At 45.2% G+C, this 576,716-nt stretch overlaps 5 protein-coding genes and 1 long non-coding RNA gene across 19 annotated transcripts in view; 2 read left to right on the forward strand and 4 right to left on the reverse strand.

Moving 5' to 3' along the window:
* OCIAD2 (OCIA domain containing 2) overlaps positions 1-18,508 on the forward strand; it is an 18,904-nt gene extending 396 nt beyond the window's left edge. The window contains exons 2-7 of the mRNA XM_077279786.1: positions 11,779-11,866; positions 14,082-14,135; positions 14,594-14,641; positions 14,740-14,890; positions 15,571-15,668; positions 18,414-18,508. Of these exons, the coding sequence (XP_077135901.1) occupies positions 11,779-11,866; positions 14,082-14,135; positions 14,594-14,641; positions 14,740-14,890; positions 15,571-15,664 (435 nt within the window). The 3' untranslated portion in view covers positions 15,665-15,668; positions 18,414-18,508. The remainder of the gene's footprint in view (positions 1-11,778; positions 11,867-14,081; positions 14,136-14,593; positions 14,642-14,739; positions 14,891-15,570; positions 15,669-18,413) is intronic.
* Positions 18,509-21,635: 3,127 nt separating this feature from the next.
* On the reverse strand, positions 21,636-51,111 carry OCIAD1 (OCIA domain containing 1). Its single transcript, XM_077279787.1, has 8 exons — positions 50,865-51,111; positions 45,148-45,220; positions 36,984-37,037; positions 32,056-32,103; positions 31,768-31,894; positions 30,341-30,540; positions 25,495-25,638; positions 21,636-21,875 (listed from the first exon to the last, which is right to left on the reverse strand). The coding sequence occupies exons 1-8, from the start codon at positions 50,919-50,921 to the stop codon at positions 21,838-21,840; spliced, it is 741 nt and encodes a 246-aa protein (XP_077135902.1). The 5' UTR covers positions 50,922-51,111; the 3' UTR covers positions 21,636-21,837.
* A 48,941-nt stretch (positions 51,112-100,052) lies between these two features.
* On the forward strand, positions 100,053-432,572 carry FRYL (FRY like transcription coactivator). Of its 14 annotated transcripts, XM_077279795.1 has the most exons (65): positions 100,053-100,287; positions 163,827-163,895; positions 180,254-180,381; positions 252,831-253,030; positions 288,811-288,864; positions 298,904-299,043; positions 299,781-299,877; positions 299,994-300,073; positions 301,748-301,828; positions 302,021-302,189; positions 310,720-310,812; positions 320,769-320,867; positions 323,830-323,931; positions 326,398-326,442; positions 330,479-330,582; positions 331,287-331,395; positions 333,299-333,385; positions 335,052-335,223; positions 342,091-342,223; positions 345,299-345,406; positions 348,227-348,464; positions 349,505-349,690; positions 349,838-349,924; positions 352,089-352,357; positions 352,487-352,682; positions 354,847-354,971; positions 355,483-355,540; positions 356,109-356,200; positions 358,816-358,988; positions 360,045-360,205; positions 366,523-366,633; positions 368,801-368,955; positions 371,336-371,435; positions 372,368-372,536; positions 373,316-373,572; positions 375,697-375,837; positions 378,230-378,398; positions 378,649-378,733; positions 379,559-379,671; positions 379,955-380,105; positions 380,925-381,028; positions 382,463-382,648; positions 382,769-382,970; positions 383,632-383,753; positions 385,361-385,548; positions 387,667-387,761; positions 387,871-388,478; positions 390,689-390,786; positions 391,851-392,021; positions 393,102-393,242; positions 396,676-396,870; positions 397,573-397,734; positions 407,239-407,313; positions 407,488-407,664; positions 409,169-409,369; positions 411,056-411,226; positions 414,784-415,037; positions 416,883-417,090; positions 419,845-419,994; positions 420,641-420,739; positions 425,146-425,214; positions 426,668-426,685; positions 428,668-428,778; positions 429,563-429,759; positions 430,479-432,572. In XM_077279795.1, exons 4-65 carry the CDS (start codon positions 252,911-252,913, stop codon positions 430,735-430,737), a joined length of 9,090 nt encoding a protein of 3,029 aa, XP_077135910.1. In that variant the 5' UTR covers positions 100,053-100,287; positions 163,827-163,895; positions 180,254-180,381; positions 252,831-252,910; the 3' UTR covers positions 430,738-432,572. The 14 variants fall into 14 exon arrangements, with proteins under 14 accessions (XP_077135910.1, XP_077135913.1, XP_077135909.1 ...); XM_077279798.1 differs by lacking the exon at positions 326,398-326,442; XM_077279794.1 differs by lacking the exon at positions 180,254-180,381.
* Positions 153,009-155,198, reverse strand: LOC143785715 (uncharacterized). Its single transcript, XR_013218071.1, has 3 exons — positions 155,137-155,198; positions 153,584-153,685; positions 153,009-153,172 (listed from the first exon to the last, which is right to left on the reverse strand). It is a non-coding gene; the product is annotated as an uncharacterized LOC143785715 (long non-coding RNA).
* Positions 432,573-436,148: 3,576 nt separating the features above from the next.
* ZAR1 (zygote arrest 1) lies at positions 436,149-440,258 on the reverse strand. The gene is made up of 4 exons (XM_077274919.1): positions 439,614-440,258; positions 438,611-438,703; positions 438,438-438,512; positions 436,149-436,447 (listed from the first exon to the last, which is right to left on the reverse strand). Exons 1-4 carry the CDS (start codon positions 440,244-440,246, stop codon positions 436,304-436,306), a joined length of 945 nt encoding a protein of 314 aa, XP_077131034.1. The 5' UTR covers positions 440,247-440,258; the 3' UTR covers positions 436,149-436,303.
* Positions 440,259-456,614: 16,356 nt separating this feature from the next.
* On the reverse strand, positions 456,615-481,868 carry SLC10A4 (solute carrier family 10 member 4). Its single transcript, XM_077275006.1, has 3 exons — positions 481,269-481,868; positions 461,727-461,937; positions 456,615-457,817 (listed from the first exon to the last, which is right to left on the reverse strand). Exons 1-3 carry the CDS (start codon positions 481,757-481,759, stop codon positions 457,299-457,301), a joined length of 1,221 nt encoding a protein of 406 aa, XP_077131121.1. The 5' UTR covers positions 481,760-481,868; the 3' UTR covers positions 456,615-457,298.
* Between the last annotated feature and the right edge of the window lie 94,848 nt (positions 481,869-576,716).

Genomic DNA, 576,716 nt, shown 5'->3' on the forward strand with positions numbered 1-576,716 from the left:
GTGCAATAACTGGAAATCACTGATTTAAATCTGTGGTTAGATATAAATGGAGAATATGAATGTTTGTATATACGAGTGATTTTTATATATCGTACTATATATGTAGAGATGCAGATGAACGTATTCCTATTATCTTCATATTCACACCCATCATCCGTAAGACGTGCAGATGCGTGCGATGGCGCACGGTGGAGACATGTTTATATGTCCTCAATTGTTCACTAACATCGAGCGCTTTCTACTTTAGTAATGCACGAAGTTAACGATGTTAGTATACAGCTCCCAGCACTCAGGGCATCGAAAGATATACAGCCAAAAAGGAAACAAACGAAAAAAGAAAAATAAATAAAAATAATATATATATATATATATATATAAGTGATGGCCTTATATACGTACGACATGTCTGTACTCATTGGCTTTGCTAGACAGAAAGAACTGACTGTTTTGTGCTGTATATCAGATAAGTAATACTAATCCTTCTATATTATTTCAAACCACTCTTTTTCGGTGATTACTTGTATCTCTGTTCATACTGCACCCACACACACAAATTATACACCATTTGAAAGGTAAACTTGCCCCTTTCAGCAAGAAAGTAGCCAAACAAACCACACATCCATGATTTGATCACAAAATACATTTTAAACATTAATTTTCATAAAACTGCAGTAAGGAAAAATGACCTGCAGGTGGCATCAAACTACCTCAAAGCACACTACCACAAGGCTGAAACAAATCCTAACATTTGCCTTGGGGGCTTTCCAGCTTGCCCAACTCCTCGCCCAGCCGATTTCAGGCAGGTACATATAAAATATTTGCTACATATGTGGAAGTAGAATAAAAGTAAGATTTTACCTGTCTTAAGACTTCTGCTTTAAAACTGAAGATATAAATGAATGCAGCCTAAAAGGGACCGGACAGGTTCTGAACCATCAGATTTTCTGTATTATTGGACAGTCATAGGAAAGTCTATCTTCCTTCTATGGTTGCAGCTTATTGGTGACCTGGAGTCACCTCTGGTTCCAAGTAAAAAACTGCAGAGTTGACATAACTCAGACTGTACATTGTTTCCCGATGGGAGAGATTGGTGGAAACAACCTTGCAAAAATTGAGAAAAAAAAAATCCAACCATAGGGGGGAAAAAAAGTAAAATAATTTTCAGATATCACTTTTTTTTTTTTTTTTTAAAGAGATATTCCCAATTATTATACAATAGTGTAAATACGCTCAGTTATGGGGTCAATTCTCCTTTATCATTTTTACTGTCAGAGTGGCACTGCTGTACAGGGAGCTGCTCCGTTCACATACATAGGGCTGTGTTGCACTTCCCTACACTGCAGATAGATGGCAGTGCTACTGTGGAGGGGAAAAAAATGCAGCTGCCCCTGTTCTTTTGCAAGGTCCTGACAAGCAGACCCCTTCTGATCAGTAAGTAAAATACCATTATGTTTAATGGGGGATCTCCTTTAGGCTGGAGTCACACACATCGTATAAAAAATCGCTGAAATGTTCCCTGAACAGTGATCCGTGTGCAGTGCGAGGATGCGATTTTCTCGCACATAAGCATCCGTGTGACATCCGTATGGCGAGATTTTCTTGCCGCCTTGCAAAATGGACATATAATGGATCCTTGGGCTCAAATAGTCGTGAAAACATATATGTATTCAGTGACACACATACCTCTCTGTGTTCATCGTCTCATTAAATACATTTACATTTGACCTGCTTGATTTTACTGATATTGTCTGCGCCCCCGACAACCGATGTGCCAACTAGTACCAAATATTCTGAATTATCGGACTTGGGCTAGGGTTTGTTTTTTGTTTTGTTTTTTTATACCACCATTAGAGTACATTTACATGAGACTTTTTTTTTTTTTTTAATATTGCAATGGACCAGACAATTTTGTTTTAAGGAGAAGCATGTTGAAATAAGGGCGTGTTCACACACTGAGTATTTGCAGCAGACTTTGCAGCAGAGTGTTGGCAATAAAAAAAATTCTTAGGGTATGTTTCCACGTTCAGGAAACGCTGCGTTTTTGACGCTGCGTTTTTCCGCAGCGTCAAAAACGCAGCGTCCAGATGTTACAGCATAGTGGATGGGATTTCATGAAATCCAGACTCCACTATGCGTTAAAAAACGCATGCGTTTTTGCCGCGAAAACGCATGCGTGGTGCGTTTTTTCAAAACGCAGCATGTTGCTACTATGAGCAAAACACGCAAGTGACCTGCCAGTGACCTCAGGTGCAGTTTTGGTCAGGATTTTACCTGCATAAAATCCTGACCAAAGCCTGAAGCAAAACTGAACGTGGAAACATACCCTTAAAGAATGACATACTGAAGATTTGCAAAAACGATTTGAAGATTCAAATCGTCAAAGAAAAAGTGCAGTAATCTGCATGTGCCCGAGTCTTCAGAAATCTCACGCACTTTGCTGGAACTGTGAAACGCTGCATTTTTTTTTTTCATGGGAAAAAAACGAGGCAAAAACGCTTCACCTATAAAAGCCATATTTTCCGAAAACAATATTGGAAAATTGCGTGTATTTTTGGTGCGCATACTAACATTGTTTGATCATGTAGTCAAAAATGTCTCATGTACGAGAAAAGTGGGTCAAATGTCTGTGTTTTTTCACAGATACAACATATTCCCATCATAGACTATGGGGCTATTCACATATCCGTGTTTTTTTTTTTTTTTTCTCAAGCCGTGTATCCATGCGAAACTCAGGGAGACGTCTGTTTGTTTTTTTTTTTTGTTTTTTTTTTTCTGGCAGCTCGGATGAAAAGTGCCAATAGAAGTCTATGGGTTCAATCCATGTTCCATCCTTGTGCTGTGGATGCTTAAAATTGCAAAGGATAGGAGAAGATTTACAATGTATCTATCCATATGGGGAAAAATACTGATGACACCAATACCATTTATTTTTTTTCTGTAGGTGAAAAATACTAACGTCTGAATGAGGCCACAGCATAAAGCTGCACAATCTTGGTGTAACAACATACATGTTTAGTTGGACTTCATACAGTATCTACTGATTGATATATTTGTAATAAAAAATGTAATGGGGTTGTCACTACTTGGTCAACCTATTCTCGATCCCTATGTTTCCCCCTTATACAGTAATAATGCACACACTCCCCTGATGCTGGCGCTATTCCAGCGATTTATGTCACGCTCTCCCTGCAGCCAATCACTGCTGGCTTCTCTCTCTTCTCCTTCGAACATCATTGACATCCTGAGGACATGAGAGGCCAGCAGCCGCTCTCACTTAGGCCGGGGTCACACTTCCTATGCAATGTGAGAAACTCGCCTCAATACCTGGCACTGCCGCCGGCACTCAGGACCGGAGTGTGCGGTTCCATGTATTTCAATGCTCCCAAGTGCCGGCGGCAGTGCCGGGTATTGAGGCGAGAGTTTCTCGCATTGCATAGGAAGTGTGACCCCGGCCTTACTCTAAGTGTTTCTGATCTGTCCAAAGGCGCCAAGAGTGAAGCCAGCACTGATTGGCCGCAGGGATAGCGTGACATAAAAGTATGACGTGATCCCCAGGAGAGCCAGTGACAACACTGCCGGAACGGAGCCAGCATCGGAGGTGAGTATGTGGGTCAATATATTGCAAGGGGGACCCATAGGGATTGAGAAGAGGTTGTCCAAGTAGTGGACAACCCCTTTAACATATGCTTGCAGCAATCCTTATTCATACCTCTGTACATGCAGAGACTTATGCAACATGGTGGAATTTGTATTTTCTGATGTATTTATGCAGATTAGAGAAGTAGGAGCCCATGTGTGCAGTACAAGCCTTATACCACTGTATTGCCGCCCTATTGTGAGTACATACTTAGCGGAGCTATAATGTAGCCACGTGCACAAGCAGCAGTCCTCTAGGGCCTCACTCACATGGCAGGTTATCACAAGGGTTCCATCCGTGTTTTTCACAGAGCAAACACCTACTCTATATATTCTAAGGAGCTGTGCACATGTCCGTACTTTGTTTCAGACCAAGTGTCCGTAAAAAAACCAAAGCAGAGACACATCCATTTTTAATCTGAGTCACGCGTCAAACTCACCAATCAAAGTTAGTTACTTGCTTCTTTGTGGGCCCCCCCACAGACTGCATTTTTATATATATACAGAAAATTCACTGCTTTTAACACTTCAAAGAAGGTGGATGTGATTTCATGAGGGGAGTTTGTGATTTTATTTTTTTTTTTCTTAAAGGACATGAAGTTGTAATTTGCATTTTTTTTTTAAGTGCAGAATTGCAACATTTCTACATAAGAAAATATGCCGAAACAAATATACATTCAAAATGTAGGGAGAATGTTTCGAAAAGAAACATCAAGATAAACACAGTAAAGTGCAGTTGTGTATTTCAGTGCAGGCACTTGTGGAAAACATCCAGGAAAAAGCAGCATCTCCATTATATAGCTACTAGGAGAAACTTAGAATTTATTTTTTCATATGGGAAATATGGAAACGTGGAACAAATATGGTTGAAAATCAGATCCAACATACTGAATTAATATGGTTTTATTTTTATTTTTTTCCCCTTGAAGCAAAAAGGGAAAAAAACAAACCTTAATGAGGCCTTATGCTGAGCAGCTCATAAGGCTGGGGTCACACATGCGTGTTTTACGGACGTAAGAGCGCAAAAACTACGTACGTAAAACTCGCATTACATACGGCACAATGCTTCTCAATGGGGCTGCTCCTATTAGCCGTATATTACGGTTCAGTATTATACGGCGTTCTACGGCCGTACAAAATTGCAGCATGCTGCGTTTGTCAGCGTATTGCGCAAATAATACGCCAATGAAAGTCTATGGGGGCGAGAAAAATACGGATTCCACACGGACCAGCAGTGTGACTTGCGAGAAATACGCAGCGGTGTTAGTGAAAAGTCGGTAATTCAATTGCCGGCTTTTCATTTCTCCTGCACAAACCCGACAGGATATGAGACATGGTTTACATACAGTAAACCATCTCATATCCCCCTTTTTTTTGCATATTCCACACTACTAATGTTAGTAGTGTGTATGTGCAAAATTTCAGCGCTGTAGCTGCTGAAATAAAGGGTTAAATGGCGGAAAAAATTGGCGTGGGCTCCCGCGCAATTTTCTCCGCCAGAATGGTAAAGCCAGTGACTGAGGGCAGATATTAATAGCCTAGAGAGGGTCCATGGTTATTGCCCCCCCCCCCTGGCTACAAACATCTGCCCCCAGCCACCCCAGAAAAGGCACATCTGGAAGATGCGCCTATTCTGGCACTTGGCCACTCTCTTCCCACTCCCTGTAGCGGTGGGATATGGGGTAATAAAGGGTTAATGCCACCTTGCTATTGGAAGGTGACATTAAGCCAGATTAATAATGGAGAGGCGTCAATTATGACACCTATCCATTATTAATCCAATTGTATGAAAGGGTTAAAAAACACACACACACATGATTTAAAAGTAGTTTAATGAAATAAACACAGCGGTTGTTGTAATAATTTATTGTTCTCGCAATCCATCAGGAACACCCTCGCTTTGAAAAATAATAAACGCACAAGATACATACCTTCTGGTGAACCGTCTCGTCCCACGAAGTAATCCATCTGAAGGGGTTAACTAATATTACAGGCACGAGCCCTGCTAAATGCAGCTGTGCTCCGTGCCTGTAATCCCCGGCGAATGAATGAAATGTAGGTCATTGACCTACATTTCCTTCAGTCGCGGTGATGCGCCCCCTGGTGGATGTCCTCATATGACCTGGAGCGTGGGAAGAAGTTCCCAGGCTGCAGTTCATGAGAACATCCAGCAGGGGCGCATCACCGCGACTCAATGTAAGTATAGATCACTGCTTTCCTTTCAGCACCCGGGGATTACAGGCACGAGCGAGTGGTTTATCGCAGCTCTGCCTGTAATATTAGTTAACCCCTTCAGATGGATTACTTCGTGGGACGTGATCTGACATCAGAAGGTATGTATCTTGTGCGTTTATTATTTTGCCAAGCGAGGGCCTGGAAATGGATTGCGAGAACAATAAATTATTACAACAACCGCTGTGTTTATTTCATTAAAATCCTTTATAATAATGTGTGTGTGTTTTTTAACCCTTTCCTACAATTGGCTTAATAATGGATAGGTGTCATAATTGACGCCTCTCCATTATTAATCTGGCTTAATGTCACCTTCCAATAGCAAGGTGGCATTAACCCTTCATTACCCCATATCCCACCGCTACAGGGAGTGGGAAGAGAGTGGCCAAGTGCCAGAATAGGCGCATCTTCCAGATGTGCCTTTTCTGGGGTGGCTGGGGGCAGATGTTTTTAGCCACGGGGGGGCCAATAACCATGGACCCTCTCCTGGCTATTAATATCTGCCCTCAGTCACTGGCTTTACCACTCTGGCGGAGAAAATTGCGCGGGAGCCCACGCCAATTTTTCCCGCCATTTAACCCTTTATTTCAGCAGCTACAGCGCTGAAATTTTGCACATACACAGTACTAACATTAGTAGTGTGGAATATGCAAAAAAAAAGGGGATATGAGATGGTTTACTGTATGTAAACCATGTCTCATATCCTGTCGGGTTTGTGCAGGAGAAATGAAAAGCCGGCAATTGAATTACCGGCTGTTCACAGATATCGCGCTGAATGAAATCTAAATACAGAATATATATATATGTGTCTCAATGACATATATATATATATATATATATACTGTATATATGTTTTCCCTAACATTTGAGCACATAAATCCATTAGATGTCGGTTTTGCAAGCCTGCGCGAAAATCTCGCAGTACGGATGCCATACGGATTACATACGGAGAATGCCATGCGCAAAATACGCTGACACACCCTGCCTACGGATCACTATTTTGGGAACATTTCTCCGTATTACGGCCGTAGTACGGACGTATAATACGTGGCGTATTGTCTTACGCCATGTGTCATTGTCTTACGCCAGCCTAAGACATATTCCAGATGCTGAGATTTCTGCAAGCTCCATTTAGGTGAATGGAACAAAAACGCTGTAATTGAATGATTGCTTCTATGGCTGTAGACTTGTGATTCTAGGTTACCTTTCACTTATTTCCTCCCCCATTATAGCAAGGCGTGTACTTTACCCGACAGGCTCTCCGCACACATTCGCCCGTGTAGTGCTCTTCTTTGTCCTTCTCATTCCTCTTTGTCCTTCTCATTTCCCTGCACAGAAATGAGAATCTATTCCCTGTAACCCTACATAACATGATAATGACTTATTTCACTACGCCATAGCTATCCATACAACCAGGCTCACACATGCAGAAACACTGACTTTTTTTTTCTTCCACCCCTAAACTAAGCACTAACAATTTTCTTTGTTTATTGTAGGTTGTTGTTGTTTTTTTGCTTTGTTTGACACAACGGTTTTGTAATGTAGAAAAACCAGAATTACGCGCTTAAAAATCAATTCTGATTTTACATGAGCTTTTTCAGGACCCAGTAGAAGTCTGTAGGGAAAAATGTCCCAGAAACACAAAGTTCCCTGGCGTCTATATAAATGCAGCGGGCACAAGGTTTCATGAAATGACATCCACTTAAGGGCTGTCCCACACGTCCAGATAATTCCGGTACCGGAATAAATCGGTACCGGAGTTATCCGTGTCCGCGTGCCTGGGAACTCACGGAGGCCATACGTGCGGCACACGTATGGCGAGTGGGTACCACACGGAGCGTGTGGTACCCACTCTGCATGGTGCTGAAGCTGCGATTCATATCTTCCCTTCAGCAGCGTTTGCTGCAGAGAAAATATGAAGAATAGTGTTTAAAATAAAGATCCATGTGTCCGCCGCCCCCCCACCCCCTGTGCGCCCCCCCGCTGGTCAGAAAATACTTACCCGCTCCCTCGCTGCTTCCTGGTCTGGCCGCGGCTTCTCCTGCATGTGGTCACGTGGGGCCGATCATTTACAGTCATGAATATGTGGCTCCACCTCCCATAGGGGCGGAGCCAACTATTCATGATTGTAAATGATCGGCCCCACGTGACCGCATACAGTAGGAGGCGCGGCCAGACCAGGAAGGAGCGAGGGAGCGGGTATTTTCTGACCAGCGGGGGGGCGCACAGGGGGTGGGGGGGCGGCGGACACCTAAATCTTTATTTTTAACACTATTCTTCATATTTTCTCTACAGCAAACGCTGCTGCAGGGAAGATATGAATACCGGCTTCAGCACCATGTGGGGGGGACAGCGCTTACTGTAGCGCTGTCTCCTGCACGCACACGGACCCCAGACGGAGAATGTCCGTGTGAGGTCCGTGTTTTACGCGGACCCATTGACTCTATTGGGTCCGTGTAAAACGTGCGCTCCCACGAACACTGACATGTCTCCGTGTTTGGCACACGGAGACACGGTCCGCAAAAAATCAATGACATCTGAACAGATGCATTGATTTTTATGGGCCTACGTGTGTCAGTGTCTCCGGTACGTGAGGAAATTGTCACCTCACGTACCGGAATCACTGACGTGTGAAACCGGCCTAAAACTGATAAATGCTGCAGATCTTCCACATAAACGAGATGCAGCACAAAAAGTGCAGCCTCTATGCTACATGGGAACATGCACTAAGGGCGTAGTCAGATGACCGTTTTTCAGGTTCTCGCTCTCTCCATGTATTTCATGCATAGACCTTGTATCCATGATGGTTTATTGGACTATTCTTATGTCGGTGGATTTTTATGGACTGTGATCAAACTTACCAGTCCAAGTCTATGACCTTGAAAAAAAACAGAACCGTACACTGATGGGGGGAAAAATGGACGTACGGACCGTACACTGATGGGGGGAAAAATGGACGCACGGACCGTACACTAATGGGGGGAAAAATGGACGCACGGACCGTACACTGATGGGGGAAAAATGGACGTACAGACCGTACACTGATGGGGGAAAAATGGACGCACGGACCGTACACTGATGGGGGAAAAATGGACGCACGGACCGTACACTGATGGGGGAAAAATGGACGCACGGACCGTACACTGATGGGGGAAAAATGGACGCACGGACCGTACACTGATGGGGGAAAAATGGACGTACGGACCGTACACTGTTGGGGGAAAAATGGACGTACAGACCGTACACTGATGGGGAAAAATGGACGCACGGACCGTACACTGATGGGGGAAAAATGGACGTACGGACCGTACACTGTTGGGGGAAAAATGGACGTACAGACCGTACACTGATGGGGAAAAATGGAGGCACGGACCGTACACTGATGGGGGAAAAATGGACGCACGGACCGTACACTGTTGTGAAACACTGATGACATGTTTAGCAGTTTTTCACATACATGTGAAGGAGGCCTAACATGGTTACTGTCACATGCAGCAGATTTCACAGAAATTTCTGCAACTGAATATCTATTTTTTTTTGCCATTTTAATGTTTCTGTAGCATGAGATTTTCTACAAGCTCTAACCCAAAGATTGGGAGGGTCGCAGAGGTCCTGTAACACCTTTTTCTATGAATAAACATAACCTATAATATCTGCTTCTTAGACCTCACACAGAAATCAGTGTGTTTTTTTCCTGTACACTAAAAAAAGTTTTGAGTGTCATCAGTGTTTGGTTTGTGGTGTGTTTTATTTTTTTTAACCATCAGTATTTTTCACTTATGGATAAATACGGTAAATTAATAGCTTCTCCTATCCAGTAGTGTTAATCACAGACTGCAAACTGATGCCATCTGTGTGCTGCCCCTGAAAAAAATGTACGTGAACATTCCCATAGATTTATAACGGGTACTTGTTCAATCCGTGAAAAAACGTTGAACACAGAGGTCTGAATGAGGCCAGGCCAGTGTTTGGGCTCCTCAGTGTAGTGTTGCTGTAGCTGTACATGAGTGCCTATTCACCGTCAGCTGTTACCTACACGACCCGTAGAATCAGGTATTTATATCTCACGATGGATGGTGTCAAATAGTAAGTCATTGCTTTTTTTTTTTTCCTCCCTACCCCAATAAAAAAAAAATTAGTTTATTTTCTGCACCTATGTGTCATTGATAATGTAACCACTTCCAAGACAAATTAAGTGACTGCATGTATGTACAAATAAAATTACTATGTTAGCTTACAATACAGGAAAGATATATATCTTGGTACCGTGTTAGCCAGTAGATAGAAAAATATTTAGAATTGAGAGTCCTCAGTGGTTGATACCATCTTTTCAGTTAGCCATTAAAAGATAACAAATTGCAAGCTTTCGAGACTACTCAGGTCTCTTCATCAGGCAAAGACTAAGGCTACTTTCACACTGGCGTTAACTGCAATACGTCGCAAATGCGTCGTTTTGCTGAAAAAACGCATCCTGCAAAAGTGCTTGCAGGATGCGTTTTTTCAGCATTGACTAACATTAGTGACGCATTTGCGACGCATTGACACACGTCGCAACCGTCGTGCGACGGTTGCGCTGTGCTGTGGCGGACCGTCGGGAGCAAAAAACATTACATGTAACGTTTTTTGCTCCCGACGGTCCGCTTTTTCCGACCGCGCATGCGCGGCCGGAACTCCGCCCCCACCTCCCCGCACTTCCCCGCACCTCACAATGGGGCAGCGGATGCACTGGAAAAATGCATCCGCTGCCCCCGTTGTGCGGCGGAGACAACGCTAGCGTCGGGGACCTCGGCCCGACGCACGGCGACGGGCCGAGCCCGACGCTAGTGTGAAAGTAGCCTAATAGAAATTCTGGAGAATCACATATTTATTTATTTATGTTAGTTTATGTTCACATGTGTTTTGCTGCAGCTTTTTCTGCAGGCAAAACCTGCTTTCTTGGCAGTAAAGAAGCTGCTTACAAATAGCGGGTTTTGCTCCATTTTTCATGTGTTTTTCAGGATCCCAAAGTTCAGCTTTGCTTCCACCACAGAATCATGAACACAGGCCAACAATTGCAAGACATTTTTGAAAAAAAGGCATTTTGATCAAATTATTTAGTGGAAAAATATTTTTATGTCTGAATAAAATAGTGACTATTCTGATAGAAAAAGTTACAAATGTAACAGTGGGGCAGGTGAGTTGGTCAGGAATAGTTTACCTAAGAGATTGGCAGAGCATTGCTCTTGTAGGATACCATTTACTTTCACACTGTGGTCAGCCCTTGAGTTGGTCAGGTATTGTTCAATGTCACACCTTGGTCGGCCAATGTTTACTTTGCACACATCCCTAACTTAATTAAACTGCACTAATCCCAACTGCCATTCTCAGGGGAGGAGACCAAGACATTATGGTTTAAACTTGGGAAAATCACAAAAATAAATGGGTTTCATATACTGCTTTTTTCACAGAAAACTCGGCAAACCCTAATATCTGTGTCTTTGCACTCACTCATTACTTTCTATGGCTGAAAAAATTGACATGCTGCAGCTTTCAAGAAATGCAGCAGTTTTCCAATTCAGTCAGGGAAAAAAAAACGTGTGTACATAAGATTTCTGAAATCTCATCGCTTTTCCTGGTACCGTAAAATGCAGCTTAAAATTTGCATTAAAAAGGTAGCAAAAACGCAACATGTGAACATAGCCTTTTGTCAGTCATAAGAAATCTGATGTAGGAGCCATATGCAAAGCAAACGAAGTGCACTGGGGGGGGGTGACCATGCACTTCGACAAAGCAGTAAATTTGCACTGGCGCGCCCCCCCGGTGCACTGGCGCTCCCCCCCGGTGCATTGGCACACCCCCAGTTTACTTCCACCCTGCACGTCTATAGAGTCGAGAAGAATCTTTATTAAATGTGTATTTATTTATTTACAGATGCATTGTCCTATTACTTCCCATGGACACCATGAAGAATTTGGTAAAATCATAAAGGAATGTAAAGAGGAGAGTTTTTGGTACAGAGGTAATCAATTTAATCGCTATTATAGGTTGTCAGGATATAACCATACTGTTTGGACTTGGACTCATTATTCAGTATACACTTTCCGTGCTGGAAATAGACTGTGTATTAGAGTGTGGGATGAGCAGGTTTGGGAATGCTGGGGGGATACAGGCATCACCCACAATGCAGGACATTCCCATAACTGGGACAATTGGGAGGCCGACCCCTGTACATTCTCAGTTCCATCCTTGGGGCTCATGCACATTGGCACAGAGCCTGTATGGCTCCTTTAGTACAGAGCCTGTATGGCTCCTTTAGTACAGAGCAGTATGGCTCTGTGCACTGTCATCCAAGCTCCTAACGACTGTGTGTATGGAAATATTCATTCCAGAGAGAATTTCTCTTAATATACACAATCCACTGATTTTTTTTTATTTTTTTTTCACTGCAGGGATGGTGCTACTAATGTCTTTCCTTCCGCTAAAACTATACTTGCCACCCGCTGTCTTTTGCTCTTCTCTGCGCTTCTCTGGTCCTGCGCCACCATCTTGTGACTGCAACATCTGACTGATGGGAAGTCAGAGGTAACAGTCACAAGCTCTCAGTGTAAGGCCTCTTTCACACTAGCGTCGTACGACACACGTCGCAATGCGTCGTTTTGGAAAAAAAACGCATCCTGCAAAATTGCCTGCATGATGCGTTTTTTCTCCATAGACTTACACTAACGACGCATTGCCACACGTTGCATCCGTCGTGCGTCGGACCGTCGGCACAAAAAAAGTTACATGTACCGTTTTTCGGTGCTTTGTGTCCGCCTTTTCTGACCGCGCATGCGCGGCCGGAACTCCGCCCCCTCCTCCCCGGACATCACAATGGGGCAGCGGATGCGTTGTAAAACTGCATCCTCTGCCCCCTTTGTGTTTTCTAATCACAGTTTGCGTCGGTACGTCACTAGTGTGAAAGTAGCCTAAGTCTATGAGAGCCGCCTTTTGGCCTTGCTCTGGCTCTCAGACTTACATTGAGAAGTGGCTTTTGCCTTGACCAGCAAACACTGGAGCGATCCAGCAGGTCACATCCTGCAGAAGACAGTGTCTGGTAAGAATGATACTACAGGCAGGGAACTTGCATTAGTGATATCACTCCAGCAGTGAAATAAAACAGAAAACACAAATTCTGGAGTGGCCGTTTAAGGACTTTTTAGATGGTTTAAAGTCTCTCCATAGATAAGGGCCAAATGACTACATACAAGACGTCCAGCACATGGACCAACGAATCTGTATAACACAATAGTTCTGTCACCATACAATATGCATGTTGTCAGCCGCACATCCTCTGTATACATGGGCAATGTGCTGCTGATAACAATTATTGAATTGGTGCCGTAAAAAATTCAATCAGACGATGAACGAGCCCCTTGCCATTATCAGCCCTCGTAATTGCATGTAAGGCTTGAGGCTCCACTCCTGGTTTTAACTTAAAGCACCACTCCAGAGGGTTTTTCTTTTGCCGCTGGAGATGTCAGGAATGTAAGTTCCCTGCCCCCAATATTACTCACCAGCCGCCGCCTTCTGTTATCAGCGCCGCTTCAGTCTTCTGCAGTTTGTGGCCTGCCGGATCGCTCCAGTGTCACTTTTCTATGTATCTTACATTAGAATAGACTTAGGCTCTGTGCACACATTGCGGATTTCTGTGCAGATATTTCCGCTCAGCTTTTGAAAAATCCGCAGGTATTCCGCATTGCGTTTTGCCTGCGTATTACCCACAGATTTCACCTGCGTTTTACCACCTGCGGATTCCTATAAAGGAACAGGTGTAATACTCTGCGGAATCCACACAAAGAATTGACATGCTGCGGAGAATTCAACGCAGCGTTTCCGCACGGTATTTTCCGCATCATGTGCACTGCGGATTTTGTTTTCCATAGGTTTACATGGTACTGTAAACCTGATGGAAAATTGCTGCGAATCCGCAGCGTCCAATCCGCAACTGGTGACTGTCAGAAGCTGGGAGCGGGAGCGGGATCGGGACAGCAACGGGAAGAGCAGAATACTAGGGGGAGGGGGCAGACATTCGCGACACCACTCCAGCGATAAAATAACATCTTGCTGGAATGGTGCTTTAAAAAACAAACTCCGAAACAATAAAAAATAAATAAAACAAATCTGAGTGCCCCTTCTGCTTGTCTGCAGCCGTATCTGAGTACGTGAATACTTACTTCTGGTTTTGGTTCTTGCAGCTCTGCCTCTGTCCCTTACCAGCATGCTAGCCACACAAGTCCTCATCCACCAAGGTAAGTGACCACGTGTATACAGTTGTATTAACTCAAGATCCGTCTGAATGTATTATTACTGCGTTGTCAGCATCAGTGCGCATGGGCAGTTTATACAAAATGTTTCATGAGAAAGAAGGATTGAAAAATTAGTACAGCCCCTCTGGCTGTTATGACCTGCCGCATACGGGATGCATTGGCAGACAGCAGCTTCTGGCAGTGGTTCTTGATGAATCTTGGCACATTCCTCATGGACAATTGCCTCCAGTTCACTATTATTTGGCTGTCAATCATCGACTTACATAAAGAAGGAAAAAGATACAGAGGCATTGTCTTCACATCACATATATACCTTTTTAGGTTTGACTCGAGTTGTGCTTTAAGAATGAATGGATACATTATAATTGGGTTGAATTCCCCCTACATCTAAATGTTAGAAATAAGTTGTGGCTCATTAGATTTTTTTTCTTCCCCCACAGGATATCTCTCTGCAAACAAACGGTTTGGTTCCTTGCCAAAGCTTGCATGTAAGTATGAGGATTATCATGGTGCACATGTTGTGTGTTGTACCAATACCAGGGAACAAAAAGTAAAGTATCAACTAATGTTCTTTTGTGTGACTCAGTGGCCGGGTTCCTGGGGTTCACCATTGGAAATATTTCCTATTTTGGAACATGCCAGAAAAAGTTTGAGAAACTAGGAGTGCAGAATCCATTTGAAGCTGGATTTACTCCTGGTATTGCTGGTCCGTTTGGTCCCGGATTTTTCAATCGCAAGTATGTGCCATAAATTGTAACATACCCAAATGTCATATTCTTTTTACTATTCCGTTCACACATAGTATTCTCTTACAGAGAAGATATCTTTGGATACGTGCACATTATATAGGGGGGGAATTCCCTGCTTCCAACCCACCCCCACCTTCCCTCTCCTACGTCTTAAAGGGAATCTGTCAGCAGGTTTTTGCTATGAAATCTGAGAACACCAGGATATAGGGGCAGAGAGCCTGATTCCAGTAATGTATCAATTACTGGACTGATTGGTGCTGTGTTGATGGAATCGCTGTTTTCGCTTCTGTAGATGTAGCAGTGGTCAGAAAACTAAGCCCTGTATAAGCCCGCACACACCCCTGATTGGTCGCTTCCTGTGCACACTGTAAGCAAGCTGCCAATCAGTGGTGGGGGCGGGGTTACACAGATTGGCCTGGCTGGTTTGCTGGTGAGACCTAGTCCTGCTGTGATAATCTCCTGCTCATAAAACACTGATTGTACTGGCCACAAACTGCTTTGCCAAATGGGAGTTTAATTTTGATGATAGTCTTGGCACAAATTACATTTTCTGGTAAATCACCAAAGGGAAGAGGAGTCTTGTTAAAGTGTAAAAATATCAATGTGTATTTTTGTAGAATTCAGTGTCTGCTGAATTGTGAAGTAATAATGATATTTCTGTACATCAGGCACTGTCATAAAACCTGTGAGGAATGTAAGAAGAAATGTGAGAAGGACAAGGACAAAGAGCAGAGCGCCCAGCCCCCCACTGACTCCTCCTGAGCCTGTAAGTATCATCTCTTCTACCAGGGAAAGAACTGAAGATATGCAGAGTCTCATAAATGTGGAAGTGTCAGGCAGCTAAAAATGGACATCTCTCTAAATTTAAAATGTGTGTGTGTCTACTATATAATTGTCTAAGGGTCACTTCCGTCTGTCTGTCACGAAAATCCCAAGTCGCTGATTGGTTGTGGTCAAACGGCCACGACCAGTCAGCGACGGGCACAGTGCGGCCGCGAAATGGCCGCTCCCTACTCCCCTGCCGTCAGTGCCCGCTCCATACTCCCCTCCAGTCAGCTGCTGCCTATGCAGCATCAATAGCAAAAAGATCTAATGTTAAAAATAATAATAAAAAAATAAAAATAAAAATCATTATATACTAACCTTCTGTCGGCCCCCGGATCCAGCCCAGGCCTTTCTCGCTCCTCGCGACGGTCCGGTCCATGCTACATCATCATCTCGCGAGACCGCAATGCACTCTTGGGACCGGAGCGTCGCGAGGAGCATCAGTAAACGCCTGGGCTGGATCCGGGGGCCGACGGAAGGTGAGTATATGACTATTTTTTTTTAAATTCTTTATTTTTAACAGGGATATGGTGCCCACGTTGCTATATACTGCGTGGGCTGTGTTAGATACTGCGTGGGCTGTGTTATATACTACATCTCTTTGCTATATACTATGTGGGCTGTGGTATATACTACGTGGCTATGGTATATATTTCGTGGCTGGGCAGTGCTATATATTACGTGGCTGTGCTATATCTTATTTGGCTGTGCAATATATTACGTGGCTGTACAATATAATACGTGGCTGTGCATTTATAGTACGTGTCTGTGCAATATACTACGTGTCTGTGCAATATACTACGTGTCTGTGCAATATACTACGTGTCTGTGCTATATACTACGTGTCTGTGCTATATACTACGTGTCTGTGCTATATACTACGTGTCTGTGCTATATACTACGTGTCTGTGCTATATACTACGTGTCTGTGCTATATACTACGTGTCTGTGCTATATACTACGTGTCTGTGCTATATACTACGTGTCTGTGCTATATACTACGTGTCTGTGCTATATACTACGTGTCTGTGCTATATACTACGTGTCTGTGCTATATACTACGTGTCTGTGCTATATACTACGTGTCTGTGCTATATACTACGTGTCTGTGCTATATACTACGTGTCTGTGCTATATACTACGTGTCTGTGCTATATACTATGTGGCTGAGTTATATACTACGTGGGCTGTTATACGCTACATGGCTGTGCTATAGTTGTCTGCTGTATCTGTGCATCATGAGTCGTGCTATGTGTTAAAGAGGGGGGCCCTGAAAAACCTGGAGCAGGCCGTGGCTTCACTGATTGGTCACGGCCGGGCGTGACCAATCAGCGACAGTCGCAGTCCGCCCGTGAATTGGCGCGGAATTTGAACCACGCTTCGCTAATTGGTCGCGGCTGGCCGAATCCTTTGTATAAATTGCATTAGTGTGTGTGTGTGTGTGTGTGTATATATATATAATATATATATCTATCTATATCTCCTAAGCTGTGTGAAGCTGGAGGCCAGTGCCTATACATCTCTGTGGGGTCCTTCTGTACCTCTCTATGCTTATAGCGTCATAATGGGGATTTTCTGGCTGCGTAAATTGCCAATTGCCCCATGTTTTGTTAGACACCATATTAGAAATCCATGACCCCCTAGAAGCCCTGCTGTTATGGAAGAGTATCTACATACTATAGTGCTCTACGGCAGGATGCTGTGTGCCTTCATGCATCCTCTGCACACATGTTGGATATCTTTTCTGCTGTAACTAATACATCTTACCACACCATTACTAACTTTTTGTGACATTAGAAAGTGGCAGCACTTCAAGGTAGCAAAAATAAGTTCCGTATATTAAAGAGGTTATCTCAAGATGCAGTTTCAAGCGCTTCCCGCTCCCAGCCACGGTTTCCTGCTTTGTCAAGGGCAATGCTCTCCTGAAGATGGACACTTTGGACTACCGGCATGGTCACGGCTCAATATTTCCCAGACTGCTAGCAGAGGCATTTTCGTCTTTGTAGAATGGCAATACATAAGCACTGAGGATGGTGTGATCCAGTGATCCGGCCACCTCTGTAGTGGCGCCAGCAAGCTGTAAAGCATTAAGCCCGCTTGTGCCGCGTGCTAAGTAACTGGCCAGGCTGGGACTGCAGGGTGACCAATAATCTAGGTAAAGAGCTGTACACTTGAGAATTAGGGGAATTTTTTTTAGGTTTTTACAAGCAATTTTATGAACTTGAGAAAACCCCTTTGTAGAAACGTGCACAAAATACAAATAAAGCCAGTTACTACCTAAGGACCCTGATGAAACTCTCAATGTACTACAAAATTGTCATGCACCCTCCCTTACACAGCGTGGCTTATGTTGGCACAGGTAAAGAGCAGGACAGAACGTGTAATACTGTACTTTGTTTAGTAGTGCCTCGGTAATCAGTGCCAGCACTTCACTAATACGGTTGTGTAACACCATGTAGATTGGCTGAATCCTCAATGTCGCAGATCAGCAAATATTCGTAATGGCTGGGCGAAGTGGGCAGTGTAACTGGAGGGCATTGAAGCATTGCATTCTTTTCTAACCTCCCTACTATGATCTGCCAATAATGAAAATATACAAGTTTTTTTTTTAGGCGTTATTAAACATGTTGTGATGTGTTGGAGAGCTGCATTGTGCTCACAATCTTCATTTTTATTGTTTCCTTAGGTTACCGCCATGAGTGTGAAAGCAGCGCTTGGACTTCATATGTAATTTTTACTTTGTTGCATATAATAAAACTTATTTTTATTTTATCAAATACAGTATCTTGTCCCAAGTGGTTTGAATAATGTACATTTCTGTAATGAACATGGCCATTTGTTACACACGTGACTCGGATGTGACGGTAAAGGAGCAGTGCGGTTCTCACACTCAGATCTCCTTAATGAGATAGGGCACAACCAGTTCACACACCACCACGCTTTTTTTTCTGCCATAACCAATTTTGTTAGTCTAGCGAGACACCTGCCCTAAATAATACACTAACACAACCAGGCTATACTTGTTACATCTTCAGGGTTGTGGGTACGTTTAGAGCAGTAAGGCACAAACTTAATATATTTTAGACTTAATAAACAAATAAAGTACATTGCTTAAATATTACAAAAAGATGGGATGGCAAAAAGACAATCTAAAATAAAAAGGGAATTATACAAAAATGTCTTATGGATTGGGTCTGTGAACCCTTCTAGGGGAGAGGACTGCAAACAAAAGCGCACAGATCTGGGTGTTTCTCCTTGGGTCTGACCATAAGTTTCTCTTGATGAAGTGTTTTATAGGATCTTATCCAGACAGGAACCTCCTAGTGGAATAATATTGCCACCTTGCTTCCCAAGAATATTTTTACCTTCTTAGTCCCATTAGCTGCCCCATTGTGAGGTGCGGGGAGGTGGGGGCGGAGTTCCGGCCGCGCATGCGCGGTCGGAAAAAGCGGACCGTCGGGAGCAAAAAACGTTACATGTAACGTTTTTTTCTCCCGACGGTCCGCTACCACACTCCCAAGCGTCGCAAAACGGACGCGACGTTTGGCAATGCGTCGCAAATGCGTCGCTAATGTTAGTCTATGACGAAAAAACGTATCCAGCAAGAACTTTTGCTGGATGCGTATTTTCGGCAAAACGACGCATTTGCGACGTATTGCAGTTAACGCTAGTGTGAAAGTAGCCTTAGGCTACTTTCACACTAGCGTTAACTGCATTACGTCTCAAAACGTCTTTTTTCAGAAAAAACGCATCCAGCAAAAGTTTTTGCTGGATGCGTTTTTTCCCCATAGACTTGTATTGGCGACGTATTGCGACGGATTGGCATACGTCGTGTCCGTTTTACGACGGATGCGTCGAAATTTGGCCGCATGCTCAGAAGCTGGATTTTGTTGCCAATTGGCCAGACACCCCCAAATCTATATAAACCTGTCCTGGGCCTTCAACCCCACATATGCCAGCAAGACCCAGAGAGAAGACTGCCAGCCACAAGACCCCAGCCAGCCACGTATATAAGTGCCACGTATTTCAGTGCCACGTACTATAAATACTATAACTACGTGGTTATACGTGGCACTTATATACATGGCACTGAAATACGTGGCACTGAAATACGTGGCACTTAAATACGTGGCACTATGACTGTCAGAAAATGTTCATTAAACGGTTAGGTGTGAGGTTAGGGGTAGGGTTAGGGTTTGGATCCCTTTATCATCATCCGTAGTTCATTAATCGGATGTATCCAGAGTCGCCTCCGTCTCCGTTGCTGCAGAAGCATCCTCCGTTTTTCCGCTGCCGCCTCCTTCTCCCGCACTATGATATCCAGGCGATTCGTCTCAAAGATAATGTCGGTAACCAAACTAGCAATGCTCACAAGAACACCTTCCATCGCTGCCACAAAACTAAAACCCTCAAAGATGGGCTGTAAAAACAGTAACTATATAGTTTTCCATATTTTCCAATAGCCAATCAAATTTGGGAGCCTCCCTTTTAAAAACGGATCAGTCGTAAAAACGGATGCAACGGATGGTAAAAACGGATGCAACGTATGCAACGCATCCAGTATTTGACGGAAACGTTTAACGGATTTGCGACGGATCCGTCGAAATGCTGTATGCGTTGCATACGTTTTTCACTTTTTTGACGCATCCGTTTTTTCGGCAAAAAAACGGATTTGCGACGTAATGCAGTTAACGCTACTGTGAAAGTAGCCTTAGTCGTCAGTGTATTGAAACAATTTGTTTCAATTTTAACCCTATGACTTAAAAAAAAAAAGCACAAGGACAGCATCCGTGTGCGGTACGTGTTTACACACACCCACTGACTTTAATGGGTCTGTGTGATCCGTGCGCTCCCACGAACACTGACATGTCTCCGTGTTTTGCACACAGACAGTGAAAACACGCTGACATCTGCAGAGACAGATTTACTTTAATGTGTCTACGTGAGTCAGTGTCTCCAGTACGTGAGGAAACTGTCACCACACGTACCGGAGCCACTGACGTGTGAAACCGGCCTTAACCTGATGAATTTGTCTGGCATAAACCTTCTACATCATGCCTTTATATCACATAAGTCCAATCAAAGTAATGTAACGTCATGTACATGAGCTCAACAATAATCCCCAGTAAGTTAAATAGCTTAGTGGGATAGAGGCATAAACATACTATAAAATATTAGAAATTGTTTATTTTTATTAAATTTTAACACAGGTTTTTTTTAAAGCGGTAGCAAGGTGTATACCATCAAAAGCTGTGACTCGGCAGCACAGCGAGGGACAAAATAGATGCTATTATACGGAATAGGTGTTTATAAAGGTATATGTCTTAGGAACAAACTGCTAGTAAAAGTGCAAAGTGCTTTTAAATATATAGCTTGAAGTCCATCTGCCTGCATGGGACAAAGGTCAAGTGACCATGGACCAAACAGTAATAAAAGGCAATCGTGTGAATTGCCACAGCTAGAGATGTACTGGCGCTACAACCCCATACACGAGTTTATTTAAAAAAAATAAATTACATTTTGACACTTAAATTCAATTTGCATAATAATTAGGATGTGGTGTTCTGTAGGGGTAAATTATTTTAGAGGCTTTGAAGTGTTTTTCACCATTCAAATAGACAAAAAAAAAAGTAGACATGCCTGTATTTTATGCAGCCTTTGTCCTGCCGACGCTTTGAGTATTTGCAGCAAATTTTGCTGCAGCAAAAACCAAAGTGTGCACATAGCCAAATAAACGTCAGCCTACGATTTCTGCTTAGGAATATGTATTAAATCTGCCTACACCAAACCTGACACCATCTTCCTGGTGAGAAAGCATCTTATGTGGTCAAGCAAGGTGCACCAATTCACCATACATTGGACATTCGTGTGACTGATCCAGTGTTTAAAAACCGACAACAGGAAACACTTACAAAAAATGTAAATTTAATGTGCTAAAATATAACGCCATTCTTTCCAACAGAAATAGCAATTTTATAGATTCAGCAATATAATGCAATAATATATTATACACCATAAATCTGAGTTCTGTTATCCATTTTGTTTTCATTTATTGAGTGCCAACGTAAGGAACAGTTATTACAGATGACATTTGGTGTGTTGCAGGAGCTTCATTCTTCCCACACGTCGCCATATTTGTTCTTCTTCACTAAAACACAATTTTTTTTTTTATTAAGGATAATAACTCACCAATGTGTTGTGCACACCATTTATTTTGCAAATTTAACTTAAAAAAAAAAAAAAAAAAATACAAAACCACAGGTGTCAGATTCCAGGTTATTTGCAGTAGGCTCCTGCCAAATCAGTATACACACATATATATACACACATATATACACACACACACACACACACTCTGGCAAAAATTAAGAGACCACTGCAAAATGTTCAGTTTGTCTGATTTCTCTTTATAGCTGTATTTGAGTAAAATGTAAATTGTTCTTTTATTGTATAAACTTCTGATAACATATTATGTATTTTTCTGACAAAGAAAAATGGTTAAAAAAAAAAATCAAAAACCCAGTGCTTTCAGCCCTCAAATAATGCAAAGAAAACAAGTTAATAATCAGTTAGAAACAACAATACTAATGTATGTTTTAACTCAGGAAGAGTTCAGAAATCAATATTTTGTGGAATAACCATGATTTTTAAATCACAGCTTTCATGCATCTTAGCATGCTTTCCACCAGTCTTTCCACACTGCTTCTGGGTGACCTTATGCCACACCTGGTACAAAAATTTAAGCAGTTCTTCTTTCTTTGATGGCTTGTGACTATCCATGTTCCTCCTGCTTACATTCCAGAGGCTCAATGGGATTCAGGTCTGGAGATTGGGCTGGCCATGACAGGGATTTGATGTGGTGGTCCTTCATCCACACCTTGATTGACCTAGCTGTGTGGAGCATTGTTCTGCTGAAAAAACAGTCCTCAGAGTTGGGGAACATTGCCTGAGCAGAAGGAATCAACTACCGTATATACCCGAGTATAAGCCGACCCCCCCCTAATTTTGCAACAAAAAACTGGGAAAACTTATTGACTCGAGTATAAGCCTAGGGTGGAAAATGCAGCAGCTACCGGTAGAATGTTAAAAATAGATACCAATAGAAGTAAAATTAATTGAGACATCAGTAGGTTGTGTTTTTGAATATTCATACTGAATCAGGAGCCCCATAAAATGCTCCATACAGTTCATGATGGGCCCAATAAGATGCTCCATAAAAAATACGCCCTATATAATGCTCCATAAAATTTAAGATGGACCCCATAAGATGCTTGCTCCATATTAAAATATGCCCCATATAATGCTGCACAAATGCTGATTATGGCACTAGAAGATGCTCCATATAAAAATGTGCCACATGTAATGCTCCATGCAGTTCATTATGGCCCCACAGATGCTCCATATAACAACGTGCCACATATAATGCTGCTGCAATAAAAAAAAATAAATTACATACTCACCTCTTGTCGCTGCTCCTCAGCGTCCCGTCTCTCTGCACTGACTGTTCAGGCAGAGGGCGGCGTGCACACTAATAGGTCATCGCGCCCTCTGACCTGAACAGTCACTGCAGAGCACGCGGAAGATGGAGCGGCAGTGGAACGAGGAAAGGTGAATATGAAATACTCATCTGCTCCCGACGCGGTCCCTGGCAGCTTCTCCCAGACAGATGGTCTCCGGCGTCCGCAGCTTCTTCCTCTGTTCAGCGGTCACTGGTACCGCTCATGACATTAATGAATATGTGGCTCCACCCCTATGGGAGTGGAGTCCATATTCGTTACTTTAATGAGCGGTACCACATGACCGCTGAACAGGGGAAGAAGCTGCCGGCGCCGGAGACCATGGGACATGCAGGGACCGCGCCAGGAGCAGGTGAGTATGTGACAGTCGTCACTCCCCCTCACCCACCGACCATGACTCGAGTATAAGCCAAGAGGGGCACTTTCAGCCCATTTTTTGGGGCTGAAAATCTCAGCTTATACTTGAGTATATACGGTATTTTCCAGTTTAACCTTGTATGCGGCTTGATTCATACATCCTTCGCAAAAAACAACCTGCCCAATTCCAGCCTTGCCGAAGCATCCCCAGATCATCACTGATCCTCCACCAAATTTCACAGTGGGAGCAAGACACTGTGGCTTGTACGCCTCTCCAGGTCTCCGTCTAACCATTAGATGACCAGGTGTTGGGCAAAGCTGAAAATTTGACTCATCAGAGAAGATTACCTTACTCCAGTCCTCTATGGTCCAAATCTTATGGTCTTTGGCAAAACTTCAGCCTGGCTGTCCTTTGCATCTCATTGATGAAAAGCTTTTTTCTAGCTTTACATGACTTGAGCCCTGCCTCTAGGAGCCTGTTACAAACTGTTCTTGCCGTGCACTTCACCCCAGCTGCCATTCCTTTTGTAGGTCACTTGATGTTATCCTGCGGTTGCTGAGTGAAATTCGAATAAGATGACGGTCATCCCGGTCAGTGAAAAGTCGTTTTCACCCTCTGCTGGTCTGTAGCTTTGTTGTTCCCAATGTCTGCTGCTCGACCTCGTTCTAATGGACTGCCATCTTAGAAATTTTAAGAAGGAAGGCATCATAACGCTCACGGTGTCCCTCTGCTAGTAAAGCCAGAATTGAGCCCTTTTCCCTCACTCAAGATTTTTCTTTTCAATTCCTTTGTCATGGTTAAAAGTGATTTTTTAATTCTTATTACTTTCGGGCTATTACTAGCACTTGTTTTGTCATCCAGCTTGTCCTATTGCAAGAGGATTGTGCACACCAAAACAGGGTTTTATTATACTTTCCTTCGTTAAATAAGATTTGGTTCAGGTGATCAACTAATTAGAAGCACATTAAGTAGAATGAGGTGCACTCTGGTTGGAATTCAACTGACACTGCAATGGAATGTCTGTCAGACATGTAGAGAAGCTAATTTTTATAAAACTCTGCAGTGGTCTCTTAATTTTTGCCAGAGCTGTATATATACTCACACAGATGTCGTGGGTATATACGCCACTTTTTCCTTGCAACAGTTCTAAATCCGCTTATTGTGCTCAAATTCTCAATCTCTGCATCATCCAAGTAATAAACCACATTGTCAGGTCATTTTCCTGAGTGACATTTACAGACCCAGTACGGCAAACAATGTCTGGTCTGTCCACGGGTCTCCGTAAACAACCCAAACTCTGCACCCTCATAGGAATATATATATGGGGAGGGGGCGGGGGGGCGAGTTTAGGTAATTAGATCTGTGGATAAGGTAGGATATTGTGAAACTGGCCTGAAGATACATTCCCACCTACAATGATTTGTAGACAATCGGACATGATTTACTAGACAATCAGATGGAAACGTCTAAAGGCTCATTCAGACGTGTGTGTACATCAGCCCGAGATCGGACCGCTAATGCACAGATTGGCTGAGGGTCTCATCACCCAAGCAGGACAGCTTCTTATGTTTCTATGAGGCTATCCCGCTTGGGTCAGTAGAGCTGTGGTGAGGCCGTGCATTAGTGGTCCGTGCTCGGACATTTTAATGAACCCTAACGTAGACTCTTGCTTTCTCATAGTGGGATATTTTCTGGAATTTCTGACATTGAAGTCCCATTGAAATCAATGGGTGAGAGTGAAGAGCTATATAGTGTAACTGGGGTTTTTTCTTCATGTAAGGGAAGTTTAAATCTCCTCTGTACAAGCATTATTCCTAATAGAATAACAAACCATATTCATATCCTTGTGTTTTTAAGATACAAAAATAAAATAAAAATATATATTTTGATACCTTCCTTCCAGGGCTGCTTCTCCTGTATAGGCACTCTAGGGGATGTCGGGCCAGCCTTGTGGTAGTGCTCTCTGTTCTGGTCCCTCAGCTCATCATAAGTGATTGGTTTCGGTTTACCAGGCTCTACTAGAATTGGATCAGGCTCTGGATAATAAAACAGAAATTATAATACACATCTTCAAACTACTTATTAAAAAAATAAATCTCTAAACATTTCAAGTTTTTATGTGTCTTCCAAGTAAACTGTAATAAAAGGTTATTATATTATTATTGAATCTTGAAAAGTGAAGTTCACTCCCCTAAAATTATTAAAAGACAGAAATGTAGTGTTCAATAGCACCACTATAACAAACTAGTTTTAACTTAAAAGTGAAGCGATCAGCAGGATTTCACCCTTAACTTTATACACGCATGTAGCTCTTTATTATTATTATACATTTTTATAGCGCCATTTATTCCATGGCGCTTTACATGTGAAAAGGGGGCAAATATAAACAAAAATAATTAAACATGAGCAAAAAAACAAGGCACACAGGTACATAAGGAGGGAGGACCCTGCCCGCGAGGGCTCACAGTCTGCAGATGATGGGTGAGGATACACTAGGAGAGGGTAGAGCTGGTTGAGCAGCGGTTCAGTAGGTTGAGGATCACTGCAGGCTTGTCGGAAGAGGCGAGTCTTCAGGTTCTTTTTGAAGGTTTCTATGGTAGGCGAGAGTCTGATGTGTTGTGGTAGAGAGTTCCAGAGTATGGGGGAAGCATGGGAGAAGTCTTGGATGTGGTTGTGGGAAGAAGAGATGAGAGGGGAGTAGAGAAGGCGATTGTGTAGGTAAGTACAGGGAGACCATGTCACAGATGTATGGAGGAGACAGGTTGTGGATGGCTTTGTATGTCATTGTAAGGGTTTTGAACTGGAGTCTCTGGACGATAGGAAGCCAGTGAAGGGCTTGGAATAGGGGAGAGGCTGGGGAATAGCGGGGAGACAGGTAGATTAGTCGGGCAGCAGAGTGTAGGATGGATTGGAGTGGTGCCAGAGAGTAGGAGGTTGCAGTAGTCAAGGCGGGAGATGATAAGGGCATGCACTATTGTTTTTGTGGTGTCACGGTCAAGGAATGTGCGGATCCAGGAGATATTTTTGAGTTTGAGATGGCAGGAGGAGGCAAGGGCTTGGGTATGTGGCTTGAAAGAGAGGGCAGAGTCGAGGATCACCCCGAGGCACCGGGCGTGTGGGACTGGGGAAACTGAGCAGCCATTGACATTGATAGATAGGACTGGTGGAGGGGTAGAGTGAGATGGGGAAAGATGATGAATTCTGTTTTGTCCATGTTCAGTTTTAGAAAGCGAGCAGAAAAGGAGGCCGAGATAGACAGACAGTGTGGGATTTTGGTAAATAAGGTGGTGAGGTCAGGTCCGGATAAGTAGATCAGCATGTCATCGGCGTAGAGATGATACTGCATACTGTGGGATTCTATGAGCTGTCCCAGGCCGAAGGTGTAGATGGAGAAGAGTAGGGGGTCCTAGAACAGAGCCTTGAGGAACACCAACAGACAAGGGGCAGGTGTGGGAGAAGGAGACACTGAATGTTCGGTCTGTTAGATATGACGAGATCCAGGATAGGGCAAAGTCTGTGATGCCAAGAGATGAGAGGATCTGCGGCAGAAGGAAGTGGTCCACAGTGTCAAAGGCAGAAGACAGTTCCAGAAGGAGGAGGACAGTAGTGTCGCTTTCTCTTGGCGGTTAGTAGGTCATTGGTGACTTTAGTTAGGGCAGTTTCAGTTGAGTGATGGGGTCAGAAGCCAGATTGTAAATGGTCAAAGAGGGAGCAGGAGGAGAGGTGGGAGGACAGTTCAAGATGGACATGTTGTTCCAGTAATTATGAGGCATAAGGGAGAAGAGACATCGGGCGATAGCTGGACACAGAGGATGTGTCGAGGGAGGGCTTTTTGAGGATGGGTGTGATAGATGCATGTTTGAAGGACGAGGGGAAGACACCTGTTGTGAATGAGAGGTTGAAGAGGTGTGTTAGGGTTGGGATGAAGACCGTGGCAAGGTTAGGGATGAGGTGGGACTGGAGCGGGTCAAGCGTGCAAGTGGTGAGGTGTGATCTTGATAGGAGGGTGGAGAGCTGATCTTCTGCCATGGTGAAGCTGGTTTTGGAGGAACAGGGTTGAGCAGCTAAGTGGGGCATTGGGCGCTGTGGGCCAAAGCTTTCTCTGATTGTATCGATCTTCTGTTTAAAAGAAAGAGGCAAAGTCTTCAGCAGAAATGAGAAGGGGGTGCGCGGGGGACGGGGTAGAGAATTGAAAGTGTTGAAAAGCTGTTTAGGGTTGTGAGATAGGGAGGATTTGAGAGATGAGAAGTTTGTTTTGCAACAGTGAGCGTGGACTTGAAGCTGGCGAGGGACTTCCATCTCTGCTCAGAGACCTTGGAAGCCTGTCTCAGTTCTTTGGTCAGGCTGGTCAGCCAGGGCTTCCTGTTGAGTGTTGCTATGCATGAGCGGGGTGGACAAATCGAATGTTGCTGTTATTGTAGTGTTATAAAAAGTGGCAGCAGCATCTGTGTCATGAAGGGAGGCTATGTCTGTAAGAGGGAGAAGTGACTTAGAGAGTGATTGTAAATTGAGGTGTTTGAGATTTCTGCGAGGGTGGGGGGTTTGTGGAGTGGGGGTTGCACACTAGGAGAGGAGAGGGAAGAGAATGTCAGTAGGTTGTGGTCAGACAGGGGGATGGATGAGTTAGTGAGATTAGTAAGGGAGCAGAGGTGGGTGAAGGTGAGGTTTAGCGTGTGGTCATCTTTGTGAGTGGCCTCAGAGGACCATTGAGTGAGGTCAAAGTAGGCAGTCAGTGATAAAAGTTTAGAGGCAGCTGAGGTGGAAGTGTCAATGGGGATATTGAAGTCACCATGATGATAGTGGGAAAGTCAGCAGAGAGGAATTGAAGTAGCCAGGTGGTGAGGTGGTCGAGAAAGGTGGAGATGGCTAGTTCTGGGGGGCGGTAGATGACAGCCAGCAAGAGGTTGGAGGGGGAATAGATGCGAACGGAGTGCACCTCAAACGAGGGAAGAGTAGCAGAGGGTGGTAACAGGATTGGAGTAAAGGAGCAGGTGTCAGACAGGAGCAAGCCAACCCCTCCACCACGTTTGTTGCTCAGGTGAGGGGTGTGAGAGGTGGAAACTGCCATAGGAAAGCGCAGCTGGAGAGGCTGAGTCAGAGGGGGTGAGCCAGGTTTCAGTGATGCCGAGGAAGGAGAGTTTGTTGGTGATGAAGAGGCCATGGATAAAAATGGCAGTTTGTTGCAGACAGAGCGTGCGTTCCATAGTGCTCCAGGTAAGGGGACCGGGGGAGTGGGTATGAGGTATCATGGTTGGGAAAACGTGCTGAGGATCGTGGCAGGGGGTTAGAAATGAGTGTGAGGATGTGTTGAGGAGGGCCAGGATTTGGGGATACGTTACCAGAGGAGTAGCAGACAGAGCGTTAGAAGGTGGGAGCAGGATAGGACATGATGCGGCCGTGTGTCTCTGGAGAAAAAGGATTGTATGTGGAGGAACAGTGCTGAGGAGAAGGTGAGATGGCTGGAGAGTATTGAGGGAGAAATGACTAGTTCTTTACTAGGTGGAGGGATTGCAGGAAAGTAGTATGAGGTGAAAGAGAAAAGAAACTGAAACATTGCAGTGGTTTGGTATTCTGTTACCTTCCAGTCAATTCCAGTCCAATTCAGTCTAATTCAAAGTAATTAAAAATATGTAATTTGAAAAATGGAAATTGAAAGATGCTTGCATCAGACCACGTCTGGATCAGACTCCTGGATCTGAATATACTGTATGTGCTAGTAAGAGGATTCAGCTGTAAGTGGATGTGAGGGTGTGTGGCCAGAACACATGTTCAGAGTTAAACAAAAGCTCATAAAAGGGGGGTGGGGTTAGACTGACCGCTCAGGGGTATGCATGGAAGACACCAGAGAAGTGAAATACATTATGGATCCAAAGTGAAGGGTGAGCAGTGCATACCAGAGAAAAAAAAATGCAGTTCAGATAGACATTCAGGGTCTAGGCAAAGCCGGAGACATTCAGTGCATACCAGAGAAGAAAAATGCAGTTCAGATAGACATTCAGGGTCTAGGCAAAGCCGGAGACATTCAGTGCATACCAGAGAAGAAAAATGCAGTTCAGATAGACATTCAGGGTCTAGGCAAAGCCGGAGACATTCAGTGCATACCAGAGAAGAAAAATGCAGTTCAGATAGACATTCAGGGTCTAGGCAAAGCCGGAGACATTCAGTGCATACCAGAGAAGAAAAATGCAGTTCAGATAGACATTCAGGGTCTTTCAAAGACAAATTCAGCAATACCTTTACATAGCCAGTCAGCTCCTCTGTTATTAAGACATCAGTGAACTCCTACGCCAATGAGGCTGAAAAGTCATTTGTAAATCTGAATCCTCTGTCATTCCAAGCTCTATTCCTTGCCCTGCTCCAACTCCTCTGGCTTGACTGAAAGCCTTTATGCTGTGCTACTTCAGGGAAAGGAGCCATCAGTCAAGCAGGAGGAGGCGACGCATGAAGAATAGAGCTAGAGTGACCGAGGCTTCAGATCGACAATAGCTCTTCAGCCTCATCAATTCAAACATCGATTTCTCATTAATGGAGGAATGGACCAGCCATGTAAAGGTATTGCTGGACTTGTCTTTGAAAGAGCTACATGCTTATATAAATAATTTGGGGTCATGATATCCTGTTTCTCCCGCTTTACATGTCCACACAGAAAGCGCAAGTTCTGGTGCTGTCTTCACAATCTGTTCAACCGACAGCCAGAGCCTGACGCAGCAGCTATAATTATAAAATATCAGCACTTACCTGCTAACACGTTGTCTCCAATTCCAGTGGGTGAAGACTCACTCATGGATGCACTGAACGGCACTTCAGCAACACTGGACTCATACTTGCTGGAGTACACACTGGATGGCGGCTCAGCTGCTACTGGGGCAAAAGCCTGAGGTGGGGCTGTGACGTCAGCGGGAGAAAATTCAGAAGGATGGTCTGTACGCGGGGGAAGTCTGAAAAGTTATTTACAAAACACTAAAAGAAATGTGAAAAGATCCCAAAATGGTGAGAAAGTGATCACATTTTCAGTTCTATAAACAAAGCAGAACTTAAAAGGGGATACTCTGCACCGCTCATTGATGAATAGGACGGATGCACCACACTGGGCACTCGCACATGCTGAACACAGGATCTCACTGGCAAACAAGGGATGAGCGAACGTGCTGGGATAAGGTATTAATGGAGCAAGATCAGGTGCTATAAGTGTCTTAAGCGTGCTCGAAAAATATTCTTGATAAGCAATGCCCACGCGTTGTGGCTGTCGAACAGCTGTGAGAGATGCAGCCGCGGGGACTCAAACATTATTGGAGCACGGCGAAGACACTGTTAGCACCCGAGCATGACGCCTTAACACCTTATCAGAGCACGTTCAATCATCACTACTGGTAACATCTCCCAATGTGGAAAAGAGCGGTGCAGAATTGACCTTTTAAAAGAAAAAACAAGAAAATTGAATAGGTTGCTTGCTAATATGCCTGGAGGAGAGAATCGATTCGACTGAAAGACAATCTAGTTTAGCTTTAGCTTCAGCCTGTGTGTGGGGCTCTCCATGCAGGTGCTTTGACTGTCACACAGCTGCGACACATGCAGATGCGGAGCCGGACAGCTGCCATAAAATCCATAGTAGCTGTGGGTCCCTGTCTGGGACCTGCATCTATCTTGAGAACAAGGCCCCAATGTTTGCTGTGGTCAGTGGAGAGGTGATCAGAATACCCCTTCATCAGTACGGCAATTCCAAGCACCTCATCTCACAGCCGTCTGCAGCGAGACCCGATTCTTCAGATATATGTAGATCCCAGTGGTAGGGCTAGTATCTGCTATTCAATTTTGACATATCCAATGGACGTGCCAAAAATGTAAATGGAAATAGTTACTTAAGCCATTGTACAGGGGCCCCAAGATGTGGACCCCACATGGATTTATGAAGGGCAGGAGAACTAAGCATGGCTTACTAGAATCAAGGGCAGGTTGAGTGTTTGTTCATGACACATGCCTAAATGCTGCCATATTACCGCCGTGTGGACCCGGCCTTATACAGCCCCCATTATATGGGATCTACAAAGGGTTCATATAAACTGACTAATGGACGATTCAGGGGTAAACATTATCTTTACCGTTTTTTTAATTTACCTTTGATAGCAATTTGTTTTCACTAGTAAAATGATGAGAAAATATCTTACATGGTTTGAGCCCTTGGTCCTTGTCGAATGATTTCAGCCATCGGAGAATTGTCTAATTTCAGAAATTTCTCTCTGCATGGTTTAATGTAAGAAACTTTTCCAGCGATGTATCCAAGGAAACCAGCAACTTGCAGAAAAGTAAAAAAAGAATAAAATTCACTATACAAACAGACACGGTACACTTAGTCGGCAGCAGCAGCATTTCTCTGCAAATATCAGCAATGAAAACAGCAAATCTAGCAAAAGATCTGCTGAACAGAGGACAAAGCGAAAATGAATTGCACTTACAAGCTACTTTTGGGAAAGGCCCGAATCTGGTTGATGTTGTAAGAATCCCTGTAATTATTGAAATAAAATCAATGTTACATGCAACATATATATCGTTGATATCAGTTCACTAACAATCAACATATTATAATACATATTATATAGACATACATACACCCACAGTCTGGCACAACCGACAATCTTCAGCTGCTACATGCTCACATGGCAGGAAAAAAACATCAAGATATATACAAATTATGTAGAGTGATACTAGTAGGACCATTGAGCCCTACACAAAGCTCAAACTGGTTCACCACGAGTGGCCAGAATTATCCCCCTACCCCCTATAAGCAAGGTTCCCTGCCCAGGACAAAAAAGTGCCCTGGCAACACATGTGTGAAATCTATAGACCCCTCTCCCCTAACCCACCTAAGGTCTCTAACTCTTGCACTAGTACACTTATGTCCTGGTATGCCACCAGCTGTATTATACGCATATTTTGGCACACTACATACCCATAACATAAAGTGCAGTTATGTGCACACGTTGCAGATCTGCCTCTGGAATTTTCTGTGCAGATTCTGCATCTCTTCGCAGAAAACGCAGGTGCAGATTTGATGTGTTTTTCTTGCGGATTTCATGCGTTTTTACCCCTGCGGATTTCTATAATGGAAAGGGTGCAGAAAAGCTGCAGATCTGCACAAAAGAAGTGACATGGTCCTCTTTTGAATCTGCTGCGTTTTTTCCATTAATTTACATTGTACTGTAAATCACTTGCAGATCTGCAGCGTTTCTGCACGGAAAAAAACGCTGCAGTTCTGCAGGAAGTCTGCAATGTGTGCACATAGCCTTAGTGTTCTTATTTTTGGACAGTATGTAGACCCTTGAGGTATGGGGTATTCTGGCCACTGATCAAGGCATGCAGGATTGAGCTTTGTTTATGGTACCTTGGCTCTTTGGGTTTTAAACTTTGTGTTTCTTTCTCTTTGAGCCTTAAAAAAAAATAAATTGTATTCTGTAGGATACCCACTAGTGAGCATTATGCCATTATCACTACAGCTTTTCTTCGTTTACTGGTGTAATTTTTTTTTTAATGTAAAAAGTTTTTAAAAGGGGTTTCTCCAATACAGCAACTTCTTACCTATCCAAAGGGTAGGTGATAAAGTTGCTTATCGCTGAGAATCTGACCATTGGGACTCCCTTTTTTCAGAGCCAAAGTACTGTGTTCAATCACCCAAAAGTGCGCTTTAAAAAGTGACAAAGTAAACAAAAACAATAAAGTGCACTAGAATGGGGTCCATCTGGGCCAAAAGACCACAGTGAGGATAAGTGACTAATGGCCTCCCATAGCTGGAGCTTAGGGAGACTCAAATCTTACTGCCAACATCTACCCAGGCTGCCACCCAGGCAGAAATAGGAGCCAGTCTAAATTGTGACCGCTCCCGAAGAAAGAGCCTGGGGTTTGCATGAGGGAACAGAACCTGATGGCCAAAACATAACACCCACCCCCAGACTGATCAGGAGGGGACTCATAAGGGAACTGTACCCTGAACAAGTCCTAGTTGCTAAAGAGAAGACTGAGAGGAGACTTAACAGCCGTCTACAAATATCTGAAGGGATGTCACAGTGTAGAGCAGACCTGGACAAAGTGCAGCCCGCGGGCCACATCTCGCCCTCTGGATGTCTCAGTCTGGACAGAGAAAGCTGAGGGGGTGGAAAACAGAGGCCCGCGGGCCGCACCGTGCCCGCTCGCTGTCTCCAGCCACTTCCTCTAATCAGCGCGTGAAACAGCGGACATGATGACATCATTAAATCGCATCAGCTGTGTTCTGCGGAGAGTCAGCGCACTGGAGACACCAAGACAGAAGCAGGGTATCGGGACCGAGGTGGGTATGTGGTGTTGTTTTCCATGTGTATAGGATGTTTGTGCGGGCACGGGGAGGCTGTGGGGTCGACATGCTGCATATGGGGCCCATGCCGTATATGGGGGGGGCTGTGGGATTTTACAGTATATAAGGGGCTGTGGTGGGGCTCTTACGGTATATAAGGGGATGTCAGAATACCCAATTCTGCTCAATATTATGTGATACAATATTATTATCAATATAATAATTATAATATATTGATATTAATATTGAATAGAATTTCAGCCTATTGGTTCGGCCCTCCACAACAGTCATGGTCTCTCATGAGGCCCCTCAGGAAACTTACTTGCCCACCCCTGGTGTAGAGGGATCATTATTATTCTCATTTCCACATGGAAACATGAGACGCAATGGGATGAAACTGAAAGGGAGAAGATAGATTACATAGTAGAAAAAAACTTTTTGACAGTGAGGGTGATGAATGAGCGGAAGAGGCTGCCACGAGAGGTGGCGAGTTCTTCTTCAATGGAAGTCTTCAAACAGACTGGACAGACATCTGTCTGAGATGATTTAGTGAATCTTGCATTGAGCAGGGGGTTGGACATGACGACCCTGGAGGTCCCTTCCAACTCTAACATTCTATGGTTAGTGAGATGGCCACACAGTAAAAGAGTGACAAGTGAGAAACACTCAAAATAAATAGTGAAGGTTACTCACTTTAATACTGTCCAGACCTTTGACTGGGAATTTAAAAAATGTCCCATTCTAGCCAAAAGGCCCGGAAAAGGGCGTATGCTTTACAAAGGTTGTTGGGTCTAAAATGAAAAGTCCACAGTCACTATGTGACTGCAGATGTATGAATTCCCCCAGTGCACACACTGTGCACTGCAATGATTCGAAGGTGTCCAAGCCAGGAACGGCAGTGATATAGTCCCAGGCAGAAACTGTCTAGTGGGTACAGCATTGCTCCATACAAGTGTACTGAGCAAGGCCACGCTCACTAAACGGTCACGCCAACACCCCATAGACCTGTATAGAGCGAGAGCACTGGGCGGATTCCACCCGGGAATATGCATAGCACATATATCACTGCTGTCCCTGACTTAGAAACCAGGAATCATAAGTCTGCAGTCCCACAGAGTGACAGCAGACTACTCATTTTAGACAGGACGACCCCTTTAAAAGAATGAAACTGAAGTGCAGAGTGAATGTGCCAAAACTCAAGTGATCATTGGGACTTACACTGATCCCAAGAACAGGGATTTCACGTACCAGTTTGGCTGAGGCGGTGGTCGAGCACATAAACTGCAACTTCATTCAACATTTGTGTGGCTGTATTCAGCAATTCCGTGAATCCTATTGACTCCAATCAAACAGGGAACTCACCCCAGTATTTGCTGCAACTGGATTCCCAGCAATCACCGTCACATGGAGTAACACTCAGTACACCCTTTATCTATTAGCTTTGAATTGTTTCACATTGGTCTATTGCCTTATTGTGCACACAGCAAATAAAGCTCAGTAACTAACAATCCAGACATGGACCTTTGTGATCTATTCTTACAATATTTTTTGTAAATTGTTGCAAGACATGCATGCACTAGCATAAAATTACACTGGATTATAAGGTATTTTCAGGGCAGTCAAGTCATGGTTTACTGCCACAAGCAGCACTATTGGAGCGCCCCCAAGGGCAGCGGGGTAATCCGTACCGGGTCCTTCAGTTCTCAAGGGGGATGTCACGGTGGCTGACCCTGTCCGTGGCCCTAGGGACGTCCGTTGTAAAAGGGGGAAAGGTCTTTAAAGGGATAATGCTCGTGACGCCACCTGTGGTATTCAGTCAGGGTGACCGACGCTGCTTAGGGGGTCCGCTGGGGTGAGGTCATGGCAGCTAGATGGTAAACCTTCCCACAGGTGAAGTGTATCCCCAGGGCTTCCCAGAGTGTAGATGGTGGATGGTGTGAGGCCCAGTGAAGAACGAGGACACAAGGTTGCAGTCTCTTTACCTTTTTACTGTAGACTTCAGCATCCACAGTCCAGAGCACTGGACCACAGGACAGGCAGAGCCGGCCGGTCTTAAGGCAAATCCAGAGTCCCCTTATCCAGGTGGAAATCAGTAGCCTTCCTCTAGCGCCTGGGTGTTGTAGTACCTTACTGCTGAGCCTCTCATAAGGTCCTCACAACTGTTGTAGATGTTCTAGATGTTAGGTCTCTTTCTCTGTCCCCCTGATGGATAGGATAGGACAAACCCGTATGACTGGTGGCCTGAGGCTTTTTACAGGGACTCTAGCACGCCCCGGCCCCCACAAATTGCCACCGTGCCTCCTGGGTATAGGGCGGATCAGTTACTTGAAATTAGCTGTCCTGCCGGTCTCTGGAGCAAGGCATAAAGGACTGTTGCTCCCTCGGTGTTCCGGCTACCGGGATCCTGCGCCTCAGAAGGAGGCAGCCTGTGCAGGGCAGAGCTCCTTCTGGTTTCCTCTCCTTTTGCTATGACTTCTCCTCACGCTTTACAATACAGTTCTCTGTTCGTGTCTCTTTCTTAGGGGCTGCCGCACGTGGGGCAGGCGCAGCTCCGTGGCCTTCTGTCTAGGCCTCTGACAGGATCCCACCCCTGTCAGGGACCCACTAACTGAGCGGAGCTCAGCTAGCAGCTGCCTGAGTCAAGCTCAGTCAGCTTATGCCTTACTTTCTATCCAGACCACCAGTTTTACCTAATTGTGAAGAGTGCCCTAATAAATAGGAGCATAGCTCCCCATAGTGGACTGAAGTGTGAAGTGTGTTGCATGGTTTGTGATACCTGGTAAAGAGAACTCCTTTATTGCCTTCAAACGTAACATCACTCCCCCCTAGAGGAGAATGAAATTACTGCAACGACCAGGACCCTGGGGCGCTGCACTTTTGTTTGAGAAGCCACAGCAAATATTGCATCTTTCCCCCCCCCCATTTTCATGTTCATTGTGGCAAAAAAGTGACAAGACTACTAAATCTTAACATACTTGTTAGTGTAGTTATTGGGTCAATAAGAAAACATACAAATACAGCCAAATAATCAGTCTCTGCCATCAAGAAGGGAGCACTTACCTCTGTGGATGAGGGTCTGTGTGGCTAGCATGCTTATGACCGAGAAGGGGACCGCTAAAATGATAGATGTACATAAGTTACACAGATCGACATCAAGCAGACACTTTATATATAAAGTCAGGTCTAAGCAATTGTTCATCCTGGCCCTTCCCTCATCAGTAAGATCTGCTGAAGCAGTCCCTGAGGCGGACATGACTTCGGACTGACACTTCCCGTGAAAGTGTGCCCGTATTGCTGTATGTAGCAATCTACATGTTCTGTCTAGGTGCTACATGCTGACATAGCAAAATAGGGATTTTTGTGTACTCGCCGTAAAATCCTTTTCTCCGAGACACTCATTGGGGGACACAGGACCGTGGGTGTATGCTGCTGTCACTAGGAGGCTGACACTAAGGAAATACAAAAAAGGGTTAGCTGCTCCTCTGCAGTATACACCGCCCACTGGCACCGGATAATACCAGTTCGTACCAAAGCAGTAGATTAACAAAAAAACTCTTAACCTTAGAAACAACATGTCAGAGACTAGAACACTTATTATAGGCAAAACAACAACAAGCCAAACAAGGGTGGGTGCTGTGTCCCCCAATGAGTGGCTCGGAGAAAAGGATTTTACGGTGAGTACACAAAAATCCCTATTTCTCCATCGCCACATTGGGGGACACAGGACCGTGGGACGTCCAAAAGTAGTCCCTGGGTGGGAAATAACCCAACAGTGTAAACTTATGGCACCTGTTAACTACAGGTGCACTACCGCTGCCTGCAGAATACGCCTACCCAGGCTTGCATCTGAAGATGCCCGAGTATGGACATTGTAATGCTTCGAAAAGGTGTGCAGGCTAGACCAGGTCGCAGCTTTGCAAACCTGTTCTGCAGACGCTTGATTCCGAAAGGCCCAGGAAGCACCCACCGACCGAGTGGAGTGTGCTCTGAGGCCCGCAGGGATAGGCTTGCCTCTGATGCAGTAAGCCTCTTGAATAGTCGACCGAATCCTTCTGGCGATTTTCGACTTAGAAGCGGCCAGTCCCTTTCGGTGTCCTGCCGGGAGTACGAACAGAGCATCCGTCTGTCGAAAAGATGCCGTCCTGGACACGTACTTCCTGAGAGCTCTAACAAGATCCAAGGAGTGAAGAGCCTTCTCCACACGGTGCGTTGGAGCAGGGCAAAGGGACGGAAGTACGATGTCCTCATTGAGGTGGAAGGAAAACACCACCTTTGGGAGGAAAGTAGGGGACGGTCTGAGGACCACCTTGTCCCGGTGGAACGTAAGGAACGGAGACCGGCAGGAAAGAGCAGCCAACTCAGACTCGTCTGATCGAGGTAATAGCAACGAGAAAGGCCACTTTCCATGAAAGGAGAGGTAGAGAGATGTCCTGCAACGGCTCAAAGGGAGAATCCTGCAGGACACCTAGGACCCGATTAAGGTCCCAAGCCTCTAGAGGCGCCTTGTAGGGAGGCACCATGTGAGAGACTCCCTGAAAACGTTCTGACCTGAGGTTTTAAAGCGATTTTGCATTGAAAAAGGACTGACAAGGCCGAGACCTGTCCTTTAAAGGGAACTCGGCGAAAGCCCCAAGTCCAGACCGGATTGGAGGAAATCCAGGATGGTAGGGATGTTGAAGACCATCAGAGGGCGACCTCTGCTTCTGCAATCATCAAAGAAGATCTTCCAAGTCCGATGGTAGATGCGCAATGACACCGGCTTTCGGGCACTGATCAAGGTGGAAACTACCTCGTGGGAAAAACCCGATTGGGTCAGAACCCAGGATTCAACGGCCAAGCCGTCAAACACAGGGCTCCTGAGTTCTGGTGGTAGATCGGGCCTTGAGAAAGTAAATCTGGGCGATCTGGTAGGCGCCAGGGAACGTCTGCAATGAGCTGGACCAGCTCTGCATACCACGCCCGGCGAGGCCAATCAGGGCCGATGAGAATTACCTGGACACCCTCTGCCCTGATCTTCCTGATTACTCTGGGAAGCAGGGGCACGGGGGGGGGGGGGGGGAAAGAGGTAAGGAAGATGAAACTGACTCCAGGGAAGGACTAGAGCGTCCGCTCCGATTGCTCTGGGATCCCGGGACCGGGCCACAAACTGAGGTACCTTGGCGTTGAACCAGGAAGCCATCAGGTCTACGTTCGGAGTACCCCAACAAAAACAGATTTGTTGGAATACGTCCTGATGGAGAGACCACTCTCCTGAAGCAAGGCCCTGCTGGCTGAGGAAGTCCGCGGCCCAGTTTTCCACTCCAGGAATATGAACGGCCGATATGACCGAGTGGTTGTGTTCGGCCCAGCGAAGGATGTGTTCTACCTCGCGCATTGCAGCTCTGCTGCGGGTGCCCCCCTGATGATTTATATAAGCCACAGCTGTGGCATTGTTCGACTGGATACGGATGGGGCGACCTGCGAGGGGATGATGGAAATTGCTTTAGGGACAGTCGGATCACCCGTATCTCCAGGATGTTGATTGGAAGACGAGACTCGAGACGAGTCCAGGTTCCCTGCGCAGTGTGATGGCGAAAGACTGCTCCCCAGCCTAGGAGGCTGGCGTCGGTGGTGACTACCAGCCAAGGGGAGAGGGGGCACCGTTGGTCGAGGGAAAACGGACTCCCGTCCCACGCATCCAGAAGAGCGTGCTGGAGGGGGCGGAGGTGTAGTTGCGCAAAAGGAAACGCTTCCATTGCGGCCACCATTTTTCCGAGAATCCTCATACCGAAACAGATGGAGCAGGGGGACGGCCGGAGAAGCTTCCGGACCCCCTGTTGAAGGGCCAGGGCCTTGTCCCGAGGAAGGAGCACCAACCCTAGGGACGTGTCCAGGGTCATGCCCAGGAAGGAAATCCATTGAGCTGGGAGAAGGGATGACTTCTTTAAATTGATCAACCATCCCAGCCGAGAAAGAGTATCCAAGGAAATGCGGACGCACTCCTCGCAGGCTTGGAAGGATGGGCCTTTGACCAGTAAGTCGTCTAGATAGGGAAGAACGACTAAGCCCCGAGAATGCAGAATGGCCATGACATCCGCCATGACCTTTGTGAAAACTCTGGGGGTGGTGGCGAGGCCAAAAGGCAAGGCCGTGAACTGTAAGTGTTCCTCTCCGACGGCAAAGCGGAGAAACCTTTGATGAGGCGGGAAGATTGGGATGTGGAGGTATGCATCCCGGATGTCGATGGATGCTAAGAATTCGCCATGTTCCATGGAGGCAATAACGTAACGGAGGGATTCCATCCTGAAATGACGGACTTTGACAAATCCGTTCAAGAGCTTTAGGTCCAGGATGGGCCTTACAGTTCCATCCTTTTTGGGGACCAAAAACAGGTTTGAATAAAAACCGCGGAATCTTTCGTCCTCTGGGACGGAGACAATCACCCCGTCTTGTCGGAGCGACTGGATGGCCTGGGAAAAGGCTCGGGCGCGCTGTCCCGCGTCGGGAGGGCGGGAAGCGAAGAACCGGTTTGGAGGGGTGGAGGTTAAAAAAAAATAAAATAAAATAAAAAAAAAAAAAAAAAAAAAAAAAAAAAAAAAAAAATCGATCTTGTAACTGGAGGACACCAGATCCCTGACCCACTCGTCGTGAACAACGGCGAGCCAGGCATGACGGAATGAGAGAAGGCGTCCGCCAACTTTGCTGGTGTCGTCCGGACGGGATTAAGAGTCATTTGGAAGAAGATGATTGGGGTCTGGACCCCCTGGACCTAGATTGTGTTGAGCGGCCCCTCCAGGAATGGTTGGGCCTGTATAAAGCCTGAGGGCTTTTGTATCTGGCGGCACGGCGCCCCGAACCAGGGAAACTGGCCGAGAAATGCCATGAGTAGGCTCCATGAAAGGGCCGAAACCGGGCCTGTGGCTGTCGTCGTAACGGTTGTCTGAATCTCTGCTGGGGAAGGGAAGTACTTTTACCCCCCGTAGCGTCGGAAATCAGCTTGTCTAGTTTTTCACCAAAAAGACGGCCACTGAGATATGGCAGAGACGTGAGCGACTTTTTAGATCTGGAGTCTGCTTGCCAGTTCCTCAGGCATAGCGCTCTCCTTTTCGCCACAGCGTTAGCGGCTGTAAGTGCAGAGCAGTTAGCCGCGTCCAGGGAAGCGTTTACTAAGTAATCGTCAGCCAAGGAGATCTGATTTGCAAGCTCTGCTATGTCAGGAGAAAGGTCGCTGTTCTGTAAGGTCTTATGCAGAGAGTCTGCCCAAAAGGCCACGGCTTTGGCTACCCAGGTAGCAGCGAAGGAGGGGGAAGAGTGCCGAGCCTGAAGCCTCAAAGACTGAACAGGCGAGGCCGTCAACTAGGCGGTCTGTGGGATCTTTGATAGAAGATCCGTCTGTCACGGAAAGGATAGTTTTAGAGGACAAACGTGAGACAGGAGGATCCACAGGAGGGGATTCTGTCCATTGTTTACGGAGATCAGGAGAAAAGGGATATTTGGACTCAAGAGATCTCTGGCCTTGAAAACGTTTGTCTGGACGCTCTCTATGTCGCTGGACTATGGCCTGGAACTCCGGGTGATTTGCAAACACCCTGTGAGTACGTTTGCTCCTTTTGAAGGACACCGAAGTATCCGTACTGGTGGTCGCCAGTTCCTCGCTGACCTGAAGGGACTGGTTGACGGCCTCAATGAGACTATCTATAGTGCTCTGATAACCTGGCGACTCCAGATCTAGAGGCCCATCGGACTCAGAATCAGAGTCCTGGTCGGAAGAGGTGCCTGGGGAGCGAGAGCGGGAAGCGGAGCTACCAGACGCCGAGGCACCAGAGGGCATGGGGACGAACTATGGACGCGCTTCCTAGATGGCCGCTTGTGCGTAGAATGAGAGCGGCCCCTGCAGGCTGAAGATTCCGCAGCTGTAGGGGAATCCTCCTGAATAGGCGGATTAGTGGTCCTGCTCCTGGTTGGATCCTGGAGGGACTCAATAGCCTTAGTCAAGGAAGCCATAGACTGCGAAAGTGACAAAGCCCACTCAGGTTGACAGGTCACCACGGGCTCGTTTGCGGTGGGGGGCTCCTGAGCTCTTTTAAGGTCACAAGCATTACAGAGCGGGGCAGTATGCCCGCTCGGTAGCGCAGCCTGACAGGAGGTGCAAGAAGTAAAAAACACTATGCGTTTTTGCAGACTTTTTGTGTTTAGGCAGAGACATGCTCTCTGTTAATCTCCGTGCAGGCTGTGCAGCTAGTAAAGCGGAGCACTGTGCTGCCTAGAAAAAAACAGAGCACTGAGTAAAACGGAGCCTGCGGAAGGATGGGAGCTGTGTCAGCGTGCAGCGCACATACCCAGGTCCTGTGTCCAGATCACTGAGGCCGGTGATGGAGAAGTGAAGTGGCGTTGAGGTCCCCCTGTTGTAGGGCAAGATGGCCACCGAGAGCTTGAAGGGTGCTTATCGCAGTGTGCGAGAAGCGCTGAAGCGGTGGGCGGGGCCTCACGCGTGACTCGCGCTGTGGGCGGACCGCGGCCTAGCAGACTCAGAAGCTGGGGACTAAATTAGCAGTGCCTGTCCGCAAGATGCAGCCAAGCCCGCGGTGCGCTCGGGAGCCCCCCCAACCCCAAAAGACTCACCGCTTGGGATCCTCTTCAGGCGAGGTATGAGGGGCGATGCAGTATACCTCGATCCAGCGCCCTCTTGATGAGGGGCTGGAGAGGGACTGGGAAGCTCCTTGCAGCACCGCTGTTCTTTTAGTGGTGGAGCAGAGGGAGGGCGGCCGGACAGTACTTTGGGAAGATGGCCTCTGTGTATCCTAAGGGTTCGCTCCCCTAGGATTTGACAGGGCATGTCCACGGCTGAGCATCCCACGTCGCAGGAAACGGTACGGGGAGTAAACTCGCCGTGCTCACCTGTTGGTGTTTCGGGGGAAATCGGACACCTTAAAAGGGTCTGTCGCCCCCTTCATCCTCTTGCGCAAAGTGAAAAAATAAAAATAAAAATAAAAGTAAAACGTCTGGAAAAAAACAGACGCAGTGTGCCTCCTACGGACACTAAGCAAGAACTGGTATTATCCGATACCAGTGGGCGGTGTATACTGCAGAGGAGGAGCTAACCCTTTTTTGTATTTTAGTGTCAGCCTCCTAGTGACAGCAGCATAAACCCACGGTCCTGTGTCCCCCAATGTGGTGATGGAGAAACAAGTACAAAAAGAAAAGACTTGAGTCATAAAAATAATAGAAGTGCACACTGGTGGATAACATGAAAAACTAAATATTGTTAAAGTTCTGATGTAAAGCTCCAAGAAATGCACCACTGTGCTACACACAAATCAAGACGTCTAACATTAAGTGGCCACAATTACCCCTTACCTCCTGTAATCAAAAGGTCCCTGCCAACACAAAAAAAAATCTGTAAAACAAAGTTTAAAGTGCAAGTTTATAGTGTTACAAAACATATGTATATATTAACAAGGAGCCTGCCACCATATTTTCTCCCGATATAACCTTCGGCCACCACCCTTCAGCCCCATGTGACAGCATTCTAGAATGCTGCACCTATAACTCCAATTTGACCTGCATGGCAATAATTTATAAAAAAAAATAAAAAATGATGTTTTATTATACTCACGTATGAGGCGATCCAGTCGAATGGGCATCGCTGGTCTTAGTCCTGGCGCCTCCTCTCTTCTTGTGATGAAGTCCTCCTTATGTGCTTCATGTGTAAGACAAGCAAAGTGTTGTGGTGCGAATGCGCCAGCGTTCTTCTGACCTTTCCCGGCGCATGCGCACTGCAGTAGTTTGCTCTGCTCTCGGCAGGGCAGAGAGAAGTGTGACTGCGCTGAAGCACAAAGGGGAGCACTGTGTGTATGATGTTGGACGCATCACCCTCACGAAGAACAGAAAGAGGACGGCATCACAAGAGAGGAGGCACCGGACCAAGAGCAGTGACACTCATCAGACCAGACTGTAGGTGAGAATAAAAGGGGTTTTTTTTGTTTTTGTTTTTTTACTTGCCATACAAGGAGAATTGGACTCATAGGTGCAGCATTATAGAATGCGGTCACATGGGGCTGAAAGATATATATCGGGACAAAATTGGTGACTGGTTCCCTTTAAAAGGTGATTAACCAAAACCAGGAATAAAATAACAGGAAATAAAGGGGAGGAAGCCACAGGTGATACAGCAATACACGAGGACACATACAGACCTCCTACATCCCCCTAAGGTTTCTGTAGCCTTACATAGCATTTATATCATGCCACTAATACATTATAGCCTGATGGTGGAGTTTATATTATTCCTTATTTAGGTACACCAGCTTTACTGTATACACACACTACATAGTTGCATTTTATGCTGTTTGATAACTTTTTATTTGCATTCTTCAGAGCCCTTTTATTTACAGGAGGAAGAGGGGATAAATCGGCCATATATAATGCGGATTCCATTTTATTTCTGTGTGTAGCACAATTGAGATTTTTTTTGTGTGTGCTTTGCACTGAAGATTTAATAGAATTGTATTCTTTATTATACCCACCAGTGTGACCTCATTTATTTGTATAGCTCTTGTTCCTGTGAAAGCGCTGCCACACAATCAGATGTCAGTGGTCTTTCCCACGGAGTAGGGGGGCGCACACTTTTCGTCATCAGCATTTATCCACTCTATGTACAACAGGAACCACATGGGAAAATAAAAAATCAGATGCTGAGTGAATATGAATACGAATATTATAATATATATATATATATTTATATGGGGTAGAAAGAATGTCAGGACTGTCCAGTGTGGGCCTGAAAGGTCACTTTAAAAAGTTAATGCATATACATACATCAGTCACAGTAGATAGAAAGACGCCGATTATAAAATGGTCTGTCGATATGAGATCATATGGCGAGAAAACATTGAATCCATCAGCAAAGGGATTATTCTTTTTTTATAAACTTGCCTGGCAGCAGGAAATATGGAATAATACAAGAACAATTTCTTGCCTTATCAATCCACTGCCAGCATGGTTATAGATCCCTGTATCCATGATATCATATTCATTGGACACTGCAGCCAATCACTAGCCCCAGGTAAAGCTAGTGATTGGTTACAGCGGCCCAGTGATCAATGAACATGTCATTACTGTGGGATGGTCACTGGGGGGCTGAGTAGGTAATACTTATTTTATGACAATTCACGTTGTTGGGAAACTTTTTGAAACTTCCGGATAACCAGTGTAGGAAAATAAAATGTGCTGACACACGACTTACATCTGTACCAGAAGCTCTCAGAGTTACATTCTGTCAGGACCCTCTTCTCCTCCTCGGTGGGAGTGTAACTGCTCTGTGGAAACATAATGGCCAGATTACAGTAGGTCAAGAAAACAATCTGCAGGAACATACAGTGCATCTCATCAGTGGAGCCAACAAGAGTCAGGGGCAAGTTGCCTAAATGAGCAGGCATATTTTGTTTCTTGTTACCTATACACTGTGCGCACTAAATTATTAGGCACGTGAGCATTTTTGATCATATCTTCATTTTTATGCAGATTTTCCACCTTCGCTCTGTATAGACGTGAATGCCGACAGGTCAGGTGACGTGTATTGGTGTAATGAGGGGGGTGAGGCCTAAGGATACCACGTCCTTTATCACGGTGAGCAGAATTATTAGGCAGCTTGTTTTCCTCAGGCAAAATGGGCCAAAAAAAAAAAAAAAAGACATTTAATTAACACTGAAAAGTAAAAAATATTTTATGGAGGGATGAGGCATTCCCAGAAGCACCAAAAGTGTTACTGCAAATAGTCACCAGCATGACAAAAGCAGTGTTGAGAAAAAAAAAAAAAAAAAAGACGCACATTAAAAAGACTTGAGAAGAATCAAAGGTGACCAAGAAGCCATTATCCTCCAGTGCTCAGAGACATGGCCGAGGTAAGGAGGCTGAAACCGACCACCACTGAGCAAGACGCAGAAGGGGAAACGTCAAGACTGGGCCAAGATACGGCGAGCCGAGCACTGGAGACTTCGACGCATTGTCTTGCAGAAAAAGAATAGTTTTCTTGAAAGATGCAGATATGTTTTCCTGCCCAACTGCTTGAAGAAAGAGCCTTCTAAAAACTGTCAGTATGTTTAAGGCTCTGTGCACACGTTCAGGATTTCTTGCAGAAAATTCCTGAGAAAAACCTGAAATTTTCTGCAAGAAATCTGCATGCGTTTTTGCCGCGTTTTTTTCCGGACATTTCCCAATGCATTTTATAGTGGGAAATTCGCAAAAAAACCCGCAAAATTAATGAACATGCTGCGTTTTTTACCACGATGCGTTTTTTTCGCGGAAAAAAAACGCATCATGTGCTAAAAAATCGCGGAATTCATTCTAAATGATGGGATGCATATTGTATGCTTTTTTGCGTTTTTATAGCGAAAAAAAAAGCGTAAAATCAGCAACGTGTGCACACAGCCTTAGAGTTGATTTTGAGTCCATCTGCAACCCAAAAAAGTCCAATCAGCTCATCTTTAGATGAAATCTGTCGGCAGGTTTTTGCCAACTAATCTGAGGACAGCAAGAGGCAGGGGTTAAAATATAGAAATCATCTGTGTCACTTAGGTTGCGTGCTGTTTAGTTACAGTGAAGGTTTTATCACTAGGAGATTATCATTGCCAGACCTGATGTAAACTAGTTCAACTCCATTCCCTTCTGTGATAAGCGGCTCACTGTTCATAGACCATGTACATTACGAGCCTGGTGTGGTAAGGACGGAACGTTCTCAGTTCTGTTACATGCTAACTCTACAAACTGTCAGAAGGGCTGCACCAAATAAACTAAGTGAAACATTGTTGGATTCAGGATCTCTACCCCTATATTATGCTGCTCTCAGATGAGTTCGCAAACGCCAGATTCTCTTTAACCCCTCCAAGACCCTTCCCATTTTTTCGTTTGTTTTGCTCCCCTTCTCAGAGCCATAACTTTTTTATTTTTACTTCAATATGGCTGTGTGAGGGATTGTTTTTTGTGGGACAAGTTGCACTTTTGAATGACACCATTGGTTTTATCATATCGTGTATTGAAAAATGGGAAAAAAATTCTAAGTGCAGTGAAATTGCAAAAGAAGTGCAATTTCGCAACGGTTTATTGGATTTTTTTTTTTTTTTACCATGTTCACCAAGTGCTAAAATTTAACTAGCAAATAGATAATGGCTGCACTCAATTTTACTGTGCTAAAGCAAGGAAATGTGCGATACATGAAATGTGAATAGCATAATGGCTTGTGAAATCTATGAAAAAACACATGAGATGCTTAGCACAAAATTTGGCCAAAAATTGTGAGCCCATCCACCAAACGTCAAGGTAATCTCAGAATGGATGGGTACCTGAGCTGACTGCCTAGTGTGGACACTTACCTCTGGCTAATAACATGGTAAAGCCTGCATTTTATAGGAAGGTCAGAACCAACTGTGTTTGGATGTAATTAAAATCACAGCATGGTGAAGGGCGGGGCGTTCAAGTCAGAAAAAATAGTACATAGTAAATATGTTATTAGCCATAGGTAAGTGTTCACACTAGGCAGTCAGGTCAGTTACCCATCCGATTTGAGATTACCTTGACGTTTGGTGGATGGGGGTCACAATTTTTGGCCAAATCTTGTGCTAAGCATCTCATGTGTTTTTTCATAGATTTCACAAGCCATTATGCTATTCACATTTCATGTATCGCACATTTCCTTGCTTTAGTACAGTAAAATTGAGTGCAGCCATTGATCTATTTGCTATATAAGTCTTTTTTGGTTATGCACCAGTTCAGACTAGATTGCTGTTCAGTCAGTTTTCCTATATTTACTAAAACTGACCTGCCATTATGATTCTCCAGCTCATTACGAGTTCATAGACACCAAACATGTCTAGGTTCTTTTTTAAGTGGTGAAAAAAAAATATAAAATTTGTTAAAAAAACAAACAAAAAAGCACCAACTTCCGAGACCCGTGGCGTCTCCATTTTTCGTGATCAGGTGAAGGCTTATTTTTTGCATGCCGTGAGAACATTTTTAATGATACCATTTTAATGCAATGTCGTGGTGACCAAAAAATACCATAATTCTGGCGTTCTAAAGGTACCTTCACACTGAACGACTTTAGAACGATAACGATCCGTGACGTTGCAGCATCCTGGATAGCGATATCGTTGTGTTTGAAACGCAGCAGCGATCAGGATCCTGCTGTGATATCGCTGGTCGGAGCTAGAAGGCCAGAACTTTATTTGGTCGTCAGATCGGCGTGTATCGTTGTGTTTGACAGCAAAAGCAACGATGCCAGCAATGTTTTACAATGGTAACCAGGGTAAATATTGGGTTACTAAGCGCAGGGCCGCGCTTAGTAACCCGATGTTTACCCTGGTTACCATTGTAAATGTAAAAAAACCAAAAAACACTACATACTCACATTCCGGTGCCTGTCACGTCCCCCGGCGTCCGCTTCCCTACGCTCCTCCTGCATCCTATGTCAGCGCCGGCCGGCCGTAAAGCAGGGCACAGCGGTGACGTCACCGCTCTGCTTTCCGGTGGTGCTTACACAGGATGCAGGAGGAGTGCAGGGAAGCGGACGCCGGGGGACGTGACAGGCACCGGAATGTGATTATGTATTTTTTTTTTTTTTTACATTTACAATGGTAACCAGGGTAAACATAGGGTTACTAAGTGCGGCCCTGCGCTTAGTAACCCGATGTTTACCCTGGTTACCCGGGGACTTCGGCATCGTTGGTCGCTGGAGAGCTGTCTGTGTGACAGCTCTCCAGCGACCACACAGCGACGCTGCAGCGATCAGCATCGTTGTCTATATCGCTGCAGCGTCGCTTAATGTGACGGTACCTTTACTTTTTTTCTTACTACGCCACTTAGCGATCAGGTCAATCCTTTTTTTTTTTATTGTTAAATCGGATTCTCAACGCAGCGATACCAAATATGTGTAGGTTTGATTTCATTTTACTGTTTTACTTTGAATGGGGCAAAAGGGGGGTGTTTTAAACTTTTATATTTTTTTTTAAATGTTTTTTAAAAATTTCTTACTTTTGCCATGCTTAAATAGTCTCCATGGGAGACTAGAAGCTGCCATAGCCTGATCGGCTCTGCTACATAGAGGCGATGCTCAGATCATCTCTATATAGCAGAATACCTCACTTGCTATGAGCGAAACCACAGGGTGGCGCTCACAGCAATCCGGCCCTGACAACCATAGAGGTCTCCAGGAGACCTCGGGTTGTCATGCCAACACACCGGTGACCCCTGACCACGTAACGCAGGTCACCGATGTGCGCATTTCCAGCCGAATGGCTGGAAGCAAGCGTTAAATGCCACTGTCAGAGTTTGACAGTTATGGCTCTGTGAAGAAGGGGAGCAAAAACAAAAATACAAAACCTGAAGATTACAAGGTGGTGAAGGGGTTAAATATATATATTTTTTTTAAAGAAGCACCACTAATTCCAGGGTGCTGTACATGTGAAAAGGGGTTACATCCATGTATAAAATACAGTAACACAACCTGTGACAGACCGTGGTGGGGGGAGGGGACCCTGCCTTCATGGGCTTACAATCTACAAGGTAACCCGAAATTAGTGATGAGCAAATGTGCTCTATAAGGTGTTATCTGAGCATGCTGCAGTGCTAATTAATGTCTTGGGTGTACTCAAATAATATGTTGGAGTCTCCGCTGCTGGCGGCTGTTAGACAATCCCTGCAAGACACTCTTAGCACACGAGCCTGAAGGATAACACCTTATCTGAGCACCTCCGCTCATCACTGCTCCAAACATCAGAATCGCTCTTTATTCACAGGAAGCCTCCTAAAAAAATGTAATAAAATGGAGTAAAAATGTGTTGGAAAGTTGTATGGAGCTTAGTGAAGCTGAGAGGGGAAGGGGGTAAACGGCATAAAGCAGGAGCCGGCCCATGCAGGGCTTACAGGGGGGGGTACAGGGTCCTCCATGGTACAGTGCCCCCCAATCATGGGCAGAGCATGCCCCTCCATGCACAGGTCACACTCCGCTGGCTGTAGCTGCAGGCACTGGCTGCCGGCCATCCGTAGGCTCGGGGTAGGCGGCTGCCGGCCATCCGTAGGCTCGGGGTAGGCGGCTGCCGGCCATCCGTAGGCTCGGGGTAGGCCGCTGCCGGCCATCCGTAGGCTCGGGGTAGGCCGCTGCCGGCCATCCGTAGGCTCGGGGTAGGCCGCTGCCGGCCATCCGTAGGCTCGGGGTAGGCCGCTGCCGGCCATCCGTAGGCTCGGGGTAGGCCGCTGCCGGCCATCCGTAGGCTCGGGGTAGGCCGCTGCCGGCCATCCGTAGGCTCGGGGTAGGCCGCTGCCGGCCATCCGTAGGCTCGGGGTAGGCCGCTGCCGGCCTTCCGTAGGCTCGGGGTAGGCCGCTGCCGGCCATCCGTAGGCTCGGGGTAGGCGGCTGCCGGCCATCCGTAGGCTCGGGGTAGGCGGCTGCCGGCCATCCGTAGGCTCGGGGTAGGCCGCTGCCGGCCATCCGTAGGCTCGGGGTAGGCCGCTGCCGGCCATCCGTAGGCTCGGGGTAGGCCGCTGCCGGCCATCCGTAGGCTCGGGGTAGGCCGCTGCCGGCCATCCGTAGGCTCGGGGTAGGCCGCTGCCGGCCATCCGTAGGCTCGGGGTAGGCCGCTGCCGGCCTTCCGTAGGCTCGGGGTATCCGGCTGCCGGCCATCTGTAGGCTCGGGGTAGGCGGCTGGTGGCCATCTGTAGGCTCGGGGTAGGCGGCTGCAGGGACTTCTCCGGGGAAAGCCATAGGACCAGATGGGGTAAATTACACCGTGTAACGTCAGCGGAGGGTCTGCACTGACATGGGGGGCTTCTGATACTTAGTGTGTTATGCATCATTACATATGTCCCCAAAACACTAGCGGACCCCCTGCACCCCAGAGCCGGCGTGTGGCTCCATACAAGCCTCCGCAGTGTCTCCCTGCAGCACGTGTGCACCAGCGCCGGCCGTACCTGCATCCTCCCGTGAGGCGGCGGCTGCTCGCTGACATTGGCCCCAGGAGAGTCCATGACGGCGGCCGGGTGTAACCACCATCAGCCCGAGGTGACTGCACAGCGCCGTGACCTCCGCTCTCCTACAGCACAGCCGCCGGAAATCCGCCCGACACCGGAAGCGATAATGTGGCCGCCGCCCTCTAGTGGAGACACGGGGCACAGTCAGTGTCAGGGCACAAGCCAGGCCGAACTGCTGCTCTGGGACCCTTGGCCATGGTGGTCATCCTGCTTATCCCACCAGTCACCTCACTGCTTATCCCACCAGTCACCTCACTCCTTATCCCACCAGTCACCTCACTGCCTATCCCACCAGTCACCTCACTGCTTATCCCACCAGTCACCTCACTCCTTATCCCACCAGTCACCTCACTGCTTATCCCACCAGTCACCTCACTGCCTATCCCACCAGTCACCTCACTGCTTATCCCACCAGTCACCTCACTCCTTATCCCACCAGTCACCTCACTGCTTATCCCACCAGTCACCTCACTGCCTATCCCACCAGTCACCTCACTGCTTATCCCACCAGTCACCTCACTGCTTATCCCACCAGTCACCTCACTCCTTATCCCACCAGTCACCTCACTCCTTATCCCACCAGTCACCTCACTGCTTATCCCACCAGTCACCTCACTCCTTATCCCAGCAGTCACCTCACTCCTTATCCCACCAGTCACCTCACTGCTTATCCCACCAGTCACCTCACTGCCTATCCCACCAGTCACCTCACTGCTTATCCCACCAGTCACCTCACTGCTTATCCCACCAGTCACCTCACTCCTTATCCCACCAGTCACCTCACTGCTTATCCCACCAGTCACCTCACTGCCTATCCCACCAGTCACCTCACTGCTTATCCCACCAGTCACCTCACTGCTTATCCCACCAGTCACCTCACTCCTTATCCCACCAGTCACCTCACTGCTTATCCCACCAGTCACCTCACTCCTTATCCCACCAGTCACCTCACTCCTTATCCTACCAGTCACCTTACGCCTTATCCCACCAGTCATCTCACTGCTTATCCCACCAGTCACCTCACTGCCTATCCCACCAGTCACCTCACTCCTTATCCCACCAGTCACCTCACTCCTTATCCCACCAGTCACCTCACTGCCTATCCCACCAGTCATCTCACTGCTTATCCCACCAGTCACCTCACTGCCTATCCCACCAGTCATCTCACTGCTTATCCTACCAGTCACCTTACTCCTTATCCCACCAGTCACCTCACTCCTTATCCCACCAGTCACCTCACTGCTTAATCCCACCAGTCACCTCACTCTTAATCCCACCAGTCACCTCACTGCTTATCCCACCAGTCACCTCACTCCTTATCCCACCAGTCACCTCACTCATCCCACCAGTCACCTCACTGCTTATCCCACCAGTCACCTCACTGCCTAATCCACCAGTCAACTCGCTGCTTATCCCACCAGTCACCTCACTCCTTATCCCACCAGTCACCTCACTCCTTATCCCACCAGTCACCTCACTCCTTATCCCACCAGTCACCTCACTCCTTATCCCACCAGTCACCTCACTGCCTATCCCACCAGTCAAATCACTCCTTATCCCACCAGTCACCTCACTGCCTATCCCACCAGTCACCTCACTGCCTATCCCACCAGTCACCTCACTCCTTATCCCACCAGTCACCTCACTCCTTATCCCACCAGTCACCTCACTCCTTATCCCACCAGTCACCTCACTCCTTATCCCACCAGTCACCTCACTCCTTATCCCACCAGTCACCTCACTGCCTATCCCACCAGTCACCTCACTCCTTATCCCACCAGTCACCTCACTGCCTATCCCAGCAGTCACCTCACTCCTTATCCCACCAGTCACCTCACTGCTTATCCCACCAGTCACCTCACTGCCTATCCCACCAGTCACCTCACTGCTTATCCCACCAGTCACCTCACTCCTTATCCCACCAGTCACCTCACTGCCTATCCCACCAGTCACCTCACTGCCTATCCCACCAGTCACCTCACTGCCTATCCCACCAGTCACCTTACTCCTTATCCCACCAGTCACCTCATTCCTTATCCCACCAGTCACCTCACTGCTTATCCCACCAGTCACCTCACTGCCTATCCCACCAGTCACCTCACTGCCTATCCCATCAGTCACCTCACTCCTTATCCCACCAGTCACCTCACTGCCTATCCCACCAGTCACCTCACTGCCTATCCCACCAGTCACCTCACTCCTTATCCCACCAGTCACCTCACTGCCTATCCCACCAGTCACCTCTCTCCTTATCCCACCAGTCACCTCACTGCCTATCCCACCAGTCATCTCACTGCTTATCCTACCAGTCACCTTACTCCTTATCCCACCAGTCACCTCACTCCTTATCCCACCAGTCACCTCACTGCTTAATCCCACCAGTCACCTCACTCTTAATCCCACCAGTCACCTCACTGCTTATCCCACCAGTCACCTCACTCCTTATCCCACCAGTCACCTCACTCCTTATCCCACCAGTCACCTCACTGCTTATCCCACCAGTCACCTCACTGCCTAATCCACCAGTCAACTCGCTGCTTATCCCACCAGTCACCTCACTCCTTATCCCACCAGTCATCTCACTCCTTATCCCACCAGTCACCTCACTCCTTATCCCACCAGTCACCTCACATCTTATCCCACCAGTCACCTCACTGCCTATCCCACCAGTCAAATCACTCCTTATCCCACCAGTCACCTCACTGCCTATCCCACCAGTCACCTCACTGCCTATCCCACCAGTCACCTCACTCCTTATCCCACCAGTCACCTCACTCCTTATCCCACCAGTCACCTCACTCCTTATCCCACCAGTCACCTCACTGCCTATCCCACCAGTCACCTCACTGCCTATCCCACCAGTCACCTCACTGCCTATCCCACCAGTCACCTTACTCCTTATCCCACCAGTCACCTCATTCCTTATCCCACCAGTCACCTCACTGCTTATCCCACCAGTCACCTCACTGCCTATCCCACCAGTCACCTCACTGCCTATCCCATCAGTCACCTCACTCCTTATCCCACCAGTCACCTCACTGCCTATCCCACCAGTCACCTCACTGCCTATCCCACCAGTCATCTCACTCCTTATCCCACCAGTCACCTCACTGCCTATCCCACCAGTCACCTCTCTCCTTATCCCACCAGTCACCTGACTGCCTATCCTACCAGTTACCTCACTCCTTATCCCACCAGTCACCTCACTGCTTATCCCACCAGTCACCTCACTGCCTATCCCACCAGTCACCTCACTCCTTATCCCACCAGTCACCTCACTGCTTATGCCACCAGTCACCTCACTGCCTATCCCACCAGTCACCTCACTCCTTATCCCACCAGTCACCTCACTGCCTATCCCACCAGTCACCTCACTGCCTATCCCACCAGTCACCTCACTGCCTATCCCACCAGTCACCTCACTCCTTATCCCACCAGTCACCTCACTGCCTATCCCACCAGTCACCTCACTGCCTATCCCACCAGTCACCTCACTCCTTATCCCACCAGTCACCTCACTGCCTATCCCACCAGTCACCTCACTGTCTATCCCACCAGTCACCTCACTCCTTATCCCACCAGTCACCTCACTCCTTATCCCACCAGTCACCTCACTCCTTATCCCACCAGTCACCTCACTCCTTATCCCACCAGTCACCTCACTCCTCATCCCACCAGTCACCTCACTCCTTATCCCACCAGTCACCTCACTGCCTATCCCACCAGTCACCTCACTGCCTATCCCACCAGTCACCTCACTCCTTATCCCACCAGTCACCTCACAGCTTATCCCACCAGTCACCTTACTCCTTATCCCACCTTACTCCTTATCCCACCAGTCACTTTACTCCTTATCCCACCATTCACCTTACTCCTTATCCCACCAGTCACCTTACTCCTTATCCCACCATTCACCATGCAGCTTATCCCACCATTCACCTTGCAGCTTATCCCACCAGTCACCTTGCAGATTATCACATCATGTTACCTTTTTTTTGCCCATTACCTGTTTTCTCCTTTTATTTTTGCAACATTTTAAATCACATTGTCCCCAATCCCACCATTTGTATTTCTCATGTTTTTGCCTCGTCTTTCTACACACTCCACTCCAGTGGGTTTTGAGGACTAGTTCTCATGGAGTGTGCATAGTGTTTTTCCCACTGAGCATTTTACACATCCAGCAATGTGTTTGGGATTTCTATCAGTCTCATGGCCTCTGTGCTTCTCATTTTACACTACAGAAGTTGCCCTGCGGTGTGATTATGTAGTGGGCAGCGTGGGGATTCCCACTATGGTAAATATGGCTTTTATGTGGGAACATTCCCTAAACATTTACATGAGCTGAGAGGAACATTCATATAGAAAAAATACATGTCTTTTTAGTGCGTTTCTGCGGCGGAAAGCAGTGAGCACTGTCTGAGTAGGTACATGACAGGATCAATAAAGATGTGTCAGACGTAGATAATTGAGCAGACAGGAAGATGACTTAAAGGGAACCTGTCACCTGAATTTGGCGGGACCTTTTTTCGGTCCGATGGGTGGTGTTTTCGGGTGTTTTATTCACCCCTTCCTTTCCCGCTGGCTGCACGATGGCCGCAATATTGGCTTGAAGTTGATTCGCTGTTCTCTGTAGAACACACCTGCGCAAGGCAATCTTGCCTTGCGCACGCGCAGTATGCTTTGCCCAACTGCGGGCAAAGCCGAAAAGCATTAGTGCGCATGCGCCGGCGCACTATGTCCCGGAACACAGCGAAATACTTCCGGGACATAGTGCGCCGGCGCATGCGCACTAATGCTTTTCGGCTTTGCCCGCAGTTGGGCAAAGCATACTGCGCGTGCGCAAGGCAAGATTGCCTTGGGCAGGCGTGTTCTACGGAGGACAGCGAATCAACTTCAAGCCAATATTACGGCCAGCGTGCAGCCAGCGGGAAAGGAAGGGGTGAATAAAACACTCGAAAACACCGCCCATCGGACCGAAAAAAGGTCCCGCCAAATTCAGGTGACAGGATCCCTTTAAAGGGGTTTTCTTAAGATTAAAAGGTAACCCCTATCCATGGAACAGGGAATAACTTTCTGATCACTTGGGGGACAGTGACCCCTACCGATCCCGAGAACCAATGGAGAGGAGGTGACTCGTGCACTGCCGCTTCTTCCTAATAGGAACGCTGAAGATCAGCTGAGCGCTGTGCTTGGCAATCTGCTGCCCTCGCATTAAGGGCACATTCAGATGTCTGCACAGATCGGACCACAATGCATGGACAGGCTGTCGGTCTGAACGTGACAGCTTCATAGAAATATACAATAGGAGGCTGTCACGCTTGGGTCATGGGACCCGCGGCCAGTCCGAGCATTGCGATCCAATCTCCGACCAATTTGTATTGACATCTGAATGTGCCCTTAGAATGAATGGAGCAACAGTGCACATAATCGACCTCCACTCCATTCAGCCTCGGGATCGAAGGGGGCCACAGCAGTCTGATCCACTGCGATAGAAAAGTTGGAAGAATGGGAAAAAAAATCACTGAAAAATGCATGTGATTAAAAAAAACACATGATGAATCAGGGCCATGGAATATAACACACCTCCTATTATACCATCTATTTATATAATTGCCTTGTAATGTTTTAATTTCCTGTTCTGTCCAGATGTCACTGTATCCCAGAATTCCATGCAGAGGAAGTTCACCGACCACCATATTGAGACACCCAAGTGATGGGTGTCTCAATATGGAAACTGCTGCTGGTACCAACCTATTGCGCGGTATCACCAGCGGAACACGTCACACCATATACACACACTCTATACGCCGTACGCACCACACAGATTCACACACTCATACAGCCCCTTGCGTGGTACCACCAGTGGAACACCGTCGCGAACACGCCGCTGCCGGGATCAGCCAAATGATTCACTGACTGCCGCCATCTTTGTACAGGAGGAGCACATATGCAGTTTTAATGTGACCTCTGCTATCTCTCTGCACAAAGATGGCGGCGGTCTGATTTACTGCGCCTGTGTTAATTCCGCGCAGGTGCAGTGAATCATTCTCCTGATCCTGGCGGCAGATGCGCGACGTGTCTACAGGCAGAGTAAGCCGGTCACATTAAAGGGGTTTTCCCACGAACGAGAGTTCATTTTACAAATTTACTGTGTCTGACCGTGTACGGAGCATACCACAACTCCTGGGCAGGGGAGGAAGCAAAAGACAATACTGACATTATAGCAGGGGATCACAGAGGATTTATTTTGTGAGGTAAAATATTTCACTGTTTTTAAAAAATATTTTACCTAACAAAATGTATCCTCTGCGATCTCCTGCTGTAGTGTCAGGATAAGATCTGGAAGACCAAGCAAAATTTCAGTAAGAGCTGCTCATAAGATTGCTAGAGAGGCAAGTCAGAATCCCCGCTTGACTGCAACAGATCTTCAGATAGATTTAGCAGACTCTGGAGTTGTGGTACATTGTTCTACTGTTCAGAGACACCTGCACAAATATGGCATGCATGGAAGAGTCATCATAAGAAAACCTCTCCTGCGCCCTCACTATAAAATTCAGGGTCAGAAGTATGCAAAAGAACATCTAAACAAGCCTGACACACTTTGGAAACAAGTCCTCCGGACCGATGAGGTTAAATAGAAGTCTTTGTCCACAATGATCAAATGTGTGGAGAAAAAGGGCACAGAATTTTAGGAATAGAACATCTCACCAATCATTAAGCATGGGGGTGGATCAAACATGCTTTGGGGGTGTTGCAGCCAATGGCACAAGGAACATTTCATGGATAGAGGGAAGAATGGATTCAATGACATTTCACAAATGCAATTTAACTGAAAGTCTAGTTTTAGAAATCTAGCCTCGTTCCATACACTTGGATAGGGCAAGGCCGAGCTCATCTAGTTGGCGCTTCACCGCATATAAGGAAATCACACGCATTGTGTAATGCACTCGCCGCAGCATTGTCAGAGGGCAGTGTGCACGTTGTCTGCAATCTCTCTATGTGACTTGTAACTTAAGACTGAAGAACTCCTTTAACACAGAAGGAAGCAGTGGTCCATGCTAATAGAGAGGCGGCACCATACAACATCCCATTGGCCACATCAACACTCTATGAGCACTGTAGTTTTCATGTCAAATTATATGTTTTTTTTAGTTGCAACAAAGGCAATGTTTACAACAACAAAGGTATGGTTTTTATAGGGGCCAAGTTCCCTATATGATTATGAGCTGAGGTATTGATTTTGAGGTAACATTATGCCATTAACAATCTGTTTAAACAAAAGCTCATTTTCTGATGACACATTCTCTTTATTGTCTGGGTGCATCATTTTAGTATCTTTGTCATGACCCCAGTGTAGCCCATTGATTATAATGGGATCTGCAGGGTTATAAAAGGCACAATGTGGAGTTATGAGAAAAGAACTGTTTATTAATGAAGAATACAAGTACGACTACAAACCCAGACGTCCGGCAAGGTGGCAGGTCCTGTGTAATCAGTGTACTGCATGTCATGTAATAGTTCTCTGTGTTTCATATGTGCATCATAAATAGCTGCAGCGGCTTCTGTCTTCAGACGCATTATCAGAAGCGCGCACCTTCCTGTATGGTTTTACCCAATTCCAGATTCTGATCCGAGTTTATGACTGTTCGAGTCTTTATGTGAAATCAATTTGTGTAAGCCGCTGTTCTGTGGTTGTTTTATCACAATATTTAGTACATTTCTCATAGTGATGAGTTATACAGAACATTACCTTTATATGGACGGAATCGAAAGGAAACGCGCTGGGGAGGTAGAAGCTGAAGGTCGCATCGATCTAACGTTCTTGTTCTATTTAATAGAGATGTTTTTTCACCTCCTGACATTGAAGTTCTAATGTCAAAAGCAAATCACACTAATACAATGGATATTTTTTGTGCAACGTATCCTACAGATCATGCACAAGTGTAGGCTCAGGTCTTCCTAGCATATACAAATCATGCAGACGATTTAAAGGGTTTTTCCTATTTTGCAAAACCACTAATTCCCTAACTACAGTTTGTTTTAGAAAATCCAACTATGCCTTACTCATCCTCCTTGGGTCCATGGCAGAGTCTGTGCTGCTGCTCCCAGTCTGTAGTTCCCTGCAGTGCTCGTGTCACATCGACCTCGCTGCAGCCAATAACTGAGCTGTGAAGCTCTGCCCAAGTTCACGGAACAAGCCGCGCAGAGCCACTGGACTCAATGATTGGCGACAGCGCTGTCAGCATGGCTTCACTGCTATAAATAATAGCAGATACTGGGAGCAGTGAGGGAGACTCAGTGATGGACCTGGGAATGGTAAGTAAAACCCTGTTTGTTTTTTAAGAAACTGCAGCCAAATGGACAGGGGTGTTCTTAAAATGAAAAATACCTTTAACAAATGTCATTAACACATTGAAGATATTATCTGCACATGAATTGACTTGCACTGCAGATTTTCCAATCCACATACGTCGATTATTTTTGCAGAAATTCTACAAACATCAAGCCTCTAAGTGCACTTCCAGCCTGTTTGCTAGATTAGAGTTCACGACTGCAACAAAGGATTTCCAAACAAAATGTATCATCTCAATTTGGATACTTCACCAGAACCACCATCAGTACAGAAATACAGCATCACAACCACCATCAGTAAAGAAATACAGCATCACAACCACCATCAGTACAGAAATACAGCATCACACCAATCATCAGTGCAGGAATATATTGAATCATAGAATGTTACAGTTAGAAGGGACCTCCAGGGTCATCGTGTCCAACCCCCTGCTCAATTCACTAAACCATCTCAGACAGATGTCTGTCCAGCCTCTGAAGACTTCCATTGAAGGAGAACTCACCACCTCTCATGGTAGCCTGTTCCACTCATTGATCACCCTCACTGTCAATACGTTTTTTCTAATATCTAATCTGTATCTTCTCACTTTGTTTGATTCCATTGCTTCTCGTGTTTCCATGTGCAAATTACAATATGGATGGTCCCTCTACACTGTGATATCCCTTCAGATAGTTGTAGACAGCTATAAAGTCTTTTCTTAGCCTCCTTTTTTGCAAGCTAAACATTCCCAGATCCTGATGAGGTCTGACCAATGAGGAGTAGAGGGGGATAATTGCTTCACATGATCTAAACTCTATGCTTCTCTTAATACATCCTACAACTGTGTTTGCCTTTTTGCTACTGCATCACACTGTTGACTCATGTGCAGTCTGTGATCTATTAGTATACCCAATTCTTTTTCACGCATGCTGTTTTTTAGTTCTATTCCTCCCATTCTGTAGATGTAATTTTCATTTTTCTTACCCAGATGTATAATTTTGCATTTCTCCCTGTAAAATACCATTCAATTAGTTGCTGTCCATTGTTCAAGCTTATCTACATCCATCTGAAACCTTTGTCTTCTCTAGTGTTAGCTACCTTCAGTTCCCTTATCTTGTAAAAATGTTCAACAACACTAGGGCCAGGACACAGCCTTGTGGTACCCCATTTTAAACACTCTTTCAATTGGATGACCACCATTTATTACCACTCTGAGTATGATCACTGAGCCAGTTATGAATCCACCTAACAATAGCCTTGTCAATCCCATACTTGGCCATTTTTTTCAATAAGGAATAGGATAGTATGAGATACTTTGGTGAAGTTGAGATACACTATACCGCATTTCCCTGATCCACCCAGTCAGTGATTCTATCATAGAAGGAAATTAGATTAGTCTGGCATGACTTGTATGTTTCAAACCCATGCTAGCTCTGGTTAATGACTGTATTCGTATCCAAATACTTACATATATGCTGTTTAATAATTTGTTCAAAAATCTCTCATGATGTAGAAGGTTCACTGGTCTGTAATTTTCTGGCTCTATCTTCTTTCCTTTTTTGAAGATAGGGACAATATTTGCCCTTATCCAATCTTCTGGTACTTGTCCTGTTCTCCATGATGTAATTCATCTGGACCAGGAGATTTAAATTAAATTAGCTGTGTTCCCTTACCATCTCTCTGTTTAGATATAGATTCCTATAGATTTAATTTATATATTCCTATTATTATTATTATTATTTATTGTTATAGCGCCATTTATTCCATGGCGCTTTACATGTGAGGCGGGGTATACATAATAAAAACAAGTACAATAATCTTAAACAATACAAGTCACAACTGGTACTGGAGGAGAGAGGACCGTGCCCGCGAAGGCTCACAATCTACAAGGGATGGGTGAGAATACAGTAGGTGAGGATAGAGCTGGTCATGCAGCGGTTTGGTCGATCGGTGGTTACTGCAGGTTGTAGGCTTGTCGGAAGAGGTGGGTCTTCAGGCTCTTTTTGAAGGTTTCGATGGTAGGCGAGAGTCTGATGTGTTGTGGTAGAGGGTTCCAGAGTAGGGGTGATATAGGTTTATATTGCTTTTTCCTTTTGTGTAGAGGCATACCATTAGTCTACACTAGAAAGTTTTCAGCATGAGAAGATACCAATTTTTTGGACCCATTACTTTTGTGTGAGGGAGATTCCCAACAAATATCTGGATAGTTAAAATCTCCCATGATCACTATGTCGCAGAGCTGTAGGAGAGATCAGTGCAACATAGTGTCTTTTCCGAGACGCATGGCAGGCAATAAAATCAAAATTACACTCACCTTTTATGAGTATCTATGTATCTATAAAGAATCTAATAAAGCACATCAGTTGCAGCAGATCCATGGGTCAGTAAATGACCAAACGATACCCAGGAAAGAAAGGACAAGTTTGTGAATGATTTCTGCACTTGCTGATCAATGATGAGACATATATCCCAGATTGTCAAATGGATAGTGGTTTATTCTATGCGTTTCAAATAACAAAAGTCTTCTTCATCAGGAAAGACCACAAGTATCAAAGGATGAAGAAATCATCCACAAACCTTTCCTTTCTTTCCTAATGATCATTATGTTGTACTTTTTGAGAACAAAGACATCTGATGTAAAAAGTGTTCATCCATATCTTCAGTCTGTCCAGGTGGCCTTTAGTAAACACCTACAATAGTGTCCTTTCTGGTCTTCTCGTCTTGTATTCTTACCCAAATAGTTCTCGTAACCTTGGATCTCTGTGGAAATATACGCTTCCTAACATACAATGCAACAGCTCCACATCTTGTTAAGCCTGTTTTTTATAAATAAGATGTAGCCTTCAAGGTTGGTAGTCGACTCCGGTCTCTGACTCCACGACTCTGACTCCCACAAAACTGCCCCACTACTGAGCATGTGCAGCACAGATTCAGCTCACCTAAAACCCAAGATCCTTAGATCAGGAACAGAACAGACATTTATAGGACATTTTATAACTTTACCAAATTATGAAAAAAATGACAGCACATCCTGCATTGAACTACTGAACCCAATTTGTTATATATTTTAGGAGTCGGAGTTGGTCTATTTTCTGCCAACTCCAACTTCACCAAAATGGATACCGACTCCGACTCCACAACCCTGCCTGTGACATCATAACCCTCAACTTGTGGTAGCTGCTCCAATTCTCCTTGTTTTCCATCCTCTGTGCATTTGTATAGTCATTTTCTCTTGCTTCTCTGTTTTCATTCAGAATTTGTTCTTTTTGTTTTTTATTTCCACTTCTAATTGCAGAGCTCTCAATTAATTTCATTAGCTGCATACTTTTTCCTGGCTGTATATTTCCCATCCCATATTGCTCTAGTTTAAAGATCTCCTGATGAGTATAGCAAGGCATCTACTAAATATGTGTTTTTGTAAGATGCAACCCATCTCTAGCAAGCAGAAGATCATATAGGTAATTCACTCCATGGTAAAGAAATCCAAAACATTGTTGACGGCACCATCAACGTAACCAGTTGTTCATCTGTAGAATCTTGTTCAATCTCCTTTGTCCATATCCATCCACTGGGAGGGTGGATGAGAAGATGACCTGCGCTCCAAGTTCCTTCACTTTCCAGCGTAGGTCTTCAATGTTTCTGCATATAGTTTCCAGGTCCTTTTTTATTGTGTAATTTGTTCCTACGTGTATTAGTGAATGTGGGTGGACGTCTATAGTACTGAAGGGTCTTGATACCCTATCAGACACATCTTTGAATGGGATATAACTAAAGACCCCCCAAGATATTATATAGGCCACAAAATGTTTAGTTCAAACATATAAAGTTTATTTATCATCCATAAAATTATTACATTTCTTTAACATCCATAAATACATAATGTGTCAGCGAACCAATACCTCAGTCCAGCCTGGTAACAGGTTGGATGAGGTATATAGACGACATTTGGTTCATTTGGGAAGGCTCCAGGGACAAATTGGACATTTTTATGATTGGCCTTAATAACAACAATGTCAATGTGAAACTTACTTTTACAGCGGGCAGAAAGGTTGAATTTTTGGATCTTAGTGTTGGGGTAGATCAAGATGGATATCTCTATACTAATTTGTATAGAAAACCGACCGCCACAAATTCCTTTCTGTAAGCAACATCGTCCCACCCGCAGGCAACCATAAGGGGCATTCCGGTGGGTCAGTTTTTGAGAGCCAAAAATATATGTTCCAGACCAGAAGATTTCCTGGATCAATCTAGGGATCTTGCTGAGCGATTTCAGGAGAGAGGGTATAGTAAGAGGAACATCAGGAATGGATATATGAGGGCAACCCAATGCGCTAGATCAGACCTACTATATGGGAGAACTAAGCAAAATACCACCAAAAAGAGTGACGCGGATGAGATTAGGACGATCACCACTTACCATAATAAATGGCATAAATTCAGGGAAATTATCAATGAACATTGGAGTGTACTTCTTACTGATCCAATCCTAAAAAAAGTGTTACCGAAAAAAACCCAAATAACAGCAAGAAGGTCTAAGAATTTGGCGGATACATTGGTGCATAGTTTTTACAATCCAAATACCAAGTCCACCGACGTCAGCAATGCTGGCTTCTATCCTTGTGGCTTGTGTAAAGCATGTGCCAATACAGTTAAAACTAAAACCTTTGTAAACTTTGATGGCACCAAAAAATATAGCATCAGGAAGTTCATCACATGTTCAACCCGAGGAGTGATATATCATGCCACTTGTCCTTGTGGCAAAGTCTATATCGGCCGAACCACCCGTGAATTGAAAATACGCATAAGGGAACATTGCAGAGATATCGAAAAAGCTAAAACTACGGAAGATGAAACAGTCCTCAAAACCCTACCCAGACATTTTAAAAAAATATCATGCTTGCAGTACTCTAGGGTTGAAGGTGAGGGGAATAGACTCTGTCACAATGGGAATACGGGATGGTGATTTGAAACAAATTTTGTCTCAAATTGAGAGCCGATGGATATATAGACTAGGCACTATGGCTCCTCAAGGGCTAAATGAAAGCTTTGGCTTTGGGGCTTTCTTGTAATAATATTAGGAAAGTATACTGTCTTGGATTTGCTTTTATTCTGGTACAGTTTTATGGGTTGTGTGGGTATGTTGTTTTTAATGTTTTGTTTTTAACCTTATTCATTTATTTATATCCATATATCAGTCAGCATCTCGCAACTAGATTTACCATCCATTGCCGCAATAAACTTCGTCATGGGAATAGAAGTCTTGGCCGTTATCCTGGAACATGTTTTTGAGAATAAGTGGCCATCAAGTTTATTGAAGATCAGGACTCATGAACATTGGCTCAATGATCTAGTAATCATCTATATGGCTTTTTGTTTCGTATTCATGTCACTTTAGCACGTTAGCACTTTTCATTCAGCACATTATCTTAAAAAGGAATTGTATATGATTATGCTTTGCACTATAATCATATTAATTGCACAATTGTTTGTATTTGATTATATAATGCATATTGGTCTAAGCATGTCAGTATGTGGAGTAATGGTACATGTTTTTTTATGTGAGTTGAATATGTTTCTAATTGGTATGCATTATCACTTGGTCAAATTTGACCATATATATTATACACACGGCAATTTGGTCACCAACTATGGTTGGCAGCGGCAGTGCGCATGCGTGGTGGCATCTAGGCCGGACCCTCTCGCCGGCGGCATGGGTTGGGCTCTCGTCCTCCCAATTTTTTTGGGCCAGGGCGCGGGTCATGCCATCGCCGCGGGTGCGTGGATCTAGTGGCCTGGGTCCCATGGGCGCATGCGCCACTTTAAGTCTGTCTGCCTATAACCTGGTTTTTAATCCAGATATTGTTTTTTCGGGTTGTATTATATTTAATATTATTATTAGTCGTTATGCCATAAATGATTGCGGAATTCTATATGTACATATAGGTGTTTTGTCAATGTTTTGATCCTGTGATTTATTAATTTAAATGTCTATTATCAGGTGATGTGCCTTAATATCTAATAGAATTCACGTTACCTTGGGTGATGTGTATTCAGTATGACATATTGGTCTTCTGGTACCGCATATGGTTTGGTTCGTTTCAAAATGGATATAGATTTTTTTGCAGTCATGTATATATTTTTTGTATTATGTTGCCAGGTAGCGTGTTCTTGTATTGATATAGGGCCAATTTGGTTTTTTGATTATACAATCATATATGGCCCTTTACTCCGACTTAGATTTGGATACGAGTGTAGTCACATTGGAATCCCTCTTACTAAGTATTGCTCAGTTTATTACTGAGACTGCGCGCTGCATGTGTTATTTGGCCGTCTTAGTTACCATGGAAACGTGCTCCTAAAAATCAGCATGGAGTCTTCTTTATTTCCGGAGTTACGCATTTGTATGCATGTGTCATGCGGCCCTTCGGCCACCATAGAAACGCGCTTTTAAAATCAATATGGAATCTTCCTATTTCCGTAGCTGCGCACTTGCGTGTAACAGGTTGCTAAGTAACGTATCTCTGTATAAAAATAAAGCTATTTAATTGAAAGAACTATATAATTATATAGCGCTTTTTACCTTACATTAGGTTGGAAAGGTGCGCGCGATGCTGGGCTGTAAATTTGGCAATATCCACTGCACGTTGCATGTGATTTTGTGACCATGGCAACGTATCCTTAAGTTTTGGAGGTATGCACGATATTGAGACGCGGTCTTAACTATATGTGGAAGCGAGTCTTTAATACACCAACGGCAATTGGATAATGGTAGTGTAGCAGTGATTTGCTGGCGGCAAGCTTAAATAGACCCATCTTCCTCTCTTGAATACATGCCCCCGGACAAAGAATATATCGAAACGCGCGTAGGGGTCCCTGGTTTTATATGTGCTTGAAAGGTAAATATGTTTAGATAGTTCCATATCATATTCATCACTTCTTTTTCTAATGGTGTATGGGTTAAATCATGTATAGGTTCTACCCTCAAGTTTGAAGGGATTAGTAACTAGTAAAAAAAACGCTAAAAGTATATTATATTTTCTACCTCATTTTGCTGACATATATATACTGTATATTGACAGCATATAGGTATTATTGTAGCTAGCTTTTTATAACTTTTGCACATCGGCACCTATTTACGCATATTGGCACTTTAGAAACTGAAGTGTATTTATTTACCTGAAGATATAGCAATCCTCATAAGATGATCTGACATGAAATAAATTATGTAATATACGGAATAGGTGGTCAGAATGTTAGGATTATTTATTAAGCTCATATGACCAGTTCTTTTTTGGATTGGAGGTACTTTGCACATTATGTATTTATGGATGTTAAAGAAATGTCATAATTTTATGGATGATAAATAAACTTTATATGTTTGAACTAAACATTCTGTGGCCTATATAATATCTTGGGGGGTCTTTAGTTATATTTAGATTTTTGAATGTGTTCTTTTTGGATTTATATGGACTAATATGTATAAACATCTTTGAATGGGGCACCTGGAAGACAGCACACTTCTAGTGAGAAGATGTCCCGTCGGCACATAGCAGCTTCTGTTCCCCTCAGGAGGGAATACCCCACAATCACCACTGTGCTTTTCGTCTTCACCACAGAGCTTTTTATTTCTCCTTCAAGAGGCTTCTGATTTCTTCCTGGAGTGTTCTTTATGGGCAAAGGCACTTGTTTGCTGTACATGTTCATAGTTGTCCTACATGAGAGCATGGTAACGGTTTTTCAGCTATATGGGTGCTAACTGCCTCCTCATCCTCCTGCTTCTTTAGGTCACATGCTTCCATTTCTCTTCTTCTGCAGGTACATTGAAAGGCGGCTTCTCTTGGAACATTCTGAACAGTTATTTCTATTCTGTCATTATCTTCTGCAGGAACACTGAAAAGTTCTTCTCCTGCAACATTCTGAAGAGATTCTTCTGCTTTGTCAAGGAAATCGTTATCTTCCTTGAGCTTCAGTGTAGCTAATCTCTCCTGAAGGCTTTGCACCTTTTCCTCTAACAGAATCACAAGCTTGCATTTCTGGCACTTAACCCCTTAACGACCGCCGATACGCCTTTTAACGGCGGCCGCTAAGGGTACTTAATCCACAGCGCCGTTAATTAACGGCGCTGTGGAAAAAGTGAATAGCGCCCCCCAGAGTCGGATTTTCTCTGGGGTCTCGGTTGCCGAGGGTAGCCGAGACCCCAGAGAACATGATTCGGGGGGTTTTTACCGACCCCCGAGTTGCGATCGCCGGTAATTAACCGTTTACCGGCGGTCGCAACAAAAAAAAACAAACGCGATTTGCCGTTTAATTTCTCTGTCCTCCGATGTGATCGCACATCGGAGGACAGAGAAATGTTGTCCCCGATGGCCCCCAATAGCCCCCCAATACTTACCTACCTCCCCCGGTGCTCCTCGTGTCTCCCCATGGGCGCCGCCATCTTTTTTCCGGGAAAAAATGGCGGGCGCACGCGCAGTGCGCCCGCCGCCCGGCACCCGGATGTTCTTTGGGGTCTCGGCTGCCGGGGGTAGCCGAGACCCCAAAGAACATGATCGGGGTCGGTTTGCACCGACCCCTGCTTTGCGATCGCCGGTAATTAACAGTTTACCGGCGACCGCAAAAAAAAAAAAAAAAAAAAAAAAGCGATCAGTTATTTCTCTGTCCTCTGATGTGATCGCACATCAGAGGACAGAGAAATAGGGGGATTCGGGGACCCTATCATACTCACCCGGGGTCCCTGGGTCCTCTTCTGTCTTCTCCTGCCAGCCGGCTTTTTCATCATGGCGGGCGCATGCGCAGTGCGCCCGCCATCTGCTGCCATCTGCCGGCCGGCAGGAGAAGACAAGTTGGGGCTAAAATTAGGGTTAGGGTTAGGGTTAGGGTTAGAGTTAGGGTTAGAGTTAGGGTTAGGGTTAGGGTTAGAGTTAGGGTTAGGGTTAGAGTTAGGGTTAGGGTTAGGGTTAGGGTTAGGGTTAGGGTTAGAGTTAGGGTTAGAGTTAGGGTTAGGGTTAGAGTTAGGGTTAGGGTTGGGGCTAAATTTAGGGTTAGGGTTAGGGCTAGGGTTAGAGTTAGGCTACTTTCACACTAGCGTTTTTTGGCTTCCGTCGCAATGCGTCGTTGGAGAAAAAACGCATCCTGCAAAAGTGCTTGCAGGATGCGTTTTTTCTCCATTGGCTTGCATTAGCGACGCATTGCGACGGATTGCCACATGTCGCATCCGTCGACACAAAAAAAACTGCATGTAACTTTTTTGTGCGACGTGTCCGCCATTTCCGACCGCGCATGCGTGGCCGGAACTCCGCCCCCGCCTCCCCGCACCTCACAATGGGGCAGCGGATGCGTTGAAAAAACAGCATCCGCTGCACCCGTTGTGCGGTGCTTACAACGCTAGCGTCGGTACGTCGGCCCGACACACTGCGATGGGCCGAGTACGACGCTAGTGTGAAAGTAGCCTTAGGCTTCTTTCACACTTGCGTCGGTACGGGGCGGTCGCAATGCGTCGGCCCGATGTACCGACGCACGTTGTGAAAATTGTGCACAACGTGGGCAGCGGATGCAGTTTTTCAACGCATCCGCTGCCCAGTCTATGTCCTGGGGAGGAGGGGGCAGAGTTACGGCCACGCATCCACGGAAATGGCGGACGCGACGTACAAAAAAAAGGTTACATTGAACTTTTTTTGTGACGACGGGGGCTAAAGTTATGGTTAGGGTTGGGGCTAAAGTTAGGGTTAGAGTTGGGATTAGGGTTAGCGTTTGGATTAGGGTTGGGATTAGTGTTACGTTTGGGATTAGGGTTGGGATTAGGGTTAGGGTTGGGATTAGGGTTAGGGGTGTGTTGGATTTAGGGTTTTGATTAGGGTTATGGTTAGGGTTGAGATTAGGGCTGTTTTGGGGTTAGGGTTGTGATTATCGTTAGGGTTGTGATTAGGATTATGGATCGGGTTGAGATTAGGGTTAGGGCTGTGTTGGGGTTAGGGTTGGAGTTAGAATTGGGGGGTTTCCACTGTTTAGGTACATCAGGGGGTCTCCAAACACGACAGCCAATTTTGCGCTAAAAAAGTCAAATGGTACTCCCTCCCTTCTGAGCTCTGCCGTGCGCCCAAACAGTGGTTTACCCCCACATATGGGGCATCAGCGTACTCGGGATAAATTGGACAACAACTTTTGGGGTCCAATTTCTCCTGTTACCCTTGTGAAAATAAAAACTTGGGGGCTAAAAATCTTTTTTGTTGGAAAAAAATATATTTTTTTATTTTCACTACTCTGCATTATAAATTTCTGTGAAGCACTTGAGCTTTCAAAGTTCTCACCACATATCTAGATAAGTTCCTTAGGGGGTCTAGTTTCCAAAATTTGGTCACTTGTGGGGGTTTCTACTGTTTAGGTACATTAGGGGTCTGCAAACGCAACATAACGCCCGCAGACAATTCTATCAAAGTCTGCATTCCAAAATGGCGCTCCTTCCCTTCTGTGCTCTGCCGTGCGCCCAAACAGTGGTTTACCCCCACATATGGGGTACAAGCATACTCAGGACAAATTGGACAACAACTTTTGGGGTCCAATTTCTCTTGTTACCCTTGTGAAAATAAAAATTTGGGGGCTAAAAAAATCTTTTTTGTGGGAAAAAAAATATTTTTTATTTTCACTACTCTGCATTATAAACTTCTGTGAAGCACTTGGGCATTCAAAGTTCTCACCACATATCTAGATAAGTTCCTTGGGGGGTCTATTTTCCAAAATGGGGTCACTTGTTGGGGGTTTCTACTGTTTAGGTACATTAGGGGTCTGCAAACGCAACATAACGCCCGCAGACAATTCTATCAAAGTCTGCATTCCAAAATGGCACTCCTTCCCTTCCGAGCTCTGCCGTGCGCCCAAACAGTGGTTTACCCCCACATATGGGGTACCAGCATACTCAGGACAAATTGGACAACAACTTTTGGGGTCCAATTTCTCTTGTTACCCTTGTGAAAATAAAAACTTGGGGGCTAAAAAATCTTTATTGTTAAAAAATATATATTTTTTATTTTCACGACTCTGCATTATAAACTTCTGTGATGCACTTGGGCATTCAAAGTTCTCACTACACATCTAGATAAGTTCCATGGGGGGTCTAGTTTCCAAAATGGGGTCACTTTTGGGGGGTTTCTGCTGTTTAGGCACATCAGGGGCTCTCCAAACGCGACATGGCGTCCGATCTCAATTCCAGTCAATTTTGCATTGAAAAGTCAAATGGCGCTCCTTTGCTTCCGAGCTCAGCCATGCGCCCAAACAGTGGTTTACCCCCACATATAGGGTGTCGGCGTACTCAAGACAAATTGTACAACAGCTTCTGGGGTCCATTTTCTCCTGTTACCCTTGGTAAAATAAAAATTTGGAGGCAAAAAGATCATTTTTGTAGAAAAAATGCGATTTTTTTATTTTCACGGCTCTACGTTATAAACTTCTGTGAAGCACCTGGGGGTTTAAAGTGCTCACCACACATCTAGATAAGTTCCTTAAGGGGTCTAGTTTCCAAAATGGTGTCATATGTGGGGGGTCTCTACTGTTTAGGCACATCAGCGGCTCTCCAAACATGACATGGCGTCCGATCTCAATTCCAGCCAATTCTACATTGAAAAAGTAAAACGACACTCCTTCTCTTCCAAGCTCTGCGGTGCGCCCAAACAGTGGTTTACCCCCATATATGGGGTATCGACGTACTCAGGAGAAATTGCACAACAACTTTTGTGGTCTAATTTCTCCTGTTACCCTTGTGAAAATAAAAATTTGGGGGCAAAAAGATCATTTTTGTAGAAAAAATGAGATTTTTTATTTTCACGGCTCTACGTTATAAACTTCTGTGAAGCACTTGGGGGTTCAAAGTGCTCACCACACATCTAGATAAGTTCCTTAAGGGGTCTAGTTTCCAAAATGGTATCACTTGTGGGGGGTTTCCACTGTTTAGGCACATCAGGGACTCTCCAAACGCGACATGGCATCCGATCTCAATTCCAGCCAATTCTGCATTGAAAAAGTCAAACGGTGCTCCTTCACTTCCAAGCTCTGCGGTGCGCCCAAACAGTGGTTTACCTCCACATATGGGGTATCGACGTACTCAGGAGAAATTGCACAACAACTTTTGTGGTCTAATTTCTCCTGTTACCCTTGTGAAAATAAGAATTTGTGGGCGAAAAAATCATTTTTGTGAAAACAAATGCGATTTTTTATTTTCAAGGCTCTACGTTATAAACTTCTGTGAAGCACTTGGGGGTTCAAAGTGCTCACCACACATCTAGATAAGTTCCTTAAGGGGTCTAGTTTCCAAAATGGTATCACTTGTGGGGGGTTTCCACTGTTTAGGCACATCAGGGACTCTCCAAACGCGACATGGCATCCGATCTCAATTCCAGCCAATTCTGCATTGAAAAAGTCAAACGGTGCTCCTTCACTTCCAAGCTCTGCGGTGCGCCCAAACAGTGGTTTACCTCCACATATGGGGTATCGACGTACTCAGGAGAAATTGCACAACAACTTTTGTGGTCTAATTTCTCCTGTTACCCTTGTGAAAATAAGAATTTGTGGGCGAAAAAATCATTTTTGTGAAAACAAATGCGATTTTTTATTTTCACGGCTCTACGTTATAAACTTCTGTGAAGCACTTGGGGGTTCAAAGTGCTCACCACACATCTAGATAAGTTCCTTGGGGGGTCTAGTTTCCAAAATGGTGTCACTTGTGGGGGGTTTCCACTGTTTAGGCACATTAGGGGCTCTCCAAACGCGACATGGCGTCCGATCTCAATTCCAGCCAATTCTGCATTGAAACAGTCAAACGGTGCTCCTTCACTTCCAAGCTCTGCGGTGCGCCCAAACAGTGGTTTACCTCCACATATGGGGTATCTGCGTACTCAGGAAAAATTGCACAACAAAATTTGTGGTTAAATTTCTGTTTTTACACTTGTGAAAATTAACAAAAATGGTTCTGAAGTAAAATGTTTGCAAAAAAAAGTAAAATGTTAATTTTTTTCTTCCACATTGTTTTAGTTCCTGTGAAGTACGTAAAGGGTTAATAAACTTCTTGAATGTGGTTTTGAGCAGCTTGAGGGGTGCAGTTTTTAGAATGGTGTCACACTTGGTTATTTTCTATCATATAGACCCCTCAAAATCACTTCAAAGGTGATGTGGTCCCTAAAAAAAACATGGTGTTGTAAAAATGAGAAATTGCTGGTCAACTTTTAACCCTTATAACTCCCTAACAAAAAAAAAAATTGTTTCCAAAATTGTGCTGATGTAAAGTAGACATGTGAGAAATGTTATTTATTAACTATTTTTTGTGACATATCTCTCTGATTTAAGGGCATAAAAATACAAAGTTTGAAAATTGCAAAATTTTAAAAATTTTCGCCATATTTCCATTTTTTTCATAAATAATCGCAAGTAATATCGAAGAAATGTTACCACTAACTTGAAGTACAACATGTCACGAAAAAACAATCTCAGAATCAGCGGGATCCGATAAAGCGTTCCAGAGTTATAACCTCATAAAGTGACACTGGTCAGAATTGTAAAAATTGGCTCGGTCATTAAGTACCAAATTGGCTCTGTCACTAAGGGGTTAAAGTTTGTCTTTTCCTCTGACAAGTCTGTAAACATTATCAATACACTATGTCATATTTCAAGTGTTAATCCCATTATATTAGGTGCCCACTCCCAATTTCAATATTAAATTTAACACAGCATCCTAGGTAAATCAAACACCACTGGATGAAGGAGTGTAGCTTATATAAATTAAATAAATTATCACATTTTTATTCAATCAATCACATGATACAATACAGAATAAAAATATTAATATTAAGAAATGTGCAGAAAAGGGAAAGGAGGAACTTGGGACTCAAATTAGTGGAATATGCTGCCTGGTAGATAGCATGACCAAAACTAAAACCTCATAGTAATGGAAATCCAATCACTGAGACCATAGTGGATTTTATGGTATAAATAATGAAAAATAATTTACACACCTTTAATAAATAGTATATAAACTAGATCATACAAGTAATTGTCTTGCAAAGACAAAGATGCACCACAGAATTACTGCCAAATTCGTATCTCAGGTTTATAGTAAGTGCATATTAGTCTATGCAAGGCAATACCAACCACCCAGCCTCTCTCCTATTAGAACCAAATACACAAATATGGAGATGTAGGATCACCAACAAAGATACTTAGGTATAATCACACACAGTGGCATAATATTCAAGGAAGGTCAAGACATCATTACCTGGATCCTGGCAGCGTAACAGAGTTTTTCTGTCCCTCTGCACCGACGCGCACGTTTCGCCCTGCTTCTTCGGGTACGTCCAATGGCAGTAACCCTCTTTGATGTGGGCTCCGGCGGTGAACCCACATGAAAGCCAGGATATGTCAGCTGTTTTGAACAGCTGACATGTGCCCGCAATAGGCGCGGGTGGAATCGCGATCCACCCGCGCCTATTAACTAATTAAATGCTCTGACAGCGGCATTTAACGCTCTCCTCTGGCCATCGGACTGGAAATGCGCGCACCGCTGACCCCCATCACGTGATCGGGGGTCATCGGTTGGTCGGCATAACAACAAGAGGTTTCCTTGAGACCTCTATGGTTGTTGATGCCGGATTGCTGTGAGTGCCACCCTGTGGCCGGCGCTCATAGCAATGCAGTAATTCTGCTATATAGAGGCAATCTGAGCATCGCCTCTATGTAGCAGAGCCGATCAAGTTGTGGCAGCTTCTAGCCTCCCATGGAGACTATTGAAGCATGCCAAAACTTAAAGAAAAATAGTTTTAAAAATATATATAAAAAAAGAATAGTTTAAATCCCCCCCCTTTTGCCCCGTTCAAAATAAAACAATAAAAAAAAAAATCAAACATACACATATTTGGTATCGCCGCGTTCAGAATCGCCAGATCTATCAATAAAAAAAAGGATTAACCTAATCGCTAAACAGCGTAGCGAGAAAAAAAATCGAAATACCAGAATTATGTTTTTTTTTTGTTGCTTCTATGTAGCAGAACTACAGACTTGCTATGAGCACCAACCACAGGGTGGCGCTCATAGCAATTCAGCATCAACAACCATAGAGGTCTCAAGGAGACCTCTGGTTGTCATGCTGATGCACCGATGACCCCCGATCATGTGATAGGGGCCACCAGTGCTTGTGTTTACGGCCGGATGGCCGGAAGCACTTGTTAAACTCTGACAGCGGCATTTAACTAGTTAATAGGCGCAGGTGGATCGCGATTCCACCCGCGCCTATTGCGGGCACATGTCAGCTGTTCAAAGCAGCTGACATGTCCCAGCCTTGATGCAGGCCCACCGCCAGAGCCCACATCAAAGCGGGGGATACTGCCATTGGATGTACTATTCCGTCCAATGGCAATAAGGGGTTAATGTGTCAAAAGGATAAGGCGTCATGCACTGGGTTGTACGGAGAGGTTATAGAGCCACCACAGAGGTGCAAAGGGCCTTACATCACGCCACTGTATGCTTCCTATTTATGTTTATTTTACTCATTTATATATAGCACCATTAATTCCACATCGATTTACAGATATCATCATCACTGTCCTCGATGGGGCTCACAATCTAAACTCCCTATCAGTATGTCTTTGGAAAGTGAGTGGAAACCGGAGTGCCTGGAGGAAACCCACGCAAACACCGGAAGAACATACTAAATCCTTGCAGATGTTGTCCTTAATTAACAAAATTATAATGGCAATCACTGATTATTTCCTATTAAATGTGTTGCTGTTGATCACACCATGCATTCAGTGTTTAATGTTATATAAATATATTTTTGGACTTTTAAGAAGGTGGAATCTTTCATTTTTTTCTAGATTATCCGCGAGGTCACGCGTTTTCCCTGCTTCTGCATGTCCTGAGCCATTTCGGTAAGCTGCTTACACCCCCTTCTTTCACTAATATTTCTGATACAGATGTCAAATTCTGCATAAATCAAACATACCGTAATATGTTTGGCACATTTTTTTTACGCTATGCAACACCAATAACTCTGACCAAGTCCTTTTTACACACCCACACAGATAATAATGCACCTATTAAAGCCCCTTAGTTTCCCACACACTACAATACACCTTTTATGTCCCTCAGAGTGTGATGCCCTAAAAATACTTCCAAACGCACACAGTATGATGTCCCCAAAAAGTATTCTCCCATGCAGTATGACACCCCCATACCGTAAGTTGCCCTTGCAATGCCCCCGCAAACACACATACAGTGCCCCCCCTCAGAGGCATAGCTAGGGTTTTGGTCCGGGGGGGGCGAAGCTTCTGAGTGGGCCCCTAACCAGGTAACCTTGATTACAGCTGGGTGACGTGCCCTAATACTGGAGGAGAACCTCAGCAGATGACCGGGCTGTTACTGAAGATAAACTCTATATAAAGACCAATATGGATATTACCGCCATATGGTCAGTGGTAGACACCAGTGCTACAGAACATGTAACAGATCACAGCACAGTTACAGATAATGTCTTACCGCTGGCGTACTTTCTGATGGAATCGTTCATTTTTCCCGTCTTTTCCATCTGGCCCAGACCGACATGACAACTTCTTCCAGCTAGGACTCGTCTGCAGAGAAAACAACAAAGACACATTTCACTTCTCATATTCCAGCCCCATCACCATCTATTCCCAACCTGCACAAACTCCTCATCCTGCTGATACCCCAATACTGAGCCTCTGCTACCCTATGTGTCCCTATTACTGCACCTGATACCCCAATACTGAGCCGCTGCTGCCGTATGTGTTCCTATTACTGCCCCTGATACCCCAATACTGAGCCGCTGCTGCCGTATGTGTCCCTATTACTGCACCTGCTGTGTAGTTCTCTGTGCCCTCTAAATTCTAAAGCAACTCTCTACAATATAGTAATGCCAGGTGCAAGTGCCCTAGAAAACAGTGCCCATATTTTGCCCCTAGAAAGTAATAATGCCCTGTGTGCCCCTTTGATAACCACAGTAACTTGAGTTCCCCTATAACAATAAGTGCCCACTTTACATTTAATAAAGTCCCAAGTCTCCCCCTGTACAGCTCCCCTTTACACAGCATGATGCTCTCTTATACACAGTAGAATGCACCATCACAGTATACTGACCCCTTAGTAGCCCCCAAACTGTTTGATGTCTCCGACAATGTATAATGACCCCCACACTGTAATCTCCATACTGTATGATAGCCCCCTAGATAGCCTCCATATACAGTAGCATAATGCACCAAATAGTCCACAATATAGTATAATGCACTCCCCATAGGCAGACTCTATAGCATACGGCAGCCCCCATAGCAGACACTGTAATAAGGCAGCACCCCCATATAGTTAAATATAAAAAAACTCAAGGCACAGTGCACACAGGTACTTCCCAGGGACATATATCCTACATAGCAGGTAATTACCAGGTGGCTTTTTCCTTATTTACATTTGACCTTTTGGCACATATACTTGTTTTTTGGCCCGCACATCGCTCATTATTATATGGGCTGTTATATTATGGTGCACATCATATATTGAGTTGTTGCATATATATTTTTTCTTTTTTTGTGTCTATCTGGTTGTAGCCACTTTATTGACTGTGCACATGCACTATATACTATATCTGGTATTACCCCCACTTATGACCGTATGGCATATATATATATATATATACAGTTAGGTCCATATATATTTGGACAGAGACAACATTTTTCTAGTTTTGGTTATAGACAATACCACAATGAATTTTAAACAAAACAATTCCGATGCAGTTGAAGTTCAGACTTTCAGCTTTCATTTGAGGGTATCCACATTAAAATCGGATGAAGTGTTTAAGAGTTTCAGCTCCTTAACATGTGCCACCCTGTTTTTAAAAGGACCAAAAGTAATTGGACAGATTCAATAATTTTAAATAAAATGTTCATTTTTAGTACTTGGTTGAAAACCCTTGGCTGGCAATGACTGCCTGAAGTCTTGAACTCATGGACATCACCAGACGCTGTGTTTCCTCCTTTTTGATGCTCTGCCAGGCCTTCACTGCAGTGGTTTTCAGTTGCTGTTTGTTTGTGGGCCTTTCTGTCTGAAGTTTAGTCTTTAACAAGTGAAATGCATGCTCAATTGGGTTGAGATCAGGTGACTGACTTGGCCATTCAAGAATATTCCACTTCTTTGCTTTAATAAACTCCTGGGTTGCTTTGGCTTCATGTTTTGGGTCATTGTCCATCTGTAGGATGAAACGACGACCAATCAGTTTGGCTGCATTTGGCTGGATCTGAGCACACAGTATGTCTCGGAATACCTCAGAATTCATTCGGCTGCTTCTGTCCTGTGTCACATCATCAATAAACACTAGTGACCCAGTGTCACTGGCAGCCATGCATGCCCAAGCCATCACACTGCCTCCGCCGTGTTTTACAGATGATGTGGTATGCTTTGGGTCATGAGCTGTACCATGCCTTCGCCATACATTTCTCTTGCCATCATTCTGGTAGAGGTTGATCATGGTTTCATCTGTCCAAAGAATGTTCTTCCAGAACTGTGCGGCTTTTTTAGATGTTTTATAGCAAAGTCCAGTCTAGCCTTTTTATTCTTGATGCTTATGAGTGGCTTGCACCGTGCAGTGAACCCTCTGTATTTACTTTCATGCAGTCTTCTCTTTATGGTAGATTTGGATATTGATACGCCGACCTCCTGGAGAGTGTTGTTCACTTGGTTGGCTGTTGTGAATGGATTTCTCTTCACCATGGAGATTATTCTTCTATCCTCCACCACTGTTGTCTTCCGTGGGCGCCCAGGTCTTTTTGCATTGATGAGTTCACCAGTGCTTTCTTTCTTTCTCCGGATGTACCAAACTGTAGATTTTGCCACTCCTAATATTGTAGCAATTTCTCGGCTTGTTTTTTTCTGTTTTCGCAGCTTAAGGATGGCTTGTTTCACTTGCATGGAGAGCTCCTTTGACCGCATGTTTACTTCACAGCAAAACCTTCCAAATGCAAGCACCACACCTCAAATCAACTCCAGGCCTTTTATCTGCTTAATTGAGAATGACATAACGAAGGGATTGCCCACACCTGTTCATGAAATAGCCTTGGAGTCAATTGTCCAATTACTTTTGGTCCCTTTAAAAACAGGGTCGCACATGTTAAGGAGCTGAAACTCCTAAACCCTTCATCCAATTTTATTGTGGATACCCTCAAATGAAAGCTGAAAGTCTGAACTTCAACTGCATCTGAATTGTTTTGGTTAAAATTCATTGTGGTAATGTCTATAACCAAAATTAGAAAAATGTTGTCTCTGTCCAAATATATATGGACCTAACTGTATATAACTATGCACGTATATGAAAAAATTCCCATTGTGGTGTTATTGTGAATCGTTTTATTGCCATATTTATGTCCCTGGTGTAGTGCCCTGTTTTATGGTATTCTTCTCACCGTACCACTCTTTATTTGATATATATTTTAATAAATATTGTTATATTATATCCTATTTTGGACTTTGTGTCGGGTTTCTTTCTTTGTTCTTATAGCACCCCCATATAGGCAGACCCTGTAATAAGGCAGCCCCCATAGGCAGGCCCTGTAATAAGGCAGTACCCCCATAGGCAGACTCCACAGTATAAGGCAGCACCCCCATAGGCAGACCCTGTAATAAGGCAGTACCCCCATAGGCAGACTCTGCAGTATAAGGCAGCACCCCCATAGGCAGACCCTGTAATAAGGCAGTACCCCCATAGGCAGACTCTGTAGTATAAGGCAGCACCCCATAGGCAGACGCTGTAATAAGGCAGCACCCCTATAGGCAGACCCTGTAATAAGGCAGCACCCCCATAGTCAGACTCTGTAATAAGGCAGCCCCCATAGTAAGACCCTGTAATAAGGCAGCACCCCCATAGTCAGACCCTGTAATAAGGCAGCCCCCAGTCAGACCCTGTAATAAGGCAGCACTCCCATAGTCAGACCCTGTAAAAAGGCAGCACCCCCATAGTCAGACCCTGTAATAAGGTTGCCCCCATAGTCAGACCTTGTAATAAGGCAGCACCCATAGTCAGACCCTGTAATAAGCAGCACCCCCATAGGCAGACTTTGTAATAAGGCAACACCCCCATAGTCAGACCCTGTAATAAGGCAGCACCCCTATAGGCAGACCCTGCAATAAGGCAGCACCCCCATAGTCAGACCCTGTAATAAGGCAGCACCCCCATAGTCAGACCCTGTAATGAGGCAGCACCCCCATAGTCAGACCCTGTAATAAGACAGCCCCCATAGTCAGACCCTGTAATAAGGCAGCCCCCATAGTCAGACCCTGTAATAAGGCAGCACCCCCATAGTCAGACCCTGTAATAAGGCAGTACCCCCATAGGCAGACTCTGTAGTATAAGGCAGCACCCCCATAGACAGACCCTGTAATAATGTGGCAGACCCTGTAATAAGGCAGCACCCCCATAGTCAGACCCTGTAATAAGGCAGCCCTCATAGTCAGACCCTGTAATAAGGCAGCACCCCCATAGTCAGACCCTGTAATAAGGCAGCCCCCATAGTCAGACCCTGTAATAAGGCAGCACTCCCATATTCAGACCCTGTAATAAGGCAGCACCCCCATAGTCAGACCCTGTAATAAGGTTGCCCCCATAGTCAGACCCTGTAATAAGGCAGCACCCATAGTCAGACCCTGTAATAAGGCAGCACCCCCATAGGCAGACTTTGTAATAAGGCAACACCCCCATAGTCAGACCCTGTAATAAGGCAGCACCCCTATAGGCAGACCCTGCAAAAAGGCAGCACCCCCATAGTCAGACCCTGTAATAAGGCAGCACCCCCCATAGTCAGACCCTGTAATGAGGCAGCACCCCCATAGTCAGACCCTGTAATAAGGCAGCCCCCATAGTCAGACCCTGTAATAAGGCAGCCCCCATAGTCAGACCCTGTAATAAGGCAGCACCCCTATAGGCAGACCCTGCAAAAAGGCAGCACCCCCATAGTCAGACCCTGTAATAAGGCAGCACCCCCCATAGTCAGACCCTGTAATGAGGCAGCACCCCCATAGTCAGACCCTGTAATAAGGCAGCCCCCATAGTCAGACCCTGTAATAAGGCAGCCCCCATAGTCAGACCCTGTAATAAGGCAGTACCCCCATAGGCAGACTCTGTAGTATAAGGCAGCACCCCCATAGACAGACCCTGTAATAAGGTGGCAGACCCTGTAATAAGGCAGCACCCCCATAGTCAGACCCTGTAATAAGGCAGCACCCCCATATTCAGACCCTGTAATAAGACAGCCCACATAGTCAGACCCTGTAATAAGGCAGCACCCCTATAGGCAGACCCTGTAATAAGGCAGCCCCCGTAGTCAGACCCTGTAATAAGGCAGCACCCCTATAGTCAGACCCTGTAATAAGGCAGCACCCCTATAGGCAGACCCTGTAATAAGGCAGCGCCCCCATAGTCAGACCCTGAAATAAGGCAGCACCCCCATAGTCAGACCCTGTAATAAGGCAGCCCCCATAGTCAGACCCTGTAATGAGGCAGTCCCCCTATAGTCAGACCCTGTAATAAGGCAGCACCCCCATAGTCAGACCCTGTAATAAGGCAGCCCCCATAGTCAGACCCTGTAATGAGGCAGCCCCCCTATAGTCAGACCCTGTAATAAGGCAGCACCCCCACAGTCAGACCCTGTAATAAGGCAACCCCTCATAGGCAGACCCTGTAATAAGGCAGCACCCCTATAGGCAGACCCTGTAATAAGGCAGCACCCCTATAGACAGACCCTGTAATAAGGCAGCCCCTGTAATAAGGCAGCACCCCCATAGTCAGACCCTGGAATAAGGCAGCCCCCATAGTCAGATCCTGTAATGAGGCAGCACCCCCATAGTCAGACCCTGTAATGAGGCAGTCCCCCATAGTCAGACCCTGTAATAAGGCAGCCCCCTATAGTCAGACCCTGTAATAAGGCAGCCCCCCATAGTCAGACCCTGTAATAAGGCAGCCCCCATAGTCAGACCCTGTAATAAGGCAGCCCCCTATAGTCAGACCCTGTAATAAGGCAGCCCCCCTATAGGCAGACCCTGTAATAAGGCAGCCCCTGTAATAAGGCAGCCCCCATAGTCAGACCCTCTAATGAGGCAGCACCCCCATAGTCAGACCCTGTAATGAGGCAGCACCCCTATAGTCAGACCTTGTAATAAGGCAGCCCCCTCATAGTCAGACCCTGTAATAAGGCAGCCCCCCCATAGTCAGACCCTGTAATAAGGCAGCCCCCCATAGTCAGACCCTGTAATAAGGCAGCCCATATAGTCAGACCCTGTAATGAGGCAGCCCCCTATAGTCAGACCCTGTAATGAGGCAGCCCCCCATAGTCAGACCCTGTAATAAGGCAGCAGCACCCATTAAAAAATAAATACTCACCTCTTCTTCCTGGTTCCTGCGCTGCTCCTGCTGATCTCCTGACAGCGGGCGCCGGGCAGTGACGTCATCGAGCCTGCTGTCAGTGTCGGTGACGTCAGACGCCGACACTGACAGGGGGATGATGGGAGAAGGAGCGCAGTTCTCCTTCTCCCATCATTGTGATCAGCTGTATCGGCTAAATGCCGGTACAGCTGATCTTCCGATGACTGCGGGGGGCCCACTGCTGGCACCGGGCCCCCCGCCTGCTCAGGGGCCCCATAGCGGCAGAGCAAGGAGATTGATTCTCCCTGCTCTGCCGCAGAATGTAACAGTATACAGTTACAGTAGCGTAGCTCCGGGTGGGCCCCCTCAGAGCACTGGGCCCGGGGCGCCTGCACCCTCTGCCCTCCGGTAGCTCGCTACTGCCCCCCTACATTGTGTTTCCCCCACAAAGTATGTAGCCCCACAGGGATTCCACACATTATGCTGCCCCCAACTGTACGCCCACACACTATGATGTCCACTCAGTTGATGCCTTCCATTATATGATATCCCAAAGTGCCCCCCCATAGTACAATGCCTCTACTCTGCCCTCCGTAGCCCCATCCCACAATGAACTTCTCCGGACTGTGCTAGGTATGATTTGGCACATCAGTCACGATCTGACACTGAGGCTCCACCATTGTATTCAACTTACTGGTTAGCACTGCAGCCACCAAGGACAACATCTGCAAGGAGTTTGTATGTTCTCCCCGTGTTTGCGTGGGTTTCCGCCAGGTTCTCCGGTTTCCGCCCACACTCCAAAGACATACTGATAGGGAATGTAGATTGTGAGCCCCAATGGGGACAATGATGATGATATCTGTAAAGCGCTGAGGAATTAATGCGGTACATGAGTTAAAAAAACAAAAACAAAACTGTATCTGCATCTAGGAAACAAAACCTGTATGGCTATGCATGAAATCTATGCAAGTTTCCACTGCGGACCTATAGGCACTCTGTGTGCAGGCATATACTAGTGTGTCAATGAGGCAATGTAATACCTATCGCCCTAGAGATAATTTCACTGCTTTTATTAAAGGATACCTGTGTATTAATGTCATTGAAAATGCCATAAAAAGTGGAAAAAAAAAGACAAAGCGAGGAGCAGCATGGGGCCAAAACTGTTTTTGATTTTTGTAAAGCAATAACATTTTCATTTAAAAAAAAAAAAAAATACTGCAGTATCATGAACATCCACTAGGTGGTGAATTCGTCCGTCCTGTAGACACTGAGCAGCCATAGTCCTTTTATCATATACTCACGGCCTCTGTAACATAAAGCAGGTTATCAATCATTAACATATTTTATTGATAAACGTTGGTTGCATGAGCAATATTTTGTCATAATAATAAATTTCAATCCTGCAATATAAAAAAAAATTAAAAGGTGTGTAAGGCCGCCAATATATCATGTCTGACCCTGTTGTTGTGCAAATCTTTTGAAATTTGAATTAATCGAATTTGCCAAATTTTCCCAAAATTGATTTGCAGAGAATAAATTTGTGTAAGTTTCAGTACCGCAAAGCTTGTAATTGCTCATGGGGGAGAGGAGAGAAAGGACCCTAAAATCTTACACTCATTGTGTCGGAAAGGTTTTTTTTCTTGTAAATTGAATCTCAAAATTGTTGAATTCGCATAAACCCTCGAATTTCAGGAAATTCAACTTGAACTCGATCCTTCTGATCTGCTCATCTCTTTCGAATAGGACGATAGCCAAAGCCCCTGCGCCTTATTCAGCTGATGGGTGGTAACAAATGTCACACTTTTACTTATTGATGGAGAGAACACCAACCACTTCAATACTTGTTAATTCTAACAATTACAATGAATCCCTGGGACCCTGCCATTACTGAGAATAAGAAGCCTCAAGTCTCCATTACTGAGAATAAGAAGCCTCAAGTCTCCATTTCTAGCTGAGGGTCGGTTGTGGCTCCCAATAGAAATAAATGGGATTCTTGGAAATCGTTGAGTAATAGCATTCACTTCTATCTGTAGTAGAGAATGAGAAATCAGGGTCCCTCGTTCCAAGCAACTGTGCCTGTCCTAGAGGTAGAATTCACACCAATAATATTTTAATATCTAACTAACATGCCAAAAAGAGCCTAAAAGGGGTTGTCTTGGCGAAACCCTGTGTAGGACCATTCATTTAGCTGTAAATGTGTCATATTCCTTCCAACATCAGGTTCTTAGTCACCCAAAAAGTGCCGGTGGTGTAGGGTGTGAGGCAGTGTAGGTGGAGGCTGAGCTACCTGGAGGTGGCGCTATTCGTAAGCTTCCTATTTGTAGGTCTGCTCATGAAAATGAAGCCTGTGGCTATGCAACTATAGACCGGCAAGGTATTACCTGTGCTCCTAACTACCAAGGGCAGGTTCTGTCCATGTCAATGGTCCCTTAGTAATAAATAAAACTGACATTTTATAAAACTTCCAGTTGTGAAAAGGTAATGTTCTGTAAGGAACTTAGTGTTGGAGGCTGTGGGCAATTGCTCCTATTCCATTCCTGTATCTGGTCCTCAAAAGTACACCCTGCTGAAAAAAATGTCTACCTCTGCAGAACAAGAGCAGCAAGTTTGCTTGTTACAGTGCTACTGTGACTGGTTCCACCCCAGCTCCAGCGCCTGACTTCTGAGAGATTACCTGGGAAATGGTCACATTAGGGACCATGCAACTTATTCTTTTATCCCCTCTCCGCCTATTCAGTACCCGGCTAAAACCTTCCTCATTAGTTTTGGTCCATTTTAAGCAGCGCTGTGTAGATGGACATCACCTGGTGAATAAGATGCAAACCTTCACTGGCTCCTATTAATTCTCTAGTATTCCTGACTTTGCCATTGTCCTCCTGCTTAACCCCTTCATGACCGTGGGATTTTTCGTTTTTCCGTTTTCGTTTTTCACTCCCCTCCTTCCCAGAGCCATAACTTTTTTATTTTTCCGTCAATTTGGCCATGTGAGGGCTTATTTTTTGCGGGACGAGTTGTAATTTTGAATGACACCATTGGTTTTACCATGGCGTGTACTAGAAAACGGGAAAAAAATTCCAAGTGCGGTGAAATTGCAAAAAAAGTGCAATCCCACACTTGTTTTTTGTTTGTTTTTTTTGCTAGGTTCACTAAATGATAAAACTGACCTGCCATTATGATTCTCCAGGTCAGTACGAGTTCATAGACACCAAACATGTCTAGGTTATTTTTCACCTAAGTGGTGAAAAAAAATTCCAAACTTTGCAAAAAAATAAATAAATAAAATTGCGCCATTTTCCGATACCCGTAACGTCTCCATTTTTCGTGATCTGGGGTCGGATGAGGGCTTATTTTTTGCGTGCCGAGCTGGCGTTTTTAATAATAGCATTTCGGTGCAGATACGTTCTTTTGATCGCCCATTATTGCATTTTAATGCAATGTCGTGGCAACCAAAAAAACGTAATTCTGGCGTTTCGATTTTTTTTCTCATTACGCCGTTTTGCGATCAGGTTAATGCTTTTTTTTTATTGATAGATCGGGCGATTCTGAACGCAGCGATACCAAATATGTGTAGATTTGATATTTTTTTATTGATTTATTTTGATTGGGGCGAAAGGGGGGTGATTTAAACTTTTATATTTTTTTTATTTTTTTCACATTTTTTTTAACTTTTTTTTTTAACTTATGCCATGCTTCTATAGCCTCCATGGGAGGCTAGAAGCAGGCTCAGCCCGATCGGCTCTGCTACATAACAGCGATCATCAGATCGCTGCTATATAGCAGAATTGCAGGTGTGCTGTGAGCGCCGACCACAGGGGGGCGCTCACAGCCACCGGCGATCAGTAACCATAGAGGTCTCAAGGACCTCTATGGCTACAATATACAAGCATCGCCGACCCCCGATCATGTGACGGGGGTCGGCGATGCGCTCATTTCCGGCAGCCCGGCCGGATGCGGTAGTTAAATGCCGCTGTCTGCGTTTGACAGCGGCATTTAACTAGTTAATAGCGGCGGGTGATCGCGATTTCACCCGCCGCTATTGCGCGCACATGTCAGCTGTAAAAAACAGCTGACATGTCGCGACTTTGATGTGCGCTCACCGCCGGAGCGCACATCAAAGCAGGGGACCCGACATCGGACGGTATAGTACGTCCGATGTCGGGAAGGGGTTAAACCCCTCATACAGATTATATAGTTGTACCCTGAACTATATTTTAGCCAACAGTTATTTCTCCAGAGCCCTTCATATTCAGGAGTGGTCTGCTCAGAGAACTGCTGCCTGACTTCTCTGACAGCCGGTTATCTCCTGGAAAATAAAAGGTAGTGCAAAATCCAATGTGCTTTATCCTTCTCTCCCCTCATCTGGAGGCCCCATGCACCTTAGATTGTTAGCCGATCCCACCAATATCAGCAGGTTCGACGACTTTACTGTATGTGCATGGGGCCTTTTAAAAAAAAAATAAAGGGAACACTTAAATAACACAATGAAACTTCAAGTCAATCGCACTTTTGTAAAATCAACTTGTCCAGTTATGTAGCAACAGCAGTTGTGAATCAATTTCTCCTGCTGTTGTGCAAATGGAACACACAACAGGTAGAAATGATAAGCAGTTAGCAAAGAGTGGTTCTGCGAGTGGTGACCACAGACCATTTTTCTGTACTCATCCTTTTGGGCTGTTTTGGTCACTTTTGCATTTTGTCATTGCTCTCACCCCTAAAGGTACAGTAGCATGAGGCGGTGTCTACAACCCACAGAAGTTGTTCAGGTAGTGCAGCTCATCCAGGATGTTACATCAAAGCAAGCCTTGGCAAGAAGGTAGCTGTGTTTGTCAGAAGTGTGTCCAGAGCACGGAGCAGATACCAGGAGAGAAGACAGTAACCTAGGAGATGTGAAGGCAGCCGTAGAAGGGCAACAACCCAGCAGCAGGACCGCTACCTTCTCCTTTCTGCAAGGAGGAACAGCAGGTGCACTGCCAGAGCCCTGCAAAATGACCTCCAGGAGGCCACTAACATCTAGGTGTCTGCTCAAACTGTCAAGAAACAGACTCTTGAGGGTGGTATGAGAATCTGACGTCCACAAGTGGGTGTTGTGCTTACAGCCCAATACCGTGCACAGCGATTGGTATTTGCCAGAGAACACCATGGTTGACAGATTCGCATTGATGCCCTGTGCTCTTCACGGATGAGAGCAGGTTCACAATGAGCACGTGACAGAGTCTAGAGACACCGTGGAGAATGTTCTGCTGCCTGCAACATCTTACATCACCAGTTTGGCAGTGGGTCAGTAATGGTGTGGGGTGGCATTTCTTTGGAGAGCCACACAGCCCTCCATGTGCTAGAAAGAGGTACCCTGACTCCCACTAGATACCGGGATGAGATCCTCAGACCCATTGTGAGACCATACGGAGGTGCACTGGGCCCTGAGTTCCTTCTGATGCATGACAATACTAGGCCTCATAAGGCTGAAGTGTGTCAGCAGTTCCTGCATGATTAAGGCATCGATGCTATGGACTGGCCCGCCCATTCCCCTGACCTGAATCTAATCAAGCACATCTGGGACATCATCATCTCGCACCATCCACCAACATCACGTTGCACCACAGACTGTCCAGGAGTTGTGTGATGCTTTAATCCAGGTCTGGGAGGAGATCCCTCAGGAGACCATCCGCTGCCTCATCAGGAGTATGCCCAGGCATTGTAGGGAATTCATACAGGCATGTGGAGGCCACACACACTACTGAGCATCATTTTTTTTGTCTTCAGGCATTTCCACTGAAGTTGGATTAGCCTGTAATTTGATCTTGAGAATCATTCCAAATCCAGACCTCCGTGGGATATTCATTTTGATTTACATTGATCATTTTTATGTTTTCTTGTTCTCAACACATTCTACTATAAAATGAATAAAGATTTACAACTGGAATATTTCATTGAGTGATATCTAGGATGTGGCATTTTAGTGTTCCTTTTATTTTTTTGAGCAGTGTATATAAATATACACACTGGGTGATTATAAAAAATTTATTGGGTTTTGCATTCATAATACTGCAAAGATATAAATTTCACCAGTTTGTAATAATAACGTATCAAATGGTCACATCTCAGAGTTTGTAACTCGAGCGTGCAGGCTTGCCTGTGACTCACCAGGTGGCAGGGTGGCATCAGATCAGATGTAAATGAATTGTTACCTTGCAGCGAGCGTTCCGGAGACAGTATGAAAATCACCCACCTGGATAAGGACACTGGATGCTCGTGTAAACGTAAAAGCCCCTGACGACCAAGCGTTACAGGCGAAACAGTCGAAAGGGTACGAGAGATGACCATCGACGGGGACATGCTGCAGTGTGTTTGGGTTGAACTGGATTACGTCGTGTGACAAAAGGAGGAAACATAGAACATTCGTAAACATTATGTGCTGAACTTGGAGAGTTTATATTTGAGCCATTCACTATTGTGCAGGTAATACATTTTGAAATATACCTCTTCGAAACCCGATGAATCTTTTCAATATATATATATATATAAAGGTTCACATTCTTGGATAGAAACGTCACTGTCATGAGCTAAATAAAAGTAGCTCTTTTTTCACTAACCACAGTGTGCTGCTCCTGTTCTTTGGATATTTTTTTCTTTTTTCTTTTTAATTTATTTTTTTCTTTTTCTGGAGGCCGTCTGACTGCGCCTCTATGGATACTCATAGACCTGCATGGTCAAATCTGGTCAGCAAAAATGGGTCCAAATAGAACATGAACTGCGTTTAATGAACGGACACACCGATCTGTTGACAATACGAAGTGTGAATAATTTCTTTAAAATTATATGGGTCTGTGTGCTGTTTTTACAATGGAAAACCAACAGAGGAGACATACTATAGTGTGAATGTGCCTTAAGAGTTAAATGAGGAAAACTAGGAATGGCTCCCCAAGATTATACATCCTGATCTCTGTGACAATTGGATCGCAGCTTTGGTGGAGTCAGTATCTCACCTCCAGTAACTGATTTGGCTTTTATCCTAAGTCATATTGCACGACTCGTTAAAGGGTTGATTGTGACTTGTAGGATCGCTACTACCAACAGGTAGCGCTATAGAGTTTAAGTCCTCTTTTTCTCTCAAGAGGCAATTTACATACTCTAGTAACTAAATAATTGGTTCAAAATGTGTTAGGCTCCATTCCCACAATGAGGTTTTGATATTGCAGATTTTCTGCACCCATTAAGTATAATAGGTTACTTGCCTTTTTTCAAAAATATGCAGTGTAAAAAAAAAATCAACAAAAATTAATTGTGGGAACAAACTCTTATTGCAATAGAAAACTCCTAAGAACTTATTAATAAGTCTGCAATATTCTCACAGAGGACTACAGCATCCCAAAATCTTCCTTGCCTTGTCACTAATGTTTCAGTGCCTTTTAAATATTAGAGCATATGTTATCACGGATTATCGGGTTATCTTTAGGGAGGTGTCTGTGAAATGCAGGAAGAACAACAAAATGTAGCTGCCAATATGAAATTCCTCTGTGACAAACTGCATGAAAGAATGTGTCCATCCTGAGAGGTGAAGGTCGTTCGAAGGGACAGAATATCACGCAGGGACGAGGATTATTTTAGCCTCTCCGTGAATATAAGCTTCATCATTATGGTAGAAGAGGTCTGGGGCTTGGGACACCTGATAATTGCAGAGTTCACCTGCCACAGTTCACACACAGCTATGGAGGTGTTACTGGCGCAGTAGAGAGGTTTCCTGAGAAAAGGAAACCCACAGTGTGAGAAATACAGAAGCATTCAGATAAAAGCTAGTTATTTCTGCCACCAGCAGGGGGCGCTCACTGAATGTGAATAGTGAGCTCAGTATAAATGCCTTTGTAGTGCGCTCCCCCTAGTGGCTGCAGCAAGCAAACAGCATCCTATCATTCATACCCCATCCATAACATTTTGAAAGTCGAATAATAGAAAACTAAACCCCAACTCCAGGAACTCTCCAACCCAATCATTTTTAATGTTTTTGCTAAACTCTGCCTCTTTTGTGGTCTAGTTTGCAGGATTTTTGTGTTAAAGAAGCACTCCCAATAAGTTTTTTTTCATTAAATGTGTGTATGCGTATGTAATGTAGTGTGAGTGTATTAATATATTCCCCTACCGCCACTTTCTCCAGGGTCCAGGGTGGTCTTCTCAGATTCTCAGTGACGTCACCGCTCTGCAGACTGTCCAGGTCACGCTGTCAGCATAGCACATAGTGAGCAGGAAAGTCACATTCGCAGTGATGTACAACCCCTGGCAAAAATTAAGGAATCACCGGCCTTGGAGGATGTTCATTCAGTTGTTTAATTTTGTAGAAAAAAAAGCAGATCACAGACATGGCACAAAGCTACAGTCATTTCAAATGGCAACTTTCTGGCTTTAAGAAACACTGAAAGAAATCAAGAACAAAAATGTGGTAGTCAGTAATGGTTACTTTTTTTAACCAAGCGGAGGGGAAAAATTATGGAATCACTCAATTCTGAGGAAAAAAATATGGAATCATGAAACACAAACAAATAAAAAAAAAAAACACTCTAAAACATCACTAGTATTTTGTTGCACCACCTCTGGCTTTTATCACAGCTTGCAGTCTCTGAGGCCTGGACTTAGGCCGGAGACACACTGGTGCGAGATACGGCCGAGTCTCGCTGGTTAAAAGCAAGCTGTGGCACCGGCACTCCGGAGCGGAGCGTGCAGCTGCATAGCAATACATGGAGCTGCACGCTCCGCTCCGAAGTGCTGGTGCCACAGCTTGCTTTTAACCAGCGAGACTCGGCCGTATCTCGCACCACTGTGTCTCCGGCCTTATTGAGTGTCACACAGGACTCTTCATCAATCTGGCTCCAACTTTCTCTGATTGCTGCTGCCAGATCAGCTTTGCAGGTTGGAGCCTTGTCATGGACCATTTTCTTCAACTTCCACCAAAGATTTTCAATTGGATTGAGATCCGGACTATTTGCTGGCCATGACATTGACCTTATGTGTCTTTATTCAAGGAATGTTTTCACAGTTTTTGCTCTATGGCAGGATGCATTATCATCTTGAAAAATGATTTCATCATCCCCAAACATCCTTTCAATTGATGCGATAAGAAAAGTGTCCAAAATATCAACATAAACTTGTGCATTTATTGAAGATGTAATGACAGCCATCTCCCCAGTGCCTTTACCTGACATGCAGCCCTATATCATCAATGACTGTGGAAATTTACATGTTCTCTTCACGCAGTCATCTTTATAAATCTCATTGGAACAGCACTAAACAAAAGTTCCTGCATCATCACCTTGCCCAATGCAGATTCGCGATTCATCACTGAATATGACTTTCATCCAGTCATCCACAGTCCATGACTGCTTTTCCTTAGCCCATTGTAACCTTGTTTTTTTCTGTTTAGGTGTTAATGATGGCTTTCGTTTTCTGTATGTAAATCCCATTTCCTTTCGGCGGTTTCTTACAGTTCAGTCACAGACGTTGACTCCAGTTTCCACCCATTCGTTCCTCATTTGTTTTGTTGTGCTTTTCCTGTTTTGGAGACATATTGCTTTAAGTTTCCGGTCTTGACACTTTGATGTATTCCTTGGTCTACCAGTATGTTTGCCTTTAACAACCTTCCCATGTTGTTTGTATTTGGTCCAGATTTTAGCCACAGCTGACTGTGAACAACCAACATCTTTTGCAACATTGCGTGATAATTTACCCTCTTTTAAGAGTTTGATAATCCTTTCCTTTGTTTCAATTGACATCTCTGGTGTTGGAGCCATGATTCATGTCAGTCCGCTTGGTGCAACAGCTCTTCAAGGTGTGATCACTCCTTTTTAGATGGAAACTAGAGAGCAGATCTAATTTGATGCAGGTGTTATTTTGGATATGAAAATTTACAGGGTGATTCCATAATTTTTTCCTCAGAATTGAGTGGTTCCATAATTTTTCCCCTATGCTTGGTTAAAAAAAGTAACCATTACTGACTACCACATTTTTTGTTCTTGATTTCTTTTAGTGTATATTAAAGCCAGAAAGTTGCCATTTGAAATTACTTTAGTTTTGTGCCATGTCTGTGCTCTGCTTTTTTTCTACAAAATTAAACAACTGAATGAACATCCTCCAAGGCCGGTGATTCCATAATTTTTGCCAGGGGTTGTACAGCCCAGAGTAAATGATAAAAGTATCAAGTACACTCCTAAGATCCCTCTGATGGTAGAGGCTGGAAGAAGGAAGACAAAACGTTACTATTTCCCGATGCCGGTGATATCCTGTCAAATGTAAAAAAACAAGACAAAAAAAAAACAGTTGACAAACAATAGGAGACATACTCGTCTAGTCCTATTCCTGCACCATCTTAGTCTAGGTTTGGGTGGGGACGCTAATGGCAAGGCCAGGCAGTGCGCTCACCGCCACGCTCATCAGTAATGTTTTCTGTGCATTTGTCCTACCACGTCCTATTATCTCCTTCTACTGGGCAGGATGACCTGTATCCAGCCTGCACTACTAGTGAAGTACAGGTCCTTCTCAAAAAATTAGCATATAGTGTTAAATTTCATTATTTACCATAATGTAATTATTACAATTAAACTTTCATATATTATAGATTCATTATCCACCAACTGAAATTTGTCAGGTCTTTTATTGTTTTAATACTGATGATTTTGGCCTACAACTCCTGATAACCCAAAAAACCTGTCTCAATAAATTAGCATATTTCAACCGTCCAATCAAATAAAAGTGTTTTTTAATAACAAACAAAAAAAACATCAAATAATAATGTTCAGTTATGTACTCAATACTTGGTCGGGAATCCTTTGGCAGAAAAGACTGCTTCAATGCGGCGTGGCATGGAGGCAATCAGCCTGTGACACTGCTGAGATGTTATGGAGGCCCAGGATGCTTCAATAGCGGCCTTAAGCTCATCCAGAGTGTTGGGTCTTGCGTCTCTCAACTTTCTCTTCACAATATCCCACAGATTCTCTATGGGGTTCAGGTCAGGAGAGTTGGCAGGCCAATTGAGCACAGTAATACCATGGTAAGTAAACCATTTACCAGTGGTTTTGGCACTGTGAGCAGGTGCCAGGAAGCATGAAGTGCTCCAAAATCTCCTGATAGCTAGCTGCATTGACCCTGCCCTTGATGAAACACAGTGGACCAACACCAGCAGCTGACATGGCACCCCACACCATCACTGACTGGGTACTTGACACTGGACTTCAGGCATTTTGGCATTTCCTTCTCCCCAGTCTTCCTCCAGACTCTGGCACCTTGATTTCCGAATGACATGCAAAATTTGCTTTAATCAGAAAAAAGTACTTGGGACCACTTAGCAACAGTCCAGTGCTGCTTCTCTGTAGCCCAGGTCAGGCGCTTCTGCCGCTGTTTATGGTTCAAAAGTGGCTTTACCTGGGGAATGCGGCACCTGTAGCCCATTTCCTGCACACGCCTGTGCACGGTGGCTCTGGATGTTTCCACACCAGACTCAGTCCACTGCTTCCTCAGGTTCCCCAAGGTCTGGAATCGGTCCTTCTCCACAATCTTCCTCAGGGTCCGGTCACCTCTTCTCGTTGTACAGCGTTTTCTGCCACATTGTTTCCTTCCAACAGACTTACCATTGAGGTGCCTTGATACAGCACTCTGGGAACAGCCTATTTGTTGAGAAATTTCTTTCTGGGTCTTACCCTCTTGCTTGAGGGTGTCAATGATGGCCTTCTTGACATCTGTCAGGTCGCTAGTCTTACCCATGATGGGGGTTTTGAGTAATGAACCAGGCAGGGAGTTTTTAAAAGCCTCAGGTATCTTTTGCATGTGTTTAGAGTTAATTAGTTGATTCAGAAGATTAGGGTAATAGGTCGTTTAGAGAACCTTTTCTTGATATGCTAATTTATTGAGACAGGTTTTTTGGGTTATCAGGAGTTGTAGGCCAAAATCATCAGTATTAAAACAATAAAAGACCTGACAAATTTCAGTTGGTGGATAATGAATCTATAATATATGAAAGTTTAATTGTAATCATTACATTATGGTAAATAATGAAATTTAACACTATATGCTAATTTTTTGAGAAGGACCTGTATGTGTTCATTTCTTCTGGCCGGGCAGTACAATAACTTACAAGGCTAGTTTTGCGGCCAATGCTTGGCACCTGGTTTCAATCTTGGACATTTAAACAGTGTTATATTCCTTAACAAACCTGAGAACCTGTGCCCTGACCCTTGGATTGTTTTCTGGACTTGACTTTGAATGGTTTAACTCTTTTTATACCTGCCGATTTTGTCTCTCACCCTGATGTCCAGGTTTGACTTCAGCTATTTTCAATACTCTCTAGATACATGGCTCAAATCAAAAGGGGAGTTACCAGTGTGAGACATGTAATGACTGACAGTCTGCTCTCCTGATCTATATGTCTCACACTGGTAACGCCCTCATTTCATTTATACTTATCTCTGGAGGCAGATTCTCAAGGGGATCTATGTTCCATCCATAGATGTCAATAGCTCATTTGCATAGAAGAAAAATGTGGATTTCATATTGGCCGCAGATATCGAGTTATCATTGTATTCAGCTTCCTATGACCTACATGCCCATATAGACAGCTTAGGAGGTTGATCCTACTGACAGATTTGCTTTAAGTTCTTTTATAACTAGAAGGATTGCCGTTGCTGCGTTAGAGATCTTTTTTTAGCACACATCATTATGGGTTAGTGCGGTTTACCCGGCAGGCTCGCTCTTTAGTTCCTGCCCAGCCCGGCAGAGGTGTGGCACATATGAACTATAATAATATCGAAAATGTGGCTTTTTTTTAGTTGTTTTAGGCAAGATCTGTGCGCGATGATGGCTGGCAATTATAGACGTACTAGGGGCAATTTTGACAAATGATACAGTGCACATCTTGCTGACCCCTCCATATTAGTACATGTAGCACCAAGTATCCAAATACTGTGATACACGGATCTAATGTCACCAGGATGATGAGAAACATGAAAATGGATGAACACATATGTAGATTTTTATTTTTAGGAGTATCCTGTCACACTGAACATACAATTGGCTCTGTCAGTATTATGTTACATGCCAGGAATGGGGGAACAGACCGGTATATACTGTAATGTTAAGGAAAAAAATTCAGTATAATGTATAACTTACTAACTCCTTAACCCCTTCACCCCCGGAGCTTTTTCCGTTTTTCCATTTTCGTTTTTCGCTACCCTCCTTCCCAGAGCCATAACTTTTTTATTTTTCCGTCAATTTGGCCATGTGAGGGCTTATTTTTTGCGGGACGAGTTGTACTTTTGAACGACATCATTGGTTTTAGCATGTCGTGTACTAGAAAACGGGAAAAAAATTCCAAGTGCTGTGAAATTGCAAAAAAAGTGCAATCCCACACTTGTTTTTTGCTTGCCTATTTTGCTAGGTTCACTAAATGCTAAAACTGACCTGCCATTATGATTCTCCAGGTCACTACGAGTTTATAGACACCTAACATGACTAGGTTATTTTTCACCTAAGTGGTGAAAAAAAATTCCAAACTTTGCAAAAAACAAAACAAAACAAAATTGCGCCATTTTCCGATACTCGTAGCGTCTCCATTTTTCGTGATCTGGGGTCAGGTGAGGGCTTATTTTTTGCGTGCCGAGCTGGCGTTTTTAATGATAGCATTTTGGTGTAGATACGTTCTTTTGATCGCCCGTTATTGCATTTTAATGCAATGTCGTGGCGACCAAAAAAACGTAAATCTGGCGTTTCGAATTTTTTTCTCATTACGCCATATAGCGATCAGGTTAATGCTTTTTTTTTATTGATAGATCGGGCGATTCTGAACGCGGCGATACCAAATATGTGTAGGTTGGTTTTTTTTTTAATTGATTTATTTTGATTGGGGCGAAAGGGGGGTGATTTAAACTTTTATATTTTTTTTATTTTTTTCACATTTTTAAAAACTTTTTTTTTTTACTTTTGCCATGCTTCTATAGCCTCCATGGGAGGCTAGAAGCAGGCACAGCCCGATCGGCTCTGCTATGCAGCACCGATCATAAGATCGCTGCTACACAGCAGAATTGCAGGTGTGCTGTGAGCGCCGACCACAGGGGGGCGCTCACAGCCACCGGCAATCAGTAACCATAGAGGTCTCAAGGACCTCTATGGTTACCTTCCTGACACATCGCCGACCCCCGATCATGTGACGGGGGTCGGCGATGCGCTCATATCCGGCCGCACGGCCGGATGCGGTAGTTAAATGCCGCTGTCTGAGTTTGACAGCGGCATTTAACTAGTTAATAGCGGCGGGTGATCGCGATTTCACCCGCCGCTATTGCGCGCACATGTCAGCTGTAAAAAACAGCTGACATGTCGCGACTTTGATGTGCGCTCACCGCCGGAGCGCACATCAAAGCGGGGGTCCCGACATGTGACGTACTATTCCGTCACATGTCGGGAAGGGGTTAAAGGGCCACTGTCACCCCCCCCAGCCGTTATAAACTAAAAGAGCCACCTTGTGCAGCAGTAATGCTGCAGTCTAATAAAGGTGGCTCTTTTAGTTTTTGATTCATTTATTACCTCAAAAAAGCGTTTTAAAAATAGGCCACAAATACCAGATATTGTATCTGCCGTCACTCTTCTCTTCAGGGGCGATGGTACCCGCCCCCTGAGCGCTGTTATCTTCTGAAATCCGGCGCCTGCGCTGTGCGTGCCTGCCTGGGGCCTGCGCAGGAAGGCGGGGGAGCTGGGGAGCGTCGGAGCTGGGGAGCGTCTAAACAGCGCAGTGCGCATGCCCAGGAACCCCAGCCCCGCACTGTGCATAATGAATAACAGTGCGGGGCAGGGGATTCAGCAACAGTGTGGCCGCACTGACAATGAACACTGCGCAGGCCCCAGGCAGGCACGCACAGCGCAGGCGCCGGATTTCAGAAGATAACAGCGCTCAGGGGGCGGGTACCATCGCCCCTGAAGAGAAGAGTGATGGCAGTTGGGAGCTTCATAGAGGACGATTCGGACCGCCTCCTGGTACAATATCTGGTATGTGTGGCCTATTTTTAAAATGCTTTTTTGAGGTAATAAATGGATCAAAAACTAAAAGAGCCACCTTGTTAGACTGCAGCATTACTGCTGCACAAGGTGGCTCTTTTGATTTATAACGGCTGGGGGGGGGGGGTGACAGTGGCCCTTTAACGATCTATGACGTACATGTTTGTCATTTGTCGCTAAGCAATGTATGGTCGGCTCAGGAGCTGATCCTGCTTCATGCTAGACAGATACCGGCTGTGTCACATAGCCGACATCTGCAGTGACTGGAACTTTCTCTGATCGCTGCAGTTTAACGATTTAAATACTACTGTTCTCCTCTGACAGCGGCATTTAAATGACGTCATTACTGGCACATGTGCACCCTAGCTCCCATCAGCCCCTCCGTGACATGATCCGAGGGAACCGAAGGGTCACCATAGCATTCAGGGGCCTGCTGAAGGATCCCGTAACAGCCATATTAGTCGTCCTATGAAATTCAGCCACAGGCTGGACTGAATAGAACTGTAATAGGAAACGCTGCAGACCATCTGTGGCAGCAGCAGTAGCCAATACACATGACATCAGACTAATGTGCTCAGCCTTCATCTTTATCAGTCAATGAATTGACAAATGTTAAAAGACCAAGACATGCAGTCTACAGAACATATCCATCATCAAACTATAGCAGGGGTGGGGAACCTCAGGCTCATGGGACGTAAATGGCCTTTTCTGCGGGCCCCGGGCAGATTTCCAGTGACTGCAGTTCTTGTCCCGGTAGATGTGTTTTGACGGCCACCAGCCCTTTAATTTCTTCTTGCCCTGTGAGCAGACACATGCAGTGTTCACTACTGAAAGCTGAGGCACATGCAATAAAAGATCACATTCTAATATCAGTTACAGCATCACAATGTACTTTTTGGGTGGAGGTAACTGTACACACATCACATAAGATACAATGGGACTGCGGTATACATCACATAAGATACAATGGGACTGCGGTATACATCACATAAGATACAATGGGACTGCGGTATACATCACATAAGATACAATGGGACTGCTGTATACATCACATAAGATACAATGGGACTGCGGTATACATCACATAAGATACAATGGGACTGCTGTATGCATCACATAAGATGCAATAGGACAGCTGTATGCATCACATAGGAAACAATGGGACTGCTGTATACATCACATAGGCAGTGGCGTAACTACAAAGTTATGGGCCCCGGTGCGAACTTCCAAATGGCCCCCCCCCCCTGCAGCCCTGCCATACAACTCAATGTAACCCTCATAGAATACAACGCAGCCCCCCCATACAGGGGCAGTGAGAAAGACATGAGCAAATGGTGACGAGGGGGCAGGGGAGAGGGCACAAGGGGGCTAGGGGAGACAGGCACAAGGGTAACATAGGGGGGATAACATAGATGGATAACATAGGGGGGTAACATAGATGCTCCATAGAAAGCTGTGCCACATATAATGCTCCATACCGTTCATTATGGCCCCATAGATGCTCCATAGAAAGCTGTGCCATATATAATGCTCTGCACCGTTCATTACTGCCCCATAGATACTCCATATAAAGCTGTGCAATATATAATGCTGTTGCTGCTGCAATAAAAAAAAAAAATCACATACTCACCTCTCTTCGCTCAGGACGCCGGTGCTTTACCTGCTCCTCGTGCGGCTCCGTCTCCAGCACTGACGCTCAGCAGAGGGCGCGCACTGACTACGTCACCGTGCCCTCTGACCTGAGCGTCACAGCCAGAGGACGCTGATGACGGAGCTGCACCGGAACGAGGAGCGGTAAATATCGCGCAGCGCTGTATACTCACCTACTGCTGGCGCGGTCCCTGCGCGTCCCTGCTTCTTCCAGCGCTGCATCTTTTTCCTGTATTGAGCGGTCACCGTTACCTCCCATAGAGGTGGAGCCGCATATTCATTTCGGTAATGAGCGGGACCATGTGACCGCTCAGTACAGGAAGAATATGCAGCGCTGGAAGAAGCAGGGACCGCGCCAGCAGTAGGTGAGTATAATTAGATAGCAAATCTCCTGCACTGCAACATGGTGTTGGGTGCCTCTGACCTGCCGGGCCCCTGACCTGCCGGGCCCGGTCGCACTGGCGACCGCTGCGACCGCGGTAGTTACGCCCCTGCACATAGGATACAATGGGACAGCTGTATGCATCACATAGCATACAATGGGACTGCTGTAGACATCAAATGGGATACAATGGGACTGCTGTATGCATAACAAGATACAATGGGACTGCGGTATACATCACATAGGATACAATGGAACTGCTGTATGCATCACATGGGATACAATGGGACTGCTATATACAAGCTGGCCTGCCATATACGCTTACACAAGTCTACTGAACTGATTGCTCACCAATTCTGGTGGCCCTCACGGAGCCCCGGCACATGCGCTCTGCATTACTTTGCTCTGCCCGTGTCTGGGCAGAGAAATACGCCTGTGTGGGAGCGTGGTACTGCGCATGCGCCGGCGCACTAATGGTTTTCGGCTTTCCCGCAGTTGGGCAAAGTATACTGCGCGTGCGCAAGACAAGATTGCTTTGCGCACGCGCAGTATACTTTGCCCAAGGGAGGAAAGCGAATCAACGTCAAGTCAATTTCACGACTAGCGTGCGGCCAGCAGGAAAAAAAGGGGTTAATAAAAGACCCAAAAACACCGCCCATATGACCCAAAAAAGACCTGCCAAATTCAGGTGACAGGTTCCCTTTTAAAAAAAAAAAGAAAGACAAATGAAAAAGTAGCGCAAAACATCTACAGAACAAGAAGCAAATTCTAAAGCCACTAAAAAGGAGCAAATGTCTCCTGATGACTCGGGACAGACACCGTCCAGAGGGGCTCGCAATGGCAGCCCCCCATCACATACACCTCCAGCAATATCCCCCGGACCCTGTACGGCTGTCTGTAGTGCGCAGACTCCGGTCTGGTGACCGCCTGCAGCGCTCCGAGGCACAGGCACTGCAGCAACATGTGTAGAACATGTCTGAAGTCTGCGTTATACCGACACCGCGCTCAGCCAATCAATAAAAAGGAGTGGCAAGTAAACTAATATTCTGACCCAATCACATTAATGCAATACCCTGTGGGCGGGGTCATGTTTTCAGCAGTAAGCCAATCAGATCATTGCATCTCTCCTTTGGAGAGGCATTACCTCTCTACCTCTTCAGCCAATCCCACGCGTTATTGGAGACATCGCTTTGTGATTGACAGGCTGATGTCTGTCGACATGCTGAGCTTTAGACATGAAGGAGGCGGTGACTCTCTCCTAGTAATATTGACACCTCCGCCATCCAATAAGCTTTCCGGTTTTTATTTCCACGCCCACCTTCCGCATCCTGCGAGCCAATGAGCGTTTAGCGTGTAACTAACGTCGGGGAATCGAGGGGGAAGAGAAAAGAATAGAGAGGCTGAGAGTGGGAAAGAAAGAATCTGGACATTTTGCGGGAGCGGGTGGGAATTGGACTCGGATGGAAATATCACCGATAGCGACGCAGGGTGTGAACCGGAGGCGACAGCGGTTAAAAGTCAGCGGACGTACTGATAAGAGGAGAACGGAGGAGATCGGATCCGGAGCCCCGCGTTGTTCTCCGGCCCGGTGAGTGCACACAGCGGGGGGCAGCACAGCCTGCACGGAACAGCAGTCACCGGTCCCAGGAGCTCGCACACTAATGCTGCAGGCAGTGGTCACTGATAACTACCTGTATGTGACCTGCCACCAGCACAGGGGGCAGCACTGAGCACACAGTACAGCAGTCACCGGTCCCAGGAGCTCGCACACTAATGCTGCAGGCGGGGGTCACTGATAACTACCTGTATGTGACCTGCCACCAGCACAGGGGGCAGCACTGAGCACACGGTACAGCGGTCACCGGTCCCAGGAGCTCGCACACTAATGCTGCAGGCGGTGGTCACTGATAACTACCTGTATGTGACCTGCCACCAGCACAGGGGGCAGCACTGAGCACACGGTACAGCAGTCACCGGTCCCAGGAGCTCGCACACTAATGCTGCAGGCGGGGGTCACTGATAACTACCTGTGTGTGACCTGCCACCAGCACAGGGGGCAGCACTGAGCACACGGTACAGCAGTCACCGGTCCCAGGAGCTCGCACACTAATGCTGCAGGCGGGGGTCACTGATAACTACCTGTGTGTGACCTGCCACCAGCACAGGGGGCAGCACTGAGCACACGGTACAGCAGTCACCGGTCCCAGGAGCTCGCACACTAATGCTGCAGGCGGGGGTCACTGATAACTACCTGTATGTGACCTGCCACCAGCACAGGGGGCAGCACTGAGCACACGGTACAGCGGTCACCGGTCCCAGGAGCTCGCACACTAATGCTGCAGGCGGGGGTCACTGATAACTACCTGTGTGTGACCTGCCACCAGCACAGGGGGCAGCACTGAGCACACGGTACAGCAGTCACCGGTCCCAGGAGCTCGCACACTAATGCTGCAGGCGGGGGTCACTGATAACTACCTGTATGTGACCTGCCACCAGCACAGGGGGCAGCACTGAGCACACAGTACAGCAGTCACCGGTCCCAGGAGCTCGCACACTAATGCTGCAGGCGGTGGTCACTGATAACTACCTGTATGTGACCTGCCACCAGCACAGGGGGCAGCACTGAGCACACAGTACAGCGGTCACCGGTCCCAGGAGCTCGCACACTAATGCTGCAGGCGGGGGTCACTGATAACTACCTGTGTGTGACCTGCCACCAGCACAGGGGGCAGCACTGAGCACACGGTACAGCGGTCACCGGTCCCAGGAGCTCGCACACTAATGCTGCAGGCGGGGGTCACTGATAACTACCTGTATGTGACCTGCCACCAGCACAGGGGGCAGCACTGAGCACACGGTACAGCAGTCACCGGTCCCAGGAGCTCGCACACTAATGCCATAGGCGGGGGTCACTGATAACTACCTGTATGTGACCTGCCACCAGCACAGGGGGCAGCACTGAGCACACGGAACAGCAGTCACCGGTCCCAGGAGCTCGCACACTAATGCTGCAGGCAGTGGTCACTGATAACTACCTGTATGTGACCTGCCACCAGCACAGGGGGCAGCACTGAGCACACGGTACAGCGGTCACCGGTCCCAGGAGCTCGCACACTAATGCTGCAGGCGGGGGTCACTGATAACTACCTGTATGTGACCTGCCATCAGCACAGGGGGCAGCACTGAGCACACGGTACAGCAGTCACCGGTCCCAGGAGCTCGCACACTAATGCTGCAGGCGGTGGTCACTGATAACTACCTGTATGTGACCTGCCACCAGCACAGGGGGCAGCACTGAGCACACGGTACAGCAGTCACCGGTCCCAGGAGCTCGCACACTAATGCTGCAGGCGGTGGTCACTGATAACTACCTGTATGTGACCTGCCACCAGCACAGGGGGCAGCACTGAGCACACGGTACAGCGGTCACCGGTCCCAGGAGCTCGCACACTAATGCTGCAGGCGGGGGTCACTGATAACTACCTGTATGTGACCTGCCACCAGCACAGGGGGCAGCACTGAGCACACGGTACAGCAGTCACCGGTCCCAGGAGCTCGCACACTAATGCTGCAGGCGGGGGTCACTGATAACTACCTGTATGTGACCTGCCATCAGCACAGGGGGCAGCACTGAGCACACGGTACAGCGGTCACCGGTCCCAGGAGCTCGCACACTAATGCTGCAGGCGGGGGTCACTGATAACTACCTGTATGTGACCTGCCACCAGCACAGGGGGCAGCACTGAGCACACAGTACAGCGGTCACCGGTCCCAGGAGCTCGCACACTAATGCTGCAGGCGGGGGTCACTGATAACTACCTGTATGTGACCTGCCACCAGCACAGGGGGGGCACACCTGCGCTAATTCTGCACATACTGCCCCATAGTGACTGGACGGAGATCCTGGACCATGATCATAGCCGGCTGCATCGCTGATCTGCCAGAGACCCCCGCCACCTCCTCCTCCACCCTGGTCTGCAGGATCAGACATCTATGGGGGAGTTCTCCCTCCCAGTGGAGTAAGGTTCTGTCGGACCCCCTTTTGCAGCAGCTTTTCTCTCACATGCTGGTCTTTCCGTGCTCCAGTAGCCGGAGTAGGGTGGGCTTCCCCTATACACATAAGGTGATCTCCCATCTCCTGGTGGTCTTCTTCCACTAGCGCTTCTAGGTGTTTTGGCTGCTCCCTTTTGCATCTGCCTCCCTGATCCGCCGCGCTCTACACTTTTAAATTTTTAACATAGTAAATTAGAAATGTCCGTTGTGATTTAGGAAGTCCGGCTGAATTGTGCTGCTCGGTTCCTAAATATTGCGGCGGGCCCACTATAGTGTGACCGCTAACAATGCCAGCAAAAGTGCCGCCTGTTAGCGCCTGCTACACGGCCCCATGCAGTGCTGTCACTACACTCGGCCTCCATTGTGGGGTCTGACAAGTCTTATGATCCACCAGCTGATGACATCGCCTTAACCCTGTGACCCTACCCCTATTTATTATGGGGTGGTCTGAGGTGTCGTGGATGCCCACACATCCTGTAGCTAGGCTTGGGCTTGCCTGGTTCAGGTACAATGGAGCATATGCATGGTGCCTCACACGTGGTCCACCGCTGGTCGTCTGGACACGTACAATATCAATCCACAGATTTAGTAGCAGGAAACTGACGGAGTGCTCTAACTCCTCCAATGTTCTTGTCGCTTCTCCTGCTGGGTCCATCTGAAGTGGACGGTGAGCCCATATTATGTTTGTGTGAGTTAGCTGTCTGGCGGAGTAACGCTTTCACCGGGCGGCAGTGATGGGCATTGGCCTGTAGTCTGATGGTGATGTCAGTAGAATTGTTGGGGGTCCAGGTTTAGAGCTATTTCTTGGCGAGAGGAGCCCATGGTGGAGACCATCAATGATGCCTTGCGGCCTGGAGCGGGGCTGAGCAGACTTTCCTGAGCGTTCTTCAGACTCTGATCATGTCCCGGTATCTGCTCCCTATAATCATTATCTGGCTTGTGCTCCTCACACTGTGATCACATTGTCCTCCTGGTTTCCGGTTATTGACTTGTTGGTAATGACTTGTTGCCTCCGGGGGCCTGTCTGACTGCGGTGGTGGCTGAACCTTTCTTATTTGGACTGTGACTTCCGTGACTAATGTTTAGTACTCAGTAACCGTAATGATGTGGAGCTTTCCTCTCAGGTCTCATTCACAGTGCAGGTAATCTCTATGACTGACGGCAGCTGCATAACGTGCAACTCGTGGGCCCCAAATCTACAACAGAGCCCCAACATCAAGGGTCTTTAAAAGTCCTGGTCTTCTCATGTGGGGCAGCGGGACCTTTGTTGCTTCTCTGGGCTCCAGGACCCGGCTCCAAATACTTTTGGACTGTGTTTGCCTCATTAGACTCAATGACTTCTCAGGTGCCACAATCTGGAGATCAGGGGTCCTCTTCTCCTACAGTTAGCATTGCCAGCAATGAGGAGCCCATCCAGGCATGAGGGTCTCCACCGAAGACCATGGGTGTTCTCACAATTCATATAAGCCACATTGGACAGTGCAGAATTCATATATGGCTACCAAAGCTAATCACATTAGATGTTAGTCTGCCGAGCCCCCCGTCTAGTGTGAATGGGGGCTCTCCCCTGAGGAGATGAGAATCGGGGTATGCCTCATTTCATCTGGCCGATCCTTTTGTTCTCAGGGATTATCAGATCTCTGCAGCAGTAGGAGCTTCTCCCCTCTACCTACTAAGAACACATTCATGCTCCTCTAGTTTCATCATGTCTGTGTGCGATGGAGGTTGATAGACCGTGTTATTAGCCGACAGTTATCTAATGTTTATGACCCACTTGAAGGGAATCTGTAAGCAGGTTTCTACTACTTAATCTGAGAGTAGCATAAAGTAGGGGCAGAGAGCCTGATTCCATGAATATGTCGCCTATCGGGCTGTGTGCTGTAGTTTCAACAATCAGTTTTATCAGCAGGAAATTATCAACACAGGGCCACGAGTTTTATGCCAGGTAGTCCGGCTAATCAGCGTAACCCCACTCTCGCCACTGATTAGCAGCAAGCTGACAGTGTCCAGTGTACACAGGTAGCTGCCAATCAATGGCGTAGGTGGGGTTATACACATCTCAGCATTAGAGCACTGCCACATCAGAGAAAACAGGGATTCTATCAATACTGCACCAAGCAGTCAATTAAAGGTACCTTCACACTGAACAACTTAACAACGATATCGCTAGCGATCCGTGACGCTGCAGCGTCCTGGCTAGCGATATCGTTGTGTTTGACACGCAGCAACGATCAGGATCCTGCTGTGACATCGTTGGTCGGAGCTAGAAGGCCAGCACCTTATTTCGTCGCTGGATCACCCGCTGACATCGCTGAGTCGGCGTGTGTGACGCTGATTCAGCGATGTCTTCACTGGTAACCAGGGTAAACATCGGGTTACTAAGCGCAGGGCCGCGCTTAGTAACCCGATATTTACCCTGGTTACCAGTGTAAATGTAAAAAAAACAAACACTACATACTTACATTCCGGTGTCTGTCAGGTCCCCTGGCGTTCTGCTTCCCTGCACTGTGTCAGCGCCGGCTGGCCGTAAAGCAGTGACGTCACCGCTCTGCTTTAGGGCCGGCGCTTACAGTGCAGGGAAGCAGAATGCCGGGGGACCCGACAGACACCGGAATGTAAGTATGTAGTGTTTGTTTTTTTTACATTTACACTGGTAACCAGGGTAAACATCGGGTTACTAAGCGCGGCCCTGCGCTTAGTAACCCGATGGTTACCCGGGGACTTCGGCATCGTTGGTCGCTGGAGAGCTGTCTGTGTGACAGCTCTCCAGTGACCACACAACGACAAAACAGCGACGCTGCAGCGATCGGCATCGTTGTCTAGATCGCTGCAGTGTCGCTAAATGTGACCGTACCTTAAGAGATACAGTGCCTTGTGAAAGTATTCGGCCCCCTGGAACTTTTCAACCTTTTGCCACATATCATGCTTCAAACATAAAGATACCAAATGTAACATTTTGGTGAAGAATCAACAAGTGGAACACAATTGTGAAGTTGAACGAAATTTATTGGTTATTTTACATTTTCAAGGAAATTAAAAAACTGAAAAGTCGGGCGTGCAATATTATTCGGCCCCGCTAACTTAATACTTTGTTGCACCTTTTGCTGCGATTACAGCTGCAAGTCGCTTGGGGTATGTCTCTATCAGTTTTGTACATTGAGAGACTGACATTCTTGCCCATTCTTCCTTGGCAAACAGCTCGAGCTCAGTGAGGTTTGATGGAGATCGTTTGTGAACAGCAGTTTTCAGCTCTTTTCACAGATTCTCAATTGGATTGAGGTCTGGACTTTGACTTGGCCATTCTAACACCTGGATATGTTTATTTGTGAACCATTCCATTGTAGATTTTGCTTTATGTTTGGGATCATTGTCTTGTTGGAAGACAAATCTCCGTCCCAGTCTCAGGTCTTTTGCAGACTCCCACAGGTTTTCTTCAAGAATGGTCCTGTATTTGGCTCCTTCCATCTTCCCTGTCCCTGCTGAAGAAAAGCAGGCCCAAACCATGATGCTGCCACCACCATGTTTGACAGTGGGGATGGGGTGTTCAGGGTTATGAGCTGTGTTGCCTTTACGCCAAACATATCTTTTGGCATTGTTGCCAAAAAGTTTGATTTTGGTTTCATCTGACCAGAGCACCTTCTTCCACATGTTTGGTGTGTCTCCCAGGTGGCTTGTTGCAAACTTTAAACAACACTTTTTGTGGATATCTTTGAGAAATGGCTTTCTTCTTGCCACTCTTCCATAAAGGCCAGATTTGTGCAGTGTACGACTGATTGTTGTCCTATGGACAGACTGTCCCATCTCAGCTGTAGATCTCTGCAGTTCATCCAGAGTGATCACGGGCCTCTTGGCTGCATCTCTGATCAGTCTTCTGCTTGTTTGAGATGAAAGTTTAGAGGGATGGCCAGGTCTTGGTAGATTTGCAGTGGTATGATACTCCTTCCATTTCAATATGATCGCTTGCACAATGCTCCTTGGGATGTTTAAAGTTTTGGAAATCATTTTGTATCCAAATCCAGCTTTAAACTTCTCCACGACAGTATCACGGACCTGCCTGTTGTGTTCCTTGGTCTTCATGATGCTCTCTGTGCTTCAAACAGAACCCTGAGACTATCACAGAGCAGGTGCATTTATACGGAGACTTGATTACACACAGGTGGATTATATTTATCATCATTAGGCATTTAGGACAACATTGGATCATTCAGAGATCCACAATGAACTTCTGGAGTAAGGGCTGTCCCACACGTCCAGATAATTCCGGTACCGGAATAAATCGGTACCGGAGTTATCCGTGTCCGTGTGCCTGGGAACTCACGGAGGCCATACCTGCGGCACACGTGTGCCGCCCGTATGGCGAGTGGGTACCACACGGAGCGTGTGGTACCCACTCTGCATGGTGCTGAAGCTGCGATTCATATCATCCCTGCAGCAACGTTTGCTGCAGGGAAAATATGAAGAATAGTGTTTAAAATAAAGATCCATGTGTCCGCCGCCCCCCCACCCCCTGTGCGCCCCCCCCGCTGGTCAGAAAATACTCACCCGGATCCCCCGTCGGCAGTCGCTCCTTCCTGGTCTGGCCGCGGCTTACTGTATGCGGTCACGTGGGGCCGCTCATTTACACTCATGAATAGGCGGCTCCGCCCCTATTGGAGGTGGAGCCACATATTCATGAGTGTAATCGGCCGCATACAGTAGGAGGCGCGGCCAGACCAGGAAGGAGCGACAGCCGACGGGGGACCCGGATAAGTATTTTCTGACCAGCGGGGGGGGCGCACAGGGGGTGGGGGGGCGGCGGACACATGGATCTTTAGTTTAAACACTATCATTCATATTTTCTCTGTAGCAAACGGTGCTACAGGGAACATATGAATGGCGGCTTCAGCACCATGTGGGGGGGACAGCGCTTACTGTAGCGCTGTCTCCGGCACGCCACACGGACCCCAGACGGAGAATGTCCGTGTGAGGTGCGTGTTTTACACGGACCCATTGACTCTATTGGGTCCGTGTAATCCGTGCGCTCCCACGAACACTGACATGTCTCCGTGTTTGGCACACGGAGACACGGTCCGCACACGGTCCGCACAAAATCAATGACATCTGAACAGATGCATTGATTTTTATGGGTCTACGTGTGTCAGTGTCTCCGGTACGGGAGGAAACTGTCACCTCACGTACCGGAGCCACTGACGTGTGAAACCGGCCTTAGTTGGCTGCACTGAAAGTAAAGGGGCCGAATAATATTGCACGCCCCACTTTTCAGTTTTTGACTTTCCACAAAAATTTAAAATAACCAATACATTTCGCTCAACTTCATAATTGTGTTCCACTTGTTGTTGATTCTTCAACAAAAATTTACATTTGGTATCTTTATGTGTGAAGCATGATATGCGGGAAAAGGTTGAATAGTTCCAGGGAGCCGAATACTTTCGCAAGGCACTGTATGTGGCTTAAATCCAGTTCTCTGTCCCTACACCAGACTGCTCACAAATTACATAGTAAAACCTGCTGACGGATTCCTTTTAACTCATGTACACTCCTTTCCTGAGTTTCAAACTGGGATTAAGGGATCCTGTTCCCCCGATTGTATAGTTGCCCAAGAGATGGCCACATAGTGCAACACGTGTCCTCGCCCCCGAGCTGAGCGCCATTTATCTATGTGTCTGAGCAGCCACATACAGACAAGCGATTGTGTCCAGATGTTTGGGGGGCCGCATGTATAAAAAGTGGAAATCTGACACATTGGGTAGCCTACAAATGTAAATATTCACAACATGGCCTTAAATTCCACGGACGTTTTCCATATTGTTACAATCCTTATTTACTTCCACTGGGTGGAACAGTCAGAATATATTGATTTAGATATCAGATCACCAATATCTGCGCGTTCTGCAGCACTCGGCAGCAGCCACTACACAGAATGGAGTTGTGCAGTTTGTTCCATGTGTTTGTATCCGTCCTCTGCCGGTGCTTGTAATCAGGGCCGGACTGGGACTAAAATTCAGCCATGGCATTTGAACTTACACAGGCCCACTTGTCACATGGTGACTGTATAACATCTTTGTACACTTGTAGGTTACAAGAAGTGAGGGGAGTGTAACACGACTATATAACATATAATTACAGCTGTATCCAGCATTACAACTCAGTCCCCATAGAATGTAATGCAGCACAGCCCCCATAGAATGTAATGCAGCCAGCCCCCATAGAATGTAATGCAGCACAGCCCCCATAGAATGTAATGCAGCACAGCCCCCATAGAATGTAATGCAGCACAGCCCCCATAGAATGTAATGCAGCACAGCCCCCATAGAATGTAATGCAGCACAGCCCCCATAGAATGTAATGCAGCACAGCCCCCATAGAATGTAATGCAGCACAGCCCCCATAGAATGTAATGCAGCACAGCCCCCATAGAATGTAATGCAGCACAGCCCCCATAGAATGTAGTGCAGCACAGCCCCCATAGAATGTAGTGCAGCACAGCCCCCATAGAATGTAGTGCAGCACAGCCCCCATAGAATGTAGTGCAGCACAGCCCCCATAGAATGTAGTGCAGCACAGCCCCCATAGAATGTAGTGCAGCACAGCCCCCATAGAATGTAGTGCAGCACAGCCCCCATAGAATGTAGTGCAGCACAGCCCCCATAGAATGTAGTGCAGCACAGCCCCCATAGAATGTAGTGCAGCACAGCCCCCATAGAATGTAGTGCAGCACAGCCCCCATAGAATGTAATGCAGCACAGCCCCAATAGCCCCACAATCCAGTTATCACTCATTGATATATAATAATAATAAAAAACAAAAAACACTCTACTCACCTCTCCTCGTGCCCCGCGCTGCTCCTGGCTCCAGACTCAGCAGCTGCAGTCTGCCCGGTCACACAGCAGGTGCGCGATGATATGACGTCATCGCGCACCCGCAGTGTCAGCGGCAGGCAGAGCGGGGAATGATGGGAGAGGGATCATCAGCAGACGCTCTCTCCTCCATCATTGCATTCAACTGTACCGGCGTCTATGACGCCGGTATAGTTGAATGCGGGGCTGGGAGTGCTCTGACAGCGGGGGGAGTGCAGCGACAGCGGCACACTCGAGCGGCCCACTATAGCCACCGGCCCTTCTGGCATTTGCCAGAACTGCCCGATGGCCAGTCCGGCCCTGCTTGTAATGGGTGATCTATCGGGCCGCAGGGTATCGGGCTGCCTCCAATGTGATACATCGATGACTTCTCCAGTTAATAGGTCATCAATGCTTTGAGTGGACAACCGCTGTCATTTATATTTTGGGAGAATCTTTTACCACCCTCGGCAGACATTGCAGTCATGTTGCTGCGCTGTATGCAATATATCCTGAGTCTGATTTACTGAGCAGAATTCTGGCTTACTTTTAGGGTATGTGCACACACGTCAGGATTTCTTCAGGAATTTTTGCATTTTTTTTTGCAGATTTCCCCAATAAAAACTCTATAATACCGCATAAAAAACGCATACATTATGCATCCGATCATTTAGAATGCATTCCGCATTTTTTGTGCAAATGTTGCGTTTTTTTCCGCAAAAAAAACGCATTCCGGAAAAAGAAGCAACATGTTCATTATTTTTGCGGTTTTTTTTTGCAGATTTCCCATGAAATTGGAGTGTCAGGAAAAAAACGCATAAAATCCACAAAAAAAACCACGCAAAAAACCGCATACAGATTTCTGGCAGAAATGTCCGGATTTTGTCAGGAAAATTTCTGCAAGAAATCCTGACGTGTGCACATACCCTAAGTGTGTGACGGGTTTGGACACTTTGTGCCCCACTTCTATGATACTTCTATGAATTGTGTGTTTAAATGTAAAATCACCACATTTGACATTGATCTGCTCCATTGTTCAAAATGTTCCTGCTTTTCAAGATGATTTTAAAAGTGAACCTACTAATAGGTGGTGTATGTTTAGATTAGACAATTTAAGGATACACAAGATATCATCCGCAATCAGCAACTGCGATGAATGTAGCGCATCTTAGGCTACTTTCACACAAGCGTCGTGCACTGCACGTCGCAATGCGTCATTGTGGAGAAAAACGCATCCTGCAAAGTTGCCCGCAGGATGCGTTTTTTCTCCATAGACTTTTATTAGTGACGCATTTCGACGCAGTGCCACACGTGTTGTGTTTTGGCGGACCGCCTCCACAAAAAAAGTTACATGTAACTTTTTTTGTGCGTCGAGTCTGCCATTTTCGACCGCGCATGCGCGGCCGAAACTCCGCCCCCTCCTCCCCGGACCCTACAATGGGGCAGCGGAAGCGTCGTAAGACTGCTTCCGCTGCCTACGTCGGGCATTTTTTTTTCACAGCATGCGTCGGGCCGACGCAGCGCGACGGCCCCGTACCGACGCTAGTGTGAAAGCAGCCTTAAAGGGCTCGTCCAAAACTTATTACTGATGGGTCAACGATTGGTGGGGCTGCAGTTGTCAGACACCCACTAATTAGATGATGGCAGGTTTTGTAGTGCCGGAAGTTACCTGTCTATAGAGCCAGAACACCCCCATGTGGTGGCTGTTTTCGGCTGCTCCAGAACAACCCCATCTCAAGGAAATTGTCAGCTTAAAAGGTTTTTCCCCAGGTCCAGCACTGAGTCTCCAGTGCCTGCTATTGTCTGTAGGGTTCACGCCTTGTCGGCGGCTCTGCGGCCGGTGACTGACGTCTGCGACCGGTGACTGACGTCGGCAGCTCTGCCTGAGTTAACGGTACAAGCTGCAGAACTGTTACCGGCAGTAGACAATAACAGACACTGGGTTCAGCGGTGCAGACTCTGCACTGGACCCGGTGAGGGTGATTAATGCCCTTTTTTTTCTAAAAACAAACAAACAAACAAAAAAAACTGCTGCTGGGGAAGGGGTTATCCAAATTTGGAAAACTTTTTTAAGTTTTAAACATCTGTAAATTTTTATTCTTGTTTATTTTTCGTCTGTGCAGATTCCCAGTGGGTAATCCACCGTAATCCACCTCGAAAATCCGCAGCAAATCTCTTTGCGTATGACATGATGTTAGGGATGTGCCTGATGGGGGTTTGTGTCTCTTTTCCCGCATTTACGCTCTGCTGTGTGTACACTTGTGGAGATTACAGACATTGTAAACTCCATTTCCCCATGTATCAGAATGGATGCGGTGTTAACGCCTCCGTGACAGTAACCGGCACACTGTACGCTCACCTCCGTACACACCTGTCACATAGTGCATCAACTTAATCTCAAAGACTAAAAAACTTTTTTTGTGTATATTTGCACAATTTTTTTATTTTTATTTTTGCTTGTATTGAAATTAGCAGCATTTTTTTTCTTTTAGTGGTTGTCATCTTATTTTTTTTCCAATGGAACAGATGTTATTGTATCATCCTACACATTTATTTTATTTATATCTGATTTCCTTTTTTTTTTTTTTTTTTTTTTTTCAACCACCTAGCCGGACCTGTTGCTTTATAATAGGCAAGTGCAAGAAAAATGTAGTACTCGCTTACCCAACAAGATCGGTTGCCTAATAGCCCGTTTAGAGAAGTAGTCGCCCATGAGACGCGCAGAGCCATCAGTAGATCCTTCTGCGCACAGACTCGCTGTTCTCAGCAGCACAGGTCCTATTTCCACAGGACGATGTGCTGCCGAGAAGGATGATTTGTATGAGAGCTAAAAACCCTTTCCCCTGACAGAACGAAAACATCGTTCGTCAACTGATCATCAGCCTGTTTGCACTGCACCATTAGTAAAAAATAGGCGTTCTTAGGAAATCTCCAATGATAGTGTAATGTACCTCCCAGATAGAAATCTGCTGATTGACTGTAGCACATCGGCCACTTTTAAGGAGGGGGGAGTGTGCTGTGACATGTAGGGTGAGAAGCTGCATCACATACTGTCACTGGTGATAAGATGACGGCTGAAATGTGCACTCTACACAACAGGAAGCGCTGTCCACTGTGACAGCTACATTAGTGGCCATTTAAACCAGCCCTCCATGGCCATTACATGACATAATGGCTTGTTTAGATGGGTGAACCTGAATTCTATGAGCAGAGAATGTTTGTCAGTACCGGTGTGTGTGTACATAGAATATCATGTTACAGCTCATCACCTGTTTAGAGGACTATTAGTTGTGGATAATTCAATGATCACTATCCTGCTTAGATGAGCAATGAACAAGCCTTCCTAGTGCCCCTTCTGTTAGCGATGTGTGTGCATAAAAAATACATACCCATCACTCTCTGCCGCCGTTTCCAGCACTGCTCTGGTCCTGCATTTTTTGACCACAGCTTTTTCTTGGCTGTTCACACCCTGCCTTAATTCTTAATGTAAGCCTATGAGAGCCTTGTAAGGAGTCTTCTAGACCTATATTGAAAAAGTGATTTAGATTTCACACTGAAGATGCTGCGTGAGCCGTCTGGTCACAGCCACAGTTACATGATGCAGTAGTGGACCCGGGCACCGCTGGAAACTGTAGAAGACGGCAGTGTGTAAGTATTATAGTGTACACACTTTAATAATAATAATGGCTAATGGATGGGGCAATAAGAAAAAAAAAAAGTAGCTTGGAGTGCTCCTTTAAAGTGGACATCTGCGACTGTAAGTGATAGCGTGAGACTGCTCTGACTCACCCTTTAACAATCGTGTATCATTTTACCAGGGCTATCCCTTTTTCTCTGTTTTTGCATTGGATTCGATGTTGTCATGTGTCGCTCTATACTTCTGCTTGTGTCATCCCCTGTTTTTAGCATAGAAAAACAGAATTGGATCCTGTTATGCAAATGGAAAAACCCCTTAGGCTGTGTGCCCACGATCAGGATATAGCTGCGTTTTGGGGAAGTGTCTATAAACGCTGCTGCATCCTGATCGTGGAAATAACTTTTTCAAGGGAACTGATCTTCATGTAGAGTTGCATATTCGGGTTCCCGCTTATGTGCCCATCTGAACTGGCCCTTGCTGCCGCTCCCCGGATTACAAGCTTGATTGAGGAGTAATTATTGAGTGTTGTAATGAGGCACACAACAAAAAGACTGCAGGACAGGGCAGCACATGTCCTCCAGGCCCGAGCATGTCCATGCCAGCCTCAAAATCTGTCCTTTATTTTGCTGCTTCAGCACTGAATGCATGTGACAATAAGCCCATGCTCACACGGTGAGTATTTAGTGAGTTTTTTACCTCAGTATTTGTAAGCCAAAGCCAGGAGTGGGTGATAATACAGAAGTGGTGACATGTTTCTATTATACTTTTCCTCTGATTGTCCCACTCTTGGTTTTAGCTTATAAATACTGAGGTAAAATACTGATCAAATACTGAATGTGTGAATGTCGCCTAATCGGTGCCCTAACGCCATTGTGCGCGCTCCCTGGCACTTCAGCAACATTCGGCCGGACTTCGAGGGCTACAACTTGCCTAAAATATGTAACCCCCCCCCCAAAAAAAAAAAACAGTTCCTGATCTAATGCAGTCATTGTCTGAATCTGGTATTTTTCTTTTGATCCTGCGACTTTGAGATACATGGCCGCCTGCTCCCTTTTTATTATGTCTGTTAATAATAGAGGGTTTTGGATACATAATAAATGGAGGGAATAAAACATCAACAAAATCACGTCTTGTCATTTAAAGTCAACTTCTATTGAATTGTTCTTTAAAGGGTCACTGTATAACTTACTCCTGACATGGCAGCTTCCTAAACTGCACTGTCCTACACAAACTCATTGCCCATAACTCCCTGGCCAGCCATTGTGGTCTATATTACACTAAAAATGAAGCATGTCATTGATCAATGTTTGCGTAATAGTTTTGTCTTTTTTTGTTGTTAATCGGAACAGCGCCACCCTTGCCTGTATCTGGCATTGCATCTTAGCCTCATTCAATTCAATTAAATCTTTCACCAGGCTTTTGCTATTAAGAGCATCGTAATGTTGGGGGAGAGACCCTGATTCTAATGCTGTATCACTTACTGGGCTGCTTGCTGTCATTTTCATAAGATCAGTGTTTTCTCTGCTGCAGATCTAGCAGTGCTATGAATGCTGGGTTCTGTACAATCAGTGGTGGAGGCAGTTATACAGAGCTCATGAGTATGGATGACTACAAGCAGCAGGTTTGCTAGTCTTGTAGCGATAGTCACTGTTTTATCAGCAGGAAATGATCAAAAGTACACTAAGCAGCCCAGTAAGTGATACATCGCTGGGATCAGGGTCTCTGTCTCTATATTATACTGCTGTCAGATTACGTGGCAAAAACTTGATGCAGATTCCCTTTAAGTGCAGTAGGTCGTACTACTACTGAAGAATGTGCTTCAGCCTCGTGCTGCTTCAGACCCCATGTTTGCTCCCATTCACTTTTTCTTGGCCTCCTAAATATAAGGTACTGGTCTTACTTTGCCCATAATCTTCATTTTAGAAAAGTTGACCTGAATGGATTTGGCAGCACAACTTTTTTTTTTTTTTTTCTTTTTTTAGCATTCGGACCCTCACGGATCACAACTTCTGACATTTGCAACAAAGATAAAGAACAGGGTGTCCTTTTATTTTCGCAGTCCCCCATGAATTTTGCATGGAGCCAGGTGTGGGACTATACCTTACAACTACTGATACTTAATTTTTCTGTCATCTGTCAGAAGTTGGATACCACTAAGTGCTCAAGTGCAGATCTCCAACACCGAAGCTTGCAGGCGTGGTGGTCTGTAGCAGCCGATCTGTGAGCACAAGTCTTCATGGACATAATCCGGCCATAGCGCTGCCGTCATGAGCCCCTCTTACACAGTGGTCTGGTGGTCTCGGAGGCTGAAGCTTTCTATGTGCTCTGTTATGTGAGCCCTGTGTCCTATACACCAGTCAGACAGAAGAGCTTTTCCACCAGAGACTGAAATATGCCGTTGTCTGATAGATCTGCACGGCAATTCAGAGGGACAGAATAAAGGATTGCGTATTTTATCATTGGGTCCCCCTGAAATTAATATTGTATTTATTTTTTAGGTATTGTTATTTAAGCAACTATCTGATTTACTAAGACTGGATAAACCTGTATGTTCAGTTCATAAGTACGATAAACTTGCAAAAAATGGCAACTACTGGCGTCTTCTCCATAGATGCCACACAGAGAGCAACCCTGAAATATTTGTATAGTAGAAGTCTGCGGCTTCCTGCGGAGCTGCGCTCAGTGACATCTGTACTCTGGCAGAGCACAGTCGGTACATAAGAAGGTAGCGAGATATAAGTCACGCTGACATTTAACACTTGCGTTGAAGCCTCGCTGACAACCGGAGGATAGCGATCAATATAATCACAAACTGTGACAAATGCTGTGAAGATCCGGAATCCAGCACTGCAGACAAATTCCCAGATATTTGTAGATATTCAAGTTAAAAAAGAGAATATTCAATAAGGGCACTCACCCCCCCTCCCTCCCTCCCTCCCTCCAATTGTGAAGACTATTCCTAAATACGTTCTCATCAGAGTTTATTAGATGTGAGATTGAATGGAATAAAACCATGCAGGCCTGCGAGGAATTACGCAGCCTCAGAAGCTTCTCTGCAGGAGTCAGGAGCGGAGTACAGGCTGCCATATCCCAATGCCTGGATTCTGTCTCCTGTACACACAGGCTGTCACACCGTGCAGATATCATATAGCCTGTGTGTATGTAATGCTAACGATATAAGCTGACGATTCCTGGAGGGAAAGTGCAGGATTACTGGGAAATTGCATTATTTTTTTTTTTTTTACTGCTACAAACTATTGAAGTTTTAAAAAGTGAATGATCTTGGCAGTTTCATGAAGATCTCCAGTGTAATGTCTGCTGGGCACCTCCAGGCAGATCCTGCAGTTACAGGCTGTGTATACACCGCGTTCAAGGTGTACGCTCATGATGTATTAATCTTGTGAAAAAATGTATCCTAAACAGTATTCTACTTTGTGATTACCCCCTTTCTATAGTTTTTTTTTAAATCTCAGAAAAAAGGTATACTGACATCTATCAGCATGGCATCGGCCTAACAACACTCTACTGGCCTCCTTTAGGTGAAGGGTACATGTAATGTATCAGCCGGCAACATTTCTAATTTATCTGGCAGGGTTATTCCCAAAAAGCAATACATAATATTGGAGATAGGGTTGATCACTGGGGGTCTGACCATTGAGAAGCCTCAGCGATCCTGAGATTGGGTCTTTGGGACCCCTCCCCGTACGGGCATCTGCAGCCCCATCCTGACAGAGCAAAGGTGCAAATGCCCGACCTCTGCTTCATTCGTTGTCTATGGCAAAAACTAAAATACTGAGCTAGACTATAAGTTGGTATACATGCAGAGTGTAAGAAGTTGTTGTGGCCATTTCACAAACAAACCCTACAAATAAACGAGCATATACCCTACAGCAAGTAAATACTAATAGTACATGTAAATAACGTAGAATACTTAGTTAACGCTATTTTTATAAGAAAGTCATAAAAGCCATCCTACCTTGACAAGGTGACCCATCGGGATGGTCCTAACCTGTCTCTAGTCTTAAAACCTTATCTTGTGTCAAACAACATAAGTATACTAGAGACAGGTTAGGGCCATCCCAGTGGGTCACCCTGTCATGGTAGGATGGCTTTTATGCTTTTACTAGATGGTGGCTCGATTCTAACGCATCAGGTATTCTAGAATATGTATGTATGTATGTATATAGCAGCCACATAGTATATAGCACAGGCCACGTAGTATATAGGAGCCATGTAGTATATAGCAGACAAATACTACGTGGCACCGGAACCTGCCGCTTGCACTGCCGAGGACAGCCGCGACGGAAGGTGAGAATAACTTTTTTTTTTAATTCTTATTTGTAACATTAGATCTTTTTACTATTGATGCTGCATACGCAGCATCAATAGTAAAGATTTGGTCACACAGGGTTAATAGCTGCGTAACCGGAATGCGTTACACCGCGTTATGGTAACGCTGGCATTAACCCTGTGTGAGGGCTGACTGGAGGGGAGTATGGAGCGGGCACTGACTGCGAGGAGGAAAGAACGGCCATTTTGCCGCCGGACTGTGCCCGTCGCTGATTGGTCGTGGGCGTTTTGCAACGACCAATCAGCGACTTGGATTCCATGACAGACAGAGGCCGCGACCAATGAATATCCATGACAGACAGAAAGACAGACAGACGGAAGTGACCCTTAGACAATTATATAGTAGATGATCAAAATAGTATTAATTAAGTACCCTATGTTATTTACTTGCCACATGGTATATGATCTTATTTATTTATTTTTTCCCTTCTTGGATTCATTGTTTATGGGACTGACTGAGAAAGCAGAGCGTAGTACTTGGCTATTTCCAACGCTCCCATTGATAGTGAATGGAGTAGATGTCACAGGTGTGTCAGGCTGCAGACGGTCGCACTGCATCTATCTGCGAAAGGTCTCTGCGTTTGGCCTTGCAGACAACTTCTTTAACCCTTCTGACTCTTTGACCCGGTGGCAACCATTCTCCAGCTCTAATTGACACACCTGGACCTGGGTGTTTATAGACTCCTAGCCTGCTGCTGGGAATCGTCTGTGATATTTCCATTTTCCCCTGTTGAAGGTTGGAGCTATAGAGGTTGGCTATCTTCCTCTTTGGTTTTGCTGGAGTACGTCTGTGCTACATCTGAGTTTACTCAAGATAAGTGTTCCCCTTGTTCATTTATCCCAGCTGTCTTTAGTGGTAGTGAGGATCGACTAGTTTCACCTTGTCATTGCCTAAGTAGGGCTTATCACCAGGGTCAAGCGGGATTAGGTGCAGAACCTATATAGGGACGTTTAGGGCAGACAGGGTGACTTTAGATCTGCCTAGGGGTCTCCACTCTCCCCTTCCATAGTCTTGTGCTCCCTTCCCCTCATCCCTTCATTTTGCACTTAGTCTTTTCTACACTGTGCGTGACAGTGGAGCTCCAGCATGTGCGCCTTTACTCCATTCAGGACCTGGCACTGAAGAGCCAATTTTTAGGTTCCTAGTATCACAATTGGGAGGGTCCCAGAGGGCGAACTGCTACTGATTAGGAGCATGTTATCTCCAATCCTGTGTAAGGGGGAGAACGTGTTATTTTAGGAATAACCCTTTAAGCATATGGTTGAGTAACAGGGAGCATAGAGCCTTAGGGTACCGTCACACAGTGCCATTTTCATCGCTACGACGGCACGATTCGTGACATTGCAGCGTCGTATAATTATCGCTCCAGCGTCGTAGACTGCGGTCACACGTTGCAATACACTGCGCTGGAGCGATAATTTCATGACGTATTTGCGATGTAGAAGCCGTTGGTTACTGTGCGCACATCGTATACAACCTGTGTCACACAATGCAATCATGCCGCCACAGCGGGACACTAGACGACGAAAGAAAGTTTCAAACGATCTGCTACGACGTACGATTCTCAGCGGGGATCCGGATCGCTGCTGCGTGTCAGACACAACGATATCGTAAATGCATCGCTGGAACGTCACGAATCGTGCCGTCGTAGCGATGAAAATGGCACTGTGTGACGGTACCCTTACTCTCGCATGTCCCGTGGTAACTTGATATTGGCATTAAGGTAAGAGAGTGTGACTGCAGTATTGGGTTGTGTTCACACATAACATCACTTAATTTTGCAGAAAAGCGGTTTCACCTGTAAAATCGTGTGGACTCATAACTAGTGATGAGCGAGTGTACTCGTTGCTCGGGTTTTTTCGGACTTGCTCGGGTGGTCTCCCGAGTATTTGTAACTACTCGGAGATTAAGTTTTCATTGCCTCAGCAGCATGATTTGCGGCTACTAGACAAGCTGAGCACATGTGGGGATTCCCTAGTACCGGGCAACCCCCACATGTACTCAGCCTGGGTAGTAGCTGTAAATCATTCAGCTGAGGTGATGAAAACTAAATCTCCGAACACTAACACATACTCGGAGACCACCTGAGCAATGAGTACACGCGCTCATCACTACTCATAACATCTATTGAGCAGATTTGGGAACAAAACATCTGTTTCCCTGCAATATTAAGTGATCCTTCAATGAGGAGTTAAGGTACCTTCACACGAAGCGACGCTGCAGCGATAGCGACAACGATGTCGATCGCTGCAGCGTCGCTGTTTGGTCGCTGGAGAGCTGTCACACAGACCGCTCTCCAGCGATCAACTATGCCGAGGTCCCCTGGTAACCAGGGTAAACATCGGGTAACTAAGCGCAGGGCCGCGCTTAGTAACCCGATGTTTACCCTGGTTACCAGCGTAAAATCTAAAAAAAACAAACAGCACATACTTACATTCACGTCCCCCTGCGTCCACTTCCTGACTGACTGAGCGCCGTACAGTGAGAGCAGAGCGGTGACGTCACCGCTGTGCTGCTTTCACTTTCACTTTGCGGCGCTGAGTCAGAGGAGGAAGCAGACTGCAGGGGACGCAATGTGAGTATGTGCTGTTTGTTTTTTTTACATTTTACGCTAGTAACCAGGGTAAACATCGGGTAACTAAGCGCGGCCCTGCGCTTAGTAACCCGATGTTTACCCTGGTTACCAGTGTAAAATATCGCTGGTATCGTTGCTTTTGCTTTCAAACACAACGATACACAGCGATCGGACGACCAAATAAAGTTCTGGACTTTATTCAGCGACCAGCGACATCACAGCAGGATCCTGATCGCTGCTGCGTGTCAAACGAAACGATATCGCTAGCGAGGACGCTGCAACGTCACGGATTGCTAGCGATATCGTTATAATGTCGTTTCGTGTGAAGGTACCTTTAGTGGTTGAGGCTGCTGCGATTTTAGGACATGAGCATGTGTGAACGCAGCCTTAAAGGGAATCTGTCACCCCGCCTATAAGCTGCGGCCACCGCCTTCAGCATTAAGTAATGCTGTAGATAAGCCCCCGATGTATCCTGAAAGATAAGAAAAACAGGTTATATTATACTCACCCAGCTGCGGTCCCGGTTCTGTTCCGGTCCGATGGGCGTTGCGGGCTCCGGGTCCAGCGCCTCCCATCTTCATACGATGACGTCCTCTTTCTTCCTGTCATGGCTCCTGCGCAGGCGTACTTTATCTGCCCTGTTGAGGGCAGAGCAAAGTACTGCAGGCTATATTCACACGTTATGTTTTTGCTGCCTTTTTTTTTTTTTTTTTTTTTTTACAAAGAACAGGTTTTTCTTAGTTTTTGCTGCGTTTTTTGCACGCTGAAAGTGACAAGCTGCATTTTGCAAAAACGTTTGTTTGCATGAGATTTCTGAAATCTCAAAGATTTTGCTGGTAGTGTGAAAAGCAGTAGAAACTGGCATAAAAACCCCCCGCACAAATGCAACGTGTGAACATGGCCTGTATCTGTTTACTCGTCAGTACGTTTCAAAGTTTTACAACTGATTCATCAGGACAAACCAGGATAAAGTCACAATCGGCATCAGCAAAAATGAATAGACAAGGCATTCAAATAAATGCGTGTAAAGCGGGGTCAGAAAGGATCCTATGACCACTCAGTAACATGTAACCATTGCCAGTTGTAAGTAGAATAATAAAATTGTGAAAATACAAACAATATGGAAATCAAGAAAAAGACTCATTACATTTGGTTGAAAGTAAAATAAACAATAAAGAATAAACATTCAACCAAATGTAAGACACGATTTTTCGTGATTTCCATATTGCTTGTATTCTTCTAGTTCCACGGCCACTGTGCTTTGTTCTTTTATTACTGTTTATCCCAGATAAGGCCCTATTTACACTTTTTAGCCTTTCCTGCATTTGTCTCTTCCATGATTGTTACCTTGGTGACATATAGGTGTGCAGAAGAGCTGTATACCCAAAATAGTAGATTTTCAGTCACCTTTTGTTCCTCTTATATTTTCGATACTTTGGGAAATAATTTCAGTGGTACAAATTACCCTTTAGCTGTAATTATATCCCGGACTGCAGATCTTTGGAGATGCTTCTTTAGGCAGGGCTATAGTATGATGGTATATGAACACAATAGCTGCTTGTAAAACAAAGTGACGTGTGTACTTAAGACTACTCTGCTTGAAAACGCCCAAAATTTGACTACTGAATCATCTCAAGTAGAAAAACGTGCCAAAGTGCTCCCAAAAAAGGGGTTTTTAGGCTATGTGCACACGTTCCGGATTATTCGCGGATTTTTCGTGTTTTTTGCGCGTTTTTTCGGTGGTATTCCGCTGCAAAAACGCATACATTATGCATCCCATCATTTCCAATGAATTCCGCAACTTTTGTGCACATGTTGCGGATTTTTCCGCAAAAAAACGCATGCGGAAAAATACGCAGCATGTTCATTAATTTTGCGGATTTCTCACGGTTATTGAATTGGGAAGCTCCGGAAAAAAAAAAAGAAAAATCCACGCAAAAAACGCGACAAAAACGCATGCGGATTTTATGCGGAAAATCTCCGGTTTTGCTCATGAAATTTCCACTTAAAATCCTGACGTGTGCACATAGCCTTATTCAGCTTTTGGAGGAGAATTTTTCAGCCAATTGTGTGAACATGCCCTCATTGAAAGACCCACAGTAAAGGACTGATTGAAACGTTATACAGAAGCACTACAGGTCACATAGTTGTCAGAATATAAGATTACGGATGAAGAACCTTTCCACTAATCGCCGGAGCCTTTTCCCTTCATTCCAGCTCCGCTCCCACCAGTGATTATAATTAGTGCGCTCCCGGAGGCTGCGAGCACAGAATCGGCGCTCTTCTAAGGCCGCGCTTCGTTACAAGCCGTGTGACTTTATTACTAGGATTGTACATGGAGCATTCACATGTTTTTTGACTAATACTTAGTGCAGACTGACAGCAGAGACCAGGCCCGGCCTCACGGATGACTGGCTTCCTATTTGCATTCAGTCATCGTGACATTTTGGCTTTGCCAAATGTGAAATATTATGGCAGCAGTTACTGTGAAATGGGAATGAGCACTTCAGGCCATTTATCCAGTGTTCGTCTTGGTGGAGCATTTTGTTTCTCCTCAGGCATGTGCCCCCTGGACTCCATACATGGGGTCTTATTGCGGATGGGCTGACCTCTTCTTACCCACAGGTAGGGGCACTATGATGGCCTCAAGCACCACTAATTGCATCGTAAAAGCAATACTTCAGGGTTCAAGTGAATTTTTGGTGAAGATGGCAGTGTGTTTTACGTGCATTTTCTTGAGTAGTATGTCGATGGTAAAGACACATGACATTGGCAGTGTTTTACTTGGTAACCATACGTATTGCATATCGAAGTGTTCTCCTTTATTGTCTCCTGAACAAGTTACTTTCTACTAGTGATGAGTGAATGTGCTCAGATAAGGTGTTATCTCAGCATGCTCGGGTGCTAATGAGTGTCTTCAGCGTGCTCGAATACTATGTCCGAGTCCCCGAGGCTGCATGTCTCATGGCTGTACACAAGCCGAGATTGTCTGTTGGTTAGCCTGCTCTGATAGCACCTTATCCAAGCACGTTCGCTCATCACTACTTTCCATCGATTTAACAGCCCTGCAGCCGGTAGACCACAAATTATCTTTGCTTCCATGCTTGTCTATGTACGGCGCACGATATAACCGGAGCCAGGGATGGTTCAGACATGTTCTTTGCACCGCTTGGCATATGGTGCGGGAGACGCTCAAAGGTTATTTTGTGAGTTATGCCCGGCATCGTAATCAGCAGAACTGATTAGAGGTTTTGGAGCATGGTGGTGACCGTTAGATAAAATCTGATGACGTTCCCTTTATAGGTGTTCTTCTTTTTCATATTACCACTGATCCAAATAAGCAAAACTGATAATGTTTACTACCTGATTATATTAACGACTTGTATGACCTCTTGGTTCAGGTATGAAGTAGGCCGTTTTTTCTGTTATTTTATTTCCTCTTTTTCCTTTTTAATCTGCCATCTAGAGCCTGACCATGGGCCTTTATAATTATGGCATGGAAGAGTTGCTCACTGAATTGGTAAGACACATCCTCTCAGTAAAGACCATAAAAAGTAGCACTAAGGGTACCGTCACACATTGAAATTTCCATCGCTACGACGTTACGATTCGTGACGTTCTAGCGATATCGTTACGATATCGCAGTGTCTGACACGCAGCAGCGATCAGGGATCCTGCTGAGAATCGTACGTCGTAGCAGATCGTATGGAACTTTCTTTCGTCGCTTGATCACCCGCTGACATCGCTGGATCGTTGTGTGTGACAGCGATCCAGCGATGTCTTCGCTTGTAACCAGGGTAAACATCGGGTAACTAAGCGCAGGGCCGCGCTTAGTAACCCGATGTTTACCCTGGTTACAAGCGTAAACGTAAAAAAACAAACCGTACATGCTCACCCGTCGGTGTCCTTCAGGTCCCTTGCCGTCTGCTTCCTGCTCTGACTAGTGCCGGCCGGAAAGTGAGAGCAGATCACAGCGGTGCTGCGCTCTGCGCCTCTCACTGTACGGCTGCACTCAGAGCAGGAAGCAGACGGCAAGGGACCTGAAGGACACCGACGGGTGAGTATGTACTGTTTGTTTTTTTACGTTTACGCTGGTAACCAGGGTAAACATCGGGTTACTAAGCGCGGCCCTGCGCTTAGTTACCCGATGTTTACCCTGGTTACCCGGGGACTTCGGCATCGCTCCAGCGCCGTGATTGCAACGTGTGACCGCAGTCTACGACGCTGGAGCGATATTCATACGATCGCTGCGACGTCACGGATCGTGCCGTCGAAGCGATGAAAATTTCAATGTGTGACGGTACCCTAAGTAGAAAGACCCATATATCTGGAACGGTATAGTGTTTTTTAAATAAAAGAACAAAAAATCAAATAGGAGAGCTGTAGGAATTTAAATAAGAGCAGAAACTGGCCACTTTTTACCTGGTGGCAGGTCTTCTTTCAAAGGGAGTTTCACACGAACAAAGCTTACTTTAATCACTAGATCTTGGAATAATAATAATTTCTACAATTGGATGCACTTAAATAAATGTTCCTGTGCTGAGATAATCTTATAAATGTTTCCCTGCTGTGTAATGGCCGTGTCTGACCGTACAGGAACATGGACTGATCATTCCACAGCTCCTGGGCAGGGGAGGAACAAAAAGAAAGGATACAGATTCTTTATTTGATGTAAAACGTTGCTTAAAAACAGGCGGAGAAACATTTTACCTCAGTCAGCTGTGATCCCCTGCTGTCCTGTCTGTATACTCTTGTTTCCTCCCCTGGACAGTTCCATGCTCCTGCACGGTCAGACACGGCCATTACGCAGTACACAGCAGGGGCACATTTATAAGATTATCTCAGCACAGGAACATTGTATTTAAACACATCTAACTGTTGAAGTTATTATTATTCCAAGATCTAGTGATTAAAATGCCCTCACTTTGTTTGTGGGTCAGCCCCTTTAGGGGATGTAATTTCCAGGGTTCTCTCTGGACCCACCATACTTGTATCATCCTGGCCAGACCCAGCAGAGAAACCCTTGTTCTACAGCTTCTTCCGCTCCTCTTCTGTAAGGTTTTGTTTGCGGCCCAGGACTTCCTGTGTGCGTGCTTAACCCCTGGTGTTACAGCGCTATGTGACATGTCTGCTGCTATTTCTGTCCTGTGGCCTGGAAAAGGTTTCGGGAGGTTACGTGTGGAGGTGACCGTGTTTGTACTGATGTCTGACAAGCATATGTGACATTTGGTGTTGGATTGTAGGTACAGACACAACAACCTTTTCTTTCTGGGGTCTGCCACACATGTCTGTCGGCTCGGTGGGACATTGGCTGTGGGCATGCTGCTGTTTTTCTGTGATATGTGCTTTCTAGTAGTTGTCAGGTTCCTGGAGCAGATTGCAGCCGCAGGAGGTACGTGACAGGATAACGACTCACGAGGTGGAATTCATTGCTAAGTTACTGGATTATGTCTACATTCTTCTGTTTCTGCTCAGTGAATTTCTCTAAGGCCTCGTTCACGTGATGGCAATATATTCCCACCTTGCTTATTTATATCGAGTTTTTAGTGGGCATGTGTAACCAGTAGTGATGAGCAAACGTGCTGGGATAAGGTGTTATCCGGCATACTCGGGTGCTAACCAGGTGTCTTCAGCGTTCTCGACAAATATGTTTGAGTCCCCGCGTCTCCATGTCTCCCGGCTGTTAGACAGCTGCAACACATGGGGATTGCCTAACGAACAAGCAATACCTGCATGAGTTATGGCTGTCTAACAGCCGCGAGACATGCAGACGCGGGGACTCAAACATATTTGTCGAGCACGCCAAAGACACTTGGTTAGCACCCGAGTATGCAGGATAACGCCTTATCCCAGCGCGTTCGCTCATCACTAGTGGTCACTACATTCACTACTGTGGGTGTATTGGACACCCGTGACCACTGGTACAGTTGTGGCCAAAAGTATTGACACCCCTGCAATTCTGTCAGATAATACTCAGTTTCTTCCTGACAATGATTGCAAACACAAATTCTTTGGTATTATCTTCATTTAATTTGTCTTAAATGAAAAAAACACAAAAAGAATTGTCCTAAAGCCAAATTGGATATAATTCCACACCAAACATAAAAAGGGGGTGGACAAAAGTATTTGCACTGTTCAAAAAATCATGTGATGCTTCTCTAATTTGTGTAATTAACAGCACCTGTAACTTACCTGTGGCACCTAACAGGTGTTGGCAATAAGTAAATCCCACTTGCAGCCAGTTGACATGGATTAAAGTTGACTCAACCTCTGTCCTGTGTTCTTGTGTGTACCGCATTGAGCATGGAGAAAAGAAAGAAGACCAAAGAACTGTCTGAGGACTTGAGAAACCAAATTGTGAGGAAGCATGAGCAATCTCAAGGCTACAAGTCCATCTCCAAAGACCTGAATGTTCCTGTGTCTACCGTGCGCAGTGTCATCAAGAAGTTTAAAGCCCATGGCACTGTGGCTAACCTCCCTAGATGTGGACAGAAAAGAAAAATTGACAAGAGATTTCAACGCAAGATTGTGCGGATGTCAGATAAAGAACCTCGACTAACATCCAAACAAGTTCAAGCTGCCCTGCAGTCCGAGGGTACAACAGTGTCAACCTGTACTATCCGTCGGCGTCTGAATGAAAAGTGACTGTATGGTAGGAGACCGAGGAAGACCCCACTTCTTACCCCGAGACATAAAAAAAGCCAGGCTGGAGTTTGCCAAAACTTACCTGAAAAAGCCTAAAACGTTTTGGAAGAATGTTCTCTGGTCAGATGAGACAAAAGTAGAGCTTTTTGGGCAAAGGCATCAACATAGAGTTTACAGGAGAAAAAAAGAGGCATTCAAAGAAAAGAACACGGTCCCGACTGTCAAACATGGCGGAGGTTCCCTGATGTTTTGGGGTTGCTTTGCTGCCTCTGGCACTGGACTGCTTGACCGTGTGCATGGCATTATGAAGTCTGAAGACTACCAACAAATTTTGCAGCATAATGTAGGGCCCAGTGTGAGAAAGCTGGGTCTCCCTCAGAGGTCATGGGTCTTCCAGCAGGACAATGACCCAAAACACACTTCAAAAAGCACTAGAAAATGGTTTGAGAGAAAGCACTGGAGACTTCTAAGGTGGCCAGCAATGAGTCCAGACCTGAATCCCATTGAACACCTGTGGAGAGATCTAAAAATGGCAGTTTGGAGAAGGCACCCTTCAAATATCAGGGACCTGGAGCAGTTTGGCCAAAGAAGAATGGTCTAAAATTCCAGCAGAGCATTGTAAGAAACTCATTGATGGTTACCGGAAGCGGTTGGTCGCAGTTATTTTGGCTAAAGGTTGTGCAACCAAGTACTAGGCTGAGGGTGCCAATACTTTTGTCTGGCCCATTTTTGGAGTTTTGTGTGAAATGATCAATATTTTGCTTTTTGCTTCATTCTCTTTTGTGTTTTTTCATTTAAGATAAATTAAATGAAGATGATAATACCAAAGAATTTGTGTTTGCAATCATTTTCAGGAAGAAACTGAGTATTATCTGACAGAATTGCAGGGGTGTGAATACTTTTGGCCAATATATTCTCTACTGTGGGTGTATTGGACACACGTAACCACTGGTATATTCTCTACTGTGGGTGTATTGGACACGCGTGACCACTGGTATATTCTCTACTGTGGGTATTGGACAAGCGTGACCACTCTACTGTGGGTGTATTGGACACGCGTGACCACTGGTATATTCTCTACTGTGAGTGTATTGGGTACGCGTGACCACTGGTATATTCTCTACTGTGGGTGTATTGGGCACGCGTGGTCACTGGTATAATCACTTCTGTGGGTGTACTGGGCATGTGTGACGGTCAGTCCCATTGATAGTGATTGGAGCAGTGGTCTGGCTTGCCGAACACTGCTCCATTTACCTCAAGCACACCGGACCACAATTCTCACCTTTCGTGTCCCCCCTTTTCCTCATAGATTGTAAGCTTGCAAGCAGGGCCCTTATTCCTCTTGGTATCTGTTGTTCTATGTGTTTATTGCTATGCTGCTATGTCTATTGTCTGTACAAGGCCCCTCTAAAATGTAAAGTGCTGCAGAATATGTCGGCACTATAGAAATAAAATTAATTATTATTATTATTATGAATGACTGGAGTCCTAGAAGTCATACTGCCCCAGATCATCATCCTCAGGATAGGCGATATGAATTGTTTGTGGAATTACCCCCATTAACAAAATATACCTTTGAGGATAACTTCCTCTTTTCTAAGGCTGGTTTCACATTTGCAGTTGTGTCCGCAGCGTTTGACGCATACATCCGCATGCGTCTTGATTTCCTATCTTTAATATTGTAGACGCAGGTGCATGCGTTCGCCCGCGCTTGCTTACGTATGCTTTTTTTCAGTGTGCGGTGGGGCGCGGCTAACGCACCATGCGGCAAATTTCCGTCAAATATGCGCAGGCATGCGGATGAGTTCTTAAAAAACCCTCATTACTGTCTATGGGAACACATGCATTCGATGCGCTTGTGTACTTCGGACTGCACATGTCCAAGAACTGATTTAGACTTGCCCTCCTGGAAATATCAAACGCATGCGCATAAAAAGCGCAAACGCATGCAAAAACGCGTGCAAATGCTGCATTTTTTTGCCGTCATGCGTAAGCTGGTGCAGATAAACGCTGCGCTATCATGCGTTTGCAGGCGTTTGTGGTTGCGGACGATATGATGTGAAACCAGCCTTAAGGCTGTGTGCACACGTTGCAGATTTTTCGTTTTTTTTTCGCTATAAAAATGCATAAAAAACGCATACATTATGCATCCCATCATTTAGAATGCATTCCGCAATTTTTATGCACATGATGCTTTTTTTTTTCCGTGAAAAAAAAACGAATCGCGGTAAACGCAGCATGTTCATTAATTTTGCGGATTTTTTGCGTTTTTCCCGCTATTTAATGCATTGGGAAGCTCCGGAAAAAAACCATGTCAAAAACGCACGAAAAAAACACATGCTTATTTCTTGCAGAAAATGTCCGGTTTTGCTCAGGAAATTTCTGCAAGAAATCCTGAATGTGTGCACATAGCCTTAAAGAGAGAAGTTGCAAATGTTCCTGTCGTCATTTGGGATACTAGGCTTGCGCTGCTTAAAGGGGTATTCCAGTAGGTAGAAGTTATCGTCTATCAATAGGCCAGGCAATAACCTATAAACCAGTGGGGTTTGATTGCTGTGACCACATGGATCCCCAAAATGCGGCACATTTATCCCAATTAGAATAGGGCGGCAGCGTACATGCTCCATCGTCACTTCATTCATTTTCTGTCGGGCTGCCGGAGAAAGCAGGGTACGGCGCTCCTGCGGGCCCATAGAGAATGAATTGAGCGGCGGTGCAGTGTGCTCACTGCCGTTGAGATAGAGATAAATATGATTTGTGGAGGTCTCAGTGGTTGGCCCCCACCAGTCACCTATTCTGAGGAGAACCTCTACCTAGCAGATAGCTCCTTAGAGTGGCTTTCCCATCCAGTCCCATGATATTGTGGTATATGGCTGGCATTGGGGCCATGCTGGCTAGTCAGGGCGCCATTGTACAGGGGACACAGATGTAGTGTTACATCACATTCAGCCAGCCCTGAGGCCCTTCATTCTCAGGATTAGTGGGGGTCCCAGAGGTTGATCCTAGTGAAGGGCCATCATTTCATGAGCTAGTGATAAATGTAGGCCATATTGGTCTCCTTTGTCAGTACTGAATTGTTGGCCTTGTGCTTTGGTCGTCGTCCGGTGCTGCTTCTGTGTTTTTATACCACGGTGATGGCCGGTGATAACGCCAGCCGCCTCCTTGCCAGCAGTGAGGATTTCTTACACGTAATGCCGGCTTTTCGGTCTTAATGAAAGCAGTTGTTCAGCATTCTCTTGATTAAAGGCTTGCTCTATGATTTAGGCCGGATTTACCAGAGTGAGAGCGTGCACGGCCGGTGTATGAGACGCTCGTACTGCCGGGTCTTATCTGTAAGTCTGTCAGGGTAGGACTGGCAGACGTGTCCCTATTTTCTATGGCGGTTTGTAGGAAGCTCATGGACGCTGCTTTATAGAAGCTTATGGCGATGCAGCATTAATCTGCCATCCTGCATCTGGCTTCCCCCAGGATGAGGGGTCTGCGCGATCTCTGAGAGGGGATCAGTGCTTTTAGTGAGTGACTAATCTCCCTAAAACAATGAAATGGGTTCTTGTTTATTCGCTGTGTTTTAGGTGGTGGAGAGGGGGCGCAGCACGTAACCGCCATTAGTCTCCCGCTGTGAGAAGAGTCCAGGCCTGTAATAAAAGCCACTTTTCAGCTCCTGTACATTGACTTTGCACACACGTATATCTGCAGCTGCCTGCCATGGGGACTTGTGAAAGAGTGGGACCTGTTACCATGACTGCTGTGCACACAGACACTTGTATCTGAGCAAGCAATGCAGGCAGCGGCTTCACAGGCTACCAGCATGCAAACACCTTCATGCTTTTCTGGGCCTGATCTTTAAACACAATCTATTGTTCTCTGTTATCAGCCATATAAAGCCGACAGGTCAGACTGTTGTGTTCTTCAATGGCATTACTGTCAGGAAGTACAACAAATGTTTTCCCCATCACTGCTTCGTCTCACATGTCCATGTCTGAGCACATTCAGAGGCATGTACAGCCTGGGACTATAATAAAGCCCTTAAAGAAGCTCCTACTCCTCCTCCTCCCATCAAAATTGTTATCCTATTCTATTGCACTCATCATATTATACAGCACTGTGTACTTACAATTCCTCATTTTGCCTTTATACCCAGCTAATTCTTCTGTTTTCCATTAGGTCTATGACATCATGTGACTAATAACTGACTAGCTGAATCCTTCTAAGCTCTGTGTAGAAAGAGGGAGTCTCTTTTTTCCTGCGTGAGTCATCACTGCAAATGTCCCTGGCAGGGGGAGGAGGGAGCAGCTGGGTCAGGAGTTAAGGTACCGTCACACTAGGCGATATCGCCAGCGATCCGTGACGTTGCAGCGACCTGGATAGCGATATCGCTGTATTTGACACGCAGCAGCGATCTGGATCCCGCTGTGAAATTGCTGGTCGCTGCTAGAAGGTCTGCACTTTATTTGGTCGCTAGGTCGCCGTGTATCGCCGTGTTTGACAGCAAAAGCAAGGATACCAGCGATATTTTACACTGGTAACCAGGGTAAACATCGGGTTACTAAGCGCAGGGCCGCGCTTAGTAACCCGATGTTTACCCTGGTTACAAGCGTAAAAGTTAAAAAAACAAACAGTACATGCTCACCTGCGCGTCCCCCAGCCTCTGCTTCCTGACACTGACTGAGCGCCGGCCCTAAAGTGAAAGTGAAAGCACAGCGGTGACGTCACCGCTGTGCTGTTAGGGCCGGAGCTCAGTCAGTGTCAGGAAGCAGAGGCTGGGGGACGCGCTGGTGAGTATGTGCTGTTTGTTTTTTTAACTTTTACGCTGGTAACCAGGGTAAACATCGGGTTACTAAGTGCGGCCCTGCGCTTAGCAACCCGATGCTTACCCTGGTTACCCGGGGACCTCGGCATCGTTGGTCGCTGGAGAGCGGTCTGTGTGACAGCTCTCCAGCGACCAAACAGCGACGCTGCAGCGATCGGCATCGCTGTCGCTATCGCTGCAGCGTCGCTTAATGTGACGGTACCTTTAAAGAGGGGAATGATAAATGTAGGGGCAAGTGACTTCCTGTTTCTACATGGAGCAGAGAAGAGAAGAATTAGCTGGGTAGAAAGGAAAAATGAGCAATTGTAAGTACATAGTGCTATATCATATGATGACTGCAATATACGGTACTAAGAGGATAGATAATCTGATGAGCGCTTTTATTAATCTTTGTTTAAAGGGAATCTGTCAGTAAGGTTAAACCCATATTCCCAACCTCATATATTGGCAGGTCTTAGAAGATCTAAAGATGTTGCTGGCTTTACACTTCAATCTGTGGTTGCATTCCTGAGAAGTTAGCATTTTTATTGTATATGCACATGAGGGAATTAAGTGCTCTGGGCATGATCAGAGCACTTAAAGGGGTTGTCCACTCTAAAGCTGCAAAACACTGTAAAAGTCTAACCGCATTGTGGTATACTCCCAGCGACAATCCGAACAGACCATGCGTGGGCAATTAATGTTAACAAAGGGCCACATGAGACCGTGACTGTTGTGAAGAGCCAACTAATGGGCTGAAATTATGCTCAATATTAATATTAGCATATTAATTATAACTATTTTATATATATTAATGTTGTATCTTAATGTTGGACAGAATTATCTATGCTGACATACCCCTATATACTGTATTACTCTGCCTGCACACAGCCCTCTATATACCGTAAGGCTACCTTCACACTTCCGTCTTATGGCGTACGTCGCAATGCGTCGTTTTGGAGAAAAAACGCATCCTGCAAAGTTGCCCGCAGGATGCGTTTTTCTCCAAAGACTTGCATTAGCGACGGATTGCCACACGTCGCATCCGTCGTGCGACGGATGCGTCGTGTTTTGGTGGACCGTCGGCACAAAAATACGTTCCATGTAACTTTTTTTTGTGCGTCTCGTCCGCCATGTTCGACCGCGCATGTGCGCCCCCGCCTCCCCGGACTGCAGAATGGGCAGCGGATGCGTTGTAAAACTGCATCTGCTGCCCACGTCTTGCAGTTATTTCACACGACGCATTGCTACGGGCCCGTACCGACGGAAGTGTGAAAGTAGCCTAAGACACCACATAGCCTCCTATATACAGTATGAACCCCTATGTATAATATAAGCCCCACATAGCCTCCCGTATGCAGCGTGAGCCCCCACATAGCCTTTTGTATACAGGATGAGCCCTTTATATCTGGGTGCAACATGGACGTCAGAATGAGACCTCATACTCAGGAAATTTTATAAAGAAAAAAAAAATCTTTGTTGCCCTCAATCAATCACTATGCGGCTTTCATTTTTCACGAGCACTATAGTGAGTGAAAGCTGGTCTCTGATTGGTTGCTATGTGCAGTGTATGTTGGTAGCTTGATCTGCTCAGTCGCTGGAGGGGCTCGGACTCATCTCGGGGTAACTTACAGGCTCTCCTGCTCCCTAGTCCTGAAATGCCAGGTTATGATATGGGCGTGTTTGGAACATAAATATATACTGGTGGTTTAATGGCCCAAATGAAAGTACACTGGTCGTCTACCAGACTCCGTTGCTCTAGCAATGATGCGTAATGACACCCGACTGCTGATGTCGGTATTAAAATCTCATTTACACGTCTGCTACTATACACATAAAATGTGCACCCAGTGTAAACTGTGATCTGGGAAAGCTTACTACCTTCCATTCATGTGATGATGACGTCCTTTCCTGACACATGGGTTTGAACTCATTGGATTTTTGCTGTATATTCGCTTGTGGAAAATCTTTTGGGTTTTCCAGTAAAAGCAGAATACATATTCCCAGTCATAAAGGGTTACTAGCGTTGCAATGCTCCCTGGCTGCTGTACTGAAAGCACGGAAACACCGAGAAAATGAAATTTATTCCTCGCAGGAGCCGCCGGCGTTCGATTATAGAGGTGTACACGGAGCTGCTTCACTTATCACTCCCATTTTGAGCGGCGGCTATGAATCCGCACCGGTGCTTTGATTGACATCTTGCTATGCACAGATGTGCTGCCGAGTGACCTGTCACGGTGTCCGGCGTCCTTTGTGATGGACAGCTCCATTTCTCCAGTATCAAGGAGGCCGGACAGCATTGTGATGCTATCCATCTGCAGACTAACCCTACATCTACAGGTTAATAGAGTTTGGGGCCATGACCACTTCCCTTAAGAAGTCTCATACACATGGTGCAAAATTTTATCACTAGCGTATATGAACTGGAAGTACCGTTTGATATCCACAGCATGTCAGTTTGTGCTGTTGATGTAGGTGCTAACTTCACCCACTGTCATGGCCAAGTGGTTCAGTTCACCGCCCCACTTACTTGTACATGGGAACTTTACATGAGTCCACGCTGTCAATCAGGAACCAGTGGGGCTGAGATGCAGGTATTACAAGTAGTTGGGCAGGGCCACTGAACTACTCCGCCATGCCAAGGGTGCACCGAGCTCCTCATTAGCATATTTGAATCAGGAAATATTTTAGATAACGGAGTAGACCACTGAAGGGTTACTTTTTGTTAGGGCTATGTCCCCTATAAGGTGCAGTAGTTAGTTTGGACACTTAATTGGGTCAGACACACTCCTTTCGGATTTCACGTGAAAATTTGCTGCTTTTCCATTTTTGCTGCATATTTGCCTCAATTTTCGCCAAGATATTTGCACAGATATTTATTTCTTAGTTTCTCATCCATGTTGCTGCTACGGAAATGTGCTGTGGATTTCCCAAAGTCAAGCCCAGATGGAAAATCCTCAGCATTTACAGAACGTGTGAACGTACTCGTAGACTAGTTCCATGATTCCCTGCCAGACTCCCGATGGCATCTTTTTTTTTTTTTTTTTTTTTAATTTAAATATATACCCTGCTCCGATATTTGTATCCATCAGTTCCATCAATCGAGCTGTCAGGTAGAACATGGAGCAGCACACCTTATTATCATGTGCCAGATGTCAGAGAAGAAAGCAAGCATTTGAGCGCGGAGCGGCGGTCTAGACTATATTAGTGCTCTTAATTGCACTGATGACTGGATGGAGACCACAGTCTAGACATGTCAAGTGCTTCATCTGACGCCGCCATCTTCTTATCTCCTCCCAAATGTTGTGTATGCAGAATACAGCAGTAAAGACGACGAGACCTCCAGATCTGGAATCGTTTGATTTATTGTGGATATGACATTTTGATGATGTCTTACTACAGTTTTGTTACTGAGTGGGATGCTGCATGTTCTCACCACTTTAAGGGTCCTCTTGTACACTGCATTATTGCTTCCAGCTGTTATCCTGCCTACAGCTCATCGTCTGTACACGGAAGCAAACATTGTAAGTCTGACGGAGTTTTACGAGTTGCTCCCCAGTTCCTGCCAGTGAGTTACAGACTTCTGAAATGGTTACAGAGGTTATGCATTCTTTTAAAAAAATTAATCTTCGATCAGTATGTGTCTGATTGACATCCACATCGTTCCCCATCAACTGTTTTGAAGCAAATTTTTTTTTTTTTTTTTACTTTCTGCATCTAAGGGGGTGCCGATAGTTAGATCCCCACGGATTTAGTGGTGATGGCTTATCCTGATGATCCATTAGCTTTAAAAGACAGAAAACCTTTTCAAAGCACACCCCCAACGCCCCCTTTCACAAACTATTGTCTGCTGAATAGTAGTTGCCTCTGGCGAGTTCCCCCTGACACAGGAGCACTCCGCTGGGCCGAGCACTCGTGTCCTTTAGGAGACAGTCGCTATTGGATTCCTCTGGCAGCGGCTTATTTCCCGGAGAACAAAAGGATCGGCTCTTGTAATCTCTTCCCCGACATCACCTGTTGGGAGACAATGGACATCACTCGACTGTTGGCCAGTCATACCAATATTAGTTTGAAGGTGTCTGGGTGGCCTTGCAGCTGCACGACACATCTGCCATAAAGCAGGTGCACTCTCACCTGGAGGATGGGGTTTCTGAAAAGTGGGATGCCATCACACCGGTGAGAGTACTCTTCATAAGCCCAAGGTCCTACCAAGCCAAAATCTACATCTAGGTGTCGTGCCTACAGGTCAAGTCTGCCTTTCACCAAGCTTGTATGTACTGTAGCCATATTTACAAGATATATATATACTAAAGGTAAGGTTCATGGAAACACAAGGGTGTAGTTATTAGGATTGTAGATGAAGCAGTCACACCCAGGCCTGGAGCCTGAGGGGTCTCAAATGACCTTCTACTACATAAGACACAGTGGCTTGCGAAAATATTCACCCCCTTTGGCATTTCTTGTGTTTTGCTAACTCACAGCCTGGAATTTAACTTTTTTTTTTGTTTTGTTTTTGAAGTTTTGCATCAGTTGATGATGTAAAGAATATGCCTACAACTGTGAACATTTGGATACTTGTTATTGTAAACAAAGAACAAACAATATAAAGTAACTGAAAACTTCAGTGTGCATAACTATTCACCCCCCTAAAGTTAGTACTTTGTAGAGCCTCCTTTTGTGGCAATTACAGCTGGAAGTCGCTTTGGATAAGTCTCTATGAGCTTCCACATCTTACCACTGGGACTTTTGCCCATTCCTCAAGGCAAAACTGCTCCTTCAGGTTAGGCTACGTTCACATTTGCGTTGCTGGGCGCAGCGTCGTTGACGCATACCTACGCATGTGTCATGCGCCCCTATCTTTAACATGGGGGGCGCATGGACATGCGCCGGTATGCGTTGTACTGCGTTTTACGACGCATTCGTCATATAGACGCACAAGACAGGGCGCAGGGGACGCTACTTGTAGCGTTTTCCCTGCGCCGAAAGTCCCGATCTGTAGGATCTTATGACAACGCATGCGTCGCAAAACGCTGCATTGTGTACATGCGTTGTTGGTTGCGTCGCGTCGCCGACGCTGTGCCCAGCAACGCAAATGTGAACGTAGCCTTAGATGGTTTCATCTAGTGAACAGCAATCTTCAAGTCTGACCACAGATTCTCAATTGGATTAAGGTCTCAGATTTGAGTAACAATGCTAAAACATTTCAACGTTCTCCTTAAACCACTGAAATGTTGCTTTAGCCGTATGCTTTGGGGCATTGTCTTGTTGGAAGGTGAACCTCTGCCCCAGCCTCCAATCACTGACAGATTGAAACAGGTTTTGCTAAAGAATATCCCTGTATTTCACACCATCCATCTTCCCCTCAACTTGGACCAATTTCCCTGACCCTGCTGCCGAAAAACATCCCCCCACAGTATGATGCTTTCTTTTGCATGTTTGTCACACTTGAATGTTTCAGATGACCAAACAAATATGCCGTGTTTTTCGGACTACAAGAGTACAAGACGCCTACTCAGATTGGGATCTTTGCCCAGCATTGATGCACTCAGCTCTGCTCACCGCCGACACCGGTCCCCGTAGCATCTCCACACTTCTGATGCCGCCGGCATTAGGAAGGGCCCCTGCTCCACCACTGCTGCAACCCCCCACCCCCCGGTAATACTGCATTTGGACTAGAAGATGCACCCCCCATTTACCTCCCAAATTTTGGGGCAAAAACTGCATCTTGTACTCTGAAAATCACTGTAAATATTAGACAAATAACAAAATTAAACACAAAATGCAGTTTTTAAATGAAAGTTTTTATTAAGGGAAAAAGAAATCCAAACCTCCAGGGCCCTGTGTGAAAGTGATCCCTTCCCCTCCCCTCTCTTAAAATCTAAATTAACTGTAGTTTATCACATCTTTGGGAAGCTGAGTTCAAATTCCCTAGTCACACCAAGGCCTGATTACTGCAACACCTGTTCTCATTTAAGAAATTACTTAAATAGCACCTGCCTGAAAAAGTGAAGTAGACCAAAAGATCCTCAAAAGCTAGACATCATGCCGCGATCCAATGAAATTCTGAAACAAATGAGAAACAAAGTAATTGAGATCTATCAGTCTGGAAAAGGTTATAAAGCCATTTCTAAAGCTTTGGGACTCAAGCAAACCACAGTGAGAGCCACAAATGGCAAAAACATGGACCAGTAATAAACATCCCCAGGAGTGGCCGGCCCACCAAAACTACCCCAAGAGCGCAGCAATGACTCATCCATGAGGTCACAAAAGACCCACAACAACATCAGAGGAACTTTAGGCCTCCGTTAAGGTCAGTGCTCATGACTCCACCATAAGAAAGGGTCTGGCCAAAAATGGCCTGCATGGCAGAGTTCCAAAACGTAAACCAGTGCTGAGCAATAAGGACATAAAGCTCTTCTGACCTTTCCTGGTGCATGTGAGCTGCAGTAGTTTGCTCTGCCCTCATCAGCACAGAGAAGTGCGCCTGTGCAGAAGAGCGAAGAGGACCACTGTGTGGATGATGTAGGACGCGTCATACACATGAAGCACCGAAGGAGGACGGCATCACAAGACGAGAAAAGGCATCTCACCATGACCAGTGCCACCCAACACACCCGACTGCCCCGTAGGGGAGTATAAGAAAGGGTCTTTTTATTGCCTCGCAGGGCGAATTGGAGTCATAGGTGCAGCGCTATCGAATGCTGTCACATGGGGCTGAAAGGTATAGTGGGACAAAACTAGTCACCGGTTCCCTTTTTTCCCTTTGTATAACCTTGAGGGAAAAAAAGGTGTTATGTATTTTTATTTTTTACCAAACATGCATATCGGTGTTTTTTTGTTGTTTTTTGTTTTGTTTTATCCCCTTTAGTATTCCTCCTCCTGTTTTCCCTGATCTCGAGGCATACATGGACAGCTGGAACTTCTAGTTCTCAGACAGATGGGGCTCCCCAGGTAGCGTCAGCCTTCTTTGGATCTGATGATTGACTTGCACTGTCCCTGCTCATTATTTACCGCATTCCAATCAGCTTTCTGATTTGCATCTATAACCGGGCGCATTTCACTGCCGTTCAAAGACATTTTTTGAGTCTTTGATGTAAAATTAGAAATGCAAGAAAAAAAAATAAAGCGCAATTCCTACATTCTCACTCTTGCTTCATTGCCTCTTGCAGTAGGGAAGAAACAAGATTATCTCATAATTACCGATTGTGCACATTGCAGATATATTTTTGGATCACAATGTGAATTGATTATTGAGAGCTGGCTTATTTAATGGTGCGTTGCAGCCCAGCTCCATGTTCTTCTTGAAATGGGAATGTTTCCTGGAAAAGTACAAGTAATTATCTATGGTAAAGTATTGGAATTCCAATAGTAAAATAGTTCTCTGGCTTTATTAAAACGTTTTCTGGTGTCGGGGAAAACCGGTTTCCCTCAGCTGTGGTTTATGCCTTACTCACTCTCCCCAGGTCCATTGCTGACTCTCCTCTGCATCGGCTCTGCCTCAATTGACTGCATGAGCCACTGAGCACAATGATTAGCTGCAGCGCTGTTGATGTGACATCAGCGCTGCAGACAATAACAGACACCAGGGTCAGCAGCAGAGACACAGTACTTGACCCAGGTAAGGGGGATACCTGCAGCTCAGAGACAGGGGTTGTATAAAACTGGTAAAATGGCCCCCCACAGTCGTATGGGCGAGCGATTCCATATGCCGTTTCTCCCGTACGGCGACAGATATGTCTCCTTGATTATATTTGCAGACATTTGGTGATCAGATCATAGGCTGTAATGGGTCCTTGTTCTATTGGTAAAGAACCCTGATAGTACATGTATGTGAAAAATACGTCTGATTGAGGACTTGGGATACGTCCAGATGAGCACTGAACCTTATGGACCAGTCTCGATGTGACTGGATCTGAGTGTAGTGGCGCGTGTCTGCCTAAATGGTGGGAGGTGCTGGGGGGTCCTGTTATTTCAATGCACTGGTTTGGTCCTTACACCAGACTAGGACATGCTGCCATATCTGAGGGAAATGACACCCATAGACTTGTATAGTGCTTCTGGTCCATTCACACATCTGTGATCCGGGAGTGAGATAAGACTCGGAGGGTCTCCTATCCGGATCCGATGAGATGTTCAGTGGGTCTGATAAAAATCAGGCAGCACCCCCTCATTCACTCGGACGTGTGCATGCTCCCTGGGTCTGATAAACACTGATGACCTCATGTAAGTGGGAATAAAAGGATGTCTGAACAAGGCCCAGTGTCTCCTTTATCCCACCATGGTGAATAGCAGGGTCCAGGTTGGGCTCCCCTGTGGGGCCTCTGCAGGGAACAAGCGTCAGGATTTCCAGTCTCCGCACGTCCCGTCATCCAGTGACAGAAATGTGGTATTATACAACGATGACATGTTTATGTTCCACCAACCAGAGCCCCCCGTCACCCTCTCACAATATATGCTATTCTTGTCATAAACTCTCCATGTCTGTCGTGTCTGGATCTGAGTCCGATCGGCCGCTCCTGGTTTAGAGTAGATGTTAATGGTCAGTATATGGTCATGTTCTCATTTACATCCTGAGGTCTACATTCATGGCAGGACTGATAACAGAAGTCGGTGTGCTTGGACTTATAAGGTGATTCTGAGACTCGTTAGACGTCTATGGTGCCTTGTTGGCTCAAGTTCTCAAAGCGACCATATCGGCAAGTTTTTACATGTGGAAGTAGTGATATGGAGTATAGGAGCTTTTTGCCCTTATAAAAAATTACCTCAAATCTCCGTCATGAGAAATCTAGCATGGAAGATGTGGGAAGTAGGCTGGAAGTGCACAAAGGCGTGTCTATGCACTTGTAGTGCTTCTTCCAAGGCAGTGACATGCCCCCATTGCACTTCCAGTCTCTTTCCATATGTCTTCACTAGATTTGTCACAACAGCAAATTGAACCTCTACAAAATGGGTATTTTTTTATTGTGGGTTTTGGGGTTAGAGGTGCCTACACAATCTTCTGTCCCCAGGCGGGTAATAAGAGTGTGATTCTGCCAGTATGTATGGCACTTGGCCTCGTGAGACCTCTCCTGAGGGGCACCCTCATCTCTATATACTCTTCCTTTTTTTTTTATTGCTACATTGAACAACCTCAGCTCTGCTTCATCTGCAGGTGTAGTTGCAAAGATAAGTGGTTACACCAAGACTGAGTGCAGTTTCTTCCTTTTTCTTGCCATTCCAGGAGCACCCCGGCATCACAGACACATTACTCCTCCTTCTCCTATTCTATGACCTAATAAAAAAAAAAAAATTCTAGCAAAAAGTCTGGTCATAGAAGAGATTACCTCCCTCCCCATTGAGCTGCGTTACACTACAATGGTAGCTCTGACACTGGATGCTTATTAGGAGGACTGTACATGCCTGCATCCATGTCAGTGTATGAGGCAGGGAGCGGCCATGGTTGTTGCAGGTAGTCAGACAGCTGATGTCTGTGTCCCTGAGGAGTCTTGGCTGAGGCTGCAAGCAGATAAGTGTCTCCGAGGATAAAAAAAAAAACGAAACCTCTTTATGCAGGGGGCACACTACAGACGGTCATATTGACATTCATTTCATGGATGTGTCTGTGTTTTGGGTCTCGGTTCCGACAATGCCCCTTCTTTCATATAGAGGTTTTATCATACCCTAGTGCTGTTCACATAACCATGTCCTGTGTGGGAGGTTTCTTTTTTTTTTTCTCTGCAAAAAAAAGTTAATAAATGTCAGTTTTTGATCCTAAGTCGTTGGGTCCATGAAAATCCTGGACCGTGCATGGACACCAGCTGTCCTTTTTACAGTTGAAACAGTTGTTTTTTTGCCTGAAGTTACACACAATAGAGGCCATCAGACAAGCAGGAGGAGGAAGAGCAGGTGGTGCTGGGCGAGGAATAGAGCTGGAGTGACAGAGGCTTCAGATCTACCATAGCCCTTCCGTCTCATTTTATATCAAATCTAACCCTGATTTCTCAGTAATGGCGGATTTCTGTGACCATATAAAGGTGTTGCTAAACTTGTCCTTGAAAGAAGTACACACACATATATAAAATGTCTAGAGGGTAATTCCTGCTGACAGATTCCCCTGTACATTGGTCAAACGATCATTCCCACAACATAGTCAGTGAGTGCCCAGCAATAATTTATTCTTTATCATAGTAATGTGCTGCTAATATGGATAATCGGAAGTGAATGTGTTAATGTGTTTGAACAGAGTAAACGTGCACTGATAGTCTTCCTGAGTCATCAATCCAATGCCAAAATAATGTACCGATTGATGATGTAGGATGTTGGTTGGCGCGTGCTCTGTTGCCCATGTAGAGGAACCTTTATCATGCAATCTGTATTTTCAACTAAATCTGGAAGCATTAAAAGGCTGTGGGGTAATACAATAATAATCCCACCGTGAGCATGTGCCTTGGATTTCTTGCCCTGTGATCTGCGATGGCGGTAGATGAAGGCACTGTGTGCGATCATATTATACAAGGTTCTTCCACCTTATCACCCTGTGCCTTGTTCTTTTGTATATTAAGAAGCTCAGCGGGGTCTGAGATCAGGAAGAAGGAATCTGATTGTGCCATGTAACATATATCCGTAATTAAATAATTTTTTTTTTCTGCTTCAGTCTATGAACGTAATCATCATAATCCTGGAGAGTCCCTGTTTAAGGGAATGTATCACCTATGTTTTTTTTTACCTAAAAACCAGATGATACTTTTTTTATTCTTCTTCTAATATACTTTTATTTTAACTTTTTATTCTGCTCCGGAGTGTGTGGACAGCCATCTTTTCTGAGCTGCAATTTGAAAGCATTTAGAAAATAACATGTAAATGTTGTGATCGTCTCCTCACAATATAGGACTGGTCCCAGCTCGCTTTCTCCCTCTTCCTGCACAATGTCCTCGGCATAAGTCATACAACATGGCAGGCAATGAACGTTTGCAGACTGTTATGTCTGTCATTGATGGAGCTGCTGTAAACCATTGTCATGGTAGTCCCCCGTATGTTTAGATGACTGCTGACATGTGATCTCTACAGAACCGGAATGGTCAGCCTATTATTGGGCTCGGTGAAAATGGCAGGATTTCAGGATCTACTTTTCCAATACAGAAAATGACAAAGTACAAAAAAAAACCCACACTGCAAATTAGTCTTAAAAATGTTCAATGTGAACACTGCACAATTTAGCCACGGGAAGCCGTAAATGATTAATAGCTGCTGCTGTAAAAAAAACAAACAAAAAAAAAAAACGGATCGTGTACAGACAGCACAGAGATGACAAGTGAGAAGAAAATCAACCCACATTTCTGGATGAAGCTTTGAACAGCTCTGGCAAAAATCGAGACCACTGCAAAATGTTCAGTTTGTCTGATTTTTCACTTTATAGGTATATTTTTGAGTAAAATGTAAATTTTTCTTTTCCTATTGCCACGACAGCACCCACCGAGAGAGGGGATCCGCCCACCATCAGGACAGGAACCTGCAGATTAAAAAGGGGGCGATCCCCTCGTCTCCTCAGTTGGGTTCCTGTCCTGGTAGGAACCAGCAGAAGCTTACCCAGGGTCCAGCCAGCCTCTGTGCAGCTGCCGTAGAGAGCGGCAGAGCCTGGGGTGCCGGAAGCAGCGTCGGGGGTGTAATGCACGCAGACCCCTCCTCGTCTGAGCTGAATGTCGCAAACCCAGGGTCCAGGTAAGGCCGCCCTGGGTCGCAGGGGTGCAGCTCAGGTGGGGATGAGGCTCCCTGCGTTCATCTGAGAGTGCCGACCGGCGCCGCACGGGTTCCGGCGGTGGCATGTGAAGAAGTAAAGCGCCTGTGACCCGGAAGTGATGGATTACAGCTTCCGGGTGGGACCGGGGAGGTGTGTTACAAGCGGCGGGGCTGAACCTTCTTATGGCTGGCAGTGTGCAGCAGACAGCGTGCGCAAAGTATGTCTTCTGTAGACATGGAGGAGCACTTACCGCCGATGGTGGTATCGCTGGACCAGCGGAAGAAAGGCAAGGGCAGCGGTCGCTCCAGGGGGAGCGGGACCACTGACAACCGAAGTGGATGGGGGCATCAACCTTCTATGACCCCTACGTCTATTGCGGGATCTCCGCCTCTGGAACCGGTACCCTGCTGAGACACATTAAATGGTGAGTGCATGTATGGTCACATGATAGCAGAATCACCCCTTTTTGTGCTCTGTGTGCCCAGGTTAAAAAAGTAGCAAAAACTAAGCACAGGCAGTGTGCTTTATGCACAGTACCCCTTCCCGGCAGTTATGCTAAAAGGCTATGTCAATCATGCGTATGCCAGACCCTGGAGGAAGAGGCCACTGTACGTGCATTGGATCTAAGATCATTAATCAGGGAAGAAGTTAGGAGCTCCCTCAAGGGGAAGGGCCGGAGAAGAAAGGCTAACATTATCGAGTCCAGCCCAGAATCTAGTACGTCAATAAGGAAACGGCAGAGTGAGTTCTCAGAATCCTCCTCGCCATCATCTTTGGACAAGGAGGAAAGGCCGTGCTTCCCAGTTGAGAATGTGGACGCTTTAGTTGGGTCAATGCGAGCCACCATGGGAGTCCAGATAGTAAGGAGCCCAAGTCTGTTCAGGACTAGTGATGAGCGAATATACTCGTTACTCGAGATTTCCCGAGCACGCTCGGGTGACCTCCGATTTTTTTTTTTTTTTTTTGTGCTCTGGGATTTAGTTTTCCTCACCTCAGCTGAATGATTTACATCTGTTAGCCAGCTTGATTACATGTGGGGATTCCCTAGCAACCAGGCCACCCCCACATGTACTTATGCTGGCTAACAGATGTAAATCATTCTGCTGTTGGGATGAAAACTAAATCTCCGAGCTCTAAAAAAATACTCTGAGGACACCCTAGCGTGCTCGGGAAATCTCGAGTAACGAGTATATTCGCTCATCACTATTCAGGACCTAATGTTTGCGGGATTGTCAGAGGAATCGTAAGTCCTTCCCAGTGAATAACTCAGTGAATGACCTGGTATAAAGGGAATGGTTTAGGCAGGATAACCGTTCATTCCTACCATCCGCCTCAAAACGGATATACCCATTTGAAGACTAAGTGCCTGCGGAGTGGGTTAAAATCCCCAAGGTTGATGCGGTTATGGCCTACTCATCTAAGAGGTCAACATTGCCCCTAGAGGAAGGAGGTCATCTAAAAGATCCGTCTGATAGAAAAGCAGACATGCTCCTCAAGAGTATGGGAGTCGGCGGCTGGGTCATTTTAAACCAGCAATTGCAAGTACCTGTACTGCCAGGTCTATGTTAGTCTGGCTGGACCAGCTGGAGGATCAGATACAAGCTGGTATACCTAGAGACAGATTGCTGGACTCCTTCTCACAAATCTGTGAAGGGGCAGCTTACCTAGCAGATGCATCAGTTGATTCCTTAAGGCTAGCTGCCAGGTCTGCTGGCCTGTCAAATACCGCCCGCCGAGCACTCTGGCTAAAAGATTGGAAGGAGGACACCCAGGATAAGGCGAAATTATGTGCCATGCCATGCTGGGGTGAGTACTGGTTTGGCCCCATGCTTGATGAAATCCTCACTAAGGCATGTGACAGGAAGAAGGGGTTTCCTAAACTGTTTACTGCTACTTTTAGGAATACCATTAGTAAAAGATAGTCCTTCCAGAAGAGGTTTAGAAACCGGGACTGGGAACCAACGGAGCCGAAGCAGAACGGTGCCTACTTCGGTGCAGCCTCGCCCTCTAAACGAAGGTGCGACTATCGCCCTGATCTTCAGGTGGGTGGTAGATTGTCCTATTTCTATAATAAATGGCTCCGTATAACATCCGGCTCCTGGGTCCTCAGTATAATTTCCTCGGGGCTGAGATTAGAGTTTCGGAGAATTGCCCCAGACGCCTTCCAGTTAATAACTTTAAGGAACTCCACTGACCAGCAGCGGGCCCTGGAAATAGAGATCCTACAGTTAAGGGAAGGATGCCTATTACCATCTTCCAATACACCAAGACCACCAGCAATACCTCAGATTGGTGGTATGACTGGGCAATCAGGTTAGACACTTTGTTTACCACCGTGCCATTTGGTCTCTCCGTGGCACCTCGGGTGATCGCGGAGGTGATGGCCCATTTAAGAGAACAGGATACCTTGGTTATACCATACCTAGATGATTTCCTGATAGTGGGAGGGTCAGCCGCACAGTGTAGTACTTGGCTGAACCATATAATATCATTTCTACAGAATCTGGGTTGGCTAGTCAATCTGAAGAAATCGAGAGTAGTCCAGAAGGGTAATGGACGGCCTAGATCTATCCTTGAGAAATGCAATGTCCCTGCTTGGTTCTCTGACAGCTTACATGCCTACTGTGCAGTGGGCTCGGTTTCACACCAGAACACTGCAGAGCGAAGTGCTCAAGGCAGAAAGGAAGCTGCGAGGCCAGTTTGGAGGGAGATTGCGGTTGTCTGTCACCACGGTCAGCAGCCTATCCTGGTGGCTGGACCCAGTACATCTATCCAAGGGGGTGCTGTTGGGGATAGTACCCGACAATATAGTCACCACCGACGCCAGTCCCTTGGGGTGGGGAGCTCACATGGGAGACAGACTAGCCTAAGGGAGGTGGACATCCCGGGAGGAAGAGTGTTCCTCAAACTTGAAAGAGCTCAAGGTGGTGAAGTATGCGCAGCTAGAGTTGCTACAGGCTCTCGAAATTCACACGTGCGGATACAGACCGACAACACTACGGTGGTAGCCTATTTAAACCATCAAGGGGGGACTAGATCAGTCACCGATGTCGACCGCACGCGACATACTAGCGTTAGCCGAAGATAACCTCCTCTCCCTGTTGGCACTTCACATCAGGGGGAGCACAATATTCAGGCGAACTATCTCAGTCGTCATTCCTTGCATCAAGAAGAATGGTCCCTGGACCATCAGGTTTTCAGGCAGATCATACCCTTATGTGGCCTCCCGGAAATAGACCTTTTTGCCACTAGAGAGAACAGGCAATTCAGGAGGTTGTCACCACTATGGGCATCAAACCTGCCAGATATAGTAGACTCACTCCAGGTCCGGTGGGACTATACCCTGGCCTATGCGTTTCCCCCGATGTGTCTGATTCCATTAGTCCTCAGGAAGGTCAGGGAAGAGAGCGAGAGTGATACTGATTGCCCCCTTCTGGCCCAAGAGGCCTTGGTTTTCCTGGTTGAGGGAAATGTCCTTAACTGACCCTTGGGTGCTACCAACGAGGCCGGGGCTTCTCTCTCAAGACCCATTCCGTCATCCACAGACAGAGTCTGCACTTGACGGTGTGGAGTTTTGAGAGGGGGCTGCTGAGGCTTAGAGGGTTTTCATAAGCCCTAATCGCTACTTTACTAACAAGTAGGAAGGAGATTACCATGAAAATTTATTGTAAAACTTTGAAATTTTTTTTGTCATTTTACTCAGCTCCCCTGTCAGACCCGGTTCCGATTCCAGCAGTTCTGGAGTTCTTGCAGAAGGGCCGAGAATTGGGATTATCTGTCAATACCCTTAGGGTACAAGTATCGGCACTGGGGGCATTATATAACCATAATGTAGCGGGGGACAGGTGGGTGTCTAGATTCATAAAATCCTGTGAATGCAGTAACCCGGTGCGTATTGCTAGATTGCCTCCATGAGATTTAAACTTTGTACTGTGGACGCTTTGACGGGTCCCCCCTTCGAATTCTTAGACTCGGCCTCGGCTATAATTCTGTCCTTTAAGACAGTCTTGTTGGTAGCCCTAACTTCTGCAAGGCGGGTCGGTGATATTCAGGCATTGTCAGTGGATGCTCCCTTGAGGGTTTATCAGGACAAGATGGTTTTAAGACCTGACCCAGCGTATTTGCCTAAAGTCGCTTCAAAATTTCATAGGAGCCAGGAGATCTATTTACAGTCCTTTTATGATAGTCCTGCTACACTAGAAGAACGAAAATTCCATACTTTGGACATTAAAAGAGCGGTACTAGAGTACTTGGAAAGGACTCAAGCTTGGAGGCAGAGTAGGGCGCTATTTGTCTCCTTTCAGAGTCAAAGAATGGTGTTGAGCGTCACAAAGAACACTATCGCTCGGTGGATAAGGGATGCGATCAGCATGGCATATTCGACCAAAGGGGAGTCTCCACCAGAAGCAATAAAGGTACACTCAGCGCAAGCCATTTTTTGTGGAATAACCATGATTTTTAATCACAGCTTTCATGCGTCTTGGCATGCTTTCCACCAGTCTTTCACACTGCTTCTGGCGCCAAAATGTAAGCTGTTCTTCTTCCTTTGATGGCTTGTGACTATCCATCATCCTCTTGATTACATTCCAGAGGTTTTCAATGGAGGTCTGGAGATTGGGCTGCCCATGACAGGGTTTTGATGTGGGTTGACTCTTAATTTTTGCCAGAGCTGTATAATTTGGTGTGAATCTACCCTTGTGGTGATCACTATTTTCTAGTTAGGTTTTTCATAGTGTCATTGCCCCCCATTAATCCCATTTGTATCTGCTGATGTTCTGGCCTTAAAAGAACTGGAATAAGCTGCAGGCATTTTCCTTCAAGTGTGACTGCATTCTGCCCAATGTCTTCTCTCTGGGGTGGGGGAATTAACAGGGATCAGTTAAGTGCCTTTCATCTTGTTCCATGCATGTTTTCAGAAGCCTGAATGTTCTATCAGCAACTTAGTTTTTTTTTGTTTCTTTTCTTTTCTTTTCTTCATCTGAACAAAGACACATAAACAACATTAAATAGAAAACCGCAACTGCCTGAAACGGAAAAAAAAAACATAAATTGAGGAACTTTGGATTATGCAAAAGTGAACATGACTGTAATAAACAAGTCATTGTGCCCTTAAGGGCGTGCGCGTGTGTTTTAGAATTAATAGCCGACAGTAAAACTTATCCTTTTTATTTTCTGATAGTAACTTATTTTTCTATTCTATTTTCTGCTCTTAATGATAAATCAACCATCTTGCCTGAGCTTGTTAATAGCATTTGGGTTATGTGCACACGGTGCATTTTTTTTTTAATGCGTTTTCTCTGCGCGGAAATGGGCCAAAAAGGCTATGGAATCCGTATGCAAGCTAATTCAATGACAATCCCGACGTGTTGTGCACATGATCAGTAAATTTCTTAAGAGTATTGCGTCGGTGGATTACGCGTTCGGTGAGTATGGTTTAATTTACACTCAATAAAGGAGTCTGTGTCATTATTTCAAATAAAGGACTTTATTCTTGGTGTCTGTGTGTTCATAAAATGTGACTATGGGGTTAGTAATGGTGGTGTCTTATTGACGCCTCTCCATTACTAACCTGTGGGCTTGATGTCACCTGATAATACAAAGGTGACATCAACCCCCCCCAACCATCACCCGACTTGCCACCGCTACAGGGCAAGTGGGAAGAGTGAGTCTAAGTGACAGATTTGGCTCATCTTATAGATGCACCTTTTCTGGGGTGACTGAGAGCTGATGTTTTTTAGCCTGGATTGCACCAATATCCATGGCCCCTTCCTAGGCTAGTATTATCAGCCCGCAGCTGTCTGCCTAGCCTTTGCTGGTTAGATTTTATAGGGGGACCCTATGTCAATTTTTTTTTCTGGGGTCCCTCTGTAAACTAAGCAAACTCCTATATAGAAAAGAAATACCAGAAATAATAACCTTGTATAGTCAATGAATATAACTACAAAATATAACCCTCAAAAAATATTCATCAGACCAACTTTTTTCCCCAAAAAATATTAATTTTATTTTAACAGAATCACAATAATATCACCACAAAAAATTAATATACTTGAAAACTTTATTGATATTGACAAATTGATTAAAATAATAAAAAAATACTTTTATAATTTTTTTAAAATATATATAACATATACCGTAAAAAATATACATGTGTATATATCCTGTATATACTGTTTATAGGGATCAGAATTTAATTGAAAACTATGTATGCGCAGGGCATACTAAAACTGATTGGCATAAATAATATAATAATTATATAAATATGTGATACTAAAATTAATTGGCAGCAATAAATAATAATTCATATGAAAATGGGATAATATATAAAAATAAAACAAATCCAGTGATAAGACAATATATGTGTGTATATATTTTAACCTAATTCATTTAATAATCATAGTGCAAAATACTAAATATATAGAAAACCAAACTCAATTGTGTAACTCTAGTAACAAAATGTGCATAATTCAAAAAATATCACCAAAATATATCCATACCAAAGATCACAATCGTTACCAAAATGATGTGCCAAATAAAATTAGTGCAATATACCAACCAGTACTAGGACGCCGCAGCCCCGCACACACCACGCCAACGTACGTTTCGCTTGCCGCTTCGTCAGTTATACCCTCTGTAAACTAGCCAGTAAAGGCTAAGCAAACAGCTCTTAGCTGATATTAATAGCCTGGAAATATTCATGGCTATTGGCTCCTTCCCAGAATATTAACATATTCTGAAAATTACGCAGGAGCCCACACAATTTTATTTTATTTTTTTCATATTTTTTTTCTTTAAATTAAGAGTTACTGTTTTGTAATTGATGCAAAAGGAGCCCCGACCAAGTATTGAGTGCATTTACTGAACATACATTTCCGTAAGCAAACATTTCGGATTTTAAAATCATTTTTCAAGCTGGTGTTATAAAGTATTCTAATTTACTGAGATAATGACTTTTGGGTTTTCATTGGCTGTAAGCCATAATCAACATTAACAGAAGTAAAAACTTGAAATAGATCACTCTGTAATGACTATAATATGAGTTTAACTTTGTGTTGAAAAACTGAAATTAACTTTTTGATGATATTCTAATTTTGTGAGAAGCACCTGGCTGTAAGCCCATACCCGGGAAGTCTGGCAGCAGCTCTCTCATGGAGAACATAGGAGCACTGAGCACAGAGATAAGCCCATACCGGGGAGTCTGGCAGCGACTCTCTCATTGAGAACATAGGAGCACTGAGCACAGAGATAAGCCCATACCAGGGGAGTCTGGCAGCGGCTCTCTCATAGAGAATATAGGAGCACTGAGATAAGCCCATACCAGGGGAGTCTGGCAGCGGCTCTCTCATAGAGAATATAGGAGCACAGAGATAAGCTCATACCAGGGGAGTCTGGCAGCGGCTCTCTCATAGAGAACATAGGAGCACTGAGATAAGCCCATACCAGGGGACTCTGGCAGCGGCTCTCTCAGAGAACATAGGAGCACAGAGATAAGCCCATACCAGGGGAGTCTGGCAGCGGCTCTCTTAGAGAACATAGGAGCACAGAGATAAGCCCATACCAGGGGAGTCTGGCAGCGGCTCTCTCATAGAGAATATAGGAGCACAGAGATAAGCCCATACCAGGGGAGTCTGGCAGCGGCTCTCTCTCATAGAGAACATAGGAGCACTGAGATAAGCCCATACCAGGGGAGTCTGGCAGCGACTGTCCCATAGAGAACATAGGAGCACTGAGCACAGAGATAAGCCCATACCAGGGGAGTCTGGCAGCTGCTCTCCCGTGGAGAACATAGAAGCACTGAGCACAGAGATAAGCCCATACCAGGGGAGTCTGGCAGCTGCTCTCTCATAGAGAATATAGGAGCACTGAGATAAGTCCATACCAGGGGAGTCTGGCAGCGGCTGTCTCGTGGAGAACATAGGAGCACAGAGATAAGCCCATACCAGGGGAGTCTGGCAACGACTGTCCCGTAGAGAACATAGGAGCACTGAGCACAGAGATTAGCCAATGCTGGGGGAGTCTGGCCGCTGCTCTCTCGTGGAGAACATAGAAGCACTGAGCACAGAGATAAGCCCATACCAGGGGAGTCTGGCAGCGGCTCTCTCATAGAGAATATAGGAGCACAGAGATAAGCCCATACCAGGGGAGTCTGGCAGCTGCTCTCTCATAGAGAATATAGGAGCACAGAGATAAGCCCATACCAGGGGAGTCTGGCAGCGGCTCTCTCAGAGAACATAGGAGCACAGAGATAAGCCCATACCAGGGGAGTCTGGCAGCGGCTCTCTCATAGAGAACATAGGAGCACTGAGATAAGCCCATACCAGGGGAGTCTGGCAGCGGCTCTCTCGTGGAGAACATAGGAGCACAGAGATAAGCCCATACCAGGGGAGTCTGGCAGCGGCTCTCTCATAGGGAACATAGGAGCACTGAGCACAGAGATAATCCCATACCAGGGGAGTCTGGCAGCGGCTCTCTCATAGGGAACATAGGAGCACTGAGCACAGAGATAAGCCCATACCAGGGGAGTCTGGCAGCGGCTCTCTCATAGAGCACATAGGAGCACAGAGATAAGCCCATACCAGGGGAGTCTGGCAGCGACTGTCCCATAGAGAACATAGGAGCACTGAGCACAGAGATAAGCCCATACCAGGGGAGTATAGCAGCGGCTCTCTCATAGGGAACATAGGAGCACTGAGCACAGAGATAAGCCAATACTGGTGGAGTCTGGCAGCTGCTCTCTCATAGAGAACATATGAGCACTGAGCACAGAGATAAGCCCATACCAGGGGAGTCTGGCAGCGACTGTCCCATAGAGAACATAGGAGCACTGAGCACAGAGATTAGCCAATACTGGTGGAGTCTGGCAGCTGCTCTCTCATAGAGAACATAGGAGCACTGAGCACAGAGATAAGCCCATACCAGGGGAGTCTGGCAGCGACTGTCCCATAGAGAACATAGGAGCACTGAGCACAGAGATAAGCCCATACCGGGGAGTCTGGCAGCTGCTCTCTCATAGAGAACATATGAGCACTGAGCACAGAGATAAGCCTATACCAGGGGAGTCTGGCAGCTGCTCTCTCATAGAGAATATAGGAGCACAGAGATAAGCCTATACCAGGGGAGTCTGGCAGGGCTCTCTCAGAGAACATAGGAGCACAGAGATAAGCCCATACCAGGGAAGTCTGGCAGCGGCTCTCTCATAGAGAACATAGGAGCACTGAGATAAGCCCATACCAGGGGAGTCTGGCAGCGGCTCTCTCGTGGAGAACATAGGAGCACAGAGATAAGCCCATACCAGGGGAGTCTGGCAGCGGCTCTCTCATAGAGAACATAGGAGCACTGAGATAAGCCCATACCAGGGGAGTCTGGCAGCGGCTCTCTCGTGGATAACATAGGAGCACAGAGATAAGCCCATACCAGGGGAGTCTGGCAGCAGCTCTCTCATGAAGAACATAGGAGCACTGAGCACAGAGATAAGCCCATACCAGGGGAGTTTGGCAGCGACTCTCTCATTGAGAACATATGAGCACAGAGCACAGAGATAAGCCCATACCAGGGGAGTCTGGCAGCTGCTCTCTCAGAGAACATAGGAGCACTCAACTGAACTGTGACCCGGTTTTAGGGGGAGTCTGGAGACCTGTTCTGGTAATTTAAAATTGGGTTTTCCAATATTTTGGGGGTGATGTCTGCTAGTTCTTAGAATGGCAGAGTTATTCACACTTTTATTCAGAATATAAAGAGTCTGGACACTTCGTACTTACGGTATATTCAGCTTATTCAATTATCCAAAATAATTTACAGATGGGATGTGCGATGCTGGATACCATGGAAAGTGCTGCAGTCATAATGACGCCCTATGGGCGATGCATCTGGTCTGTGGAAATATTAAATAATTTTGTATTTCATAAGTATTCCCTAATTGTCTATTAAACCATATATCCTGTTTTCTTCCCCGTTTTACAAGGGTCTTGTTTGGCAGACTGACTGCCCTAACGGCTCATCAGCAATGATTTAGCACCAACGTACGAGGCATGTAGGGATGATGGAAAAGCATGTGAAACAATTTAAGTGTTTTTGTCCTTGTGAGCGCTCTGCCCTGCAACACTGGGTGTGGGCAGAGAATCTGGAGTATGCAGAGTATTGGATGCTGCACAGACATGGCATTATCCCGGCTTTTTGTCCATTGTGTGAATAATTGACTGTTTTACCCAGCGGATTCTAGTTAAGGTATAAGCTACAGTTTTCTGCTCGTATCACGTGTCTGAATTTGGGGGCACTGCCATACCTGTGTGTATGATGATCCCGATGCTCCAGATTCGAACAATATGTGTGCAGAAGAGGGTAAGTCACGGTGTGCTTGTCCTGTATCCCTGCTGGTGGCATTACACTATAATATAAAGGTATTATAAGCTATTACTACATGCTATTGTAATCAATGTTATATAGTAGTAGTGTTATGTATTAGTGCCTATTAGTGAATTAATCTACTGTACTAACTTGTGGTTCTGACATTTGGTTTTGACCCTTCCTCCATGTTGCTCCTGCTACTTATGACTCTCCTACATGTGCCCATTGCCGTAGCTTGGATTCCTCCTATAGTGAGATTGTGATCAGCTGATCGTGACTTGTAAACCTTCTCATCCTTACAATTAAGATTGTACACATGTGATCTCTTCCTCCTCATCTCAAGGAGCAGTCCAGCAGCGATCAAGAATTTGTGAAGTCTTGGAAGTTTGCTGACTTTTTATCCTATTGTGATTAGTTATAGATAAATGGACACACCACGGGAAAAAAATGTGACGGGACTGATTAGGGAAAATGGCGCCATGCGCTAATCTAAGTTCACAATTCTATTTTTGACAATGAAACAGAACAGACAAATGGAATCTCCAAACAGATCTGTCACAAAGCTGAAGCCAGTGGATGCTGAGGGGCTCTATTGACTATTATGGGGCCCATCTGTGCCTGTGTTAGAATGGAGGTCCAAAAAGTTTGGCATGATACTTTATTTTCCTATTCTAAAATCAGACCCATAACAGAAGCCGGGAGGAGCTCATTATAATGGGGTCCCCCTCTGCTCCCACTTACATCAGTTATGCAGCCAAAACACTGGACATTACGGGGGTTGTCTCATGCATGATTGATAATGGTTACATTTAAACAAACAACTTTGCAATCTATTTCCCATTAAAGATCCTCGCTGTTCTCAACTACAGCAGGATGTTAAATTTCCTATTCGTAGTAGTTTAGCGGCACTGGCCGTTTTCCTAGGTAAGAAATTTACGCTAGCAAACGGTTTCTTTGCAGCTTGCAAGTGCTGCTTTAAAGCTGGTTAGATCCCTGGAGCTGCCATCTTCAGAGCCGCTTGGCTGGTGCCTATGTTAGCAGCATTGGAAATTGCGTGCAATTTGTGCTAACTGCTCAGTCGCCGTCCCAAAGTGTGAATATTCCCTTTATTTCTAATTATGTGTTCTTCAAGACTGAACAGACAAACCATGTCCTAGCAGAAGGGTGATCGAAGCCTGAGGCTGTGTGCACACGTTGCGGAATTGCTGCGGAAATTTCTGCTGCAACTCCCTGCCACGGGAAATACGCATGTGGAATTGGCATGCTTATTCCCGCTAAACACTAGCGTTTTGCTTGCAGAATGTTAGCGTTTTCCAAGCGATCTGTAGCATTGCTTGGAAAAATGATTGACAGCTTGGTCACACTTGTCAAACATAGTGTTTGACAAGTGTGACCAACTTTTTACTATTGATGCTGCTTATGCAGCATCAATAGTAAAAAAATAGAATGTTTAAAAATAATTTAAAAAATAAAACATCGTGATATTCTCACCTTCCGGCGGCCCCCGCAGCCTTCCCGATCCTTGCTATGCTCCCGGCAACTTCCGTTCCCAGCGATGCCTTGCGACAATGACCCCAGATGACGTAGCATCACGAGAGACCTCTATGTCATCACAGGTCATTGCCGCAAAGCATCCCTTGGAACGGGAGCATCGCTAAGGCCTGGGCTGGATCCAGGGGCTGTCAGAAGGTGAGTATATAACTATGTTATATTTTAATCTTTTTTTAAGGGCCTGGAGGAGAGTCTCCTCCACCCTGGGTACCATCCGCACATGATCCGCTTACTTTGCACATGGTGGGCATAGCCCCATGTGGAAAGTAAGCGGATTAAAGCACTCCTATGTTTGCAGAATCGCTGCGATTCTGCACAAAGAATGAGCATGCTGCGTATTTTTCCGCGATGTGATTCGGCCGCGGAAAAATATGCAGCATTAGCACAGCATTGCGGAATCCCATTGAATTCGATGGATTGTGTTGTGCATGCGATTTCGCAGCGTTTTCACGGCGAAGAAACGTGGCAAAAAGGCATACAATCTGCAACGTGTGCACATAGCCTGACATTTCATACAACATAAATGACCTATGATTTCTGCTGGGATTAGGATATAGTAAGAAAGTCACCTTTGGAAAAAATTAAACCTTCATCTCTAATATCCACCTGATGTGCTGGAGGAGTTCATGTGTACATTTTTGTAATCCAGCTATACAGCCATCCACATGCTTGTCATGCAGAATACTCATGGTTTGCCCTACCACTGCTACCATTCTGATGCTGCCTAAATTCCCTTCCAACCTCTACTTCTGGACATCCTGACACAGCAACGTGTGGCTGCTGCCATCAGTTTTTGGCTGTTGTGTCACCAATCTGATCAATTTATAGGAGGCGGTAGTCACATGTTGGTTTGTCAGGATATCCTTACTACAGGAGGAAGCAGAGACTGGCATTATAGGTGAATTCAGTATGGCTTCTATTATCAGCTCATTCTGGGCATAGGTGAGCTCAGTATGGCTTCTATTATTAATTAATAATGGGCATAGGTGAGCTCAGTATGGCTTCTATTATCAGCTCATTCCGGGCATAGGTGAGCTCAGTATGGCTTCTATTATCAACTCATTCCGGGCATAGGTGAGCTCAGTATGGCTTCTATTATCAGCTCATTCCGGGCATAGGTGAGCTCAGTATGGCTTCTATTATCAGCTCATTCCGGGCATAGGTGAGCTCAGTATGGCTTCTACTATCCGCTAATTCCAGGCATAGATGAGCTCAGTATGGCTTCTATTATCAGCTCATTCTAGGCATAGGTGAATTCAGTATGGCTTCTACTATCAGCTCATTCCGGGCATAGGTGAGCTCAGTATGGCTTCTATTATCAGCTCATTCCGGGCATAGATGAGCTCAGTATGGCTTCTATTATCAGCTCATTCCGGGCATAGGTGAGCTCAGTATGGCTTCTATTATCAGCTCATTCCGGGCATAGGTGAGCTCAGTATGGCTTCTATTATCAGCTCATTCCGGGCATAGGTGAGCTCAGTATGGCTTCTACTATCCGCTAATTCCGAGCATAGATGAGCTCAGTATGGCTTCTATTATCAGCTCATTCTAGGCATAGGTGAATTCAGTATGGCTTCTACTATCAGCTCATTCCGGGCATAGGTGAGCTCAGTATGGCTTCTATTATCAGCTCATTCCGGGCATAGATGAGCTCAGTATGGCTTCTATTATCAGCTCATTCCGGGCATAGGTGAGCTCAGTATGGCTTCTATTATCAGCTCATTCCGGGCATAGGTGAGCTCAGTATGGCTTCTATTATCAGCTCATTCCGGGCATAGGTGAGCTCAGTATGGCTTCTACTATCAGCTCATTCCGGGCATAGGTGAGCTCAGTATGGCTTCTATTATCAGCTCATTCCGGGCATAGATGAGCTCAGTATGGCTTCTATTATCAGCTCATTCCGGGCATATGTGAGCTCAGTATGGCTTCTATTATCAGCTCATTCCGGGCATAGATGAGCTGAGTATGGCTTCTATTATCAGCTCATTCCGGGCATAGGTGAGCTCAGTATGGCTTCTATTATCAGCTCATTCCGGGCATAGGTGAGCTCAGTATGGCTTCTACTATCAGCTAATTCCGGGCATAGGTGAGCTCAGTATGGCTTCTATTATCAGCTCATTCCGGTTATACAGTACAGACCAAAAGTTTGGACACACCTTCACATTTAAAGATTTTTCTGTATTTTCATGACTATGAAAATTGTACATTCACACTGAAGGCATCAAAACTATGAATTAACACATGTGGAATTATATACTTAACAAAAAAGTGTGAAACAACTGAAATTATGTCTTATATTCTAGGTTCTTCAAAGTAGCCACCTTTTGCTTTGACGACTTGCTTTGCACACTCTTGGCATTCTCTTGATAAGCTTCAAGAGGTAGTCACTGGGAATGGTCTTCCAACAATCTTGAAGGAGTTCCCAGAGATGCTTAGCACTTGTTGGCCCTCTTGCCTTCACTCTGCGGTCCAGCTCACCCCAAACCATCTTGCTTGGGTTCAGGTCTGGTGAGTGTGGAGGCCAGGTCATCTGGCGTAGCACCCCATCACTCTCTCTCCTTCTTGGTCAAATAGCCCTTACACAGCTTGGAGGTGTGTTTGGGGTCATTATCCTGTTGAAAAATAAATGATGGTCCAACTAAACGCAAACCGGATGGAATAGCATGCCGCTGCAAGATGTTGTGGTAACCATGCTGGTTCACTATGCCTTCAATTTTGAATTAAATGGCTAACAGTGTCACCAGCAAAGCACCATCACACCTCCTCCTCCATGCTTCACAGTGGGAACCAGGCATGTAGAGTCCATACGTTCACCTTTTCTGCATCGCACAAAGACATGGTGGTTGGAACCAAAGATCTCAAATTTGGACTCATCAGACCAAAGCACAGATTTACATTGGCCTAATGTCCATTCCTTGTGTTCTTTAGCCCAAACAAGTCTCTTCTGCTTGTTGCCTGTCCTTAGCAGTAGTTTCCTAGCAGCTATTTTACCATGAAGGCCTATTGCACAAAGTCTCCTCTTAACAGTTGTTGTAGAGATATGTCTGCTTCTAGAACTCTGTGTGGCATTGACCTGGTCTCTAATCTGAGCTGCAGTTAACCTGCGATTTCTGAGGCTGGTGACTCGGATAAACTTATCCTCAGAAGCAGAAGTGACTCTTGGTCTTCCTTTCCTGGGGCGGTCCTTATGTGAGCCAGTTTCTTTGTAGCGCTTGATGGTTTTTGCCACTGCACTTGGGGACTCTTTCAAAGTTTTCCCAAGTTTTTGGACTGACTGACCTTCATTTCTTAAAGTAATGATAGCCACTCGTTTTTCTTTACTTAGCTCATTTTTTCTTGCCATAATACAAATTCTAACAGTCTATTCAGTAAGACTATCAGCTGTGGATCCACCAGACTTCTGCACATCACAACTGATGGTCCCAACACCATTTATAAGGCAAGAAATCCCACTTATTAAACCATTCCCGGTGACTACCTCTTGAAGCTCATCAAGAGAATGCCAAGAATGTGCAAAGCAGTCATCAAAGCAAAATGTGGCTAATTTGAAGAACCTAGAATATAAGACATCATTTCAGTTGTTTAACACTTTTTTGTTAAGTATACAGGTCCTTCTCAAAAAATTAGCATATAGTGTTAAATTTCATTATTTACCATAATGTAATGATTACAATTAAACTTTCATATACTATAGATTCATTATCCACCAACTGAAATTTGTCAGGTCTTTTATTGTTTTAATACTGATGATTTTGGCATACAACTCCTGATAACCCAAAAAACCTGTCTCAATAAATTAGCATATTTCACCCGACCAATCAAATAAAAGTGTTTTTTAATACCAAACAAAAAAACCATCAAATAATAATGTTCAGTTATGCACTCAATACTTGGTCGGGAATCCTTTGGCAGAAATGACTGCTTCAATGCGGCGTGGCATGGAGGCAATCAGCCTGTGACACTGCTGAGATGTTATGGAGGCCCAGGATGCTTCAATAGCGGCCTTAAGCTCATCCAGATTGTTGGGTCTTGCGTCTCTCAACTTTCTCTTCACAATATCCCACAGATTCTCTATGGGGTTCAGGTCAGGAGAGTTGGCAGGCCAATTGAGCACAGTAATACCATGGTCAGTAAACCATTTACCAGTGGTTTTGGCACTGTGAGCAGGTGCCAGGTCGTGCTGAAAAATGAAATCTTCATCTCCATAAAGCATTTCAGCCGATGGAAGCATGAAGTGCTCCAAAATCTCCTGATAGCTAGCTGCATTGACCCTGCCCTTGATGAAACACAGTGGACCAACACCAGCAGCTGACATGGCACCCCACACCATCACTGACTGTGGGTACTTGACACTGGACTTTAGGCATTTTGGCATTTCCTTCTCCCCAGTCTTCCTCCAGACTCTGGCACCTTGATTTCCGAATGACATGCAAAATTTGCTTTCATCAGAAAAAAGTACTTGGGACCACTTAGCAACAGTCCAGTGCTGCTTCCCTGTAGCCCAGGTCAGGCGCTTCTGCCGCTGTTTATGGTTCAAAAGTGGCTTTACCTGGGGAATGCGGCACCTGTAGCCCATTTCCTGCACACGCCTGTGCACGGTGGCTCTGGATGTTTCCACACCAGACTCAGTCCACTGCTTCCTCAGGTTCCGGTCACCTCTTCTCGTTGTACAGCGTTTTCTGCCACATTGTTTCCTTCCAACAGACTTACCATTGAGGTGCCTTGATACAGCACTCTGGGAACAGCCTATTTGTTGAGAAATTTCTTTCTGGGTCTTACCCTCTTGCTTGAGGGTGTCAATGATGGCCTTCTTGACATCTGTCAGGTCGCTAGTCTTACCCATGATGGGGGTTTTGAGTAATGAACCAGGCAGGGAGTTTTTAAAAGCCTCAGGTATCTTTTGCATGTTTTTAGAGTTAATTAGTTGATTCAGAAGATTAGGGTAATAGGTCATTTAGAGAACCTTTTCTTGATATGCTAATTTATTGAGACAGGTTTTTTGAGTTATCAGGAGTTGTAGGCCAAAATCATCAGTATTAAAACAATAAAAGACCTGACAAATTTCAGTTGGTGGATAATGAATCTATAGTATATGAAAGTTTAATTGTAATCATTACATTATGGTAAATAATGAAATTTAACACTATATGCTAATTTTTTGAGAAGGACCTGTATAATTCCACATGTGTTAATTCGTAGTTTTGATGTCTTCAGTGTGAATGTACAGTTGTCATAGTCATGAAAATACAGAAAAATCTGTAAATGAGAAGGTGTGTCCAAACTTTTGGTCTGTACTGTAGGTGAACTCAGTATGGCTTCAATTATTCACTCATTCTGGGCATAGGTGAGCTCAGTATGGCTTCTTTTATTATAACTCAATCTCATCCTTTGGTTAAAAAACTTTCAGGCACCCCTTTTTATTTGTATATTGAAAGGTTTTATTTTGAAGACCCTAATCCAACTGCACCTTATTTGCCCCACAGTTCGATCTAACTGCTAATCTTCATATTGAAATGGAAGTTTCCATTTCTGAATTTTCTTTTCTCCTTTCTGCTGATATCTTAGTAATGATTTGTTATTTTGTTTTCTGGGAACAGTGACTTTCTAATTTTGATTGTGTTATGGTAGATTTTTATCATCCCCCTCTCAGCCGGGCTGCGATAATTAGGAAGCCAGATCAATTGTGTATTAATTTGGTAACTTGTTTGTACAGGGAGTGTGTTTCCCATACATGACTGGCTTCCCATTGTTCGCCAGTGAGAGGAAGCCTGTTACTTCTTGTAAGAACAGACTAGAGATAAAGAGCGTCTTGGAGGGAGCTGTATGGGGTTTGTATGGCCATCCAGGAATGTCTGTGGGAAGAGGAGTGGGCAGATGCCGGCTGCTGGGGCTACATGTCTGGGCATGAGGCTGTGACTGAGTTCTCTCCATCTCCTCTTCCTTACAATGTCCCCTTTCCGGCTGCATTGTGCTTCAGACAAGTCACCGCGCAGATCTGAGCAGCTGACTTCCCCTATTCTGTCGTTACATAAGACGTCTGGGGAGGCCTGAGCATGTTCTTGTGCAGGAATGAGACATGTGATCGCTCAGAAAAGCTCTTACTGCAGTTTTTACCAATTAAACTAATAAGGATTTCATAGAAAATGTATGCTGTGCAATGTAACAACAAGGTTACGGTGTACATGCCCAGGCTGATGTTACTTTCTTGTTACTACTTCTTGTCAACTCTTCAAGTGGCTTCCTCTAAGACGCTGCTCACTGCTATAGTGGAAAGTAAAGATGTTGGTGGTAGTGCCACCACAAAAATGACGGCAAAGTTGCCAGTTTACGTCCTTGAGGAAAAATCTGTTTTCCTATAGCGGCTTCACCTAGAAAAATGTATCGGCTCTGCTGCCAGAAAAGACATTGTGGGCATACGCCCTTGGGATTTGCTGGTTTCGAAAATCCCTTGAGTCTGTACCGCTGCTCCCAATGTCTGTCATGGCCGGCAGCACCACCAATACGTCAACAGCGTTGCAGACAATACGTGCGGTCAACAGCTCTGCCGTGGTTCACACAAGCCAATCAGAGCTGCGATTGGCTGCAGTGCTGTCGATGTGATTGCAGATAATAGCAATCATCAGTGGAGACTCCGCGCTGGACTCGGGAAGGGGGAGTAAAGCACATTTTGTTTGTATTTTTTTCAATTCAAACTGCACGTGGGTTTTTGTCAATTAAAAAAACCCTGTTGGGTGTGGTGGTTTTTTTTTTTTTTTTAATTAAATTTATTTGCGGAACAAAACTACATGCATTGTACTTACAAGTACAATGTGTAATCACCATAGAGCCCTGTTCTGATCATCCAAGTCTGGTTCAGGAGAACCTTGTAAGATCCCCGGAATGGTGGATGCAAGAATGATTCTAAGGCCGGGGTCACACTTGCATGTGCAATGCGAGAAACTCTCACAAGTCTCTCGCCTCCATACCCAGCACTGCCGCCGGCACTCGGACCAGCATAGAAATACATACAGCCGCACGCTCCGCTCCCGAGTGCTGGCGGCAGTGCCGGATATTGAGGCGAGAGACTTGAGCGAGTTTCTTGCATTACACTCGCAAGTGTGACCCCGGCCTAAGATGAGATTCCATTACAACTGGACGAAAGACGCCTTTATGGCCCATTTTGAGCAACTTACTACAGGCCAGTGACCATCGCTGGTCATCTACAAACCACTCGTTTGATGCTCGTTTTTGGGGCTTATTTCCACTGGCTGATGAACAGTAATGGGGACAGAAGGATTCTCTCCCGAACCGCAGATCCTTTATTATACGAGGTGATGTGCGGGCTATAACCAGGCTTTTTAGGCTGTCATCATTCAACGGGTGATTGCTGGCACGTTTACAAGGGCCGATAATCTTGAATATTTGATTTTCTGTTCATATAAAAAGGCCTTGGGCTCTTCTGGTGGCTACTACTGCAAGGACACGGCTAGGTCTGAACCATCGTATTGGCACTGCTGGGGAACCTGTATGGGGACAGTTCTGATGTGCCCCATCCAGGCCTTTCATCAGTATCTAGCTTTGTATGCCAACGGAATTTTCTTACACAGAATGTTGGTCTCCATTAGATGTAGCTGATACGCAATAAACATTAGTAAAGCCTCAATGTATCTTCTTAGGGCAGCTTGAACCTATGCCGTTTTTTCCTCCAGCCATTTCTAAGACATTGGCAGGTTTCATTAAGGTTTTGGCTTCCTTGTGCAAATGTCTTGAAATATCAGAATAGTCTTTATATGCAGATTAATAACCTACTGAACCTGAATGTCCATATTGATTCCTCTTGATCACTTTGCCAGTAGATACTCTTAGACTTCTGAGACCAGGGCCAAGAAGGAATCTACTGACCTGACAATCTCTTGAACACGACTTGTTATAGAGTTACACATCACACACAGGACCATCATCTCTACCAGTCATGGATGATAAAAACTAGTTTTGAGGCGAGTGATGCACTAGACGTTTCAGCACAGCTTCTTATTTTGTCTCATTTCTGATCTATAGAATACTTTTTTTTTTTTTTTTTTGTCCTGTGAAGTCTCTTGTAGCCCACTCCATTGCCAAAAAATATGCTTACATGGCCATCAGAGGAGAAAACCCAAACACTTCCAGATTGCCTTGATATCAGATATGGACTATTAATTATTTGGCGTTGTCTCTTATTTCTAGTGTTGAGCATTAGAAATGTCCTTATTTTTTTTTTTTAAATATTAAAGAGGTCTTCCATTTCATTTTTTTTTCAGCTTGTGGGCTTGCACTAGCTAAAATGAATTGTCTCTCTTACTCACCTTCCCCCTACTCCAGCGCCAGCTCTCAGCTGGTCTTGGTGATTGGTTACAAGCTACAGCTCAGCTGACTGCTGTAGCCAATCAGTAGGCTTAGTGGCTTGTATGGCCTATGACTGCAAACAAAGAGTGTGTGTGTGTGTGTATGTATGTGTATATATAATTTTTTTTTTTTTTTGCAAATACTGTCTCACAATCCAAAAGTGTGACACTGGCCCTTATGTGAAAGTGCTGTAGTCTTCTAGTTAATAGAGTTTCTCTCATATGCAAGAACTAGATGTGTTTTCTGATTGTTTTTCTTTTCTTTACCAGCTCGAGACAAGCCTGATAAATGTTGGATATTAAGCATTAAAGCAGACCAGCTCCAATCAATGCCTCAGGGTAAGTTTTCTACTAAATTTAGAGTAAGTTCATGTAAATCCTTCACTTCAATCACTGGAAAATCTCAGCTCAGATCACGAAATTGGGCAGAGTTTGCTGTGGATTTTGAAGAATAGCTGATGGTTAGTAAACAAGAAAAATAAATCCTTAGTGATCCCCTGTATCCACGGCTCCAGCCATCACATGGAAGTTCTTGGTCTACACCGACATCTAAGCTCCTCGTTATTGTCCCCGTATATTATTATTGTATTATTTGGTATTTTGTCAGCTACAGAAATGATTGTCGGGCTTGTAAGTTTCTGTGAAGGAGCAATGGCTGTTGGCTGAATGATTGTGAAGGGGCTGGAGATGGCAATGTAGAGGAACAAGCCACAACCTGCAAGTGACTGGCCATCATGGAGGGTGAGCATGAATGAGTATGGAAAGACACATCCGCAATGAGAGCGTGAATGTGTATCGTTCTGCTTCCAGCGGGTCAGTTCCCCTTCTATTGTCCTAGATGGAAGAGCGCAGTGCGCGCCTGTAATTTTCCATGGTGTGAAGTCCTGTATTACTGATTATGCATATTCTTCTGAAGTAAAAATCAGCCTTTGTGACTTCGTCCTCGTCCTTTCCAACATATTCAGCATTTTCCCTCTGAGAAGATTTTGCTGGTTCAGCTCTGGTACCATTGAATAGGCTCATCAGCTACCAGGCCACAGCTTCCGAAATGGACCCGCAGCCGCTGAGGCCAACTGATGATATTGCACCTTCAGGAGAGCGAGGTGGCCGGTTACATCTATAGTGACGCAGGCTTTTGTTTGTGTTTATCCCCAAAAGTTATCTGATTACAATCTGTAATTGCCTTAAAGGGCTATTCCCATTTCCAAGGTCCTATCCCAATATGTAGTAGGTGTAATAATATTAGCAGATGCCTCCAATTAAAAATGTAATGTAGTTCTTCTGATTCGTTATGTCACTTACCCCATGTGCAGGGCATTGCAGTAGCTTAAGTATCCATGGTTACGGCTACTAACAACTGTCAGTATGAGTGGTCATAGCCATGGATACCTAAGCAATGCCCTGCACATGGGGTAAGCGACATAGCAGGAGAACTAGACTACATTTCTAATTGGAGGTATCTGCTAATATAATTACACCTACTACATATTGGATGGGAATACCCCTTTCAAGGAGTTGTCTGTTATGAAAGCTCCTTTGATATGGAATCTGCCTAACATTCTCCATGGCCTGCTCTGCTTGCAGGGGCCACTACACTGCACAGAAAAAATATATATGTATGTATGGTTACATACGCTGAATGGCCACCCCAAGGCGCATGATTGGAGCTTTCCTGTAGGAAAATTAGGCAACTTTCCATGGACCAATTTCTGTGCAACTCCTCCCTAGAATGCAAAAATCGAGCGATCTCGGGGACTGTGAATGAAGCACGGTCATTGGTGTTAGACAGTCGGTGACTTTATTACATAAATCTTATGGGATTTTTCATGCAATGGTGTTCAACAAGAAGGGTGTGACTGGGAAGAAATGTGTGACAAAATGGCTCCTGTGAACATGCACAACAAATCCGTAATGGAAGTCGGAGGAGCCCCCACACGGCCTCCCTGTACCCAGCATGAGCCCCCACACGGCCTCCCTGTACCCAGCATGAGCCCCCACACGGCCTCCCTGTACCCAGCATGAGCCCCCACACGGCCTCCCTGTACCCAGCATGAGCCCCCACACGGCCTCCCTGTACCCAGCATGAGCCCCCACACGGCCTCCCTGTACCCAGCATGAGCCCCCACACGGCCTCCCTGTACCCAGCATGAGCCCCCACACGGCCTCCCTGTACCCAGCATGAGCCCCCACACGGCCTCCCTGTACCCAGCATGAGCCCCCACACGGCCTCCCTGTACCCAGCATGAGCCCCCACACGGCCTCCCTGTACCCAGCATGAGCCCCCACACGGCCTCCCTGTACCCAGCATGAGCCCCCACACGGCCTCCCTGTACCCAGCATGAGCCCCCACACGGCCTCCCTGTACCCAGCATGAGCCCCCACACGGCCTCCCTGTACCCAGCATGAGCCCCCACACGGCCTCCCTGTACACAGCATGAGCCCCCACACGGCCTCCCTGTACACAGCATGAGCCCCCACACGGCCTCCCTGTACACAGCATGAGCCCCCACACGGCCTCCCTGTACACAGCATGAGCCCCCACACGGCCTCCCTGTACACAGCATGAGCCCCCACACGGCCTCCCTGTACACAGCATGAGCCCCCACACGGCCTCCCTGTACACAGCATGAGCCCCCACACGGCCTCCCTGTACACAGCATGAGCCCCCACACGGCCTCCCTGTACACAGCATGAGCCCCCACACGGCCTCCCTGTACACAGCATGAGCCCCCACACGGCCTCCCTGTACACAGCATGAGCCCCCACACGGCCTCCCTGTACACAGCATGAGCCCCCACACGGCCTCCCTGTACACAGCATGAGCCCCCACACGGCCTCCCTGTACACAGCATGAGCCCCCACACGGCCTCCCTGTACACAGCATGAGCCCCCACACGGCCTCCCTGTACACAGCATGAGCCCCCACACGGCCTCCCTGTACACAGCATGAGCCCCCACACGGCCTCCCTGTACACAGCATGAGCCCCCACACGGCCTCCCTGTACACAGCATGAGCCCCCACACGGCCTCCCTGTACACAGCATGAGCCCCCACACGGCCTCCCTGTACACAGCATGAGCCCCCACACGGCCTCCCTGTACACAGCATGAGCCCCCACACGGCCTCCCTGTACACAGCATGAGCCCCCACACGGCCTCCCTGTACACAGCATGAGCCCCCACACGGCCTCCCTGTACACAGCATGAGCCCCCACACGGCCTCCCTGTACACAGCATGAGCCCCCACACGGCCTCCCTGTACACAGCATGAGCCCCCACACGGCCTCCCTGTACACAGCATGAGCCCCCACTGGGCCTCTCTGTACACAGCATGAGCCCCCACACGGCCTCCCTCTACACAGCATGAGCCCCCACACGGCCTCCCTCTACACAGCATGAGCCCCCACACGGCCTCCCTCTACACAGCATGAGGCCCCACACGGCCTCCCTGTACACGACATGATCCCCCACATGGCCTCCCTGTACACAGCATGAGCCCCCACACTCACTGCCGCAAAACAAACTTCTCATCTCTCATTTCCTCCCTGTCTCACAACCCTAAACAGCTTTTCAACACATTCAATTCTCTACTCCGTCCCCCAGCACCTCCCCCCTCTCGTCTCATTTCTGCTGAAGACTTTGCCTCTTTCTTTAAGCAGAAGATTGATACGATCAGAGAAAGCTTTGGCCCGCAGCCCCCAATGCCCCTCTTAGCTGCTCAGCCCTGTTCCTCCAAAACCAACTTCTCCACCATGACAGAAGATCAGCTCTCCACCCTCCTGTCAAGATCAAATCTCACCACTTGCACGCTTGGCCCGCTCCCGTCCTAACTCATCCTTAACCTCGCCGCAGTCTTCATCCCAACCCTAACGCACCTCTTCAACCTCTCACTCGCAACTGGTGTCTTTCCCTCATCCTTCAAGCATGCTAAGATCACACCCATCCTCAAAAAGCCCTCCCTCGAACCATACTCTGTGTCTAGCTATCGCCCAATATCTCTTCTCCTTTATGCCTCAAAACTACTGGAACAGCATGTCCATCTTGAATTGTCCTACCTCTCCTCCTGCTCCCTCTTTGACCGGTTACAATCTGGCTTCCGACAGCATCACTCAACTGAAACTGCTCTAACTAAAGTCACCAATGACCTACTAACTGCCAAGACCACTCCCTCCTGCTATAGATTCTCTCATCTCTTGGCATCACAGACTTGGCCCTATCCTGAATCTCTTCATATCTAACAGACCGAACATTCAGTGTCTCCCTCTCACACACCACCTCCTCACCTCGCCCCCAGTCTGTTGGTATTCCCCAAGGCTCAGTCCTAGGGCCCCTTCTCTTCTCCATCTACACCAGGGGTGTCAAACTGCATTCCTCGAGGGCCTAAAACCATGCTTGTTTTCAAGATTTCCTTCTCATTGCACAAGGTGCGGGAATCATTCTGTGCAGGTGATTAAATGATCACCTGTGCAATACAAGGAAATCCTGAAAACATGACCTGTTTGCAGCCCTTGAGGAATGCAGTTTGACACCCCTGATCTACACCTTCTGCCTGGGACAGCTCATAGAATCCCATGGTTTGCAGTATCTTCTTTACACCGATGACATTCAGATCTACCTATCTGGACTCGACTTCACCTCCTTACTCGCCAAAATCCCACAATGTCTGTCTGCTATTTCAGCTTTCTTTTCTGCTCGCTTTCTAAAACTGAACATGGACAAAACAGAATTCATCATCTTTCCCCCTTCTCAATCTACCCCTTCACCAAACCTATCCATCAATGGCTGCTCACTTTCCCTAGTCCCGCATGCTCGGTGCCTCGAGATGATCCTCGACTCTGCCCTCTTTCAAGCCTCATATCCAAGCCCTTGCCTTCTCCTTCTGACTCAAACTCAAAATTATTTCCCGGATCCGTGCATTCCGTGACCATGAAACCACAAAAACGCTAGTGCACGCCCTTATCTCCCGCCTCGATTACTGCAACCTTCTACTCTCTGGCCTCCCCTCTAGCACTCTGGTACCACTCCAATCCCTCCTAAACTCTGCTGCCCAACTAATCCACCTGTCTCCCCATTATTCCCCAATCCCTTCACTGGCTTCCTATTGTCCAGAGGCTCCAGTTCAAAACCCTTACTATGACATACAAAGCCATCCACAACCTGTCTTCCTGCATACATCTGTGACATGGTCTCCCGGTTTTTACCCACACGCAACCTTCGATCCTCTCAAGATCTCCTTCTCTACTCCCCTCTTATCTCTTCTTCCCACAACAGCTACAAGACTTCTCCCACGCTTCCCCCATACTCTGGAACTCTCTACCCCAACAGATCAGACTCTCGCCTACCACGGAAACCTCAAAAAGAACGTGAAGACTCACCTCTTCCGACAATCCTACAATCTGCAGTGATCCTTACTCTGCTGAACCGCCGCACGACTAGCTCTACCCTCTCCTAGTGTATCCTCACCCATCCCCTGCAGACTGTGAGCCCTCGCGGGCAGGGTCCTCTTTCCTTCTATACTTTTGTGTGCCTTGTGTTGCTCGTGTTTATTGTGCTTGTCTATATTTGCCCCTTCTCACATGTAAAGCACCATGGAATAAATGGCGCTATATAAATGTATAATAATAAATGGCCTCCCTGTACACAGCATGAGCCCCCACATGGCCTCCCTGTAGACAGCATGAGCCCCCACATGGCCTCCCTGTAGACAGCATGAGCCCCCACACGGCCTCCCTGTAGACAGCATGAGCCCCCACACGGCCTCCCTGTAGACAGCATGAGCCCCCACACGGCCTCCCTGTAGACAGCATGAGCCCCCACACGGCCTCCCTGTAGACAGCATGAGCCCCCACACGGCCTCCCTGTAGACAGCATGAGCCCCCACACGGCCTCCCTGTAGACTGCATGAGCCCCCACACGGCCTCCCTGTAGACTGCATGAGCCCCCACATGGCCTCCCTGTACACAGCACGAGCCCCCACACGGCCTCCCTGTACAAAGCATGAGCCCCCACACAGCCTGCCTATATACAATATGAGCCCCTTGCCCAGCCCCCTATATATAGCATGAGCCCCCACATTGCCTCCTTATATACGTGTAAACCTTCCATACACATATGAAGAATATAAAACATACACCTCGCTCCTGTTCCCCGGAGCTCTACTCCTGCCTCCTGTGCACGGACTCTCAGCCGCGGGATGTAGTGATGTCATCATGTCTGCTGCCACACGCTGATTGGTGGAAGAAGAGGCCGGTGCCCCGCCCTCCACCAATATATTCACCCCGTCTGCATCCTGAGAATGCAGATAGCAGGAAGCAGCGGATGAGCGGCAGAGGACTTGGTGCACGTGGGCCGGACTGGAATAGCCAGGGGCCTAATGTGGCCCCTGGGCCCCACTTTGTCCATCCCAGCTATAGAGTATCTCAAAGTCGAGTTAGAACAGACTGTTCGGAGCATGACAGTACCTTCCAGCTAATTCATGGAAACTGAGTTGCTGTCAGGTCCACATGGGCCACCATTTCTACAGAAATCTGTGCTATGCGAATTGTTTGGTTCTGAAGGCCAAAAAAAGTTGCCGGCAGTTACTTTTTTGTTGTTGTTTTTTTCATTCAGTCATTTTGAGCTGAACAGCCCTGTTGAAAAACTGACAGAACTAGGACCCTGGCCGTGTGAGGTGTGGCCGTGTGAGGTGTGGCCGTGTGAGGTGTGGCCGTGTGAGGTGTGGCCGTGTGAGGTGTGGCCGTGTGAGGCGTGGCCGTGTGAGCGTGAGCGTGGCCGTGTGAGCGTGGCCGTGTGAGCGTGGCCGTGTGAGCGTGAGGGTGGCCGTGTGAGCGTGAGCGTGGCCGTGTGAGCGTGGCCGTGTGAGCGTGGCCGTGTGAGGGTGGCCGTGTGAGGTGTGGCCGTGTGAGGTGTGGCCGTGTGAGGTGTGGCCGTGTGAGGTGTGGCCGTGTGAGGTGTGGCCGTGTGAGGTGTGGCCGTGTGAGCATGGCCGTGTGAGCGTGGCCGTGTGGCGGCCCTTCCTGTATATTCTCCCTGCTTTGGATTTTCGCCCTCGGGCAGTGGAGCCTATGAAGTCGTTAGTTTAGTGATTTGTATGTGGCATATTGTTGTGCATTGTTTTGGAAGCTGAGCGTTAATGATTTGACCATACAAGGTTGTGTTTTGGGTCTGGATTTTCCAGGAAGTCGCTCACATCGGTGACGCTATGGAGCACACTTGTTTGGGATAATTGCTGTTTACAGCTGAACCTAAAGTGACAAATGTGTTGTTTCCACATTATTGTCACACGTGTTCTCCGAGTGGGGAGGAAAGTTCCCAGGGCGGACACTTCTGCCTATTGCACTATACCTAAGTAGGATGGGACTTTTTTTCTTTAATCTTTTGTTGTCTTTGTTTCCATAAACCTAAAATAATCGGGAGATATAATACTGGAAAAAAAGTATTAAATCTCTAACAATTCTAATCCGTGCATTGTGGTGGTGTGATAGATCTGTATCTTCTATAAAGATATTTGATATCAATCATTTATAACGTGTATTAGCTCTGTTCACACTGGATTTTTGGTAGTTTATCATAATTTCTCTGTTACTTCTGAATAAGAGAGTGCAGACATTCTGATAAAACCCAAGTAGATCCCACCATCCAACCTGATGGAACTGGAGAGGATCTGCAAGGAAGAATGGCAGCGGATCCCCAAATCCAGGTGTGAAATACTTGTTGCACCAAGATGACTCCTGGCTGTACTGGCTCAAAAGGTGCATCTACTCTATACTGAGCAAAGCGTCTGAATACTTATGACCATGTGATATTTCAGTTTTTCTTTAATAAATTTGCAAAAATGTCTACATTTCTGTTTTTTTTTTTTTTTCAGTTAAGCTGGGGTGCAGAGTGTACATTAATGAGAGAAAAATGAACTTTTTGAATTTACCAAATGGCTGCAATGAAACCGAGTGAAGAATTTAGAGGGGTCTGAATACTTTCTGTACCCACTGTACATGGATGTATTATGTAACGGCTTCAGCACTGTACAGTGCCTTTTGTTAATGTGAACAATGCCATACTAAAATTGAATGGGTTTTCCCAAAATAACAAATTATCCCCACAGGATAGAGGATACCTTACTGGTCACTGGGGGAACCAACCACTGGGATTGCCAGCAATGGGCTCCGAAACCCTCAGAACAGGACATTGTAGACCTCCGGCTTGAATGAAGGAGGGTGCACGTGCTCTGCCTCCGCCACTTTTGCTGAATTTAATGGGTGGATGTAGCCACGCATTGTCTCTGCCTATTTTCCTGAGCGGTTTCAAACTGGTGTGAAAATGCCAAAAGTCGCACATTTTTTGGACTGTTGGGGTATGTGCACACGGTCTGTAAATGCTGCGGGTTAGACACTGCATGCCTGCGTACTAGTTAAAGTTAGTCTTAAAAATAAAAATAACCCTGGTTGGTTAGTGTGAAAATTACAAGATTTCTAAATTTTTATTTTTAAATCCTCGAATGGTGTTCCTGGACTTTTTTTTTTTATTGCTGACCTAGTTACAGTGCATGGTTGAGAACTTCAGGGCCACCACATAATGTACAGAGTTGTCAGATTCAGGGGGCTGCTGCACCTTCAGTCAGCTGATCGATGGAGTCCACACTGAACGGATTGTCCCAGGGATAGGCCATTAGTGCTAAAGTCCTGGGAAAACCCTCGAGTGCACTTCTGCTGACTGCATTTGCTATTTGACAGTGGCCACTGATGCAAACTCACATACTGGGTACCAGTTTGAAGAGAAGCTGTCATCAGGATTCCGGATTATCCATGTTAATCAGAAGGTATGGGCTATAATGGCGCAGTCATACTCATTTAATAGATGCCTTCAGTGTAGAAATCTGCTGCCTAACAATCATTAGAAGTTTGGGATTCCTGAACTCTTCATGCATTGGGGCGGGACTGTGGTATCTTTATCTCCTTCCACATTTAAATTTTGCGCTGTTGCTGTCCTAGCTACTGGCGGCACTTACCCATATTAATCTGGTGCCAGGCTTCATAAAAATGGCACCTGAGACGTCTGATGGTTCAATGATGAGTCGTGATCTCATTCTGCACATGCTCCACCGCCGACACCATTTTACTGAAGCTGTTAGAGTAAAAGGGGAATTACTTGGCGAAGTCTAAGGTTTCACACTTTTATTTTTGTATTCCTTGTTTCCATGTGTATGCCTCATGGTTTTGCTGCCTTCCGTCTGATTCCATATTGTGCACATATGCGAACAAGGAAAACATTGCATCTCTATCATGGGAATTTATATCTTAACCCCTTAATGACCGCCGATACGCCTTTTAACGGCAGCAGTTAAGGGTACTTATTGCTCAGCGCCACTTTTTAACGGCACTGAGAAAAAAAGGGTATAGTGCCCCCCAGCTTTGGAAAATCTCTGGGGTCTCGGCTACCGGGGGTAGCTGAAACCCTGAAGAACATGATTAGGGTTGGTTTTTACCATCCCCAGTGTTGCGATCACTGTTATTCACCGAATGACGGCGACCACAAAAAGTCAGATTTCCCATTTATTTCTCTCTCCTCTGATATGATCTAGCATACCAGAGTTGAGAGAAATGGGGTCCCCTGAGCCCCCCAGTACCACCGGTGTCCCTGCACCCTCCGGTTTTGTCCCCTGGCCCTCAGCGTCTTCTTCCAGGAAGAACATGGCGGACACATGCGCAGTGCGCCTGCCAAGAACTGCCATCCGGCAACAATAGATTTTTCCTATTGGTTCACTTTGATCACTGTGATAGGGTTTTTTTTTTCATCACCCCCTTAGTTAGGTAAAAATAAAAGTTTTTTTTCCCATTTGGGTTGGGGTAAGGGTTTGGGGGTAAGGTTGGGGTTAGAGCTAGGGTTAGGGTTGGGCTAGGGTTAAGGTTGGGGCTAGGGTTAGAGCTAGGGTTGGGGTTAAGATTGGGGCTAGGGTTAGAGCTAGGGTTAGGGTTGTGTTGGGGATAGGGTAGTGTAGTTAGGGTTGGGATTAGGGTTAGGGTGTGTTGGGGTCTGGGCTGTGCTAGGGCTGGAGTTTGAATTGGGGGGGGGGGGGTTTCCACTGTTTAGGTACATCAGGGGGTCTTGAAACGCGCCGTGGTTCCCGCCATTGATTCCAGCCAATTTTGCGTTCAAAACATCAAACGGTGCTCCCTCCCTTCTGAGCCCTGCCATGCGCCCATACAGTGGCTTTCCCCCACAGACTGGGTATCAGTTTACTCAGGAGAAATTGCATAAAACAATTTTGTGGTCCATTTTCTTGTGTTACCCTTGTGAAAATAAAAAAAAGTTTGGGTCTAAAGTAAATTTTTTGAGGGGGAAAAAAGTAAAACGTTCCTTTTTTTTCTTCCACATTTGCTTTAGTTCTCTTGAAGGGTTAATAAACTTCTTGAATGTGGTTTTGAGCACCTTGAGGGGTGCAGTTTTCAGAATGGTGTCACTTTTGGGTATTTTCTGCCATATTGACCCCCCAAACTCGCTTCAAATGTGAGGTGGTCTCTAAAAAACAAACAAACAGTTTTTGTATATTTTGTTGAAAAAATGAGAAATCGCTGGTCAATTTTTAACCCCTATAACTTCCTAACAAAAAAAAAAAATGTTTCAAAAAAAAAAAATGCTGACGTAAAGTAGACATGTGGGAAATGTTATTTATCAACTATATTGTGTGACACCACTCTGATTCAAGGGCACAAAAATTAAAAGTTTGAAAATTGCAAAATTTTTCAAAACTTTTGCCAAATTTCCGTTTTTGTTTTTTTTTTCTCATGAACGCAAGTCATATCGAAGAAGTTTTTTTACAAATAACATGAAGTACAATATGTCACAAAAAAACAATCTCAGAATCAGCGGGATCCGTTGAAGCGTTCCAGAGCTATAACCTCATAAAGGGACAGTGGTCAGAAATGTAAAAATCGGCTTGGCCATGTTAAGGGGTTCAGTCCCTGCAAAATGCACATATGCTACCAACTATGTTGCGGATTTTGTGGCTGCCCCTCTCTGCTGTGTACCCCAGTAATGCTTAGTTGTGCGTGTTTGATACTATGTGTGGTATGTAAGCCTATATATTTGAGTGTCTTATATCGGCTTTAAAAAAATAAATACAACATTTGGAGTAAAGCCATAGCTGAGCGGTAGGGTTTATTGTAGCCTGTTGCAAATGCAGCAATTATTATAAATTGCACAACAATTTGGTCTTCAGTGATAGTCTGCTGCCAATATACTTATCAATAGTCCAGCCATGGAATAGAACTGTGAGAACTGGCATCTGATGACATTATTTTTTCTATAGGGGCATTTTAGGGTAAAAGCAAACCCTATATCATATGTGTCGGTGTGTATATCCGCAGATGTTCCCGGGATAAGTGCAGTGATGAATGTATGAGCACGTACCCTGCGGCTCGCACTCCTCTCCCCTGCACAGACGCACAGGACCTGCAGGTGGAGTTGTTGTCAGTCTTATATCATTCTTGACTTTCTGAGACTGAACTAGTCAGACAATATCCCATTGTAATGCTGTTTGTCAGATCTCTTCAATAGGGGGAACAGCCCATAGAAAATAAAATCTGCCCGATTCATTATTCTTTTTGCCACACTTTTTTGAGAGGTAAGTTTGAATTTTTGATTTTTTGTTTTATGGCTCTTGCACCACTCTTGGGGTAAGTTCACACAGGGCATTTTTGTTGCTTTTTTTTTTTCTGCAGCAAAACCTGATCTTCTTGGCAGGAAAGAAGCTGTGTCAAAAACGCAGGTTTTGGTGCTTTTTTTTTTCCTATTTGTCCATGATAATGTCCTTGGATTTTCAACAGCAAAAACGCAGCAAATAATGATACCTGCGTTTTTGCTGCGTTTTTTTTTCAATACCCATTCAAGTCAATGGGTGAAAAAACGCAGCACAAACGCTGAAAGAAGTGACATGCTCTATGTCCAAAAAACACAGCAAAGCACAAAATACTTATCACACAAAAAACAACGTGTGTGAATGAGATTTCTGAAATCTCATAGGCTTTGCTGGTACTGTAAAAAGCAGCTGAAAATTAGCATAAAAAAAAAGCAAAAAAAACGCCCAGCGTGAACTTACCCTTACACTAGATTTTGTACTATTTATATTTTTTTATTATTTGCACAGTAATACTTCGTTACTTTCCTAGAATGCCCTTTTTTTTCTTCCCTTGGAGCAGTTGTAGACTAACGTGCAACATTTCAAACCCTATTGAAAGGATTCCGCAATCAAAAGAAAAAGCCAATTTTAATTTGTATCAAATCCATTAAACATTGATAAATGTGGCGCAGAGTCCACTAATAAATACAGGAGGCTGAAAAATGACTTAAAGGGGTTGTCTACTACTGGACCACCCTTAGTAATGGGTACAGAAAAGTAAAATGATTCTCTCCTCCCAAATCGGCCCTGCTCCTCTGTAGTCAGCACGGCATCCTCTGCCTGTCTGCAGCTATGAACATCTAGCATTGGCATCGCCTGATTTCTGCAGCCGCTGATTGGCAGCAGTGGTCACAGTTTGTCCGAACCAAGCAGGGACGGTAGAATGTGCTGATTCCGGAAGGTGAATACAATTTTTTGTTTACCTTCCTGGGCCCATGAATGAGTGGGTTGTCCAGTAGTAGACAATCCTTTTTATAGGTTGAATATATCATAAATTGACACTTAATGGATTTGTCACCAGATTGCACAATACAGAACTTGTTAAATATTAAATATTCTTAGACCTGATGATTGTTATGTACTTACTTTGAAAATCCATGCCATAAGGGATGTATAATCCTTTATGTAAACGTCCATGACTAATTCTAACCTTAGTATTTTGAGTCTACCTCCTGGTAAAATGCTCATCTCAATATCCATATTATACCGCAATTCTGACCTAAATTTTCAAAGGCAGTACAGCAGCCTCATCAGGTCTAACAGATCTTTTGTTCTATAATGTATACAGTTTATATTGTGAAATCTGGTGACAGATTTATTTTATTTTTTTTTTTATTATAAAGAAACCTGATTGTTTCTTTCTGGCAGAACTTGCCTTGTTAATCTTGCACTTTCTTACCAGGCTGATGTTTAATTAACTCATCACTACGTTTATAGTTTTAGTTGTGTGTGTATATAATGTACGTAGTAGGATTGGGAAATTTCAGTCCATTAATAAATGAAAGCGGTTACTTACAAACGACAAATGCAGGTACGTGCCCTGACAAATACGGTACATTACACATTACAGCCCTTAGGGCAGCTCTTTGGTTCTGTACGTTTCTGACACTGGTGTAATGGTTTGTGTAATTTCAACACTTCCAAGGAGTGCGACATATGCAGTGCGCCAAACACTGTATGCCGAACATCTGGATTTCTGATTTCTACACATTTGATTAAAAAATAAATATATTTCTCAAATTCACTGTCGTTGAATATATAGTTTGTTGGAATCGCTGTAGCCACTTTAGATGTAAATATCGGTCAGATTCTTCCAGACTCAAGGGACTCTGTTGGGGTTAATGCCACCATGGTTTGGGCAGCATGAGACTGATGAATGGTTCCATAAAAGCTTTTAGGCTCCCTCTGAGGGTGGAATCCTGCAGGAAATTTGGAGTCCTATGTGAGCAAACCGGTGTCTGACAACTATATATGCAAATTGCCTCTTCAGAGAAAAAGAGGACTTGAACTCTACAGCGCCACCTGTTGGAAGTAGCGATCCTACAAGTCACAATAGACATGAGTGAAGCAAGTTCAATTGCCCTGAATTAACTATTGAACAATTTAAAGGGAACCTGTCAGTCGAATCATGCTGCTAAAATCACAGGTGTTCCAGAGAAAACAGTCTGAAGATCCGCCCTGGTCGGCTTTTCCCTCCGCAGCTCCAGGTGATTGACATATATCTTCCTATTTGCATAAATGGGAAGTACCTGTTAATCAAATAGAGTGGGCTAGTCTCTGGGATAGTCTCATCTCTTCTTTTGGTTTCTGTCCGGATCTTCAGACTGTATTTTCTCTATATACAGTGGGTATGGAAAGTATTCAGACCCCTTTACATTTTCACTCTATTTTGAATTTACCGAATGCCTGCAATGAAACAAAGTTCTTTTTTTTACTCATTAATGTACACTCTGCACCCCATCTTGACTGAAAAAAATCAGAAATGTAGAAATTATTGCAAATTTATTAAAGAAGAAAAACTGAAATATCACATGGTCATAAGTATTCAGACCCTTTGCTCAGTATTGAGTAGAAGCACCTTTTTGAGCTAGTACAGCCATGAGTCGTCTTGGGAATGATGCAACAAGTTTTTCACACCTGGATTTGGGGATCCTCCACCATTCTTCCTTGCAGATCCTCTCCAGTTCCGTCAGGTTGGATGGTGAACGTTGGTGGACATTTTCAGGTCTCTCCAGAGATGCTCAATTGGGTTTAGGTCAGGGCTCTGACTGGGCCAGTCAAGAATGGTCACAGAGTTGTTCTGAAGCCACTCCTTTGTTATTTTAGCTAGTGTGTTTAGGGTCATTGTCTTGTTGGAAGGTGAACCTTCAGCCAAGTCTGAGGTCCAGAGCACTATGGAAGAGGTTTTCATCCAGGATATCTCTGTACTTGGCCACATTCATGTTTCCTTCAATGGCAACCAGTCGTCCTGTCCCTGCAGCTGAAAAACACCCCCATAGCCTGATGCCTCCACCACCATGTTTCACTGTTGGGATTGTATTGAGCAGGTGATGAGCAGTGCCTGGTTTTCTCCACACATACAGCTTAGAATCATCACCAGAAAGGTTTATCTTCGTTTCATCAGACCAGAGAATCTTATTTCTCATAGTCTGGGAGTCCTTCATGTGTTTTTTACCAAACTCTATGCGGGCTTTCATATGTCTTGCACTGAGGAGAGGCTTCCGTTGGGTCACTCTGCCATAAAGGCCCGACTGGTGGAGGTCTGCAGTGATAGTTGACTTTGTGGAACTTTCTCCCATCTCCATACTGCATCTCTGGAGCCCAGCCACGGTGATCTTGGGGTTCTTCTTTACCTCTCTCACCAAGGCTCTTCTCCCACAATTGCTCAGTTTGGCTAGATGGCCAGGTCTAGGAAGACTTCTGGTGGTCCCAAACTTCTTCCATTTAAGGATTATGGAGACCACTGTGCTATTAGGAACCTTGAGTACTGCAGAAATTCTGTTGTAACCTTGGCCAGATCTATGCCTTGCCACAATTATGTCTCTGAGCTCCTTGGCCAGTTCCTTTGACCTCATGATTCTCATTTGGTCTGACATGCACTGTGAGCTGTGAGGTCTTATATAGACAGGTGTGTGCCTTTCCAAATCAAGTCCTATCAGTTTAATTAAACACAGCTGGACACCAATGAAGGAGTAGAACCATCTCAAGGAGGATCACAAGGAAATGGACAGCATGTGACTTTAAATATGAGTGTCTGAGCAAAGGGTCTGAATACTTATGATCATGTGATACTTAAATTTTTCATTTTTAATAAATTTGCAAACATTTCGACATTTGGTTTTTTTCAGTCAAGATGGGGTGCAAGTGTGTACATTAATGAGAAAAAAATGAACTTTTTTGAATTTTCGGAATACTTTCCTTACCCACTGTACATGGTTTCGTGAATCGGCTGATGGTTTCTTTTTTAAAATAGAAAATAAAATAGTCGTAAAAGTGTATTTGTATTTGGGACAGAGCTTTAGATGTCATCAGCGTATGGGGTGTATCTTCTATAAATCACCCTGTCATATGATACTAATATGTCATGCTCCGCTTTAATAGTTAGAATTTCCAATCATTCCCATTGTCACCTTTCCTGATGTGTCTGTTATAGTAAATAACGTCTTTACCCATAATAGAATTATTCTGGAGCATCTTCTCTCTGCCTTGTTTCTTGGTTATCCTTCCTGTAATTGTATGAATAATGTGACAGGTGACTGATACAAGCTGGGGTGTGACATTGGCTCAACCAGGCCCATCACGCCTCTTGGGTAAGGGCAAATGGTAACGCCGTCTTAATGTATTAATACATTTCTAGGAGGAATAACAGCGGAGCAACCACAACACAAAACTGTTATTGAATAAGGAGTGGCGCCCGGCCCCTCATTAAGGTGTGACATCACTTTAAACAGGATGTGTGGCTTGTAGATGGGAACTAGAGAGCTTTGTTGAGTAACTTTGCACATACTTTCCTGTACTTGTGGTACAGATCTTGAGTTGCATCATGTCTCCTACTCCAGACACATGCAGTGACTCCTCCAGGAGCGCGCTGCCTGCCCACATCACGTGTATCCCACCCAGATTAGTGCTCTCGTTCTGCGGATTTGTGATGTGTATCGCAGCACTGTACAGGAGTGTAGAGAAGTCACTACATGTTAGGACTTTAGATACACTTTTAGGGTGAATTGTGTGTACCCCCATAATGCTGATGGATTATGTTCTACTGCCGGCAGCTCTGAATGCACCATTTAATGTACATAGGCTGTAAGACATAATGAAACAGAACATCACTACAAGAAAAAGTAGAGCAAAGTATCTGCAAAGCTGCGCAGCAGCAGGTGCGGCTCATGTAGATGCGGAGCTTTGCCTGTAGAGTAGACATCTATAGATTGTGGCATATCGTACTGTGGCTTCCCCCTGGACCTGACTCCCTGAATACGGTCCGTGTCCCAAATAATTGATGTATGTGTTCCTCTCCTTTCCAGCTGCTGCAGCTCGCTGAGCTCTGATGCTTCCTCGCCTGGCTGCCTACTCAGCTCTACTGCTCAGGCTTCCCGATATTAAGATCGATGCACTGAGCTCCAGCACATCGCCGCCTCCTGACTGCAAGCATGTAAGCAGACTCTTCTCCATCACCTTCACATTAGAAAAATAAAGATGGACCTTGTTATTTGTCCATTTGTGCAAAATGTTCAGATTCCGTAACTTGCTTTTCTGTTGTGTTAATGATCTATTGTGAGTGAATGAAATCCTTCTATCCTGAGGCTGAAAGCTTGTACAAGCTAAATAGTTACCTCTGTATCACATCTAGGTCATTGAGTACAGAGGTAACCGCAGGGATCCCTCTTCTCCTGAGTGTTGCCACGTTGTGTCAGTGTTGGTTGAATGTAGTGCTTCGTTTCCTTGTTTCCCTCACTGGTTTGCCTAGGTTGTGCTCACCTTTTTTCCCCCCCAAGAACAGGATTAGGCCATTGGATTTTTCAGGATTTTCTCTTCTAAAAGCAAACAAGAATCCCAATCACAGACAGTAAATGGCAAACTAGACAATGCTTAGGAATGGAAACAAAAAGTATATGGGTAGTAAGGGTTTTTCTGTGATATACAGATTGATGTACTAGCTATAGAATGGGCTATCCGTGGGGGGTTAGTGGGGGTCCGAATCGGCAGATTTGGAGGCTCTCTTCTTATGCAGGCGTGGCGGCGGCTCTCTTCTTATGCAGGTGTGGCGGCAGCTCTCTTCTTATGCAGGCGTGGCGGAGGCTCTCTTCTTATGCAGGCGTGGCGGAGGCTCTCTTCTTATGCAGGCGTGGCGGAGGCTCTCTTCTTATGCAGGCGTGGCGGAGGCTCTCTTCTTATGCAGGCGTGGCGGAGGCTCTCTTCTTATGCAGGCGTGGCGGAGGCTCTCTTCATATGCAGGCGTGGCGGAGGCTCTCTTCTTATGCAGGCGTGGCGGAGGCTCTCTTCTTATGCAGGCGTGGCGGAGGCTCTCTTCTTATGCAGGCGTGGCGGAGGCTCTCTTCTTATGCAGGCGTGGCGGAGGCTCTCTTCTTATGCAGGCGTGGCGGAGGCTCTCTTCTTATGCAGGCGTGGCGGAGGCTCTCTTCTTATGCAGGCGTGGCGGAGGCTCTCTTCTTATGCAGGCGTGGCGGAGGCTCTCTTCTTATGCAGGCGTGGCGGAGGCTCTCTTCTTATGCAGGCGTGGCGGAGGCTCTCTTCTTATGCAGGCGTGGCGGAGGCTCTCTTCTTATGCAGGCGTGGCGGAGGCTCTCTTCTTATGCAGGCGTGGCGGAGGCTCTCTTAGGCTAGTTTCACATTAGCGTTTAAATCCGCAGCGTTTAAAACGCATCCGCAAGTGGTGGAAAAAACGCATATAAACGCGTACAAACGCGTTGATTTTTAGATGCATGCGGTGTCGCATGCGGTTAAAAAAACGCGTTTATATGCGTTTTGTACGCGTTTATATGCGTTTTTTCCTGCGTTTGCGTTTTTGGTGCGCATGATAAATTTCACAAGAGAAAAATCAAGATAACCAGACACCGCCAATGGGACTACAGAGGGCGTGTATTATGGGATCTCTATATATAGACCCCTGAACAGCTGGAATCTTCAGATTTTGCTCCTTTTTCCTGTGTCATGATGGATCTTCGCATGGAGAGCTTTTATTTCAACCTGGATTTAAGCATCAAGCTGTTTCTTGCCTGTGCTTTTGCTTGGGAGCAAGACAGAAATCGTGAAAGATGGAGAAGGAGACAACGTAGGCATTTTTGGAGACACCCCATTATTGAACTACGTGAGAGCCGTGGAGCCTATCACACGCTGTATGCCGAGCTTAATGCCAACCCGGAGAAATTCCCGGAATACACAAGGATGTCGCAAGACTCGTTCCGGGATTTGCTAGCTCGTGTCCAAGGAGCCATACGGAGACAGGACACCCAGCTCCGTAGAGCGATTCCACCCGAGGAACGTCTGGTTACATTAAGGTACGTTCCAAATATAAACCAATGACAGTCCAAATTTTGTGTTTTCTGACATATATTTTTGGGGTATTTTCCTTTTTTTCTTTAGCGTAACCACACCATAAAAAGAATAGATTGTAATGTTTTTTTGTGTTTGTTTTTATTACAGATTTCTGGCAACCGGAGAGAGTTTATCATCCCTCCACTTCCAATACCGGCTTGGAATATCCACCCTGTCCGGAATAGTTGCGTACACTTGTCGGGCTTTGTGGAATGTACTCCGGGATGAGTTTATACCTCTACCCACCGACGACATGTGGCTTGAAATTGCGGAAAAATTCTGGAGTGTGTGTGATTTCCCCAACTGTTTAGGAGCGGTGGGTGGAAAGCACATTCGCATTATCAAACCAGCCAGAACAGGATCGGAGTACTTCAATTACAAAAAATATTTCTGTTGTACTCATGGCAATAGCCAATGCGAACTGTCGCTTCATCGCCGTGGACATTGGAGCTTTTGGCCGTGGCAACGATTCCCAGACTTTCAAGAACTCGGATATGGGCCGCCGTGTGTATGGCAACAATTTAAATTTTCCCCCACCACAACCTCTCCCCAACACTCAAGGCCCACCGATGCCATTTGTTATGGTTGGGGATGAGGCCTTGCAGATGTGTGAAAACCTACTGAAGCCCTATTCCAGTCGGGACTTGAACCACACTAGAAGGATCTTTAACTACAGACTGACCAGGGCCCGAAGAACAGTAGAGTGTACCTTTGGCATTCTGGTCGCTAAATGGCGCATTCTTGCATCAGCCATAAATCTAAAAGTGGAAACAGTCGACGAGGTGGTCAAAGCCTGTGTGGTTCTGCATAATTATATAATGGCTAAGGAGCGGCCCAACATTGAACTGGATGAACCAGTTGCACACCCACTGCCCGATTTCCAGCATCACCCTCTGCGGTCAACTGCAGCCGTTGGTCACATGCGGGACCAATTTGCTGCCTTTTTTTATTCAGATATTGGACGTGTGTCATGGCAGGACAACGTTGTGTAAATGTCCTGTTGTAATTCGATCTGTACCAGTTATTTTCTACAATGATAATATTTCTCATTAATAAAGTTTACTTTTGGTTGTGTTGACCGTGTCTCCTATCTTTTTCCTCTACAAACCAAGGCTATCCTAAAACTGGCAGTATTTGATCTGTATGTAATATCAGTTTTTGTAATCCAAAACCAGGAGTGGGTGATAAAGGCAGAGGTGCTAGTTATTATGTTAATATCATAATTTACCTCTAATTGTTCCACTCCTTGTTTTGGCTTACAAATACTGATATAAAATACTGGCCACATACTGCTAGTGTTATGGCAGCCATGTTGCTTTACTGGTAAGCTTGTTGACGTCATTGCGTCCTGATTCTGTTCTGCTGTATCCATTGGACACAGACTGAAGAGACAATGACTGTCACACTATCTATACTCATCAAGTCAGGTGTCAGAAATAATGAATTCAATATGCACATATAACAGCCTCATGAATTCACTGTTTCTGACACCTGTGCAGGTGAGCATAGATATGCAGTGTGTGAACACCATTGTCCCTCAATTTGTGTGTAATAGATTATGTACAAAGAAGAGAAAATGGAGGTTATACAAGGCAGTTCTCTACTCAACAGGTCAGGTGTCATAACTAATGAGTTTTTTGACACCTGACCTGTTCAGTAGAGGACTGCACTGTATTTCCACCATTTTCTCTTCAGACTGCCACACTAGGCACAGACAAAAAGATTATGGAGATACATGTAATATTTTTTGGCCCACCTCATATCTGTATACTAAAGACACACAAAGCTGCATATTTTTTTTTTTTTTAACTACTGGAGATATGATGTGGCCCAAAAAGTAAGTGTGTGGCGAAGTTTCTTGGCGCACGTTGTGTGTTGCCGGCGGCGGAAGACACAATAAACCAAACATAATTGTGGCAAATCAAATTGTTTTTATTTTGTAACAACCAAAAAATGTATTTACTGCGCCGGCTTGGGGTAGAGTGATGTAAACGGGGGGTGTGAAGCACTGAGCCCTGGCTAACCGTGGACAACGCAGAGGTGGCACGAGAAGGGGCAATGAAACTAGAAGGGTCTGGAAGTTCTGGGATGAGGCTTGACACCTGAGAGGCTTGAGACGCACTGGAAGGGTGAGACAAACCTGACATTACAGACACATTGGGAGGTGAAGGTGGAGGAATGCTAAGAGTCCTCTGTTTTGTTTTCTTTTGTTTTTTTTCTTGGTTTGCCTGGTTGTGGGAGGTCTTGGTGGGCTCATATGTGGTGGCGGGTGACCTGTCAGGGTCCGGCTGCACTGTGCCAGTCCATAGTGCTCGTAGAGCGTGCAGCCATACCAGAGTCCATAGTGCTCGTAGAGCATGCAGCCATGCCAGAGTCCATAGTGCTCGTAGAGCATGCAGCCATGCCAGAGTCCATAGTGCTCGTAGAGCGGAAGGCCATGCCAGGGTCCTGCTGCATCGTGGTGGTGGCGGTACGGAAGGCCATGCCAGGGTCCTGCTGCATCGTGGTGGTTGGCGGTACGGAAGACCATGCCAGGGTCCTGCTGCATCGTGGTGGTGGCGGTACGGAAGGCCATGCCAGGGTCCTGCTGCATCGTGGTGTCAGTGGAGGAGGTCCAAGCAGGAGCAGCGGATGTCATGGTGGTGGCGGTGGGATGTCCAGCTGCACTCGGCATGGTGGTGGTGCTGTAGTGGTGTCCGGCTGTGGAAGGAATTGAGGTGGCCGTGCAGTGGGATGCAGCAGAGGTCGGCATTGAGGTCAATCGTGACAGTGACGGCACAGGTGGATATGCCGCCACTGTCTGCTGGAAATACCGACTCTGCTGCATAGCCTGCACGTAAGCAGCATTGCAGGCCTGCATGACACTCAGCTGGAGATCAGGAGTAAGGTGTTCCGACATGCCCTGCTCAATTTGGTTAAAAAAATGATGTGCTGGCCTCTGGAGGTCGGCTTTCACTTGATCAAGGCTTTTGCTGACCTCCTGGATACGTGTATTCATGTGGCTAAGGGAAATATCCATTCGGTCACCCAAAGCCTTGATTGCTTTGTGTAAAACCGAGCTCAAGTGCAAAACCTCGGGCATGAGTGACCTGTCCGAAGCCCGCTGCCGGGAGGAGCCCAAAAAAAAAAAGGGGCAGTGGAAGAGGACTGCGAAAGGGGAAGACCTGATGGACCAGCTCCCTGGTCTCCAGTTAGTGTGGCAGGCCCACTTGCTGTAGCACTGCTGGATGGCTGGGACGAGTCCATGGCTGTCGGATGAAGGACCGCTCCAGAACCTGGGCCAACAGTAGTGCTGTATGTGCTGTGAAAAAAGGAAAAAGACAATTAATACCAAAAATTAACCAGACGCAAAATCCTGTGGAATATAAAATGCACGTGATAAATACTTACGTTCTCTGGGCAAGGACCGGTCTTAAAAATGCCAGAACGCGATGGTATTTGTATTTTCGGATCCTTGCTCCTGAACCACTGGGAACACGGCTCTCTTGACTCAGGCCCTTGTTGAAGCAGTCCTTCATCGAACGCCAACGTGTTTTGACTTTGGACACTGTTAAAAAAAAAATATTATGGTCAGAAAAAGGACTTTTGGCCGTGCTCACACAACTGTGTGTGATGAGAGAAACTCCTGAGAGTTTCATCACACACAGTCGAGTGAGCACGGCCAAGGTCTCTGCTACTTCACACTGCAGTGCAATACTTACCAAATGCAGTTCGGACCCGTGTCGGGCCGTTGTTCCAGCCATCCCACATCGCTTGGTCACCTCAATCCATAAGCGCCGGATCGTGACGTTGTTTGAGTGCAGTGGATCCCGGGTGTCCCACAACGGGACTCGCTCTTGGACCAGGGAGATGAGGAGGTCGTTCTCGATAAGATCATCCTCCCGTTGTGAAACCTAAAAATTAAAGAAAGTCATTACAGTTTGCTCAATTAACATAAGGAAAAGAAAGAAAAAAGATGCTGAGAAATGGCATGAATAGTAAAGTCAACATACAAAAGGATTCCAGAAGAAAAAAGTAAAGTGGAAAGAAAGGAAGATTCAAGAATATTACACTGAGGACAGTCAGCCTTGTATACGTACCCGCTGCCGTCTTTCCACCGGACCTTGACTCCACTGCTCCTGCCCTGTCTCAGCCGCAGTAGAAGAGCTCTAAAAAAAAGAAAAAATCAAATTGTCACATGTCGATGTGACAGTGAATACTTACCAATCTGACGAGGCAAGTACTCACCTCACTGACATGTTCCACTTCCGACTGTCGTGGACGAAACTCCTCACCAGAAGAAGAATCCGAAGAAGACATTCTGATGCATGTAGAAAGAAAGAAATGCAAGAAATTAGGACATGTAGAGACAGAAAGTAGAAAATAAAGACATTGGCTAGGATATACTCACATTGTTCTGAGGCTTGTTTGCTCCAAGGTGCTGGGGTCTGTCTGCTCGGCTGTCCGCTGTGGGCCGTCTGCTCTGCTTGGCTGTCTGCTGAGAAGTGACCTGCAACTGTCCACACCCTCCCTTTATCACCTTGATGGTGGGGGGTGGCTTATCAGTGTCTAGACATGTTTTTCTCAATTGAAACGCATGCGTTCAAGAACGCAACCAAACGCATGTGCTTGTAAATGCATGCGTTCATATAGACAGCAATGCTTTTTTTGTCGCAAACCTTGCGCAATCGACCGCATGCGTTTCCAGGCGGCAAATAGACGCCTCTAAAAATTACTACATGTTGCATTTCCGCGCCAAGCCGCAAACGACGAGACGACGCATGCGTCGTCAAACGCGGCAAAACGCGAACAAACAAAAACGCATGCGTCGATAATATTAAATATAGGAATACACAACGCATGCGGTTATATGCGGTACAAACGCTGCGGCCACAACCACAAATGTGAAACCAGCCTTATGCAGGCGTGGCGGAGGTTCTCTTATGGTGGCGTGGCGGAGGCTCTCTTCTTATGCAGGCGTGGCGGAGGTTCCCTTATGCAGGCATGGCGGAGGCTCTCTTATGCAGGCGTGACGGAGGTTCTCTTATGCAGGCTTGGCGGAGGCTCTCTTCTTATGCAGGCGTGGCGGAGGCTCTCTTCTTATGCAGGCGTGGCGGAGGTTCTTATGCAGGCGTGGCGGAGGCTCTCTTCTTATGCAGGCGTGGTGGAGGTTCTCTTATGCAGGCGTGGCGGAGGCTCTCTTCTTATGCAGGCGTGGCGGAGGTTCTCTTATGCAGGCTTGGCGGAGGCTCTCTTCTTATGCAGGCATGGCAGAGGCTCTCTTCTTATGCAGGCGTGGCGGAGGTTCTCTTATGCAGGCGTGGCGGAGGCTCTCTTCTTATGCAGGCGTGGCGGAGGTTCTCTTATGCAGGCGTGGCGGAGGCTCTCTTCTTATGCAGGCGTGGCGGAGGTTCTCTTATGCAGGCGTGGCGGAGGTTCTCTTCTTATGCAGGCGTGACGGAGGCTCTCTTCTTATGCAGGCGTGGCGGAGGTTCTCTTATGCAGGCGTGGCGGAGGTTCTCTTCTTATGCAGGCGTGACGGAGGCTCTCTTCTTATGCAAGCATGACTGCCTTTCTGTATGTGTAGCTGCGCTTTGGCCCTAATCAAGAAAACAGGGCTATCAGCAGTACTAGGCACAACAGCAACCATGTATGATCAGCAATCCATGATAATCGGTGAGGGGGCCTCTGTTACCCCTGCTGTGCTGCTCATGGTCAATGGATGTCGTATCTGACTTAGTCAGACAGGAATTGGCTGCTTCTGGGGTAGACATCAATTTATTTTGTCTTTAGAAACAAAAAAAAACTTTTTATCCTCATTTATACATTTATATAGATATGGTTTTATCCTAAGGGGATATTCAAAAACTTCTACAGACACTCTCTAGATTTTATCTGGAAATGTCTTTCAACACTATGAAAATCTGGGTAATAACCAAGGCATACTTCAAAAGTTTCAAGCAACGATTAGGCTGGAGTTGCAGAACGGGTCGTGAGAAAGTAATTCTCTGACAGAAGCATTAGTGTCACATTTCTGTGAAAATGCCTAATTGCAGACGGGTCACTTGTGGCCAAAAATCCAACTGGGTAGATGTTTTTTTTTTTTCTTGACTGTTTGGGTTTCAATGCTGCACCATTGTCATTCATTACCTTTGATGGCACTACCAAAGCCATACAAGTTATGTAGGTGGAGAGAAAGATCTGGCAAGTCCAATTTCAGACTTCAGAACCAGAAACCTCTACCAGAATGCCAAAGAAGTCTGGTAGAAGCTTTCTCATAGAGCATACAAGAAACTGGCCGAGTGCCCTGTGTATGGGGGAGTTTGGGTGAGATGTCTGCTGTCTGAACAATCATTGTGACCCATATCTATTGTTTTATTTGGAGGCTTTTAGTTATTGACACTGTTATGAGGCTCTCATAGACTTACATTGAGAAAGTCACTACTGGTCCATACAGAAGATTCTGTGAGTCGCCTAGCCACTTGGTGCAGAAGAGCACTGGTACTGCGCTGGGAACGGGAGACGACAGCGATCGTGACATATTTCAATACATGTAGCGTATACATAATACCCAATTCTGAGGAAGTGCTACTTTAACAAATAACTATTTGGAAGCAACCAGCAGATTGGTTTAGCTGCACATCTTGCTGTACTGTAAAACAGCTTGTTATGTCTGAATTACCGTCTGCCGCACAGATTATGGTGTCCCAGCTTCCAGTCTGTTTGTGGGAGTCAGTCGGTGATTGCAATTAATAACATCAACTTATCCATTGTTCTCATCATCTTCTCTTTTGGCTTTAAAAATGTAAATTCAGATCTGCCTGGAATTGCTTGCTAATACTGCGCTAATTACAATCGGACAAAAGGGAAGACTTTGCTTTGATTGTTCCGAGGCGTCCTCCTTAGTGAGGATTTAGATACAGCTTTTCATCAATGAGAATAGAGTTAATGACTTGACGGGATAAGTGGAAGCTTCTGATGACACCAGGCCTCATGTATGTTTCATTAGTTGCAGGAATGTAAATGAAAAATTGCCATATTGTCTGGTCCTTTTTATCACACCCGCGCCCCCCCTTGTTATTTTCCAACTGAACCCTCATAATTAGCTCGGCTAATGTCGGACTAGTCTGTTGCTTCCTGGTCTGCTGAATACGTAATTGAGGATGTGTTTCGTCTGTTACACCATACCGAAGTCTGGAGCATACAGTAGAGCACGTGCACTGCATAAACTCCCACATGTTATGAGTCAGCCCCTGAGTCTGATCTTAGGGGCCTATTGCTGTATTTCTGTGTCTGGTGTTTTAGCATAGAGAAAAAAAAAAATCATCCCAGTTCAGTTATCATTGCCAATTCTCTTGTCCCTTCCGGCTTTAATTTCTTACTAGTTGGCCTGTGCGAAATGTTTGCACATTGGTCGTCGGGGCGCAGGCAATTTCAGGAAAATCAAGCTGGTCAAATGTTAATATATTTAATGAGATGATGAACACAGAGAGGTATTTATATGTTAAGTAGAGACTAAAAAAATGTCTTGAGGTTGTGGTGCCACCTGCAGGTTATTGGTTTTTTTCTGCAGGTTTTTGAAAATGAATGTTTAAACTGTATTTATTGATCAAATCGTAAATGTGTGGTTTGTTTGTGTCTTTTCTTGCTGAAGGGGGCAAGTTTACCTTTCAAATGGTGTATTATTTGTGTATGTTGGGTGAAGTAATCACTGAAAAAGCAGTGCATGTTTACAAATGTTTGCATATGTGACTCACCATTTCTGTGTAGGGGGGTGAAGTAATCACTGAAAAAGCAGTGCATGTTTACAAATGTGTTTGCATATGTGACTCGCCTGCAGTGAAGTGTGCAATCCTCAAATTTGCTTGAAATAGGCTGGGCAAGCACTTCGGCAAGCTGGAAAGACCCCAAGGCAAATGCCACCTGCAGGTAATTTGACCTTTGAAATGGTGTATAATTTGTGTGTCCGTGGAGTATAAATGGAGCAAGTGTGCAATTGAATAGGCAGTGCATTTTTACAAATGTGTTTGCATATGTGACTCACCTGCAGTGAAGTGTGCAATCCTCCAATGTGCCTGAAATCGGCTGGGCAAGGAATTCGGCAAGCCCTCAAGGCAAATGTTAGGATTTGTTTGCGATGTCTGTAAGCGGCTTTGTGGTAGTGTGGTGCCACATGCATATCATTTTTCCTTACTGCAGGTTTATGAAAATTAATGTTTAAACTGTATTTTGTGATCACATCATGGATGTGTGGTTTGTTCGGCTATTTTCTTGCTGAAGGGGGCAAGTTTGCCTTTCAAATGGTGTATCATTTGTGGGTGGGTCCAGTATGAAGGGAGATACAAAGTAATCACCGAAAAATAGTGTTTAGAAATAATATATAAGGATGACATCACCTTCATCCACATGACCCCTGCAGCCAATCTTTGGCCTCCAGTGGTGATGCTAACATAAGCTTGCTCAGGGCAGAGATTGTCTGCAGCCATCATGTGAATGTAGTTGATGGCAGTAGATAAAGTCTAAGAATTGATGAAGCATCAGCATCGTTTTTTGTTGTTTCTTCCCAAATTTTCCAAAATCCTGGACAGATTATTGCTGAGTTCTCGGGGCATGTGCATATGGCGTCTTTTAGACCACGGCGGCGTACCTTGCTGAGTTTCTTAGACAGAAGACGCCACAGGAAAACGCCGGCTTGTGTTTCTCCTGAAATATGTTTTTGCTCGTGCTTGCATCATCTTTGTCACCGGCGTCTTGTGTTTTTTTTTTTTTTTTTTGTTTACATAAACTAGTTTGTGGTTTGGAGAATGGGTCATGTCAGTTCTTTTAGCTGCCTCATGGCTTTTTCGAAGCCTGAAGCTGTGCTTATGTCTTTCTGAGCTTCATTTAATCGCAAGTCATTGTGACATTGCACTGCAGATGGTCATTCTTCTCTGCATTTTGTTAAGGGCTTTTTAGGCAAAATCCCCCTGAAAATGAAGTTGTGTGCGCGCACCCGAATAGGCTTCACCCATGTGTTACTGTATTGGATATATTCGGAGAAGATGGTGAATAAATCGGCGATGACGTACATGCTGATATTACTTTTTTTTTCTCCCTACATATTATTAATGGATGCGATCAGCCTAGTGTATTGTTTCTCCTGATTCTTCCTGCAACATCCAGTCGCAGTTGTAATAATTTAATAATTTCGCCGACCATTACATATTGATAACTTAAATGGAGAACTTTTACTTTTATGTGTAGTCCATGCGGCTGAGACCCTGAAGGAGCTGTGAATTATGAAGACGGGACATTGAGGGGAGCACTGGTGACCTACAGATGGCGGTTTCCAGGACATAACATTTTTTGGACTCGGCCATGCACCTTTAGTTGTCTTTCGTAGTTTTTGTCCTACACGAAATTCTAATGAAGCCAGTTTCCACACCAGCGTTCACTTTCTTGTTCCAAGCCATTCTTCTGGGGCCGCTCCTTGCAGGGCAAAGGCTTTTACTAAATAAACATGTTTTCATTGATGCTAGATTTCTGTGCTTAAGAAATTTCATTAGTGGGGAGGATGATGATGGATGACAGCGGCACAATGTGTTTGTTCAGCCCTGCTGAATTCGTTTTATGGTGAATATTGTTACGGTAGCCGTTCACAATAGACAGAAGGAGATTGGTGGTTGGACAATCCATCTTCTGGTGAACGGCCATTGCACCTTTTGGTCTCTGGTCACATATGCTTTTTTATTACAGTATTTCTGCTCTGTTGTAGGAAATTGAATACACATATAACGCATGTGCCGGACCCCCTCCATGTCGTACACCACTGCCACCTGACAGACCCTATTAACTGATGGCCTTTGGTTTCCAGTATGGGGTCTGGCACTTTGTTGCAGAGTCAGAAACTAAGGCGAACATTTTCCAACCCTTGGAGCCTTGGTTTGATATGAGATATTAATGGGAACCTGTCGCCAATTTTTTCATGTCTGAACTAGGACTAGCACCTTTACTCAGCGTGTATGCTGCTTTCCATAAAGGGGTATATAACCCCCTGTATACCCCCAAAAAATCTTCTGAAACTTCAGCGCTCTATGTAAATCCTGCCTGTCCGGTCCAATAGGTGTCCTTGCTGAGACTTCTATCCCTCCTCCTGGCTTCTGATCGCCGTCCTCCTGCTTCGATTGTCATGGATGATGTCTCCTGCGTCATTCACGTAGCCGAGCAAAATGTCACGCCTGCGCACTTTGAGCTGCCCTACTGCTGGCAGAGCCTATAACACAAGTGCCCATGCGCCTGTATTTTTCCTGCCTCTCCCCACAGTAGGGCAAAGTGTTGGAGATATTAAAGACCCCTTACTGGGGTACATTTCTTGCTGTAAGATGCGCCACATTTATTACTCCGGCACCCTGGAGGAGCTGTTGGGTTTAGAGCTGGTGAATGTTTTAATATAACTTTCCAGGGGTATTCCCATCTCAAGATCCTATCCCAATAATAGGTGTAGTAATAATAATAATATTAGCAAATACCTCCAATTAGAAATGGAGCATAATTTTTCTGATTCTCTATTTCTCTTTCCTCATGTGCAGGTATTGCCGTAGCTCAGGTATCCATAGTTACGACCACTGATGTAGTGACAGCTAGTTGCTAGTGGCCGTAACCATGGATACCTAAGGTCCTGCAATGCCTGCACATTGCCTTCCTGCCACAATATGTTTTCTTTTTGCTACTAATATTGTATTGCTTTTTCCATGAGTGATTATTATCATGCCGCACTCTTTGCTGCCATTGAGTGTTTTTGGTTTGGATGTGATTTATCTGGGTGGATTATTGGGGTACGTTGTCCCCTGGGTGTTGTGGTGCTCCCCCATCCTCTGAGGCCTTAGGGGGAGCTCTATACCTATGTCCTAGGAGCTCTTAGCCCTGTGTGGTAGTGTGGAGGTGATAAGACTTATCTCCTGCTGCAGACCATTACTCCTCCCTGCCTTCAGGCCTTATCTAGCTCCAGCTAACAAGAAGTTCTCCTGGCACTTTGCCCTATCTGCGTGGCTAATTTTGGGTATTTTGTGCAGCATGGAGGCAACAGGCAGCTATGGAGTTGCGGTGTTTTATGAAGCACATTGCAGTTATTTTATGAGTGTGTTATCTGCGGCTTTTATCAGTTTGTACAGTAAATACTGTGGAGGATCTGCTCCATAACAGCTGGCTTGTTGACCTGTTCACGTCTGGCACCACCCAGGTTCACATGACATCACTATGTAAAGTAAGCCTGGTTAGTCCACCTTCATGTTATTTCAAGGAAGCTGTGCATACACCTAACCGTGCCCTGGCTGCCGGAGCGTTGTACTTTAGCTGTCAGTGATGTGATGGGACATGGAGTTCCTAAAAAGGGTAGTAGTACCCTCCTCCTTTTCGGGTGAAGTGGTCTTGGATGTAGGAAGCACCTTGCGTGAGAGTGCTCCCAGGCTCCTGAGGATGAGAAGGGTGAGCCTGCTTTCTCTAGGACAGACCATTGACGAGGACTTCGAGACACATTTCCAGGTGCAGAACATGAACAGGCTAAAGAGGAGGCCTCTAGGTACGTTTTACTTGTCCACTTTGGAGACCATGACAGAATTATTGGATTTGTGCGGGAGAACCATACTTTGTTCAGATTGCATTGAAAATTCATGATTTTGAGGATTCGTTTGAGTCCAGATGGGAAGTAAAGCGCAACATGCGACATTCTCAGAGGGACTACAAAACCTGACCGTGTGTCATAGGTTGGCCTGGTCTGTCTTCAACCATTGGGGTCTGTAATGTGGCATGCCGTCATTTTCTTTCTTTTTTTTCTTCTCTTATGACAGTGCATCTGTCCTATTGTAATATGATAGGTACACAGTACATGCATTCTCCTAGGTATCGGTAGATGTAACATTGCTATGTCCACTCGTCTCCTGATACAGAAGTGAGAGGATCCGGAATAACCCTATAAAGAACTTGTGCACATTAAAGTTTTATTCCCAGAATGACAAGTTAGGGCTCACGCACATGTCCGTGGATCTCTGTTTAATCATGGACTGGCCATGGGCCTCCAGAGCATGGCCACTTGATATGTTTCTATGTAGCTGTCAAGCACCGGTTGGGAGACCCATGGCCAGTCCATACATTGCAGTCTGTGTTCAGACCAAGATCCCCAGATCTGCATGAGCCCTTACACTCTATAAATTAACTTGCTGATTGCTGGGGATCCGACCACCAGGCCTCCACGTGATCCTGATCATTGAGGTTCTGGAAACCCTGCTGCAGCCCCGTCTGGAATAGAACAAAGATGTGGTTATGTAGCCTCCGTGCCATCACGGCTGGAATTAGTGGAGTACAGTATTTGATTTTCTATGGCAGTCTCGTACTCCATGAATGAAGCAGAGGCCACACATGTGCAACTCCACTTCATTCAAGACTGAGCCCTGTTGTCCTGATCTCTGGATTCCTGGGGGTCCCAGCTGTCAGAACCCCTGCAATTAACAACTTATACCCTTATTTTAATGGATAGGGGATAACTATTGATTTTCAAAATATAACTTTAAAAGAAAAGTCATCCAAATTTACTGATAATATCCAATGTGTATGACCGTCTCGGGCTGGTTTATGACAGGTGGGGGGGAGAATGTTTGCGTTTGACACTTTTGCTCTCTTGGGAGATATGTCGCTGCTCCAGAGGTCCGGCAGCTGCTTAATCCCCTCTCTACTTTTGAATACATATACAAGCACGCCAAACAAAGCGAGTGTGTATGGAAGGGGGTGTAGGGTGATGGCGAGGGTGTATGGAAGGGGGTGTAGGGTGATGGCGAGGATGTATGGAAGGGGGTGTAGGGTGATGGCGAGTGTGTATGGAAGGGGGTGTAGGGTGATGGCGAGGGTGTATGGAAGGGGGTGTAGGGTGATGGCGAGGATGTATGGAAGGGGGTGTAGGGTGATGGCGAGTGTGTATGGAAGGGGGTGTAGGGTGATGGCGAGGGTGTATGGAAGGGGGTGTATGGTGATGGTGATGGTGTATGGAAGGGGGTGTAGGGTGATGGCGAGGGTGTATGGAAGGGGGTGTAGGGTGATGGCGAGTGTGTATGAAAGGGGGTGTAGGGTGATGGTGAGGGTGTATGGAAGGGGGTGTAGGGTGATGGCGAGTGTGTAAGGAAGGGGGTGTAGGGTGATGGGGAAGGTGTGTGGCTCCTTATAATCTGATAGGAACTTTACTTTCCTCTTTCACCTCTGTTTTATTTTGTGTGGTTTTGCATGCTTTGTATCCAGCCATAGATTTTCTTCTAAATCATTTGCGTGCAGAAAACTGAGCCCAGGTTGGACTGAGATGTTCTCCTGCTAAGCAAGTGAGGAAAAATACACCTTTTGTAAGCTCATCAATCAGCTGTATGTACACAGAGCTCTGGGAGGGAAGTGTTTGCTATAGGTGGATTTTAAGATTGAGATATAAATGAACATTTAACACCCTTGTTATCTTTTTATAAAATTGCAAATAATGACGGGCTGATCACTTATGTCACCTCCTTTCTAAAATTACAAATTCTAAAAAAAGAAAGGGCTGTGCCAGTTTATAGTATGTGCTGCTGCCGGTGGACATAATCCGGAAAGCTGGCAAAAGAAAGAAAAATCATTTTACTTATTTTGTTAAGCTCATGCTTCAAAACCTAAGTAAAGAGGCATTAACCGTCTTCCACATGGTCAGGCGGAAAGAACAAAAGGAGGGAGCCATGCGCTCTTCCTTTACCCCTGTAGCAATATGGTGACTCTTTTTGTTGGATCCGTAGATGAAGTTGATCACTAAGAACCATGCGGTTATGTCTTGTAGTCTCAAGCAAAGAGAGCAATGATTTTAAGTTTTCGTTTGTTTTGTGATCTAAAAGAAAGATTTATTTTTTTTATTTTTTTTTTGCTGAATTTTTAGTAACTGTTTTTTCAAGTTATATTGGTTTTTCTTTTTTTACATTTATATTGTTTCACTTTCACCCACATTGTTAAAAAAAAAATTGTTTGTTCATGATCAATTCCTGTTTACATTAAACTGCCCAAAATGAATGCAGTGATGTTTGACTATAAGGAGTGGCTGTGTCACTGTTGGTGCCAGTAAAAGGGATGGATTAGCTAAAAATACAATTATCATTGATTCAGCCAGTGTGGAATTATAAGAATTCAGTTCAATGGAGAAATAAGTGTGCTATTAATTTGTTGGGTGACAAGTGAATTAGTGATGAACCGCAGTACCAGTCACAGCCCATACACAAAGTGGCGCTATTTCTGGAAGAGACCCTTGCTTCACACAAGTGTATTAATAAATGTTCTGTATACAGATCTGTAGTGCTGACATATTGCAGAGTAAGCTTCATCAGTATACGATCGGTATGGCATGTGTACCAGGGTGCATTTACCCACCGTGTTTTGCAGGCCGTATTTGGGCCACAATGCGAGACATAGCCCAAGTGTGGAGACCAGCGATTAACATCCCTGCACCTGCGTCAGGACACCCCACAATAAGACGGATTGCAGCCTGAACACGGACTGTAAAATCCCATCTCATGAATGTACCCTTACCCATCTTACCCATGAGTAATACAGATGGTTTGTCTTCTAGGCATGAAAGTGAACTATGCAAGACTACTGCTATGAAAGGTTAAAGGGGTACTCCCATCTCCAAGATCCTACCCCAATATGTAGTAGTAGTAATAAAATTAGCAAATATTTTCAATTAGAAATGTGGTATAGTTCTTCTGATAACTTATGTCTCTTACCCCATGTGCAAGGCATTGATGTAGCTTACATATACATGGTTACGACCACCTAACAACTAACGGTCACTATATAAGTGGTTGTAACCATGGATATCTACGCTACTTTAATGCCCTGCACATGGGGTAAGTAACGTTGGGAATCAGAAGAACTATACTACATTTCTAATTGGAGGCATTTGCTAATATTAGTGCACCTACTACATATTGGGATGCAATATGAAACACTTACAGGTCACATTTGTATTTGAAATGAGCATGTCAGCAGGTTTTTACATCAGAAAGTAGTGGTACTTTTGTTTGTAGAAATCAGATGTGCCAATCATGAGAAATGTAGTGTAGAAGCCACATGCAAATCAGGCTGGCAGTGCACTGGGGGCGTGTCCATGCACTTGGAAGAGGTGATCCATGTGCACAGGTGATTTTTATGGCGGTACTGTCCCCAACACAGCTATACCACTACATCCATGTGCAGAAGGAGGTTGCCCTTTAGTAACTCCTGCTACGACATTTGTCATTTTCCATCCACATAACAGATGAAAGTAGTTTGTCCTGTTTCTTTTATTTTGCCCATGTGAATAGACTCGTAGATTAATATTTGCTCTATAAAACGGGCAATAAGAAGATAGTGTGACGGCTGCCTGTCACTTTATGCCTGTATTATGGCTCTGTACACACGCGATTACCACGGTACCATCAGGAGCCTTGTACCAATTGGATCCCATCCTGTCCTTGGCTTGGATGCAGCCTAAGGCCTCATTCAGACCTCTGTGTGGCACTGGTAAAAACTGACCCCACTGACCAAACTGATGGTAAAAGCGGACCCCCTGACCAAACACTGGTAAAAACGGACCCCCTGACCAAACACTGATGGTAAAAACTGACTCTCTGACCAAACACTGATGGTAAAAACGGACCCCCTGACCAAACGCTGATGGTAAAAACTGACCCTCTGACCAAACACTGATGGTAAAAACTGACCCCCTGACCAAACACTGGTAAAAACGGACCCCCTGACCAAACACTGATGGTAAAAACTGACTCTCTGACCAAACACTGATGGTAAAAACGGACCCCCTGACCAAACGCTGATGGTAATAACTGACCCTCTGACCAAACACTGATGGTAAAAACTGACCCTCTGACCAAACACTGATGGTAAAAACGGACCCACTGACCAAACACTGATGGTAAAAACTGACCCTCTGACCAAACACTGATGGTAAAAACGGACCCCCTGACCAAACGCTGATGGTAAAAACGGACCCCCTGACCAAACGCTGATGGTAAAAACTGACTCCCTGACCAAACACTGATGGTAAAAACTGACCCTCTGACCAAACACTGATGGTAAAAATGGACGCCCTGACCAAACGCTGATGGTAAAAACGGACGCCCTGACCAAACGCTGATGGTAAAAACGGACCCCCTGACCAAATGCTGATGGTAAAAACGGACCCCCTGACCAAACGCTGATGGTAAAAACGGACGCCCTGACCAAACACTGATGGTAAAAACGGACCCTCTGACCAAACACTGATGACATGCTTACCTTACTTTAATATGGCTGGCTCAGGCCTTCCTTTCAGAGGCTAGGTTCATACTACGTTACCATCTAGTGAGCAGATCTGTTATTTAATGGACCCCGTTCACTATAATGGGGTCTGCTGGATTTCCGTTTTCTGTCTGTATTGTGTATCAGCAGCTAGACTGTCATCTTGGCCCTAAAACCAGTGGGGTCCATCATAGACGGTCCTCGCTCTGAGTCCTGCTGGCTTCCATCTGGTTAGCTTACATAGAAAGTGATCAGTGAAGATGGCTGATGAAGTGAGGAACTTTTGAAAGCAATACATGGGTTTTATATTGGTAAAAAAATAGAAGCATTTTCATATATTCTCTATTTTCTCCCACTGCTAATATGATCTGGCGTTGTACAGTATCAGCAGCTGGCTGAAATAAATCGACAGATCAGCGTGATGTGTATCGTCTAATGTATTCGGATGTGACCATTTTTCCCACCGCATAGACTTCTTCACTAAGTGCGTTGCTTCCTGTCTATCACCTTGATTGGTCTTGGCGACCCACATTTCCACCTGCAATGTCAGAAATATCTGCTGCTTCCTGCGTTACAAAAGCGGCTCAAAAATGGAAAATAAATGTATTTGCTGAAAAGCTGCATCCACAAAACGCTTGTTTACACTGTAGAAATCCATAGACGTAACGTCCTAATCCCATGCAATTTAGGAATGTGATGTGCACGTGAAAACTGGAAATGCAGCTGAGCAAAGCGAGCGAATCTAGCAAGAAATGAACCGGCTGATTACATAGATTCAGTTCTGGACCCGCAGATTTGTATCAGTGGCCATTCATTGCAGTGTGCGCATATCTGTCCTTCTGTCTGCCCATGGACTTCATGACCAGAAGTTTGAGGACACGACAAAAAACCCTTCTTGTGAGCATGTAGAAATCCCTCTGTAGTTACTAATGTTACCCAGTAAAGCCACTACCAGCCAGGCATGTCCTTTTCAGGGGCCACTTCAGATAAAACGTGGTATAACGTGGCGCTCACTTACATCACTGACTAATCTGGTTATACAAAGATGGGTCAAGTCCATTAGATGCTCTGTTCTGGCTCATGCAGATGGATCCTGACTAGGGGACCCCTCTGTGACTTCTGGTAGGGCATATAGACAGGGCTTGTCTTCATGAGACCTCCCCTTTATTATAAAATTGGTCCCAAATTGCTGTTTTAGAAGGATATGATATTTTGGAGCATTGCTGCTAGAATTGTTCAGTCCTGAGAGGGTCAGGTAGCCACGTATATGAGAGAGGCTGGTTCACACTAGCCTTTATGGTTATTCTCCAAACAAAAGGAGTTTGTTGGCAGGGCTGACGAGCAGCTGAGCCAAAGTTACAACTCCACTATTTTTCCACACTTCGACTCCTTCGTGATTAGTTATCACTGTATAATGACCAATGTTATTCCCAGACATTTGTAAGTTAAGGGTCTTGGTGCATCATGAAGATCTCTAGTATAAGGGACAAGAGAGCCAACAACTAGTTCTCTGTCACAACTAGAACACCTTGGTTATGTTTTTAAAGCACCACTCCAGCGTTTTTTTTTTATTTTACCACTGGAGTGGTGCCACTAATCTAATTTCCCTGCCCCTAGTATAATACTCACCAGCTGCCATCTTCATATGTTATTGGCACCACTCCGGTCTGACCTGCCGGATCACTTGAGTGTTTGCTGGGCCATCCAGAAGTTACTACTCAGTGTAAGTCTATGTGAGCCAGAACAAGGCCAGAACAAGGCTCTCATAGACTTACACTGAGAGCTTGTGACTGTTACCTCTGGTTTCCCGTCAATCAGAAGCTGCAGTCACAAGATGGCGGATCGGAACCAGAGTGGCATTGGGAACAGCTGAAGACAGTGGCTGGTGACTATAATACTAGGGCAGGGAACTTATATTAATGACACCACTCCAGCCAGTGATGGCGTCACCACCCGAGTCATGTCGGGGACACCGGCACTCTATGGAACCTGTGAGTCGGGGACACCTCCCACCCCTCATCGTGCTTTAAACTGTTTGAAATACTTGCCTCTCCCCAGAGGCGTAGCTAGGGTTTTGGTTCAGGGGGAGTGAATCTTCTGAGTGGTCCCCTAACCAGGTAACCTTGATTACAACTCGGTGACGCACCCGAATAGTGGAGGAGAACCTCAGCAGATGACAGCGATGTTACTGAAAATAATCTCTATATAAAGACCAACACTGATATTACCGCCATATGGTCAGTGGTAGATACCAGCCCTACAGAACATATAAGAGATCACAGTACAGTTACAGATAATGTCTTACCGCTGACGTCCTTTCTGATGGAATCGTTCACTTTTCCCATCTTGTCCATCTGGCCCAGACCGACATGACAGCTTCTTCCAGCAACGACTCACCTGCAGAGAATACAACAAAGACACGTTTCACGCCTCATATTCCAGCCCCATCACCATCTATTCCCAACCTGCACAAACTCCTCATCCTGCTGATATCCCAATACTGAGCCACTGCTGCCGTATGTGTCTCCATTACTGCACCTGCTACCCCAATACTGAGCTGCTGCTGCCGTATGTGTCCCTATTAGGCTAAGTTCACATTAGCGTTGTGCGACGCAGCGTCGGGCGCCGCTGCGTCGCCGCATGCGTCATGCGCCCCTATATTTAACATGGGGGCGCATGGACATGCGTTGTGATGCGTTTTTTGACACATGCGTTTTTTGCGGCGCACGCGTCAGGGCGCACAGGACGCAGCAAGTTGCATTTTTTTTGCGTCCAATTTCGGCCAAAAAGGACGCATGCGTCGCAAAACGCAGCGTTTTAGCGTGCGTTTTGCTGCGTTTTTGTTTGCGTTGTGCGTTGCGTCGCCGACGCTGCGGCGCACAACGCAAATGTGAACGTAACCTTACTGCCCCTGATACCTCAATACTGAGCCGCTGGCGTTGTATGTGTCCCTATTACTGCCCCTGATACCCCTATACTGAGCCACTGCTGCCGTATGTGTCCATATTACTCCACCTGATACCCCAATACTGAGCCGCTGCTGCCGTATGTGTCCCTATTACTGCACCTGCTGTGCGATTCTCTGTGCCCTCTGAATCCTAAAGCACCTCTCTATAATATAGTAATGCTGGCTGAAAGTGCCCTAGAAAACAGAGCCCACATTTTGCCCCCTAGAAAGTAATATTGCCCTGTGTGCACCTTTAATAGTCACAGTAATCAGAGTTCCCCTATAACAATAAGTGCCCACTTTACACATTTAATAATGTCCCAAGTCTCCCCCCGTACAGCTCCCCTATGCACAGTATGATGTTCTCTTATACACAGTATAATGCCCCCTCACTGTATAGTACCACCCACACAGTATACTGACCCCTTAGTAGCCTCCAAACTGTTTGATGGCTCCAGTACTGTATGATGGCCCCCTCACTGTAATCCCCACACTGTACGATGGCCCACTAGATGGCCTCCGTATAGTATAATGCACCAGATAGTCCTCAATATAGTATAATGCACTCCCCATAGGCAAACTATAGCATATGGCAGCACCCCATAGGCAGACCCTGTAGTATAAGGCAGCACCCCATAGGCAGACCCTGAAGTAAAAGGCAGCACCCCATAGGCAGACCCTGTAGTAAAAGGCAGCACCCCATAGGCAGACCCTGTAGTAAAAGGCAGCATCCCAAAGGCAGACCCTGTAGTAAAAGGCAGCATCCCAAAGGCAGACCCTGTAGTAAAAGGCAGCATCCCAAAGGCAGACCCTGTAGTAAAAGGCAGCATCCCAAAGGCAGACCCTGTAGTAAAAGGCAGCATCCCAAAGGCAGACCCTGTAGTAAAAGGCAGCACCCCATAGGCAGACCCTGTAGTAAAAGGCAGCACCCCATAGGCAGACCCTGTAGTAAAAGGCAGCACCCCATAGGCAGACCCTGTAGTAAAAGGCAGCACCCCATAGGCAGACCCTGTAGTATAAGGCAGCCCCCATAAAAAAAACAATAAATACCTCTCTTCCTCCTTGTTCCAGGGGTGCTCCGAGCTCCCGCTCATCTACTGACAGCGGGTGCCGGGTGGTGACGTCACCGCGCCCACTGTCAGTGTCAGTGTCGGGGACGTCCCGGGCGCTCGCACCCTGTGCCCCCCCCGGTAGCTACGCTACTGCCTCTCCCTGTTCCTCCCAGATCCTCTCTCTTCCGCATCTTCTGACTCTGACGTCTCAAGGCATTTTAGGCCATGATGACGTCACTACAGTGCTCCCTCTGCGCTGAGCAGTGCCTAATCAGAAGACCGTGAAGAGACCAGGGCTGCAGCCACCAAGGAACGTGGAGAGGTGAGCGTTTATTTTTTTTATGTATGAAGCAATATATGGGGCCCATTCTGTATGGAGGAATATGAAGTGTCCATAATACTACATGGAGCAATATATGGGGCCTGTAATACTGTATTGAGGACTGTGTGGTGCCCATAATACTGTATGGAGGACTGTACTTTTCGATCTAAAATGATAAGTGTATTGTGCGCTGTGAGGATTTGCCAGATTCTGAGCTATTGTAGAATTTACAATAGATATCACTCATGTAATAAGTGAAATCTTTAGCATTGTACTATACCTATATTTCTCTACCGTATCGTAGCATCATGAATCTTATGGAGTGATGGGAGCGTCTTCTCTTTAAATATAGAGCAGTACATCTGTGAACTCGTGATACCATCTAAGAAATGTAGCTCCTAACACCAGCAGCACTCATGCAGCACCACATAAGGACACTGTCACCACCATGTTTCACTGTAGGCACCATGCATTTAGAAAAATTGGATTTAGAAAAATGCCTGGTGCCTTCAGTGAATCATGGTGGTTGGTGTGTCCTTATGTGGGGCTGCATGAGTGCTGCTCATGTTGGAAGCTTAATTTTATTGATGATATCATGAATTGAAAGAGTAGGCTACCATCAGTTTGTGCCTTTTGGTAGTCGTGCAGTTTTCCAACACAACAGTAATCCAAATCACATCTGTTGCATTCCTGAAGAGAAGGGTGAAAGTGATTTTGGCCTCGAAGTCTTGATGCAGAGTTTACAGCTCACGAGTTGCTGACATAGGATGATCCGATTGCAGAATGCATGGGATAAAAGAAGATTTTCTTTATGATGTTTACATGTACGCGTTTCAGGGTCAATATGACTCCTTCATCAGGGCTTATTATGTAGTTTTCCTGTAGTTTTATAGACACTGACCTTGTATAGATGTGTGCAGGCTCTGAATGGTAGAGCGCAGTAATAAGACTTATAGCAGTATATAGGGCCCGCCGTCCTGTAAGCTTTCTGTATAGTGACCTTGGATGATGGCATGCTCCATAGGACTCCTTATTATACATGTATCGCTGCTTGTAGGTTTGCTTCAGAGGCCTATTACATGGCTTATATTAGTGAATTGATGAATTATCTGCTGGTTACATATGGCCCATTATGGGCAGCTGTCTATGATGAGTTTGGCGCTGGGACTGGTGAAAATGTTTTACGACATAATTTTTATAATTGTCATTCCTTTTTTTGTAGTGTTACATAAAGTTAATTTTTTACACATGGGGACATAGTTGCGCCCTTGTAAAACTTTTTACAAGAGCAGTGTGGCCTTGGTGGTCATATTTATTTGCTGCCTTTTTTTTAAAATAACTTACCATCATAGTAAAAGACTGAAAAATAAAAATTCCGTACAAAAGTGGAATAGGATTTTTTGCTTATTCCTGTATAGTTTTCTTGATTACAAAAAGTTACATTATTACTTCAAAATATGTTGTTCTTGTATAAGTGGATATTCCTACACTGTAGTGGGTGTAACTAGTATACCCCAAAAATGACTTAGGACAGCAAGCTTTGGTCCGTGGCAGGGTTTGTTAGTCGTCCAGTCTTCAGGGACACTTTGGAATATAGCAGAAGGATGAAGGATGCAGAATCAGATGTCATCATACAACTTACGCAGATATTTTCCATTTTTTTTCCATTTTCCAGTAAACTGAATAGACTTAAATTGCAGTCTGCGAGAATTACAGGAACCGTTCCTAATAAACTGTGACCTAATTATTCCGCCGTTAACAAGCATTTACCATGGTCTTTGATTGAGTACCAGTGATTACAAAGGTAATTTTCCATCCTCCAGGAATCTTTAGCCCCTGGGTATACTGGATTATATGCTGAACACCTGGTTTATTCCTTACTTTAATTTAGGTTGTATAACACTGAGGAGTTCTTTCTTGTTTCCTGGACTTGTACCAACTTACATCCTAAATTCGTTTTTTTGTTTACTTGTCATGACCTGTAATGAAGAAGTCGTCCCGTTTTGATATTTGAAGTGACTTCTTACAGCCTGTGACATCATAAGGTGGTGTTAAATAGAGAAGAAAATATCGCCTGTCTTAGAAGACCTGACATTTTTCCTTAGATGCCTGTTGTAGTAAATTATAGTATTTCCCATGAAATATTAATTGCAGAACATCTTTTTGTACAATTCTGCCTTGTGCTGTTCCTCCTAGAAATGTATGAATATATTGGACGATGTCATTTGGGGGGACCCAACGCAGTATTAGAGTGCAGAGACGGCGCCCCCAGAGATGGTAACAAAAGATGATCCACAATTGTCATTAAGAATAGATTTAAAAAAATCATTCATATTTTAGGCGAACAATAAATCTGAGATGCTGAGTGTAGCCTGCACCCTTGGTCCTTTGCTCTTCTGTGCACTCTACCCCTGTGCAGAGCAGGCAGTGTCTCTGTACTGTGACGCCAGAGCTTAGATGTGTGAAATGTCCATTCAGCTGCTCTCCCTCCCCTCTCACAGCATGCACAGCACACATTCCTATGAGGGAAGAGGCCATAATCCACGACCTCACTTTCCTTCCAATTTCTTGCCAATTTCTTTCAAATCTGATTTTGTCGCTTTGCGTTAATAACTCTGGAATGTTTCTACATATCCCAGTTATTCTGACTCTATAAATGAATTAAAACAAAATACTCTGGCTACTTTCACACATCAGGTTTTTACCGTCAGGCACAATCCGGCGAGTTTTGAAAAAAACGGATCCCTTTTTTTTTTTTTTTTTTTCCTCTGGATCCCTTTTTTTCTCATAGAGTTGTATTAGCGCCATCCCCAGGTTATAAAAAAAAAGTGGATCCGTTGCATCAGGTTTTCCACTATTTGCAACGGATCCGTTTTTTCAACAATTAGCCGGATCCTGCCTTAGGCCGGGATCACACATACGTGAGATACGGCCGAGTCTCGCAGGTGAAATCCCTCCTCTGGTGCCGGCACTCCAGAGCGGAGCGTGTAGCTCCATGTGTTGCTGTGCGGCTGCACGCTCCGCTCCGGAGTGCCGGCGCCAGAGGAGGGATTTCACCTGCGAGACTCGGCCGTATCTCGCGTATGTGTGATCCTGGCTTTATGGTGAAAAACTGATGCGTGAAAGTAGCCTTAGAGAACTAAAATAGGAGCAAAAACTGGTCACTTTTGACTAGATGAGAGGTCCTCTTTAAGGGGTAAACCTGAAACACAAGGAGGATGATTCTTCAATGCTGGTGTAAGGGAAAAGTGGAGTCGTTGCCTGCAGCAAGCATTTAGGTTACATCCCAACAGTTTCTCCAAGGCCCTTGAAATCCTTCGACTAATTCATTGCTACTTCTCCTATGCACTTGGTTTATTGAATCTCCTTAGTGTTATCAATATGTTTTTGTTACTTTTGGCTTTTATTCGGATTCAGAAATTCTGAGTTTCTGGTCCCCTAGGGATGGCACATCGTAGTTAGCTGGAATACTTTTTTTTCTCCATACGGTATGTTCTTGCTCTCGAGACTCCCTGTGTTCTGCTGGCTCTCTGGGAACAAGACCTTGGCTGAATCATCCTGTCTGCCAGCGTTTTTTATATTACTTTTTAAGTAACGCAATGGAAAAGAACAGATGGAGGCAAGCACCAACATAGGAAGTGTGAGAATTAAGGTACAAAGGCAGTCGCCGGGGAGATGTATAGACGGATACCAGCTTAACATATGCCAAGCAGCGGGCTTATTAGGAGGTGATTACTTACCCTATAGTGGCAGCACAGTTGTGCACTGCATTAAATAATGCATGTATTGTACAAGAAATGGCTGTGTGCCTCGTTTACTGAGGATCATCTCAGATTTGCACAAATAAATCATTAAGGGCATCTGTCAGTAGGATCAACCCTCCTAATTCATCTATATGGGTAATCAGGTTGTAGAAATTTGACTAAAATGGGTTATTTTTGATCCTGTGTGGTATTCTAGAGAAATCCCCATTTTCTTAATATGTAAATGAGCTGTTAAGACCTATGGGCAGAACATAGATCTCCCTGAGAATCTGCCTCCAGAGCTTGTTTTAAATGATAGGAGGTCCAGTTGGATGAATACGTGGGTGGGCTGCGCTGCTGGAGCAAATCAGTTCTTCAGAAATGATGATGAGGAAAGGCTTGTTATTCACAATGTGCGTTTCAACGCCGCGTCGGTGTCTTTTTCAAGTGAAAAACACAAATGTCATTTGGCTTTTTCCTCTTGAAAAAGACGCTGGTATGGCGTTGAAATGCGGTGTGGATAAAAAGCCTTTTCCTTGTCAGTTCTGTAGAATTGATTTATTCCAGCAGCACAGCCCACCTGCACGTTCATCCAACTGGATCCAATATCCCCTGGAGGATTAGCAGCAGCTATCTTGTCTTCAGGCCTCCAGAGGAGTTGTGCCTGTCACAACTCAATCAGGTGAGAAAAAACAGCAGTCTCCTACTCTCCCTCTATAGAGTATCAACCTAAAAAGTTTCCAACTTTTAGATTTGCACATGTGGATGAGAAGAGCAGACTGTCAGTCATTACATGTCTCACACTGGTAACTCTCCTTTTCATTTATAATACTCTCTGGAGGCAGATTCTCAGGGGATCTATGTCCAGCTTATAGATCTTAACAGCTCATTCACATATTAAGAAAAATTGTTTTATCTGGAATAAAACATCAGCTCACAGATATCTAGGTATTTTATAAAGCTTTCTATGACCTGCATGTTGATATAGACAGCTTTGGAGGGTTGATCCTACTAACAGTTTCCCTTTTTAGCTTCTTTTCTATTGTAAGTAAATAAGCTGTGCTGTTTTTTTTTTTTTTTTGCAAATCATCAATCGGAAACTTTTTCGGTTCTCATGAACCTTTCTGCTTCCAATATCCGATATTTTGTCAGTGTTTTTTAATTTTTTTAAAAAAATTATGTAATATATATGATCACATAAATCCTTACAGAACCCAGAATCCCATATTTAAGCCTCAGCTTTTGGTTTGCCTCTTTTTCCCCAATGGCAAGAATAGCCTTGCAGACAATAATAATAATAATGATAATACGGTAATAATAATGTTTATATAGAGCCAATATATTCTGCAGCATAATGATATTCTTGCCATCAAAAAATGTGAACAGCACCTTGGATAACTCCATTTTATATGACCTATGGGACATATGAACAAGAATACCATGATCATGGGTATCTCTTGAAGGACGCGTATTGATATAAATTGTCATGTTCAACCGGATTTACCAATACCAGAATCCATAATGAATATTCCTTTAAATATTAGCTGGGATTTCCAGCATCAAGGATGGGTTTGGCTCTTCTAACGTGTCAGTGTGATTTGTGATGATCTGAAGGAGACAATCCTCAAAAGTTCCTTCAAATTAGTTTTGACTGCTAGAGACCACATGAATATCTTGTGTTCTGTTTCAATCTTCTGTATCGTCAGTGGTGAGTTCTCGGTTCCTGTGGTTGTATCAGTCCATCTGGTCTCTGATCTTCTTCTTTCATGTCCACAACAATATAGCTTCTGTCAAGTCTTTGACGTAATTTAAGGAGGCTTGGTTTAGTCAAGGATCTACTAGTCCTGTACCATCCCCCGGTATTCTCCCAAAATTTTTTTGACATTTGCCTGGTGACCTTGCTCTGTAGACAGCTTATTACATGGCCTATATTGTGAATGTGTCTTTGATCTTTGCTAAGCATGGAAATGTTTTACCCGTGACACGTACTGTGTGATGGGGTCTGAATTCTTTGGCTCCTGCTGCCTGGCACTGGGAGCTTTGTTGAGTACATAGGAACGCATACCCTGTCCCATTGCCGTACTAATGTCTGACTCAGCCAGAACAATCTGTTTTCCCAGCATACCCCCAGGGTTTCCTCAGGTTACCTCTGAACATCTAGGATCTCCTCAATAAGCCATCATGACAGCCGAGCTCCTTCTTGGCCGGTACTGATGGTCAGCAGCAGTGTGCCCATGTTCCTAAAAATGCATTGCTCATCCTTTGTTTGTGGAGAACATCAGTGTCTCCTTCAAGTCATTAATCTGTTTAATTAAAAAGTTTGGTTTTTTTCCACGTTTCCGGTTTATTAAGGCTTCATGTATAAGTTTACTACTATTACAGAGCCTGAATTTATAAAGTTGAACAGGTTTTTTTTTTGTGAAGTCTAAAAGCTTTTCTTATTTTTTCTTTTATATGCCAAAACCTAGAGGATTAGGTGTTAAAAGTAGGAGAAGCCATTTGTCCTCCATAGGAGATGGTGCCAAGTATACTATTACTGTTTGCTAATACCTATTCTAAACTAATCCTCTGTCTAATTTTATACAAAAGCCTATCACATTAAATAAATACACATATTCTGGCATACAAGCCGTAGTCTAAGTGGCTGCGTATCTACACTGGACTATGCTTGTGGGCCAAAGGAAGTGCTTGAGGGATGGTGGAGGCTGCACCAATGCCCCTGCCAATATGGCCAGTCCCTGACTATGGAGTATTTGGCATGGGGTGGTGTTGGCAGAAGCGTCGCCTCAGTGATTAAGGATTGTTGGGTACACAGACGACATTACAAAAAAAAAGTAAACTCTTTTGGTCCCACTATTTTTTTTTTTGTGTGGCCTTGTTTCTAACTTGAATAATGGTGGATATACACATAAATGACAGCTGATGGTCAAGCCCTCAGTCTGCCATCAGCTAACTCTCTTGCCTCTTCCATGCACATGACCGTTCCTCTGTTTTAAAAAAGAGCAGAGAAAGCCCGTGCCAAATGATTCTGGCAGCAACCTTTCTCATGGACAACAAAGGGGATCGGTGTTAAAATTCAATGTGCCGAACCCTCATCTCCACCCGACCTCATCTGTCAGGATGCCCCCTCCATACATTAGACTGGTGTCTGACCCTGTAATATTTGTAGAAAAGCCGTGGAGACACCATCACGTGTTTCTCAACGCAAGCAATGAATAGCCAGGTCTTTCACCGGGAAGGAACAACCACGAGAAGGGCTGCATCCAATAAGGAAAACCACCTATACCAAAACATGGTATAGGTATCATGGGGGCAGTGTTCTGGATCACTGCATTGAGAAACACGTGATGGTGTCTCCGCGGTGTTGGATGTTTTGATCTCCCCAAGGTCATTCATCCTTATGTTTATAGTCTTTTCACTAGGCACTGCTCCTAATAGCCAGTTTCCTACTCCACACTGATGAGGGGCAAATACCCCGAAACAGCTGTCTGTGGATGGATACCATGTTTTGGTATAGGTGGTTTTCTTTATTGGATGCTGCCCTTCCCGTAGTTGTTCCTTCCCGGTGACAGGCCTGGCTATTCATTGCTTGCGTTGAGAAACACGTGATGGTGTCTCCACGGCTTTTCTACATGCATTTGCATATTTCCCTTTAGGGATGGGGGCAGTGTTCTGGATCACTGCGTTGAGAAACACGTGATGGTGTCTCCGCGGTGTTGGATGTTTTGATCTCGAGGTCATTCATCCTTATGTTTATTGACCCTGTAATATTAGCAGGATCTGCCTTCTACCCTCTGCGTATGGCGGTCTTTAAGCAATCCTAAGATCAGATCTGTTTTAATTTTGATTGTGGTAATGATTAGTGGCCATTGACACTTGACTGTGTTTGATAGCCAGTGACTACATGCTAGCCTTCCTTGGCTGTGAACTTTCAAAATCTCTTGAACCTTGTTATTGACCTGTGAGACATAGTTTTTCTCAGTGAGTTGACGTTTTGAGTGTAATACTCCCTGCTTTAGTCAAGTCATTGGAGGTTTTGGTTCTCCCTGATTGTGACATGTTTCAGAGGTCATGAACCCCAATGTGAAATCTGCAAAACAGCTACCAGCCATCATGGGTCTTTAATATTGGCCTTATCATATGAGCCAATGGGAGCTTTTGTGCCCCCCTAGGCTCCAGGGTCTGAGTACCACACACACCATTTGCTTCCACTGGAAATGTTTGAGCAATAGTCTGAGAACCTGTTGACACATGATTGAGGTCTTCCAATTCTAATCTTTCTGCAAATTTCAACACTTTTTTTTTTTATTAACGAAAAAACCCCAGAACCCTGAAAACATCGAAGTTACTGCAGGTCTAAAAGTGGCCATTTGCATCTATTAGATAGTGGATGTCATGGCGCAGAAAAGGATCCGCTATCAATGAAAGCCATAACTTCAGCCTCAACAAAACCATATTGGACATTAAATAGCTTTGACCTTCTGAAACTAGATTGCCCCTTTTTTTTGTAGTGTGACGAACGGTAATAAACAGATTATTTACATCCGCATGTAAGGGCCAAGTGGAGAGCGGGTTTTAGGAAGATCCCAATATTGTCAGTGCGCCCACTCTATACTGTCCGTGCCTCCCAATCTTTAAATAGCGTTTTCTGGCTGCTGTTATTCTTTCATACACTTGACAATGTGAGGAATTTTGTTCTTGGCAGAGGCTTTCAGGCATGAAATCGTGCTTCTTACCACGTGGTATTATCCTCAGTAACATTATGTTACAGACCAGGTTGGCAGATGATACGAAATGTCAGCTGCGAGGGAGCCGGCCGTGGGATGACGCTCTGCTGTCTGCGTTACACCAGCAAAATATTTGCCTTTTTCTAGGGGCAGAGGCTGCAGTTTAGTCTTCAGGGTCTTTTCAGGAAATGGCCTATATCAATAAAGAGGCGCTCAGGGATTAATGCGTCTGGGGCCTGGGAGCTGAAAGCAACTTCATAAAGTGCTCAGTTTCCTATTTGTCTAAAAATGTGACCAAATGTCATCTCCGGACATGCATGAAGCAATGTGAAATTCTGGATTCAAAGAGGAGGTTTAACGCATATTAAATAATGCTGGGCACCCAATCAGAAATTTGATGTATGCTTTTTAGACTAAGATTCGACCAATCACAACTTTGTCCCTGCTGTAAATTTTTTATCTGTGCTGTCTTGGGAGGGCTGGACTGGCCATCTGGCTATTCTGGCAAATTCCAGATGGGCTGGTCCAGTCGTGGGCTGCATTGTCTGCTATGCTGTTAACCATATCAGTGTCATCAGGGTACAGTTGAAACAGAGAATCAGTTGGAGAAACAACATGGCCCCATGTGCTTACAAATGCCAGGGCTGAATTTCACTCCCAGTCCGCCCCTGCATCTTGCTATAAAGCATAATCTGAACATGTGCATATACTGGAGGTAGGGCCAATCTATCGCACATCCTACTCCATCGGCCATGACCCTAGTCTGTGGCCTCTTCTCAGAAGAGGGTATACCGCATCTTACCTGCCAACGTCATATCTGCGTCACCCCACAAGGATGATGTCACACCAAGCCGGCTAATCACAAGAAAGTCCTAGATGCCAGCAGATGAGGGCAGTACTCCTTCTCGCATGCAGCGACCACAGACCACTGATGGATAGGGACGTGTGAACTGATTGACACCAGCTCTAGCATATTCCCTCATGGGTTAATGGCCCCAGTCGGGTTTTTGTGAAATTAAAATTGACTGATTGTTATTTCTAACTTCACTTTGTGGATGGAATTGAACATTTTTGTTACCCTTTTTGTAAATGGCGTGTTCCCTTTTTGAGAAGAGCACTGTATGAACTGTTCTGCTCCCGCTAATAATGCTTTGTAAGATAATCAGAGCGTTACGTGCTTGTCCGCTGGTATTGCATTAACCATCATTCACGGTTAAGTGGTAATTATACTCATTTGTATAGTGTGCTATGGAACATATTGGACGCTGGTATGAAAACGTTCAGAATGGATGTTCTTGGATGAGACGTACATTATTCAAGGCTACCGGAGACCTATATGAATACCCCCAGTATGCAGTGCACTTTCCGGGCACTGACGTCTTCTACGTATTGCTGAGTGTTTCTCATTTACAGCATTTCTGAGGTTTTAAAAGATTTGCAGCCTCCATTAGGGTCTCGTCGATTCCCTGTGGATGATGAGGACATGGCTTCTCTCTTGATGGAGCCTCTCCGTGTCGGATGTTGGAGATCTTAAGGGATTTTAGATTGGATTTTTCAGCCACGTTGATGTTGATCCGTCTTGTGTGTTCAACTGGATTAACAGAGCAGAACGGTCACAAGACCCAAAGATCTACATGGTTTACATATAAATTGTATTAGACATTTGTAACATCAATCAAACAATGCTCTACAGGAGGCCTCCGTGGCACCCAAGGTCTTACGTTTTATTAGCAAACTTATTATTTTTACATTTGCCCTTTGGCGTTTATTTGACGTCTGTTAAGTTTTCTACCACCTCGCCCAATTCATAAATGACTTAATTATCATTCCAGCAGTGTGCTTCGTAAGGCACACCTTTCCTGCCTGTATAGGAAACGTCAAAATGGCAAAAATCCTCATCTGCACCATAAAATTACTTGTGTTTATCACATTTCATTAAAATAGATATTTCGATATGTTTTTATGCCGTTGTTGACATTGGTGGAGGACATTTTAGCTGATAGGCTGCTTACAGGAGGGTTTTCACGTTGTTAAAGTGCAATTTGGGAAATTGTCATTGTGGACAGTTGTAAGTGGGGAGTGACGCAAAGCCTAGCATGTAATAGGGTGGGAATCGGAAGTACAGCTGCAGCTCACAAAATTAGAATATCATCAAAAAGTTAATTTATTTCAGTTCTTCAATACAAAAAGTGAAACTCTTATATTATATAGAGTCATTACAGGGTGATCTATTTCAAGTGTTTATTTCTGTTAATGTTGATGATTATGGCTCACAGCCAATGAAAACCCAAAAGTCATTATCTCAGTAAATTAGAATACTTGATAACACCAGCTTGAAAAATGATTGTAATATCCGAAATGTTGTCCTACTTAAATGTATGTTCAGTAAATGCACACAATACTTGGTCAGGGCTCTTTTTGCATCAATTACTGCATCAATGCGGCATGGCTTGGAGGCGATCAGCCTGTGGCACTGCTGAGGTGTTATGGAAGCCCAGGTTGCTTTGATAGCAGCCTTCAGCTCGTCTGCATTGTTGGGCCTGCTGTTTCTCATCTCCCTCTTGACAGTACCCCATAAATAATAATAAATCTTTGTTTATATAGCGCTAACATATTCCGCAGCGCTTTACAGTTTGCACACATTATCATCGCTGTCCCCGTTGGGGCTCACAATCTAGGTTCCCTATCAGTTTGTCTTTGGAATGTGGGAGGAAACCGGAGTACCCAGAGGAAACCCACGCAAACACGGAGAGAACATACAAACTCTTTGCAGATGTTGTCCTTGGTGGGGTTTGAACCCAGGACTCCCGCGCTGCAAGGCTGCTGTGCTAACCACTGCGCCACCGTGCTGCCCCTTAGATTCTCTATGGGGGTCACGGTCAGGAGAGTTTTCTGCCAATCAAGCCGAGTGATACTGTTGTTTGTAAACCAGGTATTGGTACTTTTGGCAGAGTGGACAGGTGCCAAGTCCTGCCGGAGAATGAAATGTCCATCTCCAATAAGCTTGTCAGCAGAGGGAAGCATGAAGTGCTCTAAAATTTCCTAGTAGATGGTTGTGCTGACTTTGCTATTGATAAAACACAGTGGACCTACACTAGCAGATGACATGGCTCCCCAAACCATCACTGACTGTGGAAACTTCACACAAGACCTTGGAAATCAAGGTCCCAGAGTCTGGAGGAAGAGTGGAGAGGCCACAATCCAAGCTGCTTGAGGTCTAGTGCATTTACTGAACATACATTTCCATAGGCCAACATTTCGGATTTTAGAATCACTTTTTTCAAGGTGGTGTTATAAAATATTCTAATTCACTGAGATAATAACTTTTGGGTTTTTATTGGCTGTAAGGCATAATCATCAACATTAACAGAAATAAACACTTGAAATAGATCACCCTGTAATGACTCTATATAATGAGTTTCACTTTTTGTATTGAGGAACTAAAATAAATTAACTTTTTGATGATATTCTAATTTTTTGAGATGCACCTGTATATAAAGTAGTAAAATAAGAAACTTTTGTTGCCCTGAGTTACATTTCCCACGAATGTGTCATAAGAGCTCAGGAGTGAGGCATTTCCTTTCTGTAGCCCCCAGTTGTTATACATAATGTGTCTGCGGCTTCCTGGCTACTTCTCAGGACGGCTGCGCCTGACAGTAACTGGAGAGAAAAGTTTATTGTTCCTTTCTGCCCTTCAGCATGGTGTATGGTCATAGGAGAACACGGATCCATGTAGCACAGGACGGTTGGCGCACAGCAGCTGCTAATGAAGCGGCAGCATCATGGTGTTCTGCTCGACCCCCTGAAATCATCCGAACACGTCTGAGCATTCATCCAATCGCTGCTCTAATGGTTAAGAATGTGCGATTCGTGCTGTGCGTGCAGAAGACGCGCCGGATGGCTTGTAATAAGTGAGAGATACGCGTTTACTATTCATATCAAGGCTCGTATTCAGTATTGTGTAATGAGAGAAGATTCCAGATCCGGTCCGTCTATTCATGCTGGCCAAGTGGTCCAGCATATCAGAGAGAACCTGGTTCTGGCCAGGGACCATAGGGGATAGGCGTGATTAGTCTGGTGCCGCCCGCAGCGGCTTCTCCCAACATGGCTCTAGTTGTTGGGTCTCTCCCATGTGTGTACATGGGGACAGACCTGTCAATCAGGTAGCGTGGTGCAGGGAGAGGCTGGCCGGGCCAGTCTCATCTCTTTATTCTCAGATCTTTAAGCTATGCATTGCAGAGAATAACATACCTGGCTGTAGTCGTATGGTAAAGGCTGTAGTCGTATGGTAAAGACTATACAATATTTCGTGACTGAGGCCGGCCAAATGTCAAGGATTTTTTGTGACTGTTTTCAGACCGACAATACTATAAATGAAAACTATAATTCAGATCTAGCTCTGCCATGATCAGTGACCTGCTCTGGACTTCCAGAAATTGATGGAATGACTATCTTTCACCCGCCATGAACAACTTTTCAATTGCAGCATGTGACTACAACCAGAAAATAAATTCAACACACCAGATCAACGTTTACAGACAGATACATGCCATTGTTCGTGGCACAAAATTGGTACACCTTTGTTCTCTATGAGAAAGCCACCGACTGACATGTTGACTGGTGGTTTATCTTTGGGAGAACACTGCTATCCGCAATCGGACATGTGCGATCGACATGTCCCCAACCATGAGTTGACCGGCGTCCCATAATACCTATATTGTGACGAGGGAGGAAACCATGCAGCACATTATCCCTCCTATAAATCATGGGCTGTAGGATTCTAGCGGCTGGCATAGGATTACTGCATTTATTTTTGTTGTGCTGACGATGTTTGAAGATTCGCATCTCAGTGTAACTTGTAGATATTGATGTAAGATGTTTTGAGAGTATGAATGCAATGGAAAATTAAATAAGTTGTCCCTTAATAATCAATTTCATATTTTATAATGAGCACATGTAAGACATGATGGGTTGCTCATGGTGACCGCTCCAGGTTTGCTTCGCACAGCTTTCGTTCACTCCTCGGTTTGTTCCTCCTTTGTGTGGTCTTTGCTGTTGGATCTGAAGGCTCAGCGCCTGCACCTTATGTAATGGGCTCCGGACAATATCTCTTCTGAATGACAAGCCGCCTTATATAAGGAAATGGTTATATTCTTAAATACGATGCGTTTGCAAGGGTTGCAGAGAGCGACTGTTATCACACGTCTCCATTTGCTGATTTTGGCATAAATGTCATTTTCCCTAGTCAGGGATGGTGACATAACCGGTCAATTACTTCCTGTCACATGGACGCCAGTACATGATGTATTGTTAGATTCCAGGCATTGTCACTGTTCACTATGGAGGACGATAGAAGGGCAAATACCAGCGCTAAGATTTACCCAGCTCGTATGGCTGTAGTTGGACATGGTGACTATCTGTGGTTTCCGTAGGGTAACGTCTATTCTGTTGTCGCAGGTTGGATAGAGCGGATCTGGATCCAGTGTCTGATTCATCCTGCCAGTGGTTCGGCTCAGGTGTCAGGGGTCAGGCTCCTGCTAGGCTGAGACTAGATGGGGGGCAAGATTTGTCACATTAGGACTTCACATCTCATGATCTCCGGCAGTGCCGCATTACCACCTGCCATAGTCACAAATGTTTCCAAATAAACTGGATTTTCTGTAGCTAGAGACTCCTTTCTCATGGACTATTGTAGCAGTTTGACTATTTTATAGCAAAATCCGAGCTCGATTGCACGACACCAAGCCACAGACAGGTTGCACAGATATTTTTGTTGCTGCATGACTTTTCTTAGAATTGCTGTTGTGCAACAAATATTGTCATGTAGCCTTAAAGGGAATCTGTCAGAATGATCAGTAGCCCTCCTAACCAGTCTATATGGGCATGCGGGTCATAGGAAGCTGAATAATGTGGTACCTGAATATCTGAGAGGTCTTATTCCAGAGAAATCCATGTTAATGAGCTATTAGGATCTATAGGCCGGACATAGATCCCCCCGAGAATCTGCCTCCAGAGACTATTGTGAATGAAAGGCGGCGTTACCAGTGTGAGACATGTAATGACTGACACTTATGATCACACTCATAACTGATCTTTGTCTCTTTACAGACCAATCTACAGCTGCAGTTGTGTTATAATGTTGTCAGCTCAGCTGTACTGCCCCTCACCCCACACTGGCTGTGTGAGATGATCGCTAAAGAAGTGTAAGTTGTGGTCAGAAGACAACAGAAGAGGAGAGCTGCAGCTTCAGATGTGTTTGTAATGAGACAACGCTCAGCTCTGCTGTACTGTCACTTGTAATCACACACCGCTCTGCAGTGAGATCAGACTGTCAGTCATTATATGTCTCACACTGGTAACGCTGGAGATCTATGTCCGACTCATATAGATCTTAACAGCTCATTTACATATTAAGACAAACCTGGATTTCTCTGGAATAAGACATTAGATTGCAGTTACCCCGGTTTCATTTTATTCAACTTCCTATGACCTACATGCCCATTATGAAGGCTTAGGAAGATTGATCCTACTGAGAGGTCCCCTCTTAAAAAGGTTGTCATTTAATTACATTTTTTGTTCATTATTTTTTAATCTGTTGTTTTCCACCGCTGCCTCTGGTTTTTGTACTTGCATCACGTGAGCGATGCAGCCAAACATTGGGCTTGGCAGTAAAGGTGATGTAGACTTCTGAGCCCACAGATAGGCCGCTGCTGTCACGTCTTGGCAAAGTGACTTCAACATTGCAGCCAAATCCGGCATCAGCAGAGTGCTGGAGATGGGGGTGTACAGGTGTACATGGTATTTTTGTGCACAGGAAACAGACATTTTTTTATTTTTTTTTAATAAAGGCGGACAACACCTTTAAGGATACTTTGAGAGTGCAGTCTATTGTTCCCTGAAAGCAGCCATTGCTGCTTGGAGGAAAGTTGAATGTGGTGATCTTCAGTAGTATTGGTCAGAAGTGTCTGTCCCTATGATCACTCCTTCCGTATATTAGGACCTCATACACGTGTTCTGATGACCTCTGCGGCCCATAAATCGCTCACATCCTCTGTCTCTGGGCTTGCAGCTTTATAATGTATTGCTCTACATATATTGTGGAACTACAAGTATCTGCATAGACTTCTCATCATTAACCATATCAAACCGGTTTGTTTTTTTCAAATAGCAAAGCGAACAGAACAAATGAAGAAAAGACCAAGTAAGTTACGTGTGACAATTTCTGGTGCTTCATTCATCGCCAAGGTGGTCTCCATCAGACTCTGTGCACTGATCTGCAGTGATCTCACAGACATCCCTATGACCGCTGCAGCCAATCACTAATCTGAGATTCAAGCTGTCACAAACCTGCCAAGCCCAGTGATTGGCTGATGTGGTCACATGGACGTGCGTGATGTTAATGCTGGAAGGAGGTAAACAAGGACCAACGGAGACCACTGACGTGACAGCAGTGCAGCCACCGACATATTTATCACCTTCCATATTGTTGCCTTTTTTATGCTGGACAATCATTTAAGCGAGACCTTCCACTTAATTTTTTTTTTTTTAAATATATTTAAAGGTATATTTCCATCTCCAAGATCCTATCCCAATAGATAGCAGCTATAATAATAATATTAGCAAATCGCTCCAATTAGAAATGTATAATATTAGCAAATAGCTCCAATTAGAAATGTAGTCTAGTTCTTCTGATTCGCTATGTTGATTACCCCATGTGCATTGCATTGCAGTAGTTTAGGTATCCATAGTTACGACAAATGTCACTCTTTGAACGGTTGTAACCATGGATACCTAAGCTACTATAATGCCTTGTACATGGGGGTAAGCAACATAGTTAATCAGAAGAACTATACCACATTTCAAATTGGAGCGATTTGCTAATATTATTACCCCTACTACATGTTGGGATAGGCTGTTGGAGATGGGAATACCTATTTAAACTGAATACCTTCTCCAATGGCTGCTGCTCTACTAATTGTGAAAGTTTTTTGTTTTTTCTTTTCCCCTCCATTCCAGAGGTAAAGATACAAACTTTCTCTTCTGCCATGTGGGCGTATACCACAGAACGTCTCTGTGGGTGTTGTTGTGTGTTGTCTTGTCAGCATCACACAGAATAGGAGTCCAGTGGGTGGTTCTACTTAGTGATTGACAGCTTTCTCTGTATGCACAGTCCTACAGGAACCGCCCCCTGGACTCATACATATTTAACACCAGGGATTTCAGTGAGTAAAATGCAACTTTTACTGACATTTTTCCCACGCTCCTCTGCTCTACAACATCCGACTGCAGATAGATAACATTTACCACATGACCGGTTCCCTTTGTGAGTAGATCAACTGTAGAGATAAGAAAAGTATTTCCTGACAGAGCAGTGGTGGGTTTGGGGGTCCTCTGTCCTGGGGGGCTCCCTGTTTTGTCGGGTGAGGGCCCCCTGTCCTGAGGGGCAGCAGTGGGGGGTTCAGCTTTCTGTCCTGTGGGGCAACCTTTGGTCAATGGTGGGGGCTCTCTGTTCAGTGGAGCAGCGGTTGGGATCTGTCTTGTGAGGTAACGGTCGATTTGGGGGAGGGCTCTCTGCCCTGTGGGGCAGCGGTGGGGGCTCTGTCTTATGGGTCAGCGGTTGGGGGAGGACTCTGTCCTGTGAGGCAGCGGTCGGTCGAGGGGGGCTCTCTGTCCTGTGAGCCAGCGGCTGGGGGGGGGACTCTGTCCTGTGAGGCAGCAGTAGGGGGGACTCTGTCCTGTGAGGCAGCGGCTGGGGGGGATCTCTGTCCTGTGAGGCAGCGGCTGGGGGGGATCTCTGTCCTGTGAGGCAGCGGCTGGGGGGGATCTCTGTCCTGTGAGGCAGCGGCTGGGGGGGATCTCTGTCCTGTGAGGCAGCAGTTGGGGGGGACTCTGTCCTGTGAGGCAGCGGTTGGGGGGGACTCTGTCCTGTGAGGCAGCGGCTGGGGGGGGGCTCTCTGTCCTGTGAGGCAGCAGTAGGGGGGTACTCTGTCTTGTGAGGCAGCGGCTGGGGGGGGACTCTGTCCTGTGGGGCAGCGGCTGGGGGGGGGCTCTCTGTCCTGTGAGGCAGCAGTAGGGGGGACTCTGTCCTGTGAGGCAGCGGCTGGGGGGGACTCTGTCCTGTGGGGCAGCAGCTGGGGGGGGGGACTCTGTCCTGTGAGGCAGCGGTAGGGGGGACTCTGTCCTGTGAGGCAGCGGCTGGGGGGGGGACTCTGTCCTGTGGGGCAGCGGCTGGGGGGGGGGACTCTGTCCTGTGAGGCAGCGGTAGGGGGGTCTGTCCTGTGGGGCAGTGGTCCAGAAGGAGGTGAGGGCTCTGTTCGGTGGGGCAGTGGTCGGTCGAGGGCTCTATCCTTTTGGAGGGCGGTGGGGGCTCTCTGTCCTGTGAGGCAGCAGTAGGGGGGACTCTGTCCTGTGAGGCAGCGGCTGGGGGGGACTCTGTCCTGTGGGGCAGCGGCTGGGGGGGGGGACTCTGTCCTGTGAGGCAGCGGTAGGGGGGACTCTGTCCTGTGAGGCAGCGGCTGGGGGGGGACTCTGTCCTGTGGGGCAGCGGCTGGGGGGGGGGGACTCTGTCCTGTGAGGCAGCGGTAGGGGGGTCTGTCCTGTGGGGCAGTGGTCCAGAAGGAGGTGAGGGCTCTGTTCGGTGGGGCAGTGGTCGGTCGAGGGCTCTATCCTTTTGGAGGGCGGTGGGGGCTCTCTGTCCTGTCGGGGGGGGTTCTCTGTCCTGTATGGGGGCTCTTTCTCCTGTCGGGGGGCGGTGGGGGGCTCTCTGTCCTGTCGGGGAGAGGGCGGTGGGGGCGGGGCTCTGTCCTGTCGGGGGGCGGTGGGGGGCTTTGTCCTGTCGGGGGGCGGCGCTGTCCTGTCGTGGGGCAGTGGGGGGCTCTGTCGGGGGGGGGGCTCTCTTTCCTGTCGTGGGGCTGGTGGGTGGCTCTTTCTCCTGTCGGGGGGCGGTGGGGGGCTCTCTGTCCTGTCGGGGGGGCTCTCTGTCCTGTCGGGGGGCGTCTTCCTTGTGCCCTCACATTAGTCTGTGGCGGAGCAGCTGATCGCTAGTGCAGCCCCGCGTCCGTGACGTCCCCCTCCCTGGAGGACACAGGCCTCGGTCAGTGGCGGGTGTGGAGGGAGCACGAGTGTGAGGCGGCAGTTGGGGGGAGACACATGAGCTCCTCACATTCTGCAGGAGCCGCGGACGGTGCCGGGACAGCGGCTGTTCTCTCCCCGCCTGCAGGGCCATGCCGGCCGCCGGGTGACATCACGTCCTTGACATCATCCCGGCACAAAACTTGAGTGTTCCCCCGACCTGCCGCCTCGTCGGTCCCTGCCCTGCACCGCTTCTCCCGTCTCCGTGCGTCACTGACACTGCGTGTAATGAAGCCGCAGCACCGGAGCTGACAGGCGGCGGACCACCACCCCCAGCTGCGGCGGAGAGCGGACCCCCGGAGACATGATGCTGAGCCTCCAGGACTCCGTGTTCTTCGAGATCAGTATAAAGTCTCTGCTGAAGTCATGGAGCAGCAGCTGTGAGTACAGGTCACCTTCTCCGCCATCAGCCCGGGGGCAAAGCTGCCTGAGTGCTGTGCAGGAGGCGAGGGGTTAATGCTCCGTGCTGGCAGCGTTCTACCGGGCGCTCTGCCTACTGTAGTCATGCGGGAGCCGCACTGGTGACGGAAGGGTTAATGGCGGGTATTGTGTGCGGTATTCCTGGCTGTGTCGGATACGTGCCTGTATGAGAGATCTGCCATTAGTAATTACCGGCCCTATCAGTATGGCACCTGCATGCTCTGTAGCGATGGTCACACTGCCATGACGCCATGTCATCTCTGAGAAGCGGACCCTGATGGAGCCCCCCAGCTGTATGGGAAGGTGGGTGCACGCTCAGTCTTTTTGCTGCTCTCAAAAACTTGGAGTTTCCACTCCAAACCCCCAGCAGAAAGACAGTGTGACATCATACCACAAAATAACAAAAAAAAACCCAAAAACTCTACAAAAAGCATGTTCTGAAGTAATTTTTGCTTGCCCAATTTTTTTTTTGACAGTCTTAAGGTACCTTCACACGAAACGACATCGCTAGCGATCCGTGACGTTGCAGCGTCCTCGCTAGCGATATCGTTTCGTTTGACACGCAGCAGCGATCAGAATCCTGCTGTGATGTCGCTGGTCGCTGAATAAAGTCCAGAACTTTATTTGGTCGTCCGATTGCCATGTATCGTTGTGTTTGAAAGCAAAAGCAACGATACCAGCGATGTTTTACACTGGTAACCAGGGTAAACATCGGGTAACTAAGCGCAGGGCCGCGCTTAGTAACCCGATGTTTACCCTGGTTACCAGCGTAAAAGTAAAAAAAACAAACAGTACATACTCACATGCGTCCTCCAGCGTCTGCTTCATCACACTGACTGAGCTCCGGTCCCTAAAGTGAAAGTGAAAGCACAGCGGTGACGTCACCGCTGTGCTGTTAGGGCCGGAGCTCAGTCAGTGCAGGAAGCAGAGGCTGGGAGACGCGCAGGTGAGTATGTACTGTTTGTTTTTTTTTACTTTTACGCTGGTAACCAGGGTAAACATCGGGTCACTAAGCGCGGCCCTGCGCTTAGTAACCCGATGTTTACCCTGGTTACCCGGGGACCTCGGCATCGTTGGTCGCTGGAGAGCGGTCTGTGTGACAGCTCTCCAGCGACCAAACAGCGACGCTGCAGCGATCGGCATCGTTGTCGCTATCGCTGCAGCGTCGCTTCGTGTGAAGGTACCTTTAGAAATCGTCCGGCGAACCTATCGTAATCCCCCCACAATAACAGGAGAGCAGGGGGTCCATGATGGGGTTGCCCCCCAGTCAGAGTCCGATGTCATGGCCACAATATTGTATGGCAGCGGTGCCCACCCAACAGTTTTCCAAAGTACCGTACATGACTTGTCAAAATGACGATGTGTGTGCAGGAGATTTCTGAAGCCTCATAGGCTTTGCTGGCGCTGTCAAACACAGCTGAAAACTGGCATAAAATGCAGCAAAAAACGATGTGTGAACTGTGAGACTTTCCTCTGATTGTTCCTCTCCTGGTTGTGGCTTCCACATACTGAGGTAGATACTGACCGTGTGACCGTGGCCTGACTATGAGGTCCGGAGAGGCTCCTGTGATGGAGCGCAGTGAGCGCGGACATTGCCTTGGGATGATATTTTGGTCTTCTAGAAGAAGGTGATGAAGGACGCAGGGGATGGTGATGGTCTGGCTATGTAGGGGCTGATGTGGTCGCAGGGATCCCTGTGGGGTAACGCGCCCCCTTTCCTACAATCCCTATGACCATGTACAAGTTGGCCAGGACAGTCCGTTTTGACCATTTGAGCCAACCATCAGATTCCAGATAAATAATCGATCGCTGTAGAGGTGGCCTGATAGCCGTAGCGGCTTGTGTATGGCCTAGTCGGGGTCTGTTCTGTATCCCCTTAGAATATTGGGATGTATGAGGTGCGATGTATAAAGGGTAAAGCCCCTCCGTTTGCATCTGATAAGTGATGAAGTGCTGCACGATGTATGAATGTGATCTGTATTGTGATTATCGCCGCAGATCCGGGGGGAAACTTGAAGTCAGCTGAATTTCATGGCAGCGAGTCCGCCTCCACAACACAAAAAGTGATGTCTGCCAGCTTTACCGGCGTGCTTAGCCAACAATATGGGTGCTGTGCTGGGCAGCGCGAGATTGCAGTGCAGCGCTTTGTCTTTCACAAATAACAATGAGGTGACATTCACGTGTCCTGTACACAGGATGCGGCACCAGTACTTTTTAGTTTTGGAAGGTTGTTTACCTCATTATGAGATCACTAATGCAGATACATAGACTCAATGACCGTCATACTAGTCCCCCATACCTCAGTACCAATAATCACCCATCAGTTATCGATAAAGTCCCTGATCTTGGATGCCGTTATCAGGTATGATTGGGGATTCGCAGTTGGATGTCCTTTACTGCCTAAGGGTATGTGCACACGTTGCGGATTCTGTTGCGGATTTTTCCGCAGCTGATTTGGAAAATCCGCAGTGCAAAACCACTGCGGATTTCATCGCGGTTTCTGCTGCGGATTCCTCTGCGGGTTTTCAACTGCACTTTCCCATTGGTGCATGTTGGAAACCGCTGCGGAATCTGCAGAAAGAATTGGCATGCTGCGGAAAATAATCCGCTGCGTTTCCGCGCGGATTTTTCCGCAGCATGTGCACAGCGTTTTTTTTTCCCCATAGGTTTACATGGTACTGTAAACTTTGGGAAAATTGCTGCGGATCTGCAGCATCAAATCCGCTGTGGATCCGCAGCAAAATCCTCAGTGTGTGCACATACCCTCATAGTGCAGCGCTTCAGAATATGTTGGCGCTATATAAATAAAATTATTACTCAGACATTCTATTTCGGTTCCTTTTGTGATATATTTGCTGTCAGTAAATGGATACATTTCTGTTTACATTCAGATGATGAAAACCCAGAGAGCCGAAGTATTTCTCACAAGGTTTGCTACAATGTATCTAGTCAACACGTTACTGTAGTGAAACTTCCCAGACTCCAGATTTATAGCTTTTACTTCTATTTGGCTCATGTAAAGTTGCTTAGACTGGATACATTGTAGCAGACAGTCAGCTGTGAGAAGCATCACGTTACAATGTTGTGTTCTCCTTGTAGAGATGTGTGTAATTAATGACCCTAAAAATTTGTACTAAAAAAAAATTTTTTTTGTTTTTTAAATATGGGCATATGTGACTACTTCAGCCTTTTACTGTTTTCAGTGGTCTCTCACCACATAGGCCAGGGATTGTCTGCAGCGGTTACTTGCCTGTACGATGTGTCAGTGTTTCAGCCCAACCAGGTAGGTTTATTGTGCTCCTGTATTGGAGCTCAAAACCCTTCACGACCTATGACGTATATATACTGTACGTTGTCGTGTCTCCCCAGCACTGAGCCCGCATCTTCTCCAGCAGATGACAGCTGAACTGATCAACTGTCATGTGCCCCTAACAGCCGCGGGTGGAATTGCCATCCACCTGCGGCTGTTAACATGTTAAATGCCACTGCCAATCTTTGACAGCGGCATTTAACATGATTGCATCAGAAGTGCGTGACTAACCTCGCACACCGGCACCGATGCGTTGGCTTGACAACCGGAGGGCAGCAGGAAACCCCCACGCTTGTCATTGCAGATCTGCTATGAGCGCCACCCCGTGGCCTGTGTTCATAGTAGATGAGCATTTCTGTTACACAGAACAGGGCTACATCTCCGCTATGTGTAGCACGAGAGATCAGAAGATCGCAGCTTCAAGTTTCCATAGGTCATAGCGTCACGTCTGCCCCATTCTAAATAAAACAAATTAAAAAAAACACGTGGTATCGCCGTGTTCAGAAACATCCAATCTATCAAAATCTAAAAAAAAATAATCCAGTCAGTAAATGACCAGTGTTAAAAAAGAAAAAAAAAAGAAAGAAAAATCTAAACGCCTGAATTACAATTTTTTTGGTCGCTGCAACATTACAACAAAATCCAATGTTTTGATCACCTGTAATTGTATCAACCTCAATATGGTACCGATAAAACGACAACTCGCCGTACAAAAAATAAGCCCTCACCCAGCCCCAGATCATAAAAAAATGGAGATGCTACTGGTCTCAGAAAATGGCGCCATTTTTTTTTTTTAAACAAACTTTGGCTTATTTTTCACCACTTAAATAAATAAAAAAAGAACCTAGACAAGTTTGGTGTCTACAAACTCGTAATGACCTGGAGAATCATAGTCTTAGCTCAGTTTTAGCATTTAGGGTATGTGCAGAAGATCAGTAAACGCTGCGGGTTGGATGCTGCGTCCAACCTTCAGTGTCCAGATATTACAGCATGACGGGATTTCTAGAAATCGCATGTGCATTATGCGTCCAGAGGGGCTTCAGCTCACTCGCTGAGACGGATATGCGGCGTGTCTCTCCAGACTGCAGCGTGTAAATTTCTCTTGCCCACATGTGGATTCACCTGTGTTAAATAGACTGTAGCGCTTTGGACGCAGCGAACATGTTCTGCACCCAATGCGCTGGTAGTTCCGGATCGTGTGCACATATCATTAGTAAACATGGCTAAAATATCACTCTTTTTGCAATTTCACCGCACTTGGATTTTTCTTTGATTTTTTTTCCCATTTTCCAGTACATTATATGGTAGTCAATGGTGTCATTCCAAAGTACAACTCGTCCTGCAAATAAAAACAAACACTCACACGGCCATATTGATAGAAAAATTAAAAAAGGTATGCCCCCAGGAAGAAAATGGTTGTGTGGGTGGGGTGATGAGTATCTACAGTATTAGCTATTTGGCAAACACGTGCGTGTTGGACTCTTGTTCCTGCTTATCTGTCACTGTATAGATGGCGGCAATCACCCGACGAATGAGCACAATGCTCGCTCTTCTGGTTATCAGATCATTTATGCCAGCCAAAAAAACAAACAAACATTATTATTGGCAGCACATGGTCCTGTTTAAAAGGAACCTGACGTGTATAATAACACAGTATTAACCTGCAGATGTAGGTTAATCTGCTGGTTAGTAGCGTCTGACACCGTGTGGAGCTCCGCTGCTGGGAGCAAATTAACTTTATTTGTGAACCTGTCTCTTGCTATATAATCTGACAGCACCATGTTGTAGAGGAAGAGTCTGATTACAGGGATGTGTCACTTACTGGGCCGTGTTTTGCTGTTTCAGTACAATCAGTGTTTTATCAGCAGGAGATTATTACTACGTGCCACCTGTCCACCTCTCCACCAGTGATTAGCAGCTCTCTGTCACTATACGATGTGGACAAGAAGCTCTGGTGTGGCCCGGGGTTATACACAGCTCAACAACTGAGATCTGCTATGAGAAAACTGTGACTCTATCGCAACTGCTGCACCCAGTAATCTAAGTGACACATCACTGGAATCAGGGTCTCTGGCTAACATCGTGCTGCTGTCAGATTACTTATCAGAAAGCTGCTGACAGATTACCTTTAACAACAGACGACTTATTGTCAGTCACCGCTGCTGGGGAATTTAGGAGTCCCATAAGTAATATAGTAATTTAATTATATTTGAAATTAATATCCCAAATTACTGTGAAGTGGTCGGCACAGCGTGGGGTCTTCACAATGAGGTGGTCTATTGGGGAGGTGTCACTATATTTCTGTTGAGAACCCCCCACAAGTTGCCATCTCGTCACTGAGCCCCCCATATTTTCGTTGGATACATCTGATCACACTTCTATGACTTGCCTGATTCACGTGTCCTACAAGATTCCCTGCATGCTACATCTGTTTCTTGGAAAGCGATCCCCAATATGAGATTATTACTATTGGGCTCATTCTTATTGCTCCATTTTCCCTCAACAGTAAATCTTCCGACTGAAACAGAAACATGTGAAGGGAATATTATTTTACAGTATATTTTGGACATTTAATGGGCTTGTCCATACACTGCGGTTTTCTTGCTGCAGTTTTAATGCGTGTTTGTGAAGGGTGAAAAAATGCATTGTTTTTCCAGTACCAGCAAAGTGAGATTTCTGAATTCTCAGCACATGCTGCTTCATTTTTCCTTTTATACTTGAACCATGAAAGCGTTTTTTTGTTTTGTTTTTGTTTTCCAGTTCTGCAGCAGGTAATGTCTTTTATCTTTTTGCAGCGTTTTTCACCCATTGAAATGAATAGGAAAAAAAAACACATGTTAAAACTGGTGAAATCAGCACCTCTTTTGTGCGTTTTTGATGTGTCTCTTCTCCATTCAATTGCATGGGTGAAAAATGCTGAAAGGATTGCCGTGCCGCAGATGTGAAGAATAAGAGCAGTGTGTGCAGGAGACCCTGGGAATCAGTCACTTTGCTGGTACTATAAAACGCTGGGGATGTGTTTTTTCCCCCCAGTAAGAAACCCTTCAAAAATTCAACATGTGCCCATACCCTAAGAATGATTTCTTTTTTTTCCCCTGGTGCATGTGACCAGGACACAGTCCTACTCCGGAGATCTGTAGCAGCACATGGACTGGGTAAGGGGCGAGCAGGGGAATGCTTGTTACACCAGGGAAGCCCCTGCTGAAATAGAAGCGTGGCGGTGGTGAGGCCTCTGTGCACAGCCGCTGTCCCAGTGCCTCTGACCCCACTGTATTGGGAACCAGCAGAGCAGGGGTCAGAGACCCTGCAAGACACTTTCAGCTCAGGTTTTGCATACAAATGTGCCTGCCTTTGTGTCCTAGGGGGATACTACTGATGGGGAGGAAAAGGCGACCCGGAGGCTGAAAATGGCTCATAACAGAAGCTCCCTCATTCATACATTTACCAATTATTTGGAAACACCTGTTTTCTATATTCTCGGGGTATAATGCACATAGTTGTTTTTTTTTTTTTTGTGTGTGTGTTTGTTGCAAAAAAGAACGCTTGAAAACACTATTCCGATTTAATTTTCATCGTAAAACTACTTTGCTGTTCATTTTCTGCTTTTAACTTTTCCAATTCAAATATTGAAAAACACTTGGTGGGAAATAAATTTATTTTGCTTGCTTGAAGCGGCCCCCAATGAACTCCGCTCCTGACCAGACACTGTCCAATCAAAAGGCTGCAAAAAAACCAAAAACAAACCCTCTTTAACCCCTTGATAACCACCAACACATCTTTTTACTGAACTGAGATATAAGCGAATAGCATCCTGTGACAGGTGGCAATCCAGCAGCTGTCGGCTGTACATGATAGCTGACAACTTGCCGCATCAGCCACGATCAGTGCTTGGCACCGACCATGGCCGTTTAACCCCTTAGATACTACTGTCAATAGTGAATACATCATATAAATGGTTAACAGACTGTGGGGGCTCCCTCTTCAACTCCACGGCACCCTGAGATCTTGATCGTGTGGTCCTGATGCTTGCCATGGCAGTTCATGGCCGTGTTTCCTATGTCCAGTCTGTACCCATTGCTTTACACTGCAGCGTTTCCTGGCAGGTTTGCCTGATCACTGTGCAGCCTGGCCGGCCTTCTCCTGCTATCTGAGCTTATTATTCTCCTAGAGAGCTCATGCAGTTTGTACACCGCCCCGTCCATGGCTGCTCTGTGCCCACTGTCTTGACCATGGTATTTGGAGCAGTGACTTATCTTTTGCATGGTCTGCCAACTACTGACTTTGCCAGTTCCTGCGGCGGGATGCCAGCCCTGATTACCGTGCTGCAGGAGCAGCATTTCACCACGTCCTGTAACATTCAGTCCAGGGCAGAAGTCGCTCCTTACAATGGCTAATGAAAGCAGTCACTTGTCCCCCTACCTCCAAACACCCTGAGAATGCTCTATGTCCAGCTCACGTCCCCCTCGTCCAGCGTCATGAATGTGAATTCTTTGCTGTTACACTTCTGTTGCCTGTAAACATCCCGGCAGGTTTGCACTGTTGCCTCTACAGTCGCTGCGCCCGTCATAGTGCTGGCATGTGGGTAAATATACAGGAGGCGCGAGCAGCCACATAGCTCCTGACTACCCCTCCTGTGAGACGAGAAGCCGTGTGTACAAAGCCTGCGCTGTGCTGCAATAAGGCTACACCTACAGCTCTGCTATGCCCCACACTTCCTAGATTGACACAGACTTAAAGGGAACCTGTCACCAGAAATATCACTGTTAACCTGCAGACAGGGTTGGTGTTAGACAAACTGGGGCCCTGGGCAAAAGTTTAAAGTGGGGCCCCAAATGCTCACACATTGCGCCATCTTACAAACATGTCGGTTGTATTTAGATGTGCTGAATTCAGACCGTTATACGAGTGTGATCGACAATATTGAAATTGTACGACACTCGTTTCCCGGCCTCTTTACACCAACTGAGGAAGAATGATGGGGACAGAATGATCACTAGTAGATCAATCTATCCCCATACAGTATCATGTTATCAGCAGCATATCTGCAGTTTTCTCTGGGTGATGTGCTGCTGAGAACAATGATTTTGTTCCGGCATAAACAATCCAATCACTCTATGAATAGGCAGCATTTTGCTCATTTAGTACAATGCACACCCCATAGTCCTCCATATAGTACAATGCACCCCATAGTCCTCCCTATAGTAAAATGCACCCTCATAGTCCTCCCTATAGTAAAATGCACCCTCATAGTCCTCCCTATAGTACAGTGCACCCCATAATCCTCCATACAGTACAATGCACCCCCCATAGTCCTCCCTATAGTACAATGCACCCTCATAGTCCTCCCTATAGTACAGTGCACCCCATAATCCTCCATATAGTACAGTGCACCCCATAATCCTCCATACAGTACAATGCACCCCCCATAGTCCTCCCTATAGTACAATGCACCCTCATAGTCCTCCCTATAGTACAGTGCACCCCATAATCCTCCATACAGTACAATGCACCCCCCATAGTCCTCCCTATAGTACAATGCACCCTCATAGTCCTCCCTATAGTACAGTGCACCCCATAATCCTCCATACAGTACAATGCACCCCCCATAGTCCTCCCTATAGTACAATGCACCCTCATAGTTCTCCCTATAGTACAGTGCACCCCATAATCCTCCATACAGTACAATGCACCCCCCATAGTCCTCCCTATAGTACAATGCACCCTCATAGTCCTCCCTATAGTACAGTGCACCCCATAATCCTCCATATAGTACAATGCACCCCCCATAGTCCTCCCTATAGTATAATTCAGCAGCACATAGGAGTATAATGCACCCAACCAATGATGCCTATATAGCTGAAATGCAATTTTTCTTTTTTAAAGAAAGTTTTCACTGTTTTGCCTTTTTCAGGCTGTTTCCCTGCACATTCACAGTCTTTGGTGGTGAATCAGTGGCGAGCAGATAAATGAAAAGACCGCTACAAGTGGGAAACTGTCACATTACACTGTCAGGATGAGCTCACTAAGGAAAACTCAGAAATCAAAGTGCTACACAGAGTCTATACAGGGAAAACTGTGCAACATTTTTTATAAAACTCCATTACAAAAATGTTTAGCTAAAAATAAATGTGTTAAAATAAAAAAGCAATGAAACATATTGTCACCAAAGGTGGGCGGCTCCTTTAACGCCAAACAGAATTTAATCCACTAAAATGCGCGTGCGTACATGCCAAAAAAATATTGCGCTAGATTGGGCGAAACACGTGACAGAAGAGCTGCTTTTTATTTTGCTCCTTTGTTTAGAAGTAAGAGATTGAAACTTGGCAGGAAGCTGGTTAATCCTTAGATGATTTCCCCATTCGGTCTGCTGTGCGCGGTTCCACCATACAATAGTGTTGTCCTCGCTGCACACATCTTGGCTGGGGTGGATTAAATGGGCACAAGCATTGCAAATGTAGATTATGTAAAATACCGTATAGTGTAATGGATGAGGGGCCATCTGGAATCTTGCTGTTTTTAAAGGAATTTTCCAACTGATTTGATAGAGGTAAAAAAAGCTAATGGAGAGAGTACTCACACTCCCTCGGTTTAATGCCAACTCCCCACCGCTGCTGTTGTCTGTATTTTGGCAAGTAAATCACAACCACATAACTGCTGCAGACAATCGCTGAGCTCAGCAATTTGACTGATGTTGACTGAAGCACCTGCTAAGCCTTGCGATTGGCTGCAGCAGTGATACTTTGTGTAGTCAAAACAGACACGAGAGCAGCGGCAGGGAGTTGACACTGGACTAAGGCTACGTTCACATTTGCGTTTGGCGCAGCGTCGGCGCCGCAATGCAAAACGCATGCACAACGCAGCTTTTTGTGACGCATGAGTCCAATTTTGGCATGATTTTCAGCGCAAAAAAACTGCATCATGCAGCGTCCTCTGCACCCTGACGCTTGCGCCAAAAATGACGCATGCGTCACAAAACGCTAGACAAAGCATGTCCATGCGCCCTTATGTTAAATATAGGGGCGCATGACGCATGCGTCGCCGAACCTGCGCCCGACTCAACGCAAATGTGAACGTAGCCTAAGAGGGCGCTGACTTTCTCTGTTTGATACTTCTATCTGACCGGATAGGGTCCACATTTCTAAAAGTGGAAAACCCCATTAGTGTTAGGTATTTCTGATATTAGAACTATGTGTGTAATTGTTCCTGTTGTTTTCTCTGCATTTATTTGCCATTATTAGATTGGTTCTGTAACAGTTTTATGCACCTTTTTTCCATATTCAGACACACGTGATCTGTGAACTTTACAGATAGAACATGTGCCCATGAAAATCAGTGGTGCTATTCAGTTTTTTATTTTATTTTTTCCGCAATAAAAAAAAAAAAAAAAAGTCTTGTTTTTCTGGCCTGAGTCCTGAATCATAATGACCCATACTGGTCCAGGAAAATCATGGATACATGACGGACACCGGAATGTGAGTATGTACGGTTTTTTTTTTACATTTACGATGGTAACCAGGGTAAACATCGGGTTACTAAGCGCGGCCCTGCGCTTAGTAACCCGATGTTTACCCTGGTTACAAGCGAACGCATCGCTGGATCGGTGTCACACACACTGATCCAGCGATGACAGCGGGAGATCCAGCGATGAAATAAAGTTCCAAACGATCTGCTACGACGTACGATTCTCAGCGGGGTCCCTGATCGCTGCTGCGTGTCAGACACAGCGATATCATATGGATATCGCTGGAACGTCATGGATCGTACCGTCGTAGCGACCAAAGTGCCACTGTGAGACGGTACCCTTAGGGTCTTTTGCCTCCTGGTCCAACCAGTTCCCCAGCACTGATAGCTGCTTTCTGTTCATATACTATGTACACAGATAGCTACCAGTCAGTGGTGTGAGCTGAGTTCTACACAGCTCAGCCAAGCAGTACATTGATGGAATCGGGGTCTCTGTCCCTACATCGTGCTGCTGTCAGATTGCATATCAGAAACTTGCTGTTCAAACCAAGTACAGCCGCTTGGTGCTTCATGGTGGGGCCAATCATGTATGTACACCTTCACACCTGCTTGGTTTCCCTATACAGTGGGTACGGAATGTATTCAGATATGTTTTTCACTCTTATTCATTGCAGTCATTTGGTAAATTCAAAAAAGTTAATTTTTTTCTCATTAATGGGTTTTACTGAGCCAATATGTTGCCACTGTTCACATGGTGTTATGGAGTGCTGCCTGCTTCTGTTGGAGAGGCATAAATAATGGTGGGCTAGATTGGGGTCTGTGCAGTCAGACAGTGATACAGATGATTGGATCAGAGTAGGGCTCCTCCTGTTCTCATTAGTATACAAACATTAATGTGCAGCCTTTGTATGGAGGCGCAAAGCACTAACTAGACATCAGCCTTCCTGCTTATATAGGTAGCCACTAAGGTTGATCGAATAGCTTCAGATAAGGGCTTATCCGAATAGCTGCAGGGGGAACCCGGATACCTGGAGCGCTCCCGATAATCAGCTGTTCTGTGACAGTCCTAGGCTCTCCATGCATGTATTATTTGTTGTGTCTCGCACAGCCGCGACACAGAATAGCTGATCATCAGGAGCTCCAGGTTACCGAGGCAGCTATTCGGGATGCGCTGTAGCCGAAGCTATTCCATCAACCCTAGTGGCCACTACTAACCACCTAAAAAGTAAGAAAAATGCCGTGTGTTACCCCATACCAATCTCCCCAACTGTAGGCAAGCAATGCTCCATATCAGGTCCCTGCTGCCCCTTCACGCCTCATCTGGCAGTTTTGTTCTGCCAGCTCCGCAGGGATGGTTATTGGTAGAGTGTAGTTTCCTAGAAGTGGGGTATAATGGTAACTAGTCTATTCCAAACCACGGGCAGCATGAAGTAGAGCCTGGCCGCATGATTGTAGCTAGGTGTGTTTTACCCTGAAATGCTGCTGCCGTGTTTCAGCCTCCCCCCTCGCACCGCTCTACTGATTGACAGTTGTCTTCCTATATGCACTCATAAGAGACACTGGTCAATCACCTGGGCAGGGAGAAACCACCAAGCGATGCCGCCAGAATAATCTGGCCTTTGCCTATAGTGCCGGCTGGATCAAGGCCAGAGAAAAACATACCCTCGTTCAGCTAGGCTCTGATTCATGCTGCCTGTGGTTTGGGCATTGGTGATGTGGGCCACCTCACCAATGCAAGTGAATTGCCTGAGCCGAGCTTGTCCGTATGCATGGGAATCACCAACTTTCAATCACGTGACCGCCCACTATCAGCTGCAACACCAAAGAATCCTGACAGCGTGCGGTGCGCCCAGTGTAGGCCTTCATAAGTCACATAGAGACTGCAGACGGTCATCAGAAGACCAGACCACCCCTTTAAGGACACAGCCGGGCTGCTGTTGGGCACCTTATGCAGTTTTGCTACATGTACTACATAGGACTACAGGCACTGGTGTCCTAATAACGTCCACACAAGCCCATGCTCAGTTCTGCGGCTCCGCACGGCACTGTAGACCTTTTTATATATAGACCAGGAATTGTTTGCTTTGCTGACATTTGTAGTTACTGTATGATTGTTTGGTTGCTTGGCAACTGTATCCGGAATCTTTGGTTCTTGCATGTATTTCTGTGCACAGGTGGGGATACTTTTCTTTCCTGTGCTGGTAACACTGTCAAGGTTATATTAGGGATAAGTCTATCTATAACATACGATGAATAATCTGTAGTCTATTGGCAAATCTAGATTATTTTAGCAATTTCTGGGATTGTCACCAACCAATCTATGGTTTTGCAGATAAATACCTTGTGTATTGCTAGCTTAAAAAGAGACCTTGCAATGGATTTTTCTATGCCCATCCATTCAAAAGTTACGTCTCCTGTAATAGTTCCCAATGTACACATTTTCCCTTCAACCAACGGGGCGTATACCACAGAATTTTTAGGTGGATGTTTGTTTTTTTCCCTCTATGACTCTGGCCAATAAAAATATGACCACATCGTAGCAGGGAAAAAAGCCACATAGGTCACAGCTGCAGCCTGGACTGCGCTCCTTCCTGATATTGGACAGCTAGCGCCCAGGAGAAAACCAATACAGTCAAAGAGAAGCTGACAGATGATACACGCTGCCTCATCCACCATCAGCATATATCCGACACTGGCTTTGTGATGTCAGCCAGGTATGCGGGACTCTGAAATGCTGCAGTGTTTCAGGAAAAAATATACTTTACAAGCCATGGGGGACCGAGCCACGCTGGATGCTAGTCAGGCAGGCAGGTCCCCGGCTGCATCTCCCCACCCGCCTCCTTGCTTTGACAGACCTCTGTAAACATGCACATATAGGTAGCTTTTAAAGCATGTTTCGCTCTGAAATACTGCAAAGTCAAACATACCTGGCTGAGATCATAGTCAGTGTAACGGTGTGATCCCTTACCCTGGCTCTGCAGCGCTGCTGTTCTCCTGTGCTCTGGTTCTCCAGCGCTGCTGTTCTCCTGTGCTCTGGCTCACCAGCGCTGCTGTTCTCCTGGGCTCCGGCTCACCAGCGCTGCTGTTCTCCTGGGCTCTGGCTCACCAGCGCTGCTGTTCTCCTGGGCTCTGGCTCACCAGCGCTGCTGTTCTCCTGGGCTCCGGCTCACCAGCGCTGCTGTTCTCCTGGGCTCCGGCTCACCAGCGCTGCTGTTCTCCTGGGCTCCGGCTCACCAGCGCTGCTGTTCTCCTGTGCTCTGGCTCTCCAGCGCTGCTGTTCTCCTGGGCTCCGGCTCACCAGCGCTGCTGTTCTCCTGTTCTCTGGCTCTCCAGCGCTGCTATTCTCCTGTGCTCTGCCTCTCCCGCGCTGCTGTTCTCCTGTGCTCTGCCTCTCCCGCGCTGCTGTTCTCCTGGGCTCCGGCTCACCAGCGCTGCTGTTCTCCTGTTCTCTGGCTCTCCAGCGCTGCTATTCTCCTGTGCTCTGCCTCTCCCGCGCTGCTGTTCTCCTGTGCTCTGCCTCTCCCGCGCTGCTGTTCTCCTGGGCTTTGGCTCACCAGCGCTGCTGTTCTGTTCTTGCTATTGGAGGGCTAGAGCACAGGAAAAGGGACATGGCAACTGCAGAGTGAATACATGGTTAGCCAGAGTGCAGCAGTGTTTTACTCTTAAGTTTATTTGAAATGGCTGTTTTGATTGGTGTGCTTTGTAGAGGAGAAAAAGCAAACGCTCAGAGAGACGTTCTCTGGTATTCGCACAGTTTGTTAAAAGAAAATGTTCTTATTGAGCACTCTTTATACCAGCAGGTATAGCTTTGCAATAGGGGTCACAGGAAAAAAAAACTGTTCCAGAATCAGTGGAGCAGTGACAATTGGAAGAGGTACTATGTTTTGATGAAAAAAAATCTAGGGATAGGTCCTCTTAAAGGGCACCTGTCACCCCGTTTTTTGAAGATGAGCTAAAAAAAAACGTTAAATAGGGGCAGAGCTGGGCGTTACATTAGTGTCTTTGTGTGCCTTTATAACCTACCTAAGCTGCCGAAATACCTTTGTAAAGTGGCCGTTTTCTGCGGTCACTCACGCTGGTCTGGTCATATGGGCGTGGTGACAGCGCTGTTTCTCCCCCAGAAACCTGCTCATCATTACGTTGGTGGCGTAGTGGTGTGCGCATGTCCAAAGCGAAGATCCACTGCCCAGGAGATTCAAAACAGCGCGGTCTTCGCTATTCGCCGTTTACCGGTGGGCGCGGCCATCTTTCCTGTGGTCGCGCGTGCGCAGATGGAGCGCTCTGCTGCCCGGGGCTTCAGGAAAATGGCCGCCGCGATCTCCATCTGCGCACGCGCGGAATCCCGCGGCCATTTTCCTGAAGCCCCGGGCAGCAGAGCGCTCCATCTGCGCACGCGCGGCCACAGGAAAGATGGCCGCGCCCACCGGTAAACGGCGAATAGCGAAAACCGCGCTGTTTTGAATCTCCTGGGCAGTGGATCTTCGCTTTGGACATGCGCACACCACTACGCCACCAACGTAATGATGAGCAGGTTTCTGGGGGAGAAACAGCGCTGTCACCACGCCCATATGACCAGACCAGCGTGAGTGACCGCAGAAAACGGCCACTTTACAAAGGTATTTCGGCAGCTTAGGTAGGTTATAAAGGCACACAAAAGACACTAATGTAACGCCCAGCTCTGCCCCTACTTAACGCTATTTTTAGCTCATCTTCAAAAAACGGGGTGACAGGTGCCCTTTAAAGTGTGTTCTTGTTTCAGAGCAGATTGCTTAAATGGGAACTGTGGACAGGTAAGGCACTTCTTTGGAGAATGGAGCCATGTTTTTCTAATCTTAGACAATGCTTCAAAAGGACAGAACATTTGATAATACCCTGACTTGTGAGTTTTAAGTGTTCTTGAGCTGTTCAGAAACTAGTTTAAAATGGGTAGGAGTGCAAATGTGTATCTGCTGTCAGACCCTATGGCTCTGTAATGCAAGGGCATATGGGAAGGGACCATAGACTTAAGCCCATTTTGCACAAACATATCAGGTCGTCAGTGACCGCTGATCAGCTACACTGAAGCAAGTTAGCGGTCAGTTACAGATCAAGGAACGTTGGACACACACCGAACGATCATTGTTTGTTATGCGTAGAACATCATGTTCTCGGCAGCACAACTCCTGTTTGTTCAGTGTGATATGCTGCCAAGAACAAAGATTTTTCAGCCTGCTACTGATGAACAATTATTTTACTTGCGTGTTGGGAGATTGCTGGCCTGGATAGATGGGTGGATAGTAAGGAAAGAGCAGTTATTGGCCATTATTGCCCCGCTTACTACTCAATACAAATTGCATAATACTACAGGACTATGGGTAAGGGCAAGACAATATGGAGAGGGAGCCTAATAAAGCTGTCCGTGCACCGCTGATGGCCGAACATCACTCCTCCAACCTGCCTCAGTGCACAAGTGCATTTGGCCGAGCATACGCATATTTTCATTGGGGAGAGGGGAATAAGCTGCTGCCAGACTCCATGAGAACAAAGCATTACACTTGCAGACTTGGGCTCTGATTGGGGCATGTACAGCATGTGGCTGCAGCTGTGTCACATGATTAGCACGTGGCTGCAGCTGTGTCACATGATTAGCACGTGGCTGCAGCTGTGTCACATGATTAGCACGTGGCTGCAGCTGTGTCACATGATCAGCACGTGGCTGCAGCTGTGTCGCATGACCAGCACGTGGCTGCAGCTCTGTCACATGATCAGCACAATATTTGCCTGAGGGGACACGTTTCCTTGCCTGAGTGGACACATCAACCAGTGTTTCTGCTTAATCTCCAGCCCTCTCGGCTCAGGCAGAAACACTCACTCCTGTGATAAAACAGGCAGGGAAATCTCAGAATGTAGCAGCTTTGAGACCCTGCTGTGTCACTTGTATAATCACTCATTATAAGTGAGTTTTGCAACCCCTCTTGACCAGAAATTGTGGTATATGTCGACCATGAACTGGAGCAGCTCTGCATGGTTAGACACAGTCATTACACAGTACATACCCAAGAAGACATTTATAAAATTATTTTAACACCGGAGCAATTTTTTCAACACCTCCGATTTTGGAACTTATTATTATTCCAAGATCTATTCATTTAAATGTACCGTACTCTGTTTTTGGAAAACACCTTTAAGTCTTACACAAATTGTGTCTTATTGTGAAGCTCCTCTGTTAGACATACGCATTTGCTGATATTCAGATGTACACACGAAAACAATAAAGCAAGAATTTTCCTGTAAAAGCCTTCATTGGCCCTGTACACGTAAGGCATGACAATGTAGACGACAGGATCATGGCCTAAGGGTACATAGGAGGCGATAGATGAGCTTGTGTGCTGCAGTCAGTGGAAGATGGGATCTACCGTAACCTTTAATAAATAATGGAGCTGTCAGGTAGTGATCTCTGTGCCCCACCTAATCCACATGGTCATCATACCTTCAACTTGACTCATTTCTATGTGTTCCTGGTAAATCACAGGTGTGTAAGTATCTCCGCTCTGATAGACACTGTGTAAAGAGCTGTTTCTTGTGGGAACCAGTTAGACTTGTGTGAGCTTTGGTTGAAGTTTGAGGTTATTTCTGTTTGCTTCTTTGTGCTTGCTCTTGTGGATGAGCGCAGATTTAGATTGAGCGTTCCAGTTTCTTACTTGTAGCCGTCCTGGAATACCGCCATATAGTGCAGGTTATCTGCCGCTCAGCACCTCATTCTGCTTGTGTCATCTAGTGTCCTCCTGCAGTAGAAAACTTCCCAATCTTCCATTTGAAGGTGTTCTCTGGCACTGCGGCGACACATTTGTGGATCACAGACCTCAAGATGTGTTCAGTGAGAATGATAATAAAGTGACAGCGTGCTCTTATGACATGCAGTCACTATTTCACATGGGAGTACTCCTTTAATGCCTTATACACAGCTGTTAAGCAGCTCAGCGCAGACACTGTTCCCTCTGTATTCCCCCCACATCTGTCATGTTTTCTTTTCCTTAGATCCAAGCAGAATATAAGATAAAATAATGATCTCTGTGTCATTGAACGTTGAATTTTGGACATATTCTCTCCTTAAACCTGGGGCGCTCGATCTTTTCTGGCTCAAGGTCTACATTGTCATATTAAACTACTTCCAAGGGACACTTGTAACAAAACCTTTTTGAGAGGTTTATGAGTTGTCAAAAGTACATTATATGGCATAAATGTCTAAGTGATAAAGGTTCCCCTATCAGGACTCTCGCGTATCTGGAGAATGGGAGGCTGTATAGCGGAGGACACCCTGCACACTCTTGCCATGGAATACACTGGCTGCACTTCATTATTCACTGGAAGATGCACTCCTTCTCCCATGAAAGTACTTATCCTCTTGGTACTTACAATTGCTCATTTTGCCTTTCTACCCATTAGATTCTTCTCTTTTCTCTGCTCTATGAAGAAACAGGAAGTCTCTTGTCCCATTTCCCCCTTCAGCTCCTGACCCTGCTGCTCCTCATCCTCCTGCCGGGGACTTTTGCAGTTACGTATGACTCTCATTCATGAGCTGTTTCATCCTTATGCAGACTTCGACCAAGGCATCTGGCATGGTGCATGGAGGCGAATGCCACTGGTCAGACTCTTCGGATTCAGAGAGGCGTGCACCGCACCTCTTACTGATCCAGGATCCTCCGGCCTTACCATGCCTTCTCATCTAGATCGGCAAGAAATTTAGAATTTGTGCTTGCAGACTCGGTCTAGCTTTACACCGGACTGGCACGTCCGTCATTCATGGTCAGTTATGTCCTAACCAGCTGCCGGCCTCATACAGGGATTGTGTTCTGATGATCTTTTCTAATCACTCAGCTATTGTTCTCTGGTGTCAGCCTGCTCCTATAAGCTTCATGTGTCCTGGTAATGGCAGCAGCCATGTCTCCTGTCCGTTACCGTACACATTTTCTTGTGTATGTGACTTATGGCTGGGAATGCCCACAGCTTGTGTTATAGGATTGTGTTTACCCCTGGTACAATAGTGAGTGGCACATCTCCATCATGGTGCGGGCACAGTCATTTCTTTCCATGCAGACTGCACTCGGCATATTTTCTATGGCCAAAAATGACTTCTGCTTCTTTACATACCTGGACAAAAGGAATAGGTTCATAATAAGATTACAGATAGGACAGATCTTCAATATTTGGCCACTGAAATGTCAGTCCACGCTGGCCAACCTGCCGGTGTGTAACACAGATAAGATGGTTCACAATCAGCCTTTTGTTATAGGATTTGGTCTAATCCGTAATCATTGTGTTCCTAATTGCAGAATATTGACGACCTCCAAAATCCTTCAGATTCCGCTCTTCCAGTGGCTTTTAGGTTGCCAGTGTCTGCTCTTCATGTTTCTGCACACATGGCCGTGTGATCCAGGCCCAGGCTTCCAGCATTTGGGGCCGATGGCAGTGGTACGTCCAGTGTCATGGTTGGGATGAGAAGAAGGTTACACATTGCTGTGGCTGTATGGCTATAGCTGTATGTTATAATCTCTGTGTGAAGACACACCTATGGACCTGCACATTACTATCACATTACTGTGCATTTATTGCAGTTACCTTCTCTGTGACAGCATAGATTTTTGGGAGGCGTTCAGTAATGTTCTACAGCATGGTATATACCAGTCATCCACAGACTTGTAGTGCTCCAGCTGTTGGGAGGTGATATAGACCAGGACGATGCATTGTGGGCATAGCTAGACAGAAAAGACTGCCCCTGTGCAATATTAATAGTGGGTTCTGTGCTATCCAAGTGCTAATGTGATGAACCAAGGCCTTGTTCACAAAAACGCCCAAAAAATAAATCTGCAGCATTTTAATTTTTATAGCATTTTTGCAGCGTTTTCATCCAATCAAATGATTGGGTAAAAATGCAGGTTTAAAACATGATTATCTTACACAGCATTTTTCCTGCCAACACTCTGGTTTTTGCAGCAGAAGAATGTGCGGCAAATATTAAACATGTGCTCATACCCTGCTAGCGGGTCTTCAGAGAACGCTCTAAAATTGTAACCATTAGCACAGTGCCGTATATGTAAGACCGCATTCCCATATCCGTATTTTAAACATGTCCATGAAAAAATGTTGTGTCTTGCATCGTTGTCATCTGCACGTCTGCTTTTCCCTCGGTCGCGCCTGCTTTCGTCTGCTTTTCCCACGCACTCGTCTGCTTTTCCCATCCGTGTGTAATTGGGTGTTTTCATGTATTGAGAAAGAAAGTGACAATTAGCTTCTCCTATATTTTGCTAAGTGAAGCACGGATGTCACATAGATGCCATCCTTGTGCTGTAGGTGCTTTTCACCTTTAGACTTGCATTGTCCTTTTTCATATGTGTTGCCGGATAAAACAACCATGTTTCCCTGTGTTACCTAATGGGTTTGTGTTGTTTCTGTGAATGCATATCACGTACTGGAAACATGAACATCTGAAAGAGGCCTCGTATGCAGCATAGGTCAGTCGTTTTGCTTTTCAGGTGTGATTGGTGCCCTTACCACTTTTTTACGTCACTTCTTCATCTGCCCTTACTACTTTTTTACGTCACTTCTTCATCTGCCCTTACCACTTTTTTACGTCACTTCTTCATCTGCCCTTACCACTTTTTTACGTCACTTCTTCATCTGCCCTTACCACTTTTTTACGTCCCTTCTTCATCTGCCCTTTACCACTTTTTTACGTCCCTTCTTCATCTGCTTGGCATGCTGCCTTCTCCTGCTATATAGCATATCTTATACGCTCCGATACTGACAGTTTCCCGATGGCTGTAACATTATTGTTTGCAGACAACCGGTACCGCGGGTCTATCCAATACGTGTTTATGAATCATTTGGAAAGTCATTTCTTATAACCCCATTTTCCGGCTGACGCTTCACCCCTTTGGTCTGTATTACGTACAGTCTGCATCAGATTTATTTTCAGCACAGAACGCTGATTTTTCCGGGGCGGCTTTGGGGTGATGACATTTATCCCGTTATTTCTTCATGCTGTTTACAAGTTCCCACCCATTCTAAAGCTATAAAGTTGGCCGTGCACTTCTTCATGGGGATGTGATGTGGGTGGCAGCCCGTTTTCTACATTAAATGATGCACAGGACATTTTTAGTGGGTGACAAATTACGATTTCCATGTTGTTTTTTTTTTGTTTGTTTTTTTTTTCAGGCCCAAAAAGCCTCTTCTTACAAGTCATTTATTTTAATATTGAATTTACTTCACAACATTTAGGAAATTGGCAGCGCGACCAGGTAGTTATGGGAACACAACAAATAGTCTCACACAACGGTGTAGTCTTCATAATTGAAGACAGGTGCGAGCCGTCTGCAGAAGTATTAGCGCGCGCTGAGCTTTTACATTTCTTTGTTTATACCCTACATTATTTGTATCAGGAAGCCATTAAGAATCAAGAGGAACATGCCATCCGCACTTGCACTATGTCGTCCAAGTAAAAGATTTTTAAGAGGGGAAAGGGAGTCGAACTATTGTTGACTGTGGAAAATGTATGGCAGCCTTACAAGGGTGATCCAAGAATTGTATTTTTTACTGTATAGGCTTACCATGGAGAAGACAAATGTTGCTTACCCCGTCATTCCTGCGCCGCCTCTCCACCGCTGCTCTCATCTGACATGCTGCAGCGGTGATGTCACAACTACAGCACACATAACTGCTGCAGCCGATCGCTGGGTTTAGCAATGTTACTAATGTCAGTGCAAGAGCGCTGCTCTTCGCTGTGTTTTTTGTAATGGAGAGCTGATCATTTTAGTTCAATGTCACTTCAAAGTGATAGATGGTGCACGAAATAAGCTAATGAAAACGGACTTCCTGCTTTGAGTACTGTCCAATCCTATGTGCAGAAGTCTGTAGCTACAGCTTGGAGACTGGTATAACCCCCTAAATATAGGATCATGCAAAAAGGTAGGTTTGTAGCAAGTAGGGTGGTGGTGAGAAGTACGTGCCATGATGCTCAGCTGGCTTATTTGTATTCTAGATTTATGGTGGATATCAGTAATATTTAGCCTTTGCCCTAAAGATAAGGGAGTTTTCACATTTACCTATGTGTGTATGTATATAAATACAATCTATATATCCTGTATCCAAACCACCGACTCTTGACTTCCAAATCCTCAATTTCCCTGACTTCCAACTACAACTCCCCAGCACTTGTCACTACTGAGCATGTACATAAAGTGCAGCACAGATTCATCTCATCTACAACTCCACAGCACTGGTCACTACTGAGCATGTACATAAAGTGCAGCACAGATTCATCTCATCTACAACTCCACAGCACTGGTCACTACTGAGCATGTACATAAAGTGCAGCACAGATTCTTCTCCACTACGACTCCACAGCACTGGTCACTACTGAACATGTACATAAAGTGCAGCACAGATTCATCTCATCTACAACTCCACAGCACTGGTCACTACTGAGCATGTACATAAAGTGCAGCCCAGATTCATCTCATCTACAACTCCACAGCACTGGTCACTACTGAGCATGTACATAAAGTGCAGCACAGATTCATCTCATCTACAACTCCACAGCACTGGTCACTACTGAGCATGTACATAAAGTGCAGCACAGATTCTTCTCCACTACGACTCCACAGCACTGGTCACTACTGAACATGTACATAAAGTGCAGCACAGATTCTTCTCCACTACGACTCCACAGCACTGGTCACTACTGAACATGTACATAAAGTGCAGCACAGATTCTTCTCCACTAAAAGCAGAGATCCTCAAATCAGGAACAGAACAGACATTTATAGGACATTTCATAACTTTCCCAATTTAGTATGAAACCATTTACATCGCATTCTGCATTGTACTACTGAACCCAATGTATTATACATTTTAGGAGTCAGTCTGTCCTTTTATTCCGACTCCACCAAAATGGACACCGACTCCATAGCCCTGCTTTGTCAAAAGTGGGCATTTTTTGTACTCCTTTTCGTCCCGCTACCCCAAAGAATTTTATTTTTGGTTATTTAAATCCACTAATCAATTCTAGAAATAGGGGTCTTATTATTTTATGCTAATTTTTATGGTCTTTACAAAGGGGGTGTTGCTCACAGGTTAAGAATGCAGTATAGCCACTTTTGACCTGGTGACTGGTCCTCTTTCAATGACTCCAGGCATGCCCTCAGTCACTGGTAGGTCACTTTTGTAGACTGTGCTTTATGAGGATGGTTCTTGGTTCCTGCTTGCAGTTCTTCCCATTAGACATTCATGGTCGTGCCTATGTTATCCTAGGCTCAGGGCAGGGACTAGATCAAGGGCATATCTGAAAATAACACTCAAACACAAACTATGGTACATTATGATTACCTTACTCATAATGACTGCCACTAGGAGCACGGGTCCTGGTTTATCGTTTTCACCCACATGGCCATAAATGATCAGTAGTATGGGAATAGAGACCTGGCGCAAGTCTCAAGAGTTAAAAATACAACATTTCTGGTGAATGAGATCTTGCCCTAACAATGAGTAGAGACAATAACAAATCAAACAGAATAGCACATTCACAGTGCCATGAACACACGGCACATTATTCCCAGAACACAATGCTATGTTTGTTTGTCCTCCATCCGTGGCTCCGCTATGTGGGAAATCTGTGATGGAGAGCCCCTGTGGTGTGAAAGGAAACTTCTCCAGCTCTACATTGTTTTCTAGCTGTCAGAGACCAAGCACATTATGTAGGTAATTACTGTGATCGGATTAACAATGGAATTCTTCTTTTATTTTATTTATTTTTCCTTCTTTGTGTAGCGTATAATTGGAGGTGTATATATATGTAATAAAATATAATTTGCGGTAATAATTTTTACACCTTTGCATACACAATATCTGCAGGGTCAATCATGTAGGCCAGGGGAGTGACATAAATGGCCAAACCAGGCTCTGCCACCTATCCCTTTTTAGCAGGAGGACCAGACTACACAAGGAATGTTTGTAGTCTGTCACCATGGACACACACAGGTCTGCAGAGAAACTGTAGTTGCCAAATAGTAGAATGTTTTGTAAGATGATAACCAGTTACAAATATTAATTTTTCAGTTTGGAGATGCTTGTGTAATGGTCTCTGTACATTATTTATAGGGATATTCTGGTTAAGTAATCGCCTATCCACCGCACAGTGAGAACTTGTATATTGGTGAGGGTCTGACTGCTGGCACTCCTCCATATTGACTGCGACCATTGTGTGGAGCAGCAGCCTATGTACTGTCTATGGGACAGACGGAGATAGCGGAGCACAGTTCTGTAGAGATCGTTGGAGACACAACACACAGGGACAGTCCCCTTGTTTGGACCCCCACAGCTCTGTGCTGTGTATTGATGATCACTTATAGTAACTGGGATACTCCATTTAAAGTGTATCTGTCACTAGGTTAGAAGAGGCCAGATTTTGCTCATATTTTAATCCCATCGTTCCAATGAGTATTGTTGTTTTTTTTCCCCCTGGGAATATGGACCATTTTATTTTGTGCTAATGGTTGTGGCCTTTATTAAGGGAGCATGGCTCACAGAGTAATTATACAGAGCCCCCTAAAGCCCCCAGAGTTCTGACACCCCTTGGTAAAGACATAAAGAAATTGGCACTGAGAAAAATTCCACATTTCTAGAGCCTTAGAACAGATTAAAAATATACATATATATAAAATTGATATAACAGCAAAATCTGCCCACTTTTTACCTGCGAAGTCCACTTTAACTATGCATTTAATTTATTCTTCCATCATAAATAATTTTCTTACTGATTTAAACTTGTGCCTACTGAACTATACTTTTTATGACTATTGTTTCTTTAAAACAAATGTAATGGCTTTTTTAATTAGACTTTTGCAATTATGTGCTCTTCTGCACCTCAAATTAGTCTAATGGTTTCCTAAAGACGAGCTCGGTGAGGATTGTGCTTTGATAAAGATCTAAACTGAAGGCCGTTTTTTCCTTGTGAAAATGTTATTTTTGGAAAGAGTTGGAAGGACTCATTCCAAGCAGTTCCCGTGGTCTTACGGAGCTGTATCTCGCAGAGGGCCGGTATTTGTGCCTTCATGTGAGCCGCTGTCCTCATTGTCCTAGATAAGTGGCAATCATTGTAAGGTTCAGCATCAAAGTTCATGTGTCACCTCCAGGGTTAGCAGCCCAGCGGAGCGTCGGTCTTTAGGTATTACGTTCTTGTATACAGTGGAAACTCTTACTAGTTCTTTACTTTCTCCTTTTCTGTGGAAATTTTAGTAATTTCTGCATAGAATGATGTAAACACAAATATATGGGAAATAATGTTTGGGTTCTGAAATCACGTGTAAACTGGCCACCTTCTCTGTGCCGTCCAGCATGTTGGCCGACAGGAGGAGCTGAGCAGATCTATGTTAGTGCTAGAGAAAAGTTTGTCATTATTTTATTACATCACTAAAATTCCTGCAATTTCTGGGATTAGGAATGCGCTCTATGGGGTTACCCCGGACTTTGGGGTTGGTTTGGCTCTGAGGGTAAGGACTCGTTGGTAGGTGACCTTCCTATTCTGCCCTGCACCGATCTCAGCAGGCTCACAGCGGGCACAGACAGATCCTGCCAGCGATTCTCCTGACTAGGGTTAGCCGTCTTCTCATTCAGCATGATGTTGGCAGTGACGCCCTGTCGACAGAACAGACCAAAAGTGAAATGTTTCTCTGTTCACATGAGGGCAAATGAAGCAGTAGAATCGCTGCCTGAGCTGGACTCGTCATCACAGCGCAGAACAGGCAGGTAGTTAGCAGCTACCTGCTGGTTAATTCTTATAAAAGGGAAAGAAGAAAAACAAAACAAAGCCCTGGATAACCCTAATTACACAGGGAAGACTTCAATCACTGATCAGACCACCCAATGGACTCTTAAAGAGAATCTGTCAGCAGGTTTTTGCTATGTTATCTAAGGACAGTATGAGGTAGGGAATCAGACTGTATGCTGTTGTTTACTTACAATGAAGGTTTTATCACCTGGTGATTATCATTGCCTGGACTACAGCAGCCATGCTAGTCCGACTCCACCCCCTCCTCTGATAAGGACTTCACTGAAGACCAATTTTACCCAGGAATTTATGTGATCTAATGAGTAACGTTTCTTGTGGAGAGTGACCAGCCAGGCTTGGCCTGTCAGTTAGGCGACTTTTACACCATACATACAGATTTTAGTCAGTGTTTTTGCTGCCAAGAGATGCAGAAACCTTGCCGAAATCTCTGCAGGCAAATACTTGCAATACATAGCCTTACTGTGTGTGTAATGAACAGGACACCTGTACAGTGCCCGGAGGGTCCCTGCTATGGCCGTGTCACGACCTGTCAGTATGTCACATGAGCGTAGTGGATGGTTGCCCAAAAGAGTGAAAGGGGGAGGTTGATGTATGGATCCAAGCTCTGCTGCATTGTTTTCATGCGGCCCTTCTCCGTCACCGGAGATCTCGCTGAGGACATGCCTATCTTGTGAATCATTTAATGTATAGCTCTCTTACACAAGATATAGAAAATACTTGGAAACCCCCATTTGAGGGAGTTCCTGGAGGTTTCTGGTGTGTTTGGGTGCCGGACTATCAGAAATGTCAGTTCTTACGTTGACATACTTTAGGTCACAAAATTTTGACGTGGGGCAGGGTGGTTTCTAACCTCTATTTATGTGTTTTGGGTTTTTTTGCCAAGTATATGGAAACAGGGCACCATCCATGACATTGTGCTGTCATGGTTGTGCCACCTGTCGTTGTGCATGGCCGAAAGTTGACCTTTAAAAGTGCCTCTAGCTTTATGGCTTCCTGCTGTTTGGGCATTTGCCTCTTCCGAAATGTAAGCTTTTCACACACACCTGTTCGGCCCTGGAGTAACTAGTTATCTGGTCATATATTGCTGCAGAATGAAGGGCATGGTCGGTCTGGAAGGTCACTAGCCAGTAGATCCTCATGGCCACCTTCCGACTATGGTGGTTGGTTTGCCAGGTCTTTCTGTACAGACCTGAAGGTATGTGGCTTTATGGGGACTTCACTGACCTCATGTAATCCTCATAATCTAGAGATTTACTATTTTGTCATTTCCATATTACAAATGAAATCCTAGAAATCGATAATATTAGATTTGTCATCCGTAAGCAAGATGGGCATGCTGGCATCTTCTTATCTTGGTCCTCATGACCTTTTCCGAGAACACCTTGCAGCTGTCGTTCCCCTCACAACTGCTGTGTGAATGTGAAAGATTGTTAGCGTCATGGGAAATTTATCTAGGACTTTGTCTACATTCAGACTTTACTTCTATTTCTTCATATGACCATATTAATTGTCGGTTATAAGGGCTCATTTACACATGTTTTTCGCATGCGAGTGTGATCTGTGCTTGACTGATACAGCTTGTACCCAGTATAGTCTGTGGGGTTGTTCACATGTCCGACTTTTTTTTTTCTCGCGGAAACATATGCTATCAAAATCAGCAATGCAAGTCTATGGATCCGTGATAAAATCGGACTGCACTGAGATGCCACTTGAGTGCTGTCCGTCTTCGAAAAAAGTGATGAAACTCCGTTGAAACTGATCAAACTTGGGACCGGTTTTTTGCGGACGTTATGAACAAGACCGAGGGTTTGTCACTGCTTCTGCTGTTATGGGGTGTCCAGCTCCACATGCATGAACATGGCTTTGCCCTGGAGCTCCCAGACTAGGAATGTAAAGGGCGCAGAGTAAAACCTGGGTGCCAGCGCTGATTCTCTAGATAGTAGCCTTTTTTTCTGTGTTTTCTTCCTTACCCTGTTGTGGGTTATTTCAGTAATAACATTAACTATCTTTAGGTTTCTGTTATTAGGTAATAGTGGACACATAAAAGCGCTTGTGTAGAAATGTCATATTGATGTTTTCTGATTTAAAATATGGAGAAGATTCGTCCTATTTATTTATTTATTTTTTTACATAGTGACAAACCAATGACAGGGTTTGCCAACTTGCCTTTTTATTATTTCTGGGTGGCTTATAAAATAAAAAAAAAATCGGACAGACAATATTTATAAGAACCGATTGTAAAACCATAATAAATCATTCTAGTTCTAAGTGATCCATGTCTACAGCCCATAATTCTGATATGAGACATCAACTGCTTAATCTGTAACATGATGATGCTTACAATCAAAGTAATCTGTAAGTTTCTTCAAGCTTAAAATAAATAAATATATAAATAACAGACAGCTTACATCATTTTTTACAGACAAGGTAATAAGTGACCTCTTTTTGTGGACTGACCTGGAATTTCTGCATGGTTGACAGCCATGGTTCCATCATCTCTGGCCCCTTGTAGATAAGGATCTTCAATTTCGGTGTCTTTTTCTGACATCTTCCTTTTGTCGTCAGTCCAGACTCTTTAGTGTAAACAAGATTGAACGATTTGATGAGCCTCATTCCAGTTGATTAGTAGAGACCCAAATACCTTTATAGATGGCAGAATGCTGTTTTGTCAGGGGATATAACTTTTGGATCACTTCTTGCACATGGCTGACCTTGGTGTAGGTAGCCAGAGGCGTTGTTATGGGGGCAGTAAAGGTAGCGGTCACATCTAGGCCATAGCGCCAGAAGGAGCACGATGGCTCCCGTGCCGCACAAGACACTAGTAGAATATATAAGGTATAAACGTGGGCACTACTAGTGGGAGGTGGTGCTCAAGTAGGGACCCAAGCCGTAGTATATATAATAGTTGACTCGGCACACACCAAAGCGTAAATGTAGTGAAAGGGGGTTTATTAATGAGGTAAAGTACATACAGTGACGTTTCGGTCTAATCACTAGACCTTCATCAATGTACTGCAAAATACAACAAAATATAATATAAACATAACTGAAATATTTACAAAGGTGGGTCATTATACAATCATTTGCATGGAAATATTAGCAATGTACATATGCAGTGAAACATCAGACTTATAGCAATGCTCAGTACGAGGAACAAGGCCATGAGGATCCATAGCGAACAATAAATCCCAGATAAAGATCATTCGGCTGTTAAATATGTGGATTTATAAATAGAGATGTATACCAAATATACAAAGGGCACACCTACCCTCACATAAACAGTGAAGCGGGTACCCCCGGGTCACAGAATAGACAGTCAGTCCTAAAAGGGGGGGGGGGTGGGGAAAAGACCATTTGTTACTAAGTGTAACGGAGTGGGGCTGAAAGAAAAGTGAGTGCTCACATACCCTGTTGCTGTGAATGGCTCCAGTAAGGTAAGAGGGAGCAGACCGCTAGGAGCAAAGAGAAGCGGTATAATTAATTAGCTGTCTGGAGTGGTGAGGTGCCGGTGTGGCAGCGCAAAGATATAAAGAGGCTTACCGCAGTGAAGGTGGGCTGGTATATACGGACCATGGACGTGGTTCCACCGCTTGTCCAGTGTGTCCGTGTGCCCTGCTCATGTGTCTTTTTATGCCTGATGGCAGTGCGCAGCCGGAAGTTGTATTACCGGAAGTGGCGTCAGCGGTGCCGTAAAAGTGTGTGCGTTCCACTGTGGATACAGGAGGTGGGACTAAGTCCGGGTGTGCGTACCACCTAGTGGTCATGCGCACTGGGAGGTTGTGTTGGTGCATATCCTCAGAGCGCCAGTGCAAACTTAAATCTAGCGGTGGAGAAGTGGTCCTATGGACAGATGGTGCACTTGTTTAGTAGAGGCGGTTCTGTGAAAGAAGACATACACATATTAGTAATTATGCAGGCATCTCTATATTATAGTAATATACAGTACATTAAATGTATGGATAGACCCGGTTCTTCTTAGTGCAGGTCAGAAAATGTTCCTGATTATGGTAAAAACGACTGGATATCGTATTCCTTGTTTAAGCCTTGTGGGGCTAAAGTCTGGAATTCGTGAATCCAGTAGGCTTCTCGCCTCTTCAAAAGGCGAATCCTATCTCCACCCCTACGTGGTTGTGCCACTGAGTCGATCACTTGAAATTTAAGTTGTGCTATAGTGTGGCCATGACTAATGAAGTGGTTGGGAATAGGTAGCAGAAGATTTTTGCATCTAATGGTAGATTTATGTTTTGATATGCGGTCCCGTACCGACTGTGTGGTTTCACCCACATAGCCGAGTTATACCGCTTCTCTTTGCTCCTAGCGGTCTGCTCCCTCTTACCTTACTGGAGCCATTCACAGCAACAGGGTATGTGAGCACTCACTTTTCTTTCAGCCCCACTCCGTTACACTTAGTAACAAATGGTCTTTTCCCCACCCCCCCCTTTTAGGACTGACTGTCTATTCTGTGACCCGGGGGTACCCGCTTCACTGTTTATGTGAGGGTAGGTGTGCCCTTTGTATATTTGGTATACATCTCTATTTATAAATCCACATATTTAACAGCCGAATGATCTTTATCTGGGATTTATTGTTCGCTATGGATCCTCATGGCCTTGTTCCTCGTACTGAGCATTGCTATAAGTCTGATGTTTCACTGCATATGTACATTGCTAATATTTCCATGCAAATGATTGTATAATGACCCACCTTTGTAAATATTTCAGTTATGTTTATATTATATTTTGTTGTATTTTGCAGTACATTGATGAAGGTCTAGTGATTAGACCGAAACGTCACTGTATGTACTTTACCTCATTAATAAACCCCCTTTCACTACATTTACGCTTTGGTGTGTGCCGAGTCAACTATTATATATACTAGTAGAATATATGGCACATAGACGGTGGGGTCGGCTTCTTACAGATTTTGCATCGGATCCCAGGAGCTTACAATTTATTGGTGGTGGTCTTTCAGACTGAATTGTTAATGAGCTCCAAATTTATACTTACAATATGGAAGTAATAACTATTGCTCTTGTTCTGCCGACTATAGTGTCCTTTTCATTCATCTCATGAAGGTTGTACTTGACTGCTGAGCAATGAAATATCTCTAGATACATACTTTCCGGCAGATCAATATGGCCGCTCTCGTCAGCCACAGGAAGCCGCGCTATCACTGCCGTTACCTTGGCAGCTGTCAATATTTTCTTTGGCTGAAGTTTTGGCTGCTTTTTTTTCTCCCCTTCCGGATATGTGTGCTGACCGGCTAATGTATGGTCTGTAGGTGATAGAGGGGGCTTTAATATGTGTTTTCTCTCTCCGCAGCCTCTGCTCCGGCCAGCACTGTAAACAAGAAACGGGTCTCCCCCATCAACCACTGCACTTTGGAAAAGAGAAGTGTCACAATGTCAAACATCACTATTGATCCAGATGTCAAGCCTGGAGAGTATGTCATCAAAAGCCTCTTTGCGGAGTTCGCTGTTCAAGCAGAGAAAAAAATTGAAGTCGTAATGGCTGAACCCTTGGTAAGTGATCACCGTGTCGTCCTGTCTGCTGAATTTGTGTGATGAGAGGATTTCTGGCAATTGTTAAAGGGAATCTGTCAGCAGGTTTTTGTTTCGTAATCTGAAGACAGCAGGAGATGGAGTCTGAAGCATAGAATTCAGAGATGTGTCACTTGTCAAAGTGCTGCTGTTTACTAACTATGAAGGATTTATCACTAGAAGATTATTATTGCCGACTAGTCACGCCCCCTCCTGTGATAGGCAGCTCACTGTCTATGGACATTGTATATACAAACCCTGGTGTCTACAGGAGCATATGTGAATCAGCAGATATCTGTAGATGTTATGTCATCCATCCAAGACACTACCAGTCGTGCAGGCAAGCGAGCCACATTAACCCCTTTAAGTCATCATTATATTTCCACGACTCCCTACTTTCAATTGTTCTCCCCTTTCCTGCACTTGTGTGTAGCAATGCACCAAGGTGCTGGCACAGCCTGCACCATCACCACCTTTCAGCATCTACATGATTAGAGAGAGGGCTCCTTTTGCCTCTTCATTGTTCAGGTATAAGGGGGGTTTATTTTGCAAAAGTGCTTAAAAATGTTATTGTGCTTAGAATGGTGGAGTTAATTTTTCTTTGTACTTTAAAGTGGGAAAAAAAAATATGTTTATTATTAGTGATGAGCGAGTGTACTCGTTGCTTGGGTTTTCCTGAGCACGCTCGGGTGACCTCCGAGTATTTGTTAGTGGTCGGAGATTTAGTTTTCATCTCGGCAGCTGAATGATTTACAGCTACTAGCCAGGCTGAGTACATGTGGGGGTTGCCTGGTTGCGAGGGAACCCCCACATGTATTCAGCCTGTCTACCAGCTGTAAATCATTCAGCTGAGGCGATGAAAACTTAATCTCCAAACACTCATAAATACTCGGAGATCACCCGAGCGTGCTCAGGAAAACCCGAGCAACGGGTATACTCGCTCATCACTATTTATTATGTGTGTGCGCCTCCCAAAATATTTTTTTATTGTACTGAAAAAAATTTAAAAGTTATGGCTCCTCTAACGCGGCACTTGAAACGGTCCTTTTGTTTTTTTTGGGGGGGAGGGCATCATGCCATTAATGTGGGAAGGTAGAGAACAAAAACAATTTGACAAATTTGATATTGTTGTAATCTAACCTACCCATAAAATAAAGGAAGCCTTTTTTTGTACAGTGCGCTGTAAATATAAAAAAAACATTTAAAAGTGAAAGTTTAATTATATGGTTAATTCCAAAAGGGAATTTTTGCTCTATGCAGAGGATAAGGGATCACTTGATGATCATTTGGGGTCCGAATCAGATGTATACTCTGGAACCCAGAAAACAGGACTGTGTCGCCCCGTCCTGAATAGAGTGGAGGGGGGCCTGTTTGATCTCCACTCCAGTCATTATCAGATGAGACTGCTGGAAATAGCCGAGCACAGCGCTTGGCTTTCAGTCAGTCCCATAAACAGTCAATGGAGAGGAATTTGGGTATGTGCCTGCAGATCCCCCCATCATATCTCATTATTAAGCTCCGAATTTCCAAGCGACAGCCTCAAATTCGTAAGGATTTAGAGATGATCTGCAAAGTGGAGTGGACCAAAATTTCTCCTGACATGTGAGCAAACCTCATCATCAACTACAAAAAACATCTGACTGTTGTGCTTGCCAACAAGGGTTTTACCACCAAGTATTAAGTCTTGTTTGCCAGAGGGCTCAAATACTTATGTCTCACTGCAAAATGCATATATATTTATATAATTTATACAATGTGATTTTCTGGATTTTATTTTTGATATTCTTTCTCTCAATGTTAAAATTACCCTACCCTTAAAATTATAGACTGTTCATGTCTTTGTTAGTGGGCAAACTTACAAAATCAGCAAAGGATCAAATACTTATTTCCCCCACTGTAGTTGTTCCCCTTTTATTATTGTGAGACATTTATGAGTATTATGATTATTTGGTGTTGCCATTTCCCTGTAGTCTCCATTTGAAGAACTGACACGTAATGAAAACCAGTCAGACCTTGTAATATTGCAGTCAGTGAGGTGCATCTGCTTCTGTTTGCATCGGTAATGCAATAAAACGTAGATGTTTAACTAATGCATAGTGCGTGTGTGTGCGTGTCGTATATGTATTTTCTTGTGAAGGATCTCTATAAGTTTGGACCTATTGCAGGAGGACCCCATTGACTATTAGGGCACACGTTGCGGATTTCCTGCTGATCCGCAGTGTTATTTGTGGTGCAGAAATGCTGCAGATCTGCAATTGATTTACAGTACAATGTAAATCAATGAGAAAAAAAATGCTGTGCTAATGGTGCGGAAACGCTGCGGATTAAAAGTAGCATGTCACTTCTTTCTTGCGGATCTGCAGCGTTTTTGTACCCATTCCATTATAGAAATCCGCAGGGGTAAAAAACGCTGAAAATCCGCAGCAAAACCGTACCAAAAACGCTGCGGATCCCCACAAAAAAACGTGACAAATCCGCAGCTGCATTTTCTGCCAAGAGGCAGAATCCGCACCAGAAATTCCTAAGGCTAATCCGCAGCGTGTGCAAATACCCTAAGGCTAATCCGCAACGTGTGCACATAGCCTTATAAGGTTTGTCTGGTTTTCGTTATGTGTCCTTTTTTTACATGGAGCCGCGTGCAGAACTTTTCCTTCTTTTCCGCTATTGCTGCCCCAGAATAGTTATTCCTGGTGACCTAATCATTGCATGACTCTCTCTCCTGACATATAACACACATATGTGCTTGATCACACACATTTTTGGGGTCACTATTTTCCATTCTGTGCACAGCTCAGTGTGCTGGCTCTCTGCTGCCTGAAAAGTCACCTCTTGAGAATAATTCTATAATATAACATTGAAGTGAAATAATCTGTAATTAATTAAAATTAAATACATACAATTAATTGCTCTATGACATTAATGCCTTCATTTGCAAGGATTTTAATTCCCACTCAGTTGGATGGTTTAGTTTGTGCCTCTGAGGGTCTGCTGCGCTGCTGCTTCCCAATAGTTCCTTCTGACTTCTGGACATCCATCATTTGCTCCTGTCTTGGCCTTTTCCTGTCGGTTTCCTTCGTCACTATAATTGTGCTGGATGATGGACGTCTTCATGCCTGACATTCAGTAGTAAGACATTAAGTCTCTTTTTAATATCCCCATAAAGAGGTCGGTTGTGGAGACCTGAGCGTCGGCTTCATGACCTTTCCACAGACTGGTAGTTGAGGTGATTTGTATGAAGCACCTGTCTGGCGTTATCGGGCACAGACTCCGCTTGTATAAAGGCCGCTAGTCTGTGATCTGCGTTATAAAGAGCTTGTTATCTGACATGCAGGTGGTTTGGGAAAGGCAGGTGTCTGGTCCTGTGCACGGAAACCTCCATTGTTTGCTCAGCATAATGACTCCATAAAATGATTAGTGCTGTGGATGAAAGCCGGCTGAGCTGGCTGCGGGGGCAGATACGTGCAGGGTGCTGTGCCAGGCACGTCATAAAGGGTGCATGTGTTATATGGCCGCCAGTGTGCGCCAGTTGGTTGAACATCTAGATTTCAAATGACCCAGTAAAAGTTTTGGCATGTGCCCCCAATAAGAGGAGCTGCAGTAATGCAGAGGGCCGCATAATGTTCTGCACTGCGAGGGTCAATTCAGATGTAGAAGTGGGGCCACGGTTCCTGCAGTTCTGCTGCCAATTGCAGGGTCGATAGTGCTGCCACATTGCATAATCCACTTTGTGGTGCTTGATTGCTGAAGACAACCACTTCTGAGCCAGGACTCGGAGCAGCCGGGCAGCAGGAGTGCGGTGACCATGTAAATGGCAAGTGACACCTCCACTTCTCCTCAATATTCTGGAGATCTGACGTCGTCTCATGCTCAGTGCAGCGTATGTTACTAAGAAAATATTACCGCCCACCACCCCCTCCAACTTTGTCCATTGTTTTATTACATTTAATAAGACACACAAAACCTGTGCAAAATGAATTGACAAATTTAGTTGAATTATGAAATATTCCCATCTACTCTTCATGTACTTGGAAATTCAGTAAAACAAAGATAACCTTTTTTTTTGCTTTTTTTTTTTTTTTTTAAGAACAAAAACATTTTTGATCCATAGTCTATAGCTGAAATTGTACCAAAGGTGACAAGATAATGCACTGCTCTATAAATTAAAGGGAGCACTAAAATACCACATTCTAGAGAACTCTGAATAATAATAAGAACTCTGAATTTGTCAATCTTGGTGTTTTCTGGCAAATGCAATCGCCCTGCACGGTGCTGGGCTGTAAGCTCAATACCCACTTGTGGACGTTGGGAACTCGTACCACCTTCATGGAGTCTTTCTGGCAGTTTGAGCAGGCACATGGATGTTAGTGGCCTGCTGGAGGTCATTTTGCATGGCGCTGCTCCTTCTATTCTTCCTTGTAAAAAGAACAAGGTAGCGGTCCTGCTGATGGTTTGTTGCTTTCCTACGGCCCCCTCCACAACTCATGGTGTACTGGCCTGTTTCCTGGTATCTCCTCCATGCCATTGCCACAGCTCGCATTGATGTGCCAACCTGGATGAGCTTCTCTATTTTAACAACCTCTGTGGGTTGTAGACACCACCTCATGCTACTGTACCTCTAAGGGTGAAATCAATGTAAAAAAGGATGAGAACAGAGAAATGGTCTGTGGTCACCCCCTGCAGAACCACTCCTTTATCAGCAATTAGCAAGACAACCCCTAACATTTCTACCTGTTGTCTGTTCCACTTGAACATCAGCAGAAGAAATTGATTGCTGATGTGTTGAGTGTTGCTTTATAACTGGACAGGTTGATTTCACAGAAGTGTGATTGACTTTGAGTTACATTGTGTTGTTTGTGTTCCCTTTAATTTTTTGAGCAGTGTATACACTTACACACCCATACACATATATACACACACACCAGTATATAATATAGTATACACGTTTACACCAGGAAACTGATATAAGCATACTGATCAGTTTCTGGTAGTCTGCTCATGTGCTGTAGACAAGAGTGACATTTATCTGAATGTTTCAGTGTACCATGTAGGATATATTTGATTAGACTATTTCTTCTGCTGTGAATTTGATCTATTTTTTTTCCACTTCACGTTTTAGTTTTTGAACAAATGCAAACGGGACGAAGCTGGTTATATACACTCACCGGCCACTTTATTAGGTACACCTGTCCAACTTCTTGTTAACACTTAATTTCTAATCAGCCAATCACATGGCGGCAACTCAGTGCATTTAGGCATGTAGACATGGTCAAGACAATCTCCTGCAGTTCAAACCGAGCATCAGTATGGGGAAGAAAGGTGATTTGAGTGCCTTTGAACGTGGCATGGTTGTTGGTGCCAGAAGGGCTGGTCTGAGTATTTCAGAAACTGCTGATCTACTGGGATTTTCACGCACAACCATCTCTAGGGTTTACAGAGAATGGCCCGAAAAAGAAAAAAAATCCAGTGAGCGGCAGTTCTGTGGGCGGAAATGCCTTGTTGATGCCAGAGGTCAGAGGAGAATGGGCAGACTGGTTCGAGCTGATAGAAAGGCAACAGTGACTCAAATCGCCACCCGTTACAACCAAGGTAGGCCTAAGAGCATCTCTGAACGCACAGTGCGTCGAACTTTGAGGCAGATGGGCTACAGCAGCAGAAGACCACACCGGGTACCACTCCTTTCAGCTAAGAACAGGAAACTGAGGCTACAATTTGTACAAGCTCATCGAAATTGGACAGTAGAAGATTGGAAAAACGTTGCTTGGTCTGATGAGTCTCGATTTCTGCTGCGACATTCGGATGGTAGGGTCAGAATTTGGCGTAAACAACATGAAAGCATGGATCCATCCTGCCTTGTATGGAGCATCTTTGGGATGTGCAGCCGACAAATCTGCGGCAACTGTGTGATGCCATCATGTCAATATAGACCAAAATCTATGAGGAATGCTTCCAGCACCTTGTTGAATCTATGCCACGAAGAATTGAGGCAGTTCTGAAGGCAAAAGGGGGTCCAACCCGTTACTAGCATGGTGTACCTAATAAAGTGGCCGGTGAGTGTATATACAAGGTTAAGGAATACTATACACATCATTGTTAATGAAGGATGACCTATATGTGCTGGGGAACTGAATGGCAGACCATTCAGGATAGTGTGAAGAACCAAGAATAGAACACCGAACATTAGTCAAAAAAATTTGTGTGATACATTGCTTAGGAAATAAAACACCTTTATTAGCAAATGAGTGGCAATAGGTGGCACTACATGTAATGAAGGACTTGTTCCAAAACGCACGTCGGGGTGTGCGCTGCACTTGGACCATGGGCCACCCACCAGGTAACCTCCGCTGCCTGGATATTTACATAGTCTGATTGCACACACTAAGGCTAAGTATATACCCTTGCTGTATATGCATTCTCACTCTTGTTTTTACAGGTATATACTAACCTTCTGAGTGCATGTCTTTTTTTTTTTTAGCATCATTTTTACCCTCTCCTTGTGACACCTATCCTCCACATATGACTCCAATGTCGGTTTGTATGTGATCAGATTGTCGGCACCAATTGCACCAGTTTGTCTATGCAAGCTTCCAGGCAACATGCAGCGGCAGACATATTATTCTGGTTTAATATGTTTCTCATTCCATTGATTTTCCACTAGGATATTGATTATACATTGATTGCTATTTGAGATTATACTTGACCAGTTTTGTGACATTGTTCAGTTACCTCATCACCCCCCTGTGGTCCCCCTCGATTATTATTTTTCATTTATTTTACTCTAACATCATTTTCATCTGCATCTATTTATTGTTTTTATACAAGTGCGGGCACTCTGCTACATGTAGTGCCACCTATTGCCACCCGTTGTCTAATAAAGGTGTTTTATTTCTTAAGCAATGTCCCACACTGATTTTTTTGACCAATGTTCGGTGTTCCCTTCTGGATTTTAGTTTTTGAGTATGAAATATTAGTGGCCTATAATATAGGGTAAAATATAATCCTGCAAAATTAGTATCTGGTGATTTGATGAGGCTGAAAATGTTATTAGCGCAGCCTACAAAATATTACCATTTTAATTTTTTTATATAAATAAGTTACATCCATGTAAGACAAGGACAAGCTGAGCGATGGAAGGTGAATGGCTTTCCATCCAGACGTTGGTGATATTTCATATACAGCTCTGGCAAAAATGAAGAAACGACCACACCAAATCCCTGTCATGGGCAGCCCAATCTCCAGACCTGAACCCCACCTCTGGAATGTAATCAAGAGGATGATGGATAGTCACAAGCCATCAAACAAAGAAGAACTGCTTACATTTTGGCGCCAGAAGCAGTGTGAAAGACTGGTGGAAAGCATGCCAAGACGCATGAAAGCTGTGATTAAAAATCATGGTTATTCCACAAAATATTGATTTCTGAACTCTTCCTGAGGTAAAACGTTAGTATTGTTGTTTCTAAATGGTTATGAACTACAGGGACGAGGTTGCTATAATTTTTCTGAAGCGGCTGTGTATAGACAGAACGTGGTAAAAAGATGTTGTTCACATACCCTAAGGTTAAAGAGGTCATCCACTACTAGGACAACACCTTCTTATTTTAAATGTTTGGCCCTCATAGAATAAAAAGGCTTATCCTCCCCTCCGTTGCCGGCGCTGTTCCCGTGGTGTCTGCACTCGCGTTCCCGTGGCTCTCGTGTGGTTGTTGTGACACATGAGTCCGACGTCCAATCAGCGCTGGCGTCACTGTCCCCGCCTTCTAGTCCGCGCTGTGGCTGCTCTCTCACTTCTTGTTCAGTTCGTACAAAGGCGGAGACAGTGACGCCAGCGCTGATTGGGCACCACGTGTCCTAACAACTGTGTGAGAGCCCCAGGCCTGCAAGCGCCTACAACGGCAGGAACGGCATTGGCACGGGAGGGGAGTATAAGCTTTTTTCATTTTATCGTTGCCAAGCGTGTGGTATGAGAAGAGGTTGTCCAACTGCTCAGAAAATGTCTTACAGTTCCATCAAAGTTGATGAATTTGTAGATATCCAAAATGCACTGTGATTTTTTATTTTTTTTTTTTAATTTAAGTATTTTTTTTTTACACAGAATAATCTAACCTGTTTTATGTGCGGATTTTTCTGATAGAATTGCAATAAATGCGAAAAATGTTCAGTTTAAAAAACAAAAACAAAACAAAAACCACACACACATGATGCCGAAACTCACTAAAAAGGCATGTAATGTGCACAGGACTATATCAATAGTGTTATCAAAGTCAAATAACAGGAAGTATCAAACAAAGCTGAAATTAAAGGCAGTCAAACCACTGGTACATACCGCTCGTGGATCGAACAATGTATCAGGAACTGGCTGTAGGGTCTGTTATATACAGTCATGGCTGAAAGTGTTGGCACCAAATTGTTATAGAAAATGAAGTATTTATTCCAGAAAGTTATTGAAATTACACATGTTTTGTTATACACACGTTTATTTCCTTTCTGTGTATTGGAACAACATTCAAAAAAACAAACAAACGAAAAAAATAAGGTAAATTGGAGATAATTTCACTCAAAACCCCCAAAATGGGCCAGACAAAATTGTTGGTACCTTTCCAAAATTGAGGGTAAACAACTTTGTTTCAAACAAGTGATGCTCGTTCAAACGCGCCTGTGGCAAATAACAGGAGTGTGCAATATAAAAATCACCCCTGAAATCCAATAAAAAGGGGAGAAGTTGACAACCTGTGCTCTGTGTGGTGTCCTGATAGTTCAGCGTGTCGTCTTAGTGGCACAAGGGTTTCTAGCGTACATCACAAGTTGCGTTTGCCCCGATGCAGTGGGGTATTGCTGACATCTGCGATCGTGGAAAGGATAGACATCTGCTTGGGCAAGTTGGGAGTTTTAGTCTCAGATACTTGCTGGGTTTCACCCTTATCATTTTGCTATTTTTTTCTATATCTGTAAGGCGGCTATCGGACCCCCTTATCTTCCCAGTGCACTTTTCATCTACATCCACCAATGTTCTTGTTAAATTATACAACCCGTCTTTTTATGGCTGCAATCATATTACTGGATCCAAAGTCCTCTTTCTGACGAGGTGGTAACCCTAGCATTTACTCCGTCGTTAGGGTTTCAGTTTTGGCAATATTACCCAACATACAGATATCTGTGGTTAGATAGTTTTAGTGTTTATTATGCATGATCATATTGTTTTCGTGAAGAGGCTAAAAAATGGGCAGAAGTTGTTGAAATTGGGGAGTTATCATTAACGAGGGCTAGAAATATTACTTGCTCCGATCTCGGTGGGTGATAACATTTCTCTACTGAAGAACAAGTAACAAAATGGGAAAAAATCTAAGAGAATAATATCTGAAAGCTCGTGAGGAAGTTTATACAGATTTATATGATGTAGTTTCCCCACAGTGAACTTTAATATTGGAGGTGTACTACGGAGCAGACTTCTAGCATAGTATGAGCACCCATCCATAATTATTGAGTACCAAGTAGAATGAAAGGCCAACATTTGTAGTTGTTCTTATGTAAGTTATGTAAATTTTGGAATTTCAGTTCCAGGACGTTTAGGGTCTTCCTACATCCAGTACCATGCACTGTAAGTGATATTACTGTAATGGAGCTTTGTCAGGTACTGAAGCCACGGAACCTCTTTTCATGCTGTACCACTTTATAACTGTTCTCAGTGAATTGTAAAACGCTGTTTGTTGGGTATTTTAGTAGAATTCTTAAAATGCCTATCCCATCTCCAACCGCACTCCTCCTTTCTCCTCAAGCTCCTTCCACCAAGGTCATAGCTAAACCACTGTGAACGAACGGACCATTAAAGAACTGTATAAATACTAAAGGCCGTCACTAACCTTCATGATGTGTCTGCTGCTCCTTACAGCTACATGCTTGGTTTGGCTATAAGTTCATGTGTTCTCAGTTGCAACTTGGGATCTTTAAAAATAAAAGCTCGGGCATGTTGCAATTGGACATGCTTGATCCATTTTTCTTCTGATCAGCATCGGCCAAGCAACTTGAAACCAGCAGGTTACGCTCACGTTGGTCTAATGTGTTTGGGGGCTTTAGTGATTTGCAACATTGCTTATACAACTCCACACAGTTGGTCACGTACTGTAATATCTGCAAAAATTAATTTTAGAATACAAGGGTCTGTCACTTTCTTACAGGAGCCATTCAGGTTCATACATTCTCAACACACACCTCATGCCCTACAATGTCACACAACACATGTACTGCACATTGTGACATGCCATAATCCCCCCTTTTTAAGGGAGCATGTCAGCATAAAAAATCTGTTTACTTTAGCTGGATCCTGTTACAGAGCAAGAGGAGCTGTATAGACTGATGTATTGTTTGTGGGAGATGAATTGTTAGAACTTGTGACCTAGTGATTGATATCACTGCTGATTAGTAAGGTTAGGAGTCAATTGGGTGGTCTCCATAAATAATGGATGCAAAAATGGTTGTCGGTCACTGAGCAAGGCCGCCCACTGGACTCCTAAGCCCAGAGTGAGCGGAGACTTGGATGAATAGGAGCAAGTTATACTGAATCTTATCCCACAACTTTATACATCAACATGTTCAGCTTTCTGCTGTGTATCATCAGCGCTATATGTTCCCTGTAAGGGTCTTATGGCCAGATCGCGGTGTGCCTTTACAGTGAGAGGTTATTCCCTCCGTTTTACATTCCTGTTAGTGGATGATTTTCTTATACCTTCAATGTATTTTTAATTTTATAAAACGTGATCCCTTAAAGTTTTAAAGATGAGTCTTTGGGTTGTAAAGAAGTAATAGCCCTTATAGATTGGTATTATTAATATAATATAATTTTATAATATAATTTTATTAATTGTAATGAGTCATTTAAAGGGATTGTTTCACTATAATTGGCTGCTTTCATGCAAGAGTTTTTCTATTTTTCTTTTTCCTCAGACTTAGCAATAGCTGATGTTTTGTAAGGAAACTTGCAGCCGTACCGATTTCTCAGCATTGGTTTCTGCAGGGTAAAATATTACATGGCAGCCATTCAGAATCTCTGGACATGCCTCCATGACATCTATTCACCCCAATAAGGGCATATGGACAGAGGTGTAAATTTGGCAAATGAGGCAAAACCCTTTTGAAAAGTAATGTTTTACCGCAGATAACCATATGCATTGCAGTTTCCACAAAGTTTCTAGTTTTTCATCCATCTGTGAGGGTGATCTCTTAAAGTGAGATCTATATGATTGCTTGTACCTGATCAAATATAAGCTGAGTGCGCGCTTAGAGGCTAAGAATGTATCAGATACACAGACAGATACACACTTCCTCTCTCAGCAAAGGCTTAGAGAGCTGTCACACAGACAGCTCTCCAGCGACCAACGATGCCGAAGGCCCCGGGTAACCAGGGTAAACATCGGGTTACTAAGCGCAGGGCCGCGCTTAGTAACCCGATGTTTACCCTGGTTACCATCGTAAAAGTTAAAAAAAACAAACCGTACATACTCACATTCCGGTGTCCGTGAGGTCCCTCGCAGTCTGCTTCCCACACTGACTGAGTGCCGCCGTAAAGTGAAAGCAGATCACAGCGGTGACGTCACCGCTCTGCTCTTACATTCCGACTGGCAGTCAGTCAGAGCGGGAAGCAGACTGCGAGGGACCCTGACGGACACCGGAATGTGAGTATGTACGTTTTTTTTTTTTACTTTTACGATGGTAACCAGGGTAAACATTGGGTTACTAAGCGCGGCCCTGCGCTTAGTAACCCGATGTTTACCCTGGTTACAAGCGAACGCATCGTTGGATCGGTGTCACACACACCGATCCAGCGATGACAGCGGGAGATCCAGCGACGAAAGAAAGTTCCAAACGATCTGCTACGACGTACGATTCTCAGCAGGGTCCCTGATCGCTGCTGCGTGTCAGACACAGCGAGATCGTATGGATATCGCTGGAACGTCGCGTATCGTACCGTCGTAGCGACCAAAGTGCCACTGTGTGACAGTACCCTTACACACAACTACTTTATTCTGAACAAAGGAAGATACTAGAAACAGGAAACGGGGGAGGTCGCACAACTTCTGAATAGTTAGTGTCACTCTGATTGGTTCATTCCAACTTTGTTTCCAACTTCACTTCCATATATGGTATTCAGTCCATTCCAGTGTCCAGTGTCTTCACTCCTGCATTCTAGATTCCTTCCAGTGCGCTGCTGATCAGGAAATAGACTCCATCTTGCTACACCATATCTGAACTGACTTATATAAGGTTTAATAATTGATTTCATTAGCCATTTTCTCCTTCACACATCTGTATTGCTTTGTCCATCAGATCTAGTTGGGTGTGCTCGCGGGCAGGAGACCAGGACTAGTCCATCTGCTGCACCTCCCAAATGGCTGAAGTTTGAAGCCATTTTTCTTATACTACTTGGCCCAGGGGCATTTTGTGACCTGCAGTATAGCAACATGCCCCTGGTTTTGCTTGGTCGATCAGATTAACAGGTTCTCTTTAAAGCTCCTCCAACCATTCATTCAGTTTCGGCCAATTCTTGGGATGAGCTAAGCCTAAAAGGGAATTGACACATTTCTTGTTCTGATAAGTGTGACAAAACGTGAACGTGGCTATGGAAAACTGGCAAAACCTACAACTTTAGATATATTAGCAGCTAGAAAAAGGCAGAAATTTGGGGGCAAATCTATGGCAGCTCCTAGGAGGCTTAGATGACACCGCCTTACTTTTTGGCAGTGTCTGATGTCATTTTATTACTCAGTTATGCATTTATTCAGGCTTGTAATGCCAGCGTCTGCCGCTTCAGATAAAAGGTGTGTTCTCATGAGATGAGGTTTGTGTCTGATTTTCAAGGGGAACTGAATTGTTGCACATTTTAATTAAGAATATTTTTTACATGTCCCTAATAAGATTTGGAATGAGCTTCTACCGGAGTTAATTTATTCATGTTGTAGGGATATTTTTTCCTTGTACGTTTTTAGGCAGAAAAATACAGAGATGTTGAATTATGAGACTGTAAAATTACAGTATTGGGGAATTATTAATAAAACTGGTTCACAGAACCAGTCTATTCAGCTTTCAGTTTTTCAGAGCAGCGTGTGAGATGAGAACTGAGCGCTTGGTGCTGTTAACAAGAAGGCCTGCATTTATGACCGACAGTTCTTAAAGATAAGGCCTCTTATAGAGAGTAATGATAGAAAAGAATGAAAAGTATTAAAAGTTGGAAAAGGCAAAATTAGGGGAGTTGTTGTATGTCTAGTAAATGCAATAATGACTTTAAAAAGTCACTTTTCTGGGGTGTTTTGTGAAGGGTGAACATTGTCTAAAAAGTTCCCTAATAATGATCTGGCGCTTGGCAATTATTGATGGGTTGTAGAGGTCATTTGTGATACACTTTATCAGTTTGCGGAGACCCCTGTACAGGCGACCCACCCAATTCTTTTAAAACCTATTTGCAACCAAAGCTGACTAAGGCTCTGTTCACATGTCCAGTAATCATCAGCAATCTGTTAACAAAAAAGTTATACAGACACTGAGATAGATATATATATATATATATATATATATATATATATATATATATATATATATATATATATATATATATATATATATATATATATATATATACATTCTTTATTTTTTATGTAGCGCTAACATATTCCACAGCGCTTTACACACATTATCGTCGCTGTCCCCAATGGGGCTCACAATCTAAATTCCTTATCAGTATGTCTTTGGAGTGTGGGAGGAAACCGGAGAACCCGGAGGAAACCCACGCAAACATGGGGAGAACATACAAACTCCTTGCAGATGTTGTCCTTGGTGGGATTGAGCCGCCGTGATATATAATTTACAATGACGGACCCTCTGTACCGGTCTGTCATTGTACATTTGATTACTGTAAACGATATCTATAACCCTGTACGTTACTCCTTTTCTCATGAGCAGCACCATGGAATTAATGGTGATACAGTATGTATGTGTATATATATACATATAAATAAATATATATATATATATATATATATATATATATATATATATATATATATATATATATATATATATATATATATATAATATACACATACAGTACAGACCAAAAGTTTGGACACACCTTCTCATTTAAAGATTTTTCTGTATTTTCATGACTATGAAAATTGTAAAATCACACTGAAGGCATCAAAACTATGAATTAACATGTGGAATTATATACTTAGCAAAAAAGTGTGAAGTAGAAAATATGTCTTATACTCTAGATTCTTCAAAGTAGCCACCTTTTGCTTTGATGACTGCTTTGCACACTCTTGGCATTCTGTTGATGAGCTTCAATAGGTAGTCACCGGGAATGGTTTTCACGTCACAGGTGTGCCCTGTCAGGTTTATTAAGTGGGATTTCTTGCCTTATAAATGGGGTTGGGACCATCAGTTGTGTTGAGCAGAAGTCTGGTGGATACACAGCTGATAGTCCTACTGAATAGACTGTTAGAATTTGTATTATGGCAAGAAAAAAGCAGCTAAGTAAAGAAAAACAAGTGTCCATCATTACTTTAAGAAATGAAGGTTAGTCAGTCCAAAAAATTGGGAAAACTTTGAAAGTGTCCCCAAGTGCATTTGCAAAAACCATCAAGCGCTACAAAGAAACTGGCTCACATGAGGACCGGCCAAGGAAAGGAAGACCAAGAGTCACCTCTGCTTCTGAGGATAAGTTTATCCGAGTCACCAGCCTCAGAAATCGCAGGTTAACAGCAGCTCAGATTAGAGACCAGGTCAATTCCACACAGAGTTCTAGCAGCAGACACATCTCTACAACAACTGTTAAGAGGAGACTTTGTGCAGCAGACCTTCATTACGGGTCAGATCAGTGAGGGGCTTGGCTATGCTGCTGTAATTGGGAACGAATTTCCTGTAATACCCCGCTGTCCCTAGAAACGCCATGACCTGGGTTTTAGTGCGTGGGGTGGGCCATTTGGCTATGGCCTCAATCTTGGCTGGTTCTGGTCTCTGTTTACCACTTCCCTCCCAATGCCCTAAATACTGAACCTCTGCTTTGCCCACGTGACACTTGTTTGGGTTCAGGGTGATTCCGGCCTTGTGGATCCTGTCTAATACTGTCTCTAGGTGATTTAGATGCTCTTCCCATGTCGCGCTGTAGATGGCGATGTCATCCAGGTAGGCACAAGCATAGTCCTGGAGACCATCCAGAAGCCGGTCAGCCAGCCTCTGGAAGGTCGCCGGGGCATTCTTCATCCCGAATGGCATAACTCGAAACTGGAATAAGCCGAACGGGGTGACAAATGCCGACTTAGGAATAGCGTCAGGACTATGGGGAATCTGCCAGTAGCCTTTGCATAGATCGATGGTGGTCAAATACTTTGCCCCTGCCAGCTGGTCTAACAACTCATCCACACGCGGCATGGGATACGCATCCGTCACTGTTTTCTCATTGAGCTTACGATAGTCTACACAAAACCATGTAGTCCCATCCTTCTTGGGCACTAACACTACGGGGCATGCCCAGGGACTATCTGACTCTTCAGTGACCCCTAAACGCAACATCTCTTGTCGCATCCCTTCTCGTACAGACTCAGGGACGCGGAAGGGGGGTTGTCGCAGGGGGGTCTGATCCTGGGTCTCAACCTTGTGTTGTGCCAGGCGAGTGTACCCTGGTCTCCCTGAAAACATCCTGTGTCGCTGCCTCAACAACGCCTCCGCCTGCTGTCTCTCCCGGGGACCTAGGTCTTCACCCAAGTGTACCTATTGTACCCTATGTGCTGGAATTCCGGGACCGCCTACAGGAGCTGACCCAGGCTGTACATGGAAACATGCAGGAGGCTCAGCGGCGCCAGCGCGTAAAAATTGTTTCATGCTTTATTCAAAATTCATTAAAAACATGGAATCCAAAAATTGTCTATAAAATCTGACTCATTTCTGGCTTCTAAGCGCCCTTAGTCATAGTCCTCAGAACTTTGGCTGAACTTCACCATCAGGACCAGCATCCGACATACAGCTCTCAACCCTCAACATTGGATGACGTGGCGTGGTGAGCTCACAATAACCCCTCTATCAAACTATTTCATAGATCCGTCTTCCATAGAGTTCGATGTTATAAAAACTGGTTCCTCTTTTTTTTTTTTTTTACTGGAAAAATATAAATGCCTCATACTCGCCCCTCGTACGTACACCATTCATCAATATCTGTGTCTGGTGTTCCCAATACTCATGCAAAATTGTTATGCCATGGAGCCCTGCAAATAATCAGCCATCACAATTGAGATGTTCTGTAGTGATGAGCGAGTGTACTCGTTGCTCGGGTGGTCTCCGAGTATTTGTTAGTGCTCAGAGATTTAGTTTTCTTTGACACAGCTGCATGATTTATGGCTGCTAGACAGGCTGAATTCATGTGGGGATTCCCTAGCAACCAGGCAACCCCCACATGTACTCAGGCTGTCCAGCAGCTGTAAATTATGCAGCTGCGTCAACAAAAACTAAATCTCTGAGCACTAACAAATACTCGGAGACCACCCGAGCAATGAGTATACACGCTCATCACTAATGTTCTGCTCTCAGTTCCTTTGGACAAATTGGTGGATAATATTGGACTGCTGTGCTGTCGCTACGTCCACCGTTCATCAGAAGGAAGTGAGAGCGCAGCAGTTCACTAGCAACGGCTGATGTCCTGCAGGGCTCCTGCAACATTACGCGATCTTTGGGGAGACAAGGTGCCAACATTCTGGAACAGCGCCAGTATTTACTAGAGTTATCCAAGTAGTGAACGAAGCCTTTTTATTTACCACTTTATTTCTAAAGCTCCTATCCAGACAACTCCTGGTGTCATGCTCCTTTCTATTCGTCTTTTACTTGGTGACCTATTAATCGTGTGCAGGCATAGACACTTGGAAGAAATTATCACTTCTGTGTTAGATTACATAGGGTAGTGGTCGGTAACCATGGAGATGTATTGAAAACTGTTGGATTTCTTTAAGACAGGTTGCATCCATTTTTTCATTATTTTAAAGTAATTGAGACTACATACTGTAAACTGATTATGAATGTGTACATAGCCTATATGTAGTTATATACATGCGAATGAGCTGTTTGGGGAGCTCTGGGTACTCCATTATCACAGTTGGCCAATCACTGGTTGTACTGGTGGTGCCTATGGTTGCACTCCGGACTATTGCAGTACTGCAAGGACCCTGATGAAGGTCAAGTCACATCCATGCTAGAGGGAGCCCATGTCCCATAGATGTTCGTATTTTCAGTAGAAGTGAGTTGACTATATTTTGCTTGGTAATTGAAAGGCCGAGTTGATTTTCTAAACTATTTTTCCCCATTTTATTTGATTGAATTAAAATGCGTTGTGCAATTCCTGCGGAGATTTGGCCCTGAGCAGGGAGAGAGACATACGATTTCATGTTCTTAATAGGATGCATCTTTGTTCCTGGATTATAAACCATCATGCGGTGAAGCGCACTCAAGTATTTTCCAAACTCTGCTAACTGTTATCCTGCACGCTCGCTGGGCTGGGGCTTGTTATGTGTTCACTGTGTCAGGATCTGCAGGGGATTGATTGATCCTCAGACAATTCTTGCTGTTCTGCGGTTATGTTTATGTTCTGGTATTGCTAATCCTACAAGGTTTTTCCTTGGAACATTTACTTTAATTTACGCTGTAGTTTTATAGCCGGTTGCTTTATTATGTTTTCTGCTTTACTTGGAAGCATGTGACTTGCTTCTGGGTTTATGTATCCTTATCTGTCCTGTAAAGCCTGTATTTACACCGTACAAGTGCTAAAGCTACTATTACACTGGACTATGCAATTGCCACATTGGACTTTTTTCTATTTTTAACCATCATAACACTTAAAGGCCACTTGTTCTACTACTTTTCTTCTGATTGCCTAGCCTTAGTATAGGTCATGATTATTTAACCGATGAGGGTCCAACACTGGGCACCACCACCCATCGGCTGTTCTCCTAGTCCACCACCCATAGGCTGTTCTCCTTGTCCACAACACATCGGCGGTTCTCCTTGTCCACCACACATCGGCTGTTCTCCTTGTCCACCACACATCGGCTGTTCTCCTTGTCCACCACACATCGGCGGTTCTCCTTGTCCACCACACATCGGCTGTTCTCCTTGTCCACCACACATCGGCTGTTCTCCTTGTCCACCACACATCGGCTGTTCTCCTTGTCCACCACACATCGGCGGTTCTCCTTGTCCACCACACATCGGCTGTTCTCCTTGTCCACCACACATCGGCTGTTCTCCTTGTCCTCCACACATCGGCTGTTTTCCTTGTCCACCACACATCGGCTGTTCTCCTTGTCCACCACACATCGGCTGTTCTGGTTGACTCCACTTTGTATTGCAGATCCGCACTTGTCTGAATAGGAGCGGATCAGCAGTATCCGGCAGTGGCAACAGCTAACATCCATCCATCCATCCAGCTTCTGCTGGCACTGGGTAGAGCTTGGTTGAATGAGATCCTGGGTGTAGTACATCCACCAATTTCATATTGATAGTTGTTCTGCTCTCTCCATATAAGAGTTAAACTAGACTGCACATTGTATTGTCATTTATTTAATTAATTCCTAATGTATGAAGCCTTCATAGAAAGCTACAGTTTTCTCTGTAGGAAAACAACTCTTTAAAGAGGTTGACCCACAATTAAATGTTTTTGTAAGATCACCCAGAAGCTTGTGCTCATTACTCATTCTGTTTTTAAATGCCCAAGTATTGTTATAGCGCCTCTTGCTGTTTATTCTGGGGGGGGGGGGGTAATTGAACATATTTGGTGGACGTTCTGAGCTGAAATAACTTGTTGGACAAAGTACAGCTGTTAAAGATGCTGCAGGACAAGTCTCTTGATAACCATGCTATAGAGGAAAGGACGGATGTAATGAAACCCCTAGGACTTGTCTTAGGCTACGTGCACACGTTGCGGAAAGTCCTGCGGATTTTTCCGCACTGATTTTTTGTAAATCCGCAGGTAAACCACACTGCTGATTACCTGCGGAATTACCGTGGATTTACTGCAGTTTTTTTTGCTGATTTTGTGCGGATTTCACGTGTGGTTTTACACCTGCGGATTTCTGTTATGGAGCAGGTGTAAACCACTGTGGAATCCACACAAAGAATTGACATGCTGTGGAATAAACAACGCGACGTTTCCGCACAGTTTTTTCCACAGCATGTGCACTGCGGATTTGGTTTTCCATAGGTTTACATGGTACTGTAAACTCAGGGAAAACCGCTGCGGATTCCGCATCAAAATCTGCAACGTGTGCACATACCCTTACTCTGGCTCATTTCGGTGTCTACTTTTAGGAACTACCATGGGGTATAAGTTAGCTTGGTCACTCGTAGCAGATTAGCCCATCGTCCCGAGACTTGCAATTCTTTAGGCTTCTCCTCACCGGCATTGATCACATTAGGTGGGCGTGGGTAGCAGAAATAAATATATTTTATATTTATTGTCCACCTACTGTTATCAATGCTGGTGAGAAGCCACTCCAAGTCTACTAATTCCTGCTAGCTAGCCTAAAGAATTGCAAGAGTCTCTGGACGATGGGCTGAGCTGCTACTAGTGACCGGGCTAACTCATTCCCCATGGTAGACCTTAAAAGTAGACCGATAAGTGCACCAAAATGAGCCATGAGAATAAGACGAGTCCTGTAGGTCTCATTACATCCTTCCTTCCTTCTTTACCCTGGTTATGAAGAGACTTGACACCTTTACTTTGTCCAACAAGTTAGTTTCTGCAGTAGTGTACAGTACTAATAACCAACATAGCGGTCTGATTACACAGAAACAGAGCCTCCAAGTCATTGTTTGGCTTTGTTCACTTACATCAGGCTTGCCTTAGGTGGTGCAGTAGATCTGGAAGTGGCGCTCTGAGTACCTTTCTTTTAGTCTTTTCCATGCAATGTTTTTGGTTAATCTAGGGTAAGTAGACCTGATGATGTCCTATAGTTTGCCGTTCAGTTGGAGGGCCACACTTTTATCATGGTATATAGCAAAAACACGGCACTCAACTTAACGTAAGACAAGTGATTTAATGGTCTCCACAAAATAACAGAAACGTTTCGGTCCTACATCCGAACCTTCATCAGTCACTACCGGGTCAAAAAATAAAAAAATAAACAAAGTGCATGAAATAACAAAAGTATATACAATGGAAAACAATGGTCAAATGAAATAACCTAAAGTATAATCGAAAATAGCTGACTATGACAAGAATTCTAGACCACAGCATAAGTAAGGAAAGTATGGAGCCTAGGAAAGTGGCAGTGGACGTACCAGTTGATAAATGTGAGGGAGCGCGTGGACCCACAGAATTGCTGATTGTGGAATGAAATCTATCGGTAAAAATAGAGAAATGGAGCAATAGTGGCATTGGAGGTTGTGAAAAAAAAGGGAAAAAAAGGAAAGTGTGATGGACAGGGCTAGAGATAAGGAAGGGGAGAGAATGGGAACGGCCGAGAGCCAATGAGTGGCAGGGGCAAGTAACTGGAAGTGATCTAGCCAGAAGAGGATGGCCGTTGTTGTCAGCATAGCATAGTGCGTTCCAGGAGAAAAGATGTGTCTTGTGAATTGGCTATAAGTGCTATGGCGTGTCTCCAGGTAACGTGGATGAAGTGCTTCCACAATTAATATAAGCGACTCTGGAAGAAAAAGAGAACATCGTTACCATCATAATAAAATGTTATTACATACATGGATGTGTTTTGTAAAAGTTGCTAGTTACAATTTCATTAAGTACCCCAGTTTAAATTGGCAAAAGATACAGTCAGTGGGGTAGCAAAGGGCTCATATACAGGTCCTTCTCAAAAAATTAGCATATAGTGTTAAATTTCATTATTTACCATAATGTAATGATTACAATTAAACTTTCATATACTATAGATTCATTATCCACCAACTGAAATTTGTCAGGTCTTTTATTGTTTTAATACTGATGATTTTGGCATACAACTCCTGATAACCCAAAAAACCTGTCTCAATAAATTAGCATATTTCACCCGACCAATCAAATAAAAGTGTTTTTTAATACCAAACAAAAAAACCATCAAATAATAATGTTCAGTTATGCACTCAATACTTGGTCGGGAATCCTTTGGCAGAAATGACTGCTTCAATGCGGCGTGGCATGGAGGCAATCAGCCTGTGACACTGCTGAGATGTTATGGAGGCCCAGGATGCTTCAATAGCGGCCTTAAGCTCATCCAGAGTGTTGGGTCTTGCGTCTTTCAACTTTCTCTTCACAATATCCCACAGATTCTCTATGGGGTTCAGGTCAGGAGAGTTGGCAGGCCAATTGAGCACAGTAATACCATGGTCAGTAAACCATTTACCAGTGGTTTTGGCACTGTGAGCAGGTGCCAGGTCGTGCTGAAAAATGAAATCTTCATCTCCATAAAGCATTTCAGCCGATGGAAGCATGAAGTGCTCCAAAATCTCCTGATAGCTAGCTGCATTGACCCTGCCCTTGATGAAACACAGTGGACCAACACCAGCAGCTGACATGGCACCCCACACCATCACTGACTGTGGGTACTTGACACTGGACTTCAGGCATTTTGGCATTTCCTTCTCCCCAGTCTTCCTCCAGACTCTGGCACCTTGATTTCCGAATGACATGCAAAATTTGCTTTCATCAGAAAAAAGTACTTGGGACCACTTAGCAACAGTCCAGTGCTGCTTCTCTGTAGCCCAGGTCAGGCGCTTCTGCCGCTGTTTATGGTTCAAAAGTGGCTTTACCTGGGGAATGCGGCACCTGTAGCCCATTTCCTGCACACGCCTGTGCACGGTGGCTCTGGATGTTTCCACACCAGACTCAGTCCACTGCTTCCTCAGGTTCCCCAAGGTCTGGAATCGGTCCTTCTCCACAATCTTCCTCAGGGTCCGGTCACCTCTTCTCGTTGTACAGCGTTTTCTGCCACATTGTTTCCTTCCAACAGACTTACCATTGAGGTGCCTTGATACAGCACTCTGGGAACAGCCTATTTGTTGAGAAATTTCTTTCTGGGTCTTACCCTCTTGCTTGAGGGTGTCAATGATGGCCTTCTTGACATCTGTCAGGTTGCTAGTCTTACCCATGATGGGGGTTTTGAGTAATGAACCAGGCAGGGAGTTTTTAAAAGCCTCAGGTATCTTTTGCATGTGTTTAGAGTTAATTAGTTGATTCAGAAGATTAGGGTAATAGGTCATTTAGAGAACCTTTTCTTGATATGCTAATTTATTGAGACAGGTTTTTTGGGTTATCAGGAGTTGTATGCCAAAATCATCAGTATTAAAACAATAAAAGACCTGACAAATTTCAGTTGGTGGATAATGAATCTATAGTATATGAAAGTTTAATTGTAATCATTACATTATGGTAAATAATGAAATGTAACACTATATGCTAATTTTTTGAGAAGGACCTGTATATGTGATGGTAAGATGCAAATGCATAGGCATGAGGCCACAAATAATTGTCACATAGAAGATAGGAGATCATAGTCCCGATTCAGACCCTTAGGTGATAGGGTGGCCAAGGTGTGAAGCCAGAAAGCCTTTTATCATGGACACCATAACAATTTGCCGTGTGCATTTCTGTGACATCATAGTAAAACACTGATGCCTTTTACAGTAGCACACGATGGTGATGGATGCGTTTGCCAATTATCCAGGTTGAAGGTTACGCTGTGCAGAGGCCATTAATGGTTCATTATATAGGCGAGCAGTATTTTTCGTCAGCTGAGCTCCGCACGCTTGATCTTGCTGTATAAACAATACCTAATAGATCCCTTGAGCTGCGGGTTGTGTTCAGCGCACAGCACATTAGGCAAGTAATGCAGCCTTTTGTTTCCTCTGATGCAAGCACATTATCTTAACCCTTCCTTAAAGACAACTCTAGGGAATTGTCAGCCTTCCTGTGTTATATTTCTCATCAGTCCATCTCAAGTTGGAGTTGGTGGTTTTTCTTTGTTCTCATTGATGGCCTTCAGAAGCTTAGAAGCGAGTAATGTGTGTAATGGCAAGGAATAACACGATCCTGGAAAAATGCCGCAATACCTGGTCACAATACTCATGCACTCAGTGCTGGACTGGAGTGCCATGGGCCCACCAGTAGCACTGACTCTGGGGACCCACCAGTAGCACTGACTCTGGGGGCCCACCAGTAGCACTGACTCTGGGGGCCCACCAGTAGCACTGACTCTGGGGGCCCACCAGTAGCACTGACTCTGGGGGCCCACCAGTAGCACTGACTCTGGGGGCCCACCAGTAGCACCGACTCTGGGGGCCCACCAGTAGCACTGACTCTGGGGGGCCCACCAGTAGCACTGACTCTGGGGGCCCACCAGTAGCACCGACTCTGGGGGCCCACCAGTAGCACCGACTCTGGGGGCCCACCAGTAGCACTGACTCTGGGGACCCACCAGTAGCACTGACTCTGGGGACCCACCAGTAGCACTGACTCTGGGGGGCCCACCAGTAGCACTGACTCTGGGGTGCCCACCAGTAGCACTGACTCTGGGGTGCCCACCAGTAGCACTGACTCTGGGGGGCCCACCAGTAGCACTGACTCTGGGGCCCACCAGTAGCACTGACTCTGGGGGCCCACTGCTTTTCAATCTAATAATCAGCGGGCTTGTTTGTTAAATGAATGATGAGATGCTGCCCTAGTCTGTACATTGTGAAACAAATGTATTGTGCCAACTCAACTGTTTCTCGTGTAGGTGGAGTGTGGCCCACCGGGGATTGTCCTGTTCTCCTGTGGGCCAGTCCGGGCCTGCATGCACTGCAGGATGTTGCGGACCCCATGATAAAGGCAGCAGCAGCACAGGTGCACAATGCTACCGATCAGCCACTCGCACACCTAGTATCCATGGGGGAGGTGGAGTCGTGTATAACTATAGATGCACATGGATAAAGCTTGTAAATACTGATGTGTATCTTGGACCTCACCCAATTACAGCCAAGGAATAACACTGCGGTATGGGAACGTTCAGGAATACTGTAGCTTGTTTTTGTTGAGTTTATTTTTTGCAGAAAGAAATGACTGTGAATGAGGCGTTAATTACACGTATTTTTGGTGTTTTTTTTTTTGTTTAGCCATATTGATCTCAATGGGGAAACCTGCAAAAGAAATACAGAAAAATTGACCTGCTGTTTGTTTTAAATAACGCACCACAGGTTAAAAAAATGCATCGTTTTGATTTATACATTGTCATTAAATGAGTCTCACAAGGATGAGCAGACATTCTATGCTGTCAATCTGCCGATTTTGGTTGTCTAATGTGTATGGGGGTCTTTCCACCATTCCCCAACAGATGATGCTGGGGACATAAGAATATGGCAGTGTGAATTCTTTTGTTCTCCAGGCCGTTACGCCAATGTTAGAGGAGTATGACAGCGATTTACTCTCCCAATCGAGCATTTTAAGCTGGCTGAGTATTGTCATTTTCTTAATTTTTCTTTTCTTACATGTATTTCAGTCTAAAAGTAATTTTTCCAATTTGGTTCCATTGGAAACGTTGCCCCCTTTGCCTTCTGTAGCCTCAGTGTTGCACTGTGTATTGCTGGCTGCAGAATGAGTTATTTGAGAATCTGTCAGTGAGCTTATTCTGGTGGGAGAGGTTCTAACTCTAGATCAGCCTTTTTTGTGCTCCTCTCAGCTGAATAATGACCACAGACCACGTCAAAGTTGAATGTGAAGGACACCTAAAACCCAACCAGAGCAAATTTGCAAAAAGTATTTGTATTTTATGTTTGTGTGTAGTTACATAACTTTTTTATTGAAACGCTTGTTGGCTGTTCATACCGGGATTAGTGAGTCTGGACCAAGGCTATGATTCCAAGGCCGGCCATATACATTAGATGGCTGCTGGCCGAAAGATGCTTTGGTCGATCACTCGGCTAACAGCCCCCTCAGCCGACTCTCCCACACACAGGAGCGCCCGTTTGGATGAATGCTCTCTATGAGAAAGCCACTGATTGACACGCTGGCCTGTGACCGGGGAGAACAATGTGGTCGACTGTCCGAAATTGGACCTGAGTGATCGACAATTGGTTGGCCCCGTACACATTAGACCGACAGTCAAACCCACGAATTTCAGCGGGTTCAGCCGACATTCATCTATAGTATAGGGATACTCCTTCCTTGATCTCCTAGAGGAGGAGCAGGATCGTCATGGCTATGGAGCAAGGGTCTCTTATTACCAAGCCGTGCCCCTTTTATAAGATGTGCAATAGCAGCGCCCTCTCCTTATGGATAATGTCTGCCCCACCGTTCCTTGTTAGATCATTTAGCTTATGATGGCTTCCACTCCATATAAATGCGGTAAGTTTGGTCCTTTTTCTCATTGGTGAATGTTATGCCAAGCACAATCTTGACATTAGTTCTATTTTATAAATCCAGTCGATTTGCCACATACAAGTAGGTACACCTACGCACACCTAGCATTGGTGTATGTGGGGGGGGCATGGCGGTACGCACATAGTGTCCTCCCTTTGTGTTACGGCAGTGTGAGGCTGGGCGATCAGTGGGGACTCATCACAGTGATATATTACGTCTGAAGCTCTCGCTTGTCTCCTGCAGAACATAGAGTATTCTCCTGCCCTCTGGTACTGGGATTGCTTGCGTATTTCCATTGTTTTCTGTCCTTCTGGAAATGTTGAAATGTTAATAACCATTTGCATTTGCTCTCAAGGGCTAGGAAATATTTCAACCTTCAGGCTATGCAGACTTTGCACGAATGCACGTCACAAGGTATAAGCAGAAAAATCCAATATCTGTTTATTTTTAGTCCTGTTTGCATTGCAGCTATAGTGCTGGCACGGTGCAATGATCTGGTTACTGTGCAGCAGTGCGGAGCCAGCAGAATGTACCGCAGGCTGTGCAGCGGTGACCTCCACCCTCCTGTGCCGACTGTCCGCCACTGCCCTGTATACAGCCCGCTCGCTATACAGCCCGCTCGCTTACTGATGTGACATCGTCTACAGCAGCAGTACAGTGTCACCTCTGTATCAGCCATCACTTTAATAGAATTGTCCGATTCATGAAGAACTTCATCTCTCAGCGCCTGCCCATGTCCTATATGTCTGGATGGGGGGACTCCGCACATGGCCCTCCTACACATGGACACTCTCATTATGTGATCTAGCCAGCCTGTAATGGCACGTTAGATTATAATATTTAAGAGTGGTACAAAACCGCCAAAAAATGGACCCCTAAAATATAACTTAATTATACAAAGCTGAAATCATGGTTCAAAATATAGATAAGTAAAAACAATTCTGGAAGTAATGTGGCAGGAATTCCCACCAACCTTATCCTGCTGTGGCCTTCTGATCCCCTCATGAACCCCTAAGAATTTATTTATTTTTTTGGGGGAGGGGAGATGTCTGGTATTAATTTGGGATGCTGCTACATGCTACCTCACTATAAGTTGTGCCTGACTACAGCTTGAATCTGATGATGGGAATTCCTGCCAGTGAGCTGACGACCCCATTAAGACAACCGGGGTGCAAGCTCCACTGCCAGGCAGGGCACAGCACAGTAACTGGTTAGGGCTCACTAGGATACATCTTATTGGAATTTTTCCCCTGATTAAGACTCACTCCCTAATTGTTTTTACTTACCGTATTGATATTTTTAAACATGATTTCAGCTTTGTATAAATAAGTTATATTTTAGGGGTCCCTTTTTTGGCTTTCTTTCTTGATATTAGGGACTCTCACCTATTTGATTGTTGGTTTGTCTACAGATATTTTATAGTGCCAACATCAGGGGAGAGAGATATACACTGTTACAGGCCGTCTGTCACCAGGTTTTTGCTTCCACATCTGAGAGCAGCATGATGTAGGGGCAGAGACCTTGATTCCAATGATATATCACTTACTGTTACTCACTGCTTGCTGTCATTTTGATAAAATCACTAGCTTCTCTGCTGCAGATCTATCAGTTCTCTGAATGCTGAGCTCTGTATAACCCCGCCCACACTATTGATTGGCAGCTTTCGGTGTACACTGTGCATAGGCAGAAAGCTGCCAATCATTGATGGGGGGTGTGATTACACAGCTCATCAATATGGAGGACTACATGGCAGCAATTTTACTAGTCCTTTAGTGATAATCTCCTGCTGATAAAACTGATTTTTATGAAAACTTCAGCAAGCAGCTCTGTGTGCATTGGTCTTAGAAGAACTTTTGCTTGGCAGGGATGCTTTTCGTCCTAAGGCTTGTTTTGATACAGATGTCCAAGGTTGTGTAATTATGTAAGCAGGACTAGCATTAGATATAAAGATTAGTATAGATCGAGCAGTGAAGTGCGCAACTGCTCGGTACTCGAATTGCGCACATTGGACGTAGCGAGCATTATGGAAGTGAACGTGAAACTCGAGCATTTTTCTGGAGGACTCTGTGTCTCTCTCTGTCTCCATCTGTCTCTCTGTGTCTGTGTTTTGCGCGCGCTCTCTCTCTCTCTCTCTCTCTCTCTCTCTCTCTCTCTCTCTCTCTCTCTCTCTCTCTCTCTCTCTCTCTCTCTCTCTCTCAAATTCAAATACAAATGAACTTTATTGGCAGGACTAAGTACATGTTGGCATTGCCAAAGCATATGGTGAAAATAGGGGGGTGGGATTTGGAGGCATATAGAGGTCCAGGATATATCAGGCTCTTTAGTCGGGGGATAGGGATGTTTCCAGGACATATCCATGACATATCAGGCTCTTTAAAAACAAACAAAAAAAAAAAACAGTTAAACCGCACCCCACAATAAAGCCATACTCTTTAAGGACAAAAAGCGCACGTCAAAACCAGGGAGTCCATCCCAGAGCGTATTCCATGTAAAAAAAAAAAAAAAAGATCAAAAAGACAGCACCTCACAAAATGGTGAAAGATAATTCTTACATTTTATTCTGCTCCTTGTGGCAATGTTTTGGTCAGGAGAAAAGGTCTCCTGACTGAAACGTCGCCACAAGGGGCAGAATAAAATGTAAGATTTATCTTTCACCATTTTGTGAGGTGCTGTCTTTTTGATCCTTTTTTGACATATCAGGCTCTTTAGTCGGAGGATAGGGACATGTCCAGGGTGGGGTACAGGAGTCCATGACATATCAGGCTCTTTAGTCGGAGGATAGGGACATGTCCAGGGTGGGGTATAGGAGTCCATGACATATCAGGCTCTTTAGTTGGATGATGGGGACGTTTCCAGGGTGGAGTACAGGAGTCCATGACATATCAGGCTCCTCTTAGTCTGTGGCAGGCACTGACAAATTTTGCTGCTATGTCCACTGCACTTTCCTCTTCCCCCAGTATTATTGGTAGTTTCTCTTCCTCCTCCATGGAGGCGAAGTCTGGGAATAGATCAGACAGTCTCTTGAGGTGAGTGTCCCTCACTGCGGAGTATTTGGGGCACCTCAGCAGGAAGTGGGCCTCATCCTCCACGGCCTCCTGGGGGCGCTGCTGTCAGTCTGCTCTCTCGGGGCTTGTAGTTCTGTCGGTGCCGCCCGGATTCGATGAGTAGGCTGTGGGCGCTCAGTCTGTACCGGCTCAGGATCTGTCGCTCTTTGGGGTTTGCTAGTTTCTCTAGATATGGGGCCAGTTTGTACTCCCTCTGTAGGTTCTGGTATAGCGTCAGTTTCTGGGATTTGTTTGTCGTTCCTCCAGACGCTGAGATATTCCTCTTTGACTTTGTGTACCATGTTCTGGATTTCACCTTTGGTCAGGCCATGTAGGTTGATGGCTTGGTCAGACTGGCTTTGGGTACTTTTTGTTGGCAGGCTGCCTGGTGTAGGAAGGCTTTGTGATAGTAGGAGCTAGAACTGCTACTTTGTAGATGAGCCTTGAATGACAGCTCCTTCTTCTTTATTGCGATGTGTAGAGGGAATCTGCCCAGCTCTGCTCGGCAGGCGCTGTTTGATGTGCTCCGATGGACTTGTAGAAGATGCTTGCACAACTCTAGGTGGAATATTTGTCTGCCCAGCGTCCCACTTTGACCAGTTTGGGTATGAGACTGAGCCCCAGACCTCACTGCCGTACAGAAGGATTGGTGCAATGATGAAGTCAAATATTTCAGTTAGTACTTGAAAAAAACAAACAAACAAAAAAAGCACAAGTTATTAAAATTTGCAGCTGTTATTGAGAAATATACACAATTTTTCCTGGGAGGTCGCCAGTTTGTAAGCGCTGAGCTGGAGCTCGCTGGGATTAGGAGGTAACATGCGCGCTCCAGCGATTCTGACGAGCTTTAAAAATGGTGCTTACAATCTCAATAGAAAAGAGCTTGTAAGCACTGCCCATGTTCTCCTGTCTAGCAGTGGTAGACTGTCAGCTGTGACCGCAAAAAAATATTATTACTATGTCACGAATGGTGGAAAATGTTATCAAGCGGTGAGCTATAAAAATGCTGGTATTTACAAGCACTATCCAACAATACTCATGTATGAAGATGGGAAAATCCCTTTAATTCACGTACACTTACGCTATACTTGTGCACCGAAGGAGGATGGTGAAGTGTCTCAAACACTACACATAGCATTCTGCTAACTAGTAATTTGATAAATATTACCCCCAAAAATATTCGGACCTGAAGACACAGCGAGGTAAGAGAGGGAGATGAGGCAAGCACACACCCTACGCGCGTTTCGCTGTCCTCCATTACAGAGGTATCCTGTTCATGATGAGATTTTAGGTGCTCCTTTCTGTATGGTCTTGTGTGTCTTCATGATACATTTCTTTCTGCACGTTTCTGTATTTCAGTATGGAGCATCTGTATACTGTCGCAGTGGGTGTACTATATGTTTGGGCTGGTTTGTGGCTTGTAGTAGCTGAATACATTACTGGCTCGCTTGTCTTTAGTGGATTGTCCATAATATTCCTCTACGTTTCCAGCCTGCCAGATTATGAACGGAATAAGCACTATTTCATGTTGATTTTCATTCTGGGACATATATTCACATTCTTTTCAATTTCAGTCAATGCTTGTAAATCTGTTACATCCCAATAAACCCAGTCGATGTCCTCAGCAGAGAGCAGGAGCGGCGGCTCTACCACATCTAGCACAATAGAAGGGACATGCATGGATAGGTATTGAGTTATCCTGCCTAATTTATGGGCCAGTAAAATCCTTATCGCATGAAGCTGCTCCCGCTCATCAGGATTGATGATCCGTTATACAACTTTCCAGAATATCAGTCGCCATTCTTACGTTACTAACTCACGCCGTTCTCGAGGTTTCCCTTCTGCTTGCCTTCCATGCTTCTCTGACCGATATTTCCTTTCCTTTAATGCCTCCAGTATCTGGACTAGTCCCTTGTCCTTAGCGTTACTCTGCAGTTTGTTTTTAGGGAGGCCATGTCATGTGGTGGCAGAAGGATATGGTTATCCCGTATGTTCACACTGAGATAAGTGTGTGGTCTTCGAGGGTTTGCTACTTACATTTATAGGGGAAAAATAAGGATCAACTTTGTTTCTTGCTTTACAGAAATGACGTGCAGAAATTATTCCATTAAAGTCATCCGCCTTTGTGATGTATAGAAATGTTATAGTGCATTCTCTGGCTTGGTATTATGGGAAATAAGGCAGCAAAATGGACCATGGGGGGTATTAATACACATACTCTCCTTCTGCAAATCTGCCATTACTTAATGCGGCTGCCCATGTAGCACCCCGGAGGACCTGTGTCAAGTGCAGCAGCAGTCATGTGCCTACCAAGCCAGATAAGAGTGCTTGAGTGGCACATAACTGCTGCAGCCAATCAGTTGCTGCTAATTGGTTGCAGTGGTCAGTTATTGTCACCTGTCAGCAGAGGAAGCAGGTAGCCCTGTGGCTTTTTTTTTAATGTCACTATTGGCCTATTTGTTTCTTTTTAACAATATTCAAACAACCCCATAATAGCCCGTATTACAAATCGAGAGTTTTTCAGAATTTATTGTAAAATGGAACTTGCAGAGTTATTATGGCTCCATTATAAATAGAGCCTGAAACAAAGATTTCCTTACATAGAAATTATAGCTATATTCTGGTTACAGTATTATTACAGGCGACTCGTTTGCTTCACTTCTAACCTAGAAATATAACCATTCACATTAATTAAAGGAATTGTCCCATAAATTAATATACAAATACTTCATTGGATCATGCAGAACATCAGTTGTTTTTTTTATTGTGCTCTTCTCTAACAAATGTCCCCATGTGTAGGTTCTGCTGCCGTGTTCACACCTTGTCATGTGAAAGTGCTCCAATGCATAAGGCAAATGCCGCCATAAACCCTCATTCACCCGGTGAAGTGATGTGCATCAGTAATAACAATAATAATCTTTATATAGCACCAACATATTCCGCAGCGCTTTACAGTTTAGCAGTTCAAACACAACAGTCTTAAGTAACAACATTCAAAATACAATAATTAACCCCTTCACGACCTTGCCCTTTTCTGTTTTTGCGTTCTCGTTTTTCGTTCCCCTCCTTCCCAGAGCCATAACTTTTTTTTTTTATTTTTCCGTCAATATGGCCATGTGAGGGCTTGTTTTTTGCGGGACAAGTTGCAGTTTTCAACGACATAATTGGTTTTAGCATGTCGTGTACTAGAAAACGGGAAAAAAATTCCAAGTGCGGTGAAATTGTTTTTTGTTTGGCTTTTTTGCTAGGTTCACTAAATGCTAAAACTGACCTGATGATATGATTCTCCAGGTCATTACGAGTTCATAGATAGACACCAAACATGTCTAGGTTACGTTTTAAGTGGTAAAAAAAAATTTCCAAACTTTGCTTAAAAAAAAAAAATAAATTGCGCAATTTTCCAATACCCGTACCATCTCCATTTTTCATGATCTGGGGTCGGTTGAGGGCATATTTTTTGCGTGCCGAGCTGGCGTTTTTAATGATGCCATTTTAGTGCAGATGCGTTTTTTTGATCACCCGTTATTACATTTTAATGCAATGTCGCGGTGACCAAAAAAAGTAATTCTGGCGTTCCGTATTTTTTTCTTACTAGGCTGTTTAGCCATCAGGTCAATCCTTTTTTTTTATTGATAGATCGGGGGATCCTGAACGCGGCGATACTAAATATGTGTAGGTTTAATTTTTTTATTTTTTTTTTTGAATGGGGCGAAAGGGGATGATTTAAACGTTTATATTTTTTTCATATTTTTTTAAACTTTTTTTTTTTTTTTTTTACTTTTGCCATGCTTCAATAGCCTCCCATGGAAGGCTAGAAGCTGGCACAGCCTGATCGACTCTGCTACACAGCAGCGATCATCAGATCGCTCCTATGTAGCTGAATTGCAGGCTTGCTATGAGCGCCGACCACAGGGGGGTGCTCATAGCAATCTGGGATCAGCAACCATAGAGGTCTCAAGGACCGCGCGGCCGGAAGCGCCAGTTAAATGCCGCTGTCAGCATTTGACAGCGGCATTTAACTAGTTAATAGTGGCGGGTGAATCGTGATTTCACCCACCGCTATTGCGATCACCTGTCAGCTGTACAAAACTGCTGACATATCCCGGCTTTGAAGTGGGCTCAGTGCCGGAGCCCACATCAAAGCAGGGGATCCGACCTCCGCAGTAATAGTACGACGGAGGTCGTGAAGGGGCTAAATGAGACGCCCCTGCTCGTGAGAGCTTACAATCTACAATGAGACGGGGGGAGATACAAAGTACAGGAGCTGATTTGCAATGATGTTCCAGCCACCTTGAGACAGTGGGGGATAGATAAAGGCGGCATGGGCTGGTCACCAGCCAGTATTTGTGGTGCTGTTGGGTGCGGTGGAGTTTGATGGAGGGTTATTCTCAGATAGTGAATGGGCTACACACACATAAAATTACTTTGATTAGGGAACGTGATAGGCCGCTCTGAACAATGTGCTTTGTGGGAGCGCCTAAAACTATGTAAGTTGTGAATAGTCCTAATTTCTTGGGGTAGAGCATTCCAGAGGATTGGTGCAGCGCAGGAGAAGTCTTGGAGCCGGGAGTGGAGGTACGGATTAGTGCAGAGGTTAGTCGAAAGTCACTTGCAGAGCATAACGAGCGAGTAAGCCGATAAACAGAAATGAAGGAGAAGATGTAGGGGGTGCCCCACTGTGGAGAGCTTTGTGGCAGAGAACAAGCAGTTTGAATTGGATCCTATAATGAATGGCGAAGAGCGGATGCGTCCGAATGCCGATTAGATGGGTGACCCTGGCTGCTGCATTAAGGATGGACTAGAGAGGGGAAAGTCGAGTGAGAGGGAGGCCAATTATTAGATCATTACAGTAGTCCAGGCGGGAGTGGATCAGGGCAACAGTGAGGGTCTTTGTTGTTTCCATGGTGAGAAAGTGGCGGATTCTAAAGATGTTGTTTAGGTGTAAGTGGCAAGAGGGGGCAAGAGATTTTATGTGGGAGGTGAAGGAGAGATCGGAGTCAAACATAACACCCAGAGAGCGCACCTGCTGCCGGGGTGTTATTATGGTGCCACCTACGGAAAGGGAAATGTCAGATTTAGGGAGGTTAGTAGACGGCGGGAGCAGAAGTTCAGTTTTGGAGAGGTTGAGTTTCAGATAGAGAGCGGACATGATGTTGGAGACTGCGGACAGTCAGTCACGGGCGTTCTATAGTACAGCGGGGGTAAGGTCAGGGGATGACGTGTATAGTTGTGTGTCATCAGCATAAAGATGGTACTGAAAGCCAAATCTGCTGATGGTCTGTCCAATTGGGGCCATGTAGAGATAGAAGAGGGCCCAGGACTGAGCCCTGAGGTACCCCGACAGTGAGAGGAAGAGGGGATGAAGTGGAGCCAGCAAACGATACCCTGAAGGAGCGGTCAGAAAGATAGGAGGAGAACCAGGAGAGCAGTGTCCTTAATGCCTAGTGACTGGAGCCTAGAGAGTAGGAGAGGGTGGTCAACAGTGTCGAAAGCTGCAGAAAGGTCGAGGAGAATGATCAGAGAGTCGTCACCATTGCATTGTGCTGTCAGAAGGTCATTGGTCTCTTTGAGTGCAGATTCTGTAGAATGTAGGGGGCGGAAGCCGGACTGTGAAGGGTCTAGGAGGGAGTGAGTGGAGAGGTAACGTGTAGGTCAGGCGCTGCAAGACTTTATAGATGAAGGGCAGGTTGGAGACTGTTCGGTAGTTATTTGTGCAGGATGGATCGAGAGAGGGGTTTTTAATACTGGAGTAATGATAGAGAGTTTGAAGGAGGAGGGGAAAATACCAGAGGAAAGGGAGAGATTAAAGATTGTAGTTACCTTAGTAACTAGTTTACTTTATTTTTTCGTGATCTAGCTCAAAGAAATATATTTTGCTTGATATACTTTCTTCATTGTTACTTTTTTTTTCCTTTTGTAAATCATGACCAATGTACGGTAAGTCACATGCTGCATGATGGCGTAAGTTGGGGCTCCCTACTAGGGTTGGGGAAGGAGATTGCAGAACCCTTGTTGAGGTGCCACGTCAGTAGACCTCGGCCACCGGACCAGAGTCCTGCGAGATTCCTTGACTTTAGACATGTGGGTGTTTTTTAATGGTGTTTTCCAAGGGGTTGTGGCTTACAGGACTGTGGTGTGTGTTTTTGGGCTGCTCTGCATTATTACTATGGGAGCCACGCCCCCTTTAGGTTCAGAGCAGGGGTATAGGCTATCTTGATATAGCTAAGGCTGGTATTTATGTGCAATTTTTTTAGTGTGAATTTAACCATACACTTATTGCACAGGCCTTAAGAGTGTATTTATATCCCAAATCTGTACGTGCAATATATTTATATTGAGTGTGTAATACTAAAACACACTTTTTTGTCAATTTTTTGTCCAGCATATATATTTTTTCTGTCTGTTACGTATGGTCTGCTGAATGCCGTCTTGCACTATCTTTCCACACGACAGGGCCCATTAGGGATAGTTAGGGCTAGCCTACGTTGAGCAGGGGCGCCATTGCGTAGGATAATAGGGTGCCAACCTCTGCAGCAAGGTAGGGCACAGATAGTGAGCCCTTTAGGGAGACGGTGCACTGTGTATCTTTGTTTGCAGCCATTAATGTTTTTAGGTCGTGTATGGTGTTTAAAAAAGGTTTTTATTAATTATAAGTAAATGTTAAGTTTTATGGTGTCATTTACTTTATCGTTAAATAGTGTCTTTTTGTCGGTGATTTATTTGAAGTAGGACGCTTTCATCAAAAAGTTCTGTGAAAAATTTTGAGCCACGCCCCCTTGGCAAAAACTACATTTAAAAAATTGCGCCTAATAAAAAGACTCATATCTGAAACTACGATGGATTTTAGAAAAAAAATACTCTGGGGAGCAACAGGTGTAAAATAAGTTAAAAAACAAGGTCATTATGATTAAACTTGACTTTGAACGTCTGATACAGTAAAAATCATAATTTAAAGGGATATTTCCATCTCCAAGAACCTATCCCAACATGTAGTAGGTGCAATAATGAGAATACTAGCAAATACCTCCAATTAATTATAAATGTAGTATAGTTCTTCTGATTCACTAGGTCGCTTACCCCATGTGCAGGGCACTGTAGTAGCTTAGGTATCCATGGATCTTGGAGATAGGAAGCCCCCTTTAAATTTGAGTGTCCTCTCTAGAGTACAATGATGGGCGTCCATAGCGTGCACTATTTTACCATGAATAAGTAGATGGGACCCTGTCCTGCCAGGTCTTCTCTGCCATGTTGTGGGACGGTTTCTGGTGACAAGGCAAGCTATGATTCCTATTCCGATAAGTGAGCATTGGCGCTTTCCACTCTCCCCATTCACGCTACATGCTAATACCTGCGTATGTCTCTCTTCACAGGAGAAGCTCCTGTCAAGGTCTCTTCAGAGAGGTGAAGATCTTCAGTTTGACCAGGTGAGGTTAAGAGCTGCCAAGTGTGATCCTGAGGCTCTGCGCTGCCCAGTGAAGGGTGGTATGGCCTCAGAGGTGTTCATCAAGAGGAAGGTTGCTGTAAGGTGGACCATATGAGACATACACTTGTGTCTTGCTTGCGATATACTTTGATTTTTTGAGTCCGGACTTTTCATTTAACAACAAGTATTACAACCAGACGCGAGATCTTTCATTTACAGCTTGTAAGAACTTTTATACCCTATGCAGAGAAAGAAAAATCCAGAAATTTATCAATTATCACGATGAACATTCTCTATCTTGTTGAGACAACCTATATATTAAAAGCAATGTGTCATCAGAAAATGGCTTATTGTTTAAATCCGGTCTCTATGTAAATCTATTTCATAAAGCAATAATACACGTGGAAATAAGCAACTTTGTAATCTGCTATCAGAGACTTCTTTCTCCACCAGGACTGACCATTCGGTCTGAAAATCCTCAATTCCCAGGTAAAATCCGTATTCAGTGAAGACCAGTTGTTGGATTACTGAGATAGAATCTGACCAGTAGTAGCCGCCATCTCCTAGCACAGTAATGTCACAATCTGTCATTACCGTACTTAATACACATTTTACCTGGGAATTGAGGATTTTAAGAATGAATTGGTCCTGGGCTAAAAAGTAGCGAATTGCTCTGATAACCTCCTAGATTACAAAGTGTATTTTCACGCATACTGCTGATTTCTCAAATAAAAATTCAAATGACAGTCTATTCTATAAATATGACTTTCTTCAAATTATTGTTTTGTGTTTTTTTAAAATTAGGTGTTTTTTCATATCTTCATCATTAATAATTTTTTAAATCTATAGAAAAATTGTTTGCACTGGCCATCAAGCCTAAATGTACCGTCACACTAAACGATATCGCTAGCGATCCGTGACGTTGCAGCGTCCTGGCTAGCGATATCGTTGTGTTTGACACGCAGCAGCGATCAGGATCCTGCTGTGATATCGCTGGTCGTTGATTAAAGTTCAGAACTTTATTTGGTCGTCAGATCGCCGTGTATCGTTGTGTTTGACAGCAAAAGCAACGATGCCAGCGATGTTTTACAATGGTAACCAGGGTAAATATCGGGTTACTAAGCGCAGGGCCGCACTTAGTATCCCGATGTTTACCCTGGTTACCAGTGTAAAATGTAAAAAAACAAACAGTACATACTCACCCTCTGATGTCTGTCACACGTCCCTCGCCGTCCGCTTCCCACACTGACTGAGCGCTGGCCGTAAAGTGAAAGCACAGCGGTGACGTCACCGCTCTGCTGTTAGGGCCGGCGCTCAGTCAGTGCAGGAAGCGGACGCCGGGGGACGCGAAGGTGTGTATGTACTGTTTGTTTTTTTACACTGGTAACCAGGGTAAACATTGGGTTACTAAGCGCGGCCCTGCGCTTAGTAACCCGATGTTTACCGTGGTTACCTAGGGACCTCAGCATCGTTGGTCGCTGGAGAGCGGTCTGTGTGACAGCTCCCCAGCGACCACACAGCGACGCTGCAGCGATCGGCATCGTTGTCTGTATCGCTGCAGCGTCGCTAAGTGTGACGGTACCTTAAGACTAGATTCAAACTCCTTGTTCCATACAGATAGCTTTTCATCAGTCTCATTATCATCACAGGCAGGATTACTATGACCGATAACACTTCCATACACAGTAGATAACACAGGATCCACCATTCCCAACAGGTGATGTGCCCAGATACATCAGAACATGTCTAAATAACTCCTGCTGAGGTCAGTGAGTTACTCAGTGTATCACTGCCCATGTCCGTGTGGCCAGTGTGAAATTACATTTGTTTTTTTTTAATTTTGTTTTTATCTGCTTATTTTTTTAAAATACAGCTGGTTTTATGCAAATAAAAAAGGGATATATATTATATTCTCCAATGGTTTTAAGAATACATTTAACATAACCTATTCTTTAAATCATGTTTTTATTTGATTAAATGCTCCCTTTAAGAAGATTAATGATCTATGTACAGTGTTAAGCAGTAAGTAAAAATGCTGCGTTATTTTTCCGTTAATATACCGGTCTCATGAAAGGAAGCACACTATAGGAAATAGTTTGTTTGGCGCCATTTGTAGCAGTCATTGGACAGATTCTTTTTTTTTTTTTTTAAGAAGTTCTATTTCACTGTTCTTATATCGGATGCTGGTGTGAACCAAGCCTGATGGTCAAATCATAAAATGGCCACTTAATAAATCATTTTTTATTACTTGTGCAGAAATGAGCTAGAATGAGGAGTTGGTGATGAGTAGACTTTCTACAGGGTTGGTGTGCAGCCTACGTGTTCTCCGTGGAGCCATCCTTAAATGCGGAGCTGCGGACACGTGCCTTGTGTTCATTAATAAAGTCTGCAGGAGCCAATAATTGTTAGGCCAGAATGTCATTACTTTCCTTTTTCCACTATGTAGCTTGCGTTTTATCAATTAACCTCGGCGTCCCGGCTGCGGGATTTATTTGGTGTGGTTTTGTGAGCTGTGACTTTGCCAAGCTGAGCTCGTGGTAATGAGGAGGATCATTGTTGGACCGGCCACTTAGCGCTGGCTCCGTTTCTTAACGGTTTCCCCTAAACATTTTTACATTTGGAGTGCCAATAAAACAATTGTTTAGACTAGTGCCAGCATCTTCTAGTAAATATAGATAATAAGCCCAGTCCTCAATGTAATGAAGCGGTAACTGTGTATGGCGGCCCGAGCCTGGAATGCATCACTCAGCAGTCGGCCTTTACGCTTCTCTGCTCCTAAATGCAAATCAAAGAAGAATGTGGGGAAGAACATGACGTCCCTGTGCACCGGGCTTCACTCTTCTCTGCTAGTCATCCGTTTAATGCTGTGTAATGTTCTGTTCTTCCCAACAAGTCTCAATCTCAAGGTAGTATCACAAGAAGTCCGCTTAGAGAAGTCCGTGCGGGACCTTTATGGACCATTAAGTGGGATTAGCAGTAGCAATTAAGTTAGGTTTTATAAGGCATCTGTAAAGGGGTTGTTTAGTTTAATACCCATTTTTTTTATATATCCTGTTGGGGAACTCAGATATGTGGGCTCCTCAGTTTATGATCCTCATCTTGTAGCCTCAGTGGTGAGCCGTCGCTAAGAACGTGACTTGCCTTGGAGGACCTGGCCGAGGTGGCATTGCAGGAAAAATTAGTACTTACTGCAAGATTTCCCTTCAGAGAACCATTGTGAGGACCCAACAGAGGGGGGGCACTTTGTGATTTGCTTAAAGGGAACCTGTCACCCCCAAAATCGAAGGTGAGCTAAGCCCACCGGCATCAGAGGCTTTTCTACAGCATTCTAGATAAGCCCCCGATTTATCCTGAAAGATGAGAAAGAGAGGTTAGATTATACTCAACTGGGTGGGCGGTCCGATCCGATGGGCGTCGCAGTCCAGGGCCTCCCATCTTCTTACGATGACGTCCTCTTCTTGTCTTCACGCTCCGGCGCAGGCGTACTTTGTCCGCCCTGTTGAGGGCAAAGTACTGCAGTGTGCAGAGAAAGGTCACAGAGGCCCAGCGCTTGCGCACTGCAGTACTTTGCTCTGCCTTCAACAGCGCAGACAAAGTACGCCGGAGCCGCAGCGTGAAGACAAGAAGAGGACGTCCTCCTATGAAGATAGGAGGCCCCGGACCGGACCGCAACACCCACCGGACCGGGACCGCCCCTGGGTGAGTATAATCTATCCTCTTTTTCTCATCTTTCAGGATACATCGGGGCTTATCTGCAGCATTACAGAATGCTGTAGATAAGCCCCTGATGCCAGTGGGCTTAGCTCTTCTTCGATTTGGGGGTGACAGGTTCCCTTTACTGCATTAACTCTCCAGCTCCTGCAATCTATCAAGAACAGGTCTGGTCTCCGGCTGTGAAAGACACCTAGGCAAAACACAGAAGCCGCTTTTCACTGCTTCTGTCTTCTCTTTTGCCTGCTATATGGCACTCATTCAGTGTGAATGAATGCATGGGCACTGTCGAGTTTTTTATTAGACCCTGAGATTTACATTATTGTGGGATGTCTACTGGGAATAGCGGAGCTGCTGGATCTCTTCATAGCCATTGTAGCTCTATATGTGACGTGTAGCAGAGCAAGGGATGTTGTTTTTTTCTCATAGCTGGAGCTCTTGTGGATGCTCCAGTTGCAGTGAAAAAGTGAGCAATAATAAAAAATTATCTATTTATTTGAGGTGCTCAGCATAATAAGTACAGTTTTTGAGTGAAAAGTACAATTTTAATCACTCTTGCTGAAAATAAGAACAATTTCCAAAAATGTGATAAGTGAATTTCATAGACCTTTTTTAACCCCTTAACATGATAGTAAGGTTAATAATATAACTTTCATTACAAAATCTTCAAATTTACTCAAATAAGTTAATGCAAAAATGAGTACACCCCACATCAAAAAGTATAACCTCCATGACTTTTTGAGGACAGCGGCAAGTCTTCTAGGCATGTAATGAACAAGTTGGTGTCATATTGCAACATCTATCATTTTCCAGTCTTCAAGAACAACCTCTTTTAGAACCTGGCTGCTGGATGGAGAGTGATGACAACCTGTCTCTTCAGAATTCCCTATAGGTGCTTGATTGGGCTCAGATCAGGAGACGCTCAGCCACTGAATTAATTTCACACTGTTCTTCTTGAGAAATGTAACAGATGTGTGTTTTGGGTCATAGTCATGTTGGAAAAGTATCTACCAAGGTCACGGAGTGATGGGAACATTTTCTCTTTGAATATGGAGCACTACATTTGTGAATTCATAATGCCATCAATGAAATGTAGCTCCTAACACCAGCAACCCCACATAAGGACACTGCCACCACCATGTTTCAATGTAGGCGTGCCATCCATTTTTCTATAAAGACATGAAATTTGGCCTGCACTCTTGGTATATAGAATATACATAATTTTTAATAAGGTACTGTATTTTTCGGGCTATAAGGGTATGTTTCCATGATCAGTATTGGCAGCGCTTTGGACGCAGCACATTTCTGCTCTGTCCAAAGCGCTGCCAGCTTAGTGTTTATTGAACCATGCTTAATCACTGCGTCCAATACATTGGATGGTGATATTTGTCTTGCGAAGACTGAGCGTCTGCATAAGATAAATTGACATGCTGCGGTCTAGAATGACGCACCGCATGTCGGTCTCCTCAGGCAAGCCGGAGGTGTCCCTGCATGCATAGCGGAGATAGGATTTCACAAAATTCCATCCACTATGCTGTAACATCTGGCCGCTGTGGATTAGACACTGCAGTTGTACGCAGTGTCCAACCCGCAGCGTTTATTGACCGTGGAAACCTACCCTCAGACTAACTTTTTTCCTCCAGAACTTTGGAGGAAAATGGGGGGAGGGTGTCTTATAGTCTGGATGTACCTACTGTGGAGGTGGGAAAGTGGCAACAGTGGAGCAGCAGGTGACAGGAGGCAGCTGCGGCTAACACCTGTGCCCGCTGCTAAAGAGAAATGAATATTTACTGCTCTCCATGCCCATGGGAGAGGAGAGCAGTAAATATTAATTTCTCTTTAATAGCGAACACACTCTTAGATGCAGCTGCCTGCTTCCTGCGGGGACTTGGCTCTGAAGTCTGTCCGTTACTTAAGGCAATTAATATTCACTGCTCTTCACTCCCATAGTCGGGAGAGCAGAATATATTAATTGATGTTTAATAGGGGGCTCAGTAGCAGCAGCCGCCGGCTTCCTGCAGCCGCCAGGCGATCACATGTGCCCACTATTAAAGAGAATGAATATTCACTTCTCTCCACACCAATTGTAGTAGAGAGCAGTGAATACTCATTCCCTTTAGTAGGGGGCACACGTGATTATCCGGCAGCTGCAGGATGCCAGCGGCTGTGACTACTGTGCCTGCTATTAAAGATCAATGAATATTCACTTCTCCAGACACCCATAGTCCCGGGCGCAGGGAGCAGTGTGTATTCTGGCAGCTGTCTTCTGCTTTTAGGCAGCGCATGACAACACTGCCATGCGCTGCTTACAATCACAAATCCGCTGCAGGACGCTGCGAGGGAGCACAGGGAAGTTAAGTATCATGGTTTGTTTGTTTTTTATGTTTTTTTCTGATAGGGGTAGGTTTGGCTATAGATATAAGAATAGTCAGAATAATCCTCTCTTCATTGGGAAATTCATATTTTAGTGAGTACCGTATGTTGTATCCGTAAACTAAAACATAAAGTTAAAATTGTATTTATATAGCATGATGAACACTGAAAAATACAACAATATTTAAATTACATTTACTTTCAGTTAATCCTGCATCAGATTGGCTTTTTTTTTTTTCCAATCTGTAGCCTTTGTGCAACTTAAATTGGTGTTAATGTACTGTATGTTCGGGTCACAAAAAAAGCAAGTACGATATATGCGTCTGGCAATGCGAAACATGTCTTTTTCTACTCTATGAAAGATACATATTTTGTGCAACAGCAGTAAAATCTAAAATAAAAGAATGCTTATTTGGTATTGGCATAAATATAACCCTTAGAATATAAAGTAAATCTGTAACAAGATCTACTAAGTGAATGTTAAATATTAGCATGTATACTTAGTGATAAACTCTTACCACTTGATAAAGTCAGTGTATCTACTAAATAATGATTTGCCAGCCGCAAATAAAAACTTTATACACCAAAGCCGATAGTGGAATCCGAGGCTCCCTGAATGCGACTGGTTGTTGGTATCTGCAAATTTCTTAACTTTTTTTTTTAAATAATTAGTTGTAAATTCTTAAATGTGATTTCCACTGATGTTTGTGACCTTGCCTTAGGACAGGTCACCAATATCACATTGGTGGTGGTCCGAAACCTTGTCACCCCCTGGATCAGCTATTACGATAGCTGGCAGCGGCTAGATGAAAGCCGTGTACGGAGTGGAGCAGCAGAGATCTGTACACTATGTAGTCTCAGTTCCCAGGTACTTCAGATCGTCCTGTTTTATCTGGCCGCTGCCCCACCAGGTGGGGTGTCAGACCTTCACCGATCTTCTATAATTAAGCTATTCTACAGCAGGTCATCAATATCACAGAAGTGGAAACCCCTTTAATACATTTTCTTTTCTTTCCCCATAAATACTTAATATGGAGTAACCCCACCTGGGGTATTTGGACATGCCCAAATGACCATTCTGTCAGAGCTAAAAAATGGGATGCGATAGATGAGATGGATTAGAGGCTTTACATAGTGACATAACTGTTAATGATTCAAGTTTGCAACTTTTTTTCCTGCTTGATTAAGTGAATGGAAAAAGTTATACAATTGTCCTTGCATCACCACTGTTGATTGACTGTGGCATGTCATGTCAGAATTTCATCAAAATGCCACTTCCACGAGCCCCAGTGGGGACCGTGCTGATTAATGTCTCCAAAGTGTTGTGGAGTAAGTGGCGATATATACTTTGGGGAAAATAAGTATTTGATACACTGACTATTTTGCAAGTTTTCCCACCTACAAAGGTGTAATTTTTATCGTAGGTACACTTCAACTGTGAGAGACAGAATCTAAAACAAAATCCAGAAAATTACATTGTATGATTTTTACATAATTAATTTGCATTTTTTTTGCATGAAATAAGTATTTGATACAATGGAAAAACAGAACTTAATATTTGGTACATAAACCTATGTTTGCATTTACAGAGATCCGATGTTTCCTGTAGTTCTTGACCAAGTTTGCACACACTGCAGCAGGAATTTTGGCCCACTCCTCCATACAGATCTTCTCCAGATCTTCCAGGTTTCGGAGCTGTCTCTGGGCAACATTGAGTTTCAGCTCCCTCCATAGATTTTCTATTGGATTCAGGTCTGGAGACTGGCTAGGTCACTCCAGGACCTTGAAATGCTTCTTACTTAGCCACTCCTTACTTGCCCTGGCTGTGTGTTTCAGGTCATTGTCATGCTGGAAGACTTAGGGTACCGTCACACAGTACCATTTTAATCGCTACGACGGCACGATCCGTGACGTCGCAGCGATCGTATGATTATCGCTCCAGCGTCGTAGACTGCGGTCACACGTTGCAATCACGGCGCTGGAGCGATGCCGAAGTCCCCGGTAACCAGGGTAAACATCGGGTAACTAAGCGCGGCCCTGCGCTTAGTTACCCGATGTTTACCCTGGTTACAAGCGAACACATCGCTGGATCGCTGTCACACACAACGATCCAGCGATGTCAGCGGGTGATCAAGCGACGAAAGAAAGTACCATACGATCTGCTACGACGTACGATTCTCAGCAGGATCCCTGATCGCTGCTGCGTGTCAGACACTGCGATATCGTAACGATATCGCTAGAACGTCACGAATCGTACCGTCGTAGCGATCAAAATGGTACTGTGTGACAGTACCCTTAGCCATGACCCATCTTCAATGCTGTAACTAAGAGTAGGAGGCTGTTGACCAAGAACTTGCGATACATGAACCCATCCATCCTCCCTTTTATACGGTGCAGTCCCCTTTGCAGAAAAGCACCCCTAAAGTATGATATTTCCCCCACCATGCTTCACAGTTTGGACAATGTTACTGGGGTTGTTCTCATCCTTCTTCCACAAAACGCTGCGACTGGAGTTTATACCAAAAAGATCTATTTTGGTCTCATCTGACCACATGACCTTCTCCCATGCCTCCTCTGGATCATCAAGATGATTATTGGCGAACTTCAAACAAGCCTGGACATGTGCTGACGTGAGCAGGGGGACCTTACGTGCCCTGCAGGATTTTAATCCATGACAGCGTAGTGTGTTACTAACGCTAATGTTTGAGACTGTGGTCCCAGCTCTCTTCAGGTCATTCACCAGGTCCTTCCGTGTAGTTCTTTGCTGATTCCTGACCTTTCTCAGAATCATCCTTACCCAACAAGGTGAGATCTCGCATGAAGCCCCAGACCGAGGAACATAATTGCGCCAACAGTTGTTGCCTTCTCATCAAGCTGCTTGCCTATTGTCCCGCAGCCTATCCCAGCTTTGTGCAGGTCAAGAATTTTGTCAATTTTGTGACTGATTGTGTGGACAGGTGTCTTTTATACAGGTAACACGTTCAAACAGGTACAATTACATGCAATAAAATGCAGTTTAATTATGTAAAAATCATACAATGTGATTTTTTGGTTTTTATTTTTGGCTCTCACAGTTGAAGTGTACCTACAATAAAAAATTACAGACCTCTCCAAACTTGCAAAATCGGCAGTGTATCAAATACTTATTTTCCCCACTATAAATGAGTTAAGTAAAGAGAAGAGTAAAGAAAGACATTACCAAACTGCTCTGGCAGTGGCTTTTCCCCCGAATTTTAGAAGGGATGGGGAGTCAAACTGCCCAGTCTTCATCTCCAGTGATATCATGTCAAGGAGAGTGAGAATACCCCTATACCAGAGATGAGCAAATTTACAGGGCCCAGATCCAGATGCTACATCTGTGGTGGCCTTTGGATAGAATCCTTGTTATCTGCCTCCTACCAGCTGTAAGCCCTGGTACACCTTCTGATTTGTGGGCCCAGTGCATTGTCATCGTGGGGCTTGATGCACATGTAATGTCTCACCGGGCGTAGTCATTAGCAGAGGCCCCAAAAGATTCCAGCAGCTTAGGATGTAGTTTGCAAGTCTCCCGTCTGGAGGCCACGGATGCGGCTTTGAATCAATTCACTCATCTCCACCCTGTATGTCTTAGAATATCAGTATTGTACACTTTGTTCTATGCTGTGTGCCCCTCCTTATCTTCTGTCTCTAGCTTCTTACCAGCCTAGATGATAAAAACGTAGAGATACTCGGGTGCATCCTCTTTAAGGATTTTAGCTTTTGCAAAACTCGCCTGTATGAAATAATTTTGAGTCCTTTACCCCAAATTTTGAGTGTTTAGTAATGTATGCATCACAGTAGGATTACAGGAAAGAAAGGTAAAGATCGGGGGCAGTCAATTTGTATGGGAATATGTTACAAATATATTCTTTTTTGCTTTTTTAATTTGAAGTGAGAATATGACAAGTTGTTGTAACCTGTGATCTGTCTCTGTGCAGGTGATAAGCTGTATGAGCTCCGTAGCAGAGCACTGCCTCCCCTCACTACTCCGCACCTTGTTTGACTGGTATAAACGCCAAAATGGAACTGAAGATGAATCCTATGAGTACAGGCCTCGCTCTAGCACAAAGTCTAAAGGGTAATTCATTTATTATATTACCAAAAAATGTTAAATAAAATATCTAACCAATTCTGTTCACAGTTTTAGGCTATGTTCACACGCTGCGGATTTTGCTGCGGATCCGCAGCGTTTCCGCAACTGCGGGTCCGCAGCCGTCTCCCATGCGTTTACAGTACCATGTAAACCTATGGGAAACGCAATCCGCAGTGCACATGCTGCGGGGAAAAAACGCGCGGAAACGCAGCGGTTTACGTTCCGCAGCATGTCAATTCTTTGTGCGGAATCCGCAGCGGTTTTACACCTGCTCCATAATAGAAAACCGCAGGTGTAAAACCGCAGTGGAATCTGCACAAAAACCACGGTAAATCCGTGAAAATTCCACAGGAAATCCGCAGGTAAAACGCAGTGCCTTTTACCTGCGGTTTTCACAAATCCGCTGCGGAAAAATCCGCAGACCTCAAGAATACGTGTACACATACCCTTACAAAGGGTTGTCTCAAGCCATACTTTAAGATCCCCCTGAAATGCACAACCATTGTGATAGCGAATGGTCACCATGCCGTACTGCATTGGTGGAGGCTTTACCTTAGTGTCTTCCTGGTAAAATGCCCCTTTTTCCAGGGTTGAATCTGGGATAATCAGTTAATCTTAGCGGCAGGCACAATTTGAAGAGGGTGGTCTCTGATGAGACCACCACCCCTTTAACCTTGATTAGATATCAGTTTGGAATAGGACGTGTAATCTTTGTATTACAGAGATGAACAGCAGCGAGAAAGAGACTACTTACTTGAAAGAAGAGACCTGGCTGTCGACTTTATTTTCTGTTTAGTTTTGGTCGAGGTCCTCAAACAAGTAAGCCCCCCGGTCTCCTGTATGTTGTGTTATGTAGTAGCTATAATCTAGATGAGAGGACGCCGGATAGGTACATGACTGTTTATTGCTAGTAATGCTGTGATCTTACCCTGCAGATTCCTGTTCACCCCGTGCCAGACCCCCTAATACAGGAAGTTCTCAACTTGGCTTTTAAGCACTTTAAACACAAAGAAGGGTAAGTCCTCCATCTATGATCGATTTTTACCTCTGTAACTCCATCGACCGGCTGACTTCAGTCAGTCCCTCTTTTCTTTTTCAGCATAACATTGACTTAGCTATTGAAATGAACCAGTCAGCCAGCCCCCTTTATTACTATGACTGGTGATGAGAGGAGTGAACCTGAATTTAAAAGTTGGGCGCTCGTACCACTAAACGGCAGAGAGAGACAAAGAATTTCCCAGCTCAATAGTTCTGTTCCCCATTGCTTTCAATGGGGTTCAAGTTCGGGTGCCAGTCTAGTACCCGAACCAAACTTTGGAATAAAGGTCGGGTCATGTACCAGAACCCGAACTTGCACGTGTCCAATCATCCCCACTGGTGACACTGGATGCTCACTAGACCCTTGGCTTCAGATTAGGACATGTCTGCTCACAGCAGAACAAGTGTTATTCCTTGGTAACCATTACACCTGTACTATCGTTTCCTGTACTAGCCTCCTCTAAACATATGTTCTCACGTTGTAGGAAAGAAAACCTCCTTTGTCTCCCCTTATCTTATTTACTCATGTAACTGGATTTCACTGAAGAAATCCGCTCTTATCGGTTTGTGGACATATGTCTTCTGAGGACGCGTATATTCATTATTGTAGTGAGGGGCTGTATAGTCATTTATGGTGGGTTTTCTTATAAGACCTGCAAAGTCCATGTGTACTAGTGAAAAATAGGGAACGGTAAAACATTCTTATTACTTTCAAGATGGAATAAGGCAGTCAGAACATAACCTGTCCTTTCTATCGTGGCATCCTGAGGACCATCATGTAGTCCAGCTATCCTCCCATAGAATAGTTATCAGGGGTTGTCCTTTGTGGTCACGGGTGTTGTCTTCTTCTGTGCTGGTAATATTCAGTGTTCACTTGTGGTCTATTGATTTCGCTGTGGATTTTACAATTAAGCATTGCATGCGGTGAAAATCCTTAGTTTCACCACACAAGAATGAGCCCCGTTGAAGTGTAAAAATCCTTAGTGTTCTTTAACTTTTGAGCAGATTTATTTCACTACATGCGGATGGAGATTTGAGAATCCACAACCCATATCCAAATTAGTTCCAGAACATTGTCTGAAGGTTCTCATCATTGGTGTTCAAAAGGCAATACAGCCTTAAGGTTTTCATCATTGGTATCCAAAAGGCAATACATCACGTTTGTATTTGGCAAAACTTGCCCCCACGCTATATTATCAGGTTGAACTTCTGTGCTACATTTAGTAGCGGCCATTTCAATGTGTATCTGTATTCAGATCTATTCTGCCATTTGTAGTGCCACTTCTGTCATGCATTATACTGATGAAGGGCCATCAACACCTTCAAAAATTGAAGCTACTACTTCTCCATTTTCAAGGGAGGACATGGTCATGAAAAATTTTGTTACTGGAGTTTGTTTCAAGCAGTATTATTGTCCTGTAAAGCTATGACCCGATTTTGGGATCGGTGGAGTTCTGACCTCTGGAGTGCCCAAAAGATCCTGAGAATGGATGGGTCACTGCTCTACCTTTACAGGATAAAAAAATGTTGCTGTTATGTTTATTTTTAATATATTCTCCCCTCCAAGCAAATCCAATTAGGACTTGAGCAAATATTGGCAGAGCACAGAGCTGCATTTCTTTACTAATCCTTTCTGTATATTTCTGTCTAGGTATTCAGGAACCAACACTGGGAACGTGCACATTATTGCAGATTTATATGCAGAAGTCATAGGCGTCCTTACACAATCCAAGTAAGGATTTCTTAGCCTTTTTATGGCATGTCAAGAAAGTTTGTTTTGCTGAATTTTATGCCATCTCTAGGGGGTTGTAAATGGCCGTGGATCCCGTGTGTTCACACTGCAGGGGAGAGTAGAGCATATCCGGCGGCATGGCAGTGTATTTGGATTAACTAGAGCTCCTCCTGCTTTCTTTTCATCATTTAGATTTCAGGCTGTGAGGAAGAAGTTTGTCACAGAATTAAAAGAGCTGCGGCAGAAGGAACAAAGCCCACATGTGGTGCAAAGCATCATCAGCCTGATCATGGGGATGAAATTCTTCCGTGTCAAAATGTATCCCGTAGAGGATTTTGAAGCCTCTTTTCAGTTTATGCAGGTATGTAGTACGTAACTTTTATCTAAAATGAATCATATTAACACTGGTAAAAAGGAAACTTTCATATGGAAACTTTTATTTTATATATATATATTTATCCTATAAGGACAAAAAAGATATAATTGTAGATGTCCACGTAGCTACCGTATTTTTTTGGACTATAAGACAACATTTTTAACAGGAAAATAGTGTTAAAAAGTGTGAGCGTCTTCTAGTCCGAAGGCAAGCATCCTGTGATGGAGGAGAACACTGACACCCCATCCTTCCTGGTCACAGAGAGAGCCGCTGTCTTTCCTTTTGTCTAACACTAATTTATGTGTGATTGGTAGAGCAGGAGAGGAAGCTGCAGGACCTTCTTCACCGGTATTTCCAGGACCTTTCAGGTCATGTGGCTGATCATATGACTTGAAAGGTGCTTGAGCTAATCAAGTGGAAGGTCCTGCAAATGCTCTGTTGCTGCAGCCTCCATATAGGTCCTGATCAGGACTGCAGGATGTGATAATGTATAGTGTGTTGCTCATGTAGTGTGCATGTCTGTATATGTTTATATGTGTATGTCTATATGGGCATGTAGCTGAGCTGTGTATGTCTGCATGGGCATGCAGCTGAGCTGTGTATGTCAGCATGGGCATGCAGCAGAGCTATGTATGTATATGTGCTTGCAGCAAAGTTGTGTATGTATTTGTGCCTGCAGCAGAGCTCTCTGTGTATGTATATCTGTGCATACAGATCAGCTGTGTGTATGTATGTGTGCATGTAGCAGAGCTGTGTGTGTATGTATTTGTGCATGCAGGAGAAGCAGAGCTTTGTTTTGTGTATAGTACACACTGCAGAGAGACACTTACAATAGATTTATTGCCTCGCTTTTCTACCTTAGTACAATAAAATTAGTGATAATGACCCCTCCACTTAACACCACTAGGGAAGTTTTAATTAATAGGCAAAATTATTTTTCCTATTTTCTGCGGTCTAATCCTGGGGTGCATCTTATAGTCTGAAAAATACGGTATTTGCTGAGTGGTCTATAAAGGGACCGGGATAACCGCAGCCTTGAAAGTATTAAGAAAAGGTCATTAAAAAATTTAGGGGAGATTCACAAGGAGTGGACTGCTGCTGGAGTCACTGCTTCACGAGCCACCACCCACAGACGTATCCAGGACATGGGCTACATGTGTCACATTCCTTGTGTCAAGCCACTCATGACCAATAGACAACGTCAGAAGTGTCTTACCTGGGCCAAGCAGAAAAAGAACTGGATTGTTGCTCAGTGGTCCAGGGAGTTGTTTTCAGATGAAAGTAAATTTTGCATTTCATTTGTAAATCAAGGTCCCAGAGTCCGGAGGAAGAGTGGAGAGGCCACAATCCAAGCTGCTTGAGATCTAGTGTGAAGTTTCCACAGTGATGGTTTGGGAAGCCATGTCATCTGCTGGTGTAGGTCCACTGTGTCCTATCGAGACCAAAGTCAGCACATCCGTCTACCAGGAAATTTTAGAGCACTTCATGCTTCCCTCTGCCGACAAGCTTTTTGGAAATGGAAATTTCATTCTCCAGCAGGACTTGGCACCTGTCCACACTGCCAAAAGTACCAATACCTGGTTTAAAAACAACAGTATCACTGTGCTTGATTGGCAGCAAACTCGCCTGACCGTGACCCCATAGAGAATCTATGGGACCCCATAGAGAATCTATGGGGTATTGTCAAAAGGAAGATGAGAGATACCAGACCCAACAATGCAGACGAGCTGAAGGCTGTTATATCAAAGCAACCTGGGCTTCCATAACCCCTGAGCAGTGCCACAGGCTAATTGCCTCCATGCCACGCTGCATTGATGCAGTATTTGATGTAAAAGGAGCCCCGACCAAGTATTGAGTGCATTTCCTGAACATACATTTCAGTAGGCCAACATTTCAGATTTTTAAATAATTTTTCAAGCTGGTGTTATAAAATATTCTTCTTTACTGAGATAATGACTTTTGGGTTTTTCTTGGCTGCAAGCCATAATCATCAACATTAACAGAAATAAACACTTGAAATAGATCATTGTGTTTGTAATGACTTTATATAATATATGGGTTTCACTTTTTGTATTTAAGAACTGAAATAAATTAACTTTTTGATGATAATTTTGGGAGAAGCACCTGTATGTTGCCGCCTTGCTCAATGGCAATGTATTGAGTAAGGCCTGTCATGGTCTAGTCAGGATGTGGCCAGGAAGTTGCATGTCGCACACTTGAAGTCACATGACCGTCACTCCCAGTGCCAGAGAATCCTCACAACTTGCAGTGTGCGCAAAGTGAGGATTCACAAGTCTGCAATTACATAATGACTGCAAACTTGTAGCTTAAGGCTAAGTGCACACGTCGCAGAATTTCCGCGGCAATTCTGCAACTCTTGCCGCGGGTATATCGCATGCGGAATTGGCATGCATATTCCTGCTAAAAACTAGCGTTTTGCAAGCATAATTAGCTTGCAGAATGCTAGCGTTTTCCAAGCGATCTGTAGCATCGCTTGGAAAACTGATTGACAGGTTGGTCACACTTGTCAAACAGTGTTTGACAAGTGTGACCAACTTTTTACTATTGATCCTGCCTACGCAGCATCAATAGTGAAAAATAGAATGTTAAAAATAATTAAAAAAATGGTTATACTCACCTTCTGATGGCCCCGGATCTCCTCAGTGGCTTCCGTTCCTATAGATGCTTTGTGTGCAGGACCTTCGATGACGTCGCGGTCATGTGACCGTGACGTCATCGCAGGTCCTTCACACAAAGCATCTATAGGAACGGAAGCGGCCGTGTGCACCGCTGAGACGCGGGAACACTCCGGGGGCCATCAGAAGGTGAGTATATCACTATTTTTTATTTAAATTTTTTTTTTTTTAACAATTATATGGCGCCCAGTCCGTGGAGGAGAGAGTCTCCTCTCCTCCACCCTGGGTACCAACCGCACATGATCTGCTTACTTCCCGCATGGTGGGCATAGCCCCATGTGGGAAGAAAGCAGATCAATGCATTCCTAGGTGTGCGGAATCCCCGTGATTCCGCAAATTTAATGAACATGCTGCGTTTTTTCCTGGAATGCGATTCCGCTCAGGAAAAAAACGCAGCATGTGCACAAAAAATGCGGATTGCATTCTATTAAATACGATGCTTAATGTGAGCTGTTTTTTCGCGGTTTTATAGCATTTTTTATAGCGAAAAAACGCGAAAAAAATGCGAAAAATCTGCTACGTGTGCACACAGTTTCAGAGTGAACCACTCCTTTAACCCCTTCCTGACATCCGACGTACTATCCCGTCGAGGTGGGGTGGGCCCGTATGACCGCCGACGGGATAGTACGTCCAGCGCGATCGGCGGCGCTCACGGGGGGAGCGCGGCCGATCGCGGCCGGGTGTCAGCTGCCTATCGCAGCTGACATCCGGCACTATGTGCCAGGAGCGGTCACGGACCGCTCCCGGCACACCGCGATCAAACATGATCGCGATGTGCCAGCGGTGCAGGGAAGCATCGCGCAGGGAGGGGGCTCCCTGCGGGCTTCCCTGAGCCCCCCGCAGCAACGCGATGTGATCGCGTTGCTGCGAGGGTCTTACCTCCCTCCCTGCCTGCTCCAGACCCGGATCCAAGATGGCCGCGGATCCGAGTCCTGCAGGAAGGGAGGTGGCTTCACAGAAGCCTGCTCAGAGCAGGCACTGTGAAGCAGCCTGCACTTCTCGCAGATCGGTGATCTGTCAGAGTGCTATGCAAACTGGCAGATCACCGATCTGTATTGTCCCCCCCTGGGGCAAAGTAAAAAAGTAAAAAAAAAAATTTTCCAAATGTGTAAAAAAAAAAAAAAAAAATATTCCCATAAATACATTTCTTTAAATAATAAAAAAAAAACAATAAAAGTACACATATTTAGTATCGCCGCGTCCGTAACGACCCGACCTATAAAACTGGCCCACTAGTTAACCCCTTCAGTAAACACCGTAAGAAAAAAAAAAAAAAAAAACGAGGCAAAAAACAACGCTTTATTATCATACCGCCGAACAAAAAGTGGAATAACACGCGATCAAAAAGACAGATATAAATAACCATGGTACCGCTGAAAGCGTCATCTTGTCCCGCAAATAACGAGCCGCCACACAGCATGATCAGCAAAAAAATAAAAAAGTTATAGTCCTGAGAATAAAGCGATGCAAAAATAATTATTTTTTCCATAAAATAGTTTTTATCGTATAAAAGCGCCAAAACATAAAAAAATAATATAAATGAGGTATCGCTGTAATCGTACTGACCCGAAGAATAAAACTGCTTTATCAATTTTACCAAACGCGGAACAGTATAAACGCCTCTCCCAAAAGAAATTCATGAATAGCTGGTTTTTGGTCATTCTGCCTCACAAAAATCGGAATAAAAAGCGATCAAAAAATGTGACGTGCCCAAAAAGTTACCAATAAAAACGTCAACTCATCCCACAAAAAACAAGACCTCACATGACTCTGTGGACCAAAATATGGAAAATTTATAGCTCTCAAAATGTGGTAACGCAAAAAATATTTTTTGCAATAAAAAGCGTCTTTCAGTGTGTGACGGCTGCCAATCATAAAAATCCGCTAAAAAACTCGCTATAAAAGTAAATCAAACCCCCCTTCATCACCCCCTTAGTTAGGGAAAAATAAAAAAAATGTATTTATTTCCATTTTCCCATTAGGGTTAGGGTTAGGGCTAGGGTTGGGGCTAGGGTTAAGGCTACAGTTAGGGTTGGGGCTAAAGTTACGGTTAGGGTTTAGATTACATTTACGGTTGGGAATAGGGTTGGGATTAGGGTTAGGGGTGTGTCAGGGTTAGAGGTGTGGTTAGGGTTACTGTTGGGATTAGGGTTAGGGGTGTGCTTGGATTAGGGTTTCAGTTATAATTGGGGGGTTTCCACTGTTTCGGCACATCAGGGGCTCTCCAAACGCGACATGGCGTCCGATCTCAATTCCAGCCAAATCTGCGTTGAAAAAGTAAAACCGTGCTCCTTCCCTTCCGAGCTCTCCCGTGTGCCCAAACAGGGGTTTACCCCAACATATGGGGTATCAGCGTACTCAGGATAAATAGGACAACAACCTTTGGGGTCCAATTTCTCCTGTTACCCCTGGGAAAATACAAAACTGGGGGCTAAAAAATAATTTTTGTGGGAAAAAAAAAAGATTTTTTATTTTCACGGCTCTGCGTTATAAACTGTAGTGAAACACTTGGGGGTTCAAAGTTCTTACAACACATCTAGATAAGTTCCTTGGGGGGTCTAGTTTCCAAAATGGGGTCACTTGTGCGGGGCTTCTACTGTTTAGGTACATTAGGGGCTCTGCAAACGCAATGTGACGCCTGCAGACCATTCCATCTAAGTCTGCATTCCAAATGGCGCTCCTTCCCTTCCGAGCCCTCCCATGCATCCAAACGGTGGTTCCCCCCACATATGGGGTATCAGCGCACTCAGGACAAATTGGACAACAACTTTTGGGGTCCAATTTCTCCTGTTACCCTCGGGAAAATACAAAACTGGGGGTTGAAAAATATTTTTTGTGGGAAAAAAGTTTTGTTTTATTTTTACGGCTCTGCATTATAAACTTCTGTGAAGCCCTTGGTGGGTCAAAGCACTCACCACACATCTAGATAAGTTCCTTAGGGGGTCTACTTTCCAACATGGTGTCACTTGTGGGGGGTTTCTACTGTTTAGGTACATTAGGGGCTCTGCAAACGCAATGTGACGCCTGCAGACCATTCCATCTAAGTCTGCATTCCAAATGGCGCTCCTTCACTTCCGAGCCCTTCCATGCGTCCAAACGGTGGTTCCCCCCCACATATGGGGTATCAGCGCACTCAGGACAAATTGGACAACAAAGTTTGGGGTCCAATTTCTCCTGTTACCCTCGGGAAAATACAAAACTGGGGGCTGAAAAATAATTTTTGTGGGAAAAAATTTTTGTTTTATTTTTACGGCTCTGCATTATTAACTTCTGTGAAGCCCTTGGTGGGTCAAAGCACTCACCACACATCTAGATAAGTTCCTTAGGGGGTCTACTTTCCAACATGGTGTCACTTGTGGGGGGTTTCTACTGTTTAGGTACATTAGGGGCTCTGCAAACGCAATGTGACGCCTGCAGACCATTCCATCTAAGTCTGCATTCCAAATGGCGCTCCTTCACTTCCGAGCCCTCCCATGCATCCAAACGGTGGTTCCCCCCCCATATGGGGTATCAGGGCACTCAGGACAAATTGGACAACAAATTTTGGGGTCCAATTTCTCCTGTTACCCTCGGGAAAATACAAAACTGGGGGCTGAAAAATAATTTTTGTGGGAAAAAATTTTTGTTTTATTTTTACGGCTCTGCATTATTAACTTCTGTGAAGCCCTTGGTGGGTCAAAGCGCTCAAAACACATCTAGATAAGTTCCTTAGGGGGTCTACTTTCCAAAATGGTGTCACTTGTGGGGGGTTTCAATGTTTAGGCGCATCAGTGGCTCTCCAAACGCAACATGGCGTGCCATCTCAATTCCTGTCAATTTTGCATTGAAAAGTCAAACGGTGCTACTTCCCTTCCGAGCTCTCCCATGCGCCCAAACAGTGGTTTACCCCCACATATGGGGTATCAGCGTACTCAGGACAAATTGTACAACAACTTTTGGGGTCCAATTTCTTCTCTTACCCTTGGGAAAATATAAAATTGGGGGTGAAAAGATAATTTTTGTGAAAAAATATGATTTTTTATTTTTACGGTTCTGCATTATAAACTTCTGTGAAGCACTTGGTGGGTCAAAGTGCTCACCACACCTCTAGATAAGTTCCTTAGGGGGTCTACTTTACAAAATGGTGTCACTTGTGGGGGGTTTCAATGTTTACGCACATCAGGGGCTCTACAAACGCAACATGACGTCCCATCTCAATTCCTGTCAATTTTGCATTGAAAAGTCAAACGGCGCTCCTTCTCTTCCGAGGTCTCCCATGCGCCCAAACAGTGGTTTATCCTCACATATTGGGTATCAGCTTACTCAGGACAAATTGTACAACAACTTTTGGGGTCCAATTTCTTCTCTTACCCTTGGAAAAATAAAAAATTGGGGGCGAAAAATAATTTTTGTGAAAAAATATGATTTTTTATTTTTACGGTTCTGCATTATAAACTTCTGTGAAGCACTTGGTGGGTCAAAGTGCTCACCACACCTCTAGATAAGTTCCTTAGGGGGTCTACTTTCCAAAATGGTGTCACTTGTGGGGGGTTTTAATGTTTACGCACATCAGGGGCTCCCCAAACGCAACATGGCGTCCCATCTCAATTCCAGTCAATTTTGCATTGAAAAGTCAAATGGCGCTCCTTCGCTTCCGAGCTCTGTCATGCGCCCAAACAGTGGTTTACCCCCACATATGGGGTATCGGCGTACTCAGGACAAATTGTACAACAACTTTTGGGGTCCATTTTCTCCTGTTACCCTTGGTAAAATAAAACAAATTGGAGCTGAAGTAAATTTTTTGTGAAAAAAAGTTAAATGTTCATTTTTATTTAAACATTCCAAAAATTCCTGTGAAGCACCAGAAGGGTTAATAAACTTCTTGAATGTGGTTTTGAGCACCTTGAGGGGTGCAGTTTTTAGAATGGTGTCACACTTGGGTATTTTCTATCATATAGACCCCTCAAAATGACTTCAAATGAGATGTGGTCCCTAAAAAAAAAATGGTGTTGTAAAAATGAGAAATTGCTGGTCAACTTTTAACCCTTATAGCTCCCTAACAAAAAAAAATTTTGGTTCCAAAATTGTGCTGATGTAAAGTAGACATGTGGGAAATGTTACTTATTAAGTATTTTGTGTGACATATCTCTGTGATTTAAGGGCATAAAAATTCAAAGTTGGAAAATTGCAAAATTTTCAAAATTTTCGCCAAATTTCCATTTTTTTTGCAAATAAACGCAGGTAATATCAAAGAAATTTTACCACTATCATGAAGTACAATATGTCACGAGAAAACATTGTCAGAATCGCCAAGATCCGTTGAGGCGTTCCAGAGTTATAACCTCATAAAGGGACAGTGGTCAGAATTGTAAAAATTGGCCCGGTCATTAACGTGCAAACCACCCTTGGGGGTGAAGGGGTTAAAGTCAGCCGACCCCTCCCATCTCTCCCATGGCTAATGAGTTGTACCTTAGTGAGTAAACCTGAATGTTCTACTAAGACTTAACCCGGCCTTAAAGCTGTCCATACACGTTAGATAACTGTCGGTTTGTTCTCCCGTCTCCCCCATACACGAGTGCTTGGCCAAACGGTCATATGATTTCTTCTGGCAGAAAAGTAATTCGCCACAAGAGTTCCCTGAAAACAAAAAGGATCAGCCTTTTCTATGAACCGATCCTTCTCCGAGGCATATGTGGGCGGCCGATCACACCCAGTTTGTGGTATATAATAATGTCTGTGCCAAGTAAACGTGTGTTTTTGTTTTTTAAATGGTAATAAAGATGAATATTTACACATCTAGATTGTCACTGTAATGACTGATCTTTTTTGTGCTTGGACAGGAATGCGCACAGTACTTCTTGGAAGTGAAAGACAAGGACATAAAACATGCACTTGCTGGTCTGTTTGTAGAAATTCTCATCCCTGTGGCTGCTGTAAGTAGATCTTGTATTATGCAATGTAAATTCTGCTCTTTTCCCTGATGCTATACAGCTGCAACATATACTGCAGCGCAGTCCAACGCCTGTGCTTAGGAAAGTGTACACTTATCAATGTGTGGGAAGAAACCAGAAAGCCTAGAGTAATCCTTGCAAACACCAGGGGAACATTCCATATAAATGCCCAACACAAAAAATATCATTACTGTCAGTATACCGTACTTAATTCAGTCAAATACAGCTTTCCCTCCTCAGCATTTTGTGTACATCTGTATGAAGATGAATGGTAGATATGATTGCGGTGTTGCTATTAAGTTCACTACAATTTCTGTAAAGGCCCCGTCACACACAGCGACGCTGCAGCGATACAGACAACGATGCTGATCGCTGCAGCGTCGCTGTTTAGTCGCTGTTTGGTCGCTGGAGAGCTGTCACACAGACAGCTCTCCAGCGACCAACGATGCCGAGGTCCCCGGGTAACCAGGGTAAACATCGGGTTGCTAAGCGCAGGGCCGCGCTTAGTAACCCGATGTTTACCCTGGTTACCAGCGTAAAAGTAAAAAAAAACAAACAGTACATACTCACCTTCGCGTCCCCCGGCGTCCGCTTCCTGCACTGACTGAGCGCCGGCCCTAACAGCAGAGCGGTGACGTCACCGCTGTGCTGTACTTTCATTTTACGGCCGGATCTCAGTCAGTGCGGGAAGCAGACGGCAAGGGACCTGACGGACACCGGAATGTGAGTATGTAGTGTTTGTTTTTTTTTACATTTACGATGGTAACCAGGGTAAACATCGGGTTACTAAGCGCGGCCCTGCGCTTAATAACCCGATGTTTACCCTGGTTACCAGTGAAGACATCGCTGAATCCGTGTCACACACACCGATTCAGCGATGTCAGCGGGACCTCAACGACCAAAAAAAGGTCCAGGCCATTCCGACACGACCAGCGATCTCACAGCAGGGGCTGGGTCGCTGGTACGTGTCAAACATAGCGAGATCGCTACTGAGGTCGCTGTTGCGTCACAAAACTTGTGACTCAGCAGCGATCTCGCTAGCGATCTCGCTATGTGAGACGGGGCCTTAAGCCTTGGAGATCCAAGGTATCTTATCACACCATGTTTAGTAGCAAGGATGATAAAGCAAGTAAACTCGCATGCTCTTTGCAAACCCTCCCTTAAACATACTTTACTGTCTAATCTTCAGTGCTTGAGTGTTGGAGCACATTATTTGCTGTCATGGGTATTGGCCCAAAAAGAATTGTACTGTCCTGTATGGGTGCGGGTGAAGTCTTGAAGTTCTGGACTCGCTTGCCTTCTGCTATTTATACATATCTGCAAGTGCATTATGTGAAAATTCTCTGTATGAGCTGAATACGACCCCCTCATGTCATGCGGCCGGACCCCCACAACAATGGAGAGAACATATCTCCCTCATACATGTATAGCTACTTCTCCAAATTTACTGCTGAATCCTACAAGTAAAGTTTAATTGATTTATCATTACTTTCTGTGGAAAGCCGACGCACATGGAGATTATATGGTTACATGTCTACATATAATATTAATTTGGAGAAATATAAGAAGACTTCCTGTCTGTGTAATATGTAGCTGGAATACTGATTAATGCTTCATTTGATATAAGGATGCGACAATTATAATAATAATTATAATAAGCAATTATCTTCGAGCCATTTCTGTTCTTTGTGGGTAATGGTTCTATAAGATATGTACACAAAAGCTGTAATGCTGAGCTTTCATGATCTGTATTGGGTGTAATATCGCATCCTTACATAAGAGTAGGTGGCATTTTCCACTTGCAATCATTATATGAAGAGTTTTGATTCTGGAGTGGAAACTTCAAAATCAAGATCTCTCTCTATATTTATTTATCTCTCTCAATCTCTCCCTCTCATACACACACATATACACTCACTGGCCACTTTATTAGGTACACCTGTCCAACTTCTTGTTAACACTTAATTTCTAATCAGCCAATCACATGGCGGCAACTCAGTGCATTTAGGCATGTAGACATGGTCAAGACAATCTCCTGCAGTTCAAACCGAGCATCAGTATGGGGAAGAAAGGTGATTTGAGTGCCTTTGAACGTGGCATGGTTGTTGGTGCCAGAAGGGCTGGTCTGAGTATTTCAGAAACTGCTGATCTACTGGGATTTTCACGCACAACCATCTCTAGGGTTTACAGAGAACGGTCCGAAAAAGAAAAAAAATCCAGTGAGCGGCAGTTCTGTGGGCGGAAATGCCTTGTTGATGCCAGAGGTCAGAGGAGAATGGGCAGACTGGTTCGAGCTGATAGAAAGGCAACAGTGACTCAAATCGCCACCCGTTACAACCAAGGTAGGCCTAAGAGCATCTCTGAACGCACAGTGCGTCGAACTTTGAGGCAGATGGGCTACAGCAGCAGAAGACCACACCGGGTACCACTCCTTTCAGCTAAGAACAGGAAACTGAGGCTACAATTTGTACAAGCTCATCGAAATTGGACAGTAGAAGATTGGAAAAACGTTGCTTGGTCTGATGAGTCTCGATTTCTGCTGCGACATTCGGATGGTAGGGTCAGAATTTGGCGTAAACAACATGAAAGCATGGATCCATCCTGCCTTGTATGGAGCATCTTTGGGATGTGCAGCCGACAAATCTGCGGCAACTGTGTGATGCCATCATGTCAATATGGACCAAAATCTCTGAGGAATGCTTCCAGCACCTTGTTGAATCTATGCCACGAAGAATTGAGGCCGTTCTGAAGGCAAAAGGGGGTCCAACCCGTTACTAGCATGGTGTACCTAATAAAGTGGCCGGTGAGTGTATACACACACACACACACACACACACACACACACACACACACACACACACACACACACACACACACACACAGTCATTGCAAAAAGTGTTGAAGTTGTTCCAGCAAGTGAAGTATTGCCTCCTGAAAAAATTTTGCAATCACATATGTTTTGTTCTACCCATGTTTATTTCCTTTGTGTGTGTTGTAACAACAGAAAAAAACACTTAACCCCAAAAACGGGTCTGACAAAATTGTTGGCACCTTTTCAAAAATGCAAGTAAACAACTTTGCTTCAAGCATGTGATGCTCTTTCAAACTCACCTGTGGCAAGTAACAGGTGTGGACAATATGAAAAAGGAGATTTTTGTGTACTCACCGTAAAATCTTTTTCTCCGAGTCATCATTGGGGGACACAGGACGAATGGGTGTTATGCTGCTGCCACCAGGAGGACACTAAGTTAAACACACACAAAAGATTAACTCCTCCCCTGCAGTATACACCCACAGACTGGACAATCCAGAGCCAGTTCGGTAACAAAGCAGTAGGAGTAAACCAGTTATCAAACAGAAAACATGTCAAAGTCAACAAACACAGACTGAAAAAAAACAATTGAGCCAACTAGGCTAACAGGGAGGGTGCTGTGTCCCCCAATGATGACTCGGAGAAAAAGATTTTACGGTGAGTACACAAAAATCTCCTTTTCTCCTACGTATCATTGGGGGACACAGGACGAATGGGACGTCCTAAAGCAGTCCCTGGGCGGGTCACCAGAAGTTATGAGTGCTGTGCGAGCCTACAAACTACATATGAGACACAGCCGCTTGTAGAATTCGCCTACCGACGGAAGCGTCTGCCGAGGCCTGAAAGTGCACATGGTAGTGTTTCGTGAATGTATGGAGGCTGGACCATGTAGCAGCCTTGCAGACCTGTGCTGCCGATGCCTGGTGCCGGATGGCCCAGGACGCGCCGACTGACCGGGTAGAATGAGCCTTGATCCCCGGAGGTGCAGCGTGACCCTTGACACGGTAGGACTCTTGGATGGCGGAACGAATCCACTTGGCAATGGAGGCCTTGGAAGCGGGTAGTCCCTTCCGTGGCCCCTCCGGAAGAACAAACAAGGCATCTGATCTACGGAAAGACGCAGTCCTGGAGACATAACGTCTGAGACCCCTCACTAAGTCCAGAGTGTGGAGCGCCCTTTCCGTGGGGTGGGAAGGCGCAGGGCACAGTGAGGGAAGAACAATTTCCTCATTAAGATGGAAGGAGGAAACGACCTTCGGAAGAAAAGTCGGACATGTCCGCAGAACTACCTTATCCTGGTGGAACACGAGGAAAGGAGGTCGGCACGACAGAGCTGCCAGCTCAGAGACACGTCGAATAGACGTGACAGCCACGAGGAAGGCAATCTTCCAAGACAAGAACAGCAAAGACACCTCGTGCAAGGGCTCAAAAGGTGGCTCTTGAAGAGCACAGAGAACTAGGTTCAGGTCCCATGGTTCCAAAGGCATCTTGTAAGGCGGAACCATATGAGAAACCCCCTGGATAAAGGTCCTGACCTGCAATCTGTTTGCGATCCTTCTCTGAAAAAGGACCGAGAGAGCAGAAATTTGGCCCTTAAGAGAGCTGAGTGCAAGACCCAAGTCTACGCCTGATTGGAGGAATTCCAAAATGTGAGGAATAGAAAAACGGAGGGGGGAACGCCTCCGATCCCTGCACCAGGCGAAGTATGCCTTCCAAGCGCGGTGGTAGATGCGCATAGAAGAAGACTTGCGTGCACGGAGCATGGTAGATATCACCGTCTGAGACAACCCCTTCTGCCTCAGAACCCAGGACTCAACGGCCACGCCGTTAAACACAGGGCCTCTGAGTTCGGGTGGTAAATGGGCCCTTGAGACAGGAGGTCTGCGCGACTCGGCAGTCTCCAAGGTACGTCTGAGACCAGTTGAACCATCTCGGCATACCATGTCCTGCGTGGCCAATCCGGAGCGATGAGGATTACTGGAATCCGTTCTGCCTTGATCTTCCTGATAACCTTCCCCAGAAGGGGAATTGGGGGAAAGATGTATGGGAGACTGAAGCCCTGCCATGAGAGGACGAGAGCGTCGGCTCCGAAGGCTGAGGGGTCGTGAGACCTGGCCATGAAGACGGGAACCTGGCAATTGAGGCGGGATGCCATTAGATCCACGTCCGGGGTCCCCCAACGAGAGCAGATCTGATGAAAGACTGCGGGATGAAGAGACCACTCTCCGGGATCGAGGCTGTGGCGACTTAGAAAGTCCGCTTCCCAGTTTTCCACGCCTGGTATGAAAACTGCTGAGAGTATGGAATGATGTGCCTCGGCCCAACGGAGAATTAGCGTCACCTCGACCATGGCCGCCTTGCTGCGAGTGCCCCCTTGGCGGTTGACGTAGGCTACTGCAGTAGCGTTGTCGGACTGGACTCTTACCGCACGTCCGGAGAGGAACTGCTGAAAATGATGGAGGGCTAGTCTGATTGCCCGAATCTCTAAGATATTGATGGGTAGCTGGGACTCCTGCGGCGACCAGCGACCCTGGGTCGAGTGGCGCTGGAACACTGCACCCCAGCCGAAGAGCCTGGCGTCCGTTGTGACAACCAGCCAGTGCACCGGAAGGAAAGACTTCCCCCGAGTCAGGGAGGACCTCTCGGTCCACCACCTGAGGGATTGTCTGATTTGGCGAGAGAGAAGGAGACGGCGGTCGAGCGAGGCGGGATTCCTGTCCCATACTGCCAGAATGGCGTGTTGTAAGGGCCGGAGGTGAAAAACCGCAAAGGGCACTGCCTCCATTGCCGCCACCATCCTGCCGAGTACCCTCATGGAGAAGCGTAGGGAGTGAGAGCGAGGTTGAGCAAGCTTCCGGACTTCTCTCTGTAGAGTAGATACCTTTTCCGGAGGCAAGAGTACTAGACCCTGAGAGGAGTCTAAGATCATGCCCAGGTAGGGTATGGTTTGGGCCGGGACTGGGGAAGATTTTTTGAAATTGAGTTTCCAGCCCAGGCGTGAAAGAGTATTTATAGTGACATCTACCGCCTCTGAACAGGACCGGAAAGAGGGTCCCTTTATAAGAATGTCGTCCAGGTAGGGCAACACCACTATGCCTCGAGCATGGAGAATGGCCACGGCAGCCGCCATGACCTTGGTGAACACCCGAGGAGCGGTGGCCAGCCCGAACGGTAGGGCGACAAACTGAAAATGGTGGCCCTGGACCGCGAAGCGGAGAAAACGCTGATGAGACGGCAGAATGGGAATGTGCAGGTAAGCGTCTTGAACATCTAGAGATGCAAGAAACTCGCCCTCTTCCAGAGAGGCAATTACCGAGCGGAGGGACTCCATTCGGAATTGCCGTACACTTACGTACCTGTTGAGGAGTTTGAGGTCCAATATCGGACGTACGGAGCCGTCCTTCTTTGGTACAATGAAAAGATTGGAATAAAAACCTTGGTACCTTTCGTCCTGAGGTACCGGGATGATGACCCCGTCGTCCCATAGCGATTTTATGGCCTGGAAATACTGACGGACCCTTGCTCTGGGAGGAGGGGACTGAAAGAAACGAGATGGGGGAAGAGAGACAAACTCTATCTTGTAACCGACGGATACCAGATCGCAGACCCATCGGTCGGGAACTACCGAGAGCCACGCGTCCCGAAAGAAGAGTAGGCGGCCGCCAACTCTGTCGGTGTCCTTTGGCGTCTGCCAAGAGTCATTGAGGAGGAGACCTGTTAGATCTGGACCCCCTGGACCCCTGTTGTCTGGGTCTGCCTCTCCAAGAGGGAGAAGGTTTGTAAGATGGCTGGGAGGTTCTGTCCTTGCGCTGACCTCTCCCGACGCCAGGTGGCGCGGAGGAAGGATTGGACCAGTTGGAACCGAAACGGAAATATCGGCCTCGGCCCTGTTGGTTGCGAAAGGGACGAAAGGTCCGTTGCTGGGGAAGGAATTTGCTCTTTCCCCCTGTGGAGTCTGCGATCATTTTATCTAGTTTGTCCCCAAACAGACGTTCACCCTGGTATGGAAGGGACGTGAGAGATTTTTTGGATCCTGAGTCCGCTTTCCAGTCCCTGAGCCAAAGGGATCTGCGGACCGTGACAGCATTGGCCGCTGCCTGTGAGGCACAGTTGGCCGCGTCTAAGGATGCGGAAACTACAAAGTCCCCCGCTCTGGCAATCTGAGTGGCCAGGTGAGAAACCTCGGGGGGTAAGTCGGCATGAAGTGCAGTAGAGGCTAAAGACTCGGCCCAATGGGTCATGGCTTTTGCAACCCATGTGGCGGCAAAAGAAGGAAAGAGAGAAGCCGAGGAAGCTTCAAAAGCCGAGCGAGCCATCTGATCAATTTGTCTATCCGTGGGATGCTTGATGGACGCGCCCTCGGAGGAAGATAGAACCGCCTTTGTGGCTAGCCGCGACACTGGCGGGTCCACGGAGGGTGACTGAGACCACTCCTTAGCAAGGTCCTGAGCAAACGGATACTTCAATTGCATAGCCTTCTGACCTGAGAAGCGTTTATCTGGACGGACTCTATGGAGATCGACAATGTCCTTGAATTGAGGATGCGTGGGAAAAAACCTATGAGCCTTTGTAGTCCGCCCAAATGACACGGGATGAGCCGCCTTAGACGGGGCTTCCTCCTCTAACTGTAGAGTCTGACTTACAGAGTCTATGAGAGAATCAAGGGTCTCTTGGTCATGACGGTACTCTGGGGAACAGGACACGCTGGAAGCGTCGTCCAGAAAAGATTCCCTGCTATGATCTGGGGATGAGTGACGAGAGACTTCGCTCTCTGAACCAGAAGGCTGATCATGGACCGGAGATATTACCCTGGACTTCTTTCTATATGAGTGAGGGCTTCTGGAAACGGTACGACCTCTGGGCCGTGAGGGGTTCTTAGACCGCGTTACATCATCCTTGGAAGTACCCTGGGTAAGGGACGGCTCACGGAGGGACTGTATCGTCCTTTCCAAGGATGCCACAGATCGAGCAAGGGAGGACGCCCATGCGGGGGCACTAGGCTCACTACATTCCGGGTCAGAGGCCGGATTATCCTGTGCCGCGGGCATTTCACAGGCAGAGCACAGCGGGGTGGTGTGACCTCGGGGCAGAGAAATCTTGCAGGAGGTGCACACAGCAAAAATAACAGAGTGGGTCTTTCCAATCCGTTTTTGATTAGACTGTGACATATTTGCTGTGGAGTGAGCGTACTGGCAGGGGGGGGAGGCAATCCTATTGGGTGCGTCTCACCTAGGATCCGCGGTGGCTTGGCAGGGAGATCCTGAAGCTTTCCTCCTGTCCTGAGCGCTGCGGTGCTGCAGAGCCGCCAGCGCACTTCCTGGTCCAAGATGGCCGCCGAGAAGTGAGAAGGGCGCTTCTCGGGAGCGAGAAGCGCCCAGGGAGGGGGCGTGTCGTGGGCGGGCGGCGGCATGCTTGTAGGCGGGCGCTGTAGTCCGACCCAGGCCTGGGAGCCGCCGAGCCCTCTCAGAAAGTAAACGCTGCCCAGCGGCTATAGAGCCGCACGCTGCCCCGCGGCTGCAAAGCCACCCGCTGCCCCGCGGCTGCAGAGCCGCACATTGTCCCGCGGCTGCAGGGCCGCATTTAGAAGAGAGTAAGGGGGGGCCCCCTGCTGCCAGCTCGTCGGTCCCCGCACTTACCTTGTGCGATGGGACCGATGCTCCATCCACCTTCACCATGATAGGGAGAGGGTGGAGAGCTACTGCCGCCATGTATCAGCCACTATATTCAGTGGTGGTGCAGTGGGCGGCTGCGCGGACGCCCTGTCAATTTGTCCGGCTGTGCCCTGGCTCCAGGAGACTTAGGTGGATGATTAGTCCCCATGGTCGCCTGAGAAGGATGGAAGGAGATCGGGACGCTAGGGAACCGTCGCCACACTGAAAGGTGAGCCAGGGCTGGCATCCATCGTTGCGGGAAAGGATACAGGAGGAACGCTCCGTGTACTTGCCCGTTGTTGGTGCGGGAGAGATCAGAGCTAAAAAATTTGCCTGTCGCTCCCTTCTTTCCGTTAAATCAAAAACAAAAAAATTGGTGGGGTCCTGAGGACCCAAGTGCCTCCTGAGACACTAAGTAAGAACTGGCTCTGGATTGTCCAGTCTGTGGGTGTATACTGCAGGGGAGGAGTTAATCTTTTGTGTGTGTTTAACTTATGCTGCTGCCACCAGGAGGACACTAACACCCATTCGTCCTGTGTCCCCCAATGATACGTAGGAGAAATCACACCTGAAACCAGATAAAAAGGGAAGAAGTTCACACAATATTTCCATTGTGTCTTTTTATGTGCCACTCTAAGCCTGGAGAAGAGAAGAGAACTGTCTGAGGACTTTAGGTACAAAATTTATTGAAAAAATATCAGCAATCTCAAGATTACAAGTGCCTCTCCAGAGATCTAAATGTCCCTTGGTCCATGGTACGCAACATAATTAAGAAGCAACTTCTGACACAGGGACATGACAAAGCTAGACTATAGTTTGCCAAAATGTACGTAAGACAAAATCCTTCTGGGAAAAGCATCTTGTTCTCAGATAATACCAAGAAAGAGGTTTTTGGTAAAGCACATCATTCTACTGTTTACTTAAAACAGAATGAGGCCTACAAAGAAAAGAGCACAGTACCTACAGTCAAATATGGTGGAGGTTCAAAGATGTTTTGAGGTTGTTTTGCTGCCTCTGGCACTGGGTGCCTTGACTGTGTACAGTGCATCATGAAATCTGAAGATAACCAAAAAATTTGGGGTTGGAATGTAGTGCCCAGTGTCAGGAAGCTGGGTTTGCATCCTAGGTCATGGGTCTCCCAGCAGGACAATGACCCCAAACATACTTCAAGAAGCACCCAGAAATGGATGGGAACAAAAGCGCTGGAGAGTTCTGAAGTGGACTGAAATGAGTCCAGCTCTAAATCCCATTGAACACCGGTGGAGAGATCATAAAATTTCTGTTAGAAGAAGGCGCCTTCAAATACGAGAGACCTGGAGCAGTTTGCAGATGAAGAGTGGTCCAAAATTCCAGTTGAGAGGTGTAAGAAGCTTGTTGATGGTTATAGGAAGCGACTGATTGTAGTTATTTATTCTCTCTTACTAATTTGATTATTTTTTTATGTTCATTCATATGATGTGCCTTTGTCTTCCTAGGCTGTAAAAAACGAAGTAAATGTGCCATGTTTAAAAAATTTTGTGGAGATGCTCTACCAGAACACGTTTGATTTGAGCTCAAGAAAGAAACATTCCCTGGTGAGATATTTTAATAAACTTATGTGGATGTCTTTGATTTCCAAGTAGCTGTTTTCACAGTTTGTCCATCAAATGTTGGCCTTGGGGGCTGCACAGTTTTCCTATGTGATCTCCATTGTCTGTCGCTGTGGAGGTAAAAAAACAAACAAATATGCCATTGTGGAAGTATACAGTATATGCTTAATGAAATTTGCAAAAGCTCTTTCACTATCCCAACGTTATGCAAGAAGCCTCATGAAACAACTACCCACGTGCATAAAAAATGCCAGACTAATAAAAAAGGTTATATGTACTAATTTTCACACCTATGCCCAGGCTAGGTGGACATGAAACATGTAAGGAATAGAATATGCAAACGTAATCCACCAGAAAGCGTGAGAAAGCAGCAGTGCCTTCCTGTTTGTAGAATAGATGAATGATACTAGGAAGGTTCCCCGCATAGTTGGGACTCATCTGTGATGGAGGATGTTAGATCTGAAACACGTAGGTAACTTTTTATCTACGGGTCAGCCCATAGCAAGTGATGTCACATTTGCATGAAGTGACAGTCTTTTTATCCAGAGTGTTCTAGTAAACGCCGCTGGCCGTGGCGCTAGGGGCGCTATACTACTGACTTCTGGATTTGATCTGTTCCACACTTTGACAATCTGAGAATTAGAAAGACTATGTCCACCTAGCTTGTGCATAGGTGTGCAAATTACCGCATGCAACCTTTTTTATTGCATTGTGAAAATGCATAAAAGTGCAAAAGATGTGTCCTCCTTATAAAAAATTATTTTGATAAAATGATAACATGACAACAAAATATCACTACAACCAGACCTCGGCGCTAATAGAATATCTGATAAGGTAAATTAAGTAACTAGGTCATGATATAGTGTGCACCAGGACTTCCTCTTTCTTCAGGGTTATTTATTTTTGATGGATTTGTAGATCTAGCCTATCAAAATATCAAACCGCACCGTTTGAGGTATAAAATGGAGAGCTGAGATGTTTATAAATTGGGTTTGGGTATGGGTTCATTGACCTCCTCTATGCACAGTATATCAGGTGACGTGGACACATGTGCACAGTATATCGGGCAACGAGAACCCATGCACTCAGTATACTGGGTGACAAGGGCGCATGCACTCAGTACACCTGGCGACAAGGGCACATGCACTCAGTACACCTGGCGACAAGGGCACATGCACTCAGTACACCGGGCGACAAGGGCGCATGCACTCAGTACACCAGGCGACAAGGGTGCATGCACTCAGTACACCAGGCGACGAGGGTGCATGCGCTTTGTACACCGGGCGATGAAGGTGCTCGCACTCAGTACACAGGGCGGCGAGGTCGCATGCACTCAGTACACTAGATGGGGGTGCATGTGCATAGTACACCGGGGCGATGAGGGCGCATGCACTCAGTACACCCGGCGACAAGGGCGCATGCACTCAGTACACCGGGCGACAAGGGCGCATGCACTCATTACAATGGGCGATGAGGGCACATGCACTCAGTACACCAGGCGACAAGGGCGCATGCACTCATTACAATGGGCGACAAGGGCACATGCACTCAGTACACCAGGCGACGAGGGTGCATGCGCTTTGTACACCGGGCGATGAAGGCGCTTGCACTCAGTACACAGGGCGGCGAGGTTGCATGCACTCAGTACACTAGACGGGGGTGCATGCGCTTAGTACACCGGGGCGATGAGGACGCATGCGCTCAGTACACAGGGTGGCGAGGGCGCATGTGTTCAGTACATCAGGTGATGGGGGCACTTGCGCACAGTATGCCATTGCATGCACTGTAGAGACAAATTGTATTGCTGTTAGAAATGTGCAAATCCATTCACAGGACTCGGGTTCATTGATCATGTTGGCAGTCCTTGACTGCCCAGCTGTTCCACAACTGATGTGGCCCTGGACCAGATCTGTGCAAATTTTTTCGCTCATTTTTAATTGCTATCCTTCCAAAAGTAAAAATGGCATTAGAATAAACAAGTAACGTGCTATGGTTGCTGATTATACTTGTATTGTACTGAAAATGAAGAGGGCCCTTACATGTATAACACTAATTCACTTGATACTAATCAAGCACTTGGGTAATGAAAGTATATTGTGTACCCAGTCCTAATCCGTATCCTAAATAACAGACGTGCACACAGTAATCAATGTTGTCATGACATCTATGCTAAGAAAAACAAAGTCACAATACATTCAAGACTTGTGGTGGTATGTTTGCACCGTTTTTGAGGCAGAAAATTCCAAAATGTTTTTCAAGAGAAATCCTTGTCTGGTAGCCATGCAGTTTTTCAGGCAGTGTCTGCTGTAATTTCCGGACTATAGGATACAGGCTACGTTTAGACAGCAGAAATGAGGAACTTCCCTGGCGGTGTAAAGTGGAGGGGTCATTATCACTTTTTTTTTTTTTACTGTCGGTTAGTTGAGTGAGGTGATAGATTTTAATGTTGGTGTTTCTCTTCAGTTTGTGCACACACAGCTCTGCTACATTTACATACACACAGCTATGCGACATATGCACATGTGAACACACACATCTCTGCTACATGAACATTTATAGACACCGCTCTAGTCCTGGAGCTAGTCAGGTGGAAGGTCCTTTATCTTCTCAGGAATGCAGGTCCCAGTAGCGTTTGTCTCCTGCCCTGCACCAATCACCTAGATCAGTGTGGGGCACAAGTCGAGAGATCAGTTCTCTCAATGATCGGGTTTGGTGCTGTGTCAGCATTCTCGTTTCAAAACCTCATCTGAAAAAAACACGAAACAAAAAAAACTCGCTGTATGAATAGTAGTGTTGGGTTTCCATTGACATGACTAGGAAGAGTTTAGTATCTGAAATGTTTTTGTGTGCTTTTTTTTCTAATCGCTTCTACTACAAAATCTACATGAAGAAGCTCAGTATGAATGTATCCTAAAGATCTCTGACACTGCTGATTTCTTTTTTCCAGGCATTATATCCCCTGATCACGTGCTTGTTGTGTGTCAGCCAGAAGCAGTTTTTCCTCAATAATTGGCACATCTTCTTACAGAACTGTCTGTCACATCTGAAGGTAGGTGCCCGTCCACCATCGGTGATGAGGACACTGCAGCGATTGAATAAAGATCGGTTTATTACCCTAATATTCCTCTTTGTTTTATTCTGACTTTCTTCGCTCATCTTTGGAACTAATCAATCAATTACATTGTCATGTCAATCTTTTCCTGATTGAATCCTGGTATTTACCGCTTCTTTCTTCCTGTTGGGTTGGACTTGACTTTCTTCGTAGTGGCGGTTGACCTAAATGTATTGCTCTTCCTATTACTGTGTTGACCATAGTCCTCTTGAATGTTGTATGACATATCTTACCATATATTCCTCTGACACTATTGCTTTCTACTCATAATGATGTAGATTTAATGAACTCTGAGAAGGACTCTGCACCTGATCATTAGCTGCATGTCTGATTCATGGCCGGCTCATATCATATTTCCTTCCTGTGTTTTTCCTTCACTGCTTAACATTCCGTTCACACTGAATTGATTTTCTTTTTCATTCCCACGTCTCATCCTTATGTCTGAAATACGCTGCTTTTTTTTTCTTAATAAGGCAAATTTGCATTTACTTTGCCGTTTGTGCTAATAGTAATTTCACTTATCGCTTGCTGTACTCCCTCTATAAAGTCTGAGAAAAATCATACTTTCAATATTACAACTAGTGTAATGTTTATATGCGAGCCAAAAAAAATTTGTAAGGCATGTGACCCTGAACATTAGTTTTAATACATATTAAATAATGATTTATGTAATCCTATAGCTTTTTCGTCTCTTAGATCATAGCAATGGTAAGCCTCTAATAAGAACCTAAGGAATCATGCACACAGCTGTATCATGGATGACTGTTGTACAGACCTATAAAGCAGTGTCTGCACAAATGTGTCTGGTCCGGGAACGAGGGAATACTGGTGACATGTTCCATCATGTGGTATTCTCCCCAGAAGCTTGGCTTGTAAGGGAGAAAACTGGCACCAGATGTTGGCACAAGGACTGACAACTTTGCCATGTGCATGATGACTTAATGTTGAGGTGTGTATGTGCTCTAGCACTGGTGCTGGAGGAACATGCTGTTGCTCCATGTATTCAATATACATTGCACCTAAATATCGGTTGTCCTAAGTGGCTCTTACCGTGAGCGTATTTTCTTTGTATACCACAGCCCCACTGTAATATTGGGATTACCCAATATTGTGAGAGAGATCAGATGTAGGCCTCTTGTATATGACTGTATTTGGGGCCTACAAGTCCATGCTCACGGTCTGCATGCACATAAAGAGAAATAGATTAGGAAAGTGCTAATACTGCAGTCATTAAATATGGTGAGTTGAGGTTTACCAATAAGTTAAAGGTCCCATAGTCCCTCAAAGCGCCACAAATTCTCTTTAGAGCCCTATTCCTGCATCTTTAGAATGTTTTTGCTGCCCCATGTGCCTAAGAAACTTATAACAGTGTGGCTTTTGTGTACAGATTTACCTTGGACTAGTTAGAACGTGCATCTCTTCCCTAGGACTAGTCCAGGGTCAGCTACTGCGATCATGCTCCCTTAGAAGAGAATGATGTTCTCACCACTGGTCGGCCGAGCAGGACTCGGCACCGCAATGTTCCTGGCGCATGCATAGAGGGGCGCAGTGATGGCAAGTCCTGCTCTGCTGAGCAGTGGCGAGGACCTCAGTCCCTTCCGAGGGGGCGTGAGTACAGAATCTGATGCTGGACTAGTCTCTGAAGGAGCGCCCCACTGGACCAGTGATGCGGAATTAGCGAAAGGCACTAGTGTTGGCACATCGCCAAACGTTCTTCTGAGACAGCAAAGACCTTACTAGATTACGGGAATAGAGCTCTGTAGTCTATTGCAGAAACTGACCAGTAAGCTTTAACATTTAGATTTTGCTTTATTGCAACCTACAGTTAAAGGCATTGTTCCAGAAAAGACATTAATCACTTAATGTGGGATTTATAGGGGCCCCACCATTGGGACCCCCACTTATCACTAGAAGAGTATTACATTAATGTTTACTGCTAGGGAAACTGTTTTAATAAGTAGAATCAACCATTCTAAGCCATCCGTATAGGTATCCATGTCATAGGAAGCTGAATACAATGATACATGGATATCTGTGATCCAATGTCTTATTCCAGAGAAATCCCAATTTTTTCTTATATATAAATGAGCTGTTCAGGATTGTGGGCCGGACTCTGATCTGCATGAGAATCTGCCCTCAGATTATTTTATTTAAAGGGAGAATTCCGTGTGTAAGTTCCTTTTTATAGGGGTTGTTCAAGCAATGCAAATCATATTCATTGTATAGATGACAAAACTTGGGGGAAAAGATTCCTGGGATAACCCCTCTAATACATAGAGACGATAGGTTCATTCTCCTCCCGGCTTCTTTTAGTTTTGTGCTGTTCGTGTTGTGCTTTTTCATCTAACATGCATGTGGCTCCATTCTCATGTTTGTTTTGCTGTCTCACGTTGCTTTATTTAGATGCCATCTAACAACAGTATCAGAAAGCAAATAGAAACTCTTCAGGTGAGTTCATGTCTGCCCCACGGAGCTGTGTATCGGTGGACAAGAGAGCAGGAGACCTTCAGTAGGGTCTTCTGTCCAAGCCTCATCTTCTGCTGGAATTTTAGGACATGGTTTAGACAAGGAAAAAAAATGAATAAAGGATGTCTACTCCATTGCCACCATTTTTTATAGGACCAGTTTCTGTAAAATGAAAAATAAACCAACTTTGTAAATGGTCTTTTTGTATTGTTCCAACCAGTTTGTGCTTACTGCTCCTATGCAAATCTGTGTCGTCTTGGTAACAGACTACCATGAAACCTTCTGTAGTCTGATCCTGGAGTCACCCTTCCCTTTATACTTACCTCTTTATTAATAAACCTGTAGAATGTAGGGGACAAAGAAAGCAGTAACTGATGGCTGCAGGGCCAGATTTGTTGGATCTTAACAATGAAGCTGTGTACAAGAAACCTTAGAATATTTCTAATAAATGACTTTTTTTCCGAGTTGCCATATTTTTCATTTTAGATTAATCAGGTAAAGGAAAAAATGGCTACAATGGTGCATGTAATCCTCAGAATGCAATGCTGACATTTTTTATTTTTCATGGCTTTCTGGGATCTTCAGTTTTCATCTTTTCACTTGAAATCTTTTTAAAGCTCCAAAGTTGATAGAACGGAAAGATAATCCATAGATATAAGAAGACAAGTGCTTTCTAAACCATATTCCTTTCTAGGATTTATATGGGGCAGTGTGGGAGTCCAGTATGTTCTGGCCCTGTTCTCTTTAGGTCGCGGCTGTGCATGTCATATCGATAAGGGTAGCCCCTCACCAGAGGCGTAATGACTGATACTGATAGATGACGTATACGTTTCACCTATAGAGTGCTAGGAATGACCCAGGCTGGAAATAGGAAAATGAGGATCCAACATGGAATCAGTGTGTGGCTGTGATCTTCCCTCATACTGGAGAAATAATTGCTCTAAAAATCCTAAGCAATCTGTGACCGCCTCGGCATTTCTAAAGAAGTGCTGATTATTAGTGCAGTTTATATAATGGTATGTTAGGACGCATTTGCATTCAGCATTTTAATTGCAGTTTACCCTTACTTTTTGTTTAACTAAAGCTAGAACAGATCTCTCCATTGTACGTTAAGAAAACCACCAACGCTTCATTGCCCAACTTCCAAAGCTGAATAGTTAGGATTAGTAGAGTGAAATTCCACCTTTGATCATAATTTTCCACTTGAAATAGAAGTAAAAAGTTCAGTAATTTTGTATACTTTTTGCTTTACTTTGTTTTTTTCCATGTTATTTTATGTTGTCTTCTCCACTCATGTGCATCTAGGTGTGTCCATGCTCAACGCTTCTTAAATTGCATTAAAGGGGTTGTCCAGTGGGTACAAGTTATCACCTGATCAGAAAATAGGCGATAACCTGCCGATCCGTGGATGTCCTACCGTTGGGACCCGCAGTAATCGGCAGATCGGGGAGTGTTAATCCCCGACAGTGAACATTTATCTGCATTACAAAATGGCCCAGGAGATTCCTGACCGCAGCTCCATTCCCACTCTATGGGGCTGTCAGGAAGTCACATCGCAGCACTTGGCTTAGCCATAGGGAATGATTGGCGCTTCATCCTAACAGGGAGAAAAGGTCCCCTATCTGACAACCGTGGCGGCCTGTTTATCACCAAGTTACCACATGTGGATGGCTGACAACTTGTTTTCACAAGACAACCTTTTTAAATTAGACAATTTGTCCTAATTCCATATATTATGTTTTTTTCTGTTAAGCATCCCGGGCCGTACATGTCGGGAAATGCTGGATTAGAGAGAATTTATGCCAGGACACGTGTAACCACTGTCAATACCATTTCATTTTGTTGTGTGATGCAGAGATGGTGTAAGGTGTCATTCCTACTTTTATTTTCCCCAAACACATTTTTACCTCAATGAAGTTGTACCATATGCATGGGGAGCAGGCCTGCTGACTGGTTCCATCACATATGTACCACTTACTTGTGTAGCGGGCCTGCTGACTGGTTCCATCACATATGTAACACATGCGTGGAGAGCGGGCCTGCTGTCTAGTTCCATCACATATGTACCACATGTGTGGAGAGCGGGCCTGCTGGCTGGTTCTAGCATATATGTACCACATGTGTGGAGAGCGGGCCTGCTGGCTGGTTCTATCATATATGTACCACTTGCGTGGAGAGCGGGCCTGCTGACTGGTTCTATCATATATATATACCACATGCGTGGAGAGCGGGCCTGCTGGCTGGTTCTATCATATATATATATATATATATATATACCACATGCATGGAGAGCGGGCCTGCTGGCTGGTTCTATCATATATATATACCACATGCGTGGAGAGCGGGCCTGCTGGCTGGTTCTATCATATATATATATATATATATATATACCACATGCATGGAGAGCGGGCCTGCTGGCTGGTTCTAGCATATATGTACCACATGTGTGGAGAGCGGGCCTGCTGGCTGGTTCTATCATATATGTACCACTTGCGTGGAGAGCGGGCCTGCTGGCTGGTTCTATCATATATGTACCACATGCGTGGAGAGCGGGCCTGCTGGCTGGTTCTAGCATATATGTACCACATGCGTGGAGAGCGGGCCTGCTGACTGGTTCTATCATATATATATACCACATGCGTGGAGAGCGGGCCTGCTGGCTGGTTCTATCATATATATACCACATGCGTGGAGAGCGGGCCTGCTGGCTGGTTCTATCATATATATACCACATGCGTGGAGAGCGGGCCTGCTGGCTGGTTCTGTCATATATATACCACATGCGTGGAGAGCGGGCCTGCTGTCTAGTTCCATCACATATGTAACATCTGCGTGGAGAGCGGGCCTGCTGGCTGGTTCTAGCATATATGTACCACATGCGTGGAGAGCGGTCCGGCTGTCTAGTTCCATCACATATGTAACATCTGCGTGGAGAGCGGGCCTGCTGGCTGGTTCTAGCATATATGTACCACATGCGTGGAGAGCGGGCCTGCTGTCTAGTTCCATCACATATGTAACATCTGCGTGGAGAGCGGGCCTGCTGGCTGGTTCTATCATATATGTACCACATGCGTGGGGAGCGGGCTGGCTGACCGGTGCCATTACCTGTGTATCACATGTGTGGGGAGTGAGCCGGCTGACCGGTATTACTGTATAATCTCACCACTCATACACTTTCCTCTGTATATATTCTGGATCTCACAAGCTGGGGCTTATTACCTTATAAATGAACCAGTGTCGAATGCTTATGTACAGGTTATATCTCGTATTAATAATCCTCTGTAAACAGCTTCTCTACCTTTTCTGGTTTGAAGTCTGGTAATTTCATTGTGTAATTTCTATGCTTGGTGGCATATATTCATGTTCTGTGTGTATTTATTTCTACTTTTAAAGGACTCTACGAGCACCGTATTACACGTGGAAGTAGTGGTATAACGGTGTAGGCACTTATCCTCTCAATAAAAATTATTCCTTTTTTTTTTTTCTTTGTAGAATTTCTATCTACCTACTAGTCATGAGAAAAGGGAAAGTGGCTACCCACTTCCATGTGTACAACAGGTTCCTTTTAGGCTTCTCGGGTAGGATAATCCCCTTGGAGGGAACATCGATCTCCCAGTATAGCGCTTATACACAGTTGGTACACCCGCCACACAGTGATATTTGTCATATTTGCTATTAGCTCTGATAACCTGCTCTTACTATAAGCCTATACTGGCTGTATCAGGATTGTGGACCGCAAGCTAGAGATTGGGTAACTCCAGTCACAGCAGTATGCCCCTCATAGCATCAGTGCTACACGAATATTAACATCCCTTGTTCCCAGCACATGCCAGGTATTCCACTTTCTGGGGTCAATTTGAGCTTTGATACTACTTAATTCTTACCCAATGTATCCTGCCTTAACATGCCTTTATTTGTACTATATATATTGAACATTGTGCTATTAATGAAATGTCCATTGAGTATTTTTTTACACTTAGGCGCCACAGACCATTCATCTTAATTTTCTTTCTTTCAGAATAAGGACCCTAAAATGTCTCGAGTTGCACTGGAATCTCTGTATAGATTATTGTGGGTTTATGTTATTAGGATAAAATGTGAAAGCAACACTGTAACACAAAGGTGAGTGACCACGGCCCATGGCGTAGGAGTGCCCGCAGCAGCTGAATTTTAGATTTGTGGTTGTTTTAGGATTGAAAGGGACTCTGTCAGCACAGAATGACTGTACAAACTAAGCACAGGCGCTTGGTGCACTCTCGGGGTGGCAAAACATTTAAGTGCAGTTTTCCATATATCTCCTCCCTTCTCTGGCTCTATAAAGCCAAGCTTTCAGTCAAAATAGATTAGGGCAAAGATGGCAGGAAAGCAAGTGGGTGGTAATATGCGCATAAATTATGCACCTAGCTCCTGTGCTTAGTTTGAACAGTCATTCTGTGCTGACAGTCCCTTTAATGCTGTCCTCACTGCCAAGGGTGTAATCACTTCTAGAAATAATCCTAATTAGTATCAGTATGTGGCTGCCACTAAAATCATCTGCATTGTTAAGCACAGAAGGAAAACCTCGAGTCTCGGAGCAATGTATGTGTAATGAACCACTCTTTGGAAGCCCTGCTGTATTATTAGTTTCCTCTTTATACCTTTTTTTATATATTTTTCTTGTGTTCCCACTGCATTTATTTTATCTCGTCTTATGGTTGTAGTAATTTCTACCTTTCACCAGTCGATGCCAGAGAGAATATATGTAACATAGCATATATGTAATATAAGATATTGCTGTAAAGTTTGGCCAGATAATTTTTTCATGTTTGTTATTATTCTTTTTCCAGCCGCCTTATGAGCATCGTATCCGCACTTTTCCCCAAAGGCTCACGTAGTGTAGTGCCCCGCGATACACCTCTTAATATATTTGTCAAGATCATTCAGTTCATTGCTCAGGTAAGTTGGTGAGAAGGTCGTGTGGTCATACTGCGGGGCATGGGGCACTTCTGCCGAGTTTGCCACCCTCAATTAGTTCATTAAATACAGCAGTATATCGTGTGATCCTTTCCAAAGCAGGATTTTTTTTTAAAGGGGTTATTTGGGGGTGGGGTTTGATCATATTATTATAAGGCTGATCTGTCTCAGCTTATCACTTACTGTAGCTGTTCACCGCTGCAGCCAGTGATTAGATGCAGTGGTGATATATCTCTGTGCCTGGATGTCATCTTTGCAGAAGGATGTATTAACTGGCAAGAGACCAGCCAGCATGGAACAAGAGCATCAGAATGAGTTTTTCCAAACATATAAACCCAGATTTGAGCATTTTGTAATGAATAAAAGTATATACTCCCTAGACAACCCTATAAACGAGCATGTAAAAATGAGATTATTGTTAAGATGTTGAAAAGCATTAATAAAAAAAAAATATTAGAGGCCAAGTATGAGACAAATATAACCATGTCACTGATGAGACTGATCCATCCTTAGAAAAGGTGGGGTCCTAACCTGGCAGCCCTCATTAATAAATATAAATATATATATATATATATATATATATATATATATATATATATATATATATATATATATATATATATATATATATATATATATATATATATATATATATATATATACTACCATTCCAAAGTGTAGGGTCACCTAAAAACTTCCTTATTTTTGAAAGAAAATCACAGTTTTTTCCACTGAAACTGGCAGCTTCATTAAATAGTACACGCAAAACGCCAGTGTCAACGTCTACAGTGAAGAGACGACTCCGGGATGCTGGCCTTCAGGGCAGAGTGGCAAAGAAAAAGCCATATCTGAGACTGGCTAATAAAAGGAAAAAATTTATATGCGCAAAAGAACACAGACATTGGACAGAGGAAGATTGGTAAAAAGTGTTATGGACAGTTGAATCCAAGTTTGAGGTGTTTGGATAACACAGAAGAAAGATTGTGACATGAAAAGATGCTGGAAGAGAGCCTGACGCCACCTGTCAAGCATGGTGGAGGTAATGTGATGGTCTGGGGTTTGCTTTGGTGCTGATAAAGTGGGAGATTTGTACAAGGTAAAAGGGATATTGAATAAGGAAGGCTATCACTCCATTTTGCAATGCCATGCCATACTCTGTGGACAGCGCTTGATTGGAGCCAATTTCATCCTACAACAGGACAGTGACCCAAAGCACACCTCCAAATTATGCAAGAAATATTTAGGGAAGAAGCGGGCAGCTGTCTATAATGGATTGGCCAGCGCAGTCACCAGATCTCAACCCCATTGAGCTGTTGTGGGAACAGCTTGACCGTATGGTACCTAAAAAGTGCCCATCAAGCCAAACCAACTTGTCGGAGGGGCTTCTGGAAGCATGGGGTGAAATTTCTCCAGATTACCTCAGCAAATTAACTGCTAGAATGCAAAAGGTCTGCAATGCTGTAATTGCTGCAAAGGGAGTATTCTTTGACGAAAGCAAAGTTTGAAGGAAAATTATTATTTCAAATAAAAGGTTTTTTTTTCTAACCTTGTCAATGTCTGGACTAGATTTTCAATTCATTTGGCAACTCATTTGATTAATAAAAGTATGAGCTTTCATGGAAAGCACAAAATTGTCTGGGTGACCCTAAACTTTGGAACCGTAGTGTATATAACATTTTTTTTTTTAACTATTTTTATGCAAAAATAATTTTCCATTATTTTTTTAGGTGTAATTTACATATTTAATAGTGTATTTAATTAGTTGATAATGATCAATGATGTGTGTGTAATAAATATATATATCTTGTTGATTTGCATGTAAATTATTTTTTTCATTTACCAGTTGTATACTTGATGTAATTCATATCTGTTAATTTTTTTATAGGAACGCTTAGATTTTGCAATGAAAGAAATAATATTTGACCTCCTGAGTGTTGGAAAATCATCTAAAACATTTACGATCAACCCAGAGGTAAAGACAAGTGAGGCTTGTGTACTCCATATAATCCTGCTACAGTACATGTCAGCTGCAAGTGCCCAGAGACATTGGACTTTAGTGTGGAAAAAATGAGTAAAACTTTAAGGGGTTGTCCAGCCTTAGGCTACAAGTCTACAGTCACGGTATGTGACTGCAGACTTGAGAATCTTCAAATCATGCACACTGTGTGCTGTGAGGATTCTCCAGTGTCTGCGCCAGGAGCGTGCAAGTTAGTGATCTGCATACTTCCTGCCACATTTCCACTAGACTTGCCTAGTACACTTGCATTGAGCGAGGCTACGCATATCTGGTCATCCCGTAACCGCATGTATGCAAATCGCATCCCTGCGGCCGCGTGCCTGGTAACGGCACTAGAGAATCAACGCATTGGCGTAATTTGAGGATTCTCAAGTCTTCTGTCATATAGAGTGTCTGCAGACTTGTACCCCAAGGCTGGACAGCCCCTTTAAGAATGAAAAATTGTATCAGGCGTCTGATTACAGATAACTGTCGTCTAAAATAACGTTGACCTTGTTTTCATTTATGGAGCGGAAAAGATCTTACAAGCAGATCAGATTTTTCATCCACAAACGATCTTTCATTGAAAGAATATTCCCTGAAGGATCGTTCTTCCTTCGCCCATTGTTAACCGCCAAGTACAGCCAAGTGGAACAACTGTAACTGGGATTATGGAATTAAACAATGGTTACAGTGGTGTCAGTGTACCGATCAGTCACCAGACTATGGTTGGTTGGCAAATTGCTATCCCAAACGGATTAACTTTTACCCCTGTTATAAAGTGCACAAATGGGCGCAGCAGAAGGTTGACCCTCTCTATTCATTCTCTATTGGGCTGCTTGATAAAGCCAAGTTCTAACCGGAAGAAAAGTTCCCAGTTCTGCTCATTTCCAGCAGTTGTACCCCACTGGTAAACAAACTATCCTGATCCTGTGGATAGGTGATACCGTCATTTGTTTTCACTGGACAACTTTTTTTTTTCACTAAATGGCTGAATAAGAAAACCTAGAGGTGACATCCTGACTCAAACATTAATATGAGTAACTTGTGACACTAGAGTTCTGGCACGTCATGCTTGGCATTTCAGTATTCTTCTTTTTGTCCGGGTTCTCCCCAAATATTCCAGTCTACAATTATTTCCAAAATACAGTAGAGATGTAATCTCTGATAGAGACGTATACTGCAGTGACATGGACTCGGTTCATGCTTTTTCCCAACAATGTTGGTCTTTTTAGATGGGCACTAAAGCTTAGTAGACTACATGTCCGTCTGAAAAGACTCAGTTTGGGTCAGTGTAGTCTATACCTCCATCACGGATTCTTTCTGAAACCTGTTTTATAGGGATTCCGACAAAAGAAAAAAAGGGGATGCACTGAATTAATGGCGGGAAAATGACATTACTCCACTGTGTCACTGTATGTGCTGGCACTATATCAGTACATGAAAATAGTATCAAGATGGCTCCAGCCTCGGGGCTGATACATTCTGCTTGGTCTGTGCTGGGTGTGGGTAGCGCACGGGTATTTGGTGACCTAGCATAGCCATGAATGATTACCTGCTGTTCTCACAGGTGTGGCAGCCATGAATGGCCCTTTGTGTCAGCACTCTACATGCGCTTACATTGGTTGTCTGTGTCTTGCAGAGAATGAATATAGGGCTCAGAGTCTTCCTCGTCATAGCCGACAGCTTGCAGCAAAAAGACGGCGAGCCCCCTATGCCAACAACTGGAGTCGTCCTCCCCTCAGGAAATACATTACGTGTAAAGAAAATCTTTCTGAATAAAACCCTCACAGATGAAGAGGCCAAAGTCATAGGTTTGTGCACCTTGTCTGCGGTAACGGCGAAATTTACCGTACATGGGTCATACACAACAGCACTGCGCCTATATGGCCTATGTTCATACTTCACAGCAAAACCGCCATTGCAAATGTTCGGGCCCCAGAAGAGAGAGTGCTCAGTACACAGTGCTAGTAATTGCACAATTGCCTATTAAATAGGTTTCTTTATCCCAAGAGCAACTTAATAATTCCCATGACGGTGATGATGTGTCAGTAACTATACTAATAACTTTTCCTCAGTGTGTTTTTTTTTTTTTTTTTTTTTGCCAGAAAATAATCCCATTCTGACAGATTCATGTCCTTTTTTTGATTATTTCCCATTGCTAACTTACTAGAGTTCAGTAACAAGAGTTGTAGGGCCTTGGTCCGTCAGCCATGTTGGTACTCTGTGGCAGCTGGACCAGAACTCTGCGAAGTTCCTTCTGTCTGTCGGCATCCTCTTCTGATTAATCGTAGGCCGCTTGCAGAGCTCTGGTCCAGGTGCCATAGTGTGCCAACATTACAACCAGACCAGGGTCTATACATGTATATTGATGTTGGTCTCTGATACGACCGCCAGGGGAACTCACTGACCGATACCAGAACACCAAAGCTGTGGCCCAGTTGTATCATTTACCACTCTTGTCACGACAATCCTAAAGAGCATACCACTTCAGAATTCTAATATCCAAACACTAGCTGGAGGAATAACCCCAGGTCATGTTATAAGAATATAATTTTAATATTAAAAACTAGATGGCAGCCCGATTCTAAAGAATCGGGAGTCTAGAATCCATATATACTTTATTTATTCAAATGTAAGAATAATACAATTAATAAATAATAGTAAGAAAGAACAAAAAATGGCTGCACTCACCAGCTCTTGACAATTCTTGTTATTTAAGGTACAGTTACACAGGATCCATGAACATGCTTATGAGGGGAGTGATGAAAGACATCAGACAACAACTTTGCGTGTTGTGGCAAATGCCACAACAACGGTTCTTTGCTTAAGAACAATAATGTAAATAATAAATAATATGTATCAATAACTATGTATATTGGTATGTTCTATGACATTTTAAAATGTTTCATTATTATGTGGAAAATCTCTTAGTACCCATACTGGCGCATACTTGTGTGCCCATCAGGTATTTTCACAGTAAAATTTTCACAGGTGGGGCCCCTCGTCCTCCGATTTGGTGGGCGGGGACCCTCGGCCTCCGATTTGGATGGTGTGGACCCTCGGCCTCCGATTTGGTGGGCGGGGACCCTCGGCCTCCGATTTGGTGGGCGGGGACCCTCGGCCTCCAATTTGGTGGGCGGGGACCCTCGGCCTCCGATTTGGTGGGCGGGGCCCCTCGGCCTCCGATTTGGATGGTGTGGACCCTCGGCCTCCGATTTGGTGGGCGGGGACCCTCGGCCTCCGATTTGGTGGGCGGGGACCCTCGGCCTCCGATTTGGTGGGCGGGGATCCTCGGCCTCCGATTTGGTGGGCGGGGCCCCTCGGCCTCCGATTTGGATGGTGTGGACCCTCGGCCTCCGATTTGGTGGGCGGGGACCCTCGGCCTCCGATTTGGTGGGCGGGGACCCTCGGCCTCCGATTTGGTGGGCGGGGACCCTCGGCCTCCAATGTGGTGGGCGGGGACCCTCGGCCTCCGATTTGGTGGGCGGGGACCCCCGGCCTCCGATTTGGTGGGCGGGGCCCCTCGGCCTCCGATTTGGTGGGCGGGGCCCCTCGGCCTCCGATTTGGTGGGCGGGGACCCTCAGCCTCCGATTTGGTAGGCGGGGACCCTCGGCCTCCGATTTGGTGGGCGGGGACCCTCGGCCTCCGATTTGGTGGGCGGGGGCCCCCTGGCCTCCGATTTGGTGGGCTGGGACCCTCGGCCTCCGATTTGGTGGGCGGGGCCCCTCGGCCTCCGATTTGGTGGGCGGGGCCCCTCGGCCTCCGATGTGGTGGTCGGGGCCCCTCGGCCTCCGCTTTGGTGGGCGGGGCCGGGCCCCTCAGCCTCCGATTTGGTGGGCGAGGCCCCTCGGCCTCCGATTTGGTGGGCGGGGCCCCTCGGCCTCCGATGTGGTGGGCGGGGCCCCTTGGCCTCCGCTTTGGTGGGCGGGGCCAGGCCCCTCGGCCTCCGCTTTGGTGGGCGGGGACCCTCGGCCTCCGATTTGGTGGGCGGGGCCCCTCGGCCTCCGATTTGGATGGTGTGGACCCTCGGCCTCCGATTTGGTGGGCGGGGACCCTCGGCCTCCGATTTGGTGGGCGGGGACCCTCGGCCTCCGATTTGGTGGGCGGGGACCCTCGGCCTCCGATTTGGTGGGCGGGGACCCTCGGCCTCCGATTTGGTGGGCGGGGACCCTCGGCCTCCGATTTGGTGGGCGGGGACCCTCGGCCTCCGATTTGGTAGGCGGGGACCCTCGGCCTCCGATTTGGTGGGCGGGGACCCTCGGCCTCCGATTTGGTGGGCGGGGACCCTCGGCCTCCGATGTGGTGGGCGGGGCCCCTCGGCCTCCGCTTTGGTGGGCGGGGCCAGGCCCCTCGGCCTCCGCTTTGGTGGGCGGGGCCGCTCGGCCTTCGATTTGGTGGGCGGGGCTCCTCGGCCTTTGATTTGGTTGGCGAAGCCCCTCGGCCTCCGATTTGGTGGGCGGGGACCCTCGGCCTCCGATTTGGTGGGCGGGGACCCTCGGCCTCCGCTTTGGTGGGCGGGGCCCCTCGGCCTCCGATTTGGTGGGCGGGGTCCCTCTGCCTCCGATTTGGTGTGCGGGGACCCTCGGCCTCCGATGTGGTGGTCGGGGCCCCTCGGCCTCCGATGTGGTGGTCGGGGCCCCTCGGCCTCCGCTTTGGTGGGCGGGGCCGGGCCCCTCGGCCTCCCTTTGGTGGGCGGGGCCGCTCGGCCTTCGATTTGGTGGGCGGGGCGGGGCTCCTCGGCCTCCAATTTGGTTGGCGGGGCCCCTCGGCCTCCGATTTGGTTGGCGGGGCCCCTCGGCCTCCGATTTGGTGTGTGCTCTGCCTGGGGCCACTGTGCTCTGCCTGGGGCCCCATATGCTGCCTGGGGCCCCTGTGCTCTGCCTGGGGCCCCTGTGCTCTGCCTGGGGCCCCATGTTCTGCCTGGGGCCCCATGTTCTGCCTGGGGCCCCTGTGCTCTGCCTGAGGCCACTGTGCTCTGCCTGGGGCCCCATGTTCTGCCTGGGGCCACTGTGCTCTGCCTGGGGCCCCATAAGCTGCCTGGGGCCCCTGTGCTCTGCCTGGGACCACTGTGCTCTGCCTGGGGCCCCATATGCTGCTTGGGGCCCCTGTGCTCTGCCTGGGGCCACTGTGCTCTGCCTGAGGCCCCATATGCTGCCTGGGGCCACTGTGCTCTGCCTGGGGCCCCATATGCTGCCTGGGGCCCCATATGCTGCCTGGGGCCCCTGTGCTCTGCCTGGGGCCCCTGTGCTCTGCCTGGGGCCCCATGTTCTGCCTGGGGCCCCTGTGTTCTGCCTGGGGCCCCTGTGGTCTGCCTGGGGCCCCTGTGGTCTGCCTGGGGCCCCTGTGCTCTGCCTGGGGCCCCATATGCTGCCTGGGGCCCCTGTGCTCTGCCTGGGGCCCCATATGCTGCCTGGGGCCCCATATGCTGCCTGGGGCCCCTGTGCTCTGCCTGGGGCCCCATATGCTGCCTGGGGCCACTGTGCTCTGCCTGGGGCCCCATATGCTGCCTGGGGCCCCATATGCTGCCTGGGGCCCCTGTGCTCTGCTTGGGGCCCCTGTGCTCTGCCTGGGGCCCCTGTGCTCTGCCTGGGGCCCCATGTTCTGCCTGGGGCCCCTGTGCTCTGCCTGGGGCCCCATATGCTGCCTGGGGCCCCTGTGCTCTGCCTGGGGCCCCATATGCTGCCTGGGGCCCCATATGCTGCCTGGGGCCCCTGTGCTCTGCCTGGGGCCCCTGTGCTCTGCCTGGGGCCCCTGTGCTCTGCCTGGGGCCCCTGTGCTCTGCCTGGGGCCCCATGTTCTGCCTGGGGCCCCTGTGCTCTGCCTGGGGCCCCTGTGCTCTGCCTGGGGCCCCATATGCTGCCTGGGGCCCCTGTGCTCTGCCTGGGGCCACTGTGCTCTGCCTGGGGCCCCATAGGCTGCCTGGGGCCCCTGTGCTCTGCCTGGGACCACTGTGCTCTGCCTGGGGCCCCATATGCTGCCTGGGGCCCCTGTGCTCTGCCTGGGGCCACTGTGCTCTGCCTGGGGCCCCATATGCTGCCTGGGGCCCCATATGCTGCCTGGGGCCCCTGTGCTCTGCCTGGGTGTAGGACACTGGTGACGTCACTTATCTCCGGACATTAGCTCCGGACATTAGCTCCGGACATTAGCTCCGGACAAAGCCACGGAAGTTGGCACAAATTGCAGGAAGTAGTATTCTAGGCAATTATATATTAGATAACATTAAAATTGAGATAATCAGGGAATGCCTTCCATAAACTTACATGAGCATGTATAACTAAATCGCCATGTTTATGCAGATAATTGAATTCACCCATAGAAGCCAGGCTAAAGTGCAAGTGCCAATATGAAATAAGTCCTATTCCTAATATAGGAGCCTATAGCTGAATGTACCAGCGAGATTAAATGAGTATAGCTTTCTGCATATGTTCAGTATTTGGGCATAGTGTAAAATGCGGTCATACTTTCAGCTTATCAGTAGGAAGAAGCTCACAGACACAAAAAGAGGACTTAAAAATCCTCCAAAAATTGAAAAAAAATCACAGAGAAAAAAGCAGAGATGATTACCTGCTGAAGCCTCCAAACAAATGCACCAGCAGGGCGCATCGGACCCGATTAATGATGGCAACAACACAGGTGCTAAAAATACCGATGAAACAACCATTTTCAATCCAGTATTGGCTGTTTGGCATAAGGGTACCGTCACACATTGAAATTTTCATCGCTGCGACGGCACGATTCGTGACGTCGCAGCGTCGTATAATCATCGCTCCAGCGTCGTAGACTGCGGTCACACGTTGCAATCACGGCGCTGGAGCGATGCCGAAGTCCCCGGGTAACCAGGGTAAACATCGGGTAACTAAGCGCAGGGCCGCGCTTAGTAACCCGATGTTTACCCTGGTTACAAGCGTAAACGTAAAAAAACAAACCGTACATACTCACATTTCGGTGTCCTTCAGGTCCCTTGCCGTCTGCTTCCTGCTCTGAGTGCAGCCGTACAGTGAGCAGAGCGCAGCACCGCTGTGATCTGCTCTCACTTTCCGGCCGGCACTCAGAGCAGGAAGCAGACGGGTGAGTATGTACGGTTTGTTTTTTTACGTTTACGCTTGTAACCAGGGTAAACATCGGGTTACTAAGCGCGGCCCTGCGCTTAGTTACCCGATGTTTACCCTGGTTACAAGCGAAGACATCGCTGGATCGCTGTCACACACAACGATCCAGCGATGTCAGCGGGTGATCAAGCGACGAAAGAAAGTTCCATACGATCTGCTACGACGTACGATTCTCAGCAGGGTGTCTGATCGCAGTAGCGTGTCAGACACAGCGATATCGTAACGATATCGCTAGAACGTCACGAATCGTAACGTCGTAGCGATGGAAATTTCAATGTGTGACGGTACCCTTAGTGCACAAAAAGATAAGAGATAATAGTCTGTATGTGGCATTGTTCACACAGGCAATGCAGAGCATCTGGTCTACAGCCTATTACTAACGCACATACAGGCGGGCTGCCTGGTGCTACAAAATGCATGCTGTGTGAACAGAGGCCTACAGTTTACAGAGCCATCTTGGTCCGACTGCGCCCTGCAAGATAAAGTGCAAAAAAAAACACATATCAATGTATGTAAGGTATTGCATCTCTGCTTTTTTCTCTGATTTTTTTTCTATTTTTGGAGGATTTTTAAGTCCTCTTTTTGTGTCTGTGAGCTTTTACTCAATGTTTAGCGTAGGACTGGCAAAATGTAAGGACCCTTGACGCGGGTTGCCGGCTTACGTATTGAGGCCCCAATATAAACTAGTACCTTACATACATTGATATGTGGGTTTTTTTGCACTTTATCTTGCAGGGCGCAGTCGGACCAAGATGGCTCTGTAAACTCTAGGCCTCTATTCATACAGCATGCATTTTGTAGCACTGGGCAGCCCACCTGTATGTGCGTTACTAATAGGCTGTAAACCAGATGCTCTGCATTGCCTGTGTGAACAATGCCACATACAGACTATTATCTCTTATCTTTTTGTGCACTAATGCCAAACAGCCAACACTGGACTGAAAGTGGTTGTTTCATCGGTATTTTTTGCACCTGTGTTTTTGCCATCATTAATCGGGTCCGATGCGCCCTGCTATTGCATTTGTTTGGAGGCTTCAGCAGGTAAACATCTCTGCTTTTTTCTATTTGATTATCAGTAGGAAGGAGTCTGCAGTTCTTGTAGCTAGACCCCTACAAGGCCGTTTCGCCACGCTTCTTCCAGGGGACATTTTATCTATGTATAAAGACTTCTAAATCCCATTTGTTTCTTACCATAAATTTTAACCCATATGATCAAATTTTATTCCTGCAAGAAAAACAAATACATTTCCCCCTTACTTTATTATCAGTGACCTATTATTGTCAGTGATTTTAAAAGCATTAATTGAGCTTCCACGTCGGCTGTGGGATACAGCCTTCCCTAACTTCTAGAAATATATTCCTGGTTGCAATATTAAAAAATTCAGCGTGATAATATGGATCATGTAATACTATTGTTATCATTTTATGCACCGAGGGAATTCAATGCTCATGTCACTTAATTGGCACTATCTGGTCTTGACAACCACCCCACCTTCTCGTTTCATTACTATTGCTGTCTGTGTATTTTATACTGATAAAACGCTTACATTACTGCTTTGTCGTTGCAGGGATGTCTGTATACTATCCTCAAGTACGCAAGGCATTAGACAGCATACTTCGGCATCTTGATAAGGAGGTTGGCAGGCCAATGTGCATGACAAGTGTGCAGATGTCCAATAAAGAGCCAGAAGATATGATTACGTATGTATATTTTTGGATGATGCATCTATTTTCACTCCATTTTTTGCAGTTGTGAATAGTAATATGTTTGATGTACGGTACTTAAATCCAGTGATCAATAATGATTCTAGCAGCTTGTCAGCTGGCAATTACTGCATTGCACAAAGCTTTTCAATGTTATTAATTAGATTGAAAGCCCCAGTGTTATAAAAGTAGAGGATTAATGGGCATTATTGTGGGGTGCAGTTTGCCCAACACTGACTTCTTGTTAAAATAAGATTCAGCCAGTTAATGTATGCATCTATTATGGCCCTTTCACATTGCATTTTTTCCCACGTTCATTGGCCCCTCCCCCCATTGGCTTCCCCTTTTCTCCCCCATGAAAAATAGGATTCAGTCATATACACAGATGTAGCTATTGACTACAATGATGTAAATGGAGTCACATTGTTCTGTCAGCCATCATTTTTGGCTGTATATTCCTATTGGAGGTAGAGAGCAAGAAAAGAAAAAAAACGCAATGTGAAAGGACCCTTAAAGTCACAACATTAATATTTTTCCCCTTGGGATAGGTTATCATTTTCAGATCAAATTTAATTTCACATTTTTAATTTTAATCCACAACATCTTTACCTTCAAAGGCACTATATACAGGCTGACTCGGGGCACCGCGATGGGAATGTGATTCACCCCAGGTTTCGCCGATCTGTATATGGGCCTTTTTGTGAAATTTTTCTTCTGTCAAGATAACCTCTGGTCTGAGTACCGCACTCTATACATAAGATATATTGATGACTTGATCATTTGGAACAATAAAGATAATAAACTGATGACCTTAAACATTTCAATACAAATGATTGTGTACTGGTGAATGATAAACCCCAATCTGCAAAACAAATAGAATATTTAGAATCGACCTTCATTGTCCACTCCATTGATAAAGGCTTTTGTATACCGTCGTCAAACCTTGGCATTATCACTATCATATCAGTGTGACATCTCCACCAATCAGCTGGTTTCACCCCCATTGGCCGTTAGATCTAAACTGTGTACAGCAAGATACTTTACATCTCCATATCTGTTTAGTGGCCACTGTCGGGATTAAAGAGAAAATATGAACTGATCTGCCATAAGCCAGAAGCAGTGGATAAACCATGTGCAATCTGCGCTTATCCACTTCATATATGGATTACATCAGTCTGGTGATGTTAACAGCTGAATTCTGGGAATGCCAGGTGACAGACCTCCACCTATCTAACATTGATGACATCTCTTAAGGACAGATCATCAATATAATAGTAGCAAACAATGTCTTTAACATTGCCTTTAAGTCAAGCTTTTATGTTAAATATATTTTATAAAATTGTTTGTTTTTAATATGTACCGTATATACTCGAATATAAGCCGACCCCCTTAATTTTGCAACAAAAAACTGGGAAAACTTAAGTGTTTTTGAATATCCATATTGAATCAGGAGCCCCATATAATGCTCCATGCAGTTCTTTATGGCCCCATAGATGCCCCATATAATGCTCCATGCAGTTATGGCCCCATAGATGCCCCATATAATGCTCCATGCAGTTATGGCCCCATAGATGCCCCATATAATGCTCCATGCAGTTATGGCCCCATAGATGCCCCATATAATGCTCCATGAAGTTATGGCCCCATAGATGACCCATATAATGCTCCATGCAGTTCTTTATGGCCCCATAGACGCTCCATATACTGTAGCAATGTGCCACATGTAATGCTGCTGCTGCAATAAAAAAAAATTACATACTCACCTCTCGTCGTTGCCCACTGCTCCTCAGCGTCCCGTCTCTCCGCACTGACTGTTCAGGCAGAGGGCGGCACGCACATTAATACGTCATCGCGCCCTCTGACCTGCAGTCACAGCAAGAGGACGGGAAGACGAGCGGTGCCCGGCGGATGGAACGCGGACAGGTGAATATGAAATACTCACCTGCTCCTGGCGCTCCTGACGCTGTCCCTGCCTGTCCCATGGTACCGCAGCTTCTTCCTGTAATGAGCGGTCACTGATACCGCTCATTACAGTAATGAATATGCGGCTCCGCCCCTATCGGAGTGGAGTCCATATTCATTACTTTAATGAGCGGTACCACGTGACCGCTGAATAGAGGAAGAGCTGCAGCGCGGGAGACCATGTGACAAGCTGGGACAGCGTTAGGAGTGTCGGGAGCAGGTGAGTATGTGACAGTCCTCTCACCCGCCGACCCTGCCGCCGACCATGACTCGAGTATAAGCCGAGAGGGGCACTTTCAGCCCAAAAATTTGGGCTGAAAATCTCGGCTTATACTCGAGTATATACGGTAATTAAAAAAATTCACACAGGCCACTAGGCCTCATTTTGTTTTATGGAGATCACGTCTCAGCAGTTATGTCATTATTATCACAGGCAGGCTTACACTGAAAGGTTACTTCTCTGTTCTATTGCTAGAGGCAAAAAGCACAATACCAGTAGGTAATAGATAACCTCTGTTCCTCATCTACAGACGTCACAGAGAATGCTCACAAGATTACTAAAAGTCAAATCGTCATCAACCACCAGATTTCTGGTACTTGTGGTTGCTGTAAAGCAAATGCAGTTCAGGCAATTTGGCTGCCGCTCCAATAATGTGTAGAGAATAGAATTAAGTTATACAACCCAAAAACAAAATAAAATTAGAAGAACAAAGGTGTTTCACTGACTATCACATAATATATGTGTTATGTTCCTGTTAAAAGGAAAGTAAAATAAATCCTTCACTCTGTCTCTGCGCCTCCTATGTTTTGCTCTCTTCTGTAGTTCTTTTTGCGATAGCGTTGCTTGTTGAATGAGTGTAGTAGATTTCTCCAGGTAAGATTGACTTGTTTCCTAATTATTGACCTACATGGACAGCCATTGCAATGCAGTGCAATACTGGAGATACAGTATGGATACTAATGTACATGGACAGCCATTGCAGTGCAGTGCAATACTGGAGATACAGTATGGATACTAATGTACATGGACAGCCATTGCAATGCAGTGCTGGAGATACAGTATGGATACTAATGTCCAATTTCTGTTTTTTTGTTGTTTGCATGTAACAGAGGTGAAAGAAAACCCAAGATTGACCTGTTCAGAACGTGCATCGCTGCTATCCCTAGGCTTATTCCTGATGGCATGAGCAGAGCGGACCTCATTGAATTGCTTGCCAGGTAAACCTATTTGCACACTTCTTTTTTTATGGTCTCTATTAGAAACAATATCGTTACTGTATCACAATCCCAACCAATAGCCGCAATCCGCTAAAATCTATCCTCTATTCAGTGTTCTATAAAATGTCATGTATGTGAGCCCAAAGGGATAAGCCAATAAAGCAACTGATGGACAAAATGATATTGTACAGTATTATGCAGTAGTGATCTGGTGTGAGTCCTATGTATCATAAGGACAAACTGTGGGCACATCCTAGGGTGGCTCAGGATAAGTACAGGGGGTTACCAAATGGAAGGCAACATAGTCGGTGGGAATCAGTTGGGATTTGTGTTTGTGACACCATACATGACATGTTGTGCCCAGAATAAAGTTTACATTTCCTCTGTGACATCTACATTCATTGCACTTCCCGCTTTGTCGCTGTTGATATGTTTGTGGCTTATTGGCCGATATACTGTGAATCAATCTAATACAGTGACATGATTTATATGAATCTGTATTCTAGATAGTTTTCTTTTTTATCATCCTCCGAATACATGGTGACCAGATGGTCACTGTCCTGATCTAGCAATATGTGCCTACATGCAGAATTACCTCCTTTTAAAATGAAATGGCACACCTGTACTTAATGTACTTCAAGTCCCCAGCAGAAATCCCTTGTAAAACATAATTTTGCCCATATAGGTGACCTGGGGGAAAAAATAAGTTGTTTTAATAGGACAACTCCTTTAAAAAAAGCACTCTCATCATTAAGATATTTTTGCTAAATTTTTCTATATATGTATGTAATGTAGCGTGTGTGAGTTAATGTACTCTCCTACCACTGTCTTCTCCGGTATCTAACGCCGCTCCTCTTCTCAGTGATGTCACCACTCTTCAGACTTTGGATTACACTGTTCTTTGTGACCTGGAAGTGGCTTTTTGGCCATATTCACACTTTGCAGGTTTTACCGCGGATCCGCAGCGTTTCTGTAGCTGCGGGTCCGCAGCAGTTTCCATTGCGTTTACATTTACATGTAAACCCTATGGAAACAGCAATCCGCTGTGCACATGCTGCGGGAAAAACCACGCAGAAACGCAGCGGTTTACATTCCGCAGCATGTCACTTCTTTGTGCAGAATCGCTGCGATTCTGCACCCATAGGAATGCATTGATCCGCTAACTTCCCGCATGGGGCTGTGCCCACGATGCGGGAAGTAAGCGGATAATGTGCAGATGGTACCCGGGGTGGAGGAGAGGAGACGCTCCTCCAGGCCCTGGGAACCATATTTGTGTAAAAAAAAAAAGAATTAAAATAAAAAATAATGATATACTCACCTCTCAGCGCTGCACGCGGCCGTCCGGTCTCAGGGTTGGTGTGCGAGCAGGACCTGAGATGACGTCGCGGTCACATGACCGTGACGTCGCGGTCACATGACCGTGACGTCACGAAGGTCCTTCTCGCACAGCATCTTTGGAACCGGACCGCCGCATGCAGCGCCGAGGAGATCGGTACGTCAGAGGGTGAGTATAATAACCATTTTTTATTATTTTTAACATTACTATTGATGCTGCATATTGCTGCATATGCAGCATCAATAGTATAGGAGTAAACCCGCAGCGGAAACCGCAAAACAAACCGCGATAAATCTGCAGGGATAACCGCAGCGGTTTTGCCCTGCAGAATTATCAAATCCGCTGCGGGAGAACCCGCAGAGGACGCCGCAAAGTGTGCACATAGCCTTTCAGTGAAAGCTTATGGAGCTTTGGAACGAGGCTCAGAACAAGACTCCGTAGCCCTACATCGTTAAAGACACTTGCAGCTCACACACAGAGCACAGTGTGACCAGGAGAGTCTGAAGAGCGGTGATGTCATTGAGAAGAGAAGCAGAACGGTGCTGGACACCGCAAAAGACTGCAATAGGTGAGTATATTAACACGCACCATACACATGTATACACAGATCTAGTAAAAAAAACTTCATGGGAGGACTTCTTAAGTTGAATTAAACATATTTTTTGCAGTGCACTGTCCATGTACTGTACCATTACTTTATCTGCTGGTACACATTACCAATTCTCAACACGGACCTCAGGTTTTCATGTAATGGCAGGCGTTTCCTGCACCCATCGACAGGCTGCTCCTGCACCCGTCGACTGGCTGTTCCTGCACCCGTCTGCAGGCTGTTCCTGCGCCGGTCTGCAGGCTGTTCCTGCGCCGGTCTGCAGGCTGTTCCTGCGCCGGTCTGCAGGCTGTTCCTGCGCCGGTCTGCAGGCTGTTCCTGCGCCGGTCTGCAGGCTGTTCCTGCGCCGGTCTGCAGGCTGTTCCTGCGCCGGTCTGCAGGCTGTTCCTGCGCCGGTCTGCAGGCTGTTCCTGCGCCGGTCTGCAGGCTGTTCCTGCGCCGGTCTGCAGGCTGTTCTTGCGCCGGTCTGCACTTTTCCACTTGAAAATTTTTGCCCGTGATGACCAGTATCTGACATTGTATGTCTCTATGCCAATCAGCATCCTGACAAAGAAAAAGGTATGAATGCTGAAATAATTGAGCTGATGGATAGTGCGAGTCCAAAAAACACCAAACTCCTCTCTATAGTGCATTGTGGTAGAATATTCTCTCTAAATATGTGTCTGGCAGAATGAAGCCGTGTGATCCCTCCTGCTGTCTGTGTATTATGTTACACTGGTACAGCTCCGCTCTGAAACGTGCAATATGTAGTTATTGGGAGACATAAATATTACTGGTCCCTGCTGTAATTGGTAACCATTTAACCTGCTCCTTTCACCAGGACGTGCAGTGCTAGCTGCAGCCCGCTGTGGTACATGACTGCTCTTTCTCTCCCTAGGCTTACCATTCATATGGATGAAGAGCTGCGTGGGCTGGCGTTCAATACCTTACAGGCACTGATGCTTGATTTTCCCGACTGGCGGGAGGATGTTCTTTCAGGATTCGTTTATTTCATTGTGCGGGAAGTGACTGATGTGCACCCATCACTTCTAGATAATGCGGTGAAGATGCTGGTGCAGCTCATAAATCAGTGGAAGCAGGCGGTTCAAATGCACAATAAAACCACTGACGCACAGGTATTCCCACCTCCAGATTTGGGGAGAAACCGGAACATCAGTCATTATCATTACTTTACTCCTGCAGCTTGTGCTCTACAGGACTGGTAAATGACGAGAAGTCGGAGTAAGGCTGTGTTAGGGGGGTGTTACCCATCCTATAACAGGATGATATATATATGATGTCACTTTATGATTGGTGGGGATCTGGCCACTGGGACCCCCACAAATGAGGAAAACGAAAGAAACTGCAGTCTGCATCATGTATATCAATGGAGCTTTGCTGTGGTTACCCTGTGCTGCTGGTAGTCACTGTGACCACCATAATCTAGAGTGTGATGGTCCCACAAATCTAACGGTATAACCCATTGACTTCTAATGGGTCCATGGGGAAAGATGTCAGCAATGGCGTACTGTTTCTCCTGGAAAATGGCTATGGTAATCTGGAGGGGAAAAAAGACTAAAAGTGGGAGCTGAACTTTCTTTTTTTACCTCTTTTTATATTGCCAAAAAGATACCAATGCCAGCTCACCTCCACATTTTGTTCTGTTCACACAAGGGCTTGCGTCAGCAAACCAAGCAATGTACAGAACATTATGGAACGGTCCCACATTGGATTAGATAAAACTAAATAAAAGTCCTGAAGAATTTTTTGTAAATATTTTATTGATCCACTTAAAATCCATAGCAAAAATAAAAAAGTCACATTGACGCGTTTCATACATGGCGTCTTCTAAGCCGCAACACAATATGATACAGAGTGAGGCAATAGGGACGTCCGTTCTGAAAAGCACGGAATGTGTATTGCCCCGACGTTACGCATAGAGCTAAATCAATCAAAGGCAGCAAAAAAAAAATAAAAAATTGCACAGTGTGTACCACTCGCCATTCTCCCAGCAAATCTTTATCACTGCAGAAAGAGTTAAAATGCTGCATTAAAGCCAAACCGCTCCTTGCCTGGGCATTTACCATACTGCCCCAGTGATCGCGTTGGAGAGGAAGCAACATCCGCTAATTTCATGCCTGGTGATTTATATATATATTTTTTTTACTTTCTGCAGCGGGGTATGCACAATGGAGCCTCCCATACGCTCCCTCTTGAAAGAAGTCCGGTCTCTAGTGTTTTCCATGTAGTAGAAGGGTTTGCACTGGTGATTTTGTGTAACAGCCGATCGTCCACTAGGAGGTTAGCCGTCAACGTCCTCCGTGAGATACGCGCTCTCTTTACGGTCCTTGACATTTCCAAGGTGAGTGAGTAGTTTCTCGATTGTGCTTTAATATCACTTTGTGTGTGTCATCGATCATGTTTCTGTCTAGATCACATTTGGGTTACAAGAATTCTGGAACCTCGCAGTTTCCTAATTTGTTTTCCTTGCCTTGTTTCTCCGCTGTAGGGTGAAGAGGAGCTGGCTATTGATGTCATGGACAGGCTTAGTCCGTCCATTCTGGAAAGCTTCATACACCTCACCGGAGCAGATCAGGTACAGCTATCAGTTACCCAATACATCCAAGACTGGGGTCAAAGGCTGCGCACTCCATGGGTATCTACATTGTGCAGAGGAAATCATATCTGTAGTGAGATAGTGCTGCAGGCATGATATCATTGTCACCTCTGTCATATATTACCATTGCGTATAGGAGGAGCAATGTGCTGCTTTTATCTACAGCCATTAGTCCATCCTTACCAGGTCTTAAAAAGTATTCATACTCCATGAACTTTTCCACATTTTTCATGATGCACCAGGAAACGTCAATGTATTTTGTTGGGATCATATATGATATACCAACACAAAGTGGGGAGAATTTGTGAAGGGTAGATGAAAGGATACATAGTTTTTTAACTATTTTAAAAATATTGATCTGAAGATGATCAGCCCACTGTAGTCTGATACTGCTAAGTAAAATCATGAGTGATTGATTGCTCCAGAAATCACATAATTAGTAATCATCAAAAATATTAAGCTGCCTAAATGGCGCTTCCATAAAGTTCATTCATGCAGGAGAAAATTGTCAGCGCTACTTAAAGGTACAGTACTCATATACCACTAACAATCATCATTTTTTTCTTAGCTTTATTGCCTGACTCTTCTACTCATTTACATGCTTTCTCTCAGGATAACAACTTTAAGCACTTAAACTGTTAATATTTACACTGACCTGGGTACGAGGAAATTCACTTCTTTAACCACTGCATGTGACATGGATAATCCTATTACTTTTTGGACTGGGGATATACTACAAATCATTTTTGGAAGCTGTTTTGCTCCTTAATGACTATGATACATAAACCCTCAGTCCTGTAGTGGCGGAACCACGTAAGATTCATTATATGTTATACTGTTGTGGCACTGTATTCCTTAATGTGGCTACTTTTTGCACTGTTGTCCCTATCTGGACCATATCTTATCTTTATCTCCATTGTTTTAATTGATACCAATAAAATTTAAATTTTTTTATGGCATATAGCTTCCAATTTTCTCCTTTATTTTAATTAGTATATTGAGTCTTCCTGCATGTAGTTTATTCTCAGTATCACTATGGCTGTTCTGTGAAGGACTTAGAGGTTTGTTTGAGAACATTCGGGATCAAACAGCATCATGAAAACCCAAGGAACACACCAGACAGGTCAGGGATAAAGCTGTAGAAGAGAGTAAAGCAGGTTTAGGTTATAGGAAAGAAAACAAAGCCCAAGATCTGAACATCTCAGAGCACAGTTTAATCCATCATCCTAAAAGTTAAGGAGTATGGCACAACTGCAAATCTACCAAGACATGGACGTCCACCAAAACTGACATCCCAAACAAGAGAGCATCAATGAGAGATGCAGCCGTATTATGCCTATGGTCATAGACCGATTTGGCCCTAGCTTAAAGGGAGTCTGAGCGCAAAATGACTGTTCAAACCAAGCCGAGGAACTTTTTGTATCCTTGGTGTGGCCAATTTGTTTAATGTACTTTCCCAATTACTTTTTTAGCATTTATCTCCCCTGCTTCTTCCTTGATTGATTGGAAAGCAAGTATTTTTGTTTGCCCAAAAATAAGACCGGGTCTTTATAATATTTTTTCCTCCGAAAGATGGGTTAGGGCTTATTTTCAGGGGATGTCTTATTTTTTCTCTTCTGTTGAAAAACAAATCCGCATTTATTCTTGATCAAAAAAATCTACATTTTTTCAAGTATAATCCTGTTATCGCACACACTGCACATACACCTGTATTTATACACACATATATAGACACACTGCACTTGTATATACACATACTGCACAAACATACACTTGTATATACATTTACTGTACATACATACCAGCCTGTCTCCTCTTTGGTTCCTCTACACTCCCACATTTAAAGTACCTTTGGTGACATCATAGTTACATGACCATGATGTCACCAAAGGTTGTTTAAAACTGGGGGCCCTGGGCAATTCCCCGAATACCACTCCCCTCCCCGAACTCTGGCCCTCTCTGTAACTAGGGCTTACTTACTATTCATTCATGTTGGCATAAAGTGTGTGTTAGTGTTATTATTTCTTAATCTGTGCACCGTTCTCAGTTTACGGAGTAATCCTATATTTTGTTGTCCATTTGTGGATCTTTCTCTGTAGATGATCCTTCTAGTTCTGGTCTGATTGTTGTTTCTTTTCTGTAGACCACTTTGCTGTACTGTCCTAGCTCGATAGATCTTCAGACGCTTGCAGAGTGGAGTTCATCTCCCATCAGCCATCAGTTTGATGTCGTCAGTCCATCCCACATCTGGATCTTTGCACATGTCACTCAGGGCCAGGATCCTTGGATAATAAGCCTGTCCAGCTTCATGAAACAGGAGAACCTGCCCAAGTACTGCCCCACAGCTGTCAGCTATGCCTGGATGTTTTCATACACCCGCCTTCAGCTGCTTTCACCACAAGTTGATATAAAGTAAGATATTCTGTGCAGTAAATACAAGGAATATAATGCATGTTATAAACTTGGTATTTATAGATTTCCATCCTTTACACATAGGGAAGTCCACTTTTAATTTAGGTTACTGCTTTATTCATTTTGCAGTAGTCCCATTAATGCAAAGAAGGTGACTGCAGTCACCGGCAGCGATTCTTATATCGGCCTTTGGAGAAACTACTTGATTCTTTGCTGCAGTGCAGCAACATCCACCGGTTCTTCAGCCTCTGCCGGTTCTGTTCGATGTTCCCCTCCAGAGACGCTGGCGTCTACCCCTGACAGTGGATATTGCATCGATTCTAAAGTAAGTCGTCCATAAAGGCTAATGTCACAAGGGGACTTCTGCCGTTGTTAATGGAGTCTTGATCTTGGTTTTCCACAATTAGTTTGCCATTGTTTCTCTTTCAAATATTTTTATTGAACATTTTGAACTTTAACATTGCGTTTTGTGGATAATAATATGTTTCTCAGTTGGGTAAGTGGGGGAGGGAAGAGGGAGGGAGGGGAGGGGAAAAGGACACGGGGAAGGGAAGACATACAGGCATATGAATATGCAGGTAGGATTAACCGTAGGATCAGTTGCTTGGTATCTATACCTGAAAAAGGAGTGACAGACATGCATATGCTTAAAATTAGCTAAAAGTCTGTTGCTTGAATTCCGTACCTAGGAGAATGGCAATATCAGTTTGCATTTACGAACGTATAAATATGGAATATGGACGTCTGTCTGGTCTTGGTGCACCCTTAGGTGACCTTCAGACTATATGGGGCAATGTTCGGTTTAAACAAAGGCTGTAAAGTGGAGATAAAACAGTCTAGTGTATAATCCTCAATCAGGGTTTGGATCTGCTGTTGATGTAGAGGACGAGTCAGAAGAGGCCCAAGAGTGTTGAATTCCCAATGATTCCAGAAGTTCGAATCCCTCCTCCTTAGAAGCGATAAAGAAAGAGTTTGAAGTATAGTTCACCTTGAGGGTCGATGACCGGGACCACAAGTAGGGGATACCAGCCCTTAGTAGACAGCGCGTGATTGGAGAGAGTGACTTCCTTTTCTGTAGGGTGTCTCGTGAAAGGTCTTTAAAGAAAGACAAATGACCGTAGGGTGATAAGGAAAATTCTGGATCTTTCGATATGTTAAGAAGAGTATTCCTTATCCAGTTAGGGTAGAAGGTGACAACTACTTCTCTTGATATATCTTGTGGAAGAGATGGTGGCCTGCGTATTCTGAAGAATTTTTCTATTAGGAATTTTTTGTTAGTGTTGGGAATTAAGTGAGAAACCATTTTTGATATATAGTTTTTGAGGTGGGAGGTCTGGATAGTTTCTGGAATTCCTCTAATTTTGACATTGTTCTTTCTTTTAAAATCCTCATAGTTGGCTAGATTAGCTTTGAGGGTATCAATATCCCTTTGAATTTTATCCATTGGTTCCTGAGGGATGGAGTGGCTTTGGGAGACTCTCAATTCACTTTTTTTAAAAGAATCTATTATTTCCGGAGTCTATGAGGCGTTCGAGGAACAAGGAGTAACAGGGGTATTTGATTTAAGTGAGTCAGTGTCCCTGTGATTAATGTATCTTTAAAGAGGTTTTTAATAAAAATTTCAGATGCTTTGGAGTTTCTTGTTTGTTTAAAGTCAGTATTTTTGTTATTATGGTCAAATATTGAGGCTCGGTCGCAGTCTCTGTTAGCCTCGTTCCTCCCAAGGTTTATTGAAACTAGGAAAGTTCTAAGCAAATCAGAAATAAAACCCTCCGTCGGGTAGTTGTCAGAAGCAGGGATCTTTTCAATAAGTAGTAAGTTAGACGACCTTCCCTTATCCGAATGTTCAGCTTGTGAATGGTTCTCACTAGAAATGTCGCTCATTGAGTATGTAAGCGGTGTGTTAGAAAGAGTAGCTCTATTATAGTCCGATGTGTCTTGTGTTTTCAAAAAATTCTTCAAAGTGTATGCTCTCTAAGCTCTCTGCGGAACCAGGAGAGCTGATTGATTGATTTATTGGGATTTTTCTGCTGATCTCACCCTCCACTGCTATCAGAGGCACAAGACTCGCAGCCAAATCTTCTTGTATCACTCTTCCGTATCCAAAGCATTCGGCAGTCCTCTTGATGCTATCATGCATAGTGACATGATTGACACTGCGATTGTTCATCTCCATACAGTTTGCATGTTCTCTGCCGCTTGAAGGACTGTGAGGCAGGACAATCATGGACTTTTTGACCTCCATCTTTTTTGTTTGTGACCTGATTGTTGGAATTGTTCACACAGGGTAATAATGTTAGTTCAACTCCCGGGCTGTGTAAGGGGGTCTTGGTAAGGGGGAACCAACAGGGTTACTTGAGTACTGGCTAAAAAGAAGACGACCCATCTCTTGCATTTGGTACCATTACCCTGTATATCAAGCCTTTTGAGCTTATTTGGAGGTTTCTACCGCCACCTACTAAAGTGATACAACTGGTTGTATGTTACAGATCATCGGCAGTCCGTCCCCCTCATCCCTATTCAAGCACATAGTACCAATGATGCGTTCTGAGAGCATGGAAATCACAGAATCTCTTGTCCTGGGCCTTGGCAGGACCAACCCGGGAGCCTTTAGGTAAGGTGAACGTCTACCCAATCCAGTATGAATTCCAGTGGCTTCTTGTTTCTTTGTGTTGGGCTCCAAGGGATAATGCTGGATCTGAATGAAAGTTCCTGTGTTTCCCCATATTATCACAAACAATGCCACTCTTTTCTATGGGCTGTTTGTGGTGCTGAAGGATATCACCATTCACATTGAAAAGATTCCACTACAATACCAAACACAGCCCATGAACTAGAGTTGGAGAAAAACAAGCGTATAATGGTATGAGTACAGTCTCTGAAGGGAAACTACTACGCGAAACGCGTTAGTGACACGCCAAGACAGGAATGTATTTTGCTGCACAGCTGTCTGTTCAATGACATTTTTATATGCCTAAAATCACTCATAATGACAAGTCTGGTTGTAAACTTTCCCTTTGATTTGTTACAATGGAGAGTAGATTGTGGGTAAACTCGAGCATTGCTGCCGCACCAGCTGTTTTCACAACACGGGTCTAATACGACTGTATGTTGTTTGTTTCCAGGGAATTAATTGAGGAGTTGCACCCCATCATTAAAGAAGCGCTTGATAGGCGGCCAGAGGTAATTATATTTCACAGTTATATTACTTTTTTATTTTCCCCCCCGTTTTACAAGCCAAATGAATGAATGCTGAATATAATAACCTAGTATGATGAAAAAAGTTGTATGGTGAGCCTATAACTGATAAAAAAATAATAATTGCTCTTTTAGTTAATTAAATTATTTCACTGATATCCTTCTTTTTGAAGACTAACTATTGTCCAAAAAAATAGTTATATAAAATTGAATATACCTGTCCAACTTTGGATAGGTCCTTAAAATCAGATGGGTGGGCGACGGACTCCAGCAAGCTCCTTGCTCCTTTAATTGTAACCAGGCACAGGACCATACACCTGATGGCTGTTATACCTGTTGCTCCAGTTCACTGTTGATCCATTAATCTGCAATACCAGGCTCATCCGCTCCCAGTAGTGATTGGTGCTATGCCTGGCAATGAAGGGGGCTCAGCGCTCACTGGGCTTGGTCCCCTACTGATTTGATTTGTCATCCATGTTACAGTTCAGGAAAATCCCTTTAAATATTTAACAACATGTTGTTTCCCTGTTAATGAATCTTTTTATTTCAACAGAATATGAAGCGGCGCAGGCGTCGAGATATTTTACGAGTGCAGCTGGTCCGTATATTTGAACTGCTGGCAGATGCTGGTGTCATTAGTCACAGGTAGGTTATACGGAGGACCCTATTCACCTGTAATTGGGGGGGGGGGGGTCTGTATTTTCTCATGCTGATGCGTTCATATTGATGGATTTGCTTTACCTTATACGATTTATTGTGTTAATGAGAAAATCATTGATGTCGCTAAAGCTCTATACAAAAGGTTTGTTATTTATAGGGGTTGTCCATTTTCTAAGAACTTTCTGCTATGAGGTACAGTGATTATAAAAAAAAAAACAAAAAAAACGGAGTATTACTCACCCTACTGGGGTCCAGCACTGAGTCTTTGCCACTGCTCTGATCTCTATTTCTTGTGGCGCAGAGGTCGTGTCAACAGCACTGCAGCCGATCGATGAGCTCATTGAGTCGTTTGGGAATGATATTCGATGCTGGGTTTAGTGATTGGCTGCAGCACTGTTGACATGACATCAGCGCTGCAGACAGAGAGTGGGGCGGTGGTGAAGACCCAGAGAAGTTAATTAATGCTTGTAGGGTTTTTTTTAGAACTACTGCAGCTTATAGCAGATCAGGACAAACCCTTTAAAGCCAATACATGTGGCACAATGTCAGCTAGAAGTGGATAAGACTACCAGATTCAGCCATCTAATTTAATTTTCACTCAAAAATGAAAATGTTCTTTCATAAACAAAATATTGTTGTATGTAAAAACGTGAAATAACCTTTTCCTTAGAAGTCCTGTGCCAGTGCTACCCATGTCCTACACATTACCTTCTGTGTGCTGCCGAGTCCTTTTGGATTAGTAATTGCAGTAATTTTATTTATGTATAATGTATAGGAAGATGCAAGATGATCAGGGCGAGTGCAGGTGCTCCCAATATGACACCTATGACACTCTTATTGAATCTTTGATTATTCAGATTTCATGTGAAAGTTTATTCTGCTGAAATCAAACAAACAAACAAAAAAAAAAGTGTCCTGTGTAGTGAAAATATGTATTTGTAGACGATGTATGACAGGCAGTAAATTAGCATCTGTTCTTAGGCTGCAGCTCTTCACAAAGGTCATAATCTGTTATCTATCGCAAAGGTAGCTTTCCTGGTCTCAGACCCCAGGGTGCTTTCCTGAGAACGCACAGAATTGGAACCATCTCACACCTCTGGTGCCTTTGAAGAGAGACACCAAATGTGTCCTAGTTGCAGCCTGACCCTTTCTATTTACTATGGGAAAGAAGGGTTAAAGGTACCTTCACACATAACGATTTCGTTAACTATATCGTTGCAACGTCACGCTTTTTTGTGACGTAGCAAGGATCCCGCTAACGATCTTGTTATGTGTGACAGCGACCAACGATCAGGCCCCTGCTGGGAGATCGTTGGTCGATGGGAATGATCAGGACCTTTATTTGGTCGCTGATCACCCGCTGTCATCGCTGGATCTGCGTGTGTGACGCCGATCCAGCGATGTGTTTACTTGTAACCAGGGTAAATATTGGGTTACTAAGTGCAGGGCCACTCTTACTAACCCGATATTTACCCTGGTTACCATTGTAAAAGTAAAAAAAAAACAAACAAAAAAAAACACAGTACATACTCACAGTCCGATGTCTGTCACGTCCCCCGCCGTCAGCTTCCCGCAGTAACCTGATGTTTACCCTGGTTACCGGGGACTTCGGCATCGTTGAAGACAGTTTCAACAATGCCGAAGTCGTTCCCCTGATCGTTGGTCGCTGGAGAGAGCTGTCTGTGTGACAGCTCCCCAGCGACCACACAACGACTTACCAACGATCACGGCCAGGTCGTATCGCTGGTCGTGATCGTTGGTAAGTCGTTTAGTGTAACGGTACCTTAAGACATAGAGCTTTTAGGAAAAATAATGTAATCATTGGTAAAGTAGCCATGGTCCAGTCACAAACCAAGAATTGGAATATTAACAAGAGAGGCAGGTCTAGAGATCTGATCTCCAGGCTAAGCATATAAATTGGGCCCTCCACAAAGAAAGTAGTTCACAGATTGAGGGCAGCCAAGCTGATGTGATCCATTTCATATCCCCCACCCTCAGGGAACAGAATACCAGACTGCAAAGTTTAGATATTTCTGTAAGTTTCTCCCTTTCATTTTATAACTGTTATGCATATTTGTATGTCACTTTTATTTCCATATTTTTATATTCTTTTATTGGAAGTGCTGTACCTTTTGTATTAAAGCTTAAAACTTTAATAAGTTTGAACCTTGTATGCTCTTGAAGAATCCATAGCCTTAGAGTGTGTGACCCTTCTGATTGGCAGACAGTAGTAGTAGTATTTCCGGGACTCATCGCCAGAGGTTGAATGCTGGACTGAGTGAGAGGAGCTAGATTAACTCTTGCAGGCGCAACCCCTAGTCACGTGCTGAAAAGCGGGTACGTGACATCCTGCTTCATGTGGTCCTGTATGTATGAAGGTGTTCTACCGTAGAGCCCAGAGTCAGTATGGCAGCACATGGATGCTGTCTGTATTAGGGTTCATGCATAAAGTGGAGCCTAGTATGAATGCAAAGCACTAATAACTTTAAGAACTTTGCTTTACTGTTGTGTGGACTCCATGTTAGTGACTGGTAGAATTATTCTCCTACATATGTTTATGCGCAGCACAGCAGGAGTCACATCTTTGCTTTCTCTCCTAGTGCAAGTGGAGGCCTTGATAATGAGACCCATTCCCTGAATAATACTCTGCTGGAATATGTGGACCTAACCCGACAGTTACTGGAAGCGGAGAACGAGAAGGACTCTGACACACTGAAAGACATCCGGTGCCATTTTAGTGCCTTAGTGGCGAATATCATTCAGAACGTTCCAGGTATTCCCTGCCCTCCTCATATATAACTAGTTCCCTGCCCTCCTCATATATAACTAGTTCCCTGCCCTCCTCATAAGTGATGAGCGAATATACTCGTTACTCGAGATTTCCCGAGCATGCTCGGGGGTCCTCCAAGTATTTTTTTTAGTGCTCGGAGATTTAGTTTTTCTTGCCACAGCTGAATGATTTACATCTGTTAGCCAGCATAAGTACATGTGGGGGTTGCCTGGTTGCTACTGAATTCCCACATGTACTTAAGCTGGCTAACAGATGTAAATCATTCAGCTGTGGCAAAAAAAAACTAAATCTCCGAGCACTAAAAAAATACTCTGAGGACCCCCGAGCGTGTTCGGGAAATCTCGAGTAACGAGTATATTCACTCATCACTACTCCTCATATTTAACTAGTTCCCTGCCCTCCTCACATATAACTAGTTCCCTGCCCTCATATATATAACTAGTTCCCTGCCCTCCTCATATATAACTAGTTCCCTGCCCTCATATATAACTAGTTCCCTGCCCTCCTCACATATAACTAGTTCCCTGCCCTCATATATATAACTAGTTCCCTGCCCTCCTCATATATAACTAGTTCCCTGCCCTCCTCATATATAACTAGTTCCCTGCCCTCACATATAACTAGTTCCCTGCCCTCACATATAACTAGTTCCCTGCCCTCACATATAACTAGTTCCCTGCCCTCCTCATATATAACTAGTTCCCTGCCCTCCTCACATATAACTAGTTCCCTGCCCTCATATATATAACTAGTTCCCTGCCCTCCTCATATATAACTAGTTCCCTGCCCTCATATATAACTAGTTCCCTGCCCTCATATATAACTAGTTCCCTGCCCTCACATATAACTAGTTCCCTGCCCTCACATATAACTAGTTCCCTGCCCTCCTCATATATAACTAGTTCCCTGCCCTCCTCATATATAACTAGTTCCCTGCCCTCACATATAACTAGTTCCCTGCCCTCTTGTGGAGCCATCTTGTGCAGGCTGAGATGCTGATGGAAAGAATATTGTAGGACATGTTCTGTTTCTCTCCAGTGCACCAGAGGAGGAGCATCTTTCCTCAGCAGAGCCTGCGCCATAGCCTCTTCATGTTATTCAGTCATTGGGCCGGACCGTTCAGCATAATGTTCACCCCGCTGGACAGATACAGTGATCGGAATATGCAGATAAACCGCCATCAGTACTGTGCTCTAAAGGTAATCAGCTCTATCATATTATATACCGCCATCAGTACTGTGCTCTAAAGGTAATCAGCTCTATCATATTATATACCGCCATCAGTACTGTGCTCTGAAGGTAATCAGCTCGATGATATTATACCGCCATCAGTACTGTGCTCTGAAGGTAACCAGCTCGATCATATTATACACCGCCATCAGTACTGTGCACTGAAGGTAACCAGCGCTATCATATTATACTGCCATCAGTACTGTGCTCTGAAGGTAATCAGCTCCATCAAATTATATACCGCCATCAGTACTGTGCTCTGAAGGTAACCAGCTCGATCATATTATATACCACCATCAGTACTGTGCACTGAAGGTAATCAGCTCCATCATATAATATACCGCCATCAGTACTGTGCTCTGGAGGTTATCATCTCCATCATATTATATACCGCCATCAGTACTGTGCTCTGAAGGTAATCAGCTCGATCATATAATATACCGCCATCAGTACTGTGCTCTGAAGGTAATCAGCTCCATCATATTATATACCGCCATCAGTACTGTGCTCTGAAGGTAATCAGCTCCATCATATTATATACCGCCATTAGTACTGTGCTCTGAAGGTAATCAGCTCCATCATATTATATACCGCCATCAGTACTGTGCTCTGGAGGTTATCATCTCCATCATATTATATACCGCCATCAGTACTGTGCTCTGAAGGTAATCAGCTCCATCATATTATATACCGCCATCAGTACTGTGCTCTGAAGGTAATCAGCTCCATCATATTATATACCGCCATCAGTACTGTGCTCTGAAGGTAATCAGCTCAATCATATTATACCGTCATCATAGCCATGAAAGAGGATATACAACCGCTACATTTGAATCTGATGTTCTGTATGTTAATGCTGCACGGTAATGACTGGCTTCCATCATGCTTCAGCCCCATACCCTCCGCCATCACGCCCATGTCAGAGTGCTCTAATACCCCAGACTGAAGAGTGCGTTATTCCAGGAGCTGGCATCAAAGCACTCTTCGTTGGGCATTTTACACTTAGTATTTTTTGCTTTTTGAAGGTCAGAATGGTATAGCATGCTGTGGCATTTAAGGTAAAAAAAAAACAAACAAGGTAGATCATAGAAACCTGCCAGACTCCTTGTCAGATTAATGGAAATAGAATAAAAGATCGACTGATCACAGTGCAGCCGTCAGGCTCATCATGGCAGAGTATAACAGATCCAGTAATCCTGTAACAACGGAAATCATGCCAGTGTGAACAGAGCCCTTCACCTACTGTGAGCATTAATTAGAATATTGATGCCCCATAGTTTGGGTACACCATCAGCAGTTTTGGTTCCTCGATTAGCACACTGGCTCTTCAGCAGTTGCATTGCTCTAGCTACTTGGCGAGTAGCTGGATTCCCACTAGTCTGATAGCGCAGACTTCCTACTTTTACAAATGGGCTCATACAAATAGACCTGATCGGAGTCCATAAATTTCTTACGAGCTCCAGCTTTCAGTCGTCTTCCCCTTTGCCCTGTTATATATGCTGCTGCTGACCGATATGAAAAGCTTTTCCATCCGAGAGAGGATTAAGTAGATAAATTGTAGGAGCACATCTGTTTCTAGGTCATTGCTCAGAATAACCATAATAGGTGCCTGGATCACAACCGCACCGATCTTGTTTTCTGCAGAAGATAATCTCTCTGTATTTATAACCCTGAACACATCGACTTCTGTTTAGTTGGACACAACAGATTGCTTCCTTTATTACCCTCTGGTCGGCCGCACAGTCCGCCATTGCAGATGTAGCCAGCGCTAGGCTATTAAGTGTTTATATATACACGATTCATGTGTTTAGTTAAATATTTGAATTATTTTTTCCTATTACTGTACAACTTAAATACTGGTGGCTAAATGTCCTCTTTAAAGAAAACCTGTCATCACAATTTTATACCCCAACCTAATGGCATGTATGTGTAGGCGGTTTAATGAGGAGTAATTCCTTGCCTTTCTTGTAGAAATCAGTTCTGCTGTTTTAGAGAAATCCATAGTTGAAGTTTTATGCTAATGAGTTTCAAGTTCAGTGGGCGGGGCCTGTATTTACAGCTCTCCTGCCTCACTACCTATTGCCTGTCTCCTTTATGACTGACAGGTCACACTGCACTTACAGCTCTCCTGCCTCCCTACCTATTCCCTGACCACTGCCTGCCGCCTGTCTGACTGACAGCTCTCACTGTGCTTATGCTCTGCTGTCTCCCTACTTATTCCCTGACCACTGCCTCCTGTCTGACTGACAGCTCACACTGCACTTCCAGCTCTCCTGTCTCCCTACTTATTCCCTGACCACTGCCTCCTGTCTGACTGACAGCTCACACTGCACTTCCAGCTCTCCTGTCTCCCTACTTATTCCCTGACCACTGCCTCCTGTCTGACTGACAGCTCACACTGCACTTACAGCTCTCCTGTCTCCCTACTTATTCCCTGACCACTTCCTCCTGTCTGACTGACAGCTCACACTGCACTTACAGCTCTCCTGTCTCCCTACTTATTCCCTGACCACTGCCTCCTGTCTGACTGACAGCTCACACTGCACTTACAGCTCTCCTGTCTCCCTACTTATTCCCTGACCACTGCCTCCTGTCTGACTGACTGAGCTCACACTGCACTTACAGCTCTCCTGTCTCCCTACTTATTCCCTGACCACTGCCTCCTGTCTGACTGACAGCTCACACTGCACTTACAGCTCTCCTGTCTCCCTACTTATTCCCTGACCACTGCCTCCTGTCTGACTGACTGAGCTCACACTGCACTTACAGCTCTCCTGTCTCCCTACTTATTCCCTGACTACTGCCTCCTGTCTGACTGACTGAGCTCACACTGCACTTACAGCTCTCCTGTCTCCCTACTTATTCCCTGACTATGGCCTCCTGTCTGATTGACAGCTCACACTGCACTTACAGCTCTCCTGCCTCTACCTATTCTGTGCCCACTGCCTCCTGCCTGACTGACAGCTCTCAATGGACTTCCAGCTCTCCTGTCTCCCTACTTATTCCCTGACTACTGCCTCCTGTCTGACTGACAGCTCACACTGCACTTCCAGCTCTCCTGTCTCCCTACTTATTCCCTGACTACTGCCTCCTGTCTGACTGACAGCTCACACTGCACTTCCAGCTCTCCTGTCTCCCTACTTATTCCCTGGCCACTGCCTCCTGTCTGACTGACAGCTCACACTGCACTTACAGCTCTCCTGTCTCCCTACTTATTCCCTGACTATGGCCTCCTGTCTGACTGACAGCTCACACTGCACTTACAGCTCTCCTGTCTCCCTACTTATTCCCTGACCACTGCCTCCTGTCTGACTGACAGCTCACACTGCACTTACAGCTCTCCTGTCTCCCTACTTATTCCCTGACCACTGCCTCCGGTCTGACTGACAACTCTCCCTAGTCTCTACCTATTTTCTGCCTTTTTTACATATGTGCCAGTTTGTTTGAGAAGTAGAATCCTGATGACCTGTTCACTTTAAAGCCTCCCATACCCACTATAATAAAGTCGGCCAAACCCGCTAATATCTGCATGATCAGCAGAAAATCCAATGCGGCCGTCTCCCGACTGACAGATGATGTTGCAGGAGATGCAAACAGGGCACTTTTGCTTTTTAACACCCGATTCTTATGTGCTCCAGGAGATAAGACCATGTTAGTGGTGTCTGGCACTGGCTTTCTACGTTCTCCCTTTTGAAAACACATGAATACTTGTCCAAGCCAAATGTTCATGTGTATGGGGGAGTCAGGAGAGGTAGCGGACGGCCGAATGGTCTGTCATAAGCTATAGTATGTCTGTGACCATCTTCCACAATTTTAGTGGAGGTAGGCTTATTTGTATGGTCACATGAGGCAGTAGTGATATTGGCTCTTTGTAAAAGAGAACCTGTGATTAGACTCCTGCTGGCCGACCCTTGGGCAGCATGAACAGGACCCCAGCTGCACAATTGCAGCCAGGTATGCTTTATCCCTTATGCTGGGACGTTTCAGAGAAAATCTCATTTGAAAACCTGGCTGTCTCATGATGTCCCCGGCCGGCTTCTCCCTGCACCACTCAAGTTGATTGACAGGTCTTTCCCATGTTTGTACGTGGGGAGAGCGGTGTCATCTGTAGTGTTGCTGGGAGAAGCTGCCAGGAGCGCCATTGGACTAGTCGGGTATCTCTCTATGTATTTCCGGCTGGATTCTCTTTATTTTCCCTGACACGCTGTGGCAGTCATGCAGCCAGGCTCCGATTCCTGCCGCCTGTGGTCGAGCCGCATGCATCTAATGACGGCTTCCATATATACATACTTTGACTTTCCCTCAACTCTCAGAAAAATGGCTGAGCTTTGTTGTTACCTGGTTTGCAACTCCGAAGCCCCATCTATTTTAATTTATTGAATAAAAGTCGTCCTATAACTATGGCTTCCTGGCCGATCAGCGTCTCTAACAGTGAATGTTAATACATTGTGTAATGTGCCCTGCTGCTCCTTGCCCTGAGTTGTAAGTGTCTGACATTATACCGTAGATTGGCTGTGCTTGGATGCACTTGTTAGGTCATTATTTTAGGTAAATGTAGTGAAAACCGTCATAAAGTGTTCCTCGTGTGTTCCAATCTGTTTATGGCCCACTGACGGGGTTTTTTATAAGCTGTAATCCACTTGGCTCTGCTCACTATGCCCATAGCCTACCGTACATTATCAGACAGCGACTGTCTCTTCTGACGTCTCAGCTGCAGTTTGCGCTGAGCCATGCGAATCCATGAATTTTATTGGAAAAGATTTCTTTCTGATTAGACTAAAACTGATTTTATTTTTGGAAGCGTGCAAAAGGCGCACATTCCCCATGGCAAGGCATTGCGGGGGCAGTATCATACTGTGGTGATGTCTATGTGATGGCTCTAGGGAAGTAAAAGGAATGTGAATGCAGTGGGGTAATGACATTATATACTTTTCTTATAATTATCTTATCTTAGCCTCTCTGTGGAATGGGGGGTCCCTCAGTTCCTCTTTTTAAGCTGATGTGGCCACTCACTGTAGGAAACCAAATAGCGCAGTGACCCTCTATTGAAATGCATGGGAGTTGCGATAACGGGCGATAATGACATGCAGGTTATAGAAAGCTCAATAAAATGATACTTTGATATTTGCGATTCATTGTCTTATTCCCAATAAACGCACATTTTTCTTAATATGTTAATGAGCTGTTAAGATCTATAGGCCGGACATAGATCTCCCTGAGAATCTGTCTCCAGAGACTATTGTAAATGAAAGGAGGCATCACCAGTGTGAGACATGTAATGACTGACATTCCGCTCTGCTGACCTACATGTCTGACACTGGTAACACACCCTTTCATTTATCTCTCGCCTTCCTCATGATCAAGGATACCCCACGAGGTGAGATTTTGCATGGTGCCCCAGATCGATTGACAGTCATTTTGTGTTTCTTCCATTTTCTTACTATTGCACCAACAGTTGTCTTCTTCTCACCCAGCGTCTTACTTATGGTTTTGTAACGCATTCCACCAGCTTTGTGCAGGTCTATGATCTTGTCCCTGGCATCCTCATAAAGCTCTTTGGTCTTGCCCATGTTGTAGAGGTTAGAGTCTGACTGAGTCTGTGGACAGGAGTCTTTCATAAAGGTGACTATGTAAGACAGCTGTCTTTAATGCAGGTAACGAGTTGATTAGGAGCGTCTAACAGGTCTGTAGGAGCCAGAACTCTTAATGGTTGGTAGGGGATCAATACTTATTTCTCACTGCAAAAAGCAAATACATTTATATAATTTATACAATGTGATTTTCTGTATTTTATTTTTGCTATTCTATCTCTCAATGTTAAATTAACCTACCCTTAAAATTATAGACTGTCTTTGTCAGTGGGAAAACTTACAAAATCAGCAAGGGATCAAGTACTTATTTCCTTCACTGTAGAAAATATTTAAAATAGAGACAATCTGTGTGAGAAAAGAAACGCAATAATATGATCAAAAAATCTCTAAGCATAATTGTAAAACACTGACTAGTAGAGATGAGCGGATGGATTTGCAGGACTTCAGTCCAGCGTCCAAGTCAGTGGCATCTAAACGAGGGACTCGCAGATCTTTGCCAGCAAGAGACATTATGCACAGATGATGTCTGACCAACCCTGGCTGATCGGCAGCCAGTCCAGAAGATAAGAGACTTGTGGGCCTCTCGTCTAGCTGCCGCGGACCTTGCGGCTGGCCGGTGTTCTGTATATCCATCCGTTCCTCTCCGCTGATTAGCCATGATGACGAGCTCTGACTTGTGATTACCTTCTTTGCAGGCAATGTCGGCTGTCCTCTGCTGCGGCCCCGTTGCAGATAATGTGGGGCTTTCATCAGATGGTTATCTGTATAAATGGCTGGATAACATCCTGGATTCCCATGACAAAAAGGTAATGTACACTGCTTGCTTAAAGGCTGTTTTTGCAGCTGCTCCTCTTACATTTCTTCCACTACTCCCCGTGGTCTACATCTTCAGTAGTTTGTTTCATCCAGACAATGGCTTCACTGCAAACAGCTGCCTCAGCGATAACTGGGGACCCTCGGGGGGCTCCAGAAAGTATTGTCTGGCTACATTTCAAATGTAGTATTATATGTCCTGTAATCCATGGATGGCCAGGATGAGAGCGGCTCTTTTTTTACACATGGGGTGTTTTTCTTCTTGAGAATTTCTTTAATGCACAGTGTAAACTCCGCATCCTTCTCACCAGGTGGCCCACCATAGTAACAATTATGGGGTCACTGGTAGTTTTCCTCCATGAGGTGCACCTTAGGGCATATTTTCCCAGTTCACATATAGAATCTAGTTGCTTAACAAGTTACCCTGTAAACTACATTGCCGTTCTTGTTTGTCATCTTCTTGTACTAGAGCCTGGATTGTAGCCCAGAGCTGGAATCTCTGAGCAGCCCTTTATCTAGTCACTTACGGTGGCTATGCCCATTCCATAGCTGCTGTCTGAATGCTCCGTCACCCGACAGCGATTTCTCCTGACCCTCCGCACACTTGTCTTGGTTGAATTTACCTGTATTCTCGATGACTAGAGAAGAAGCTGCTACCAGAGACCTTAAGGCCCCGTCTCACTAAGCGATTTACCAACGATCACGACCAGCGATATGACCTGGCCGTGATCGTTGGTAAGTCGCTGTGTGGTCGCTGGGGAGCTGTCACACAGACCGCTCTCCCCAGCGACCAACGATCAGGGGAACGACTTCGGCATCGTTGAAACTGTCTTCAACGATGCCGAAGTCCCCCTGCAGCACCCGGGTAACCAGGGTAAACATCGGGTTACTAAGCGCAGGGCCGCGCTTAGTAACCCGATGTTTACCCTGGTTACCAAAAAAAACAAACAGTACATACTCGCCTTTCGGTGTCCAGGTCCCTTGCCGTCTGCTTCCTGCTCTGACTGAGATCCGGCCGTACAGTGAGAGCAGAGCGCAGCGGTGACGTCACTGCTGTGCTCTCACTTCTCACTGTACGGCCGGGACTCAGTGAGAGCAGGAAGCAGACGGCAAGGGACCTGACGGACATCAGAAGGCGAGTATGTACTGTTTGTTTTTTTTTACATTTACGCTGGTAACCAGGGTAAACATCGGGTTACTAAGCGCGGCCCTGCGCTTAGTAACCCGATGTTTATCCTGGTTACCAGTGAAGACATCGCTGGATCGGTGTCACACACACCGATTCAGCAATGTCAGCGGGGCCTCAACGACCAAAAAAAGGTCCAGGCCATTCCGACACGACCAGCGATCTCGCAGCAGGGGCCTGATCGCTGGTACGTGTCACACATAGCGAGATCGCTATGGAGGTCGCTGTTGCGTCACAAAACTTGTGACTCAGCAGCGATCTCGCTAGCGATCTCGCTATGTGAGACGGGGCCTTTATCTGCACGGAGGACCGGGCATATATAACATCCCTGATCCTTCCTTGCCCCGACAATATCTGTCAGGGAACAGTGTGCACTCTCATACACATAAGTTAGTTGGCCAGGTGGCACCTTGAAGGGGTAAATCGTCTGTCTGGTTTGTGAAGGTCTGACACCCTGCACCTCCACAGATCAGCTGTTCTTTCCTCTAGCAGCATACGCATGTAAGCGTGAAAGGAGCTGAACAGCACAGCTGTGTTCAGGCTTTATTGGCCACAACTGAGGGCAGTAGATCAGCTGTGATGTTCAGGTTTGTCCTCCGTGGGATACGTCCTCAATATCAGATCGGTGGACGTCTGACGCCCAGCACCGATTCTCAGCCTCTAAATGTTGTATGGAGCAGTGCTGTTCAGCTGTGCAGTGTTATACGCCCGACATTCCTGCTGTGTTAAAGGAGTGTCGGTGGGATCTGTCCATGATTACCACCACAATGGAGCTTATCGGTGTTCAGCACTATATGGCTTCTTTTGTGCATGAAGGAAATTAAAATTGTTGCTCAATTGTTTGTAAAAATGAATTAAGAAAAAAAGCCTAGTGTGCACCCCTGAGGTCTTGTCTCCGCACATTGTGTCTCCCTGAATGTAGTTCTTAGAGATGCATGAGAAAGTGTTATATGTTATTGGCTTTGTCTTTTCAGGTCCATCAGTTGGGGTGTGAAGCTGTCATGCTTTTACTAGAACTGAATCCAGACCAGAGCAACCTCATGTACTGGGCGGTGGACCGCTGCTATACTGGCTCCAAGAGAGTGGCTTCTGGCTGCTTCAAAGCCATAGCCAGTGTTTTCCAGAACAGGTATCCCCGATGTTCTGTGTGCATAGCTGTGTGCACCCGTAATACAGAGCCGGCATGTCACACTGTGCCTTGATCATCTGTGTGCATAGCTGTGTGTACCCGTAATACAGAGTGGGCATGTCAGTGTGTGCTGTGATCATCTGTGTGCATAGCTGTGTGTACCCGTAATACAGAGTGGGCATGTCAGTGTGTGCTGTGATCATCTGTGTGCATAGCTGTGTGCACCCGTAGTACAGAGCGGGCATGTCACACTGTGTGCTGTGATCATCTGTGTGCATAGCTGTGTGTACCCGTAATACAGAGCCAGCATGTCACACTGTGCTGTGATCATCTGTGTGCATAGCTGTGTGTACCCGTAATAAAGAGCGGGCATGTCACACTGTGTGCTGTGATCATCTGTGTGCGTAGCTGTGTGTACCCGTAGTACAGAGTGGACATGTCAGTGTGTGCTGTGATCATCTGTGTGCGTAGCTGTGTGTACCCGTAGTACAGAGCGGGCATTTCATTGTGTGCTGTGATCATCTGTGTGCGTAGCTGTGTGTACCCGTAGTACAGAGTGGACATGTCAGTGTGTGCTGTGATCATCTGTGTGTGTAGCTGTGTGTACCCGTAGTACAGAGTGGACACGTCAGTGTGTGCTGTGATCATCTGTGTGCGTAGCTGTGTGTACCCGTGGTACAGAGCGGGCATGTCAGTGTGTGCTGTGATCATCTGTGTGCGTAGCTGTGTGTACCCGTGGTACAGAGCGGACATGTCAGTGTGTTGTGATCATCTGTGTGCGTAGCTGTGTGTACCCGTAGTACAGAGTGGACATGTCAGTGTGTGCTGTGATCATCTGTGTGCGTAGCTGTGTGTACCCGTAGTACAGAGTGGACATGTCAGTGTGTGCTGTGATCATCTGTGTGTGTAGCTGTGTGTACCCGTAGTACAGAGTGGACATGTCAGTGTGTGCTGTGATCATCTGTGTGCGTAGCTGTGTGTACCCGTAGTACAGAGTGGACATGTCAGTGTGTGCTGTGATCATTGTGTGCGTAGCTGTGTGTACCCGTAGTACAGAGTGGACATGTCAGTGTGTGCTGTGATTATCTGTGTGCGTAGCTGTGTGTACCCGTAGTACAGAGCGGGCATGTCAGTGTGTGCTGTGATCATCTGTGTGCGTAGCTGTGTGTACCCGTAGTACAGAGTGGACATGTCAGTGTGTGCTGTGATTATCTGTGTGCGTAGCTGTGTGTACCCGTAGTACAGAGCGGGCATGTCAGTGTGTGCTGTGATCATCTGTGTGCGTAGCTGTGTGTACCCGTAGTACAGAGTGGACATGTCAGTGTGTGCTGTGATCATCTGTGTGCGTAGCTGTGTGTACCCGTAGTACAGAGTGGACATGTCAGTGTGTGCTGTGATCATCTGTATGCGTAGCTGTGTGTACCCGTAGTACAGAGCGGGCATGTCAGTGTGTGCTGTGATTATCTGTGTGCGTAGCTGTGTGTACCCGTAGTACAGAGTGGACATGTCAGTGTGTGCTGTGATCATCTGTGTGCGTAGCTGTGTGTACCCGTAATACAGAGTGGACATGTCAGTGTGTGCTGTGATCATCTGTGTGCGTAGCTGTGTGTACCCGTAGTACAGAGTGGACATGTCAGTGTGTGCTGTGATCATCTGTGTGCGTAGCTGTGTGTACCCGTAGTACAGAGTGGACATGTCAGTGTGTGCTGTGATCATCTGTATGCGTAGCTGTGTGTACCCGTAGTACAGAGCGGGCATGTCAGTGTGTGCTGTGATCATCTGTGTGCGTAGCTGTGTGTACCCGTAGTACAGAGTGGACATGTCAGTGTGTGCTGTGATTATCTGTGTGCGTAGCTGTGTGTACCCGTAGTACAGAGCGGGCATGTCAGTGTGTGCTGTGATCATCTGTGTGCGTAGCTGTGTGTACCCGTAGTACAGAGTGGACATGTCAGTGTGTGCTGTGATCATCTGTGTGCGTAGCTGTGTGTACCCGTAGTACAGAGTGGACATGTCAGTGTGTGCTGTGATCATCTGTGTGCGTAGCTGTGTGTACCCGTAGTACAGAGTGGACATGTCAGTGTGTGCTGTGATCATCTGTGTGCGTAGCTGTGTGTACCCGTAGTACAGAGTGGACATGTCAGTGTGTGCTGTGATCATCTGTGTGCGTAGCTGTGTGTACCCGTAGTACAGAGTGGACATGTCAGTGTGTGCTGTGATCATCTGTGTGCGTAGCTGTGTGTACCCGTAGTACAGAGTGGACATGTCAGTGTGTGCTGTGATCATCTGTGTGCGTAGCTGTGTGTACCCGTGGTACAGAGCGGGCCTTTTAGTGTGTGCTGTGATCATGATGATCAGTGCAATCTCTGTCATCTGTCCCCAGGGATTACCAGTGTGACACCGTTACCCTCCTTAATCTCATCCTGTTTAAGGCTGCTGACTCCGCCAGGGATATCTATGAAGTTGCTATGCAGTTATTGCAGGTTTGTGCACTTTGTATGTTGGAGTATAGAAGGGTAAAGTCCAATATGGAAGCAATGGGCAGTTTCTAGAATTCACGAAGGACTGCCTTCCATTCACGGTATTCTCAGGAGAGCGTTTCCCTGCGACCTTGCTGTATGGCGTGATCCCACTCATAAAACTGACAGCGATACAATACCTTACAGTGAAGTTACAGATTATAAACCCTGCTGTTATTTTTTGTTAAGGGAATAAAAAGACTGCTGTATGGGACCTATATTTAGTTGGGCTCTTCTCCATGTCATCTTTTGCTAGCAGTAGCATTGATTCAACATTATGTTGAAATCTAAAGATTTCAGTTCTGATTAATATTCTGCCCCCTGTCAGCACTCCTCCTTTTAAAGTGGATTTTTCAATAAATTTCATTAAAAAAACTGCTCATATTATAAATGTCACTTAGACCCGATGAGTTTGATGTACTCACGATCGACATCAGAGTGACTTTACAATCCTGATAATAAAATGAACCTTTATTGAGTTCAGCTGAAGGGTTAGATAGGCCTTGAGTGACAGCTGCAGCCTGCACTGAGCATTGTGAGAGTTTAGCTGTAGCAGGGAGGAGGGACACTGAGGAATTATCCATCAGGCTGAGTGGCTGGAGATTTAGTTTTGGGCACGTATTTTTACATGAATTTTCACAGTAAGTACACCAGCATAACCTGGTTACGTTAGCTGCATTGTGAAGTCTGGAGATAAATAGTTTAATACATTTTTGCTACTTTTTATTAATTAAATAGCCCAATAACCCTTAGGTGCGAAGTGGTGTTTGGTCTTTCTCTTAATATAGGAACATCACAGAAACGATTTTTAGCTGGTTTAGCATGGCAGCTACGTGTGTGAATCGGTAATATGTGAGCTTACACTGGATGCTAATAGTTCTCTCCGTTGACTGCAGATTCTGGAACCGAAGATGTTTCGCTATGCTCATAAATTGGAGGTGCACAGAACGGATGGAATATTAGGTCACCCGTCCCCATTACCACATCTGTACTCCGTATCTTACTACCAGCTCTCTGAGGAATTGGCTCGCACCTACCCAGAGCTAACCCTTGCCATTTTCTCAGGTATTTCGTATAGCTGACATGTCTGACTTACCCAGAAGATACGGGACTGTAACTTGCATGGCACCTCTCCATTCAATGTCTGTGGAAGTGATACAGTGCATCTGATTACAGCTCCCAGCTGTCGGTGTCCCTAGACATTGGATATAGCTGCAGGGCGCACGTTACCACTGCTCCAGTGAATCTGCGTGTGCAGTCAGGAGATATGGAGGTCTCTGAACCCCCATTCTAGTGATCCGTGAGGGTCCAGCTGCTTGTTCCTCAGTGGTCAGACCTTTATCGCCCATCCTCGGGCTGAGTGCTGACATCCATTCTGGGGCAGCACCTAAAACCCAATATGATATGCCTGTCAGTGACTTGATCCCCCTTTCTTGGCTTGTTACCCCTCACCTTTGGATAAGAGCTTGAGCCTTTTCTATGCCTTCTGTCTGGTCAGGTGTTTTCAGTGTACTATGCAGTCTGTTAGGTTGGAAGTCTTAATGAAGCAAGGAAATGAATGTGGAGATAATGAATTATAGTCAAGTTCTGTTTTTCTTTTCTTTGCAAGAAAAATTACTTTTTATAGAACACGTGACCATGGCGGGACCCATGAAACTAAGCACATCAGGATGATAGTCGAGTAGAGAGCTATGGAACCTCTCCATAGTACAAACAGGTTATTTAATCTTAGTTAGAGCCACCAATTGGGGTTATATGAGACATCAATAACCTAGATGTAAAAGTAAGACCCCAATGTGATTGTTGTATTTTTTTGTAAGTTTTTCTACATTCTTTTTTGGCAGAAATCAGTCAGCGAATACAGACGGCGCACCCTGCTGGGCGCCAGGTGATGTTGCACTATTTACTCCCCTGGATGAACAACATTGAGCTGGTAGACATGAAGCCTTTGCCGACAGTCCGCCGACATGAGGACGAAGAGGAGTCGCTGCGAGACCGAGACGTGATGGTGAACAGCAGGCGCTGGCTGAGAGGAGAGGGATGGGGCTCACCGCAAGCTACAGCAATGGTCTTGAATAACTTGCTGTACATGACAGCTAAGGTAATATTTGCCACCATGGATTAATAATGATGACGAGGTAGCTGTTGAGGCGTGAGAACAGTTTCTCATTTCACCAGTATTTTTTTATTTTTTTTTAGCAGTTTATACAATTAACATCAAGTATTGATGGAACTTTCAGATCACGGTCTACACCAGGACACGGCTGTACGTCACACAGTCCTACACTGGGACACGACTGTACTTAGCACAGTCCTACACTGGGACACGGCTGTACTTAGCACAGTCCTACACGGAGACACGGCTGTACGTCGCACAGTCCTACACATGACACGGCTGTACGTCGCACAGTCCTACGCGGGACACGGCTATACTTCACACAGTCCTACACTGGGACACGGCTGTACGTCGCACGGTCCTACACGGGACACGGCTGTACGTCGCACGGTCCTACACGGGACACGGCTGTACGTCAGTCCTACACTGGGACACAACTGTACTTAGCATAGTCCTACACTGGGACACGACTGTACTTAGCACAGTCCTACACTGGGACACGGCTGTACTTAGCACAGTCCTACACGGAGACACGGCTGTACGTCGCACAGTCCTAAACGGGACACGGCTGTACGTCGCACAGTCCTACGCGGGACACGGCTATACGTCACACAGTCCTACACTGGGACACGACTGTACTTAGCACGGTCCTACACGGGACACGGCTGTACGTCGCACGGTCCTACACGGGACACGGCTGTACGTCGCACGGTCCTACACGGGACACGGCTGTACGTCAGTCCTACACTGGGACACAACTGTACTTAGCATAGTCCTACACTGGGACACGACTGTACTTAGCACAGTCCTACACTGGGACACGGCTGTACGTCGCCCAGTCCTACGCGGGGACACGGCTGTACGTCGCCCAGTCCTACGCGGGGACACGGCTGTACGACGCACAGTCCTACACTGGGACACGGCTGTACGACGCACAGTCCTACATGGGGACACGGCTGTACGACGCACAGTCCTACATGGGGACACGGCTGTACGACGCACAGTCCTACATGGGGACACGGCTGTACGACGCACAGTCCTACATGGGGACACGGCTGTACGACGCACAGTCCTACATGGGGACACGGCTGTACGTCGCACAGTCCTACGCGGGGATACGGCTGTACTTAGCACAGTCCTACACTGAGACACAACTGTACTTAGCACAGTCCTACACCAGGACACGGCTGTACGTCGCACAGTCCTACGCGGGGGACACGGCTGTACGTCGCACAGTCCTACGCGGGGGACACGGCTGTACGTCGCACAGTCCTACGCGGGGACATGGCTGTACGTCGCACAGTCCTACGCGGGGACACGGCTGTACGTCGCCCAGTCCTACGCGGGGACACGGCTGTACGTCGCCCAGTCCTACGCGGGGACACGGCTTTACGTCGCCCAGTCCTACGCGGGGACACGGCTGTACGTCGCCCAGTCCTACGCGGGGACACGGCTGTACGTCGCCCAGTCCTACGCGGGGACACGGCTGTACGTCGCCCAGTCCTACGCGGGGACACGGCTGTACGTCGCCCAGTCCTACGCGGGGACACGGCTGTACGTCGCCCAGTCCTACGCGGGGACACGGCTTTACGTCGCCCAGTCCTACGCGGGGACACGGCTGTACGTCGCCCAGTCCTACGCGGGGACACGGCTGTACGTCGCCCAGTCCTACGCGGGGACACGGCTGTACGTCGCCCAGTCCTACGCGGGGACACGGCTGTACGTCGCCCAGTCCTACGCGGGGACACGGCTGTACGTCGCCCAGTCCTACGCGGGGACACGGCTGTACGTCACCCAGTCCTACGCGGGGACACGGCTGTACGTCGCACAGTCCTACGCGGGGACACGGCTATACGTCGCACAGTCGTTAGCACACAATATCACACAAAAAGTTGCGTGAATTAGATCACAAAATTCATTGATATTCATACAATTACCCTTACATTTGCCTTTCAAGCCAGACATGATATAATATGTAGATAATAATCCTTCAAAAGGTAGGACTATAAAAAAATTAAAAAAATCACAGAAATATGGACTGCTTAAATATGCCAAGAATTAATATTTTCAGAGTATGACCTTCACTTGAATGTGATAACTATTTTCCAGTATGGCGATGAAGTGGCATGGTCAGAAATTGAAAACGTGTGGACCACTCTTGCAGATGGCTGGCCAAAGAATTTAAAAATTATTTTGCACTTCCTAATAAGCATTTGTGGTGTGAACAGTGAGCCCAGCCTCTTGCCATATGTGAGTATCTGCACAGAAACCGGCTCCTTTGTATTCATTGAAATTATTGATTTTATTTTTATTTTTTGCAACGGTTTTATGACTACCGATTTACTATTTATGGTGGTCATTAAATTGTAACTCCAGCTTATGCCGAAAAATGATTGTAACGCAGGAGAATTGGATATCTATCTGTCTATCTATCGATCTATCTATCTATATATATATCTTATATATACCTTCTAATTTAAAGATTTTTCTGTATTTTCATGACTATGAAAATTGTACATTCACACTGAAGGCATCAAAACTATGAATTAACACATGTGGAATTATATACTTAACACAAAAGTGTGAAACAACTGAAATTATGTCTTATATTCTAGGTTCTTCAAAGTAGCCACCTTTTGCTTTGATGACTGCTTTGCACACTCTTGGCATTCTCTTGATGAGCTTCAAGAGGTAGTCGCCGGGAATGGTTTTCACTTCACAGGTGTACCCTGTCAGGTTTAATAAGTGGGATTTCTTGCCTTATAAATGGGGTTGGGACCATCAGTTGTGTTGAGCAGAAGTCTGGTGGATACACAGCTGATAGTCCTACTGAACAGACTGTTAGAAATTGTATTATGGCAAGAAAAAAGCAGCTAAGAAAAACAAGTGGCCATCATTACTTTAAGAAATGAAGGTCAGTCAGTCCGAAAAATTGGGAAAGCATTGAAAGTGTCCCCAAGTGCAGTTGCAAAAACCATCAAGCGCTACAAAAAAACTGGCTCACATGAGGACCGCCCCAGGAAAGGAAGACCAAGAGTCACCTCTGCTTCTGAGGATAAGTTTATCCGAGTCACCAGCCTCAGAAATCGCAGGTTAACTGCAGCTCAGATTAGAGACCAGGTCAATGCCACACAGAGTTCTAGAAGCAGAAACCTCTCTACAACAACTGTTTAGAGGAGACTTTGTGCAGCAGGCCTTCATGGTAAAATAGCTGCTAGGAAACCACTGCTAAGGACAGGCAACAAGCAGAAGAGACTTGTTTGGGCTAAAGAACACAAGGAATGGACATTAGACCAGTGGAAATCTGTGCTTTGGTCTGATGAGTCCAAATTTGAGATCTTTGGTTCCAACCACCGTGTCTTTGTGCGATGCAGAAAAGGTGAACGGATGGACTCTACATGCCTGGTTCCCACCGTGAAGCATGGAGGAGGAGGTGTGATGGTGTGGGGATGCTTTGCTGGTGACACTGTTAGGGATTTATTCAAAATTGAAGGCATACTGAACCAGCATGGCTACCACAGCATCTTGCAGCGGCATGCTATTCCATCTGGTTTGCGTTTAGTTGGACCATCATTTATTTTTCAACAGGACAATGACCCCAAACACACCTCCAGGCTGTGTAAGGGCTATTTGACCAAGAAGGAGAGTGATGGGGTGCTACACCAGATGACCTGGCGTCCACAGTCACCAGACCTGGACCCAATCGAGATGGTTTGGAGTGAGCTGGACCGCAGAGTGAAGGCAAAAGGGCCAACAAGTGCTAAGCATCTCTGGGAACTCCTTCAAGATTGTTGGAAGACCATTCCCAGTGACTACCTCTTGAAGCTCATCAAGAGAATGCCAAGAGTGTGCAAAGCAGTCATCAAAGCAAAAGGTGGCTACTTTGAAGAACCTAGAATATAAGACATATTTTCAGTTGTTTCACACTTTTTTGTTAAGTATATAATTCCACATGTGTTAATTCATAGTTTTGATGCCTTCAGTGTGAATGTACAATTTTTATAGTCATGAAAATACAGAAAAATCTTTAAATGAGAAGGTGTGTCCAAAGTTTTGGTCTGTACTGTATACATATATATATACACCGATGTGGCTATAGACTATAATGGTGTTCACAGGGACAACGTGTGCTCTGACAAGCATCATTTTCGGGCATGTTTGCCTACTGAAGGTGGACACGCAGACATCTGCACATGAGCCTGAAAATGATTCACTCTGTCGGCACCATTATAGTCTATGGCACCTCTGGCGCATACATTGAAATCCCGTGTTGGGGGGTATTGGACACAAGCAACAACGGGACCAACAGACATAGACAAAAACGAAGTGTGAAGGCACCCTTGGGCATGGTGGCCAGTGTGAAAATTGCAAGATTTTTTTTTCTTATTGCTATTGATATTTAAACAATTTATTAATCAGATTTTTTTTTAAATGACATTAGCCCTAAAGACGTGATTTAATCAGTAGATAATTGTCAGATGATACACTCTTTTATCTGCCCTAATTTGAAGTTTGCAGTTGACAAATATAGATTGGACATACTGAGTATATTCAGCCCAATTTTCTTATAAACCCCTAACCCTTGAACTTTGCAGAATGTTGATTTTAACCTTGTGCACTAACAAATTTCCTTGCCATTCAGGTGAAGAAGGTTATTGTGTATCTGGGCAGAGATAAGACCATGCAACTTCTGGAGGAGCTGGTCAGTGAGCTGCAGCTTACAGACCCCGTGAGTTCTGGAGTAACGCACATGGACAGTCCTCCATATTACCGCATCACATCAAGCTATAAAATACCCTCTGTCACCTCAGGTGAGCAGACCCCAATGGACCGCCCGCTATATAGAACCTACAATACCAAGTGATTTAATATTCAGTTAGATAAATAATAAATGTTATACTTCTGACCATCTGTGTATTTCCACAGCCTAACAGTCTGTTAGCTGTGGGGTCGGAGGTCCTCTTATACACAGGTCCTGGGCAGGAGATCTGATCCGAACGCTGTGGTTTCTTATGATGCATGCATAGTTACCTACAGTTCTTGTAAATTGTCTCCTGGCAGGAACCACGTCCAGCAGCAATACTATGGTGGCCCCCACTGACGGCAGTCACGAGAACAAGCATGCAAGGGATGGCGTAGAGGAGAAGTAAGCATTGCACTCTCATATATCAGTATCAGTACATATGTGTATGCCGTGTTCACCTCTGATCAGGTTGTCTTGAGATACCACCTTGTGAACTGACATTAATTAAAGGTGTTATCCGGGACTTATTCTTTTTTTGTGTGTGATGCCACTAAGAATTTACCATCGGGCAGTTGCTGTCTACCTTCCTGTTCTGTGACATCTCTCCCGGATCAGGAGGCGAATCTCTGGCTTCATTTGACCTCACGTCAGCAGAGCAGTTCTTTCTCTTCCGCTGTGGTCTCTTGACGGGGTATCACTGCAGACGTCATGCTTATAGGCAGCGGGGAGCCGGCTGTCAATCAGCTGGTGTTTCTTCTGCTTCCGGTTACTGACAGAGCTGCTCTTTCTCTTCTGCTGTGCTCTGTCAATGGGGTGTCACTGTTGATGTCATGCTGATTGACAGGCGGCTATCCAGTGCCTATCAGCTTGATGTCAGCAGTAACACCCCATCGACAAATCAGGGAACAAGGAGCGGCTCTGTCGATGTGATGTCACTGGAAGCCGAAGTAAACTACCTGCCATCGCAAGGCGGAGACTCAGCCGCAAGGCAAGATGTTCATGCAGTTTGGGAATTACACAATTCTTGGGAATGGCGAATAATATGTGTTCAGAGGAAGAGCAGATCAAGGATCACATATACGGCTTCTGAAAATCTGTAAATGGCTGGTGTTTCCATGGAAGGTGTAGTATATGATGGTGTTAGTTTTTGAGTATCATCTCCTTTTTTCTTATTTGTGTGGCTGAAGTCTTACACTGTGTTCTTGCTTTTTTTTTTTTTTTTTACAGCTATGCCCATCTTGATATCTACAGTGGCCTGAACAGCAACCTAAACCGCCAGCACCACAGACTGGAGTCGCGATACAGCAGCAGTTCTGGGGGATCTTATGAGGAGGAGAAAAGTAATTATGCCCCTTACTTTCTGGTTAATACATGCCTTTTTTTTTCTTTTCTTTTTTTTTTTTTTTTTCAGTCCTACAGTGTTGATCCCAGATGCAAAAATTTCGATAACAAATATGACTAAATCTAGTCAAAATGTTCCAGAAAAAAAGCTTCTATAGAGCCCTTATAGCAAAGAAAACCTACCGCAGTGCTTTTACATGCCTTTACTTTCTGGAAGCCAGGATTGGATGCGTCCGACAGATCCATTCATCACTTTAGTTGGGTTTCCCCTTTGTTTTGCAGGTGACTCCATGCCACTGTTCTCCAGCTGGCGCCTAAAAGTGATGGAACACAACCGAGCCGAGCCGCTGCCCTTCCCTCCCACTGGAGGCTGCTGGTCACCCCTTGTGGATTATTTGCCAGAGACGACCTCCCCTGGCACATCACTGCACCGGTACTAGTCCCAGCCTTACCAGTCATATGTTCTGTATTCTTACATTAGTTAGTTGTAGACCGTGCCCTGGCACATCACTGCACTGGTACTAGTCCCTGCCTTACCAGTTATATGTTCTGTATTCTTACATTAGTCATTTGTAGACCGTGCCCAAGGCACATCGCTGCATTGGTACTAGTCCTAGCCTTACCAGTCATATGTTCTGTATTCTTACATTAGTTAGTTGTAGACCGTGCCCTGGCACATCACTGCATCGGTACTAGTCCCAGCCTTACCAGTCATATGTTCTGTATTCTTACATTAGTCATTTGTAGACCGTGCCCAAGGCACATCGCTGCATTGGTACTAGTCCTAGCCTTACCAGTCATATGTTCTGTATTCTTACATTAGTCATTTGTAGATCGTGCCCAGGCACATTGCTGCACCAGTACTAATCCCAGCCTTACCAGTCATATGTTCTGTATTCTTACATTAGTCATTTGTAGACCGTGCCCAGGCACATTGCTGCACCAGTACTAGTCCCAGCCTTACCAGTCATATGTTCTGTATTCTTACATTAGTTAGTTGTAGACCGTGCCCTGGCACATTGCTGCACCAGTACTAGTCCCAGCCTTACCAGTCATATGTTCTGTAGTCTTACATTAGTTAGTTGTAGACCGTGCCCTGGCACATCACTGTAGCGGTACTAGTCCCAGCCTTACCAGTCATATGTTCTGTACTCTTACATTGGTTGTAGACCATGCCGTTGTTGGGTCCCAGTCTGAATCTGTGGCTGAGGGATTTTGTTTTACGTTTTTAACTACCTAAAATATTTTGCAGGTGCAACGTAGCGGTGATCCTCCTGACCGATCTGATCACTGACCATAGTGTGAAGGTGGAGTGGGGCAGCTACCTACATCTCTTACTCCATGCCATCTTTATAGGTAACTGCTTGTTTTTTACCAACATGGAATTCCACTCCTTTCACTGGTTGTGCTGGGTTAATATTATGTTATTTAAATCAGTGGGCTACAAATAAATATATAAGCTCGGTGTTGATTTTATTATATTTTGCTGACATCAGTGGTCGTCTTTAATTTTGGAATTGTCAACTGTGAATTTGAAGGAAGTTTCTCGTGATCATAAATCAGTAAGCTGTTTTCCAATTTATCTTTTATTAAAAATCCTCTCTGTCGTCAAGAATAGTCACTTTTAATTCTGTAGTGAATTGCTCATTGCCTAGGCCACCGGTCACCTCTGCAGGCTTATCAGCAGTGGCCAGTCTCCTAGGCAAAAATCATGCACTTGCATTCACTTTGCTATAGAGCGTGCAAGTGCTATTCTGAGGCTAGCTGGATAACTATATCCTGCCGGCTTCAGTGCCCCTATCCTTGTCTGATGCTGAAGAGGCCACGTTGCCTCTGCTTGCAGTATGGGAGATTGCACCATTCAGGCCGGCACTTCAGCCATGGCGCCGACCTGAACTGTCAGTCATTCTGGAGCGTATAGCCCCCGGCAAGCTAGAGACAAAGGAGCTGTGCGCTACTGACCCGCTATCATGAGAAGAACCACTTAAGCTTGTAATTAAGCAAAGATAATTCCCACATATTCTAATTACTGGCTTCTCTCTTATTTATGGTCTGGAGTGTTCCAGTAGGGAAATTTGGCAATTTTATGACCCCTCTATGCGAAATCTTACGGTTTGCTTGCACTGCGCGATGTGCAATGTTTAAATGGATGCCGACCAGCGACATGCTTGCCAGTCAGCAGGTATTAAAAGCCAGTTTACTCAGGCAGACCGCACTTCTGATGTGCACTGAGTGATCTGTACTAGATCGTTCATGGCACATAGGATGCCATTCTTCTCAGCATCGTGAATCCTGCCTACACAGGATGTTGCGTTGGCTTCGCGAGAATGCTGATTTTTTTGTTTTTTGTTGTGCGGTACAAAATGTCATTTCACCCAACGAACAAGAGTTTTACTCATTCATTGGGTAAACGGTTTACAATGCACGATTGTCAGGAAGTGAGCGCTACTAGGAGCTCTGTCGTGATAATCGTGCAGTGTACATGGCCATTTAGACTGGAACCACACACAGTGATTATCGGGCAATAACCAGCATGAAGGAGAAGTATCAGTCCTTCATTTAATTCTTCCATTCCAAAAACCTAATAACAGGCTCCTGTGCACCTCAAGCTGTGCATAATCTCAAGCCTTTAACGGGGGGCTTCCTCCGAGCTCCTCTTATGCTAGATGCATGGAGGGGTTTCTTGTGCTTTTAGGGTGTAGATTTTAGTTGCTGATTAGACGAGGGTGAAGAGAAACCTATAATTATCACTGCTAGTTTCTGATGTGTTTGCGATTTTATCATTTTTAGGTTTCGACCACTACCACCCAGAAGTGTACGAACATTGCAAGCGTCTGCTTTTACACTTGCTGATTGTGGTGGGATCTAATAGCAGTGTGCAGAGTGTGGCCTCCATCCTCCTCAGGAATAGGGAGTGCAATGAACCTCGGGTGCTGACGGTAAAAAGCAATGCCCATCTAGAATTCTCCTTCACCGGTAAGTCGCCATCTTTTGTGTAAAGCAATACATACGTGACCAGTATCGTGCACGGCACCAGCAGGATGCGTTCAGTTGCACAATTGTGAGCCATCTCTCTTGTTTTGTTTGCTTTTTCAGGTATTAATGACTTTATTCCTGAATACCAGCCTTCCCCCATGACGGACTCAGGGCTCAGCTCAAGTTCTACCTCTTCTAGCATCAGCTTGGGGAATACAAGCTCTGCTGTTCCTCACTTGCATACGAGCATCCTCAACGAGACAGATCTCTCCGTGGAGCAGGATGAGAAAGTCAAAACGCTCATCGAGTTCATTACATCAAGGTATGCATCTTCTCATTTTGCACATTAGTATAGCCATGTTTAGTAAATTACCTTACATATTTGGGGGGCCTTTTAAAGGGAGTTTTCACTTTCTAAAAAGTGGTCCCCAAAAGGACTGGAATCACATAAAATGGCAGACCAATAGTACTCGCCCTCTATGGGCCCGACGAAAGCTTCAAAGTCGCTCCAGGCCCTATATTTTGGCTTCAGCAGTGACATCACAACTACATTGGACATCACCGCTGTAACAATCAATGATCTTGGGGACCTTATTAATGTAGATACCATGAGCCACTGATTGGCGGCAGTGGTGGTGCGAGAGAAGAGTCGGAAGGTATAAATATGCTTAGTGCTAAAGTAATGCAATTTAAAAATCTGCTTCTAATGTATAATGGGTTCAGGACTTTGTAATTTTACACACAAAAATATGAGTCCAGTATATTAAAAGCCCCAGAACCTCAAAGAAACACCCATTTCTCTACCAAAGATGCACCTTGTGTTAAATGACTGATGGGCGATCCGTCCTTTAATGTTTGCTTGATGCTCCAGGAAAATCTTGTATTGTGTAGAAGCACTCTGACCAGGAACATATTAATGACATAAGTAATTAAGAAGTGTTTAAGGGTTAAAGCACTTATTATTTTTACTATTTGCATTTTAGGAAAAGAGGACCTCTATGGAACCATGAAGATGTTTCTGCGAAAAATCCAACAATTAAAAGTGCAGAGCAACTAACTGCATTTTTAAAACATGTGGTCACTGTCTTCAAGCACTGTAGGTCAGGTATGTGTCTAACCTGGGGGTAAATCCATTGGTATCTCTAGGCTTTCCTGATTTTTTTATTTTTTTTTTGTTTTTAGTAAATTACAGAGTGGGGAAAATAAGTATTTGATGCAATGCCGATTTTGCAATTTTGAGACTGTGGTCCCAGCTCTCCTCAGGTCATTGACCAGGTCCTCCCGTGTAGTTCTGGGTTGATTCATGACCTTTCTCAGAATCATCCTTACCCCACAAGGTGAGATCTTGCATGGCGCCCCAGACCGAGGAAGATTGCCAGTCATCTTGTGTTTCTTCCATTTTCTAATAATTGTGCCAGGTGTTGCTGCCTTATCACCAAGCTGCTTGCCGATTGGTCAGTAGCCCATCCCAGCCTTGTGCAGGTCTACAGTTCTGTCCCTTGTGCCCGTAGACTGCTCTTTGGTCTTAGCCATGGTGGAAAGGTTGGAGTGTGATTGACAGTGTGTGGACAGGTGTCTTTTATACAAGTAACGAGTTCAAACAGGTTAATACAGGTAATGAGTGCAGAGTAGGAGGGCTTCTTAAAGAACAACTAACAGGTCTGTGAGAGCCAGAATTCTTGCTGGTTGGTAGGTGATCAAATACTTATTTCATGGAATAAAATGCAATTTAATTTATATATTTTTATTATTATTATACATTTTTATATGAAAAGGGGGCAAATATAGACAAATACAATTAAACATGAGCAGAAAAACAAGGCATACAGGTACAGAAGGAGAGAGGACGCTGCCCGCGAGGGCTCAGTCTGCAGGTGATGGGTGAGGATACACTAGGAGAGGGTAGAGCTGGTTGTGCTGCTGGGCTGTAGGCTTGTCAGAAGAGGTGGGTCTTCAGGTTCTTTATGAAGGTTTCTATGGTAGTGAGAGTGTGTTGTGTTGTGGACGGTAGAGAGTTCCAGAGTATGGGGGAAGCACAGGAGAAGTCTTGGATGTGGTTGTGGGAAGAAGAGATGAGATGAGAGGGGAGTAGAGAAGGAGATGTTGAGAGGATCGGAGGCTGCGTGTAGGTAAGTACCGGGAGAACATGACACAGATGTATGCAGGAGACAGGTTGTGGATGGCTTTGTATATCACTGTAAAGGTTTTGAACTGGAGTCTCTGGGTGATTAGAAGCCAGTGAAGAGCTTGGCATAGGGGAGAGGCCGGGGAATAGCGGGGGGACAGGTAGATTAGTCGTGCAGCAGAGTGTAGGATGGATTGGAGTGGTGCCAGAGTGCTAGAGGGGAGGCCAGAGAGTAGGAGGTTGCAGTAGTCAAGGCAGGAGATAAGGGCATGGACTAGTGTGCATCATACAATGTGATTTTCTGTGTTTTTTTCCTTTATATTTAGTCTCTCACAGTTAAAGTGTACTTATAATAAAAATTACAGACCTCTCCATTCTTTGTAGCTGGGAAAACTTGCAAAATCGGCAGTGTATGAAATACCGGTACTTATTTTCCCCACCATAGTATCAGTCCAGTGTCAGGACTTTTTCTATAGTATCTAGTATTGGAAGACACAGGAATCATTCCCTGCCCTTTGTCCGTGATAACACGGTGCTGCAGTTATTACATGGATGGGGGTATCGCTTCTTATTTTATTTCCTTTCAGGTTTCCAGCTAGAACAACATCTGAGTGAGGTGTCCCTGCAGACGGCACTGTCTTGCTCATCTCGCCATTATGCTGGAAGGTCCTTCCAGATTTTCCGCGCCCTCAAGCAGCCTCTTTCTGCACAAACCCTTTCAGATGTCCTTTCCAGATTAGTAGAAACTGTAGGGGACGCAGGGGAGGAGGCTCAGGTAACTTGTATTTAATTTTTTTAATTATTTTTGTGATACATTAAGTTTTCTATACTATGCAACCATGGTATGTACATGGGGCTTCATCATCTGATCATACTGGAGTCGTCATCTTGTAGCTATCTAATATGATTTGTAATGAAAACCAATACTTTATATGGGTCAGAGGAGAATTTATCATTGTGTGGTGGTCAGCACCACTTTTCAGTTTACAATAAGAATTAAAAATGCTGTTTAGGACTATTGATATAGATGACCTGTCGCTGGGATAGGTCATCAATATCAGATCTGCAGGGGTCCGACAGCTGGTGTGAGGGTGATCTCTTAAAGGGAGATCTATATGATTGCTTGTACCTGACCAAATATAAGCTGAGTGCTAGCTTAGAGGCTAAGAATGTATCAGATACACAGACAGATACACACTTCCTCTCTCAGCAATGCCTTACTCACAACTGCTTTATTCTGAACAAAGGAAGATACTAAAAACAGGAAATGGGGGAGGTCTCACAACTTCTGAATAGTTAGTGTCACTCTGGTTCATTCCAACTTCATTTTCAACTTCACTTCCATATATGGTATTCAGTTGATTGTCCAATACCCAGCGACGTCTTCACATTCCAAAAGTTCCTTCCTGTGCGCTGCTGATCAGGAAACAGACTCCATCTTGCTACACCATATCTGAACTGACTTATATAAGGTTTAATAATTGATTTCATTAGACATTTTCTCCTTTACACTGGTACTCCCACTGATCATCTATTAGAGGGTCTGGTGGCCCCCAGATGTAATCAGTGCGCAGAGCTGGAACATCAGAGCTCCATGCACGGTGTACTGTCTGCTCTCAGGTTATGCAGCTCAGGTCCTTAAAATGTGATTTGGGAACGGCTACTACTCAGCATTGGTTTTTTTTTATGTATTATGTGCACTTCTGCGGCCACAAGACTGGCCAGCAGTTGGACCCTTACAGATCTAAAATTGATGACCTATCTTACGGATGTCTCCGGTACCCTAATCCTGAACATCCTCCTTTTTAATCTAAATCAAAACTTTTGTAAAGGTACCGTTACACTAAACGACTTACCAACGATCACGACCAGCGATACGACCTGGCCGTGATCATTGGTAAGTCGTTGTGTGGTCGCTGGGGAGCTGTCACACAGACAGCTCTCTCCAGCGACCAACGATCAGGGGAACGACTTCGGCATCGTTGAAACTGTCTTCAACGATGCCGAAGTCCCCCTGCAGCACCCGGGTAACCAGGGTAAACATCGGGTTACTAAGTGCAGGGCCGCGCTTAGTAACCCGATATTTACCCTGGTTACCATTGTAAAAGTTAAAAAAACAAAACAAAAAAAACCAGTACATACTCACATTCTGATGTCTGTCACGTCCCCCGGCGTCCACAGGGTTAAAACTGCTTTCGGCAGGAGCACTGTAAATGCACGCGCTGCTGCCGAGAGCTTCCTTGCACTGAATGTGTCAGCGCCGGCAGTAACAGCGGTGACGTCACCGCTGTGCTCTGCTTTACGGCCGGCGCTGACACAGTCAACCCTGTGGACTCCGGGGGATGTGACAGACATCAGAATGTGAGTATGTACTGTTTTGGTTTTTTTAACTTTTACAATGGTAACCAGGGTAAATATCGGGTTACTAAGCGTGGCCCTGCACTTAGTAACCCGATATTTACCCTGGTTACAAGTGAACACATCGCTGGATCGGCGTCACACACGCCGATCCAGCGATGACAGCGGGTGATCAGCGACCAAAAAAAGGTCCTGATCATTCCCATCGACCAACGATCTCCCAGCAGGGGCCTGATCGTTGGTCACTGTCACACATAACGAGATCGTTAGCGGGATCGTTGCTTACGTCACCAAAAGCGTGACGTTGCAATGATATCGTTAACGATATCGTTATGTGTGACTCAGCCTTAACTTAGTAAAGTTCTTATCTTGTCCTGATCTTTAGTCACACTAGATATCGTGCTTCTAAAGAACAGTCATTGTACTCTGTGTACAAGTTTATTCTGAATACTGCCTCAGAAGTTAGAGCAGCTAATGAAATTTGGTTTAGATAGAACTGTTTGTTAAATTTGTATTATTCTATAATTTTTTCCAGGGTTTTGTCATTGAGCTTCTCCTAACACTGGAGTCAGCCATAGACACACTGTCAGAAAGCATGAAGCATTATGACCTCCTGTCTGTCCTTGCTCAGTAAGTCTGGATTTATTTTTATATTTTTTCAGATTATGATTTTAAGTCATATTTATCTATAATAAAGGCCATTTCGATTCATACATGTATTTAATATATTGCATTTTAGGACGTCCAACCATGAACCGATGATGGGCAATAAGAATGCTCTGAACCGGAAGAGCACCGGCCAGCTGAACCTAAGCACAAGTCCTTTAAGTAGTGGGAACTTTATGGCTTATTGCAACAACGCAAGAAGCAATTCTTTGCGGCTAAGCTTAATGGCTGACCGTAGAGGAGACCGGCGTCGAAGTAACACACTGGATATAATGGATGGCAGGATAAATCACGGGGGCAGCCTAGCAAGGACTAGAAGCCTCTCCTCCCTTCGAGAGGGAGGAGTGCATGATCTGCAGCCAACTACTGATCCAACCAACCTAATGGCCACCATTTTCTGGATAGCCGCGTCCTTGCTGGAATCGGACTACGAGTATGAGTACTTACTTGCATTGAAGCTACTCAACAAGCTGCTTACTCACATGCCTCTGGATAAATCTGAGAGCCGAGAGAAGATTGAGACTGTGCAGGACAAACTCAAATGGAATAACTTTCCGGGTCTTCAGCAACTCTTCTTGAAGGGTTTTACCTCTGTGTCCACCCAGGAAATGACCGTGCATCTCCTCAGCAAACTCATCACCATCTCCAAACATACACTGGTGGACCCTGCCATGCTGGCCGGTAAGGGGCAAAATTCTCACTTGTCTGGAGTGCACAGTTTATAGTATATACACATTGCAGGGTGAATTTAGTAGATGATTATAGCAATGTGAAAAGTAAGTAGTACTGCATGGATTACAAAATCCACATCAGTCCCTGGATGAACGACACCTGTCTAGTGATCGAGGATTATTGCTATTATACTTATGGAAGGCATTCAGATCCTTTCTTATAATTTTGTGAATTATCCTGACCACCTTTCCCAACAAAGACTTTCGTAATCTCACTGCTCTTGCAGTAAAGATACGACTTGTACATTCGGGTGGAAACCCTCTGCCTCGATATAATTACAGTCCACGTTGTAGAAAATACTTCAAACAGATATTCCAAGGTGCAGTCATAATTTGCGTAATCTGTGTAAGAAGCAGAACAAATCTGTGCACTTTTTTTGAAATGCTCCTTCTGACCCATTATTAAAACACTATTCAATCCAGGTTTCTTTACAGAGCTCCCCATGCTCCCCCAAAAAATAACAGCTGATACACACCCAGTCTCAGGTATTGGTATGGGTGTTTAGAGCAGACTCGGGACCTGAGGCCACGTCACATCGGCAAGTGTCGGCGGTATGCTACAGCCAGCAGTAACCGGAGCTAGCGCTCAGCTTTGGTGATTACCAGCTTAGATGCTGCTGTCAGTCTCTAACTGCGCCATTTAAACCGTTCCTTTACTAGTGCACGTCCGAACATGATCCAATTTCAGATGCTGCACATCTCGTATCTTCACAGCATAGACAATTGCCTTCAGATGACCCCAAAGATAAAAGTCTAAGGGGGTCAGATCGGGAGACCTTGGTGGCCATTCAACTGGCCCACGACGCCCAATCCACTTTCCAGGAAACTGTTCATGTAGGAATGCTCGGACCTGACACCCATAATGTGGTGGTGCACCATCTTAGGTGTCAGGTCCGAGCATTCCTTCATTAAGTTTCCTGGAAAGTGGATTGGTCGTCGTGGGCCAGTTGAATGGCCACCAAGGTCTCCCGATCTGACCCCCTTAGACTTTTATCTTTGGGGTCATCTCAAGGCAATTGTCTATGCTGTGAAGATACGAGATGTGCAGCATCTGAAACAACGGATACTGGAAGCCTGTGCTAGCATTACTTCTGCAGTGTTGCTATCAGTGTGTCAAGAGTGGGAGAAGAGGGTTGCACTGACAATCCAACACAATGGGCAGCACTTTGAACACATTTTATAAGTGGTCATAAACTTGTAAAATAACTCAAAAAAGTATTAAGTTATGTTAAAACCAAGCACACCATTGTTTTTCTTGTGAAATTCTCAATAAGTTTGATGTGTCACATGACCCTCTTTCCATTGAAAAAAAAGTTGGATCCAAAATGGCCGACTTCAAAAAGGCCGCCATGGTCACCACCCATCTTGAAAAGTTTCCCCTCTCCCATATACTAATGTGCCACAAACAGGAAGTTGATATCACCAACCATTCCCATTTTATTTAGGTGTATCCATATAAATGGTCCACCCTGTATAACTCACCTGGTTGGGAAGGCTTTTAAAGACCTTGCACATTTTTGTTAATTTTTACAAATTGGAAAAAAAAATCAGCAACAAACATTAGTTTTATATTAATAAACTGTTGATTGTGATAGATATTGTCACCAAAACATGATTGAAATTTACAATTGCAGCAGCCATTGCTGCTGGCCTTTGGCAGAATGGATCAGTGATGAGCCAAGGTTCTGGGATAAGGTGTTATCTGAGAATGCTCGAATACCATGTGCGAGTCCCCGCGGCTGCATGTCTCCCAGCTGTTGGCCACAACACATGTGGGGATTGTCTAACAGTGAATCCCTGCATGTGTTGCTGCTGTCAAACAGCCATGAGACATGCAGCCGCGGGAACTCAAACATATTTTTCGAACACGCCGAAGTCACTTGGTTAGCACATGAGCATGACACCTTAACACCTTACCCGAGCATGTTCACTAATCACTTGGCATCTATATCGTGCCTATATCTGTGCCGTACCGTCATCGGGAAGCTTGCTGACAACTGTAAGTGCTAGAACACCCAGGTTACAGCATGCTCTTGTGGGCAGGAGCCAGGAAGGATTATTCCTTTTGATATAGTTCATAGTAATAATAAAAATGAAGTTTCTTCGAGCTTTTTGCTATATTTGTGTTGAAAATAAAATTACTGTGTGTTTTACTTACAGGGTTTCCTCTAAACATCTTGTGCTTATTGCCTCATCTAATTCAACACTTTGACAACCCGACGTCTTTCTGTAAAGAAACTGCAGACAGAATAGCCAAGGTAGGTTCCTTCTAGATGAGCCTTACTTTTACAGACCATTGTGGTCATCATGAAGGTTGACTATACGCATTAGGCCTCTTTCACACTTCCGTCTTTCAGCTCCCGTCACAATCCGTCGATTTTTGAGAATGCAGGATCCTGCATTTCTCATAGACTTGTATTAGCGACGGATTATGACGGATGGCCATCCGTTTCATCCGTCGTGCTCTGGATCCTGCGTAAAAAAAGGTCAGTCGGGCAGAGAAAACGTTCAGAGGAACGTTTTTTCTGCATGTTGGAAAGTCGGTCAGCGATGCATCCTGCGCTGCCCGTCACTGGCTGCAATGGAAGCCTATGGGCGCAGGATGCGTCGCTGCCTGTGAAAAGCATGAATCCAGCGACGGGTCCTGTCTTTTCAAACTGAGCATGCGTGGAAGAATCCGTCAGGGAAATTCTCTCTCTCTCGCTCGCTCTCTTTCTCTTGTTACTATTGATGCTGCCTATGCAGCATCAATAGTAACAAGATATAATGTTAAAAATAATTTAAAAAATCGCAATATTCTCACCTACCGACGTTCTCGCGCAGCGTCACCGATGCTCCCGGCAGCTAGCGTTCCTAGTAATACATTGAGAAATCTCACGAGACGTCGGTAGGTGAGAATACTGCGATTTTTATTTTTTTTTTAACCTGGTTTGTGTTGTGTATGCCGTTTCGAAGACCGCTGCGAAGACTCATACACAACAGGTGCACATAGCCTTGACGGGTCCGTCAGAAAGACGGGCCCAGTGCACACGTTTTCCACAATCTGCACAGGATCCGTCATTTCAACGTCTTGACGGATCCCGTGCAGATTTGGAAGACGGAGGTGTGAAAGAAGCCTTAGGGTAACATCTTTTAGAACTGCGTATTTTGGCTTTGAGTTTTCCCTTCTGTAGGATCGGGGGCACCATACCGCCCAAAATCACTTATGTTTCATACTTCACTTCAATTATGTGGTAGAAACTTGTAAAATGAGCTCCCATGTCATGACCTGCTCACTGTCCTCATGGTCCTAATAAATGAATGCATCATTTTTGTGTTGTAGGTTTGTGCCGAGGAGAAGTCAGCCACATTAACCAACCTGGCACATATGATGAGTCTGTACAGCACGCACAGCTACTCCCGAGACTGCTCCAATTGGATTAATGTTGTGTGCCGCTACCTACATGACTCCTTTTCAGATATCACCTTCAGTCTGGTCACCTATCTTGCTGAGGTGAGTGAGACCCACATAATATTACCGTTATATAAAGGCTTTTGTTTCATTATAAATTGTTAAAATTGCAAATGGTTAAAAACAAGCATCTTTGTGATTTACGCTCTCCAAAAATCCTCTCCGTATGAAGAATGGAGGGAGTTATTTTTTTGTTTTGATACCTAGGTTACCGACCACCTCTGCAGTTGTAGCAGTGGCCAGTCACCTAGGCAAGGAGCGCAGCACTTACAAGCTCATTGCTTTTGAGTTTTTTCAGCACTGCTTTGAAGTATTTGGCCTGTTTCACTACCCCTTGAAATGTAGCTTTTCTCTTTCGGTAATATCCATTCTTTATTATTACTGTTAGAATTCACAGAAAAAGTGGGAAAAAAAAATCTAACAGTTGAATATATTGAAGTATGAACTGCTACATTTCTTTGCACTCTGTGGATGCATGTAATTATTACTAAGTGTTTGATGTACTTGGTTTCGATCGTTCTTCTGGGGCCATTTTGGCCATGTTCACACAGATTTTCCAGGAGTTTTTTGAGCAGAAACTCAAGTGGAAATTGCAGTTAAAATTTTCCTCAAAAATTGAAAAATCCTCATAAAATTTGAGTTTCTGCTTAGTGTGCACATAGCCTTAGGGACATTGGCTTCAGCCTGTAGAGCTGGGGCAAGCGACCTGCAGCACTCCAGCTCTTCTAAGACTACAATTACCAGTATGCATCAGAAGCCTGAAAAAGTCAGGGTGTGCTGGGAGTTGTAGCTTCACAACCTCATGAGTGTGCAGGATGCTAACCCTTAGTGTGGACTAGTGAAGATCCACAAATTCATGCTCATCTGAGCACTTGTGCCAATGACTTTTGCTTTCAGGGTAGCAGTCGGGTAATGAGGGTCTAAACAGCCGGGATAGTTATACGGTCATTGTCCTGTTGGTAATTTGGCTGTTTGCTGTATCAGAATGTTAATGTAGAAGTATTTTCTAATGAGATTCATTCTATTAGAATTAGTAATGTGGTATGTTTTCCTGTGTACCTAGTATTAGAGACTAATATGTGACTTTGCCTTTTCGATCACTACATCTCTCTGTTGTTCCAGCTCCTGGAGAAAGGCCTGGCCAGCATGCAGCAGTCACTGCTGCAGATCATCTACAGCCTGCTCAGCCACATCGACCTCTCGGCTGCTCCAGTAAAGCAGTTTAACCTGGAAATCATAAAAATCATAGGGAAATATGTGCAGGTGAGCAGTGCTTGGCCTGTCGCAAGCCTCTGTGTAGTCCTTGGCTCGTCGCAAGCCTCTGTGTAGACCTTGGCTCGTCGCAAGCCTCTGTGTAGACCTTGGCTCGTCGCAATCCTCTGTGTAGTCCTTGGCTTGTTGCAATCCTCTGTGTAGTCCTTGGCTTGTTGCAGTCCTCTTGAGTCCAAGGCTCATCGCAGTCTTCGCTGCAGTCCTTGACTCATCGCACTCCTCGGTGTAGTCCTTGCCTCGTCGCAGTCCTCCGTGCAGTCTTTGTCTCGTCGCTGTCTTGCAGGTGGTCCTTCACAGTCTTCCGTGCCATCCTTGGCTCGTTGCAGTCCTCCATGCCATCCTTCTCTGCTCACAGTCCTCTGTGCCGTCCTTCTCTTGTCGCAGTCGTCTGTGCCGTCCTTCTCTCATCGCAGTCCTCTGTGCCGTCCTTCTCTCATCGCAGTCCTCTGTGCCATCCTTCTCTCATCACAGTCCTCTGTGCCATCCTTCTCTCATCGCAGTCCTCTGTGCCGTCCTTCTCTCATCGCAGTCCTCTGTGCTGTCCTTCTCTCATCGCAGTCCTCTGTGCCGTCCTTCTCTCATCGCAGTCCTCTGTGCCGTCCTTCTCTCGTCACAGTCCTCTGTGCCGTCCTTCTCTCATCGCAGTCCTCTGTGCCATCCTTCTCTCATCGCAGTCCTCTGTGCCGTCCTTCTCTCATCGCAGTCCTCTGTGCTGTCCTTCTCTCATCGCAGTCCTCTGTGCCGTCCTTCTCTCATCGCAGTCCTCTGTGCCGTCCTTCTCTCGTCACAGTCCTCTGTGCCGTCCTTCTCTCATCGCAGTCCTCTGTGCCGTCCTTCTCTCATCGCAGTCCTCTGTGCCATCCTTCTCTCATCACAGTCCTCTGTGCCATCCTTCTCTCATCGCAGTCCTCTGTGCCGTCCTTCTCTCATCGCAGTCCTCTGTGCTGTCCTTCTCTCATCGCAGTCCTCTGTGCCGTCCTTCTCTCATCGCAGTCCTCTGTGCCGTCCTTCTCTCGTCACAGTCCTCTGTGCCGTCCTTCTCTCATCGCAGTCCTCTGTGCCGTCCTTCTCTCATCGCAGTCCTCTGTGCCGTCCTTCTCTCATCGCAGTCCTCTGTGCTGTCCTTCTCTCATCGCAGTCCTCTGTGCCGTCCTTCTCTCATCGCAGTCCTCTGTGCCGTCCTTCTCTCGTCACAGTCCTCTGTGCCGTCCTTCTCTCATCGCAGTCCTCTGTGCCATCCTTCTCTCATCGCAGTCCTCTGTGCCGTCCTTCTCTCATCGCAGTCCTCTGTGCTGTCCTTCTCTCATCGCGGTCCTATGTGTCGTCCTTCTCTCATCACAGTCCTCTGTGCCGTCCATCTCTCATCGCAGTCCTCTGTGCCGTCCATCTCTCGTCGCAGTCCTATGTGTCGTCCTTCTCTCATCGCAGTCCTCTGTGCCGTCCTTCTCTCATCGCGGTCCTATGTGTCGTCCTTCTCTCATCACAGTCCTCTGTGCCGTCCATCTCTCATCGCAGTCCTCTGTGTCGTCCTTCTCTCATCACAGTCCTCTGTGCCGTCCATCTCTCATCGCAGTCCTCTGTGCCGTCCTTCTCTCATCGCAGTCCTCTGTGCTGTCCTTCTCTCATCGCGGTCCTATGTGTCGTCCTTCTCTCATCACAGTCCTCTGTGCCGTCCATCTCTCATCGCAGTCCTCTGTGCCGTCCATCTCTCGTCGCAGTCCTATGTGTCGTCCTTCTCTCATCGCAGTCCTCTGTGCCGTCCATCTCTCATCGCAGTCCTCTGTGCCGTCCTTCTCTCGTCGCAGTCCTTCTCGCTGTCCTTTCCTCGTCAATGGTCACATATTATTAGTCTTCATGTAGAACAAAATCCGCCTTTGGCAGTCTTCCACTGTGGATTCACGGGAAGCTTTGTGACTGCCGTGTGAATGCTCTTTTTAGGCTAGTGTCAGCTTACGTTTGTGGGTGTAACGTGGTTCACCGCACAGTACGTCCCCATTGCACTTACCATTCCTGTGATTCTCCGTATTGTCCGCTCCGTACTCCTGCCTCACCTATGTGATGCTGAACAACTGCTCGCCGTAATTCATGTTTCCTCCTTAGGACAGAGACCTCGGCCCCTGAGTGAGGAGCTGGTTTGTGTCAGATTTTAATGTCATTTACATAATGTACCCAATGTGCCAAGTGTTCACTTTATTACTTCTTCCATAAAAGCCAGACTTTTTATGACTTCTTTTTACATTCCAATTTCCTGCTTTGACAGCAATGTTTCTTTTTTGGGCTGATGGAAAAAAAAAACCTGCATTATAGATCTGAAACCTTTATGAGATGGCCTGCAGCATGCATCCGACTTGTCTTTGTGCTTGGCTAGGAATACTAAAAGGAAAATCGGGCCAGCATTGCCGTGCCTGCGACACTTTTTGGCTGTATGCCTTCGTGCAGCCTCATCTGGCAAAAATGCCTGACAGCCACGGTTCACACAGAGACTGTGAGTGTGTGAAATAGTGAGAGGAATGACCGTAAAAACACTCCTGTCTTTGCTGCCTTAGACCTGCTCACACGGCATTCGGCAGTGTATTAATGTCTCCATTCTGGCCTTCCGCCTGAAAACCCGAATTTCAGCACAAAGCCTGAATCTTTGCTCCTTTCTGGCAGTGTAAACTGTTCTTATTCTTTTTGTTCATCTGACGAAACGGCCACCAAACAGAAGGCGGCACAAGTAGAACCCAATAATTCATACCTTGGATTCCTTTTGCTTTATTCTTTCAATGGCTCCATTAAGGAAATGCCTGAATCCCATTTTTTGGAATTCAAAAAGAAGCCGCAGACGGAGAGATTTACGCATTGCCAAACACAGTGTGAACCGGCCCTAAGGGTTTTACATGGAGCCATTGGGAAAAGAATTCCTGGAGCAGGCCCAAGTTAAAAATAAAAAACATTGCCAGTTTATGCCTGCCATCTCATCCAGCCTGTTGTATAAATGCCCCTATAAATGGCCGGCAGGCATTCAGAAGAAAGCTCATGCCCCATCTTAAGCCCGTGTAACCATGACGTACGAGCAAAGCACTGATTGGAATATAATTTTTGATGCCATTATCGTTTTCGAGAGCATATCTCCCCATGTAAACGGCACTTCCAGTAATATGCTGTATGGGGAAAGAAGGATCATTGTAAACATTTTTCTGTCCCCATATAGATATGTGAGTGCATATAAATGGGCCGCAATATATGTAGTCAATAATTGCTCATTTACGGGCAGAAATTTGCTTGGATTACTGAGCCTTAATCATGCTTTTGGCTTCTTTCCCCTTCTTGGTGCTGCCATTGGCTAGTGTATGTTTTTCTTCATGTATAGCATTCTACAGTTGACATTTGATTTTTTTTTTTTATTTTTTTTTTTAATAATACCTTTTGTGTTCCCCAACAGAGTGCGTATTGGAGAGAAGCACTGAATATCCTAAAACTTGTGGTGTCTCGCTCTGCCAGCCTGGTTGTGCCAAATGATGCCCCTAAATCCTATGGAGATTTAGGCTCGCCCGAAATCTCTTTTGCAAAAATATTTAACTGCGCCTCAAAGGAGCTTCCAGGAAAAACATTGGATTTTCATTTTGACATATCGGAGGTGAGAAATATTTTACTGGTCAGTTGTCAGATCGAGTGATGCATATTGCTGTAAATTATAACAGATCATACAGCGTGTGCTTATTGCCGGTTATTAAGCCCTAATGATTATGAGAACCCTATGTGATAGTGGGAATGACTATTGAGCCCTAATGATTGTGATTGTGGGAACGACTATTGAGCCCTAATGATTGTGATTGTGGGAATGACTATTGAGCCCTAATGATTTTGGGAACCCTATGGGATTGTGGAAATGACTATTGAGCCCTAATGATTTTGGGAACCCTATGGGATTGTGGGAATGACTATTGAGCCCTAATGATTGTGATTGTGGGAACGACTATTGAGCCCTAATGATTATGGGAACCCTATGTGATTGTGGGAATGACTATTGAGCCCTAATGATTATGGGAACACTATGCGATTGTGGGAATGGCTATTGAGCCCTAATGATTATAGGAACCCTATGTGATTGTGGGAATGGCTATTGAGCCCTAATGATTATGGGAACCCTTACCTGGAGCACTGGAAATGTATTGGGCTATTTTTCCATTTCCCTATGCTCCCACGGTGTTAGATGATGAATATTTCATGCAATGATTTCGGCCAGTATTAGGTTCTCCCAGATCACCCATCAATAAAGACTTTTCCCCACATTCCTCTAAGTGATATTGTTCTTATACATTCCTGTTTTTCAATGTAGACACCCATAATCGGGCAGAAATATGGAGACCAGCATAGTGCAGCTGGAAGAAATGGAAAGCCAAAAGTCATCGCTGTGACGCGCAGCACATCATCGACGTCTTCTGGATCCAACTCCAATGCGCTGGTCCCTGTTAGCTGGAAGAGGCCGCAGCTATCGCAGGTACCAGAATCGTGTAACGTAAAATTGCATTCTATTCCCAGAATCCATTTTTTTTCTTATGTTTATTTACTTGTATGATGGGAACCTGATTGGGCCATACTTTTAATTGATAACCTGCAGTGAAAAAGTTTTAGGCTTTCAGAAAAACAGGTATTTAATAGTGATGAGCGAATGTGCTCAGATAAGGTGTCATCCCACCATTCTTGGGTGCTATCCGAGTGTTTTCTATGTGCTTGAATTATATGTTTGAGTCCCCGCGGCTGCATGTCGAGCAGCCGGGAGACATGCAGCCACAGGGATTCGAACATAGTATTAGAGCATGTAGAAGGCACCCAAGCATTCTCCGATAACACCTCATCCCAGCACTTTCGCTCATTACTAATATTTAATAGTTTATTTTTAACAGTTAACAAAATGCAAAGTGAGTGAACGAAACTGAAATCTAAGGCTGGTTTCCCATTTGCGTCTGTTAGCGCAGCGTTTGATCCTCATAGATCCGCATGAGTCTTGCGTTCATATATTTAACATGGTGTACGCATGGACATATGTTCGCACGCTTTTGCGTACGCATGCGTCGTTTCGCGATGTGTGGTGGGGTCCGGCGAACGCAACATGTTGCAATTTTGGAGGCATCAAAAATCCATGAAATATGGCCGGGCATGCGCATGTGGATGAGTGCGTTAAAAAACGCAATACTGTCTATGGGAACTCATTGGTAAGCATGTCTTTGCGTACACATGCGTTCAATGCACTTGCCTACTTCGGAATACGCATGTCCAGGAACTGATTGAGACATGCCCTCCTGGAAATATTAAACACATGTGCAGCGTTTTTTTTCCGTCATGCGTAAGCTGATTCAGATAAACGCTGCGTAAACATGCGTTTGCACGCATTTTGGCATGCATTTGCGTATGCAGATGATACGCTGCGCACATGTACAAATGTGAACGTAGCCTAAATCAACTGAATATTGGTGTGACCGCCCTTTGACCTCAAAACATAAATCTTTAATAATTTGTGGCACCTGAGGGGCTCTGAAATTAGACATGGTGTATATTTTAACCAAATTTGCGCTCCATAAGTCGTATAGCAGGAGACCTGCCTTGTGTGCAAACAGTAGTTTCCTATCACATGTAGGGTATTGCTACAGTAAGAAATTGGGTAACCTATTTTGGCATCCCATTTTCTCCTATCCCTTGTGAAGATGAATATTGTGGGTTTGAGCCATGTTTTATTAGAAAAAAAAAATTCATTCCACTTTGAGTTATTGTTGTGAAGCACTTTAAGAGTTAAAAAAAACTTCTAGAATGTGGTTTTGAATACTGAAGAGTGGGGCATTTTGGGGGGTTCTGATAGAGACCCACTTAAAAATCGCTTGAAGCCTGAAGGAATTTCATTAAAAAAAAGCTGCTAAATTTTCAGTAAATTTCAGATTTTACGATAATTGTGACTCATATCGACCTACATTTACCACTAACATCGAGTACAATGTGTCACAAAATCATGGGGATGGGACGAAGCGTCCCAGAGTTATTACCACATAAAGTGACACACGTCAGGTTTGAAAAATGTCACCTGGTCAGGAATATGAAAAGTCTTCAGTAGGAAGGGGATAAACGTCAAATGTTGTTAAAAGTGGACATATCCTTGAAATTGACAGAAGGGGGGGGGGGCGTGGCTGGCAGCTGAGGGAGCAGGACGTGCTTCCATTAAGCTCCTCTGCTGGCCTTCCTTATCCAGCTGAATCTACATCCTTTAACAAGCCGTTCACTGATTTTAAGAACTTTATCCGTCTCCTAATTAGCCCAGGAGTCTCCTTCATCTTATTTTACTTCACAAAGCGGCCTTATTCAGAACTACGGCCCCGAGGCCTACACGTGGGCTTGAAACCTGCCAGAGGATTCCCCCCCCCGCCGAGGGCGGGCTGGGTGCTGAGCCCAGTGTGGAGCACTGGCTGGTCTTTTCCCTGCAGCGGATCTCTCCTCGCCTCCATCTGCATCTGGAGCCCTGGCTGTCTGGAACGCCTAGAGCGCCCTGAGGAGACACACGGTCTGTCCTGCGGCGCCGGGAGAAGGTAGGACTGAAGGCGGCGTGTGTCCTGCGGCCCCGACGCACCCCTTGGCTGACGAGAACACCTGCTGAGCTACGAGGGAGAGGTGCGGGTGGTGGTGTGACGCGGCGCCGCCTTGGAATTGGCCCTGTACCGGAGGGGCTGCTTCACGGAGGTGCTGCTGCTGGGCGCCGCTCCTATCCCCTCGCCCCGGCTCAGCGCTTATACATACCTGCTGCTGCGGATTGGGACGGAGGACTGGTGGAGTCCGGACTTACACCCTCTTGGCTCTCCTTCCCGACCCCTGGACGCGGGGGTGAGTTGTGGGATTTGATTGCCCCTCTGATGTGCGATTCCTCTGTCCTGGCGGTGGGTAACCGACATAGGTGCCCCTGGGGAAGCGCGGGAATAGTTTAGCACCGGCGCCATCTTGGACCCGTCTTGGATGCGGTAAGAAGACTGCACTCATTGACAGGGAGATTTAATGGTTTTTCCTACTGCTTTGCTTGCCCTGAAAGCTTGTTATCTGCTTCCCTCTGCTGCCCCATACCCAGAGACAACGGGCGCAATTAGCAAGGCACCGTATCTATATTTAACTCTTAAGCTGCTGACAACTCTGGATCTCTTGGACACAACAGTGTATATAATTGAGACAGTGTTAATCCCCTTCAGTAGACGGTGCTGTGCCTAGGACCGACTAGGGAGCAAATTGTTTTTCACCTATAAAACATAAAACTTACTATATCTCTCCTGCAATCTACTCATATCTACAAACAGTGAACTAGTGGGATTAATGCAGTACTCCACTGACATCTTCTGGTGATTTAGAGGAATTGCTGCTCCAACAAAAAATTTTTCTTTATATATTCAGTTTTTATTTTGCTGTTTATTTTGCTGTATATTTTGCTCTGTATCCCCGGGAAAAGCCGGATAGCTACAAAGCACAAACTTATGCTCGAACAGTAGAAACTCGCTTTACACTCAACAATGATTTAATAACTTTCATTTGAATGTTCAAGTGGTGACCATTGCATATCACGCCTTCAAAAGCTTTATTATGGGTAGAACAAACAAAGAGCGTGATAAACTTTCAGCTAAAACTCTTGCTGATAACCAAGCTCGTAAAACACATGGAAATTTAGAAAAATATCTTAAAAAAGGAACAGAAATGCCTCAGACTCCCTCAAAGAAATCAGCTAAAAGACACATCTCTCCAGACACCTTGGAAGATTCAGATTCTAGCGGAGAGGGCTCGGACTGTGAACCCACCTTGGAAGACTCAGCCCCAATTTCTAGAGCCTTCATGAAACAGTTACTTGCACAAACTATGCAGCCACTCTTAGAAGAAATTTCTGGTTTGCGTGCAGATTTAAAGCATATGGGCCAGAGAGTGGAAACTTTGGAGTCGGCCAACATGGAAGCGACTGATGCTATTTTATCCTTACGCGACCAACTCCTACAACAACAGCACCAACTTAATACTGCCCTTCTTGCTGCGGAAGACCAGGAAAATCGCAGCAGAAGGAAAAACATCAGGTTGAGAGGTGTCCCTGAATCCTTTGCCCGCGAATCACTGGACAAGGTCGCTAGAGAAATCTTCTCTGACCTCCTGGGGAAGGAAAGGGCGGACTCCGTTGTCATTGAGCGAATTCATCGTGCCCTTAAACCCAAACCTAAACAGGGGGAGCTGCCAAGAGACATCATCTGCGGCCTCCTGAGCTTCGTTGACACCGCAGCAATTCTATCAGGAGCAAGAGAAAAGGACAATACCTCATATGAAGGTGCTCAATTGCAACTTTTCCAAGATCTTGCCCCATCTACTCTGGCTAAACGGAGAGTGCTTAAGCCACTCCTAACGGAACTGAGGTCACGTGGTCTGATATACAGGTGGCTCTACCCCTTTGGACTAGCCATTACGGTGGGCAATCGCCAAATCACAATACGATCCCCGGCGGATCTGGGAGAGGCCTGGTCGACTCTCGACATATCACCGATAGACATTCCCTCTTGGATGCCAGCTGATACAGGTTGGAACTTCCCTAAACTGACCAAACCACAAGAATGGTTGGTTAAAAAAAAAAAATGCTTCTCCTAAGCCGAAGAAGACCGCTTCTAAAGTACTTCCAACCTGAAATGGGTCACAAATGCTGGTCTGGTTCTTTTTAAGTAGGGCATGTTTTTTACGGTTTGCCCCTGAATACCAATGCTTTTCTTTTCTTATTGTAATGAATGGAGATGATGGAGTCTTTGTTCTTTCTCTCCGGACTCGGAGAATTCCTCTACATTATTAGATGTTTTATGTTTCTTTATCTTAATACTAGTGTTTTTTCCAATACCTTGCAAATAGCTTTATTGCTAAGTTCACGTGTTTTCTGTCTTTAAGATAACCGAACGATAAGAGGTCACCACTTGGACCTTCCTTCGCTTATGTTTGGGCTCGTGTACCCCCCCCTGCGATAGGCGAATTCTATTATGTATATAGTTGGTTAATCACCCTGTTCTGTTATTTTTTCAGGCTCCTTGGTGTGACAGGGGACTTTGAGGAAGGAATGGATGGCGGCTAATTGTGTAGATGTGGGTGCGGTCACGGTAGCGTCTTTCAATGTGAAAGGTTTAAATTCTCCCGCAAAACGCAGTCAGATCCTCACATTACTTAAAAAACAAGCAACACAAATAGTTTTTTTTCAAGAAACTCATTTTAAATTGGGGAGAACTCCAAATATGTCTTTCTCCTCATTTCCCACATGGTACAACAGCTGTTCTTCCTCCGCTTCTAAGGGAGTTAGTATAGCGCTTAAAAAAGGTCTGCCATTCACACTTGAAGATAGTTTGACTGATTCGGAAGGCAGATACATTTTTATAAAAGGACTTCTAGCAAATACGAGAATAACCTTAGCTAATTTATACGCCCCAAACATACATCAGACACAGTGGATCCTCAAATCATTGGACACTCTACAGCTTTTCAAGGAGGGCTTACTGATTATAGGTGGAGACCTAAATATGACATTACAACCCACTTTAGACACTTCCAGCGGCTCCTCCTCTCTAACTCAAAAATCGAGACAAAAACTCTTAAATAAATTAAACTCTTTACAACTAATAGATCCATGGCGCAGCTTTAACCCCACCATGAAAGACTATACCTTCTTCTCTCCCCCACACAACTCTTATCATCGCATTGACTTTTTTCTAATACAATCTCGGGCCTTACACTTAATAAAATCTTCTAAAATTGGTGCAATCACTTTATCAGATCATGCTCCTGTCTTTATTGAAATCCTCATCACAACATTACCCAGACCTGCAATGACTTGGAGACTTAATGAGTCGTTGCTTGACAACCCAAAACATGTAAATAAGCTCAAAACTATCATCTCTCAATTCTTTTCTGAGAACATAAATACGGGACACCTTACTCCCATTATATGGGAAACACATAAAGCTGTCCTTAGAGGAGAACTCATTTCACTTAGCTCATATACTAAAAAACAAAGAGAAAAAGAAATCCAATCCCTTCTTCATCAAATAACTATTTCAGAACGCGCACATAAAAGCACTAAATCATCTGAATCATACCAAGAACTTAGTCTTCTTCGTAGCAAACTTAAAGACTTGCTAAACGTAAATTCGGCTAAATTATTTATGTATTGCAAACACCGCTTTTATTTACATGGCAATAAAAGTGGGAAACTCACCACACAACTGTTAAAGAAACAAAAAGAGAAAAAATTCATAACAAGCATCCTCACGTCGGCAAACAAGAGAGTAGTAGACTCAAAGGGGATTGCCGAGACCTTCCGGCAATACTATGAATCCCTATATAATTTGCCCCTTTCTGATGACATGAATAACTACTCGTCGGCCACGGCTAAAATTCAAGCCTTTTTGGCTCCTCTTTCCCTCCCGACAATTTCCCCTGAAGACTGCAAAGCACTCACGACCAAAGTCACACTTAAAGAACTAAATGATATCTTAAAAACGATCCCGAATGGGAAAGCACCTGGCCCTGACGGTTTCCCGGTGGGCTATTACAAAAAGTTCTCTGATATCCTTCTCCCCCACCTAGTAAATCTTTTTAATTCCTTTTTAGAAGGGAAGCTTCCACCTCGCCAAGCATTAGAGGCTTACATTACCATCATACCGAAGGAGGGAAAAGATGATAGCCTGTGTAGTAATTTCCGCCCTATTTCATTACTCAATTCGGACCTGAAATTGTGGGCTAAAGTGTTGGCTTCAAGGATGAGTGGTGTTTTGAGCAGGGTTATTTGCCCCGACCAGGTGGGTTTCGTGAAGGGCCGCGAGGGCAAAGACAATTCCACTAAAATTCTTCACGCTATTTCGTATGCAAAGAAAACTAAGACTCCACTGACTATTCTGTCGACTGATGCTGAAAAAGCATTTGACAGAATCAGTTGGAGATACATGGTCTGCACGCTAAAAAAATTTGCCTTCCCAACAGCTTTTATAGACGCTGTTATGTCCCTTTACGTGGACCCATCCGCTAAAGTCGGGGTGAATGGTATTTTTTCTGAACCTTTTAACATAACTAACGGCACCAGGCAGGGCTGTCCTCTCTCACCCTCCCTATTTATCATGGTTATGGAAACCTTGATGGAAAAGATTAGACAAGATAACGAGATCAAAGGCCTTAGGATGGGTAAACTAGAGGTCAAAGTAGCTGCTTTTGCCGACGATCTTTTAATTTTGACCTCCAACCCCAAAGTATCTTTTCCGAAATTAATGTCCCTGTTTGCTGACTTTGGCGAGATTTCTAATTTCAAAATAAACGCAAACAAATCTGAAGCATTAAACATCTCGGCGAGGATCTCAGATATTCTAGAATTAAAAGAAAGCACCCCTTTTAATTGGCCCTCAGAAAAACTAAAATATCTTGGAATCTATCTAACAGCTAACCCCACCTCCCTTTACAAATGCAATTACACCCCCCTCCTGGCACGGCTTCAAGCAGATCTAAAAAATTTTGACCTACCCTACTTATCTTGGATGGGAAGAATAAATGTCATTAAATCCTACATATTCCCAAAAATCTTTTATACCATGAACATGGTTCCCATACCCCTTCCCAACTCATTCTTCCATTCAGCCAACCAACTGATTTCTCATTTCATATGGAAATACAAAAAAGCCAGACTCCCTTTTAAAATTCTATCTCTCCCAAGAGGTAGGGGCGGTCTAGGCCTTCCAGATATCAAAACTTATTATAAAGCTATACATCTCGCTAGATGGATAAATCTGCTAAAACCTAATCCAGAAAACCTCAACACAAAATTAGAACTTGCCCTGTTGGGCAAAGAAGTTAATCTTTATCTCTGGTCGTCTTTTAATTGCCCACATAAAAAACTTGATGAGATCCTACATAATACTTTATTTATAAGACGCTCCCTTATACCAAATCAGCTCCCGTACTGTCACTTTCTAGACAGTATTCCGATCGGGATAATTCCATGGTTGGTAGACCCTACATATGAGGACATATATGGACTCTGGGCATCACTTCCAGATGCCCCAATTTCTCAATTCCTATCAAATAAAGTACCTTGCAAAGATAATTGGCCAATCGAAGCCACAAAACAACCTACTAATTTCCTCCAAAAATATCACATATGCCGCATATTGACGACTTTTAGAACCAAGGTAAGTCAATCATCAGATTGGCTTTGGCTCGATTTACTAGTGAAGTTGAAATCCCCAATCACCAAACTGGTTTCTAAACTTTACGCAAACCTTCTCAAAAGCCCAACTCAATTTAAGCCTTTATATCTCTCCTCTTGGGAAACGGAGTTGGGGGTGACATTGTCTTCCCGGGAAACCCAACAGGTACTGGCCAACTCTCATGGGTTCTCCAGGTGTATCCTACTACAAGAGAATTCATTTAAAATCCTATCTAGGTGGTACCGAACCCCAGAAAAGCTGTTTCATTGGGGACTGGTGGATTCCCCGCTGTGTTGGAGATGCTCTCGATCCGTGGGTTCCTTAGCTCACATTTTCTGGTTCTGTTTGGAACTAAAGCAATTCTGGACAGACATAAACAAATCTCTCCGTAGTATGGGCCTAATGGATCGAGATTTAGCTCCTCAAGACGTTTTGCTTTCCCTCCCTTCCTCCTCCTTTAACCCAAAGAAACACGGCTTACTACCCATCCTATTAGCAGCTGCAAAACATTTGATTTCAATGCACTGGAGAAAAACGACCCCTCCATCGTTCAACGAATGGACCCTTAAAGTTCAAGACCTTTATCGCTTAGAGGAATTATCCAGTTGGGAGACACGAACCCACGAGAAGTTTAGTGCCTCTTGGCTGCCTTGGGTTTCTTTTTCATCCCCCACTCCTAGTTCTAGGATAAGAAATCTAAATTGAAGATTGTCCCTTCAAATTCTCTACCAATAGTTCCTTCTATTCCCCCTAGCTCGAATTTTAGTGTCAAGACGCGATGACCGACCCACCTCCACGTTTGCAACAATTTTTTACACACTGCCTACATTCCTCCCCTTCAATTTGATAACAACTTTACTTGCGATATTTTAGTCCTTCCTGTCACACCTCCTAGCCTTACAAATTTCTTATATAGTTCATATTGATACCTAGGGCTAGTTTCTATGGTCCTGAAATGTTTGTTTTTTCTGTTTTGTATGCTCAACTGTTATTATTATCTAACGAGTATATATTGTTAATTCAGTCTCTCTTGATTGTCTTATGAACTTATTATACAGCAACAAACCATCTGTATTTCTGACACGAGAGCTTATGTTTGTTATAACATGTTTTTCTTATGTTTATTGAAAACTTAAATAAAGAATTTCAAAAAAAAAAAAAGAAATTGACAGAAGGGTACACCCAGCGGTTTGTACTTTGCAGCCACAAAAGTATTAAAGCATTTTTCTTTTTTTCTTTTTTTTTTTTTCAAAGTGTTTTTGGCCTGTCCGTCTGGTGATGTCAGAACGTTGTCCACAAGCTGCTACATTTACGGCAGTCGTGTTTACTGTAATACTTTATTCCCAGAACATTTTATGTATATATCTCAATTTTGTCACATTTTTCTTCTTCACAAAATGAAGTTATTTGGAAATGCCGGTAATAATTAGCCATTTTTCTTGCGGGGTCTGATGCAGGGGGTGCTTTTCCTGACTGGATGACGTCCTCCTGACGTTTTGCGCAGTTGTTCTGCTCTTGTTGATTGATGTAATATCCTGCTTAATCAGGTCAGGGTCGGGGTGGACACGGGATGTTGCCAGTCTCACCTGACGACACCGCACTCGTACATCATATCCTAGCGTTAGTCTCTGCATTCATGCACACAAGCCTCATAGGTTTACAATTGAAGGATGTGATCCTGTATCCATGCTTTGTCCCTTTGCTTCTCATGTTCGCAGAATAGCCATTTACCATTTCCAGAAATTTAACTTTTTTTTCTGTGACCTTTTCTGTTTCAGCGGAGGACACGGGAGAAGCTGATGAATGTCCTTTCTCTGTGTGGCCCTGACTCTGGTCTTCCCAAAAATCCATCCGTAAGTGCACCTTGTTTCCCCACCCCAGACATTAATGAACTATTTTATAATTTGTTTACGTTTCTGCTCTGGCTTATTAAACACTTGTCAGCGTCTGATAATTGCGCCAAGCAGACCCCGCATGGAGAATGTGAGTGTTTTGATGGTTTCTCTTCCAATTTCTTCCCACTACAGGTGGTCTTCTCATCAAATGAAGATCTTGAAGTTGGAGATCAGCAAACCAGTCTTATTTCCAGCACAGAGGAGGCCATTCAAGAGGAGGAGGTCGCTGTGGAGGACACTGGCAGCGAACAGCAGTTTGGTGTTTTCAAGGACTTTGACTTTTTGGATGTTGAGCTGGAAGATGCTGAGGTGAGACCCCTGTGTCTAAGTCTTAATGTCCGCCAATCGTCTCGCAGAATGTCTCCCAAGTGTAGACACTAGAACAGGACTGTTAATGACAAATGAAAATTACAACAGTAATTATGTCTCCAAAAAGGCCAAAGATAAAACTGCAGGCTGCCTCCTATCAAAACCCGTGACTATGTCGATATGACCTGAACTTTTCTGACTTTGCGATCCTGCTTTCCTGTTAGCTCTCAGGCTCTCCTCGTTGAACAGTTTTGGTTCAGCATCTGGACAGATCAGTCCATCACTTGTTTTTGCGAAATTTAGTGCTTGTCCGATTTCTTGTTATGTAGAAGCAAAATGCAGCAAGTTTTACATTCAGAAAATATGTAACAAACCAAAATTTGGGATCCCAGCCTAAACGTATGTTTAGACTAGTGAGGTTTACCATGTACATGTGCAAAACTATTGATCTCTGTTCAATCCAGTTTGCTGCAATGGACTGCAGTATTTTTGTGCAGCCCATTATAGCATGCCAAAGGGACCGGACACAACCGGCGTTTATAACACATCCAGTTTTTTTCTGAATGTACGCTTGTACTTATTTTATCTTTAACCCAGTCATTAATTTTATTCTTACTCTAGTCTTGATAGATCTTTTGCCTTGTGCCTCTTCTTTTTCACGCTTACTTGTCCATAAACTCCAAAATATATTAAATCTCTGTGCTATGTGCAAGGGTGATATATTCACCGGGTTTTTCAGGGATCTGGTACATGTAACATATATAACAGTGCACATAACAAATCGTGCGTCCATGGAGTGAGTTCTGTACCGTAATTGTAACTGATACTTAGCATTGCACAGCATATCTTCATAATACTGATCTATAGATGTGCTCTGTGCTGCGCCTCCGTGCTGTGCCTTCCTGCTGCGCCTTCCTGCTGCGCCTTCCTGCTGTGCCTTCCTGCGGCGCCTCCATGCAGCGCCTCCGTGCAGCGCCTCCGTGCTGCACCTCCATGCAGCGCCTCCATGCAGCGCCTCCGTGCTGCACCTCCATGCCGTATTACATTCTCCCCTTTAGCTGAGGTTTTTACTGATGGAGCGTTTGTTACTCTGGGGTGTTTGTACCACATCTTCGGCTCCCCATCTACACCTCGTGGTCCATATCTTTACACTGTAATGTAAATGTTACACGATTGTATGTTTTCTCCTGTGTTTGTCCTCGTTACTTATGATGATTTGTGTTTTCCTTTTTTGCTAACCAGGAGCTGCAGGTAAGTTGCAGCCTGGTGGAGTGGCATGTTCCCCCCAGCCCTTGTGATGTGTGCGTGCCGTACATAAACCCTGTAAGGTCTCATTAATGGTTGTATGGTGGCCCAGTCTGTCCCATGTTGTATTCCTGTACCCAGTGACACGCGCTGTTCCCTCTGTGTATAAGAATAATCCTCTAGTGTGGATCTGCATTGACTTCTGATTTCCAGAGGAGGGTCCTACATATTTTAACATTATTTTTTTCTCCCCGTTTAGGGTGAGAGTGTTGATAACTTTAATTGGGGAGTCCGCCGACGTTCATTGGACAGTATTGACAAAGGGGACACCCCATCTCTGCAAGAATGCCAGTACTCCGGGAGCACCCCCAGCCTGAACCTAACCAACCAGGAAGACACGGACGAGTCCTCGGAGGAAGAAGCGCTGACCGTCAGCCAGATCTTGTCCCGCTCAAACATGGTACGGCGTCCTTCTGTCTGGGGTTCACATCTGTGCATAGAAACATGGCTGCTAACACCACAGCCAGATAATCTTTATGGATTTAGACACATGAGCTGATCAGATTAGTATTGATTTTTTTTTTCTTGCTTGGTCAAAACATTATTGCTGCTAATTATGAGTTTATAAGAATGTATAGTGTTAAAGGGGCTGTCCTGTTCCTTAGAGATGAAAGAGGAGCTACAAACACTCTGAAGAAATAACCCCCACTCACTGACGCTCGAGCGCTCCTTGCTGCCAGCATTTCCAGTGCGGCCAGTCCGAGGCCTTAGTGGCCACATCCCGTGCTCCCGGCATCACCGCTCAGTGATGGCAGGAGGCCTGCTGATATTCAGCTGCTGAAAACTCCCAACCTGCAGAAGGTTTCATTCTGTTGTCTAAAAAGCCCCTAATAAATAATTAGAGTGGAAACTTTCTTTTTATACTGTAGATGCCCTGTAATAACAGTGCGTAGTTTCATCTCTGCAACGATTAGCGCATTTCTTGAATATAAATTCACAAATGGTCTGCTGCAGAGCTAGCCTCATCGGAAATGCATCCTCCCCAAGGCTACCTTCCCAGACTGAAGATTGCCGGAAATCAGCAGTTTGTTGCTTTTCCGTGGAGCCAGACGAAAACCGTCGGGGACGTACATTTTGTGTGATGCTCATGAAAACAAAAACATCAGAAATGCACTAAGGAAAAACAAGAAAAGACGGCCGACCTTAAAGTCCATGCGTAATGTGGTGAAAAATCAATGGTAGTTTATTAAATTACATTACGTCAGGTGGAAATAACAGGACACATCAATGTACACAAAGAGTTAAAAACAGGGCCGCACATCCAGACATGAGGATGACCGTATTCAAGAGGGAGAGAAAGGGCTACATGCTGAGTGCCAATTACTGCAAATAATTGAATAAACGTACAAGGATACAAGTGTATAAAGAGACCAAAGATTATATATACAGGCGTTATACACAATGTTATAAGTAATAATGAAGTGCCAGTTCAGGACAGCTCCAGTAGGTGTCACTATAGATCCATGGTGTTGCTATATATGATCATATTGTTAGGGCACAATGAGACAACATAATAGCTGTGTATTCAAGAAATAATAAAGGAAGAGCCATGTAATATTGTAAAAGGTCAGAAATGAAGAAGTAATGGTACTCACAACAATAGTGTGCGGCTCCCTCTCCTGGATGACGTCCACCCCAACGCACGTTTCGGCATGCGGCCTTCGTCAGGCATCGTGCCGAAACGCGCGTTGAGGTAGACGCCATCCGGCCCTGTTTTTAACTCTTTGTGTATGTTGATGTTCTTTCTGTTATTTTCACCTGATGTAATGTAATTTAGTAAACTATCACTGATTTTTCACCACAATACGCATGAACTTTAAGGTCGGCCTTCTTTTCTTTGTTTTTTCTTATTTGTGATACTCAGTAATATTAAAATGCATCTGCAAGAACTATTGTCAAAAGACAATGGCATTCATAAGAGGCCCAGAAAGGGTTAAATGCTGACACACTTCTCCCTGAATACGTCAGTCGGGTGCTCTCCTCCAGTGTTGCTCCATCTTCTAGATGTCCTGCTATATACCTACTGATAGTCACTAAGGTAGCGCCACTAGTGGATGACTATTGATGATACGCTTTGCTTTTGCAGCTTCAGAATGACTCTGCAGTGGAGGACAACATGGCTGACCACGTGGACCACTTCCTCCAGTCTCAAGACTCCATTAGTAGCACTCTGCCAGAGGAAGTATTACACACCAGATCTGAGACCCCAAGTGTGGAGGTGACCCCTCCAGATAGCGCTAACAGTCAGCTGCCTGAGGTGGGGAGAAATCTGGGCTGGTGCATGGCTGATCTGGGATCTTTTTAATTGTGTCTCGTAGATGAATGTTTTGATTTCAGGGCAGATGACTTCTACATCAGATTGTGATTTGTTTGTTTTTTTTTCTGTTCCATATTAATATTTCTAACCTTTTTTGGGTCCATTATCTGCAGTATTATTTGTACAAAAAAAAAAAGCATACACCCCAAAGGTTACAAATATTGTTCCTGTTTTTGGTGAATTGGGTGATTTTTATTTTTTCTTCTATAATTGTGGGCATGGTTGATTTGATTCTAGAACAATGTGTTGTCCTTTTGGTGATGCTTTGTAGTTGATTGGCTTTCAGTCTGTGATTGGGCTGTAATTGGGGTTAGGACCTCAGGCCAGCTCTGTTAGTATCGATGGTGAGCGCTCAGAAGCCAAACTCAGGATCTCAGTGTTAAAGGGACTATGTGGATGTGAGAAGGCAGCTAATGGGCAACCAAACATTTGTAAGTACTTCTGTTTCTCTTCTGTATGGTTTTAACTTTTCACCAAAAACTCAAGTACAATAATTGTCTAGAATAGCGCAAAATACCACGGCACTTCAGACAAGACTATGAACACATACTATGGAGCAAAGGTCCAGAGTAAAGAAGAGAGCCATTATATAAAACAATCAACTCTTTATTGAAAAAAATAGACCAAAAAATGAGATTAAAAATTTTTCCCAGTCAGGGGAACATCACAGCATCAATAGTACCACACTGCTATATCGACAGAATATCCGTACACTAGAAAAAGGCAGAATTTGATTAATGATATATCTAGCTGATCATATGGAATAAGGACTCTAAGAGGAAATCACAACCCAATAGGTAAGTGATTCATGCAGGTTACACACGTGTCTATATAAAGCCATGGACCATAAATAAGGGGTAAATACCTGAAAAATATAATATCGGAGGAGCCCACCCCAATGCGGCAAAACGCGCGTCAGGGTGAGGGGTACGCCACCTGCATCCTGCCTCACCTTACCTGCTCCTCTGGTATCATATTTTCAGGTATTTACCCCTTATGCATGGTCCACAGTGTTATAGACATGTGTATCACCTGCATGAATAACTTACCTGTTGGGTTATGATTTCATCTTAGAGTTGGATTACTCATGATTATCCCTGTATCTATTTCTTATGGATTATTGGTCCATTCCACTATATTTAACTTGTGTTGTATATTCTATTGTGAGCCTCTGTTTGGTGTCAGTCTACACTGCTAAAGTGGAAGGTTTTTTTCATAATTCAATTTTGTAATATATCCTCTTTATAGGGGTCTATGGTTTGGGCCATTCAGTACCTTGTTCCATGTGATCACCTAGATATATTATCAGTCAGATTCTGCATTTTCCTACTGTACTGATATGATATTCTGTTGATATAGCAGTGTGGTACTATTGATGCCGTGGTGTCCCCCTGACTGGGCACTCTGATACAATTTCTAATCTCATTTGTTACTCTATTTTTTCAGTAAAGAGTTGATTGGTTTTATTTATCGGTTCTGTTCTTTACTCCGGAAATGGATCTTTGCTCCAGAGAATGTGTTCATGAGTTTGACGTTTGACAGCTGCAGCGGTTTGGACTTCTGCAGCGGTTTGGACTTCTGCAGCATGTCGATTCCTGCAGCATTTTCCTTCCATAGAAAGCAATGAGAATGTAAAAACGCTGCAAAAAAAAGCCACTAACGGGATTTCTGCATTTATGGTGATTAAAACATTATTAAACATGTATTGTGGAAAAAAAAACCACCTATCCAAACCTGCGTTTGGAGCACAGCATTTTTGCTGACTAGAGCAGATTTTAGCCACAGAAAAAAAATCGCAGCAAAAACGCTGCATGTGAACATAGCCTAACTCTCCCCACAATGGGCTGACCGCGGTTTAGAGAGTGGAGGCAGCCTGGTCAGAAATCTTAATGTAAAAATGTCCTCCTGCTTTGTGTGTACAGCTCCTGGACAGACTTATGTACTCTGATCTTGTAGCCATACCTTACTTCTTAGGGGAACATGGCTACAGGATCAGGCTGTTCAGGCTTTGTATGTAGTCTGTAACCATAGCGACTCATCAGTCTGCAGAGGAGCTGTCAACACAAAATGATAAAATCCGCCACATTCACTGAGGTTGGTGTAGACATGTTGTAATGCATGTGGAAGGGGTTTTGCTTTGTATTTTGTTTATATCTTCCCACCAGAAATCTAGAGCCAGTAATCACTGTAGTGTTGGCTCAGAGGTTGTCATTCTGCATCTGCGACCTGTATAGGAGACCCCGCGACTCCCCCACAGATGTGGACACCGCTCAGATCTGTGTTGTACCACCCTGCTCCTCACTGCTATGTATGAATACATGTAAGCTCCCTTTATATGCCCCGTATTCAGTAACGCACAGGGCAGCATTGTTCTTATATTGCTCTGTTTCTTGGCCGATTACTGAAAGATCTCACTCTCCTGATCTCCACCATGTAAGGGTGCACTCATGCTTCTCCTATGTGGGGACCTGACTTTTTTTGAGGAGTAAAGTCCGGATTAATCCTCTGTTAGGGATCTGCTTCTTATGATCCTTGTGACCCACCAGCTCCCTGTAAACGTTAGATTTTAATGGATAAACCCGATTAGTTTGGGAGATTCCAATTCTCAAGACTTTTCAAAGCAATCCAGACAAGTAAGTGACTTGTGTTCCTTGTCTTCCTGTTTCCTCTATACAAATCCTTTGCACAGGTATTGCGGTATGACAAGAAGTACCCCATATTAAATACTGCACCAAAGTCCAAAGTTGGAGGGGCTTCTCTTGGTGTGCTTCCAAGCTAACAAGCAGCTGTCAGTGCTTAAAAGGAATCAGTCAGCAGGTTTTTACTATGTAATCTGAGGGCAGCATGATGTAGGAGCTGAGAGCCTGATTTCAGGGATGTGTCACTTATTAGGCTTTGTGCTGTTTCAATACAATGAGTGTTTTATCAGCAGGAAATCATCAATAAACAGAATAGTGACCGTGTGAGACCTGGTCTATCTCTACTCCAGTACTGACAATGTACACAAAGCTGTGGTGTGGGCGGTGTTAGCTTTTTGAGCTCTGCTACTTGCTACATCTAAAAACTGTCACAACTGCTGCACCCAGTAAACTAAGTGATACGTCACTGGATTCAGGGTTTCTGCCTCTACATCATGCTGCTTTTACAAAGCCTGACATAACAATGATGGCTTTAACTACTTGTATTATTTAAGTAAAACAATTTTCATAAGTTTTCTTTCAAGAGACTGATGTTAATAACTAGTATTAGATTTGTAAGCATGGAGGAATATAAGAGTGTCTAGGTGCACGCAGGCTCGTCAGAGTCCGACAAATCTAGTTAATTCACCGATTCCCAGGCTGGGTGCGCGGCAGTCCTTCTCTGCAGTGTTGAGTTGTGTTGACATGTTGGACAGCTGCCCGGCATTGACAGTAATTACCGTCTTCATTATTCGCCTTATTAGGGACGGTCGCTTTCATTGTGTGTGTACAGTGTTGATTGAGCCTGTTTGCTCACAGGATGGCAGCACAGCTGTAAGAGATGAACAGTTGAGCACAGCGAGTGAAGACACCGGCTCCTACGTGGCACCAGACCAGCATGAAGCGCTGATTTGTCAAGAGCCCCTAGAAGTGGAAGAGCCATGTGATCTACAGGAGGCGACCGCTCCCGACAGCCCCCCGGACTCTGTCTGTGAAGATGATGTCACGCTGGCTTTAAAGGAGCTTGATGAGCGCTGTGAGGAAGAAGAAGCCGACTTCTCTTATTTATCAAGGTCAGCTTCAAAATGCAAAAAGTGATTCATTAACCGCTAACAGGATGCAAAGTGAATGAACAAAAGAGAAATCTAAATCAAATCAACATTTGGTGTGATCGCCCCTTCCTTCAAAACCGCATCAATTCTTCTAGATCAGGCTGGGGAACCTCCGGCCCGCGGGCCATTTATAGCCCTTGATTACCTTTTATCCGGCCCCGGAACCGCAGTGCTTGGGCCGACAGCTGTATTTTGAGATCCGCTGACCCATTAATTTCTTCTTGCTCTGTGAGCACGCACACGCAGTATTCACTACTGAACGATGAGGCACGTGCAATGAAAAATTACGTCCTGACACCAGTGCCAGCGGCAGGACTTACTTTGTGGGCAGAGTTAGCAAGCCATTTGTATAAATATCCAAATGGCCCTTGTCAGAAAAAAGATTCCCCTCCCCTAGAATCTAGGTACACATGTACACAGGTTGTGAAGGATCTCGGCAGGGAGGTTGTTCCATGTAGGATTCTGCAAATCCTTCTGTCTCTTCATGTAATCCCACATAGACTCAATGATGTTGAGATCAGGGCTCTGTGGGGGCCGTATCATCACTTCCAGGACTCCTTGTTCTTTACGCTGCAGATAGTTCTTAATGACATTGGTTGTATGTTTGGGGCCATTTTACTGCTGCAGAATAAATATGGAGCCAACCAGATGCCTCTCTGATAGTATTACATGATGGAGGTCACACCACATATTAGTTTCATTAAGATTTCTCTTTTCTCTTACTTTGCGTTCTGTTATTGGGGTTCTCTGGGACTTTTACAATGCTGGCCTATGATCGGTGGGAGCATAACACCTGGCACCCCCTCTAGTCAGCTGTTTTTGTGCTGCTGGTGGCCGGAAGCGCTGCGTTGCGGAGCTGCGCAGCTTCAGCTGAATAGTGGCCGCGGCACAGGGAGTGGATGTGCAGATCCCGGCTGCTATTCAGTTGATGAAACTGCTTTGCATCGGTGCTGTTCTGAGAGGTAATTATACATTTTTATTTTTTTTTTAATTACTGTACCCACCACTCTGTTGCTATTGATGAGCGGTTTTGCAATAGTGGACAACATTACATTTTGGAGTGGCTGTTTGTGACTTGCGCAGAATCTGGCTTCTTGTGATGTCTCCTGGACTTTGTTTCCAGATCTGCAGTGCAGCCTGCGTGTACGTCTCCTAGTATAGCGGGTTAATAGTGAGGGCAGCGGTGCGCTGTTATAAGAGGCTCCTGTTGTACAGGTTCCCTCCCAGCGGATCTCCGTAGCCCGCACTTAGCGCCTGCGTTGCATTAAGCAGATGCTGCTCGTCGTGTGTCCCAGGATTCCTGCTGTAGATGGGTGAAGGCTTTGATTCATTTGTCTGCTGAGCTGCCGCATCACGTGTCCGTCCGCTCTTTTGGCAGAAAACACTGTACGAGATCATTAAATTGATCGCCCTAGAAATGAATGCTCTTTAGGCTTTTTCTTCTCTACCCTATACACAGATATTACTTTAGATAATTAAAAAAGTGCGTCTGCAGCAGCCACCCCTTGGCCGATCTCCAGCAAGTCATTGTGTATTCTGCTCGCATGTCCTGGAGATCAGCCTACCAACAAGATAGCTTGTAGATGGCACTTAGCAGTGCGATGTCTTACTTCCTCTATGGCGATGCCGTCTTCCTTTTTCATAAGCAAGAAAGCATTGAAGTTTCTCTATTCGGCCTGTGTGGTGAGGTTGTTTGGGGATCTGAGCCTGTAAGTAAGCGATGGAGGCAATGCTGGTTATTTCTGGGTGTGTTCCAGGTGCTCTGTGCGATCCATGCTGATAATCACACCTTGTGTTTATTTGTAGCCAAGATGATGGGGAACCGGATGGCTATGCAGAGGCCCAGGCTTCTCCTCCACCGTCCCCCTTTCTCTCTGCTATACTAGCTGCCTTCCAGCCAGTGGCCTATGAGGATGAGGAGGAAGCCTGGCGCTGTCACGTCAATCAGATGTTGTCTGAGACAGATGGCTCGTGCGCTGTCAATACCTTTCATATCTTCTCCCGGCTGTTTCAGGTCAGTCCACGCTTTAATATGAGCTAAGTAGGGATTATTCATTGTAGCAGTCACTATAAGAAAAAAAAGTCACCGATCGTTTAATCTGAACTAAGGTGGGCTTGGTTGTTTAAAATCATAGCATTTTAATGACCCCAAGGTTCTACATAAAAAAAAAAAGCAAAAAAAAACTATAGTTTCCTACAGAAGCGGCGCTGCTCCTCTGTTTCCGACCCTGTGTCATCCATCGGGGTCCTAAACTAATGTCATATGACCACTGCAGTCGATCAGCAGTCACTGATCAGCTGCAGCCTTCACAATTCTAAACCAGTGGAAGAACAGTTCTTGAAAGTTTATGAAAAAGAGAAGGTCCGCAGTCTGTCTATCAGCGACCGCTGATTGGCTGCAGCGGTCACACAACATTGGGGCACATGGCTGAGAAGCAGAGTAGCAGAGCTGACCTGGGAGGTAAGGATAGGGATATTTTTTTAATATGTACAACACACTGGTGCCATTAATAAGGGGTTGATCAGAAGCGGAGAACCCCTTGGATCAGATTGCAGAACCCTTTTATAAGGACCAGTGGGATACATTTGGTATGGTTGACTCCTTAATGCAAAGTATATGCGGACAGGGGAAGTTTGGCGTGATGGGCTCTGGCGGTGTCCGCTAATTCCTGCCTGCAACTGCTGGGATCGGAGATGAGCGATTCCCGCAGTTTAACCACTTAGATGCTGTGATCGCTGTTGATCACAGTATGTAAGGCCCCAATGTCCTATGAAGTAGGACTTAGTAGAAGGACACGAACGGCTCCGCAATGCAGAAGTATTTCTATGTATTGTATCAATGATTAAATTATCCGGAACTAAATTAAAAAGAAAATGTAAAATAAAAAAATGTTCAATATTCAAAAAAGGTAAAAACCCAAAATGTAATGGTTTACCCTCACCTCCTCCCTTCCTATAAAAATACAAAAAATGTAAGTAATCATAATTGGCATAATTCCTGAAGATCCGAGCTATTAGGGCACAGTCAGTCAGTACTCGTGAGCATCGCATTTCAATGATCGGACTGGCCGCCGACTCTCCAGACACAAGCATGGCAGCTTGGATTTCTATGCAGCTGTCACACTCGGGTCAGGCGAGCCGGTGGCCAGTCCGAGCATTGCAATGTGATCCTTGCACAAGTAATACTGTCTGTGCCCTTAACATGTCGCTTATCTCACATGTGAAATGCATATTAAACATTAAACCCTTTTCATACATCTCGCTTCCCCCCCAAAAAAAAAATTGGACTACAAAATATGCACTCCCAAAATAGTGCCAATGAAAATTTCAGGGCGTCCTGGGAAAAAACAAGCTCCCATTCAGCTCAATTGGTAAAAAATAATGTTGAGTAAAACATTAAAAAAAATACATTTGCTAACTCTGTAATCGTACTGATAACTTACAGAATCAGCTTGTCATTTTTAATGCACAGTAAACGCTAAATAGACTAAAAAAGTTAAAAAAAAATCAGAACTGCTGGGTTTTTTTGTTGGGGGTTTTCTTAAGAATTTTTCTTTCATTTTTCAAATTGTCTCTTCAGAGAGGAAGAGGACTAGAACTCTATTGCCACCTATAGGAAGTAGCGATCCTAAAAGTCAATGTCGACCCTTTAACGAGCCTTGTCACATGACTTGGGACAAAAGCCAAAACCAGAATCTCAATTTGCAGACAACAAACAGTGTTTCAAGATACTACCCCTCGTCAGTGCAGAGTGTGAGATGTGATTTGGCTGGGTGATGGCGTCTGACCAAAATCCAAGAAGTAACGTTTCTCCTTGTGGAGAGTGACATGTTAAGCAAGCCGAGATGAGGAGACTTAAATCCGCAATGCTAAACCACATCTCACACTGTGCACTGACGAGGGGCAGTGCCTCAAAACAGTGTCTTCAAATTGAGATTCTGGTTTTGGCTTTGACAAGGCTCGTTAAAAGGTCGACATTGACTGTTAGGATTGCTGCTTCCAATAAGTGACACGAGTCCTAGTCCTCTTCCTCTCTGAAGAGACAATTTGCATATTTCCCAGATGAGCATTTTGGCTTTTAAGTCTCCTCATCTCGGCAAGCTTAACATATAACTCTCTGCAAGGAGAAGCGATACTTCTTGGAACCCCATCGTTCATTTTTCAATACTTAATGTGGTAAATTAAATGACAATGACAACATAAAAACAAGTCTTTCTGCAAAAAAAAAATAAAAAAAAGAGAAAAGGCCTCATAAAACAATGTAACTGTAGATGACCATATTAGAAAATTATGTTTGTTTTATTTTAAGGGGTGGGGGTGGCAAGGGGTACAATAAAAACTTACAATGGGAATGCTGGTTTACTGATGACCGTGCATTGTACAAGCTGCCGGGTACGCCAAAAAGCAAAACGCTCATTCCACTGGTGACATTGCTAAGCATTTTTCTTGGCAGCACATTATCTTGTGTAAATAGGACCTGTGCTGCCGAGAACAATGACGATCTATGCCCACAAAGCGATCTATTACCGATCGATCTGCACACCTAGAAGATGCAGGCTGCTGTTTTTAAAAGGCTTATTATTCTAAGTTAATCTGTATGTAAATGGACATTTCATATTAACGTCACCGATGATTGGACCATTGCTCTCATAAATGACAAATTATGTGTGGAAATCCGGCCCAGGCGCTGTAGGATGGGGCTGATTAGGGGACAGATAATGGATATTATTTGTCAGCTGTCCTAATGCTTGGTTGTTTTGTTTTTTAGAGTATTCAAAGAAAGTTTGGGACGATAACGAACGATTCCATCACTTTCCTGGGAGAGAGCCTGCAGAGAATAGGCCCAAAGTTCAGCAGTTCCCTGGAGGTGATGATGGCGGGCTCGGAGTGCCCTACAGTCTTTGTGGATGCAGATACGGTGAGGGGTCCTCAGAGCTTTTCTCATGTCCCCTCCATGCTGTATGTACTGAGCATTGCCAGATATTATATGACTCGCACTAAGCAGCATTGGTTGTGTGACATGGAGAAGTCAGCTTTACCTTCTTGGCAAGAGTCTATATATTTTTTTGTGAACGGTAACCGAATAGGGTGATCACAACATTTCAATTCAGAAACTCAGTGAATAGAAAGATCAGGCGGGGATATTGTCACGTTGCTGGTGTGAACTGTGCACTCCAGGGCTGCCATATCAGAAGAGCTGTAAGGCTGAAGCTGCCCATGAGTAGATGCTGGCCTTGTGCTCCAGCCGTCCTCGCCGGCTTCAGGGAATCACAAGCTCAGTACAGAGGAGCTTGCAAGAAGTGCGGGTGCTCAGCACCTCTACTAGTCGGCAGCCGTGAGCGTTAGGGGAAAAAAAGCTAAAAGGAGCAGCAAGTAAGTTGAAGACTTGCCTAATTCCTCACTGTCTACCATTCTCTTCCTGGCTTTTAACATGACCTGAAAACTTTACTGGCTTACTACTGTGGCTATCTGTAGATGTTTTTCATTAGGTGCTGTATTTTTTTTTTCCTTATTTGACCCATTATATTACGTCACTCATAACAAAAAGTGTCTTCTGTCTGCAGCTCATGTCGAGTGGCTTGTTGGAGACCCTGAAGTTCAGTGTGCTAGAACTGCAGGAACATCTGGACACGTATAACTCCAAGCGGGAGGCTGCAGAGCAGGTAATCTCCATAAACTGTTGAATTGAGGTGGCCATAGATGGCTCTTGGAAAGGAAGGGAGAATAAGCTGATGTCAGACACTCTGGCGGTGACTTATCTCCCCTTAGATGTTGAAGAGGGATGTGTGGCGCTCCAGGTGAGAGGATAAGGTGCCCAAGTAGGGTTCCAACCCGTAGTCCAATAATAGCAGGAACATGACACTAGCGCCAGATCGCAGAGACGCAGGTCGCATTTGAGACAGTGCTATCTACATATTCTAAGAACTTTACAGGCGACAATCCGTTCCGATGAAAGTCTGAATAGACCGAAACGTTAATGTATGGATTGCCAATAAATCTGTTTTCGCTTTTACTATACATGAGTACAAGTTTCTGCCATTATCTCCCCTTAGAACAAGGAAATGGGCATATTGTAATCCAACAGTCCTATCCCTTCTTTTCTCCATTTTATGATGATTAAGAGTTGAGGAAACGCACATTTACATTGTGATTGTCTGAAATTGTCAGGTTTAGGTCAATGGTCATAATATGTGTGTAGACTGTAGGTATAGTATAGGAGATCATGGGGAACTATGGAGACTATTAGAATTTCACACGTGATCATAGAAAGCAATGAGAGCGGGAGGAGAAGAGTCAAGGTTCAGCCAGTGGCATGGAAAGTCCTAATGTCCACAGTCATTCTGGCCTGCAGTCCTTCTTCCTTTCCGGCCTCTTGTATAATATTACACTGTAGTGATTCACATGCACATCGGCTGTCCATTAGCTGTGTAGTTTGGTAATATTAGTGTATGGGATGTTTTCATAGTCAGAAATGGTGTCCTGTATCCTTCAATTTGATCATAAATTGCTATTACAATTAATATCCACTCTGTGCAAAAGTGCCGGGTTATGGATACCATGGTGTGATTTCTAGTGGGCTAGTTATATATTTACCTACCAATTTGGTATTTGCTGCCTTATTAATGGCATTACCAACGTTGACTCTGACTTTTGCCATATATTTCATGGAGTGTTTTTGAGGTGGATCGATTACTTCTGATTTTAAACTTAATTTCTGAAAGGGGTTGTCTCATGACAGACACTTGGATAATGGCATAACATATAGATGTATCTCTTAATAAATAATAATCTCTTTATTTATATAGCGCCAACAAATTCCGCAGCGCTTTACAGACATTATCAACGCTGTCCCCGATGGGGCTCAAAATTGAAATTCCCTATCAGTATGTCTCTTAGAACAGGAATCCCCCAAACACCATTGTGACTGGTGCCCTGGTGCAGTGACAGTAGAGGTGGCTGCGAATGTGCCGCTCTCTTCATGCACTGCAATGGGATAGTTCACTCTTGTCTGTCATGAGTCAACCCCTTGCACTATAGACGCTCAGAGTTGGTCCATCTTGTGCCAGTGAATCAGTGAACAACATTGAATAAAACTTTATACTTTGCAGTCAGCCTTGCGAATCTGGTGTGATTGTGCCCCCATTAGGATTCCCCGTTTCCCTCAAGTACCCTGCTCTTCTAGTTACATGCGCACTCTGACTGTGCAAGTGCTTAATATATATGAACTGGTTTCCCATTTTCTCTAGGCTGCATTCTCTAGATTACACCTAATAAACCAGGGGAATATGTTTTTACTGAATAAAGTATCGCTGTAACCTGGGATTGTCATTTAGTAACTTTTTATTACAGAATTTTGTTGTTTTGCAAGCACAGACCTTTCTGCCGCAAACAGGTTATCCTGCAGCCACGACTGTCAGTGGAAAATCAGATTTACAGTGGACATTGGGTCCATGTCACTAATTGAATCTGGCACTGTATTCCTCAGAGAGCCTTTCCTCCCCACCCCCGTCTCGCTAATGCAGATCGCTACGGTTAATTCACTGAGTAGCCTTTATTAAATTGAGCCGGCCAGGCAAACACATTCTTCTTTCCTCATTGTTGCTGCACTTGAAGGTTGGCCAGAGGTTATACTGATTACTACAAGGAGTCTATAAATAGCTGGAAATGAATGGACGTAACTGCTTTCTTATAAAGCATCTCGTCCTCCTGTAAGACACGCACTGCAGCACTTACTGCCTACAGCACCCTGGCGTGTACGCAGCGTGCATCCACCCTGTGGAAACCTGCCATGTGCACTAATGTATACATCCGGGCCTATGAGAGCAAAGCATAGAGGGAATCCATCAGCAGGTTTTTGCTGCCGCTTCCTAGAGCAGTGAAATATAAAGACAGAGACCCTGATTCCAACGATGTATCACTTACTGGGCTGCTTGGTGCAGTTTTGATAAAAATCCCTGTTTTCTCTGCTGCAGATTTCTGAATGCTGAGCTTATGCTGGGGTTATACACAGCTCATGAGTGTGGCAGACTACCTGGCACCAGGTTTATTAGCCCTGTAAGTGATACATCGCTGGAATCGCGGGGTCTCAATCCCTAAATCATGCTGGTCTCAGAATAGGTGGTAGAACCTGGTGACATTCCCCTTTAATTTTTGCAATATGAGGTTTTGCTCCTCTCTAGTATACTCTTTCACTTCATGGTTTTCAACATCTGTTTGCTGTGTATTCTATAGAAGCATGTGCATGCATTACTAGTTCTGATTATGACAACCTACTTTCATATGCCCTATATATCCGACACCTAGATGTCGTAGAAGGAAACCCCTCCATGACCTGAAGATGGCTGCAAACAAGGAGCGTCTCCCTATTTTATGGATCTGACCGCCCGTCAGTTTTGTGGATCGGCATGTAGTACAACCCCTGGCAAAAACTATGGAATCACCGGCCTTGGAGGATGTTCATTCAGTTGTTTAATTTTGTAGAAAAAAAGCAGATCACAGACATGGCACAAAACTAAAGTCATTTCAAATGGCAACTTTCTGGCTTTAAGAAACACTAAAAGAAATCAAGAACAAAAAAATGTGGTAGTCAGTAATGGTTACTTTTTTTTAACCAATGGAGGGAAAAAAATATGGTATCACTCAATTCTGAGGAAAAAATATGGAATCATGAAACACAAACAAACAAAAAGCATTAAAAAACATCACTAGTATTTTGTTGCGCCACCTCTGCCAGATCAGCTTTGCAGGTTGGAGCCTTGTCATGGACCATTTTCTTCAACTTCCACCAAAGATTTTCAATTGGATTGAGATGCGGACTATTTGCAGGCCATGACATTGACCTTACGTGTCTTTATTCAAGGAATATTTTCACAGTTTTTGCTCTATGGCAGGATGCATTATCATCTTGAAAAATGATTTCATCATCCCCAAGCACCCTTTCAATTGATGGGATAAGAAAAGTGTCCAAAATATCAACATAAACTTGTGCATTTATTGAAGATGTAATGACAGCCATCTCCCCAGTGCCTTTACCTGACATGCAGCCCCATATCATCAATGACTGTGGAAATTTACATGTTCTCTTCACGCAGTCATCTTTATAAATCTCATTGGAACAGCACTAAACAAAAGTTCCTGCATCATCACCTTGCCCAATGCAGATTCGCGATTCATCACTGAATATGACTTTCATCCAGTCATCCACAGTCCACGATTGCTTTTCTTTAGCCCATTGTAGCCTTGTTTTTTTATGTTTAGGTGTTAATGATGGCTTTCATTTAGCTTTTATGTATGTAAATCCCATTTCCTTTCGGCGGTTTCTTACAGTTCGGTCACAGACATTGACTCCAGTTTCCACCCATTCGTTCCTCATTTGTGTTGTTGTACATTTCCTGTTTTGGAGACATATTGCTTTGAGTTTCCGGTCTTGACACTTTGATATCTTCCTTGGTCTACCAGTATGTTTGCCTTTAACAACCTGATTTTAGACACAGCTGACTGTGAACAACCAACATCTTTTGCAACATTTACCCTTTTTTAAGAGTTTGATAATCCTCTCCTTTGTTTCAATTTACATCTCTCGTGTTGGAGCCATGATTCATGTCAGTCCACATGGTGCAACAGCTCTCCAAGGTGTGAACACTCCTTTTTAGATGCAGACTAACGAGCAGATCTAATTTGATGCAGGTGTTATTTTTGGGTATAAAATTTACAGGGTGATTCCATAATTTTTGTTTGGTTTAAAAAAAAAAAAAGTAACCATTTTTTGTTCTTGATTTCTTTTAGTGTTTCTTAAAGCCAGAAATTTGCCATTTGAAATGACTTTAGTTTTGTGCCATGTCTGTGATCTGCTTTTTTTCTACAAAATTAAACAACTGAATGAACATCCACCAAGGCTGGTGATTCCATAATTTTTGCCAGTGGTTGTAGAATGGCCACCATGGCGTAGACGGCTTTTATTTATGTGGCGCTCGGACTGCACCCTGTAGCTAATGAGAAATTGATGAGCTGTAGAAGTGATTATCGGTATTCTCTTATCCTTATCATTTTGTGTCTTTTTCAATCACAGTGGTTGGACAACTGCAAGAAAACCTTCAGTTCTGGAGACGGCTGTCATGCACAGAATATTGAAGCCCAGGTAAATGCCCTCCAGTCCTCCGCTCTGTATATACTGTACATCTTTCCAGTGGATTGTGCCCACATGATGATGAACAGACTGCCAGAAAAATGAATTCACAGTGACTGAAGATTTAATAAGTATTGCCAGCTGATAAGATGTAATCTAATTACCCGGACGTCACCCGCTATAACAATGTTACTGTAATGAAGCTTTTAAATACTTTCTAATGCGCTGCATTCTCTGCAGGTTGGGTGTGTGTGTAATACCCCTGGAGTAAGGCCAGGATATGCCATGCTTAGATGTGCAATGAGCTGTAATAACCCAGCCAGCCCATAACAAACCTATAGCAATATGACATATAGCGTCCGAGCGGCTCCGCGAGCTGCTGCACGCTCCTCGTACACTACTACTAATGTGTGTCGGCTTCAGGCGCGAGAGCAATAATCCTGCCACAAAGCGCATTTGCCACACACTATTGTAGTTAGTTTCCCACCATGATTCTTTCTCCCAATTATAGCCGATGCTTCTACGCCTCATGTGACGCAGTAGCATTATTGATGTCGTCCATGTTTCCCTACTCTTAGAGCGCTTACTGCTCTTGGAATATCTTCTTTAAAAATTTTAAAGGGGAATTATGACCACAGCAAGTGGCGACATATTGCTTGTGTTGGGTATGTGCACACATTATGTATTTGGCGCAGAAATTTCTGCATCTCTTGGCAGGAAAAACCTTGCATAAAATATGCGCATTTTTTACTGCATACTATGGAGTTGAGCAAAACTTGTGCTGTAGTTGTCTGCTTATCATACGTGCCTGGTGAGCTATTACCGCAGTCCTATATAACACACTGGCCAGGGATGTTTCTCCCCCTTACAGGGCTACATGATGTGACAGGTGACAGCTACCTTCAGTGTGACTAGTAAGCTAAGGAAGGTTACATATAGTGTGATTTGTTTACCTATCCTTTGTTGTAGCACGGCTTATTGTTCTCATTTACGTCTTTATTCAGACCCGATGTCCCTGCTCTCCTGATGTAATACCGTATCCGTCTATTATCAGTCAGTGGGCTCCTTATTGATGCCTCTGGTGGTTGTCATTTGATTGATACGTCCGATGCATGAATTCTGTGTTTCCGTTTTGATAATAAAAAAAAAGTGCAAACCCAACTCAGAAGTGCACGTGGCCAATGTGCCGCAGAGAAGATGAGCGCAGTACAGAGCATTGTGCCACACAGCTCAGCTACAGGGATGTGTCTGCCGACTGACAGCGACCAGATCAATTCCAGGTCATGTGAGATTAGGAAAGCAAAAGTGCATTAACCTAAATCCAGGAGGAAAATGATGCTCTAAAGTGAACCTGTGAGTCAGGTCATTGTGACTATTTGCCTGAGGTTTTACAGAACTTGGTCTATAACTAACTTTCCATCTTTTTCTTCCTTTGTTTTTGTGACCTGCTCACCTTCTTGCTTAGCAAATGGAAGTTCTAGCAGTAAGTGATGGTTCTTGATTTCTCCAATACTAAACATGTCAGATCCAAGCCTCTGGCTTTCACCTGTCTTGTCCGGTTGTTGAGCTCGCAGTGTGCTGCCGTTGTAAGATTACAGTGTGCGCTGGCTCCACGTAGCGTTTGTCCATGAACTGGTGACCGCTCGTTAATATGTTGTAGCTCGGGAATTACCGGGTGTATGTTACAGTGTAATCGTGCCATTCCCTTTCTGTCAGGTCACTTGTCTGAAGAACGTAGAATCCGTGATATATAATTTCACTAGGAAAGATGGAAGATAGAAATATCATACTGAGCAGTTTGTGTTTCCAAAGTCTTAGTGTCCACAAAACAGTCCAGGGCCGGATACTGACACTCCTCTCATGTCCATGAACAAGTGTCCGGGATGTGCCAGTAATAGAAAAGCACCAGGTGACACTTCATAGCAACAAATTCATAGATGCATCATTTTAGGTCATTTTATTTAACTTAACATTCAATATATGTAAGACCCTCTACATGCGCCCCCCCCCCCCCCCCCCCGGTCGTATTTCTTTACATTCGTCCTTTCCTTCCATGGAGTTTTCAGTCCTCGTCACACCAGACATTCCCGGGCACATGTCATGGTAACCATTTGAGCGTGGGAGAAGATTGAAGTATAAGGGCATAAGAATAGAAACTTTGCATGTACAGTATTTGCTTGGTGGGAAGGAAATGGCACCAGTAGTTACAGAATGGGATTGTAGTAGGGGTAATGCCGGGGTCTCCACCTTCTAGTTCCTTCAAGCAGTGCCCAGATGCCTAGAAGACGTCATTGAGGTGGCAGCGATGCGATGCGGTGTGGTTTTAGGGTCCAGGTTTTGGCCACAAGTCACATTGAACACTATGGTGATCCGAGTTTCGTTTACTTTGAACCTTCTGGAACTGGGGCTTGCAGACATAAAAATGACATATTATATTAGTCTGAATGAGGCCTGTCTTTCTGAACAGCTGCTTGCACCAAATTTTTCAACCATCCTTGATGCTGTCCTAAGTGAATCTGTCACGTCCAGGAATGCTACTTACCTGCAGATATTGGGGTAATCCGTAGATAAATACTGTGTAGCCTGCTAACTGGAACAGCGGCTACAGGGAGAAAATGAAGTTTTATTCTCCATGCTGCCGCTTGCTTCCGGTCATTGTGGAGGTGCTTGGGACTAACTCACTCTCTAGCACTTTGACAGCCTGCTCTGCACACACGCTGAAGAACAGGCTGTCAATCATAGTGTCAGGAGTGATGACTGTAACAGCTCCCTTCCTGATGACTAGAAACAAGTGGCTGCAGGGAGATAAAACTTTTTCTCCCTGTAGCCACTGCTCCAGTAAGTCAGCCACACAGGATTCAAGTGATATTTACCTGCAGATTAACCCTATTTCTGCAGGTAAGTAGCGTTTCTGAACTTGTAAGCCCCACTGTAAATTATAGCTGTTTTCAGACACATAGCAGATTTGGTGTCCATGATCCACAGCCGCGGTCATACATGTGACCCTTGTGAAAACCTCAATAATTGTCCCAACCGTTAGCATGTGTGAGGGGCCGCATGGAGGATCATTCTGTAAGGATCTGTGGTCGGTGGCTCCTCTCTGCGTGCTTAGCATTGTGTGATGAGTACCGGTGAGCCTACCGGCAGGCAGTCCGCACATATCTTATGTCCAGCATTGTTCCCCATCTAGTGGAGCAGACATTCTCCCAGAAAGATCGATATCTCTAGATTGTTTGCTTGCTATTTCCTTCTTGAAATGAATTTTCTGGGCTGCTTGTTTCTAAGTAGCACGTGTGATTGCGTCCTCCATGTTTTCCATTTAACACAATTCTCGCCAGTGTGTAGTTAATAGAAGCCTGACCTTCCTTTCCTGTACTAAACCAGTAACCCATACGATTGCACAAGTTGTTGTATGGACGCTGCTACCTTGGTTCATGCCATGTGATTTTTTATTTTTTTTTACAGGAGCTGGAGCTTTGTCGGAGGCTTTACAAGCTTCACTTCCAGCTTCTTCTGCTCTTCCAGGCCTACTGCAAGCTCATCAGTCAAGTGGATACGATAAAGAAGCAGACGGAGGTACAGTACACCGAGCACGGTCAGATGTATGGCAGGATGAGAAGGACTCATTGCTAGGTGCCCTATATATTCCAGAAGTCTGCCACCACTCCCGTATGTAGCATTACTGGTCCTGCCACCGCTCCCGTATGTAGCATTACTGGTCCCGCCACCGCTCCCGTATGTAGCATTAATGGTCCCGCCACCGCTCCCGTATGTAGCATTACTGGCCCCGCCACCGCTCCTGTATGTGCCATTACTGGTCCCGCCACCCCTCCCATATGTGCCATTACTGGTCCCACCACCGCTCCCGTATGTGCCATTACTGGTCCCGCCACCTCTCCCGAATGTGCCATTACTGGTCTCGCCACCCCTCCCGTATGTGCCATTACTGGTCCCGCCACCTCTCCCGTATGTGCCATTACTGGTCCCGCCACCTCTCCCGAATGTGCCATTACCGGTCCCGCCACCCCTCCCGTATGTACCATTACTGGTCTCGCCACCCCTCCCGTATGTGCCATTACTGGTCCCGCCACTACTACCATTACTCACCCTGCCAGCTGCACCCAGTTCTGTGAATGCTTTCACACATAAGCAGATCTTGCTGAAATGGCTCTGTGCTCCCTCATCAGCCATGTCCCATATAGCCCTGTGCTCACGATGGGAAGCCATATTGGAGGAGGGTAGCATAATCTATGACGGCATTGGATAAGCGGCAGTTCCATGATCTCCCATGTCCCACCACTGTACAGTGTGGTGATATTCAGAGTAGTTACTGGAGCTGTAATGAAGTCCATGTCTTTAGGTCATAAACATGTCAGATGAGCTGTGCCAGCTGGAGGCCTCCCTGAAGGAGGCAGAGGCCTCGTCTAGCATCGGCATCGAGGACTGCGACTTCTCTGAATTCTACCAAGCAAGCACAGATGTTGCTGTCCACTCGCTCATCGAAGCCCTGAGAGGAAAAGAGTTTGTGTCTGCCATAACTCAGGTCAAGGCATTCAGGTAACGTGTGAGCGGGGGGCACGTGGGTGGGGGGCGCTTCCCTGGTGATCCCTACTAAAGCTTTAGGAATGATTCTAGATAATCACTGTCCAAAATCCATCCTAAATGTAATGAAAGCTGTCTATGGTGGTCTCCACAAATACTAACAAAACGAGGGTTGTTTTTCACTAGCACCTGGTATGTGTATTTTCATAGTAACCTCATAGCATTGCCCGTGCTGTCAGGCGTTTTGGCACTACGGTTAGAGGGTTTTTTCTTAAACCATGGGGCTTACAAGAATTTTTCAATTGAGTGTCATTAAAAATTTTGCACTGTGTCTTTTACAGACTTTGCTTCGGTCTGTGGCCATAAATGAGCTGAGACGAGCGCAGGAAAAGACAAACACTCAGACCAAGCTCACCGACATATTCTCAGTTACCTCATTCTGCAGCCGGCAATAGTCATTGCAGCACAGAGGCTATAGAAGGAAACACTACGAACGTTTTAATGAAACTTGGTAGCAAAATGTATTTTATGGCCCCAAATACATGATTCCAGTAAAAACAAAAAGATGCAATCTGCGGACAAGGGTGGCATTGTTTCATAAAGGGAGGGAAATAAATCAAGATGTCTGGGATTAGAAACATTGTTTAAGAAGAAATATGGTGATCTCTTGTCTAATGTCTAACTCTATGTAACGCTGCCATGTTTAATTGTATACTCTGCTTTTTGCTTTCTAGGACTATCTGGCCCAATGAGATATTTGGCAGCTCAGAAGACGATCCCATCCAAACCCTGTTGCACATATATTTCCGACATCAGACTCTGGGCCAGACTGGCAGCTTTGCCATTGTTGGCTGCAAGCAGGACATGTCTAAAGCCAGCTCTAAGCTGATGGAGCTAAACCTAGAAATCCGCATGTCGCTGCGCCTGGTGCAGTCATACCAGCTCATATCTAAAGCCAAGCCTGGCGCTGGTCTGGTGAGCACGGAGTTCTGAGCCCCGGCTGCTGAGTAGGCCTGAGACTTGAAGCACTGGATGTCTAATGATCCTATGAAGCACCTTCCATAATTACTGTAAAATACCTTAGAACTGCAGCCTTTTTCTTTTTTTTTTTTTTTTTTTTTTCCTTTTCCTGACTCATACGTCTGAGCTCCAGCAAGTGGGACATTCAGAGCCCAGATTGAGAAGTTGAAAAAATTGACTTTTTAGTTCTGTACAGTAGATTTAAGAGTGAACATTCTTTTCTTTTTCTTTGTTACATTTGTACCACCGAAAAGCTAAAGGGCTTACGTGATGTACAGTTGCAATACGGCCCCTCTGCCTTGGAGACGGCAAGAACCAGAGAGGTCTGATGGTGGACTGTAGTGACTCGCCCAAAGACCGCCTTTGGTTCCTAGTCACACGAGAGTCAATATGACTGATGAATGCCCCGCGACATGCGGCATTGGCAGGAGATGACCTATAAAGACTTTGGAAACCATTGAACTTTTATTATGTCGCCATTTTTGTTCTTGGTGTCTTTGTTTTGTGTTTATTTTTTTGGCCCGACATGATGGGTGACCGAAGGAACGCATGGTTGTATCTAATGGTATGAATGTTTGTACATAGTCTTCACGCATGCCTCAAAGAAGAGTACTATGACATTATTTTTGGATAAATTTTTATTTTATTAGATCTAACAACTCATAGCTTGTAAATGTTAGGGCCTCTAATTATTTTAAACTGGGCTTTCCCCAGGGTTTCTAAAAGAAATAATATATCTTAATTTTATTAGATTGCTGCTCAGTTCTCTGACCAGTGCTTATGGTATAAATATCGATAACTAACCTAAAAAGTAGCTGCCTGCAGAGACTTTAATAATGTATATTTAGATATTTGCTGCCAACAGCAACCTTCGATAGACCAGATAACTTATTTTATTCTGTATATATTCTAGAATCTACATATGGTGGAAAACTAGTAATTTTTTTTCTTTGTAAATGTGTGCAATTTAGTCTATTATGGTGGTCTGTGTACATAGTGGATTCTGGAAGGGCCACGCATCGGCGAACGCGTCATGTAGCCAAGAATATATCAACAGTTCCTTGCTGTCATCCATAAATTATTCTACTAGGAAACTGATCTAGAAAAGACTAAACGGGAAAAGCTACCAAAAATCTACATTCACTGTACAAAAGAAATGCATATAAAGGACACGTTCTTCAGCACAACCAAGATTACAGGTGTCTATATATACTGATCACATATTTTGTAAAAAGAAATGAATGTAGCCCCATGATTCCTGACGAAGAAGGAATACTCTGCAATTTTTATACGCCTTTTACCCACTGTGATTAAATGGAAAAAAAAAAAAGTATATATTTATTTCTGTACGCGAGGATATGTATTCTTTATAGAGGACGCATTACTTGGCATCGCCTTTTCATTGGACTGCCGAAAAACAGAATTAAGTTCTGTGTAAATTAACTGTTTAACACTTGGAACCGGCTGACCTATGTCCTGTAGGTGCCCTGGCTTTGAAGAGGTTAAACTGTCTGCACTCTAAAAAACTGCAGGTATGAACCTGTAAGAGGGATCCATGTCACCTGAAGGAGCCACCGGACCCCAGCGGAGCGGCCAATCTGACCCGTCATCATGGCACATTAGTACTAAGCAATCACTATTTTATTTCCCCCCAGAAGGGCATGTGGTACTTTAGATGATCTTATCGATTTCCCTAATATAAGACATACTTACCGGGGACGAGTAGTTTTATTTAGCAGTGCATTATTCCTTACATCCTACCAGCCATTTCTTTTTTTTGTTAAATAAAAGATTGTGTAATGTTACAACCTTGTTTGTCCGTTATTGTGAAGGTCATAAAGGGTGAATTCCTATTTCATCGTCACCATCCCTAAGAAAGAAAATAGTGAGGACATTTATCTATCCGGCCGCTCAATGGATCGCAAGACATCGCCGTTCGAGTTCTTGGGACAAGGACCGGAACCAGAATCCCAAGAGTTTTTTCTTTGGTGTCTTCTGGTCAGAATAGATTCTTTAGCACTAAATTTGACTAATTTCAGGTGTAGATGCATTCATTTGAGTGAATGAACCAATTGTGCAAAAGACACTGATCAAACTTGGATGAGGAGAAGATGGAGATAAGATATCTCCATCTTCTCCATTATGTCAGGTGGACTGCATTCAGATGACATTCGACTGCAGTCTGTTTTTCACAGATTAATTGATTTCCATGGCCGATTGAGATCCAAATATTGGATGAAACTCTGGCATGCTGTGATTTTTTTTTTCTTCTCTTCACGAGGAAATTATCAGACAGGTGCACAGGCCCATAGATTAACATTGGTCCGAGTGTGATCCAGTGTTTTATCGGATCAAACTCTGACGAAAAATACGGTCATGTTCACCTGCGTGATTTTCAAAGTGCAATCCAGTAGGATTGCTTTGGAGTCGTTCACGTGTCCATTTTTTTTCTGCAGTGAAAGTGTGACCAGGGGAAAAATGCATCATTTCCATCCAATATTTGGATCACACTCTGCCATGTAAGTCAATGAGTTTGTGTAAAAAATTAGACTGCTCTCAAATGACAAGTCTGTGGAAAGGTGTACTTGGTGGCGGAATTTGGTACTTGTGTATTTTACATAAGACCTTACTCCGCATTTGACTGGATTGTACCCTAGAGAAATAAATTGGCACTGACACTGGGTCCAACCAGGTCTTAAAGATTCTGTACTGGCACAGATCAACAGGTGCCGGCCGGGTGTACTGCACCTGATTTATTCATAAGACCAGGCTGCCATTCATGGAATCATCACTCATCCTCCAGATGTGAAAGTATCAGGTGCCAGCTCGCCACTATAAGAGTGTGGTCTATCCGAGAGTATGTACTCTACAAATACCAACACAGGGCTACATGTCTTGCAATGGCACAACACCAAAAAGATGCAGCAAATTTAGAGGCATATATTCAATTTAGCAAAGACTTTATTTTGCTTATTCTACACCAGGTTTCCACAAATTAATTTTAGCAAGCATTTAAAAAAAAAACAGTCAATTAAACTTTAGACTGTTTGCTTCTGAACACAGTGTCTGGGTTTTATTTGGCACCATTGATTCCATGGTGCTGTACATTAGACGGGGTTACATAATACAAATATCACTTACAGTAAACAAACTAACAATGACAGACTGGTACAGAGGGAAGAGGACCATACCCTTGCGGGCTTACATTCTACAGGGTTGTATCTTATCTTCTGCTGAGACATAGTCTGAGCAAATTTACAAACCTAAAGGCCCAAATTATCAGGACTGAACTTCTGCATGGCTGTGCTGAGGAACAATGCACTGGAGTAAGGATATGTCACTCATGAAGGTGTGTACCTTATGAGCATAGCCTGTCTTAGTTTTCTTTACTAGCCTACAGTTCTGGTGCAGTTTAGTATAAACTGTAGGTTCGACTCATCAAGACCGACGCGTGCTGGAGGTTCACACTCCTTCATGAATTAAACCTTGCCACAAACCTCACTCCAGTCTAGTTCAGGATTGGCTTTCCTGGCCCTCCAACTCCCCTTATTTTGTTGCAGCTGATAGAAACTGGCATGAAATGGCCAAAAGATGCAAATTGTTGGCACATCTGCAGCACTTTACATTAAGTGGGGACTTGTACAGATAAATACAGAGTAACACAATTCATCAGTTACAGGAGCAGTAAGGGCTGTGCTCACACTGAGGAAATAAGGGGAGACACAAAACGTGAGTGTGCTTGCCATTTTATGGTCTAGCCAACATAATAAATATGGGTTATGATAAAGCTGCAGGATTTGGTCATCAGCCAGTATCCAAGTACAGTTACTAAGTGTTATTGGGTGTATGTGGAGACCGATGAATAGAAGGGACCAGATTCTGTGGAAAATTTACAAAAGTGTCAACAGGGAAGAGTTGATTAGTGTAATTAGGTGATAGGCTTGACTAAATAGATGTTTTTAAAGCACACAATGTTGTGGACTAGGTATTAATCTGATCATCTGGGGAAGTGTATTCCAGATAACTGGCACAGCACGAGAGAAGTATTGGAGGCAGAATTAAGAGGTTTGACTTCTGGAGGATGTTAGTCATACATCAGTTGCAGAATGTAGAGTAGGATGATGGAGATATAGGGTGTTTCAAAACTGGAGAGCCTTGTGGATGAGGAAGATGTTTATATTGTAGTCTGTAGTGGATTCAACCAGTGCAATGACATGCACAGGGAAGTGGCATCAGTGTAGCAGCTGGACAGATATAAAACACTTATTCCTGCGTCCAGCATGGATTGGAGGGAAATTTTAGCAAAAACTCAGAATATAAACACGTGCACCACTGCTGGCTTTGGCATACACATACTGAAGTAAAAAAAAAAACTCACTCATGTACGCATGGCCTTAGGAGAAGAGTGAACTGTCAAGTCAGTTAACTGTAATACCATAGAGTTCTGCCATGTGCAGTGATGAATAGAGGCTGTAGCAGCCAACATTTTGCATTTAAGCTCTCCCCCTCCCATAACCTATGTATATTAGTGCTGGCACCACTCAGTGCATGCAGGCAAGTGAACTGCATATGAACAGAGGTGCATGGCAGCAACTTCATGCACTTCCATCACTTGCCTGCTGAAGTCAGCTGCAAGCTTCAGAAGAGGGCACTGTGACAGGGAAGTGGATGGAAGGAGAGTTATTTTCTAATCAGCGATTACATGTTGGGCATTTTATCGTATTGAGGACCGTGGCCTGAACATTCTACCACATGGATGCATTGTGGACTTTACAATAGATACTTAAATTACCTGAGTGATAAGTGAAATAATGACAGGAAGCCAACTGATGCAGAAGAGGAGGTACCACCTTTATTCAGTAGGTTTCCTGTCCTTAGTGGGCAGATACCCTCAGGTGGTGTGGTCATGGGAGAATGGAAAAAGTCAAATCTTTGGCATTGTGCTATACCTATATTTCTCTGCCATATCTGTACATCATTTTTTTTTTGCGTTAAAGGGGCCCACAGAAACCTGGAGCCAGCACCTGTTGATCTACTTACCTACTGCCATCTTCTCTGGTATCCAGCACGGTTCAGTTCCCTTTTAGTGACAAATGCCCTTTACGCTCTAGCTTTGAGCCTGAAGTTTGTTTTCCACCACAATGTAGACCTACAGAGCGTCATTCTGCCTCCATAAACTTTCATTCTAAAAGCCGCTTCTGGATCATACCGATCATTGTGTGACCCAGAGACTGAGGAGTGGTGAGGTCACTCAAGAACATAATACTGGATTGACCATTAGATATACACAAGTTTAGGGGGAAGAAAACAAACATGTTGATGGCAGGGCTTTAAAAAGTTGGCTGAGAGGTGTAATCAAATGCATACAAAATCAGTCAAACAACTTTCTCTTAACCCAGATATTTTATTCAGTATAATGACAGTTGTGCTGTGTGGATTTTTATTGCATTACATGCTGTATGTTTAATGACACCAAAAAGAAAAAACAAAAACATGCACATATCTGGCCTAACTGTGGGGAAGAGGACTAAAGACTGAACTAAATGATATACTTGAAGCTGAAGGTACTGTCACAGGAGAGCCTCTTGCCCTTGCATCTTCCACACAGGTCTTGCCGGTGGGGTCTTTTAGGGTCTACATGACGCTCTTTCACAGGACAGATGCACCTTGTCTGTTTGCAGCTCTGCAAAGAGATTGTTACAGATACAAGAGTTATGTTTCCCAACAGTTTTCTGTGAATAATTCTGGATTTAAATATAACTGACATTATATCTCCGAGATAAAACCACTGTTACTTTGCTTATTACACTCCTAAGAACTCTGGAAAAAACTACTGCGCTGCAAGTCTGCATGAGACACAACAATGCCTTCAGACTGCAGTGCCCAGACAAGCTGGGGGTCTTCTGTCCTGAACTCTGCCTCCCCCAGGCAAATAGGATGCTGTTCAGTTTGGGTACAGGAAAGTGCAGGTGTCACAGTCCACACTAGGGAGCATTTACAGGACTTGTTTGAGCCCAACTCCAGATTTCCTGACCAGAACCATGCCTTGTACATGTATGGATGGATTCATGCCAACTGATAACCATAAGAGAAAAAACATCCCTAAGGCCTGTCCCACACGTCCAGATAATTCCAGTACCGGAAAAATCGGTACCGGAGTTATCCGTGTCCGTGAGCTCACGTAGGCCATCCATGTGGCACACGTGCGGCAGCCGTGTGCCGCCTGGGTACCACACAGACCGTGCAGGAGACAGCGCTAGAGATGAGCGCTGTCCCCCCAACGTGGTGCTGAAGCCGCCATTCATATCTTCTCTCCAGCAGCGTTCGCTGGAGAGAAGATATGAGAATTTTTTTTTTTTTTTAAATTTTAATAAAAATCCCTGTCCCCACCCCCTGTGTGCCCGCCCGCTGTTAATAAACTACTTACCTGGCTCCCTCGCTGCTTCCTGTCAGCGCTGCAGCTTCCTGTATGAGCGGTCACGTGGTGCCGCTCATTACAGTTGATGAATATGCAGCTCCACCCCTATGGGAGGTGGAGCTGCATATTCATCACTAATGGGTGGCACCACGTGACCGCTCATAAGGGAGAAGCAGCGGCGTGGAGAGGAGACATCGCGGGAGCTAGGTGAGTATTTCTCTGCATCTGCAAGGGGCCGGGCGGCGCACTGGGGATGGGAGGACACTACCAAAGTTTATTTTTAACAAAAAAATTAGAAACAATTGATCTTTCATCTCTTCTCTCCAGTGAACGCTGCGGGGGAGAAGAGATGAATTAAGCCTTCAGCACCACGCGGGGGGGGGGACAGCGCTTACTGTAGCGCTGTCTCCAGCACGGAACACGGACTGCACACGGAAAACATCCGTGTGCGGTATGTGTTTTACACGGACCCATTGACTTTAATGGGTCTGTGTAATCCATGCGCTCTCACGAACACTGACATGTCTCCGTGTTTTCCAAACGGACACACGGTCAGCGAAAACACGCTGACATGTGCAGAGACACATTGATTTTAATGTGTCTACGTGTGTCAGTGTCTCCGGTACGTGAGGAAACGGTCACCTCACGTACCGGAGCCACTGACGTGTGAAACCGGCCTAACACAAAGTTTAATGAAGAACTCCTAGATCTAAGTTAATTGTGCCTACATACAACAAATTGTAGCAGACCATGATTTGGTCACGTGCACGAGCCCCAAAAACATAGAAAACAAACATGGTTGCCTTTATTCTAGAAAGTGAACCATCCTCATCAGGAAAGTGGATCTGAAATTGATGTAATCACATGAATTCCACTTCAATACCAGACATTATACAACCACTTTAACCAAATGCATAATACAGCCTACAGCTGTAGAGGTCTTGGTCTTTTTGTGACTCTTGGGTGTTGTCCAAATACCCAAAGAGCAGTATTCCGATATCGCCATTGACTCCAATGAGGAAAACTGGCAAGAACATGAGACGTCTGACGCCATGTCTCTTTTTAGCCAGACAATAGTGTAGTTGACCACACTATTGTGTCCTCTTTGAAGTCAATGGCTGTTGGAAACATGTCCTAATCACTTTCTCCAGAGGGGGAGGGTGTGAGGCCTACAGAGTCATAAATGGGGTTGGTGTGAGCCCAGCCAAAAGGTGCCCTAATTAGTGTGAACAGAATTATTGGGGCAGGCACTTACCTGGCACATGATGTCCTCCACTCGATAAGGGTTAAAGGACTTCTGACAAGTTCTGCAGAACTGTTTGAAATACACCTAACAGAAGCAAGAGTTAGCAAGATGTCCTACTGCTTGCATCACCCCACCATCCTGCCACAGTGAGCCCCCCACACCGTGCACTAAATGCCACTCACCTTGTTGGTCCCCTGCACACACCAAACATATGCACTTTCCCAGCGGATGTTGCAGTCTTTACAGTGGTAATAGCCATACTTTTGTTCTAGGAACTAAAAAAAAAACAAAACCAATTTTATTTCCCCTTGCCTACATCTACTGCCAAATGGGCTTTTTTTTAAATTAATGTATTTTGTATTTTGCTTTCTTTAAATGCAATAAAAACACCAAACCATGTAGGTTTCTCAGACCTGTGCCAATGTAGTGTCTAGCAAGCCTAATCTAAGCTCGTGCACCTGTAGGTTATTCTTAATTGGAAGGCGAGTAATTGTTAATTTACCCAAGCCAAGAAGTAGTGCATCATGACATAAGCAGCAATAAAGACAATTGTCCAAGCCAGTCACAACATAACATTGCATGGCTTCAAAATCAACACCAAATTTGTACATGTGAATTTGGAGACATGGAAGTGCAACAATTCCCGGAACACTAGATGTGTGGATCCTTTGTAAAGTTTCAGGTAGGTTCCTGTTGTGTCATCCCACCAGCCCAGGACAATCCACACCTAGCACTGCACTTGTGTGTAGAAGTCTACTTTTAACAGTTCAAGCACAGTGGATGCGATTTCTTGGACACATGCCCCCTGTGCAGTTAGACACTGGATATGCAGTTTTTAAAGCAGTTTATGCTTAGGGAAAAATATAAGAAAAACTTATGCACATGGCAGCACGGCTATAACCTTTAGTGTATAAGGGCATGTTCACACATTACATTTTTACAGCACCAGAAGCCAAAGCACTGGCAGGGAAAGTGAACTAGTTTCTCCCTTGCGCCCCCCTCCCTACGGCCTCAATTAAATGCATGAAAAATTAATTGAAAGCATTGACATGCCACAGATAAAATATACATGATAACCCATACGTTGATGGTTCAAGTCTGCAAGCAAGAGATTACAGAAGTTTCAATTGCTTTGCTGGCACCAGACAATACTGCATAGCGATCTTGTAAAGAGAAGCCGCTTACCTGAAATCTTAGCCTTGTCTGCCCTGGTGAAGGGGCGGATTGGGTCTCATTCTCATCCGCTGTTTTGGCTTCTTTGCCTTCAGTAGCCTGTTTTTTGCCCTCTTTATCACTTGCAGTTGAGGGGACATCATCTTTTGCAGCCTCTACAGTTTTCTGCTGGGCTTCTTCATCCTCCTCCTGGAAAGATGGCAGTCTTCCAGCAGCGGCGACAGGCGAGTACACCGCTATTGTTCTGGGGAAGCGTACAGTCTTAGTGGGAGATGCAGGACTTTCTTGGTCAGACAGAACTTGCTGAGGTTTTTTGAGGGTTCCTGGCCTCCTCCTGATTAGTGTTCTGGGGCCCAGGGAGCACTGGACAGACACATCCTGTCTGGGGTTCACCTGGATGCCCACATCTCTGGTATTGGCTTTCCTTAGTCTTGGGGTAAGGTTGGGATTCACCTGAGACAGGATAGCCTTTAACTGAGCTCTTTGGTAGTTATCAAAATATTCTCCAGTGTCACCATAGTTGGACAGGTAGTTCTTCTGCCTCCAGCTCATCCCTTTATTTTTAGGATTAAGATACCTGAAGGAGTAAGGATTGTATGTGGAATACATGTAGTTATCCATTGCCTCATCTGTGAAGCTAGCCATAATGTCTGGCCAACAGTTCAGCTCCAGGTGGTGGCTTAAATAGTGTTTGACTTGATTGGCCATGAATCTGTGGATTGGGCACAGCTGATGGAGTTCAGCTTACAAATATCCAAGGAAAGTTAGCTACGTACCTGCACCATAACAAATCCAAATACAGCGACAATTGTATCGTCATGTGGTGATTTTTTAGCATTTTCCGATAAGACCACTTTCCACCATTTTCTATTAAATGTTACACAATAGGGCTTGTTATAGAGGCAAATGGATTCAAGGTGGATGTCCCTTCGGGTATGTGCACACAATGTGTTTTTCAGGTGGATGTAGCTTGAAACCGGCTAGAAAAAGAACCATTACAGAGAACATAATACACAACCGTGTAAAAAAGACTTTCTGTGCACTTGTGTTCAGTCTTGTGGAGCTTCCTTTAATGGCTTTAGGATTCCAAAGTCATGAAGTGGCTCGAAGAAGTCACCAGATATTCTTCAGGTTATTTCCACTTGGAAGCAACTTGCTATTATTGATTAAATTATAAAACAAAATGGTGGAGCTATCAGTAAAAAAAAAACAACTGAAAAGAATAGAGAGAAGATGCTTCAGACAAAAAGACCACGTGAGGTTTTTTTTAAGCTCCTTCACCTTGAAAAACTTGGTGGGTTCTCAAGCATCTTAAAGACTGTGTGTGCACATGTCTTAGAAATGAATTGGGAGAGTTTTCCAAGATTTTTTTAAGCAGTTTTTAATGAGGATTTTGGAGAGGCTCTAACAACTGTTTGAGCTTGGCATAAGAGTATGTTCACACTGATTTTTTTTTTTTCAGCATTTACAGAAACAACGCTCAAAAAACGATGAGTTTCTGCTCCAAAAACTCCTGAAAAGAAACCTGTGTGTACTGGTGCTAAAGCTATGTTCCCATCATAAGCTTTTGGTGAGCTTTTGATGCAACCGGTCCATTCTTCAGACATTTTCTGCTAAGAAGCGGCTCCGTACTTTACTTTGGGAACGTTTTTTGAGCATTTTTACCTTCAAAAATGCTCAAATTTTAGGCCATGTACACACATTGAGTATTTGGTGAGTCTTTTACCACAGTATTTGTAATCCAAAACCAGGAGTCTGTGATAAATGCAGAAATGATCATGTGTTTCTATTATGCTTTTCCTCTGATTGTTCCACTCCTGGTTTTGGCTTACAAATACTGAGGTAAAAAAAAAAAAAAGACTAAATACTGAATGTGCTAAATGAACTTAAAAGAACGCCCACAAAAAGCTGCAAAAATGACACATAAAACTCTCAAGAAACATCTTAAAAATATTGAAGAAAATGCTTAAAAAGTGTGTACAAATCACTTTAGGAAATGCCTGAAAAAGTGCAAAAAACGCAGAAAAAAACACACTGAGTGTTACCTGAAGGAGGTTTCTGCTTGAAAACTTTGTTAGTTTTGCCCATGTACAAAACATTGTGTGAACATATCCTAAAAGAACGGCTTCTTGTTGATGCACTTCACCATCACTAGCCAGCAGTGAGGAAACGGTTATAGTACATCAATGGCCCCTGTAGAATGAGAATGTAACTAATACACAGGTGACATGACCATGGACGCTGTTCGTGCTGATAATGGTCTGATGCAACAAGTGACTGCAATTATAAGGTGATGTTCACATGCAGCATTTGTTGAAGACATTTCTGTTCCACATCTTTAAATGCAGTTTGTAAAAAAAAAAAGGAGATTCTGTACAATTAAGAACTGAATGTGATTGAAAATCCTAATTATAAAATGCACACCTTTTTATTGTATATTACCAAGGTCTCCCCTCCCTTAAAGGGGATGTCTGGGCTGAAATGAAAAATGCCGATAAGACTCATCCAACGTGACTGCAAGAATCACATAGAATGACTGCAGACTTTTCATTTTAGGTTGGACAACCCCTTTAAGAAAATTGTAATGATTTTCGACAAATAATTCAGAATGTCCAGACAGCCATGAGAATCCACCCATCAAAACTAGACTGATATTTTTATTTTATTATTTTTTAGATGGCAACCCCAAACTGCACCAAACTAGAGTGCATAAACATATCCTGAGATTGCATTCACATCAATATATATTGTGCGGTGACAAGTCTCAAAGCAAAGCTCACACAGGTTTTCGACAGGTTTGCACCCTATACTTGTGAAAATAATCTAATGAAGTAAAATATGAGCTTTCCACAGTGATAATCACTATTAGGGTACGTGCCCATCATCAGAAATAGTAGCATTTTGGACGCAAAGTGAGGCCCCCTTATTTTTAATACCCAGCTGAGGGAAAGCAGACAGCTGGGGGCTGGTGTTATTATTCTGGGAAAAAGCCAATATCCATTAAGCTTCCCAGGATATTAATATAAGCACACAGCTGTCTGTGTAGCCTTTAGTGGTTATTAAAAAGGGCAGACATAGAAAACCAGCTAGAATATTGAAAGGATATATTAAATTGAATAACCAGAAAAAACGTACTATCCTTTAAAACGATATTTTACTATTAACTTATCTAAAATTCCAATAAATAAAACTCAATTGTATGCAATCAACATCAGCCAACTGGGTTGGGTAAGCTAGAAAAATAGGGAGAAATTAGCAAATATGCCTGACACAGTCCCTGTAGGTGGCCCTAAAGTGTCTTAAACCTACCTACCAGCGGAGGTTGGCACCCTAGAATTCGATATGGCGCCCCCGCTCACCGTCGACTGTCCCTTCTCACCCTAGTAGGGTCCTACTTGCTACCCACACCCAGGTACCCACAGACATACACACACAAATTGACCAATAGGTCACACTAACCAAAAAACGTGAAAAAGTGAAAAAAGAAAAAAGTGAACGAAAAATTCTAAAAACACTGCAGACATTGCTGCATAATTACACTAAATAGCATGTACCCCACAGTTACCTCAAAAAAGTTTTTTGAGAAAAAAAGAAAAAAATTTTTTTGGATAGTGCAGAGTTATGGGGTACAGCGGGGCACAGTTGGAGTGTGCTTAGTTAAATATTCAGAGGTCATGAGTAGTGAAGCCTCTAATAGATGTAACAGTAGGTCACTGTCTTAACCACTAACTAAGACAGTGACCTACTGTTACATCTATTAGAGGCTTCACTACTCATGACCTCTGAATATTTAACTAAGCACACTCCAACTGTGCCCCGCTGTACCCCATAACTCTGCACTATCCAAAAAAATTTTTTTCTTTTTTTCTCAAAAAACTTTTTTGAGGTAACTGTGGGGTACATGCTATTTAGTGTAATTATGCAGCAATGTCTGCAGTGTTTTTAGAATTTTTCGTTCACTTTTTTCTTTTTTCACTTTTTCACGTTTTTTGGTTAGTGTGACCTATTGGTCAATTTGTGTGTGTATGTCTGTGGGTACCTGGGTGTGGGTAGCAAGTAGGACCCTACTAGGGTGAGAAGGGACAGTCGACGGTGAGCGGGGGCGCCATATCGAATTCTAGGGTGCCAACCTCCGCTGGTAGGTAGGTTTAAGACACTTTAGGGCCACCTACAGGGACTGTGTCAGGCATATTTGCTAATTTCTCCCTATTTTTCTAGCTTACCCAACCCAGTTGGCTGATGTTGATTGCATACAATTGAGTTTTATTTATTGGAATTTTAGATAAGTTAATAGTAAAATATCGTTTTAAAGGATAGTACGTTTTTTCTAAAAAGGGCAGACCCCACATCATTTTTTTGTGGGGGTCCCCCCATTTTAATGGTTTTTGGTTGATGTCAGCTGTGTAATGTCTGCTGTAAATCCATTAGCCATGAACTGCGATAAACTTACGTTGTCATTCGTCACTGCATCTGGATTCACATGTGATTGTGTTACGGCTGCTGTGCAGAGCAGTCAAATTACTGATGTCAGTGCTCAGCACTTCATCCAGATGCAGCAGAGTTGAAGATCGTTGTGGGATGAATTTACATCAGACTCCTTTGAATTATTTTATTTTTCAAAGGTAAAAGAGGTGGGAGTGCTTTTTACAATTAAAGGACTTTTCTGTGTGTGTGCTTATCGCTTTTGACTATGGGGTTAGTAATAGGGGTGTTTTATGGATGCCTCCCCATTACTAACCCATGGGCTTGATGTCAGCAGACATTACACAGCTGACATCAACTCCAAAACCATTACCCCACTTGCCAACGCACCAGGGTAAGTGGGACAAGCCGAGGCTATGTGCCAGAATTCGTTCATCTAATGGATGCTCCATTTCTGGGGTGGCTGACAGCTGGTGTTATTAGTCTGGGAGGGGACCAATAACCATGACCCATTCACAGCCTGTTAATAAAAGCATGCAGCGTTCTGCTCAGCCTCTGCTGGTTATAAAAAAAGGAAATTAAAAAAATGACATGTGGTCCCGCCTTTTTAATAACCAGTAAAGGCTATGCAGACAGCTGTGAGCTGATATTAACAGCCTAGGAAGTTTCATGGGTACTGGCCTCTTCCCAGAATATAACACCAACCTCTAGCTGTCTGCTTTCCCTTAGCTGGGTATTTAAAATAAGGGGCATCTGACACCATTTTTTAAAATGTTTTATATTTATTAGCTAAATACATGTACAGTAAACGCATTGCACTAATTAGACATCTCACTGGCATATTTCTATCTATTGTATCTATATATCTATTCTAAGTATTCTATTATGAGGGTTCACGCTGTGATTTTACTGTACTCAGTTGTTGAAATGTCAGGTTTCCTATGAGATGTGTGCATTAAAATTGAACGCATGGCCTGTGTGCAGTGCTATTTTTTTTTTTCGCACCCATTGACTTGCATTGCTGAGTCTCGGCCATTTTACGCGGCCATACTCAGCATGCTGCATTTTTTTTCCTCACCCCAAATCCAGGTAAGGCTACTTTCACACTAGCGTTTTTTTGCATACGTCGCAATGCGTCGTTTTGGCGAAAAAACGCATCCTGTAAAGTCGTCTGCATGATGCGTTTTTTCCCCATAGACTAACATTAGCGACGCATTGCGACGTATTGACACACGTCGCAACCGTCGTGCGACGGCTGCGTCGTGTTGTGGCGGACCGCCGGCCGCAAAAAACGTTACATGTAACTTTTTTTGTGCCGACGGTTCGCCATTTCCGACCGCGCATGCGCGGCCAGAACTCCGCCCCCACCTCCCCGCACCTCACAATGGGACAACGGATGCGTGGAAAAACAGCATCCGCTGCCCCCGTTGTGTGGCGCTTGCACAGTATGCGTCGGTACGTCGGGCCGACGCTAGTGTGAAAGTAGCCTAAGGAAAGACTCACACATTAACACTGCCTAATTAAATAATATTGTTGCGCGTGCAATGCGATTTTTTTCTTACATTGCACTCGCCGATTTTATAAGTAGATGTGAGCGTAGCCCTAGGGTAGGTTCACTTAGCCCAATTTCTTCACATCCGATATTGTTGGATTTCCTCTTTTTTTCCCAGTAATTTATTCTTCCATTTTCCTGGAACAATGATGAGGAAAGTTGTCCCAAGGTGTCACATCTATGGGGCGATTGGGTCTTATGTGCAGGCCTATAGCATATGGGAGACTGCAGAGACATGGGGACGGTGGCAAGACCATGTCGGTGGTGAAGCACACGTCTCCTACTGCTGCCCTCTTAAATATAGTAGGTTGCAGTTAGCATCCCGATATAGTGACATGACTGTAGGGGCAGCCATACTGAGTCCAAAATCCTTACAATGACACACAAAGCCATCCACAACCTCTCTCCTCCATACATCTGTGACATGGTCTCCTGGTACTTACCTACACGCAACCTCCTATCCTCTCAAGATCTCTTTTTCTAGTCCCCTCTCATCTCTTCTTCCCACAACCGCATCCAAGACTTCTCTCATGCTTCCCCCATACTCTAGAACTCTCTACTACAACACATCAGACTCTTGCCTGCCAAAGAAACCTTCAAAAAGAACCTGAAGACCCACCTCTTCCGACAAGCCTACAGCCTTCAGTGATCCTCAACCTACTGGACCGCCACACAACCAGCTCTACTCCTAGTATATCCTCACCCATCCCCTGTAGATTGTGAGCTCTCGTGGGCAGGGTCCTCCCTCCTTATGTACCTATGTGCCTTGTTTTTGCTCATGTTTAATGTTTTTGTCTATATTTTCCCCCTTTTCTCTTCGCCACGACAGCACCCATTGAGAGAGAGGGGATCCGCCCCTAGGAACAGGAAACCTACAGAGCGATAAAAGAGGTGACCCCCCTCACTTCTTCAGTTGGTTTCCTGTTCGTAAGGGAACCTGTAGAGAAAAGGTCGCAAGAGGATACCTAGGCTGTGATGCCGCCTGTGCGGTGTCTGCGGGAACGGCAGGGGCTCCAGCGCCAGATGCAGCGTCGGGGGACTCCTGGATCAGGTCCCCCTCAGCTGATGGACACCGCAAAGCCAGGGTCCGGGGAGGGCCGCCCTGGCTTGCGGGGAGAGTGCGGTACTACTGGCGGTACTGGTCCGGGTCTGAGTCGGAGAACGAAGTAGACAGCCTTGCTAGTGGCCTTAATATCAGCAAGATGAGTGAGTGATATCCAGGCCCTATCAATAGATCCTCCCTTTCTGTCAATACTCTACGATAGGATAGTTTTAAAAACTAACATAAAGTGTCCACCAAATTTCATAGATCTCAGGAGATTTATCTTCCCTCCTTCTATGATAACCCGACAACACCAGAGGAGGAAAAATTTCACACGTTAGATGTGAAAAGAGCGGTCTTAGCCTATTTAGATAGGACTTGACCCTGGAGGCAGAGCAGGGCTCTCTGTGTCCTTTCAGGGCCACAGGAAGGGATCTGGAATTACAAAGGCTACGCTGTCTCAATGGATCAGGGAGGCGATTGTCCTAGCATACTGGGCAAAAGCAGAGAACCCACTGCAGGGGGTGAAAGCACATTCTGCACGAGCCGTAGCATCCTCCAGGACTGAGAGAGCAGACGTCCCACGATTGATCTTATATGTAAGGCTGCCACCTGGTCTTCACCTTCCACCTTCTACAGTCACTACAGGCTTGACTTGTCTTCTTCTTCAGACTTAACCTTTAGTAGATCAATCCTTGACACGGTGGTCCCTCCCAGGTGATTGTCTCTGAAAATCTCTCAGTGGGTGCTGTCGTGGTGAAGAGAAAAAAACGGATTACTTACCGGTAATGCTCTTTTATTGAGTCCACGACAGCACCCACTCACTTCCCTCCCTTAGTTTGTAGTTTCACATGGGTTTCTCCGATTGGTGACGGATTAGTTGTATATAGAAAAGGATATACAGTTTCTGCATATCTAGAGATGTAAATAGGTTCATACTTTAAATGACTTGCGGAGCAATTGACTAATGCTTGTGTGGCGGTTCCTATCATTCTCTGTAATCCAACTGAGGGAGGGAGCGAGGGAGGCCGCCTCTTTTATCTCTCTGTAGGTTTCCTGTACCTAGGGGCAGAGCCCCTCTCTCAGTGGGTGCTGTTGTGGACTCTATAAAAGTGCATTACCAGTAAGTAATCCAGTTTTTTTCACATGTAAAGTGCCATGGAATAAATGGCACTATAAAAATGTATAATAATAATATTACTGCCTGAAAGATGCCAAGTCGCACAAATTGTGATTTCTCAACTGAGACTCTCTAGAGCTCAGCCATGGCACTGAGTAACCATGATGGTTGTGCCAGATGCAATCCATCCAAGTTCTTCATGATATTGGGATTGACTGCAAGAGACAGAGGGAGAGCTGACGAAGGGCCATTCTGAGGGACAGACATCACTAACACTATGCAATCTGTCACCAGGTTTTTCTCTAACGTAGAAACAGAGACCTTGATTCTAGTGATGTATCACTTACTAGGCTATTTGCTGTAGATAAAATCACTATTTTTCACCAGGATATTATGACTGGAAGACTTGTGAACTTTATGCCATGTAGTCCTCCATATAACCTTTGTATAACCCTGTGGTGAAATATGTGTGTATGTATGTATATATATATATATATATATATATATATATATATATATATAATCTATCTATAAATATAATTGTCTAAGGGTTTTTCTGTCTGTCTGTCTGTCCTGGAAATCCCGCGTCTCTGATTGGTCGAGGCCGCCAGGCCTCGACCAATCAGCGACGGGCACAGTATCGACGTAGATGTCATAATGGTTGCCATGGCGACGATGATGTCATAAAGGTTGCCTTGACCAATCAGCGACGGGTACAGTCTGCCGTGAATTCTGGAATCATCATTGTCCATATACTACGGGGACATGCATATTCTAGAATATGGCCTGGGCCTCGACCAATCAGCGACGGGCACAGTATCGACGTAGATGTCATAATGGAAATCCCGCGTCTGATTGGTCGAGGCCGCCAGGCGATGGGCACAGCATGGCGACGATTATGTCATAAAGGTTGTCTCGACCAATCAGCGAAAGGTACAGTCTGCCGCGAATTCGCCTCGACCAATCAGCGAGGGGTACAGTATCGACGTAGATGTCATAATGGTTGCTATGGCGACGATGTGGGAACCAGGCATATAGAGTCTATCCGTTCACCTTTTCTGCATCGCACAAAGACACGGTGGTTGGAACCAAAGATCTCAAATTTGGACTCATCAGACCAAAGCACAGATTTCTACTGGTCTAATGTCCATTCCTTGTGTTCTTTAGCCCAAACAAGTATCTTCTGCTTGTTGCCTGTCCTTAGCAGTGGTTTCCTAGCAGCTATTTTACCATGAAGGCCTGCTGCACAAAGTCTTCTCTCAACAGTTGTTGTAGAGATGTGTCTGCTGCTAGAACTCTGTGTGGCATTGACCTGGTCTGTAATCTGAGCTGCAGTTAACCTGCGATTTCTGAGGCTGGTGACTCGGATAAACTTATCCTCAGAAGCAGAAGTGACTCTTGGTCTTCCTTTCCTGGGGCGGTCCTCATGTGAGCCAGTTTCTTTGTAGCGCTTGATGGGTTTTGCCACTGCACTTGGGGACACTTTCAAAGTTTTCCCAATTTTTCAGACTCACTGACCTTCATTTCTTAAAGTAATGATGGCCACTCTTTTTTCTTTACTTAGCTGCTTTTTTCTTGCCATAATACAAATTCTAACAGTCTATTCAGTAGGACTATCAGCTGTGTATCCGCCAGACTTCTGCACAACACAACTGATGGTCCCAACACCATTTATAAGGCAAGAAATCCCACTTATTAAACCTGACAGGGTACATCTGTGAAGTGAAAAGCATTCCCAGAGACTATCTCTTGAAGCTCATCAAGAGAATGCCAAGAGTGTGCAAAGCAGTCATCAAAGCAAAAGGTGACTACTTTGAAGAACCTAGAATATAAGACATAATTTCAGTTGTTTCACACTTTTTTGTTAAGTATATAATTCCACATGTGTTCATTCATAGTTTTGATGCCTTCAGTGTGAATGTACAATTTTCATAGTCATGAAAATACAGAAAAATCTTGAAATGAGGTGTGTCCAAACTTTTGGTCTGTACTGTATATATATATATATATGTGTGTGTGTGTGTGTGTGTGTGTGTGTGTGTGTGTGTGTGTGTGTGTGTGTGTGTGTGTGTGTGTGTGTGTGTGTGCAGTAGGTACTGTGTGACTAGGAACACCTGTCCTGAAGGCTGCATGTCTCACCCAGGTGTTAATATGTATTTTCCTGAGACGAGCAGACTTCTGTTTCCAAATCTCACCAGGGGGTCTAGCTAGGATTAACAAGAAAGGGTAACACTTGACACCTCCTAGCTCTTGGAAGAGAGATGTCAATTACGGCCTGATAGTATCTCTGTGAGAACGTTTACACAAAGGATCTCAAGAGAAAATAATATATTAATTGGTAGCGCGGCCTTGGTCCAATCAAAAACAAGCAATTATGATATTAACCTGAGGGGCTAGTCTAGAAATCTGACCTCCAGACCAAAGCTATAAATTAGACCTGTATACCTAGAATCGTATTCACATGTGAGGGCAGCCGAAGCTGATGTGTTCCACCAACTTCATATTCACCCACCCCACCCCCACAGTGAGCAGAAGCAGACTACAAGTTAGCTATTTCTGTAAGTTTTTCTCCTGTTATTTTGTACTGTATTGCATAGTTGTATGTCTTTTTATTATCATATTTTTATACCTTTTTCTTACTGTAAGCACTGAACCTTTTTGTATTACAGCGTAAAACTTTAACAAGTTGAACCCTGAATTTTCTAAAAGAATCCATAGCCTTAAACTGTATGATCCGTATGAGTGGTAGACAGTATTAGTACTATTTCCGGGACTCATCGCCCGTGTATTCGGTGAGTGGTTGCAGCGTGTATGAGCGGGTGTGTGGCCTGGGTCGGTGTGTGATTTATGCTCCCATTACAGCCTAGGACAGAGGTTGAATGCTGGACAGAGAGTGGGAAGATAGATTAACCCTTGCAGGCACAACCCCAAGTCACGTGCTGAGAGCAGGTACATGACGAATTAGTGACACCACGGAGTGGGGGATCCGTGACAAACCCAACCCCTGATTGGCAGCTTTCTGCCTATGCACAGTGCACACAGAAAGCTGCCAATCAATGATGTAGACTGAGTTACACAGGTTTGGGTCAGGACACCTGTGGCCAGTCTGGCCATTGTTGAATTTGTGAAACTACTCTTAAAGGGAATCTCCTAATTCAAACTAACAGTTTAAAGGAAGCACATAGCCTTGTAGGGGACATAGGCACGGGGAAAATCACACTTTTACTTTTCAAATCGCATCTTCTATTCTCCAGAAAATGAACATTGCACTCATGTGCTAGTTAGGGTAACTAAAGATACGATTTTTCCAGGCACTATATCTCTTACAGGCAAAGGACATTGTACATTGTTCAAAATGGTGGAATCATTTGCGCCATTCCAAAGTTCATGCTATTGGAAGAGTGGTGAACTGTACTGTCGCGTTTCTGCCCCTGAAGACAACAATGGCATTATGTTAATGATGTCATGCATTTTATACATACATTGTGTCATGTGAAGTGTGAACTGTAATACGGTTTTAGGTGTATACGTTGGTATGGTAATGTGTAATGCATATGAAATGTTTAGTGTATAAGTATAGAGTAAGAAATAGGTTAGAACATAAGGTAGTGATTATAGGGTAAGATAAACTTTGCTAAGAATTATTGGTGTAACCTGGGTAATGTACCGTGTGGGACATGTATTGTTAGTTTGATAGGCACAGGGTGCAGTAAGAATATAGGGAATGTGAAGTATAAGTTCAGTGATATAGCACATAGTGCTGTGAGGGTGATCTGCCCAGTTACATATAGTAGGGACAAACATAGTTTGGACTAGCCCATAGTAGGAGGGGAAAGTCCCAGTAAAAAAGGGACTGCTTCCTGTTAGATGGTCAGATAGGAAAATACAGTAAACAGGGTCAAGTTCAAGTTGCAGTGGGTAAGCATCTATCATTCGGGGTAGTGGGAGGCCTTACTGGGATCCATTGCAGATAGTCCTGCAGCGCCCATAATGCAAGGCTCGATACAGGTACTACGAAGAGTGCCTTAACCTCTGGCGTAAAGGGAACGATGGATGCAAAGCTGTGTGAAGGTAGGGTAACAGATCCTGGGAGCACAGCAGAACTAGATGGAAAATCCCTGGGGCTAACAGAGCCAGTAAACGTAGGGATAGTCCAGGAGGAATGGATAGTAATGCTGTACACACACTGTATTAAGGAACCAAGGAATAAGAAGTGTTGCCCAATACTGCATGTTACAATTTTGATGAACTTGAACTCACCAGTAAACTTTTGGTTGTTAAAATGAACTCAGTGCCCCAAGTTATGTATGGGGGCTCCTGAAGGTGGAGGCCTGGAAACAACGGAGGTCTACCGCCTATAAGTGAGAGTGGTGCACCCTACACCTGGTAGCATAATGGAACTGGGACACGATTGTCCTGTAAAGTGCCAGGGCGTTATGGGGCAGCAGCTTGTCCACGGCTACCGCCCTCTGTGACTTTACAGTATCTTTGTCCAACTCGGTCTGCACTGTATTGCCAGCAACATAGAGTAATGGATGTCCAAGGGCCACATGCAGCCTTTCTCCAACGGTATATAGTGAAGAAATCTCTATGTATGGCTTGAGAAAATCGGTGTGTGGCCGGCATGTCACATTCTTCTGTATGCTGTAACCAATAAAGGAGTTTCCGTGGAGAAAGTCTTGGGCCTTGGGCATCCATTGCTCTGCTTAGTATATACTGTCAGTTTAAGATGACAGACTCCCATAAATACCAGAATTAGTACTCCGTGGCTGTAGTGTGCAGTAATGTACTCATATTATCCCAAATTCAATAAAATACAGCATTTTAGAGAAATAAATGACACCATCCCTCGCCTGGGTGCAGACATGTTTCAAGATATTTATGGTCACATTCACATGCTGGAGACACGTCTGTCACCTCTACACAAACCCGTCACTCAGTGTACAACCTGGGCAGCTCGGGATTCTGGGTGGTGACTGAAGCATGCAGACCGAATAACATTAACGTCCTGGAGCAGCGCGTCCCCTGGTTACACATGACAGTCAGTAATGGTACAGTTTTGATAATTCAACATTTACATTGTTCTCCGCACTAGGCTCAGCGAGTGCAGGTAATACTGCGTTGTGTCACGTAGTCAGACCACCTCATATATACAGCACTAGTCACATTTTAGTCATACACCGATGCCAATTGAATCCAGAAATTGTCCCCAAAAATCTCCAATCTTCAATACATAACAATTTGGTATGAAAAATATTGTCACTCGTCCTCTTCTCCATATTTTACGCAAACTCCACTTTCACACAACATATTTGTGAAGATAAGTATAGTTTTATGTTGGTTTATACTGTCAGATTAGTTTGATTTTTTGGGGGGTCACACAACTTTAACCAGAGAGCAGTGGATCGTGGGTGCAAACATTTCAGGAGTCATGTAAATCCTGACTTTCTCAGTAGTGTCCTACCCCTTCCGGGAACACCACAGACCCACCCTGGAAGACTGACTTTTGGGAGATGTTTCCTTAAGCCATACCCTAGCTTCAACCCAGGTGTTTTGGGAAATCCAGGACAGTTGGCAAACATGAAATGGCAGTTAAACATTTAACTTATTCCTATTTTTGCCAAACTTTAAGTTGCACCCATTTTGTCTTATTTTTCAGTACTTTCTTTCTTGTTCTTTTTGTCTGTTTTTTACCTGTGTGCCATTGTGGGCATGGATTTTGTAATCCAAATATTTGTGTCCGATTCATAATTTGCGACTTCATTACAACGTTGAATTTTTTTGTGCAAATGTTCTCCGGTACACCACTCCCACAGAGTGATTTTTTTTTTCTTGTACACCAGAAATTTTTCCACAAGTGCTAGAGACATTTTATCAGAGCAAGCAACTTTTTAGTTTTTGCTCTAAAAAGTAGTAAAGGACAAAAAGAATGACTTTTTTTTAATTTAGCTGAAAATTCATGATTCACAATTTTGAACAATTTGGCACAAAAAGAATGGCAATAATTACAAGCCAAAAATACGCAAGCGATAAATCCCTTAAAGCTCAGATGTGTAGTCACATGAATTTCTGGGGATCATGGGTAACGACATACAGACTCCTATAAAGGAAAAGCAGGGCTTTTTCCTTTATATGTGACTGAAAAAGGAAAATAACCCGTTGCTTCATATCAGTTCAAGAAACACAAAGCCCCAAATCACCAAGGCTGGCGTTTTGTACCTCAGTCTTGTTGAAGTGTGCGCTGGAGTGAGATGCGCCGATCGGCCGATCACATGAATAGTGTGAAGCAGCCAGGGCCAGTGATTGGCAACAGCGGTCACATCTTCACTGCAGCCAACTTGGTAAACAAATATGGACTCTCACCTGAGAACCCGTGCCACAGTAGCGAGTGATCTCACAGGGGAATATACGCTTTTTCGGGTTATCATCTTATGCTGCCTCCTTTGGCCACATTTTTTATGATCTTGGAAAATCCCTTTTAGAAAACTTTGTAAATACTTTGGGGCCGATTCATCAAGTAGTTTACATTAATTTTATGGTGTAAAACTGATTGAAATATAAAAATTGTACAACTCCTAATTTTGCAAAAATGTTGTGACTTACTGCGTTTTTACATTAGTCCTGGGCAACTCCGCCGAGTTTTTAAAAAGTGGAAATGTTGGGTTGGAGAGAGCGTGGCCAAGTACACCCAATATATTTCTCAGAAATGTATGCCAGTCACAGACTGGCATACACTTGGTATAGTGGTGCACCTCAGCTAAAACGACTGTAGCTGTCATGCATTGAAAACTAACAACATTGCTAGAGGATTCAGAGACTGGCAGGCTACTAGGGAAGCATTGGCATGGGCGCAGCAGGGGATTGGGTAAAGCCGTAAATTTTGCTGCTTTTATATATTTTACTTGGATCTGGCACAAAAGGAAAGACAGATGTCAGCCAACGTTTCAACCAACACAGCAGTATGGCCTATGCACAACCTTCCTCATATCCAGCTGCAATTAACACAGATGTCCTTGATAAAGACCATTTATTGGTTGAAACGTTGGACGGTATCTGTGTTCCTTTTATGCTGGATCCATATAAAATATATATTTGCAACAAAATGTACCCCTTTTGTCTTCTTCTGTGCTGAGGTCTTCGCTACAGTATTATAGGACTATTGTCCTTCCCTCGAGCATGACTACTTCTATAGCAGTGTTTCCGGCTTTTCTACGCTTGAGGGGCTTGATAAAGTGATTATTTAATATCATCATAAACAATTGGTATATCATTTTAATGGGGTTGGAAAACCTTTTTAACATTTGATAGAAGAGGATTTATGGCATTTGGGTAAATTGCTCTTAAAAGGAGTCTGTCGCCCCTCAAAATGAAAATTAAACAATTTAAACATTTATAAAGGGAACTTAGCCCCTATAAAGATAGCACTAGCATTTGTACATTTTAGAGATTTAATGGTGGAGAAATCAACTTTCAGACGGGGACAGAAATCAGAGCAACCCTGCACCGAGTGTGCACCATTAGGCTCCTAAAGTGTCAGTGTAAATGCACAGAATTGAAGACTGAGTTCAAGCAGAGCTTGCTCTGGGCAAGTGATCGCCGTCAATCAAGATCAGGGAAAGTGATCGATATACTGATTGCAGGGCGTAAGGCTGTGTGCACACGATGTGGATTTAGTGCGGATCCGCAGCGGATTTTTCCGCGCAGAAACGCTGCAGATCCGCACTGTGATTTACAGTACAATGTAAATCAATGTGAAAAAAAAAAAGCTGTGCAGATGGTGTGGAAAAATCCACGAGGAAACACTGCGGATTTAAAAGAAGTGCACGTCACTTCTTTTGTGCGGATCTGCAGCGTTTCTGCACCCTTCCATTATAGAAATCCGCAGTGGTAAAAAACGCACAAAATCCGCACAAAATCCGCATCAATTCCGCATGAAAACCGCACAAAATCTGCATAAAATCTGTGGCAAATCTGCACCTGCGGATTCTGTCAGGAGATGCGGATTTTGTGCAGAAAATTCTGCACCCAATTCCGCAACGTGTGCACACAGCCTAAGGCCGGTTTCACACGTCAGTGGCTCCGGTACGTGAGGTGACAGTTTCCTCACGTACCGGAGACACTGACACACGTAGACCCATAAAAATCAATGCATCTGTTCAGATGTCATTGATTTTTTGCGGACCGTGTCTCCGTGTGCCAAACACGGAGACATGTCAGTGTTCGTGGGAGCGCACGTATTACACGGACCCAATAGAGTCAATGGGTCCGTGTAAAACACGGACCTCACACGGACATTCTCCGTCTGGGGTCCGTGTGCGTGCAGGAGACAGCGCTACAGTAAGCGCTGTCCCCCCCACATGGTGCTGAAGCCGCGATTCATATGTTCCCTGCAGCAGCGTTTGCTGCAGAGAAAATATGAATAATAGTGTTTAAAATAAAGATCTAAGTGTCCGCCGCCCCCCCACCCCCTGTGCGCCCCCCCGCTGGTCAGAAAATACTCACCCGGGTCCCCCGTCGGCTGTCGCTCCTTCCTGGTCTGGCCGCGGCTTACTGTATGAGGTCACGTGGGGCCGATCATTTACAATCATGAATAGTCGGCTCCGCCCCTATGGGAGGTGGAGCCACATATTCATGACTGTAAATGATCGGGCCCACGTGACCGCATACACTAGAAGCCGCGGCCAGACCAGGAAGCAGCGAGGGAGGCGGGTAAGTATTTTCTGACCAGCGGGGGGGCGCACAGGGGGTGGGGGCGCGGCGGACAGATAGATCTTTATTTTAAACACTATTATTCATATTTTCTCTGCAGCAAACGCTGCTGCAGGGAACATATGAATCGCGGCTTCAGCATGATGCAGAGTGGGTACCACACGCTCCGTGTGGTACCCACTCGCCATACGGGCGGCACACGTGTGCCACACGTATGGCCTCCGTGAGTTCCCAGGCACACGGACACGGATAACTCCGGTACCGATTTATTCCGGTACCGGAATTATCTGGACGTGTGGGACAGCCCTAACGGTGCACTGAGACCTGGATCCCTCCACAGCTGCACCAAAGCACCTTCATTTCCATAAGAAAAGTTGAATTCTGACACTTAAACACAGGATTGTACACAGCTGGTATTATTTTGATAGAGGCCATGGCCACTATATAAATGTTTAATTTGCATTTTGCAGGTGACCGTTCTTTCTAAAGCAGACAAAGCTGTCAGTCTGTTTATATATGACCATTTAGATATACCGTACATCTAAGGTAAGCATACCGTGAAATTCCTTTCATGCAGCACCATATAATCCAGATATTCTGATAATCTGGCACCTGTAGCAGAAGAATGAGCAGTGAGAATACAAATGAGTTTTGCATACAATTCTGCCACCTCTCTAATAATTCGGAATACTTGATAAATTGGCACATAAAGGATCCTATTGATGCTGAATTAAAGGAATTGTACTATATACTGTACGTGTGTATATATATATTCATAGCTACTGATGAATGTCTTGGCAATGAGAACTTTCATGTAAACTTGACTATAGACATGTAGAGGGTCACACAGGACTAGTGCGGATGTGATGGAGGCTCCGAGGGTGCAGCATTTTGGTCTTCTGATGTCACTGTCCCATAGGACACTTCATTAATTTCTTCCTCTTTCAGCTTTTTATAAGAAATATCCGTGTCGTCATCTTCGTCCATAGGTTCTGGCTTGTGAAGAACTTCCTTCCGGTACAGTTTATATACTAGGACATATATCCCTGCCTCGGCGGCCTGGAATAGTGCGTACAGCAGTGGAAACATGTACATGCTTCCTATGAGATGTGCTGGGAAGGCGAGCTTCAGGAGCGCTGTGCATAGCTGGACGTTCTGACACCCGGTCTCCAGAGACACCGTTCTCCTGCAGTTGGGGGGCAGTTTGAATAGAGTGGCTAGCCCATATCCCATTGAATAGCCTATCATGGGCATGATCACTGCCACAATATACACAGAGGGGGGTATAGTAGCCAGAAGTTCTGGTCCCAGCATTGCCCCAGTAAGAATAAACAGAAGGACCAAGGTGACCAGGAGAGACCAAAGAGACACCTGAAGGAAAAGAACAAGAGACGACAATGACGTTCTGCAAATATTGGCAATATATTCTGGGCAAGAACGGTCATAGATAGAAATGTGTTGGCACAGAGGCAGTGCCCCTAATGCACAATTCAAAATATACCCCAGAATCAATGATGGCAACACAAGCAAGACAGAAGGAAACAGAAATTCCCAAATAACCTCACCAAGGACATCACAACCTGCAGAGAATTAGATTATAATTGTCAAACAGACCACTTAGCTTGAAACCATCAGGTATGTGAACAGGAATGTATAATTAGAAAATTACCTATTTTGTACATCCTGAAATCTTACAGTTTTCACTCTAAAGACTGCTCTTCGCAATAGACTGACACTTGCTATTCTTTAGAGATCCCCTCTCTACATTAACTTCATGTTCATCATAGGCAGTATTACAATAAAAATAACACCTTTATTACATAGGAGGAGGCAGAAAATATGGGATCCACTATTGACAGTAGGTGCAGCCCACCTCCTCCTCCTTCCTGCTCACCTCTTCTCATGTCACAGACTATGCCTACAACACTCTCGTAAAAGTCTGGCTAAGCTTTTTTATGCAAAACCAAAAACATGGGTGAGCACACCTGTTGGAATAAGTGTAATATGTCGGTTCACATTCACACTGTAACAATTAACAGACAAATCTTACCTAGTATAATAACAATTAACGTGTTCCCTGCCGTAAGTGAATAAAGAGTAGAATAACAACATAGGATACTTAGTTGACATTTTTTTTTAAAGTGTAAAATCCATCCCACTATGACAAGATGTACCAAATGTGGATGGTCCCTAATTTTAGTAACTCCCCAGACTATGTGCCAGCTGACATCAAAATAGACGGGGACAGAGCAGAACCTGGACGTGACTCAGTCTTACACCTGCCTGTGGAAAGCTAAATAGACAAGGTGAGCAGTCAGATCTAGGTCCTTCTCTTTTGAGGCCTGCTGGCACATGGTGAGGGGAGATACTAGAGTTAGGGACCTGCCTACTTGGATACACCTTGTCGTGGTGGGATGGCTTTTATGCTTTTTTTTTAATAAAAAAAAAGGTGATAGTTAAGTACCCTATTTTTTTTTGCATAAATGACTACTATTTACTTACCTATTACATGATATCTATTCATTCCTTTAATTCTAGGTTATACTAAGTTTTCTAATGTCCATGTGGTTTTGTAAGCAAAAGGAGAGGGCTGGGGGTACCTTTCTTGCCTTGGGGCTGGAACTGTCAGGACTGTCTCCTCTGTTGTCCAGGGGAAAGCTTAAGCAACCGGACTGACCTTTGCCCCGAGTAGCAGGGGGCGTGGTTAGCTCTGGGAGAGCTGAGCATGCACAAAGACAGTCAGTCTTGGCGGAACAGAGAGCAGAGAGAAGTGAGTGCTCCGTCCCTGCAGTACTGGAGCAGCACAGTCCCACGCCCGAGAATCCCCTCGGCCACCCGCGGAGACTGTGGGCAGAGACTTGGAGTGCCTCCGCTGGCTCTCCCAAAACCGAGTGCCGAACACTGTGGACCTATTTGTGTCGCGCTCATACCACACTAAAGAGCACGTGACCATGAACTGTGCTATGACTCCCTGGTCCATAGCTGACGGGCTACAGTGGACCTTGCGGTGGCACGCACTTTTCCCGTGACCCCAATCCACGGATTAGGAATAGTGATGAGCGAGTGTACTCGTTGCTCGGGTTTTCCAGAGCACGCTCGGGTGACCTCCGAGTATTTGTTAGTGTTCGAGATTTAGTTTTCATCACGGCAGCTGAATGATTTACAGCTACTAGCCTGCTTGATTACATGTGGGGATTCCCTAGCAACCCCACATGTACTCAGGCTTTTGTGATTTTGTTCAAGCATTATGGAAAGTTACAAATTATGAATTCGCCAAAAACATCTGGATAATAAAAAACCAAATTTCTAAGCAAACATCCCAAAATTTTGAGTATTGAAAAAACTAGCATAAAAATGGCATAAAACTCAGTATGAATTTAACACAACATAAAAATGCCTAAAATTCTTACACTAGATGGTGCAATATAAACTCTATACAATTATTATTACATAGAGAAAAATAAGGAGAATTCTGTGATGATGCTATTCATTAATTACAGGACTGGTGGGTTATGCGTTATTGGCTGTGACACGGAGAGTGTCTGTGCTCTCAGTAAATTGGCAGAAGAGGATGGATATATCACATCGCCATATAGAGAGCAGGGAGTTCCATTACTCATGGACGTGCCTGTTTTATGTCTGCTATCTATAAATCAGGGAGTGTCTCTTCTGACAAGTGAGGGATATGGCTGCAGCTTCACTTACCAACAATACATTATCCCAGTCAGATATAAATGGGGATGAATGGAGTCCGCCTATAACAATGCAATACATGACTACACAATGTAGCTACTAATGAAGGTCTTAAGGCCCTCACATATAGACAAAAGTTGGTTGACAGGCAGGACAAGCTGTCAATCTAATGTGTATTGGGGGTCTCCTGACCCTACACTGAAATGTTATGTTGGAGGAGATAGAGATCGAACAGTTGGAATTCAATTGCTCGATCCCTTTGACCTGCATGCGAACAATATGAATCTGGCAGTGGCTGTTCCCATGAAGAGTACAAGAACGCTTGGCTGAGTTGAGTTCTCCCGTGTGTGGGAAGCTGGGAGAGATGGCTGTCAGCCGAATGACAGTTTTCTGATGTGTATGGCCAGCTTTAATTTGCTACACAATCTCAATCTCCTTAATCTTTTAACAGTAACATCTTTTTAAGGGAAGTTCTTAAATTGCTTTAATTTATTAGAGAGCATTAAAATAAGCAAGTCTGCAATTGACTTGCTTTTTCCATGTGCTGTCCTTCACCGCAATGAGAGCTTTTTATCTTTTCTAGCGTACAGCTTGTTTCCATGGAGCCCAACCTCTAGTGCCCTGCCTAGTGTGCAGTAGTTACATTACAGAAGAGGGATTAAGTCTTAACATCCCAGTCAGCTCTCTGTAGTCCACTGATTTCTATACAGCAGTGAGCTGCTCACCTCCCTCCCCATCCCTTCTCTCCCTCTTATATGCTGAAGAGTTAGGCTATGTTCACATGTCCAGTTGTGATCAGTTAGAACGGATCAAGCAGAAATCCGTTGGCAAAAAAGTTGTGCAAACACAACTTTTTAGTCGGTTTTTAAATAACTGATCACTGCTACATATGTCTTTTTTAACATTGAAGTCTATGGAAAACGGATCCATTAATTAGCCATCCGCTTTTATTTTTTTCCATTTGTAATGAATCCATTTTTTGCTTACTGGATCCAGTAAGCAAAATATGAATCTGTTACAATGAAAGAAAAATGGATGGCTAATTAACGGATCCACAGACTTTAATTTAAAAAAACGGATCCAGCAGACACAGGCACCATTTTCCTGAAGCCCACCAAAATTTTTAATAGTATGAAGATATTTTATGCCCATACTTTTAGTTTAACATGTATTATCCTGATGACAGGTTCTCTTTAATTTATTAATCTACCCATTTTTCTAATATATTTTCTGTCTTTGTTTTTCTTACTTCCGATGATCATTTATTTGAGTCTCTCAGCATGCACTGGGGATTCTGAAACTGATTGTCATCGGAGACTGAGGCTGCTATCACTCCCATTCCTTTCTTTTCCACCCTGAAATTAGGCGTCCTGTTCCAGTAGTGGTGATTGAGAAGTGATTGCATCCTCTATTACACTTCTTCTGTCCCCGCCACACCACATCTTCAGTCCACACTTCTTCTGTGCCTATCGCCTCACTTACTGAAACAAAAAATGATCAGGGGATGGTGATAGAAGCAGGGTGAGTGACAGCAGCGATGCCCCATAGATTTTGTCAGTATCTTAAAATGAATTGCCATCTACTTACCTTAAGTAGAATATCTGCAATTCTGCTGTAGCGGTAACGTACAAACACCCCCAGACCAATAGGCAGTAGGGTACTACAGAGGGTGAGGGTGACAGCACCGAGAGGTAAAAACTGTACAAGTGGAGTGTTAATCCATGGGCGACTGTAAATCCACAGGCAGAGCGGCATCAACAGTAGTGCCAAGAGTGTAGAGGATGTGGTCATGATGATGCTGGGAGTAGATTAAAACAGATTGCCATTATTAGTATAACAATAAGTAATGCAAATATTTTAGTGAACGTTAAGGCGGCTTAAAGGATACCTGTGACATGATTCAGTCTGCCCAAACCACAGGAGTCATAAATCTGAGACTGGCTCCTGTATTGCAAACCTGCATGTTTTAGTCTGAAATGCTGTGGCGTACAAAGAAAAATTATAATAGAAAGTACGGCTGGAGACTAAATGACTAGTCCAACAGGTGGGTCCTGGCAGCTTCTCCCCATCCGCTCATCCAGGCTGACATATTCTCCTTAGGTCTCTTCATATACACACATATAAGCCTAGCTAAGCAGCAGGGAGAAGCTGCCGAGGACCTACAGTGGCTTGCAAAACTATTAACCACTCTTAACTTTTTCATGCTTTGCTACCTCACAACTTGGAATTTCATTGTTTATGTTGAGGGTTTTCATCAGTTCATGTAAAAACATGTCTACAACCATGAACATTTGGTTTTCTTTTTATTGTGACGTAAACAACAAATAGGACAAAATAACTGAAAACTTTGGTGCGCAGAATTATTCACCCCCTAAAGTCAGTACCTTCTTTTGCTGCAATAACAGCTACAATTGGCTTTGGATAAGTCTCTATATGAGCTTTCCACATCTTGCCACTGGGATTTTTGGGCATTCATCCAGGCAAAACTGTTCCAGCTCATTTAAAATAGATGGTTTCCTCTGATGAACAGCAATCTTCAAGTCTGACCACAGATTCTCAATTGGATTAAGGTCTGGGCTTTGACTAGGCCACTCCAAAACATATACACGTTTCCCCTTAAACCACTTGAGTGTTCCTTTAGCAGTATGCTTTGGGTCATTGTCTTATTGGAAGGTGAACCTCCATCCCAGTCTCAAATCACTACTGAAACAGGTTTGCTCAAGAATATCCCTGTTTTTTGCACCATCCATCTTTCGTTTTAATTTGGACCATTTTCCCTGTACCTGCTGCCGAAACACATTCCCACAGCATGATGTTGCCTCCACCATGTTTCACTGTGGGGATGGTGTTCTTGGGGTGATGAGTTGTATTGGTTTGGCTCAAGACATAGCATTTACCTTGGTGGCCAAAAAGTTCACTTTTGGTCTCATTTGACCACAGCACCTTCTTCCATATACTTGGGGGTCTCCCACATAAGTAAAGACTTCTTTCTGCCCACCTTTCCATAAAGGCCACCTTTATGGAGTGTGTGGGTTGTGTGGATAGATACTTCAGTCTCTGCCTGGGAACTCCGCAGCTCCTTCAGGGTTACCTTTGGTCTCTGTGCTACCTCTCTGATTAATGCCCTCCTTGCCCGGGCTGAGAGTTTTGGTGGGCGGCCCTTTCTTGGCAGGCTTGTTGTGGTACCAAGTTCTTTCCATTTAATGACAATCTATTTGATGGTGCTCTGAGGGATCATTAGAGATTGGGATATTTTTTATAACCCAACTATGACTTGGACTTCTCAACAACTTTGTCCCTGACTTGTTTGGAGGTCTCCTTAGTCTTCATGGTGTTTGGTTAGTGGTGCCTCTTGCTTAATGTGTTGCAGCCTCTGTGGCCTTTCAGAAAAGGCGTGTATAAACTGACAGACCATGTGACAATTAGATTGCTCACAGGTGGACATTTTGTCACTAAGCATGTGACTTATGAAGGTAATTGCTTGCACCAGAAATTTTTAGGGTGAATACATATGCAAATGACAATTTTTAGTTATTTGAGCCATAAATTTAATTTATGCCTATATTTTTCTAACTTCACCAACTTAGATTATTTAGTGCCAGGGCCGGACTGGGACTAAAATTCAGCCCTGGCATTTGAAGTTACACAGGCCCACTTGTCACATGGTGACTATATAATATCTTTGTACACTTGTAGGCAGGGCCGGTTTTAGGCAAAGTGGGGCCCTAGGCAAAGTTTAAAATGGGTCCCCAAATGCTAACATATTGCACATCACACAGAAGCCTTTCTGTTGTATTTACGTGCGCTGAGTTCAGGCCGCTAAACGAGTTTGATTGACAATACTGAAGTTGTTCAACGCTTGTTTCCCGGCCTCTTTCCACCAGCTGAGGAATAATGATGAGACAGAACGATCACTAATAGATCACTAACAGATCACCATACAGTATCATGTTTTCAGCAGCACATCTACAGTTTACACTGGCAATGTGCTGCTGACAACAAGGCTTTTTGTTCCAGCAAAAACAATCCGAATATGCAGCATTTTACTTGTTTAGTAAAATACACCCCATAGTCCTCCATATATTATAATGTGCTCCATAGTCCTCCATATAGTATAATACACTCCCTATAGTCCTCCATATATTAAAATACACTGCTCAGTCCTCCACATAGTATAATACACTCCTCATAGTCCTCCATATAGCATAATACAATCCTCATAGTCCTCTATATAGCATAATACAATCCTCATAGTGCTCCATATAGTATAATGCACCGCCACAGTCATCCATGTAGTACAATTCACTTCCCATAGTATAATGCACCCCATAGTTCTTCATATAGTATAACGTATTCCCCATAGTCCTCGATACAGTATAATGCAGCCCACATATAGTATAATGCAGCCACCCCAGAGTATAATGCAGCCACCCCAGAGTATAATGCAGCCACCCCAGAGTATAATGCAGCCACCCCAGAGTATAATGCAGCCACCCCACAGAATGTAACCCCCATAGAATATAATACAGCCCATCTCCCCATAATATATAATGTAGCCACCCATAGAATATAATGCAGCCCCCCATAGTATATAACGCAGCCTCCCCCATAGAATATAATATACCCCCACAATCAGAGGCGTAGCTAGGGGTTCAGCTCAGGGGGGGCGAAACATGTGAGTGGGCCACTAACAGGCGGACATATCATTAGTGCAAACTATGCGGCAGCACATGGGCCCAAGAGTTAAGGGGGCCAATTTCTACCTCTAAATATGGTGCAATTTTGTATTTTTAGAAGTTCTTGGGCTGCAAAGGGCCCATATGGCTACTTTAACACTAGCGTCGTGCACCGCACGTCACTATGCGACGTTGCGGCGCACCGATGCTAGCAGTGAAATCGCCGCACAACAGGGGCAGCGGATGCAGTTTTACATCGCATCCGCTGCCCCATTGTGATGTGCGGGGAGGCGGGGGCGGAGTTCCGGCCGCGCATGCGCGGTCGGAAAAGACGCTGACGACACATAAAAAAAAGTTACATGTAACGTTTTTTTGTGCCGACGGTCCGACGCAACACAACGCAACCGTCGCACGATGGTTGCGACATGTGGCAATGCGTCGCACTGCGTCGCTAATGCTTGCCTATGGAGAAAAAAACGCATCCTGCAAGCACTTTTGCAGGATGCGTTTTTTCTGCAAAACGACGCATAGCGACGTTCAGTGCACGACGCTAGTGTGATAGTAGCCTTAATTGTTCTTGCACATGGTCCCTTTTCTGTCTGTGTCCACCTGTGGCCCTTAACCAGGTAACCATGATTGTAACTACGGTGGGTATAGGGGAACCTCAGGAGATGACCGCACTGTTATTGAAAATAAATCTCTATACAATAACCAGCACTGATATTACCGCCATACGGTAATACTATATAGTGGTAGATACCAGTCCTGCATGACATAGAGAGATCACAGTACAGTTATAGATGACTTACAGAGGACGTTCTTTCTGGTGGAGCCATTCACTTTTCCCATCTTTGCCACCTGGCCCAGACTGACAAACTGTGTATACTATTACGTCAACATTTTTCAGTCACCGCTCTGTGTATAGAGAGTGGCGGCTGTAACTGATGCCCAGGGACAGACAGAGCCGGTACAGCACTACCTGCCACCCAGTAGTTAGGCTTCAATGCTTTGTAAGTGCCTACTTAATATTTAGGAGTCCCCTATGTACAGTAATAATGGCCCCAGCATCGCTGATGAGAGCAGGAGGGCATGTGACGATTTTCTTCTATTAGACAAGTCAAACTTGTCTAGTCAACACGTGCAAATAGCAAACGTGGTCGCAGGACCGCCTGATCACACCAGTGGTCTTGGGGTCTCATGACGCCAGGTGCACCCCATCAGGATTTGGCAGTCTGTAGAGTGACTGCAGACAATTATCCCAAGCCTTTAATAACTTAAAGGGAACCTGTCACCCCCCCAGGGCCGATTAAGGTAAAAGAGCCACCTTAGGCTCTTAGGGTTTTGCACCCTAATAACGCTGAAATATTCACTTTTATAAATTGTGCGCCATACCTGTATTGAGTCCGGGGGGTACGTTTTCTCCCCCTGACTCAGCCGCCTCGCAGCCGTCCATCATCCCACCGAGCACCGCTGCATTTCTGTCTTGTGCCGTCACCGGCGCTCTGCAATTATTTCTCGGGCATGCGCAGTGTGCTCTGCCCTGGAACTCATATCAAGTGATGTAAGTAGATCGCACCTATGCACAGCGTCAGATTCCCAGCCCCGCAGTGTGAATAAATCATAACACACTGCGGGGCGGGATCTCGGCCCTCCGCTACACGCAGGCGCGATATCAGTACATCAGCTGATGTGAGTTCCAAGGCAGCGCACACGGCGCATGCCCGAAAAATGAGAGCCCAGCCCAGGCATCGGCGCCCGGTGGGATGATGGACGGCTGGGAGGCGGTTGTGTCCGGGGACAAAAGACGTACCCCCCAGACTCAATACAGGTATGGCATGCAATTTATAAAAGTGAACATTTCAGGGTTATTAGGGATCAAAAACATAAGAGCCACCTTCACAGAATGCAGCCTTAGTGCTGCTGAAGGTGGCTGGCTATTACCTTAATAGGCCCTGGGGGGGTGACAGGTTCCCTATAATAATTTAATTATAAGCAATTTATTCTTATAACATAGAATGCAGCCCGTGGTTACTGTATTGTTATACTTGTTAGGGGACAGACAGACGGACGTATTTCTCATGTGAGGATCGCATCGCAATCCTCGGACTGACCGTCGGCTCTCCTGACCTGAGGCTGACAGTTGCATAGTAATCTATCACACTGTCAAGCTTATGTCAGGAGAGGTGTCAGGGCCAGTCCGAGGATTGCAATGCGATCGTCACATGAGTTATACAGTGTCTGTCTGCGTCCTTATGCTAATACTTATTCTTGTTATAGTAATATTAGCCTTCTTTGCTATGCCCGTTTTACTAATACTTATAAAAGACCCAGCTCACAATAATAAAAAGCCCCCGACCTCCCCATCTCCAGCCCCCAGGACAGCAACTATTAGGGTATGTTTCCACAGGGCGTATTGCTTGGGTTTTTGCTGGGGATTGGACGCTGTGTACATCCGCAGCGTCGAAACTGCAGCTTCCAGATGTTACAGCATAGTGGAGGGGATTTTATGAAATCCCATCTCCACTATGCGTACATAGACTCAGGTGGCAGACCTGCGTAACCGGACATGTGGCACGTCTTTCTAGACAGCAGCGTGTCTATTTATCTTGTGGAGATGCTCAGTCTCCATAAGATAAATAAAACAGTCTATGAATAGGATGCGGTGATTCCACCTGAATATATGCGGAATCACTGCACGTACAACAGGGGGCAGCGCTTTGGGTGGAGCGGGGTATCTGCTGCGTCCAAAGCGCTGCCAATACACCTCGAGGACACATACCCTCACATATGATGGAGTGAATATCTCATAACATTAAACAGTATAATAATAATCAGCCCCCCAGCGCCCCTTCACCCACGTCAGCCCTCACAATACCCTCAAACTCTCCCATTCACCCCCAGTACCCCCCTCCCCCTCCCACAATACCACCATCCTCTCATTCACCCCCACAGTGCCATGTCCCCCTGCACACCCACAATAACCCCCATCGTTTCACATTTACCCCACAGTGCCCTGTCCTCCTCTCCCACAATACCACAATCCTCTCACATTCACCCCCACAGTGACCATGATATGCCTGAATTACTCTAATAAATTCCATCCCCACTTACTGAGGAAGTTTTCAGGCAGACAGTGAGGAGAACCAGGAAGTGAGTGTGACCAGATAGTTGCAGGGCGGCACTAGGACCCAGCGTGCCTCAGCCAAACCCAGCGTGCACACACTGCACAGCCAGAAAATATCTGCAGCTGCTGCTGCCACCAGGAAGAGATTCCTCGGGTGAGACCACATGCACTCTGCACGGAGGGAGGCTCTGCAGCCGGCATTGTGCTGCTCTCTCCCTGACACCTCAGACTCGGCAGTGGATCTCCCGGTGGGCCCCTTCAGGTGACGGGGCCCGGGGCAATCGCCCCCTCTGCCCCCCCAGTAGCTACGCTACTGCCCACAATAGTATATAACACAGCCACATAGTACATAACATGGCCTCCCCCATAGAATATAATATACTCCCCATAGTATATAGCAAAGCCCGCATATTATATAGCACAAACCGCATAGTATACAGCACAGCCTGCATACTATAGCACAGCTCGCGTAGTAGATAACACAGCCCACACAGCAGTATTCAGCACAGACCACACAGTAGTATACAGCACAGACCACACAGTAGTATACAGCACAGCCCACGTAGAAGTATACAGCACAGTCCACACAGTAGTATACAGCACAGCCCACAGAGTAATATATACAGCACAGCCCACAAAGTAGTATATACAGCACAGCCCACAAAGTAATATATACAGCACAGCCCACAGAGAACTATATACAGCACAGCCCACAGAGAACTATATACAGCACAGCCCACAGAGAACTATATAAAGCACAGCCCAGAGTACTATATAAAGCACAGCCCAGAGAGTACTATATACAGCACAGCCCAGAGAGTACTATATACAGCACAGCCCAGAGAGTACTATATACAGCACAGCCCAGAGAGTACTATATACATCACAGCCCACAGAGTACTATACACAGCACAGCCCACAGAGTACTATACACAGCACAGCCCACAGAGTACTATATACAGCACAGCCCACAGAGTACTATATACAGCACAGCCCACAGAGTACTATATACAGCACAGCCCACAGAGAACTATATACAGCACACAGTAGTATACAGCACAGAGCACAGCCCACAGAGAACTATATACAGCCCACAGTAGTATACAGCACAGAGCACAGCCCACAGAGAACTATATACAGCCCACAGTAGTATACAGCACAGAGCACAGCCCACAGAGTACTATATACAGCCCACAGTAGTATACAGCACAGCCCACAGAGAACTATATACAGCCCACAGTAGCATACAGCACAGAGCACAGCCCACAGATAACTATATACAGCCCACAGTAGTATACAGCACAGAGCACAGCCCACAGAGTACTATATACAGCCCACAGTAGTATACAGCACAGAGCACAGCCCACAGAGTACTATATACAGCCCACAGTAGTATACAGCACAGAGCACAGCCCAGAGAACTATATATAGCACACAGTAGTATACAGCACAGAGCACAGCCCACAGAGTACTATATATAGCACAGAGCACACAGTAGTATACAGCACAGAGCACAGCCCACAGAGAGCTATATACAGCCCACAGTAGTATACAGCACAGAGCACAGCCCACAGAGAGCTATATACAGCCCACAGCAGTATACAGCACAGCCCACAGAGTACTATATACAGCCCACAGTAGTATACAGCACAGAGCACAGCCCACAGAGTACTATATACAGCCCACAGTAGTATACAGCACAGAGCACAGCCCACAGAGTACTATATACAGCCCACAGTAGTATACAGCACAGAGCACAGCCCACAGAGAGCTATATACAGCCCACAGTAGTATACAGCACAGAGCACAGCCCACAGAGAACTATATACAGCCCACAGTAGTATACAGCACAGAGCACAGCCCACAGAGTACTATATACAGCCCACAGTAGTATACAGCACAGAGCACAGCCCACAGAGAACTATATACAGCCCACAGTAGTATACAGCACAGAGCACAGCCCACAGAGTACTATATATAGCACAGAGCACACAGTAGTATACAGCACAGAGCACAGCCCACAGAGAGCTATATACAGCCCACAGTAGTATACAGCACAGAGCACAGCCCACAGAGAACTATATACAGCCCACAGTAGTATACAGCACAGAGCACAGCCCACAGAGTACTATATATAGCACAGAGCACACAGTAGTATACAGCACAGAGCACAGCCCACAGAACTATATACAGCCCACAGTAGTATACAGCACAGAGCACAGCCCACAGAGAACTATATACAGCACAGAGCACAGCCCACAGAGTACTATATACAGCCCACAGTAGTATACAGCAGAGCACAGCCCACAGAGAACTATATACAGCCCACAGTAGTATACAGCACAGAGCACAGCCCACAGAGAGCTATATACAGCCCACAGCAGTATACAGCACAGAGCACAGCCCACAGAGAACTATATAAAGCCCACAGTAGTATACAGCACAGAGCACAGCCCACAGAGAACTATATACAGCCCACAGTAGTATACAGCACAGAGCACAGCCCACAGAGTACTATATATAGCACACAGCCCACGGTAGTATACAGCACAGCCCACAGAGTACTATATATAGCACAGAGCACACAGTAGTATACAGCACAGAGCACAGCCCACAGAGAGCTATATACAGCCCACAGTAGTATACAGCACAGAGCACAGCCCACAGAGAACTATATACAGCCCACAGTAGTATACAGCACAGAGCACAGCCCACAGAGTACTATATATAGCACACAGCCCACGGTAGTATACAGCACAGCCCACAGAGTACTATATATAGCACAGAGCACACAGTAGTATACAGCACAGAGCACAGCCCACAGAACTATATACAGCCCACAGTAGTATACAGCACAGAGCACAGCCCACAGAGAACTATATACAGCACAGAGCACAGCCCACAGAGTACTATATACAGCCCACAGTAGTATACAGCAGAGCACAGCCCACAGAGAACTATATACAGCCCACAGTAGTATACAGCACAGAGCACAGCCCACAGAGAGCTATATACAGCCCACAGCAGTATACAGCACAGAGCACAGCCCACAGAGAACTATATACAGCCCACAGTAGTATACAGCACAGAGCACAGCCCACAGAGAACTATATACAGCCCACAGTAGTATACAGCACAGAGCACAGCCCACAGAGAACTATATACAGCCCACAGTAGTATACAGCACAGAGCACAGCCCACAGAGTACTATATATAGCACACAGCCCACGGTAGTATACAGCACAGCCCACAGAGTACTATATATAGCACAGAGCACACAGTAGTATACAGCACAGAGCACAGCCCACAGAACTATATACAGCCCACAGTAGTATACAGCACAGAGCACAGCCCACAGAGAACTATATACAGCACAGAGCACAGCCCACAGAGTACTATATACAGCCCACAGTAGTATACAGCAGAGCACAGCCCACAGAGAACTATATACAGCCCACAGTAGTATACAGCACAGAGCACAGCCCACAGAGAACTATATACAGCCCACAGCAGTATACAGCACAGAGCACAACCCAGAGAACTATATACAGCCCACATCTCTTCTCTTCCTCCCCTCACCTCCTCCGAGAATGGCCCCACAGTCCAGAAAAAAAAAAAACTCTCCTCACCTCTCCTGGTGCCCAGCGTTGCTTCCTGGTTCCTGCTCCTGTCTCAGCAGCTGCAGTCTGCCCGGGACACAGCAGGTGCGCGATCATATGACATCATCGCGCACCCGCAGTGTCAGAGGCAGAGCGGGGAATGATGGGAGAGGAGCGTCTGTAGACGCTCTCTCCTCCATCATTGCATTCAACTGTACCGGCGTCTATACTGGCATCGGCCCTTCTGGCATTTGCCAGAAGTGCCCTATGGCCAGTCCGGCCCTGGTGCTGATACATCACACACACGTGTCATTGCACCGCAAGGACTGGAGTACATTTCTGTCGTAAGTTGCCAGACATGATCAGCTATGCCACCTCCCATAAAGAATTACCCTCTGTTGAAAAAAATGGTGGAGCTGGACAAGACTGGCGCAAAAATGACAAAAGTTTGGAAACTACCAATTTTTTGCACAGGGCAGCCTCAATATCAGGGTCAATGGAGGCCCTAATGAGCATTAACAAGACTCTTCATTAATCAAACCTTATAAACATTAAATTGATACACAAGACGCGTGATTTGTGGAAAAAAAATAAAATCTCACATCCTCAAAAAATGGAACAAGACATGTATTTCCCCTACACCCAGTAATCTCAGGCACAGCACAAAGCCCCTAGGTTTGGATGATAAATTGAGTTGGAGGTGTCCTTATAATCATATGAAATTAATATTACTCTTATCAGGTCAACCACAAAGCCCGGGTGCTGCCATAACCTCTGCCCCCGGTGTGGCTTCCATATTGCCATCATTAATTTTGATATTCCCATTTTATGTCCAGAATGTCTCATCATAAAAGACATATTGGATGTTTCCAGCTATGAAGACTTGTGATATCTTCACATTATATTATAAGGGTTTGTATGTTATTCTACACGTCACTTCAGGAATATTGAATATATTGAATATGTGAGATGGAAGATTTTATATAAATTCAGATTGAGAGACCCAATGAAGCTGAGTATCTGGAGCTTGTGCACTGGATTCTCTTCTGCAGAGTTTTCCTTTTGGCCAACCACTGTGATTGACAAGGATTGACGACATGTATAAATTCATTTCTCATCTGGCTGATGGCATCAGACTAAGTCCAAAGAGGCGAAAGAACTGTCCAGTGTGAAAATATCAGATCTGAGAGGTTACAGATATTCTAGTCTTTTACAATTCATATATAGTATGAAAAGCAATGAAGGGGCATCCTGCAGGCAACAGGGAGAGTTAGGCTTGGCCAGAAATAAACCTGTAGCTTCATTGAACCTGTAGACCACTGATGATGCTGACTACTGGACAGACATTCACACTATGGGGGGAGGGCTGGAACCCTGAAGTAAATTTTCAGCAGAGAGAATCCATAGGCAACACTGTTATCTTTGAGTTCTAGGGTCCTGTGATAGAATCCCACCAACGACAATAATTGAAAGGAGTTTATATCTTCTGATTTTCCGTATTGGGTTTTTCCAGGTGTATGATCCCTTGTGTGAATGGAAATATACATGATGTACTAATGCTTAGAACATGGTGGCTCAGTGGGTAGTATTGTTGTTTTGCAGGGCTGGGGTCCTGGGTTCAAATTCCATCAAGGACAACATCTGCAAGGAGTCTATATGTTCTCCCTGTGGGTTTTCTTCAGGTACTCTGGTTTCCTCCCACACTCCAAAGACATACTGATAGGGAATTTAGATTGTGAGACCCAATGGGGACAGAGATGATGATGCCTGTAAATTGCTATGGAATTTAATGGCGATATATAAGTGAGTAAAATAAATAAATATATGATAGTGGTGATGTTGTACATAGAAGGTTTTCTCTCTCTGGGATTAAATGGGTTTTCCGAAATTGCAACGTAGCCATCACCTGTAGAACTGTTGGAGTCTGTACTCTGCTTTTTACAGCAGTCCTTGTTGACAATGAATGAAGAAGTAGAGCACGAGCACATCTTCTCCACTGAAGACCTGGCTCTAGAAGCCCTTTCTGAAGGTTCGTGCTCAGGAAGGCTGGCACCTAGCAGTTAGACCATCAGCAAGTATTCCCCTATCTTGCGATTTTGGGTAAAACCCCTTTAAGCAGTATTAGTCCTCTATAGTTTTCGGGTAGTGATGAGGAGCGACTGCCCAGGATCTATGTCTGTGCAGAGTTAGGATATGTAATATAGGGCCCAGTCGATACTGCCAGAGATAGGGATAATTGCCCCCTATATGAATGATGTGCTCAAGTGGATGAAAGCTAAGCTGCAGTCAGGAGCATCCCGGAAGCCGAAACAAATGTGTACACCTGAATTGGCGACAAATGTTCCAATTGACTATCTGAGGTAAATGGGCTCAAGGGAATAGAGACACGTGAATCCATTCCAACAGAAGTAGCAATGTTATCTTTCCAAACAGGTGACTTGCATCTCTAGTGGGGATAAATTCCCCTGCAAAGTGTGTGGATCACATCATCATTATCTTATTCCTACATGCCAGTTAAGGGCGCAATAAATCCATTTGCTTTAGAACCATTAATAAAACAAAGCTTTTAATTGTCATAATAAAAGCTGTATGACAAAGCAATTGTGGATCTCTATATATAATTAATATCCCAAGGACATGTGAAACAATTAGTGTATGAATGTATCAGAAAGTGTGGATATATTGTGGATTCAATGCGTATCATTATTACTATAGGCAAAGGAGCACCATGTAGATAGTCTGCTTTACATGTCTTTTGGTTTGCGCTCATTTCTCTGAATTAATTGACATTTGCCATTTTTGACATGCTAGCCTTGATGTAAAATATAACTAGTCTCCCTGACAAAGCCAGTGTTCTGGTGAAACATGTTGGAGAGGCTGATTATATCTTAAATGGAGAATAGTGTGTCAAAAGTGTAATTAATTGAGATATACTGTATATATATATATATATATATATATATATATATATATATATATATACACATATACATAGCGATGCGTTGTGACACATTTCATCCTTTAATTAAGACATACTTCCCTGGGATTTTAATTGCATATAGAGGACACTATTTGTTATTTAGCTTTTATTATGGTAATTAAAAGTTAAAGGGGTTTCCCAAGAACAAAGTACATGTTAATCAAAAGATCTTGGAATAATAATAATTTCCACAATTGAATGTGTTTAAATAAAATGTTCCTGTGCTGAGATAATCTTATAAATGTACGAACACAAGAACACACTGGCGCTTAACTAAAATTCTATTAAAAAAGCCGCTGGCACCATGGCAGGTAACGTATGTAGCCCTGCTAACCAAAACAGCTGTCACGAAAATCAATTAAGATGCCGTGCTAAGTATCAGATTGGGACTGGTATTGAAAGATAAATGTATAAATACCTCCGTGCAGTGTGGCTGATGTGCAGGAAATGGCATAGGCAAGTGCGTGCCTGAAGGAAGCTTGAGAAAGAGGGACGGGTCCCTCAAAACGCATCGGAATTGGGCCCTGTGTATGTCCGTTAACAGGGGCAGGTGACGACACCACTAAACCACCCCCCCCCCCACTCGTTATGCTACTACACGGCGGTGCCATCGGCCGAGGCTGACCGCCGAACACCACAGCTACGAGCACGTGGGGACTTTTTACTAATGGGAGGACGCTCCCTTACTTTGGGCTGCATGCGCTAGATTTTCCTCAACAGAACGGACTGAACAATTGTAACCAGAACAACTACTTCAGGCACGCACTTGCCTATGCCATTTCCTGCACATCAGCCACACTACACGGAGGTATTTATATATTTATCTTTCCGTACCAATTCCAATCTGTTACTTAGTGTAGCATCTTAATTGATTTTTAAATCTTATAAATGTGCCCCTGCTGTGTACTGTGTAATGGCCGTGTCTGACTGTACAGGAACATGGTCTGATCATACCACAGCTCCTGGGCAGGGGAGGAAGAAAGAGTATACAGACAGGACAGCGTGGGATCACAGCTGACTCTGTGAGGTAAAACATGTTTAAAAACAGACAAAAAAATGTTTTACCTATCAGAAAGAATCAGCTGTGATCCCATACTGTCCTGTACGGTCAGACACGGGCATTACACAGTACACAGCAGGGGCACATTTATAAGATTATCTCAGCACAGGAACATTTTTTACCACATCCAATTGTGAAACTTATTTTTCTTTTTATACTTTATTCTTATTTTTACTTTGGTTATGGGAAAGTTTTTAACGTTTTTATAATGGCTCAGAAACAAATGGATTTATAGTGCTCTTAATGGGCATCTACAAATATAAAGAATGCAAAATTTTCCACATCTGAACCATTAGGCAGTAAATAATTGTTTGATCGCAGTATTATACTCATGGTGCTACACATACTGTGCCCCAAAATGTTGGGCAATTAGAAGGGCGGAGCGCAATATTTCAGCTTTCTCCCATTCTCGTCTGTATTTGTTTAGGGGCTGAGGCCTGTACTCTGGATTAGACTTATGGTGTAATTGGAGCGCCCGCTAGGACCGTAGGGTACTCGGGCCAGGTCCGGCGGTACATAAAGGGGAAGGTCAAAGCAGCGGTGACCCGGTCCATGGCCCTGGGCGTCCAATTAAAGGGGATGAAGTGTAGTGGCAAATAAAGTCTATGGAGAAATGTTCGTGACTTGTGGTACTCAGCCAGGGATGGCCAACGTTGCTTAAAGGGGACCACTGGGGCGGAGGGTGTTGCAGCAGAGTTGGTATAGCTCTCCACAGGTAGAGCTTAGTCCTCAGAGATACCGGTGCAGTTTGTAAGGGATGAGAGATGGTGGGGTGCAGGACTGAGGGTGCAGGAAATAATTGGAGGACACAGGCATTGCAGTTTCATTTACATTTACTGGTGAAATTGCAGGTGCAGTCCGGAGCACAGGTTACAGGTGTTGATGGGTCCAGGCAGCCTGGGAGCATCTTGGGATCCACCTTGCACATATGGGTGCGGAGGCCTTCCTTTTGCTCTGTGCTCTCTGTCCCTTGCTGCCTGAAGCTTTACACAAGTTCCTCTTAGGCTTCTTTCAAACTTCCATCTTCCAAATCTGCACAGGATCCACCAAGACGTTGAAATGACGGATCCTGTGCAGATTGTGGAAAACGTGTGCACTGGGTCCGTCTTTTTGATGGACCCGATGAGGCTATGAGCACCTCTATCCGGGGTTACACAATGACCGCAGGTAATATATGAGCCTTTTTATGGTGTGCTTTATATTTATTTTGGACAAATTACTTTACAGACACTATATAGCTCTGTTACATATTACCTGTCTGGTTATAACTTAGGATAAGCACCCTCTAGGGTCTTAGACACCATCATAATTTTGGATCGCTTTAACAGTATTTTTATGTCCATATCTATTAACTTATGGTGTATGGCCTATTTAAAATCCAATTAGGAACCGTCTTATGATATCTTTATAATCGATTGATATTGGTGGATTGTAGTATTGAAAGATAATATGATACAGTCCTGAATGGGTGAAATGTAAATTTATTATTTATATATCTTATTCCTAGTCGTTGTGGTATACACCCTGTTTTGAGTAGTGGGCCCTATCGTTTTTTCTCTGATAGACAGCCTATCTTATTCTCCCCCTATTCTAGGGCATTGACATGCAATTGTATATATTTATATTTTGTACTATTTAGTGCTTGTATGTATTGATATATGTTTGTTCAATAAATTTATACTCTTTTACATATTTTGCACTTTCCTTGTTCTCTATTGGGTTCATGTTGATAGTGGAAGGGATCACCTGGTGATCATATGTTGGGCTGTTCGCTGTAGTTGTTATGTGCACCTCTTGTGTATGTGTCTCTGCTGCGAAAACGCACACACATAGGCAGCATCAATAGTAAAAAGAGAAAGAGAGCGAGCGAGAGAGAATTTCCCTGACGGGAAATTCTTCCATGCATGCTCAGTTTGAAAAGACGGGACCCGTCGCTGGATTCCTGCTTTTCACAGTCAGCGACGCATCCTGCGTCCATAGGCTTCCATTGTAGCCAGTGACGGGCAGCGCAGGATGCGTTGCTGACCGATTTTCCGACGTGCAGAAAAAATGTTCCTCTGAACGTTTTCTCTGTCCGACGGACTGTTTTTTACGCAGGATCCAGTGCACGACGGATGAAACGGATGGCCATCCGTCACAAATACAAGTCTACGAGAAAATGCAGGATCCTGCATTCTCAAAAATCGACGGATTGTGACGGGAGCTGAAAGACGGAAGTGTGAAAGAGGCTTAATCCGTATGGTTGACAGCATGAGCCTTGCATGGGCACAGTCTTCTCACTGGCAGCCCCAGGATCCTGACTTGCTGTGGTGCCTCCAGGTGTCAGATGGGCCAGGAGACCTGCAATCTCCTGCCCTCCGGTTCTAGTTGCTGGGCCTTTAGTACCCGTGCAACCACGGACTCCAGTGTCCAGTTTCTTTTGCGCTTAATCCTGGGAAGAGCTCAGTCACAGCTTCACTCCCAGTCTCTCTCCTCACACGCTTCCTCTCCCTTCACTATCTCACACTGAACTCACTAACCCCACCTCCAGACAAGAACTTATATGGAACTACCCCGAAAATGAGTTTAGAGCTCCTCCTTCTGGTCTGGAGTTAGGAAGGTGTTGTATGTTTGTGTTACCTGCTAAGTGGATGCCTTCTTACCTCCAGGCATGACATAACCCTACCCCATAAGGAAGGCAACGCCATTGTGGCAACCGAACTCCTGGGGTGCCACATAATGAAGGGGTCGTAGGTACTATTAGTGATGAAATGTCATGGATGGGGGCATGTCCTTTATAAATGGGTGGGACATAAGAAACATTTTGCTTTCTGCATCCTTTTTTGTAATCTCCCTGGTTTTCCATCACAAAAGCTGCCAGGTATGCCAATTACAAATAATACACGTTATTTACTAGGGGCATGTGCCACAGTGGTATAGAATGTCAGTGAAGTGCTGCGGAATATGATGGCCCTGTATAAGCAAGCATACTACATAAATAAGTATGCACAGGTATAGGGCAGGACCAATGATCCTGTGCTGGGAGTGCTATGTAGATCAGCAGGATTATATGATTGCAGCATGGACATAACCTATTGAGAAATCAAATATACAGTATAGGTTATTTTTAATATTGATAATAATGTGAAGTGTAAATTGGTAAATGCCATATATTATTTGCCTTCCCAATGTTATTTGCCTCCATCTGGCCCTCCACTTTTATAATGAAGTTTTGTAATGAGAATTTTCCAAAATGCAATCTGTGGTTTGTGCTGTGTGCGAGGACAGTTTCTCCACATTGGAAGAATAGGTGTGCAGCTCCTGACTACCCCACAGCCACCATCTTTATTTTGTTAGGTATGTTCTTGTTTTTGTTCTCTGTACGTCTATCCTGTTACTTTTTTATTTATAGCTTATCTATGGAAAATCAATGTTCTATATATCAGATGACAAACATATTAACATATTATAGGAATAAAGAAAAACATTCAAAGAGGTCATAGTAAGAAATCTCATTAGTGATAAAAACTAGATAGCTCCACCCTATGGAATTACAGCTTTAAACACAGACAAAAAAAAGGCCCTAGACGAAGCCTCAGCGAAACGTGCGTTGGGTTTGTTTTCCCAGAGATGGGTATGCAGCGTCCCAGAGTCCTGGTCGTTGCAGTACTGATGCTCCGCCGCTAAGGGGGGCTATGGTACGTCTGATGGCACTGAAGGAGTCCACCTGACCAGGTATCACAGACACCAATACACTTCATAGTCTGGCCTCCAGGGGGAGCTAAGGGTGCTATGTATTAGGCCACTCCTCACAATCTGGTAAAACTGGGGGTTAGGCAGAAAGTTAGACAGAAGCTGACTGGGAATCGAACAGGCAACATCCTGTGGCAGAGGGTGTTGCGGGGAGAGACTCAGGGGGGTCCCTGTCAGGGGTGGGATCCTGACAGAGGCCTAGCGAACTGAGAGAACGTTACGGGGCCGCGCCTGCACCTGATCGCGGCGGTACCCTAAGAAAGGACAAGAAGCAAGGTTTATTGTGCTGAGTGAGAAACGAGATCAACGCAACAAGGAGAAACACCAGTAGGAGTCGTGCTGTAAGACGAGGCAACATCCTACTGAGGCGCGCAGCCGGTGGCCGGAACGCCGAGGAAGTATAGAGCTCCAGGCCTAACTTCAAACCTATGGCAGGACAGTCAGTTATAGGCGGGCTGTCTCACTCAAATCACCTATGAAGACACAGGCGGCAACAACAGGAGAAGGGCGACACTAGGGTCCAGGAAGAGCTCCGAGCCTACCCGTCATACGGGTGCGTCCTAGCCATAACATCTGGGGGACGAAGAAGAACATCAGAATCGAGTTGTGATGGAACTTCAGAAACAGACACAACAGTTGTGGGGACTATCCCGTAAGCACAGCAGGGGAGGACCACAACACACAAGCGCTAGAAGGTAGGCACAGATTTACACCTGCAAAGGGAACTCTGGAGGTGCCATCGGACCGGCCGGACTTGCGCAGCCCGGTTAACCGTATTCCGGATTGAGGATCCTGAAGCCTTCAGTAAAGAGGTAAAGAGACTGCAACCTGGTGTCCTCGTTATTTACTGCGACCTGCACCGCACCATAACACCACCCCCACCAACACCTTCATTGTACGCCCCTCAGCAGGGTCACGGACCGGGTCTAGCCACCGTGACAATCCCAGAGCAGAGACTCAGAGGCCCGGTACCGGGTACCCCTCGGCCCTGCGGCAGTGGGGGCGCTACAGGTATATATGCTGTATGTTGTATGACTTAACATTATGATACTTATCTATTGACTGTGTTCTCCCTTTTGGCTGCTGAGCTGTTTTCCATTTCATTGGCTATAAGATAGTGGTTTTATCCCTGTTTCCACCTTTACTCTTATTTATCTTTCCCTCTTTCTATATAAGTGAATTATGAGATAATCGTATAAATAAATCAGCACACTGTTTGTCATACTTAATATAAAAAATACATTCTTTAAGGCAAAATTTAACTCGGTGACCAAATCAGACTATAGTACTAATGATGACTAACTTTGTATCACACAGTCAGTGTAATATGTCCGTGCCAACATTGTTATAGTCATTCTTTCTGTCCTATGTAGTCACATATTCTCCATGGCAGCCATGTATTTGATATTTTTTTCCCCTTTTTAAACATTTTGTCCTTTATCATTATAATTAACAAAGGATTATTTTTATTCTCATTTATGTCTGGCAATTGTTTCCCCTTTTCATCATCTCTATCAATGTATTTATGCCTGGAGACAGACTAATATACAGACAGACAAATATAACACTAGTAATCTGCATTCAAGATTGGCAATGGCATGTTACCTAGTCGCACCCCACGGAGACATCTTTTTTTGTATATTTGTTGTAAATGTCACAGAACAATATTAAGAGTATATTACTTTTCTGGGGCAATTTATTTAATACGACCCCCAATGCTTTCTGTAGTGTAATGCTTTGTCCCTTTCTAATATTGGATATCTTGATTTCATCCTACAAACTGGATGACCTGTGTGTCTCTCCCATTGCATCCTGAGAGTTGTAGTACTGTGATGAGGGCTACAGGTGGCCTTCCATCCTTATAAGCAACTATTTCTGTTTGATAGAAAGACTATGCATTGTGCTAAACACCCCCTACACACATACCTTCCATATCTCCCAGAGCTGAGGTCCCTTACCTGAGATTCATGTCTCCATTCACAAGAAGTGACATGATATTGGAGAGGTTTCCTCCAGGACAGCAGCCACACAGCAGAACAGCAATAGCTGCTACTTCATCCAGCTTGAAGATTAAAGCCAGGAGGAAAGCCATCAATGGCATGAGGACAAACTGACTGATGAGAGCCAGGAGGACCCCAATGGGTCTTCTCAGATGTTCTCCTATCTGACTTACTTCCACAGTGCAGCCCAAGCCCAACATGGTGACACACAGAGCCAATCCAACAAACACACTCAGCCCATGGTTCAGTGGGCTATCCCAGAAAGGTGGAGAGGTGGCTAGTATCTTAGGAAGAGCCCCTTCAAGTATTGCAGTCATGATGCTTGGATCTGTTCTGCTATCTCCAAAGATATAGGGGTCATCCAGGAGTGACCCTTTTGTGAAGTTTTCCCCAAAGTTCCTTATTGTAGAATTAGGTCCATCCAGAGAACTGTCACTTGAGTTTGCCATTGTATAAACCAGTTTTCCTCCCTTTGGTTCTGAATGAGCTGATATTAGTGAAGAAGGAGGAGGTGGGAAGAGGAGGAAGGAGGAGGCAGGTTGCCCCTATCTCATCTTCAAGCAGCAGCCAGGCAGTAATGTCCTCTATCACATCTCATGCAGACGTCCAACCTCACCCTTCTCACCACCCCTCCTCACAGCAACTCCAGGAGAAGGTCCATCCCAGTCTGGTCAACCTACTGCTCAGACTGATGATGTCTCCTCTTCAATGCACTGCCTGCTCCTAACAAAGGAACTCCCATATGATAAATGTTGGCAGTGCCCCACAGTGTAATAACATTATTGTCATTTGTCTTTGTGCTTGTGATCTATTGTCAGCAGCTGCAAGGGTCCAGAGACAAAGTAACCCCTGCTAGCAGGGAAGTGATGGCCATATAAAATATGTTACACGGTGAAAAGATTCAATATGTAACCATCCTATGAAAGTAAAAGATTGTACAGTTCATTGAGGAATGCTGTTACACTTATGAAACCACGTGACAATGTTACAATATCTGGAAAATGTCAATAACAATAATGCTAAATGTAATAATAAAATATGATTAATACATGTAATAACAGCAGCAACAGCAATAATAGTAATTGTAATAATATTGTGTACTACTGAATCATAGCATGACATAATGGTCTTCCTACTATTAATGATAAGACTATTGGAAATTCCATTACCATTCTTGTCCATGAAGCAGAATGTTATTCCTTTTAATTAGAGATGAGCGAATTTGTTCGTATTTTGGCTCCAAATCTGATTTTGACATATTCGGGCCATATTCGAACACTATTCGTGCCGAATGTATGTCTTATGATCGGTTCCGAACATATTCGGCAATTTCTACTCCCATTGATTCTTATGACGTTCGGCTGTGTTTCATAAATATTGCAAAATCAAACTTCGAATCCGATCGTATTCAGAACCGAATCTGAACAAATTTGCTCATCTCTACTTATACTTATAATAATTTTTTCACTGGCTTAGAACTTCTTTTTAAACAGTAAGGCCTCATTCAGACATCCATTTTTCACATATGTGCAGTTTAATCAAAGTCGCGCATCAAACTCGCCCTTACAAATCAATGGTTCTGTGAAAAAAAATCGTACATCATATGGATGCTTTGTGTCATCACTGTTTAATGGAAAGAACAATATTGATTTTATTTTTATTGTTTATTAGAAAAAAAAGGATAAAAAATTGAATGAAAATTGGATCTAGCACACTGATGAAAAAGTTTTTTTGTTTTCTTGTACAGAAAAAAAAAGACTGAATGAGGCCTAAGGGGCAAAATCTCATTCAATATTAAAAGGGCTGCCAAGTACCTGGACAACCCCTTTTTAAATAAAATAGTCCTCCTTGTAAAATAAAAATAGAATATACTCATCTCCCTCACCGTCTCCGGGTCTCCCGATGCTCGCGTGATGTTGTTATACCATGTGAGCTCAGCAGCCATTCGGTGGCTGCAATTGGGATGCTGCGTAATCGCTTTCTTAAGATGAACCGGAAAAAAACAGAAGTAGTGAGCGAGCAGCCGTCCAAGGGCTCATACCCATTTGCGAGGGAAAAAACGGTCCAATTTCCGGACCGAAAAAACGGACGAGTGCTATGCGAGTGTCATGAAAGTACAATGCGAGTAAAATGCGATTTTCACACCTAGCATCTGATTTACACCCGAGTGCATTGCGATTGCTATCCGATTACAATGCGATTTTAACATGAGCTTTTACATACAGCAGTTCTCTGTCATTTACACATCATTTTCGAAGGAAATATTAGTCAAAACACACACACATATATATATATATATATAATAGATAGATAGATAGATAGATAGATAGATAGATAGATAGATAGAAGAAAAACCGACAATTCCTGTGCGCATACAGTAAAATCACTCTGACAGGTTAGAATAGAATAGATATATACACATAGAATAGGTGTATATATATATATATCTATATGTCAGTGACACACATACAGTATATATATCTTTATATTGCATAGAGATATAGATAGGAGATTAGCCGTTATTCATTTGTTGGCTTCTGTAAAATCAATGCAGGAGCCGACATGATAGGAGACATGGTTTACATAGTGTAAACACATGCAGAATAGTTACCGTAGATATATAACATAGATGTGTGTGATCAATACAATTAGTATAGTGTGTGTGCAAATTACTGGACACGTATTTACTAAACGGTTATTTTTTTGAAAAAAATGGCGTGGGCTCCTGTGCAATTTTCAAAACCAGCAGAGGGAAAGCCAGTGACTAGGGGCAGATGTTTATAGCCTGGGAAGGGGGTAATACTCATGGATCTTCCCAGGCTATTAATATCAGCTCATAACTGTATACTTAGCCTTTACTGGCTATTAAAATAGCTAACCCCCCAAAAAATTATGTAGGGTCCCCCTGTAATTAATCATCAACGGCTATGCAGACAGCTTCGGGCTGATATTAATAGACTAGGAAGGGATCATGGATATTGTCCCTCCCCGACTAAAAACATCAGCACTCAGCCCCAGAATTCCGGCACTTAGCCTCGCTCTTCACACTTGCCCTATAGCAGTGGCAAGTGGGGTAATAGTTGTGGGGTTAATGTCACCTTTGTATTGTAAGGTGACATCAAGCCAGCTAAGTAATGGAGAGGTGTCAATAAGATTCATTACTAATCCTATAGTTGGTAAAGGGTTAAATAAAGACACAGCCAGAATAACGTTTCTTAATGAAATAAAACACTAAACGCAGTTTGACCATTTTATTGTTACTACTAGTCCATTCGACACCCTTGATCTCCTGTAATAAATGAAAAAATAACAAACCAACAATATACCATTCCTGTCCGGCGTTCAATACCACGCCGTAATCCATATCTAGGGGATATACAATTTACAACCGGGTGCGGTGCTAATGCGACCGCCCCAGCTGTAAACCACTGATGAATGAGAAGCTGCCGGCGGCAGCATCAGTGACTAGCGCTGACGTCACTGATGCTGCGCTGACTTACAGCTTTACTGGCGGTGAACTCTTGAGCGTGGGAAAGTGAACTGGCATTTTCCCACGCTCCAGAGGTCATCTCAGTTGAGCATGGCTGCAAACGGCAGCTTCAGTGATTAGCGGTGCCGTCACTGAAGCTGCGCTCCCTCACAGCCTGAACTGGGAGCGTGGGAAAATGCCAGTTCATTTTCATATGTATTCTATGTGTGTATATCTATTCTATCTTTTCTATTATAATCTGTCATTGTGATTTTTACAGTAGCGGCATATGAATTACCGGCTTTTCAAAGGACACCAGTAAGTAAAAAAACGGACAGCCAATATCCTTCCATAACTGAGTACATGCTGCCTAACATATTCCGCAACTTTTCAGCTGCCATTGTAGCAGGATAATCAATTCTAATACCTTCACTTGTCAGTGGTTTTGAAGTGCTTTGTCAATTTTTTCAGCAGAATAAATCATGAATTAGTAGTTTAATAAGACAATTGCATTTTTTATCATAATTTAAGATGTCTATATTAATAAGGATAGTTATTGAATTTCATGATCGGCAGCTATCTTTGGCCCTTTTTTGTCTTGTCCTTCACAGGTCTGCATTGATGGATCACTCTTGAAGTCAGCCAGGTCATGACAGTAACTCCTGGGGTCACCACTGTATCATGTTGCCTAACCAACCAAATAGAAACCAGTTAAAGAAAATAGTTAATACAATCACCAAACATGTATTGTCACAATAGTTGAAGGATGCATTTGTTTTTTTTCCAAGCCTGAATCTTTAATTTTATGGCTGATCACAGTTCTCTGCTTATATATCTTCTTGTATTCTCATTTGATTTGCTTTTATCTGATTAGTTCAATACATTTTCATTTCCTTATGCAGCATGTTCTTCTTGGGTCCATTATCTTCCTGCTTTGTGATGAATGAAAGCATTGTATTTATAGATCACTTATTATTCCAGGGTACGTCATGGACCTGTGTGCTGCATGATATTATCATCCAATTATTGCTCCTAGTTGGTGGGCCCCATCATCTCTCCAAGTGTCTTTTTTCTGTATTTTGTGTGATGTTATCAGTAAATTATCTTATCTGATAATCGGACCCTCACCTATGGAAAGCAAGTGTTAATTGCTATGTAGACGAGATGATATTCAGTGAATGATCATACATAATTTGCCCCTCTAAGACTATTCTAATGATTGGTCAATTAACATGAAAAAATACTCATGTGCCATGTGAACAGATTGTAGGTGTAAAAATCGTGTAAATTAGGGTTATCCTGCTGACAACATGGTGCTGTATAGGCAGAATGATCGTCTAAATGATCAGTCTGTTCCCATCATTTTCTGTCAGCCCTTATAAAACAAGCCAGTTATCGATCAGCGATCAACGTATGTAAAGAAAGGCTGGGGAGCCACATAGGGGAGTAATGATTTAAGGAATTTGAATGTAATAGTATAAATATGTGTGGGGGTTTATGACTGGATGAGAAGTTTTGGGAGCAGGGTGAATGGGATGGTTACCTCCTCAGACACAGCTGCAGGTCCATGAGAACAGGACGAGGAGCCATGATGGGCCTTTTTGTCTTGATGGATTTGGTGAGGACTGCCACGGTGATCCACCTTTCCAGGCTGGTGCAGGAGCAACTTCAAGCAGCCTGCACATCGCCACCTGCGAAGACGTGTCCACCTGGGCCCAGAGCGTACACTCAGCGGTCCCAGCCGCCAGAGAATTATTCACCTGAAGATGAGAGACAGCACAGAAAACACTCCAGGATCCCCCTATGCAACCTTCGTGGGCCATGGGAGCAGTTCGAGTCTGCATTTCCTTCTCCGTTCCCCAGGAGGAATCCTTGTCGTAGCCACTGCCTATTGGAAGTTGGAGTTCCTGAGCTGCAGTCTACTCCTGGTTCGTGGCCAGCCAGGTCCCGAATCTGTGTTATGGTGGCCCATGGTGATGTCCCGACTGGAGGCCGAACCTAGGGGCGGGAGAGCGGTGATCAGATCCCTTGCGGTTGGCAAGGATGGGTTGCGGCACTCCTCTGGAGTGTGGTTCACTGGGCTCCAGTCTCGGGGAGGGTATAGTTGAGAGTTGAACCCAACACTTGAGGGATCAGGAGGTTGACTGCAGGGAGGGTTGCAGCTTGCTAGGCCTCAACCGAGAAGGGCCGGGACAAGTGCCGAGGTATCAACTGAGGGTCAAACCAGACGTCCAGAGGGCTGTGAGTTTCCCTCTTGCAGACAGCAGGGGTGGTTTGAAGCAGCAGCCTGCCAGAGGTGAGAGCGAAGTTCCACGGGTCCCTGGATCCAGCCGGTGCCCACGAGGGCAGCCAGTCCCATGGGGGCATTTGCAGTTGATCGGCCAGGAGAAGAAAACAGAGAGTGGAAGAGGAGCAAGGCATGATGACCATAGAGGAGCATAGATGGTGCCGGGCGGTTCCTCCTGTGACCTTATTGAGGCCTGACGATGTTGTATAGCATGCTCAGTCCAGTCAGGAAGAAGGCAAGATTTCTCCAGGAGCATCAGAGCATGATCGAGTCTCATCGGGAGATGTCGCGGCTGGTCCGAGATTTCTTGGTGGCAGCCTGGTGAGAAGTCGATTTTTGCTAATTTACTTGTTGTAGGGCGCTTTAGTAATGGGTTAGTAATGTTGGGGTAGTTACTAGAGATAGTCAAGGGTTAAAAATGGGAGTGCCTGATTTTCAGGGATAGTTATTGGGATGCTGGGGTAAGCAGGGTTTAGCATCACAGTGGGCTGTAGTTAATGATCCGTGGTCTCGGGTGGGGACATGGTGGGCCCTTGTGGGTTATGGGTTGGGAGTTGGAAAGGTTGTGGCAGTCACGCACATATTTTTAATGTAGTGTCGGAAAAAAATGCTTGTGAAAAGGAGAAGGAAGATGAGGTTGTGCCTTTGGACAATAGGTCCATGAGTGAGGTCTATGCATGCTTTGAAGGTCCATTGGGGGCACACTTGAAGAAAGAGGTTAAGAAAAAGATTTGGAAAGGGGAGTATGTAGAAAAATACTCTTTACTTCTGCTAGAAAAATTCAATTTGGATAATGTTAGGTCTAGTGATTCAAAAAAGGAAAGGATGTTGAAGAAAAGCGTAGGTATCAGTTAATTCTGAGGACATTTGGTTACAGGCTTTCACAATTTTGGCAAATGTGATTGGAGAAGATGCGCGATGGGGAGGCATACAGGGTTTACGGTGGCATGACATGGCTAAGATACAATGAGCAGATTAGGCAGAAAAAGGCCATAAGACCTGGCATGCAGTGGGATAATAAGGATATTTCCTTATGGATGTGTTTTATTGCAGTTCCCACAAAAAACTCTGAAAAAACACTGAAAGAAGTGACATGCTCTATTCTGCAAACACCAAGCAAAGCACACTGAGGACAAAAAAACAAGCTATGTGCATGAGATTTGTGAAATCTCATAGATTTTGCTGGTATTGTTATATGAAAATCACACCTGAAACCAGGCAAAAAGTTTACTTAATATTTGCATTGTGTGTCTGTGTGTGCCACACTAAGCATGGAGAATAGAAAGAGGAGAGAACTGTCTGTGGACTTGAGAGACAAAATTGTTGAAAAATATCAACAATTTCAAGATTACAAGTCCATCTCCAAAGATCTTGATGTTCCTTTGTCCACAGTCCATAATAAAGAAGTTTACAACCCATGGCACTGTAGCTGATCTCACTGAAGGTGAACGGCAGAGAAAAATTGAAGAAAGGTTGCAACGCAGGATAGTCCGGATAGTGGATAAGCTGCCCCAATCAAGTTACAAAAAAATTCAAGCTGTCCTGCAGGCTCAGGGTGCATTAGTGCAAACTATCCAGCAACATTTGAATGAAATTAAATGCTACGATAAGAGAAACAGGAGGACCCCACTGCTGACACATAGACATAAAAAAATCTAGACTGCAGTTTTCTAAAATGTACATGAGTCATCCAAAATCCTTCTGGCAAAGCCTCTTGTGCACAGATGAGACCAAGATAGGACTCTTTGGTAAAGAACATCTTTCTACTGTTTACTAAAAATGGAATCAGGCCTACAAAGAAAAGAACACAGTACCTACAGTTAAATATGGTGGTGGTTCAAAGGTTGGGGTTGTTTCGCTGCCTCTGGCATGGGTGCTTTGACTGTGTTCAAGGTATCACGCAATCTGAAGATTACCAAAGGATTTTGTATCATAATGCAGTGCCCAGTGTCAGAAAACTGGGTTTGTGTCCTAGGTTATGTCTTCCAGCAAGACAATGACTCCAAACATACTTCAAGAAGCACCCAGAAATGGATGGAAACAAAGCTCTGGAGAGTTCCGAAGTGTCAGCAATGAGTCCAGATCTAAATCCCATTGAACACCTGTGGAGAGATCTTAACTCTGCTGTTGGGAGAAGGCGCCTTCAAATATGAGAGACCTGGAGCAGTTTTCAAAAGAAGAGAGGTCCAAAAATCCATATGAGCTGTGTAAGAATCTTGTGGATGGTTACATTAAGCAATTTATAGCACTTATTTATTCCAAAAGGTGTGCAACCAAATATTAAGTTGAGGGGTGGCAACAATTTTGTCCGGCCCATTTTTGATGAACACTGATCCTGCAGGACATCTTGAATTTCTGTCTAACTTGATTGGGGCTGCTTATCCACCATCCAGACTTTCCTTCCGTGTATGTTTTCAGCACTTTTTCTCTGCCGTCCATGTCCAGGGACATTAGCTACAGCGCCATAGGTTGCAAACTTCTTGACTATGTTGCACACCATGGACAAAAGAACATCAAGATCTGGAGATGAACTTGTAACCTTGAAATTGTTGATATTTTTCTACAATTTTGGTTCTGAAGTAATCAGACATTTCTCTTTTCCTCTTTCTGTTCCTTATGCTTAGTATGGCACACACAGACACACAATGCAAAGATTGAATCAACTTCTCCCTTTTTTATCTGGTTTCAGGTGTAATTTTCATATTGCCCAAACCTGTTACTTGCTACAGGTGAGTTTGAATGAGCATCACATGCATGGAACAAAGTTGTTTACACACAATTTTGGGAAGGTGGCAACAATTATGTCCAGCCCATTTTAGGGGTTTTGTGTGAAATTATGTCCAATTTTGCCTTTTTTTCTCTGTTTCTTTTTGTGTTGTTCCAATACGCACAAAGAAAATAAACATGTTGTGAGGAAGTGACCCCTGTTACAGCTAGGAGGACTGGCATGTGTAGTGTCTGCAACATATAAAGCCGTGTACTATGTAGTGCTATGAACTCGTGTGAGCTGAGCACTAATAATATGCACTTGTGTGTGAATTGGACTTTAATGCTGTGAGGAAACACATTAAAGAGACTTTTGTGTTGGAACTTTGTGGGTCACTGCCTCTTCACTGCATACGGTGCTTACCGCAGCCTTACATATGGTGGAAAGAATGCGAGCAGTGTGAACTGAGGCATACCCCAAAGAGTGCTGCAGATCGTTGTGCAAGTCTGCTGGAGAAATGAAGGAACTTTTGGAGCAGGTTGTGCTCAATCAGCAAAGGCTTCAGCAAGAGGCACTGCAGTTTCAGCGTTCGCAGCAAGAGGTTCTGCAGCAGCAGGAGCTGCACTTGCAGCAACAGCAAGAGGCACTGCAGTGGAAGCTATCAGAGCTTAAGCGGTATAAAGAGGAGACCCCTAAGGTGAGGGGCGATAAGCAGAGTCATGAAGAGACCCCAAAGGTAAGGGGCGATCATTGGGTGTACCAGTGGTCCTATGTAGAGTCTCGATACGCCATGTGTCATGGTTCCCAATGGCAGGGGAACGTCAGGACACATAAATAACGGACGAGCTCTTGGGTGATGGAATCTCGAGCTGACCGTGAGCTAAACCTACCACACAACTAATAGTGGCCGGGGGGCGTGCCTAAGTTTTATCCCTAGACGCCTCTCGCCAGCCGGAGGACTAACTAACCCTAGTAGAGGAAAAAACAGACCTGGCTTACCTCTAGGGAAATTCCCCCGAAAAGGAGACAGAAGCCCCCCACATATATTGACGGTGAGTTCAGAGGAAAAGACATACGCAGTATGAAGGTAGGTTCAGCAAAGCGAGGTCCGCTTACTAGATAGTAGAAAGATACAAAAGGGAACTGCACGGTCAGCTGAAAACCCTTTTAAAATACCATCCTGAAATTACTTTAAGACTCATGTGTCAACTCATGACACCGGAGTGGTAATTTCAGCCCACAAGAGCTTCCAGCTACAGAGAATGATATAACTGTAAACTGGAACAAAAAATACAAACAAACTTAGGACTAAGAGTCCAACTTAGCTGATCAGTAGTCTAGGAGCAGGAACATGCAACAGAAAGGCTCTGGTTACATTGATGGCCGGCAAGGCAATGACTGAAGAGCAGGAATAAATAGGAACTCCCCACTACTGATGAAAACAGGTGAACTGAGAAAGAAAACACACCCGAGTCACCAGTACCACTAGCCACCACCAGAAGGAGCCCAAAAGCAGATTCACAACAGTACCCCCCCCTCAAGGAGGGGGCACCGAACCCTCACAAGAACCACCAGGGCGATCCGGATGAGCCCTATGAAAGGCACAAACCAAATCAGAGGCGTGAACATCAGAAGCAGTTACCCAAGAATTATCTTCTTGACCATAACCCTTCCACTTAACCAGATATTGTAGTCTCCGTCTGGAAATACGGGAGTCCAAGATTTTCTCCACAACATACTCCAATTCACCCTCAACCAGCACAGGAGCAGGAGGCTCGGTAGAAGGAACAACCGGCACCTCATACCTCCGCAACAACGACCGATGGAAGACATTATGGATAGCGAAAGATGCCGGAAGGTCTAAACGAAAGGATACAGGGTTAAGAATCTCCAAAATCCTATAAGGACCGATGAACCGAGGCTTAAACTTAGGAGAAGAAACCCTCATAGGGACAAAACGGGAAGACAACCACACCAAGTCCCCAACACGAAGACGAGGACCAACCCGACGACGGCGGTTGGCAAAATGCTGAGTCTTCTCCTGGGACAACTTCAAATTGTCCACCACCTGTCCCCAAATCCGATGCAACCTATCCACCATAGTATCCACTCCAGGACAATCCGAAGACTCCACCTGACCGGAAGAAAAACGAGGGTGAAACCCCAAATTGCAAAAGAAAGGAGAAACCAAAGTGGCAGAACTAGCCCGATTATTGAGGGCAAACTCTGCCAACGGCAAAAAGGCAACCCAGTCATCCTGATCCGCAGACACAAAACACCTCAAATAAGTCTCCAAGGTCTGATTAGTTCGCTCCGTCTGGCCATTAGTCTGAGGATGGAACGCAGACGAAAAAGACAAATCAATGCCCATCCTAGCACAGAATGCCCGCCAAAATCTAGACACGAACTGGGTCCCCCTGTCAGAAACGATATTTTCCTGAATACCATGCAAGCGAACCACATTTTGAAAAAACAGAGGAACCAATTCGGATGAGGAAGGCAACTTAGTCAAAGGTACCAAATGAACCATCTTTGAAAAACGGTCACACACCACCCAGATGACAGACATTTTCTGAGAAGCAGGGAGATCAGAAATAAAATCCATAGAGATGTGAGTCCAAGGCCTCTTCGGAATAGGCAAAGATAACAACAATCCGCTAGCCCGAGAACAACAAGGCTTGGCCCGAGCACAAACATCACAAGACTGCACAAAAACTCGTACGTCTCGAGACAGGGAAGGCCACCAGAAGGACCTAGCCACCAAATCCCTAGTACCAAAGATTCCAGGATGACCTGCCAATGCAGAAGAATGAACCTCCGAGATGACTCTACTGGTCCAATCATCAGGAACAAACAGTCTACCAGGCGGGCAACGATCAGGTCTATCCGCCTGAAACTCCTGCAAAGCCCGTCGCAGGTCTGGGGAAACAGCAGATAATATCACCCCATCCTTAAGGATACCTGTAGGTTCAGAATCACCAGGGGAATCAGGCTCAAAACTCCTAGAAAGGGCATCTGCCTTCACATTTTTAGAACCTGGTAGGTACGAGACCACAAAATTAAACCGAGAGAAAAACAACGACCAGCGCGCCTGTCTAGGATTCAGGCGCTTGGCAGACTCAAGATAAATCAGATTCTTGTGATCGGTCAATACCACCACCTGATGTCTAGCCCCCTCAAGCCAATGACGCCACTCCTCAAAAGCCCACTTCATCGCCAAAAGCTCCCGATTACCAATATCATAGTTTCGCTCGGCGGGCGAAAATTTTCGAGAAAAGATCGCACAAGGTCTCATCACGGAGCAGTCGGAACTTTTCTGCGACAAAACCGCCCCAGCTCCGATCTCGGAAGCGTCGACCTCAACCTGAAAAGGAAGAGCAACATCAGGCTGACGCAACACAGGGGCAGAAGAAAAGCGGTGCTTAAGCTCCCAAAAGGCCTCCACAGCAGCAGGGGACCAATCAGCAACATCAGCACCCTTTTTAGTCAAATCAGTCAAAGGTTTAGCAACATCCGAAAAACCAGTTATAAATCGACGATAAAAATTAGCAAAGCCCAAGAATTTCTGAAGACTCTTAAGAGAAGTAGGTTGTGTCCAATCACAAATAGCCCGAACCTTGACAGGATCCATCTCAATGGAAGAAGGGGAAAAAATGTACCCCAAAAAAGAAATCTTTTGAACCCCAAAAATACACTTAGAACCCTTCACACACAAGGAATTAGCCCGCAAAACCTGAAAAACCCTCCTGACTTGTTGGACATGAGAGTCCCAGTCATCCGAAAAAATCAAAATATCATCCAGATACACAATCATAAATTTATCCAAATATTCACGGAAAATGTTATGCATAAAGGACTGAAAGACTGAAGAGGCATTTGAAAGACCAAAAGGCATTACTAAATACTCAAAATGGCCCTCGGGCGTATTAAATGCGGTTTTCCACTCATCCCCCTGCTTGATTCGCACCAAATTATACGCCCCACGAAGATCAATCTTAGAGAACCACTTAGCCCCCTTTATTCGAGCAAACAAATCAGTCAGCAGTGGCAAAGGATACTGATATTTGACTGTAATTTTATTCAAGAGTCGATAATCAATACACGGCCTCAAAGAGCCATCTTTTTTAGACACAAAGAAAAAACCGGCTCCTAAGGGAGACGAAGAAGGACGAATATGTCCCTTTTCCAGGGACTCCTTAATATACTCTCGCATAGCAACATGTTCAGGTACGGATAAATTAAACAAACGACCCTTTGGAAATTTACTGCCTGGAATCAGATCTATGGTACAATCGCAATCTCTGTGAGGAGGGAGTGAACCAAGCTTAGGCTCCTCAAAAACATCATGATAATCAGACAAAAATGCCGGAATCTCAGAGGGAATAGATGATGAAATGGAAACCAAAGGTACGTCCCCATGAGCCCCCTGACATCCCCAGCTTAACACAGACATAGCTTTCCAGTCAAGGACTGGATTATGAGATTGTAACCATGGCAATCCGAGCACCAAAACATCATGTAGATTGTACAACACAAGGAAGTGAATCACCTCCTGATGGTCTGGAGTCATACGCATAGTCACTTGTGTCCAGTATTGTGGTTTATTACTAGCCAATGGCGTAGAATCAATACCCTTCAGAGGTATAGGGACTTCCAGAGGCTCTAGATTAAACCCACAGCGCCTGGCAAAGGACCAATCCATAAGACTCAAAGCGGCGCCAGAGTCGACATAGGCGTCCGTGGTAATTGACGATAATGAACAAATCATCAAATCATGGACTCATTCAGACCTGTAGGCGCAGGGAACCCCACCATAACATCCTTAATGGCATCAGAGAGACCCTCTCTGAAATTCGCCGCCAAAGCGCACTCATTCCACTGAGTAAGCACAGACCATTTACGAAATTTTTGGCAGTGTATTTCAGCTTCATCTTGCCCTTGAGACAGGGCCATCAAGGCTTTTTCAGCCTGAATCTCTAAATTTGGTTCCTCATAAAGCAACCCCAAAGCCAGAAAAAACGCATCCACATTGAGCAACGCAGGATCCCCTGGTGCCAATGCAAATGCCCAATCTTGAGGGTCACCTCGCAGCAAGGAAATTACAATCTTAACCTGCTGTGCGGGATCTCCAGCGGAGCGAGGTTTCAGAGAAAGAAATAATTTACAATTATATTTGAAATTCAAAAAACGAGATCTATCTCCGGAGAAAAATTCTGGTATAGGAATTCTAGGTTCAGATATAGGAGCATGTATAACAAAATCCTGTAAATCTTGAACTTTTGTGGCAAGATTATTCAAACCTGTAGCCAAACTCTGAGGATCCATTTTAAGCAGGTGAGATCAGAGCCATTCAAGGGTTAGAAGGAGAGGGAGACAAAGACTGCAATTAGAGCTGAAATGCAACTGATTCAACTATAGAGCAAGCACCAAGGAAAAAAAAAAATTTGCAGACTTCTTTTTCTCTCCTTTCTTCTGCCAACAGTTTTAACACTTGGCCGGCCATACTGTCATGGTTCCCAATGGCAGGGGAACGTCAGGACACATAAATAACGGACGAGCTCTTGGGTGATGGAATCTCGAGCTGACCGTGAGCTAAACCTACCACACAACTAATAGTGGCCGGGGGGCGTGCCTAAGTTTTATCCCTAGACGCCTCTCGCCAGCCGGAGGACTAACTAACCCTAGTAGAGGAAAAAACAGACCTGGCTTACCTCTAGGGAAATTCCCCCGAAAAGGAGACAGAAGCCCCCCACATATATTGACGGTGAGTTCAGAGGAAAAGACATACGCAGTATGAAGGTAGGTTCAGCAAAGCGAGGTCCGCTTACTAGATAGTAGAAAGATACAAAAGGGAACTGCACGGTCAGCTGAAAACCCTTTTAAAATACCATCCTGAAATTACTTTAAGACTCATGTGTCAACTCATGACACCGGAGTGGTAATTTCAGCCCACAAGAGCTTCCAGCTACAGAGAATGATATAACTGTAAACTGGAACAAAAAATACAAACAAACTTAGGACTAAGAGTCCAACTTAGCTGATCAGTAGTCTAGGAGCAGGAACATGCAACAGAAAGGCTCTGGTTACATTGATGGCCGGCAAGGCAATGACTGAAGAGCAGGAATAAATAGGAACTCCCCACTACTGATGAAAACAGGTGAACTGAGAAAGAAAACACACCCGAGTCACCAGTACCACTAGCCACCACCAGAAGGAGCCCAAAAGCAGATTCACAACAGCCATGTCTCAGGCAAATGACTTAATGCAGTTGGTGGAGGAATGGCTCCAGCCTGAGTTTTTTCCCCGTACGAGATGATGGTGAAAATCGTGGTTGATCTGATGGTGCGGGCTCTGCTGGCCACCATGCAGCATTGGGAAGGGCTAAGGGACCTAGGCACTCGGGAACTGCTGATAGAGTTGATTGAGCAGTATAAACTCTCTCAGGACGTTGTACCAGAGCCCAGACATGGGGCTAGTAACTGTTTGGTGACATCTAAACCCATGGCCTGCGGGAACACTCGCCATGAGTCTATGTGTGCCCAGCCAGTATGTACCATCACTACGGGCACAGTTGGCAACAAACGATTGTGCCAGGTACTCATGAATGGGTACCAAACAGAGGCTCTCCTGGACACGGAAGGAATGTGACTTTGGTCCATAGGTCTCTTGTTGCCGGGGACAACCCTAAAGGATGGAAATTGGAGGTGATGGGTATCCATGGAGATATCCGGGAGTACCCGATCTCAGAGGTTAATTTTTCCACACCGTGTGGGGACTGTAAACAGGTGATGGGAGTGGCAAAGACCCTTTCATATGGGACTGTGTTGGGGAGAGATGTGATGCCCCAGGGTCCTGGTTGTCACAGTGGCATTGCTTTGCTCATGGGAAGAGTGATGTCACGCTTGGAAGCAATGAAGGATTCCTTTTATCAGGTAATCACAATGCACACAACATGTTCACACTCCAGGCCAGAAGGGGGAGCTCTGATCCAGCTTATGGGTGGCTCCCCTATATATATAAATTATGGTCTAGAGGGAAAGTTAGTTAGTTAGTGCCAGACAGCAGACTGGAGCAGTCTGAGGCAGAGAGACGTGTGAGGGGCCGTGCAGCCAGAGGTGCTGCAGCTCCGGGATTGAGAGAATACAGAAGGAAGGACAGCATTTAGTGAGCATGCAGGAGAGCGAAGCACAGGAGAGTGACATTTGGGGAGGACAGCTGTGACTGGGCTACCTCCCTAGCAGAGCGCAGATACCGGTAGCCGGAAGACCGAGGTTGTGTCGGACTCTAGGAGGCACAGCAGAAACCGGCAGGACAGCTGGATTACACATCACCTGTCTGCCCTAATACCCAGGAGGCACAGTGGCACATAGAGCCGGGGTCATGATAGAGACCCTGTAAAAAGGCTTGAGCCACCTGTCATATGGGTTTGTGTCCCACCTTTATGGAGGACAGAGAGAACTGTGAGGACCTTGCCAGAAGCCATAGGCAGTAAGGGATTACAATACCACCGCGCTATGAGGAAGGCTTTTAACTCCACCTGGTAAAGGGGACTCTGAATTTGCTTGCAAGCTGGCTGGACCCTGCCTGCCCTGTGATCTGGTGCCCTGGACTGAGGCTGCCTGAAGTCTTCAGTAAACCAGGTAAAGAGACTGCAAACCTGTGTCCTCTGTTCTTAACTGCACCACTCATCATCCTCATCTATACACCGGGAGCCCTGGGGACCTACTTCACCTGTGGGAATTTATACCATCTAGCTGCCATAACATCACCCCAGCAGACTTCTTTAAGCAGCGTCGGTCCCCTCTGATCGAATACCACAGGTGGCGTCACAAACACAAACTGTATTCAAAACCCCTTTAAAGACTTTCCCTTTTACGTGGGCGCCTAGGACCACGGATCGGGTCACCACCGTGACATCCCCCTTTGAGTACTGGACCCGGTATCGAGTACCCCACGGCCCTGGCGGGCGACTCAAAGACTTGCCCCTGTTTTGGTCCCTGTGGGAGACCAGGGTGAACCCTCTCACGGAAAATGTTGTGCCGGGTGCAGAACCCAAAGATGGTGAGATACCTGCCATAGGGGTCGCCAACCTAGGGACAGAGTGTAATCCTGATAGGCTCCCCCTAGGGGTAATGGCAGGAGAAACTGAAAATGTTGTTTCGGGCGTAGAACCCGAAGACGCTAAGATGTTTGCCACAGGGGTCCCCAATTTAGGGATAGAGTGTAACCCTGATAGGCTCCCCCTAGAGGTTGTGGCAGTACAGGTCGTGGGGACCCCACTGAACCCAGAACTGGAGTTGTTCCCTGGTAAGTTCGGGACAGCTCAGATCCAGGGTCCCACACAGAGACGCAGGTATAAGAAACGTGCAAATAGAAAGAATGCTGGGAAGAACTGGGAGTGTGTGGTCACCGAGGTGACTGGGGACATGTGCACGAGGAACCCTCTGGCACCGGCCAAGGAAGTGGCTGGGGGTCAGGGTAAAATAGAGAGAGACTAGACAGCATTGTCGGGAGGCTCAGGTTCAGGTGCAGCGTAATGCAGATGTATGCAAGACTGAATCTGCAATAGGCAAGCAGCTTGGTGTGATGAAATCAACTGTGGGAGCAATAATAAGAAAATGGAAGACATACAAGACCACGGATAATCACCCTCTATCTGGGGCTTCACGCAAGATCTCATCCCATGGGGTCAAAATGATCACAAGAACGATGAGCAAAAATCCCAGAACCACATGGGGGGAATTAGTGAATGACCTGCATAGAGCTAGGACCACCATAACAAAGGCTGCCATCTATAACACACCACGCCGCCAGGGACTGAGATCCTGCAGTGCCAGACGTGTCCTCCTGCTTAAGCCAGTAGTTGTCTGAGCCCATCTGAAGTTTGCTAGAGAGCATCTGGATTATCGAGAAGAGTATTGGGAGAATGTCAAATGGTCTGATGAAACCAAAGTAGAGCTGTTTGGTAGAAACAAAACTTGTCGTGTTTGGAGGGGACAGAATGCTGAGTTGCATCCAAAGAACACCATACCTACTGTTAAGCATGGGGGTGGCACCATCATGCTTTGGGGCTGTTTCTCTGCAAAGGGACGAGGACAACTGATCCATGTACATGAAAGGATGAATCATGAGATTTTTAGTGCAAACTCCTTCCATCAGCAAGGGCATTGAAGATGAAACATGGATGGGTATTTCAGCATTGATAATGATCCCAAACACACCACCAGGGCAACTAAGGAGTGGCTTCATAAGAACCATATGAAGGTCCTGGAGTGGCCTAGCCAGTTTCCAGATCTCAACCCCATAGAAAACCTTTTGAAAGATTTGAAAATCTGTGTTGCCCAGTGACAGGCCCAAAACATCACTACTCTAGAGGAGATCTGCATGGAGGAATGGGCCAACATGCCAACAGTGTGTGCCAACCTTGTGGACACTTAGACAAAAAGTTTGACCCCTGTCATTGCCAAAAAAGTATATATAACAAAATATTGAGATGAACTTTTGTTAATGACCAAATACTTATTTTCCAACATAATTTGCAAAATTAATCCTGACAAATCAGACAAGGTGATTTTCTGGATTTGTTTTCTCATTTTCACTCTCCTAGTTGGGGTCTACCTATGATGTCAATTACAGGCCTCTCTCATCATTTTAAGCAGGAGAACTTGCACAATTGGTGGCTGACTAAATACTTTTTTTCCCCACTATATATATACTGTATATATACACTGCTCAAAAAAATAAAGGGAACACTTAAAAGTTGATACATAAAATGAGAATAATGGGGATAGGGGAAAATATGTGTAAGTGAGTTAAGAGCAGGCTCAGGGATAGGAAACAAAGGGTGGTTATTAATGGAGCACACTCAGACTGGGTCACGGTTAACAGTGGGGTACCACAGGGGTCAGTATTAGACCCGCTTCTTTTTAACGTATTTATTAATTACATTGTAGGGGACATACAGAGTAGAATTTAAATATTTGCAGATAACACTAAAATTTGCAGGATAATCAATACAGAGGAGGACAATTTTATATTACAGGATGATTTATGTAAACTAGAAGCTTGGGCTGATAAATGGCAAATGAGCTTTAATGGGGATAAATGTAAAGTCATGCACTTGGGTAGAGCAAATTACCGTATATACTCGAGTATAAGCCGACCCGAGTATAAGCCGACCCCCCTAATTTTGCCACAAAAAACTGGGAAAACTTATTGACTCGAGTATAAGCCTAGGGTGGAAAATGCAGCAGCTACCGGTGAATTTCAAAAATAAAAATAGATGCTTCATACCGTTCATTATGGCCCCATAGCTGTGCCATATAGTGCTCTGCACTGTTCATTATTGCCCCATAGCTGTGCCATATAGTGCTCCGCACCGTCCATTATTGCCCCATAGCTGTGCCATACAGTGCTCTGCACCATTATTGCCCCATAGCTGTGCCATATAGTGCTCTGCACCGTCCATTATTGCCCCATAGCTGTGCCATACAGTGCTCTGCACCATTATTGCCCCATAGCTGTGCCATACAGTGCTCTGCACCATTATTGCCCCATAGCTGTGCCATACAGTGCTCTGCACCATTATTGCCCCATAGCTGTGCCATATAGTGCTCTGCACCATTATTGCCCCATAGCTGTGCCATACAGTGCTCTGCACCATTATTGCCCCATAGCTGTGCCATACAGTGCTCTGCACCATTATTGCCCCATAGCTGTGCCATACAGTGCTCTGCACCATTATTGCCCCATAGCTGTGCCATACAGTGCTCTGCACCATTATTGCCCCATAGCTGTGCCATACAGTGCTCTGCACCATTATTGCCCCATAGCTGTGCCATACAGTGCTCTGCACCGTTATTGCCCCATAGCTGTGCCATACAGTGCTCTGCACCATTATTGCCCCATAGCTGTGCCATATAGTGCTCTGCACCGTTATTGCCCCATAGCTGTGCCATACAGTGCTCTGCACCGTTATTGCCCCATAGCTGTGCCATATAGTGCTCTGCACCGTTATTGCCCCATAGCTGTGCCATACAGTGCTCTGCACCATTGCCCCATAGCTGTGCCATATAGTGCTCTGCACCGTCCATTATTGCCCCATAGCTGTGCCATATAGTGCTCTGCACCATTATTGCCCCATAGCTGTGCCATATAGTGCTCTGCACCATTATTGCCCCATAGCTGTGCCATACAGTGCTCTGCACCATTATTGCCCCATAGCTGTGCCATACAGTGCTCTGCACCATTATTGCCCCATAGCTGTGCCATACAGTGCTCTGCACCATTATTGCCCCATAGCTGTGCCATATAGTGCTCTGCACCATTATTGCCCCATAGCTGTGCCATACAGTGCTCTGCACCATTATTGCCCCATAGCTGTGCCATACAGTGCTCTGCACCATTATTGCCCCATAGCTGTGCCATACAGTGCTCTGCACCATTATTGCCCCATAGCTGTGCCATACAGTGCTCTGCACCATTATTGCCCCATAGCTGTGCCATACAGTGCTCTGCACCATTATTGCCCCATAGCTGTGCCATACAGTGCTCTGCACCGTTATTGCCCCATAGCTGTGCCATACAGTGCTCTGCACCATTATTGCCCCATAGCTGTGCCATATAGTGCTCTGCACCGTTATTGCCCCATAGCTGTGCCATACAGTGCTCTGCACCGTTATTGCCCCATAGCTGTGCCATATAGTGCTCTGCACCGTTATTGCCCCATAGCTGTGCCATACAGTGCTCTGCACCATTGCCCCATAGCTGTGCCATATAGTGCTCTGCACCGTCCATTATTGCCCCATAGCTGTGCCATATAGTGCTCTGCACCATTATTGCCCCATAGCTGTGCCATATAGTGCTCTGCACCATTATTGCCCCATAGCTGTGCCATACAGTGCTCTGCACCATTATTGCCCCATAGCTGTGCCATACAGTGCTCTGCACCATTGCCCCATAGCTGTGCCATATAGTGCTCTGCACCATTGCCCCATAGCTGTGCCATACAGTGCTCTGCACCATTGCCCCATAGCTGTGCCATATAGTGCTCTGCACCGTCCATTATTGCCCCATAGCTGTGCCATATAGTGCTCTGCACCATTATTGCCCCATAGCTGTGCCATATAGTGCTCTGCACCGTCCATTATTGCCCCATAGCTGTGCCATATAGTGCTCTGCACCATTGCCCCATAGCTGTGCCATATAGTGCTCTGCACCATTATTGCCCCATAGCTGTGCTGCTGCAATAAAAATAATAAAACACATACTCACCTCTCTTGCAGCTCCTCGGCGCCATCTTCCCGGCGTCTCTCTGCACTGACTGATCAGGCAGAGGGCGGCGCGCACACTATATGCGTCATCGCGCCCTCTGACCTGCACAGTCAGAGCGGAGAGACGCCGGGAAGATGGAGACAGCGCCCAGCGTGTGGAACGCGGACAGGTGAATATGACATACTTACCTGCTCCCGGCGTCCCGCTCCTTCCCCCGGACAGCTGTCTTCGGTGCCGCAGCCTCTTCCTCTGTCAGCGGTCACCAGCACCGCTGATTAGAGAAATGAATTATGCGGCTCCGCCCCTATGGGAGGTGGAGCAGCCTATTCATTTCTCTAATGAGCGGTCCCACGTGACCGCTCAGGGGAAGAGGCTGCGGCACCCGGAGACCGTGGGACGGGCAGGGGGAGCGCCAGGATCGCCGGGACTAGGTAAGTATGCCTCAGCGCCCTCTCCCCCTCACCCGCCGACCGTGACTCGAGTATAAGCCGAGGGGGCACTTTCAGCCCAAAAATTTGGGCTGAAAATCTCGGCTTATACTCGAGTATATACGGTAGATGTATAACTATGTGCTTAATTGTAAAACACTGGGCAAAACCGTCAATGAAAAAGACCTGGGTGTATGGGTGGACGACAAACTCACATTTAGTGGCCAGTGTCAGGCAGCTGTTACAAAGGCAAATAAAATAATGGGATGCATTAAAAGAGGCATAGATGTTCATGAGGAGAACATCATTTTACCTCTATACAAGTCACTAGTTCGACCACACTTAGAATACTGTGCACAGTTCTGGTCTCCGGTGTATAAGAAAGACATAGCTGAACTAGAGCGGGTGCAGAGAAGAGCGACCAAGGTTATTAGAGGACTGGGGGGTCTGCAATACCAAGATAGGTTATTACACTTGGGGCTATTTAGTTTGGAAAAAAAGAAAGCTAAAGGGTGATCTTATTTTAATGTATAAATATAAGAGGGGACAGTACAAAGACCTTTCTAATAATCTTTTTACTCATAGACCTTAGACAGGGACAAGGGGGCATCCTCTACGTCTGGAGGAAAAAAGGTTTAAGCATAATCACAGATGCGGATTCTTTACTGTAAGAGCAGCGAGATTATGGAACTCTCTGCCGTATGATGTTGTAATGAGTGATTCCCTACTAAAATTTAATAGGGGACTGGATGCCTTTCTGGAAAAGTATAATGTTACAGGGTATATACACTAGATTCCTTGATAGGACGTTGATCCAGGGAACTAGTCTGATTGCCGTATGTGGAGTAGGGAAGGAATTTTTTTCCTCAATGTGGAGCTTACTCTTTGCCACATGGTTTTTTTTTGCCTTCCTCTGGATCAACATGTTAGGGCATGTTAGGTTAGGATATGGGTTGAACTAGATAGACTGAAAGTCTTCCTTCAACCTTAATAACTATGTAACTATGTTAAACAACAAAATATAACTCCAAGTAAATCAAACTTCTGTAAAATCAAACTGTTCACTTAGAAAGCAACACTGTTTGACAATCAATTTCACATGCTGTTGTGCAAATGGAATAGACAACAGATGGAAGTTATTGGCAATTATCAAGACACACTCAATAAAGGAGTGGTTCTGCAGGTGGGGACCACAGACAACATCTCAGTACCAATGCTTTCTGGCTGATGTTTTGGTCACTTTTGAATGTTGGTTGTGCTTTCACACTCGTGGTAGCATGAGATGGACTCTACAACCCACTCAAGTGGCTCAGGTAGTGCAGCTCATCCAGGATGGCACATCAATGCAAGCTGTGGCAAGAAGGTTTGCTGTGTCTGTCAATGTAGTGTCCAGAGGCTGGAGGCGCTACCAGGAGATAGGCCAGTACACCAGGAGATGTGGAGGGGGCCGTAGAAGGGCAGCAACCCAGCAGCAGGACCGCTGCCTCCGCCTTTGTGCAAGGAGGAACAGGATGAGCACTGCCAGAGCCCTGCAAAATGACCTCCAGCAGGCCACAAATGTGCATGTGTCTGCACAAACGGTTAGAAACCGACTCCATGAGGATGGTCTGAGTGCCTGACCTCCACAGATGGGGGTTGTGCTCACAGCCCAACATCGTGCAGGACGCTTGGCATTTGCTACAGAACACCAGGATTGGCAAATTCACCACAGATGAAAGCAAGTTCACACTGAGCACATGTGACAGACGTGGGTCAGTAATGGTGTGGGGTGGCATTTCTTTGGAGGGCCGCACAGCCCTCCATGTGCTCGTCAGAGGTAGCCTGACTGCCATTAGGTACAGAGGTGAGATCCTCAAACCCTTTGTGAAACCATATGCTGGTGCGGTTGGCCCTGGGTTCCTCCTAATGCAGGACAACGCCAGACTTCATGTGACTGGAGTGTGTCAGCAGTTCCTGCAAGATGAAGGCATTGAAGCTTGGGACTGGCCCGCCCATTCCCCAGACCTGAATCCGATTGAACACATCTGGGACATCATGTCTCGCACCATCCACCAACGTCACTATGCACCACAGACTGTTCAGGAGTTGGTGGATGCTTTAGTCCAGGTCTAGGAGAAGATCCCTCAGGAGCCCATCCGCCGCCTCATCAGGAGCATGCCCAGGAGTTGTAGGGAGATCATACAGGCATGTGGAGGCCACACACACTACTGAGCATCATTTGCTTGTCTTGAGGCATTTCTACTGAAGTTGGATCAGCCTGTAACTTCACTTTCCACTTTGATTTTGAGCATCATTCCAACTCCAGACCTCCGTGGGATATTGGTTGTGATTTTGTTTATTATTTTTAGGTTTTATTGTTCTCAACACGTTCCACTATGTAATGAATAAAGATTTACAACTGGAATATTTCATTCAGTGGTATCTAAGATGTGGGATTTTAGTGTTCCCTTTATTTTGTTGAGCAGTATATATATATATATTCTTCACAGACTCTTTGGAAAATGAAAGGTGTAATCTGATTGGTTGCTAAGGGCATCTGAGTCAGTTTCACTTTACACCATGTTTGATAAATCTCCACCTTCATAACCCTATTACACATACTGTCCACCTACTTTTGGACCACCCTGTATATATATGCAGTGTGTGTGTATATATATATATATATATATATATATATATATATATATATATATATATATATATATAGTGAGGCAGTGACTGGTGTTAAATATGAGGGTCACTGTATGATCCCCCCAGGATGTGCACGGAGGTGTATTGAGGCCATGAGAGGGCACTGCAGCCACAGGCGTAGCTGTGATTGCAATGCAGGCTAAAGTGAGGATAGATCTTGGACATGATAGTTGTCCAAGGCAGATTTAGGGAAAACTTGCTCTGGGCTGCAGATGGTAGTGATGCAGTCTGTTTCACTCCTGGATGTGTTTTCCATGTGGCTGAAGGCCACAGGTTGCTAGTTAAACACCCTGCAGTATAGGTTCAGGGTCAGTGTCTGTCTGGTGTTTGGAGGAGTACAGAGCAGAAGGCTTTTGCAGAGGTCCACCTGTGTGAGGCAGCACAGGCCAGTGGAGCCAAACAGCCAAGGCAGCTGAGAAGCCTGGCACCCACAACGTACACAGCGGTGCAGTCGCAAACGGTAACTGGTCAGAGGAGGACTGGTGTGTTTAGTGTGTTGTGAATTCCGTTCTCAGGCTCCTCCTGTGGTCATGAGTGGTACTGTGTGAGTTTGTTCTTGGGCTCCCTCTGGTGGCCTTTAGCGATATGGCTGGGTTCAGCTGTTTCATTTCCTGCTTTGCGGGGCCTATTTAATTCAGCTGGACCTTCACTTGTGGCCTGCTGTCGGTGTATTCAGTCCTGTTTCTGTGCTCTCCTGTATATTCCTTGTGACCAGTCTCCTGCTAGGAGAAGCTAAGTTTGCTTGTTCATTTTCTCATTATTTTCTTGAAAACGTTTCTCAGTATATGATGAGTTCAGTCCAGTTTGCTTTTATGTGATTTTTCGCTCGCTGGTTAGTTCTGGGGTGCAGAGTGCGCCCCTCACATCGTGAGTCGGTGTGGGGGTTCTTGTATTCTCTGCGTGGTTTATTTTTGATAGTTTTTGTACTGACCGCACAGACACCTATCTATTTTCTGCCTATCTAGTATTAGCGGGCCTCATTTGCTAAACCTGTTTCATCTCTACATTTGTGTTTTCCCCTTAACTCACCGTTATTATTTGTGGGGGGCTATCTAAAACTTTGAGGATATTTCTCTTAGGCAAGTGAGGTCTTTGCTTTCTCTCTAGGGGTAGTCAGTTTCTCAGGCTGTGACGAGGCGTCTAGGTTTTCAGGTAACGCTCCACAGCTGCCTTTAGTGTGTGTGGATAGGATCAGGATTGCGGTCAGTATAGCTTCCACATTCCCAGAACTTGTCCTATATATTCAGGGTATATGTGTCAGGTCAGTTTGAGATCCTACCACCGGATCATAACAGTACAGCAGGCCCACAAAGTGTTAATGCAGCAGAAGAGGGAGAAGAGAAATCCTAAGGTCATTTTTTTTTTTTCCTCTGCACTGTGTTTAGCCTCTCTCCTCCCCTTAATCTCTGGGTGGTTCTGAATGCAGCTACTGATATGGACATTCAGAGTCTGTCTGCTAGTGTGGATCATCTCACTGCAAGGGTACGGGGCATTCAGGATTATGTAGTCCGCAGTCCTATGTCAGAGCCTAAAATACCTATTCCTGAGCTGTTCTCCGGAGATAGATCTAGGTTTTTGAACTTTAAGAATAATTGTAAGTTATTCCTTTCTCTGAGACCTCGCTCATCTGGTGACTCTGTTCAGCAAGTTAAAATTGTTATTTCTTTGTTGCGTGGTGACCCTCAAGATTGGGCATTCTCTCTGGCGCCAGGAGATCCTGCACTGCTAAATGTTGATGCGTTTTTTCTGGCGCTTGGAGTGCTTTATGAGGAACCAAATCTGGTAGACCAAGCAGAGAAGGTTTTGCTGGCTCTCTCTCAGGGTCAGGATGAAGCAGAGGCTTATTGTCAGAAGTTTAGGAAGTGGTCAGTGCTCACTCAGTGGAATGAGTGCGCCCTGGCGGCGATTTTCAGAAAGGGTCTTTCTGAAGCCCTTTAAGATGTTATGGTGGGGTTCCCCACGCCGGCGGGTCTGAATGAGTCAATGTCTTTGGCCATTCAGATTGATCGGCGTTTGCGGGAGCGCAAACCTGTGCACCCTCTGGCGGTATTTTCTGAGCAGAAACCTGAGCCTATGCAATGTGACAGGATTCTTACCAGAGTTGAACGGCAAAACCACAGACGTCAGAATGTGTTGTGCTTTTACTGTGGTGATTCTGCTCATGTTATCTCAGCATGCTCTAAGTGCACAAAAAGGTTTGCCAGGTCTGTCACCATTGGTACTGTACAACCTAAATTCATTTTGTCTGTTACTTTGATTTGCTCTCTGTCATCCTACTCAGTTATGGCTTTTGTGGATTCAGGTGCTGCCCTGAATTTGATGGATTTGTCATTTGCCAGGCGCTGTGGTTTTATCTTGGAGCCTTTACAATTCCCTATCCCACTAAAGGGAATTGATGCTACACCATTGGCCAAGAATAAACCTCAGTACTGGACTCAATTGACCATGTGCATGGCTCCTGTACATCAGGAGGTGATTCGCTTTCTGGTGCTACATAATTTGCATGATGTTGTCGTGTTGGGTCTGCCATGGCTGCAGGCTCATAATCCAGTCCTGGATTGGAAAGCAATGTCTGTGTCAAGTTGGGGTTGCCAGGGAATTCATGGCGATGCTCCTTTGGTGTCAATTGCTTCTTCTACTCCTTCTGAAGTCCCTGAATTTTTGTCGGACTACCAGGATGTATTTGATGAGCCCAAATCCAGTGCCCTACCTCCTCATAGGGATTGTGATTGTGCCATAAATCTGATTCCTGGTAGTAAGTTCCCTAAGGGACGACTTTTTAATTTATCTGTACCAGAACATGCCGCTATGCGGAGTTATATAAAGGAGTCCTTGGAGAAGGGACATATTCGCCCGTCCTCGTCCCCTTTGGGTGTGGGGTTCTTTTTTGTGGCCAAGAAGGATGGTTCTCTGAGACCCTGTATAGATTTATCGCCTTCTAAATAACATCACGGTCAAATTTCAGTACCCCTTGCCACTGTTGTCCGATCTGTTTGCCCGGATTAGGGGGGCCAGTTGGTTCACCAAGATAGATCTTCGAGGAGCGTATAATCTTGTGCGCATAAAGCAGGGCGATGAATGGAAAACAGCATTTAATACGCCCGAAGGCCATTTTGAGTACTTGGTGATGCCTTTTGGGCTTTCTAATGCCCCCTCTGTGTTTCAGTCCTTCATGCACGACATCTTCCGAGAGTATCTGGATAGATTTATGATTGTGTACCTGGATGATATTTTGGTCTTTTCTGATGATTGGGAGTCTCATGTGAAGCAGGTCAGGATGGTATTTCAGGTCCTGCGTGCCAATGCCTTGTTTGTGAAGGGCTCTAAATGTCTCTTCGGAGTCCAGAAGGTTTCCTTTTTGGGCTTTATTTTTTCTCCTTCTACTATTGAGATGGATCCAGTCAAGGTCCAGGCTATTCATGACTGGACTCAACCTACATCTGTGAAGAGTCTTCAGAAGTTCTTGGGTTTTGCTAATTTTTACCGTCGCTTCATCACTAATTTTTCTAGTGTGGTAAAGCCTTTGACGGATTTGACCAAGAAGGGTTCTGATGTGACGAATTGGTCTCCTGCGGCCATGGAGGCCTTTCAGGAGTTGAAACGTCGGTTTTCTTCGGCTCCTGTTTTGCGCCAGCCCGATGTCTCTCTTCCCTTTCAGGTCGAGGTTGATGCTTCTGAGATTGGAGCAGGGGCTGTCTTGTCGCAGAAAAGCTCTGATAGCTCTGTGATGAGACCATGTGCTTTCTTTTCAAGAAAGTTTTCGCCTGCCGAGCGGAATTATGATGTTGGTAATCGAGAGTTGTTGGCAATGAAGTGGGCATTTGAGGAGTGGCGACATTGGCTCGAGGGAGCCAAGCATCGTGTGGTGGTCTTGACGGATCACAAGAATTTGACTTATCTCGAGTCTGCCAAACGGTTGAATCCGAGACAGGCTCGTTGGTCGCTGTTTTTCTCTCGTTTCAATTTCGTGGTTTCATATCTTCCGGGTTCGAAAAACGTGAAGGCTGATGCCCTTTCTAGGAGTTTTGTACCTGACTCCCCGGAAGTTTCTGAACCGACTGGTGTCCTCAAAGAGGGGGTGATTTTGTCTGCCATCTCTCCTGATCTGCGACGGGTGTTGCAGGAGTTTCAGGCCAATAGACCTGACCGATGTCCACCGGAGAGACTGTTTGTTCCAGACAGATGAACCAATAGAGTTATTTCCGAGGTGCATTCTTCGGTGTTGGCGGGTCATCCTGGGATTTTTGGTACCAGGGATTTGGTGGCGAGGTCCTTTTGGTGGCCTTCCTTGTCGCGGGATGTGCGTTCCTTTGTGCAGTCCTGTGGGATTTGTGCTCGGGCCAAGCCTTCCTGTTCTCGTGCCAGTGGATTGCTTTTGCCTTTGCCTGTCCCGAAGAGGCCTTGGACGCATATTTCCATGGATTTTATTTCGGATCTTCCTGTCTCTCAGAAGATGTCTGTCATCTGGGTAGTTTGTGATCGTTTTTCTAAAATGGTCCATTTGGTACCCTTGCCTAAGCTGCCTTCCTCCTCCGATTTGGTACCACTGTTTTTTCAGAATGTGGTTCGTTTACATGGTATTCCGGAGAACATTGTGTCTGACAGAGGATCCCAGTTTGTGTCCAGATTTTGGCGGTCCTTTTGTGCTAAGATGGGCATTGAATTGTCTTTTTCGTCGGCCTTCCATCCTCAGACGAATGGTCAAACCGAACGAACTAATCAGACCTTGGAAACTTATTTGAGATGTTTTGTTTCTGCTGATCAGGATGATTGGGTGACCTTTTTGCCATTGGCTGAGTTCGCCCTCAATAATCGGGCTAGTTCTGCTACTTTGGTTTCGCCTTTCTTTTGCAATTCTGGTTTTCATCCTCGTTTTTCCTCGGGTCAGGTTGAGTCTTCTGACTGTCCTGGGGTGGATTCTGTGGTGGATAGGTTGCAGCAGATTTGGAACCATGTGGTGGACAATTTGACCTTGTCCCAAGAGAAGGCTCAGTGCTTTGCTAACCGCCGTCGCTGTGTAGGTCCCCGACTTCGTGTGGGGGATTTGGTATGGTTGCCTTCTCGTTATGTCCCGATGAAGGTTTCCTCTCCTGAGTTCAAGCCTCGTTTCATCGGTCCTTCTAAGATTTTGGAAATCCTCAACCCTGTGTCATTTCGGTTGGACCTCCCTACATCGTTTGCCATTCATAATGTGTTCCATAGGTCATTGTTGCGGAGTTATGTGGTGCCTGTGGTCCCTTCTGTTGATCCTCCTGCTCCGGTCTTGGTCGAGGGGGAGTTGGAGTATGTGGTGGAGAAGATCTTGGATTCTCGTTTTTCGAGACGAAAGCTTCAGTACTTGGTTAAGTGGAAGGGCTATGTTCAGGAGGATAATTCCTGGGTTGTCGCCTCCATTGTCCATGCGGCCGATTTGGTTCGTGCCTTTCATTTGGCTCGTCCTGATCGGCCTGGGAGCCCTGGTGAGGGTTTGGTGACCCCTCCTTAAGGGGGGGGTACTGTTGTGAATTCCGTTCTCGGGCTCCTCCTGTGGTCATGAGTGGTACTGTGTGAGTTTGTTCTTGGGCTCCCTCTGGTGGCCTTTAGCGATATGGCTGGGTTCAGCTGTTTCATTTCCTGCTTTGCGGGGCCTATTTAATTCAGCTGGACCTTCACTTGTGGCCTGCTGTCAGTGTATTCAGTCCTGTTTCTGTGCTCTCCTGAATATTCCTTGTGACCAGTCTCCTGCTAGGAGAAGCTAAGTTTGCTTGTTCATTTTCTCATTATTTTCTTGAAAACGTTTCTCAGTATATGATGAGTTCAGTCCAGCTTGCTTTTATGTGATTTTTCGCTCGCTGGTTAGTTCTGGGGTGCAGAGTGCGCCCCTCACATCGTGAGTCGGTGTGGGGGTTCTTGTATTCTCTGTGTGGTTTATTTTTGATAGTTTTTGTACTGACCGCACAGACTCCTATCTATTTTCTGCCTATCTAGTATTAGCGGGCCTCATTTGCTAAACCTGTTTCATCTCTACGTTTGTGTTTTCCCCTTAACTCACCGTTATTATTTGTGGGGGGCTATCTAAAACTTTGAGGATATTTCTCTGAGGCAAGTGAGGTCTTTGCTTTCTCTCTAGGAGTAGTCAGTTTCTCAGGCTGTGACGAGGCGTCTAGGTTTTCAGGTAACGCTCCACAGCTGCCTTTAGTGTGTGTGGATAGGATCAGGATTGCGGTCAGTATAGCTTCCACATCCCCAGAACTTGTCCTATATATTCAGGGTATATGTGTCAGGTCAGTTTGAGATCCTACCACCGGATCATAACATTAGTGACTGTAAACTGAAGGATATGGTTCCCGGCTGCGAACCGGAGGATATCATGTGCTGTATTTTGCTGATTTGAACATTAAAGAGATGTTTTGCTTTGAACTTTGCTGGGTCACTGCCTCAATTACTGCATAGTGTGCTACCATTGCACTACAATATATATAGTATGTTAATGTGCCTGTGCATACATAGTATATGTGTGTATGTGCCTGTGCAGCGCCCCAGAGTCCTGGTCGTTGCAGTACTGTGGCTCCGCCACTATGGGGAGCCACGGTGCGTCCGATGGCACTGAATTGGTTCATCTGATCAGGTATCACAGACACCAATACATTTCACAGCTGGGCCTCCGGGGGGAGCTAAGGGTTCTATTCATTAGGCCACTCCCCACCATAGTGGGTAAACTGGGGGTCAGGCAGGAAGTTAGATCAGAAAGCTGACTGGGTTGGAACCAGGCAACACCTTGTGGCAGAGGGTGTTGTAGGGGAAGATACAGTAGGGTCTCTGTCAGGGGTGGGATCCTGACAGAGGCTTGGCAACGAGAACGAACGTAACGGGACCGTGCCTGCTCCGGGTAGCGGCGGTGCCCAAGAAAGGATTAGAAGAGAGATAGATTGTGCTGAGTGAGAAACGGGATCACGCAAAGGAGAAATACCAGTAGGAGTCGTGCTGTAAGACCGAAGCAACATCCTACTGAGGCGCAATACCGGTGGCCGGAACGTCGAGGGAGTAGAACAACATTCAGCTTCAAGCAATACTCCAAACAGCGGCAGGACAGTCAGTCTCAGGCGGGCTGTCTAACTCAAATCACCTATGAAGTCTTGGGAGGCAATTGTGGGAGAGGGGCGTCTCTAGGGTCCCGGAAGAACTCCAGGCCTACCCGTCAAACGGGTGCCGTTCCTACCCGAACCTCAGGGAGGGACGGAGGATTAGCAGAACATCATCTAGTCGAGTTGTGAGGGAACATCAGAAACAGACACAACAGTTGTGGGGTACTTTCCGTAAGCACAGCAGGGAAGGACTACAACACATAGCGCTAGGGGGAAGGCACAGATTTCCTCCTGTGAAGAGAACTCTGGAAGTGTCATTGGACCGGCCGGACTTGCGCAGCCTGGTGAGCCGTATTCTGGATTGAGGACCCAGAGATCTTCAGTAAAGAGGTAAAGAGACTGCAACCTGGTGTCCTCATTATTTATCGCGACCTGCACCCCACAACTGCACCGTTACAACACCACTTATTGCACCGGACGTCCCCCACTGACAGACAGGGCCACGGACCGGGTCTAGCCACCGTAACAACCCCAGGACTGAGATCCCAGAGGCCCGGCTCCGGGTACCCCTCGGCCCTGCGGCGGTGTGGGGGTGCTCCACCTGTGCCTGCTCTGGTCTTTGTTTTAAGGCTGCAGCCTTGATGTCATAATTAACCCCTTAGCGACTGTCGATAAGCATTAAAACCGTGGCCGCTAAGGGTACTTAATAAGGCTGCAGTGTCCCCCAGAGTCTGAAAATCTCCATTGTCTTGGCTACTGGTGGTAGCTGAGACCCTGGAGAACATGATCAGGGCCGGATCGTCCATTCCCCATCACATGATCTCTGTCTTTCAGCAAATAGCGGTGATCACAAAAAAAGTGTGCTCACTGTTTAATGATTTCTCTCTCCTCTGACATGACACACATGTCAGAGGAGAGAGAAATGATTCCCCCTGATAACTCCCGGTACCCCCCGCCTTCCCCGGGCCCTCTTGAGCGGTCAACCGGCCTGGCGTCAACTTCCTGGGAAAAAAAATGGCAGGCACATGCACAGTGCGCCCGTCCAGACCTGCCGGCCAGTACCTGGCAAGAATAGGAAATTTTTCCCATTGGTTCCTTTTGATCACTGTGCTAGACCTTATCACAGTGGTCAAAATGAAAAGAAAATAGTAAATCAAATTCCCCTTTGTCAATTTCTTAGTTAGATAAAAATTATAATATATATATATTTTTTCCATTTTTCAGGGTTGGGTTAGGGTTTGGGTTAGGGTTAGTATTAGAATTGTGTTTTTTTCAAAAGTAAAAAAAAATGATGATATGACGGCTAGTGTTGAGTGCAAGTGCTTGCGACTCGAGTTTGCATCGGGTGCTCGGGTATGCATGGAGTATCATGTTTTTTTCTACAGTCGCAAAACATGCGGGGCAGGGACTTGAGCACCTGTGATATTTGGTGCATACCCGAGTACCCGATGCAAACTGGAGTAGGGCACTTACACTCAGCACTAATGACGACATATTCAATATGACATCCTAATGTTATCAAATTCTGTTTTGTACCTGTATGTTCAAAATGCTCACTAAAACGGTGTCACTTGATGGAGGTTTCCACTGTTTAGGCACATCAGGGCGTCTCTATACGCGACATGGCATCCGCTAATTATTCCAGCAAATTTTACATTCAAAAAGTCAAACGGCACTCCTTCCCTTTTGAGCCCTGCCGTGCGTATCAGCGTATTTAGGAGAAATTGCAAAATATTGGGGTCCATTTTCTACTGTTTCCCTTGTGAAAATAAAAAAGTTGGGGTCTAAAGTAAATTTGTTGTGAACAAAAATTAAATGTTAATTTTTTTGTTCCACATTGCTAAAGTTCCTGAGAAGCACCTGATGTGTTAATAAACTGATTGAATGTGGTTTTGAGGTTTGAGGAGGTGCAGTTTGTAGAATGGTGTCACTGTTGGGTATTTTCTCTCATATAGGCCCCTCAAAGTCACTTCAAATGTGATGGGGTCTCTAAAAAAAATGGTTTTGTAAATTTTGTTGGGAAAATGAGAAATTGCTGGTCAAAATGTAACCCTTATAAATTCCTAACAAAAAAAAATTAAAAGTTTCAAAAATTGTGCTGATGTAAAGTGGACATGTGTGAAATGTTATTTGCTAATTATTTTGTGCAAAATAACTCTCGATTTAAGGGCATAAAGATTAAAATTTAGAAAATTGCAAACATTTTTAACAAATAAATGCAAGTCATATTGAAATTTTACCACTATCATGAAGTACAATATGTCAAAAATAATCTCAGAATCAGTGGGATACATTGAAATGTTCCAGAGTTATAACCTCATAAAGTGACACTGGCCAGAATTGTAAAATTTCACCTGATCAGGAAGGTCAAAATTGACACGGTCATTAAGTGGTTAAAATGTTCTCATTGATATAGTCAGAGCTTCCTGTGCCTGACTTCACAAATAACTTATTGATGATGCCTACAATATTTACTAAAAATTAAAACGATGTTTGGTTACAGACGGACTCGCTTCCTCTGATCCTCTGTATTTAAATTGTAAAATTAAAATGTGATTATCATCTGATGCGGAGAGACTTGAATGTAGTTTAGCACTGACAGGGATAATAGGAAGATTCTGACACACAGAGGCCAGGTAATCTCCAGAAATATGACAGCAGAAAATAAAAATCTGCTCTGTAGTAAAATAACCCCATGAAATAAATGTTCTAGCTTTGCAATGCAGCAAGTGCTGTCGGTGTGTCATCTGTGGAGCTGGTGTAAGTGATGGAGTTCAGTCCCGTCTGTGTTTCCTTGTCATTTATCACCGATGCAGGAGCGAAAATAGAAGGGACAGGATTTCAGGCGACTAATGATTCCTGGGGTCATGCTTTTCATTCCCAACCACCAAAAGATTAATTTGTTTATCAGAACTGTTGTGCATCCCACCCTGATAAGTATTGTCAGAAATAAATTAGTATTACTAGAAAGGAAGAAGTTGTTCCAGCCTACAAGTAATATTAACAGCTAGATTTTAGTTCAACTAGTACTGGGAGATGCACTATACATATGTTTATACACTGGCTTGCTAAAGTATTCACGCCCTTGGCATTTTTCGTGTTTTGCTACCTCCCAACCTGGAATTTCACTGTTTTTTTTTTTGAGGGTTTGCATCAGTTCATGTAAAGAACATGCCTACAACTGTGAACATTTGGTTTTCTTTTTATTATGACGCAAACAACAAATCAGACAAAGTAACTGAAAACTTCAGTGTGCATAACTATTCACCCCTATAAAGTCAGTCCTTTGTAGAGCCTCCTTTTATGGCAAATTACAGCTGCAAGTCGCTTTGGATAAATCTCTATGAGCTTTCCACATCATAGGAATGGGATTTTACCCTTTCGTCAAGGCAAAACTGTTCCAACTCCTTCAAGTTAGATGGTTTCATCTGGTGAACAGCACTCTTCATATCTCACCACAAATTCTCAATTGGATTAAGGTCTGAGATTTGACTAACCACGCTAAAACATCTCAACATTCTCCTTAAACCACTTAAATGTTGCTTTAGCAGTATGCTTTGGGGCATTGTCTTGTTGGAAAGTGAACCTCTGCCCCAGCCTCCAATCACTGACAGATTGAAACAGGTTTTGCTCAAGAATATCCTTGTATTTCGCACCATCCCTCTTCCCCTTGATTTGGACCATTTTCCCTGTCCCTGCTGCCAAAAAACATGGTGTTCTTGGGGTAATGAGCTGTGTTGATTTAGCACCAGATATAGCGTTTTACCCTGGTAGCCAAAATGTAAAATTTTAGTCTCATCTGACCACAGCACCATCCTCCATATATTTGAGGAGTCTCTCACGTTTTTTGGGAAACTCAAAACGAGCCATACAATTTTTGTGTGTAAATAAAGGCTTTTTTTTATCCACTCTTCCATAAATGCCACATCTATAATCTAGTTTCTGCTTGGGAACTTTGCAGCTCCTTCAGGGTTACCTTTGGTCTCTGTGCAGCCTCTCTTGATTAATGCCCTCCTTGCCCAGGCTGAGAGTTGTGGTAGGCGGCCCTCTCTTGGCAGGTTTGTTGTAGTGCCATGTTCTTTCCATTTGATGATAATGGCTTTCATGGTTCACTGGGGGATCATCAGAGAATATATTTAATGCATTAGTTATATATATATATATAATGTACACAATCAGTGTTGCTGTCTAGATCATTATATATACACTGGCATGTAAAAGTTAGGACAACCCTGGTTAAAATTACTGTTATTGGTCTCTGAATGGCTTAAAGTTAAAGATGACACATTTCCGTTCTATTTTAGGTATATACATACAGTATATATATATATATATATATATATATATATATATATATAATTATTTATTGTGATTGCGCCATTTATTCCATGGTGCTTTACATGTGAGGAGGGGTATGCATAATAAAAACAAGTACAATATTCTTAAACAATACAAGTCATAACTGGTACAGGAGGAGAGAGGACCCTGCCCGCGAAGGCTCACAATCTACAAGGGATGGGTGAGAATACAGTAGGTGAGGATCGAGCTGGTCATGCAGCGGTTTGGTTGATCGGTGGTTACTGCAGGTTGTAGGCTTGTCGGAAGAGGTGGGTCTTCAGGCTCTTTTTGAAGGTTTCGAAGGTAGGTGAGAGTCTGATGTGTTGTGGTAGAGGGTTCCAGAGTAGGGGTGATACGCGAGAGAAATCTTGTATATGATTGTGAGAAGAGGAGATAAGAGGGGAGTAGAGAAGGAGATCTTGTGAGGATCGGAGGTTGCGTATAGGTAAGTACTGGGAGACGAGGTCACAGATGTATGGAGGAAACAGGTTGTGGATGGCTTTTGTATGTCATGGTTAGGGCTTTGTACTGGAGTCTCAGGGCAATGGGGAGCCAGTGAAGGGATTGACAGAGGGGAGAAGCCGGGGAATAGCGGGGGGACAGGTGGATTAGTCGGGCAGCAGAGTTTAGAATAGATTGGAGGGGTGCGAGAGTGTTAGAGGGGAGGCCACAGAGCAGGAGGTTGCAGTAGTCAAGGCGAGAGATGATGAGGGCATGGACTAGGGTTTTTGCAGATTCTTGGTTGAGGAATGTACGGATTCGTGAAATATTTTTGAGTTGAAGTCGGCAGGAAGTGGAAAGGGCTTGGATATGTGGTTTGAAGGAGAGATCAGCGTCAAGGATTACCCCGAGGCAGCGAGCTTGTGGGACTGGGGAGAGTGGGCAGCCATTTACTGTAATGGATAGGTTCGTTGGGGGGGTCGCGTGAGATGGGGGAAAGATGATGAATTCTGTTTTGTCCATGTTAAGTTTCAGAAATCTAGCGGAGAAGAAGGATGAAATAGTGGACAGACATTGAGGGATTCTGGTTAGTAGGGAGGTGATATCTGGTCCAGAGATGTAGATCTGTGTGTCATCAGCATAGAGGTGATACTGGAAGCCATGAGATTCTATGAGCTGTCCCAGGCCAAAGGTGTAAATGGAGAAGAGCAGGGGCCCAAGGACTGAACCTTGTGGGACTCCGACAGATAGGGGCGAGGTGAGGAGGTGGTGTGTGAGTGGGAGACGCTGAATGTCCGGTCTGTTAGGTATGATGAGATCCAGGATAGGGCCAAGTCTGTGATGCCAAGGGATGAGAGGGTCTGTAATAATTGGGAATGGTCCACTGTGTCAAAGGCAGTCGACAGGTCGACAGGTCGAGGAGGAGGAGGACAGAGTAGTGTCGCTTGCTCTTAGCGGTTAAGAGGTCATTGGTGACCTTAGTTAGGGCAGTTTCAGTGGAGTGGTGTGACCGGAAGCCAGTTTGTAAGTGGTCAAAGAGGGAGCAAGAAGAGAGATGGGAGGACAGTTCAAGGTAGACGTGTTGCTCCAGTAGTTTGGAGGCATAAGGGAGAAGTGATATAGGGCGATAGCTAGATACAGAGGATGGGTCAAGAGAAGGCTTTTTGAGGATAGGTGTGATTGAGACATGTTTAAAGCTTGAGTGGAAAACACCAGTTGTTAGTGATAGGTTGAAGAGATGGGTTAGGGTTGGGATGAAGACCTTGGTGAGGTTTGGGATGAAGTGGGATGGGAGCGGGTCAAGTGCACAGGTGGTGAGATGCGATCTTGAGAGTAGAGTGGAGAGTTGATCTTCAGTAATAGTGGAGAAGTTGGTTTTGGAGGTGGAGGGCTGGGAAGTCGGGAGGAAGGGCTCTGGGGGTTGTTGACCAAAACTGTCTCTGATGTTATCAATCTTCTGCTTGAAAAATGAGGCAAAGTCTTCAGCTGAGATAAGTGGGGAGCGAGGAGGTGCTAGGGGACGGAGGAGAGAATTGAAAGTGTTGAATAACTGTTTAGGGTTGTGAGACAGGGAGGATATGAGATATGAGAAGTAGGTTTGTTTAGCTGTGGCGAGTGTGGTCTTGAAAGTAGTGACTGTTTGAATGCGATGAAGTGCTCGTTGGAGTGGGATCTTTTCCATCTGCGCTCAGCAGCCCTGGAAGCTCGCCTCAGTTCTTTGGTCAGGCTGGTGTGCCAGGGCTGTCTGTTGATTTTGCGAGCTTTGGTATGTGTAAGTGGGGCAGCAGATTCCAGAGCTACAGCTATTGTGGTGTTATATAGAGCGGCAGCGTCATCCACATTGTGTAAAGAACTTATGTCTGTAAGAGGGAGGAGGGATTCAGAGAATGAATGTAGGTCAAGATGTTTAAGATTTCTGCGAGGGTGTGAAAGTTTGTGGGGTGGGGATTGTAGACATGGAGTGGAGAGGGAAGAGAATGTGAGAAGGTTGTGGTCAGAGAGAGGAAGAGGTGAGTTACAGAGGTTAGATAGGGAGCAGAGGCGGGTGAAGATGAGGTCCAGTGTGTGACCATCTTTGTGAGTGGCTGCAGAAGACCATTGAGTGAGGCTGAAGGAGGAAGTGAGAGATAGAAGCTTAGTGGCAGCTGAGAGGGAAGTGTCAATGGGGATGTTGAAGTCGCCCATGATGATAGTGGGGATGTCTGCGGAAAGGAAATGAAGTAGCCAGGTGGTGAAGTGGTTAAAGAAGGTGGTGGCTGGCCCTGGGGGGCGGTAAATGACAGCCAGTTGGAGGTTGGAGGGGGAGTAGATGCGTATATAGATATATATATATATATATATATATATATATGTGTGTGTATATATATATATATATATATATATATATATATATATATATATATATATATATATATATATATATACACATACATACACACATATATATATATACCGTATTTTACGCTTTGTAAGACGCACTTTATTTCCCCCAAATTTTTTTGGGGGAAATGTGGGTGCGTCTAACAAAGCGGATATACCGCTTACCATTACAGGCTGGGATGAGGGGGTGTCCGCCGCCGCTGTCGTCCACCGCCGCTGCCGGGGTTGTCCGCTGCTGCCCCGGGTGATGCTGGAGGCTCCGATGCTGCGAGGGGCTCTGGCGACATTTTGTGAAAGACCATTTTGTGAGCCCCCCGGCAGTTCATCCATGCGTTCCAGTATGACTAATTCCGGGAATCTCGGGAGATGAGATTTCAGCGCTGAGATCTCATCTCTTGAGATTCCGGCGGCCATTTTCCCGGAGTTAGTTCCAGTATGACTGACTCCGGGAAAATGGCCGCCGGAATCTCGGGAGATGAGATTTCAGCACTGAGATCTCATCTCTCGTGATTCCGGCGGCCATTTTCCCGGAGTCAGTCATACAGGAACGCATGGACGAACTGCCGGGGGCTCTGGCCTTTCACAAAATGTCGCCAGAGCCCCCCGCAGCACCGGAGACAGCCCTGCAGCATCGGAGACAGCCCTGCAGCACAGGAGCCCCCTGCAGACCCTCATCCCAGCTTGCAGCACAGGAGCCCCCCTGCAGACCCCTCATCCCAGCCTGCAGCACAGGAGCCCCCCTGCAGCACAGGAGCCCCCTGCAGACCCCCTCATCCCAGCCTGCAGAAATGCTCCACTCCTGCCTCCAGCAACGACCCTGGGACCCTGATCCACCACAGCCACAACCCCTGGTAAGTAATAAGACGCATGGATTATAAGACGCCCCACCAATTTATTAAAAAAAGTTTTTTCCTATTTTTCTCCTCAAAATTTGGGGTGCGTCTTATAAACCGGAGCTTCTTACAAAGCGAAATATATATATATATATATATATATATATATATATATATATATATATGTGTGGATCGTCTTGCATGCACTGCTATTCGGAGGCCTAGCAACAGATTTTCAATGATGTTCAGATCAGGGGACTGTAAGGGCCATTGTAACACCCTCAACCTGTGCCTTTTGAGGAATTCACTTGTGGATTTTGACGTGTGTTTAGGATCATTAGCCATTTGTAGAAGTCATCTTCTTTTCAACTTCGTCTTTTTTACAGATGGTGTTATGTTTGCATCAAGAATTTAAAAAAAAACTCATTTAATCCATTCTTCCCTCTACCCGTGAAATGTTCCCTCGTGCCTTTATGCAACACAAGCCCAAAGTATGATTGATCCACATCCATGCCTAATGGTTGGAGAGATGTTCTTTTCCTGAAATTCTGTGCCCTTTTTTCTCCACACATACCTTTAAATTTTAAAATGTAAAAGGTGAAAGTATATATATTTTTTGCCTAAAATACATAGGAAATGCGTCATCTTTAAGTTTAGGACTTGCTTAACTGTTCATTATGATTTTCTGTTTTTTGCTGTTTTTTTTAAATTCTGCCTCTCACAGTTGTAGTGTACCTACGATAAAAATTACAGACCTCTCTATTCTTTGTAGGTGGGAAAACATGCAAAATCGGCAGTTTATCAAATACTTATTTTCCCAACTGAAGGTGTTTGTAAGTATCAATCTTTTTACATTGCATGTTGCTCCTGCCACCTTTTTGATATATTGAGAGCATGGCAAATAAGAAAATATATTTGTTCTGAAAACTTTCCTTTGTATTTATATTTGTTTGTGCTAACACTGTTCAGAGATTATTATTTTGCTTGTATTTTGTGTACCTATAATATACATTTTATATTTATAATGTTACTATATCCTGGCAAATAAGAAAAGGGAAGTGAATTTAAAGCACGTTCCAACGTTTTTATATTTTATTGCATCCCTTGAGTGGTACTTTAAATATAAGATCCCTGCCTCCTGTCTCATACTTACCTGCAACCACCTTCATTGTTTTCTAGTGTCGCTCCCATCGATCTCTGGTGAAAAAAGACCTGCCGGGTAGCTCCAGTGTTTCATGGAGCTGCACAGAGGTTCTCGCTCACATAAACTTACTGTACATTGAGAGCTTCCTTTCAGTCAGCAGCTACTGTCACAAGATGGCGCTGCGGAACCAGAGTGGTGCCGAAAAATGCCGGTGAAGACGCAGGAGGGCGAGTATATGACTGGGAGTAGGGGACTTACATTTAAAGCGCTGCTCCAACTCTGAAAAAAATATGGTGGAGTGGTGCTTGAAGACTAAAGGAAGAACAGCAGAGCACTGAGTCATAAGAAAAGATGTACCAGATAAGGTCTTTCATGAGGAACACAAGTGTTTAGTAAAACAGACAAGTGAGGAGAGTTGAGAAGTCTTTCTTAAGCCTACTTCACAAGTCCTGATGTTACCCGTACTGGAAAAACCAGTATCGACGCTATCCATATCCGTGTGTTACGTGAGGCGTCAGTGTGCTACATCAGTGTGACACATACTGTCCCCCGGGAAAAGCAGTACAGTTAGCGCTGTTCCCAGGCACCAGGTGCTGAATGCTACTTTCATCATTGTCGCCTGGTCTCCCTGTGATCAGGGAGCCGTCGAGAGCCGTCAAGGAGCGGGGGTGCCATTTATAGTGAATATCTAGGGTGCCAACCTCCGCTGCAAGGCAGGGTCAGAGGGAGGGACAGTTTATCCCTTACTGGCCCCTAGTCCTGACACTAAACACAATCTTTTTTTTTTTCCAACCCCTTTCCTATAGGGATCTGTATGATCAGAAGGGACAGCCGACGGTGAGCGGGGGTATAGGGTGCCAACCTCCACTGTTAGGTAGGGTACTGCTGAGTGGTACGGACCTAGGGATGGGCACCTCCCTAGGCCTTTTCTATCAAATGCTATATATTTGGTGAAGGTTTTGTGTGCACTAGATTTTAACAATTTAATAATAAAGATATTTTATTGGGGATTTTCTGTGAACCATTCCCTTAAGAACTGCTACCGTCATTTTCCCCTGCATTTTCCCAAACCGCATACCCTTTATTTCCTACTACCTGCATTAACCCTGTTTAACCCTTTATCTCCCTGTGTGGAGTACATACTTGTTAAAGTAAAATACGTTAAACCTTGCTCTGTCTCTTGTCCGTCACTGCATCCCGCAACCTGCTCACAGTCACATGCAGAATAGTGTCTCTTCCTGTTTGTTTCAATGTTCCAATATATCATTGAGAAACATGGAGGAACGTGACCGCCAGTATGCATTCTGCAAATTGTCTGTTCAGAGAGGACGAGAACTTGAACTCTAGTGCCACCTATTGGAAGTAAGAATCCTAAAAGTCAATATCTCGACCTTGTAACGAGCCTTGTGACATGACTTAGCATAAAAGCCAAACCAGAGTATCAATGAGTTCAATGAGTATCATTATTAAACCTCAGATGAGGTTTAACAATGATAAATGTAAGGTTATACACATGGGAAGAAGGAATCAATGTCACCATTACACACTGAATGGGAAACCACTGGGTAAATCTGACATGGAGAAGGACTTGGGGATCCTAGTTAATGATAAACTTACCTGGAGCAGCCAGTGCCAGGCAGCAGCTGCCAAGGCAAACAGGATCATGGGGTGCATTAAAAGAGGTCTGGATACACATGATGAGAGCATTATACTGCCTCTGTACAAATCCCTAGTTAGACCGCACAAGGAGTACTGTGTCCAGTTTTGGGCACCGGTGCTCAAGAAGGATATAATGGAACTAGACAGAGTACAAAGGAGGGCAACAAAATTAATAAAGGGGATGGGAGAACTACAATACCCAGATAGATTAGCGAAATTAGGATTATTTAGTTTAGAAAAAAGACGACTGAGGGGCGATCTAATAACCATGTATAAGTATATAAGGGGACAATACAAATATCTCGCTGAGGATCTGTTTATACCAAGGAAGGTGACGGGCACAAGGGGGCATTCTTTGCGTCTGGAGGAGAGAAGGTTTTTCCACCAAAATAGAAGAGGATTCTTTACTGTTAGGGCAGTGAGAATCTGGAATTCCTTGCCTGAGGAGGTGGTGATGGCGAACTCAGTTGAGGGGTTCAAGAGAGGCCTGGATGTCTTCCTGGAGCAGAACAATATTGTATCATACAATTATTAGGTTCTGTAGAAGGACGTAGATCTGGGGATTTATTATGATGGAATATAGGCTGAACTGGATGGACAAATGTCTTTTTTCGGCCTTACTATGTAACTATGTAATTTCCCGACATGTGCTGGAATGTCAGGCTTGTCACTCTCTATAAGGAGAAACATTACACCTTAGAGCCTACTCAGAGGCCTCTCACCTAGCCAAATCAGATCTCCGACTTTGCACTGAGGAGGGGCAACACCCTGAAACACCTTGATTATAACATATTGATTATATACTAGGTTGAATAGTTTTGAACATTGGTGAAAGAACGTAAACTTTCATCTTCCACTGTATGTATGTTTAAAGGAGTAGAGAAGCTGCCCACACCGGCTTGGAAATGCTATGGTTATATAATGCATTCTACTGTTTTAAATGCTGATTCATCTATTTTATGGCCTGCCACACACCTATCCAGTGGATAAGGTTAACTATTTGGGCCAGCCCATGGTAGGAAGAGTCACGTGGGCAAAAGGAACTTAAGGAGGCTGAAGTTGTTTTCTTATTATTTGGAGCTGAAGTTGGTTTCTTATTCGTTAGTTTCTTATCCGTCAATTTTTTCTTTTGTGTTTTTTTTATAGGTTTAACAACAAAATATAAGCATCAGAATAATAACATACAATGCAGCGAGGAGCCCTGATACACTTAAAAACAGCTACAAAAATTATAAAACTGGCACAAAAATGTGCATCAAAGTGGACACCGAAGGTCGTTATTTAAAGGGTTAAATGCCTTTGGGCCACTGATATCACACTGCAGACATATAGAACAGTGCGCCCCACATCAAAACCAGGTATCTACAGCCTGGCCCAAATGCGTTCTGGGCATCAGAACTGGCATCAAAGTGGGAAAACAGCCTATTTTTCCAGATTTGAATAAGTAACTAATGTTTTTAAGGGGTTAAATGACTTTGGGCCACTGATCTCACACTAAAAATACATAGATAGTGATGCCCACATCAAACCCGGTCCATCCAGCCTAGCCCAAATGGGTTCTGGACATCAGAACAGGCATCAAAGTGGGCAAACAGCCCATTTTCACAGATTTGAATAAGTAATTGATGTTCTTAAGGAGTTAAATGACTTTGGGCCACTAATATCACAGTGCAAACATATAGAACAGGGAGCCCAACATCAAAACCAGGTCTCTGCAGCCTGGCCCAAATGGGTTCTTGGCATCAGAACTGGCATCAAAGTGGGCAAACAGCCCATTTTCACACATTTGAATAAGTCTGATGTTTTTAAGGGGTTAAATGACTTTGGGCCACTGATCTCACACTAAAAATACACAGGGATGCCCCGCATCAAACCCAGGTCCCTATTGCCTGGCCCAAATGTGTTCTGGGCATCAGAAATGGCATCAAAGTGGGCAATCAGCCCATATTCACAGATTTAAATAAGTAATTGATGTTATTAAGGAGTTAAATGACTTGGGGCCACTGATATCACAGTTCAAACATGCTATGCTTTGAGACAGAGGATTGTATGTTGAGGAACAGTTCTGAGGAGGAGGTGAGATGATGGGGAGGATTGAAGAAGAGATGAACAGTTCCTTACTAGGTGTAGGGATTAAGGGAGTTAGCAGAAAGTGAAGGATTATAGGGGTGAAAGTGAAAATAAACAGAAACATTGTTTACAGCGACTAGCCACAGTTACCTTCAGTTCCCTTCCGTAACTTATTCAAATCTGTGAGAATGGGCCGTTTGCTCACTTTGATGCCAGTTCTGATGCCCAGAACCCATTTGGGCCAGGCTAGAGGGACCTGGGTTTGATACAGGGCATCACTATCTGTGTATTCTTAGTGTGAGATCAGTGGCCCAAAGTCATTTAACCCCTTAAAAACATCAGTTACTTATTCAAATGTGTGAAAATAGGCTGTTTTCCCACTTTGATGACATTTCTGATTCCCAGAACCCATTTGGGCCAGGCTAGCGGGACCTGGGTTTAATGCAGGGCATCACTATCTGTGTATTCATAGTGTAAGATCAGTGGCCCAAAGTCATTTAACCCCTTAAAAACCCCAGTTACTTATTCAAATGGCCAAAATCGACTGTCTGACCACTTTGATGCCAGTTCTGATGCCCAGAACGCCTTTGGACCTGGCTGGAGAGACCTGGTTTTGATGTGGGGCTCTCTGTTCTATATGTCTGCAGTGATATCAGTGGCCCAAAGTCATTTAACCCTTTCATTAAAGACCTTTGGTGCCCACTTTGATGCCCATTTTTGTGCCAGTTTTATAATTTTTGTAGCTGTTTTTAAGTGTATTTACATCAGGGCACCTCGATGCATTGCATGTTATTATTGTGATGCTAATTTTTTGTTGTTAAACCTATAAAAAACAAAATAAATAATTGCCGAATAAGGCTGGGTTCACATTTGCGTCTGTGTGTGCAGCGTACGATCTGCATCAATCCGCATGCGTCACGTGCAGCACCCCAGGCTACCGGTTGCTGCAGTGATGTTGCTTTTCCTTCGGGGAAGGTGATGTCATACTCAGAGGCAAAGGAGTTCTCTTCTCCAGGTAAGGCACACACATGCAACACATTCTGAATGCAGGCCAGGAGGGGGAGCTCAGCACCCGGATTCAGGGGAGCTTCCCCAGGCTTTATGTTTCCTGACCTGGAGGAGGAGATAGAAGAAGGAAGTGTGAAACTGAGTGCAGACAGAGAGGCCTGGCAGCCGCGAGGGAGCTGCAGCCTCTATGAAGGAGTAACTTGTTGGGTTGCATGTGGAGCAGCCGGAAGGGAAGGAGCACAGGAGAGGCAGATCTCAGAGGGGAACTGTGCCAGGGCACCCTCGGAGCTGGAGCACAGTAGTCGGGAATCGGGAGCCCAAGGCTTTTGTGGGACTCTAGGACACAGAGCAGAACCGGAGGGCATGACACTACATGTTACCTGCCCGCACCATGCCTGAGACGCAGCAGCACCTGAGAAAGCCGGGGCATATTAGAGTCCCTGTAAAAAGGCTCAAGCTGCCCGTCGTGCAGGTACCTATCCCAGGACAGGGGGAAACTGGAGGACCCTGTAGGAAGCGTCAGGCAGCAGGGACCTCTCCTTGAAAGGCGCTAGTTGGAAAGGCTCATGGACCTCTACTGGTACAAGAGAACTCTCACTTGCCACTGAGCTGGCCAGACCACCATCATCCGTGCCTGGTACCCTGGACTGTGGCCAGCAACCTACAGTAAACCAGGTAAAGACTTATAATTTGTCTCTTCCATTTATTCATCGACATACCATCATCTCTGCCACACACCATCGGACCCCTGGTTCACCTGACCAGGTATCACAGTCACACACTACACTTCACACTCCGGCCACCAGGGGGAGCAAAAGGTTCTATGTATTAGGCCACTCCTCACACTCTGGTAAAACTGGGAGTCGGATAGGAAGTTAGGAAGAAGCTGACTGGGTTTTGCCCGGGTAACATCTAGTGAGAGAGAGCGTTGCTTGGGAAGATTCAGGGAGGTCCCTGTCAGGGGTGGGATCCTGGCAGTGGCCTAGCACAAGACAGATCGTTATGGAGCCGTGCCTGCACCTCATTGCGGCGGCATCCTAAGAAAGGACACGAAGCGAAGTATATTGTGGAGAAGTGAGAAACGAGATCACAGCACAAAGGAGATAGAACCAGAAGAGTCGTGCTCCAAGATCAGCAACATCCTTCTGAGGCGCGTAGCCGGCGGCCGGAACGCCGAGGAAGTAATAGACTCTACGCATTACTTTGAACTACGGCAGGGCAGTTAACTCTAGGTTGGCTGTCTCACCTTTACACCTAATGAAGACAACGGAGGCAATTGTGGGAGAGGGGCGTCTCTAGGGTCCCTATAAAATAACTCCAGGCCTACCCCGTCATACGGGTGCGTCCTATCCAAACCATCTGGGGGACGGAGAGAAAGAACAGAAACATACACGACAGTTGTGAGGACTATCCCGTGGTGCTCAGCAGGGAGGTACTACAACACACAGGCGCTAGTAGGAAGGCTGCTGATTTCCACCTGCAAAGGGAACTCTGGATGTGCCTTCGGACCGGCCGGTCTCAGCCAGCCCTGTTAGCAGTGCTCTGGATTGCGGATGCTGAAGCCTTCAGTAAAGAGGTAAAGAGACTACAACCCTGTGTCCTCGTCATTTACTGCGACCCACACTATTACCATCTACTCATCAAGGGAAGCCCTGGGGACACACTTCACCTGTGGGAAGTTACAACATCTAGCTGCCATTCCATCACCCCAGTGGACCCCTAGCAGCGTCGGTCACCCTGACCGAATACCACAGGTGGCGTCACGAACACTAGACAAATAAGACCTTTTAATTGGACGCCCCTCAAAGGGCCACGGACCGGGTCAGGCCACCGTGACATCCCCCGAACTGAAAGACCCGGTACCGAGTACCCCATTGCCCTTCATGTGGGGGTGCTCCATACGCATGCGTCATTTGGAGGTGTGTGGCAGGGTCCGGCGAACGTAACATGTTGCATTTTTTAAGGCGGCAAATATTTCTCAAGGACGATTGCGGATGATTGCGTCAAAAAAACGCATTACTGTCTATGGGAATGCATTATTACGCAAGGACATGCATACACTTGGGTTCAATACACATGCATACTTCTGACAAATTTTCCCTTGGAAATGATGTAACCACCTGAAAATTGCCAGCTGTATAAAAGGTGGTCTGGAGACAGGAAGTCCATTACTCTCTTAGACTCTTGATGTGGCCACAGGACATTGGAAGAATGCAGAAGACTCTGGATGCGTGCACAGGACATTTGATGAAGGCTGAAGACTCTGGATGCGGGCAAGGGACATTGGATGAAGGCAGAAGACTCTGAATGTAAGTACAGAAGCTTTGAAAATGTCTATATGTCTCTTACTGCATTCTGTACTTTGTACTTTTTACTGTTGCTTCTAGACTGTTTGTTGCTGCCATCCCGGTGCCGCTGTCTTGGTCCCAGTGCTACTGTCTTGGTCCCAGTGCAGCCGTCTATATGTAAGTATAGAAGATGTGAAAATGTCTTTCTGTCATCTTTGCGCTCTGTACTCCGTACAGATTTTTTTCCATTCCTTTTTTTCCCCATTCCTTGTAGATTAGGTGCTGCTGCCTTGGTCCCAGTGCTGATGTCTTGGTCCCGGTGCTGCCGTCTTGGTCCCACTGCTGCCGTCTTGGTCCCGCTGCTGCCGTCCTGGTCCAGCTGCTACCGTCCCGTATCATTTGACTGCTGCCTGCTCTTACAACATGTCCTCCACTGAAGGTTCCGAAAGTGGCCATGACACCGATTATGTAATCACATTTGATTTACTGATTGGTATGTATTAACTGTGAATGCTAGACATGTGTTAAATCATGTATTTTCTTTACAGGTACCTGACACTGCAGAAGATCAGGAGCACTCAAGTGGAAATGATTCTTCCCAAGGTCGTCGGCCACAAGTTTCTGAGGAGGAAAGACGGGGTGTAAGTGCAGCGCCCCAGAGTCCTGGTCGTTGTAGTAGTGTCATTCTTCCACCAGGGAGAGTGATATTACGTCTGATGGCAATAAAGGAGATCTCCTGTTCAGGTATCACAGCCACACCACACACTTCACACTCCAGTCCACTAGGGGGAGCAAAGGTTCTATCTATTAGGCCACTCCTCACAGTTAGGTAAAACTGGTGGGTTGGTTAGGAAGTGAGGGAGAAGCGAGCTGGATGCGATCCAGTGAGCATCAGACAGAAGCTGGCTGGAGTGGGTTCCAGCCAGATCCAGACTACGGTCTGAGGAACAGGAAGATGCACGGAGCTGCGCCTGCACCCATTGCGGCAGCATCTAAAGAAAGAGACATTGAAAGGAAGCGTGTTCTAGTGAGTGAGAAAAGAAGGCATAGCAACAAGTGGATACCAGGGAGGATAGTAGACGTGAGGAGCTGCATCCTTCTGGTGCGCGTTCCAGTAGCCAGGATACCGAAGGAGTAAAGTGCTCTACGCCATTACTTCAGAGACTGGCAGGACAGTCAATTCCAAGTTGGCTGCCTGACCTAAAATACCTAAGAAGACACGGTGGTAACTTGTGGGGGTCGGGGCGTCTCTAGTGTCCCTATAAACAAGCCTCAGGCCATCCCAGTCATACGGGTTTTGTTCTATACGACCACGGGGAACAGAGAGAAGAGTAACAGCAGTGAGGACTTCATTACAGCATAAGCAAGTGAGGACCTACTGAGTTACTGGGTGCATAGGAAGGCTATTGCATTCCACCTGAATAAGGAGACTCTGGATTTGCCTTCGGACCGGCCGGACTCTGCGAACCCCGTGATCCAGCGCCTGGCACTGTGGACACTGAAGCCTTCAGTAAAAGGTAAAGAGACTGCAACCTTGTGTCCTCGTTATTCACCGCGCCTCTCACCATTTACCATCTACACTTTGGGAAGCCCTGGGGATACACTTCACCTGTGGGAAGGTATACCATCTAGCTGCCATAACATCACCCCAGCGGACCCCTAAGCAGCGTCCGTTACCCTGACCGAATACCACAGGTGGCGTCACGAACATTCATATAAACTTTTCCTTTCATTGGACGTCCCTCAAAGGGCCACGGACTGGGTCGGGCCACCGTGACATCCCCCGAACCGAAGGACCCGGTGCCGAGTACCCCATTGCCCTTGCGTGGGGGTGATCCATAAGTATCCTTTATCAGAGTTTTTATTGAATTTGTTGTCACTTTTACTAACAAATTCTTTTTTTTATTTCATCTCTAGGTTCCACAACATGACATAGAAAATGACCTACTGATTCAAGCTGTGCAAGAGCGAGCAGCATTGTGGGACCCCCGTGATCGGAATCATTCCGACTCAGTCTTGATCCGGCGACTCTGGGAAGAAGTGGCCAGATCGCTGCTGGATGATTGGGACCATACAACTCCAAAAGTCAGAAAGGATTTTGGTAAGTATTGCTATTTTGGCCGCGTCTGTTTTTCTGTAAATTTTGCTGTCTTTCAACAATTTTTTTTTCTTCCCCCTTCACAGAGAAGAGAGTAAAAGTTCGTTGGTGTTTGATGAAGGATCGCTTCAATAAGGACATGAGAGAGGAGATTCGGGTTCGAAGTGGTGCAGCTCGAAAAATCAGAAAATACAAGTATCATAACCAGCTTTCTTTTCTGAAGCCAGTGGTTGCTCAGCGAACGTGAGTATCTTTTGTGTTGTCTTTCACTATTATTTAATTTTTTTCTTTTTTGTAATAGTCTCTTTTTATTTCATTTCCACACAGAACCTGGAGCAGCACTGTAGAACCTGGATCTTCCTCTGTTGGTGCGGCCCCTCATCGACCAGACAACAAACCGGAAATATCCCAATCATCCACCAGCGATGCATCAGCCAGGCAGGCTTCACAGGCTGGGGAACAGGAAGCCAGTCCTTCTGGTTTTCCTCTCTCCCAGCCCTTTGCCACAACTTTACTTGGCCAGCGGCAGAGGGCCTGGGAGAGGTCGGTCATGCCCGAGTTTATTCACTTAAGCTCGGTCTTCCAGGCTGGGATGAAGGTGGTTGTGGATAGGATGGATAGTGGGTTCACTCATGTGAACACACTGTTCCAGGAAGTCCACAAATGCCTTGACTGCCTGGAAGGCGACCTTAATAGACCGGCATGACATTATTTTTCCACTATAGAACGGGGCGTGACGGAACACCTTAGTCCTGATCTCCAGCTGTTTGTTATGAAGGCCTGTCAGGATGCTTATACTGAGGCCATGCAGCGGTCCCGATATCAGCAGCAGGCACAAAGTTCATTCTTCACAGAGCAGCAAGCTCCAGGACAGCAGCTGTGGCAGAATCCGCCTGCACTGACTCACCAAGGGACTTATCTACCACCACCACCGCTGGACATTACACTTCCAAGAATCCCAAGCGTCACCATGCAGCCGAGTGCAGAAGACCAGCCATCCACATCCACCACCACGCAGCCTAGTGCAGCAGCCCAGCTGTCCGGTTCCACCATCAAGACGAGTGCAGCAGCCCACACTTCTCCTCCACCAACACAGCACAAGGGAAAAAAAGCGCAAAAAAACAAAAAACAAAGTCCCGGAGGAGAAAAAACTGGGAAAAAATATTACTTGCACTCCCTTAACCCTCACCTCCTAATGTGTCTGTGTTTTCTAGTCTGTCCACACCTTTGCTTCGTTCTTTCCCTTCCAATGTGTCAATCCCTTCCAAGTTGTTTTCCACTTCTAATGTGTCCTCTTCCCCCAATGTGTCTTCCCCCAATGTGTCTGACCCTATCCTCCAATAGTCTTATACTTCCCCTGTAACAACTTCCCCAACCACTCCTAACCTACCATCACAGCCCGACACCCCCCTGATCCACCATGTTACTCCCTCCCACAGACCCCAAAAGTAATTAGTCATTTTTCCTTTTTAAAAAAAAATTGTACATTTTTTATTTCTGTTAGTAAACATTGTTTTGATTCACAATACCGATCTCATTGTGTTTTCTTTATCTCTTTATTTAACCATGTGTGTGTTGTTGAGTGAAGTATGAACAGTTGTAACAGTTGAGGTGTTTATTATACAAGTTAGATTCAAGGTCTTAATATTAGTCAGAAAACATTACAGGTACATAACATTACAAGTACATAACATTACAGGTACATTTTATTTACAGGTTTAACCATTTCTTCTTGCCATGACACACATCCACTATCAGAAACAAAATAGGCTGAAAATGTATCCCTCATTGAGGCAACTTCTACTGTAGTCCTCAGAGGGTGATGTTGGTAATCCTGCAATGTGGTATTAACAGTTTCCTCAAGTTAAAAGTGGGGTTGCTCTTTTGACAGGATGTAGTTATGCAGAACAACACATGCTTTCACAACCTCATCAATTGTCTCTTTTTTAGATTGATGGCTGTTCCCAAAATGCGCCATTTAGATGCCAGCAAACCAAAGCCACACTCCACAGTTCTTCGTGCCCTTGTCAGTCGGTAGTTGAAAATCCTTTTTGTGTGACTCAAGGCCCGACTTGAGTACGGTTTTAGGAGGTTGCCACACATTTGAAAGGCCTCATCACCAACAATAACAAACGGCATTGGCGGTCTTTCAGTGTTAGGAAAAGGTTGTGGCGGGGGAAAATTAAAATCATTCCCATACAATCGTTGTCTCAAGTCAGAGTTTTTGATAGTCTGTGAGTAATTTCCTCGTCCAAATGAGCCAACGGCGACAAGTCGACATTCAGCATCCGCAATTGCCTTCAGAACAATGGAAAAGTATTTTTTATAATTGAAGTACTCAGATCCACTTCCTGCAGGTTTCAGAATCCGAATATGTTTGCCATCCACAGCTCCCACAGAGTTAGGAAAATTACACACTTCATAGAATATTGCTGCATTTTGCAGCCACAGTTCAACTGTGGGTTGGGGGAGGAAGTCGGCACGCAGAACGTCACACAATGCACGACAGGTGTCTCCAACAATCCCAGAAAGGGTGGACAGTCCAATTAGAAACTGAAAATGTAGAGATCTTAAGGTCTCTCCGGTAGCCAGGATTCTGTGGAACAGACAAAGAACAAATAAATCAGTACATGGCTTTTCTAACAATAATAGTAATGACAGGTATTTGTTGTTCAAAATTATGTACCTTATGGTCACCAACAGACGTTCCTCAGCAGGAATTGCTCTACGTAGTTGGGTGTCCTGCCTGCTGATGGATCGTCGGACACGTTGTAGCAAGGCATCGAAGCTCTGTTCCGACATCCTGATGCAGTCAAAAAACTTAACCAGGTTTTCATGAAGCTCTGTGTACAATGAGTGGTAGGCTCCATGACTTTGTCGAAGTTCAACAATGGGGTGTTTCCAAAGGCGACGACGACGTCTTTTCCGTCTTTCTCTAATCCTTTCTTCCTCACAAGCCACAGCGAAAGCAAAAGCCAATTTCAAAGATAAATCCAGAATCATATTGAAGCTCTTCATGCTCTCCATCTTGCAGCAGCATCCAGTATCCAAAGAAGCGAATTTCTGCTGTGCAGTGTATCTATATATAGAAAACCCATAAGCCACGCCCATTGTGAAATACCATACGCATGGTAACAACGCCAACGCATGCAAAAACGCATACAAAAGTATGCAATCGCAGCATTTTTTTTACGTCATGCGTAAGAGCATGCGGGTAAAAACGCTGCGTACACATGCGTTTGCATGCGTTTACGCATGCAGACGATACGCTGTGGACCCATACGCAAATGTGAACTTAGCCTAACACACTGGTCCACCATCTCTGTATCTGAGTGTTGCATCCTGATGACTACACCAAATGTAATGCAGGTACCTGGATTCAAAGAACAGAGATCACAAGGCGCAAATAGCCAGGGGTTGATATAATGATGTTTATATACAACCGTAACTTTTAAACAATTTGAGTTAGTAACTATGCAATTTAACAATGGAGGGAATAACAACAGGTTTATAATAAACAAGAAAGATTTTCACTACTTAACGTTAGTGTCCTTTTCAAAAAGGTGGTGTGCCCAGTCTTGGGAGTCACCACGTGAGTTGTCACTCAAAGCTCTAGCCCTACTGAGGGTCACTGGGTATTCCCGCTAAGCCACAAGTCTTTTCCTGACGTAGTCTATTAAAGCCCATTAAGCCTCCTATGCACCAACCTTCAAACCTATACTCTCCCCTTTTTCCTCATCGATTGTAAGCTTGCGAGCAGGGCCCTCATTCCTCTTGGTATCTGTTTTGATCTATAATAATAATAATTTTATTTATATAGCGCCAACATATTCCGCAGAGCTTTACAAATTATAGAGGGGACTTGTACAGACAATAGACATTACAGCATAACAGAAATCACAGTTCAAAATAGATACCAGGAGGAATGAGGGCCCTGCTCGCAAGCTTACCAACTATGAGGAAAAGGGGAGAAACGAGAGGTGGATGGTAACAATTGCTTTAGTTATTTGGACCAGCCATAGTGTAAGGCTCGGGTGTTCATGTAAAGCTGCATGAACCAGTTAACTGCCTAAGTGTGTAGCAGTACAGACACAGAGTGCTATTAACTGCATAAAGTGTATGAGAACATGATGTGAGGAACCTGATTATGTTTTTTTTTTTTTTTTTTTAATAGGCCACACAGGGATAGTTAGGTTAATGCGTTGAGGCGGTAGGCCAATCTGAACAAATGAGTTTTTAGGGCACGCTTAAAACTGTGGGGATTGGGGATTAATCGTATTAACCTGGGTAGTGCATTCCAAAGAATCAGCGCAGCACGTGTAAAGTCTTGGAGACGGGAGTGGGAGGTTCTGATTATTGAGGATGCTAACCTGAGGTCATTAGCGGAGCGGAGGGCACGGGTAGGGTGGTAGACTGAGACCAGAGAGGAGATGTAGGGTGGTGCTGAGCCATGGAGTGCTTTGTGGATGAGGGTAGTAGTTTTGTACTGGATTCTGGAGTGGATGGGTAGCCAGTGTAATGACTGGCACAAGGTAGAGGCATCAGTGTAACGGTTGGTGAGGAATATGATCCTGGCTGCAGCATTCAGGACAGATTGGAGCGGGGAGAGTTTGGTAAGAGGGAGGCCGATTAGTAGAGAGTTACAATAGTCCAGACGGGAATGAATAAGTGAAACAGTAAGAGTTTTTGCAGAGTCGAAAGTAAGAAAAGGGCGAATTCTAGAAATGTTTTTGAGATGCAGATAAGAAGAGCGAGCCAGTGATCGGATGTGGGGGGTGAATGAAAGCTTGGAATCAAGGATGACCAGGGCAGCGGGCATGTTGCTTTGGAGTAATGGTGGAACCGCACACGGAGATGGCAATGTCAGGCAAAGGTAGGTCAGTAGAGGGAGAGAACACGAAGAGTTCAGTTTTTGACAGGTTCAGTTTCAGATCTATGTGTTCATTGTTATGCTGTAATGTCTATTGTCTGTAGAAGTCCCCGCTAAAATGTAGAGTGCTGCAGAATATGTTGGCGCTATAGAAATAAAATTATTATTATTATACTCCTAGTCCCAGCTGACCACGGTACCGTAGGTGATAGCTGGAAGTGATGGATTTGCTGATTCGCACTGTTCCTCCACAATCACAAGGGTTCCTCTCCTGCCCCAGTCTCCGCACGACACTTCTCAGCTTGACCGTCAGTGGAAGTCTCTCAGGCTCGAGGTAAAGAGGACTAGGCTTCAGCTCTTGACAGGCATAGTCGGGCCCTGGAGGCTTGACCAGCGCAGGGTGCAAATCCTAGCTCTGACCAGTGTAAGCGTAAGTCTATGCCTGATGAAGGGACCTGCGTAGTCTTGAAAGCTTGCAATTTGTTACCATCTTTTCAGTTAGCCATTAAAAGGTATCAACCACTGAGGACTCTCAATTCTAAATATTTTTCAACGTAAGCAGTAATTGCTGATATCTTCCAGGGGAGTTCAGACCTTGCCAGGTGGTGACCGGCACCAGGGTGGCGCAGACTTCCCACTGAGGCCTGTCACGTTTGTCTCAGCGGAGTGTCTTTGGAGCACATCTGCTCTGCTCTCTTCTCGGGTGCCAAATCTCTTCGTGGTTGGGTGTGCAGGGGCTTTATATCAGTGAAGTCCTTCATGTGGGTCACCTGATCAAGTACAGCACACGAGGTCATTCCCCCTGCAAATCTTACAGTACACTTTGGTTCTGCTTGATTTTGGCTAGCCAGCAAATGGAAGTCTCTCCTCATTAATGGCACATCCTGCACAAGTTTTCCAGAGGTCTCATGGCTTCTTGTTACACTTGTGTGATGTGTCTGATGCATGCGCTATGCTGGCGTGGCATGTCTGATTTGTACATTGTACTTCTGTGATATGTCTGCTGTGTGCATTGCACTTGTGTGATATTTCGGATGTGTGCACTGTGCTTGTGTGATGTGTCTGATATGCGCATTGCTCTTATGTGACATGTCTGATGCGTGCTGTGTGTAAGGAGGAAGACCGGGCTTCAGGTGCCTGCATCATGTCTGGAACTGCTGAGGCTGCATCCCATGTTGCCCAGGGGAAAGAATAGGTGACAGGACAGGCCCCATGACCTGGGAAGAGGGGGCTTGGCTAAGCCAGGCAGTGAGGAGAAAGCACGCAAAGAAACAGTTAGTTTCCCGCCGGCAGTGAGTGCAGAGGCTGGCGTACGGCGCGCTCCGCAGCGTGAAAGACAGTGCGGAGATGAGCCGCGGCAGAGATGAAGCGAGCTCTCCAGAGAGACAGTGTGTGTTCATAGCGCCGTGCGCCAGGCTAGACAGAGTGCTGTGCTGAAACGGAGAAACGGGGGCCAGGTGCAGGACCCTGAGGTGCGTCCTCCATTACTGATAGACGCACAGCTGCACCGTGTGGAACAGAGACTACCACGGCGATCCTCACTTCGGCTGGCACATAGAGGAGCGCACGCCGAGAAGAGCCGTGCAGAGCAGCCATTCAGGTGACTGCAGCTGCTCAGAGAGACACGTGCCACGAGGAACCTTGCGGAGAGTTTCTCGCATGAAGGGAAGATGGAGATTCCCATAATGGTTTGTTGGTCTAGTGTAACATGTAATGGAAGTAATGTACCCCCATGTGTAACTGTGAAGTTCCTGCCTCTGGATTATGCAGAAGATATATTCTTTAAGTATTATGCCTGTTATCGCATGTATATACTTCTTATCGGTTTGCTCAGTAAAGAAAAGTTTATTTTTGGATTCTGGTGTCCCTCATTCATCTCTACTAGGTTGGGTCCTGGCCTGTCATGTCATGCGGCACCATGCGGCCTGCACTGGCGTATTACTACGGTAACAGCATACACCCAGCCAGGATCCCCATTTTCCTGTAGCATGGAGGGGTGCAGATGTGACCCTTGGCCACAGCCGCACCACCCGTTACATACAGTATGTCACAAGTGAAAGTGTGGGCTGATAATCACTAGGCGCAGCTACACCTGTCTGGGTATGATACTGGTATGGCGCAGTGCTGTCTCACGGTGGTTACAAGCTGCACCATTACTACCTAGATCTCTCCGGCTGAAGTTGACATCTGATTTCAGTGCACACTTACTATCACTGGGAAGCTGGAGGTCCGTGAATACTATTATTATTTTGACAGGGTTACTGGCCTAATGCAAATATCTTCAGATCACATCCTCGTAGCATTCATCATCTGCAGGCGAGGAGAATAGACAGAACTGACAGAGGGTTTTCATAAAAGAGAGCTTGTAAACAGATGTGTCATGTCAGACTCCTCCATAGAAGCTGCCTATTAGGAGGATGTCAGACAGCACAGTGATTAACGAGCATCAGGATGAAAATCTAACAGCGGCAAAAAGCGTCAATGTATAGATCCATGCGGTGATCCTGATTACTGGAGAACTGGACATGTATTCATTATGTCTGCAAAAAATCATGTGAATAAGGTTCAGGAAAATAATATTGAACAGATGTGGAATAGTTTTCCAAGCAAAATATGTCAACTGTAAACTTGTTGGGGATCTACAGTGCACCAGGTGAAATCCACAGCTAATCTGCTGCTAAATCCTTGGCAGTATCACATGTAACACATTGGGAACTGTGTTTTCCCACGCTCGACGTCATATGAGGACATCCAGCAGAGGGCGCATCACCGCGACTGAAGGTAACTATAGGTCATTGACCTACATTACCTTCATTCCCCGGGGTTTACAGGCAGGAGCACAGCTGCATTATAGCAGAGCTCCTGTCTGTAAAATATTTTAACCCCTTCAGATGGATTTACATCGTGGGACGTTACAGATCTACGGAAGGTATGTATATTGTTGGTTTATTATTTTTAATTTGTTACAGAACGATGGTCTTCAGGTGGATTGAGAGAGCAATAAAATATTACAACAACCTGTGTGTTTATTTCATTAACCCCTTAGTGACAGAGCCAATTTGGTACTTAATGACCGAGCCAATTTTTACAATTCTGACCAGTGTCACTTTAAGAGGTTATAACTCTGGAACGCTTTATCGGATCCCGCTGATTCTGAGATTGTTTTTTCGTGACATATTGTACTTCAAGTTAGTGGTAACATTCCTTCGATATTAATTGCGATTATTTATGAAAAAAATGGAAATATGGCGAAAATTTTTAAAATTTTGCAATTTTCAAACTTTGTATTTTTATGCCCTTAAATCAGAGAGATATGTCACAAAAAAATAGTTCATAAATAACATTTCCCACATGTCTACTTTACATCAGCACAATTTTGGAAACAATTTTTTTTTTGTTTGGGAGTTATAAGGGTTAAAAGTTGACCAGCAATTTCTCATTTTTACAACACCATGTTTTTTTTAGGGACCACATCACCTTTGAAGTCATTTTGAGGGGTCTATATGATAGAAAATAACCAAGTGTGACACCATTCTAAAAACTGCACCCCTCAAGCTGCTCAAAACCACATTCAAGAAGTTTATTAACCCTTTACGTACTTCACAGGAACTGAAACAATGTGGAAGAAAAAAATGAACATTTAACTTTTTTTTGCAAACATTTTACTTCAGAACCATTTTTTTTAATTTTCACAAGTGTAAAAACAGAAATTTAACCACAAATTTTGTTGTGCAATTTTTCCTGAGTACGCTGATACCCCATATGTGGAGGTAAACCACTGTTTGGGCGCAGCGCAGAGCTTGAAAGTGAAGGAGCACCGTTTGACTGTTTCAATGCAGAATTGGCTGGAATTGAGATCGGACGCCATGTCGCGTTTGGAGAGCCCCTAATGTGCCTAAACAGTGGAAACCCCCCACAAGTGACACCATTTTGGAAACTAGACCCCTTAAGGAACTTATCTAGATGTGTGGTGAGCACTTTGAACCCCCAAGTGCTTCACAGAAGTTTATAACGTAGAGCCGTGAAAATAAAAAATCACATTTTTTCTACAAAAATGATCTTTTTGCCCCCAAATTTTTATTTTCACAAGGGTAACAGGAGAAATTAGACCACAAAAGTTGTTGTGCAATTTCTCCTGAGTACGTCGATACCCCATATGTGGGGTTAAACCACTGTTTGGGCGCACCGCAGAGCTTGGAAGAGAAGGAGTGTCGTTTTACTTTTTCAATGTAGAATTGGCTGGAATTGAGATCGGACGCCATGTCACGTTTGGAGAGCCGCTGATGTGCCTAAACAGTGGAGACCCCCCACAAATGACACCATTTTGGAAACTAGACCCCTTAAGGAACTTATCTAGATGTGTGGTGAGCACTTTAAACCCCCAGGTGCTTCACAGAAGTTTATAACGTAGAGCCGTGAAAATAAAAAAATCGAATTTTTTCTACAATAATGATCTTTTTGCCTCCAAATTTTTATTTTACCAAGGGTAACAGGAGAAAATGGACCCCAGAAGTTGTTGTACAATTTGTCTTGAGTACGCCGACACCCCATATATGGGGGTAAACCACTGTTTGGGCGCATGGCTGAGCTCGGAAGCAAAGGAGTGCCATTTGACTTTTCAATGCAAAATTGACTGGAATTGAGATCGGACGCCATGTCGCGTTTGGAGAGCCCCTGATGTGCCTAAACAGTAGAAACCCCCCAAAAGTGACCCCATTTTGGAAACTAGACCCCCCATGGAAATTATCTAGATGTGTAGTGAGAACTTTGAATGCCCAAGTGCATCACAGAAGTTTATAATGCAGAGTCATGAAAATAAAAAATATATTTTTTTTAACAATAAAGATTTTTTAGCCCCCAAGTTTTTATTTTCACAGGGGTAACAAGAGAAATTGGACTCCAAAAGTTGTTGTCCAATTTGTCCTGAGTATGCTGGTACCCCATATGTGGGGGTAAACCACTGTTTTGGCACACGGCAGAGCTCGGAAGAGAAGGAGCGCCATTTTGGAATTCAGACTTTAATAGAATTGTCTGTGGGTGTTATGTTGTGTTTGCAGAGCCCCTGATGTACCTAAACAGTAGAAACCCCCCAAAAGTGACAAAATTTTGGAAACTAGACCCCCTAAGGAACTTATCTAGATATGTGGTGAGAACTTTGAATGCTCAAGTGCTTCACAGAAGTTTATAATGCAGAGTAGCGAAAATAAAAAAATATTTTTTTTTCCCACAAAAAAGATTTTTAGCCCCCAAGTTTTTATTTTCACAAGGGTAACAGGAGAAATTGGACCCCAAAAGTTGTTGTCCAATTTATCCCGAGTACGCTGATGCCCCATATGTGGGGGTAAACCACTGTTTGGGCGCACGGCGGAGCTCAGAAGGGAGGGAGCACCATTTGACTTTTTTAGCGCAAAATTGGCTGTTGTGTTTGGAGACCCCCTGATGTACCTAAACAGTGGAAACCCCCAAATTATAACTCCAATCCTAACTCCAACACACCCTAACCCTAATCTCAACCCGATCCATAATCCTAATCGCAACCCTAATGATAATCACAACCCTAACCCCAAAACAGCCCTAATCTCAACCCTAACCATAACCCTAATCAAAACCCTAAATCCAACACACCCGTAACCCTAATCCCAACTCTAACCCTAACTTTAGCCCCAACCTTAACCCTAACTTTAGCCCCAACCCTAACCATAACTTTAGCCCCGTCGTCACAAAAAGAGTTCAATGTAACCTTTTTTTTGTACGTCGCGTCCGCCATTTCCGCGCATGCGTGGCCGTAACTCTGCCCCCTCCTCCCCAGGACATAGACTGGGCAGCGGATGCGTTGAAAAACTGCATCCGCTGCCCACGTTGTGCACAATTTTCACAACGTGCGTCGGTACGTCGGGCCGACGCATTGCGACCGCCCCGTACCGACGCAAGTGTGAAAGAAGCCTAAGGCTACTTTCACACTAGCATCGTACTCGGCCCATCGCAGTGTGTCGGGCCGACGTACCGAAGCTAGCGTTGTAAGCGCCGCACAACGGGTGCAGCGGATGCTGTTTTTTCAACGCATCCGCTGCCCCATTGTTAGGTGCGGGGAGGCGGGGGCGGAGTTCCGGCTGCGCATGCGCGGTCGGAAATGGCGGACACGTCGCACAAAAAAGTTACATGTAGCTTTTTTTGTGCCGACGGTCCGCCAAAGCATGACGCATCCGTCGCACGACGGATGCGACGTGTGGCAATCCGTCGCAATGCGTCGCTAATGCAAGCCAATGGAGAAAAAACGCATCCTGCAAGCACTTTTGCAGGATGCGTTTTTTCTCCAACGACGCATTGCGACGGAAGCCAAAATACGCTAGTGTGAAAGTAGCCTAACCCTAGCCCTAACCCTAAATTTAGCCCTAACCCTAGCCCTAACTCTAGCCCTAACCCTAACCCTAAATTTAGCCCTAACCCTAGCCCTAACCCTAACTTTAACCCTAACTCTAACCCTAACTCTAACCCTAGCCCTAACCCTAACCCTAATTTTAGCCCCAACTCGTCTCTCCTGCCGGCCAGCAGATGGCAGCAGATGGCGGGCGCACTGCGCATGCGCCCGCCATAAGGAAAAAGCCAAGTAAGAGGAAAATCAGCCGCACTCAAATGGTTGAAACTTTTGCAAACTGTGTAGTTTCTTTATTCATATATACAAAAATATCACCAGGTGCTTATTTGGAAAATTATAGGTGGCGGGCCATTCAAGTCAGGTTAACGTTTCGACCAACATAGGTCTTTGTCAAAACCTCACTTCTGTCAAAGAGGTAAAGGAGAGAAGAGAGTGCCAATTCCCATAGGGCAGCTCTGGTGGAGATATGTGGAAGCGTGTCCGCCTGGTGGGCACGCTTCCACATATCTCCACCAGAGCTGCCCTATGGGAATTGGCACTCTCTTCTCTCCTTTACCTCTTTGACAGAAGTGAGGTTTTGACAAAGACCTATGTTGGTCGAAACGTTAACCTGACTTGAATGGCCCGCCACCTATAATTTTCCAAATAAGCACCTGGTGATATTTTTGTATATATGAATAAAGAAACTACACAGTTTGCAAAAGTTTCAACCATTTGAGTGCGGCTGATTTTCCTCTTACTTGGACTCTTAGTTCATGCCTGCACCAACTTAGTAACAGAGTGCACATCTTTTTTTCTGGACTTTGATAAGGAAAAAGCCGGCCGGCAGGAGGAGACAGAAGAGGACCCAGGGACACCGGGTGAGTATCATAGGGTCCCCGAATCCCCCTATTTCTCTGTCCTCTGATGTGCGATCACATCAGAGGACAGAGACTTACAGATCGCTTTTTTTTTTTTTTTTTTGCGGTCGCCGGTAAACTGTTAATTACCGGCGATCGCAAAACAGGGGTCGGTGCAAACCGACCCCGATCATGTTCTTTGGGGTCTCGGCTACCCCCGGCAGCCGAGACCCCAAAGATCTTCCGGGCGGCGGGCGCACTGCGCGTGCGCCCGCCATTTTTTCCCGGAAAAAAGATGGCGGCGCCCATCGGGAGCCACGAGGAGCACCGGGGGAGGTAGGTAAGTATCGGGGGGCTATTGGGGGCCATCGGGGACCACATTTCTCTGTCCTCCGATGTGCGATCACATCGGAGGACAGAGAAATTAAACGGCAAATTGCGTTTTTTTTTTTTTGTTGCGACCGCCGGTAAACGGTTAATTACCGGCGATCGCAACTCGGGGGTCGGTAAAACCCCCCCGAATCATGTTCTCTGGGGTCTCGGCTACCCTCGGCAACCGAGACCCCAGAGAAAATCTGACTCTGGGGGGCGCTATTCACTTTTTCCACAGCGCCGTTAATTAACGGCGCTGTGGTTTAAGTACCCTTAGCGGCCGCCGTTAAAAGGCGTATCGGCGGTCGTTAAGGGGTTAAAATACTTTGCAATATTGTGTGTGTGGTTTTTTTAACCATTTCATACAACTGGATTAATAATGGATAGGTGTCATAATTGACGCCTCTCCATTATTAATCTGGCTTAATGTCACATTACAATAGCAAGGTGACATTAACCCTTCATTACCCCATATCCCACCGCTACACGGGAGTGGGAAGAGAGTGGCCAAGTGCCAGAATAGGCGCATCTTACAGATGTGCCTTTTCTGGGGTGGCTGGGGGCAGATGTTTTTAGCCAGGGGGGGCCAATAACCGTGGACCCTCTCTAGGCTATTAATATCTGCCCTCAGTCACTGGCTTTACCACTCTGGCGGAGAAAATTGCGCGGGAGCCCACGCCAATTTTTTCAGCGATTTAACCCTTAAAATTAATAGCTACAGCGCCGAAATTTTGCACGTACACACTACTAACATTAGTAGTGTGGAATATGCAAAAAATAGGGGGATATGACATGGTTTACTGTATGTAAACCATGTCTCATATCATGTCGGGTTTAGGCAGGAGAAATGAAAAGCCGGCAATTGAATTACCGGCTTTAGGGGTAGGGTTAGGGTTTGGATCCCTTTATCACCTTGATGGTGGGGGGTGGCTTATCAGTGTGTATTCTTGTTTTCTATAAAAACGCATGCGTTTTTAACGCAAACGCATGTGCTTAAAAACGCATGCGTTTACATAGACAGCAATACGTTTTTTTGCCGAAAAAAAACGCCTCTAGAAATTATTACATGTTGCATTTCCGCAACAAAACGCAAGCATGGAAAAAACGCATGCGTTGTCAAACGCGGCTAAACGCATGCAAAAAAAAACGCATGCGTTTTTAATGTTAAGTATAGGAAAAAAACGCATGCGTTTTTTTGCGGTAAAATGCAGCGGCAAAAAACGCAAATGTGAAACCAGCCTTAGAGTCTTGCTTTCTGCCTCCCTGGGGCTGCATACCCAAGCCTGAATCCTTTGTCCAGAAATTGTTCACGTGTCCATCCTTGTCTTTACTAAGTCCGTTTCTTGTTCCTGTTCGTATCCTTGTCCATTTCCTTCCCACCTCAGCTGTTTGTAGCCTTGTGTCTGCTCTGCAACCTGCGGCTCCGCTCTGTTCCCCGCATCCTGCGGCTCTGCTCTGCTCTCTGCATCCTGTGGATCTGCTCTGCTCTCGGCACCCAGCGGCTCTCCTCAGCAACCTGCAGCTTGCTCTGCTCCCCGCTCCTGCAGCTCTGCTCTCCGAACCCAGTGGCTCTGCTCTCCACATCCTGCAGCTCTGCTCTGGTCTCAGCAATCTGCGGTTCCGCTCTCCGCATCCTGCGCTCTGCTCTCGACACCCAGCGGCTCTGCTCTCCACGTTTGCAGTTCTAATTTGCTCTCCACGTCCTGCGGTTTTGCTCTGCTCTCCATGTCCTGCGGCTCTGCTCTGATTCCCGCGTCCTGCAGCTCTGCTCTCTGCAACTTGCAGCTCCTCTCTCTGCATCCTGCGGCTCTGCTCTCCACACCCAGCGGCTCTGCTCTCCGCTTCCTGCGGCTATGCTCTGCTCTCCGTGTCCTGCGGTTCTGTTCTGCTCTCTGTGTCCTGCAGTTCTGCTCTGCTCTCCGCGTCCTGCAGCTCTGCTCTGCTCTCGCCCCGTGGCCCTTTGTCCCTCCAGTCTGATCTGGTTAACTTATTACCCGTTCCTTTTTCCCACTCGTACCCGCCTGTGTTCCCGTGCCTCCAGAAGCAGTTCCTGTCCCTCCAGTCTGAACTGGTTCCTATCCATTCCCTTTTCCTTCTCGTACCTGCCTGTGTTCCTACCCCACCCGTTACAGTCCCGATTCCTCCAGTCTGTTCCATGCCTGCCTGCCAGAGTGCCAGCTGTACCCACCTGTCTGCCAGAGTGCCAGCTGTGCCCGCCTGCCTGGCAGAGTACCAGTCGTGCCTGTCTGTACTTGTCCGCACCTGTCCCTAGTGTTCCGTCCCCCAGTGGGATCAGCTGCTACAGCCAGACTCCGCCCAGGAGTGGTACCTGGTAGCTACCTGTCGCACAAGCCTGACCTCACCACTAGAGGCTCCAGTGAACACCAAGGTAGCTGCTTAGTCACGCCCCTCAAGGGTAGTCTGGTTTGTGGCACAGTGGAGCCACAATCCCTGACTGGGTGGTGCGAGCGTTACACACAGTGATACTGTTGTTTTTAAACCAGTTATTGGTACTTTTTTCAGTGTGTACAGGTGCCAAGTCCTGCTGGAGAATGAAATGTCCATCTCCAAAAAGCTTGTGGGCAGAGGGAAGCATGAAGTCCTCTAAGATTTCTTGGTAGACGATTGCACTGACTTTGGTCTTGATAAAACACAGTGGACCTACACCAGCAGATGACCTGGCTCCCCAAACCATCGCTGATTGTGGAAACTTCACACTAGACCTCAAGCAGCTTGGATTGTGGTCTCTCCAATCTTCCTCCAGACTCTGGGACCTTGATTTCCAAATGAAAAGCAAAATTTACTTTAATCTGAAAACAACACCTTGGACCACTGAGCAACAGTCCAGTTCTTTTACTCCTTGGCCCAGGTTCTGGCGTTGTCTATTGGTCATGAGTGGCTTGACACAAGGAATGCGACACTTGTAGCCCATGTCCTGGATACGTCTGTGCGTGGTGGCTCTTGCAGCAATGACTCCAGCAACAGTCCACTGTTTGTGAGTGAAGTGTCAGTGACTGCCTTCTGGACATCTGTCAAGTCAGTGCAGCGCCCCAGAGTCCTGGTCGTTGCAGTAATGTCGCTCTGCCACTAAGGGGAGTGATGTTACGTCTGATTGCACTAAAGGAGTTTCTCTGACCAGGTAACACTCACACTACACTTCACACTCCGGCCACCAGGGGGGGTGGTTCTATCTAGTAGGCCACTCCTCACACTCTGGTAAAACTGGGGGTTGGACAGGAAGACAGGAGAGAAGTAACTGGGAAGAGCTAGTGAGAGGACCTGTCAGGGATGGGATCCTGGCAGACTCCTAAGAGCAGAACTAACCAGTGAACAACGGGAATACAGTAAAGAGGAATTAGGACCAGAAGGAGTCGTGCTGTTAGACCGAGGCAACATCCTTCTGAGGCGCAAACAGGCGGTGGCCGGAACGCCGAGCAAGTAAGAGACTTTAAGTACTACTGCAAACCACGGCAGGACAGCCGATTATAAGTTGGCTGTCTCACACAAATCACCTAAGCAGACAACGGAGGCAGCTGTGGGAGAGGGGCGACTCTAGGGTCCCGGAAGAACTCCAGGCCTACCCCGTCATACGGGTGCGTCCTACCATATCACCTGGGGGACGGAGAGAACGAACATCAGAGACAGGCAGAATCAGTTGTGAGGACTATCCCGGGAGCTCAGCAGGGAAGAACTACAACACCCAGCGCTAGAAGGTAGACACTGATTCCCACCCGGAAAGGGAACTCCTGATGTGCCTTTGGACCGGCCGGTCTCTGACAGCCCTGTTGACAGCACTCTGGACTGAGGACTCTAAACCTTCAGTAAAGAGGTAAAGAGACTGCAACTTGGTGTCCTCGTTATTTACTACGACCTACACTGCACCGCAACATTACCATCGCATCTATCATTGTGCGCCCCTCAGCAGGGTCACGGACCGGGGTCTAGCCACCGTGACAACCCCAGAGCAGAGACTCAGAGGCCCGGTACCGGGTACCCCTCGGCCCTGCGGCAGTGGGGGCGCTACATCAGCAGTCTTCCCCAGGCTTGGCCGTGACAGGAGGTGCTCCCCTGTTGCGAGCTGGCTGGACCTCTGGAGGGGACACAAAAGTGCTGCTCCGGACCTTTGAGCAATGAAATGGGCTCCAGGACTACGTAAGTGCCCCGCCAAGGGACTTTAAGCATCCAGATTCCAGGATATGGAATACCGCCTCATTTTGCCGCCGTGGCTGTTGTGAGTACAGCCGTGGACGTCACTAGGGAGAGAGCAGGAAGCCAATTTTGTACTTTATTCATCCCTGTTATTAAATCGTTTCCCGGTTGGACTGCAAGTTGTGCCTGGAACTGTGTCTGTCCTGTCCTTTTCTGTACAAGGTGCCAGGGTGTATACTGACTGGGGCTTAGTTAAATCGGCTGGGACTACCACCCTGGGGCACCTTGTTAGATTTGGCATAGTCGGCAGGATCGAACCCAGCAGCCCTGAAACCCTAAGACTGTCAGAGAAGGATCCGGGGTCTACAACCGGGGCGGTAGCAGCAGAGGTGGCATTCCCGACACCTTTCCCCATTGGAACCGGATGACAGACTGACAGTGACTTTAAAAAGGATCCGGGGTCTACGACCGGGTCGGAAGCAGCTGAGATGGCGTTCCCAGCACTTTTTCCCATTGGAACCAGACGAGAGACTGACAGTGACTTTGAACCTGAGATTTGTGATTTGTTGCCCGCCGTGAAAGAATTGAAGATGGCAGCTAGCTAACAGTGATTTTGAGTTGTTGACCGCTGTGAAAGAGGCAAAGATGGTGGTTGCTGAAGATTTAAAGATGGCGCTGACCACTACCAAGAGCATAGTGACCATTGGCGCAAAAATAAGATGTTGCCACCTTTCGTGGGTGTCATGTAGAAGATTTGATGCCAAAAGGCTGGAGGTGGCGCCTCCCCTATGAAAGGCCCCGCCCTAAATGGGTGTGGGGGAAGAAGAAGTTTCCACCCGTACAGCAGAACCCAAGGAAACAGGTGGAACAGCCAAGTGTGACCCCACCCATGAATGGGTGGAACACAGAAGAGCAAGATGAGGTGTCTGGAAGAGAGACGCCATTGCCCACTGAGATACCTGTCCGAATGCAGCGGAAGATTGCCGGGAGCTGGAGCTCCATGGGTGTGGAGAAGCCGGAGTCGGAAGGAGCAGTCAAGAAGGTGGAAGCAGTGGAAAGAGAGACCTTCACGGCCATTCCATTGTAGCTCTGGGCGTTATGTTTAGGGTCATTGTCCTGCTGGAAAGTGAACCTATGCCCCAGTCTCAAGTCTTTTGCAGTCTCTAACAAGTTTTCCTTCAGGATGTATTTAGCTCCATCCATCTTCCGATCAACTAAAGAAAAACTCACAACATGATGCTGCCACCACCATATCTGACTGTGGGGATGTTGTTTTCAGTCTGTTGTGCAGTGTTAGGTTTCCACCATACATAGAATTTTGTATGTAGTATAAAAAGTTCTACTTTGGTCTCATGTGACCAAAGAACCTTTTTCCACATTCTAGCTGTGTCCCCTACATGGGTTTTTAAAAACTGTAAACAGAACTTATTGCTTGCTTTCAGAAATGGCTTTCTTCTTACTACTATTCCAAAAACGCCAGATTTGTGGAGTATACAACTAAGGCCGGGATCACACATACGCGAGATACGGCCGAGTCTCGCAGGTGAAATCCCTCCTCTGGCGCCGGCACTTGGGAGCGGAGCGTGCAGCTCCATGTGTTGCTGTGCGGCTGCACTCTTCGCTCCGGAGTGCCGGCGCCAGAGGAGGGATTTCAACTGCGAGACTCGGCCGTATCTCGCGTATGTGTGATCCCGGCCTAATAGTTGTCCTGTGGACAGAGTCTCCCACCAGAGCTGTGGATCTCTGCAGCTTCTCCAGAGTGACCATGGGCCTTTTGGCTTCTTCTCCAATTGGTGGTCTCCTTCTACGGGTTGTCAGTTGAGGTGGACGGCCATGACTTAGTAAGTTTGCAGTTGTGCCATACTCCTTACATTTTTGTATAATGGATTGAGAAGTGCTCAATGAGATATTGAGAGCTTGGACTATTTTTTTTTTTAACCTAACCTTGTTTTACTCTTCTCCACAACTTTATCTTTGATTAAGGTTGCTTTCACACATCAGTTTTTTGCCGTCAGGCTCAATCCGGCGAATTTTGTAAAAAACGGATCCGGCGCAGATTGTGAAAAACTGATGCGAGGATCCGTTTTTTCACCGGATTAGCTGATCCGGCTAATTGGATCCTAAAAAAATCGAAGCATGCTCAGTTTAAAAATAAGGAATCCATCGCCAGATTCTGTCATTTAACGGATCCGGCGCCATAGGCTTCCATTCTAGCAAACGCCGGATGGCGCAGGATCCGTCACTGTCCGTTTTTTCAACGGACACAAACACAAAAAACGTTCCTTTGTGCGTTGTCTCCGGCCCGCCGGACTGACAATTTTCACCGGATCTGGCGAATGACGGATGAAACGTGAGGCCATCCGTCGCAAATACAAGTCTATGAGAAAAAAATGGATCCGGCGGTATTATTCGCCGGATCCGTTTTTTTCAAAAGTAGCCAGATTGAGCCTGACGGCAAAAAACTGATGTGTGAAAGCAGCCTTAGCTTGAATTAGCTTTGAAGGCGAAAGGTTAATACGTAGGGTTGTCTAGCCTTGATACAAAAGTTTACAGGCGGCTTCTCGCAATTCATTTGAATGGAGAGAAGTTGAACTGGTCTAGTCGGTATGTGACCATAAATTGCATACATGCCATCATGTGATCGCCTACTCGCACTGGCAATACTGGGAAATCATGACAGCGTGCATTTGCCTCATTACCCTGATGAAGCCCATAAGGGTAAAACATGTTGAGAAGCATCTTTCTCTATGTTATTAGGGTGTTGCTCCTCTAGTCATTAGATATTACAAGATAGTATATAATCTCCTATGGTTAAATTTGGACGGCAGCCCTTTTGTTTTATGCTAGTTATTAGTGATGAGAGGACCAGTGGATGTTCGAATTTGCCCGGTTCAACGAAACTTCAGTGAAGAGTTCGGTTTGGGACCAAATTTGACCCCACACCCAATAGACATCAATGGGAACATGAATTTCAATGCTTTAATATGGCTGTAAAATGGTCATAGTCAAGACTAGAGGGCAGCAAAAGGAAGCCAAATGGAGGTAAGAGCAGGGTAATTGCCCTACAAACAAATGTGGATAGGAAAATGACTTAAAATAACATAGAATAAAAAAAAGAAAAATTATAATCTTGAACCAGGAGGCGGAGGTCCAAGTGGAGCAGGAAGTTGAGGAAGAGGTGAAGGTGGCAGTGTAGATGAAAGATGCAGAGGAGGAGGAGGTAGCCAACACTGTTTTTGTGTTTTGTTTTTATTGATTTTTTTGCTGGTACTATGAAAACAGGTAGGGTAATAATCTGGTGGCCACATTCTCTCTGTATGCAGGCCATGTAATACTATGCAAATTTTTGGATTGAAAACAATGAGAGCATTAAATAGGGGATATGACCGTGTTGCTGGTGGTGGTGGTGTAGCTGCTGCAGGGAGAAAGAGGACGTGGTTAATCAGTGTCTGCTATGCAGAGGCATAGCTAAGGGTTCAGCTCAGGGGTGGAGAAAAATCTGAGTGGGCCCCTAACCGGTAACCCTGATTACAACTCAGGTGGCGCACTCCAGTCATGGGTATTGGGGAATATCAGCAGATGACAGCGCTGTAACTGAAAAAAATCTCTATACCATGGCCAAGACTGATATTACCACCATATGGTGACCATATACTGGTAGATACCAGTGCTGCAGCATATGCAAGACTTTACAATACAGTTACAGGTAATAACTTAGAGGTGACGTTCTTTCTGATAGTCGTTCAATTTGACATCTTACTCAGACCGACATGACAACTTCTCCAGCCAGTACTTGTATGCACAGATTACAACAGACACATCTGACTTCCCACATTTCCAGCACCATCCCCATCTATTCCCAACCTGTACAAATGCCTCAATTTGCTGTCACCCCAATACTGAGCCGCTGCTGCTGTATGTGTCCCTATTACTGCACCTTTACAATATGAGATGATAGGAGCCTGACCCCAACTACAGGACTACGTCACATGATGTTTATATACTGTACATGTACATATACGGTGATATATATATATATATATATATATATATATATATATATATATATATATATATATATATATATATATATCGTATATACTCAAGTATAAGCTGACCCAAGAATAAGCCGAGACCCCTAATTTTGCCACAAAAAAACTGGGAAAACTTAATGACTCGAGTAAAAGCCTAGGGTGGGAAATGCAGCAGCTACCGGTAAATGTCAAAACTAAAAATAGATACCAATAAAAGTTAAATTAATTGAAACATCAGTAGGTTAAGTGTATTTGAATATCCATATTGAATCAGGAGCCCCATATAATGCTTCATAAAGCTTATGATGGCCCCATAAGATGCTCCATATTAAAATATGCCCCATATAATCCTGCATAAAGGTTAATAATGGCCCCATAAGATGCTCCATAGACACATTTGCCCAATATAATGCTGCACAAATGTTGATTATGGCCCCATAAGATGCTCCATAAAGATATTTGCCCCATATAGTGCTGCACAAACCTTGATTATGGCCCCATAAGATGCCCCATACAGACACTTGCCCCATATAATGCTCCACAAACGTTAATTATGGCCCCATAAGATGCTCCATAAAGATATTTGCCCCACATAGTGCTGCACAAACATTATGGCCCCAGAAGATGCTCCATAGAGACATTTGCCCCATATATTGCTGCACAAACGTTAATTATGGCCCCATAAGATGCTCCATACAGACACTTGCCACTTTATGGTGGCTGCATAGAAGTCTTTAACAGATATGGTGATGCTCCAGCGATTTCAATTGACAGACACCAATCTGTTTAAAAGTTCCCTGGATGCGGGCAGCAGCCTGAGCTCCTACTTACAGCACCACAGTCTGTCCTTTCTCCTGCTCCTTTCAGCAGGAAGAAGCCAGTGCCCTGCGCTGTGAGGTCTCTCCTGCAGACACAGCGTGCAATGTGGGCATGTCTGCAGTTTGACCTCTGCAGCTTAGGCCTCTTTCATACTTCCGTCTTTCAGCTTCCGTCACAATCCGTCGATTTTTGAGAATGCAGGATCCTGCATTTTCCCATAGACTTGTATTAGCGACGGATTGTGACGAATGGCTGTCCGTTTCATCCGTCGTGCACTGAATCCTGCATAAGAAAACGGTCCATCGGGCAGAGAAAACATTCAGAGGAACTTTTTTTCTGCACGTCAGAAAATCGGACAGCGAAAAGCAGGAATCCAGCAACGGGTCCCGTCTTTTCAAACTGAGCATGCATGGAAGAATCCATCAGGGAAATTCTCTCTCGCTCGCTCTCTCTTTTTACTATTGATGCTGCCTATGCAGCATCAATAGTAACAAGATATAATGTTAAAAATAATAATAATAAAAAAAAATTGCAGTATTCTCACCTACCGACGTCCCGTACAGCGATGCTCCCGGCAGCTAGCGTTCCTAGTAATACATTGCGACTTCTCGCGAGATTTCGCAATGTAGTACTAGGAACGCTTGCTGCCGGGAGCATCGCTGCGTGGGAACGCCGGTAGATGAGAATACTGCGATTTATTTATTTTTTTAACCTGATTTGTATTGTGTATACGTTTTCGCAGCGGAAAACTGCTGCGAAGACGCATACACAACAGGTGCACATAGCCTCGATGAGTCCGTCAGAAAGACGGGCCCAGTGCACACGTTTTCCACAATCTGCACAGGATCCGTCGTTTCAACGTCTTGACGGATCCTGTGCAGATTTGGAAGACAGAAGTGTGAGAGGTACAGTTCCGGGCCAGCATTCAGCGTCCCCGGTCTTTAGAACAACAGACAGCTGTAGTACAGGGAGATCATGTCTCCCTGCACTACAGTGGAGTTTAACTATATCGGCGTGCTGTGCACGCTTATATAGTTAGAATCGGCAGTAGCTCCAGGTGGGCCCCTGTGAGCAGTGGGCCTGGGGCGACCGCACCCTCTGCCCCCCTGGTAGCTACGCTACTGCTGCTATGCACCCAAATGAAACACCTTCCTCTGCTGCAAGCAGGCGACAGGATGTTCTGTGTAATTTCGTAGGCCCGAGTACCACTGAGTGAATGGTGAGGCCAGAACAAGTAGAGGTGGTTTTAGATTGGTTGGCTGAGAATCTCTTCAGTCCCTTTGCTTTGTCTTTCCCCCAGTAACGAGACGGCTGATGCCAATTATTTATTTCCCAGACTATTAGAAATCACACACCGGACCAGATTTTTTTTTCTTTGCCCTAGAACTGTCAACAAGATGGCTGATGCCAATTACTTATTTCCCATATTATTCGAAAACACACACCGGTTTAGGAAAATTCTTTCTTTCTCCTAGAAATGGCAATGAGATGGCTGATGCCAATTATTTATTTCCCAGACTACTAGAAAACACAGAGCAGCTTAAAGGCACAATACTCCCACAGGCGGGAGGGCCAGAGTACTCCAACATGTGGGGGGCAGAGTACTCCCACATGCAGAAGATGCAGAGTACACATAGCAGCCTTTTAACAAGTTATATTAGACTGGCGTACCCAAACAGGAAACCGGACGTACAGGTAAAAGTCTGTGATCGGGGTTTATTAACCGACACTAGGTGTCTGGTATGGACCTCAAACTTTACCGTTAGGGTTTGCTCATCCCTACTAGTTATGCAATTTGAGGATATTGGAGCTGTACAGCTAAGTAATTGCAAATAGGTAGATCTATCCATATGTATATTACAATTGAATGAGTCAGATAGCGCAGCAATGTGACCGCTTGGAAAACATCTAAACATAGGCAAGATCAATAAGGAACAGAGTGTAATTTTAATGCGCATTTCTGTATATGATTTGCACTCACTCATATTTTATTTAGGATTTGATTAAAGCAGGATTTTTTGGCATTTGGCTACTGGATTTCCTTGTGAACTTCACTCATCACTGTCCTACTCAGAATGCAGAACTACGGACAGCAGTACCTGGCATTGTGTATTGTGATATTACCAAGCCTGTCACAATGCCAGGTCTTGTCAGGTGGTGGAGGTGGTAAGAACTTGGTAGTCAGGGAAGTCTGAGTTTAAATATTCCACATTTTAGTATTTGGCGGTCTTCCTAATTACGAGGGGTCTCTGTAGACTGACATACACCACAGGGAAGTAACAATGGAGCTTCCCATAAATTGTACACTGTTTGGCAGCCGGGAAAAAAATCAAACATTTCTAGAATTTACCAAAACTCGAATCGGAAATGAAAAGTGGCAAAGCGGAGCTTTGATGAAATGGAGAAGCGGGAACTTACCGATATTACTGTCCTAGATCCCTAGAAATGATTGTGTGTTCTCTACCACTCGACCCTGCACAATATATTGAGGAGGAACGATAATGATCTCTGCATAGAGGATTCAATATCCGCCTGGACACAGTCTCTCCTTTACTAAGATGTGTCATTAGATGAATATAAAACAGAGAATGACGTGATGTCTAACACAATGGAAGACGGACAGCAACATGCAAGGTCAGAGCACCACAGCAATCCACGGAGCTGACAACAGCCGAGGACATTGCCCAGTGCCAAGGGAAATTATGAGCAGATACTGTACGAACACTGCAGTAACAATGATCCTCTATTCTACCATTGCCAATCTAGTTTACACTGACATCAGATTCTAAAAGGTCATTAAAGTTGTGACATGTCAGGCCCTGTATGCATCACACTGTGGCCCTCTGTGTGACCCCGTCAGCAGAAAAGCTCCCAGCATAAAGCTCTAACACAAGGCAGCGACACTCCAGCTCTATAGGCGGCCGGTGGGATACATCTCTCATGGGGTCCTATTATTAAAAAATATGCAGGATATGTAAATGATTAAAGGAGTTGTCCGGTGAAAACAAGTTGCCGTCTGTCCAGAAGATAGGTAGTATCTTACTGACCTGTAGGTGTCAGACCATGGGGACCTGCACAGATCTGCAGAACGGGAGCTTTTATCCCTGTTAGAATGGAGCGGTAGTGCGTATCCTTGGCTGCCGTTGCATTCATTGTCCGTGGGGCTGTCACTCGTTTTTTTCTTGCAGCCCCATAGAAAATGGAGCGGTGACCGGGCGTCGGATCTTACACTGCATTTTGTAATAGAGAGAAAAATGTCTTATTCTGATGATCGGCGCAAGTGCCAGTGGAAGGTCACCCATCAATCACCAAGTTATCACCTACCCTGTGGACAACCCCATTCAATAATGTTCAGTCCAATCTATTTATTATCTGTCATCCTCCACAGAAAATACATTATAAGGTAGAATCTACTGACGAATATCGAACGTCAACAGAAATCCTTGGTAACTTTATATTTATGCCAAATCACAAATGTGCACCCCATCATGAGATGCTCAGACCAGGTCACATATCAAGGTAGAGATAGAGAATAGCAACCTGGGTGTGAATGACCAGTCATAAGGAAAGCGGAAATCTACGTATATACCATTAAAGAGCGCCCTCTAGTGGAAGTAACTAAAAAATGTGGTGAATGTTGTACGTTTACTTTATAAATAATTTTAGACCATATGGACAGGGATTGACTTCATAAGAATATAATTTTAAGGGCGTGTCCTAGCTGGCCATGTGAGTGGACACAGGGAAGAGTCCTCTTGCTGCTAAAGGGACAAATATCCTGTGCAAAAGTTGATTACCGGACTTTTTTGCCACAAACCGGTTAGCTGAAGGTCTGGGGAGCAAAGCGGTGCTGAGTGGTGGATCCGGCATCAGAGGCAATGACCAGACGGAGGCAGGGGGTGGATTAAGGGTAGCCAGGGCCCCGGGCTGCTAAGACACTGTGGGCCCCCCCGGTCATGTGACGGGGGTCATGTGATACCCGAACCAGATTATTCCAGAAAAATGGCCGGGCCCTACTCTACTGTAACCTATTAAATATTTGTTAAAATCTGCAATACAATTTAGGTATATTTTGACCAATAATATCACATACAAGGAACAAATACCACCGCGCCATGACCAGACCACAAATTACAACCACAGTGATTGAATAATATCACATACAAGGAACAAATACCACTGCACCATGTCAAGACCACATATTACCACCTCTTGGTGACCAAATAGCACATTCAAGGGACAAATACCACAACACCATTTCCAGACCACATATTACCACCACATAGTGTCTGAATACTACATTACTGATCAGTAATTAAAAAAACCCACAATATTATCACCATAAGTGCCAGTATTCACAGGAGATCTGTACTTAGTATGCAGTGTCTGTGTAGAGGTAATACAGAGATCACTGGTGACATTATACACAGGAGCTCTGTATATAATGTATAGGTAATACAGTGATCACTGGTGACTAGTGTTGAGCATTCCGATACTGCAAGTATCGGGTATCGGCCGATACTTGCTGTATCGGAATTCCGATACCGAGATCCGATATTTTTGTGATATCGGGTATCGGTATCGAAACAACATTAATGTAAAAATGTGTAAAAGAGAGAATTAAAATAAAAAATATTGCTATACTCACCTCTCCGACGCAGCCTGCACCTTACCGAAGGAAGCGTCAGCGTTCTTTGTTTAAAATTCGCGCTTTTCTTTCCTTTACGTGAGTCCCGGCTTGTGATTGGTTGCGTGCCGCCCATGTGACCGGGACGCAACCAATCACAGCAAGCCGTGACGTAATTTCGTCACGGCTTGCTGTGATTGGTCCGCGTCCCGGCAACATGGCCGCCCTGACCAATCACAAGCCGGGACTTCACGTAACCAAGTAAAAGCGCGAATTTTAAACAAACAACGCTGCCGGTTCCCTCGCTGAGGTCCAGGCTGCGTCGGAGAGGTGAGTATAGCGATATTTTTTATTTTAATTCTTTCTTTTACACATTTATATGGATCCCAGGGCCTGAAGGAGAGTTTCCTCTCCTTCAGACCCTGGGAACCATCAGGAATACCGTCCGATACTTGAGTCCCATTGACTTGTATTGGTATCGGGTATCGGTATCGGATTGGATCCGATACTTTGCCGGTATCGGCCGATACTTTCCGATACCGATACTTTCAAGTATCGGACGGTATCGCTCAACACTACTGGTGACATTGTACACAGGACCTCTGTATATAGTATACAGTGTATAGTGTCAGTGTATAGGTAACACTGACTCACCAGTGACGTCTCTAGGTGAAGTCCTTCATCTTTCATCCAGCACAGACCGCTATCATTTCTTCCAGCCAGGACTCGTCTCTGCAGGAAATAACACAGTTATCTCGAGCTCCGCTTGCAGAACACATTACTTAGTTTTCCACAACTTCTACATTACACCACACGGAGAAAAAAAAAGCGATATAGTGTCACTCTGCACAGTAACAGGACCGCCCCCCCATTTAAAACAGTATACTCAAAAAATAAAATAAATACATCACTGCAGTAATAATATCCCTTAATTAGCCCCTATGGTAATAATATTCCCACACCCTGGCCCTGTGTGTCTCATTCCTGGCTCCAGCCATATGTTCTCCCACCCTGCACTCATGAGTATCCATTCTACCGCATGTGATCTCCCCATCCTGCCCCATCTGTCTCCAGCATATCCATCCTGCCCCATGATCCAATCCTGCCCCATGTCTTTCATTCTGCCCCGTGTCTCCAATCATGCCCCGTGTCTACATTCTGCCCATGCCTCCAGTCCTGCCCCCAGTGTGTCCAGCAATCTGCCCCAGTGTGTCCAACATATTACCCCCAGTGTGTCCAGCATATTACCCCCAGTGTGTCCAGCAATCTGCCCCAGTATGTCCAGCATATTGCCCCAGTATGTCCAGCAATCTGCCCCAGTGTGTCCAGCATTGCCCCCAGACAGTGTCTCCAGCAATCTGCCCCAGTGTCTGACTCCAGCATATTGCCCCCAGTGTGTCCAGTATTGCCCCCAGGCAGTGTGTCCAGCAATCTGCCCCAGTGTGTCCAGCATATTACCACCAGTGTGTCCAGCAATCTGCCCCAGTATGTCCAGCATTGCCCCAGTGTCTCCAGCATTGTCCCAGTGTCTCCAGCAATCATCTGCCCCAGTGTGTCCAGCAGTCTGCCCCAGTGTGTCCTCCAGCATTGCCCCAGTGTGTCCAGCAGTCTGCCCCAGTGTCTCCAGCATTGCCCCAGTGTCTCCAGCATTGCCCCAGTTTCTCCAGCATTGCCCCAGTGTCTCCAGCATTGCCCCAGTGTGTCCTCCAGCATTGCCCCAGTGTCTCCAGCAATCTGCCCCAGTGTCTCCAGCAATCTGCCCCAGTGTCTCCAGCAATCTGCCCCAGTGTGTCCTCCAGCATTGCCCCAGTGTCTCCAGCAATCTGCCCCAGTGTCTACAGCAATCTGCCCCCAGTGTCTACAGCAATCTGCCCCAGTGTGTCCAGAAATCTGCCCCAGTGTCTCCAGAAATCTGCCCCAGTGTCTCCAGCATTGCCCCCCGTGTGTCCAGCAATCTGCCCCAGTGTCTCCAGCATTGACCCCAGTGTCTCCAGCAATCATCTGCCCCAGTGTGTCCTCCAGCATTGCACCCAGTGTCTCCAGCATTGCCCCCAGTGTCTCCAGCATTGCCCCCAGTGTCTCCAGCATTGCCCCAGTGTGTCCAGCATATTGCCCCGGGCCCCCCGGATTGCCGTTCGCAAAAAAAAAAAAAAAAAAAAAAGAGAGTTCTCCTCACCTGACCGGCACTCCAGCGGCGAGCTCCCTCCAGCAGCGCACACTCGCCGGCGACTGACAATGACGTCAGACGCCGGCGACGTGTGCGCTGCGGCCGACTTCAGCTGCCAGCCTCTAAGTGGCTGGCGGCTGTTGTTAACTATTGACTTGCGGGCGCGCGCCCGCACGTCAATAGGAAACCGCCGCAGCGCCGGATGGGGCCCGGTGAGCAGATGAGAAGGGGCCCGATGCGGGCCCCCTCTCTCTGCCCACCGGGTCCGTGGGCACATAAATGCCGGCAGGCATTCACAGTACTCGGGCGGATTATCAGAGGGTCAATCTGTGCGGTAGCCCAGGGCCCCCCCACACCACTGGGCCCTGGGCTACCGCCCATATTGACCCTCTGATAATCCGCCCCTGGACGGAGGCAGAAGGATGCAGGTGCTGGTGATGCAGGAGCCAGCCAAGATGGCGCCGAGGTCAGAGAAGAAGCTGACAGGGAGAACGCCGCATGTCAACGGCGTATGGTGGCGAAGCTTCAGCAGTATGCCAGAGTGGAAGCTGCGGAGGAGGCAGAGCAAGGAACCGGAGCTGGAGCTGATAAGGAGGAGGATACAGTCCTGGCTGCACTGCATGAGGTACAGAGGGGGAAGGAGAGTGGCAGCATGGTGGGGGCAGGGGGGGGGACCTGAAGGCTTAATACAGAAAGAGGAGCCGACCCTCAGAGACGTTGTTGTGCTGATATCCTCGTGCCAGCAATCCTTGAATTCCCTACCCCTGCAGATGCAGGAGGTAAAAGGGGACACAACACAGATTAATGCAGCCCTGCAAAAGATGGACAGACGTATGGGAGCGGTGGAGGAGAGGGTGAGCACGGCAGAAGACCACATAGTTAAACTGCAAAAAGCTGAGAAAAAGTTCGCCCAAGCAATATCAGAGCTCGCTGCCAAGAATGAGGATCTGGAAAATAGATCCAGAAGGAATAATATACGTATAGTGGGGCTGCCTGAAAAGACTGAGGGGAGAAACCCCACAGAGTTTGTTGAAAGCTGGCTGGTGGAGTTAATTGGGGGCACAGTGCTGACAAAAGTATTTGCTGTTGAAAGAGATAATAGGGTCCCGCCGCAGCCCCCTGCCCCAGGAGCGAATCCCCGTACCATGCTTGCCAAAATACTGAACTACAGGGACAGAGACATTATCCTCAGAAAGGCTAGAGAAATGGAGGATCTGACGACTGGAGGTCAAAAGATTTCCATCTACCCAGATTATTCTGCTGCAGTTCAGAAACAGAGGATGAAGTTCACTGGGGTTAAGAGACGACTGAGGGAACTAGGAGTGCAATACTCTATGCTGTTCCCCGCAAAGTTGAGACTGATGGCTTTTGATAAGACCCACTTTTTCCTGACACCAGAAGACGCTACCCAGTGGATTGATACTAATGCGAAAAAACTTAAGGGAAAGGGCGATTGACATCTCGGCGAGATCCGGACGGGAGTTGTTTCTCTGTTGCTGGAGGAGGGATTTGCGTTTAATGGCACATTGGTTAAAGGGTTGAGCAGCGGTTGAGGGCTCGGCTGTGCCATATTGAGTGATTGACCGGAGGGGATAGTAATGATTAATAAGTATGGGGGAGGTGGGTTATGCCGGGTACTGCAAATTGGTTTGGTAATTTCTCTACATGTTTATTTAAGTTGGAATGTTGGAAAAAACAAAAATAGTGGGAAATTCGGATTGTTTCTGCAGCGGGAGGCGCATGGAGAGGGTTAATTAAGGGAGAGTGTTCGCACTCTTGATGAGAGGAAGAATGTGTTGTATTGGGTGGGTTAGGGGGGCAAGTTGGGAATTGGTAGGGGGGGTGGGAGGGATTAGACAGCTCATACTTGGAAAAGTGGATACTATGAAGAATGATGAGCTGTATGATGGGGGACCACATTAAAATATTGAGTTGGAATGTAAGAGGCCTAGCGGATAAAACTCGGCGGGCGGCAAGTCTGCAGTATGTTCGAGAACAGATGGTCTCAATGATATGCCTGCTGGAGACACATATAGTGCGGAAAAAGGTGGATGTATTGAACAGGCGCTGGATACAGAGGGCATACCATTCTACCTTCTCTACGTACTCTAGGGGTGTGTCGGTGTTGGTTGGTGCCTGTGGGAGTGCAGTATGAAGAGGTGATGGTACAGGAGGATGTGGATGGTCAGTATGTGGTGGTGCAATGCAAAATAAATGGAGTGTTGATGTGTATAGCGGCGATGTATATTCCGCCTCCATACTCAAGTAAGAAAATTAGAGAGGTGCTGGAGAGGGTGGAAAGCTGGGGCCCGATACCATTTCTAATTATTGGGGATCTTAATAACATATGTGATGACTTTTGGGATAAAAATAAAAACTCCCAGAATAGGACAGTGGGACACATTACTACGTTTGGGACTTATATTCGTGAAGTGGGTATGACTGATCTATAGAGTGTTAGGCATGTTGGATAAAGGGGGTACTCATGTTATACACCGGCTCACGGTAGTCTATCCAGAATTGATTTGGCACTGGGCAACCGTCGGTTGGACACGATGGTAGGGGATGTGAGATATTTGCCTAGGGCCCTCTTGGACTATAGTCCAATTGAGGTGGAGTTTCGGCCGATGGGGACAGGGGCCGTGAACAGGAGAGAGTGGAAGATTCACCCTAACTGGCTGCACAGTATAGATCTAGATAAGATAAAACGGGAGTTGGTGGAATTTTTTGAGCTGAATGATGGGAGTGTAGATGCTCTAAAGGTACCGTTACACTAAGCGACGCTCCAGCGATATAGACAACGATCCAACCTAAACTAGATCGCTGGAGCGTCGCTGTTAGGTCGCTGTAGAGACGTCAAACACAGCAACTCCAGAACGATGCAGGAGCGATCCAGTGACGTAACGGTGACTCACTTATCGTTCACGCTCCATGTAAAAACATTGCTGACATCGTTGCTTTTGCTGTCAAACATGACGATACACGCCGATCTAGCGACCAAATAAAGTTCCAGACTTCTAGCTCTGACCAGCGATATAACAGCGGGATCCAGATCGCTGCTGCGTGTCAAACTCAACGAGATCGCTATCCAGGACGCTGCAACATCACGGATCGTTGTCGTTCTCGTTGGAAAGTTGTTTAGTGTGAAGGTACCTTTACTGTATGGGAAGCCATGAAGGCGTACTTAAGAGGGCTGTTGTTTAGAGACATTAGTAGATGTAAGCGGAAGTCGAGAGAGGCAGAGAAGGCAGCGATTGATGGGTTGAGGGCAGCGGAGGATGAGATAGTGACACTGGGTACTCGGGAAGCTGGGAAGAGATTAAAGGCAGCGCAAAGTCATCTGGAAGAAATTTTGCTGGGTAAAGCTGAAAGGAAGCAGGAATTCATGAAGCTGGCTTATTATTAGGAGGGTGAAACTGTAGGTCACATGCGGTTGCTGGTGGCTTCTGCACAGAGAAGTACTTCGTTTGTCCATTCTCTGGTTTCCGGAAGTGGTACGAGTGTCTCTGAGACTCCAGAGATTTTGGAGGTTTTTGCGGATTTTTACGAGGACCTATATTCCTCTCGGGTGGATGGGATGGTGGGAGACACAGTGGCGTTCCTTGAGGGACTGGAGCTCCCGAGGTTGAGTGATGCAGATAGAGAGGGTTTGGAGGCTCCTATCACGGAGGAGAAACTGGGTCGGGCATTACAGTCTATGGCTAATGGGAAGGCGCCTGTAGTACATGGGTTTCCTGCTGAGATCTATAAACATATGGGGGAGGTGCTAATTGCCAGATTAAAGGCGGTCCTAGAGGAGACTAAGACTAGGGAGTGTCTGCCTACATCCATGAGAGAGGCCATAATAGCGGTGATTCCTAAGGAGGGGAAAGACTTGGGCCAACCTGAGTCATATCGGCCAATCTCCTTGCTCACTATAGATGTCAAGATTCTGGCCAAGGTGTTGGCGATGAGGTTGACGAGTGTAATCTCCGGCCTGGTGCACCCAGACCAATCTGGCTTTATGCCTGATAGATCCACGGCGGTCAACCTACGGAGGCTATTTATGAATCTGCAGCTTAGGTCTGATAACTGTGGCCAGAGAGTTATTGCATCTTTAGACGCCCATAAGGCGTTCGACAGTGTGGAATGGGGATATCTCTGGCAGGTGTTGCAATATATGGGGTTTGGCTCGCGGTTTGTGTCCTGGATTCGGCTGCGAATACAGCCAGAGTCCGGGTGAATGGGGAGTTATCACGGACTATACAATTAGCTAGAGGGACAAGGCAGGGGTGTCCGCTCTCTCCTCTTTGGTTTGCTCTTGCCGTGGAGCCATTGGCTGCTAACCTTCGACAGTCTGACGAGGTGTCTGGGTTTAAATATGGGATGATTGAAGAGAGGGTGGCGTTGTATGCGGACGATATTCTACTGTTTCTAGCTGACCCGGTTGCTTCCTTGGGGGGGGGCTATTGGGATTATTGAATGATTTGGCTCACTGTCAGGACTGACAATAAACTGGAGTAAGTCTATTTTGTTTAACCCCTTCGTGCCATGCGCCGTACTAGTACGGCGCTGCCAGCACTGCATTAGTGCCAGCCGCAGTACTAGTACGGCGCCCCGATCACCGCGGTCTCGCGCTGAGCGCCGCGGTGATCGGGTGCGGGTGTCAGCTGTATATGACAGCTGACACCCCGCAGCAATGCCCACGATCGGCGCTATCGCCGATCGCGGGCATTTAACCCCTCTGATGCCGCTGTCAATAGTGACAGCGGCATAGAGGGGGATCGCGCAGGGACGGGGGCTCCCTGCGCTCTCCCACCGGAGCAGCGCGATGAGATTGCGCTGCTCCGGTGACCTGGAAGGAGTCCCCGGATCCAAGATGGCCGCGGGACTCCTTCCGGGTCATGAGATGACCCTGCTTGCCGGCGTCTGCTGAGAATTCCTCATAGCAGGTGCCGGCAAGCCTCTGCAAAGTGCCTGTCACATCGGTGATCTGACAGAGTGCTGTGCACACTATCAGATCACCGATCTGTGATGTCCCCCCCTGGGACAAAGTAAAAAAGTAAAAAAAAAAAAATGTCCACATGTGTAAAAAAAAAGAAAAAAAAAATCCTAAATAAAGAAAAAATATATATATATTCCCATAAATACATTTCTTTATCTAAATAAAAAAAAAAATCACACAATAAAAGTACACATATTTAGTATCGCCGCGTCCGTAACGACCCCACCTATAAAACTATATCACTAGTTAACCCCTTCAGTGAACACCGTAAAAAAAAAAAAAAAAAACCCGAGGCAAAAAACAACGCTTTATTCTCATACCGCCAAACAAAAAGTGGAATAACACGCGATCAAAAAGACAGATATAAATAACCATGGTACCGCTGAAAACGTCATCTTGTCCCGCAAAAAAAAAGCCCCCATACAGCATCATCAGCAGAAAAATAAAAAAGTTATAGCTCTCAGAATAAAGCGATGCAAAAACAATTATTTTTTACATAAAATAGTTTTTATTGTGTAAAAGCGGCAAAACATAAAAAAATTACATAAATGAGGTATCGCTGTAATCGTACTGACCCGAAGAATAAAACTGCTTTATCCTTTTTACCAAACGCGGAATGGTATAAACGCCCCCCCTAAAAGAATTTCAGGAATTGCTGGTTTTTGTTCATTCCGCCTCCCAAAAATCGGAATAAAAAGCGATCAAAAAATGTCATGTGCCCGAAAATGGTACCAATAAAAACGTCAACTCGTCCCGCAAAAAACAAGATCTCACATGACTCTGTGGACCAAAATATGGAAAAATTATAGCTCTCAAAATGTGGTGATGCAAAAACTATTTTTTGCAATAAAAAGCGTCTTTTAGTGTGTGATGGCTGCCAACCATAAAAATCCGCCCAAAAAACGCTATAAAAGTAAATCAAATCCCCCTTCATCACCCCCTTAGTTAGGGAAAAATAATAAAATTTTAAAAAAATATATTTATTTCCATTTTCCCGTTAGGCTACTTTCACACTAGCGTCGGTACGGGGCCGTCGCGCTGTGTCGGCCCGACATACTGACGCATACTGTGCAAGTGCCGCACAAGGGGGCAGCGGATGCTGTTTTTCCACGCATCCGCTGCCCCACTGTGAGGTGCGGGGGGGTGGGGGCGGAGTTACAGCCGCGCATGCGCGTTCGGAAATGGTGGACCGTCGGCACAAAAAAAGTTACATGTAATGTTTTTTGCTGCCGGCGGTCCGCCACAACAAGACGCAACCGTCGCACGACGGTTGCGACGTGTGTCAATACGTCGGTAATGTTAGTCTATGGGGAAAAAATGCATCCTGCAGATGACTTTGCAGGATGCGTTTTTTCACCAAAACGACGCATTGTGACGTATGCAAAAAAACGCTAGTGTGAAAGTAGCGCTAGGGTTAGGACTAGGGTTAGGGCTAGGGTTAGGGTTGGGGTTAGGGCTAGGGTTAGGGCTGGGGTTAGGGCTAGGGTTAGGGCTGGGGTTAGGGTTGGGGTTAGGGTTTCAGTTAGAATTGGGGAGTTTTCACTGTTTAGGCACATCCAGGGGCTCTCCAAACGCGACATGGCGTCCGATCTCAATTCCAGCCAATTCTGCTTTGAAAAACTAAAACAGTGCTCCTTCCCTTCCGAGTTCTCCTGTGCGCCCAAACAGTGGTTCCCCCCAACATGTGGGGTATCAGCGTTCTCAGGACAAGTTGGACAACAACTTTTGGGGTCCAATTTGTCCTGTTACCCTTGGGAAAATAAAAACGTGGGGGCTAAAATATCATTTTCGTGGAAAAAAAAATATTTTTTATTTTCGCGGCTCTGCGTTATAAACTGTAGTGAAACACTTGGGGGTTCAAAGTTCTCACAACACATCTAGATAAGTTACCTGGGGGGTCTAGTTTCCAATATGGGGTCACTTGTGGGGGGTTTCTACTGTTTAGGTACAACAGGGGCTTTGCAAATGCAACATAACACCTGCAGACCAATCCATCTAAGTCTGCATTTCAAACGGCGCTCCTTCCCTTCCGAGCTCTGCCATGCACCCAAACAGTGGTTTATCCCCATATATGAAGTATCAGCGTACTCAGGACAAATTGCACAACAACTTTTGGGGTCCAATTTATCCTGTTACCCTTGGGAACATAAAAAATTTGGGGCAAAAAGATCATTTTTTGTGAAAATAAATATGAATTTTTTTTTACGGCTCTACATTATAAACTTCTGTGAAGCACTTGGAGGTTCAAAGTGCTCACCACACATCTAGATTAGTTCCTTAGAGGGTCTACTTTCCAAAATGGTGTAACTTCTGGGGGTTTCCACTGTTTTAGGCACATCAGGGGCTCTCCAATCGCGACATGGGTTCCGATCTCAATTCCAGCAAATCTTGCATTGAAAAGTCAAATGGCGCTCCTTCCCTTCCGAGCTCTGCCATGTGCCCAATCAATGGTTTACCCCAACATGTGGGGTATCAGCGTACTCAGGACAAATTGTACAACAACTTTTTGGTCCAATTTCTCCTGTTACCCTTGGTAAAATAAAACAAATTGGATCTGAAGTAAAAATTTTGTGAAAAAAAAGTTAAATGTTCAATTTTTTTTAAACATTCCAAAAATTCCTGTGAAGCACCTGAAGGGTTAATAAACTTTTTGAATGTGGTTTTGAGTACCTTGAGGGGTGCAGTTTTTAGAATAGTGTCACTTTTGGGCATTTTCTGTCATGTAAACCCCTCAAAGTCACTTCAAGTGTGAGGTGGTCCGTAAAACAAATGGTTTTGCAAATTTTGTTGCAAAAATGAGAAATCGCTGGTCAACTTTTAACCCTTATAACTCCCTAACAAAAAAAAATTATGTTTCCAAAATTGTGCTGATGTAAAGCAGACATGTGGGAAATTTTGTTTATTAACTATATTATGAGATATAACTCTCTAATTTAAGGGCATAAAAACTAAAAGTTTGAAAATTGCTAAATTTTCATAATTTTCGACAAATTTTTGTTTTTTTCACAAATAAATGCAAGTCATATCGAAGAAGTTTTACCACTATCATGAAGTACAATATGTCACGAGAAAACAATCTCAGAATCAGCAGGATCCGTTGAAGCGTTTTAGAGTTATGACCTCATAAAGTGACAGTGGTCAAAATTGTAAAAATTGGCCCTGTCACTTAGGTGAAAACAGGCTTCGTGGTGAAGGGGTTAAAGTAGATGACGTAGGGGAGGAGGGGAGTGAGCTGCTGGAGGATGGGCGACTGAAGGTGGCAAGTCAATTTAAATATCTTGGGATATGGGTATCTATGCCAGTTACGGATTACATACATGGGAATCTGACTCCGATCTTAGGTGTTCTTAAGGCAAAAGTGGATGCTTGGGTTAAGCTGCATTTATCTGTGGTGGGCAGGGTGAATCTTATCAAAATGATTTTGATGCCGAAGATTCTGTATGTTCTTCATAATGCGCCAGTTTGGATACCGCGCTGGAAATTTCGGCAGATTAACTCCCTGTTCAGGAATTTGGTATGGGGGAGACCACATCCACGTATCAGACTGGAGACACTTCAGCGACCCAAGGAAGATGGGGGCTTGGCATTGCCTAACCCTGAAGTATATTTTCTTGCAGCCCAGAGTCAGCACTTATAGGGCTGGGCGCATGAAGGGTCATCCGGGGCGGTACAGCAATTAATGGAAAAGGAGACAAAAAGAAAGCCAGCAGTACAATGTCTGGAGGATGGCTCCCTGGGGGCTTTGGGGAAATTGTATCCGACTATGTTATTGATATGTAAGCTGTGGGGTAGACTAAAACATATACGTGGGATTACGGATCTGACCAGATTCTCCCCGCTATGGCATAATAATAATTTAAAGGAGTTTGTGGCAATGGGGTACTACCAGAATGGCAGGCCAAGGGGATTCAATATGTCTATCAGATAATTGAGCAGGGAGAGTTGAAATCCTTTTCCCAATTGCAGGTGGAATTTGATCTCGGGCCTGCGGGGGAATATCAATACTTGCGGATGAGACACGCATTTGGAGCTCAGAATAGGGACGGAGGCATCAGAATTCAAAGGGATATAGTGTTAGAGTACAGTATGTGTGTGATGAAGGGACTACTGGAGGGGTTATTTACACTCTTTATAAAGACTTGCTGCACACTTTCCTGTTAAGGTTTCCAATACTGGCGAGTAGGGTTGAGCGAAACGGGTCGTTCATTTTCAAAAGTCGCCGACTTTTGGCAAAGTCGGCGTCTCATGAAACCGAGCCGATCCCAGCGTTGCATCGGCCATGCGGTACGCGACTTTCGCGCCAAAGTCGCGTTTCAATGACGCGAAAAGCGCCATTTCTCAGCCAATGAAGGTGAACGCAGAGTGTGGGCAGCGTGATGACATAGGTCCTGGTCCCCACCATCTTAGAGAAGGGCATTGCAGTGATTGGCTTGCTGTCTGCGGCGTCACAGGGGCTATAAAGGGGCGTTCCCGCCGACCGCCATCTCACTGCTGCTGATCTGAGCTTAGGGAGAGGTTGCTGCCGCTTCATTAGAAGCAGGGAGAGCGTTAGGCAGGGTCCATTAACCACCAAACCGCTTGTGCTGTAGCGATTTCCACTGTCCAACACCACCTTCGGTGTGCAGGGACAGTGGAAGCTACATTTTTTTTTTTTTCTCTCAGCGCTGTAGCTCATTGGGCTGCCCTAGAAGGCTCCCTGATAGATGTATTGCTGTGTGTACGCCGCTGTGTAAACCAACTGCTTTTTTCAAAGCACATATCCTCTTGTTCCTTCCTTTCTGCACAGCTATCTTTTTTGTTTGTCCACACTTTTTATTTAATTTGTGCATCAGTCCACTCCTTATTGCTGCCTGCCATACCTGGCTGAGATTACTGCAGGGAGATAGTAATTGTAGGACAGTCCCTGTTTTTTTGGTTTTTTTTTTGTGGGAGATTAAGATTGGCATTTCTGCTAGAGTGCCATCCCTGTGTGTGCCATCTCTCACTCAGTGGGCCATAGAAAGCCTATTTATTTTTTTGCTTGATTTGGGTTCTAAAATCTACCTGAAAAAAAATCACTACATCAATCAGTGGGAGATTAATATTGCCCTTTCTGCTTGTGTGCCACTCCTGACTCCTGTGTGTGCCATCTCTCACTCAGTGGGCCATAGAAAGCCTATTTATTTTTTATTATTTGGTTTCTAAAGTCTCCCTGAAAAAGAAAAAAAAAAGAAAACAGTGGGAGATTAATATTGCCCTTTCTGCTTGTGTGCCACTCCTGACTCCTGTGTGTGCCATCTCTCACTCAGTGGGCCATAGAAAGCCTATTAATTTTTTTGCTTGATTTGGGTTCTAAAATCTACCTGAAAAAAAAACACTACATCAATCAGTGGGAGCAAAATATTGGCCTCAGTCAGGGCTTGTGTGCCACTCCTGACTCCTGTGTGTGCCATCTCTCACTCAGTGGGCCATAGAAAGCCTATTAATTTTTTTGCTTGATTTGGGTTCTAAAATCTACCTGAAAAAAAAAACACTACATCAATCAGTGGGAGCAAAATATTGGCCTCAGTCAGGGCTTGTGTGCCACTCCTGACTCCTGTGTGTGCCATCTCTCACTCAGTGGGCCATAGAAAGCCTATTTATTTTTTATTATTTGGTTTCTAAAGTCTCCCTGAAAAAGAAAAAAAAAAGAAAACAGTAGGAGATTAATATTGCCCTTTCTGCTTGTGTGCCACTCCTGACTCCTGTGTGTGCCATCTCTCACTCAGTGGGCCATAGAAAGCCTATTAATATTTTTGCTTGATTTGGGTTCTAAAATCTACCTGAAAAAAAAACACTACATCAATCAGTGGGAGATTAATATTGCCCTTTCTGCTTGTGTGCCACTCCTGACTCCTGTGTGTTCCATCTCTCACTCAGTGGGCCATAGAAAGCCTATTTATTTTTTATTATTTGGTTTCTAAAGTCTCCCTGAAAAAGAAAAAAAAATAAAACAGTGGGAGATTAATATTGACATTTGTGCTTGAGTGACAGTCCTGTGTGTGTGGCATCTCTGTGATTTGGTGCCACAGAAAACAGAGTGTGTAACATTGTGCCTGATTTTCCTTGTGGTCTCACCAACCTGTTAAGGGATATTGAAATCATACTGAAGTTATAGCTCACCGTGTAAGTTGTTTGACAGCAACAAATAAAGTTACTTTGGTTAAGTTTTTAAAACAATGAGGAAGTCTGGTGCAAGAGGTCGTCGTGGCCGTGGGCGTTCATTGTCAGCTGGTAATGATGGTAGTGGAGCATCAGGTGGTCGTGGGGATAAAAATATTCCACCTAAGTCTGGAGCTGTGGAGCCAGTTTCGTCGTCTGGCTACACAAGGCCTCGAACGCTCTCTTTTCTGGGAGTAGGAAAACCGCTTTTAAAGGCGGAGCAGCAACAGCAAGTTTTGGCTTACATTGCAGACTCAGCCTCTAGCTCTTTTGCCTCCTCTTCTGAAACTGGTAAATGTAAAAGCAGCGCATCGCTTGTGGATGTTCACGGTCAGGGACAAGTCACTTCCTTGTCCTCTTCAGCAAAAACTACAACAAGAGAGAAGGATGCAGCAGGCGACACAACGGGTTACTCCATGGAGCTCTTTACACATACCGTCCCTGGCTTAGAAAGTGAAACACTTAACAGGCCATGCCCATTACAAGTAGATTCTGACATGGAGTGCACTGATGCACAGCCACAGCCAGAGTACTATGCTGCTCCTTTGACTCAGACCACCACATTGCCCTCTCAGGGTACTGATCCACAATCAGACCCTGATGAGACTATGTTGCCCCGCCACGAACGCTATACCACCGACCGACACAGTGACACAGACGAAGTTGCACACGAGCTCGAAGAGGAGGTAATAGATGACCCAGTTGTTGACCCCGATTGGCAGCCATTGGGGGAACAGGGTGCAGGCGGCAGTAGTTCAGAAGCGGAGGTGGAGGAGGGGCCGCAGCAGGCATCAACATCGCAACAGGTTCCATCTGCCGGGCCCGTATCTGGCCCAAAACGCGTGTCAAAGCCAAAACCTGTTGGAGGACAGCGTGGCCATCCGGTTAAAGCTCAGTCTGCAATCCCTGAAAAGGGATCCGATGCTAGGAAGAGTGCAGTCTGGCATTTTTTTAAACAACATCCAATTGATCAGCGCAAAGTCATCTGTCAAAAATGTTCAACTAGCTTAAGCAGAGGTCAGAATCTGAAAAGTCTAAATACTAGTTGCATGCATAGACACTTAACCACCATGCATTTTCAAGCCTGGACTAACTACCAAACGTCCCTTAAGGTTGTAGCACCCTCGGCCTAGCTGAAGCTAGTCAGCAACGCAACATCCCTTCCGTCACTGTAAGGCCACCATTTTCCGCACCACCGGCAGTATCTGTGCAGGTTTCTTTGCCAGCCAAAAGCAGTCAGGGTCAGGGAATCACCAGTTTTGTAGGAGGAAATATTGCATCTAGGGCACCGGCGGAAACAATACCGTCTCCAACCGTCTCTCAGTCTGCCATGTACACCGGCACACCCGAAAGTTCCACAATCTCCAGCTCTCCAGTCCAGCTCACCCTACATGAGACTCTGGTTAGAAAAAGGAAGTACTTATCCTCGCATCCACGTACACAGGGTTTTAACGCCCACATAGCTAGACTAATCTCGTTAGAGATGATGCCCTACCGGTTAGTTGAAAGCGAAGCTTTCAAAGCCCTGATGGAGTACGCTGAACCACGATACGAGCTACCCAGTCGACACTTTTTTTCCAGAAAAGCCATCCCAGCCCTGCACCAGCATGTTAAACAGCGCATCGTCCATGCACTCAGGCAATCTGTGAGTACAAAGGTGCACCTGACTACAGATGCATGGACCAGTAGGCATGGCCAGGGACGTTATGTGTCCATCACGGCACACTGGGTGAATGTGGTGGATGCAGGGTCCACAGGGGACATCAATTTCGGGACAGTTTTGCCTAGCCCACGGTCTAGGAAACAGGTGGCTGTAGGCGTTCGCACCCCCTCCTCCTCCTCCTCCTCGTCCTCCTGCAGAAGCTACAGCTCTTCCACAGACCGCAGTCGGCCAACCACTCCATCGGCAGATGACACTGTTGCACACCAGTTGTCCCATTATGGGCCAGCTACTGGAAAGCGTCAGCAGGCTGTATTGGCTATGAAGTGTTTGGGCGACAACAGACACACCGCGGAAGTTCTGTCCGAGTTCTTGCAACAAGAAACGCAGTCGTGGCTGGGCACAGTTGATCTTGAGGCAGGTAAGGTAGTGAGTGATAACGGAAGGAATTTCATGGCTGCCATCTCCCTTTCCCAACTGAAACACATTCCTTGCCTGGCTCACACCTTAAACCTGGTGGTGCAGTGCTTATTGAAAACTTATCCTGGTTTCTCCGACCTGCTTCTTAAAGTGCGTGGACTTTGCTCACATATCCGACGTTCGCCTGTACACTCCAGCCGTATGCAGACCTATCAGCGGTCTTTGAACCTTCCCCAGCATCGCCTAATCATAGACGTTGCAACAAGGTGGAACTCAACACTGCACATGCTTCAGAGACTGTGCCAACAGAGGCGGGCTGTTATGTTTTTGTGGGAGGATACACATACACGGGCAGGCAGTAGGATGGCAGACATGGAGTTGTCAGGTGTGCAGTGGTCGAAGATACAAGACGTGTCAAGTCCTTCAGTGTTTTGAGGAATGCACACGGCTGGTTAGTGCAGACAACGCCATAATAAGCATGAGCATCCCCCTAATGCGTCTGCTGATGCAAAGTTTGACGCACATAAAGGATCAGGCGTCTGCACCAGAGGAAGAGGAAAGCCTTGATGACAGTCAGCCATTGTCTGGTCAGGGCAGTGTACAGGACGAGGTAGCGGGCGAAGAGGAGGTGGAGGACGAGGAGGATGATGGGGATGAGTATATTTTTAATGCGGAAGCTTTCCCGGGGGCACTGGAAATTGGTTGCGTGGCAAGGCCGGGTTCTGGTTTTTTGAGGGACACAAGTGACGTAGATTTGCCTGAAACTGCCCCTCAACCAATAACAACCGGAGATTTGACAACTGGAACTTTGGCCCACATGGCGGATTATGCCTTACGTATCCTAAAAAGGGACACACGCATTACGAAAATGATGAACGATGACGATTACTGGTTGGCCTGCCTCCTTGATCCACGCTATAAAGGCAAATTGCAAAATATTATGCCACATGAGAACTTGGAACTAATATTAGCAACCAAACAATCAACTCTTGTTGACCGTTTGCTTCAGGCATTCCCAGCACACAGCGCACGTGATCGTTCTCACACGAGCTCCAGGGGGCAGCAGACTAGGAGTGTTAGGGGTGCACACATCACAAGTGGCGTTGGACAGAGGGGTTTTCTGACCAGGTTGTGGAGTGATTTTGCTATGACCGCAGACAGGACAGGTACTGCTGCATCAATTGAAAGTGACAGGCGACAACATTTGTCCAGTATGGTTACTAACTATTTTTCATCCCTTATCGATGTTATCCCTCAACCGTCATTCCCATTTGATTACTGGGCATCAAAATTAGACACCTGTCCAGAATTGGCAGAATATGCATTGCAGGAGCTTGCTTGCCCGGCAGCAAGTGTCCTATCAGAAAGAGTATTGAATAAAGCTGAGCTTCTACCTTCTGGCTATCATTAAGTGCTGTGTTTTTAAAAATTGGTGGTTAGGGCCTACTAACGGTGTCTGCCCCTCCCTGGTGTTGTCCTCAACTGAATAAAGCTGAGCTTCTACCTTCTGGCTCTGATTAACTGCTGTTTTTAAACAAATTGGTGGTTCCGGCCTACTAACGGTGTCTGCCCCTGCCTGGTGTTGTCCTCAACTGAATAAAGCTGAGCTTCTACCTTCTGGCTCTGATTAACTGCTGTTTTTAAACAAATTGGTGGTTCCGGCCTACTAACGGTGTCTGCCCCTGCCTGGTGTTGTCCTCAACTGAATAAAGCTGAGCTTCTACCTTCCGGCTCTGATTAACTGCTGTTTTTAAACAAATTGGTGGTTCCGGCCTACTAACGGTGTCTGCCCCTCCCTGGTGTTGTCCTCAACTGAATAAAGCTGAGCTTCTACCTTCTGGTTCTTATTAAGCTTTTTTTTTTTTTTTTTTTTTTTTAAATTGCTGAATGGGGCCTAATACCTCTGTTTGCTGCTCCCTGGTGTTTGTCCTCAACTGAATACAGCTGAGCTTCTACCTTCTGGCTCTCATTAAGTGCTGTGTTTTTAAAAAATGGTGTTTAGGGCCTACTAACGGTGTCTGCCCCTGCCTGGTGTTGTCCTCAACTGAATAAAGCTGAGCTTCTACCTTCTGGCTCTGATTAACTGCTGTTTTTAAACAAATTGGTGGTTCCGGCCTACTAACGGTGTCTGCCCCTGCCTGGTGTTGTCCTCAACTGAATAAAGCTGAGCTTCTACCTTCTGGCTCTGATTAACTGCTGTTTTTAAACAAATTGGTGGTTCCGGCCTACTAACGGTGTCTGCCCCTCCCTGGTGTTGTCCTCAACTGAATAAAGCTGAGCTTCTACCTTCTGGCTCTGATTAACTGCTGTTTTTAAACAAATTGGTGGTTCCGGCCAACTAACGGTGTCTGCCCCTCCCTGGTGTTGTCCTCAACTGAATAAAGCTGAGCTTCTACCTTCTGGCTATCATTAAGTGCTGTGTTTTTAAAACTTGGTGGTTAGGGCCTACTAACGGTGTCTGCCCCTCCCTGGTGTTGTCCTCAACTGAATAAAGCTGAGCTTCTACCTTCTGGTTCTTATTAAGCTTTTTTTTTTTTTTTTTTTTTTTAAATTGCTGGATGGGGCCTAATACCTCTGTTTGCTGCTCCCTGGTGTTTGTCCTCAACTGAATACATCTGAGCTTCTACCTTCTGGCTCTCATTAAGTGCTGTTTATTTAAAAAAAAAATGGTGTTTAGGGCCTACTAACGGTGTCTGCCCCTGCCTGGTGTTTGTCCTCAACTGAATACAGCTGAGCTTCAACCTTCTGGCTCTCATTAAGTGCTGTTTATTTAAAAAAAAATGGTGTTTAGGGCCTACTAACGGTGTCTGCCCCTGCCTGGTGTTTGTCCTCAACTGAATACAGCTGAGCTTCTACCTTCTGGCTTTTGGCCTATAGTATCAGATATTAAACTGCATTTGGCCTACTGGTGTGGTTGGGCCCTTGAAAAAGTGTTTGCTGCTCTTGGGTTTGCTACTCCACTGAACAAAGCAATGCCGCCTGTTTAGTCCTGTTACCAATTTTGAACTGCATTTAGCCTAATTTATTCTTTGGCCCTATATCTGTTTCCTCCTCATCCTGCCCATTGCCCAGCCACTGCTAGATGAGTCTGCTGGTACATTGACCTAGACCACTACATTCCCCTTGCACTCTACACAGCCAGAATCTGACCCTGCTGAAAGTAAGGTTCCCCTTCCCGCATGTTACACCACCTTACACAGGGACAAAGAGGAAGGTGCAGATGAAAGTGCAGGTTCCTTCATCAGGTGGGGGGGGCATACTCGTTGGCGACGTCACTGGCACAGGGCCCCTCAGAGTACGCAAAAGTGTCGCTGCTGGTGGGAGGCGCCCCCGCCATGCAAACACACCGCCATACTTTGAGGGGCCCTGTGTCAGTGCCAATGCGAACGAGTGGGCCCCCCCTGGTTGCTCAGGATCACAGCACTTGCAACGTTGAAATACTTACCTCTCCCTGCTCCACCGCCGTGACGTAGTCCACGTTTCCTGGGCCCATTAAAACCTTGAACCAGCCCTACCCCCAACAACTTTTGCCAAATGACCCCCAAGTTCCAATGCCCAACTATTATTATAAAGTTAATTAAGATTGACAAGCTTCAGAAACAAGAATGGATGTTTTTGGCATTAAAATGGGCACTGTAGGTGTTTTCCTGGCCTCCACTCACTGCCGACTATGCTTCCCCATTGACTTGCATTGGGTTTCGTGTTTCGGTCGATCCCCGACTTTTAGCGACAATCGGCCGACTGCACTCGACTCGACTCTGGACAAAATCGGGTTTCCCAAAACCCGACTCGATCTTAAAAAAATGAAAGTCGCTCAACCCTACTGGCGAGAGCTAAGTGGGAGAGGGATCTGGGCCCAATGGAGAAGGAAACTTGGGAGTCGGTGCTGGAGTGGGTTCCACGGCTGTCTCTGAGCGAACCGTATAGGCTGTCACAGCTTTATGTAATACACAGAGTTTACAAATCTCCGAAGGTGTTATATAAGGCAGGCTTGCGTGATGGTTCTGAGTGCCCGAGGTGTAAATCTACAGATGCAGATATATTTCATATGATGTGGACGTGTCCAAGACTGGCTGCTTTTTGGTTGGTAGTTTTGAGTCGTGTGGAAGGAGCATACAGATGCGCGGTACCGAGGGACCCAATGGTGTGCTTGTTGGGGTGCGTGGATGAGATTGGAGTGGATATCAACCTGAAGACAGCTATTGCCAGATTGCTGTATATGGCCCGGAAGGTAATAGCGCGAAATTGGATTAAGGACGAGCCGCCTTCAAGAAGAGAATTCCTCCAATATGTGAAGCAGGGCCTGAAACTGGAAAAGGGGTTTTATCAGAAAAGAGGCAAAATTTAAATGTTCGATAAGCTGTGGTCTCCGTGGCTTGCCATGGGATAGGTTTATTATAGAGACCGGGTGAATCAAGACCCTGAATTGGTGAAAACATAACACATGGCCTTTGGTCCTAACTGAGGGGATAGTCATCCTATAGATTTGAGTGTGGAGCTATTAAACAAGGTGGGCTGTCTTATTGGGGGGGGCGGGATAAGTTGGGATTGCGGGGTTCGTTTGGGGGAAAACTTTGCACTGAAAACAAGAATGTAACATGTCAATTGTAATGTTATTCTTAATAAAAACTTATTTGAGTTAAAAAAAAAGAATATAATTTTAAGGGCCTTTATCAGACTGTTGATCAGCAATTGCATATTTTTTATGAAAGCACAGTTTGCAGCCAAATAT

Source organism: Ranitomeya variabilis, chromosome 1 (genome assembly GCF_051348905.1).
Source record: "Ranitomeya variabilis isolate aRanVar5 chromosome 1, aRanVar5.hap1, whole genome shotgun sequence".
Classification (NCBI taxonomy): Eukaryota; Metazoa; Chordata; class Amphibia; order Anura; family Dendrobatidae; genus Ranitomeya; species Ranitomeya variabilis.

Excerpts from the sequence above, each read along its gene's own strand:
- OCIAD1 (XM_077279787.1), bottom strand. The coding sequence starts at position 50,921 with ATGGACTCTCCTGGGGCCAATGTCAGCGAGCAGCCGCCGCCTCACGGG. Across the intron at positions 37,038-45,147 it reads TGAGAGCTTCTGGTACAGAT|CGGTCCCCTTCTCGGTCATA; the intron begins GTAAGTCGTGTG and ends CTATCATTTTAG. Across the intron at positions 31,895-32,055 it reads GCCTTTCCCAAAAGTAGCTT|TTGCTGGTTTCCTTGGATAC; the intron begins GTAAGTGCAATT and ends CTTTTCTGCAAG.
- FRYL (XM_077279788.1), top strand. The coding sequence starts at position 193,617 with ATGGAGTTCCTAAAAAGGGTAGTAGTACCCTCCTCCTTTTCGGGTGAA. Across the intron at positions 385,549-387,666 it reads ACGCAGGGGAGGAGGCTCAG|GGTTTTGTCATTGAGCTTCT; the intron begins GTAACTTGTATT and ends AATTTTTTCCAG. Across the intron at positions 429,760-430,478 it reads ACTCAGGTCAAGGCATTCAG|GACTATCTGGCCCAATGAGA; the intron begins GTAACGTGTGAG and ends TTTGCTTTCTAG.
- ZAR1 (XM_077274919.1), bottom strand. The coding sequence starts at position 440,246 with ATGGCTAGCTTCACAGATGAGGCAATGGATAACTACATGTATTCCACA. Across the intron at positions 438,704-439,613 it reads AGACAAGGCTAAGATTTCAG|TTCCTAGAACAAAAGTATGG; the intron begins GTAAGCGGCTTC and ends TTTTTTTTTTAG. Across the intron at positions 438,513-438,610 it reads GTGTGCAGGGGACCAACAAG|GTGTATTTCAAACAGTTCTG; the intron begins GTGAGTGGCATT and ends TGCTTCTGTTAG.
- SLC10A4 (XM_077275006.1), bottom strand. The coding sequence starts at position 481,759 with ATGGCAAACTCAAGTGACAGTTCTCTGGATGGACCTAATTCTACAATA. Across the intron at positions 461,938-481,268 it reads AATGGAGACATGAATCTCAG|CATCATCATGACCACATCCT; the intron begins GTAAGGGACCTC and ends ATCTACTCCCAG. Across the intron at positions 457,818-461,726 it reads TTGCAGATATTCTACTTAAG|GTGTCTCTTTGGTCTCTCCT; the intron begins GTAAGTAGATGG and ends CTTTTCCTTCAG.